At 41.8% G+C, this 566,735-nt stretch overlaps 3 protein-coding genes and 3 long non-coding RNA genes across 15 annotated transcripts; 3 read left to right on the top strand and 3 right to left on the bottom strand.

Moving 5' to 3' along the window:
- The first annotated feature begins 20,662 nt into the window (after positions 1–20,662).
- SSR1 (signal sequence receptor subunit 1) lies at positions 20,663–46,780 on the top strand. The gene is made up of 8 exons (XM_070747202.1): positions 20,663–21,081; positions 29,944–30,062; positions 31,317–31,404; positions 31,522–31,784; positions 34,517–34,593; positions 38,987–39,065; positions 39,940–40,033; positions 45,759–46,780. The coding sequence occupies exons 1-8, from the start codon at positions 20,994–20,996 to the stop codon at positions 45,824–45,826; spliced, it is 876 nt and encodes a 291-aa protein (XP_070603303.1). The 5' UTR covers positions 20,663–20,993; the 3' UTR covers positions 45,827–46,780.
- A 103,308-nt stretch (positions 46,781–150,088) lies between these two features.
- Positions 150,089–156,590, bottom strand: LOC139164743 (uncharacterized). Of its 2 annotated transcripts, none has more exons than XR_011558691.1 (2): positions 156,261–156,590; positions 150,089–151,416 (listed from the first exon to the last, which is right to left on the bottom strand). It is a non-coding gene; the product is annotated as an uncharacterized lncRNA (long non-coding RNA). The 2 variants fall into 2 exon arrangements; XR_011558690.1 differs by lacking the exon at positions 150,089–151,416 and adding an exon at positions 152,221–155,992.
- Positions 156,591–208,243: 51,653 nt separating this feature from the next.
- RREB1 (ras responsive element binding protein 1) lies at positions 208,244–447,226 on the top strand. Of its 9 annotated transcripts, none has more exons than XM_070747209.1 (14): positions 208,244–208,478; positions 209,335–209,390; positions 214,981–215,023; positions 338,310–338,392; positions 347,792–347,987; positions 360,254–360,343; positions 362,817–362,980; positions 392,306–392,450; positions 394,740–394,876; positions 411,576–411,765; positions 413,568–416,247; positions 423,408–423,572; positions 435,343–436,104; positions 441,515–447,226. In XM_070747209.1, the coding sequence occupies exons 5-14, from the start codon at positions 347,874–347,876 to the stop codon at positions 442,033–442,035; spliced, it is 4,968 nt and encodes a 1,655-aa protein (XP_070603310.1). In that variant the 5' UTR covers positions 208,244–208,478; positions 209,335–209,390; positions 214,981–215,023; positions 338,310–338,392; positions 347,792–347,873; the 3' UTR covers positions 442,036–447,226. The 9 variants fall into 9 exon arrangements, with proteins under 9 accessions (XP_070603310.1, XP_070603312.1, XP_070603314.1 ...); XM_070747210.1 differs by lacking the exon at positions 208,244–208,478 and adding an exon at positions 208,742–208,962 and having other exon boundaries at positions 209,340–209,390; XM_070747208.1 differs by lacking the exon at positions 208,244–208,478 and adding an exon at positions 208,742–208,962.
- On the bottom strand, positions 254,886–304,062 carry LOC139164750 (uncharacterized). The gene is made up of 3 exons (XR_011558692.1): positions 303,976–304,062; positions 266,442–266,690; positions 254,886–255,463 (listed from the first exon to the last, which is right to left on the bottom strand). It is a non-coding gene; the product is annotated as an uncharacterized lncRNA (long non-coding RNA).
- A 45,075-nt stretch (positions 447,227–492,301) lies between the features above and the next one.
- LOC139165868 (uncharacterized) lies at positions 492,302–533,576 on the top strand. The gene is made up of 4 exons (XR_011558825.1): positions 492,302–492,434; positions 503,510–503,604; positions 504,112–504,211; positions 533,265–533,576. It is a non-coding gene; the product is annotated as an uncharacterized lncRNA (long non-coding RNA).
- On the bottom strand, positions 521,694–565,704 carry LY86 (lymphocyte antigen 86). The gene is made up of 5 exons (XM_070749109.1): positions 565,524–565,704; positions 541,333–541,419; positions 537,406–537,534; positions 526,193–526,245; positions 521,694–522,017 (listed from the first exon to the last, which is right to left on the bottom strand). The coding sequence occupies exons 1-5, from the start codon at positions 565,645–565,647 to the stop codon at positions 521,934–521,936; spliced, it is 477 nt and encodes a 158-aa protein (XP_070605210.1). The 5' UTR covers positions 565,648–565,704; the 3' UTR covers positions 521,694–521,933.
- Between the last annotated feature and the right edge of the window lie 1,031 nt (positions 565,705–566,735).

Below are 566,735 nucleotides of genomic sequence, written 5' to 3'. Positions count from 1 at the left end.
GCAAAACACATCATCTTTATTCCTTCTCCCTAAAAGGCAAACTCTTTTATCTCATTCTTTAGCGGTAAAAAAACCCATTAAAAACATTCTCCGAGCGCTCCTCCCTTATCTTAAGATTTATGGCTAGGCAGCATTAGCCCAGAGTAATAAAAACAACAGTTAAAAGACACAAAAAGCATAGCTTACTTCACAGCCACAAATCGGCACCTCCACATTGATTTACAGCAACATTGAAAACTCCACCCTTCTTCTCCGCTGACACCCGGATGTGACAAATTAATTACTTAATTCATTAGCCCGTTCCTCACCTTAATATTTCTTCCCTGACACTTGTTCTCTTCGTCTTTGTAATCATCTGAAATGAGGATTTAACCATCTATTGTCTGTCTCTCCTTCACTGGAGTCTGGACTCATAGAAACGTCCTGTGGTTGGTCTTCCCCTGGTTCTGCTGCCTGTAAATCAGGACCTGTCACTAATTCATAAACTCTATCTGAATCAGAATCTCCAAAATCTTCAAACTTAACAGGAGTATACACAACAATTGCTATGAAGTTTTTTCCTACCATTCAATCCACCTTCTTGCAACAAAAAATATTTAACATTCCGGTACACTGGAACATCTTTTATTATGGTGCTCTTTTTGTGATACAGTGATCCCTCAATTTTCGCGGCTTCAAACTTCGCGAAACGCTATACCACGGTTTTTCAAAAAATATTAATTAAAAAATACTCCGCGGTTTTTTTTCTATACCACGGTTTTTCCCACCCGATGACATCATACGTCATCACCAAGAGTCACTTCTCTCTCTCTTTCTCTTTCTTTCCTGTCATTCTCTGCTTCAATCATTTTCTCATTTCTCTTTTTTCTCCCTTTTTCTATCATTTTTTTCTCTCTCTCTACCTTCCACTCTCCCCCCTCTTGCTCTCTCTCTCTTTCTCCCTCTCCCTCTCTGTGAGAACGCCTGCCCCCACCTCTCCTGCAGCCCCCTCGCTGATAGCTGGGACGAAAGTGCTCTCAGCTAAGGGACTGTGAGAGGGGCGAGGCAGGCATTTTCAAAGCGCTCAGAGCGGCTACCGGCCGAATGAGGAGGATGAGAAGCCGTAGCCGCCAGTGCTGCTGCAGGAGGACCCGTGTCTGAAGAAAGCCGGTGAGAGGGGTGGATCGGGCGGGCGGGCGGTAGCGGCGAGGGGGCCAGAGGCGCTGGGGGGGCGGGGGCAGCCGACATTCAAAGCAATCTTTGCCGGCCTCCGCACTTTCGTCGCTCCCTGCCCTAATTTCAAGCCTGGCTCCTTGCGCTGCCTTGAAAAAGGGTGCGTGGGGGTAGTTTTTGGCTGTCCATAGCCAAAAATGGTGTTTTTACTTCCGCACCGCTACTTCACGGAAAATCAACTTTCGCGGGAGGTCTTGGAACGTAACCCCCGCGAAAATCGAGGGAACACTGTACTTGATATTATCATAGCCCCACTCAGTTTTATTATCTTAAACACTAAATATTCCCAGTTGCTTTACATTATCTTTCTGGTACTTGGTTTTCAGACCTTGGTCATTGTCATTTTTCTTCTCTGAATCTATAGTATTCCAGGCTCTGTTAATGGGGCGACTAGAAATAAAGCTCTAATGCAGAATGAAGTAAAAATAAAGTGTGTGTATGTGTGTGTGTGTTTCTTTTAGTTAAAAACCTGATAATGTCTTCTGTATTTTGCAAAAATACCCAGTGGATGGTAAAACACAGTAAGGAAAGCCAGATTACTGAACAATGACTTAGCTGCTTCTGATATAATGAGGTCATCTTCAGGTTCCTTTGATGAATTGCTTCTGCATCCTATTTAGTAATACATCTTGTGTTTTGAGCCCTAGTTAAATTAGGTGACCCAGTGCTTTATAAACTAGTCAATGAGTGTCCTAAATGAAGCCACATATATGTAGCAAAGAATGAGATTAATGTTCTGACTATTTCACAGAACCTTGTGTAGTCCTTGTGAGAGGTTCTAATCAGGATAAATTTAAAAAGCCATATTCGTATGAAACAAAATGTAAAAAAACAAATGAAGTGAACATCATGGAAAGGATATGGAAGCATTTTTGAAAAAGTATAATAATGCTTTGTAGTTTAAAAAGAATTTTATTCAAAAAGAGGTAGGAGTGCAGTTTAGCAATATTCTCAGAACCCACTTAGCAGAGCAGAGCATTTCATAGTCTTCTCAGTCAATTTGCCTCTCAGCGCAGCTCTCAATTCAAGCAAAAGAGAAAAAAAATGGAATAACTAATTTTGTAACGGCTGATATTCTTGCATTATTTACTCATCTGATCCTACTGATCTCTTCTTTGTCTATAAAAAACAACAGCAATTACTTAATATCTTACTATCTAAATGTCTTAGATTTAATATATTTAATTATGCTACACTTTTATCAGATTACATTTTAGAAAATCTTTATATGCTAAAAAAAAAAAAACCAGCCACCACTTTTTATGTTTCTACATCAGGAAAATCATGTTTTTTCTCCAATGACTGGTTGGCAATCTGATTCTTAATGAGAAAGGATAGATTTTGATTCCATCCAAGCAAGACAGAGTGGTTACTTTACTTCTAAGTAGAGTAGCACTCTCCCAGACGGATCTGGTGTACAATTAGGAGTCTTAATCCATTTGTTTGAAGAACTGGTGGCAACTGAAGTCACTGGACCCTTTTACACAGCTTTGTCTTGTTATTCCAAGATGGAGAGTTTCTGCTTATGGTCACTCACCTCCACACAAAGTATTTGCATCACACTGTGTGTGGATTACTTTTTGAGACAAGAAGGAGGAAGTTGTAATTGCTTCAAAATGCAGAGGTGCACGTAGTACATACCATTACTTTGTGATATGCCCTGTCTTTCTATAGGCTTACAGGTGCAATTCCACTCACTGATTATTATCTATTAAACCCTTCATGTACAAGGCCATGAGCTATAGATTCTATGTCTCCCATCCCACAAGATTTGACAAACAGAATATACTTTAGGCTCTTCTAGGAAATAGTGCCATCTAATGGGACCTAAGAAGTTTACCTTCACTCTTCACTTTGGATGGTGTGTCCCTGATGTCTGAGGTTAAACACTTGGGTGGTTTGGTGTTTTTTTTTGTTCCCTCGGTTAGGATTAAAGATGACTCCAACTGGAAAATTGCTCTAGGATCGTTAATATATTTTGTACCATTTGGGGCCCTGTTTTCATACTGTATTATGATTCTTTTATCTTTATTGTTTACCTTTTTTTGCTTTTAACCATAACCCAGTCACCCAGAGCTATATTTGTGCAAAATCATGGCTTATTTTAACTGAAATTTGCCAAGTAATCCCCAATGACTGTGTTCACATACAACCCATGCTAGCTATAGCCCATAGTTTATAAACCAAACTGTCCAGGTTTACATAAGCATAAGCCAAAATTAGACAAATCAAATTACTATTTAGCAGAATGCATGAACTTAGTTCTTTCTTTGTGTACCTGAAGCAGAAAGATAAAATAATCTTTACCATTAACAAGTTTATGGTTCATTATAGCTAATATTATAACTTCTGCCAAATAGTGCTGAATTGGGTTAATAAATAAAAACAGGTACCCAGATTAATCTTTTGTGTGTATAAAAAGACTTTTTAAATTATGATATATATTTTAGAAAAGTTCAAAACATCAAAATATACTTGTAGGAAATTAGGTGGCATATAAATATAACGAATAATAATGCATTAACTTGAGAGCATTGGTTTTTTTTAAAAAATTATCAATTACAATAGAAGGGCAAGTTCTTAAATTTTGTCTCTTTATTTTCCCAGCATGCTGTCTCTTCTATCAATTTGCACAATTCCTAAATGCTTTTTCCACCACTTTCTTCAATTCAGCTACTGCATTTCCTAATATTCTAAATCACCTTTATAGATGGTTTACCATATCCTCTGAACTTAGATAAAGGGATCAATCTGCTGTTAACACAGAACACCTTAATTACTAACAAAAACCTTGTTTTTCAATGTTCAGTATGGCTAGTTGAATCCTCGCAGAAGATTGCACAAAACCCACAAAGTAGATTTGCTTTGCTACAGCATTTCTGCAGTTTGCTCCTATTAAAAATTAATAAATCTAATTTTGAACACACAGAGGCTGCAGTGTCTTGTTGATTTTTTACAAAAAACAGTCACACACACACCCCCATCTATCTATCTATCATGTTAACATTTGCATATTATTAAAAAGAAATAACATCTCAATCTTCACTGGTTTTCCTCTTTTTTATGTTTTTTTTTTTACTAAATACCATTATGAACTCACCTCAAAATCATGATCTTCAGATGATTTCATACTAATAATCATCTCTCTTAGAGTTGCTATCTCTTTTTTATGTTCTTGTAACTAGAAATTAATAATGTTACACATAAGAGAATGATCAGAATAGTGCAACCATTGGTTTTCCTTGGGATATTCCATGGAAGCAAAAGTTGGTGGAACAAGATAGAAAGTATTGACGTTTTGAACTCTGGTATTGGAGAAAATTTCTGGAAATGCTGTGAACAGCAAAGTAAACAAACAAACAAATGGACCATCATATAAATCAGAGTTGTCAGTCAAGGTGCAAGTAACCAGGATCAAATTATCCTACTTTGGACATACTAAGTCAAGATAACTCCCTGGAGGAGGATATATTGCTTGAAAGACAAAAGGAGCTTGCTGGATTACTTTATAATAAATAGGCAAATTTAATAATTTAATTATAATTATAATGAATTTAATTGCTTCCCAAATCCCAGGGGACTCTGGGCAGCTTAGAACAAACAGCAACATCAAAGAAATACTTTAAAAAGACAATTTAAAACCCATTAATAAAATCATACAAGCCTTTTTTTTGAGGCCGGATCTAAAAGATGTATCATTTGATCAATGGCCCCAGGCCTGCCTTTCTGGAAGGCCAGTAGGGTGGGGGCAGTATGGAGAGCCAGTGCGGCCACAGAGAAGGCCCTCCCCAGTGGCCCTTCCAATCAACACTGCTTAGCCGATGGGACCCGGAGAAGGCCAACTCTGTGGGCTTTTATCGGTCGCTGGGACCTGTGCGGTAGAAGGAGGTCCTGAAGATAGTCTGGTCCTAAGCCATTTAGAGCTGTATAGGTGATAACTAACATCCTGAATTGCATCCGGAGACTAACTGGGAGCCAGTACAGCTCGCGGAAAGCTGGTGTGATGTGTGTGTACCTAGGTGCACCCACAACAGTTTGTGCGACTGTATTCTGGACCAGTTGTAGTCTCTGAACGCTTTTCAGGGGTAGCCCCATGTAGAATCTGAATTGTAATACAAATTAAGTTAATTACAAATAATATTAACTGTCGTGCATTTAATACATATTTTATTTTAGTAATATTACAAATTAGAATTTGGTAGTGAGTTCTGGAAGGGTTATGGAGGCTACAATCAAAGTGTTAGAAGACACATGTGGACATAAGGCATCAATTACAGGTAGTCCTCAAGTTATGATCATAATTGAGCCAAAATGTATGTTGTTAAGTGAGACAGGTGACTTTTGCCCAATTTTATAGCTTATCTTGCCACAGGTGTTAAGTGAATCATTGCAGTTGTTAATAAACCAGTTGTTAAGTGAATCTGGCAGGAGGTCACAAAAGGTCTTCGCATGATCTGGGGACACTGCAACAGTCATAAATGCGAACCAGTTACCAAGCGTCTAAATTTGGGACATGTGACCTTGAGGTTGTTGCAGTGGTTATAAGTGTGAAAAATGGTCATAAGTCACTTTTTCAGAGACATAACTTTAAATGATCATTAAATGAAATCGAGGGCTACTTATATGGACCTAGACCACTTACCATCGTAAGTAACAAATACCCCTACCTGTTTTGCCAATATTTTTTTCTTAAACATCAGTCTCTTCATTTTCTCTTTTAATTCAGTTTCCAAAGAGGTAGTCATCTTCTCTACATAAGGCATAGTTCTTCCCCGACATCTTTCCTATGAAAAACAACCAGTACTAATATTGAAACCCAAGAAGGGATCAGTTCTAAGAGCAGATAATTAATTTAAACATTCAGCAATGGTGTTGCTAGGAAATATATTGCTGTGTGTTTGGTGTTCAATAGGCACTCAATAGCAGTAGAAAAGTACATTTCCAAACTGAGCTGCCTTTGCCCATTTACAAAATAGCTGCAGAAGATTCATTTGTGAAATATAAACCAGTTAGGATGTTCCTTATCATGGCCTTCATTTTACCTCAAACTTTTTTTTCTGGACACTTTTTGTTTAAAGTATTGGGCAGTGCATTCATTCATTCATTCATTCATTCATTCATTCATTCATTCATTCATTTTGTCCAATACACAATAATACACAATGAAGGTAATAGAGGACACCTTCGAGGAAATAGAATTAGAGACAGAATAGAAGAGAGAGTATAGGATAAAATAATAAATGAGAGAATAGAAGAAAGATATAGAGATAGAAGAGAAGATATATGGAATATAGGAGACACAATAGGACAGGGGTCGGAAGGCACTCTAGTGCACTTATGCATGCCCCTTACTGACCTCTTAGGAATCTGGAGAGGTCAACCGTGGACAGTCTAAGGGTAAAATGTTGGGGGTTAGGGGATGATATCTTAAGAAGATAGGTGCATTGCAGGATTCTAGAAATGTATTATTTTAATGTAGGCTGCTCTGGGAAAGGCTATCCCTGGTCAGTTTGCCTTTCTCCTCATTGTATTGATAAAATTTATAACATAGATACTCCTCAACTTACAACAGCTCAATTAGGGACAAAGTTATAACGTCGCTGAAAAAAGTCACTTATAACCATTTTTCACACAATGATTGCAACATTCCCATGATCACTTGATCAAAATTCAGATGCTTGGCAACGAGTTCACGCTTATGACGTACTGTATTCCAAAGTTACCTTTTGTGATCTTCTGACAAGGAAAGTCAATGGGGAAGCTAGATTCGTTTACCAACTATGTCAAAAACCCGGGGGTGGGTTCCAACTTACCTCACTGACGGTTCGCTCCTTCCCGCACCGTTTGGGCACACCTCGTGGGTATGTGCAGTAACGAAAAATCTGAAATATCTTTTTTTAAAAAACAAAGAAAGCCAAAAAAAAAAGATAGTGACTTTATGCACAGTGCCAGAATTCGGCTTCTGCACATGCTCAGAAGGAAAAAAAATTAAAAATTCAACTCCCCACCCTTCCAAATAAAAAAAAAAGATGGCAGTGTCCACAGACCGACATCAACTGATCCGGTTCAGTGATGTCATCATGACATCAAAAGTGGGTCACTACTGGTTCGGGAGAACCAGTCCAAACTGGGAGGAACCCACCCCTGCACTAACCTATCCACTGCAGTGATTCACTTAACAACTAGGGCAAGAAAGGTCATAACATGGGGCAAAACTAATTTAACAAATGTTTTACTGAACCACAGAAATTTGGGGTTCAATTGTGGTTGTACGTTGAGGACTATGACTACCCATAATAAAAAAAAATGACCTGCTACTGATAGTGTATCCACTTATCTTATTTAATGTATAGATTTATATATTTAATGTATTAGGAACTGGATTATAGTATGCCTCCCAGCACAGATCTCACATTGGAAACCAAAGGAAGATTTTTTGCTATTTCAACATTCACTGTAGGAAACAGGAAGTCCTTAAATATAATTGCAACCAATATGAGACATGTTACAAAGCAGAGGTCTTCAACCTTGGCAACTTTAAGACTTGTGGACTTCAACTCCCAGAATTCATCAGCCAGAAAAACTGGCTGTAAGAATTCTGGGAGTTGAAGTCCACACGTCTTAAAGTTGCCAAGGTTGGAGACCCCTGCTACAAAAGTATTGGAATAAAAAGTGGTTCTTCCAGATGAATACAGTATAATAAGGGGTTGAGATGACTCCCTCACTGATTGGATAACAATTGAATCAGGCAATCAACTGAGGATCAAGTGATATGTATAATCCATTATTTTCTAACAGCCCTAAAATATTCATCACTTTCTTTTCATTTTTAAGCATACAATGATAGAAAAACTTACCATAATGCTTTCATCGCCACCAGGCCCTGTAGTAAGAAAACTTGCTATCATTGGTGACTCCTTTACAATGGATTCCAATAATGACTCCTCCAAAATGTTAGGTGTATCCTGCATTTCTGCACATGATCAGAAATGTTAAATAAGTCATTTCATAATTGATGCACTTCTACCAGATCTGTAGAATTTTTCAATCGTTTCATTCTTCTGCAGTTCTGTCAGGGCAATTTTAGGACAAACTGAACCCCAGTATTCAAGGATTACCTCAACATTAGTTATTTACTCTGGAATTTGAATAGTGCAGATAGAGTTTAAAGTCCTTTCAGGGCCATGATCTCTATCATGAGAAATTTCTTTCTATGATCCTTTATGCAGTGCCTGATCCTACCACCCCCATAATAAAAAGCAGATATTTATTGTAGCCTCTCCTACCCAATTTTTATGGGGTTATTTGGCTTTTACAGGCACTTCTGATAGGTAAGCCAACTAACTTTTTATAGCCTCTATTTGCATCAGGCAATTTAAGGATGATTTTCAAGAGTTATTCTCTGCCCTAGTTTTTTAAGAACAGGAAGGTTATAGTATAACTCAGATTTTAAAAAGCTAAGAGCTACTTTTAAAACCTGAATAAGGCAGAATTGGTGTCCCTTCTTACAATCGGGACCAGTTCAAACTGGATAATCTCAACAACTGCCCTAAATTCCATCCAATTCTCCTTGATTGACTTCTTGAGCTATTTGCCTACAGTGGTATGGCCTGATTGTGTGGTATTGTGAGTGTGTCTAGCATATATTCTGACATAAGACTGCTTGTTCATGGGGACGCACCCTTACTATAATAGTGGGCACATGGATTGTTGAGTAAGGATTGTCAGTGCCTGCAGGGTTTATTACTTTTGCCCACTGCACAGTACGTGTAATTAAAATATTTAACAAGAGTGTTTAAAACAAAATAAAACAAAGAAATTTAAAAAAAGAAATTTCTTTCTAATTAAAAAATTGACTTCTCTTTTAGTGAGCATTTAATCATCCTGTTCCCATCATTTATTACACAACCAAAATATTGTAGTATATTAATGACTTTATTTTTTTATATTTTACATCCTTTTTTAAAAAAAATATTTTATTGATTTTTCTTTAAAACAGACAATACAGACAACATTTAACATTTAAAGGAGCTACCATTGCTCCGCTATTCATAGAAGTCTAACTAATACAAAAAAAGTGTCTAACTATAATCAGATCAATACAGAAAAATAATTAATAATATACTACTACTATGTTTTCATTTTAGTATTATGGTTCACTTAATTAATATCAATTCTAATGTTAATATACTACTAAAATATGACATTCAATTTTATGCTATCATTTTAATAATATAATTAAACCAATTAAAGTCAATTAACTAAAACGCAAAAAACCCCTTATACTTAAAATTTCTTAAAATACTACAATACTATGTAATTATACAATTTAAAATCTACTTCTTTATATCTAACAATATAATAAAATATTTAAAATCAGTTACTTGCTCTAAGAACTTGTCCTTTAAATTTCTTAATATAAAACTATCATTAAAATTTCAATATGTCATATATTTAATTTAATGAATTCAAATGTTATAAGATTTATTCATATATTATTAAAACTACATCCTTTTTAAGGTACAATTCATCATTGTAGTGATTATTGCCAAAAGGAATACTAAGAAATTTATCCATGGGAAAAGAAATCAGAAATTAGTATAGCATTATTACATTAACTGCCATTTTGAATTGCAAAGAGCTAGCGTTTATTTCCTCAGCATTAGGGAACCTCCAACTATGGCTCATCTAGTATACTCACAGTATTAATGTACTAATGATTCCCCCCCCCTCTTATCAGTTGTGAGTATACTGGACGTCCTGCAGGTCAAGAACTCAGAGAAGAGAAGGGCAGACTATTTAAATTGCTTCTTATGTTACACAGATGTCATCCAGATTGAAGTATCCAGTATTGCTATTTGCTTATACTTAATGTCCTGAGGGATTAAATTGGAGATTTGTTTCCAGACAAATTATTTACAAGTATGATGTTTCAAAAAAGTTAAAACCCACATAACATCAGAGAAACACATGCTTTAGAATAGAATAGAATAGAATTTTTTATTGGCCAAGTGTGATTGGACACACAAGGAATTTGTCTTGGTGCATATGCTCTCAGCGTCCATAAAATAAGATATACATTTGTCAAGAATCATGTGGTACAACACTTAATGATTGTCATAGGGGTCAAATAAGCAATGAAGAAACAATCAATATTAATAAAAATCTTAGGATACAAGCAACAAGTTACAGTCATACAGTCCTAAGTGGGAGGAAAAGGATAGAATAGAATTTTTTATTGGCCAAGTGTGATTGGACACACAAGGAATTTGTCTTGGTGCATATGCTCTCAGCGTCCATAAAATAAGATATACATTTGTCAAGAATCATGTGGTACAACACTTAATGATTGTCATAGGGGTCAAATAAGCAATGAAGAAGCAATATTAATAAAAATCTTAGGATATAAGCAACAAGTTACAGTCATACAGTCAACATGGGAGGAAATGGGTGATAGGAATGATGAGAAAAACTAGTAGAATAGAAGTGCAGATTTAGTAGAAAGTCTGACAGTTTTGAGGGAATTATTTGTTTAGTAGTTTAGAGTTGGGACAAGAGTATGTGAAAAGCAGTAGTACAATATACATATGTTCTCTGTATGGACAAAATATAGCAATATACCCTCATTTAGATTCCACTTCCAGATATTGGCAGTCAAGATGGTGTCTACACATCTTACCATAACCTAACACCCCTTACAACAGTTTTTGATCTTTTAAACAGTAATTACACAAAGAGGTTTTAACTTGTGGTTATATCTATGGGAATTACTCAATATTTCACGAGTTGTGCAAGTCTGACAAAAAGAAAATTCTACCACCATCCTTTCTCCTTAAGCAACAACTAATAACTGAGGAAAGTGCTGTGTCAGTCTTCATATGATAGTTGAAGATTTAAAAGTGATTTAAAAATTTCAAATATCTGTGAACAATATGCAGATCAGATTTGGAATTAGGAACCCATCAGGTCCAACCAGTTGGTAATTTACTAACCCTAACCCAATTTTATTTGGCATCGTAAGAACTTCTGAAGAAAGGGAGCAGAATTGTAAAAGGTTGATTTGATTAAAATGTAAAAGGTTAACTTGATTAAAATGTTTTCTAGATCTACAAAATAAGAACCATAATCTATCCACTGCACTAGATTTTCCACTAGATAAAGATACAAAAAACCAACATTCATCTAGTGTGTTTATAAATGTGGTTCTCACTTCTTAATTGATTGTAATTAAGCATATTGTATGAAATTTACTGTCCCATGAAATTTACTACCATTTAAATGCATAAAGTACTAAGCTCAAACAAATTCTAGCTTCGCCTAAAAAATTTGTCTTCACATGTTCCAAATTCCAATTATAGTTGATCATTACAGAAACAGGGAAGGGAATGATTCATGCCCTTCCATAGCTTTCTTTTTTTTGGTCATTATTTCTAATGGTTTTAATACCAAAATGCAGATTGTTTTCTGGATCCATTGAGATTGTCATTGTTTTTTCAAAGGAGGCTGCTAATTATTGCTCTGCCTCCTCTTCAGCTGTATATATATATATACTTTCCTTCAGAAGAAGTCACAAACTGATTCTTTTCAAAAACCATAACTGTCACTTTGTGACATCACAAGGAACTTTTGTCACCACAGGAGAACACCAAGGAAATTCATCTTTTCTAACAGAGCCTGCTAGGTAGCTTGACTTTAAAAAGTTATCTTCAATAGAGAAATAAAATTCTTCAGAGTCAAGCATTTCTGCAATGTCCTGCCTGTCGGCGACTACTTCAGCTTCAACCACAACACAAGAGCACACAACAGATTTAAACTTAATATTAACCGCTCCAGACTTGACTGTAAAAAATATGACTTCAGTAACCGAGTTGTCGAAGCGTGGAATCATTACCGGACTCCATAGTGTCATCCCCAAAACCCCAACACTTTACCCTTAGATTATCTACGGTTGACCTATCCAGATTCCTAAGAGGTCAGTAAGGGGCGAGTACAAGTGCACTAGAGTGCCTTCCGTCCCCTGTCCTATTGCTCTCTGTTCTGAGTTCGGGTTTTGCCCCGTGTAATAGACACTCAAAATATTACACGGGGCAAAAACCGAACTCAGAACAATCTACATATATATGTGTGTGTGTGTGTGTGTGTGTGTGTGTTTTCGTAGATTTTCACGGGTACAGGTATGATGGTCTTGGTATATTCGGGTTTCTTCCCGTGTAGGATTTGGAAATTTCTGGCGACGTCGCCAGAAATTTCCAAATCCTACACGGGAAGAAACCCGAATATACCAAGACCGTCATATATATATATATATGATGGTCTTGGTATATTCGGGTTTCTTCCCGTGTATACCAAGCCGTCATACCTGTACCCGTGAAAATCTACGAAAACAAATACAGTGGAACCCCGACATACGAGCTGCTCTACTTACGAGCTACTCGAGATAAGAGCTGGGAGGGGAGAGACATTTTTGTTCGTCTCCAGAGCTCAAATCCGCGATACGAGCCGAGAAGAGCCGGGCTGGCTTACTTTCCTTCCTTACTTTCCGGAAGTTCGCCTTTGGCGTTTGGCTTCAGGACTCAGCTGGGAAGCCGCGCGGCTGTTTTAAAAGGTCGCCGCCGGCATGGGGGGCTTCCTAGCACCCCCCCCAAACCCGGGTTGGGGGTTCGGGGGGGTGCTGGCAAGCCCCCCAGGCCGGCGGCGTCCTTTTAAAACAGCCGCGCCGCTTCTGAAGCCAAACACCAAAGGCGAACTTCCGCGCCTCAGGAGTTAGCTCGCAAACAGCGCGGCTGTTTTAAAACGTCGCTGCCGGCCTGGGGGGCTTTGCAGAACCCCCCCAATCCCCAACCCGGGTTCGGTGGGGGGCTAGGAGGCCCCCCCAGGCCGGCAGCGACGTTTTAAAACAGCCGCACCGTTTGCGAGCTAACTCCTGAGGCGCGGAAGTTCGCCTTTGGCGTTTGGCTTCAGAAGTGGTGCGGCTGTTTTAAAACGTCGCTGCCGGCCTGGGGAGCCTCCTAGCCCCCCACCGAACCCGGGTTGGGGGTTGGGGGGGGTTCTGCAAAGCCCCCCAGGCCGGCAGCGACGTTTTAAAACAGCCGCGCCGCTTCTGAAGCCAAACGCCAAAGGCGAACTTCCGCGCCTCAGGAGTTAGTTCGCAAACGGCGCGGCTGTTTTAAAACGTCGCTGCCGGCCTGGGGGGCTTTGCAGAACCCCCCCAACCCCCAACCCGGGTTCGGTGGGGGGCTAGGAGGCCCCCCAGGCCGGCAGCGACATTTTAAAACAGCCGCGCCGTTTGCGAGCTAACTCCTGAGGCGCAGAAGTTCGCCTTTGGCGTTTGGCTTCAGAAGCGGCGCAGCTGTTTTAAAACGTCGCTGCCGGCCTGGGGGGCCTCCTAGCCCCCCACCGAACCCGGGTTGGGGGTTGGGGGGGTTCTGCAAAGCCCCCCAGGCCGGCAGCGACGTTTTAAAACAGCCGCGCCGCTTCTGAAGCCAAACGCCAAAGGCGAACTTCCGCGCCTCAGGAGTTAGCGGCAAAGTAACGTGAAGGATTGGAAAGCTGAAACCGCCCGGTTTCAGCTCCCCAATCGTCCACGTTACTTCGCTCCTGTCCTGGCTAAATCGTGTGGCAGCAAACATGCTTTGGGAGTTTGGCTGGGGGGGAGGGAGTTAGGAAGGTGCAAAGCATGTTTGCTCCCACGGGGAAGGGAAAAGGCGGCGGCTTAAGCCCTTCCCTGTGCTTCGGAAGCCGCTGACGCGCCCCTCTGACGGCGTTCGGCGGCTTCCGAAGCACAGGGAAGGGCAGTGAAAAGGCGCGATGCTTTTCCCGGCATCCAGCTTGCTGGCCGGAGAAGCGAGCGATCCGGGAGTCCAGGAGGGGGAGAGAAAGAGAGAGGGGGGAGAGAGAGAAAGAGGGATAGAAAGAGAGAGAGAGTGAGAGATGCTCAGTGAGCCTTTCTTTGAAGTTGCCTTTCTTTCTTTCTTTCTTTCTCTTTTTCTTTCTCTCTTTTACCTTCCCTTCCTCTATTTCTTCTTTTCTTTCTCCTTCCCACCTTCTTCCCTCCCTCCCTCCCTTCACTCATTCCTCTCTTACTCTCCCCTTTCATAAGTTTCCTTGCTTCCTTCCTCTGTTCCTGTCCCTTCCCTCTTTCCTTCCTTCCTTCCCACCCTCCGTCCATTCATTCACCCATTCCTCTCTTGATCGCTTAAAGCCGGTCCCTGGTGCAAAAAGGGTTGGGGACCTCTGTCCTACAGGATTGGGTGGCAGAGAAGTTGAACATATGTAAATTTAAAAGTTTAAGAAAGTTTACAAGTTAAGTGAAAGAAACTTCATTATTCATTTATATGTACATGTACATTTCTTCATTAAAAACATGTCTTTCTACATACATACATACATACATACATACATACATACATACATACATACATACACACACCCACTAAAACTCTCATTGTGTATTGGACAAAATAAATAAATAAATAAATTTCTAGGAGAAAACTGATGTAAAAGTAGTTTTTCTACATTGCAACTGGTTCAAAAGTGAATCAACCCAGCTGCCAAAGAAAGATAATGGAATATGGGTTCACATGAATGAAAAGCTAATCCAGGAGTGATGCAAATGTGACATGTGGTAGTATTCATAGGTAAAAGTCTAGTTGTGTGTGAAACATTTTGATTTAAATAAATGAATCCAGTATGACAATTTTGAGGTTTGTCATATTCTAATACACTTTCTTGAATTTAACATTTTATCCCATTCACATTTGTTCGTAGTTTCTCTGAAAGATTAAGTTAGTTTAAAACATGCTGTGCTTAGAATAAAGAACATATATTTCTCCAATAGTAACTTTAGCTACTGTATTTTCCTTTGTTTGGATTTGTTTTGCCATATTGGATGGGTTAAAATGTATTGGTATTCTGAAGAATATCTGGGACAATCTTTCATATTTGAATCTGCAATGGCCCAAAAAAAAATTGAGATATCACGGTGGAGCTATTAAAAGTATGTATCCCGGGGAACTGGATGTTCAATTGCGAGAGATGAAAATCTCATATTCTCAATAGCTTCTAGCTTCTGGCTGCAAAAGGTATATGCTGATCGTTCATTGTAAATGACTGAATTATTGCTGAAGATGGTAAAAGGAATACAAGATCAATTGGTATCAATAGGGGGGGGAACCTTAGAAAACAAGCAAATAGGGAAATTTACCTGGAGTCTATTTGTAGAGCTTGGCAAGAGACTTGCAGCCCTGATAAAATGTTCTAAAGTAATTACAGTAGTACCTCTAGATACGAGCTGCTCCACATGCGAGTATTCTAAGTTACGAGCTGAGATGCGAGCAAAATTTCTGTACGACACCCGAGTTCAAATTCGGGATACGAGCCGAGCGTCCACTAGGTGGCGCAAGAATTCCATTTTTTCCAGTTATCTCGGCGCGAAAAGCCAAATCTAAATGCATTGGTTCGAGATACGAATTGATCAACATATGAGGTCAGCTCTGGCACGAATCAAACTCATATGTTGAGGTACCACTGTACTTGTAATTGGCTAACTCACTGGTTCTCAATCTTTCTAATGTCCTGACCCCTTAATACAGTTCCTCATGTTGTGGTGACCTCCAACCATAAGTCTAGCATCAATTCTCCCAACAAGCTTTAAGCTAATTGGCAGGAAGGTCAGAGGGACACCCCCACTGTAAACGCCTGATTGGTCGGATTGTAAAAGTATGTTTCAAGGCGTCAGAATAAAAGCTTTAGTTCCTAACACCATAAGAAATTTGTCTTTTCCCATGGTCTTAGGCCACCCCTGTAAAATGGTTGTTTGATCCCTAAAGGGGTCTCGACCCCCAGGTTGAGAACCACTGGGCTAACTGAAGAGACAAAAGTAAACAACAGGAAAAATAAGACCTTATACTAGGTCTTATTCATCCAAACCGAATCCAAAAAGATGAATTAAAGATGAATCAATGACCCGTAATGCTTGTGGCATGCTTGTGGGGTTTTTCCTGAAATATACCCTGCTGTATATTTGTGGTTACTCACACTTACAAAATCTGATCCCTTTAAAAAAGGCAATAAAATGAAGCAATTGGTGTCCACACTTCAAAAGTATGAAGATTTCCATCCAATAAATGAAGCACTAGAATAGTTTACAAGTCTCCAAAAGGAAAATTGTACAAGTACAACTGATAACAGTAATAAACAGTAGTAGGATGCAAAGAATACATTATGTACCAATGGAAGTTAGAAGAAGTCACAGCATTCTATAATAGAAGAATACTAGAATAGAATAAAAATAGAATAGATTAATAATTAATACACACACACACACACACACACACACACGTACAAGGCGAGGAAAAACCATAGATTAAAAGTTGGGATGGAAAATGGACTGTTTCCCCTTTAAGAAGACAAAAGAGAAATAATGGTTGGTGATTGGGATACATTGCCAGGAAGAACATTATTATTATTATTATTATTATTATTATTATTATTATTATTAATTAGATTTGTATGCCGCCCCTCTCCGAAGACTCGGGGCGGCTCACAACAGTAATAAGAAACAGTGTAACAATGGGACAAATATAATAAAAAATATATAAAAACCCCAACAATTAAAAACCATACAGCACATACATACCAAACATGAAATATAAAAAGCCTGCGGGAATATCTATGTGGTTGCTGGCAATCAAAAATGATTTGATTGCACATAATCTATCAATCAGTGAATTTCCAACCTGTTTTCTACAATATACTGCATTACACAGCCATGTTACTGAAGAAAATAGGTCAGATGGAAGATGTGGGGAATGACCAGACTGTGAAAGAGTGGTCATGAGGTAACAATTTCACATATAGTCCTTGAGTTACGACCACAGTTGAGCCCAAAATTTAGGTTGCTAAGTGAAAGATAAGTGAGTTTTGCCACAGCTGTTAAGTAAATCATTGCATGTGATGTTAGTAAGAAATATGGTTGTTAAGTGAATCTGGATTGACTTTGCTTGTCAGAAGGTAGTAAAAAGGCATGGCATGACCCCAAGACACTGCAACTGTCATAAATATGAACCAATTACCAAGCGTCTGAGTTTTGACCCATAACCAGGGGTCGGCAGCAGACAGGACGGGGTGGAACGCAGTTCCACCGGCAGAAATGAAACTGTGTGCCCAGCTCCAGCTGACTACCCCCCCTGATATATAGAAAACAGGTTGGAAATTCACTGATTGATAGATTATGTGCAATCAAATCATTTTTGATTGCCAACAACCACATTCTCTTCCTCCTCCTCGGAAAGCGGCAGGGAGACCAGCACCGGCAGGAGTTGCAGGGGGCCCATTTCCTCCGCCCTCTTTTCTCAACAGCTGATTGGCACCTATTTGACTAGCTACTTAGCCTGAGGCAGGGGGCAACCCAGGAAGGAGAGCGCAGGAAATATGAAGCAAATTGTCACTCCAGTGAGAGAGACACTCCAGTGAGAGGTTGTAAGTCGAGGACTTAACAGTTCACTTGAACAATGATGATCGTTCAAGCCACTCCCACTTGGTCACAGGGCCAGCAAGCCACTCCTACCCAGTCACATGACCATCAAGCCACACCCACATAATAAGCCACACTCACAGCGTGGCAGTAAAACTTTTGGCTGCCCATTACTGCCCATAACCATGGGGATGCTGCAATAGTCACAAGTGTGAAAAACAGTCATAAGTCACTTTTTTCAGTGCCATTGTAACTTTGAATGGTTACTTATTGAACTGTTGTAAATCGAGGATTGCCTATATTTCAGTAAACATTTGAGGTATTTTCTTATCCATGCCACAGGGCAACTCACAGCATACCTAATGCATTAGTTACAAGCACATGCACCATTATTCAATGTTTAGATAAAAAGGATTAAGAAAGAAAAGTTTAAAGACTTCACAGGAGCTCATAGTAAAGCAACTAAAAAATAAAATTTAAAATAGGATTTAAGAAAAAGAAATCTACAAGCGTAGTTTGTATTCGGAAAGGGTGTTCTGCTCCCAAAGCCAACTTTCTAGTGTTGAAATTGTATTAAAAATGTTTTTTCTTCCTTTTCTTTCTTCCTTTTGTTAAAAATAGTTTAATGCATATATATATATATATATATATTTTCACGGGTATATGTATGTAGATTGTTCTGAGTTCGGGTTTTGCCCCGTGTAATATTTTGAGTGTCTATGCGACGTTTCGGTGAAACTAGGATAGATCTATTTCGGCCTTATTTTGGCCTCATCAGCTAGCCATACCCACTGGAACTTGAACCTGCAACCTTTGCCTTGTAAGGCAGAGAATTATCCTCTAGGCTATAATATATACACACAGAGAGACACATGTGTGTATATGTGTGCCTAAGAGAGGAGAGGGAGAGGGGTGGGTGGGTGGGTGGGTTTGGACTGGACCAGTTCTATAGAATCAGTAGTGGGAATTTCTCCCCACTTGCTGAATTGGCAATGATGGCCAGCTGGACACACCCCTAAACTGGGTCTATCACCGGTGCTATCTTGTTTTTTGCTTCTGCACACTGGGTTTTTAGCACTGCACACACACACACATTTGGCAAGCAACATGTCCATGACCATGCAGCTCATGGGGAAGCGAACTGGTAAGTCACATTGCATCCCTGGTGTGTTGTATATGTCTGTGTATATCTATACAGTGGTACTGCTACCTAATGCCTCTACTTACGAACTTTTCTAGATAAGAACCGGGTGTTCAAGATTTTTTTGCCTCTTCCTCAAGAACTATTTTTCACTTACAAACCCGAACCTCCAAAACTGTAACCAGAAAAGGCAGGGAGAAGCTTCCATGGAGCCTATCTAGGAATCTCTAGGATGAAACAGGACTGGAAAAGGCGGGGAGAAGCCTCTGTGGGGCCTCTCTAGGAATCTTGTGGGAGGTAACAGAGACAGAAAAGGCGGGGAGAAGCCTCCGTGGGACCTCTCTAGGAATCTCCTGGAAGGAAACAGGGCCTCCACCCTCGCACACATTATTTGCTTTTACATTGATTCCTATGGGAAAAATTGGTTCTTCTTACAAACTTTTTAACTTAAGAACGTGATCACGGAACAAGTTAAGTTCGTAAGTAGAGGTACCACTGTATATGTAAAAGCAAAATGCCACTGACGCATCATCACAAAACCTCCAGAACCATAAAGTGTACAAATTTGAAATGTGCCATGTATGTTCTTCTGGCCTTCTTGGAGCTCACTAAGAAAGGATTTTTCAAAATGACCATCAGAGTGTTAGTATCTCCTATATTATTATTAATATGCTCTGATGCTAAGGAGTTCTACTCCTCCTCCCCAACTGAAAAGAAATCTGACCCAAATGCAAAACAAACAGGAGTTGGTTCAGATTCAGTTTTACTTTCACAGCAGCAAGTAGGGGATAGGATAGGGGAGGTTTTTGTGGGGCAAGCCTGAGGGAGGAGAGGCCAATGTAACTACTCTTTAATTTTCAAGCTGTGTCAATTTATCAAGCCCGATCATATAGTTTCCTACGGAGCACAGGTATTCAGGTGGTACCGTGTTTCCCCGAAAGTAAGACAGTGTCTTACTTTCTTTTTACCCCCAAAAGCCCCACTACGTCTTACTTTCAGGGTATGTCTTACATTGGAAAAAAATTGAAAGGGTCGCGTTCCCGAAGGCATCTCCCCAGAGTCCAGAAGGGCAGCCGCGGGACAGGAGCCTCGTGAGCCCTTTTCCAAGTTCAACCTCAGGGCTCCAAGCGGCGTGCACGCATGGAGCCACAGACGCGTGTGTCTGGAGGGGAGGAGCCGCTCTGCGCAGTTGGGCAGCCCACCTGCCTGCCGGAAAGGAGGCGGGCGAAGGAGGGCGCAGCTCCGGCCACTCGCCTCGGAGCTGGTCGGCCTCGCTGGCCGCTTGCAGCCGAGCCTCAGCAGGACTCGGTTGCTGGGACGAGCGCCTTCGCTGCAAGCCGCCGCCCGCTCGGCTTGCTTCAGACCAGCGCCGTCCTTCGCTTTGCCAAGCCGGGGAAGAGGCGGTGGCGCCGCGGCGAGGCGAAGGCGAGGGGCGCGCGGGGAGCTTGGAAGCGACGTCATCGGGCTCCCCCCCCCCCCGCAATACCCCCGTGTTTCCCCGAAAGTAAGACATATGTCTTACTTTCGGGGTACGGCTTATATTAGCCGACCCCCCTGAAACCCCCGATACGTCTTACAATCGGGGGTGTCTTACTATCGGGGAAACAGAGTATTCAAGTAGTGTGTCGCGGCTTACATGATATATATTCCGGTATATAAGTAAATAAATACAAAAATAAACATATTTTTCGTGCAACAAATTTGTTAGCGTGGTTGCTTTTTCCCTCCTAAGCCCTGAAGTTTCATACGCTACCTCGACCTCTACAGTAGGGCACAGGGCAAAGCTACGCGCGTGCGCGCTGCGCAAAGCTCGCCGAAGGTAAAAGAAACCCGGCGTAAAAGAACCAAGCGAGCGCAGAGAAAGATTACGAGAGAGCCCACTGCGCATGAGCGCTTACGGACAGCCATGCGTTCTTGAGGAAAGCCTCCTTGGGGGGGGGGAAGTCACGTGCTTCTCCCTCCTCCTTCCAGGGGAAGACACGTCTGCCGTACCCCGTTCCGTGGGAAGAAAAAGGCGGGGTTTAGACCCATCTTCTTGCGTGCCCCGTCCGGCGGCGTCAGGACGTCGCGGCGTAAGGAAAGGCGGGACGTCGGCCGGATGGCAGCTTAGCGCCATTGCTTAGTGTGGCAGGAGAAAGTAGAAAACTGCCACGGAAGGACGCGAGCATGAGGCGGTCCCTGCCCCAACTGTTGGTCCTCGCGCTGCTGGCCTTCCCCGCCGTCCTCCTTCTCGGCGGCGGCCGTTCTGGCCCAGGTGAGAAAGACACATACACGGAGGGCTGAACTGAAACGACTGTCGGAGGGCGACCGTTGGCTGCCTTTGGCTCGTGGGTCTGACGGGAGGGGGGGGGAGAAGCAGAAGAAGACGGGGGGGAGGGAGGGCGCCAGTTTGAAATGGGAATGGCGCGTGAGGAAAATTCTCGAGTCGGTGGACGGTTGGAAAGCGGGAGAGACTCCGCTCTGCCTCGGTGCGCTATGCCCGTTGGTCTGGGCGCAGGGTGGGCAAAGTTGGCTCTTCTATGACTTGTGGACTTCAACTCCCAGAATTCTTGAGCCAAGCCATGCTAACTCAGGAATTCTGGGAGTTGAAGTCCACATGTCATAGAAGAGCCAACTTTGCCTACCCCTGGTCTGGGGTGGTAGTGATGATGGTGGTCTTCCCTGCTCACACACAGCCTCCCCCTCCCGCTCGGGGCTGACGTGTCACATCTCTCCCCCGACCTCCCTGATTTTTCACCAGTATACTTGGAACTTCGTGTACTTTGAAAGTCTGGGGCGGCTTTCTGATCGCTTGTTGAGGGGCTGGCAAAAGTGTCACGTGCTAAAGGCGAAGGCGACCCCCCCACAAAAAAAATCTCCCCACAATACACACTGCTTTGATTGTTGTCAGGAGTGTGTATGTGTGTGTTGCTTAACCCCCGATATTACTGTGATTGCGTTTTTCCCTTCCTTCTCTTGAAAAACCGCATGCAGTTTTCTCTGAAGTCATTTGTGCTCACCTTTTAGCCCAAGATCACCCCAGAAAACTTAAAATTGGCCATTTTATTTTTATTTATTTAGATTTATAAGCCGCCCCTATCCTGATTGACTCGAAACCAAATACAAAATTTAAAACCCCAGTATTAGGAAACATACATTCATCTATCATTCATACTAAATTCATACTAAAATTGGTAATTCAAATAAGGGATTGTTCTGGCAATTGAGCAACTATGGAATCATTTTGGTTGCTTTAAAAAAAAATTAATTAAAGCTTATGATAGGTGTTGAAATACAAACAAGCAAATAGAAATCATGGCAGGATCTTAGCGGATGATTTGTTGGGTAGGTATTAAGTACCCATGCAATTTGTTAAGTTCTTTTGCATCCTAATAGAATTTTAAAAATGTATGTGCCTAATTGTACTTTCTGTAGCATTTGCACTGTTGGTTCCAGTTTTCTTGATTTTAATAACTTGCACCAATTTTGTATATTTTGACTTAAGAATTCTGTTCAGAATCAACTGAAAAGCCAGTATTGCTGAGATGCTTGTAGCTAGTATGCTAGGCATGATGTGAGGTAGCCTGAGCAAAGGGGTCAAATTTCAGAAAAAGTTGCTGAAGTTATGTGAATTGGACCGTCCAGTACTTAAAGTCATATTCACTCTTTGGTAGTTTTGTCATTGCCCAATCTTTGGGATTGTATTTTCATTTTAATGGGCTAGCATGGCTAATATATCTGAAGAAAAACAAGGTTGGAGGACAAAGTGTCAAAGTTAAGTCCCTTTGTGCACATGGCTACAGAGTCAGTTACTATGTGTTGTTTACCTGAAAATGCTGACGTGTGTAGACTTTTACAAATAATCTGTAGTTACCTAAACAATATAAAATATCTTCCAGACCTTCACTTTTATTTAAAAATAGTAAGTAACCCACACTTCTGTAATATTGAATAGTTGAGTTGATTTTCTGTTATATATGTATAGGCATATGGAGAAGCAAAAGCATAATATAACACTAAAAGTTTCACCATTCTGGAACTGGTAGTAAATTGTTGAATGAGCTAAAGCAATGACTAATAAAGCAAAAGAGTTATTTCTTCTGAAGACCTAGCAACTTTGCATATTATATAATCTTAATATTTTTAACGAAAATGCTCTTAAAGTTGAACTCACTCCTGGTGACACTGTTGTTTTCTTGGTAACGGTGTCTTGATCCTTTCTCTGTGGATATCAAACCCCCCCCCCCCCCCAATCTAGCATCCAGTATTAGATTTTATGGCAGTCTCCCATCTAGTTCTGATCTTTTCCATGATCAGCCAGGGTTGTCTAAGTGTAGCTGCAGGTGTCTTATGAGTATTTTAACTTTTTGCTGAATTATGTATCTTTTAAACTCTTAAAAGTTGTTGTATTGCAACAGGATGAAAATGCAATACAATTTTGCATAACATAGAAAATAATTACTAATAATTGGACAATTCAGAAGTCCTCTGTGTCCATCATTTTTAATGACAATATTATGCCATCTCTTGAAAACAAATAAGGCATGAAAGCCATAGTTCTGTCCCATTGCTACTGCCAGAAATTGTTACTGTAATCGTAATTTAACATTGATTTAAATATACTTGTAAGGTAGGAGTGAATTCCCTGAATGTGAACATTTGTACAGTATTTGCTTATTCTCATTGTCCTCCTAATTTCTATTGAAGTATTGGAGAAGAAAAAAAGAACACCTTTGCTCACTTTTCAAGCATGAATATTTATAAATTTCAACCTTTTTTTTCTATTAGACAATTATATCCATTATTGTCTGGGAGCAAGCTTCTACAAGTAAAATATTAATAGAATTGTAGGTCGTGTCACCTTTTCTTCCAGGTCCAAAGCATATCTCCAAATAGAATTATTTACAACATTTTAAGTATGGATTCATTCTCACTCATTCACTCACTCTCATTCTCAAGAGAATTATTATAGAATTGGATTTTATTTATACATAATTTTACTATGGCCAATTTGCCATGCAGCTTAATATTTTAATTGACATACCCATCATAGCCCAACATCTTTTCTATTTATCATATGTACATTTATTAGTTCTTTATTTTTTTATGTCAAGGTTATTGGCAGTCCTCAGGTTCAGAACCTTGGGGATAAAAAAAACTCAAGGGAGTAGAGGTCACGTTAAAAGAAATCTTAATTTTGCCTAAATTAAGTAAGAATGCTGACAAAATTTTCTCAGGGATTTGCTTGAATCACAGTAGTTATAGTAGAATACCTATAATACATCCTTTATTTATTTTCCAAAGCAACTGACTGAGAATTAACTTAATACCACAAATGGAGGTTTTCATTTTCTTTTAAGCTTTTCCCCCCCCTTGACTGTAACTATTTATACCAGAAGAGTAGAAGTTATCAGAACCCTAAATTTTTGAGACTTGTCTGGCTGCCTTAATAGATGTTCAGTATCCTCCATTGTGATGCCACATCATCATTTTTTCTAAAATACATACTAGAGAGGCTTTCTTTTTTTAAAAAAAAAGGTGAAAAGAGCTGAAGTTTTAGATGCATGTTCTACTTCTTTTTAAAGAAAATATTAAAGAAGTAAATAAATTAAATAGTTTAATCTGGGTAATAAAATATTTTACATATTTAAATATATTTCTGTCCTTTTATGCTTTATTAGGGCTTTTATGAAAGCTCAGCATTTTAAAGGTACTGCCGATTTATGTTAGGTGTTGTAAACTATCCAAAGTACTTTCCAAATAAGATGGGCAGCAAATAAATTAAATATTTAAATAAATATATGTTCTGCTCAATATATTGAAAATTAAATTAGGTTGATTGATTGAATGTGAGTGATTTTTAAGAAATGGGGGATTAGTATGTTTTAATTTTAGATTTATATATGATATGTATTCACTTTTATTGTGAGCTGCCCGGAGTCTGAGGAATAAGGTGGCATAGAAATCTAATTAATTAATTAATTAACAAACAAACAAACAATTGATATTTAGATTTCATTAGTCAAATTGAAATGTACTGAAATTTTTCAGCAGTGCCTGCTTGGTGGACTAGATTTTTTTTTCAAATTAATGTCATATGAGAAAGAAATTTGGTGGTTTCTTCTCCCCATAGACAAATTTGCTTTGGCCCTTATTTGAAGATGTCTTGAAATCCTTTATTGCATTTTTTTTCATCTTATTGATATGCTCAATTTGGCAAACAAGTTCATAGGAATCATATTTTCTCTACATTTGAGATGAAAGGGCACCCTCAAAATATACTGCTCAAAAAAATAAAGGGAACACTTAAAAAACAGAATATAACTTCAAGTAAATCAAACTTCTGTGAAATCAAACTGTCCACTTAGGAAGCAACACTGATTGACAGTCAATTTCACATGCTATTGTGCAAATGGAATAGTTGTGCAAATGAAGTACCGTATTTTTCGCTCTATAAGACGCACCTGCTGATAAGACGCACCTAGTTTTTAGAGGAGGAAAATAGAAAAAAAAATATTTTGAGCCAAAAAGTAGGCTAAAATATTTATTACAACACTGCCCTAGGGGAATTGGGAAAATATACAAACAAGCCCCCCTCTCTCTTTCTTTCTATCTCTCCCTCTTTCTCTCTACCTTTCTTTCTCTTTCTCTCTCTCCCTTTCTCTGTCCCTCTCTTTCTTTCTCTCTGTCCCTCTTTCTTTCTCTCTGTCCCTCTCTTTCTTTCTCTCTGTCCCTCTTTCTTTCTCTCTGTCCCTCTCTTTCTTTCTCTCTGTCCCTCTTTCTTTCTCTCTGTCCCTCTCTTTCTTTCTCTCTGTCCCTCTTTCTTTCTCTCTTATCTCTCCTTCTCTCACTCACTCTCTTTGTATCTCTCTCTCTCTTTCTCTCTCTCCTCTATCTCTCTCTCTTTCTCTCTCCCCCTTTCTATCTCTCCTCTTCCTTTCTCTCTCTTTCTTTCTCCCTTATTTTTTCTGTTTTTCTGCTGTGGGCGGTTTAGGGCCCCTCAAACCCCGACAACCTCGCCCCCGGATCCTGGCCGGGACAGGGCAGCTTCCTCTGACAGGCGCCGCGCGGGGCCGAGGGGGCTCAGCAGGAGGCGCAGCGGCGGGCGGAGAGAGGGAAGGGGGCAGCGGCGTCCCTCCTGGCCTTGGCGGGCCGCCCGACCCTCCCCACCTCCTGCAAACGCGGCGGGCGGCGAGGGGAGAGCGAAGAGCCGGCTCCGGCGGGCGCGGGGCTTGGCTGGCTGGCGGGGGGAGCGCCGCTGGTGGTGCGAAGGGAGACCCTCCTCCGGGAGGGAGGGGGCCAGGCAGCAGCTAGCCAGCCGAGTTCGCAGCCAAACTTTGCACAGGCGGCGGCCGGCTGCGAGCGACTGGCTGAGACCTCCCCGCCTCCTGAAGCGATTCCCATAGCCTTCCCAAAGGCTCGGAACCGCCAACGCTCCTCCGGTGCCGCTCCGCCTCCTAAACCTGCGGGGTGGAGGCGTCCCCCGGCCCAGCACTTCCGGAAGCTGAAAAGCGCGGCTCTCTTCGGGGTTGGGAAGAAGAGAGGCGGCGACAGAGGCGGCGGTCTCCAGATGAGTATATCGCCCCCCCCCCTCTGCTCCAGCGCCTCCCCCCCCCCTCCCTGCCTGCATCTTCGCTCCATAAGACGTGGCTGATTTTTCATCCTACTTTGGGAGGAAAAAAACTGCGTCTTATGGAGCGAAAAATACGGTATTCAATGAGAATATTTCATTCATTCAAATCTAGGAGGTGTTATTTCAGTGTTCCCTTTATTTTTTTGAGCAGAATAGTTATCATCGGTAGCTAATACCTAATTGCAAGATACTGTACGTATATAATAGAAAATTTTAAAAACCGTTGAGCTAGAATTTTTATGTTAAATAATTTTTGTTTTCTAAGAAAACGTCTGGATTACATGAAGCTTAGAAGCACTGTTGGTCATTTGAGCTGTGCTTGAGGCTGATTTGAGGAGGTGATGATCTATCCCCTGAAAAAGTTATCCTTGAATGTAACAGTTTCAGTACTGTACAACTCTTTTCTCCAGCCTTCTCTTTTTAGGGAAAGTTGTTGGGAAGGTATTAGGTGCGCAGTTTAAGGTCCCTGGGAGAAGCAGATTATATGTAGCTTTTTTATTCAAGATTCACAGTGGACTGTGATGCCAGGATAGCATTGGTTGCACTGGTGGCTGAGCTTTGGTGTTGTAGTCATCTTTGTCCTCCTGGATCTTTCAGTAACTTTTCTTATCATTTAGTCCTGTTCTTCTGGACTGCCTAAGAAGGTTAGGAGTAGAGGGAAGCAGGACATTGCTGTTGTAAGTCTCCTCTAGAACCAGTTCCAGTCAGTGTTGTTCGGTAGGGGTAGAGATTTGTTATATGGGTGGCTCAGAACTCTGCTTTCCCCCACTCCTGTTTTATACTCAATGAGACTTCTCGGCAAGATCAACCTCTGGATTTGGTTGAGGTTTGTTCAGCTTTAGCTTTCAGTGGATAGCACCTCCCTGAGTAGAGTTGGTTAGAGTTACAACTTAGGAGTCCTGAATTCATGGCTCAGCTCAAAGAGCACCTGGCAGTCTTTTGAGGGGGGAAGGGGGAGCTTTAGCGCAGATCCACTTTCTGCACCAGTTGTGTCCATTCTTGGGCCAGAAGACTATGTTTGCTGTCCCTCATGCTTTATTCACTTCTACATTGGATTATTGCAATGGGTTTGCCTACAAGAGTGATGGCGGACCTTTTTTTCCTCGGGTGCCAAAATAGTGCACGTGTGTGCTATTGCATGCGTGTGCCTGCCCATTGCCATTTTCAATGCCCCCCACGAGTCCCTGCTCCCCCATTTTCTGACTTCCAATGGGCCTGGTAGGCTCATTTTTCACTCTCCTCAAGCTCCAGAGGCTTTCTTGGAGCTTTGGGAGGACAAAAATACCCTCCCCTGCCCCTCAGAGGCCCTCCTGAGGTCAAAAATGCCCTCCTAGAGCCTCTGTGCAAGCCAAAAATCAGCTGGCAGGCACTCACATGCACGCTGGAGCTGAGCTAGGACAACGGCTCACGTGCCAGCAGATATGACTCCGTGCCACCTGTGGCAGGCATGTCATAGGTTCGCCATCACAAGCCTACAATTTATCTTGAAAAATTCTGGACAATATTAATCCATGCTACATGACTGTTGCACAAACTGCATTGCATCCTAGTATGTGTCTAGGTGGAGTTCAAGATGCTGGTTTCACCTTTAAAGCCCTAGCTGACAAAGGACTAGATTACTTGTGGGACTGCCTATTTCTCTGCATTTCAGTCTGCTTCACCAGATCTGACAGGCTAGATATACTCTAGGTCCTTTCTATTAATGTCATCTGGTTTGTTCCTGGAGGTTTTATTAGATAATTTTGTGAATTGTTGTTCACTATCCAAAGCTGGCTATGTAAAATGGATAGCCCATGTAAATGTTCCAATAATAGTAGTAGTAAAATGCCTGCTCTTTGGAAAAGCCGCCTCCTTGAGATTCAGGCCTTCGAGAAGGCTTTGAAGACCTAGCTATTCTTTCTGGTCTTCTAGAAGGCTATGAGGTCCTGGATATTCCTCCAAGTACAGGCCTTGGATACCAGAGGAGGCCTATATAGGTAAGCTTGTGTTAGGGATACCATTGGGTATGGTACCTCAATTACTGTATCATTACTGTATTCTTGCTTTAAAAAAAAAAAATTATTGGATTTGTATGCCGCCCCTCTCCGGAGACTCGGGGCGGCTAACAGCAATAATAAGACAGCGTACAATAATAATCCAATAATAAAAACGATTGAAAACCCATTAATATAAAAACCAAACATACATACAGACATACCATGCATAAAATTGTAAAGGCTTGGGGGGAAAGAGTATCTCAATTCCCCCATACCTGGCGACAGCGGTGGTTTTTAAGTAGCTTATGAAAGGCAAGGAGGGTGGGGGCAAGTCTAATCTCTGGGTGGAGTTGGTTCCAGAGGGCCAGGGCCGCCACAGAGAAGGCTCTTCCCCTGGGTTTGTTGCTGGAGATTTTATTAGGTAATTTTGTGAATTTTCGCTATCCAAAGCTAGCTATGTAAAATGGATAGCCCATATAAAATTTCCAGTAATAGTAGTAGTAACAGTAATAACAATGGAGAATACCAAAGAACATTTCAGTGAATATTTTATACCACCAGGCTTTGCAATGTGTTGTGATTGGGTCACTTGTGATATCAACCTCCCACTTGGTTGTTTACTGAATTATATCAGTGCTTCCAAATAAAATTTAAAAGTTTTTTTAAGATATAATTTTTTTAAAACTCCAGAAGAATGATCAGGTAAAGTAATTCATTTAATTGGGGTTGGGGTTGTTTTTTGTGAAGTGCTGCAGTTGGGCTTGGAAGTCTCATCCACCCCAGCCTGGTCCTGCAGTGCGACACAAAGCTGCCATGGACTGGGGAACATCAGCCACCCACCTGGTCCACCAGCACTTAGAACAACAGGGATACTACAGTTCCTTCCAGTCACTTAGCGCCTCTCCATCTACCGTATATCTTTTTGAGCAGTCTGCACAGCAGCCTTTCAGCAGTTTCAAGTAGCCTCAACTGCCTTATGCCTCAACTTCAGCCCTAGTGCTGCTACTGCTCATAGGCAGACATTCTGCCAAACCCCAATTGCCCCCACCACCCTGCTCTTTACGGGGCCTATTGTGTCCTGTTCATCTTCAGCTGTTTTCTCTTGCTACTGACAAACGAGCACCGTTTTCCATTCTTCTCTAGGAAGGCTCTTCTTCACGTGGAACAATTTATGTGGACTCCTGGGTCTTGAAACTGGCCAAAGCATGTCAATGCTATCATAAGCCCCCCTTGTTCAACATTGTTGTAATTTTTCATGATTACTGAACAAATGGTCCTAACCCAAGGACTAGCTGTACTGTCAAGACATTTCAGTACTGTGATTTCATACTGCAATAGAACTACAATAACGTACATGAAATAAGGTGATATCTTGCATAATAATTATTACATAAATATATGAATTGTTACATAGTTTTGAGAGTACTGTAGTTTGATTTAAAGAAAAAAACTCCCATCTGTCTCCTTTTGAATTGTTTTCTAGTGCTTTTTTCCCAATAAGAGCAAACTTTCATTCTCATGTCTCTAGGTTCTGGCTTGCTTGTGGCTGCCCAAGATGCTACTGAAGATGAAGAAGCGATAGAGGATACGGTGGTTGAGGATGAAGATGATGAAGCGGAAGTTGAAGAAGATGAACCCACAGAATTGGTACAGCTACAACATTTTTTAAATGTCATGCTGATGTTTCCTATCAGCAGTATTTGAATAATAGATAGGTTACCAAGAGTGTTAATGTTGTCACAATTGTGATGTTTGTGGGCCCCAATTGAAATATACTGTACTCAGGTGTGAAATTCATCAGGCTCTGGAGACCTCATAGCAGAAATTTCGAATAGTTTGGGGAACTGGCAAACACCACTTTTGCTGGCCCCAGAGTGGGGTGGGAATGGAGATTTTGCAGTGTCCTTTCCTTGGAGTGGGGTGGGAATGGAGATTTTGTACTATACTCTCACCAAGCCATGCCCACAGAACCAGTAGGGAAAAATTTTGAATTTCTCCCCTGACTCTACTAAATAGTTTTCCTAGCTGAAATATGTCACTTAGTTATTAAGAAGAATTATACAGCTATAGTGAGATAAATGTAATTGTACATATAATGCCAAGCGTTATAATGTAATAAAACTAAATAAAACTCTGATTTAATGAAACAGCATCTCAAGTTTAACAGCTTAGGTTCAATTACTTTACAATGATTTCTGATACAGGGACAGTACTCATAAAATTAATATCTCTTAATATAGTTAAATATAATTAATTTGATCCCATTTGATTCAGGACATCAATACATTTTTTAGACTACTGGCTACTCAATTGGATTACAACTGAATTTTAAGGAACCACTCAATTAAATGTTAATATGCTCAATATTATTGAGCTAACTGCAGTAAATTTTCAGTTTTAACAATCTTGTTGTTTGGTTTAGGAGTATCTGATCAATTTGTTAAATATATTTGACTTTGTTATAGTCTATGCCTGTTTCATTACAAAATCTGTACCTAGTTCATCATCTAGACCGAGGCTTTTCAAATGTTCCCTGAAGAACCTGTTGAAAAGAAAATTTCTCAGAATCCCTGATAACCAAGGGATAACCAAGTAAAACACTGCCATTGAAAATTGGCTACTTTTGGGTAAACGTCTTTTGAGAGATCATTTGGGTTTCACCAAACCCAATCATGTTCTTGTGGAAATTTAGTGTTCACCAGAACACAGTTTGAAACACTCTGACCTAAATATCATTTTTGTAATTATATACAGTATTTTAAAAATCCTAGGCTTGGCGGAAAATAATGTGTTTGTATATTGAAGTACTTTTATGTGGGAGTATATGGTAAAACTTATATATTTTGGCCATTCATTGCTTCACTATTTCTCATAGGCTTTTCAAACGTTATTTTATATTAGACAGAAGAGAAAGAGGAAGATGACCTATCAGGAGAACCTAAAGCATCACCTAATGCTGATACAACAATCTTGTTTGTGAAAGGAGAAGGTAAAACATATTTTGAATTCTACATCAGGCCAGCTTATTTTACCTTTTTTGTTTTTTAAAATTACAATTTATAAATGAAAAACTTAAGAATTTGCATTTTTTTGTCCCCCACCCTAGATTTTCCAGCAAACAACATTGTGAAGTTTCTAGTAGGTTTTACTAATAAGGGTACAGAAGACTTCATCATAGAGTCACTAGATGCTTCGTTCCGGTACCCACAAGATTATCAGTTTTTTATTCAGAATTTCACTGCTCTTCCTCTGAACACAGTTGTTCCACCACAGAGACAAGCCACGTTTGAATATTCCTTCATACCTGCAGAGCCTATGGGTGGCCGTCCCTTTGGACTGGTTATCAATTTGAATTATAAAGATCAAAATGTAAGTGAGGATATGGGATTTGGCTATCCGTGAGATAAACATATTTGTTTAGTATTTGTGTTCTTATGGCAATGTCAGCCAATTAGTCTCTCTTAATCCTTGGGGAACTGTGCTGCTAGTTCTTTTATCTTGTATAAAGATTTGTGCTGCTAGTTCTGCTATCATGTATTAGGATGATTTTTTAATGTTATAGGTTGTGATTTGTTTTATAGCCTATTTTGATTAGATTACTGTATTTTTGGAGTATAAAATGCACCTTCCCCCCCCTAAAAGAGGCTGAATATTTGGGTGTGTCTTATACTCTAAATGTAGCTTTTTTGAAGCTTTTTTCCAGCCCTAACTAAAAGCTAACAATGAGTATTAGCTCATTGTTACTGTCTGAGAAGAGTGTTTTTCTAGCCCTAAGTCTTTGCAGGCTTTTTTTTTTCATTGCTCTACTTGCTCCAGATATGTTTCTTTCCAGCCCTAACAAGTGTGCTAATGATTTTTCCAGTTCTTACTGACTTGCAAATTCTTTCCTTTTTACTCTCTCCAAATAAGGTTTTTTTTAAAAGCCCTAACTAGGGTATAAAATAATGTGCTGAAGCTGGCCAGACTAAGGACACTAGCCAGATGATTACTTGGTGTTCTGCCTGACCGGCCTCAAGCAATGATTAATGGTCCAGAAAAGAAGGTCAAACACACACGTGGATAGTTAATCAGCAAACTTGTATTTAAACAGTAAAGAAAAAAGACTAAAGCAAATGGTCCTTACTTTCAGGAGAAACCAAGAGGATTCGTTGCAAAATGCAATCAGCTACAAAGTTCAGTGAAAAACCAACCCATACAAAAGTCACAGAGCAGAAATAGTCCAAGAGTCTCTGAATATTCACAGCACAAAAGCAGCAGCTTGTCCCAGAGCGTTCAACTCCCCCAACGCTGAAGTACAATCCACGAGCAGGAACTTCAGAGCAGGAACTTCAGAGCAGGAACAAACCACAAACCACCCAGATAATCAGCCACAGTTTGCCTTGGCCCGTTCCCTTTTTATGCTGTTTAGCCCTCATTAAGGGGACCACACCCAGCCCAGGTGTGTTTCTCCTACTTCTTAAAGCGACCCCTTCTTTGTAAGGCCCTACGGCTGCGTAAATTGATGCATTGTCCTGCAGACGAGCTGAGAGAAGTTAAACTGTCTGACAAATTGCCAGCCCCTTCCCCTGAACTGTCTGCCAATTCGTCCTGGCTCTCTGCCCCATCTTCCTGACTGCTGGCTACATCTTCCTGGCTGTCAGCTGCATCATCCTGGCTGTCAGCCAGGCTTTCACAGTCACTGTGTGCCGCGTCTCCCCCATCTGTGGGGGCAACAGCTGGCCCAGGCCCAAACACAACACTTGGTAGGCAGATTTTCCCCACCCCTATTTTCCTCCCCCAAAACTAAGGTACATCTTATACTTTGGTGCGTCATACTCCAAAAAATACAATAATAAAGATATTATGCTAGATATTAGCTGTTCTGTACACAGACCTCGGCTCAAACCCCAACTCAGAAATCACTTATTTTATGATAAAAATTCACTCTTTATTTGAACACAAGCATATATAATGAAGCACAGGGTTTTTTAAAATGGCATAAAAGAAGTTACTTTCTCTTAAGAGCTAGCTATAATCTATGTCCGGGAAGAATGCCAGAAACTCATCAACATTCTTTAGATAAAGTCCATTCATTTACTTAAACATATGCTTTTGCTCACCGAAAGCTTTCCTTAGCTCAGCATCCAACAAAGAATGTCTGTTTGAAGCAGAAATCATGATTTTTAAGCCTTGTTTAGTCACATCACCCAGTCTCACATCTATTCCATGAAACAATGTTGAGTCTCCAGGCCCCATTTCCCACAATCCCATTCCTTTTTACTGCCTGGAAGTGACATCAGACCCGGAAGAGGCTAAGGCTGTAAGATAATACCTTTTACTCTGTAACTCCTCTCGCCTTCGGAGCAATCTTCTATAGCGATGGTCAATCCAATGGCTTTCCACTCTCATGTCTTCCTCACTCTCTGACTGGGACCACTCCTCCATTGTCACATCCACCCCCTCTGGTAGTTCCTCAGGCTCACTCAAGTCACTTTCTGCCTCACTCTCACACTCTGCTTCCTTTGCTGTGGCTTGAAGAGAAAAATTGTTTTAAAAAGTCAAAATTTGAGGTATTAAGAGTTGCTATTATGATAAGGCAATACTGTACAACCCGCAAGCTTGATTCAGCGTTCAACTCTCTTTTCAGGTTAAAAAAATACATAATTAAAATTTGATAGTAAACTGCTAAGTAATGTTCAGTCTTCCACTAAATTAAGAATGCTAACCATCTACTAAGTGTAGTTATAAACCTATTCCAGTCACCAAAAATAATATTGTATTTTAATATTTAGAGGAAATATTAAAATGATCTGAAAATCTCATCTTCTATAGTGATATGAGTAATTCATTGAAACATTTGACAGCTGAAAAAAATAACTTTAAAAGTTCAATTGCAAAAGATTGGCAATCTTGAATAGTTAATAAATACTATTCATACTTTGTATCTGTATCTATATATGTCGTTCTGTCTAAGTATAACTCTAAATACAGGTATACAGTTTATTTTGCAGAAAAGATAGAAACAAGTGCATAGCATATACACTTTTTTTTCTGGAGTCCTCTGTAACAATAGTGCCATCTGATGGCCTGAATCTGGTAACCTTTTTAATGTTTCATTTTAGGGGAATTTCTTTCAAGATGCAGTCTTCAATCAAACTGTTACAATTATTGAAAAAGAAGATGGATTAGATGGTGAAACGTAAGATTAATTATTCTAATTTTTGTAATTGGGATTACCAGACATTTTATGCTATTATAAAAGAACATATGTATTCACTTTGGTTTTGAAAAGGGTAAGATTTTTCTTCACCAAATCTTGGAGACAGCGAGAGAAAAAGAAGCTTGCTATCATGAACACTAAGAAACTATAAAATAGTGTGCATCCTTCATTATTTGTATATTAAATCAAACACTGATTGTGATTACCAGCTAATTATCTCACCAAGGTTATTTAGGTAGTGATATCATAATATTAATTTATTTATAGAATAATCCGGGCATTCCAATTATAATTTGAACTTGTTGGCCCTAAGAAGTGAATAAATTTTTTAGGACTTTGAGTTCAACCACACACACATATTGATACTGGACAACTTTTGCCCAATATCCAACTTCCCCTTTTGGTGGATGGTGATTGAAGAGATGGTTGTGCAACAGCTTCAGAGGACTGGATGAAATTAATTGTCTGGGTCCTTTTCAGTAAGATTTCAGACTTGGATATGGAACAGAAACATTGGTTGTACTTTTTGAATTATCTCTGGCAAAGATAGGATGTCGTTTGGGGAGACGCACAAACTGCTCTCTGTCCTGAGACTGGCAATCCCCTTGCCGTGCCGTTTCCCCCCCCCCCCCCCCCCACACACACACTGCTTTTTGGCTGAACGTGGAGAGCGTGAGCTCCAACCTGAAGCGGCAGGAAGTGAAGGCTGCCTTATTCGCAAATGTGGCGCAAGGCAGGTACAGGGCTGCTTCGCTCCTGCGCTAATACTCCAGCGACCCTCCCTCTCGTGTGTGTGGAGGGAGACACGGCAAGGTGATGGCTGGAGCCTTAGTGCAAGAGAGGGAGAAAGAGATGGGGGCTGCAAAGAGCTGTGTGTGTGTGGGGAAGACAACATGGCAAGGCGATGGACGGAGCTTTTATGCAGGAGAGAAGCCGTGTTCTCTTGCATCCTGTTAAAACCCTCCTTAAGCAAGCAACCAGTCACCCTGCACGCACAAGAAAGAGACAGACAGACATAGACATACAAACACACACCACAGAGAGAGAGAGAGAGAGTGGGAGGCACACAAACACACACACAATGATACACAGAAAGGGAGAAATAGGGAGAGAGAGGGGGGGGAAAGAGATGGGGAGATGGAGGGAGAAAGAGATAGAGAAATGCCTGTTTCCCATAGAAAAGAGAACCTAGGGAGCCACCAAACCTGGGTAGGCGTGGCTTGAGGAGTCATGTGACCCAGTGGGAGTGAGTGACATTTAGTTGGCCAGACCTACCCATGTTTTTTTGGCTCCTAGTGTTTTGTTTTCTTTGGGAAGCAGGTTCAAATAGCTCTTTTGAGTGTTTAAGGTTGCAGACCCCTGTCCCAGTTAGTTGATTCTAGTTAGTGTTAATTGGGGAGAAAAGATCTTGCTCTCAGCCCATTCTATATGGGGTTCCATAGAGGTTGATGCTGTTTCTCTCCTATTCAAGATCTATATGAAATAGCTGGATAAACTCACTCATCATCATAGAGTGAAGTATCATCAGAATGCTATCCAATTGTGCATTTTTGCTCTTGGCCAATTAAGCAATTCATTCATTCATTCATTCAATTTTCATGCTGCCCTTCTCCTTAGACTCAGGGCAGCTTACAACATGTTAGCAATAGCACTTTTTAACAGAGCCAGCATATTGCCCCCACAATCAGGGTCCTCATTTTACTCACCTCGGAAGGATGGAAGGCTGAGTCAACCTTGAGCCGGTGATGAGATTTGAACCACTGACCTACAGATCTACAGTCAGCTTCCTTGGCCTTCAGTACAGCACTCTAGCTGCTGTGCCACCCCAGCAATGCTGTGGATGTCCTGTCCCAGTGTTGGAGAATGAGGGTCTGGATGGGGAACAAGAGGCTTCAACTGAACCCTTGCAAGACTGAGTAGTTTTGGCTTCTGAAGCCATATGGTTCTAGGTTTATAATAGAGCCGAGGTGGCGCAGCAGGTAGAGTGCTGTACTGCAGGCCACTGAAGCTGACTGTAGATCTGAAGGTCAGCGGTTCAGATCTCATCACCGGCTCAAGGTTGACTCAGCCTTCCATCCTTCCGAGGTGGGTAAAATGAGGACCCGGATTGTGGGAGCAATAGGTTGGCTCTGTTAAAAAGTGCTATTGCTAACATGTTGTAAGCCGCCCTGAGTCTAAGGAGAAGGGCGGCATAAAAATTGAATAAATAAATAAATAAATCTTTGGTGCTTGATGAGGTTGAATTTCCCCCCAAATAAATCCTATGCACAATATGGGATTCCTCTTGGATTCATGACCGTCGCTTGAGGAACAGGTAGTCGTGGCTAGGAGGGCCATTCTTAACTTCTTAACTCTACCAATTATATCCATTTCTGGATTAGGGACTTTATTCGTCACTCATGCTCTAGTCACTTTCTGATTGGAATTCACTCTGCATGGGATTGCTGCCTAAGAATATCTGGAAACTTCAGCAAAATGTAGCACAGTGACCAGTTATGTGTATTTCTGATAGAGCACACATGACTCCTCTGCTGGTTGTTTACCAATTTGCTTCCAGATCCAATACACTGGGACATTTGTAAGCCCTGTATTGCTATATGGCTGCAGGTTATTTGATGGATTTCCTCATGTTTTCATTTGCCTGTCCTATCAAATCCAACATAATGGGTATGTTACAGGTTCTGTCATTTAGGGAACTACATTGGACAGTACATAGTTTGGGCCTTTTCTGCTATGGCAGCCACATTGTGGAATTCGTTTCAAAGAGATTAGGTCAGCTTTGTCACCCCTGAGCTTTCAAAGGTTCCTCAAGACATGGTTATGAACCCAGACGACAGGTGAATATGTGAGGGGGACCCTTTATTATTAACATCCCTTGCCTAATTTTCTCTTTTCATGTTTTAGTTCTGGTTTTATAGTTTTGGGTGGTCTTTTAATAATAATTATATAAGAGATTTTGGTAATAGTTTTATTTTATTTTATTTTATTTTAAATTGTAACTAGATGGGTGGGCATTGGATTTGGTATATGTACTGTACTGTTTTTTATTATTGTTGTGAGCCGCCCCAACTTTGCGGAGAGGGGCGGCATATAAATCCAATAAACCTAAACCTAACCTTTATTGTTTTATTGGATTGTTATATGCTGCCAGGGTCACTTTCTGTGAGATGGGCGAGCTTTGCCAAGAGGGACCGGGTGGTGACTGCACCGGGCTCGGCTGGGGGGGTGGTCCTTGGCTTCTGCTGGGGGTGGGGGGGTCCGGACGCCCCCTTCTCCGGCTCTCCGGCAGATCGAGCGCGCGAAGAGACACCTCTCACCTTCCACCGCTGCCCGCCCGCCCTCTTTCGCCCAGCGCCGCTTCGGAAGCCGCCGAACGCCGTCAGGGGGGCGCGACGCTTTGTTCCCGCAGCCACCTCGCGTGGCTCTGCAACTGCATCAGCAGCGGGAGCCGGACCCGGCCGCTGCCCCCCCTGCTAGCTCCAAGGCCAGGAACCCGCCCCCGCCGCCCTCGAGAGGCCGGTTGGGAAGGAAGGAAAGCGGCTGCTGCCCGCCTGTTTCTCTCTCCCTCCTTCCCCGCGGCACTTGGCGAGCGGAGAGGCGGTCGCCTCGCCTGCCGCCCCTGCCGCCCCACTCTGGGGGTCCTTGGCTTCTGCCTCTCCGGAGCCGCCAACCAAGCGGAGCAGCGGCGCGGACGGCCCGCAGCCAGAGTGGGGGAGGCGGGGCGCGCATCGCCGGCTTGTCCCGTTCTGCGGCGCACACAAGGTTGACAGGCATGCAGGATGACAGGCGAGCAGGAGGACCTTCCTAACTCCCTCCCCCCAGCCGAAAACCAAAAGGCCTCGGCTCGTATCCCGAATTTGAGCTCGGGAGTCGAACAAAAATGTCTCTCCCCTCCCAGCTCGTATCTCAAAATCCTCGTATGTAGAGCAGCTCGTATGTCGAGGTTCTACTGTACAGTGTTCCCGCGATTTTTGCGGCTTCGAACTTCGCGAAAAGCCTATACCACGGTTTTTCAAAAATATTAATTAAAAAATACTTTGCAGTTTTTTCCCCCTATACCATGGTTTTTCCTGCCCGATGACGTCATATGTCATCGCCAAACATTCGTCCGCCTTTAATAAATATTTTTTTAATAAACTTTAATAAATAAACATGGTGAGTAATAATCTAAATGGTTGCTAAGGGAATGGGAAATGATTAATAAATGCATAAATACATCTGGGGGCAAATCCTTGAATTATTGTTAGGAAAACCTTACATTAGGATATTATCCATCCTGCATAGTTTTTATGACCATCCAGAATTTTTTTTTTTTTTAAATTGCTTTAAAAGAATTGAAATCTTACTAAACTCTGTCATCTTTCCAAATAAGGATCTTTATGTATATGTTCCTGGGGGGACTTGGCCTACTTGTCATTGTTGGTCTACATCAGTTGTTGGAATCTAGGAAGGTAAGTAGCTATTTTTTATTTGTCTTTCCCCCTGACTATAGAATACTGTCATTGTTTCTTCTAAGCTGAGAGGATGGTCTCTAGCTTTATGTGAATTGGTGTAGGACCATGAAATTTATATGCCTTACCCCAAGATCCCCAAGCTGTGGGCTGTGAGGTGTTTGCCACTGGGCCATGGAAATGGCCGGCAAGCGTGAGTGCAAGCGCATGCACGCATCCTCATTCACTTACACAGATCATCCCCTCTTCCCCCCAGCCCTCTCCACCTCCAGGTTTACAATGCTGGGAACATTGGAGAACCCCGTCTTACTTTAAATTCCATAGAAGAACGATGAGGTCATCTGGCTTGCTAGTGCTTTTCTTAATAAATCTTTAAAAAATGTACATACAGGAAAATTAAGATAGGCTTAATTAGAGAGCTAATTGTATCTATGCTGCTCAGTGCTGAAGATACTGAAAAATTCAGTCAAGTCAACACCTTATGTGCCTAAAAATTAACTGTTACTAGAATAGTAAAAAACATTATGAGTTGAATATCTTCTACTGACATCAATTATTTAATAGCCGCAGCATTTCAAAGGAGCCTTTTTACATTTGAAATATATTTTAAATGATAAAGAAATGATGAAAGGGAGACAATTAATAAAATAGCTATTATAAAAGTGGATTTCTAATTAATATAGCTGTTTTAATGGTTGGATAATGCTTATTTCATTTATTGGGTGAATGCCCAAATAATTTAAATCTTTTATGACTTTATAGATTATAATATAGTATAAGAGCAGACTAGATGGACCATGAGGTCTTTTTCTGCCGTCAATCTTCTATGTTTCTATAATATTTTATTTATTCCTTTTGTTTCTAATCCTCTCAGAGAAAACGACCAGCTCAAAAAGTAGAGATGGGAACCTCTAATCAGAATGATGTTGACATGAGTTGGATTCCTCAAGAAACTTTAAATCAGATCAGTAAGTATCAAGGCAGGTTGTTTGTAGTAAATTTATTTACATTGTAAAAAAGTATTTGGAAAATTGATTTCCAAATTGACTTTTTAATTACATTGAGCTGTTTTCAGTAAATTTATTTAATGGCAAGTGCAGTTGGACAAAGCTTTAGACTAGTTGGTGCTGAAAAAATGCAACAGAATTTCCTGTTTTCCTCCCCTTTCCTTTCCTTTGTGTTGGAGATTTCCCTTCTGTCAAGAGCAGATTTAGAATGTTAAGATTCCATTAGTCAGAAGGGCATCATTAGTGGCATTGTGTCTATCTCTGTAATTCCAGGACTACTGATGAATGTTAAGTAGCCTCTGTAGATTTGAGGACATTGTGGGATGTTAATTTTTTATGTTTTTATTTAGCTCAAAAATAAATTCAAATACATGATGTTTAAAAATTCTTGTAAACTTTTTTAACAACTTGTTTTGTTTGTTTTTCTGTGCCTTCAGTGCAAAGTAGAAGAGGTGAGAGACACTTTACTGGGTTAAGGCTTTTAAAATTTCACATAGAATTTGTTCCTGGTGATTGATTACGGTATATAATAACTGTATGCAGTGATAATACTAAAGTTTGATGGAGTTCACCAGCTTTAATACAAACTTGGCAAATAGCTGCTGCATATTTTGTGGGAGTATTAAATAAATTTTATTATCCAATTAGAAGTTGAAATAATTTGACCTTAAAATACATCATTCCCACTTCCAGACTAAAGTTGGACTACTTTCAGCATGCTTGAAATACCCATCCTATTCTTTTGGCTTTAAAATTATTTCCACTTTGTTCATTCTAGCAGTTATATAATGTTATGCGATTTACTTCTGTGTTTTTTTAAGCATGGCCATGAATTGGATGCTTGATATATGCCAGTCCATTAATTTCTGACTACTTAAGAGGCTTACTTAAAATGGAATTGTATTTGTCAGACCCAGAGATGATTTTTCAAGAGGCAACTGGACTTTCTTGTTTTTCTTTGAAGACCTTTCGCTTCTCATCTAAGAAGCTCCTTCAACTCTGAGCTGAAAAATCTCCATAGATATATTTGTCAGATTTGCATCATAAATTAATATGATGAAGGAAATGGCCAAGAAATATATAGGATAATAGCCCAGGGATGTAAAATATTACAGTCCATTACAATTTTTTTCTGGGCTGTATTAAAACTATACTGATTGAGATATATCAATTACATCCAAACTATTTTGCTTTGGACAGTGTTGGAATTCAGGGTTTCTAGCCAACAGATTTCTAACATTTTCAGCCATTGCAATTGGCATCTTTAGTGCTTAGGTTGCTGGTGAAATATCAGGAAGTTTTTGTATAGAACATGAAGTCCAACATGTGCCAGTCAAGAAAGTCTATACCAGTATTTTATTTTGCTTTTCTGTGAAATTGTAAAAAGTAGGAAAACTGCATACTTCACTGGCTAAGAGCCATGTTCTTTCTTTATTTGTATTTTTAAAAACACACTCTCAAATTGTATACAGTGATCCCCCGTTTATTGCGTCCCCAACCATTGCGAACAGGGTACTTCGCTATTTTTCAACCCGGAAGTAAACAACACCATCTGCGCATGCGTGCCATTTTCTTTCTATGGCCACGCATGCGTAGATGGTGGAGTTTGCCGGGCAGATCAGCTGCTGGGCGGCTTCCCTGGGTCTTCCCCCTCTTGCCGGGGTTTCCCCTTTGCGTGGGCGGCGGGGAAACCCCAGCGCCGCTTCCCAGCTGAGTGGCGCGAGCAACGGCGTGGGCGGGCGAAGGGCGGGCGGTGGGCGCTCGGACAAGCGGCGGCCGCACCAGCAGCAGCGAGGAGCCAAACATCCGTGTTTCCCCTTTCTGTGGGCAGCGGGTTTCTTCGGCTCCTCGCTGGTCCCCAATTCCGCCAACATCAGGCTCTCCACACGCCCTTTCGCCGTAACACGAGAGCCTTCCGAAAACTCTTTCCGAGCGCCTCAGAGCAGCACCCCCACCCCTCTTTGATTCCCTCAACCCGCCCGGCCCCTCGCTCCCCTTTTCCACACGCGCCACCCAAGAAACGGTTCATCCCGTCTGGGCTTCCCCCCCTCCTCTTGCTCGCTCGCGCTCTCGTTTCCTCTTCCCGCCGCCGCATTCGGAGCCCGAGAGGGGGAAAGAGAAGAATGGAGAGAGCCGCGCGCCGGAGACTGCCCCCGCTCCCGCCTCAACAGCAGCCACGGGAGGGGAGTTGCTGCAGCTGCCCCCAGACTTTCCACCAAGCCCAATACCGCCAGCCCACATGCCCGCCTCTCCCCGCGGCTGAGGAGGAGCGAGAGTAGCAGCAAAGTCCCACGCAAGTGCATCTTCTCCAGGCGGGGGCAAGAGCGGCGGGGCGAGTCCGCAGGAAAAAAGCCGCGGGCGACCGAGCGGATCCTGCCGTTTGGGGCACTCGGCGGGCAGGGGCATGAAGGATCTCTCCGCCGGCCTCGGGAGCGCGTGGGAGGGTGGCGAGCCTAGGAAGACGAGGCGACGCCGGCCGCTGTCGAGGTAGAGGAGGAAGCGGATTGGCGCTCCGTCCCGCCAGGGTTCCTCTCCATGAGGGCGTCCGCCGAGCTGCCCGAGCTGCCCGTCTTCAATTCACCATCTCACCCGGGCTCCCGATCCTGCTGGGCGGCGGGGAGACTCGGCGGGGAGCGCGCGCGTCCGGGACCCAGAGCGCCCTTGTGGCCGCCCATTCATGCCGCTCCGTCGCTCGCCATGCTGGCTTCCCCTCAGGAGACGCGCCTGAGTGGCCTTTTTGCAGTTCCTCTCTGTTCCTCTCAAGAGTTCTTGCGGGGGAAAAGCCGCTAGCCGGCTTTCGGAGCTCCTCCGCCGTCACCCGGCTTCTGGCAGAAGCCTTCTCTCTTTTTTTTCGTGCGCTTGGCGAGGAAAAGCAGCAAGAAAAAAAAGAGAGAAGGCTTCTACCAGAAGCCGGGTGACGCCGGAGGAGCTCCGAAAGCCGGCTAGCGGCTTTTCCCCCGCAAGAACTCCTGAGAGGAACAGCAAAAAGGCCACTCAGGCGCGTCTCCTGAGGGGAAGCCAGCGACGGAGCGGCATGAATGGGCGGCCACAAGGGCGCTCTGGGTCCCGGACGCGCGCGCTCCCCGCCGAGTCTCCCTGCCGCCCAGCAGGATCGGGAGCCCGGGTGAGACGGTGAATTGAAGACGGGCAGCTCGGCGGACGCCCTCATGGAGAGGAACCCTGGCGGGGCGGAGCGCCGATCCGCTTCCTCCTCTACCTCGACGGCAGCCGGCGTCGCCTCGTCTTCCTAGGCTCGCCACCCTCCCATGCGCTCCCGAGGCCAGCGGGGAGATCCTTCATGCCCCTGCCCGTCGAGTGCCGCAAACGGCAGGATCCGCTCGGTCGCCCGCGGCTTTTTTCCTGCGGACTCGCCCCGCCGCTCTTGCCCCCGCCTGGAGAAGATGCACTTGCGCGGGACTTTGTTGCTCCTCTCGCTCCTCCTCAGCAGCGGTGGCACGAGCGGCGGCGGCACGAGCGGCGGCCGGACGAGTGGCGGCAGCACGAGCAGCGGCGGCACGAGCGGTGGCCGGACAAGCGGCGGCGGCACCAGCGGCGGCCGGACAAGCGGCGGGCGGGCAGGCGGCTCCTCAGCTGTTGGGCGGGGGTCTTCCCAGGTGCGGAAGTAAAAAACATCTGCACATGCGCCATGGAAAAAAAAGGGCGCACATGCGTAGATGGTGTTTTTACTTCCGCACCACTATATTGCGAAAAACCGATCATTGCGAGGGGTCCTGGAACGGAACCCTCGCAATGATCGGGGGATCACTGTAGTTCAAAATTTTATCTTTACAGGTAATTGTCAATTTACAATTACAATTTAGCCTGGAATAGATGATTGTGACATTGTAGTCATTAGTTGAGTCACCATATACCAGTCTGGATTTGATGACTGTTTTTATGATGGTCAATAAGTAAGTCATTGTGTCTGTTAAATGAAATATGTGGTTGTTAAAGTGAATCACATGGTCATAATTCTGAATTTACTAATCGAATGGTCATTTTTATTGGAAAACAGAAAATAGTAAAATACAGTGGTACCTCATCATACAAACTTAATTGGTTCCAGGAGGAGGTTCGTAAGGTGAAAAGTTCGTAAGATGAAACAATGTTTCCCATAGGAATCAATGTAAAAGCAAATAATGCGTGCAAATCCTTCAGGAAAATCCCAAACTTTAGAAGGGAGGCGAACAGAGGGCAGGGAGGAGCAGCTAAAGGGGGCGGGTGGAAGAAGCAAGGCTAGGCTAAAGGGTGAGTGGGAAGGAAGAAAGGCAAGGGGGGTGCCCCTCCCTTTTCTTTCTTCAAAAGACACCCTTTCAGTGCCTTTGCAAGCACGTTGTTCTCTGCAAAATCTATCCTCCTCCAAGCCGCCCCTCCCTTTCTTCAAAAAAGGGGGGAAAAGAAACCCCTTCATCCCAGCAGCAGCTGCTTGGGTTCGTAAGGTGAAAATAGTTCGGAAGAAGAGGCAAAAAAATCTTAAACACCGGGTTCGTATCTTGAAAAGTTCCTTAGAAGAGGCGTTCGTAAGATGAGGTACCACTGTACATTGCAAAACGTTATATCACATCTCTTCTCTAGAGGACGTAAAGGAACTTAAGCAAAAGTGCAGTATATGCCCTGAATAGATTGCTTTAAAATACTGTATACAATATTTTAAATATAGACTGATATATGCTTTATTTAATGTAAAGCTTATAAATAGTATGCAGTAATAAAAGTATCTCTTAATGTAGTCTTTCATTTCTGAACTCAACATACTGTATTAGAATTTAAATGACAGAAATTGTTATTTCTGCAGAGAAAGTAATATGTATTGCTGTAAGACTTACTGTTTCTTAAATAAAGTATAAACTAACTAAAGGGATGATAGCAGCGCTCTTCACATATATTTAATTACATTTCTTGTACTGGCAGAAGTGCTAAGGTGTGGAAGTTGGAGAGCACCAATTTAGGGAAGGCTAGCTTAGTGATACTGGCAAAATAACAGGCAGGATTCCCTTATTTAACTTTTAAGTGGATTAATTATCATCCTAGCATAATTCAGAATTAGAAATCCACTCTAATGTTTGCTACAGTATTTAATATATAATTTCCTAAAGAAAATATGAGATTTTCTTTTTTAAAAACTAAATAAAATCAACAATTTTTAGAAATTCTGTGGCATATTTAACATTGTCTTACATTAATTCTATATTATGAAATCAAGGATGTTAGTGTGTATAATAAGTTTGCTCCAAGTGACTAATACAATATTTTTCCATGTTACGGCATCCTTTCTACTTAGTGCAAAATATAGATAGGATATTCTGAAATGTGGATATGATGATTATTTTTAGATCTGGCTACCCTGAGCTATAGAGGAAAATAGGGCATCATGCATTCTTCTTCCTTTTAGCAACTTACCATTGAGTACATTACTCCTATTGAAGGTAGAGGAAATGAATTGGGCAATTAATGAATTAGTGCTGTCCCATTTCCAGACCAGAGCAAGCATTGGATATCTGGTTTCCCATTATTTTAGGTATATACCAGATAGCAGTTGCATGTTTCTAACTGGTACATACCATATTTCTGAGTGTGATGTCTGCATAATAATTTTCAAAATAAATGCTGTATCTTTTGTCTGCCAAATTATGTTTCTTTAACACGTAGTGTTAAGTAAGGGCTGTTCATTTTTTTTAAACTACAGATAAAGCTTCCCCAAGACGGTTACCACGCAAGAGGACACAGAAAAGATCAGTGGGCTCGGACGAGTAAATTTTGTTAGCCCAGTCAACCTTTAGTAACCCAGCCATCAAAACCCTCCCTAGTGTTTGGCTTGAATTGGGAGTTGAAATATGCTGAAAGCCATATTGACTGAGGAGAATACTATGAAATATTTGGACTAAGCATTTAGTTGTGTTCAGAGAACATTGCTAAAAATGCACTTCAAGTTCCTTTTAAAGAAACTTAATTGCAAATCATTGTGCTTTCTGAAACGTGCCTTCAGAGTCTCTTCATAATGCTGATTTGTTATTTGCATGCTTTTGTTTCTGATTCTTTGTCGCAAATGAAAATGTCATTTCCCATCTTGTTCTAAGTGTGTCCTGTTATGCATTTTCTTAGTACTTGAGTCATTGATCTCACTCTTGGCTACATGTATGTAACTACTTTTAGTACGCATGTTGAATCTCACATAAAGCACTGAATCAGTTTTGTATTCTAAAGGCACAAGCAGGAGTAACTGCTTTTGGCAGTATTTTTTTAATGGTTGCTGATGTGATAAAGTGCACAGAATCTGAGATCCCAAATGTCTTGCGTGTATGTCCAATACTTTCTACAATAGCTACAGTTCTGAAATTTGGGTTGTGTGCTCATTTTTGACATCTGTCTTCTTTCAATTGCAATATAATTGTGCATTTGTAAATGTTGGAAATATTACTTCAGTCAAGTGTTTGACTAGGTGAGTTTTGAATGCTAGTTCAAATTGTTTAAAGCCGAGCCTCATCAGTATAAATTCAGGGATTCTCCCACCATTCAGAAACACGATCATGGATAACAAAGTCTGTCAAATTTCATAGATAAAGCTGGATATAAGGTTTGACATACCTGAAAGTTTCTTTGGATAACAACTTGTAAAACATTCAGCAGAATTGTGCTCTTCTGTTTCCCATATTTGATTGTATATGAAAAAAGTTTTGAAATGACAGTAAAAATGTAACTTACATTTTATTTTTGTATTTTGTGGTGCTTCTTCTCTTTTGAAGTCTTAATTTCCAGTTAGCTACATTAATTCCATAATTTATATTATTTAATTTTGATCTCTTTGGTCTGTAATAACATGAATACTGCTAAAATATAATCTGTTTACCAATATAATTCAGTATCTAAACGTAGGATAGATTATTAGAAGCAGTATTAAAGCAATGTGTTAATTCCTAATACAGTGGTGCCTCAGTACTCATTGTTAATTGGTTCTAGGAGGTGTGATTGGTACCAAAACCAATGAGAATCAAACAATTCTTCCCATAAGGAATAATGTGAGTCACAAGGCAGCTGACACTGACACGTTCTAGCTTGTGCATTGAGTACCGGGACAAAATGTTCATATCAAAATGCATTGAGAACCAAATTTGATGAGTTTCAAAACAGTTGAATACCAAAGTACCACTGTATTAGATTCTTTTAACCTTGGCCATAGAACAAATCAAGAAAGCAATAAAGCAAGCAAAGATTCAGGATATGACACTGTGACCTAATACTTTTGTATCATCCTCTTATCACAGGAGATACAGTACTTCAGGAACTCAACCAAATCTTGAAAGACTATGTTATTTCATCACTTAAATAAAATACCCCCCAAACCCCTGGCATCCCTATTTTACTCTTTTCCTCTGAAGAGGTACTTACTTTAAAACATAATTTGTATTCCCCAGTGTTCCATTTAGCAATATATTTTCTCTATAGCTCAGATAAATTTGCTGAATGGACATGATCATGATGATTGCATTTTAATTATATATTATCAAAATGCTTACTTCTAATTATTAGAATAATTATCTGTATTAGTAAAACTGTTCACCATGCATAGTAAATGAGATGAACAATCTACTACTAAGGATTATTGAACAAAGATGACAGTATTCTCAAATTAGTAGTTTTCACAGAGGTGGAGAGATGTATTTATCATTCTCTATTACTAACAAGAAATGATAAGGCAAATGCATGAATGAAAGAGCTCTCGTGACTAGGAATTCTATGCATTGTCCATCTCTGAAATAATTACTCATGAAGGAATAGGACAAAATATTTTCAAGTTTCTTTTTAGTAAAAAAGCAACAACTGAATTTGTAAAGGTTTTCTGTATTAAAAAACCACACTAAAATGTTGAATCATTTATTTCTCCATTAGTAGACAGCTTTTACAGACTATAATAACAAAAGTACATGTCCAGAATTTTGCAAGATTGTGGGTAAGAAGATCCCATTCTAATTAAGTGCACATTGCACTAAACAGAATTGTGGTTTGTTTTTGCATTAATATGAACTGTCAATTCATTCTAAGCTGATAATTATCTAGTCTAGATCTAGGCGACATTTTGATACTTGGGACAGCAGCTTGTATGTGAAATGGGTAAAAGTGGCATATGGAAAGTGCCTTGTTTATAGGGTTTTTTAAAAAATCTATATGAAGCCTAGGTTACATTTATTTGAAATTTTGCTGCTTTCTTTTCAAAAAGGATAAACTAGGCTGTCAGTTGTCCTGGACTGAAGGGATTGAATGCTTTAGTCTAATTAAAATCAAATAAACTGTCCCATTAGTCTAATTAAAATCAACATATTTATTGATTCTAATGCAACTTAATATGGATTAAATCTACTTTAAACAATCTTGTTTGTCAAATTCTTCTTGCTGTCTTAGCAGTGTTTTCTGAGTAGAAAGCATCAGGCAACGATCACAATACACTAGTTAATTTGTTATTATACCAGAGTGAGTTATTAAGCATAGTTTTGATAGAGTTTTACTCGTGTAATATTGGTAGAAATTTTAATTTATAGTTCACATATAAAACATTTCCTTATTTAAGAGCATATTTAGAACAGTCTTTTTGAACTCTGATTTCGTAACATTTCTAAAATGTTTAATCTTTTTTGAACAATACCAGTAACTTACATGTTCAAAATTGCTTGAAGTTATAAACACTATTAACTTTAAATCAATTGAGATAAGTAATAGGCAATCCCAAAAGTTTACTTATATACAAGTATTGCTTTTACATCATTTTGGAATTGAGTCTGAAGCCTTACCATGAAGTAACTATATTTAAGCTGGAGGAAGTACCTACTTACGGTGTTGTAAGCTTGACATGCTACTATTTCCAATATTCTTTGTGTACCCTACATCCAGACTAGAGGTCAATATAACTTACTAATCAGCTGAATCTTGATCTGTTGACACCAGTAGTCTAATGGCTTTAAATGTTTAAATTTTTTCCAGATGATTCCCCTGGCTTTAATTATACAAATATTATATAGAAATTTCATACAAACCAGATGGGGTTTTTTTTTTACAATGTGCTTGTACTTGGAAGAAATCAAATACTGTATTCTTAATATTGTACTTTTGCTCTTACTAAGGTTTGTCCCTCTAAACTACTACTTAACTGGAGTTACAAAACAGTTCTATGGAGTGAGATTATTTCACAGTGTGAAGACTCTTAATAATAGCGTGTCCTACATAGCTTCCCACAAGAGTCTACAGCATGATTATCATTGCCGCTTTCTGGTTCCCAGAATTAGCTAGTGATGCAAGCTACTGTCAGGAATGAAGAATGGTAATAAGATACCCACAGGATATGCCTTGTTGTCTAATACGGTGAAGCCTTACTTTGGGTACAGTTTTAGCAGCATAAAGCAGGTTCCATTCAGACTTCCATTTTGCATTTCTTTCTCCTTTGTGCATGGAGGAAATAATTTGTTCCATCTTACTTTGTGTTAAGGGAAGAACTCTCTGCATAAGGTTTACTCAACAGGTGGAATTTTCCCACTCAAAAGTCTTGCCTACTAATGTTATCTGCCTCCACAATGCCCTGTGGACAAATTAATGTGTGAGCTAAATTAGGTTGTCTATTCCTAGAGTTAAATTTTCCCTCTAGGTGTACAAAACAGATAACTTTCCTGAAAGAGTTGATGTAACAATTAACATGTGAAAATTACCCCTAATTAAAACCAATTAATTGCATGTACAACTCTGGTCTGTTGAACCTGTATATAGATTGCATTGGTGGGAAAAATTAACATAGTTCCCTGACACTAGACTAATATCTATTCAACAAAGTTGGGTCTCTAAGCCAAGCTTGATTCCCGATGACTTCATAAATACCCACGAAGAACACCAGGTTTGGGAAGATTGTGACCTACAGAAAACGGAATAGGAAATGGGCAAGAGAGTCTTGCTGATCATGTTTTGCTGCAATTACTTTGAATAGCAAAGTATCAAGAGCGACCACATGGTGGCGCTATCTAGAAGCAAACATGCGTTCATTAAACCAAGTTCAAAGAGCCAGAGCAGCCTGCTGGAGCAGACAGGATTAGTACTTCCTCTCCTAGCATGGCAGAAGTGATCGGTTTGGAAAGAGAAGGGCAATGAGCCAGGCTATTTGTTTCGGGTTGGGTTTTCTGAAGATAGAAACTTACTCAAATGCTCTTGAGATAATATAAGACTTAATATTGCAGGCTACTTCAAATGTATGTATATATGTGATTATCATAGTCGTTTCCTTATAGGTTTGCATCTTGAACTGGTAAGCATCAAGTTATCCTGACCATTTTTTTTAACTCAATCTGTTTAAATTATCAAGAAAGCTACTGTCTTATTTTAGATATGTGAGATATGCTGCCAGCCTGAGGCCTTACAAGTAGGAATCTCTACAAGGGAACGTTTCTTTTATATGTAGCTGCTTTTATCAGACAGCAGCTGGTAGCAGATTTTGGCAGAAAGTTTTTTATTGGGTGGGGGGCTTAGAGTAGGATGGAGACACATGCACTTTTCTACAATGAAAGCATTGACAAATCTAGGCCTGCCAGCACCCCAACAGATGCTCACTTCATATGCAATATTGCGTTTCTATTGATGCATCTCTCCGATGCAATCAATTAACGGGAATGTTTGAAATCATTCTTCCGTTGCCACAAATCTGTATTTCCAAGGCCAAATTATTTAGCAAGATGGGTGGCATAGAGGTTTAATGAATAAAATAAATATAAAGTCATGCCATAAATTTTCAGAAGAACACACAGCATTAGTAATCGCCCTTATTTGAACCATATTGGGGGGGGGGGGGGGGGTTGTAGGTGGCTCTAAATTGCATTTTAATATCCTTGGAGCATATGCACCAAGACAAATTCCTTGTGTGTCCAATCACACTTGGCCAATAAAATTCTATTCTATTCTATTTTTGACCGTTAATTGGGCTTCCTTGAAAAACAGATTGCTCCCTCTCCCCAATTGCCACATTTTGTTTCAAATCACAAATGTTACTGAATATTTATACATAACATTTATTAGAAAAAAAACTTCCTTGAGGCAGCATGCAATATTGTAAACAAATTATCTGATGCAGAATGTAAGTGTAGGTGTTATCCTTGGCTTCCCTTAGCTAAGAAGTAAACAACAGGAAGTGTACATGTCAACAATTGCAATATAAATCTATATTGATGTTAGATGAAAACACTGCTGCCCTCCCTAATATGCATCACCAGTTTTGTTGGCTGGCACTTCTATCCCCATTATTCTCAAAATGACATTTGTTTGGAAGTGATGTTACAGGAGAAGGAAAAACATCTTAAACTGGTCAAACAATTGTTGAGCAAACTGTCATGTGTTTGGTCTTGGTGAAAAAAAATTAAAGGTTTTCTATCATCTGTGACTTGAAGTAGAGTTAGATCAGAAAAGTCTTTGAAAAACATGGTCCATAAAAACAGCTATCTTAAACTCTTGGCTTACAGTACTACATGCAGGCACTTTTCTGTATCAAATTCTGCAGAGCAGACAAAATAAATAGAATTTTCTCCTTTATTTTTGTTTTTCTCAGCAAAGAGCCACCTTCAGATACAAAGTTATTATTCAATGTCTAATATGGTCTATTGCGGTGATGGCGAACCTATGGCACGGATGCACAGGTGGTACGTGGAGCCATATCTGCCGGCCAGTGAGCCATTGCCCTAGCTCAGCTCGAACATGCATATGTGTGCCGCCCAGCTGATTTTTGGTTCACGCAGAGGCTCTGCAATGGTGTTTTTGGCTTCCAGGGAGCCTCCGGGCCCAGAGGGGTGTTTGGAGAGCGAAACACGAGCCAACTGGGCCTACCAGAAGTTGGGAAACAGGTCATTTCCAGCCTTTGGAAGGCCTCCGGGGGGATGGGGAAGTTGTTTACGCCCTCCCCAGGCATTGAATTATGGGTGTAGGCACTCATACAGGCGTGATAGCATGTGCACATGCTCTTTTGGCACCGGAGGGAAAAAAGGTTTGCCATCACTGGTCTATTGGTTAAGACACCAGTCTAAAAACCAGGAGATGGAGTTCTATTTCCATTTTAGGCATGACTAGAATTCTAGGCTGTTTGGGGTGACTTTGGATCACTCACTCTCCCAGCTCACATCATCTCACAGATTTTGTGGGGAAAATAAGAGGCAGAAGGACTGTTAACATATTGTTTTCTGGCTCGAGTCATTTATAAAAATAATAAAGGTGGGATTAAAAGTTTTAAAATTCATATCGCATGGTAGATTTGCTTCTCTTAATCTTTCCAGGTCTCCTTGAAGACTCAATCATGGGTATCAGGAGCTTCACTGAATTGAAACAAAAGTTGTGCTTTCACTCTAAAAGCTCCCAGAATTTAGGGTTAAATTCACTATGGCCGATGAATGTGTTGAGAAAAAGTTGATTGAATGGGAATGACTGTTTTTTTTATAGTGTTTGGGGTTTTTAGGTTTTATATTTAATTAATTGGATCTAAAATGTTATACATTGTTTTATTATATGTTGTAAGCCACCCTGAGTCCACGGAGAGGGGCGGCATAAAAGTCCAATAAATAAACAAATAATAAATAAATAAATATCCAGAGGCTGAACTCAAACTGTAGGACAGTTTACAAGCGAAAGAGTAGCCCAGAACCAAAATCTTACTATATAACAACAGGCGCATTCCACATTTTGCTCTCTAGCCATCTAATTATCTTTGTTCCTTGAGCTGCCTGGATCAGCCTTGTGTCTGAACCAAAGCTTTAAGCATCTTACATGCATCTGTTCCATCTAATCCCCAATAACTGGGGCCTGTGTTTCAGAAGAGTGGGGGAGGGAAAACGCTGGTAGCATTCCCAAATATGTTGCCTTCTAACAAAAGGGAAATCTGTGCCATAAAAATTCTTTGTATACCCATTGAAAATTATGGGATTGGTCAGCAGTGACATACTATGGAAAATTTGCATGGATCCATAGTATATTTATAAGACGAGCAGGAACAACCTGAAGCCCAAACCACAGAAACACTTTCAGGACCCTCAATGTGGTCCTGGAGTGGCCCCACTGTAATTTTTAATGTAGGATAGAGGAGATAAAATCCTGTTGTAATCATTAATTATTGTATTTAATTGTAATTTTAAATAAGAGCAAGTTTAAAATGCAATGCTTTGCTTTCTGTTCAGTGGATTCATTCTCAAAAAAAAAGATGTACGATTGTAATCTTGGAGTGTAGCTTAATAAAATAAAGGTGTATTTATTTGGCTCCAAAGAAAAGAGTGTGACTTAAGAAAAAAATATGTAGAGTAGTAGAATCATAAGCAGTGAAAGAGATCAAAGAGTCTCTTCCTGTTTTATCTCTAATTCAGTTAAAATAAAGGGGAAGATTTAGGCTTAAATTTCTTAGTTGCTTTAAACTCCAGCGTCCTCTTCAGTGTAATCCTGACTTTGGTATTAAGAAAAACCCTTTCAAGAACAATTAAGTCTCAGAAGAAAATGCTTGCAAATTGTTTGTGTCATTTAAAACATTTTTAGGAACAAGCCATTCGAGAGGTTGAGCACCACTAAGGAATTCAAGGGGAATGTTTTCTGAATATAAGGAAACATGGTAGGGAATTCAAACAGTGGGTGCAATGTAAAAAATAATAATAATTGTGTATGCTTGCCGATATGGTGACACATGTATGTATGTATGTATGTATGTATGTATGTATGTATGTATGTATGGTTTGTTTGTTTGTTTGTTTGTTTGTTTGTTTGTTTATAATTTGGATTTATATGCCATCCCTCTTTGAAGACATCTGGATTTCTTTACACAGAGTAATGCTGGTTTTCTTATGCCTGATAATAAAACGTGTTAGTGGTTTAAACTTTTTTTTTTACATTGGAATTAAGATGGAAAAATCCCAGGCTAAGAAAGGTACATGCATCTTGATTTTCAGGCTACCGCACGAATCCCAGCGACCGATAAGGTCCCACAGAGTTGGCCTTCTCCGGGTCCCGTCGACTAAACAATGTCGTTTGGCGGGCCCCAGGGGAAGAGCCTTCTCTGTGGCGGCCCCGGCCCTCTGGAACCAACTCCCCCCGGAGATTAGAACGGCCCCTATCCTCCTTGTCTTTCGTAAACTACTCAAGACTCACTTATGCCGCCAGGCATGGGGGAGTTGAGATATTCCTTCCCCCTAGGCCATTACAAGTTATGCATGGTATGTTTGGTTTTTAGTTGTTTTATTAATTGGATTGTTACATGCTGTTTTTTATCGTTGTTAGCCACCCCAAGTCTACGGAGAGGGGTGGCATACAAATCCAATCAATCAATCAATAAATAAATAAATATCCTCTTATACTAGCATAACCTTTCCTCATATAGTGTCCTATGGATGTGATATATTTCAGTCCCATCATTTCTTAGTTTTTGTAGGTTTGGAAGCAGCATGGTTATATACAGCAAAATCTTAACCTAGATTTTGAGTGGCATCAAATAGAAGAGCAGTAAACCACTGCTTATATGCAGTAAAATGATGCATCCAATCAGGTCCATGGGGTTCAGCTGTTTGTGCTTGCAACTATCTGGGATTTTCCTTGCTAGACGGGGCAATAACATTTCAGACAGAGACTAATGACAGGTCCGCACCAGAACCAAAGTTCAAATAGTTTCCCCTGTCTGAGTCCCCCTTTAATCAGCAACAGCAAAACACGGTATTTTTCAAGGCTCTTTTAGTTCCCTTTGAGAAAGATCAACTTATTTAACTTTAAGAAGGAGATGTCTTTGGGCTGTGAAGCCTATATCCAAAATGAGTGGAAAAAGGGCAGCACAGGAAACCTTTATTTCTCAAGATTGTGAGCTCCGCCCCCAAAGGGAACTTGTTTTTATCTGATCTCTGTCAGCCCTAGTCAATACATCAAAACACACAATTCCCAATTCTTTCAACGGCAATTGCATAGCTAGGATGGATAAGCATAATCAGATCCAGCAGCTTTGATCCCTAAGGCTCTCTGAGCAAGACACACACAGGCAAATCTGTCACAACCAAAGGAAAAAAAATGAGGACTGATGGAAGAATTTTCCTCACGTTCTGCCCAGTTTCAATCTATCGTACAATAATCTGAAATAAAAAAGGAAATCCTATTTGCAGCCTAACCCAGTGCTAAACATTGGCTCTGAATGGTTGCCTCGTACTGCAATCCTTTCCCTGTTGAACAATAAATTCCATGGTGTAAAATGGTGTTTTATGCTCTCTACATGGGGCTACCTTTGAAAAGTGTTCGGAAACTTCAGATCGTGCAGAACGCGGCCACGAGACCCATCATGGGGCTTCTCAGATTCGCCCACGTTTCTACAACACTCCGTGGCCTGCATTGGCTGCCAATCAGTTTCCGGTCACAATTCAAAGTGTTGGTTATGACCTTTAAAGCCCTACATGGCATTGGATCAGAATACCTCCAGAACCGCCTGCTACTGTACGAATCCCAGCGACTCACAAGGTCCCACAGAGTTGGCCTTCTCCGGATCACGTCGACTAAACAATGTCGTTTGGCGGGCTCCAGGGGAAGAGCCTTCTCTGTGACGGCCCCGGCCCTCTGGAATCAACTCCTCCCAGAGATTAGAACTGCCCCCTCCTTGTCTTTCATAAACTACTCAAGACCCACCTATACCGCCAGGCATGGGGGAGTTGAGACACCTTTCCCCAGGTTCTTTATATTTTATGTTTGGTATGTATGTGCTGTTTGGTTTTTAAATATGATAGGATTTTATATGCTTTTTTAATATTAGATTTGTTTCGCTATAATATTGTTCTTTATTATTGTTGTGAGCCACCCCGAGTCTTCGGAGAGGGGTGGCAGACAAATCTAATAAATAATAATAATAATAATAATTATTATTAATATTATTAATATTATTAATATTAATATTATTAATATTATTAATATTATTAATATTATTAATATTATTAATATTATTAATATTAATATTAATATGATTGCAGCTTTACTGCAACTGATTTCATGCTATCAGAGAATTCGAATAAACTAGACAACCCATTTATTTATTTATTTATATTTGATTTGATTTGATTTGATTTGATTTGATTTGATTTGATTTCTATGCCGCCCCTTTCCGTAGACTCGGGGCGGCTCACAACACAATAAAAACAGTTTATAACAAATCTAATAATTTACAATATAAAATATTTTAAAAACCGATTATTAAACAAACATACACACAAGCATACCATACATAAATTGTATAGGCCCGGGGGAGATATCTCAGTTCCCCCATGCCTGACCAAAAAGGTGGGTTTTAAGGAGTTTGCGAAAGGCGAGGAGGGTAGGGGCAGTTGTAATCTCTGGGGGGAGCTGGTTCCAGAGAGTCGGGGCTGCCACAGAGAAGGCTCTTCCCCTGGGGCCCGCCAACCGACATTGTTTAGTTGACGGGACCCGGAGAAGGCCCACTCTGTGGGACCTAATCGGTCACTGGGATTCGTGCGGCAGAAGGCGGTCTCGGAGATATTCTGGTCCGATGCCATGAAGGGCTTTAAAGGTCATAACCAACACTTTGAATTGTGACCGGAAATTGATCGGAAACCAATGCAGACTGTGGAGTGTTGGTGTAACATGGGCATACCTGAGGAAGCCCATGACTGCTCTCGCAGCTGCATTCTGCACGATCTGAAGTTTCCGAACACTTTTCAAAGGTAGCCCCATGTAGAGAGCATTACAGTAGTCGAACCTCAAGGTGATGAGGGCATGAGTGACTGCAGGGCCTCCATCAGGAATTTTGGGGCCCCATACAGCCTAAGTGTCTGCCCCCCCCCCGGCCATTTTAAAACTACTGCCCCCCCAAATCCCGTGCCATGCCCACCATGGCCACACACCCTGGGCAAGCCCTCCCCCGGCCCTCTGAGGTCAAACACAGCCCTGATGTGGCCCTCAAAGAAATTGAGTTTGACACCCCTGGCCTAGAGGCTAAATCCTATGAACAAGGGCTAAGAGAATGAGTATGTTTAGCTCAATAAATAGAAAACTGAGGGGGAATATAATAGTAGTTTCCCAATCCTTAAAGGGCTGCCACAGAGCAGATGGCATCTATTTATTCTCCATGCCACCTGAAGGTAGTACAAGAAGCAATGGGCGGAACCTCACCAAGAAGAAATGCAATCTGGAAATAAGGAAAAACTTGGAACTGGGCGACATAGAAATAAAAAGTAAATATATAAATAAATAAATAAATAAATCCCTTCTTTTTTATTAAAAGAAATTAATACAAACATAGAAACATAGAAGACTGATGGCAGAAAAAGATCTCATGGTCCATCTAGTCTGCCCTTATACTATTTCCTGTATTTTATCTTAGGATGGATATATGTTTATCCCAGGCATGTTTAAATTCAGTTACTGTGGATTTACCAACCACGTCTGCTGGAAGTTTGTTCCAAGCATCTACTACTCTTTCAGTGAAATAATGTTTTCTCAGGTTGCTTTTGATCTTTCCCCCAACTAACTTCAGATTGTGTTCCCTTGTCCTTGTGTTCACTTTCCTATTAAAAACACTTCTCTCCTGGACCTTATTTAACCCTTTAACATATTTAAATGTTTTGATCATGTCCCCCCTTTTCCTTCTGTCCTCCAGACTATACAGTTTGAGTTCATGAAGTCTTTCCTGATACGTTTTATGCTTAAGACCTTCCACCATTCTTGTAGCCCGTCTTTGGACCCGTTCAATTTTGTCAATAATAATTTTAAAAAACCAAAATCCATTACTATTAAAACTAAAACAACCAGCAAAACTATTAATAAAAACAGGTGAGGGCTGGGGTTTTTTCTCTGTTATTATTTAAGTGCTTTTACCATATGCTTTAAATCAAGAATCACTTCTCTCTCTGTTTCTCTCTCTTCTGTCATTCTCTGCCTCAATCATTTTCTCATTTCTCTTTTTTTCTCCCCTTTTTTCTATCATTTCTCTCTCTCTTCCTTCCAGTCTTCTCTCTCTCTCTTTCTTCCTCTCTCATCTCTTTCTTTCTTTCTCTTTCTCTTTCTCTCTCTTGCTTTCTTTCTCTTTCTCTCACTCTCTTCCTTCCTCTCTCATCTCTTTCTTTCTTTCTTTCTCTATCTTGCTTTCTTCCTCTCTCACACTCTCTTCCTCTCTCATTTCTCTCTTTCTTTCTTCCCCCTCTCTCTTTCTCTATCTTGCTTTCTTCCTCTCTCTGACTCTCTTCCTTCCTCTCTCATCTCTCTCTCTCTCTCTCTTTCTCTCTTTCTCTATCTTGCTTTCTTCCTCTCTCTCTCTTTCTCTCTCTCTCTCTTTCTCTATCTTGCTTTCTTCCTCTCTCTCTCTTCCTTCCTCTCTCATCTCTTACTTTCTTTCTCTCTCTCTTTCTCTCTCTTGCTTTCTCCCTCTCTCTCCCTCTTCCTTCCTCTCTCATCTCTCTCTCTTTTCTTTCTCTCTCTTTATCTCTCCCCCTCTTTCTCTCTTTCTCTTTTTCTCACTTTCCCTCTCTTTTCTTTCTCTCTCTCTCTTGCTTTCTCTCTCACACTCTTTCTCTCTCTCGTTCTCTTTCTCTTGCTATCTCTTTCTCTCCCCCTATTTCTCTCTCTCTCTCTCACTCACTTTCTCTCTATCTTATTCTGTCATTGCTCTCACTCTCTCTCGTTCTCCAGAGGCTGGCGAAAGTAATTTTCAATTACTTTCAATTGTAATTTTCAATTACAATCAACCTATCTCTCCTTCCTTCCTTTCCCCCCTCCCTCTTTTCCTTTCCTTCCTTCCCTTCCCCTTTCTACTTCTTTCCCTTCTTCCTTCATTCCAACCAACCTATCTCTTCTTCCTGTTTCCTTCTCCTCCCTCTTCCCCTTCCTTCCCCTCCATCTTTCCCTTCCTTCCCTCCCTATTTTTCCTTCCTTCCTTCCCTTCTGTGTCCTCCCGGCCCTCTCTTCCCCTCCCCTCCCTTTCCCCGACGAGGGCAGCCCGTAGAGTCACACCCATCCCGGGCCGGGTTACAAGAGCCGCAGCTGGGCGGGGAGCGCCCCACTCACTTCGTTCCCGCGACAGGGCTCGGTCGCCGCCACCAGGAATCCAGGAAAACGGGGTCAGGGGTCTCTGGGGTGTCACACCGGGACGGCGCCTGGAATGTCGGGCGCGCGGGCTGACGCGCACTCTCCCCATCCCTGCTGCCAGCCCAACCCGGAAAATTCAAAGTAAGAAAAACCTTCGCTCTTACTTTGAATGCTCCGGGCAGGCTAGCAGGGATATGGAGAGAGCGCGGTGGGCCCCGCTGTGAGAATGCCTGCAGGAAAGAGAGGTGGAGCGGACGGGCGGGCGAGGGCAGCGGCGAGTAGCCACGGGGGCGCGAGGGGGGTAGAGGCGCGGGGGGGGCGGGGGCGGCCGCGGCTTCGTGCGCGCCCTTGGAAAAGGGTGCGCAGGGGGGCCTTTTGGGGGACTCTGTTATTATTTAAGTGCTTTTACTATATGCTTTAAATCAAGAATCACTTCTCTCTCTGTTTCTCTCTCTTTTCTGTCATTCTCTGCCTCAATCATTTTCTCATTTCTCTTTTTTTCTCCCCTTTTTTCTATCATTTCTCTCTCTCTTCCTTCCAGTCTTCTCTCTCTCTCTTTCTTCCTCTCTCATCTCTTTCTTTCTTTCTCTTTCTCTTTCTCTCTCTTGCTTTCTTTCTCTTTCTCTCACTCTCTTCCTTCCTCTCTCATCTCTTTCTTTCTTTCTTTCTCTATCTTGCTTTCTTCCTCTCTCACACTCTCTTCCTCTCTCATTTCTCTCTTTCTTTCTTCCCCCTCTCTCTTTCTCTATCTTGCTTTCTTCCTCTCTCTGACTCTCTTCCTTCCTCTCTCATCTCTCTCTCTCTCTCTCTTTCTCTCTTTCTCTATCTTGCTTTCTTCCTCTCTCTCTCTTTCTCTCTCTCTCTCTCTTTCTCTATCTTGCTTTCTTCCTCTCTCTCTCTTCCTTCCTCTCTCATCTCTTACTTTCTTTCTCTCTCTCTTTCTCTCTCTTGCTTTCTCCCTCTCTCTCCCTCTTCCTTCCTCTCTCATCTCTCTCTCTTTTCTTTCTCTCTCTTTATCTCTCCCCCTCTTTCTCTCTTTCTCTTTTTCTCACTTTCCCTCTCTTTTCTTTCTCTCTCTCTCTTGCTTTCTCTCTCACACTCTTTCTCTCTCTCGTTCTCTTTCTCTTGCTATCTCTTTCTCTCCCCCTATTTCTCTCTCTCTCTCTCACTCACTTTCTCTCTATCTTATTCTGTCATTGCTCTCACTCTCTCTCGTTCTCCAGAGGCTGGCGAAAGTAATTTTCAATTACTTTCAATTGTAATTTTCAATTACAATCAACCTATCTCTCCTTCCTTCCTTTCCCCCCTCCCTCTTTTCCTTTCCTTCCTTCCCTTCCCCTTTCTACTTCTTTCCCTTCTTCCTTCATTCCAACCAACCTATCTCTTCTTCCTGTTTCCTTCTCCTCCCTCTTCCCCTTCCTTCCCCTCCATCTTTCCCTTCCTTCCCTCCCTATTTTTCCTTCCTTCCTTCCCTTCTGTGTCCTCCCGGCCCTCTCTTCCCCTCCCCTCCCTTTCCCCGACGAGGGCAGCCCGTAGAGTCACACCCATCCCGGGCCGGGTTACAAGAGCCGCAGCCGGGCGGGGAGCGCCCCACTCACTTCGTTCCCGCGACAGGGCTCGGTCGCCGCCACCAGGAATCCAGGAAAACGGGGTCAGGGGTCTCTGGGGTGTCACACCGGGACGGCGCCTGGAATGTCGGGCGCGCGGGCTGACGCGCACTCTCCCCATCCCTGCTGCCAGCCCAACCCGGAAAATTCAAAGTAAGAAAAACCTTCGCTCTTACTTTGAATGCTCCGGGCAGGCTAGCAGGGATATGGAGAGAGCGCGGTGGGCCCCGCTGTGAGAATGCCTGCAGGAAAGAGAGGTGGAGCGGACGGGCGGGCGAGGGCAGCGGCGAGTAGCCACGGGGGGCGCGAGGGGGGTAGAGGCGCGGGGGGGGCGGGGGCGGCCGCGGCTTCGTGCGCGCCCTTGGAAAAGGGTGCGCAGGGGGGCCTTTTGGGGGACGCTGGCGCACGCATGCGAAGCCTACAACTTGCGCTTGTGTTATATTTTGTTTCTTTCCTAAGCAGCCTTCTGTGTAAAAAAATCCATTTGGGAACGACTCGTTCCCAATGGATTTTTTTACACAGAAGGCTGCTTAGGAAAGAAACAAAATTTAACACAAGCGCAAGTTGCAACCGCCACCCCAAAGGGGCTCCTACCTTTGCCGCACGCTTTACTCTGGGACTGGAGGACCGCGCTGCCAAAGGCTACGTCGGGGCTTCGAGTCCTGCCTCGCGAGGGCCAGAGGGCCCGCCTTTTTCGTTGGTGAGGCAGGCAGCTGGCAAGAGAGGGCCGGTACTGCGCATGTGCGACGGCGGGCAAAACCGGGCCCCCCTCATGGCCGGGCCCGGTACACCACTCCCAGTAGTACCGCCCTATCGGCGGCCCTGAGTGACTGTGAGCAGTGACTCACGGTCCAAATGATCCATTCTCTGCTGGATCATCGTTTCGGAGATATTTCCTTACCAAAACAGAGAAATAGAATGACTTGGGGTGGGAGGAAGCAGGAGACAGAGAGGAGAAAATTTGGCTTCCTTGGAGTGGGACCAGTGAAGGGCTACCAATTTTTTTACTACCACACTCTGGGTGTGGCTTATGCAGGACGCCCTTCATTTTCTTTCAACATCTTTCAGTACAAATTGGGTGCTCTGTGGTAGAGCTCTATTTTTGCTACCCCACTACGTTCCCCTCTGTCCGGGCAGCATCTCACGCCTGAGTGGGACCAAGGGATTGTGAGATTGTCTAGAAAACTGTCACGGTAGATTGGAAATGAAGATTATGTAACAACAGCAGCACAGAAGCAGTCAGTAGCACTGCAGCAGCCACATCATTTCCAAGTTTCATCTCCATGGTACCCAAAGGTCTCCAATTTTGGACACACTCTGTAAGTTAGCTCATTTGAGGTACAGGTACTTTGGTTCAAACATTGTCATCCTGTTGATGCACCATTTTCCCCCATTAAAGGTCATGACAACAAGAGTTTTAGTAGTACAGTATATACAGTAGATGCAAATTCTGAATTGTATTGAGCTAGCATCTTGTTTGTTTGTTTGTTTGTTTGTTTATTATTTATTATTTATTTTGATTTGATTTGATTTGATTTGATTTGATTTGATTTGATTTGATTTGATTTGATTTGATTTGTATGCCGCCCCTCTCCGTAGACTCGGGGCGGCTAACAACAATAGTACAAAACAGCATGTAAATCCAATACTAAAAACTAATACTAAAACAATTAAAAAACCCTTATTTGTAAAACCAAACATACATACAAAGCCAGAGGCATATGATGATGTTCGTCCATCGTTTTAGAAGAGGACCTTAACATCTTGGGGGGAGTGTCTCAAGACTTGTGGGTAAATTGGATTAAAATGAGGGAGATGTGCGCAGAGTCAGCTTCACTCTCTCTTCCCAGATTCCATCTTGCTCCAATAGCAGGACAAGAATCAAGGCAATTGGAGATAGTCTGGGTGCAGTGGTTGACCAGGGCGTCTTTTATGTCTTGCCATGCTCTTAAGCTTACCACATCGTTTTTTAAAGACTGCCTTCATGACCGTTGTCCTAATCTAGTAGATTTCATCTGCTCAGTCCGCTGGAATATGTCTTCACATGCTCGCGGATAGACAATTCTCTTTCTCACCGAAGGTCAACAGCTACTCCCAACCTGTTTTGGCCAGCCTGTCAGAGCTGTTGCCCGGGTGTGGCTGCTGTGCATGCTACTGGGAGCCACAGGTGAGAGCTGAATAAAAGGTGGGGACCAGAGGTGACTGAGCTTCCCTAAAAGCTTCCCTAAAATGAGCTGTGGTAAAAAGACACGATATTCTCCTACACCAGAGGTGCTAGCCCTCCCTGAACACCCCATGCACCCCAAGCTGTTGTGGTTAGCTCTGGCCCAGCTCCTGCCCCAAGGACTGTGGATGTGGGGGAGACATCCACATGCTGCAGGCCTGTTTTGCCCCCGGTGGAATCTGCTGATGAAGGCTCCTCTGACCAAGAAGACATGAGTGACAGGGAGGAGGAGAGTGTGGCAGACAGCTCAGAAGGAGATCAATTATCTAGCTCCTTGGATTCAGAACAAGAGTTAATGATATAGCCACGCATGCGGAGAGCGATGCATAGGCAACAACAACTGAGAGATTATTATCAAAGAAAATGAGGCCACCTGTGGTTGGGTGGGGCTGTGGTAATTAGTGAGGCTGCTTTAAATAGCAGCCTGTGGGTTTGGCTATTGTGGAGGATTATCTGATCCTTGTGTTTCGTGACTGCTTTACTGACTTTGACCTTTTGTGTGCTGATTTTTCCCCGCTTTGAAACTAACCCAGAGCAAAGTGTTTTTCACTTTGTGAAAGAAGAAGGACTTGCCTCACAGCTGCAAGCTAAGTATCACAGAACTGATAAGGGACTTGTACAAATTACCAGTTTGTTTGCCGACGAGTGCTCTTTGCTATACCAAAAGAGGGCTTGGTTTAAGTGAATTTTCATGATAAAGAACATTGTTTTGCATTTTCAAACGTGTGTGTGTCTGAAATTTGTACCTGTGAATTTTTGGGAGGATTCTACCAGAGAGCCCGACAGAACACAAGCCAGAGAAATATATCATAGATTTGAGGCCTACAAAATACAGAAGAGGACTGATGCCATTCTCAGTCACCCATGGAGGTGCTGGGTGATCTTTAGTTAATCACTGACTGGGATCATATATTGCATTGCACCGTAATAGGTTTGGATTAGTACTTGCAGTTAAGCACAAGATACGAATTCTATGGCTTTGTGCTGAAGTGCAGAATTTCAATAGGCTTCGTGCAATTTGTCTCGGGCCACATTTCAAAAAAGAAACTCTGGATCTGAACTTTTTAAATTTGGGGTGGGGAGAGATTGGGGCCCTGTCCAAAAAATGCGGAAGAAAATAAGTAAGCCTGGTCTATTCTTTGAAACAGAGGAACATGATCTATAAATCGTATTTTACAGTGTAGAGTGATTTTTTTTAAAAAACCCAACTATGGTTTATTCTACAAGTGCGACTAAATCATAGTTTTGTCATGCATAAACCCAGCCTTTTTCTCTCCCTCCATCTGTCTATTACTTTCAAGACTCACATCTATTCTGTCAACCTTCGCTCTAAGTCCCTTGGTCCTGGACTCCTGTTACTCTCCGCACACCCTTATGTACGCTTGAGCTATGGAAAATATAAATAGGATTTAAATTATACGGCCTACAATTAATTTTCCAAATGCAATTAAGTGCAGAATTGGAGCCGTCATGGTATAACATTCTTTCTTCCGTTCTATTTTTCCTGTTAAAAAGCTGCCTACATCTGTTGAGTCCAGGAAACCTAAGAGTTCTTGGCTAGGCCCAGCCGTCATTCACAATGAGGCTGAATTTATGAGCAATGCAGCTGATGTTCACAAATCTGACCTCAGGAACAGCCTTCAACATAGCTTACTCCCATCTGGGTGAGTATGAAACTGTATGAGGAGCTGCTGCTGCCAAGCCAACCATCTGTCTGCCATCCATTTTGGCTGCTCTGCCTATCAAAAGATCTCTTAAAAGGATAGAAACGGCATTGACTGAAAAACTGCACAGGTAGTTTTAAAGCCTGCATCTCTCCTGTGACAGTTTTTAGACTCACGAGGCCTCTGTTTCTGGATGAGAAACTCCTCTTACTATCCACCCAAGCACAGACACACATACAAGGTTGGAAAATACAGTGGTACCTCTACTTACAAACTTAATTTGTTACGTGACCAGGTTCCTAAGTAGAAAAGCTTGTAAGAAGAAGCAATTTTTCCCATAGGAATCTGTTGTGGTTAGCTCTGGCCCAGCTCCTGCCCCAAGGACTGTGGATGTGGGGGAAACATCCACATGCTGCAGGCCTGTTTTGCCCCTGGTGGAATTTGATGATGAAGGCTCCTCTGACCAAGAAGACATGAGTGACAGGGAGGAGGAGAATGGGGCAGACAGCTCAGAAGGAGATCAATTATCTAGCTCCTCCTTGGATTCAGAACAAGAGTTAATGATACAGCCACGCATGCAGAGAGCGATGCATAGGCAACAACAACTGAGAGATTATTATCAAAGAAAATGAGACCACCTGTGGTTGGGTGGGGCTGTGGTAATTAGTGAGGCTGCTATAAATAGCAGCCTGTGGGTTTGGCCATTGTGGAGGATTATTTGATCGTTGTGTTTCGTGACTGCTTTACTGACTTTGACCTTTTGTGTGCTGATTTTTCCCCACTTTGAAACTAAACCAGAGCAAAGTGTGTTTCACTTTGTGAAAGAAGAAGGACTGTGAATTGCCTCACAGCTGCAAGCCAAGTATCACAGAACTGATAAGGGTCTTGTACAAATTATCAGTTTGTTTGGAGACAGTGCTCTTTGCTATACCAAAAGAGGGCTTAGGTTAAGTGAATTTTCATTATAAAGAACATTGTTTTGAATTTTCAAACGTGTGTGTGTCTGAAATTTGTACCTGTGAATTTTTGGGAGGAGTCTACCAGAGAGCCCCACAGAACAGGAATCAATGTAAAAGCAAATAATGTGTGTGATTGGGGAAACCACAGGGTAGGTGGAGGCCCTGTTTCCTCTCAGGAGATTCCTAGAGAGGCCCCACAGAGGCTTCTCCCCACCTTTTCCGGCCCTGTTTCCTCCCGGGAGATTCCTAGAGAGGCCCAACAGAGGCTTCTCCCTGCCTTTTCCAGCCCTGTTTCCTCCTAGGAGATTCCTAGAAAGGCCCCACAGAGGCTTCTCCCTGCCTTTTCCGGTTACAGTTTCGGAGGCTCAGGTTTGTAAGTGGAAAATGGTTCTTGAGAAGAGGCAAAACAATCTTGAACACCCGGTTCTTATCTAGAAAAGTTTGTAAGTAGAGGCATTTGTAGGTAGAGCAGTGATGGGCTCCTACGGGTACGGTCAGGTACACAGTACCGGTAGCAAAATTTGGAGCTCCACCCCAGAGGCCCCCAATTTGCACTGAAAGATGTTGAAACAAAATGCATAAGCCACGCCCACAATGTGGTAGTAGAAATTTTGGTAGCCCATCACTGAGGTAGAGGTATCATTGTATAAAGAGAATTAGGCAATACAATCCTGAACAATGTATATTATTTATTTTAAGAAGGGAATTTGCTTTGTCCTGGTTGCAAAGATGATTTCTTACTTTAAATAGCAACAATCTGTGGGGTTGACTTTTAAAACATCACGTGAAGTTAAAATCTGCTCATTAAACTTCTACTAAAAGGTCAGAAACAGATATGTATTATTATTATTTTTTTTTTCAGAGACAGATTATTGTTCTTTATCTACCATAGTTAGAAACAACTCCAACTTGGACCAGTAATTTAAGTTAATAAACAATTTGATGTATCATAAAGATACTATTCAAAAGTACACTTTTGCAGATGAAGACATGTGATGGCTTTTAAGTCTGTCACAGGAAGGAAGTAAAGAACATAGCAATTCATGTTTGCTTTATGGAGCAAGGCTCTTAAAATGAGAAGGAAGCAAAACAATAACTTGATTGTATGCCACAATTAAACATCCAAGAGCTGGTGGAAGTTTCTTCCTCTGAATTCATAAAGCCTGTTGATTTTTCTGAGTTTCATTCTTGAGAGTAACTGCCTGATACACTTTTAGACAGAATCTCATTATCAATAGCAGAGACAGAACTGGTTCTCTCTTAAATTATCTGCCAAGAAAAATTCTGTGGCTAATCTAAATTATACACACTGAACAGATATTTTATTTTACTTTCAAAATATATAGGGTCTTTCCCTGGGAAAAAAAAGGACAAACAGTAAAGTTCGCAGCAATAAAGTTAATGCAATTCATAAGAATAGTAAGTAAAGCAAGACTTAATAGAAAATTTAGAATAGTAATAAATAATATTAATACAGCTAAAGAAGAAAAAGGACATTGAAAAATATCTGAAAGATAGTAAAGAAGATACATTGAAGCTAGTATTTATTTATTTATTTATTTACTTATTTGTTTATTTACTTATTCATTTATTTGTTTGTTTGTTTACTTACTTATTTATTTTATTTTGTCAAGTGCATATTAGTAGTATACAAAGATATAACACTGTTTATATACACAGGATGAGTACTAATAAGAGGGAAACATTAGGACAGGGACAGAAGGCACTGGTGCCCTTCTGCATGCCCCTTACTGACCTCTTAGGAATCGGGTGAAGTGGATAGACTAAGAGTAAAGTTTTGGGGGTTTGGTGACAAAACTACAGAGTCAGGTAGTAAGTTCCAGGCATTAACTACTCAGTTGCTGAAGTCGTATTTTCTACAGTGAAAGTTTGAAGCAGTTTACTTTGTATCTGTTGTGTGCTCGTGTATTGTTGTGGTTGAAGCTGAAGTAGTCGTTGACAGGAAGGACGTTGTAGCAGATGATTTTATGAGCTATGCTTGGGTCGTGTCGAAGGCGACGTAGTCTTAAACTTTCTAAGCCTTGAATTTCAAGTCTGGTTGCGTAAGGTGTTCTGTTGCGAGTAGAGGAGTGGAGGGCTCTTCCCCTAAAGTATCTCTGGACACTTTATAATGTATTTATGTCCAAAAGGTGGTGCGCACCCCGGACATCCCTGTGTGCGCATCCCAGATTTCCCTACCGGGACGGTGCGCCAAATAGCATAACCTGGAATCCATTACTGGAGCACTTGAACCCCATCAGTGTTGACAAAATCACCACCTATCAATTGCAAAAGGCAGCTTTTCTAGAAACAGCTTCTTACATTCTTTGACAATACCTTTAACGCCATCAAGCTACAATCTCAACAATATAATCCAATCTGTAAATGTTGAATATAATGTCAATGCCTAGCAAATATCTTTGGGAAGAGATTTAGGAGTCAAGATTACCACAGAAAAGATGATTCTCTTTGCCTTCATAAAATGCAGTTCTTACCCAAAGTGTCTGAAGACCTCATCTTCTGATTGTAACATAACACAGGTTAGTCAATTTAAGGGGCACTGATCACTGTTCCCTGTAAGCTGCGCGCATGCGCACCCACGCAGGCAACGGGAAATATTTGCGCAGCACTTTCCAAGTGCCATGCAGTCATGCCTTCCCGCCCGCAGTGGTCTGGCTCCTCCCTGCTCCGCCCCTGCCGACAGGACAGTCTCGGCCATCCGGCCTTCGGCTCCGCTGGGCTGGCCAGCCATAGCGCATAGGGGCGCATGCACAGAAACCGAATCTTGCGGTAGGGCCAGGAACGGTAGCCCGCCACTGGTTTTAATGTTCTTATTACTGATTATTTGACTTGTTCATTGCATGTATTATTTATTGTTGTAAGCCGCCCTGAGTCCCATTGGGATTGGGTGGCATAGAATTAAATTAAATTAAATTAAATTAAATTAAATTAAATTAAATTAAATTAAATTAAATTAAATTAAATTAAATTAAATTAAATTAAATTAAATTAAATTAAATTAAATTAAATTAAATTAAATTAAATTAAATTAAATTAAATTAAATTAAATTAAATTAAATTAAATTAAATTAAATTAAATTAAATTAAATTAAATTAAATTAAATTAAATTAAATTAAATTAAATTAAATTAAATTAAATTAAATTAAATTAAATTAAATTAAATTAAATTAAATTAAATTAAATTAAATTAAATTAAATTAAATTAAATTAAATTAAATTAAATTAAATTAAATTAAATTAAATTAAATTAAATTAAATTAAATTAAATTAAATTAAATTAAATTAAATTTTAAATTTCGTCCTGTAAAACATGGTCCTGTGCACAAAAATGTCAAGATCAGTTTGAATTGTGGTGTTATCAGTTCACTGCTCACCTTACTCTTCCAGTCCATCCCCGAGTTAATTTGTAATAATTCCAAGTAGCAGCAGGCTGAGGAAGGAACCCTGGGGTGCTTCACTTTATTTTTAATTTTAATGCAGATTAGAATGATTCTTAAACCAGAACCATCCATGGAGGCTGTTGGCGATGCCAAAATGCAACCGGGTGATTTGTGTGTTTTTAATGTGGACTCCATGCATCATATTCACATTGGCTGGGGCAAAGCTTCAAATGTCTGGACACACCCATTGCTTTTACCTTATTGACTGTAACTGCAGATGCCCCTGTCTCATACTGTGATCAATGGACCATGCTGTCACAAAATCTACCAGATAGTAATCTGTCACGCTCTCCCCACATTCATTAGCCACCATCTGCCTCAGCTTCCTCTCCTCATATTCATCACCAGCTACCCAAAATGTATTTTATTTGTTAAATTTTTGTCCTGCTTTTATTATTTTTATAAACGACTCAAGACAGCTAAATATTCCTGCCTCTCCTAGTTTCCTCACAACAACAACCCTGTGAGGCGGCTTGGGCTGAGGAAGACTGATTGGCCCAAGGTCACCCAATCAGCTTTCAAGCCTAAGATAAGACTAAACTTCACAGTCTTCTGGTTTCTAGGCCAACATCTTAACCTCCACACCAATGGTTCCCAACCGTTTTTTGGCCATGCCCCACCCTAAGCATCTCTAAAATCCTGAGACCTCCCCCACCCCATGAAATATAATTCTTATTATTCAAAAAGTGAACTATTCACAGGGAGGAAACCTGAAAGGCCATTAACTAGGTTTAAACAAGGTTCCAATCGCCCCCATCAAAACGAAATTGCCCCTCTGTGGGGCATGGTCCCCACCGTGGGAACCAAGGCTCTACACCAAACAAATAGATCCCAATTGGTGGGAACTATCCTTACACATTTGCAAATATGTGTGGCTGAAAACAGGTTCAATGAGGTGTAGGCATGATAAGGCAAATAGGTTTAGGACTGTTAAACTTCAGCAAACTGACAACAGTGAGCAAGCTTCGAGTTAAGTTACTGCCAGGGGGAGTTCATATCTGCTGTACTAAATGGAACTGTCATCTCTTGTGACCAGCACATTTGTGCTAAGAATTGCTTTTAATATACACTGTTCAAAAAAATAAATGGAACACTTAAACAACGCAATATAACTCCAAGTAAATCAAACTTCTGTGGAATCAAACTGTCCACCCAGGAAGCAACACTGATCTACAATCAATTCCACATGCTGTTCTGCACATTCTTTGTACAGAACAAAGTATTCAATGAGAATATTTCATTCATTCAGATCTAGGATGTGTTATTTGAGTGTTCCCTTTATTTTTTTGAGCAGTATACAATACCAAGTTGTTCTGCCAGGCTCTCTGGTAGGAGCCTCCCGAAAATTCAAGGGTACAAATTTCAGACACATACACGTTTGAAAATTCAAAACAATGTTCTTTATCACAAAATTCAAAATAAACTAAGCACTCTTTTTGTATTGCAAAGACCACTCGTCCCAAAACAACCAGGTAGTCTGTACAATTACCCATAAGCAGTCATTAAGTACTTAGCTAGCAGCTGTGAAGAAACTTCACACCCCTTCTTCTTCCAAGGAAATGAGACACACACACACTTTGTCCTGCTTTGGTTTCAAAGGTGTGAAAAAACAACAAAGTCCAGAAAACAGCAACACACGATTCCTGAAGAACTGCGATCAGATACTTTTTCACAACGGCCAAACCCACAAGCTGCTATTTATAGCAGCAGCCCTAATTACTGGAGCCCCACCCAACCATAGGTGGCCTCATTTTCTCTTGTAATAATCCTTCAGTTGTTGTCTCCTATGCATCACTCTACACATGTGTGGATGTGTCATTAATTCTTGTTCAGAATCCAAGGATGATACAGATGATTGATCTCCTCCTGGGTTGTGTGCCAAACTCCCCTCTTCCCTGTCACTCATGCTTCCTTGGTCAGAGGAGGCTTCATCGGCAGATTCCATCGGGAGCAAAACAGGCCTGCGGCATGTGGATGTCTCTCCCACATCCACCTGCACATTCCTTGGGGCAGGAGCTGGGCCAGAGCTAACCACAACCCCAAGTGTATTCAATTCAGAAAGCCAGAGCCATGGTGTCTTGGCTCTTCAACCAGGCCTTTGATTAGGGAGAGTGAGAATTCATCACGCTTGCTATTTTTAAAATATTTTTGCACTTTATGGGTTTTATTATGCTTATTGTGTTTGAGGGCCACGTGTATGAATCTTTATGAATGGTATGTATGCATGTTGTTGAGTTATTCTATTATGAGTTTTAATTAGGGCTTTAGAGCTTAGATTGTATTTTTTGACTTCTTTTTTATTGCTTTTTTGTAATTTATATTGTTCTAAGCCGCCCCAAATCCTTCGGGATTGGGTGGCATAGAACTCAAATTAAATAAATAAAAATAAATAAATTGATGCGAGCCACCCAGAATCATTGAGAGATGAGCAACATACGCATTTAGTAAACTGTTAATATTTATAATTAAATATAACTATAAACTTTGTTTTATTTGCCAAAAATGGTAAACACTCATGCTTGTAAAGGTGAAGAGTAAATAGCTTTCAAGTCCAGAAAGTTTTAGACTTTGTCCTCCTGTACTCAGTCTCTGAACCGGCCCCAGCAAAACAATTTTCTACTCCTGGGTCTGTGTGGTGTGGTCTTCATGTTAACTCCAGCCCATGAGTGAGAAAGGCTTGTGTTGTCTCTAGCTAGGCCTGCACTACAAATACAATTTCTCCTCTTATTCTGGCAGCAATTAATGGCAAATAGAGGAGGTGAAAAATCTGTTACACTTTTATCACTCATTGTTCTGGAAGGAAGGCAGTCAACTCCAGGAGAGGCGGGAGGCAGACCGACATCCAATTTCATGCCAGGATAGTTTTTTTGCCAACTCTAAAGATGGGTGGGGAGTTCTTTTCAGCAATGAGGAAAGGCCCTTAAAAGAACAAAGAACCGTATAAACAGTTTTCAAATTTTCAGTTAAAAACAAAAGAGCAATTGATTTATCTGCACTTATCTCAACAACGAGTCCCAGACGCTGGATTATTATGTTTTGATGTTTTGAAGGTTAGCCCAGACTCCTGAGTGTTTGTTAAATAATGGCAAAGTGACATCCTGATGGCATTAGAATGTAGGAAAATTTGGCATCCGGGAGTTTCTTAACCCAATGGTTATAAAATCAGGGATGCTCTTGCAAAAAGTCCTGGAAGTATATTTTTGTCCCGGCTAGCCAAGTTTTACCAAGTATTCTGTTGTGACCTGTTTGCATCCTGTGCAATTAGTAATGGATCCAGAGGCCTCAGAGATAGTGGACAGGCATCCTGTGTTCCTGGCACCCAAGACTGACAGCGAAGAGGATGTGGTGTCAGAGGTTGAAGAGCAACCAGGGCCTTCTGCACCTCCTGAGATGAGTGACTCAGGGGAAGAGGAGGAGCCTCTTCTGGATGCTAGGATTCGCAGGGCCTCTAGGAGGCATGAACGGTATGTATGCATGGGAGGCATGAATGGAGGCATGAATGGTATGTATGGTAGGATTCGCAGGGCCTCTAGGAGGCATGAATGGTATGTATGCATGTTGTTGAGTTATTCTATTATGAGTTTTAATTAGGGCTTTAGAGCTTAGATTGTATTAGGAGGAGGTTTACTTGGGAGTAGCACTGCTGACTACTGGGCCACGCCCTCAGACTATTTAAGTCATGTGACGCTTTGGTGCAGAGAACAACATTGTTTGTCCTAAAAATCTAGTTTCAATTCTTGTGTTTTGGCTCGTGTTTAAAAGGACCACATTCTTGGCTTTCTTGATGAGCTCCGGGCTTCCAGCCAAATTCTGTAAGACTATGATAAGAAACGTACTACAATCTAGTAATTATTTGCTGTATTTATCTATTCCTGGGACTCTGGCTAGTTGCTAAGACTTTATAATCAGTGCGGTGAAGCTTTTGCTATAATTCACCTTCTTTACAAAAAGACTTAAACTGCCTAAGACTTTTGTATATAGTAAAATCTTTATTAGTTAATCTGGTGATTTGCATCTGATTTTTTGGGGGGGGCTCAGCGCTGGGACAGAACATATTCTTCACAGATGAGATGGAGAGCGAAAATCAACACTGGGATTGTGTGGGACAAAAGATTGGCAGACTCTAAGAACAGCAACTGGGCTGTTTACTCTTTACCTTTTTTTCCCATTTTGCATTCCGGTTGACAAAAATGCACATGCCCAAAATAAAACATAATATTGTGGGTTATTCCAGAGCAATGATTCACAGATTATTGGGAATTAAAGAAGATAGACGCTAGGTATCCCAGCGGCCAGTTAGGTCCCACAGAGTCGGCCTTCTTCGGATCCCGTCGACTAAACAATGTTGTCTGGCGGGACCCAGGGGAAGAGCCTTCTCTGTGGTGGCTCCGACCCTCTGGAACCAGCTCCCCCCTGAGATTAGGATTGCCCCCACCCTCCTTGCCTTTCGTAAACTCCTTAAAACCCACCTCTGCCGTCAGGCATGGGGGAACTGAAACATCTCCCCCTTGCCCATGTTGTTTTGGTGTTTGATTGATTGTGTGCTTGTTCTTTATATATATTGGGGTTGTTTTATGAATTTCTTAACTTAAAATTGTAATTGGATTGGTGGGTATTGGATTTGTCACTATGTACTGTTTTTGCCATTGTTGTGAGCCGCCCCGCGTCTGCGGAGAGGGGCGGCATATAAATCCAATAAATCTAATCTAATCTAATCTAATCTAAAAGAAGACCAGCTATGGTGCCATCTATAGAAGAGGTTATCATCACATTGCCTAGGCAGCAGGAAAGGTTTCCACATCTCTTTTTTGTCATCTAAATGATTATCTGAATTTGCACAACCCAGAAATGGTAGCCCTACATATGTGCAAACTAAACCTACTTGGATCAGGGGTGGGCTCCTTCCGGTTCGGAACAGATCACCCAAACCGTGAAGATAGCATCACAGATCCTGTTTGGTCGGTGCCTGTCCTTGAGCCCCATCATCTTTTTTACATAATTTTTGGCTATTTTTTCCCCCTGTGTTCTGATGGCTTCTCCTCATCCTCTGCTTTGAAAAAAGCCTTCCCACTCACCCCTGGGTTAATACCTACCCTTATTTCTTTGCCCGAAGCACAGCTGAGCAACTCTGAGCATGCACATGTGAATTTGCACAAGGGGACACGTACAAAACGTTGCAATGGGAACCGGTGGCGAAGGTAAGTGGAACCTACTCTTGACTTGGATGTACATTTACATTTCAAGAAACAGTTGGGTCCCCCTTTTAGTTTTCACTCACTCCTGTTATGATTGTCAGTAAATTGGATCTATTTTGAGATTACGACCAGAGATGACCCAGTCCCTCTGCAGATGGAGCTTCAATTTGTCAAGCTGGGACTTCTCTGTAACTTCAGTATCCCAGTGGATATTTTCAGCTTATGATCTTCTTGCACTGGGGAAAAAAAAAAGATACAACTCTTAGAAGAATGGCAGGAGCAGGTGTCTGGTTAGTTCCGCAACTGCCTTTCATCTGAGTTGGGGAAAGAACAGGCTGGGAACTCCGCTTTGTCTGATGGCTTTGCTAGAACATCCCATCCACGTTACTCAGCCGGTTGCACAACTTAATTATCACTTTGCAAGCCACGACATCAGGGTCAGATGACTCCACCAGGGAATGAGCCAGCAGTTCTGAGAAATGCCTTCTTTTAGTGAAAGGTCAAAGAAACCTCCTCTTCCTCAATGAAGCAGCCTGGAGGATGAGCTGGTCAACTCGGCATGTACCGTGTTTCCACGAAAATAAGACAGCGTCTTATATTAATTTTTGCCCCCAAAGATGTGCTACGTCTTATTTTCAGGGGGTGTCTTATTTTTTTTCAATGAATTGTATCCTGTATCCTGCTGCAGCAAAAATGCATCAAAACACGCAGCTGCATTGTATTTGTATTTATTAGATTTGTATGCCGCCCCTCTCCGAAGACTCGGGGCGGCTAACAACAATATAAAAAGACAATGTAAACAAATCTAATATTAATACAATCTTAAAAACCCCAATTTAAAGAACCACTCATACATACAACCATACCATGTATAAATTCTATAAGCCTAGGGGGAAGGGAAATTTCAACAACAATAATAAAGCAGCATATGACAAATCTAATATTTAAAATAACTAAAAACCCTTATTAAAAACTGAACATACACACAAACATACCATGCATAAATTGTATAGGCCTGGGGGGAAAGGAATATCTTAATTCCCCCATGCCTGACGACAGAGGTGGGTTTTAAGGAGCTTGTGAAAGGCGAGGAGGGTGGGGAAAACTCTGATATCTGGGGGGAGCTGGTTCCAGAGGGTCAGAGAAGGCTCTTCTTCTGGGTCCCGCCAAATTTCATTGCTTAGTCGACAGGACCCGGAGAAGGCCAACTCTGTGGGACCTAACTGGTAGCTGGGATTTGTGCGGCAGAAGACGGTCCCGGAGATATTCTGGTCCGATGCCATGTTGGATGCGTGTTGGATGTGATTTAAATCTGATTGATGCAGCATTTTCAGATGCAATTTATGGACAGCAGTGTATATGTTCTGTTTGGGAATGCTGTGAAACGAAACGTCTCCTATGTCTTACTTTCGGGGGTGACTTATTTTCGGGAAAAGAGGTTATCAGCCACAGAGATGAAGACCCAACCCCGTTATCAGGGCGATGTCAGCACTTTCTGTCAGACAGGAAAGCATCAGAATCCTGTATCAGGGGACCTGTTGTACCAGGTGAAGTTAGAGACTCACGTTAAAATATTCCTGTGTTTCCTAAAGCTTAGCCCGAAGCACAACCACACTTCTTATAAACAGGGTCAGGGAAAAAGCAGGGTCAGGAGGCAAGTCTCATCATACCTCCCAAGGGATGGCAATTTTCGAGCTGCATCCAAGATTGCAAATTTCACAGTTTGGCAGATGTTGTTGGATAGAAGAGCCTGTTTTGGAGAGAAAAAGTAGAAGGGACGGTCTTTTTTTTTTCCAGTCCTGTGATGCTGTGCATTGACCTTTTGTGCCCTCTTGTACAATATGTTAACTCTTTGGCTGACGTCCACGTATTTAACAACAGCCTTTGGTCCTTGGAACAAATACAGGGTACACTTCAGAGGAGGGTCTCTGAGCAGCTTCACACATTAAACAAATGTATTTCCTTGCCTGCCTGCAAACTTTTTTTTTTTTTTTGCATTCTTTGAAGAGGAAGGTGGTTGGAAACACAATCATAAAACAATATTTGATAACCAGCATAGGCAGTGATGCCGTTAGATTGTCACCACACCCTTGTGCCGTTTCAAGCATTCCAGCCACTTGGAAACCAGTTTAGATAAGCCCCAAGCAAACATTACGCGGCAGCAGTTGCTAAGGAATTATAAAAAGATACATCAAGTTTCAAAGGCTATTGGAAAGTCACACACTCTAGCCTGAAAGGTTTCCTGCCTGTGGGCCAGCAACCACAGACCAGTGAAAAGAGCACTCTGCACATGGACATGCTGAACAGATTGTTCACCACATTGATTTGATTTGATTTATTGGATTTGTATGCCACCCCTCTCCAGAGACTCGGGGCAGCTAACAACAATAATAAAACAGTATACAAAATAATCCAATAGTAAAAATGATTAAAAACCCTTAATTTAATTTAATTTAATTTAATTTAATTTAATTTAATTTAATTTAATTTAATTTAATTTAATTTAATTTAATTTAATTTAATTTAATTTAATTTAATTTAATTTAATTTAATTTAATTTAATTTAATTTAATTTAATTTAATTTAATTTAATTTAATTTAATTTAATTTAATTTAATTTAATTATTTAATTTAATTTAATTTAATTTAATTTAATTTAATTTAATTTAATTTAATTTAATTTAATTTAATTTAATTTAATTTAATTTAATTTAATTTAATTTAATTTAATTTAATTTAATTTAATTTAATTTTTTAATTTAATTTTTTATTTAATTCAATTTATTTATTTATTTATTTAATTAATTTAATTGATTGATTGATTGATTGATTGATTGATTGGATTTGTATGCCGCCCCTCTCCAGAGACTCAGGCGGCTAACAGCAATAAAAAGACAGCGTATAATAATAATCCAATACTAAAAACAATTAAAAACCCATTATTATAAAAACCAAACATACATACAGACATACCATGCATAAAATTGTAAAGGCCTAGGGGGAAAGAGTATCTCAGTTCCCCCATGCCTGACAGCAGAGGTGGGTTTTAAGTAGCTTACGAAAGGCAAGGAGGGTGGGGGCAATTCTAATCTCCGGGGGGAGTTGGTTCCAGAGGGCCGGGGCCGCCACAGAGAAGGCTCTTCGCCTGGGTCCCACCAAGCAGCATTGTTTAGTTGACGGGACCCGGAGAAGACCCACTCTGTGGGACCTAACTGGTCGCTGGGATTCAGGCAGCAGAAGGCGGTCCCTGAGATAATCTGGTCCAGTGCCATGAAGGGCTTTATAGGTCATAACCAACACATGCGAAGCGTGGTCAGTACTGCTGAAGGCCATCCTTGGATACTGAACAAAGCACCATAAGAATAGGATTCAGGTGCAACTTTTGAAGATCTGCAGGCTTCTGTGGAGGGTTGGAAATATGTGTGGCTTTGGAGTGCCCCAGTTGTGAATGTAGCAAACACACAGTTTGTCATGAACTTAATTTAATGGTTCTAAGTTACTTCTCTCCTTGTTTAATTAGGTTGAATAGGTTGAACTTGACTCCTTCTTCTTTGTGGCAACCCCTGAGATATTGGAACACTGCTATCATGGCTCCCCTGGTCCTTCTTTTCATTTAGTAGTAAACCACTACTCATATTCGAAACAGAATATCCTACGAAAATAGACTAACAATCCTGGGCCTAGAAAGCCTAGAACTACGGCGCCTAAAACACAATTTGAGTATTGCCCACAAGATCATATGCTGCAATGTCCTACCGGTCAATGACTACTTCAGCTTCAACCGCAACAACACAAGAGCACACAACAGATTCAAACTTAATACGAACCGCTCCAAACTTGACTGTAAAAAATATGATTTCAACTATCGAGTTATCGAAGCGTGGAACTCATTACCAGACTCAATTGTGTCAACTCCTAACCCCCAACATTTCTCCCTTAGACTCTCCACGATTGACCTCTCCAGGTTCCTAAGAGGCCTGTAACATAAGTGCACTGGTGTGCCTTTCGTCCCCTGTCCAGTTGTCTTTCCTTTCTCTCACTTATCATATATATTTTCTTTCTTTCATATATCCTCTCCTCTAAGTTCACTTTTACCCTTATATATATTACCACATGTCTTTTTTTCTTCCTATGTATTTGTATATTGGACAAATGAATAAAATAAATAAAATAAATAAATAGCTGGCTTAGTAGCGGACATACACGCAAATCTAAAAGCATTTTTTCCCCTACAAAAAACTCAGCTGCTAATCAATCGTCATTAACAGATGGCATAAGTTCAGAAAGTCTTAAATCAGAGTAATGCAATTATTTTTTGTTATCTCATGAAGTCTCAATGATTTGGCAAAATGCCTAGAAGTCTTCCTCGATAAGCAATGCAAAGCGGAAAAAGAGAGTACAGGTTTCCTAGACATGAGTTACTCACGATCAATTTTTCTAAACTGTTGTTGCCTGCAGCCTTTCAGCTGCCTCTGCTGCCCTTAAGGTGGACTAGGGGAGTGGCCAATTAGCCCCAGGTCTTACTCCCGAGGAGACCTCCCCTGGAACAACCATTCCTGTCTCTTGGCAGCTCTGTGTGTTCTTGCATTAAGAAGAGGAGAAGCCTCTTCTTCCTCATCACTGCCAAGAGGTGCTGCAGGTTCCGAAGACCCTGGCTGAACCTCTGCCTTTGGCACCGAATCCTTGCCAGCCTTCTCACTGTCCGATTTGGGTGCCAGCTGCACAGACCACTGGTGCATCACCAAGTCGGTCTCCTCTTGAATGGGATCTGCTATCAGCTGCACAGGCCACTGGTGGGCTACAATGCAGAGTAGGGCAGCTACTATTATACTATTGGCCATATCTCAAGATCATCTTCAGAAGCCCTCTAATTTCGTTGGGTATCTGCTGTCCAACAACACAACTGATGACACAGAGCAGGTCCTTGCTCATGATAGAGCCACATACCTGGAATATTCTCCCTAGAGAAACTTAATCTGATACTTTATTGGTGTTTTTGTTACTTAGAAACATAGAAGACTGACGGCAGAAAAAGACCTCATGGTCCATCTAGTTTGCCCTTATACTATTTCCTGTATTTTATCTTACAATGGATATATGTTTATCCCAGGCATGTTTAAATTCAGTTACTGTGGATTTACCAACCAGGTCTGCTGGAAGTTTGTTCCAAGGATCTACTACTCTTTCAGTGAAATAATATTTTCTCACGTTGCTTTTGATCTTTCCCCCAACTAACTTCAGATTGTGTCCCCTTGTTCTTGTGTTCACTTTCCTATTAAAAACACTTCCCTCCTGAACCTTATTTAACCCTTTAACATATTTAAATGTTTCGATCATGTCCCCCCTTTTCCTTCTGTCCTCCAGACTATACAGATTGAGTTCATTAAGTCTTTCCTGATACGTTTTATGCTTAAGACCTTCCACCATTCTTATTGATTGGTTGATTGATTGATTGGATTTTTATGCCGCCCCTCTCCGAGGACTCGGGGCGGCTCGAGTTTATTATTATTATTTTATTTTTATTTTTAAATATACTTTATTTACAAATATAATAAAAACGAAGGAGGGAATAGGGGAAGGAGGACAAAACAAAAAGTCTGGAGTGGGGGAGAGTGGGGAAGGGAGGGGGAATACAAAGTCAAATCATTTATAGTAACACTGTAATACATATGGATTATGGTGCACGAGTTTCTTAAAAATAGTATAATGTTTCTTGATTTCTTAATCTTTATATGTATATATATTTTTAACACAAATATCATATTTCTAAGTGTCTATAAACGTTAAAGTTATGGTGGTAAAAGGGGAAGAGGGAAAAGAGAGAGAAAAGGGGAGAAAGAAAAAAATCTGCGATTAGCGCAGACGTTTTTAGGGACGACTTTTGTTTGAAAGTAGTGTAGGGAATATAGAAGTAATATGATGAGTAAGTGTGAAAGTTAGTTGTTTTAAAGAAGGTTGATAATCTTATGATGTATGTTGGATTGGTTGAAAGACAGTTAAAAAGAGATTTGGTATAATTTCATTGCAAATTTAATTGGTTTTTAGTGCTTCTTTTTTAATTTGTTTTAATATTGGCTTAAGTGCTCAAAGGTACTTTTAAAGATGTAATGGGGTAAAAATTTTACAATAAGTAGTTTTTGTATTTTTTTTGAGAAACCCATTTATACCAATTTTCCCATATTTCATAGTATTCTGAATCTTTTTTATTTTGTGCTTCCATTGCTATTTTAGTCATTTCAGTGCATTCTATAATTTTTGTAATTATTGTGAAAAAAGAGGGTACCTGATCGGATTTCCAAAGGGAGGCATATGATATTCTAGCTGCTGTTATAATTTGTAGGATGAGATATTTTTGTGCTTTAGTAAGGTTTTGTCTAAATATACCTAAAAGATAAAGCTCCGGTTTAAGTGGTAGTTTAATTGACATGACTTGGTCGATTAGGTTTTGAATTGTTGTCCAATATTTTTGTGCAAGTGGGCATGTCCACCATGTATGGTAGTAAGTTCCCGGCTTAGTTTTGCATTTCCAACAAATCGGTGAGAAGTTGGGGAACATTTTGGATATTCTTGCTGGGGCAAGTGCCATCGGTAAAACATTTTCATTTGGTTCTCTTTGTAAGACATTGCCGTTGTCATTTTATAGTTTAATGTCCATGTTTTCTCCCACTCATTTAAGTTGATCGTATATCCAAAATTCTGAGCCCAAGCTATCATGCAGGATTTCACTTGTTCTTCAGGATTTTCTTGTATTAGTAAGTAATTGTATAGTTTTGAGATCATTTTTGTAGAAGGGCCAGAAAGAATCGTATCTATTACATTGTCATTTTGGAATCCAAATTGTTTTTTGTGTTGCTCGTATTTTAGTTTAATTTGTAGGTATGTTAGCCAATCTATATTAATTCCTTGGTCGTTCAATTGTTGTTTGGGGATGAGGGCATCTGAATTGTCGAGTAGCTGTTGGTATCTCAAAATTTTGGTGTGGGAGAGTTTATTATTATTATTATTATTATTATTATTATTATTATTTTTATTATTTTATTATTTTATTATTTTATTATTTTATTATTTTATTATTTTATTATTTTATTATTTTATTATTTTATTATTTTATTATTTTATTATTTTATTATTTTATTATTTTATTATTTTATTATTTTATTATTTTATTATTTTATTATTTTATTATTTTATTATTTTATTATTTTATTATTTTATTATTTTATTATTTTATTATTTTATTATTTTATTATTTTATTATTATTATTATTTTATTATTTTATTATTTTATTATTTTATTATTTTATTATTTTATTATTTTATTATTTTATTATTTTATTATTTTATTATTTTATTATTTTATTATTTTATTATTTTATTATTTTATTATTTTATTATTTTATTATTTTATTATTTTATTATTTTATTATTTTATTATTTTATTATTTTATTATTTTATTATTTTATTATTTTATTATTTTATTATTTTATTATTTTATTATTTTATTATTTTATTATTTTATTATTTTATTATTTTATTATTTTATTATTTTATTATTTTATTATTTTATTATTTTATTATTTTATTATTTTATTATTTTATTATTTTATTATTTTATTATTTTATTATTTTATTATTTTATTATTTTATTATTTTATTATTTTATTATTTTATTATTTTATTATTTTATTATTTTATTATTTTATTATTTTATTATTTTATTATTTTATTATTTTATTATTTTATTATTTTATTATTTTATTATTTTATTATTTTATTATTTTATTATTTTATTATTTTATTATTTTATTATTTTATTATTTTATTATTTTATTATTTTATTATTTTATTATTTTATTATTTTATTATTTTATTATTTATTTTATTATTTTATTATTTATTTTATTATTTTATTATTTTATTATTTTATTATTTTATTATTTTATTATTTTATTATTTTATTATTTTATTATTTTATTATTTTATTATTTTATTATTTTATTATTTTATTATTTTTTTTTATTTATTTGTTATTCTACTTTTTTTACCTTTACAAATAACTCAAGCTGATGAACACATCTAACAGATATCTAACGTTCACTCCTTTATTCCTCCACAACAACCTTGTGAGGTGAGATGGGGTTGAGAGTGACGGGCTCAAGGTCACCCAGATGGCTTTCATGGCTAAGGCAGAACTTGAACTCACAGTCTACTGCTTTCTAATCTGGTGCCTAGAAACCTTTAGCCAGTTTGGTCTAATATTATTATTATCAACTATACAGCACAGCAAACGAAATCACTATGCTATATTTCGTATTTCATTACCAGTCGGGCGCTTTCCAAGCAGCGATGTAGCGGTGAATTCGGTCAGTCTGAAGTCGGAAGTCCCACAGTAATTTTGCTTGCTCATTTTCAACCACTGATGATGATTTGTAGTTGTTCAGTCTGGATTTGGCATTTTTATCTACCTATCGAGTCCTTCCCAAGGACATGAGATAGGCAGATGTAGATGTTTGATGGTGTTACAGATACAGTGGTACCTTATCTTACGAACGCCTCTTCTAACAAACTTTTCGAGATACGAACCCAGTGTTTAAGATTTTTTTGCCTCTTCTTCCGAACTATTTTCACCTTACGAACCCAAGCCGCTGCTGCTGGGATGAAGGGGTTTCTTTTTTCCCCCTTTTTTGAAGAAAGAAAAGGGAGGGGCGGCTTGGAGAGGGAAAGAGTTTGCATTTAAATAAGTAGGAGAACAGCGTGCTTGCACAGGCACTGAAAGGGTGTCTTTTGAAGAAAGAAACGGGAGGGGCACCCCCCTTGCCTTTCTTCCTTCCCACTCACCCTTTAGCCTAGCCTTGCTTCTTCCACCCGCCCCCTTTAGCTGCTCCTCCCTGCCCTCTGTTCGCATCCCTTCTAAAGTTTGGGATTTTCCTGAAGGATTTGCACGCATTATTTGCTTTTACATTGATTCCTATGGGAAACATTGTTTCGTCTTACGAACTTTTCACCTTACGAACCTCCTCCTGGAACCAATTAAGTTTGTATCATGAGGTACCACTGTATTGTCCAATATTACTATAACACTATCAAACATCCACATCTGCCTATCACAGGTCCTTGGGAAGACCAAACCCAGTCTGAATTTCTGGCCAACTGTGCAACATACTATAATAATGTTACTATATAATATTATTATAATATTAATATTACTAGGTTACGATCCATGGTGGCGCAGTGGTTAGAATGTAGTTCTGCAGGCTACTTCTGCTGACTGCCGACTGCCTGCAATCAGGCAGTTCGAATCTCACCAGGTTCAAGGTTGACTCATACTTCCATCCTTCTGTGGTTGGTATAATGAGGACCCTAATTGTTGGGGACAATATGCTGACTCTGTAAATCGCTTACAGAGGGCTGTAAAGCACAGTGAAGCGATATATAGGTCTATGGGTGTCAACAAACTCAAACTCAACCCAGACAAGACGGAGTGGCTGTGGGTCTTGCCTCCCAAGGACAATTCCATCTGTCAGTCCATTACCCTGGGGGGGGGAACTATTGACCCCCTCAGAGAGGGTCCGCAACTTGGGCGTCCTCCTCGATCCACAGCTGACATTGGAACATCATCTTTCGGCTGTGGCGAGGGGGACGTTTGCCCAGGTTCGCCTGGTGCACCAGTTGCGGCCCTATTTGGACAGGGAGTCACTGCTCAGTCACTCATGCCCTCATCACCTCGAGGTTCGATTACTGCAACGCTCTCTACATGGGGCTACCTTTGAAAAGTGTTCGGAAACTTCAGATCGTGCAGAATGCGGCCGCGAGAGCCATTGTGGGGCTCCCTAGATTCGCCCACGTTTCTGCAACACTCCGCGGCCTGCACTGGCTGCCGATTGGTTTCCGGTCACAATTCAAAGTGTTGGTAATGACCTTTAAAGCCCTACATGGCATTGGGCCAGAATACATCCGGAACCGCCTTCTACCGCACGAATCCCAGCGGCCGATAAGGTCCCACAGAGTTGGCCTTCTCCGGGTCCCGTCAACCAAACAATGTCATTTGGCGGGCCCCAGGGGAAGAGCCTTCTCTGTGGCGGCCCCGGCCCTCTGGAACCAACTCCCCCCTGAGATTAGAACGGCCCCCACCCTCCTTGTCTTTTGCAAATTACTTAAGACCCACCTTTGTCTCCAGGCATGGGGGAGTTAGGTTATCCTTTCCCCCTAGGCTACTACAAGTTATGCATGGTATGTTTGTGTGTATGTTTGGGGTTTTTTTTAATAATAAGGGTTTTTTAGTTGTTTTTATTAATTGGATTGTTCATGTTGTTTTACCACTGTTGTTAGCCGCCCCGAGTCAGCGGAGAGGGGCGGCATACAAGTCCAATAAATAATAAATAATAATAAATGCTATTGCTAAGGACCTTTCCATTTTCCAAGATCTAAACTCCCCTCTGAATCTGTGCTGTTTTATATTATTCTTAGAGTTGTTCTCTGAATTTGATTGTTTGACTTCTAATTCACCTATGAAAGGGAGGCATGCAGTTCCTTTTCTCAGAAGCAAAACTATCCAGTCAAAATTCTTTAGTGCAGACCCCTACGAATGCTTAACTGAGAGATAAATGGTCTGGTCTCAGCTTGCTGTTTATACAGCCTCTGGCAAGTGCTTTCTTGAAATGCTTATGTATACAACTTGTTGATTAAATTGGGCTCATCTGTGGATCACATTTTGAGACAACAAGGTCGAGACTGAAAGCTTAGGAATCCAGATATGGATGACATCTTTCCAATTAACCAGAGGCAGAGCTAGGCTGCGGAGGGTCCAGGTTAAGATCTGACCAATAAAGCTCACTGAAAGTCAAAAAACATGCGGCCACACTAAAGCTTTAATAGCCATCTTTACTGCCGTTACAGTAATAGTCTCGATGGCTGACAACACAATTTAAACACTTTTATCTCAGAATAAAGCCCACTGAGTTCAATTGGATGTAATTCTGCCTAGGAGTAAATTATAATAGTGAAGCGAGAGTCACTCTGTCATCTCAGGAGACAGAAGCACCCAAAATCTAGACAGCAGCTGCAAATGTTTTCATCAAAGCCACACTTTTTTTTAATGTGTTACATGCAATGCATATAGAAAATATACTTGGGCTTCAGTTGACTTGTTCCAGCCACCATCTTGACTTTTTAAACCTCCTTTGCTGGTGCCCTTACCACAAAATAATATAAAATGATCTTACCACAAAACAATATAAAGTGATCTTATAATGCTCCCTGATATCATTCATATATTTATCCATTTGTATGTGCACATTACAATTCATGGCATTCCTCCAAATGTTGCCACCAGAAGAGGTAATGTATTGCATCTATGATGTTCTGTCAGGCTCTCTGGTAGAATCCTCCCAAAAATTCACAGGTACAAATTTCAGACACACACAGGTTTGAAAATTCAAAACAATGTTCTTTATAATGAAAATTCACTTAAACCAAGCCCTCTTTTGGTATAGCAAAGAGCACTCGTCTCCAAACAAACTGGTAATTTATACAAGTCCCTTATCAGTTCTGTGATACTTAGCTTGCAGCTGTGAGGCAATTCAAAGTCCTTCTTTCACAAAGTGAAACACACCTTGCCCTGGTTTAGTTTCAAAGCGGGGGAAAATCAGCACACAAAAGGTCAAAGTCAGTAAAGCAGTCAGGAAACACAACGATCAGATAATCCTCCACAATGGCCAAACCCATAGGCTGCTATTTATAGCAGCCTCACTAATTACCACAGCCCCACCCAACCACAGGTGGCCTCATTTTCTTTGATAATAATCTCTCAGTTGTTGTTCCCTATACATCGCTCTCCCCATGGGTGGCTGTATCATTAACTCTTGTTCTGAATCCAAGGAGGAGCTAGATAATTGATCTCCTTCTGAGCTGTCTGCCCTACTCTCCTCCTCCCTGTCACTCATGTCTTCTTGGTCAGAGGAGCCTTCATCAGCAGATTCCACCGGGCAAAACAGGCCTGCAGCATGTGGATGTCTCCCCCACATCCACAGTCCTTGGGGCAGGAGCAGGGCCAGAGCTAACCACAACATATGAGGAGGGCAATTTGACTCAATCAAGGTTGACTCAGCCTTCCACCCTTCCGAGGTGCGTAAAATGAGGATCCAGATTGTTGTGGGCAATATGCTGATTCTGTAAACTGCTTAGAGAGGGCTGTAAAAGCACAATGAAGCAGTATATAAGTCTAAATGATAAATGCTATTGCTAATTTGATTTTTAATGAGGGCAATTGAAATCTTGTTTAAATCAAGTTAATGGCCTTTTAGGCTTCCTCTATAGAAACATAGAAACATAGAAGTCTGACGGCAGAAAAAGACCTCATGATCCATCTAGTCTGCCCTTAAACTATTTCCTGTATTTTATCTTAGGATGGATATATGTTTATCCCAGGCATGTTTAAATCCAGTTACTGTGGATTTATCTACCACATCTGCTGGAAGTTTGTTCCAAGGATCTACTACTCTTTCAGTGAAATAATATTTTCTCATGTTGCTTTTTGATCTTTCCCCCAACTAACTTCAGATTGTGTCCCCTTGTTCTTGTGTTCACTTTCCTATATCACTATGTGTTCTGTCTGGGTGCCCCCAGACTTCAACACCAACTGGAAAAAGCAGCCAGACACGCTGGTAAAAGCAAAAGCACTTTATAGTTTGAAAAATAAACACAGAGAAAAACCTGTTCTTCCCAACAGGCAGGCTATGAGACTTCACAGCAGAGTCCTGATGGCCAGACAATACAGCAGACTTCTTGCTGGCACACCCACCACTGTAGAGAATAAGACCCACACCTTTTCCCCCCAAGGTTTCAGTATTCAAAGTCACAAACCAGAATTCCAAGACGCCAAAGATCACAGCCAGGTCCCAGGACTCCCAAAGATAATACTCCACAAGCCAGGAAGGGTGGGTCTGCCTTTTCAGCCTTTCCAGAGAGCACCACACCCAAACCCAGCTGTTGCCTCTTTAGTGCTGAAAGTACCTGGCTAATTGTCCCCTTCGTTGTGTTGCTCTTCTCTGCCGGAGATCGATTATTGCTTGTGCATTTTCATCTAAGGAATCCAGGCTGCTTGCTGGGGAGAGCTCCCTCTCGGGGGACTCTGGCTGTCCTCCCTCTCCCTCAGCCTGAGATTCCTCCTCCCCGTCTGCCTGAACCTCCTGTTCCTCATCCTCCCCCTCTGAGCAGGAAGCCGGCAGAGGATCAGCCGTTCCCTGAGGGGCCTCAGACGGAATCACAACACTATGTGAGTAGAAGTTCACTTTTTGAATAGTAAGAATTCTATGTCAGGGCGGGGGGGCATTAGGATTTTAGAGATGCTTAAATGGGGCATGATCAAAAATAAGGTTGGGAACCACTGAAGTAGACCTAATTGGCACACAGGTAGCCCTTGACTTACGATAATTGGGACCAGGATTTCTGTTGCTAATCAAGGCAGTTAAGTCAGTTGCACCCAATTTCATGCCTTATTTTTTGGTCCTGATTGTTAAATGAATCATGCAGTTGTTAAATGAATCCGGCTTCCCATGTTGACTTTTTACTTGTTGGAAGCCAGCTGGGAAGATCACAGAAGATGATCGAGTAATCCCAGGACATCCGGTTGCAATACCTTATCTCAGGGACCGCCTTCTGCTGCACAAATCCCAGCGACCAGTTAGGTGCCACAGAGTGGGTCTTCTCCGGGTCCCGTCAAATAAACAATGCCGCTTGGCGGGACCCAGGGGAAGAGCCTTCTCTGTGGTGGCCCCAGCCCTCTGGAACCAACTCCACCCAGAGATTAGAATTGCCCCACCCTCCTTGCCTTTCGTAAGCTACTTAAAACCCACCTCTGCTGCCAGGCATGGGGGAATTGAGATACTCCTTCCCCCTAGGCCTTTACAATTTTATGCATGGTATATCTGTATGTATGTTTGGTTTTTTATTATAATGGGTTTTTAATTGTTTTTAGTATTGGATTATTGTTATACGCTGTCTTATTATTGCTGTTAGCCCCCCCCGAAGTCTCCAGAGAGGGGCGGCATACAAATCCAATAAATAGATAGATAGATAGATAGATAGATAGATAGATAGATAGATAGATAGATAGATAGATAGATAGATAGATGATAGATAGATAGATAGATAAATAAAATAAAAATAAAAATAAAAATAAAAATAAAAATAAAAATAAAAATAAAAATAAAAATAAAAATAAAAATAAAAATAAAAATAAAAATAAAAATAAAAATAAAAATAAAAATAAAAATAAAAATAAAAATAAAAATAAAAATAAAATAAATAAAAATAAAATAAATAAAAATAAATAAATACATACATACCTACTTGGACCTACTTACCGCCGCTGTTGGTGTATGCGCACGCAGCTCTGAGTGACTGCAGGGCGCGCGAGCGCGTAGGAGCAAGATTTGGTTTCTGCACATACGCAGGGAGTGAAATCTCATGAAAGGATGTGTGGCCACGTGAGGCCAGCAATACATGCCGGTTGCCAAGCGACCAAATTCTGATCACAAGATCATGGGGATACTGCAAATGGTCCATAACAGTAATGGGTTGCTACCCGGTACGCACAACCCTGAGTACTGCTCACGAAAATGGAGCTGCACGTGTAGCTTCAGGTGACTGGCAGGCGGGCACACATGTCCGAGCGGGATTCGGCCTTTGCACATGCACAGGAGGCGAAATCTTACAAGACGATGCGTACGCGCGCAAGATTTCGACAATTTTCAACAATTTTTTGCTTCTGCACATGCGCAGTAGCACAAAAATCACCAAAATCTCACATGACCGCACATCCTCTCACGAGATTTCGCTGCCTGTGCATGTGCAGAAACCAAATCTTGCTCCGACGCGCCCGCGCGCCCCGCGGTCACTCAATATTCCACTATTAGGATGCTTTTGAGCATCGCAGCATCTAGAAATATGAGAACAGAACAAGATGCTAAGACTGCCTTCTTCCATGGTGCAATACAAGAGGAACTTTATATGAAAAAGCCACCAGGTTTTGTAGATGACAATAATAAGCACTTGGTTTGTAAATTCCAAAAAGGATTTTATGGACTCAAACAGTCTTCAAAAGTATGATTAGACAAGTTAGCTAAAATGTTACTTGACCAGGAATTTAAACAAGGTAATGCCGATCTATGTCTTTATGGTAGATTCAGAGATGGAAGATGGGTATATATCTTAACATATGTTGACGATTTGATTATTTGTCATGAAAACTAAAAGGATTGTGCTGAGGTCATATCCCAACTGAATTGGTTGGAAGGATTGGTTATAAATCACTTTTTCAGTGCTCTTATTACTTCCCATGGTTGCTAAAGTACTGATTGTAAGTCAAAGACTACATGTAATACTTAAAGTGCTGCCGTAGAAACCAGGAAACATTGATTTTTAGTCCTGCCTTAGCATGAAATCCAGCTAGGTGACTTTTTCTCTCAGCCCAATTCACCTCAGAGAGTTGTGATGCCAACAGGAGGAAGAGAAGGAAGGAGTAATATGGACGTTCACCACCTTAAGTCCCCTATAAAGTAATAAAGGCAAGATTTTTTAAAAAAAATCAAAATCAAAATCTAAGCAATTTTAATTTTAATTACATGTGAATTATATAACCTATAACTGAAATTGGTCCTGTGCCCGCCGGTTTCTGGCACTCCACTCAAAAGCCAAGTATGCTTCTAAGACTGAAAAAATGCACCTTTGCCATATGCTGTGAATTCATTGTTTGTCTGAGGAAATAAATCATTGACAAAGAGAAGGCACTGCCAGCTCCCAAACTATTTTTTTTTTAAAGAAGAAACTCAAAGGAAAAACAATTAAGCACCCCAACAAGGAGGACTAAAAATATTTGGCAGCCACAGTATATAAAATGGTGTAGAAAATTGGGAGTGTGAATTATAGCTTTGAGGAATAGCCGAAAGAGGGCTGAGATGATCAGGTAGAGAGAAATTCTGCCCAGTGCCCATTGGCTTCTGTGCTCCATCTTGAAAATGGATGTTTTTTGTTTGAAAAATCCAGAAATTAATTGATTGATTGATTGATTGATTGGTTGGTTGGTTGATTGATTGATTGGATTGATTGATTGATTAATTAATTAATTGGATTTGTATGCCGTCCTTCTCCGTAGACTCGGGGCGGCTAACAACAGTAATAAAAACAGCATATAAACAATCCAATATTAAAACAGTTAAAAACCCTTATTATAAAACCAAACATACATACCATGCATAAAATTGTAAAGGCTTAGGGGGAAAGAGTATCTCAGTTCCCCCATGCCTGACGGCAGAGGTGGGTTTTAAGAAGCTTACAAAAGGCAAGGAGGGTGGGGGCAATTCTAATCTCTGGGGGGAGTTGGTTCCAGAGGGCCGGGGCCACCACAGAGAAGGCTCTTCCCCTGGGTCCCACCAAGCGACATTGCTTAGTTGACGGGACCCAGAGAAGACCCACTCTGTGGGACCTAGCTGGTCGCTGGGATTCGTGTAGCAGAAGGCGGTCCCTGAGATAATCTGGTCCGGTGCCATGGAGGGCTTTATAGGTCATAACGGACACTTTGAATTGTGACCGGAAACTGATCGGCAACCAATGCAGACTGTGGAGTGCTGGTGAAACATGGGCATACCTAGGTAAGCCCATGACTGCTCTCGCAGCTGCTTTCTGCACGACCTGAAGTTTCCGAACACTTTTCAAAGGTAGCCCCATGTAGAGAGCATTACAGTAGTCGAACCTCGAGGTGATGAGGGCATGAGTGACTGTGAGCAGTTCTCCCGGTCCAAATTCCAAAAATGATCTCATAAATATAACTACAGGTTTTCCTCAGAACCTGCTTAAGAATCCAGTAGCCGGGAGAAACTAATAACTTTGAAAATAACTTCTTGAAAGTTAATTAAAAAAAAAATTTCTATGGCCTAGAATTCACCCCCCCCTTCCTTCCTCACAATCAAACTCAGAGAATTAGGGGCAACGGATGATGTTTTTGCTTTGGATTTGCCCTATAGAAGAGACTAAATGTGGAAATACATCTGTTCTTTAGAAAAGGAAGTGCCGGCTCCCTTCAGCACTGCTGACTTTGCAGTTTTAGCAATCAAGCCTTTACATAAATCAATTATAATTAGTATTCACTTCAAGAACGTCTAGGGTGTGTTATTGCCGCTAAAACAGGATCCAAAGGGATGCAAATATATTAACGTATCTATATAACGGCACCTCATAAAACCATTTTAGAGCACTGGCAACAGCTGTTAAAACATGGCCATAAACAGACCATGCTTATTAAAGCAAACACTAGAAAAGGAACCCAAATCATAATCACCATTTAGGAGGAAAGGCTACCTAAAACATTAATCTTTAATCCTTGAAACACCAAGAGATGGGGCTAAATACACAATTACAGACAACATCTTCTATGCCATGTGGCCTATGTGGAGATGGCCCTTCCATTCCAAATGGCCCTCTGATTTTTTTTCTTTTGTAATATTCATTTTTATAAAAGTCAGGCGCAAAGGAGCCCAGCAGCAAAGAGAGAAAGACTACGCTGAACAGGAAGTCAGTACCCAAAGTGGGCGGCTTGTGCTTCAAAGTTTCAGGAAGCCCAGGTACAGGAATTGTGAACTCCTCTCCCAATTGCCAAAAACCAGCACTGTTGTTCTTCCCCCATACTGAAATGAACACTAGACAAAAATGGTGGTACAGGTAGTCCTCGACTTACAATGGTTCGTTTAGTGACCATTCAAAGTTAAAACCCCACTGAAAAAAGTGACTTATGACTGTTTTTCAGTAACTTCCAGGTGGGGGTTGCAACTTACCTCCGCTACCAGTGCGGATGCGTGCACAGCTCCGGGTGACCAGCAGGACCGTGCATGCGTCTGGCATGTGTAGGGGCGGGCCACCATTCCCGGCCCTACCAGAACAGGCTGGGAGCACACGCGCAATCCCACATGGGATTCAGCTACTGCACATGTGCAGAAGCCGAATATCACGGGAGGACTCATGCATGCAAGATTTCCAGGTTTTTTCCGCTTCTGTGCATGTGCGGAAGCAAAAAAACCCTCAGAAATAGGCAAAAATAAGGTAAGTGGCCGCTTGCCACTGCGTGCCGCCGTTCACCCCGCTCGCCTCCTGCATACCTCTCGCACCGGTTCCCCCCCAACGCCCGTTCTGCCACGTCACTGTCTACCGCCGTTTGCCCCGCTCATCTCCTGCACGCCTCTCATGCCAGCTCCTCCCCACTGCCCGCTCTGCCATGCCACTGCCCACTGCACCGTGAAGGGCCTTGCCCAGCCCTTACCTTGCTCGGGTGTATGACCTCTGGAATGGGCACTGAGAGCATTGTGTAGGGGGGCAGGCCAGCGGGCCCCGAGCTCCAGCCATGCGGCCTGCTCTGTGCTGTCTTGCACCGCAGGCATCTCCCTCCTGCGGCGTGAGACAGCAGGCACATGGCTGGAGCGCTGCTTTCATCAGCTGCTGCTCTAGGTGCCATAGCAGGTTTCCGGCTGCTGCGCATGTGCAGCAGCCGAAATCTCGAGTGCGGACGTCTTTACGGCAGCAAAAATTGCTGGTTTCTTTCCTTCCACCCATGCGAGGAAGCAAAAAACCCAGTAATTTTTGTTGCCAGAATCGCTCTGTTTGCTACACGCTCCATTGCCGCTGCCGGAATGGCATTTCCCCTTGTTCCGAGTCCTACTCATCCCTTTGTGAGTGTGTGCGCACACATCAGAGTGAGATTTGGCTTCTGTGCATGCATAGGAAGTATATCTCACAAGAAGATACATGGGGGCACAAGATTTTGGTGATTATTTTGTTTCCATGCATGCGCTGAAGCAAAAAATCACAGAAGAAAAAAAAATCACCAAAAATGCCCCATGCAGCCTCTTGTGAGATTTTGCTTCCTGTGCATGGGCAGAAGCCAAATTTCACTCCGATGTTCCTGCCCGCCCACCAGTCACCCCGAACCTGCGCGCACAGCTCCATTTTTGCTATTGGAACACTGTTCCCCACTCCTGTCCAGGTAGGAACCCAATACTGGTTACTACCTTTTCAAGCATCGCCATGATCATGTGGTCAAAATTGAGAGGCTTGGCAACTGAGTCATACTTATGACTGGTGCTGTGTCCCAAAGTCATGTGATCACCTTTTGCAACTTTCTGACAAGCAAAGTCCATGGGGAAGCCAGTTTCACTTAACAACCAGGTTACATAATAATAATAATAATAATAATAATAATAATAATAATAATAATAATAATAATAATAATAATAATAATAATAATAAATACTTATCAACTGCAGTGATTCACGTAACAACTATGGCAAGAAAACGGGGCAAAACTCACTTAACAAATGTCTCACTTAACAACAGATATTTTGGGCTCAATTGTGATAATAAATGAAAGACTAACCCGTATAAGCTCTGCAATAATCCTGTATAGTTTGAAAAAAATAAAACCTTCAAAAACAAGGAGGGAAAAATGAGAGAGAAAATGGCGTCCTTGCCTTTAAGGAAGGCGCAACCTCTCGGCAATATGCCTCCATGCACTACAAAACTCATCCCCTATTTTTTTAAAAAATGTGGTCTTTAATAATTGCATTACTTTTGGAACACACCCCTGTAGAATTAAATAGTATATTTTGGATGTTCAGTAATATTAAGGGAAATTGTATCTCTTTGAGGCGAGGAGAGGCCAGGCACCCTAACCTAAACCTTGACATGAGTGATGTCAGGTTGGTCATCTTTAAGACAGTCACATGACCTTTAAGCCAGCCCCCCGGTCACATGATCGTCAAGCCACTCCCACCTGGTCACATGGCCGACAAGCCATACCCACAAAATAAGCCACGCCCACAGTTTGGTGGTAAACATTTTTGCAGCCCTTCACTGATCTAGGTTGAACAAAGTTTAGCCTCACTGGCCACGTTATGCCCCTGAGAGAGGGCAAAACTGCCTGGAACTGGGAAGTCACAAAATTTGAAGGCATGCTGCAGCCATTTCTTTTCAATATGCTGACTGGCTACTATAAAGCAGTGTTTCCCAACCTTGGCAACTTGAAGATATCTGGACTTCAACTCCCAGAAGTCCCCAGCCAGCATTCGCTGGCTGGGGAATTCTGGGAGTTGAAGTCCAAATATCTTCAAGTTGTCACGGTTGGGAAACACTGCTATAAAATACCCTTAAGGCATAGATCTTCTCCCTCTCTCCCTCCACCCCATAACTCTCTCTGAGATGATTAGAGACAGATGGTCAGGCGATAAGATATTTAAAAATTGACTAGGTCACCGACGGAGCTGTACATCTCTGGGTATCTCAGCCAACAACATTCCTTTAAAGTCAGAACTGGCTTTTCCAGATAGGGTGGATATTGACAGCCATGCAGGAGACTTCTGCATAGCGCAGAGAAGGAAAGGAAGGGCATGATGGAGCCGAGGAAAAAAGATGGTTGAGGAAATGAAAATGGAACCCTGGCAAAGAATCCCCACGAATTGTCTCCCTCTCTACCCTGTTGTTTAAAGAAGGGTCTTCATCTTGGGCTAAGTCAGTGCTTCTCCATTATTTTCTGTTACGCCCCCCCCCCAGGAAGAAGTAAACATTTCATGTCCGTCCCAACTCTTCGATCTGGCCCCCAATGGAATTTTAGTGTTAATATTTATTATTTTACTTATTTACTTATAAGTTGCAAGCACTCACAGCGAATGGTGTGGAAGGAGGCTTTAGGGTGCAGTTTGAAATTTTTGCCCAGGTGCAGAGGGTGGTCCTCCTAGTCCAGCAGCAGGTTTGCCACATTGTTCATGGCTACTGTGGCGCCCGCTGAAAACAACAAGAACCCACACAGCCGCCCCGCCCTGCCTGGCCGCCTTCTCTTCCGGGCTCAGAACAATGTGTCACTGGAAAAATACTCCCGTTGGGGGGAATCGATCGAGAGGGTCCACGCATGATCCCCGGGGTCATACGCACCCCCTGGCATCACTTAGCGCTCCCTCCAAGGGACGCATCCCACTACAATGGTACTTCTACCTAAGAACGTCTCTACTTATAAACTTTTCTAGATAAGAACCGGGTGTTCAAGATATTTTTGTCTATTCTCAAGAACCATTTTCCACTTACAAACCCGAGCCTCTAAAGCTGTAACCGGAAAAGTCATGGAGAAGCCTCCATGGGGCCTCTCTAAGAATCTCCTTGGAGGAAACAGGGCTGGAAAAGGTGTGGAGAAGCCTCCGTGGGACCTCTCTAGGAATCTCCTAGGAGGAAACAGGGCCAGAAAAGGCAGGGAGAAACCTCCGTGGGGCCTCTCTAGGAATCTCCTGGGAGGAAACAGGGCCAGAAAAGGCAGGGAGAAGCCTCCATGGAGCCTCTCTAGGAATCTCCTGGGAGGAAACAGGGCCTCCACCCCTCCCCCTGTGGTTTCCCCAATCACACTCATTATTTGCTTTTACATTGATTCCTATGGGAAAAAATTGCTTCTTCTTACAAACATTTCTACTTAAGAACTTGGTCATGGAACGAATTAAATTTGTAAGTAGAGGTACCACTGTACTTGAGAAACACTGGGCTGGGAGTTGGAATTCACCATGGGAGAGTTACCAGCAATTAGGGATCCTCAGATCTATTTCATACTGACAGTGAAATAGGAAAAATATGCCCATGAAACAGATCTTCGTCCACCTTGCTGTACACTGTATAAGCTTCTTTCTTTGAGCCAAAGCTATGATGGAGCTCAGAGTGCTGCACAGCTGGGAGCCTCTGAATAAAAATCCTGTTCTTTTCTTTCCCACACCCCCTCATTTCCATCACGGTTCACGTGGCAGACTTTGAAACCATTTAGCTATCTCTGTGTTTACCCCTCTAGTCCCCCTAGTAAATCAGTCTACAAGGCCACGTTAATGTTCGCTACCAAGTATGCCTTGGCCAACACCTGCTTTTCACATCACACTCCACCATGCACAATTCCCTCAAATGGGTCACGTAAGGGCAGATGTTGATCACACGACATCACAAGAGCTGCCCTGTTCTCAGACCAGCCTCTCACCACACTTTCCAGAATATCCCAAAGCAGATGGCCTGAGCCTCACCTCCTTAAATGTGTTGGATTAAATGACCCACTATCCCAAAACAGCCCTACCCTGGATAAGGGGGATGCAATTTTGATCTGACATATAATAGGGAGGTGCCAAGGTTGGATAAAATTGAAATACAGTAATCCCTCGCTACTTCTCGTTTCATCTTTTGCAGATTCAAAGGGGGCTTAAATCCATTAAATCCATTAAAAATTCATAACATTCTTCTACAGTACTACTGTCCTCTATTAAAGAAACTGGTAGATATCCCATGTAGTTCCAGCTGAGAAACATTATAGAATGACTGTTTAATGCAAGGGGCAGGTTTTAAAAGTCCAAATACTCGTTAAAGACATAACAAAATATATTTCTTCAGCTTCACAGAAATTCGTTTTTCACGGGAGGTCTTGGAACGCATCACCCGCAAGAAACGAGGGATCACTATAGAGGCAATTTCCAGCCGCGTAGAGGGGAGGGCAAAGAAGTTTCGGATGAGAGGGGGGAATTATCAATACCTAGGCCTGCTTTTAAAATTAAGTTAGGGACTTAATCTGCATTTAGCTGATTCAGCAACAATTCACTTCAAGGCAATGTTAGGATCATTTATTAAACCAGGTCTCAAGAGAAATTCCAGCATTGCCTAGATTCCACAAACCCCATTTCAGAATCTCCGTAAAAAATCTCACAACACCCCTACGAGGTAGACCGAGATTGATACTATTCACACTGGCCACATATCAATGTGCTGAGGCTGAGAAAACAGGTGAAGGCCATCTGGAGAACTTGGGACAGATGCAATTAGGTCTTTGTGGCCTGTCAGTCACATTTTAAAGCACTGCATGCTGCTTTTTGCTCTTCCTTCTGCTCAGAGGAATTTGTAAGCTTCGCATGAATCCTTATAATTCAGTTGCACCAGTAGTGGGTTGCTACTGGTATGGATAAAGATGGCGCATCAGTAGCAAAAGTTGTGCTGCGTGCGCAGCTTCACTTCTCCTGTGGGCGCGTGGGTGCATCCTAGCGTCTTTTTGCTTCTGTGCATGGGCGGAAGCAAAAAATATCACTGAAATCTCACAAGTACCCAAGTACCCTTGTGAGATTTTACTTCCTGCACATGCCCAAAAGCAAAAACATGCTGAGATGCGCCCGCCCGGAGGAAAAGCAAAGCTACGCACCCAGTGCACTGCTAATGCCAGGAATGGGAATTATTATTATTATTGTTGTTGTTGTTGTTGTTGTTGTTGTTATTGTAATCATCAATACAACACAGCAAACGAAATCACTATGCTGGATTTTGTATTTCATCACCAGTCGGGCGCTTCCCAAGCACCTAGGACTGAGTGATGTAGCAGCGAATTATGTTTGCCGATCCCAGTAAAGCGGCCTTTTGCAATTGACAGATGGAGATTTTGTCCATTCCGATGGTTTTTAAATATCCGCTGAGATCCTTTGGCACTGCGCCCAGCGTGCCAAGTACCACTGGGACCACTTTCACTGGCTTATGCCAGAGTCGTTGCAGCTCGATTTTTAGATCTTCGTATTTCAGGAATTTTCCTAGCTGCTTCTCCTCAATTCTTCTGTCTCCTGGGATTGCAATGTCGATGATTCATACTCTCTTTTTCTCCACAATCAGGATGTCCGGCGTGTTATGCCTCAGAATTTGGTCAGTCTGAAGTCAGAGGCATAATACGCTGGACATCCTCCTCCTCCTCCTCCTCTGCCTCCTCCTCATTATTATTATTATTATTATTATTATTATTATTATTATTATTATTATTTAATTAGATTTGTATGCCGCCCTTCTCCGAAGACTCGGGGTGGCTCACAGGGTACAAAAGCAACACAACTACAAATCTAATTAATTGAAAGTTACTACTAAAATCCCATATATAATAAAAAACAGTCAACCAATTCATTCACAGCCACACATTACATCTCATAAACAGGGAAAGGGGCCTTGATCTAATGGCCCCATGCCTGGCGACATAAATAAGTTTTGAGGCTCTTGCGAAAGGCGAGGAGAGTGGGGGCAGTGGGAATCTCTGGGGGGGTTGATTCCAGAGGGCCGGGGCTGCCACAGAGAAGGCTCTTCCCCTGGGCCCTGTCAGACATTTTCTAGCTAGCCGACGGGACCCGGAGAAGGCCAACTCTATGGGACCTTATCAGTCGCTGGGATTCATGCGGGAATCCACCCCGAGTTACACCTATTATGAATAACAACTTATTCATTTAAAGGGCTGAATTATTTAGGGCTACAAAAAGAGGTAGAAAAATTAAAATGAGTGCATCAGCATATATTTGCCATAATTCTAGGATTTACTGAGAAATCATAACATATGCCCTGAACTCTTGACCTTCCTTAATTGCAGCAAACTCTTTGACTTTCCTTTCCCTAAATGATTGCAAAGTTGGGCGCAGTGGTTAAGGAGCTGACTTAGAAACCAGGGGCCTGCGAGTTCTAGCCTCACCTTAGGCTTTCTCTCCCACCTCAAAAGATTGATATTGTGGAGGGGGAAGATATTATGAATGTTCCCTGCCTTGAGTTCAATTATAGTTGAACTACACATAGTAACAAAGCATAACTGGCTTGGGGGCATTAGACCCCTAGCCCCTTGGACAACGGGGGTAGTAAATCTTGCTGTGTGAATGGGAATGAATGACTTTAATTGTTCTTAGAGTTTTTCAAATTTTTTAGCTGTATTAATTGGATTTTTCAGACATGTATATTGTATTTATTTATTTATTTATTTATTTATTTATCAGATTTGTATGCCGCCCCTCTCCGTAGACTCGGGGCGGCTAACAACATTGGTACTGCTACTTAAGAACACCTCTACTTAAGAACTTTTCTAGATAAGAAAAGGGTGTTCAAGATTTTTTTTGCCTCTTCTTAAGAAGCATTTTCTACTTAAGAACCCGAGCCTGGAAAAATTTCCCAGGAAATTTGAGAGCGGCATGAAGGCCCAGACAGTTTCCTGTCATTCCCCCTTTAATCCTGGCCATCTCGGGCTTTTCCGGGCTGTCAGAGGAACCTTTCGGTGGCGCTTAAGGAGGCTTTGGCAGCCCAGAGCGAACGAAGCATTTTCCTTTCTCTGGGCGCCTGGAGAGGGAATAAATCTCTGCCAGTGCCCAGAGAAAAGAAACACTCCCTTCGCTCTGGGCAGCCGAGAAGTCACACAGCGAAGGAAAGGCGCCAGCTACAAAGTGAGCGAGTGAGAGAAGAGGGGAGCCCTTCAACATGGGAAGGAAGCAGCAGCAGGTAGCAGCAGCATCAGCCAGTGTATAGGAGGCAGTGTATGGGAGGCAGCCTCGTGCCAGGTGTATAGGAGGCATGTGCTCATCTTTGCCGCCTCAGAATCCCTCTTTTCTTTTTTTTTAAGCTTTAAAGTTGTTCTGCTGGTGTGTCCCAACCGCCCGTAATTACAGGGTAATTAGTCCAGAAAGACACACACCACACAATAGAAGGAAAACAGAAAAGCAGAAAAAACTCCCTTTTAACATGTCAAGGGGATTTTCTGATACACACAAGGCACAGGTTAAATGCAATCCAATTTCTCACCCAGTAACTGGGAAATTGAGTCCAATTCCAAAGTCCAGAAAGTCTTGAACAGGGAAACAGCAAAACCACAATCTTGACGAAACTATGAATCAGATAAACTTCCACAAGGCTAAATCAGCACACTGCTATTTTTATCTGTAGCAATAATTACAGCAGCCCCACCCAACTACAGGTGGCCTCACTTATCTCCTGTAATAATTCTTCAGTTGTTCTCTTCTATGCATCACTCTCCGCATGCGTGGGTCTGTCATACGTTCTTGTTCAGAATCCAGGGATGATAAGGAAGATTGATCTCCTTCTGGGCTGTCTGCCAAACTCCCCTCTTCCCTGTCACTCACGCTTCCTTGGTCAGAGGAGACTTCATCGGCAGATTCTATCGGGAGCAAAACAGGCCTGTGGCATGTGGATGTTTCCCCCGCATCCACCTCCACATTCCTTGGGGCAGGAGCTGGGCCAGAGCTAACCACAACAAAAGTTTTGGATTTTTTTGATTCCCCTCACCTCATCTTCTTCCTTCGACAGTGACTCTCCTCCTCCTCTTCTTCCTCCTCCACCTCCCACCCAAATTCCATGCTTTTATTTCTTTCCTAATGGGTTTGCACACATTATTTGCTTTTACATTGATTCCTATGGGAAAAATTGCTTCATCTTCAGAACATTTCTACTTAAGAACCTGGTCACGGAACGAATTAAATTCTTAAGTAGAGATACCACTGTATTGTTTTGATATGTTGTGGGTCGCCCCGAGTCCTCGGAGAGGAGCAGCATACAAATCCAATAAATAAATAAATAACAATCTAATAAAGAAATAATATATTATTTACCTCCACTCAGTGGTGGGCTGCTGGCACAGTGGCTAATTGCGTGCAGCTCCATGGCTCTGGAACGCGAGCACGGGATCGAGCACAATTATGCTTCCTGCACCTGTGCACGTAGCAAAATCATGCACAGGGACGCGTTTGCGGGTGCGTTTCGATGAGTTTTTTTGCTTCCCCGCACGCGATTCCCTGTGCACGATTTTGCTACCTGCACAGGTGCAGGAAGCATAATTGCGCTCAATCCCCCACTCGGGCTCCAGAGCCGCGGAGCTGCGTGCAATTAGCCATTCCGCCACTCAAGTACAACTTAAACTCTATCCGCGGCCCCAACCAGATGCAGACAAATGGAACAAGCATGTCAGTGGGACCGAAGGATTTAGCGGCTGCTGCTGCTGTGAATTGTGGCCACATTCTGTCTGGGAGGGTACCAGCTAACTCTCTCCGAGCTCTGCAGTCCTTGTCAAAAGGAGTTCGGTAATCAGAATGTCCCGTCGCCCGTATACATTTCTGGGTGCCGTCCAGGAGGTGAGGACCGCCATTTAAGGCCCAGAGTTCTTTTGGAGCATAGTTATTCCTAAAATGTTAATTCACCTCCGTGCCCAGCCAGTCAACTCAACTCAGCTCACAGGCATGTGCTGCCAGTAGCAGCATTTCTCACCCGTCGGCATGGATTTACCTCTGAAGACTTAGGCCTTCGCAATTTGCTCTTTTGGCTGACAGCCAGTCCTTGAGGGGAGTGACCTTAAGAACACACAGTGCAGCTCCCATTCATGCAGTTAACATCTGACTAACTTCGGGTGCTTTTTTAAATTTAATCCCTAGTGGGATCTTGCGGCAGAAATGCAGAGAGGTTTGCTCCACCATTATGCCCTCTCAAGCAGCATAGTAGCTATTGGGTCTCTGTGTCCTTGACTCCTGGCATAATATTTTAGGACTTTACTGGTGGATCAGGCAAAGCAACCCAGAATATTTATGCTGTCCTGTTCTGTCGGGCTCCCTGATAGAATCCTCCCGAAAATTCACAGGTACAAATTTCAGACCCACACATGTTTGAAAATTCAAAACAATGTTCTTTATAATGAAAATTCACTTAACCTAATCCCTCTTTTTGTATAGCAAAGAGCACTCGTCTCCAAACAAACTGGTAATTGGTACAAGTCCCTTATCAGTTCTGAGATACTTAGCTTGCAGCTGTGAGGCAATTCACAATCCTTCTTTCATAAAGTGAAATACATTTGCTCTGGTTTAGTTTCAAAGTGGGGAAAAATCAGCACACCAAGGTCGAAGTCAGCAAGGCAGGCACAAAACACAACGATCAGATAATCCTCCACAATGGCCAAACCCACATGCTGCTATTTATAGCAGCCTCACAAATTCCCACAGCCCCACTCAACCACAGGTGGCCTCATTTTCTTTGATAATAATCTTTCAGTTGTTGTTGCCTATGCATCGCTCTCCACATGCGTGGCTGTATCATTAACTCTTGTTCCGAATCCAAGGAGGAGATAGATAATTGATCTCTTTCTGAGCTGTCTGCCCCACTCTCCTCCTCCCTGTCACTCATGTCTTCTTGGTCAGAGGTGCCTTCATCAGCAGATTCCACCGGGAGCAAAACAGGCCTGCAGCATGTGGATGTCTCCCCCACATCCACAGTCCTTGGGGCAGGAGCTGGGCCAGAGCTAACCACAACATGTCCAATCCCAAAGGACACATGGCGGCTATTTTAGGCTTTAGAGGTGAATAAATTATTTTGGGGCACCCAGAAATGTTTGTTTGTTTATAATTGAATTAAATAAATTTAAAACAAAACAATTAACGATGAGTAAAAATATGAAGCGAGCAAAATGGCCAAAAAATAAGAAGCATAAGAGATTTTATTTTTTGCAAGCCAAACCACAGCGATTGATTTGGGGAGGAATTGAATATTAAATGGTGGTAGACCCAGGAGACAAAACTAGATTTAAGAGGTATTATTAGATTAGGATCTTATACCTAGACCTAAGAGGCATAGATACAGAAATGATATAAAAATAATGACCATGGAAAAGAGTTGGATGGTCTGTAAAAGATGAGGGAATAAGGGAGTATGTTATCAGTCTGTCTGAAGTGGGGTGAGTTAAGTTTCATAATAATAATAATAATAATAATAATAATAATAATAATAATAATAATAATAATTATTGTTCTGCCGGGCTCTCTGGTAGGAGCCTCCCGAAAATTCAAGGGTACAAATTTCAGACACACACACATTTGAAAATTCAAAACAATGTTCTTTATCACAAAATTCAAAATAAACTAAGCACTCTTTTTGTATTGCAAAGAGCACTCTTCCCAAAACAACCGGGTAGTCTGTACAATTTCCCTTAAGCAGTCATTAAGTACAGTAATACCTCATGATACGAACTTAATTGGTGCAAGGAGGAGGTTCGTAAGACAAAAGGTTCGTAAGACGAAACATTGTTTCCCATAGGAAACAATGTAAAGTCAATTAATCCGTGCAACCAAACCCCCCCCCCCCCCCGCAAAAAAACGGCTTTCGGCGACTGCTGGGAAGCCGCGCGGCTGTTTTAAAAGGTGACAGCCGGCCTGGGGGTCTTCCCAGCACCCCCCCGAACCCGGGTTCGGGGTTCGGGGGGGTGCTGGGAAGCCCCCCAGGCCGGCTGCGACCTTTTAAAAGAGCCGCGCCGCTTCCCATCTGTCTCCTGAAGCCGAACGGCAAAGCCGAACTTCCGCTTTCGGCTTCAAGAGACAGCTGGGAAGCGGCGCAGCTCTTTTAAAAGGTCGCAGCCGGCCTGGGGGGCTTCACAGCACCCCCCCGAACCCGGGTTCGGGGTTCGGGGGGGTGCTGGGAAGCCCCCCAGGCTGGCTGCGACCTTTTAAAACAGCCGCGCCGCTTCCCAGCTGTCTCCTGAAGCCCAACGCCAAAGCCGAACTTCCGCATTCGGCTTCGGGAGACAGCTGGGAAGCGGCGCGGCTGTTTTAAACGGTAACAGTCGGGCTGGGGGGCTTCCCAGCAACCTCCCGAACCGAACCCGGGGTTCAGAAAATTTTTGCCTCTTCTTACGAACTTTGTTCGAGTTACGAACCGGCGTTCGGGAGGCTTCTGGGAAGCCCCGCCGCCCCGCCGCCCGGGTGTCACCTTTTAAAACAGCCGCGCGGCTTTCCAGCAGTCTCCGAACGCCAGTTCGTAACTCGAAAAAAGTTCGTAAGAAGAGGCAAAAATTTTCTGAACCCCGGGTTCGTATCACGAGTTGTTCCTAAGACGAGGGGTTCGTATCTTGAGGTACCACTGTACTTAGCCAGCAGCTGTGAAGAAACGTCACAACCCTTCTTCTTCCAACGAAGTGAGACACACACACAGGTTGCTCTGCTTTGGTTTCAAAGGCATGAAAAATCAACAAAGTCCAGAAAACAGCAACACACGATTCCTGAAGAACTGCGATCAGATACTCTTCCACACGCTGCTATTTATAGCAGGAGCCTTAATTACTGGAGCCCCACCCAAACACAGGTGGCCTCTCTTATCTCCTGTAATATGTCCTTACTTGGTCTCTTCTACGCATAATTCTGCGCTTGCGTGGGTCCAAGACATTTTCATCCAAATCAATGGAAGATAATGGAGATTGAATGCCTGGGCTGTGTGCCAAGCCCTCTTCTGCCGAGTCACTCCCACCTTCTTCTTCGTCCGAGGAAACTAAACTCTGAACTGACTCTGTCAGCTATAACACAGGCCTATGACATGTTGAAGTTTCCCCTTCACCCACCTCCACATTCCCTGGGGCAGGAGCTGGGCCAGAGCCAACAACAACAACAACAATAATTTATTAGATTTGCATGCTGCCCTCTCTGAAGATTAAAGTATTCAAGGAAGGGTAAAGAAGGAGAAAGAGGAAGTAGTGAAGGGAGAGGGAGTGGAGGGAAGTAGGACAGGGGAGAGAAGGTGTAAGAAGGTAGAAGGAGGGAGGGAGGTAGAAGGAAGAGACTCCAAAGAAATGAAGAAAAACGGACTGATACAAAATACCATATTTTTCATAGTATAAGACGTGTAATATCCTCAGAAGAAGAAGGGATGCCCAAAAGCCAGTCAATTAACAAGTGTTTATTAGCTCCTTAGAAATAGACCAAACTCTACAACAACATATGTACGCTGCTGTCAGGCAAAGCCAACCAATTAACAGGTTGCATTTTCCCACCAGGAAAACCCAGACATAACCTATTTACTCCCTAAAAGAGACTGAAAATTCAGGTGCGTCTTATACTCTGAATGCGGGTGCTAACAATCTTCCCAGCTCATATCATGCAGGTTCTTTTATTGTTACTGTCTGCAAAGAATGTTTTCCAAGCTCTAAGTCTTTGCAGAGGTTTTTTTCATTACTCTAACTTGCTTCAAGTAAGTTTATTTCCAGCCCTAACTAGGTGCTAATGATGTTCCCAGCTCTTACTGCTTGCAAGCTCTTTCATGGTTACTCTCTGCTAAGAAGGTTTTCCAAGCCCTGACTGCAGGTTTTTTTCTTTTTTTATAAAGTTTTAAATTGGTTTTTATAGTAGTAATAAAACATTCACACAACACATAACAATGTGCTCAATGCTCAAAGTGCCCACCACCAGACATCATTCATACCCCTCCACCAAGATGGGGGCATTTTTCCTATATACCATTTCACCTTAAGAGCAATATCTCCGGGACCGCCTTCTGCCGCACGAATCCCAGCGACCAGTTAGGTCCCACAGAGTTGGTCTTCTCCTGGTCCCGTTGACTAAACAATGGCAGGACCCAGAGGAAGAGCCTTCTCTGTGGCGGCCCTGACCCTCTGGAACCAGCTCCCCCCGGAGATTAGGATTGCCCCCACCCTCCTTGCCTTTCGTAAACTCCTCAAAACCCACCTCTGCCGTCAGGCCTATATAGTTTATGCATGGCATATTTGTGTGTATGTCTTGCTTTTTAAATAAGGGTTTTTTAGATATTTTAAATATTAGATTTGCTGCACATTGTTTTTATTATTGCTGTGAGCCGCCCCGATTCTACGGAGAGGGTCAGCATACAAATCTAATAAATAATAATAATGAATAATAATAATAATATATCTATTTATATTTTATAAAGTAATTCTAATTTATTCTTTGAACCTTGGTCTCAAATTTTACTAACCACATATCCTCTTACCTTGAACATTCTAACAATGTTCCCAGCTCTTACTGGCTTGTAAGCTCTTTCATTGTTACTCTCTCCAAACAAAGTTTTTTTTAAGCCCTAACCAGGGGATAAAATAATGTGCTGAAACTGACCAGACTAAGGAGGCTAGCCAGATGAATACCTGGTAAGCAGATTCTTTTCCCTATTTTCCTCCCCCAAAACTAAGGTGCATCTTATACTCCAGTGCAACTTATACTACAAAAAATATGGTAAGATACCAATATATATGATTGACTGGATTAAAAATGTATAACTGTGTATGTTACTAATGAACTTTAAGGTATATGTATTGATAGAGGTATGGAATTTTGGAGGAGAAAAAAATATTACAAAAAAATTTTTTTTTAGCCTTTATTGAGATAGCCAAGCCAACAAGAATAATACAACTTTTCCAAGCTTTTTCACACAGAACTGGTATTTTCGTAGGGGTGGTAGGAATACTTTCTGAAAGCTGGGAATTGCATCAGACAGACCTGAATTCTCCCACATCCGCCGTTTCACTCCCCCTCTAAATGGTGCAGAAAGATCAAGCCCTGGGAAGGCCAGGCAGAAGAGCAGCTGCAGCCTGGGTCACCGGTTCTATGCTTGCCATAAAGGTTCATACTATCTGCAGCTTTAACAAATTTATTTATTTATTTATTTATATTTATTTATTTATTTTGTCCAATACACAATGAGGGTTTTAGTGGGTATATATCTATATATACATAATAAAATACATGATGAAGGTTATAGAGGAGATACTCATAGTAAAATATATCGAAGAAAGAATAGAAAAGAAGATATAGAACATATCAATGAAAGAATAGAAGAAGAGATATAAGAATAGAAGAAAGGTATAGGAGATATAGGAGAGCAATAGGACAGGGGACGGAAGGCACTCTAGTGCACTTGTACTCGCCCCTTACTGACCTCTTAGGAATCTGGATAGGTCGACCGCAGATAATCCAAGGGTAAAGTGTTGGGGGTTTTGGGATGACACTATGGAATCTGGTAATGAGTTCCACGCTTCGACAACTCGGTTACTGAAGTCATATTTATTACAGTCAAGTTTGGAGCAGTTAATATTAAGTTTAAATCTGTTGTGTGCTCTTGTGTTGTTGTGGCTGAAGCTGAAGTAGTTGCCGACAGGCAGGACGTTGCAGCATATGATCTTGTGGGCATGCCATTTAGCTTTTATTTTATGTCCAAGCTAGATCAGGATATTGCACAGTGGGGTAAGGAGATCTTAAATCAGAGATGTCTGATCAGATCCCTCCCCTACCTCCATAATAGTGGGAATTCTAAATTTTTGAATTTGTTAAATTTTCCTGACAGAACAATTAATCAGTAGAACATCTTGCCCGCAGAAATTGTGGGTGCTCCAACACTGGAGTTTTTAAAAGAGAGATTGGACAACCATGCATGGTTCTCAACCTTTCTAATGCCACGACCCCTTAATACTGTTCCTCATGTTGTGGTGACCCTCAACCATAAGTCTAGTGCCAATTCTCCCAATAGAACTTTGAGATGATTGGCAGGAAGGTCAGAGGGATGCAGAATGCAGCTGCGAGAGCAGTCATGGGCTTACCTAGGTACGCCCATGTTTCACCATCACTCCGCAGTCTGCATTGGCTGCCGATCAATTTCCGGTCACAATTCAAAGTGTTGGTTATGACCTTTAAAGCCCTTCATGGCATCGGACCAGAATATCTCCGAGACCGCCTCCTGCCGCACGAATCCCAGCGACCGATTAGGTCCCACAGAGTGGGCCTTCTCCGGGTCCCGTCAACTAAACAATGCCGGTTGGTGGGTCCCAGGGGAAGAGCCTTCTCTGTGGCGGCGCCGGCTCTCTGGAACCAACTCCCCCCGGAGATTAGAACTGCCCCTACTCTTCCTGCCTTCCGAAAACTCCTTAAGACTCACCTTTGCCGTCAGGCATGGGGAAACTAAACATCTCCCCTGGGCATGTTAATTTATACATGGTATGCTTGTGTGTGTGTTTGCTATTACATGGGGTTTTTCTTAAATCGTTAAATATTTTAATTAATTGGATTGTTGTGACTGTTTTTACTTGTTGTGAACCGCCCCGAGTCTTCGGAGAGGGGCGGCATACAAGTCCAACTAATAAATAAATAATAAATAAATAAACACCTGATTGGTCAGATTATAAAAATATGTTCCAAGGTGCCATGGTTTTGAGAGAATACACAAGAAGGAGGAGCAGGCACTATGGCATATCTGAAGTACTAAAGGAGAAGGATATTAACTTAATAAGGTTTAAAAGAAATTAATCTTGAATTCAATTAGAAGAAAATTAGATATCTAGATCAGTGTTTCCCAACTTTGGCCACATGAAGATATCTGGACTTCAACTCCCAGAATTCCCCAGCCAGCATTCACTGGCTGGGGAATTCTGGGAGTTGAAGTCCAAATATCTTCATATGGCCAAGTTTGGGAAACACTGATCTAGATGACAAAATTAGAGGTCAAGGTTGAGGGGGTTGGATTGACACCGGAAGTAATTAATTTGGAACAAATAATTTTTGGGGGGAGATTAATTATAAATAATGTACTAACTCGACACTCTTTTTATTATAATATGAAAATATTTTCAAATGTATTTAAAAAGTCTGTATGGAGAAAAATTACCCCCCCCCCCCCCAAAAAATATGTTCCCAGGCGCCAGAATAGAAGCTTTAGTTCCTAACACCTTGGGAAATTTGTCTTTTCTCATGGTCTTAGGTGACCCCCGTGTAATGGTTGTTTGACCCCCCCCCTCAAAGGGGTCCTGACCCCCAGGTTGAGAACCACTGGTATTGAGTTTCCTGTTTGAGCAAGTAGGAGGTTGGACTAGAAGACCTCCAAGGTCCCTTCCATCTTTTGTTCTGTTATTCTTCCAAAAATGTTCAATGATTAAATGCAGGGCAAGCAATCATCCTAAAAGTATCTAACTTCATTTGAATTGCGCTTATACTGATATGAATTCAATTTGATTTTTGCTCTGGCCCCACTTACATTTTTGGAGAGTGACTCTCAACTAACAACAACAAAAAAAGACTCAAAGATAAGCGCAGCCCTCAATTCTAGAATATTTTTTGTTTTCTAATTTAGATCGATTCCTTGTGCCTATTATTTGCATTGCCAATAGCCGATCTTTTGAAGTAACTATGCAAAGCATCTGTCCTACTCTTCAACTGCAGCCCTTCCCCTGTGTTGTGGTGGGTGGCTAGCAATAGCCAGCCAGAACACCCTGGGGGTTAACTGAAACATCTCCACTATTTCCCCTTGGTGCGGGCTCAAACCACTGCCTACAACTTCGCCACCCTGTGCTGTGTGCAATGAACCAATGGAGCCTGCTGACCTTGTCATTGTAATAGGTCTTCAATTGATGGAATGTGAAACTTGCTGCTGAGAGGGATGTGCTGGGTACAAGGGTAGCATTATTCACCACTTTTAGTGTTTTATTAAAGAGGCTCCATATGTCAGAACTTGAAAGCACAGCTATATTATTATTATTATTATTATTATTATTATTATTATTATTATTATTGACTCAAACTCAACCCTGATAAGACAGAGTGGCTGTGGGTTTTGCCTCCCAAGGACAACCCCATCTGTCCGTCCATTACCCTGGGGGGGGAATCATTAACCCCCTCAGAGAGGGTCCGCAACTTGGGCGTCCTCCTCGATCCACAGCTCACATTAGAGAAACATCTTTCAGCTGTGGCGAGGGGGGCGTTTGCCCAGGTCTGCCTGGTGCACCAGTTGCAGCCCTATTTGGACCGGGACTCACTGTTCACAGTCACTCATGCCCTCATCACCTCGAGGGTCGATTACTGTAACGCTCTCTACATGGGGCTAGCTTTGAAAAGTGTTTGGAAACTTCAGATCGTGCAGAATGCAGCTGCGAGAGCTATCATGGGCCTTCCTAAATATGTCCATGTCACACCAACACTCCGCAATCTGCATTGGTTGCCGATCGGTTTCCAGTCACAATTCAAAGTGTTGGTTATGACCTATAAAGCCCTTCATGGCATCGGACCAGAATATCTCCAGGACCGTCTTCTGCCGCATGAATCCCAGTGACCAGTTAGGTCCCACAGAGTGGGCCTTCTCCGGGTCCCGTCGACTAAACAATGTCGTTTGGTGGGTCCCAGGGGAAGAGCCTTCTCTGTGGCGGCCCCGACCCTCTGGAACAAACTCCCCTCAGATATCAGAGTTGTCCCCACTCTCCTTGCCTTTTGTAAGCTTCTTAAAACCCACCTCTGTCATCAGTCATGGGGGAATTGAGATATTCCCTTCCCCCTAGGCTTATAAAATTTATGCATGGTATGTCTGTATGTATGATTGTTTTCTTAAATTGGGGTTTTTTACATTACTTTTAATATTACATTTGTTCATATTGTCTTTTTACTGTTGTTAGCCGCCCCGAGTCTACGGAGAGGGGCGGCATACAAATTTAATAAATAAATAAATAAATAAATAAATAAATAAATAAACAAACAAACAAACAAACAAACAAACAAACAAACAAACAATAATTATTATTATTATTAATTAGATTTGTATGCCACCCCTCTCCGAAGACATATTTTATGTGAAGAACTATACTATACCAAGGGATGCACCAGAAGGCTGAAAATATGGATTGCTTCTAATTACAATTATTAAAGGGCATTACTGAAGCAGAGCGTTATACTAACTAGGCCAGTAATGGCAAACCTATGGCACGGGTGCCACAGGTGGCACGCAAAGCCATATCTGCTGGTACGCAAGCCATTGCCCTAGCTCAGCTCCAACATGCATATGTGTGTCAGCTAGCTGATTTTTGACTCTGACAGAGGCTCTGGCAAGGTGCTTTTGGCTTCCAGAGAGCCTCCAGGGGATGGGAGAGGGCATTTTTACTCTCCCCTGGGTCCGGGGAAGCCTTTGGAGCCTGGGGAAGGCGAAACACAAGCCTACTGGACTCACCAGAAGTTGGGAAACAGCCATTTCCGGCCTCCAGAGGGCCTCCAGGGGGCAGGGGAAACTGTTTTCATCCTCCCCAGGCATTGAATTATGGGTGTGGACACTCGCACCCGTGCACGCTCTTTTGGCACTCAAGGAAAAAATGATTCGCCATCACTGAACTAAGTGTTGCTAAATTACTACCAAATGCCATATCAGTCTGCAATATTTGTGTAATCGCATTCAATACATGGAGAAAAGACACATTTTCTCAAGGCCAGCTTTCAGAAATTATAAGACTTCTATAAATTACATACTTTTGGATCTTTGAATGCGGGATAGTAAAAGCCAAATTACTGTCTGGCAGTTCATAGCTTACATTTATGCAAAATAAGTGCAATATCCCTTCACTGTAGTAGGTCATCATTTCAGCGTTGCAAAGAAAATTAACATTTGTCGTAAGAAAGAACAGCATGGCCTCTCTTGATAACCCAGAAGAATAGTTCGAAGCCTCAGTATTAGATTTAATTCAAGAACTAAAAACATCACGGCCTTTGAAGATGATGGCATTAAGCTGTTAATCGTCTGGGCTGGAGTGGTGGAAGCAAACAGGATGGCCACCAACAACAAACAGCTAAGTCCAGAAACTCAAGATAATCAGGCAAGATATTCAGAGTGGACATTAACTCATCCAGATTAAGGTATCCCAGATAGGGACCAGGAACCTAGGAATTGAAAAAAAAGCTGCAAGATGAAAGGATCAGCGGTGAATAAATCAAGAAGCCCAACAGTATTTTAATGCAAAGATCAATTGAGACAGCTACTGTAATTTTAATTTTTCCCCTTCAATGATATTGTACTGGAGCTAAATGCATTTCTGTCTATTTTAAGGAACCAATTAAAATAAGTGGAAGTTCAAGACAAACACACACACTTTTTTTTTCTCCCTGCTCTTCCTTTTTAATGTAAGAAGAAAGAATTTCTCACTTCTCCAATCTTGGAAAAGTGTTCGGAAACTTCAGATCGTGCAGAATGCGGCCGCGAGAGCTATCGTGGGGCTTACTAGATTCGCCCACGTTTCTACAACACTCCGTGGCCTGCACTGGCTGCCGATCGGTTTCCAGTCACAATTCAGTGTTGGTAATGACCTATAAAGCCCTTCATGGCATTGGACCAGAATACCTCTGGAACCGCCTTCTACCGCACGAATCCCAGCGGCCAATAAGGTCCCACAGAGTTGTCCTTCTCTGGGTCCCGTCGACCAAATAACGTCGTTTGGCGGGCCCCAGGAGAAGAGCCTTCTCTGTGGTGGCCCCGGCCCTCTGGAATCAACTTCCCCTGGAGATTAGAACAGCCCCCACCCTCCTTGTCTTTTGCAAGTTACTCAAGACCCACCTATATCGCCAGGCATGGGGGAATTAAGACATCTCCCCCAGGCTTTCTTATATTTTATGTTTGGTATGTATGTGCTGTATGGTTTTTAAATTGTTGGGGTTTTTAATATAATTTTATTATTACATTTGTTCCATTGTTATACTGTTTTTATTACTTTTGTGAGTCTTCGGAGAGGGGCAGCATACAAATCTAATAAATTGAATTGAAATTGAATTGAAAAATAAGCAGATGTAATTTCCATTCAGTGCAGAGAAAAAGAGAAGAAATTAAGAACTGATGGATTAAGAGTCCTCCGACCTTCCTTACGGACCTCACATGGAAGGAAGTAGCACCAGGCTGACTTTGGCTAGATTCCAAAACTAAGGACGGCTAGATTTAGCTAACTTATGAATAAGGGCCTAGTAGGAATGCTAGATGAAGAATTTTGGAAAGTATCCCAGAAGAAAGCAGTGATAAACTAACATTTGAGCTGTTCCCAAGATTACATAGTTATCTTACATTTGAGCTATTCCTTGGAGAGTTTACTTTCACTTTATAAAATAACTTTCCTCAAAGGATGAAGGAGTAGCTACCAGTAGCTTATTTACTTTTGTTCTAATGACATTGACATTTCTAGAGGTTTATTTCTCAAATGATTAACATGTAACAAGTTTGAGTTAGCACCATTTCTTCAAGTTCTTCTTTCAGGTGCTTGATTAAAAGAAAGCCCAAAAGCATATTGGTTCTTGTATGAATAAACTTATCTCAATAAAAGCTAACTAAGAAGGGCATCAGGGTCTGCCTTGCCAAATAGACTTAAGGAGTTAACCTAACAAAAGAGCAGTGTTTTTATTGGGCCGCCACAGCTGCCATCTTGGCTTTTTTTTTTGATCCTTGTAGACACTTCTGCCAGCGTGACCACTTCAAAACAGAGAGCCACCCAGATAATGCTGAAATTTAGTGGTGCAATCTTCTGGTTACATTTTCAAGAGAAAGAGGAAAAATTTAAAAGGCGTGTGAGCTAAGCCCACAATGTTTAATTTACTTCAATAAGCGAATGTACTTTTACCTCACTCTATCTAACCCAGTGGTGGTGAACCTGTTTTTCCTTGGGGTCAAAAAAGCATGTGTGTGTGCTATCGCGCATGCGTGAGTGCCCACACCCATAATTCAATGCCTGGGGTGGGCGAAAACAGCTTCCTCCACCCCCGGAGGCCCTCTGGAGGCCAGAAACGGCCTGTTTCCCAACTTCTGGTGGGCCCAGTAGATTAGATTAGATCTATTCGATTTGTATGCCGCCCCTCTCCGGAGACTCGGAGCGGCTCACAACACATAACATGGTACAAATCCAACAATAAAAAGCAATTTAAAACCCTGAGTATTAAAAACAATCATACATCTCAGAAAAACCTTGCGTAAAATGGGAAATGGCCCGAGGGAGTCAATTTCCCCATGCCTGACGGCAGAGGTGGGTTTTGAAGAGTTTGAGAAAGGCAAGGAGGGTGGGGGCAATCCTAATCTCTGGGGGGAGTTGATTCCAGAGGGTCGGGGCCACCACAGAGAAGGCTCTTCCCCTGGGTCCTGCCAGATGACATTGTTTCGTCGATGAGACCTGGAGAAGGACAACTCTGTGGGACCTAACCGGTCGCTGGGATTCATGCGGCAGAAGGTGGTCTTGAAGATATTCTGGTCCGATGCCATGAAGGGCTTTATAGGTCATAACCAACACTTTGAATTGTGACCGGAAACTGATCAGCAACCAATGCAGACTGCGGAGTGTTGGTGTGACATGGGCATACCTGGGGAAGCCCATGATAGCTCTCACAGCTGCATTCTGCACAATCTGAAGTTTCTGAACATTCTTCAAAGGTAGCCCCATGTAGAGAGCATTACAGTAGTCGAACCTCGAGGTGATGAGGGCATGAGTGACTGTGAGCAGTGTCTCCCGGTCCAGATAGGGCCGCAACTGGTGCACCAGGCGATCCTGGGCAAACGCCCCCCTTGCCACAGCCGAAAGATGGTTCTCTAATGTCAGTTGTGAATCAAGGAGGACGCCCAAGTTGCGGACCCTCTCTGAGGGGGTCAATAATTCCCCCCCCCCAGGGAAATGGACGGACAGATGGAATTGTCCTTGGGAGACAAAACCCACAGCCACTCTGTCTTATCAGGGTTGAGTTTGAGTCTGTTGAGGCTTGTGTTTCGCCCTCCCCAGGCTCCAAAGGCTTCCCTGGAGCTGGGGGAGGATAAAAACACCTTCCCCATCCCTCCAGAGGCTCTCTGGAAGCCAAAAATGCCGTTCCAGAGCCTGTGGGTGACCTAAAAATCAGCTGGCCGGCACATACATGCATGTTTGAGCCGAGCTAGGGCAACGGCTCACGTGCCAGCAGATATAGCTCTGCGTGCCACTTGTGGTTCACCATAGGTTCGCCATCACTGATCTAACCCATGAAAAATCTAAACCTTCTTAATCTAGTCTGGCCATCATAATTTTATTGCATATACTGCAATCCTCTTGACCGCCAGAAAATAAATTTATTTTAGAAAGAAAATCCTTGATAGAATGATGTTGCCATTAGGTATATGGTCTCAATGTTCTCCAGTATAGCGGCAAGTATTGCATTTCCACTTAAACCATGATTTTCATTTTGAAATGATGTCATAAATAAACTAGCACATGCACATGCTCTGCAGATTGGTACTATATGTGCCATTTGGGTATCTTTTTTCTTATTTTGTCTGTTCTCTTGTCAAAATTATCTTAATGGCAGAGAAGTGCTGTCTTTTGCAATGGGTAAACTGCTCCCCCAGATGAAACATATTTTCTTACCATGTTTCCCTCAAAACAAGACCCTGCCTTCAGTAGCGGGTTCCTACCAGTATATGGTAGGACACAGGGGTGGGCAGCAGGCAGTATGGGGTGGACCACAGTTCCATCAGTGGAAATGAAGGTGCCTACATTCCATCGGTAGAAGGAATGGTAGCTATTGAGCAAACTCCAAAATGCATACGTTTCTATAAACTGCTTGTATGTATTATATGATGTATTTACTTTTTGTATGTGTTTGTTTTTTGTGTCTCAAAAAATTCAATTAATTTTTTTTAAAAAAATTGAAATTGATAATAGCAGTGAAAAACAGCATTACATTATATATGCGGGAGATCAAACTGCACTGTTATGGCAGTATGCCCCAATATTTTCCTCTATCATTCCTGATTAAACTGATGGCAACTGATGACTTTATATTCAGGATTTTCAGTATGCCACTGGATCACATGTAATAATTCCTAGGAACTCCATTCTTCGAATAGGACCTTCTCCCAATTCTCTGGAAGTATGACTGGATTTTTATGGTAGGAACTTTGCATTTTATCTCCCTGTTGTCTCAATTCCTTCTGCCACCAACTTTCTGGAACAGCTTTCTGGGCATGCAGGAAATAGAGAAGAGAAGGGAGAGTTTATTTGTTTGTTTGTTTGTTTGTTTACTTACTTACTTACTTACTTACTTACTTACTTACTTACTTACTTACTTACTTACTTACTTACTTACTTACTTACTTACTTACTTACTTATTTACTTATTTACTTTTGGGATTTGTATGCTGCCCAAATCCTTACGGACTCTGTTGGAGTTTGTTCAATAGCTACCATTCCTTCTACTGATGGAATTGTATTGGATTCAGATTTCCTTGGATTAAATACATTAAATGCATTCCATAATCATTCTGCCAAAAAAAAAGCACACAACCATTCTAGAAGGTAAGTTAATTTTATTAACTTTGCAAGTGGGACCTATAAAACACTGGAATATTGTATGCTCATGTTCGATTCGTTGGATACATCCCACATTGTCCTTCTCCCAGGATTTCTGATTTTTCCTCAATTGGTCCTCTTAACATGAGCGGAGAGCCAGCCCTTTCTTGGCTTTGGTTCCCAACCCTCTTTGTTCTGTTCTTGATTTTTAATAACTCTATTCACACAAATTGAATATATCTTCCAGGTTGCTGCCATCTTTCTGTGTGCAAATGGTAGTGTTTATATCACAAGAAAATCCAATTTCCTTATAAGGTAACAATAATTTGCCTTAGATCTAACTGGCTTGATGGTCCTTGGCCAAGATGATTGGGAATATTATGAATCACATTCAGCAACATCTGAAAAATGACAGATGTGAACCATAAGTTAGAGATTTCTTCCTTCAGTTTTCAATTTCTCTCTTGTGTTTCCCATCATCAGTTGTCGATGCTTTGGAGGGTTGTTAGTTTTTGTCTATTGAAGACATGAGATACAAATGTGATAATCAAGGAAAGAAAGATACATTTATTAGCCTCTGTACATGCACAATTGCAATTTGTAATATAAATTATCAGCACTTTGTTCATGTGGAATGATCCTAGCAGAGATGTGGCAAGAGTAAATTCAATCAGGATGAGATAACTTTATGCTTAGAGTATCACCAATATTCTAGTATCTTCTTTGGGCAAAATTACAAAACAGAGCTGAGTGTTCCAAATATGAACAGAAGTTTTTATTCCCCCTTCATTCCAAAATAAATTTTCAACTGTCTCTATCATACCTCTTTGTACTATGCCTTACAAACATTCCTACATGCTAACTTAATGTTCCCTGAATTATCTTAGTCAAAAACCAAAGCCTAGGCATCATTATCATTTTCTCTGTTATTATTTTTCAGACTTTTAATCATATTATTATTTTTGAAATGTCACATCTTGATACCCTGGTACTATTTTTTTTTAACCGCCTTCTACCGCACGAATCCCAGCGGCCGATAAGGTCCCACAGAGTTGGCCTTCTCCGGGTCCCGTTGACGAAACAATGTCGTTTGGCGGGCCCTAGGGGAAGAGCCTTCTCTGTGGTGGCTCCGGCCCTCTAGAATCAACTCCCCCCGGAGATTAGAACAGCCCCCACCCTCCTTGTCTTTCGAAAGTTACTCAAGACCCACCTATATCGCCAGGCATGGGGGAATTAAGACATCTCCCCCAGGCTTTCTTATATTTTATGTTTGGTATGTATGTGCTGGATGGTTTTTAAATTGTTGGGGGTTTTTATATAATTTTATTATTAGATTTGTTCCACTGTTATACTGTTTTTTATTACTGTTGTGAACCGCCCCGAGTCTTCGGAGAGGGGCAGCATACAAATCTAATAAATTGAATTGAAATTGAATTGAATTGAAATAGACAAGGTCAGACAATTCACATCTGGAGCAGGAAATATAGTGATCTTTGACAGGTATAATGTTAAAGGAGTAGTTATCACCCAAGAAACACGTGTGTTTATTTATTTGAAATTTTGTTTGGATTTTTTTTTTAATGCCGCCCTTCTCCTTAGACTCAGGGCGGCTTACAACATGTTAGCAATAGCACTTTTTAACAGAACCAGCATATTGCCCCCACAATCCGGGTCCTCATTTTACCCACCTTGGAAGGATGGAAGGCTGAGTCAACCTTGAGCCGGTGATGAGATTTGAACCGTTGACCTTCAGATCTAGCAGTCAGCTTTAGTGGCCTGCAGTACTGCACTCTACCCACTGCGCCACCTCGGCTCCTGTATTTTGTCACGAACAGTGTCTCTGTTTAAAAACGTGAAAGTGACATATGTGGAGCCTGCCTGTAAATATATGGTTCCAGAAGAGGTCCTGGCATATGGAAAACACAATTTAATGGTTTCACAAACAGAATTTTAAATGTCTGTTGGAGTTGTAAGTAATGGAAAATGTTGTATGCATTTTACTACTCTTTATCCAAGTATTAGTTTGCGTTCTCTTAGGTCTAGATAGCAGTTTCTCACCCTGAAATATAACAGGTGGTGCTTTTTCTTGGCTTGGGGACAGTGTGATAGAAAGCCGTGGAACATTTTTAAATTATATCTCTATCCTTGCCTTCTCCCTCAAAGGTCAGGGCCAAACCCATGGGCACAGAGTTACAAGGGCCCTGTGTGATAAGTAAAGCTAAGAGGTAATGATGAGTTCAAGATCATTTTGAGGCTTGTAACTGGTTTTTATGGTGATGCTGTTTTTGTTGTATTGTGACAGATTTGTGGTCTTTGCCCTATTATACAACATCTTTAGGAGGATTATGGCAGGTTAAAACAGAACAGATAAAACATGATGATTCCAATTATGTTCTCCCCAATAGGTGTTCAGATTCTTATGGAAGAATACTGCTTTTAATGGTTTGTGTTGGATGAGTCTCATCCTGCTTATAAATAAGCCATTATTTTTCATTGTTTCAGTATTAAAATCGATTAAAGAGCTTATTGGGAACAGATTATTGTTGGAAGTCCACTTCCAGGATAGGCTGTTCTGAGGGCTGGGCAGCAGGCAGGACGGGGTGGAACGCAGTTCCACCAGCGGAAATGAAGCTGCATGGACAGCTCCAGCTGATCACTGGCAGTAACTTCCTGGATTACTGGTCTCAGCTCGGCTCTCCTTTTTTCTCCTGCTGCTGCTGTGCGCTCCTCGCTTTTTTCCTCTTTCCTCCTTCCTGGCCTCGGACAAGCTTCCCTCTCTCCTGCCCAGCTCCCCCCCAGCCTCACGCGGCCACCTCCCAAGGCCAGGAGAGCCGCAGTGCTGAAGCAGTCTGGGTTGCGGTCTTTTTCCCCTCGCAAAGCCCTCACTCTGCCCACAGCTATGAAAAGGCATTGTGCGGCAATAACAGTTCACTTGAACGATGATGATGATTGTTCAAGCCACTCCCACCTGGTCACATGGCCGGCAAGCCACTCCTACCCACTCACATGATCATCAAGCCACACCCACAAAATAAGCCAAACCCACAGAGTGGCAGTAAAAATTTTGGCTGTCCATTACTGGTTGTTCTTCATCCTGGGTGCAATCATCCTTCAGGATGGGAGTTTGTTCTTTTTCTTTTTTTACTGGATCCGCCCTCCTGGGACCCAGTTTTGACTCAGTCCTCAGACTAGAACAATCGTAGCTACCTTTCTCCCTTCCTGAATTTGGCCTTCTACCCAATGGACTTACAGAACTTTGTGAGTAATTTTTTTTGCTTTCTTTCTCTGAAAGGGTTTTCTGGATTATAATCCTCTCTCAATAGCGCTAATTAATGATTGCTTGGCAGTGGAGCCTCGGCTCCTGCTGCTACTCACCTTTGCTCTATTTTTCCAGGGCATTGATCGTCAGAGCTTGCCCTGGACTCCCTGGCGAGTCCATGTTTACTGGCATCAACCTTCTGGTCTGCCAGTCGGAACTGAGTTCTCTGGAGTGTTGGATGGCGCCTAAGGGAGGTTGGGCAGCACCAAGGAGATAGCTGAGCGCCTACAGCTGGCAATTTTGCTGCTTGAAAAACTTTTTACTGCCTCAACATTGCTTCCCCAAAAAATAACATCAAGGGTCAAAATCAATACCTCCATGCCACTAGCCAGCCCTTTCAATGCTGAGTTTTTTTGCAGTGGCCGCCGGCCGTTAAGGCTGAGGAGGTGGTTATGCTCATTTATTATTATTATTTATTATTATTTATTAAATTTGTATGCTGCCCCTCTCCGTAGACTCCCATTCCTTCTGCTGGTTGCTGTAAGCCCAGAGGGGCAGCCTGAGCCTCAACACAGGCTCGTCCGGTGCCTAGATTACCAGGCCGTGCCCTAGTCGACATAACAGATACCAAAATCTCCCAGCAACCACCATCTTTTTTGAGTTCAAGTTTGGCAGCCATTTTTACAGGCCTCAAAATGGCAGATGGAGCTGGGGCAAGGGAAAAGCCACGGGGCAAGCAGCCTCATACAATAAACTGCAGCGCTCCAGAGGAGGACAAGACTACGCTCTCCTCTCTCCCAGTGTTGGGGTCCCCTCAGCCTCCTGTCTATTTTCAGAGGCAATGACGGCCGGAGGTGATCTTGATGCTGCCTCATTGGCTACAGAGATCTTAGTTTGCAGACCTGATGGCCTGTCAGTGTCTCCGCCATGGCAGATTCTGGTGAACAAGTCGTTGCTCAGCCAGGGGGTGTTGGTACACCCGAATCCCCAACGGTACCAGCCTGAGTGGAGTTCTTTAAGGCAACAGGACTATGACCCAGACATCATCCTCACCATCCAATCATCTCGTCAGCCCTCCACAGAGAGGATCTATGTAGCAATGTGGAAAGCCTTCTGCTCCTGGTGCTCATCAGAGGGGCAGTCACCTATGCACATACCTCTCCAAAAGATGCTGAAAATCCTTCAGTGGGGGTTGACCATGGGCCTCTCCCCCAACACTCTCTGCTGACAAGTGGCAGTTCCCTTTTCTGTCCAGTTGGATTCTCTGGTGCAATTTCCAGTGATTCAATGGTTTTTATGGGGGCTTCCAGTTATCCACCGCTACCCGACCTGGGGAGTGACAACACAGGGTATTGAAGTCGCTGACTGGGCCTCTGTATGAACCACTTCAGTCAGCTACTCTGAGGTATTTATCTTACAAATTTGCATTCTTGTTGGCAATCACGTCAGCTCACAGGATCTTCAAACTCTCTGCGCTTTCCATCCAGAAGGATTTATGTATTTTTCATCTAAACTGTGTGGTTCTCTAGTTAGACCCTTTGTTCATTCCCAAGGTTAATTCCACCTTCCAGTTCTACCCAGCTTTTTTTCTATTCCATCTCCCCTGTCTGAAAGACTTTGGCATACACTGGCTTTACGAATATACATTGATGGGATGCACCAGTTCCGCAGGACTGAAGCATTCCTGGTGGCCTTCTTTCCTCTGTCAAGGGATCAAAAAGTGTCCACCTTGAATATTGGCTACTGGATTGTCTTCAGAGAGGGGCGGCATACAAATCTAATAAATTATTAGGATTATGACTATGACTATGATTATTATGATTATTGTGATTATTATCCCCCCTCCCCTGGGCCTATACAATTTATGTATGGTATGTCTGTGTGTATGTCTGGTTTAATAATGGGTTGTTTTTTAAAAAAAATTAAATTTATTAGATTTGTTGTGAATTGTTTATTGTATGTTGTGAGCCGCCCGGAGTCTACGGAGAGGGGCGGCATACAAATCTAATATATAAAATAAATAAATAAATAAATAAATTATGATTATTATGATTATTGCTATTATTATTGCTATTATTATTGCTATTATTATTATTATTATTATTATTATTATTATTATTGAGACTATTACTAAGGAGTATAAACTCTCAGCCTTGCCATAACTGTTGAGGATCACAGTCCACTCCACACATAGTGCAGCTATCTCAGCAGCTTGGGTGCCCCACACGCCCCTGGTTGAAGTTTGTTGAGCAGCAACCTGGACTTCTCCTTCTCAGTTCATTCACCACTACAAAATCTACAAGTTCATGGTGGCAGAGGCAGCTTTCAACCGTAGAGTTCTACGATGAGTTCACAAGGAGTCTCACTGATTTGCATGAGCTAAATCCACCTGGGGGACATTGGGGCTTTGATACGTCCCATCTTGAATGATGGCTCCAATCAGGATGGAGAAGGGGCGTTGATCTTACCTGATACGATTCTTCTCATCAGGTGGAGCCATCATTCAGTCCCAACCTTGCTACATGCTCCTTGGTTTTCCTTGGTTGCTCCTTGCTGATCTTGTTGCTCTTTCCATGGTTTTGGGTTTTTTCTGAGATTAGCTTTTTTGCTGGTGAATATCTGCCCAAGGGAGGATTGCATTTATTTTATGGTTGGTAGCCATGTTGAGTCTGCTTCTTCAGTCTCATTGAAACTGGGTCCCAGGAGAGTGGATCCAGCAAAAATAGAATAAGAACAAACTGGGTCCTTGTTAGTACAAGGTACATGGTTGTTAGGGTTTGCCATTGTAAACTAACTATTGTAGTGTCTTGTACTATCATTTTAAATATTTTGGGCTGGTTCGCCATAAGAGGGCGCCAGTACTCCTTCCCTCAATGATGCTTTATTGTCATTCGCTTTTGCTTTGCCTTGAGGGGGGAGTGTATTTGCTTAGTGCTTATTAGAGTGTATTTGCTTAGTGCTTGTTATGGATTGTTTCTATTTTGTATATATGTAAATAGTACTTATTAAGCATAACTAAGTCTGTGTCTCTTTTTTCTTTGGCTTTGCCACACATCCACACTCTGTTAAAACTCTCTGCTCAGTGTATGTCAAAGGTCTCATAGCCTAGCTATACCGAGACATACCAACAGTCCTCATTCTGACTGAATAAGGACATCCCATCCTAAATGATGGCTCCACCTGATGAGGTGTATCAAGTCAGACCAACTCCCCTTTTCTTTTTCATACTCTCAAATCAATCAATCTTGTCTCTATTAATTCTGCACATTTAAATTTATGATGTTTTCAGCTTCACTTGATAAACTCAGGAAAAAAAAACAGATCGGGTTGCTGACTGCGTCTAGAAACATCTACCTGGGCAGCAGGTTCACAGCAACTTCTCCAACTTCTCAGAGCATGCATTTTAGGAGATTTTGCTGATTTGTTTATTAGTGGGGGGGGTTTCCCTCTGGGAAAATGGGTTGGAGCTTTGGAGGAAAAAAGATGGGCAGCAGGGAAGTGGAAAAATAGATATCCCAGTTTGGAGAGGAGATACAGTGATACCTCATCTTACAAACGCCTCGTCATACAAACTCTTCAAGATACAAACCCGGGGTTTAAGATTTTTTTGCCTCTTCTTACAAACTATTTTCACCTTACAAACCCACCGCCGCTGCTGGGATGTGCACTGCTGGGATTCTCCTGAGGCTCCCCTCCATGGGAAACCCCACCTCTGGACTTCCGTGTTTTTGTAATGCTGCAGGGGAATCCCAGCACCGCAAAAACAGGTGCTTCGCTGGCAACGGAAGTCCGGAGGTGGGGTTTCCCATGGAAGGGAGCCTCAGGGGAATCCCAGCAGTGCAAAAACGGGCACTTCTGCTGGCAAAGGGGATGAATTTTGGGCTTGCACGCATTAATCACTTTTCCATTTATTCCTATGGAAAACATTGTTTCGTCTTACAAAATTTTCACCTTAAGAACCTCGTCCCGGAACCAATTAAGTTTGTAAGACAAGGTATCACTGTATTCTGTACATCAGCTACATATGGCCCATGGCTGATGTAAGTGCACATATGCAGTTTGGAATAGAAAAGGTTACTTTATTTGGAAATATGTGCCTGGTTTTGGAGGATTCTGGACAAAGGCTGGCTTTAGTTTTGGAATGTTCTGCTGAAAAAGTAAAAGAAGGCTGTCAGTGTGAATGATTCAGAAAAGCAGCTGCCCACTATCGTGTTACCCTGGGTAAAACTGGACTAAAGCAGAGCTGAGAAAGGGACTCGGGGAGTGAAGGGCCAGACGAGGATGTCATGCTTGCCCAGAGCTCCTTAGCTAATTGTAACCGTCCAGCCCAAAATAAAATAAACTGAAGGAATGGAGATTTGGCATGGTTTTTTTTTAAACATTTCACAATTGGGTTTATTTATTTTATTTATTTATTTTGCCCAATACACAATGAGGGTTTTAGTGGGTATATATCTATATACACATAGTAAAATACATGATGAAGGTTATAGAGGAGATACTCATAGTAAAATATATCTAAGAAAGAATAGAAAAGAAGATATAGTAATAGAACATATCAATGAAAGAATAGAAGAAGAGATATAGGAATAGAAGAAAGGTGTAGGAGATATAGGAGAGCAATAGGACAGGGGATGGAAGGCACTCTAGTGCACTTGTACTGGGTTTGTTTGTTTGTTTGTTTGTAAGAATTTTAATCCTTTAAAGTCATTTATCAGAGAGACATTTTGTAACTGCCCAAGAGAAGCAGAAAGCACATCTGATGCGTATTGGGGGGATTCGGCGGCTTCTCCTCTTGTTTATAAAACCAGAAATGTGCATAGCACAGAGTAGATGGCTGCTGAAATGATGCGATGCCTTCCATTTGGAATTCTTCATCTTAAGTGGTGCCTGGTTTCAATCTCGGTGGCGAAGGCTTTCCACAAATTAATCACTGTTAATCATGATTCAATCATGATTACATTCGCAGAGTTGCACAAACGACTGTAGTGATAATCGGGCAAAACTGGTGAACCACGTTAATTTCTCAGCGCCAAACAAAAAGCCTCCTAGAGCCTCAAAATGCAGCCGTTTCTCATACTGTTAGGTTTCCCATACCATTGGGTTTCATGGGCCAAAATCGTAATCGTTTGGTGATGATGGTGGAACACCGACAATTAAAAAAAACAAAAACTCCATGCCCAACTCTGGATGTTTTTAACAAGGTGTTGGATAACCATTTGTCTGAAGTGGTGTAGGATTTCCTGCATAAGCAGGGGGTTGGACTAGAAGACCTCCAAGGTCCCTTTCAATTCGGTTATTCTATTCTATTCTATTCTATTCTATCCCTACCTCTATTCTATTCTATACCATTCCATTCCATTCTACCCTACCCTGCCCTACCCCTATCCCTACCTCTATTCTATTCTATTCTACCCCTACCTCTAATCTACTCTACCCCTATTCTGTTCTGTTCTATTTTACCCTACCCCACCCCTACCCCTTATTCTATTCTGTTTATTCTATTCTATTCTATTCTACACCTACCTCTACTCTACCCCTATTCTGTTCTGTTCTGTTCTATTCTACCCTACCCCACCCCACCCCTTATTCTATTCTATTTTCTATTCTATTCTATTCTAGTCTATTCTACCCCTACCTCTACTCTACCCCTATTCTGTTCTGTTCTATTCTACCCTACCCCACCCCACCCCTTATTCTATTCTATTCTATTTTCTATTCTATTCTAGTCTATTCTACCCCTACCTCTACTCTACCCCTATTCTGTTCTGTTCTATTCTATCCTACCCCACCCCACCCCACCCCACCCCTTATTCTATTCTATTCTATTCTATTCTAGTCTAGTCTAGTCTAAACAGTAGATAGTTGGGAGAGAAAGTTACTCCACAAAGTTACCAGCAACACAGGAGACCCATATGTTATATTACGCGAAGTACGTAACGCCCACCCCCACTACCCCCCAAAAAGACAGCTATCCAGTCAAGAGGATAAATTAGCCAATAAAAATTTAACTGGATGGTAAAGCTAGACCATCAGAGCATGGACTGCAAAGAGGAACAATCGCTTTTTGTGGCCAATGCAAGCCGCTCCCAACTCTTGACTGAGCTGAAGTCTCACCCTGTCTAATCTGCAAATTCCAGTTTGCTGTAGAAATAGCTTCACGCTCCAGCAAAGTCAGTCATGACTAACCACCAGATGCTGGGCAGTGTTTGCTCCTTCCCTACTCACTCACCTCCTTGCAAAAAAAAAAAAGGGGGGGGAATCCCAGTGCAAATTATTTCCAAGTGAGTGTAGGAATGATTCCATCTCAAAACAACAGCTGCAGCCTTGCGGATGCAGTGAGGTGTGCTGCACCTTGTGATTTCTCTCTTAAATTATTGCACATGATGCTTTGGAGAGACAAGACATTTTGAAGTGGGTGAATGTTTTAGGGCGAATGTTCACCCTCTCTTCCCTGTGGGTTTTGCAAAGCTTCACGGGCCCTCCTTCCTGGAGTGTGTGCTGTTGTCCTTTATCCCCTATTACAGTGTTTCCCAACCTTGGCCACTTGAAGATATCTGGACTTCAACTCCCAGAATTCCCCAGCCAGCGAATGCTGGCTGGGGAATTCTGGGAGTTGAAGTCCAGATATCTTCAAGTGGCCAAGGTTGGGAAACACCGCCCTATGAGATCGGCTTCCCAAGTTTTAGAACAGCTTTTAGAGAAATCAAGAGCAAAAACAACGACTCTGCTCACATTGCCTGTAGTGGGGAAGAAAGCAAGTCCCTATGCTTCCTGAAAACCGGCTTAGCTATTTTAAAAACCCCGTAGTTTATCATGGTTTGCTTGAAACTGGGGAATGGTTAAAACTGCCCATTTTAATGGCCCACCCCCCACCCCACCTCTTTTTCTTTAACTGGAGCACTGTTATGTATTTAAGATCTCATCCTCATCATTCCTATCACCCATTTCCTCCCACTTAGGATTGTATGACTGTAACTTGTTGCTTGTATGATTTTTGTTAATATTCATTGTTTCTTCATTGCTTATTTGACCCCTAGGGCAATCATTAAGTGTTGTACCACATGATTCTTGACAAATGTATCTTTTTCTTTTATGTACACTGAGAGTATATGCACCAAGGACAAAAGCTGATTGGGAGGGTGGATGGCCTCCCTGAATACCAGTAGTGGGCTGCTGGTTATGTGGCCCAGTGCACAGTCCCGATAGGAAATTTCGGGAAGTGCATGCATCAGTGTGTCCCTGATCCACACATGCATGCCCCTGCACAAAATTTGGCTTCTACACATGCGCAGCAAGTAAAATCTTGTGCAAGGACGCAAGTGAGATTTGGGCATTTGGGGGCGGGTTTTTGCTTCTGCGCATGTGCGCAAGCAAAAATATCAGCAAAAATTGCCGAACTCTTGCTCACGCACACGTCCTCCCACAAGATTTCGCTTGATGCGCATGCACAGAAGCCAAATCTTGTGCCGACGGGCGCATGCACGCCAGATGCGCCCACGCCTGTGATGGCCTCCGAGGGCACACCGCCGGTAGCGCGGAAGATAAATATGTAAAACAGTTAAATAAGGTTCAGGAGGGAAGTGTTTTTAATAGGAAAAGGAACACAAGAGGAAGGTGGGGGAGAATCTGAGGTTAGTTGGGGGAAAGATTAGAAGTAACATGAGAAAATATTATTTTACTGAAAGAGTAGTAGATGCTTGGAACAAACTTCCAGCAGACCTGGTCGGTAAATCCACAGTAACTGAATTTAAAACTGCCTGGGATAAACATATATCCGCCCTGAGTATGCCGCCCCGAGTGTGCGGAGAGGGGTGGCATACAAATCTAATAAATGAATGAATGAATGAATGAATGAATGAATGAATAAATAAATAAATAAATAAATATCCATCCTAAGATAAAATACAAGAAATAGTATAAGGGCAGACTAGATGGACCATGAGGTCTTTTTCTGCCGTCAATCTTTTATGTTTCTACGTTTCTAGGATGAGCGGCCCTCAATGAGCTGTTCCCAGAGGTGAACTTTAGCAACCAGTTTGCTGGTTGTGAGCTTTGGACCTAGCTTTTTCAGCCTATAAAACCTCTATTTCAGAGGCATTTTTCAGCCTCTGAAGCCTCCACTGTAGCCCCGCCCAGCCTCTCAAACGGAGGCTTCAGAGGCTGTTTTCAGCCTCTGAAACCTCTATTTGACAGGGTGGGCAGGGCTACATTCAGTGTATAAGACACACCCAAACTTTCACCCTCTTTTAGGAATGGGATGGTGCAGTTTATACTCCCCAAAATACGGTACCTTACCACAGAAACGTTTTTCAGCCTACAGATAGTACTCGACTTGCAACCCTTTGTTCACTAACCATTCAAAATTGCAAGGGCTCTGAAAGTGACTGTTTTTCACTTACGACCGTTGCAGCATCCCCACGATCACATGATCAAAATTCAGATATTTCGCAACTGGTTACAATTTATAATGGTTGCAGTGTCCTGAGATCATGTGATCGATCCCCTTTCATGATCTTTTGACAAGCAAATTCAACGGGAAAACCAGATTCACTTAACAAACTTGTTACTAATTTAACAAAAATGCATTGATTCACTTAGCAGCTGTCAGGAAACATCATAACATGGGGCAAAATTCACTTAAACTGCCTCGCTTAGCAACAGAAACTGGGGGCTCAATTGTGGTCGTACGTCAAGGACTGTCCCTATTTGAAAATGTTTTATTTTATTCCTTTGGTTCTGCTCCAGGAACTCTGGAACACTTAGCAAATTCTGTTAATTTACAAAGGGTGCTATCTCTACTGCATTTACAATATGTTCTTTTAGAAAAAGAAAAGTTGGTTAAACATTAAGAGAAAATGTCTCCATACTGAAAATACAAAAAGTTTACCTGGCCATCAATGGACAGGAATTAGAACCATCAGTTAAAAACTGCAATGAGGGACCACTGTTTTAGTTGCTTCTTATAAGACAGAAATAGATTCCAGGTTGTAAATTGTTGTGGTTAGCTCTGGCCCAGCTCCTGCCCCAAGGAATGTGGAGGTGGAGGTGGGGGAGACATCCACATGCCGCAGGCCTGTTTTGCTCCCAGTAGAATCTGACGACGAAGTCTCCTCTGACCAAGGAAGCAGGGAAGAGGGGAGTTTGGCAGACAGCCCAGGAGGAGATCAGTCATCTGTATCATCCCTGGATTCTGAACAAGAATTAATGACACATCCACGCATGCGTAGAGTGATGCATAGGAGACAACAACTGAAGAATTATTACAAGAGAAAATGAGGCCACCTGTGGTTGGGTGGGGCTGCTGTAATTAGTGCTACAGATAAAAGTGCAGCCTGGTGTTTTAGCCTCATGGCAGTTTATCTGATTCATTGTTTCGTCAAGATCGTGGTTTTTGCTGTTCAGGATTGTGTGTGTGGACTCTCTGGACTTTAGAATTGGACTCAATTTCCCAGTTATTGGGTGAGCAAATCAAATCAAATCATAAATAAATATGCTAATACAGCTTTAAGAGGAAAGCAGTTTTCTCCAAAGCCTTGAGCAGACTAATAGTAAAATAATGTACAGAGATGCAGCAAAAGCAAAGTAGAGCATTTGCCTATAAGCAAGAGACAACCAAATATAAATAGAATGTTTTCATAAGTCTTTAAAATAACAAATGTTATTTCTTGGGCAAAAAGTGTCTCTTGTATTGAGGCTGAATTGGAAGCTAGCTGATTTTGTAGCGTTTACAAAAGAGGCATTATGTGTAACATAATCCTTAATTGCTCTTTATCCCCATTAAGATTCTAGATGTTTCTGTATCTTTTCTTTTATGTACACTGAGAGCATATGCACCAAGACAAGTTTCAGGTGTGTCCAACCCCACTTGGCCAATAAAGGATTCTATTCTATTCTAGTTTGTCTAAATGAGCGTAGACTTTGGTTAGAGTGTTGATTCAGCTAACAGTGAGACATTTAAAGGTACTGAAGTTCCTAGGCTTTATATAAGAACAAAGGTTATTCCAAAGGGATGTGTTAGGTTAGAAGTCAACAACTGTGACTGATGACTGATGAAGCTCTTGCTTCATCAATTTCCCAGAACAAAATAGAGATTCTGGAGACAAGAATCCTCTTTAAAACAACCCCAACGGTGCAGACAAATTTTGGGGGAACGATGTACACCTTACCAATTCAGAGCAGTGATTGTAAATCCTTCAAAACTCATAAAACACCCACAGCTTTCTATTTTAGTGGTCAAATTCACGAGGAAGCCCTGGTATTTAAGAACACAATGATCCAAAGTCAAAAAATGATGTAAATATACACCCCATGGAATCTCTCTCACGAATACTTCAGGCTACAGGATGCCACTTGGTCAAAACGAGGGGGGGGCGAGGGGGGGCGTTTGCCCAGGTTCGCCGGTTGCGCCAGTTGCGGCCCTATCTGGATCGGGAGTCACTGCTCACAATCACTCATGGCCTCATCACCTCGAGGCTCGACGACTGTAATGCTCTCTACATGGGGCTACCTTTGAAAAGTGTTCGGAAACTTCAGATCGTGCAGAATGCAGCTGCGAGAGCTATCATGGGCCTTCCTAAATATGCCCATGTTACACCAACACTCCACAGTCTGCATTGGTTACCGATCAGTTTCCGGTCACAATTCAAAGTGTTGGTTATGACCTATAAAGCCCTTCATGGCATTGGACCAGAATATCTCCGGGACCGTCTTCTGCCGCATGAATCCCAACAGCCAGTTAGGTCCCACAGAGTGGGCCTTCTCCGGGTCCCATCGACTAAACAATGTCGTTTGGCGGGACCCAGGGGAAGAGCCTTCTCTGTGGCGGCCCCGGCCCTCTGGAAACCCCCCCCCAGAGATTAGAATAGCCCCCACCCTCCTTGCCTTTCGTAAGCTCCTCAAAACCCACCTCTGCCGCCAGGCATGGGGGAACTGAGATATTCTTTCCCCCTAGGCTTCTACAATTTACGCATGGTATGTTTGTATGTATGATTGGTTTTTATAACAAGGGTTTTTAGCTGTTTTAGTATTGGATTTCTACATGCTGTTTTTATCACTGTTGTTAGTCGCCCCGAGTCCATGGAGAGGGGTGGCATACAAATCCAATAAGTAAGTAAGTAAGTAAGTAAGTAAGTAAGTAAGTAAGTAAGTAAGTAAGTAAATAAATAAATAAATAAATAAATAAATAAATAAATAAATAAATAAATAAATAAATAAATAAAACATCCCAAGAGCAGATTCATTTCAAATATTGGTTCAGCTTCCCTTCTTTTTGTTTCTTTAAGCTGAGCCATCCTGAGTAAGAATAACAGAAGTTCTGATCTAGCCGTGAGATTCTAATGAAAGAGAAGAAATGTGGGATTTAAGTCACAATACAATCTTTTTTTCCACGGAAGACGAACAAGTTGCAACAGGAAGGCCTGCCTTTTTTAGGGGGGTTGATGTGCTTTTGAACAACTTGGGCAACCTGCCATCAGCATCACTGCTGGGAACCATGGAAGAAAAATGTAATTAATAAAACCAACCCACCTCCCATGCCTTATTCTTCAGCGCAGTGTTCTAACAAGCACTGGAATGAGATGAAACTAACGTTCACGCCTGTGAATGGGAGCTTCCCTTCTAGACGACAGTGAGAGATATTAATTTACACACACACCTCGAATAAACTTGTGCATTGACAACCCCCGGAACTGCCAACATTATTAATAGCATTGAGGTTCTTCTCTGCTTTCCAAATGATCTAGAATCCGGGGAAGCTTTTTTGGAGTGAATTCCAGGAAAACATCCAGTTCAGGGGTGGAATATTCCTGGCTCGGTCATGCCTGTCAGTTTGTTTGTTTGTTTTTTGTTTGTTTCATTTTATTTCATTATATTTGTATGCCACTCCTCTCCAAGGACTTGGGGTGGCTCACAACACATTTAAAAAAACCCTAACTACTCTAAAACCCATTCTAGGAAGCTCAAACTGCCCAAGGAGCTGCTGATACAGTTCTACAGAGGAATCATTGAGTCTGTCATCTGCACCTCTATAACTGTCTGGTTTGGTGCTGCAACCCAACAGGACCGACACAGACTTCAGAGGACAATCAGAACTGCAGAAAAAACAATTGCTGCCAACCTGCCTTCCATTGAGGACCTGTATACTGCACGAGTCAAAAAGAGGGCGGGGAAAATATTTACTGACCCCTCACATCCTGGACACAAATTGTTTCAACTCCTACCCTCAAAACCTCGCTACAGAGCACTGCACACCAAGACAACTAGACACAAGAACAGTTTTTTTCCGAACGCCATCACTCTACTAAACAAATAATTCCCTCAACACTGTCAGACTTTCTACGAAATCTGCACTTCTATTCTACTAGTTTTTCTCATCATTCCTTTCACCCATTTCCTCCCATGTTGACTGTATGACTGTAACTTGTTGCTTATATCCTAAGATTTTTATTAATATTGCTTCCATTGCTTATTTGACCCATACGACAATCATTAAGTGTTGTACCATATGATTCTTGACAAATGTATATTTTATTTTATGTACGCTGAGAGCATATGCACCAAGACAAATTCCTTGTGTGTCCAATCACACTTGGCCAATAAAAATTCTATTCTATTCTAAAAACCCTGGACCATTAAAAATCATTCATTCACATTCGAACAAGCGTACATCATACTCGTTGGCCAGAGGCTAGAGTCTAGTGTGACCTCAAGCCTGGCGGCATAGATAGCTTTTCAGGTTCTTATGGAAAGCGAGGAGGGTGAGAGCAGTACGAATCTCTGCGGGGAGCTGATTCCAGAGGGCCGGAGCCCACACGGAGAAGGCTCTTCCCCTAGGTCCCGCCAAGTGACATTGAAGAATTCTATGCATGCGCAAAGGGTAAAAGAACCCAAATGGTAGCATCAGGGGCAGGTGGGCGGAGCCTTATGCTGCCTTCGCGACCGGCTCTCCGATGGCTGACAAGCACGAGCAAACCAGGAGCTTTTCACCCCTGATCCAGCTCCTATTCTTACATCATTACACGAATCCCAGCGACTGGTTAGGTCCCACAGAGTTGGCCTTCTCCAGGTCCCGTCGACGAAACAATGTCGTCTGGCGGGACCCAGGGGAAGAGCCTTCTCTGTGGCGGCCCCGACCCTCTGGAATCAACTCGCCCCGGAGATTAGGATTGCCCCCACCCTCCTTGCCTTTCGTAAATTCCTTAAAACCCACCTCTGTCGTCAGGTATGGGGTAATTGATTCCCCTGGGCCGTTTCCGTTTTATGTATGGTTTGTATGAGACGTATGATTGTTTTTACATTAAGGGGTTTTAAACTGTTTTTAATTATTGGATTTGTACTGTTTTCATTGTTGTGAGCCGCCCCGAGTCTTCGGAGAGGGGCGGCATAGAAATCTAATTATTAATAATAATAATAATAATAATTATTATTATTATTATTATTATTATTATTATTATTATTATTATAGAAGAAGAGTAGCTGTTACTTCCTTGCAGAATGGCTCCCACTTAAAAACAATACCGTTTCCCCCGAAATAAGACATTCCCTGAAAATAAGCCCAATCGGGCTTTTGAATGGATGTTAATAAGGCCAAGCGCTTATTTCAGGGTTAAAAAAAAAAAAGACAGGATCTTATTTTTGGGAAAACATGGTAATAATACAGAAATCCCCATCCAAATGGATATTCCCATGCCTTCATAAGAGTAAAAACCACCCAAGTAGTTGCAAAGACCAGATCTTATTTTTGGGGAAACATGGTAATAATGCAGAAATCTGGGGGAAATACATGACAAGATTTCTTAGGATACAGCTTCCCCAATCTGGGAATCAGATATGTTTATACTGCAGCCCTCGCTATTCTTGGCAGCTTGGCGAATTTACTACTGGGAATTTTGGGAGCTGCAGTGAGAGCTAGAAAGGGTGTCCTATGTTTATCACACACCTGGATTGATTGAGACAGCACTAACTAGTTTAATGATGGATCAGGAGCCATGACATTCCCGGAGCAGGGAAATGGGTCTTCCAATCTTTGTAGCTCCAAATCAAGAACTGAAAAAAAACAAATTCAAGCAGTTTCTCCTGTTGGTGTTTTTATACTCACCATGATTGATTACTTCAGACCCAGTCTTGGGATTTACTTTTCCAAATTTAAAAAAAACTGAAAAGTGTTCTGCCGGACTCTCTGGTAGGAGCCTCCCAAAAATTCAAAAGTACAAATTTCAAACACACACACACACACACGTTTGAAAATTCAAAACAATGTTCTTTATCACAAAATTCAAAATAAACTAAGCACTCTTTTTGTATTGCAAAGAGCACTCGTCCCAAAACAACCTGGTAGTTTGTACAAGTCCCTTATCAGTTCGTAAGTACTTAGCTTGCAGCTGTGAAGAAAGTCACAGACCTTCTTCTTCCACGAAGTGAAACACACTTTGCTCTGCTTTGGTTTCAAAATGGTGAAAAGTCAACAAACAAAGGCCGGAGTCAGCAAGACATTCATGAAACACAACGATCAGATAATTCTCCACAACGGCCAAACCCTCACGCTGCTATTTATAGCAGCAGCACTAATTACAGCAGCCCCACCCAACCACAGGTGGCCTCATTTACTTTTGTAATAATCCTTTAGTTGTTGCTTCCTATGCATCACTCTATGCATGCGTGGATGTGTCATTAATTCTTGTTCAGAATCCAGAGATGATACACACGATTGATTTCCTCCTGGGCTGTCTGCCAAACTCTCCTCCTCCCTGTCACTCAGGCCTCCTTGGTCAGAGGAGGCTTCGTTGGCAGATTCCACTGGGAGCAAAACAGGCCTGCAGCATGTGGATGTCTCCCCCACCTCCACCTCCACATTCCTTGGGGCAGGAGCTGGGCCAGAGCTAACCACAACAAAAAGGAGCAGCAGTTGGGAGCATTGTCAATGACTTTTTTATTTAAGTTTTTCGGTTCCATAGGTAGCATCTCCTACTATTGCAGGCATCATGTGCCAGAATTTATGCTTTCAATTTCTTTTCTGCCTAGTCCCCCTGGCAATCTATTCCAAACCATTTGGGTAAATGAAAAATAGCAAGCTCTGGATTTGATTTTTTCAGATGTCCCAAGTACCTTATGTCTGCCAAACAAATTTGCAAAGACTCTTGTGTAAATTAAGGCAGTATAATGTAGACAGCAGCACAGGAAAAAAAATTAAATTCTGATGCTATTATCAGCTTAGCAGGAAATTAATAATTATTTTCATTAAGCAGCAGGCAGCTATGTCTTCCTCTCCGTGGATTCGATCAGAACTCCTTTTATCCTCAGTGCTCGTTATTAGAATAAGCAGTTAACACAGGGGAAAAGTTTGTTTTATTTTCCAATGCAAAATTAAGTTTAAGTTTTATTAGATTTGTATGCCACCCCTCTCCGAAGACTCGGGGCGGCTCACAACAACAGCAATACAATATACAAAGTACAAATCCAATATAAGTTAAAAACAATTTAAAACCCATAAATATTAAAAAACGACCATTACTACACAATCATACCATTCTCATATATTACAGTCAGAAAAAAGGTGGTGCTGGGGGGACAAGATAGTTATTCTCCCCATGCCGGGCGACATAGATAGATCTTCAACATCTTGCGGAAGGCGGGAAGAGTAGGGGCAATTAGAATCTCTGGGGGGAGTTGATTCCAAAGGGCCGGGGCTGCCACAGAGAAGGCTCTTCCCGTGGGTCTCACCAGGCGACATTGTTTCATCGAAGGGACCCGGAGAAGGCCAACTCTGTGGGACCTGACCGGTCGCTGGGATTCGTGCGGCAGAAGGCGGTCCCGGAGATATGACTGTTGCAGCATGCCCGTGGTCATGTGATCAAAATTTGTCCGCTTGGCAACTGGCTAATGTTTATGACGGTTGCAGTGTGTCCTAGGATCATGTGATCATATTTTGTGACCTTCTGTTGAGCAAAGTAATGGGAAAGCCAGATTCACTTAACAACGGCGGCAAGGAAGGTTTTCACTGGCAGAGGTTTGCAGGAGGCCGTCCCAGATGAAAACGGCCATTGGGAGTCCGTTTTCACTGGCAGAGGCACTCGGGCCACCACAGGCGCTCGACATGAGTGATGTCAAGCTGGCCACACCCAGCCTGGCTACCCTCACCCTCACCCCCAAGATCACAGCCTGGCCACCCTCACCTTCACACACCCCCAAGGTCACAATTCTGATGCGGTCCTCAGTGAAATCGAGTTTGATACCCCTGCTTTAATGAGTGGCTAATTCTGTCTGGAACCCATACCACATCTCGGACATCAACACCCTTGAAAACGTCCAAAGACATTTCACCAGAAGAGCCCTTCACTCCTCCACTTGAAACAGAATACCCTACAAAAATAGACTAACAATCCTGGGTCTAGAAAGCTTAGAACTACAGCGCCTAAAACACAATTTAAGTATTGCCCACAAGATCATATGCTGCAACATCCTACCGGTCAATGACTACTTCAGCTTCAACCGCAACAACACAAGAGCACGCAACAGATTCAAACTTAACATTAACCGCTCCAAACTTGACTGTAAAAAATATGACTTTAGTAATCGGGTTGTCGAAGCGTGGAACTTATTACCAGACTCTATAGTATCATCCCCTAACCCCCAACATTTCACCCTTAGACTATCCACGGTTGACCTGTCCAGGTTCCTAAGAGGTCAGTAAGGGGCGTACATAAACGCACTAGAGTGCCTTCCGTCCCCTGTCCTATAGTCTCTCCTATATCTCGTATTTCTTCTCTACTATATCCTTTATAACCTTCACTGTGCATTGGACAAAATAAAATAAATAAATGAAAAATAAATAAACATAAACATAAGGAAAATAAGTACAAATAAATGAGGACAATAGGACAGTAAGACAGGGACAGTAGGCATGACAGTGCGCTTATGTACACCCCTTACAGACCTCTTAGGAATGGGGTGAGGTCAACTGTAGACAGTCTAAGGTTAAGGTTTTGGGGATTTGGGGAAATAAACACAGTCAGGTAGTGTATTCCAGGCATTGATCACTCTGTTGCTGAAGTCGTATTTTCTGCAACTGAGTATGGAGCGGTTTACATTAAGTTTGTATCTATTGTGTGCTTTTTTATTGTTGCATATTATTGTCGTAAACTACTCAAGACTCACTTATACCGCCAGGCATGGGGGAGTTGCGACATCTTTCCCTCAGGCTTTTTTATACTTTGTTTTATGTTTGGTATGAATGTGCTGTTTGGTTTTTTAAATAATGATAGGGTTTTATATGTTTTTTAATATTAGATTTGTTCCACTACTATATTGTTTTTATTACTGTTGTGAGTCGACCCGAGTCTTTGGAGAAGGGTGGCATACAAATCTAATAAATAATAATTATTATTATAAATATTATAAATATAATATTATAAATATTATATTTTTGTATATTATTGGTAACTGATTAATCAGTTGCTCCTTTCAATAATAGCTTAAGGTGGGACATGCAGGAAACCGTTGTACTTTATTCTTCAATTCTTTCCCTATTTGGTTTGGGAAACCTGTCAGGCTAGTGATGACTCAGTCATGTGTTCACTGTTCAGTAATTTTGAAAGACACTCCCACCGGTCCTGAGCTTCTAATGCCAGCTCATGTGCTTATTCACCCTGCTTCACTCCCTCATAGCTACTCCTTGCAACACTGAGACTGGAGCACAGCACTATCCTGGGTCTAGAAAGCTTAGAACTACGGCGCCTAAAACACGATTTAAGTATTGCCCACAAGATCATATGCCGCAACGTCCTACCGGTCCACGACTACTTCAGCTTCAACCGCAACAACACAAGAGCACGCAACAGATTCAAACTTAATATTAACCGCTCCAAACTTGACTGTAAAAAATATGACTTTAACAATCGAGTTGTTGAAGCGTGGAACTCATTACCGGACTCAATAGTGTCAATCCCTAACCCCCAAAATTTCTCCCTAAGTCTATCCACGATTGACCTCTCCAAGTTCCTAAGAGGCCAGTAAAGGGCGTACATAAGTGCACTGGTGTGCCTATCGTCCCCTGTCCAATTGTCTTTCCTTTATCTCATATATCATATATATTTTCTTCCTTTCATATATCTTCTCTTCTATCTTACATATTCTTTATATATATTACTTCATGTCTATTCTCTTCCATATGTATTGTGTATTGGACAAAGAATAAATAAAAAAAAAACAATGAAGTTGGGGAAGAAGGACCATCATTTCAGGTGTCTAGAATGCCTCGAGAATGTCTAGGCCTTCTCTTTTCTGCTCCTCAGTGAAAATACATTCGTTTCAGCAGAATCAGGGCAGGACGAGAGAGGAAGGGTGACATTTAATGCTTCCTGCCTGCCCAAACTACTCAGCTGTTCACAAAGTACAGTGGTATCTTTACCTAAGAACGCCTCAATTTAAGAACTTTTCTAGGGTGTTCAAGATTTTTTTGCTTCTTCTTAAGAACCATTTTCTACTTAAGAACCCGAGCCCGGAAAAATTCCCCAGGAAATTTGAGAGCGGCACGAAGGCCTGGCCAGTTTCCTGCCATTCCCCCTAGGTTTCTCTCTCTGGCGCAGTGTATGGGAGGCAGCCTCGCACCAGGTGTATGGGAGGCGCGTTCTCCTTCTTGCCACCACAGAGTCCCTCTTTTTTTTTTAAGCCTTAAAGTTTTGAATTTTTTTTTCACCTTCTTCCTTCGGCAGCAGCTGTCCTCTTCTTCTTCTTCCTCCTCCTCCTCCCACCCAAATTCCGAGCTTTTATTTCTTTCCTAATGGGTTTGCACGCATTATTTGCTTTTACATTGACTCCTATGGGAAAAATCACTTCTACTTACAACCTTTTCTACTTAAGAACCTGGTCACAGAACAAATTAAGTTCTTAAGCAGAGGTACCACTGTATAGCTAGTCATTACCTGAGGTCTTTGTGATGTGTGTGTGTGTGTCTGTAGGTGCTTCCTTACAGTAACTTAAATTTTAAAAATTGTCAGTTTCAGATGCTCCCTTCTGTGCAAATCATAAACATGCCTAAGTCAGCGTGTCTGCAAAAATATCTGCATGTGTTTGTTTATATCCCACCTTTATTTTTAGAAATAACTCAAGGTGGAAAACATATTCAACATACATTCCTACTACTACTACTTTCCTCACATCGACAACAACCCTGTGAGGGTGGGTTGGGTTGACAGAGTGACTGGCCCAAGGTCACCCAGCTGACTTTCATGGCTAAGGCAGGATTATAACCCATAAGCTCCCGCTTTCTAGCTTGGTGCCTTAACCACTAGTCCATATTTGCTCTCAATGTTTACAGGTGTCCTTGAATGAGGAGAAGGGGGCTACCATATTTGGGTTACCAAAATCCTAACAATAATTAGATGGGTAGCAAAGAGATATACTGGATTTATAGCCTATGTAATTGGGGAGGGGTGGGGGAATAGGGAGAGACTGCTTCTCTAGTGTGTGGCTGCCGATCAGTTTCCGCTCACAATTCAAAGTGTTGGTTATAACCTATAAAGCCCTTCATGGCATCAGACCAGAATATCTGCGAGACCGCCTTCTGCCGCACGAATCCCAGCGACCGGTTAGGTCCCACAGAGTTGGCCTTTTCCGGGTCCCGTCGACGAAACAATGTCGTCTGGCAGGACCCAGGGGAAGTACCTTCTCTGTGGTGGCCCCGACCCTCTGGAATCAACTCCCCCCCGGAGATTAGGACTGCCCCCATCCTCCTTGCCTTTCGCAAACTCCTTAAAACCCACCTCTGCCATCAGGCACGGTGAAATTGATTCCCCTGGGCCATTTCCACTTTATGTATGGTCTGTTTGAGATGTATGATTATTTTTATGTTATTTAAATATTGGATTTGTACTGTTTTCTTGTTGTGAGCCGCTCCAAGTCCTCGGAGAGGGGCGGCATACAAATCTAATTAATAAATAAAATAAAATAAAATAAAATAAAATAAAATAAATAAATAAATAAATAAAAAAGGTATTTGCCAACATGAGTGCATGAGTAGCGTATTTTTTGGAGTATAAAACGCACCTTAGTTTTTGGGCAAGAAAATAGGGAAAAGAATCTGCTTAGCAGGAATTCATCTGGTTAGCATCCTCAGTCTGGTCAGTTTCAGCACATTTTATCCCCTGGTTAGGGCTTTAAAAAATACCTTATTCAGAGAGAGTAACAATGAAAAAGCTTGCAAGCCAGTAAGAGCTGAGAAAATCATTAGCACCTGGTTAATGCTGGAAAGAAACATTTGGAGCAAGTAGAGCAATGAAAAAGACCCTGCAGACTTAGGGCTTGGAAAACATTCTTTGCAAAGAGTAACAATGAAAGAGCTTGCAAGGTAAGAGCTGGGAAGATTGTTAGCACCTAGTCAGGGCTGGAGAAAAAAAGCTTCGAAAAAAGCTACATTCAGAGTAGAAGACGCACCTGAATTTTCAGCCTCTTTTGGGGAGGAAAAAAGGTGCGTCTTATACTCCAAAAAATACGATAAATTGCCAGCTTTTGCCCTGGCTCCATTGATAATCGGTTCTCCTTCCTAAATTATACTTTTCTATGCAACCTTGTTGACTTTCCAGAAGTTGGTCAAACTAGATAGGGCCATAAATTCAATTAATTAATTGAATTAATTGGATTTCAATTAATCTGTGCGTAACTTAGCAACATTGGTTGATTCAGCTGGACAATGATGGTCAAGTCTTATCTCCGTATGAGTTGACACCTTTCATTTAGTAAATGTTGGTTAGGGTAAACTGAGCTAGGAAAACCCATTCATTTATTCATCTTCCAGGAAAAGGCACTTCCCTTTATGTCACACCCTTGAAACAATGCTCGACACACCAAAGTAATTGAGAACTTTGCCCAGTGGCACTGCTTGCATGGGCAGGTTGATGCCTGCGATCGGCTGACAATCCTCGCACAGAAAGCAGCATAGAAGAGTCAGGGTGTAGGGTTTTTTCTGCCGTGATTCACAATCGTATATAAACCTAGGATACCAACGTTCAGATATTAAGCTGTACCGGCTGCAGCTAAAGCTATCTGAGATATATAGGCAATGTTGTTAAGAAGGCTATAAATGAGGTCACATCCCATTACTACATAGCAATTTTTAATCCAAGATAATATATTTTAACATGGACATTACATTTCAAAACAATTTAATTACAGCAAATGTAATTTTTATCTTGGCCCTCCTCATTAGTGATGGGTGAAACCAATGGTGTTCGGGTTCGGCAAGTTCGGACGAACTTTACGCAAAATTCGGCTGAACCTGAACCGAACCCAAGCCCGAATGGGGAATCCCACCAAGGGATTCTGGGGGCGGAGCTTTGACGTCATGTATACCAGCAGGTTGCTAAAGACGCCAAGGTGATCACGTCCTTGGCGTCCTTAGCAACCTGCCAGTGACGTCAAGGCTCCGCCCCCGGAATCTCTTCGTGGGAGGGATTCCCCAGCTCCTTCAAAGGGAGGTCTTCCCGTAAAACTAAACGTTATTTTTACAAAAAAGGACGCCGCAGCAGCGCTGCAAGCAAAGGGCGGTCCTTTCACGTAAAAATAAACATGTTTCCACGGAATCCAGGAAGTGATCACCTTGGCATCCTTAGCAACCTGCCAGTGACGTCAAAGCTCCGAACACCGAATGCGACCCCGAACTTTGCCCGAAGTTTCAAAAAATTTCGGGTTCGTGTTCGGCATACCGAACACCGCAAAACTCAGTATGGACCCGAATTGTGCGGGTTCAGTTCACCCATCACTACTCTTCATATCTTTATCCTGACCTAACAATTTTTTAAGTGCAGCCCCTAGGACAGTGATGGCGAACCTATGGCACAGGTACCAGAGGTGGCACGCAGGACCATATCTGCTGGCACGCGAGCCGTTGCCCTAGCTCAGCTCCAATATGCATGTTTGTGCCAGCCGATTTTTGGCTTGCACAGAGGCTCTGGGAGAGCGTTTTTGGCTTCCAGAGAGCCTCCGGGGAGATGGGGGAGGGCATTTTTACTCTCCTCCCGGCTCCAGGGAAGCCTTTGGAGCCTGGGGAGGGAGAAACACAAGCCTACTGGGCTGACCAGAAGTTGGGAAACAGTCTGTTTCCAGCCTCCAGAAGGCCTACAGGGAGGTGCAAGAAGTTGTTTTCACCCTCCCCAGGCATTGAATTATGGGTGTGGGCACTTGCACAGATTAGTTGCATGTCTCTGATCAGTAATGGGTTCCTACTGATACGGTCGATGCTATCGTTGTCCGAGTGAGATTTTGCTTCTGCTTCTGCACATGAAGCAAAATCTCATGAGGCCACGTATATGCGCATGAGATTTTGACAATTTTTGGCTTCTGGGCATGCACGGAAGCAAACATTTCACTGAAATCTCATGTGGTCGCGCATCCCCACACAAGATTTTGCTTCCTGCACAGAAGCAAAATCTTGTTCGGATGTGTGCGCACATGCCGGAGACATGAAGCTGTGCCCTAGCGCCCCAGTAGCAGTGGGAGTGGCAACCCCGCCTGTCTCTCATGTATGTTTGGATTATTGGATTATTATTATATGCTGTTTTATTCCTGTTGTTAGCCTCCCCGAGTCGGCAGAGAGGGGCAGCATACAAATCCAATAAATGAATGAATGAATGAATGAATGAATGAATGAATGAATAAATGTTAGTGGGGGGTCAGAGGTCGACCTCTAGGCTTCTCCCTTGTGGAGTGCCTCAGGGGTCGGTCCTCTCCCCCCTGCTATTTAATATCTACATGAAACCGCTGGGCAAGATCATCCAAGGGCATGGGGTAATCATTAGTACGCGGATGATACCCAGTTGTACAACTCCACCCCATGTCCAGTCAACGAAGCAGTGGATGTGATGTGCCGGTGCCTGGAGGCTGTTGGGGTCTGGATGGGTGTCAACAGACTCAAACTCAACCCTGATAAGACGGAGTGGCTGTGGGTTTTGCCTCCCAGGAACAATCCCATCTGTCCGTCCATCACCTTGGGGAGGGGAATCATTGACCCCCTCACAGAGGGTCTGCAACTTGGGCGTCCTCCTCGATCCACAGCTCACATTAGAGAAACATCTTTCAGCTGTGGCGAGGGGGGTGTTTGCCCAGGTTCGCCTGGTGCACCAGTTGCGGCCCTATTTGGACCGGGAGTCACTGAGCACAGTCACTCATGCCCTCATCACCTCGAGGCTCGACTACTGTAACGCTCTCTACATGGGGCTACCTTTGAAAATTGTTCGGAAACTTCAGATCGTGCAGAATGCAGCTGCGAGAGCAATCATGGGCTTCCCTAAGTATGCCCATGTTACACCAACACTCCGCATTCTGCATTGGTTGCCGAACAGTTTCCGGTCACAATTCAAAGTGTTGGTTATGACCTATAAAGCCCTTCATGGCATCGAACCAGAATATCTCCGGGACCGCCTTCTGCTGCATGAATCCCAGCGACCAGTTAGGTCCCACAGAATTGGCCTTCTCCCGGTCCCATCGACTAAACAATGTCGTTTGGCGGGACCTAGGGGAAGAGCCTTCTCTGTGGCGGCCCCAATCCTCTGGAACCAGCTCCCCCCAGAGATCAGAATTGCCCCCGCCCTCCTTGCCTTTTGTAAGCTCCTTAAAACCCACCTCTGTCATCAGGCATGGGGGAATTGAGATATTCCTTTCCCCCTAGGCCTATACAATTTATGCATGGTATGTTTGTGTGTATGTTTTATTTTTAATAAGGGTTTTTTAATTATTTTAAATATTAGATTTGTCATATGCTGTTTTATTATTATTTTTGTTAGCCGCCCCGAGTCTACAGAGAGGAGCGGCATACAAATCTAATAAATAAATAAATAAATGGCTGTGCAGGCTTTGGGTATATCTTCTTACCTAGATAACCCTCCCAGAATTCTCACAACCCAAGGGTTAGAGACTATGCCCCTTTACAACCTGTGGACTTCAGCTCCCAGAATTCCTTAGCTTGTTGGCTCAGGAATTCTGGGAGTTGAAGTCCACAGGTCATAAAAGGGCCTACTGGTAGTTGCCCATCCATCCTCACATCTCAATACTAAATAGGCACATCAATTCTTGTTAAAGGGAGCTGAGAGCTACAACAGCAAAATTGATTGTACCATTTTAGACACTACCTATACGTTCTTTCAATACAACCATAATTATTTTTATTTAATTCTTCCTCCTTTCTCTTATATTAACAGGTGTCTTCTTGCTCAAGATAGCTGAATACAAATGAGCTTTCTTTCCTTTTAAGCGACTATGCTCCCAACACAAAAGGTACATTTACCAAAAGCCAAGAAAAATAAGGAACTACAAATACATGCCCGATGAAACTTTGCCCATTGAATAAATGTTTAAGATTAAATTTACCATTTTCATTCTTAACCATTACTAAAACTTTTGTCTTATTGTTCCTGTCCTGAAAAAGCCTTAGTGGAGTGGGATACAAGATACTACCACCCATGGAATCGCTTGTGTATAAGCAATTGTATATATTTGTGACATGTTGGCACATGATTAGAATGTAGTATTCAGGATTGATTCTGCCCATAGCCAGGAGTTCGATCCTGACCCACTCAAGATTGACTCAGCCTTCCAAGGTCATTAAAATGAGGAGCAGAATGTTGGACGCAATATGCTGACTCTGTAAACTGCGGAGAAAGTGCCATAAACATTGACGAGTGGTATCTAAATCTATAACTACATTTTAGAATAGAATTCTTTATGGGCCAGGTGTGATTGGCCACACAAGGAATTTGTCATTGAAATATGGATGGAATTTGTTTTGCTCCAGAAACCAAGTCTTTTTAACTTCACGAATAGCAACAGAGCTGTTTTAGAGAAACAGATTCAGTCTGGAGATTAACGACGCCAAGGAAATAATGAAGACTCTGAAGATCACAAAGTTCTCCAGAAGTCTTTGAACTGCTTTCAAAAATAACCTGCCAGAAATAACCTGGAAGTCAAACCCCACGGAATACAGGCTTTCTAGCATAATATGCAAACCAATTTAAAAAAGAATCTTCCCAACTCTGAGATAAGAAGTTATGGAAAAGTATAGGACAGTGATGGTGAACCTATAGCATGGGTACCACAAGTGGCACGCGGAGACATATCGGCTGGCACGCAAGCCGTTGCCTTAGCTCAGCTCCGGTGTGCATGTGTGTGCCAGCCAGCTGATTTTTGGCTTACACGGAGCCTCCAGGGGGATGTGGGAGGGTATTTTTACCCTTCCCTGGCTCCAGGGAAGTCTTTGGAGCCTGGGGAGGGCGAAACACGAGCCTACTGGGCCAACCAGAAGTTGGGAAACAGGACTTTTCCAGCCTCCGGAGGGCCTCCGGGAGGATGGGTGAAGCAGTTTTCACCCTCCCCAGGCATTGAATTATGGGTGTGGGCACTCACGCATGTGCGATAGCATGTGTGGATGCTCTTTCAGCACCCAAAGAAAAAATGGTTTGCCATCACTGGTATAGGAAATCTTTCATTATTATTATTATTTATTAGATTTGTATGCCGCCCCTCTCCCTAGACTCGGGGCGGCTCACAACAATAACAAAAACAATGTAAGAACAAATCTAATAATTTAAAAAACAGTAAAAACCCCATTATTAAAAGCAGGCATACACACAAACATACCATGTATAAACTGTCTAGGCCCGGGGGAGATGTCTCAGTTCCCCCATGCCTGACAGCAGAGATGGGTCTTAAGAATTTTACGAAAGGCAAGGAGGGTGGGGGCAGTTCTGATCTCCGGGGGGAGCTGGTTCCAGAGGGTCGGGGCCGCCACAGAGAAGACTCTTTTCCTGGGTCCCGCCAAACGACATTGTTTAGTCGACGGGACCCGGAGAAGGCCAACTCTGTGAGACCTAACCGGTCGCTGGGATTCGTGTGGCAGACGGCGGTCCCGTAGATATTCTGGTCCGATGCCATGAAGGGCTTTATAGGTCATAACCACCAACACTTTGAATTGTGACCGGAAATTGATCGGCAACCAATGCAGACTGTGGAGTGTTGGTGTAACATGGGCATACCTAGGGAAGCCCATGATTGCTCTCGCAGCTGCATTCTGCATGATCTGAAGTTTCCGAACACTTTTCAAAGGTAGCCCCATTCATGAGCCCACGTGCTGTGTGATACATGCTGGATTCATCCTGTGGTGAAGTACTCATTACCTTTGCATTAGAAATATCTAGTGAATGGCCTGTTGTCTCTATAAACAATCGCAATACGTTCATTTCATTAAAGTTTGGCTTCCATTTATATTAAATAAATTAGAAGTTGTGCTACTGAATTTTAGGAAATCTAAGCAGGAGTGGACTTCAGATCCCTTAGCAACGGGTTCGCTGCCCCATTGCCAAGTGGGTGCATGACCTAGTCAGCCGCCTGCACCACGGCAGGGGTGGGGCAATTTTCACCCTCCCCAGGATCTGGAGGCTTTCGAGCCTCCAGGAGGGCGAAAACAGCTTGCCCCGGAGTCCAGAAGCCCTCTGGAGGTCAGAAACAAGCCTGTTTCTGGAACTTCTCGTAGGCCTATTTTTTGCCCTCCCAGATCTTCCGCATGTCCCGTACACTTACCTGGAATTATGAATGGGCCATATGGAGACTATTGGGAGGGGTAAGGTGGGGCAGGACACACAAGCTTCGCTAGTGTCCTGACCCACCATAGCTAGGAGTGGCATTTGGAGCTTCGCCAAATCCCGGTGATCCTTGGCTAGAGGATCAGCTGAATTCCCAGGAGTCCACCTCTGAATCTAAGACTGGAATTCCTTGCTCAGTTTGGCATCAAGCTTTATCTAAACAAGTATAAGAAAATTGAAGCAAACTGGCTGTTTTTTTCTTCTCTGTTATTTTTAATCAGTTCACTGGATACTGAATTTTTATTCCTTTTTTTTATTTTGAGCCATAGTAAATTACCTAGACTTTCTCCTTGGATAATTTAATTTTTTCAAACAGCAATAGCTAACTTGCAATCCAAAGGAAAGCAAGAGACAAATTAACCTATTTTAGTTAGACTTTGGCCCTTTCCTTCTTTAATAATGTGAAGTGCTTTATGTTTTATAGTCTTTGAAGCTATAACCTGGACCAGTCACAGAGAATCTAAAGTTAACTCATTCTGAAGAAAGATCTCAACCTATCTGAAATACACTTTAGTTTACCATCTCCAATCTTGTAGGACTGAGCCCTCACGTTGCACTCAAATTAAAGAATAAAACCCAAAGACAGAAAGAGATGGACAGCATTCCTGTTAAAAATAGCTTGAATTTCAGATATTCCTATTTATTTTTATTTATTTATTCAATTTTTTAATGGCGCCCTTCTCCTTAGACTCAGGGTGGCTTACAACATGTTAGCAATAGCACTTTTTAACAGAGCCAATCTGTTGTCCCCACAATGTGGGTCCTCATTTTACCCACCTCGGAAAGATGAAAGGCTGAGTCAACCTTGAGCAGGTGATGAAATTTGAACCGCTGACCTGCAGATCTACAGTCAGCTTTAGTGGCCTGCAGTACTGCACTCTACCTGCTGCGCCACCTCAGCTCATATCTTGGGCACATCAGCAGAATCACTGCAGCACATCAGAGAGTTAGTATTTTATGGATGGGCAAATGCAATGTTAGCCGAAGCAATACATGTTTTAAAGGGGAGAAATGTAGCACTGATGTTTATTTAAACCATTGACAAACTTTTGAAATGAAGTCTACTACAGTTAGTTTACATAGTAGAAAACTTAAAATTCTACAAGGAATATGTAACAGGAGCATAAACTTTGCATTTCAATATGAAAACACTACTACTGGCGACTCTTAAATCCAGGTTGTCAATATAGCCCAGCAATATAATAATAATAATAATAATAATAATAACAACAACAACAACAATAATAATAATAATTTATTAGATTTGTATGCCGCCCCAAGACTCGGGGTGGCTCACAACAATAAAAACAATATTATAACAAAACAAATCAAATATTAAACGAAGCATATAAAACCCTATCATATATTTAAAAACCAAACAGCACATTCATACCAAACATGAAACAAAATATAAAGAAGCCTGGGGGAAAGGTGTCTCAACTCCCCCATGTCTGGTGGTATAAGTGAGTCTTGAGTAGTTTACAAAAGACAGGGAGGGTGGGGGCAGTTCTAATCTCCCGGGGGAGTTGATTTTTGGTTCTTGAAAATATGTTTAATTTAATAACAATCCTATAGTGCAGTGTTTTTCAACCAGTGTGCCATGGCACACTAGTGTGCCGCGAGACATGGTCAGGTGTGCCGCGAAGCTCAGAGAGAAAGAAAGCAAGAGAGAGAGAAAGAAAGAGAGAGAGAAAGCAAGAGAGAAAGAAAGCAACAGAGAGAAAGATCAAGAAGGAAATAAAGCAAGAGAGAAAGAGAACAAGAGAGAAAGAAACCAAGAGAGAGAAAGAGAACAAGAGAAAGAAAGAGAGAAAGAGAGAGACAGCAAGAGAGAGAACGAGAAAGAGAGGGAGCGAGGGAGAGAGAAAGAGCAAAAAAGAAAGGAAGAAAGAGAAAGAAAGAGGAATGGAGAGAGAGAGAGAGGGAGAAAGGTAGGAAGGGAGAGAAAGAGGGAGGGAGAAAGAAATAGAGCGAAGGGGAGGAAGAGAAGGAGAGAATTTTTTTGTCCAAACTTTTTTTAGGCTCCCCCCCGCTCAATGTGCCCCAGGGTTTCGTAAATGTAAAAAATGTGCCGCGGCTCAAAAAAGGTTGAAAATCACTGCTATAGTGGTCCAGGATTACATTGTGATGGAATATGCAGGACTATCAGGCATGACAGTAAAACAATAATTCAGGAAATCTGACGCCTTTTAATGACATCTGAAAAAGTGCTACCAAACCTTTGTTTTTTGGCTACTATATACTAACCTGCTTCTCCTCTACGATGTCAAGAAAATGTATGTATACGTAAAGTATATAAGAGAAACTGAGAAATATCATCCAGAGAACATAACACCGTGCAAAAGCCAATAGACATTTAATTTTGATCTAATGCCATACAGGTTAGATTGTATAGTCCAAAGAAAAAAAATATTAAGATTTGAATCTGGGTTTGAAAAAGTAAATGAATAAATGAAAAATACATACTTAGGTGTCTCCTGCCATAGTTATGGAAAGCATTCAAGTAAAATTAAACTTCAAAAGAATCTTACAATTGATCTCTTCATTGTTTAAACTTGACATTCTGTTCCAATGCCTCATTTGGGGACAGACTGAGTTGAGCAAAACAAAATGCAAATTAAGTCACCTTATGCTTGAAGAAAAAATACTGTCTGAGGCTTTCAAACATATGGATGGATATTCATCCTCTGGACCCCTTGCAATGGCTGCTGCTTTTATTCATTAAATATTTATATTCTTGTCTTATTTGCTATTCCCTTAACCATCTTTTTTTTCTGGATTTGCCCATTTTCCTTTGGCTCAACTGCTGTCTGAAGTTCAGGTTTTGTGCACTACCCACAATGGAGCATCTATACAGTGATCCCTCTATTATCGCGAGGGTTCCGTTCCAAGACCCCTCGCAATAATCGATTTTTCGCGATGTAGGGTTGCGGAAGTAAAAACACCATCTGCGCATGCGCGCCCTTTTTTTCTATGGCCGCGCATGCGTAGATGGTGGAGTTTGCGTTCCCCGCCGCCCACGCAAAGGGGAAACCCGATTCGGCTCCTCGCTGCTGCTGCGCTACCGAGCAGATCAGCTGCTGGGCGGCCGAAGGAACCTTCCCTGGGTCTTCCCGGCCGCCCACGCAAAGGGGAAACCCCGGCTCCTCGCTGATGCCCGCCGCTCGCCCCGCCCGCCAGCAAGAGGGGGAAGACCCAGGGAAGGTTCCTTCGGCCGCCCAGCAGCTGATCTGCTCGGCGCAGCAGCAGCGAGCAGATGAAGATCGGGGTTTCCCAGCCGCCCACGCAAAGGGGAAACCCCGGCTCCTCGCTGATGCCCCCGCTCGCCCGCCCGCCAGCAAGAGGGGGAGAGATAGAGAAAGAGAGAAGGAAAGAAAGAGATGAGAGAGGGAGGAAGAGAGTGTGAGAGAGGAAGAAGCAAGATAAAGAGAGAGAAAGAAATATGAGAAAGGAAGGAAGAGAGTGACGTCATCGGGTGGAAAAATCGCGATAGCGTTTCGCGAAGCTCGAGATCGCGAAACTCGAGGGATCACTGTAATCCAAAAGAGGTTACCCAACTCTTCATTTAAAGCAGGGGTCCTCAAACTTGGCAACTTTAAGACTTGTGGACTTCAACTCCCAGAATTCTCCAACCAGCATAGAGAGTTTTGAGAGTTGAAGTCCACAAGTCTTAAAATTGCCATGTTTGAAGACCTTTGCTTTAAAGCATGATTCAAAAACAAAGGACCCCAATCTTTTGGGTCGATGAGCAGATCTGGAATTTTAAGACCATGTTCAAGTACATTGCCAGAAAGTGTTCTATGCTTGTCACTCAAGCCATGATGAAGCCCCCATCCCCCCCCCCATGTGCTAAAAGAGAAACTTGGTGATTGGCCCTAATCACTGGCTATTTGATTTTCTGACTTTGTCTCTGGGTCCCACAGATCACTGAAGGATAAAAGTTATTTTACGGTTGATATTTTGCTCTGCAATATGTTGGCTTTCCATTTTTATTTTTAATTAAAAGAATCACCAGGAATATTTTATGGACTCATTATTACTATAAGCAACATGTTAGGAAACCAGAATATGGCAGCCGTGTACCAAAATCTCCAGGCACCATGGTACATATTTATAATCTTTTACATGTCATTGAATATAAAACAAAACATATGGAAAAAGAAGAGATGCCAGGAAATTATTATATTTATATAGCTATGTAGCCTGTTCAAATAATGATTAAAACTAGCCCTACAATTTGTTTTTATTTTCTGCAGTTTCACTTTAAAGGGTGTTTTCATTTATTTATTTTATTTATTTATTTATTTATTTTGTCCAATGCACAATACATATTGAAGAGGATAGACATGAGTTATTATATATAAAGAAAGGATATAAAAGTCCAATACACAATGAGGGTTTTAGTGGGTATATATCAATATACACATAGTAAAATACATGATGAAGGTTATAGAGGAGATACTCATAGTAAAATATATCTAAGAAATAATAGAAAAGAAGATATAGGAATAGAATATATCAATGAAAGAATAGAAGAAGAGATATAGGAATAGAGGAAAGGTATATAGGAGATATAGGAGAGCAATAGGACAGGGGACGGAAGGCACTCTAGTGCACTTGTACTCGCCCCTTACTGACCTCTTAGGAATCTGGATAGGTCAACCGTAGATAATCTAAGGGTAAAGTGTTGGGGGTTTGGGGATGACACTATGGAGTCCGGTAATGAGTTCCACGCTTCGACAACTCGGTTACTGAAGTCATATTTTTTACTGTCAAGTTTGGAGCGGTTAATATTAAGTTTAAATCTGTTGTGTGCTCTTGTGTTGTTGTGGTTGAAGCTGAAGTAGTCGCCGACAGGCAGGACGTTGCAGCATATGATCTTGTGGGCAATACTTAGATCTTGTTTAAGGCGTCTTAGTTCTAAACTTTCTAGGCCCAGGATTGAAAGTCTAGTCTCATAGGGTATTCTATTTCGAGTGGAGGAGTGAAGGGCTCTTCTGGTGAAGTATCTTTGGACATTTTCAAGGGTGTTAATGTCTGAGATGCGATATGGGTTCCAAACAGATGAGCTGTATTCGAGGATGGGTCTGACAGTGAAATAAATTTGTCATCTGTCTCTGCACTCTGGTGAATGTTCAAAATTAACATTTCCACCACAAAAATTCTCCTCCACATGGTGGTGCTCCTCTCAGCGACTGCAATGTTCAAAGTGCATGAAATGAATGAAACAAACAAACACAATATAAACAAACAAGCAGAGAGGTGAAAAAGGCACCAACTACAGTCCCATGTACTCTGTCATGTGGAACCACCAGGGTATGGCAAGGGGGAATAGTTCTGTTGTGAACTATGCACATTTGCTTAAAAATAATACCGACAGTGTGCAACAGCATTCACTCCAAAGTTAAGTGAGCCTATAGGCTGCAATCATAGCAGTAACAATGGAACAGAAAGAGGAAGTCATTGCCCGTTAAAGTACACTGGTTTACAAAGCCCTACTGGTGACATCCTCTTGCAACAATGTTGTATACTTTAATCAGCAGCATGGAATAAAATATTATCTGGTTTTCCAGTTCTTCAGGGAAGCTTCCATCTGAGACCTGGAACCTTTAGGTGACCAAATAAAATGAAAATAAAACAGCGGGTAAGTGCCACTATTCTTTTTTATACTTGACATATTTTCATATACACAGGCATCAATACACCTTCGACACAACAGTGGGGTTTACTGCTAATTAAGATTTAGATTTACATTCTGACCTTCTCTCCCACTATTTACACCATCTTTGTTTGGAATTACTTAGGAAAAGAATTAATTCACTTCTAGACATTAACTTTTCAAATATACACTGCAGATCCTTTTTGAGCAAATCTTATTAAATTGCCATGCAGAACACACCTTAACATGCTCATTGAAACGGTTCTTTATAAATAAGCCCAGAACAGTGCCTAGAAAGCTTTGCTTCTTTTAAATCTCACCCAGTTTATCCATCTATGGGAGAGATTGCCTTCTATCAGTTGAGGATGACAGGAGCCTAGTTGATTTGTAACTGGATGTGACCAGTCATGAGATCAGCTTAAAAATAATGTTATTTGCTACGGTAACATGGGTTATCGAGGGTTCTTGGGGTTTTTTGTTTGCTCAAGATTTGGAAACAATTGTCACAGGATTTCTCTTTGCTATCAGAGGGAAAACCAGTGAACTCTTGATTCAGTATCCAACTGAGTGATCAGTTCATACATCATGCTCAACCAGCCAGATTTGGTTTTAACGTTTTTAACCAGGATTGGGTTAGAGGTTACATCATAGTGACTCCATTACACGGAGGTCACAATAATGTAACCTGTGTCTGCTGCGTCCTGATTTACGCAATAATATGACACATGTGCAATGTCACTCTGATGCAGTCATAGTTTTGAACTGTGTTTATTGAACAGTACATTGTACAAACCGACCGGTAGCAACCATGCACAGTAGCTTCATCAACACAATTCATTTAAAATAAGTTACAGCATGATGCAATATATAAATCCAACTTTTACACACAGTAGATAAATAGAATTATGTGTCAAATGCCTTTCCTTACAGTATCAAAGTCCAATGAATTGTTTAGGCTATGAAACTTTTTTCCTACGGAGAACTTCTTTCTGGAAAAGAAAGCAAGCACCACCTATTTTATATGAAGTTTCCAGACTGCTTATATTACTAACTATAAGGACAATATGAAATTTATGTGATGACTGGGCCACAAGACATCTTCTATGGGAAAATTTAGGATCAAGTCAGAACCTGGGGATGGAAATTCTGTCTTTGGCTCAATTCTAGGTCATGCTGTATGATGGCATAATCCTAGCATAATACTTCTACCATCACCTATGAACTTTCTCAAATCTTTGCTTGATTTGAAGACTAGAAGCTAACATTCACATTAGAGTTATAGTCCTTGACTTATGAGCTCAACTGAGCCCCATATTTCCACCATTAAACAAGACAGGTGTTAAGTGAATCACTGCAGTTGTTAAATTAATAACACAGTTGTTAAGTGAATCTCGCTTCCCCATTGAATTTGCATGTCAGAAGGTTGCAAAAGGTGATCACATGACCCCAAGACAATTGCAACCGTCATAAATACAAGCCAATTGTTAAGCAGCCAAATTTTGATCACGTGACCTTTGGGATGCTGCAATTGATGTGTGAAAAATGGTCATAAGTTATTTTCTTTATTGTAGCTTTGAACAGTCACTAAAAATGGTTGTAAGTTGAGGACTGCCTCAGTTGTAATATACAAGCCAGCTATAGCATGGTGAATCTTACAGATGGTCCTCAACTTACAATATTTTTATTACAATCACACCGAAAAAAGTAACTTATCATTTTTTACATTTATGACCTTTGCAGCATTCCCATGGTCCCGTGATCAAAATTTGAGATGTGACCCATATTTATGATGGTTGCAGTGTCCCAGGGACATGGGATCCCTTTTTGTGACCTTTGGGCACAACTGTAGTCATAATTCAAGGGCCACTTTTACTGTACTCCAAGGAAATCCCAAGACATTTTTTGTGATAGTTTTCCTCACTATTTCAATAAGCATCTGTAAGTTGAGAAAAACTATAGCCCTGAAACCAAACTGAAAAAGGTCATAAGAAACCAGAATTCAGGTAAACTAAACTAAACTTAACTGATGCCCAGCTGAAGACAGGGGAATGAAAAAGGGTGGTATGAGAACCACTAGCAGTTACTGTCTTCCTTGTATGAACAGCTAGAACTGAACGAGATCTGTCCACATTTGCAACCATGTGACTGGGAATCTTAATAGTACTTACTTATATACCGCTTATATACCGCTTCAAAAATAGCACTTAGACTTATATATTGTTTTTATACCGCTTCAAAACATTGCTATAGAGCACTGCACAGCAAGACAACTAGACACAAGAACAGTTTTTTCCTGAACACCATCACTCTACTAAACAAATAATTCCCTCAACACTGCCAGACTTTTAACTAAATCTGCACTTCTATTTCTACTAGTTTTTCTCATCATTCCTATCATCCTTTTCCTCCCACTTAGGACTGTATGAATGTAACTTGTTGCTTGTATCCTAAGATTTTTATTAATATTGTTTCTTCATTGCTTATTTGACCCCTATGACAATCGTTAAGTGTTGTACTGTACCACATGATTCTTGACAAATGTATATCTTATTTTATGGACGCTGAGAGCATATGTACCAAGACAAATTCCTTGTGTGTCCAATCATACTTGGCCAATAAAATTATATTCTACTCTATTCCACTGTGCTTTACAGCCCTCTCTAAGCAGTTTACAGAGTCAACATATCACCCCCAATAAACTGGGTCCTCATTTTACCCACCTCAGGATGGAAGGATGAGTCCACCTTAAGCCTGGTGAGATTTGCAGTACAGTACTGCACTCTAACCACTGTGCCACCGTAGCTCACTAATGCAGGTAGGGTTTCCTAGAATTCAAGATAATTCACTCAATGCAGCAAATTGGGAGGACATGGGCCAGCATGGCACTTTCTCATCATCCACCTGGACCTTCAGTGTTTAGGGCTGCAGGCTGTGTAATGCCTGAATTAGTGTCAATTTCTCAATTCAGTCAAGCTCTAAGGCAAGGGGGGGCGGGGTGGAAGTAAGGTGTAAGCAATGCAGAGAAAATTGATTTATTCAAAGCAAACTGCTGTAGGTGACCTAGCATATCCCAGATATTTTTAGACTACCCCCTCCAACCTTTGCTATAGGCTATGAAGGGGTTGGAAGTCTAAAACATCTGGAAAGCATCAAGTTGCCTGCTCCTGATAGAGCAGTACTGTACAGTATTTTGGAAGGAGGCGGATTAAGGAGGGTTATGCATGCTATGAAATTAAGATATGCACCCTGCACAGAAGGGGAAATTTCAGGAAAAAAATGATGAGGCTATTTTCTTACCAGAATAATTCTACGTCATGATAAAACATGCCAATCCAAAGGACTTTATATAAAGCAGCCCAAAGCCAAGAAAGAACAAGAAATGCATTCCTACACTTGTGCAACTCTGCTTATTTCACAGTAATGACCAGGTTCTGAGGACACTACAGTGCAGCACTGCGGGCTACTTCAGCTGCTAGCTGTAGTTCAGCAGTTCAAATCTCACCACCAGCTCAAGGTTGACTTCCATCCTTCCAAGGTGGGTAAAATGAAGACCCAGATTGTTGGGGGGCAATATGCTGATTCTGTAAACAGCTTAGAGAGGGCTGTAAAAGCACTATGAAGCTGTATAGAAGTCTAAATGCTATTGCTAAATATCCTGCAGCTGGGGGCTGCCAAGATCCATAGGACAAAGCTCCAATTTTTCTGTGCCAAAATAAATAAGTAAAGAAAAGACATTTGAACAGGTGTAGCTTATTGTGCAAACATCATCTGCTGAAATTCTCGACCCTGAAAACCGCAGGAGCCCTGACTTTTTCTGTCTGGCCACCTAAATTTAGGGAGGAAAAAAAGACAGCTCCCCACAGATCGTCATGTCCCTTGCAAGCCATCTGCCATAAACCAGACTCTGCCCAGTGCCAAAAGCACCAGAAATAACCCTGGTAGCAACAAAGGCCGCCCCGAGTCTGCGGAGAGGGGCAGCATACAAATCTAAATAAACATAAACATAAACAAAGGCACAATGTCCTCCCCAGAAAAAAAAACCGCCATTAAAAACACGACATTCACATGCTTCATATCAACAAGAAAAAAATTAAGCATTTATTACTGATTTCCGGATAGGGAATCAAGCTATTTTATACATGGAAAGGCATCGTTGTTGGTTGTTCTTTTTTTTAAAAAAGGCCGATTATTTCCTTTGAAGCTACGACACGAATATCCTTAACAAAGTCTTCTTGCTAAAAATCATACACTTTCAGCAACAGACGTTGGAAGTTCAACATCCTCGCGATCCTTCTTGTCGGAGCTGCCATTCTGTAGTTCACCAGTTCAAATCTCACCAGACTCAAAGGTTGATTCATCCTTCCGAGGTGAGTAAAATGAGGACCCAGATTGCTGGGGGGCGATATGCTGACTCTATAAACCGCTTAGAGGACTGTGAAGCGGCATATAACTCTGAGTGCTATTGCTATTCTGCGGAGAACTTTTCGTTGTTGTTTTTTTTAGCATCCAGGCAATCAAAACACGCTGTATAAATAAAGAAATCAATAAATAAAATCAAAGGTGGCTTTCCTTCAATCCGTTTGCCTTCGCCGGCGAAACTGCCACCTACCCACGTAACCCGTTTATTGGCAGCGGTTGTTCGAGGGACGATTATATTATAAATATAAATATATTTTATATAAGTACACACACACACATATATACACACAATCCCGCAGACAAACCGAGAACTCCCCCTAAATGTGTCCGTCTCTTTTTCCCCCTCAAAGGAAAACGGAGCGCGTCTCTCTACCTCGCCAAAGGAGAGCGAGGTGCCGGTTCCTTCTTTGCAGGGCTGCCGCTGCTTGCAGTCGTAAGGCCGAAGGAGATTCCTTAAACCGGCTGCAGCTCCCGCTTCGCGCCGCCTTTCGCGCGCTCTAAGCTTCGCCGCGCGCCTCCCTCGCGCCCGGGCCATTCAAGCACCGCCGCTGCCTCAGCCCGGCCAAGGCGGGAGAAGAGAGGGAAGCGGCTCCCTGCGAGTAGGTGGTGAGCGCCTCAGTCGCAATCCAGCTGCGGACGGCGGAGGGGGTTGGGGGGGGGGGGTTGGGGGGGGGCGAAGGGTCTTCTCCTCCTCCTCCTCCTCCTGCAAAGCGGCGCTCCCGGCTGGTTTCCCCGACGAGACGACGGTGGGAAACGAAGAAGGCAGAAAAAGCCGAGGAAGGGAGGGGAGACGCGGCTGGAAAAAGGGGGGGGGGGGAGAAGGAGGAGGTGGAAGGCTGGCTTGTACACGCCGTCCACGCCCGAAAGCGGGAATTAAAAGGCAGGACCGAGTGGCCCCACCGGACTGCTTAAGCATTTATCATTTGCAGCCTCTCCTGAGACGGGTTTAATGACAGAGTCAACAGTTGCAAAGGGACCTTGGAGGTCCTCTAGTCTAACCCCGTTCACGCAGGAAACCTTGCACCATTTCAGACAAACGGCGGTCCAATCTCTCCTTTAAAATCTCCCATTAAAAAAAAAACATTTGCAGCCTCTTCTGAGACGGGTTTAATGGCAGAGTAATGATTGCAAGGGGCCTTGGAGGTCCTCTAGTCCAGATGTAGGCAAAGTTGGCTCTTCTATGACTTGTGGACTTCAACTCCCAGAATTCCTCAGCCAGTCATGCTAGCTCAGGAATTCTGGGAGTTGAAGTCCACAAGTCAGAACCAACTGCCTACCCCTGCTCTAGTCTTACCCACCCTTCTTTTCAGGCGGGAAACTTTACACCATTTCAGAGAAACGGCGGTCCAATCTCTCCTTTAAAAACTTACATTTAAAAAATATTTGCAGCCTCTCCTGAGACAGGTTTAATAATAGAGTAACGGTTGCAAAGGGACCTTGGAGGCCCTCTAGTCCAACCCTCCTGTTCAGGCGGGAAACTTTACACCATTTTAGACAAACGGCGGTCCAACCTCTCCTTTTAAACACTTCCAGTTTGGAGCATTCACAACTTCGGGAGGCAAGTTATGAATTGTTGTAACCGTTGGGAAATTTCTCCTTTTAGTCTAGGTTGGTTCTCTTCCCTTGGCAGGGTTTCCGTCCGTTGCTTTTGTCCTGCCTTCAAGGGCTTTGGAGAATTAGCCGGTTAAATACTGGAAGACCGCTATCGCCTCACTCTCCCCCTCACGTCCCTCTTTTCATTAAACTAGACATACCCAATGCCAGCAACTGCCCTTTACATGGTTTTAGCTGCCAAATTCCTTAAATTCGGAATTCAGAGACTTGCCCTATTCACGCAAGGAAAATCTTATTGGGAGGGGGGGTGTTAAATGGGTTGCCGCGCTTTGCACCCTGACCCAACCTCCCGTATCGCCTGTATTTTCCACACGTGAGGCGCCCGGGAATTATTCGGGTTTTTTTGAGAAGCGCGGGAGTGTTAAACTCTGAGGAGAAAAAAAGTCTCTCAATGGAAGGGGTGCCAGCCTCGTTGCGTCCCGGATAATAATTTTGAGCGGGGTAATCTCCCCGTCGCTTCTAATGAAAAGCGCCGCAGCTTTGACTTCTGCAAGCGGTTGCAGGATTGCAAGAACGCCCGCGGTTGTGCAAACTTTAGGACCGCTAGCTCTGGTTCCTCTCCCCCGCCCGCCCCCCTCAGGAAAAGGCCGCCTTCTCCCTCTGCCGCATCGGGATGTTGGGTCTTCTAAACAGCTGCATGACAGGCAGAAATTAAACGGCTGCTGTTTGCCTCCCCACCCTAATTAGTGCATTTCCATGTTGGGAAATCTTCAGCTGTTAAAACTTCTCTCCTGCAACTGCTGGTGGCTCAGGAACCCTGCCAGATAATAAAATAAGCCCCATTTGTTTGCAAATCCTCCCTCAAAAAAATTTATATATTGATATATTATCCAGAGCGTGATACCATGGTCTTTCAAGACTGAAGGATGCCAATACAGTGCATACATACACACACACACACTATACAGTATATATATCAGCAAAAATATGTTAAACACACATGCACATATATATATGTAATATAAAATTATATATATATTATATATAAAATTATAAAATAAAATTATAAATATTATAATTATATGTTATATAAGTACACACATATACACATACATACTTACCATATACAGTGTTTCCTCGATTTTCGCGGGTTTGAACTTCGCGAAAAGTCTATACCACAGTTTCTCCGTACTGAAGGAGCGGGTCCAGCAGTCACATGGGTTGCTCATGTCCAATCCGGTGGAACTGAGCCTAGTATTAAAAAAGCTTGCCGGATCCGCCCCTTCCCCAGAATTCGCTCAGTTCGCATATCCTGCGGTTGTATTGTGATAGCTCGTTCAACATTCTAACACCTTCCCTTCGATCTTTCCTTCAAAAAGTAGTAAGATTTATTGTCTTTATTCATTTACTTGCACTAATTGCGCCAGCCGTTTAAAAGAAAAAAAGAAAAAAATAAAGCGGCTCGGCTTTTTTCCTTGGGAGAAGTTGCGGTTTCGTTTTCCCCCGGCGGTTTTTGCCGGTTACGATTCCTGCGGCCGCTTGTGGATTCTTCTAATCCTTTGGCCTGGAGGTCCTGGTGCAAGTATTTATATATTGAATTATTGATTATTTATTGTATACAAAATATTTAAGGGCTTAAGAAATACCTCCTGCGGAGTGAGACGCCTTCTAGTCTCCTGGACTTAGTCGATCGCTTCCCCTTTAAGTATTTACGGGGCGATTTTTTCGGCGCGAAGGCCTTCGCGCCCTTTTTAAATCTAGGCCTCTCGTGTTGGCCTCCTGCCAGCCCCGTAGGCCTCAGTCCACCGCGTGGATCCCGGAGCGGGCCTTGGGGGTCCCAGGCTAAATTCTCCACCGGCTAAGCCTCCAACCAGAGTGCCTTGGTTTACTTAATTACAAAGTTTAGGGAGGCTGGCCCCGCTGGATTTGGGGGCACGAACTCTGGGTTTGCCCAGATTGTCCTCAAGTTTCAGCAGCTTCGAGGCCTCGAAGCAGGATCCATTCCTCTTGGGAAGTCCTTGAAATTCTTCTCCTTATTATTCAGTTATTGGCTCAGCCTTGTCTTCTGTTCATTGTCAGACTATGGCTACTTTTCCCAAGAGAGGCACAACTAAAGGTCCCAGAGAGGCCAGGCCTACAGGCGATGAAATTACTAGTATCCCCCAGGCCTCTTCCTCCTCTTCTCCAGGGGCCCGCCCCTCGACCAAGGTCACCAGGGCCGAGAAGAGAAGGGACCTAGCCCTACAAAAAATCCATGACAAATCAGCAAAACGTTTGAAAGTGCAGGCCCAAGTAATCAGTAGTCAAGACCCCCCAGAGGCTTCTAGTCTACCTCCTTCTGGGGTCCCTGTGTTATCTCTGGATGAGCCAAACCTAGACAGACCCCAACCTAACCTATGGGGCATAGGTCCAGAGGAACCAGATATTATTGAAGATTCCCCCCAGCCAGGATCTTCCCAGGCCTTTAGGAATTCTTCTGCCATTTCTGCTGATATTTCCAGTTTACCTCCTGAGTTCCAGTCTATATTTGCTGTGCTGTCCAAAGCCATTGATGCCAAACTCTCCACCATCAATGAGCCTCCCTTACCTCTTCCTCCTTCTCGCTCCTCCCGCCCCTTGGGTTCTTCCCCAGCGGTCAGAGCTCCTATTCAGGATGATTCAGATTCCTCCCAGGATGAATATGAGGATATAGAGGATGATGAGGATGCTTTTCAAGGCTTATCAGATGATGAGGAATCCCAAATAAAGGTTCCTCCTCCAATTACTATTTTTCCCTCTCAATTATTCAAATCTCTCCTCCTCAAAGCTAGAATTTCTACGGGATTAGCGGCCCAGGAGAAACAATCCTCCACTTCCACTGATCCCCCAGAGGAGAATTTACCTTACTTCACAGAGGAACAGGAGGATAACGAGGTAATTCCTATGCCTAAATTGTTTAAAGATGCCTTACTCAAACAGTGGGAATTTCCAGCATCTGGCCTTAATCCCTCCACCAAGGATAGAAAGTTGTACAAACTTTCCTCTTCCTATGAAGAGCTTCTATCCTTTCCCAAACCAGATGAACCTGTCAAGATTCTTCACTCGGCAGCGGCTGTGCCAGGCGAGGCGGAGGAAGTCCTCCGCCCAGAGGACAAGCGCATTGAGCAAATGCTCAAAAGAGGATTCACCGCTGATTCCTGGGCCATTAAAAGTTCTGCAGCGGCTTCCTTTTTCTCCAGAGCCACGCTGCTGTGGCTTCGCCAACTTCAACAGCATATTCCTCCCGATGACTTGAGAGGTCAACAAGACTTCAACAAGGTCTTTGCAGCTGCCCAGTACGTGGCTGATGCCACCTTGCAATCTACTAGATTTTCTGCTAAGTCTATTGCAGCTTCTACAACGGCAAGAAGACTCCTATGGATTCGCCCTTGGCAAGCGGGAGTTCGCCAAAAGTGGCAGTTATCCCAGGGCCCCTTAAAGCGCGACCTTCTCTTCGGTGATCTTCTGGATCCACTCCTCACGGAGACCACGGACAAGAAGAAAGTTTTGGGTCCAACCACAAAAAAGGCTACCAAAACGCAGTCCTTTCGTCGCCCAGGGCGCCAGCAAGATCAAGCGGCTTCCTATCAGAGATCTCCAGGTCAGTATTCCCCCCGCTTTCGTTCCCAAGGTAGGAACTCCAGGGGTAGAGGGTTTCGCTTCCAAAGGGGAGCTTCCTCTAACAGGGCTTCAAAAAAACCTAGATGGTAATCTTACCTCCATTCCCATAGGGGGTCGCCTAGCTCATTTCGCCTCTAATTGGCGTCTCACCTCCAAGGACCCTTGGGTCATTGACACTGTTCAATCAGGCCTTCTTTTAGAATTTATTTCTCCTCCCCCTAAACGTTTTATTTCCTGCCCTTCTCCCAGGTCATCCTCAGATTGTAACCGTATGGAGGAGGCCATTTCTCATCTATTGTCCATCAGAGCCATTCAACCGGTCCCTTCCGATCAGAAGGGCCTAGGTTTTTACTCCATCCTATTTATGGTTCCAAAGTCCTCCGGAGGTTGGAGAGCTATTTTGGATTTAAAGAAACTAAACCTATTCATCAAATATAGGAAGTTTAAGATGCACTCCTTGTCTTCTATTTTGGCCGCCATTCATTCGGGAGATTTCATGGTCTCCTTAGACCTCACTGAGGCCTACCTTCACATTCCTATAGCCAAATGCCACAGAAAATTTTTACGTTTTTCCTTTCAAGGCAGGCATTTCCAGTATAGGGCGATGCCATTTGGCCTTTCCTCGGCCCCTCGAGTCTTTACAAAGCTCTTGGGGTCCCTGGCGGCCTATATCCGGGCGTCTCCCATCCACATTTTATGTTATCTTGATGATATTTTGATTCATGGGAACTCCCTAGAGAGAGTGAAAACAGACCTTTCGGTCACCATGTCAGTCCTTCAGGACCATGGATTTTCCATCAACTTTGATAAAAGTCACCTCCAACCTTCCACATCCATTTCTCACCTGGGATCCATTATTGATTCAGAATCCTCCCAGGTTTTTCTCTCTCCCGAGAGAAAACTCAGTATAGTGGAGTTAATTTCTAACATTTTATCTAATGCTTCAGTATCCATAGTTACTCTATCTTCCCTTTTGGGGAAGATGGTGTCATGCATAGGCATCATTCCCTGGGCTCGCCTTCATGCTAGGGAACTCCAGTGGCTCCTGTTGCCTTTTCAGAGATCGGGGCACAGCAACTCAAATCGACGCATTGTCATCCCACTGAGTGTTCGCAGATCCTTCAAGTGGTGGAAGTCTCCGGCCATGGACAAAGGATCCCCGTTCAGGTGCCCGGATCAATTTGTCATCACCACAGATGCCAGTCTATCGGGATGGGGCGCCCACGCCCAGGGGATGATAGCCCAGGGCACGTGGTCCCCGGAGGAAGCTTCCAGGCCAATCAATTGGCTAGAGTTAAGAGCCGTTTCCCTGGCTCTGAAGCATTTCTCTCCTCGCATCCCCAACCGGCACGTTCTCATTCTCACCGACAACATTGCCACAAAAAGCCATATCTGCAGACAGGGAGGCACGAGATCCAAGGCTCTCATGAGGGAGGCCCTCAAGTTGGGCCTTTGGGCGGAAAAACATCTGCAGTCGCTCCTAGCCGATCACATCTCGGGGAGTCTCAACGTCCAGGCGGATTGGCTATCCCGAGCAACGATAGACCCAGGAGAGTGGAACCTCCATCAAGACCTGTTCCATCAAATCACCCTCAGATTCGGCCTACCAATCCTGGATCTCTTCGCGACCAATGCGAACGCCCAACTCCCTCGCTTCTATTCCAGATTTCCATCCCCGGGAGCGGAAGCAATCAATGCCCTCCGGAGTCCATGGCCTCCAGGCCTACTCTACGCATTTCCTCCAATTCCAATCCTCCCGGACGTGATTCACAAGGTCCTCACCGAGAGGGCCCGAGTAATCATAATCGCCCCTCATTGGCCCCGCCGGCCCTGGTTCGCGGATCTCCAACAGCTGTCCGTCCAGGACCCTTGGCGACTCCCCGTTTCGGGGGATATGCTGCGGCAGGGGGCCTCTTTCCATCCAGACCCGGAGTGGTTCCACCTCACCGCCTGGCTGTTATCAGGAGAGATCTAGAACTGCGTGGTCATGACCCCGATTCAGTGGAGGTCATTTTAAAGGCCAGAAGGGGTTCGACCAATCGAATCTACGACCACACGTGGTCCAAGTTTCACCAGTGGTGTCTACAGGAAGGTCTCTCCCCTCTGTGCATCCCCATACACAGAATTATTTCCTTCCTTATGCAAGGCTTCCATAAAGGACTTTCCACCAGCACCCTCCGGCGTCATCTGGCAGCCATTTCATCTGTCCTAGGGGGTCCCCGCAGACAGCCTCTCCGATCCTTCCCTGAAGTTCAGGAATTCCTCAAGGGCATAGCCAATCTCAGACCTTCCAAGGTCCACAGGTATCCTTCCTGGGATTTGCCACGGGTTCTCCATTCCCTCACGCAGGCACCATACGAACCCCTAAAATCGGCGTCCCTCAGGTACCTATCCTTTAAGGTAGCATTCCTGGTGGCTATTACCTCTGCCCGACGCATTTCGGAGCTGGCTGCCCTCTCAATCAGGCAGGACCTTTGTCAATTCCATCAGGACAAGGTAGTCTTGCGACTGGACCCCACCTTCTTACCCAAGGTCAGTTCCATGTTCCACAGATCTCAGGATATTGTCCTACCTTCCTTCTGCCTCCAACGAGACCATCCCTTGGCAATTAGATGGCACACCCTGGATCTCACCAGAGCGCTGAGAATATATATCCAACGCACAGGACCCTTTCGGAGGTCAGAAGCACTCTTTGTAGCCTATCATCCCAGAGTCATGGGGGCCAAAGTGTCTTCAACAGTAATAGGCCGTTGGATCAGAGGGACTATATCTAAGGCCTATGAGTCGGCCTCCCTCTCAGTTCCAAGGAACATCACAGCGCATTCCACCAGGAGCGCAGCCACCTCGGCCGCTTGGGCGACTCAAGCCCCGTTGGAGGAGGTCTGCAAAGCAGCCACTTGGGCCTCGCCAAATTCCTTCATCAGGCACTACAAAATTGATTCTTACGCTTCAGCGGACGCTGCCTTCGGCAGAAGGGTACTCCAATCCGTTATCTCACACGATAGCAAGCTAATCCCACCCTAGGGACCATCTATTGGGTATGTCCCATGTTACTGCTGGACCCGCTCCTTCAGTACGGAGAATAGGCGTTGATTGCTTACCTGAACGCCTCTTCTCGTACGGTGAGCGGGTACAGCAGTCACTTCCCGCCCTTATATGTGTCTTCTTTACCTTTCTATATCTTTCTTCCTCTAACAATGAGAGTTGAACACTAAAGAGCTTCACAACTGAGCCTAGTCTATGGATTCGCGAATTCTGGGGAAGGGGCGGATCCGGCAAGCTTTTTTAATACTAGGCTCAGTTCCACCGGATTGGACATGAGCAACCCATGTGACTGCTGTACCCGCTCACCGTACGAGAAGAGGCGTTCAGGTAAGCAATCAACGCCTATTTTCAAAAATATTAATTAAAAAATACTTCGCAGGTTTTTTTTCCTATACCATGGTTTTTCCCGCCTGATGACGTCATATGTCATTACCAAACTTGCATTAATAAATATTTTTTTAAATAAACTTTAATAAATTAACATGGTGAGTAATAATCTAAATGGTTGTTAAGGGAATGGGAAATTGTAATTTAGAGGTTTAAAGTGTTAAGGGAAGGCTTGTGATACTGTTCATAGCCAAAATGGTGTACGTATTTACTTCCGCATCTCTACTTCGCGGAAATTCGACTCGCAGGCGGTCTTGGAACGCATCCTCGCAAAAATTGAGGGAACACTGTATATGTGTGTGTGTGTGTGTGTATGTGTGTAAAACGTATTTGCTGCACACATATATACACATACATACTGTACTTACATATACGTGTGTGTGTGTGTGTGTGTGTGTGTGTGTAAAACTATTTGCCAGATTTGAGCCTTAATTCAAGCACTGGGGCATAAATTCAATAATGGGGCATAATTCAAGCACTGGGGCATAAATTCAATAATGATTTTAAAGAGTTCTTCCATGCCAATGCTAAACACATTTCTCGGGGCATCGTCAAGTCTATCTGTACTGGTTAGACGGGCGGTCACGTTTTATAGCCTAAGGACGAGACTTCCAGGCATCTTTCGGCTTCAAAATAAATGAGAGTCATTTGCAACGGTTTTGCTTTTCTTTTTGCAGCAGGCTTTCCCCTTACAGGAAATCACCAGCCTCAACCAGGATGATATTTTCACTTCTGTGTGCTGGTGGCATTTTAGAAAGAGAGTGTTTGGCTCCAGAACTGAAGATTACCTGATCCTAGAGTAAAGATCCTCTTGTCTCTTATTTTACAAATACTGTATTTATGTTTGTAAAATAAGCTTTTCCTACAACAGTGTGCCCAGAAGTATAGATATTTTTAAAATATTTGCGTTGGAAAGTAACTATATGCAGGAATACATCCAGGTTAGAGGACCCAAGGTATGTATTGTATTGTGGTGGACATTTATGTAAAAACACCACCACTTGACTTGGGGGAGGAACGTATGGTAGTTTTCACACATGATCGGTGTAGCATCCCATGGTCACATGATACTTGGCAACAGGCATGTATCTATGACAGTTGTACTACCCCCTGGCTCATGTAATCTGAGGAGTAAAGACAGTGGGTGAAGCCAAATTTGCTTAATTGCACAATTCACTTAACAACTGCAATGATTTCTTTAACTGGACAAAAAAAAATTTTTTTTTCAATGGGGCACAGCTCTAGGAACTGTTTTGCAACCAACGTTTTTGGGCTCACTTGTGGTTGTAAGTCATACTGTATAGAACAATGGTTCTCAACCTGGGGATTGGGACCCCTTTGGGGGGGGGGCAATGACTTTCACAGGGGTCGCCTAAGACTATGGGAAAAGACAAATTTCCCATGGTGTTAGGAACTAAAGCTTCTATTGTGGCGTCTTGGAACATATTTTTACAATCCGATCAATCAGGCGTTTACAGTGGCGTTATCCCCCTGACCTTCCTGCCAATCAGCTTAAAGCTCTGTTGGGAGAATTGGCATTAGACTTATGGTTGGGGGTCACCACAACATGAGGAACTGTATTAAGGAGTCACAGCATTAGAAAGGTTGAGAACCGTTATCCAGCATTTCCATCTCCCCCATCTTCTGTGGGGTGCAAGTGATTTTTATTTGTGCATAGAGTAATTACAGAAAAACAACAACAATAATAATAATAATATAACAACAACAGACTTGAAAGAGACCTTGGAGGTCTTGTAGTCCAACCTGCTGCTTAGGCAGGAAATCCTGCACCACTTGTTGCAAATTGTTGCATACAAATCCAATTAAACTAAACTAAACATCTTTAAAACTTCCAGTGTTGTAGCATTCACAACATCTGGAGGGCAAGCTATTCCTTCTACTTCCCTGGAAATTTCACCTTAGCTCTAAGTTGCTTCTATCCTTGTTTATTTTCCACCCACTGCTTCTTGTTTTACCCTCAGGTGCTTTGGAGAATAGTTTGACTCCCTCTTGTTTGTGGAGGCCCCTGAGATATTGAAACACTGCTATCATGTCTCCCCTGGGCCTTCTTTTCATTAAACTAGCCATGCCCAGTTCCTGCAACTGTTCTTCATATGTTTTAGCCTCCAGTCCCCTAATCATTTTTGTTGCTCTTCTCTGCATTCTTTCTAGAGTCTCAACATCCCTTTTACATCATGGCAACCAAAACCTGAATGCAGTATTGTATACTACTACTTTATCATTGGATGTATACTATCGCCTGACACTTCACATTTGTTGGTATAATTTGTTCTCATTGTGCAGCATGTTCTGAAATGGATTGTAGCTGGAGAAGGAACTGCTAAGAGGCATCTCCACAGCTGAGAAGCGGAAGGCTTACACCACCGTGGATCCCCTAATCAGAAAGGACACTCCTACGGCTTGGACTGGCTGCTCCCTGAGAGAGGAGGAGGAGGGAGAATGAGGGAACAAGAAAGTGGGTCAGGAATGTAACTAGACTCTACCCACCTCCCCACTTGGTTTTAGAGACAGGCGGCGGCACTGCCTCCTGGATGGAAAGCAGGCCTTATGGCTGCTGATGTTTCCCACCAACCAGGCTCCCAGATGGTTACTAAGGGATACCGAGGGATGTGTTTCCTTGTGACTTGGGGGGTGGGGAGGGATGACCAATTTTTTTTGGATGCAATCAATGACCTTAGTTTTTCTAAAGAGGAAATCTGTAACAGGCCTTAAAGCAGGATGGAAACAGTTCTCTTCAGAAGGCCGTAAGCCTCAGCATGTGAACGGTTCTTGCAGTTTTTGATCCCCACCCCAACCTTGATCTTTTCTATTCTTGATGGTCAGATAGTTTGCCTTGAAAGAAAAGCTGTTTTCTGCACCATGGACATAAGCTTCAGAGTTAGCCAACTGGACAACTTTCCATTTAGGGCCTTAAACCAGGGGTGCGTTTGGACTGGTTCACCTGAACCGGTAGCAACCTACTGGAAATGTTATGACGATGTCACTGACCCAGTTTTGTCTGTGCTGATCTGTAGGCGCTGCTTTCTTTTTATTCATTTTTTTAAAGAAAATCTTTGCATTTTTTTTTCTTCTGAGCATGTGCAGAAGCTGAGTTTCCGGCACTGTGTATATGGTCGCCATCTTGTTTTCGCCTTTTTCTTTGAACTTTTTTTTTTTTGCACATGTGCATACGCAAATTGTGCACGCACCCATGAGGTGTACCCATGTAACGTGGGGGGAAGTGAACTGGCAATGAGGTAAATAGAAACCACAATAATTGAAGCCTTGCCCTTTTATATGAGTATTAGGCCACTTTCAAGGGGGTGGGGTACCTTGGTCATGCCTGTTCTCCTGATGCTGCTGACCCCCACTGTTTGCCTGTTCATGGGGAAAATAAACCAAACAATCCACAATCTGAAAATTCCTGTTTTGTTGTTTTATACACCTTGGTTTGGGGATTTTTGGACATTAAACCATATTGTGGTTTATCCAAACAGCAAAAGGCTTTACTGCCTAAAATTGCACTGTCACCCCATTAGTTTTACATCCAACTAGACTACATATGACCCATTGGATCATTGTTACCTAAGCAGAGAAACAAAATAGTGGGGGGTGGAGAGTGAAACTAGGAACAACCTTTGGTTTCCTGTTGGCTTCCCCATTGAATTTTTGCTGGGAAATCTTCCTCCCCTTCTCTTCTCTCCTTGATTCCCTCCTCCATTCCTTCCTCTTTATTGTGAGAGGGGTCAGGGAAGGTATACAAGTGTGCACAACATATCAAGAAGGGTGCGTGGGGGGTGCATAAGAGATGCTGCAGGATCAGGAAGGGCACATGGGGATGTGGTATGAGTTAAGTAAGATGCATAGGAGTGCATGAAAGGTGCTACAGAGTTAGGGAGAATTCATATGGATGGATGGGAGTTCATGAGAAATGTTGCACAGATTAGGCTGGGTGCACAGACATGTTTGGAAGGGCGTGCAACAGTATCAGGTTCCTACCGGTATGGATGAGGACGCAGCACTGGTAGTAAAACTGGAGCTGCACACACAGCTTTGGGTCTCTGGCGTATGGCGCACACACATCCCAATGAGATTTTGCTTCTGTGCATGTCCAGGAAGCAAAATATTATGAGGGGACATGTGCGCGAATGAGATTTCTGTGATCTTTTTTTGATACCGTGCAAACTAGATCAGGGCTGCAGGGTGAATGGGGTAACACTGTCCAACCCTGCTTGTAACACTGACAAGCTGCTTGTAACATAAATTCCTTAAAACCCACCTCTGTCGTCAGGCATGGGGAAATTGATTCCCCTAAAGCAGTGTTTCCCAACCTTGGCAATTTGAAAATATTTGGACTTCAACTCCCAGAATTCCCCAGCTAGCGAATTCTGGCTGGGGAATTCTGGGAGTTGAAGTCCAGATATCTTCAAGTTGCCAAGGTTGGGAAACACTGCCCTAAAGGGCCATTTCCACTTTATGTATGGTTTGTATGAGATGTATGATTGTTTTTATATTAAGGGTTTTAAATTGTTTTAATCATTGGATTTGTACTGTTTTGTTGTTGTGAGCTGCTCCGAGTCTTCGGAGAGGGGCGGCATACAAATCTAAATAATAATAGTAATAATAATAATAATAATAATAATAATAACAATAACAACAACAATAATAATGTACCGGTACATCACTTACAGATGCCATTTTGAAACACTGCTGTAGCTACGCTATCTGTCTAAAGAAACGCAAAATTTACACACGTGCTCCTGACAATTCAAATAATGTATGGTATATCTAAGGTTTCGCATTGGTACCATTACTGTAGGCTGAGGGAAAAAAATGTGGTGCATTACTTTCTGGGCGACCCTCGTATTTGAAATCCACTTGCATATTTGAGTATATTCCCATTATGTTTTTCTTCTGCCACTTTGCCTCAATTATATATATATAAGGTATCTTGCAGGCAGGCAGCCTGTTTGTATCTCAGAAGGATTGACACTGCCTGCTTCAGATTCCAAGACAGGCTCTCTGAGATGCTTCCCAATATAGATAGAGATCACACCCGGCACCTGCACAACAGGTTTGAAGGCAGACACTAGAAGGATGTGACAGTGGTCCAGATAACAGCATGTGAATTATGTACAATAAAGAGTTTCTGTTCATATTAGAAATGGGCAGATCATTGTTCCAAAGTTTAAACAGAAACGTGTTACTCTTTTGAATCTGAACTTCATAAACAGCAAGTGGAAGGAACTACCTTCAACGAACTCCTGCTTATCAGTCTTGGAAAGATGTGTTGAAACCAGTTAGACTGCTTTTTCATAACACCCATCTGGCTAGAGGGCCTTGAGAAATGAGTTGTGTAACAAACACTGCTGAAGTTCTGAGACCTGAAAAATTTCATACGCAAATGATGTTCACCCACCATGATTCCTTAAAAGTGCTGTTATTTCTGACTTCTTTTAAAATAGGTATTAATGTTTCTCAATACTTCTCTCGAAAAGGCATTTGACTTAAGTAAAAACTGTAGACCGACATCATGTTTGAAGGCAGTTTTTCACATGAAAAAGGATATTTCTGTTTTTAAGATCCACTATGAAATCATATTTAAACAACTACAGTATTTCTTTTTTTAAAATAGTCTTTATTAAATATTTACATTAAAAGGAAACAGACATACACACACATAAGTACATGTATAGTTTTATATACACATATAGACATATATATGCATAAATATTTATATAAAGAACATTCGACATAAATGTCAGTAATGTATAATTATTCTATATATATATATTTGTAATTTTTGTTTACATTAGTATAGTGCATATCTTATTCTATTAAAGAAAATTATAAAAAATTCAGGTAATGTTTGTTTTTATTCAGTCCTTTATAATATCAATTCGACAACTGGTATACTGTATTACTCAAATCAGTCTACATATTTGAGTTATCAAGCTGCATGTTACCACTCAATTTCTTTGGTCCATGTGGAGGGGTAAGAGGTTAATTGTTCTTTATGCTTAAACATCTATTTCAATTACAACAGTAACCAAATTCTATAATTCACCAAATTTCAGCCATAGCACTAGTGAAGGGTTATGAGCAATTTGCTGTCAGGAATATGCTTGAATTATTTTGCAGTTTCCTCTCTTCACATGTTCTCTATCTTCCTAATCTAGTCAAGCCTTCCTAATCTAGTCAAGCCATTGTTACCAATACACTTTGGTTGCCTGCCATATGGATGATGGGAAGGCAAATGTTAGCATCAGAAAAAGCCAGTGCTTGGGGTAGAGGAACAGAAGCCACCCTGCTTCTTATCTAAAGATTGAGCCTGGCCTGTTTGTGGTTTGAAGCTCATCTATACAATTTTGTTCTTTTTCACTCAGAGCACTGGTGCAACCTACTACACTCTTTGGAGTGCAATACCTTCTCTATCTTTGGAGTGCAATACCTTCTCTATCAGTCGGACCTGACAGTCTATGTGCATACTTCATAAAAAAGCTGTCTTCTGCTATAGCTGAACCAGTAAGCATAATTTTTGAAAAATCCTTCAGAACCAGCACACTTCCCAAACTATGGTCGAAAGCAATGGTCATCCCCATCTTGTCGATAACTACAGACCAATATCACTATGCTGCGTCCCATGCAAAGTCATGGAATCAATTATAAACAAATCAATTACTCTCCATCTAGAAACTAATAATTTGCTCTCTAACAACCAATTTGGATTCAGAAAAAAACTATTCTGCAACCTGCAGCTCCTCCATTGCAAAAACATGGACAACTCATCTAGATCAAGGGAAATCTATAGATGCAATTTATATCGACTTCTGCAAAGCCTTTGATTCAGTGGTCCACGAAAAAGTACTAAAACTCAAATCCTATGGCATCTCAGGATCCATCCAGAGCTGGATTTCAGCATTCCTGTCAAACAGACAAGTGGTCAAAATAGGAAGCACCATATCCACCCCCGTCCCTGTTAAAAGCGGTGTTCCCCAAGGTAGTGTACTGGGACTAACGCTCTTCATTCTCTATATCAATTACCTTTGCGATGACATCATAAGCAACGGTGTCCTCTTCGCCGACAATGTAAAACTCTTCAACACCAATCCTGGGCCTAGAAAGCTTAGAAGTGCAACTCATTACCAGACTCCATAGTGTTATCCCCAAACCCTCAACAGTTTACCCTTAGACTATCCATGGTTGACCTCTCCAGATTCCTACGAGGTCAATAAGGGGCATGCATAAGTGCACTATAGTGCCTTCCGTCCCCTGTCCTATTGCTCTCCTATATCTCCTATAGCTTTATTTTATTCCTGTATCTTTTCTTCTATTCTTTCATTGATATATTTTATTCCTATATCTTCTCTTCTTTCTTAGATGTATTTTACTACAAGTATATCCTCTATAACCTTCATTGTGTATTTTACTATGAGTGTATCCTCTATAATCTTCATTGTGTAATGGACAAAATCCATCAATAAATCAATCAATCACTCACTGCCTCTCTGGAGGCTCAACCAGCCTAAGGATAATAGATAAAATTCCCCAAGCCAGATCTGTAGGTTCTATATATAATACTTTTAAAGGTAACTACCATTTCCATATGCAGGCGGCTTCAACTCAGCTGGTATCCTGAAAACCAAGTGGGATTCTTGCAAATAGGCTGGCCGGCCATTATAGCACTCTGAACCCCCATCACTTTATAAAGGTGTTAGGCTGGAAAAGATTGTCATGTGTTCTCCACCCATATGAAAGAGTGATTCTGATTAGCTTCAGAGTGGTCTTAAGAAAATGCATTAACCTTTTCATGAATTGGGGAAGCTTATAAGGACACAACTTCGTGGGAGGCAATGGTACTTTGATTAACGAGGTTGATATGTAACCTTGGCCAGGCACAATTTTTCAAGCAAGTTAGATTGTATACTCCACACAGATCAATTGCAGTGAATGGAAAGAGAAAAGCAACACAAACATGATCATTAAACAACGTAAGAATTGGTCACAATCGAACTCTTGGCTGTGGGCAGAGTTAGCCTGCAATGCTGCATTCTAACCACTGCACCACTATGGCTCCTTCTACTATTCATTATTATCAATAGTAATGTGATCTTTAGCAAAAGCTACTTCCCCAAATAAAAAATGGTATTCTTGAAGCAATCATACACAGTAGTTATATTCACAACCCTCATTTATTTATGCTTTAACTAATGGTTTAAGCTTGCAGCACGAGGGAAAGAACATGCCTCGCAGCCAAATTCCAAGCCAAAGATGCTTTATTTATTATCCATATTTCCTTTTCCTCTATAAGTTCCCTTGACATCACTAATGGATCATCACTTTGGTAATCAGAGTCTCTCAAGCCTATTGGATTCATGCCGAGATCCCAAATATTTACCAGTTAGTAAGGAATAATGGTGCATCCCGAATGAAACTTTGGGATATGTCAAATCCTATGTCCAGAGGATAGCAACTTGGTCTCTCTTGGCACCAGTGTTTGCCCATGTTAATTAATTTAAATATTTTGTAATACTACTTATTCATAGAGAGGTTTCTTTGATGACAGGATAGTATTTCCAGTACACTGCCAGATTAAAATCCTTCCTAATTAAAACAGATAAGGAAAAGAAGAAATATTAAAATGGATGTTTGTTTATTTATTTTATTTATTTATTAGACTTGTATGCCGCCCCTCTCCGTAGACTCGATGTTACTCCATGGCAGGCAGTTAGTGAGATAATCCTGTAATTAATTTTTTTTAAAAGTCATTATGGGCACAATAAAAAAGGTATTAGCTTGTACCATTAATATCTTGGCAAAAATGTGGTTCTTCTAGCTATACATCAGTTGGAGGGAGGGAGGGAGGTGATTAAATGTGATTTTAAAAATATTTGTTTCTTCATTCTCTGAAGCGAATGGACAGAATGGGCAACGCTCAGCTAAATCCCAAAATCCAAACTGATAAAGGGTAACTAAGAGGCAGAAAAACATTTCATGGCTTTTTGTCACCATGTAATAAATTGTCTTTATGAATGTAACTTGAACATATGCTGTAGCAAAATAAATATTTAGAGTCCCAATGGTTTTATTCATAAAACAGGAGTATGGCCACAGCTATGATTGATTGTTTTTATGTTCTGAACGCCTATTTATACACTATCATTTTGCACTCATTACTATATAATTGGTTGGTTTATGTTGTGGTTAGCTCTGGCCCAGCACCTGCCCCAAGGACTGTGGATGTGGGGGAGACATCCACATGCTGCAGGCCTGTTTTGCCCCCCCCCCCGGTGGAATCTGCTGATGAAGGCTCCTCTGACCAAGAAGACATGAGTGACAGGGAGGAGAGTGGGGCAGACAGCTCAGAAGGAGATCAATTATCTAGCTCCTCCTTGGATTCAGAACAAGAGTTAATGATACAGCCATGCATGCGGAGAGCGATGCATAGGCAACAACAACTGAGAGATTATTATCAAAGAAAATGAGGCCACCTGTGGTTGGGTGGGGCTGTGGTAATTAGTGAGGCTGCTATAAATAGCAGCTGTGGGTTTGGCCATTGTGGAGGATTATCTGATCGTTGTGTTTCTTGACTGATTTACTGACTTTGACCCTCTGTGTGCTGATTTCCCCCCGCTTTGAAACTAAACCAGGGCAAAGTGTGTTTCACTGTGTGAAAGAAGAAGGACTGTGAATTGCCTCACAGCTGCAAGCTAAGTATCACAGAACTGATAAGGGACTTGTACAAATTACCAGTTTGTTTGGAGACAGTGCTCTTTGCTATACCAAAAGAGGGCTTGGTTTAAGTGAATTTTCATTATAAAGAACATTGTTTTGAATTTTCAAACGTGTGTGTGTCTGAAATTTGTACCTGTGAATTTGTGGGAGGATTCTACCAGAGAGCCCGACAGAACAGTTTATCTGGGTGTTTTCTTCTTTGCTGTTTGCTATGGTTAAAACACTTTTAGAGGCAGCATTTTGCTCTGTCTAGCAACACTTTTAAATCTGGCATGTATATTTGTATTTAATATTATTATTATTATTATTATTATTATTATTATTATTATTATTATTAATTAGACTTGTATGCCGCCCCTCTCCGTGCATATACATGTACCTTGTTTTTATATTGTTATCTACATCCACTTTATTTAATAGGCAAAACCCCAAGAAAGCATCTTTTTGAAAAAATACTTAACATTGTATATTGATGTTTTAACCTACAGTTCATGATTTGGTCAAAGATCCTGAATTAATTAGGCACTAAAACAAAAAAATGTAAAATCCCAGTATCCCATGGTAGGAGATTCTGGAGGTTGTGGAACACCATATAAATGCTCCCATTCCAAGAAGAAAGAAGGAAATAGTCTATCCAAGAAGGCCTATTTAGCACTTACAGATTTTACTATATAGGAGGATTTCAAGAGGTGAAAATCAAAATAAGTTTTATGTTTAAGATTATAGAGGAATGCAGAGATGGCCCTGAGGACGGAATTAAATGGCCATTAAATAATAATAATACACCCCCGGATTTAACAGTTGTTGATAAGAAAAAGTCTGAGTAGTGGATGTGGCAATGCCTGGAGCCAGCAGAGTAGAAGAGAAAGAACTGGAGAAGTTAACAAAGTACAAAGACGATATCTTCAGCCTACGGGCAATAAAAAGTAAGTAAAAAATAGATCCCTGTGCCAATGAATACTCTATGTAAAGTTCTCTTAGGTCATTACAAATTTAGAAAACCAGCCATACAGCACCCATTGTACATCCTGGCTTCTATTAATCCATGAACCATGGTTTGGAAATTGCAATGACTAGATTCACTTTGAACTGACGGATAAACCAGGAAGGTATTTTGTCACCGAGATCTCATTACTTTCATATAATGAACCATGATTTGCTCAATCTAGTTTGGGAAGTTCATATGATCCACTGGTTGGATTTACTTAATATGCTGGAGCTACATATAGAAATGAGTAAAGGCGGATAGCTTAATAATCTTTTGGTTTCAGGTGGTCTGAATTAGAGCATCTATCATAGGAAACTAGAATGATATTGTTTGTTCATTCTGTAATTCTTTGGATATGTGTGTTGTTTCACATTGTCCAAAATCCTTCAGGAGTGGGGCAGTTAATATATACTGTAAACAAGCAAGAAAACACATAAATGTGTCTGTTAACTATAGGATAGACCCTGTCACTGTTAGTTGTGAAAACAGGAAGCCTGATTTTGGGAGGTTGTTGTTTGTGCAACATGCAAACCCATGGCTAACTGATCCATGTTTTAATGACTTCACCTAATGATCTAGATGTGGCAAGATACGGAGCCATAATAATCATATTTCCTGTGGGTTATGTGGCTCCAAAGTTCTCTATTCGTAGATCCACACAGTTTGTGATGCAGTAAAACAAGAGTGCCTGAAAGCGGTGAAGCAGGGATTACAGATATGTGATAGAAGTTAGTGACATCATATACATCTTTGTACAAATTATAATCATGTAATTTGCTGCCGTTGTGTTTTACAGCTGATTCAAGCATTATCTTTTGTGGAATGACATCATAATACTTGTGAGATTGCTTGCCCCTTTTCCCTCCTATGGATGGTCCTGACACGAATGATATCAACAAACCTCTTAATTGTATTGCATGTGCAATGCTGTTCAAATAGAGAAAAATACATTATTTCTTTATTACATCTTTCACCCTTATTTCTTCAATTACAGCTTTACAAGTCAGTTTCCTACACAAGTATTGTCCAGATATAGATTTCTTTATAGTTAATCATGTGTACTTAGGTCATGTCTTAAGGCAGTGCTAAAATATTCTTGAGTTGTTTATTGGATTTGTATGCCGCCCCTCTCCGCAGACTCGGGGCGGCTAACAACAGTGACAAAAAACAGCATGTAACAATCCAATACTAAACAACTAAAAAAAAACCTTATTATGAAACCAAACATACATACAAACATACCATGCGTAAATTGTAAAGCCTAGGGGGAAAGAATATCTCAGTTCCCCCATGCCTGACGGCAGAGGTGGGTTTTAAAAAGCTTATGAAAGGCAAGGAGGGTGGGGGAAATTCTAATCTCTGGATGGAGTTGGTTCCAAAGGGACGGAGCCACCACAGAGAAGGCTCTTCCCCTGGGTCCCGCCAAACAACATTGTTTAGTTGACGGGACCCGGAGAAGGCCAACTCTGTGGGACCTAACTGGTCGCTGGGATTCGTGCAGCAGAAGGCGGTCCCTGAGATAATCTGGTCCGGTGCCATGAAGGGCTTTATAGGTCATAACCAACACTTTGATGTGTGTGTCTGATGATGTCAAATCACTTTCTTTTCAAGCAGTTGGCAAAGCAAGCAAGCAGCTTAGGTGCATATACAAACTTCCACCACTGGTACCTTCCAAGTGAGGGCCTGCTACATTTCAAGAACAGGAAAGATATAACAAAGAGGGTGAGAGAAATACACATATGCAGTCTAAAACAATCAGTTTGCCGTATGGCTGTATCTAAGGTAGCCATCGAGTTTAACAGACACTTCCTGTTTCCTGACTTCCTCCTAAGTTCTCCCTGGAGGCTCATGGATGCAGCTTGGTTGGCCAATAAGACATAGGGAACTATTTCTGTAGATCTGTATGCGGTATTCTAAAAAAGGTTTCTATTGTCAGCTGCTGCCTCTGATAACATACTCAAAAGAGTTATTCATTTGGACTATATAGTTTTAGATTATTTTCTTTTAAGCAATCTTCCAGTTCTTGACAGATCTGAATCATGTTTACTAAAATGCGTTTGGATCATATAGCATTTGATCGAAGACACAATTATGGAATTAAAAAATAATAATAATCTCAAACATCATATATAGATCCACTCTGGACATTTGTGGGTCGAGAGGGTGGAAACAAAAATGCAAAAATCAATTCCAAACATATCAAGAATTGGTTGTTTTGTGGCTATATATATATATATTTAAAGTGAGAACAGCTACTGAATAATAGATTGTTACAATATTGGATAATTTTGCAATGGTATGATCTGTGAAGAAGTATATGAATTTGATTTTGAAGCAAAGATTAGTATTTTCAGAAGCGCACAGATTTTTGTGTATAGTATCTATACTAATGAAATTGGCAAATGAAAAATGAAAATGGATTCTCCCCATCATTAATACCAAGATGTTACGTAAAAATTAATTAAACACAATATATTTACACACTTTGTAAGAAGAAGCAATTTTCCCATAGGAATCAATGTAAAAGCAAATAATGTGTGCCCCAGGGAAGGTGGAGGCCCTGTTTCCTCCCAGGAGATTCCTAGAGAGGCTCCATGGAGGCTTCTCCCCACCTTTTCTGACCCTGTTTCCTCCCAGGAGATTCCTAGAGAGGCCCCATAGAGGCTTCTCCCTGCCTTTTCCAGTTACAGTCTACGGAGTCTACGGAGAGGGGAGGCATACAAATCTAATAAGTAAGTAAGTAAGTAAGTAAGTAAGTAAGTACGTACGTACGTACGTACGTACGTACGTACATACATACATACATACATTCATACAGTTTCGGAGGCTCGCGTTTGTAAGTGGAAAATGGTTCTTGAGAAGAGGCAAAAAAATCTTGAACACCTGGTTCTTATCTAGAAAAGTTCGTAAGTAGAGGTATTTGTAGGTAGAAGTACCACTATAGATTGTTAAATTATGCTACAAATCATTCCAATAGAAAAGAATCTTTCTCTTGTGCACGTGCAGATAATACAAACATATATAATATTTCCTAAATATGGACTACTAAGGCCTAATTTGGGGAAAATATTTTCATTTAATTTCTACATCACTTCTTTGCATGTTTCTTTTGATTTACTCACATGCTAAGAAGAAAAAAAAGACAAATCCTACTTTGCTCTAAGCCATTATTAGACAAACTACAGCATCGCTTATCCCCTTTCCATTTTAAAAAAAATTGGTTCAATAATTTGCAGCCACTGGGTCAATACCTTAGCAGATTGCAGGGATTCAAAGAGGAAAATAAAGCTTGTTTACTCTCAGTATAAACTCATTCTAAAAGCTTCAAATGAAGCGCTTTGAATCTTGTCTAAAGTTACATTAAGGTATTTCTTACATATACTGTACCGGTATTTATTTTGCATGATCACTCCAGGCCCATATGGTTGCTACGCTTTTTCAACATACTCAGTGAGTGTTCCCCAGGCATCATAATCCTTTTTTTTTTGTTTACAATTGCCACTCCTTTTCCTACTTTTCATTTGGTATTAATCTGGTGCTTCAAGGATCATTACGTGCTTAACTCCACCATGCTGGCAGAACAGCTGAACATGCAGAAAACCGAGAACCCACCCAGTGAACTTCTATTTCTGCTGTCAAGGAACCTCGATCACAAGCTCTGATTAGCAGAAAACAAATCGCTCCTGACCTGCTGGTCCATATGCGAGATGAGACTGGGCCTATTTGTCATTTTTGCACATTCCTTAACCAGTTGCAGAATTTTTAAAAAAGACTCTGCATATTTAAATTGTTGATGAATGCTGTTTTAATGCATAAAATTTAAATCTGCGAATGCCAACAGTGGTTTGAATTCCTTGTGTGTCCAATCACACATGGCTAATAAAGAATTCTATTCTATTCTATTCAAAACGAAAAGTCCCTCTTTAACAAAATCATGGCAAATATTGCCATTATTTAATAAAAAAGACTGAGTGCTCTTAGTGTGTGCATGCACACACAAGTATGTAATAATATACTGTATAATACGGATATGTGCATACACATAGATACAGATCTACCTAGTTTCTTTTAACAGGTACAGGTGTTCTTTTTTTCATGCAGCCATTTAGCCTTTCGCAAACTACTTAAGACCCACCTTTATCGCCAGGCATGGGGGAGTTGAGACACCTTCCCCCAGGCTTTTATATTTTATGTTTGATATGTATGTGTTGTTTGGTTTTTAAATATGATAGGGTTTTATATGCTTTCTTTTTTAATATTAGATTTGTTTCGCTATAACATTGTTTTTATTATTGCTGTGAGCCGCCCCGAGTCTTCGGAGAGGGGCGGCATACAAATCTAATAAATAATAATAATAATAATAATAATAATAATAATTATTATTATTATTATTATGCGTTAGGAGAGACTTCTCAAATGTGCGGAAAGGCAAAAAGGGGCGCTTTGCCCCGGCTGGATCAACTCGGCTTCAGCCAAATCGAGGAGTCACCACATTGAAGGAAAGGCCAGCTACAGAGCGAGCGAGCGAGAGGAAAGAGGAGCCCTTCAGTATGGGAAGGAAGAGGAAGCAGGTAGCAGCACAGCAGCCACCTTTCGGTCCAAGGAGCAGGAGGTTGCCCCCTCTCGCCCGCTTGGGTTTCTCTCTCTGGTGCAGTGTATGGGAGGCAGCATTGTGCCGGGTGTATGGGAGGTGGGTGCTCCTCCTCTCTGCCTCAGAGTCCCTCTTTTTTTTTTTTTAAGCCTGAAAGTTTTGGATTTTTTGATTCCCCTCACCTCACCTTCTTCCTTCGGCAGCGACTGTCTTCCTCCTCTTCTTCCTCTTCCTCCCCCCACCCAAATTCCGAGCTTTCCTTTCTTTCCTAATGGGTTTGCACACATTATTTGCTTTTACATTGATTCCTATGGGAAAAATTGCTTCTACTTACAAACTTTTCTACTTAAGATCCTGGTCATGGAACGAATTAAGTTCTTAAGTAGAGGTACCACTGTATTCTGGTTTCATCTGAATGTTGATCCAATGTGAGAGATTTCTAACGACTTTGCTGGCCATAAGGTGACACAGAATGCTGGATTAGATAGGCCCTTGAACAATTTAGAAGGCTTTTAAAAGCTTTTTGAGCCATCAGAAATATTAGATAATAATATCTTGGATGGATGGACTGAGAGAGATACTAATGAAAATCTCAGGCAGTATTTGAGTATGTTAGTGAAATACTCTTTACAATCTTCTACTGGAATTGTAGCAGACAGATGCTAGTTTCATTCTCCTGTCAGCTCAATACATCTTTGGGACTGCAAATGAACACTGCATGAATGAAAGAGGGAGCATAAGATCCATGGATCTGGTAATTAGCCTTATGTATAAGCCAAAGTCCTGGCTTACTTCAGCTGAGGCTATCTATCCTGCATTGATGCACAGCCGAATGACAGTCCTGCTGAATATTTTGCCTTTACATTTTAATATTGCCCTCTTAGTGTTTTTCATTTTTTTGGAAGCTGCTTGTTTGTTCCCTTAAGAAAATAATTTAGTAAAGAGAGAACAAGGTTATCTCTCTTGTTTTTAATGCCCCCTTTCTTTCCTTTCTTTGTTCTATTTATGTGTTGTGGTTAGCTCTGGCCCAGCTCCTGCCCCAAGGACTGTGGATGTGGGGGAGACATCCACATGCTGCAGGCCTGTTTTGCTCCCGGTGGAATCTGCTGGTGAAGGCTCCTCTGACCAAGAAGACATGAGTGACAGGGAGGAGGAGAGTGTGGCAGACAGCTCAGAAGGAGATCAATTATCTAGCTCCTCCTTGGATTCGGAACAAGAGTTAATGATACAGCCACGCATGCGGAGAGCGATACATAGGCAACAACAACTGAGAGATTATTATCAAAGAAAATGAGGCCACCTGTGGTTGGGTGGGGCTGTGATAATTAGTGAGGCTGCTATAAATAGCAGCCTGTGGGTTTGACCATTGTGGAGGATTATCTGATCATTGTATTTCGTGCCTGCTTTGCTGACTTTGACCTTTGTGTGCTGATTTTCCCCCGCTTTGAAACTAAACCAGAGCAAAGTGTGTTTCACTTTGAGAAAGAAGAAGGACTGTGAATTACCTCACAGCTGCAAGCTAAGTATCACAGAACTGATAAGGGACTTGTACAAATCATCAGTTTGTTTGGAGATGAGTGCTCTTTGCTATACAAAAAGAGTGCTCCGTTTATTTGCATTTTCGGTATAAAGAACATTGTTTTGAATTGTCAAATGTGTTTGTCTGAAATTGTATCTGTGCATTTTCGGGAGGATTCTACCAGAGAGCTCGACAGAACATTTATGTATGATTTTTCTTTTTCTTGAATTTAATATAATGTATAGTTGTAAGCAGGGGTGGGCTGCTGCCCGGACCCGGGGGCGGGGGCCACGCAGTGGGGTAGCGAAAATGGAGCTCCATCCCAGAGCACCCAATTTGCACTGAAAGATGTTGAAAGAAAATGCAGGGCGTCCTGCATAAGCCATGCCCACAGTGTGGTAGTACACATTTTGATAGCCTTTCACTGGTTGTTGTAAGTCAATTTATTTTCTAATAAAAAATTTAAAAAGAAAAAAGGAAAATGCTTACCTTTTATTTCTATAAATATGTAATGGTAAAATAATAAAAACAACAAGTAGAATTAGTTGACTTGAAATTTAATCCTGTGGAACCTGAAACACTGATAAGGCAAACATCCTTTTTTCCCATTGTGAAATGCCAACACAGTACTGTACTCAATGCTGCTTGTTCACAACATAATTATTGCTGTTTGTAAATGGCTTGTGGCTGCACAAATGTACTAGTTTACCATTTGGTCAAAAGAAGAAAAATGTGCCAAACTGGGTGGAGTTAAAACACAGAGTGGAGATACACAGTGACGTGAACATTATTTCTAAGACGATGTGGCTGAAACTGTCATCTTTCTTTGCTGCCTGGGATAAAAACTAAATCAGGCAAAGCTGTTTACCACTCGCCTAAACCATGTCTGTGGTTTAAATGCCTGGAAGTCATCGTTATTCACCTGGAATGAATATGCAGGTAGCTAAGGGCAAGGCTATACTTGCGAGGAGTCATTAAGATCCACCACACCCTCTTTTCGCCTCCTTTCCTTCCCACAGGGTGCAGGTACTACAGGACAGCAACATTCTTCCTGCAAAAGGTCTAAAGATCAGGTGAAAGTAGACTTGGTGAGGCAGATATAAAGGAAGAAGTTATTTTCTTCCAAACTGGTCCATCCAGAAACAGAAACGGAAACGCTCACGCGGACAGAAAGTTCATTTGGCTTAATGGAAATTATACTGATGTTCAAACTCCTTTTTTTGCAAGTGAAGGTTTCTGGGCTAATCACCATTTCTCAGTCCAGCCAACCAGAGAAGAGAGTGAGTTAGAAAAGACAGAGAAGAGATAGAAATAAGACTGATGGCAGAAAAAGACCTCATGGTCCATCTAGTCTGCCCTTATACTATTTCCTGTATTTTACCTTAGGGTGGATATATGTTTACCCCAGGCATGTTTAAATTCAGTTACTGTGGATTTACGTCTGCTGGAAGTTTGTTCCAAGCATCTACTGCTCTTTCAGTAAAATAATATTTTCTCACGTTGCTTCTGATCTTTCCCCCGACTAACCTCAGATTGTGCCCCCTTGTTCTTGTGTTCACTTTCCTATTAAAAACACTTCCCTCCTGAACCATACTTAACCCTTTAACATATTTAAATGTTTCGATCATGTCCCCGCTTTCCCTTCTGTCCTCCAGACTATACAGATTGAGTTCATGAAGTCTTTCCTGATACGTTTTATGCTTAAGACCTTCCACCATTCTTGTAGCCCGTCTTTGGACCCGTTCAATTTTGTCAATATCTTTTTGTAGGTGAGGTCTCCAGAACTGAACACAGTATTCCAAATGTGGTCTCACCAGCGCTCTATACAGCGGGATCACAATCTCCCTCTTCCTGCTTGTTATACCTCTAGCTATGCAGCCAAGCATTCTACTTATGATGAGTCCATGAAGAAGTAAGGAACTTATTATAGAATAACAGAATAATAAGAGTTGGAAGGGACTTTAGAAGTCTTCTGGTTCAACCCCCAGCTCAAACATAAGAACCTATAGCTATGATGGTGAACCTATGCCCTGGTTGCCACAGGTGGTATGTGGAGCCATCTCTACTCTACAGGCACGTGAGCCGTTGCGCTAGGTCGGCTCCAGCTGGCCCTGCCCATGCCATCCTTCCACGCGGCCTGTTTTGGATGCCAGATAAGTGCAGGGCTCGCACGGAGGTGAAAAATGGCCCTCCAAGAAGTCCAGTAACCAGTGATGGGCTCCTACGGGTACGGTCAGGTACGCAGTACCGGTAGCAAAATTTTGATCCCCCCCCCTTTTTCCCCTCTTCTGGACTCTGGGTATGTTTTTCCTATCGCGGTAAATGAGATTGAATGTGTATAATTTTAGAAGAGCTGTGTGTGCGTGTGTGTGTGTGTACATACACTTTATATAGTAGATAATCAGGGGTGGGCTACTGCCCAGATCGGGGGGGGGGGATGCAGTGGGATAGCGAAAATGGAGCTCCACCCCAGAGCACCCAATTTGCACTGAAAGATGTTGAAACAAAATGCATAAGCCATGCCCACAGTGTGGTAGTAAAACTTTTGGTAGCCCATCACTGCCAGTAACACACCATTTCTGGCTTCCAGAGAGCCTCTGGGGTGGGGCGCGGGGGAAGCCATTTTCACTGTCTCCAGGCTCAAGGAAAGCCCCTAAAACCTGGGGTGAAAAACAGGTCAACCGGAGGTCTCAGGCAAGCCTGCTAGGCCCAAAATTGCCCAACGGGGATGAGATGATGGATAAAACCATCATCTTCAGCTTATCTTTGCAATATATTAATTAGGGCCCTACTATAGTCAAGCGGTGACCCACCTAGGAAACAAGCCAATAACCCATTCAGAAGAAAGCCAAATTGTGACGAATTTTGAGATGAATCTTATGTGTGGATGAGCTGAAGCCAGCTTATCAGACTTACTTGCTTTTAAAATAAAAAGCAGGGAAGAGTATGAATAGGTAACGCTGTTCCAGCCACTGACTCAATCAAACTCTGGAATTAAAGGGGTTAATGCGCCTCTGGAAAACCTAAATTTAAGAGAGATAATCCAACAATGCAAATCTAAAACAACAGTGTTATCAGTGTTGGAAATTTTGGTGAATAAGAGCTGGGCTATTTATGCCATTGGGATTTAAATGATAAAGACTCTGCACCAATGTAAAATAGGATCAACTCCTTACTGTTTTCCTCTCTAGAACTACCGTATGTACTATTTGTATCCACACATTTATACTTTTCAGTTGAAGTCACAGGTCTGATGAAATGGATCGTAGTGCACACAATACATTGGCTAGCCTTTATCCTTCTTAAAGTACTTTTGCCGTCAGGGACTAAGAGAATTACTGTATATTCTGGAATTTATTTGATTCTCAGGCTCTGAAGTTCCATCCGGCTTGTAGTCATAGATCTTTACAGAGTTAATGCAATCATTCTGAAAGACCATCTACCAAGCAGCCATTCCTCTTTTTGTATGTTAATGGATTCAGGTATCCTGATTAATAACTCATTCACATAGTGATAACATTATCAGGAGGAGACCGTCTGTCACCGAAAACTATTGTTTCTCTGAAGATGGAGTGATACCACTGATTACCTTCTTGTGAAATGTTGAGATGACCTTATAAATTCAGGGACACTCTTTCCTTGCTGGAGGGTGAAACCAAATGCTGGAGGGTTCTGCTGAGGAAATGATGCCACGATTCTGAATGACCACATCCTGTGGCTTTGCCCCTTAGGTCCACTCTGCAGAAGCTTTGGAAAATTCTGGCTCATCAAAGATGAGATTGGCAGCCCAGTTGGCTGTTTTTACTTGAAATATGTACCAATCTTGAAGTTTACTCCATAATAACAGCATATATCATCTAACATTTGCACAGTCGTGTGACTAAGGTACTAAACATATATTCAATATACACTGCTCAAAAAAATAAAGGGAACACTTAAACAATATAACTCCAAGCAAATCAAACTTCTGTAAAATCAAACTGTCCACTTAGGAAGCAACACTGATTGACAACCAATTTCACATGCTGTTGTGCACATTTAATTATGTACAGAACAAAGTATTCAATGAGAATATTTCATTCATTCAGATCTAGGATGTGTTCTTTGAGTGTTCCCTTTATTTTTTTTGAGCAGTATATATAATCCTAAATTAGTGCACAGTAGGATTTCATTAGACTTCTTCATTAAAGGTTATGGGGTGAATCTATCACATTTTGCAGGTTGGTAGATGATGTTTTTGAGTTATCCAATTTAAGGCTGAAAGACAGTCACTAGTTCAAAGTCACCCAGCCAGCTTCTGTTTCTAAGGGAGGACTAGAACCTGGGTCTTTCCACTCCTATTCCAGCACCCAAACCATTAGACCAGTGATGGTGAAACTTTTTTTCCTCAGGTGCCGAAACCATGTGCATGCATGCATTAGTGCCCACACCTGTAATTTAATGCCTGGGTTGGGCAAAAATGGCCTCCCCTAGCTCTCCAGAGGCCAGAAATGGCTTGTTTCCCAATTTCTGATGGGCCTGGTAGGCCCGTTTTTCATCCTACCCAGACTCCAGAGGTTTTCCTGGAACCTGGGGAGGGCAAAAACATCCTCCCCCATTCCCCAGAGACCCTCAAGAAATAAAAAATGCCCTTCCAGAGCCTCTGAGAGCCAAAAAACAGCCGGCCGGCATGTACATTTATTTATTTATTATTTATTAATTTGTTATTTTGTTATTTATTTATTTGTTTGTTTGTTTGTTTGTTTGTTTGTTTATTTATTTATTAGATCTGTATGCCACTCCTCTCCGCAGATTTGGCGCGGCTCACAACAATAATAAAACAATGCACAGAGAACAAATCTAATATTTAAAATCTAAATATTGCTGGAGCTCCATGCTGGAGCTGAGCTAGGGCAATGGCTTGTGTGCCAGTAGATATGGCTCCATGTGCCACCTGTGGTACCCATGCCATAGATTCACCATCACTGCATTAGACCATACTAGTGGTCATCTTTATATAGCTATACCTATATTAACATAAATAGGGACATCTGCAGGGGCGGATTGCCATTACCGCCACTATCAGTGTGCTGTGCGCGCAGCTTCAGTTCTCTTGGGACCGCGCATGTGTGTCTCGGTGTTTTTGCTTCTGCACATGCACAGGAAGCAAAAACGCGCTGAAATCTTGTGAGGGGAGGTGCGCACGAGATCTCGGTGATTTCTTTTCGCTTCTGCGCATGCCCAGAAGCAAAAAACCCACTGGAATCTCACGCACATGTGCATCCCCTCGCAAGATTTTGCTTCTGCGTATAGTGCACAAAGCAAAAATACGCTGCGCACACACGGCAGAGAATTGAAGCCGATAGCAACCCGCTACTGGATATCTGCCCTTTGAATTAATAAATACTGCGTCCAGTTTTGGTCACCACACTTTTAAAAAAGATGCAGAGGCTCTAGAAAAAGTGCAGAGGAGAGCAACTAGGTCAGGGATGGCGAACCTATGGAAGCTTGGTCTCCTGTTGTATGAAGCTGTGATGATTTAACTGTGGTTTACTATTGGCTGGAATCATGCTCTAAGTCAGGGATGGCGAACCTATGGCACGGGTGCCACAAGTGGCACGCAGAGCCATATTTGCCGGCACGCGAGCAGTTGCCCTAGCTCACCTCCAACATGCATGTGTGCGCTGGCCAGCTGATTTTTGGCTCACACAGAGGCTCTGGGAGGGTGTTTTTGGCTTCCAGAGAGCCTCCAGGGGGGTGGGGGAGGGCGTTTTTACCTTCCCCGGCTCCAGGGAATCCTTTGGAGCCTGGGGAGGGAGAAACATGAGCCTACTGGACCCACTAGAAGTTGGGAAACAGGCCGTTTCCAACCTCCACAGGGCCTCTGGGGCAGTGATGGGCTCCTATGGGTACGGTCAGGTACACAGTACCACTAGCAAAATTTTGATCCCCCCCCCCTCTTTTTTCCCCTTCTGGGCTCTGGGTATGTTTTTCCTACCACAGTAAATGAGGTTGAATGTGTATAATTTTAGAAGAGCTGTGCATGCGTGAGTGTACATACACTTTATATAGTAGTTAATCAGGGGTGGGCTACTGCCCGGACAGGGGGGAATGCAACGGGGTAGCGAAAATGGAGCTCCAGCCCAGAACACCCAGTTTGCAACTGAAAGATATTAAAACAAAATGCATAAGCCACGCCCACTGGTAGTAAAAAATTTGGTAGCCTATCACTGCTCTGGGGGGGGCAGTGAATCCTGTTTTTGCCCTCCCCAGGCGATGAATTATGGGTGTGGACACTTGTGCATACGTGATAGTGCGCCCTCATGCTCTTTCGGCACCCGAGGAAAAAAAGGTTCGCCATCACTGAACCAGGATGATCAGGGGACTGGAGACTAAAACGTATGAAGAATGGTTCCAAGAACTGGGCAAGGCTAGTCTAGTGAAGAGATGGACCAGGGGAGACATGATAGCAATGTTTCAATATTTGAAGGGCTGCCATGGAGGGGAGGGGGTAGGAGGTCAAGCTATTTTGGCATGCCCCAGGTGAAGAGCCTTCTCTGTGGCGGCCCCGGCCCTCTGGAATCAACTCCCGCCAGATATTAGAACTGCCCCCACCCTCCTTGTCTTTCGTAAACTACTCAAGCCCCACCTATACTGCCAGGCATGGGGGAGTTGAGACACCTTTCCCCAGGCTCTTTATATTTTTTATTTGGTATGTATGTGCTGTTTGGTTTTTAAATATGATAGGGTTTTATATGCTTCTTTTTTAATATTAGATTTGTTTCGCTATAATATTGTTTTTTATTATTGTTGTGAGCCGCACCGAGTCTTCGGAGAGGGGCGGCATACAAATCTAATAAATAATAATAATAATAATAATAATAATTATTATTATTATTATTTTTCCCCCAAATCACCTGAAGACCGGACAAGGAATACTGGATGGAAACTGATCAAGGAGAGATTCGAACTAGAAATAAGGAGGAACTTTTTGACAGTGAGAACAATCAACCAATGGAACAGCTTGCCTTCGGGAGTTGTGGGAGTTTCATCACTTGAGACTTTCAAGAAGAGATTGGACTGCCATTGTCAGAAATGGTGTCGGGTCTCCTGTCTGAGTGGGGGGAAGGGGGGGTTGGACTAGATGACCTACAAGGTCCCTGCCAACTCTGTTAATATGTTAAAAATAAGTTGATCGTTCATCTTTTACAAAAATAGATATTTTAATAGGAAGCTTTCACTTATACGGTGGTACCTTGGTACTCATTGTTCCAGGAGGTGCAATGAATACCAAAAACGATGAGTACCAAACTATTTCCCCCCATAATCAATAATGTAATGAGTCACAAGGTAGCCAATGTTCTAGCTTGTATGTTGGGTACCAAACCAACAATAAGTGCCGGGACAAAATTTCCATGTCAAAATGCATTGAATACCAAATTCGATGAATTCCAAAGCAGTTGAGTACCAAGGTACCACTGTATATAGTAAAATGTATATTTTACCATACATTTTATTTTTAAACATTTATTAAATTATACTAACTATGCAAATACGTTTGTAATGTTTGGAAACCGTTGGGCTGAGAGTGACATTCCAAGAAAAAAAAAAAAGGCAATTCTGTTGCAATACAATTAGATGCATTTTTCTCTCAAGTGTTGTACTAAATGAAGCTGCAAAGGAATATGGAACATATGGGAACTGTTGGCCCATATTAGCGTTCCCCCTCCTTACTTTTCTGCAGGCTGATTATAGGTGTGTCTGTTTCTAATGTCTAAATATTGAATTGGCATCCCAAGCTGTAAATACTTATTCACATAGTAGCAGATTGCATATTGTATATAGCTGTTTATAAAGACTTTGTATTATCTTGTGCCAAAAAAGATGGCTATTTTGGAAAGTAGAGTGAATTTAGAAGCCCATGTGTACTTGATTCAACACGAAGTTCCAATGGGACTTATTCTTTGGTAATTGGCTTCATCGTGGAAGCCACTGTTCGGTTTTAGAAAGAGGCCTTTAAATATTCTTTTCCAAATGCTCTTTTGCAGTCATCCTCCATATCTAAATGGGCTCAGCTATCTTCAATTTTATGAGATCATCAACTGAGTACCGATTAACTTACTAAAGTTTTTTCTGGCGAATCTGTCATAAGTCAAATCTTGTTGCAAGTTCTAGAGCTTTTTGCATGGATTTATGTATATTTATAGGTGTTTCCATCCACAGTTTAGGGCAGGTAACAAAAGCAATAGCACCATCACAGGATAACACATATTCCATTATTAAAGTAGCCATTTGTTTAAATTCTGGGTTTTTTCCCTACTTAAAACTGACCCTGAAGTTTAACAGTTTGGTTTTCATTTGTTTCAAACTATAAAAAAAACTTTGTTGGATTATGCCCCAGATTTATCCTGTATGGAATTCTCCTTCCGATTAATGACAAATCAATGATTGGGATCTATGGATTATAGTGGGAAAGCGTGGTTAAAATTTGAACCATAATTTCATGACTATATTTAGTATGGTTTACACAAATTAAAACCAAGCCAATCAGATTATGGTTTTGTTCTGTCGGGCTCTCTGGTAGAATCCTCCCAAAAATTCACAAGTACAAATTTCAGACAGACACACGTTTGAAAATTCAAAACAATGTTCTTTATAATGAAAATTCACTTAAACTAAGCCCTCTTGGTGTAGCAAAGAACACTCGTTTTCAAACAAACTGGTAATTTATACAAGTCCCTTATCAGTTCTGTGATACTTAGCTTGCAGCTGTGAGGCAATTCACAGTCCTTCTTTCACAAAGTGAAACACACTTTGCTCTGGTTTACTTTCAAAGCGGGGAAAAATCAGCACACAAAAAGTCAAAGTCAGTAAAGCAGTCACGAAACACAATGATCAGATAATCCTCCACAATGGCCAAACCCACAGGCTGCTATTTATAGCAACCTCACTAATTACCACAGCCCCCACCCAACCACAGGTGGCCTCATTTTCTTTGATAATAATCTCTCAGTTGTTGTTGCCTATGCATCGCTCTCCGCATGCGTGGCTGTATCATTAACTCTTGTTCTGAATCCAAGGAGGAGCTAGATAATTGATCTCCTTCTGAGCTGTCTGCCACACTCTCCTCCTCCCTGTCACTCATGTCATCTTGGTCAGAGGAGCCTTCATCAGCAGATTCCACCGGGGGCAAAACAGGCCTGCAGCATGTGGATGTCTCCCCCACTTCCACAGTCCTTGGGGCAGGAGCTGGGCCAGAGCTAACCACAACAGGTTTAGTTCACTGTGTGAATTCCTTTCAGAGTAAAGAACTATGGGATAACATTTGTGTTGTATCCTGTAATGGCTACCTTGTAACTCTGTAAATAGTTTGTTCCTCTTTCAGCGCTGTCTGAGCCCAAGCAGGAAGTCGCTCCTGATTGGCTCAGACGCGGCCGGCTCTAGCTTTGGCGGGAACCGCAAATATATAAAAGGAGCGGTTCCTCCAGGCAGAGTCAGTCGGTACTCGCTGAATTGTCACTTTACCTTGCTGAGCTGTCACTTGTTCTCTGAGCTGAATAAAAGTACCGATTGCTCAAAACCCTGTCTCTGGGTCTACTTCACTGGCGACGAACGGACGGAAGAAACTTCACGTGCAACATGGACAAAATCCAGATCGGCCAGGCTCCGGAACTCTTCGATCCCGAGAAATCGACATGGGACGAGTACATGGCCACCTTCGAGATCTTCCTCGAGGCGGCGGGAATGCAGGACGCCGAAGCCGATCGCAGACGGGCTATTTTCCTTAACTACTGCGGCGCAGAAATCCGTAGACTTGCCCAAACTCTCACCGAACCGGAACAAGCAAGAGCCACAGCGTGGGACGTCCTACAACAAAAACTGGCGAGCCATTTCAAGCCGACCAAACCAGCCATGGTTTTTCGGCATCAATTCCACATGATGGCTCAGAGGGAAACCGAGTCGATCAGCCAGTTTACAACGCGGCTTCGAACGATACTTGCTCAATGCAAGTTTAAAGACCCGGAAGCTCGCCTCACCGACGCCTTGGTTTTCGGCATGAAAAGCAGCACGGTGAGAAATAAACTCCTCATCGAAGAAGAGCCGAGCCTACAAACCGTGATTAAACTGGCGCAAACCGCAGAAGCAGCCGACGCAGCGGCGAGAGAATTGAAAGAGCACGGAAGGCGAGAACTCATTGCAAAAATCGACTCCGCGTCTCCCAGCGCCGTGGAAACAGACAACAGCCAACAAATTCCCAGCGGAGACAACTGCCTCCTGGTGCAAGACCAGCCGAGACACCTGAGAGCTACTCACCCAGCCCCCTGCGCGGGCTGCCGGGGAAATCACCAGCGCCATCGATGCCCCTTCCGAGACGCTACATGCCGCTGTTGCAACCGGAGAGGCCACATCGCCATCGCATGCAGAGCAACAGCGCCAGAGGAAACATTTGCCACACCGCAATACCAGCGACCTCAAAACCAGACCCCCCAAGCGTGAGAAAGGAGACCATTCCGCAACGCGGGTCAAAGGAACTACTCAACCGCTAACCGCGACTACTATAGAGGTAACTCTCAATTTTCCGTGAATAACACGGCAACCAAAAAAGGGGCTAAAATTGTTATATCACTGTTACTCAATAACCAACCTTGCTCAATGGAGCTGGATACGGGCTCTAGATATACCATCATGCCCTGGGAAAAATTTAAACTGTATATGCCTAATGTATCTAAGGCTGACCTAAATCAAACCTCTTTGGTGATTAGAGACTTTCAGGGGGGAGTAATCTCGGTCTTGGGAACAGCAAATGTACCTATCGCATTCAAGAATGTTAAATGTACCCTTCCCATGCTTATTGTAACAGGGGCCAAGCACTCTCTTCTGGGTTTAGCATGGATGGAACCACTGGGGATCGAGATTTCGGGTGTGTGTAATGTAAACTGTTATGATATGCCTAACTTTGTGAAAGAGTTCCCTGAAGTGTTCAGCCCCACACTGGGATTGTATAAGGGGCCCCCTATATCTTTCTCTATTGACCCCAAGGTCCCACCGATCAGACTAAAACCTCGCAGGGTCCCCCTGCCGCTCCTCCCCAAACTAGACATACAGCTGGACAAACTCATTAGCCAAGGTATTTTGGTCCCTGTGGAGCAGGGGCCATGGGAAACTCCCATAGTTACCCCTCTGAAGCCAGATGGCTCTTTAAGAGTTTGCGCTGATTACAAATCGACCCTAAACAAGGCACTCCAACACCACCCCTACCCCATCCCGGTTGTGCAACAACTGCTACACTCCCTGGGGGAGGGGAAAAGGTTCGCAAAGATCGACCTGGCGCAAGCTTACCAGCAACTTCCGGTCGATGAACAAACAGCAAACGCTCAAACAATTGTAACGCACAGGGGGGCTTTCAAATGCACGAGGTTACAGTTTGGGGTAAGCATAGCCCCAGGAATATTCCAGAGCATTATGGAACGCCTATTGTCAGGGGTAAATGGGGCCATTCCATACTTTGATGACATCCTAATTGCAGGGGAAAACCAGGAACAAGTAAACAAAAGAATAAGGGAAGTACTTAAGAGGTTACAGGACAAAGGTTTAAGAATCAAGCCTGATAAATGTGTCTGGGGAACCAACAGTATAGAATTCCTAGGATATAAAATAGATAAGGAAGGTATCCACCCCACAACAGAGAAGCTGAGAGCAATTAGAGAAGCCCCAGAGCCACGAGATAAGAATGAGTTGCAGGCATTTTTGGGCCTCCTTAATTTTTATTCCGTTTTTTTAAAGCAGAAGGCAACAGTAGCAGAGCCTCTCCATCGTTTACTCCAGAAGGAAGCCCGCTGGACATGGGGGAAAACTGAACGTGAAGCTTTTTCTCAAATAAAAAATTTATTAACTTCTAAAAGTGTAGTAGTCCAATATAGTGCTTCACTACCCATTAGGCTCACGTGCGACGCTTCGCCGTACGGCATAGGAGGAGTCCTAGCTCACGTTCTACCTAATAAGACAGAGGCCCCAATAGCATTTTTTTCAAGAACCATGACCAGCACAGAAAGGAATTATAGCCAGTTAGACAAGGAGGCTCTAGCATTAGTGGCAGGGGTAAAGAAGTTTCACAATTACATATTTGGAAGAAGCTTTGAGCTAGTCACTGACCACAAACCCCTACTAGGCCTGCTAGCCCCCAACAAGCCCACTCCACCTTTTATGTCTCCAAGACTAATCAGATGGGCTCTTTTCCTCTCAGGGTATCAGTATGAGCTCACCCACAAGGGGGGGAAGGAAATCAATCATGCAGACGGTCTCAGCAGATGCCCCATAACAGACTTAGTGGAAGACCCTGTTCCTTCCACAGATGTGTTAATGATAGAACTCGAGGAAAACCCACTAACCACAGCAAAAGAGGTAGCTGCACACACGCAGCAAGATCTCTTAGTGTCTGACAATGGGCCACAGCTAACAGCCAGGCAATTCGAATTGTTCCTAGATGGCCTAGGGGTCAGGCATGCCCTCATCTCGCCTTATTCGCCCTGGGCTAACGGATTGGCAGAACGTTACGTACGGGTGGCAAAGGAGGCATTGCGCAGGTCAGGCCCTGGGGATGTGCAACAGAACTTGGACCAATTCTTACTCACCCAACACATTACCCCTAACTCGCACACACATGTAAGCCCTGCAGAGTTATTGATGGGAAGGAAGTTGAGGTCACCACTAGACAGGTTAAACCCAAGGTTCTGTGTTAATAATAACCAAATGTGTACAAAACCTGAAAGAGAAATGTATTTGGGACAAAATGTATATGTAAAAAGTTTTGATGGAAATGTAAACTGGATGAAGGGAATTATTGTTAAGCAAAATGCACCTAAGACCTATGTTGTTAAACTAGAGGATGGTCGTTTGTGGAAACGACACATAGACCACATTCGGAAGCGAACAGAAAATCAATTGCCACAAACCGCTGACATGGACTCTCCCCCTTCAACAGACTTTAGTACATTGCCCGAAATAAGAGACACGCAAAGAGACTTATCGGGCCAGGGGGAACCATCCAGCGACGCCGAACCATCCTCGTCCTCCGAAGCCTTCGTTGGGCCCGCCAGGCCAAGTCCGCCACACCAGGAGAACAGCGGCGAGCCATCCTCCACAGTCGGTGGCGAAGGAGAAATTGAACTGCGCAGGTCAGCGCGAGCTCCTCAGAGGCCCCACCGATTGGACGACTTTGTCACATGGCTTTCTTGATGGATGTGTCCAACTATGAGGGGAGGGGTGTTGTATCCTGTAATGGCTACCTTGTAACTCTGTAAATAGTTTGTTCCTCTTTCAGCGCTGTCTGAGCCCAAGCAGGCAGTCGCTCCTGATTGGCTCAGACGCGGCCGGCTCTAGCTTTGGCGGGAACCGCAAATATATAAAAGGAGCGGTTCCTCCAGGCAGAGTCAGTCGGTACTCGCTGAATTGTCACTTTACCTTGCTGAGCTGTCACTTGTTCTCTGAGCTGAATAAAAGTACCGATTGCTCAAAAGATATCTACCTTCCTCAAGCACTATATGGATGGCTCCCACTCCCAACCGTCCCCGTTTATCTTGTTTTCTAAGCAAATAAACAGACTTTGCAAAACCATGCATGTTCTAAGAATATATGTGGAATAGAGAGATTCTGCAGAGATAGTCCAAGAGAAAAAACCGAATACGGAAGACAGAAGCCTTGAAGTCTGTCACCTTCCCATTTTATTTTGTTTAATTAATCCATTGGGGGAAAAGATATTAAACAGTTAGATTGGATCAGATGGGTTGGCCCAAATGCTGCAGATTGCTTGTCCATGTTTACAGGGATGGATATGAAATGTAGAAATCTTATTCTTCAGGCTCACTGTGGGGCAGAGGTAGGTTCTTCCTGGTTTATACCAGTTCACTTGATGTTTTACCGATGGCACCTCCCACCGAATAGAATTGCTAAGATGTACCCAAATACCTCCCCAAATTGTTGGAAATGTAAAAATGAAATAGGTTCCTACTATCATCAATGGTGGACCTGTAATAAAGTTCAGACATATTGGAGAATGATAGAAAAAATGATAAAAGAGATTACATTACATGAAATAGAAAAATCCCCTGAATTTTATCTTTTAGGTATAGCTAAACAGAAATATAAAAAAGATATTTTTTATCTGGTTGTACATATTTTAACAGCAGCCAGGATAGTTTATGCACAAAATTGGAAAGGGGAAGATGTCCCCCAAAAAGAGGATGTAGTTAAAAAAAAATTGGATTGTGCAGAGATGGATATGATGACAAGAAGGCTGAATGATCAAGAAGAATCTGACTTTTATAGTATTTGGAATAAAGTTTATACATGGATAGATAAGAATAAAGTTGAATACAAGGTTATGAAAACTGTATGAATATAATGAAATGTTATTGATATTTTTAGTTGTTGCTATTGTTGTTGGTTTTTCTTTTTTTATCAATTTAACTCTATGTTTATTAGAATATGTAAACAAAATTCTTCTTTTCAATTAGAATATTATTTTGACTTAAAGATTTAAGATTTTATCCTTTTTTCTGTATTAAAAATTGACTTCAAGAAAAGAGCGGTAATTGTAACCCCTACTATGTGTTTAAATGTTTGTAAGTTTGTATGTCTTTTTATTGAAAATTAATAAAGTTTTTGGGGAAAAAATGAACTGGCAGCAAACTGCTGGTGATGTCATGGAGGCCGTTCTGCTGGTGCCAGTCCATGGACACAACCATCTTTTTGGGGGAATAATTTTTGGGGATTTATTTTGGGGGGGGATTTTCCCCCTGACTTTTTTTCTTCAGCGCATGTGCAGAAGTTGAGTCCCCGATACTGCTCATGCACCCCCATCTTGTTTTTGCCTTTTTTGCGAGGGGTCACATAGCTGCACACCACCCAAAGCACACCACGCAGCCATGCAGCGTGAGAGGAAGTGAACTTGCGGAGAGGTACGTTAGAACCCATCCCTGCACTGTGGGTGTCTGATGTTAAGGCAATGTCAAGGGCTTCTTAACAGTCAAGATTCAGAGTTATTCATAACTTTTTCAGAAGCATAAAATCGCACCAAGATATGGTCAAACTTGCTGCTCCACTGGCAAACCCTGTACCGACACAAGCACAATGCTGCCATCAATATTGTCCATGTTTATGGTATATGGCAGTGGTTCTCAACCTGGGGGTCGGGACCCCTTTGGGGGTCGAACAACCATTTCACAGGGGTCGCCAAAGACCTTTAGAAAAGACAAATTTCCCATGGTGTTAGGAACTAAAGCTTCTGTTCCGGTGCCTTGGAACATATTTCTACAATTGGACCAATCAGGTGTTTACAGTGGGAGTGTCCCTCTGACCTTCCTGCCAATCAGCTTAAAGCTCTGTTGGGAGAACTGGCGCTAGGGTTGGGGGTCACCACAACATGAGGAACTGTATTAAGGGGTCGCGGCATTAGAGAAGTTGAGAACCACTGTATGGGATGCTTTAAGGACAAGTATAGGCGTATAGTATCTCTAGTTCTGTTTCCCTCTCCTTTCATAAAATGTCACTGATCAGTAGGAAAACAATTGGCTGGTCACACATTAGGCTAGAGATAGTGTTGTGGTTAGCTCTGGCCCTGCTCCTGCCCCAGGGACTGTGGATGTGGGGGAGACATCCACATGCTGCAGGCCTGTTTTGCTCCCGGTGGAATCTGCTGGTGAAGGCTCCTCTGACCAAGAAGACATGAGTGACAGGGAGGAGGAGAGTGTGGCAGACAGCTCAGAAGGAGATCAATTATCTAGCTCCTCCTTGGATTCAGAACAAGAGTTAATGATACAGCCACGCATGCGGAGAGCGATGCATAGGCAACAACAACTGAGAGATTATTATCAAAGAAAATGAGGCCACCTGTGGTTGGGTGAAGCTGTGGTAATTAGTGAGGCTGCTATAAATAGCAGCCTGTGGGTTTGGCCATTGTGGAGGATTATCTGATCATTGTGTTTCATGAATGTCTTGCTGACTTTGTTTGTTGACTTTTCACCACTTTGAAACCAAAGCAGAGCAAAGTGTGTTTCACTTTGTGGAAGAAGAAGGGCTGTGACTTTCTTCACAGCTGCAAGCTAAGTACTTACGAACTGATAAGGGACTTGTACAAACTACCAGGTTGTTTTGGGACGAGTGCTCTTTGCAATACAAAAATAGTGCTTAGTTTATTTTGAATTTTGTGATAAAGAACATTGTTTTGAATTTTCAAACATGTGTGTGTCTGAAATTTGTACCTGTGAATTTTTGGGAGGATTCTACCAGAGAGCCTGACAGAACAGATAGTAGGATGGAGACAGAGAAGAGTCCCGTTCTGATAATTGCTAGACCAGTGGATTTAACTCTTGTCAAAAATTGATCTGGCTATATAATGTCTTGCACACATATCTTTAGAAGGCCTCTCAGTTGAAATGGCACAATTCTAGAATAAGCGTTCAACTCACAATTAAAGAGCAGCCAAGCAACTCATTTTCTTACAATACCGTGTAGTTGTCCATTGTGTGACTGCTAACTTACTGTTGTTGAGACTGATCCAAATATCTGAGCTTCAGGAGCTGACGGAGAGAGAGAAATGCCAGCTTTGAAAGAACCAAACTCTGAAGTGCCCAAGCATATCTTGACAGTAGCCAAGGAAGGAAGAGAACACACCTTCACCTACGTAAAGTACCCAATAAATGTTGATCGAACTTTTGACTGTGACATTCAATTCAATTTCAATTCAATTTATTAGATTTGTATGCAGCCCCTCTCTGAAGACTCGGGGCAGCTCACAACAACAATAAAAACAGTATAACAATGGAACAAATCTAATAATAAAATTACATTAAAAAATCCCAACAATTTAAAAACCATACAACACATACATATCAAACATAAAATATAAGAAAGTCTTAATTCCCCCATGCCTGGCGATATAGGTGGGTCTTGAGTAACTTGTGAAAGACAAGGAGGGTGGGAGCCATTCTAATCTCCGGGGGGAGTTGATTCCAGAGGGCTGGGGCCACCACAGAGAAGGCTCTTCCCCTGGGGCCTGCCAAACGACATTATTTGGTCGACGGGACCCGGAGAAGGCCAACTCTGTGGGACCTTATCGGCCGCTGGGATTTGTGCGGTAGAAGGCGGTTCCGGAGGTATTCTGGTCCAATGCCATGAAGGGCTTTAAAGGTCATGACCAACACTTTGAATTGTGACATTGATTTGAATGGCCAGTAAAATATATCCAATTGCTCCCAGGACGGAATTGCCATAGTTTCACATGCTTTAAATAACCAAGTACTGCTGTAACACCAGAATGGGGAAGGAAACTTTTAAACTACATCAGGTATGGGTTGAAAAGGAGATGAAAGTAATTATAATAATAACAATAGAGTTGGAAGTGAATTTGGAGTTCTTCTAATCCAACCCCTGCTTAGGCAGGAAACCCTACACAAATGGTTACCCAACATCTTAAAAAATTCCAGTGTTGGAGCATTCACAACTTCTGTTCCACTGGTTAACTGTTCTGTCAGGAAATTTTTCCTTAGTTACTTCTAAGTTACTTCTCTCCTTATTTAGTTTCCACCCATTACACAAGTAGTATTTTGAATACATGGCATTAAAAAGGCTATGGGTAGGAATAGAGAAAGGCCTTCAATCCTGCCTGTTTGGCCCCAACATAGAACTAATGCAAGCAGATCAGTGTTTCTTAAACTTGAGCAACTTTTAAAATGTATGGACTTCAGAATTCCAGAATTCCCCGGGAGATGAAGCCCCATACATTTTAAAAGTTGCCAGAGTTTGAGAAACATTACAGTATTTCACTAATTCCCTGTAGTGGTTCCATGATTGAGAGAACCCGCTTAGGGCTGGCATTTATGTAATTCCTTTCCTACAGGCATTTTACAAGGCCTCAAACCCATTATTTTATTAGCGCTTTCCTCAAAGAGAACTAGGAGCTACGTAATCCAACTTTACTTATGTAGGTAAGGCCGTGTATTTTCTTTGTAAGGTATTATTGTTCACTTATTTTCTGCACATCATCTTGGCAAGGCTTTGCTATTAGTATGCGGTTTATGAACACCTTACATAAAGAACTAATAAGCATACCCTCTGTTAGTCAGCATCGCAGATTTCACTAGCTCAGCAATCTAAGAAGACATTTTAAAACAAGCACTGTCAAATCAGTTGCTGTAATTATTTATTTAAGTTTATTTGCTAAACTTATATCCCAGCTTTGTTTTGGCAATTTAAGGTGGTGTACATAATGGTTTCTTCTCCTGTTTTCACACAAAAGCAACAGGTGAAACAGTGTATCCCAAAGTGTACCTACCATCTGTTATATAGAAAACAGGGCCCTCCTAATTGGTAATTTTAAGACATGTGAGCTTCACTTCCCAGAGTTCACTAGCCAGGTGACTGGTTGAGGAATTCTGGGAGTTGAAGTCCACAGGTCTTAATGTTGCCAAGTTTGGAGACCCCTGTGCTAGGACAACTGGAATCTAGTTACAGTGGTACCTCTACTTAAGAACGCCTCTACTTAAGAACTTTTCTAGATAAGAACCGGGTGTTTGAGATTTTTTTGTCCTCTTCTTAAGAACCATTTTCTACTTAAGAACCCTGCCATTCCCCCTTTAATCCTGGCCATCTCCGGCTTTTCTGGGCTGCTAGAGGAGCCTTTCAGTGGTGCTTAAGGAAGCTTTGGCAGTCCAGAGTGAACGAAGCATTTTCCTTTCTCTGGGCGCTTGGAGAGGTAATAAACCTCTGCCAGGGCCCAGAGAAAAAAACCTCTTCCTTCGCTCAGAGCAGTGACTCTCTTCCTCCTCTTCTTCCCACCCAAATTCCGAGCTTTTATTACTTTCCTAATGGGTTTGCATGCATGATTTGCTTTTACATTGATTCCTATGGGGAAAATTGCTTCTACTTACAAACTTTTCTACTTAAGAACCTGGTCACGGAACGCATTAAGTTCTTAAGTAGAGGTACCACTGTATCTACCTCGGTATCTAAGAAATTCCACACAAATTTGGGGAAGAGCTGCAATATATCTTAACATACAAGATGACCTACTCACCCTCTCACTCTGTCTTTTTGTGCTACCGGGAGTGAAGCGTTAATGATAAAGAAACAGAGTTTCTAGATTAGAAAAGCTTTCCTTTTCTGCAATGTATCCCCCCCCCCTTTTTTTTCTGAAGAAATCAAATACAGAGAGAAGATTCTGAAAGGAGAATCTTGTACTGCAATGCAATGGCTAAGTTTGGTTTCCTAAGAACTAAAGGAGGAAGGGAAGGAAGACAACATCTCAGATAGTGGTGTCATCATTTCTCTGTCTGGCATTTTCCAATTTTGTTTCTTTTCCTCTTCCTGGTAGAGCTTGGAATCGGAACTCTCTACCCCAGCATCTCCAGAAAGAGTTTAAGTGGCAAAAGAAAACTAAACATCATCATCATCATCATCATTATTAATTAGATTTGTATGCCGCCCCTCTCCGAAGACTCGGGGCGGCTCACAACAGTAATACAAAAACAATATAACAGTGAGACAAATCTAATATTAAAATAAAACATATCTAAAACCCCAACAATTTAAAAACCATACAACACATACATACCAAACATAAAATATAAAAGCCTGGGGGAGGATGTCTCAGTTCCCCCATGCCTGGCGATAAAGGTGGGTCTTGAGTAATTTGCAAAAGACAAGGAGGGTGGGGGCCGTTCTAATCTCTGAGGGGAGTTGATTCCAGAGGGCCGGGGCCCCCACAGAGAAGGCTCTTCCTCTGGGGCCCGCCAAATGACATTGTTTGGTCGACAGTACCTGGAGAAGGCCAACTCTGTGGGACCTTATTGGCCGCTGGGATTCGTGCGGTAGAAGGCGGTTCCGGAGGTATTCTGGTCCAATGCCATGTAGGGCTTGAAAGGTCATTACCAACACTTTGAATTGTGACCGGAAACCGATCGGCAGCCAGTGCAGGCCACGGAGTGTTGCAGAAACGTGGGCGAATCTAGGGAGTCCCACGATGGCTCTCGCGGCCACATTCTGCACGATCTGAAGTTTCCGAACACTTTTCAAGGGTAGCCCCGTGTAGAGAGCGTTGCAGTAATCGAACCTTGAGGTTTCTCTCATTCTTTGCCTTTGAGTGGATTTTATTTTTAAAAGAAGGCTGAATAGAATTTGGCAGCTGATCTACTGATGAGGACAGTCCTGTTTCAAGATCAGTCAATGGACAGTCCTCTATCTGAAGGTTCTTCAAATCTAGTTGGAAGATAAAGAACCCAGGTTCTTTAGATTCAGGAGAGAAGTGTTTTTAATAGGAAAGTGAACACAAGAACAAAGGGGCACAATCTGAGGTTAGTTGGGGGAAAGATTAGAAGTAACATGAGAAAATATTATTTTACTGAAAGAGTAGTAGATGCTTGGAACAAACTTCCAGCAGACGTGGTTAGTAAATCCACAGTAACTGAATTTAAACATCCCTGGGATAAACATATATTCATTCTAAGACAAAATACAGGAAATAGTATAAGGGCAGACTAGATGGACCATGAGGTCTTTTTCTGCCGTCAATCTTCTATGTATCTAACCCTAACAAGAGGGTTTTTTAAAGTTACCTATTAACAGTGAGGGACATAATTAGGAGGACACAGTATTCTGCATTTATGGTAAGGGATGTTGCACTTTGTTTAACTCACAGTAATTATTTCTAAATGTAAGTCATTGGGATCAACGCAAGTACATTTTATGTGCATGCATTCAATTTTTATGGGAATCCATTTTCACTCACCTAAATTGATCACTCTGAGCTATGGTGTGGGGACTGAACTAGCCTTTCTTGTGTGGTTTATTGGTTGCCATCTCTGCTTCCTGATTCAATCAGAAAAGGTGCTAAGCATCAGGAGGCACATGGACAAATGACAGTGCTTTATAGTGAGACAATCTGTTGGCCACTGGTTATCTGAAAACCAAGATAAGTAATTGTATGAGTCTGAACCTAATTCCCATAGGTGAATTACGGATTCTGTCCCTTTTCTTTCTGAATACAAATATTCAGAAATGTCACAGAAATAGCAACCTCGTTTGTTTTGTTTTTTTGAATGCTAATCCTTTCTGAAAGCACTCGGTGCTGAACAAAATATGCACGGGAACATAAAGACTGGTCAGACCAGGAGCATCTCAGAGAACACAATGAAACTTAACTGTACACAGTGGTTCCAAAATATTGATTTATGCTGGGATGGGGACAGGGACAGAGGACAAACACACTGGAATGAGTGGACATTTGAGCAGGAATACTTTTACTTCAGTTATTATTTGGAAGGGTTTGTACCAGGTCTGGATAATCTTCGGTTTGCAAGGCCTCTACTTTCCAGATGTTTTTAGTGATCACCAGAAACAAAGGAAGAAGGAAGAAGCCTGATTCCATAGCAAACAGGACATAATGAACTACCTTTAAGAGAGTCCATGCATCCAAGCAGTGTGGTTACTTCATGGTTCAGTGCATCCTACAAACCCTGAACAAAACCTAATTGGATAAATGTAAGGATATATGAAAACCTTTGAAACTTCAGATCGTGCAGAATGCAGCTGCGAGAGCAATCATGGGCTTCCCAAGGTATGCCCATGTTACACCAACATTCCGCAGTCTGCATTGGTTGCCGATCAATTTCCGGTCACAATTCAAAGTGTTGGTTATGACCTATAAAGCCCTTCATGGCATCGGACCAGAATATCTCCGGGACCGCCTTCTTCCGCACGAATCCCAGCGACCGGTTAGGTCCCACAGAGTTGACCTTCTCCGGGTCCTGTCGACTAAGCAATGTCGTTTGGCGGGACCCAGGAGAAGAGCCTTCTCTGTGGTGGCCCCGACCCTCTGGAACCAGCTCCTCCCAGATATCAGAGTTGCCCCCACCTTCCTTGCCTTTCGCAAGCTCCTTAAAACCCACCTCTGTTGTCAGGCATAGGGGAATTGAAATTTCCCTTCCCCCTAGGCTTATAGAATTTATACATGGTATGCTTGTATGTATGAGTGGTTTTTTAAATTGGGGTTTTTTAGATTGTTTTTAATATTAGATTTGTTTACATTGTCTTTTTTATATTGTTGTTAGCTGCCCCGAGTCTTCGGAGAGGGGCGGCATACAAATCTAATTAATAATAATAATAATAATAATAATAATAATAATAATAATAGTGATGTCCCACTTGAAAAACATCACTGTTAGACTCCCTGCAATTTTCATACTGAAAAAACAGATCAATAGATGATGACTCTGCACTACCTCCTATAATATCTTGAGTCGCCAAAGACCTACGCAAGTGTCCTCTTTGGAGACTTTACTTCAGCATTCAAAACCATCATTCCAGACACTCTTCTAACTAAGCTGAACCAGCTAGCTTTACCTGAACACGCTTGTAAGGATCATAAGCTGCCTAACACACAGGAAGCAGGAGATGGAAGGTAAGCAGAATCACATCAGATAACTGTAGCTGTGTAATCTCTCTACTTCTCTCTATGTACCAATGACTGCATCTCTAACAATCCATCGGTTAAAACTATTGAAGTTCGCAGATGACACAACAGTGATCAGACCCAGTCAAGACAATGATGAATCCGCATACAGACAGGAAGTTGAACAACTAACCTTATGGTGCGATCGGAAGAATTTGGAACTGAATACACTCAAAACCGTAGAAATGGCGGTAGACTTTAGGAGAAACCAGCCCATATTCCCACCTCTTACAATACTAGACAACACCGTAGCAACAATGAGACCTTCAAATTTCTAGGTTAGACCACATTGCAAGATCTAAAATGGACACCTAACACCAAAAACGTCATCAAAAAAGCACATCAAAGAATGTTGTTTCTGCGCTAATTCAGACAGTTCAAACTGCCCAAGGACCTGCTAATACAGTTCTACAGGGGAATTACAGACTCTGTTATCTGAACCTCTACAACTGTCTGATTTGGTTCTGCAACCCAACAAGATGGACACAGACTTCAGAGGATAATTAAAACTGCAGAAAAAAACACCCAACCTGCCTTCCCTTGAGGACCTGTATACTGCACGAGTCAAAAAGAGGGCGGTGAAAATATTTACAGACACCTCACATCTGGACACAAACTGTTTGAACTCCTACCCTCAAAACGCTATAGAGCATGCACACCAAAACTAGACACAAGAGCAGTTTTTCCCAAATGCCATCACTCTGCTAAACAAATAATTCCCTCAACACTGTCAAACTATTTATTAAGTCTGCACTACTATTAATCTTCTCATCGTTCCCCTCACCCATCTCCTCCCACAAATGACTGTATGACTGTAACTTTGTTGCTTGTATCCCTACAATTTATATTGACTGGTTCCTAATATGATTTGATTGATTATTTGTACCCGGACTATCATTAAGTGTTGTACCTTATGATTCTGGATGAACTTATCTTTCCTTTTATGTACACCAAGAGCATATGCACCAAGACAAATTCCTTGTGTGTCCAATCATACTTGGTCAATACAATTCTATTCTATTGTTCTGTTCTGTACTAATTCTATTCTTAGTGTAAACCAAAGAGGCTCTTTAACTCCTGTTGAATAGGGCACTCTGCAAATGTTCATTTTAAAATTGTTTTGCCAATCAAGTGTGCTTCCCTGTTGTAGGTGATATTACTATATTTATTTATTTATTTATTAGATTTTTATGCCGCCCTTCTCCTTAGACTCAGGGCGGCTTACAACATGTTAGCAATAGCACTTTTTAACAGAGCTAGGCTATTGCCCCCACAATCCGGGTCCTCATTTTACCCACCTCGGAAAGATGGAAGGCTGAGTCAACCTTGAGCCGGTGATGAGATTTGAACCGCTGACCTTCAGATCTACAGTCAGCTTCAGTGGCCTGCAGTACAGCTGCTGCGCCACCCCGGCTCACTATATGCTATCTGTTGTAGTATCCCCAGGACATATTCATTGGAAATCCTGTTTCACTCACCAATTCTAGGCATCCACTTAGCAATCTTTTGAGTTCTTGAAGGCCCAATACAGGTAGTCCTCATGTTACAACCACAATTGAGCCCAAAATTGATGTTGCTATGTGAAACATTTGCTAAATGAGTTATCCCCATTTTCTTGCCCTAGTTGTTAAGTGAATCATTGTATTTGTTAAGTTAGTAACATGGTTGTTAAGTAGAATCTGGCTTCCCCCCACTGAGACTGCTCTTCAAGTGGTTGCCAAAGGGGATCACATGACCCAGAATGAGTTGCCAAGCATCCAGAATTTGATCATGTGACCACGAGGATGCTGCAGCAGCTGTAAGTGTGAAAAATGGCCACAAGTCACTTTTTTCAGCCCCACGGTAACTTTGAATGGTCACTAAATAAAGTGTTGTAAGTCGAGCACTACCTGTATTCCACCCTCCCTTCCTTCCAAAAGAGCTTAAAAACTCATCTTTGCCGCCAGGCTTGGGACTTTTAGATCTTCCCCCTGACCACTGAATGCTTTAAGTATGATTGTTGAATGTTTGGTCGATAAGTCTTTATTTTAATTGTTTTTAAGTTGTAGTATGAATTGGATCTGTTCTTATATATGCTGTGAGCCGCCCCGAGTCCTCAGAGAGGGGCGGCATATAAATCCAATTAATAAATAAATAAATAAATAAATAAATAAATAAATAAATAAATAAATAAATAAATAAATATTGATGCAATTGGAATTGATGCAAACCACTTGTCCTACAAATATTAGAACTTTATTCATCCCTAGTATAGATGAAAATTCAACGGAGTCTCTGTGTAGGAGAAAAGAAAGTATTATATTATTCAAATACCACTTCCTCATGGACCTTTATCATGATTTTTATCATGCTCTGGAATTGCCCTCAAATCCTGCAATTCCTACCCGCTTATTTCCTTTCATGTGGCCTCCATGTTTGACAGATTTGGATTCAAACCAATAAGAAACTATTGAAGTATTAACTCGGATACCTGAGCTGAATCAAACTTACACACTTTTAAACCCAACTATTACATTAAAGGAATAAACAGTATATGTCCTTAAGGCTACATTCTGAAAATGCTTACGCGAGAGCAAGTTCTGCAGCTATCTATGGAACTTACTTATGAGCATCCAAAAAGATCAGGCAGCAGGAAGTAAGGGCACAGTTTATTTGGACATAAGGCCTAGTGTATTTAGAGGTAATTCCATTCAAGACTGAGCTATGCTGGCATACAAGTTATCCTTGGGCACATAGATTTACAAGGCAGCTAATAAATTAAATTACAGATGATCCCACCTAATGCAGGATCAAGATTTTCAATCAATTTGTCAAATACAACAAAATGCTCCCACTGGCACATTATGCTAAATCAATGGTTCTCAACCTTTCTAATGCCACCACCCCTTAATACAGTTCCTCATGTTGTGGTGACCCCCAACCATAAGTCTAGCACCAATTCTCTCAACAGAAATTTAAGCTGATTGGCAGAAAGATCAGAAGGACACCCCCACTGTAAACACCTGATTGGTTGGATTGTAAAAATATGTTCCAAGGCACCAGAATAGAAGCTTTAGTTCCTAACACCATGGGAAATTTGCCTTTTCCGAAGGTCTTAGCCGACCCCTATGAAATGGTTGTTTGACCCCCAAAAGGGTCCCGACCCCCAGGTTGAGAACCACTGTGCTAAATAAATCCTAATGAAAGAGTTCTCGCTTTATACTAGGCCCCAACCAACCAAATTAACACTTTCAAAAAGCAAATTATCCATGCCTGCTCAAAAATTGACATAATGAGACATCTGTAGTTATGAAAACCTTTGAAAGGCTACTGATGTCCCACCATCAAGGAAGTGGGCGACTATTGGCCAGTTGCTGTAACATCTCTAGTTATGAAACCTTTGAAAGGCTAGTGATGTCCCACTTGAAAACCATCATGGATCCACTGTTAGACCCCCTGCAATTTTCATACTGAACAAACAGATTCACAGATGATGGCTCTGCACTACATCCTACAACACCTCGAATCTCCAAAGACCTACGCAAGGGTCCCCTTTGTAGACATAATGAGACTACTGAGATACTTACTTGGTTAGATTCCCATAACAGGCTTTTATTTTTAAAAAATAAAAACAAAGGAACAAGTAAGATAAGCCCGGTACAAAAGAAAAGTTTTACAAATAATAATTAAAACATCCTCTGCGAAAAGATGTTTTGGCTGCTTAAAAACCCCCCAGGAATCCTGGATGAACAACCTCAGAAGCAGTGGTAGGCTCCTACGGGTACGGTGGTCAGGTACGCAGTACCAGTAGCAAACTTTTGGTCAGGTACACAATACCAGTAGCAAAATTTTGATCCCCCCCCCCCTTTCTTTTCCATTCTGGGCTCTGGGTATGTTTTTCCCATCACAGTAAATGAGGTTGGATGTGTATAATTTTTGAAGAGCTGTGCTTGCATGTGTGTACATACACTTTATATAGTAGATAATCAGGGATGGGCTACTGCCCGGACAGGGGGGGGGACGCAATGGGGTAGCAAAAATGGAGCTCCACCCCAGAACACCCAGTTTGCACTGAAAGATGTTCAAACAAAATGCAGAAGCCAAAGTGTGGTAGTAAAAAAAATTGGTAGTCCATCACTTGTCAGAGGTAACATGGAGGAAGGAGCTTTCCTCCTGTCCATTGGGGAGGGGGGCAAGGGATGAGGAAAAAAAGCCTCCTTTGCTACCGGCCCTGAACCTAGCTTACACACCGGGAGCTCGCAAGCCTGTTGCTAATTGCGCCGACTTGTTGCTCCATCCCCAAAGCCTGGAGGTTGGATGGAGCAACCTTACGCGGGGCTTCTGCCTCTCTGGTTAATTAGATTGGGGGGGGGGAGAAAGAGAGATGAATGCGTGGCACCTGGCTGACAACGGATTAAGCCGCTAAGAGAGAGAGAGACAAGGGACCGGGGGCAACCCGGAGATCCCTTCAAAGCCGATACCGTCCGGCTCTGCATCCCTGGCGCTTTTTTTTTTTATCAGTCGCTAACACCCAACGGCCTCCCTCCCTCCCTCCTCCGTGTCTCCTCTCTCTCTCTTCTCGGGGCGGCAAGCCAGCGCTTCCTCCTTTGCAAACTGCAACTCTGTGTAATGGAGGGGGAAGAGGCAGCAAGTCGCCGCCGCCGCCAGATGGTACGTTGCCGCCGAGAAGCCTTTATTATTATTTTTTTTACTAAAGTCTGCACACTTCCTCCTTCGGATCCCCCCCCCCCGCCGTCGTTCGAAAGAAGAGGAAAAGTTATTTATTAATACGCAAAGTGGGGAAGGGGGGGGGCGCGAGAGAAAAGAGGCTTGAAAGTTTGTGCCCTGGATGCTTTTTGGGCCAAGTGTCGCCCTAGTTGCTAAGTAGTACGCTTCCTTTTGGGGCGGGGGGGGGTTGAGGAAAAAGAGACAGAGAGAGAGAGAGAGAGAGAGAAAGGAGGAGGAAGGAGAAAAGTTCTACTCACTCTTCTTGGAGGAGGAGGAGGAGGAGGGGCCCCTCCCAGCCAAAGAGAAGGAGCGAGCGAGAGAGATAGGGATGCTACCGCTCGCAACCAACAAGCGAGCAGCAGCCTGGCTGAGTAACACGTCCCCTGGAGACTACTAGCAGGAGCAACACGTGATGTGTCTACTTAGGGTGAGAGGGGGAGAGCGGCTGAGGAGTGGGCAGGGGGGCGAGGACGGGGCCGCATTCGAAGCCCCGCTGTAGGAGCCGAAGGTCCACAACTTTGGTCCATCTTCTTTCCAGCGGCGGGAGGGGAGAAGAGGAAGCAGGGAACTTTATCGTAGAGTTGATGAACTTTGCACATCCATAGAAACGCCATTTTGAATTTGATTCCTCCCTCTCTCTCTCTCTTTCACCCCCTTCTCCCTCCGCAACGAACTTGGTTTTTCGCTCCCTCTCTCGGCTGTCTCTCTCTCTTTTTCTCCCCTTCCCACCTTCTCCCCCCTCTCCCCTCCTCCCACTGTTATTATCATTACTCCGCCGCTTCGATCGCACCATCGCCAGTCCAGCTTTTCCCATCATGGCTCGACCCAAGCAGCCCAGTCTGGAGCAAGTCAAACGTAAGTCTTAGCGCAAGGTCAAATTGCCTTTACCTGCGCCTCGGAAAGAAACGGAAAGGGGAAAAAAGGAAGAAAAAAGAAAAGTTTCGGTGGGCTTAAAGAAAGCAAAGCGGGGAACGTATTTGAGGGTGGATGAGACGGAAAGGGGGAGGGGGAGGAGGAGGAGAAGTCGCGTTTTGACCGTTTTGAGAGTGACAGGACTCCCCCACCCCTCGTTTTTAATGTCTTTGCACCGTCGCTTTTTTACGGAAGGGATAAAAAAAAAGTTTCGAAAAAGTTGGATCTGGCAAGCAGCAGCTTGGGCGATGATGCTTGGAAAAGCCCGTGCAGCCTTTTTTTCCCTTCCTTCTTCTTTTCCTGCTTTTCCACCCCCATCCCCCGCTCCTCCTGGCCTCCCCCTCCTCCTCCGCCACTCCCCCCCCTCCTCCTCTTCTTCCGTGTTGCAAACTGTACCAACCAGCAACACCCGTTGCAGACTGTTGCCTGCAGGACCTGATGCTCATCCATATTAAAACCGTCTCTCGGAGCTCAGGAATTCATCCAGATCATCTCTCTGGCCTCCCCTCCTACAGCAAAGTTTATTTTTAACCAGCGAAGTTTGGAAAGGGCCTGCGAGAAGCAGCATCTTTTAACCCAATTGGCCTCCCAGGCTCGCGTCAAAGCACATCCCTCCTCTGGCTCGCTTCCCCCCCCCCCCAAGCCCTTCCTCCAGTTGGTGAAGTTTTTATGATTTGTTGACAAAGATGATGGAGGAGCGAGATGGCGTTGGGCTCCCCCTCTTTTGATGTGGAAGTGGCCTCATCTTTCTCAAGGTAGAGAAGCCTTTGGAGTTGTGTGTGTGTGTGTGTGCGCGGATTGAAAGGGGGGGGGCAGGAGGAGAAACTCGTTTGGGGCTTTTTGGCTCTTCCCGGGCATCTGTTGCTGTTAACTTTTCTGCCTTGTTTTTTTAGGGCTGTCTGGAAGCATCTGTGTTATGCGTGTGTGTCTTTTAATTCTGGAGTTGGGTACTACTCGTCCCCCCTTCGCTACCCTCCCCTCCACCCTGGGGCGGGGAAGGGGGAGGTAGGAGCTTTTGTGGATGGTGCCAGCTCCTCGGGTATTTTTCCTTGGGCCTTCCACCGGGAAGGTGCCAGGCACCACCACCGAAAGCCCTTTAGAAGAAGAACGCCCTTTCTGGATTTTCCTCAGAAAGTTTTTTGGGGGAGAGAGGAAAGAGGAGATGGACTCCACCCCCACACCCCCTTCTGTCAACTGGACAGACATCTCTCTCTGGGTGTACAGACATCTCTCTCTCTGGATCATAGAAGGAAGCGCGCATTGTCACGAGTACAGGAAAAGCACCCGAATGTATCCGAAACCAGGAAAAACGGGTCTCGCCTTCTTTCTGAGAGGCTGTTTTTAACTAAACTTGAGGAAAAGTTTTCACATCTTAAAAAGAGTGGTCCAGATCTGTGGTTCCTTTTCTCACCGCCTTTCAACCCCATCGCCCCCCCCTTCTTGGATCGCTACATCTAAAACGAATTGCAAAACACTCCCCTTCTCCCCCCTTCCCCCCCCCATTTCTGTACGTGTTGATGCAGACTAGTCGGGACTCGTCTCTTAGGAAGCTGCGACCTTAAACGTTGCTAAGAAGCGGGGGGGGGGAGGCTTTCCTCTCCCACGCCCCTTTCAGATCGGAATATCCCCCCCCTCCACCCCTTCTTGACTTGACAGACAGGGATACAGTTCCTCCTTTCTTTGAGCGCTTAAGCGAAAGGTTGGGCCTGATCCTTCGTCCTCTACAACGCACGCCCACCCCAGCCTCCATCGCTCCCCTCCAGTTTGTAAAAGCAAACAAAGTGAGCCTGCAAAAGTAATGATAATAATAATAATAATTAATAATAATTGCTGCTTCAGGGCGCTGGATCCTAAAACTGACTTTTTGCTGCTCCCTGCCCTTCTTTGTAGGAGGGGCGGCCTGGGAGAGAGAGCGTGTGTGTGTGTGTGTGTGAGAGAGAGAGAGAGAGAGAGAGAAAGAGGAAAGAGCAGCAGCAGCCGCGGGAAACGTGGTTGCTGCTCCCGCTGCTGAGCCTTCTCATCAGTTCCTCGTCGTCAGTTTCCAGAAGTTGTGCAACAGGCGAAACGCATCTCTCTCTCGTTGCTGGGCAGAGGAGGCGAGTTGGAGATGCTGAAAACTTCGTGGAGGGAGGAGCCCGGCGGGCGGCTGCTGCTGTTGTAGCGGCAGCCTGTTGATGGTAGAGGTGGATTGAACTTTGTCATGTCGGTTGATAAGTTTGTTCTGGCTCCCCCCCCACCTCCCTCGCTTCTGCGCTTGCTCTCTTTCCCACCCCCTCTTACCTCTCGGCGTTACACTATCTCTCTCCCTCTCTGGAGTGCTCTGCAATGCATCCTTGATAGGTTATAAAAGGGGAGGGCAGGCGTTTCTCCTGGCTCAGCAGATTTTGCCCTCTGTAGCTCGGTTTTAGAAGATACAACTAGAAGCCAGAGCCTGGTGGGCAGCCCCTATATCTACCGCAACTTTACAACACATAGAACCAGCTCCGGAGCTCACACTTCTGGAGGAGGTGTGTGTGTGTGTAGGACATTTTTTTAAAAAAATCACTGGCCTGTCCCAAAATCTTCAATTACATCTCTGCCATTTTAAATAGTTATATACTATTTACGAGGGAGGAAAATGTGGATGGAAGAGGCGAGGAACAGATTAAAAGTGTGTTTGCAGTAAATCCGGGACTGGTTTTTTTGCACTAAGTTAGATCTACCCTGTGGCAATTTTGGTTCTACTTCGTGGCTGTTTTGCCTTTTGAAACAAGCCGAATTGCAGCGAATGTAGTTGGGGAATGTGAATTGCACCAGTGTGAATATGGTAAACGGGATCCTTTTGATCTGGAAACCAGCAGTCTGGGTTCCTTGGTGGCATTTTTGGTGACTGATTCAATTCTTTTGATAACAGCTGCCCCACCAGTTTTAAAGGCTTTGATAGTGAGATGGCTATTAGAATTTTCACCCCCAGACGTTCTACAAGAGTTTGGAAAAGTTTAACAGTGGTCGCAGTTCTCAAAGATCAACTTGTGGGTGCATGTACAAGAGAAAGGGAGGTGTCTAAGTGACTCAGGATCACACAAGACATATTTGTTTTGTTTTCCTGTTTGGAGGCTGGGGGGGGGGTGGGTTATAGTCCTCTCTTGCTGTCTGTATATAATGCCCATTAGCATTAACTGGTGTTATGTACATCCTTCAGAGAAAAGACCCTTTTGTGTGCTAGAAACTCAGAAACAGCATGGCTCCATCATCCAATCAATCAAGTTACCACAACATGTCTTTTGGTCCTTTGCTTTAAGATGCACCTAATGGTTTTATTTGTTTTAGTGCAACTCCCCCCCACCAAACCCCCCCCCCCCCATGTTTGGTGTGTGTGTGTGTGACAGTATATTTAAACAGAACCCCCCCCCTACATTTTTGCATATCATTTTGCTTAATAATGCATGCCATTTCAGTTACTTGCAATTTCCATGAACTTGCATTTTAATTTCTGTTTCACTCTTAAAGCAACATTTCAAGATAAGAACACTTTTGAATTTGCTCTCTCTAAAAATTAAGATGTTTGAACAAAGGCGAATGCAGCTTGGTTCTAAGCCATCTTGAGCAGCAGACGCTTTTATCCTTGCATTGTTACATCACCTGTTTTGTCTTTTGAGGGCCTAGAGTTCTTTGAAGTAAAACTTTAAGATGCAAAACCCAAAAGTCCTCTTTGCATAGCTAGTGGCTCTGATAAACTTGTTTTGGCCTGGGGCAGAGGTTGTGCTTGAAAACTCCCTCTATTTTTAAAAGGAGTTTTATGGGATTTCATCACTTACTTGATAAGCCTGCATTCCAGTATCCCCTTTCCATTATTGAAGTAATATGTTGTTCAACTACATTGGTTCCCCCCCCCCCCCCTTGTAGTGCAAATTGATGTTTATACTGGTCACAGCTAGTAAAAACTAGGTATCGTTGCTAGATCTCTCAGGTTGTACTTATTATCCTTTGTGAAAGTAGGTGGTGCATAGAAGGTCATAGGATAAGTGTTGCTAAGCAGCTAAACAGATGCTAAAATTAACCCAACTGCATCTACCAGGGTTTCACTCTCTTCTTTTTGTCAATGAAATGCAATTGTCTAATGTTTTAATTAATTGAATTGTGTGACGGCACATCTGCTGGAAGAGCTAGCAAAACATCACCCAACATGGCAATAATTTACCTTGGAAGGTCGTTTAGGAATCAGAATAACAACAGTTGAAAGGGACCTTGGAGGTCTTCTCCTGTAACCTGGCTGCTCAGGCAGGAAACCCTATACCATTTTGGTTGTTTAATATCTTCTGGAAAACTTTCAGTGCATTGGGAAATTCATTGGAGCATAGTTCCAGTATTGGAGCATTGTAAAATTCTAAATTATTGTAAATAAATGTACAAGAGCACTTCTTATATATAGTGAGTAGGTGACCTGTCTTTGCTTCCTGAAATTAGATGCTTCGTTTGGAAAGTACTATGCTAAGAAAGAAATGGGGATACTTCCTTGCTTAAAAAATTGCAGTGGTATGGCACACTTTAAACAATGCCTTTATAAAAGAAAAATCGTATAGAAACTTGGCATCATGAACCTTAGGTTAGAAGATTCGGTAGTGAATACCTTTTTTTGCACCAGGCTATTGCCTCAGAGTAGGGCCAGAATCCTAGCTGGGTGGGGCTACGTACTGTTTCTATCTTAACCTTTTATTCCCCTCCCTACCCACCCCCAGCAGATGGCTAGAAAGGAAAAAATTCCACTTGATCTTGCAGAAGATTTCTGAAGGGCTTTGTATGGGCCTGCTAAGGGAAGGTTACCCACTCCCAATTCCAGGAGATACGTAGTTAGGACAGAAGTCTTTGCTGAAGCTGTCTCTCTAGGATTTGTGAGATTGTTGCCCTAATTACTACAGTAGTAGTTTCCGTGCAGACTGCAACTCAGCATGCTTCCATCCAAGAATAAGTTTGGAATACTGGGGATCACTTATCAGAAAAGTCAAAATATGTCTTTGAATGGGAAGTTGGCGTTTTCCAAATGCTTTTTTAAACAATTAAAACAACAAATCTTATGAAATTTTTTGGGGTGGGTTTTTTTTGTTGTTCTGTCCTCTAGAGCAGTGTTTCCCAACCTTGGCAACTTGAAGATATTTAGACTTCAACTCCCAGAATTCCCCAGCCAGCGAATGCTGCCTGGGGAATTCTGGAAGTTGAAGTCCAGATGTCTTCAAGTTGCCAAGGTTGGGAAACACTGCTCTAGACTCCTTGACCCATGTGAGTTTTAAAGCACAGGTGGAATATAATTTTTGTCCCTCATCCAGATGTAAGATGGGTGGAGAAAGTAAAACAGGGCAATATGTATAGTAACGTTTTGGTTCTAACCATTTTTGCATATGATTTAAGTCTGTTCTTTTGTATTGCTCCAGCATTCAAACTAAAGAAAAATAAGTTAGTTTTCTTAATTCTTTTACTTATGCCCTGTTGGTTAATATAATTTTTTATACATTGCACCTGATGATTATAACTTGATCTTTTTTTCTCTCTTTTACAGATATAAAGTGCTTTTCTGAAGAGCAGTTTGAAGTTTAGAAAAGGTAGGAATTGTTTTAAATTTCTATTCATCTTCTCTTAAAAGATCTTTCTAAAACAAGCATGTAAAGGAAAAAGCATATAAGAGGGATGGCAAAAAGACAACAGTGGGAATTTATAAGAAAATCTTATGGGGGCTGGTAATTCTGAATGAACAGGTGATTGTGGTATATGACAAAGTCATATTTTTAAAAGTGTTTTAAAAACTTCATTCTTATTGATGTTAACATTGTATGTATTGATATTTATTAATATTACAATCAGCCATTGTGAGAACAGACTACTAGACTAAATGGCCCAGGGGTCCCATCCAGCAAGGAACTTCTTATATCTTTTAAACAGAGATATACTGTATATGGCTCTTTAGTTGCCTACAAAATTTCATTGTGTGTTTCTAGCCCTGATGACAACGATAAAAACATGAAAGCTAGATTTGAAACAGTGGAAGACATAGCAAAGTAATTGACAATTTCATATGATAATGGTAGATGAAAATATAATAGAGACTGGATTTATGCAGTGTTTAAGTTCCTATTTTTACTTTTAAATATGGTTTAATTTGAATAAAGAAGTGGAGAAAATGTTTTTTGTTCCTATGTTGGTAGCATTTATGTACATTGGGTATATCTGAAAAATTGTCATTGTTGCAATCTAAAATGTCCATTTTTTAAATCTCTGCTTCATTTACCTGCTACTTTTACTTTCCCCATTCTAGCTATTGCAAAAAACCGAAAAAACAATAATGTATGAAGTCTTCGTGAATTGTAATCTGTCAAATGATTTGCTGGATTGGAAAATGTTATTTGGAAGTAGGCATGAGAGGATTGATAAGAGCTAAATCATTTATTTTTATTGCATGGGTTTATGAATACTGTACAGTATTTGGAATTTGCTCTCTTGCTTTACCTGGGTATGGATACTGTAGGAGAAGATGCTGCTATATAGGAAAAAGTTAGATGTGTGAAAGATGAGCTTTTAATTTGTTCAGGAAATCAGTTTTTCTGAACTAAAGATGATGAACACAAGTGTAGTATTTGGGGCAGCTTTAGGGAGAAATCTTTGTACAGATGGTCCTTGACTTAACAGTAGTCTATTTAATAACCATTCAAAGTTACAACATCAGTGAAAAAAATGGCTTATGACCATTGAAGCATCTTCATTATCATGTGATCAAAATTCAAATGGTTGGCAGTTGACTCGTATTTATGACAGTTGCAGTGTCCTGGGGTCATGTGACTCATCTTTTATGACAAACAACTTCAGTGGGGAAGCCAGATTCAACAACCATGTTACTAACTTAAGAACTGCAGTGATTCACTTAACAACTGTGTCAAGGAAGGTTGTAACATGTGGCAAAAAACCTCACTTAACGAATGTCTCACTTAGCAAGAGAAATATTGGGCTCAGTTGTGGTCGTAAGTCGAGGACTACCTGTAGTTTTTTACGGAGAACATCCAAGTGTGTTAAAGTTTCACTATTGAATAAAGGCCATTAAAATCAGCAATTTGTCCTTGAGTTATTGGAATAACTCAGTGCTTCTCAAATAGTGGGGCGCACCCCCCTGGGGGGGCATGGAACAATGCTAGGGGAACATATGTTGTCCCTCTTGATTGATTCTCTTGGATCGGGAGCGTTTTCCTAGTTGCACGCTGCTCCAAGAGACGGCGGCCCGGCGGGGAGGGTCAACTGTGTGGGCTCTTGTTCTCGGTGGGCTCCGCGGTGGCCATGAACGGTGTGGCGAACCTGCTGCTGGACAGAGGCGACGCTTATGGGCCAGGCTGATGACCCCAAAACATCAGCTTGGTTAAGCTGGCCTTGCCCTGTATCAAAATACAGGGACCAGAGTACCTCCGGAACTGCCTACTACCGCACGAATCCCAGCGGCCGATAAGGTCCCACAGAGTTGGCCTTCTCCGGGTCCCGTCGACTAAACAATGTCGTTTGGCGGGCCCCAGGGGAAGAGCCTTCTCTGTGGCGGCCCCGGCCCTCTGGAATCAACTTCCCCCGGATATTAGAACTGCCCCCACCCTCCTTGTCTTTGGTAAATTACTCAAGATTCGCTTATACCGCCAGGCATGGGGGAGTTGAGACACCTTTCCCCCCAGGCTTCTTTATATTTTGTTTCATGTTTGGTATGAATGTGCTGTTTGGTTTTTAAATATGTGATAGGGTTTTATATGCTTCTTTTAATATTAGATTTGTTTTGTTATAATATTGTTTTTATTGTTGTGAGCCGCCCCGAGTCTTCGGAGAGAGGCGGCATACAAATCTAATTAATAATAATAATAATAATAATAATAATAATAATAAGGCCCTAACCACTTGGTGTGCAAACACTAAAATTTCATTGGGCCCAGATCGGAGAATTGGGGGCAAGTGAAATGTTTCCTTCTTCCTGGGGAGGTCGTCATAACAGGAAATAATTGAGAAGCACTGGAGTAACTGAACATGGCTGTAGAAACCATCCCTTCACCACCTTGTTGGTGTTAAAAGGGCAGCACTTTGAAGGTAGCAATTCTTAAGACGGCAACATCTGCGGTGTGGTAGCTTAACCGAAGCATCCTTGTCTCTGTTCTTTATGAATCTTCTTGAGGCTGTTCTGATCCAAGTTATGAAACTTTTAAGTTCTCCTGAAACATTACTGAGTTTTTGCTAGAGATTGAGGCCCGAGCATTATTGCTGCGCTGCGCCGTATATGCATACACCCGTATATATGAGGTAGGGTTATTGTGCAGTTTGGATTTAGTGCAGTGGAAAATGATTGAGGGTAAGCTAACTGAGAAAGGTCAGGCTTGCTAGTTGAATCACGCAGATCCATGTCTCCTGGAGAGGGCAATGATTCTGGAATTACACCCAATCTCTCTCTCCATAGCTGAAGAACCTGTGGATTTTGTTGCCTCCAGAAAAGTCATTCTAGTGCATCTGGTTCTAACTCACTACCTCTCCAGGGTTTTTTTTTTTCATGCAAACCTGCTTTGCAGTCAATAAAAGGTAGTTCTCTGAATAGGAGCTGTGGACAAAAGAAGTAGGTGATGGGTGGGGATTGTTTATTCAACGTTATTCAAGTAAGTCGTGTTAAGGGAATTGGAGGGCCTCTGAGATAGGGTAGCTGAATAGTTTTAAAAAGGATTCACCTCCAGACTTCCAAGGGGGTAATACCAACAAGACCCGAGGTTAGCAATTGAAACCCCCCAGACAAGCATTGTTAGGTTAAAGACACCCAGAAGAGGATTATGGATGGCTTTGAAGCTGTTTTCCTTCCCTTTGCTTTAGGCCAGGGTCTGTACTGAGTCTCCAGACGCAAAGGGTTATTTGTATTAGGGTCAGTTTTGTAAGTTTGCAAATTTTAAAAATTAAATTCAGCATCCGATTTTGCTGTGTCTCTGGTATGCCAGGTATATGTATAAGGAAGTCCTTTGAAAGCAAGTCCCCCCCCATTGTTCAATCATTCACAAATGTATACTATTTGAGCAGCAAGCCACAATGGTTTTCTCCAACTAGATTGCCTCCAGGTTAAAATTCTTCCTCTCTCTAGTTAGCCTGGCTATCCATTTGGGATAATGATATTGTAGGCGAGGGCATCTGCATGTATCAGCTGTGGAATGTCACTTATCACATTCTTAAAGTTATTTTAAAAAAAAATATTTTTATTAATGTTTATAAGTACAAAGGCAAAATAACTAATATAAACTACCGGTAAAAGAAAATAAAGGCAAAGAAGTATGAGAAGTGAAAAAGAAAAGAAAAGATGTATAAATTTGACTCCTCCCTCCCTCAAGTATTTCAATTACTTAATGACTTCATTAATATTTCACTTTTTAAAAAAAAAAAAAACCCTCTCTTCTTCCAACATCTCATCCTTTATCAAAGTGTAAAAATTAATCATTCAACATTAATCAGCAAAAGTCTACAAAGAGTTACCAGAAATAGTAACATAACATCCTTAAAAGTTATTTTCAAGATTGTAAAACTTTACCTTTTTATTTTGGAATTTATGTTTCTCCAGTGGATTTTTTAAATTAACATTCTGAGAAATAGCCCTTTATTGGGGCCAATCTGAATAAATTTCCATATGGGAGATAACCTCATTATTAGTTTTTGCTTAGCTAGTAGGATATTTATCCAATGGTTTAAAAGGCTATTTCATAAGTAGTCATATGAAACTAACATTCATATGATTACTAATTTCTTCCTTTGTGTATTATTTCAAGAATAACTTTTATTAGAAGTTCTCCTTTCCTTAGAGAACATCTTTGTGCATACACAGAAGTGGATTGCCCTTGTTAGTGTGAAAAAAATAATTGAATTCCCATATGCACCATGAAGCTGCTTGATTTTGGCTTAGCATGTTGGGTGATCCTAAAGCATTGTGGTTTTTAAATCGTTGCTTGTAACAGCTGTTTCCTCCACGAATCATGGTTAGCGAAATTGTGGTTTGGTGCTGTATAGAAAGGAGGCCATTAAATTCCTCAATTATAATGAGTAAACGAATTCTATAAATGGAATGAGAACAACATGGCTAAAATAATATCAGTTCAGACTTAAGTTTCAGCAGAGATTTGGAAGCTGGGTGCTACTTGCCTAGGTGAAAAATGCACCAGAGATTTCCACAGGAAGCGGGTCATAAAAGTCAAGATGGCCGGCATGGCCACGTGGATTGGAGCCTTGCCTCTTTTCAATGTGACTTTCCCAGGGGTTGCCTGAGTGTGATGTTACACATTTAAAGAAAGGGGGAGGCTATTTGATCTCACAATTGCAGCTGCCATCTTGATTTTTGGCATCATCACTGCTTATCAGAACTGACAACCATCCAGTTGGTTTGACAGCTGCACTTGCACACAGTGGTTTTTTGGGGGTTTTTTTCTGTCTCCCTGATCACTTACTCTGCAGGATTTTCAACTGCAGTTGCCAAGATTTGAAACCTCGGTGCTTCTGCTATCGGAGCAACAATCTTTTCATTGGCTTGGTTCTCTTGCAGCCTCCCTTATCCACTTTGCTTTCTGATCGCTTCCTTTCCCCCTCTTAGATTCGGGCACTGATGTGAAGGATAAATATTCAAAGCCTGAAACAATAGGGACCTGAGATACAACCAATAACAATAAATATTCAGTAGTATGGTATTGTCCTTGACTTACAACCTTTTGTTTAGTGACCGTTTGAAGCTACAACGGCATTTAAAGTGACTTATGACCGTTTTTCACACTGTTGCAGCATCTGCATGGCCATATCTTCAAAATTTGGATGCTTGGCACCTGGCACATATTTATGATGGTTGCAACGTCCGAGGGTCATGTGATCACCTTTTGTGACCTTCGGACAAGCCTAGTCAATGGGGAAGCGAAAATTCACTTAAAATCCGTGTTACTAATTTAACAACTAGAGCGATTCCTTTCATTACCGTGGCAAGAAAAGTCGTAAAATGGGGCAAAACTCACTTAAAACTCTCTCACTTAGCAACAGAACTTTGGGGCTTAGTTGAGGTTGTAAGTCCAGGACTACTTGTACATCAGACAAAGAAGCAGATATAATATAAAGTCATTCAACTAAACAATAAAGATGGCAAAAATTAAAATAAGGGTCCTTTCTTGCTTTGTGGACATAAAATGCTGTAGTTGTGCTTTGGCATTGGAAGATGAACTAATTCAGCCAACAGCCACTTCATGTGTCCTTTACTAATTTTAATGGATTTAAGTTCAAGGTTGCAGAGATGTGCTGAACTGCTTCATGGAAAAAGCAAAACGAAAAATATTAAGCTGTAGAACGGAAATTAATAGGTAAATTGGTTAACGTATTAGAGATGTATTTGTCCCTCCACAAAAACAATTTGCAAGATAGAGGGAGGGGAGTGATATGAGCCGAGGTGGCGCAGTGGATAGAGTACAGTACTGTAGCCAACTAAAGCTGACTGCTAGATATGCAGGTCAGCGGTTCAAATCTCATCACCGGCTCAAGGTTGACTCAGCCTTCCATCCTTCTGAGGTGGATAAAATGAGGACCCGGATTGTGGGGGCAATATGCTGGCTCTGTTAAAAAGTGCTATTACTAACATGTTGTAAGCTGCCCTGAGTCTAAGAAGAAGGGTGGCATAAAAAAGTCAAATAAATAAATTAAAAAAATATAAAGGGGGAAACAGGTGGGTAATTAATGTATAAAAGGTGCAAATTAAGATATTGGATTATGTATTAGTAAATAGAAATGTATAACTGTGTATTTTGTTAAAAAGGTATATGTATGGATGTATGGTGGAGAAAAATTATTTAAAAAAAATTTGCAAGTTAATGATGCTGTGTTTCCTCTTACAGTATATGGGAAAGAGTTTAGAGGATTTGAAGCACATGACTTTCATGTGTCCAGGTTCTGTTCTTTTGTTTTGCATCAATGCATGCTGTATATCTTTAGCATTTTCATATTGTGCATGATTTAATGGAGTTCACAAAAATTGCATGGCATTTATGAAGTTGGCAGTTGGTTGCTGGGAATATGCAAGGCACTTCTATTTCCAATCCCAAATCCTGATCATGGCTCGACTTGTTTTTGCTTGTGAAAGTCAGGCTGGGATATGAGTTTATATCCCTCCTTTGGTGGTTTCAACCTGTGTAGACATATTGTGGTATTGGTCTGTTCTGGAAGAATTGGAGGTGTAACCTCATGTCATAACACTTTGTCAGCACTGGACCACTGCAGCCTTGTTTAAGAATTCAAAATAAAAATAAAAATCATGGAACAAGGCAAATTATTTTCTTGTGGTTACCATTTGAAAATGATTCCATCTGCAGTGCAAATTTGGGTTTGACCAACCTACTCTGAAAAGCAAAACGGTAGCATCCTATTTTTTTTTTAAGGACAAATTAGGTATTGCAGATTATTTCAGAGCCTCTTGTTTTAAGGTTCCGTTCAACCATAATATTTTTTTCTTAGCATAACATACTAACTTAGCTTGTTGTGGCTTATTCAGTATACCATGGTTAAACTGGTGCTTGAAGTCACATACAGGTAGTCCTCAATTTACAACAGTTATTTAGCGACCATTCAAAGTTATAATGGCACTGGAAAAAGTGACTTGTGTGACCATTTTTCACAGTTGTGACCTTTGTAGCATCCCGATGATCATGTGATCAAATTTCAGATGATCGACTCGTATAACTCATATTTATGACGGTTGCTGTGTCCCAAGTTCAAGTGATCACCTTTTATTTATTTATTTATTTATTTATGTGTGGAATTGATCTGCCGCCCAATTTAAAGTTGGACTCTGGGTGGCTTACAATGCTAGCAAAATACCAACAACATAGAATAGAATAGAATAGAATTTTATTGGCCAAGTGTGATGGGACACACAAGGAATTTGTCTTGGTGCATATGCTCAGCGTACATAAAAGAAAAAGATACATTTGTCAAATATGTAAAAACAATAAGTACAATAAAATGATAAAAATATAATATAACCCCAAAAACCATCCATACACTCACTGATTCATGGTCTCAAGCCCACCGGAAAAGCCAGGTCTTAATGGCTTTCCGGAAGGCCCATAAGGTGGGAATAAGCCTGGTAGGGTGGAGATCTCTGGGGGCAGTTGGTTCCAAAGTGTCAGAGCCACCACAGAGGAGGCCCTTCCCCGAGTTCCTTCCAAACGACATTGATTGATGGACAGGACCTGGAGAAGGCCAACTCTGCGGGCCCTTATTGGTCGTAGAGAAGTATGAGGTAGATAGGTAAAGAATGAGGTAGGTAAAAATAGTCTGGGCCTAAGCCATGTAGAGCTTTAAACATGATAACCAACATCTCTTGCAACCTTCTGACAGGCATGGCCAATGGGGAAGCCAGATTCCTTTAACAAACAGGTTACTGATTTATCAACAGCAGGGATTCACTTAACAACTGCAGCAAGAAAGATCATAAAATAGGCCAAAGCTGTTGTTAAATGAGGCACTTGAAAAAGCAATTTTGGGCTCAGTTGTGGTCGTAAGTGAATGACATTGGTCAACCGGAACCTCTCAGCAGACAGCAATGAAGAATGACTTTTCCCTTTAGGCAGAACATTTTGAAAACCACTACATCAACCTGGATCTTTGGTTGCTTCAGTTTTTTTGTATTTAGTAAGAGGTGTCGTGGTGGTTGGGGGAAGCTCTCATCCCTAATTTTAGAACTGTAGTTCCATATGATCTATTGGTTCCAGATGACTCACCCGAAATTTAATACTGTCTCTCTATTAACTTCATGATTATGGTGGTTGCTTCACATAATCTATGGAACATTTTGTAATTGATTGCAGTGGGACTTGTAGGGTATTCCTGCACAGAGATGAATGAAGGTATTATAGCTGTGCTTGGTTATTTACTTCCTTCAGTAATTGTGCTTTATTTCTCTTGACATCGCTGAGATTTGGTATTTCCAAATACAATGATACCTTGTTGTACGAACTTAATTGGTTCCGGGACGAGGTTTGTAAGATGAAAAGTTTGTAAGACGAGACAATGTTTCCCATAGGAATCAATGGAAAAGCGATTAATGCGTGCAAGCCCAAAACTCACCCCTTTTGCCAGCCGAAGCGCGCGTTTTTGCGCTGCTGGGATTCCCCTGAGGCTCCCCTCCATGGGAAACCCAACCTCCGGACTTCTGTGTTTTTGCGCTGCTGGGATTTCCCTGAGGCCCCCCTCCATGGGAAACCCCACCTCCGGACTTCTGTGTTTTTCTGATGCTACGATTTCGCTGAGGCTCCCCTCTCTGGGAAACCCCATCTCCGGACTTCCGTTGCCAGCGAAGCGCCCATTTTTGCGCTGTTGGGATTCCCCTGCAGCATCGCAAAAACACGGAAGTCCGGAGGTGGTGTTTCCCATGGAGGGGAGCCTCAGGGGAATCCTAGCAGCGCAAAAACGGGTGCTTCGCTGGCAACAGAAGTCTGGAGGTGGGGCATCCCAGTGGTGGCGGCTTGGGTTTGTAAGGTGAAAATAGTTTGGAAGAGGAGGCAAAAAAATCTTAAACCCCGGGTTTGTATCTCGAAAAGTTTGTATGACAAGGGGTTTGTAAGACGAGGTATCACTGTAAAGGTAACCTTCCATAAAAGCAAAAAAGCAAGGGAGAATTTTGTTTATGTGGTCCCTCTTATGTGCCCACTCTTCTAAAGAGCTATAAAAGGCATCACAGGCATTCTTTCCATTTGCTCAGTCTAGACTACAAGTTCCATAATCCCTGATTATTGGCGAAACGTGTTGGCATATGCCAAGCCCTACTGGAGGGGGGAAAAGGAATTGTCACAAAGGGGTTATAATTAAAACTGTTGTGTTCTGCTTGGCATTTAAGTATTGCATGTTAGTTCACAGGGAATGGCTGCCTCCTTTAATAAGATTGCTCTCTTTGTATGCTATGACTACTTCTCTCTAAACCAGTCTTTCCCAAAGTGTCGACCCCCACAAGATGCTCTCAGGGATCCACAAAATCAAAATTATTTTGTCAGCCTATGTTGAAAAAGAATATAATATTTAAGTCCCTTCAAACACTTGGCGTGAAGCATAATGCAGCTAATGTATCAAATTTAATTTTTGACGTGGTAAATGTCAATAAATATAACATGACCACTGTAACGCTCTCTACATGGGGCTACCTTTGAAAAGTGTTTGGAAACTTCAGATCGTGCAGAATGCAGCTGCGAGAGCAATCAAGGGCTTTCCCAAATATGCCCATGTTACACCAACACTCTGCAGTCTGCATTGGTTGCCAATCAGTTTCCGGTCACAATTCAAAGTGTTGGTTATGACCTATAAAGCCCTTCATGGCAACTGACCAGATTATCTCAGGGACCGCCTTCTGCTGCACGAATCCCAGCAACCAGTTAGGTCCCACAGAGTTGGCCTTCTCCGGGTCCCGTCAACCAAACAATGCCACCCAGGGGAAGAGCCTTCTCTGTGGCGGCCCCGGCCCTCTGGAACCAACTCCCCCCAGAGATTAGAATTGCCCCCACCCTCCTTGCCTTTCGTAAGCTACTTAAAACCCACCTCTGCCGCCAGGCATGGGAGAACTGAGATACTCTTTCCCCCTAGGCCCTTACAATTTTATGCATGGTATGTCTGTATGTATGTTTGGTTTTTATAAACATGGTTTATAAATTGGTTTTTAATTGTTCTTAGTATTGGATTATTATTGTATGCTGTCTTGTTATTGCTGTTAGCTGCCCCGAGTCTTTGGAGAGGGGCGGCATACAAATCCAATGAATGAATGAAGGAATGAAGGAAGGAAGGAAGGAAGAAAGAAAGAAAGAAAGAAAGAAAGAAAGAAAGAAATTCATAAAACTCTTTGCGGGGTCTTCCGTAATTTTAAAAAGTGAAACAGGTCCTGAAAGATAGAAAAAAAATATTTTTTTTTACACTGCTCTAAACCGTTTGCTTTCCTGGTAAATATTTTTGTTTTGCAAACAACCACAGTGGTTTGCATTGCACGTGCTGACAGTCATATATATATGTGCTGTATTATAACACTATAATTTCTAGACATCACAGCCATGGCTGGGAAGAATGATACTTTTAGTCCAGTGGTTTAGATCCGCCTGCTATGTGCAACAAGATAACAGGAAGTATAAAATCGAAGAGAAAAGATAGAAGAACTCTGACTAACAGAATATTTCCGATGGCATTTTTGCTACCTTTAATTCACTGGACTTTTTTTTTAAAAAAAGAGTGTAATTCTGTAAATGAGGTTCAGCATTAAGAATGCTTTTTGTTCTTGCTTTGTGATTGTCAGCAAATGCTTCTTTTCCCTGGGGGGGGGGGGGATGGAAGAAAACTTGTACCAAATTGTTTAATTTTGGAGGCGGGGTAAGAATACCAAATAACACATGTCTGATTGTTATATTAATTCCTAGCATGTAAGCCTTTTCATGGCTGTTGTTAATTCTGAATCTGCTCAAGCATTTACTTTGTGTGTTCCACCCTCATGTATATTAAACCTAAGAAACTACAGACAGCAGCTTTAGTTTTAGAAGCTGTGTCTCCTGTTGTATGAAGCTGTGATGGTTTAAATGTCGTTTACTATTGGCTGGAATCATGTTTTAAGTCGGGGATGGCGAACCTATGGCGCGGGTGCCAAAAATGAGCCATATTTGACGGCACGTGGAGCTGTTGCCCTAGCTCTCTTCCAACATGCACATGTGTGCTGGCCAGCTGATTTTTGGCTTGCACAGAGGCTCTGGGAGGGTGTTTTTGGCTTCCAGAGAGCCTCCAGGGGGATGGGAGAGGGCGTTTTTACCTTCCCCGGCTCCAGGGAAGCCTTTGGAGCCTGGGGAAGGAGAAACATGAACCTACTGGACCCACCAGAAGTTGGGAAACAGGCCGTTTCTGGCCTCCACAGGGTCTCGGCAGGGGGGGGGGTTAAGCTGTTTTCGCCCTCCCCAGGCATTGAATTATGGGTGTGGGCACTCTCGCATACATGATAGTGTGCCCTCATGCTCTTTTGACACCTAAGGAAAAAAAGGTTCGCCATCGCTGTTCTAAGTCATAGCAAAACAGACCATGTTATGGTCTAGGTCAGGTGTAGGCAAAGTTGGCTCTTCTATGACGTGGACTTCAACTCCCAGAATTCCTGAGCCAATCATGATAGCTCAGGAATTCTGGGAGTTGAAGTCCACAAGTCATAGAAGAGCCAACTTTGCCTATCCCTGGTTTAGGTTGATGTGTGAACTAGATAAGGTGTCCAACTTGTGGCCTGAGGGCTGGATACATCATGTGCTGGCCACCTCCACCCCCATTTTATCGAAAAAGTCATGGGGGAAACTTTTTTAGGGGAAAAAGTCGTGATATGTCACATGACACTGTGACAATGTTGGTTTGACACCCTTGAACTAGATCATACTGTAGCTACCACTTTCATAGCTGGGTAATTTTTCTCTATCTTACTACTTTTTGCCTTAATATCTGTAAGAAGTGATACTAATCTCCTTTCTTTTTTATTAATTGGTTTGCAGTTTTATTGATCCACCATTTTCTTGGTTTTGACTTACCCCATAAACTACAATCCATCTTTCCTGTAGAGGTTTAGTGTTACTGCAGCAGGTGGCTGCAACTCACCAATCTTGGCTGACTTCAAGAAAGCTAAACAAAGTTAGGTCTAGAAAAAAAATGGTCTGGGGGAACAAGATGGTTGACTAGATTGGGAAGATGAAAAGAAAATTCATAAAAAGAAAAGTATATAGATGTGCCGATGTAATCGCCCAAAATTAAGCTTGACTCCAAGGATTATTTTGGTCACTGTTGCGACTACTATTTAGTTATATGAGAAAAGAGTCTTACATACCCAGGTATGCCCTCTAGTTTAGAATGCATCTTGATTTCAGCATATGCATTAAAGTAGGGCATCTAGTGTAAAGATTGTGGGCATGTGTGGAAATTGTTAAGCAATTCATGTTGTAGACATTTGATGGCCTGCCACACCCTGCATGTATACTTTTCAGATTTGCTTAAGTATGTCGGCCAGTGATTTGAAAATTCTGCTGTAGAACCAAAAGACAACAGAATTACGTATTTAGACCACTATGTAGTTTTGGAATTCTCTATGCCATTGTGTATTGATTATTTATTGCAGGTATATGGGCAATGCTGGTCACCTTATATACACTGCTCAAAAAAATAAAGGGAACACTTAAACAACACAATATAACTCCAAGTAAATCAGACTTCTGTGAAATCAAACTGTCCACCTAGGAAGCAACACTGATTGACAATCAGTGTTGACAATTGACAATCAATTTCACATGCTGTTGTGCTGTTGAAGCAGCATTTGGGAGGAGGGTTTTGCAAGGGGTTTGTTCCTTCTCAGAGCCCCTGGTCCAGCCTTCTCCCTCCCCTTGACTATAACTTGGTATATCCCATCTTGGACACTCCTTGCAAGTGCATTGGAGAAGGACCGTTGAACTTACCTGAACGGTCTTCTCGATGCACTGCAAGGAGAGTCCAAACCCTCCCAGTTCTGGGACCAGGGCCATTGTTGGGCTTGCAGTTATCATAAACCTTTTAGGGTGATTGTTTTACATAGTTCAATAAATGGTTTGTTTAGCTTTACTGCTCCTTCGTTTTAATTTAGACTGGAGGGCTAAGGGGGGCGGTGCCTGCCTAATATTTAAATTAAACTCAGTCCCTACCAATCAGACTGAAGAATAACCCATCTTGGACTCTCCTTGCAGTGCATTGAGAAGATCGTTCAGGTAAGTTCAACGGTCCTTCAGCTTCGTACAGAACAATGAGAATATTTCATTCATTCAGATCTAGGATGTGTTATTTGAGTGTTCCCTTTATTTTTTTGAACAGTATACTGTATTTTGTTTGCTAATGAAATGTGAACTCATCAGTCCCTCCTACATTGAATTCTGTATGGGCACTTGATGCTGCAGCTGGATCCAGCAATACTGTTATGTTATTCTGAAGTGGAAAGAATATGGCTACCTTATTATTATTATTTATTATTATTATTTATTGGATTTGTATGCCGCCCCTCTCCGTGGACTCGGGGCGGCTAACAACAGTGATAAAAACAGCATGTAGAAATCCAATACTAAAACAGCTAAAAACCCTTGTTATAAATCCAATCATATGTACAAACATACCATGCATAAATTGTAGAAGCCTAGGGGGAAAAGAAAATCTCAGTTCCCCCATGCCTGGCGGCAGAGGTGGGTTTTGAGGAGCTTATGAAAGGCAAGGAGGGTGGGGGCTATTCTAATCTCTGGGGGGAGTTGGTTCCAGAGGGCCAGGACCGCCACAGAGAAGGCTCTTCCCCTGGGTCCCACCAAACGACATTGTTTAGTTGACGGGACCCGGAGAAGGCCCACTCTGTGGGACCTAACTGGTCGCTGGGATTCGTGCAGTAGAAGGCGGTCCCGGAGATAATCTTGCCCGGTACCATGAAGGGCTTTATAGATCATAACCAACACTTTGAATTGTGACCGGAAACTGATCGGCAGCCAATGCAGACTGATTGGCAACCAAGGATGCCAAAGCTTAAGATTTTGGCCATTTGGTTTTGAATAACTGTCATTGGTATATGGCATTTGCTGTTCTCCTGCAGCATACTGAGAACAGACATATCAGGTAAGACCAACATCCTTTCTAGTGAGATCCTAAAGTTTGGTTTCAGTTCAGTCTGCTTTCGGACTAGATTTTGAGGGTAGAAAAGGATAGTAAAGATCTTGAACACAAGAGTAGAAGACTTAATGTAGAAAAGTGGAAGGTAGGCACTTCTTGGTCAAGTGATACCATAGTATCAGTGATGGGCTCCTACGGGAACGGTCAGGAACGCAGTTCCGGTAGCAAAATTTGGAGCTCCACCCCAGAGAACCCAATTTGCACTGAAAGATGTTGAAACAAAATGCATAAGCCACACCTACAGTGTGGTAGTAAAAATTTTGGTAGCCCATCACTGTACAGTATATTATAATGATTTCAGTTGTACCCCAAATGCAGTATTTTGAAGCTGAGGTTAGAGATAATAGCTCAGTTCTATACCTTTGAATTTTGTTGGAAAATCCATCCTGTTCTTTTGTTACTACAAACATCAAGGGTTTAAAATATGTGAGTAGCCCTCATATGTACTTCACAGCCACAACCCCCTCTCCTCCCCACACACAATTGGGCTAATTTTATGGGAATTTGAATTTTTTTTAAAGGAAAAATTAGAAACATAGAAACATAGAAATCTGACGGCAGAAAAAGACCTCATGGTCCATCTAATCTGCCCTTATACTATTTTCTGTATTTTATCTTAGGATAGATATATGTTTATCCCAGGCATGTTTAAATTCAGTTACTGTGGATTTATCTACCACGTCTGCTGGAAGTTTGTTCCAAGGATTTACTACTCTTTCAGTAAAATAATATTTTCTCATGTTGCTTTTGATCTTTCCCCAACTAACTTCAGATTGTGTCCCCTTGTTCTTGTGTTCACTTTCCTATTAAAAACACTTCCCTCCTGGACCTTATTTAACCCTTTAACACATTTAAATGTTTCAATCGTGTTCCCCGTTTTCCTTCTGTCCTCCAGACTATACAGATTGAGTTCATTAAGTCTTTCCTGATACGTTTTATGCTTAAGACCTTCCACCATTCTTGTAGCCCGTCTTTTGACCCGTTCAATTTTGTCAATATCTTTTTGTATCCCTTTAAATTGATCCCTTTTAAATTTTGCAAGAGTAAAATTCCAGTGTCATCCTTTAAACCGAGCTTAATTTGGATCCTTTGTTTGTCTATTTTGGGAGTTTAACCCCCAGCACACTATTGCAAATTCAGCTATGGTCTTTGAGCTGATGAACATTGCATATTCCTCATCTGCATAAAAGTAACCTGAGCAAGTTCTTCTTCCATTTTCAAATTATGAATCCTAAGTAGAATCCTAGCATTCTTCAACAGATTTTTTAGAGGCTATTCCAGGTCAGAGGAGTATTTACAAGCTTTAAATTTAATCCAGGCAAGACTTACTCTGTGAGTCAGGAAATCTGCTAGTTTGGATAGAAACTATTGAGCGAGATTGAAGTTTCCCTGAAGTATCAGGCGTGTAGATTGTTGGGAATGTAGTTGCAGCCCCCATAAGTCTTGTTGAAGACTTTAATTGATGTCCATCAGTGTAGCATCAACAACTGAAAGATGGTTTGAGTAATCTGGTTGAAGTAACCATACTGTCTGCACTGCTGCCTATACCAAAATGACTGCAGTCCAAGGAGATTTCTTTTCTGAGTGGGTTCTCTTTACTTAGCATGTTTCAAAGAACTTTCTTATCTGAAATTTCTTCCAAAAAATTTACAAATTGCTCTTAAAGAGCTCAGAGTTTAACAAATTCCAAAAAACCCACGAGACCAGTTGTTGGTAACTCTGTCTTTTAGATTCTTGTCAAATTATCATGAAATCAGATTCTAGGTAGTCCTCAATTTACAACAGTTCATATAGTGACCAAAGTTATAACGGCATTGAAAATAGTGACTTGAGACTGTTTTTCATAGTTAACAACCTTTGAAGCATCCTCCTGTGTATAAAATCATGCACGGGATAGAAAAGGTGGATAGAGAAAATTTCTTTTCTCTATCACACAATACTAGGATGAGGGGGCACTCCCTAAAGCTCATAGGTAAGAAAGTGAGGATAAATAAAAGGAAATATTTCTTCACCCAGAGGGTCGCTGGTTTATGGAATTCACTTCCAGAAGAGGTCATGACAGCTGTCAGCCTTGATAGCTTTAAGGCAGGATTAGACAGATTCATGGATGCCAAGTGTATCAGTGGCTATTAAAACGGATGTCCATGTGCCACCTCTGTGTTGGTTGAGGCAGGCAGGATTCTCTTGAGTACCATTTGTTGGGGGTCAAGGGAAAGGGAGGGTTTTGTCTTCTCTTTCTACTCAATATCCCATCTACAATTGGTGGGCTCTTTGCTGGATGCTGGACTCAATGGGCTTTGGCCTGATTCAGCATGGCTCTTCCTATGTTCTTACGTTCTCCTGATCAGGGAATCAAAATTCAGATGCTTGGCAACTGGTTCATACTTATGCTGGTTGCGGTGTTCAGGAGTCATTTTGTAACCTTACAACAAGCAAAGTCAATGGAGAAGCCAGATTCACTTAACAACCATATTCTTCAATTTAACAGCTGCGGTGATTCACTTAACAAATGTGAAGAGAAAAATCCTAAAATGGAACAAATTCACTTTAACAAATGCAACATAAATTTGGGGCATCGGACCAGGATATCTCCGGGACCGCCTTCTGCTGCACGAATCCCAGCGACCGGTTAGGTCCCACAGAGCTGGCCTTCTCTGGGACCCGTCGACTAAACAATGTCTTCTGGCGGGACCCAGGGGAAGAGCCTTCTCTGTGGTGGCTCCCACCCTCTGGAACCAGCTCCTACCAGACATCAGGATTGCCCCCATCCTCCTTGCCTTTCGTAAACTTCTTAAAACCCACCTCTGCCGTCAGGCATGGGGGAATTAAAACACCTCCCCCTTGCCCATGTAGTTTTTGTGTATGATTCGATTGTGTGTTGTTTTTTATATATTGGGGTTTCTTTTTTTGGACTTTTAATCTAAAACTGTAACCTAAATATTAGATTTGTTACTATGTATTGTTCTTCACCATTGTTGTGAGCTGCCCCAAGTCTGCGGAGAGGGGCGGCATATAAATCCAATAAATCTAATCTATACGATTTTGGCTAGTGATGTAGTATGGTTCTGTGGCCATCACAGTGCTGAATCCTTAATCTGATTCAGTTCACATGGAAAGGCTTGATCATCTTCTGCCCATTCCTGTTTTTTACCCTTATCATTTCAGCGATAAAGCCTTTTGCATCTGGTGACTACTGATTTCTTCTCAGAATGGAAAACCTTCTATTTGCTCTCCCACTGCAACAAGTTGTTATTATTAAGATCCAACATATTAATGTTTGCCCAGCAAGATGTTCTAGAAAGTGATGTAGGTTGAAATGCTTGTTTGGAACCTGCACCTGGAGTTTGAACTACAGAATTTATTATGAGATATAATATGCATAATTAATTAACACTGGGATGGAGTTGGATGCTAAATATATTGCTGATATATGATGATGGTTATGATGATGATGTTATCTGTTCAGGCATGTGCTGCTCTTGGTGATTTTATGGACCAGGTCTCTCCATACCTTTTGATCTTACACTAATTATCTAATATGTGATCATCAATCAAATATATTAGAAGATGCACACAATAGGGCAAGGGGACTTGTTGGTTTGGTATAGAGCAGCGTTTTTTGAAACGAATCATACACGAACAATTGAAAATTAAATCATACCCGTGGACGTGGTATTTATAGAAAGGGAATCATTAGTATAGTGGTACCTCTACCTAAGAACGCCTCTACTTACGAACTTTTGTAGATAAGAACCGGGTGTTCAATATTTTTTTGCCTCTTCTCAAGAACCATTTTCCACTTACAAACCCGAGCCTCCGAAACTGTAACCGGAAAAGGCAGGGAGAAGCCCCCGTGATGCCTCTCTAGGAATCTCCTGGAAGGAACCAGGGCCGGAAAAGGTGGGGAGAAACCTCTGTGCGGCCTCTCTAGGAATCTCCTGGAAGGAACCAGAGCCGGAAAAGGTGGGGAGAAGCCTCCAGGGGCTTCTCTAGGAATCTCCTGGAAGGAACCAGGGCCGGAAAAGGTGGGGAGAAGCCTCCAGGGGGCCTCTCTGGGAATCTCCTGGGAGAAAACAGGGCCTCCACCCTCCCTGTGGTTTCCCCAATCACACACATTACTTTTACATTGATTCCTATGGGAAAAATTGCTTCTTCTTACAAACTTTTCTACTTAAGAACCTGGTCACGGAACGAATTAAGTTCATAAGTAGAGGTACCACTGTTTATATAGAGACCAGTCATCAATATATGAAAAGCTTGTTTTGCAACTTAATTTGAAAATTAACTCTATATTGATCTTGTTGAACTAAGGCTACACACTTCAAAAGAGTTTTATTGGTATGCCCAGGTCTTATTCTCAAGAATGCATGTAGATATTTACTTTCCCAAATTAAAATGATGTGGTCAAAGTCACTGTTGAATCTGGGGCTCCATGAGTTCTATTTCTAGTCTTTTCTTGGGCATCTGAGTGACCTTAGGCTCTTACTTTCTGTCAGCCCTTAGAAGCAGGCAATGGTGAAACATTTCTGAAAGCTTGCCAAATAACTGGAGACCAGTCCATGCAGTCATTAGGAGTCAGTACTGACTCAAAGGCACAAAACAAACACATTTAAATACTTTGCCATATTCTAGTTGCCAAAATTACTCTGGCCATTATATACTGTTTAAGAAAAGGAAGTTTGGACAAACATTAAGCATGAATCTTAATTAGAGAAAATGGAAGTATGTTCATAAAACAAGTTTGGACATGGTTCCTGTCTGTGGTACACTTGCAGCAGGAATATATTTTGTATTGTTTAGTTTGTTTAATAATTTAGATAAACATGACTGATGGCTTTTGAACAGGTATACCGTCAGATTTCTAGACGTTTGGGGGAATATTATTCCCAGTTGATACCATACAAACATTTTTCATGTTTAACTCTATAACCTCAACTATTTAGCTCACATTCACTTATTGTTCTGCAGTTAGATTTTGGAATTATCTTACTTGTTCATCCATTCACAAAAGAATGGAGAGGAAATTGTATGAATTGCTTTCTTGGTTACACAGAAACACCTCAATTCTGAATATCTAACTTGACTTATACCAGATCTTCAACAATGGAAATACATAACTTATTTTGGTTCATCTTTTTTTTTTAATGCAATGATTATGATTTAGCAGAATAATGTTGAATGCAGGTGGTGAATTAGGATATAAGTGCTGCTACTGTATATATTTATTCATTGTTAGAATTATGTTTCTATCATCAGGGAATTTTGATTTGGAATGTTTATCGGGACTCAAGATTATTTAGCTCTTAAAAACATTGTGTCCGAACTCTTTTGGATACAATGGCAACTTTTCCTTATTTTTTCTAGAAAGACTGCACAAAAGTTAAATGGTATAGATATCAGTGTAGTTCTATGATACTTTTCCAAATGCTGTTATTTCTACAGATGGCCTCTCGACCAGCAGAGATAGAAAAAAAAATATTGTGCATATATCCACTTACAAAGCATTGGACTGGTTTATGTATACATTTTCATTAATTGATTATGTGGCTTTGAGTCATGTTAATTTGCTAGTAAACACATAGTTTCTTCACGAACAGTTTTTCCTAGTAACTAAAAGTATAACATTTAAATGAATATATTCTTTTATAAAGATTGCATTGAGTTGAAAAACCCCCCACAATTAATATTCCATTTCCAGTAACCAATTCACTGTTAAATTTCTTCAGAATAAATGTGGATTTATCATTGATTATAGTCTAACATAGTGGGAGACTTACTAACCTTTGGGACAGCGGTGAAATCTACTTACCTTCCCTACCAGTTTATTTATTTATTTATTATTATTATTAATTATTATTATTAATTAGATTTGTATGCCGCCCCTCTCCGAAGACTTGGAAGTGTGCACTTTGTACATGTACACTCTAGCTCCGGTTGTGCATGTGCCACCCTCATGGGAACTTTTTAATCCTCTGCGCATGTACAGGGGGTTAAAAAAGAGAGAGAAAATGCCGATTTCTGGGTGGGTGGGTGGAGCCCCATACTGCTGCTGCTATTGGTTCTCCCAACTACCAGTGGCCACCGCAACTGGTACACCCGAACTGGCCCAAACTAGTAGCATTTCACCCCTGCTTTGGGGTCTGACTTTTTTTCAGTAATTTCCGTTCTTCGATTGCTGTCTATTTAATTAATTTAATTAATTAGATTTGTATGCCGCCCCTCTCCAAAGACTCGGGGCGGCTCACAACAAGATAAACAGTGTACAAATCCAATTTTTAAAAATACAATTTAAAACCCTTATAATAAAATAATCACACAATCCAATCAAACCATACACCAACTTTGACAATTGGGTGTGCGTGTGTTAATTTCCCCTTGCCTGGCGGCAGAGATGACTTTTTAATGACTTACGAAAGGCGAGGAGGGTGGGGGCAATCCTAATCTCTGGGGGGAGTTGGTTCCAGAGGGCCGGGGCCGCCACAGAGAAGGCTCTTCCTCTGGGTCCTGCCAGACGACATTGTTTAGTCGACGGGACCCTGAGAAGGCCAACTCTGTGGGACCTAATCGGCTGCTGGGATTCGGCAGAAGGCAGTCTCGGAGGTATTCTGGTCCGATGCCATGTAGGGCTTTATAGGTCATAACCAACAATTGACTTCTAAATTTGTGATTAACTAGATCCAGGCTACCATCTTGAATATGTATTATTGGATTATATATGTATAAAGGTACTGAAAGTAACTTTCTGTGAGAGTTGCCTATCTCTTTTGGCCCATATCCTTTCTTTGCACAACGCTTCCCTCCCTAATTGTGTTGGTGTTTTGGTTCAGTGTCAGATACTTTCCTTGATGAAACGAGCACATTGGTTGTTCACCTTGATTCATCATGGCAGATTAGTTTGAGACTAGAGCATCCTTCTTTGCAAGTTCATCCTTAATATGGCTTCTGCAATGGCAGGAAAAATCTTCATCAAAGAGAAGCCGAATTTGACAAGATGTCAACAAGCTGATTGTGGCAGCCCAGATCACGGTGGATGCTTCATTGACAGCAGCCAGATTCGCATTCAGATCGCTTGGAACAATGGCGACAGTCCACAGACTTCTGTGGCTTAAAAATTGGCAGGTGGATACCCACAATATGTGGAAGCTAGCCACAGCACGCTACAAGGAAGAGCATCGGGGTGGCACAGCAGGTAAAGTGCTATACTGCAGGCCACTGAAGCTGACTATAGATCTGAACGTCAGCGGTTCAAATCTCATCACTGGCTCAAGGTTAACTCAGCCTTCCATCCTTCCGAGGTGGGTAAAATGACCTGGATTGTGGGGGCAATAGCCTAGCTCTGTTAAAAAGTGCTATTGCTAACATGTTGTAAGTCGTCCTGAGTCTAAGGAGAAGGGCGGCATAAAAAAAAATAAAATTGAATAAATAAATAAATAAATAAATCTTTACCGGCTCCTTACGGAGACAAGAAACCATAAGAAGATCCTCCCAGCGGTCTCCAGACACTCCGACTACCGCCCGGTCCCATTCCCCAGATGACAACCGTACTGCGCAGGTGCCTTCTTCCAGACTGAGACTATTGTCAACGATTCAAGTCATGACAAGATAGACCAGAGAGAGGACATCTCTTTACAGCTAGACCCCCCCCTTTTGAGGAGGGGGGGGGTGTTGTTCGGCTCGGCGCCTGCAATAAATACTTCCCTGACCATCCCATCAGGGTGTTGCCTAATCCATTTTTCAGACCGATGGGAAGAGTCCACTTTGGATGCTTAGGTTCGAGAGAATATAAAACCAGGTCTCTCTCTAGAATTCCTCTCCACCCCATTGAGGTTTTGCAACTGGGAAGAATGCTAATGTCTCAAGTTATTGTTAAAGTGAGATAGAGAATAGAAGATGACATGCATGCATATTTTAAAATAATGGAGGTTTAGTGAGGTAGTCACCTTCTAAAATCAGCTCTATGCTGTCAATATGTACTGTTTCAATTTGTAATACAGACATTTGTTTGTCCAAGAGCAAATAGTATAATTCTTGGTGCAGTCACTGTAAAAACTGTTGATAGGGTCTATTTGTCATTGGCTTCCCTTTAGAAAACACAATGTTGGTATGGTAAGACGTTTGTTAACAAATTGTTACATTTTGGGAAGTTTCAAACAACACAATCCTTTGGAAAGCTTTGTGGTCTTATGAGTGCATTTTTTTTTAGTTGTGCTCAATTTTAAATCAATTCTTATTAAGATGTTGCTTATTAGATGAGTCTTGTAAATGAACAAAGTAATTGTGGGTTTTTCAGCCAGTTCCTGGTTCATTATGTCCATTTCTGCTTCTAAGAGCGAATTAAAAAAAAAGAGTGTAAAAATCAGGTACAAACTGAAATTTGGGATTCAGATCTAACTAATATTTCAGTTTATGGTTTGTTGCAAAAAAAAAAAAAGATTGCTTCCGAGAGATGAGTTTTCATATCCTGTTAAACCAGAAAGAGAGAAGTTATATTTTGGCTTAATAATATATTGTCTTTGTAAACTTACCATATATAGTGGTAACTTGGTATTCAAACTGCTTTAAAATTTATTGATTTTGATACTGAATGCATTTTGATGCGAAGTTTTTCTCCTACTACTCATTGTTTGGTACTCGGTGCACAAGCTAAAACTTGTCATTGTTGACTGCCCTGTGATTCCTTAAGGGAAACATTTGTTTTGTACTCATAGTTTCTGGTACTCATTGCATCTCCCAGAACGAATTAACGATGAGTACCGAGATACCATGGCGTACAATAAATAATAAACTACATGTATTTCATTTCATATTTGAGTAGTGTAAATTTTGAATCCAAATGGGCAACTGTACTTTTCCAAATTGTGCAGTACAAGGAATGTTGAAGCAAAGTGATTGTACAAGAGATTCAGGAAGAAGTATAAGCATGTAGACTATATGTGATGGATTGGGTATTTTACCCTATATTCTGAAAGCCGTTTTTTGGAATGAAAACAATTTCCACTAAGTAACATGTCTGTTTTCATCCTAATAGGACAATGATGGATAACCTTTTTTTCCTCGGCTGTTTTTCACCCTTCCCAGTGTCTGCAGGCTTTCCTGGAGACTGGGGAGGGCGAAAACGGCCTCCCCTGGCCCTCCGGAGGAAGGAAATGGCACATTTAGACTTCTGATTCTAGCCCTCCAGAAGCCAGAAACAACCCATTTCCAGACTTCTGGGAGGCCCAATTTTCGCCCTCCCAGAGCCTCCTTGTGGACCAGTATGCTTTTTCATATGAACCTAATATGATACCTAATTTTGAGATGAATCTCAAGTGTTGAAAAGTTGTATGTCTCTGATGCTTAGAAAGTGGTGCAAAATAGTGTATTTTGTGTGCAGGTAGCCATAAGCAAATGTGTGCAGATGTTGCCGTTTCAGGATGGAGGTACTGTGCCCCAAAGGTACTGGTGGATAGGGCACTGTTTTATCTTGGATAAAGATGGTGAAGGCCAACAAACTAGGATGCTTCACCTAATAGGGCTAGGGATGCTTTAGGTTCAGTTGATGTTTTTCTGTGTTTAAGGCTTAATACCAGGTTCTGAAGCTGAAAGTGTCTCATTGCTATCATGAATAGCAGATAAAATGGTAAGAAAAAGTTCATAACAGCTACCTTGTAAGTGTAGTACTGTATTGTGTAGTATTCAAGATCAGGCAGTCTTTTCCATAAATTTCAACCTGTTGATGTGCTTACCAATATTTCCCACTACTGAGGTTCAGTCCATAATAGTAAGTAAAAAGCTGGACTTGAATGTGACAAACCGGTGTCATCCATGGAGTCATTTGGGCCAACTATAGTGGATGTAATTTGGAAAATGAAATGAAGAAACCAAGTACCTATATATTTCAAACTAGAAATTACAGTATTGGACCATAATTTAATACATGGATTGATATCATACTGCAAACTGGACTGAATTTAATGCAATACATTTATTATACGTATTGTATTAGTGATTTTATTTGATCATTTACATTGTGTTAAGCATGAATTTTGGCATTCATTTTCAGCTGAAATTTAATAGTTTTAAAAATTTAACATGATTATTTCTCATACTCTCTCTCTCTTTCTCTCTCTCACCCCCTCTCTCTTCCTCCTTCTCGCAGAAGATATTGTCTAAAAGGATATAGGATTTTCTTGAGGAAGGGAGGCTAGACTAGAAGACCTTCAGAAAACACACATAACTATTTACAATAAATTAATGGTGTATTAGAAAGCTATTATCACATGTTTTTTTTAAAAAAATCCCTGATTTATTCAGCTGTTCATTCTTTTATGTTTATACATTTTCTTTAATATGCTCAATTAAAAAGGCAAATCAAATATTAAAATTTTGCCTGCTGAGTGAGAGAGATAGTCTGAGAGCTTTGGCTTTTGAGGATATGGCAAATCTAATGCATCTGGTTAATTAATCTTGTTTCTACGATTCCATTTTGGGAAGGTGTTCTGACTAATGCTGCTGTAATTAAAAACAGAGAGGGAACTTTGGGCTTTCCAGCGACTCTGTTTTCTATTTAATTATTAGATTTAATCTGTTTAACAGTGGGTTATTAATATATTTCAGTATATGGTATATAATGCATAGTAAGATTTTATAATGCTGGCTCTTACAAATCCTCTATTGAGCAGAAGAAAGCAAAAATATTTTAATAATGAAAAGGCTATTCTCTGAATGCTTTTTTTAAATGCAAGTTTAGATTTGTCTTGGGGTTTTGTGCTATTTTTAACAAATCAAAGATAAAACTAATATTTGAAAACAAATGAATCGTTGTAATAGCATGTTGAGCTGAGTAGTGTTCCAAATTAACTGTAGTTCTTACTAATAATTAAAGTGAATTTCTAAGCACACTTGAATAAGTAAACTTTGCTGAATTCAATGGGGCATGTTCGAATCATGCTATATTTGATATCTAGGTGACTGGTTTGTCGATGCTTGCCATGGTGAACAGGGGTTATTTGTTACTTTTTTGAGAACTGCCAACTTACCAGGAGAAAAATCCTGTCTCACCTGTTTTAGTATCTTGTAACAAGAGCTAGCTGTGTAAACAAAATGCATAGGTGAAAACGTTTGCCTCATAAAGACACAGTTGTCTGTATATCTGCTAACAATCCTGGAATCAGATGAAGAGTTAGCAATCTCATCTGGACAGTATTTGGGTAACTAATGTAAGTGAGTTGTGCTTTCCAAATTTTTTCCCATTACTGTATATCATCCTGCCCGTTTTAAATATCAATTATTTTGACAGCATTGGTGAATGTTTAAGGTGTTGGACAGTGGTGAAATTCAATTTTTTTTACTACCAGTTCCGTGGGCGTGGCTTGTTGACCATAGCAGGGAAAGATTATAAAATCTCCATAAATTCCCACTCCAGAGGGGGAACGACATTGCAAAATCTCCATTCCCACCCCACTCTGGTGCCAGCCGGAGGTGGTATTTGCTGGTTCTCCGAACTCTCAAAATTTCCGCTTCTAGTTCTCTGCACTAGTCAAAATTTCCACTACCAGTTCTCCAGAACCTGCTGGATTTGACCCCTGGTGTTGGATTAGAAAACAAAAGAACCACATTCTAATCCAGCTTCATTCATGGAAGAACACTGGATAATTTTGGACCTCTCACTGTTCTTCAGCCCAGCCTACCTTCCAAAATTGTGCTGTAGTGAAAGATTGGATGATGATGATGATGATGATGATGATGATAATAATAATAATAATATCAACAACAACAATAATAACAACAACAAACAACAACAATAATAAAATATATTAGATTTGTATGCTGCCCTTCTCCGAAGACTCGAGGCGAGAAGGTTGCCATCCTGACTTCCTGCACAAAAAAACCAGGATACAAACCTAATAATAAACAGAGTTGGAGAGCAAGTGAGTTGGGGGGAATGAAACACACAGTATTTTAAAATGTCTATGGAGATTCTCAGTCATCCAGTCCATAGTGGACCCAAAAATGCTTTTTCAAGAGGCAACTGAACTTTCTTGTTTTTCTTTGAAGATGTTTTGGTTCTCATCCAGGAGTCTTCTTGCTGAAGCTGAAGAGGCTTCCTAGATGAGAAGTGAAATGTCTTCGAAGGAGAAAAAAAGAAAGTTCAGTTGCCTCTTGAAAAAGCACCTTTGGGACATAGGGTTTTTAATTTGATAAGAAATGGCCTATCTCTTTTTTTCCTTTCAGTTGCATAAATATAAGTTGAATGAAGAGAACAAGACCCAGGTGGAGGTGAATTTTGCCTACCTGCCTGCTTGCCTTGAACAGCAAGGCTCTAGAGGAAGTCCTTTATTTTTTATTTATTTATTTATTTATTTATTTATTTATTTGATTTGATTTGATTTGATTTGATTTGATTTGTATGCCGCCCCTCTCCGGAGACTTGGGGCGGCTAACAGCAATAATAAGACAGCGTACAATAATAATCCAATAATAAAAACGATTAAAAACCCATTAATATAAAAACCAAACATGCATACAGACATACCATGCATAAAATTGTAAAGGCCTAGGGGGAAGGAGTATCTCAATTCCCCCATGCCTGGCGGCAGAGGTGGGTTTTAAGTAGCTTAGGAAAGGCAAGGAGGGTGGGGGCAATTCTAATCTCTGGGGGGAGTTGGTTCCAGAGGGTCGGGGCCGCCACAGAGAAGGCTCTTCCCCTGGTCCCGCCAAGCGGCATTGTTTAGTTGACGGGACCTGGAGAAGACCCACTCTGTGGGACCTAACTGGTTGCTGGGATTCGTGCAGCAGAAGGCGGTCCCTGAGATAATCTGGTCCGGTGCCATGAAGGGCTTTATAGGTCATAACCAACACCTTGAATTGTGACCGGAAACTGATCGGCAACCAATGCAGACTGCGGAGTGTTGGTGTAACATGGGCATATTTGGGAAAGCCCATGATTGTTCTCGCAGCTGCATTCTGCACGATCTGAAGTTTCCGAACACTTTTCAAAGGTAGAGAGCGTTACAGTAGTCGAGCCTCGAGGTGATGAGGGCATGAGTGACTGTGAGCAGTGACTCCCGGTCCAAATAGGGTCGCAACTGGTGCACCAGGCGTACAGCTTGAACGTACAGCTATCCATTTAGCAATGAAGTTTATGACGGCCTCAGAAACAAAATGTCTTACAACCTGTCCTTGAAGTTATAAGTTTTACACCACCACTGTGGTCTTGTGATTGCAATTTGGAGCTTAGCAACCGGCTTGCATTTATGATAGTCGCAGTGTCTTGCGGTCCTGGGCTCCTTCTGACTTGCAACCTTCCCATTTGACTTTGGACAAGCAAAGCCAACTGGGGAAGCCAGATTCGTTTAATGATGCGATTCACCTAACAACCATGTGATTCACTTAATGACCATGGTGGTTGTTTACTGGCCACATTAAAAATAATAGTCTCAAAATCTGATCCAGTCAGATGATGATTTGCTTAATGACTGCATCTCTTAGTAACTGTAATTCTGGTTCCCATTTGTGGTTGAACTTTGGAGATTACCTGTAGTACCTCTACCTAAGAACGCCTCTACTTATGAACTTTTCTAGACAAGAACTGGGGGTTCAAGATTTTTCCCCCTCTTCTCAAGAACCATTTTCCACTTACAAACCTGAGCCTCCGAAACTGTAACCCGAAAAGGCAGGGAGAAGCCTCCGTGGGTCCCCTCTAGGAATCTCCTGGGAGGAAACAGGACCGGAAAAGGTGGGGAGAAGCCTCCATGGGCCTCTCTAGGAATCTCCTGGGAGGAAACAGGACCTCCGCCCTCCCTGTGGTTTCCCCAGTCACACACATTATTTGCCTTTACATTAATTCCTATGGGAAAAATTTCTTCTTCTTACAAACTTTTCTACTTAAGAATCTGATCATTGAATGAATTAAGTTTGTAAGTAGAGGTATCACTGTACTTTTAATTACCTTTTTTAAGCATACATTTTGCACATGTCTTCTTGCCCTATATCTACCACTGAACAATGGGCTAGCAAGGCTCTAATACAGTGGTTCCCAACATTTTTTTGGCCATGCCCCACCTAAATATCTCTAAAATCCTGAGGCCTCCCTTCCACAATGACATACAATTCTTACTATTCAAAAAGTGAACTACTCATGCGGGTGAAGCCTAAAAGGCAATTAAACAAGGTACCAATTGCCCCCATTAAAAATGAAATCCCCCCCCCCCCCCCCCGTGGGTTGTGGGCCCCACATTGGAAACCAGGGCTCTAATATCTTTGCTTTAAAAAAAAAAAAAGGAAGCATCAATTTTCCAGCAAGTTTTCTTGCCATGTATTTCCAATGAAAATGGAAGATTTCCTTGTTTTGGTAGGTATTAAAAATCATTTGATCCTAAGCATCCCTTCATTCTGGTGATGTGTATTTAAGTCTATACTGAGTAAGGAACTTGTTTGTTTGTTTATTGGACTTAGAAACATAGCAATATAGAAGATTGATGTCAGAAAAAGACTTCCTGGTCCATCTAGTCTGCCCTTATACTATTTCCTGTATTTTATCTTAGGATGGATATATGTTTATCCCAGGCATGTTTCAATTCAGTTACTGTGGATTTACCAACCATGTCTGCTGGAAGTTTGTTCCAAGCATCTACTCCCCTTTCAGTAAAATAATATTTTCTCACATTGCTTCTGATCTTTTCCCCAACTAACCTCAGATTGTGCTGCCCTTCTCCGAAGACTCATAGCGGCTAACTTACTCAAATCTAAGCCAGTGAATATAAATTACACTTATTTGTGAATAATTTGAGAAAACGTACAATATAAGGTTGCCGATTGTTTGGGAAACCCAAGCTTGACATGTTTCTGCACCAAACAGGAACATCAGTGGCAGTAATGGGTAAATTCTTTCACAGCAGAGGAGCTGGTAAAAAATTGGCCAAACCTTAAAAACAGTATTATGAGAGAGAAGTATATGAAAAGTGCCTGAGGGAAGTTAAGAGTAGAAGAATGAGCACTGTAGGCCGCATAGTTGGCAAGTAGAATTGGGGAGGCCTTTGCTTGGCTTAGAAGGTGGGATCTGGGATGTGAACACAACAAAAGAGGCTGTGGGGAGTTTAGATACTGTTACGTGCAGCAAATAATCGTTCCTTTGCAGAGACAGGGAGGGGCTCCACAGAAGTGGAGGATATCCATTCCCTGGTGAAGGGCAAGAGCAGCAAAGAGGCACATTGGAGCTGTGGGGTAGGGTGGGGGTTGCTGGCTGCAACACCTCTTCCCTCTCCCTGCCCTATAAACAGTCCTCCCAGCTGGCCGTCTGAGGAGTTGTGATAGTGTGAGTGAGAAAGAGGGGAGGTGGAACAGATTTCTTCAAGTACCTCTGCTGTGCAACCCTGGCTTCAGCTTGTCAGGCTTCACAATTCAGAGGTGTAATTTTTCTTTAGTGTATTTTTTTTAAAAAAAGGCAATGAAAAACTCCCACTCTTAGTTTTTCTCTGCATCTCGTTGTGTGTTTCCCTCTCAGTTAGTTTCTTATTTTCTTTCCTTAGTGCCCTTTTACCCAAGATCAGGGGTAGGCCCAAGTTGGCTCTTCTATGACTCGTGGACTTCAGTTCCCAGAATTCCTGAGGTAATCATGCTAGCTCAGGAATTCTGGGAGTTGAAGTCCACATGTCATAGAACAGTCAACTTGGGCCTACCCCTGCCCAAGGTGATTGAATGCGGGGTGGGGATGGGATGATGCTGTGAAATCAGAGTTTGTTCGGAATAGAGCTGGCAGGGACCTTGGAGGTCTTCTGGTGCCAAAAGCGCATGCGTGCGCACACCCATAATTCAGTTCCCCCACATGTGGTGTGTTCCACACCTCTGCACATTTGTATGCAAACCACCAGGCTGCCCCACCCCCTGCACATGCGCTCTGTTTTTTTGCCCTCCCCAGGCTCCAGAGGCTTCTCTGGAACTTGGGGAGGGTTAAAATGGCTCCCCCCCCCTTGGAGGCCCTCCGGAGGCCAGAAATGCCCTCCCAGAGCCTCCACACAAGCCAAAAAATTAGCTGGTCGGCACACATATATCAGCGGTGGCTTCCAGAGTCCAGAGGGCCACACCGGTAGGAACCATTGATGACACCATTTTTGGTGATTTTTTTCCGACGTCTCCGTGTTGGAAAAAACCCTCCTGCGTGCCCTAGTTTTAATACCGATCTTTATTCTTCGTCGGAAGCACAGCTGAGATGCTCCTTCTCAGGAGACGTGGGAGAAAAAAATCATGGAAAATTGCATCATCAATGGGTTCCTACCAATGTGGTTCTCTGGACTGTATTGGTAGGAATTCACCACTGGCACATATGCGCTGGAGCTGAGCTAGGTCGACGGCTCACATGCCGGCAGATATGGCTTCATGTGCCATCTGTGGCACGCGTGCCATAGGTTCGCCATTATGGTTTTATATCATTTTAGACAAGTCCAATCTCTTATTAAAACCTTCCCATGATGAAGCACCCACAACTTCTGATGGCAAGCTGTTCCACTGGTTAATTGTTCTTACTGTTAGGAAGTTTCTCCATAATTCCAGGTTGTCTCACTGTCTGATTAGTTTCCATCCATTTATGTGTGTTTCCACCAAATGTGTGTTATGTCAGTTGCTGATACAACACACATTTGGTCCTCAAAAGTACACCTTGTTGTATAGGAACAGCAATCTTTATCTGTTTTTCCTAAGGTACTGTCTTTGTGTGCCACAGCTGGGCTGTCAAGTGTTAATTTAACACCTCACACTCACTTTTAATTCCTTCCTCAGCTTCTGTGTGGGTTGGCTGAGAAAAGGGGTAGTTGAATTGACTTGAATTGTAGTGATGAGGACAACTGGGTGATAATGCCTTTTAAAGTTGCTTTGTTTCTCTGCAACAAGGAAACTGACGCAGTAGGAGTTTGCCAGAAGTTATACTTTTCAGGAAGGGATAACCAGTTTTTCAGAGCAGAGTTGTTTCGTGAGAAATAAAACATCAATATGTTCCACCCAGATGACTTATGTTGAACTTCAAAAAAAAGTTACTTCATCAGGGAAAACAAATATTTTATGTACCTGATTGTGTATTCAGAATGCTTTAGCAGAAATTTTGACATTACAGTATTGGGTTTCTGGGTATTTTCCTCTGATTTTTCTTTAATTTTTAAATGTTAATTTTTGTGTTATCAAGCAGCAACTATTTTTGTTCAACCTGGAACAAAAATATACTTTCATCCTACTCATTCTAGAGATAGTTACGCATTTATCATTAGATGCAAAGAAGGTATCAAGGACAGTTAAGCATTAATTGAATCAGCATAATCCTTTCTCTGCTACCTGTTATTCATTTTATGCAAAATAGTTCATTTTGTATACATTAAGGATTGAGGACAAGCATATTATTGCTATTTACAGAATGCCTGTATATTTTTCTTTTTCCAGGTATAACAGTTTAAAAAAAAAATATTAGAGATGAAGTAGCTGCAGCTCTTTTAACAGCAGCTCTAGTTGTGTGGTGTTTGACAGTAGCGTTGTGACCTTAATTCTCTGTGTGTACATTCAGGATGTAGTTTTGAATCCTTGTTTTTGCCAGCTGAATACAGAAGCAGGTGTCTGGTTGCTCATAATATATCTTCATGTACACTTTTACCTTACCCTCAACTTGAAGAACAGTCGACAATCAGAAATAACAAAGTTGGAAGCTACGTTGAAGTCTTCTAGTCCAATCCCCTGTTCAAGCAGGAAAATCACCTTCGTGAAAAGGATTTTTGAAATTAAGATGAATGAATTATACAATGCTACCTCTACTTAAGAACTTAATTCGTTCAGTGACCAGGTTCCTAAGTAGAAAAGTTTCTAAGTAGAAGCAAATTTTCCCATAGGAATCAATGTAAAAGCAAATAATGCATGCAAACCCATTAGGAAAGAAATAAAAGCTCGGAATTTGGGTGGGGGGGAGGAGGAGGAAGAAGAGGAGGAGGACAGTCGCTGCTGAAGGAAGAAGGTGAGGTGAGGGGAATCAAAAAAATCCAAAACTTTAAGACTTAAAAAAAAAAAAAAAGAGGGACTCTGAGGCAACCAGAGAAAGGAAAATGCTTTGTTCGCTCTGGATTGCCAAAGACTTTTTAAGTGCCACTGAAGGGCTCCTCTGGCAGTTCAGAAAAGCCCGAGATGGCCGGGATTAAAGGGGGAATGGCAGGAAACTGGCCGGGCCTTCATGCTGCTCTCAAATTTCCTGGAAAATTTTTCCGGGCTCAGGTTCTTAAGTAGAAAATGGTTCTTAAGAAGAGGCAAAAAAATCTTGAACACCCGGTTCTTATCTAGAAAAGTTCTTAAGTATATTTTGTATAGGGCAGTGATGGCAAACCTTTTTTAGCTCGGGTGCCAAAAGGGTGCACGTGTGTGCTATAGTGCATGTGCGCCTATAATGCAATGCCCTTTCCCCACGATCCCCCCCCCCCTGGTGCATGCATTCATGCAGACCTCACTGAAGCCTCCGGACTTCCAGTGGGCCCTTTGGGCTGTTTTTCACCTTTCCCAGGCTTTAGGAGGCTTTCCTGAAGTCTATGGGATACTGAAAAGCAGCTCAATGGGCCAACCGGAAGTTTGGAAGCCAATTTCTGATAGGCCCATTGAGCCCATTTTTTTGCCACCCACACGCTCCGGAGGCTTTCATGAATCCTGGGGAAGTTGAAAACAGCCTCCCCCACATCCTCTGGAAGGCTGAAAATCAGCTGGTCATCACTCACATGCGCCCTGGAGCTGACATAAGGCAATAATAATAATTTAGCCTTTCGCAAACTACTCAAGACCCACCTTTATCGCCAGGCATGGGGGAGCTGAGACACCTTCCCCCAGGCTTTTATATTTTATGTTTGGTATGTTTGTGTTGTTTGGTTTTTAAATATGATAGGGTTTATATATGCTTTCTTTTTTAATATTAGATTTGTTTCGCTATAACATTGTTTTTTATTATTGCTGTGAGCTGCCCCGAGTCTTCGGAGAGGGGTGGCATACAAATCTAATTAATAATAATAATAATAATAATAATAATAATAATAATAATAATAATAATAAAATTAGATTTGTATGCCACCCCTCTCCGATGGGGCGGCTCCCAACAATAATAAAAAACAATATTATAGCGAAACAAATCTAATATTAAAAAAGAAGCATATAAAATCCTATCATATTTAAAAACCAAACAGCACATACATACCAAACATAAAATATAAAGAGCCTGGGGGAAAGGTGTCTTAACTCCCCCATGACTGGAGGTATAGGTGGGTCTTGAGTAATTTATGAAAGACAAGGAGGGTGGAGGCAGTTCTAATCTCCGGGGGGAGTTGATTCCAGAGGGCCAGGGCCTCGCATGCCCTCAGATATGGCTCCGGCACATGTGCCACAGTTTCGCCATGATGGGTATGGGGGATGCAAATCTGTGTGTATGTATCTGCGTGAAGAACGAGCTAAAAAACTAACCATCTGCACAAGGCATTTAGAAATAACACTTGGATTCAAACAATGGCATAAAGATTGCGTACACATTGCGAGTCTGGGCTGATCTTCTCGTCATCTTGCCTGGCTGTGGTTCCCAGCCAAAGATTCACTCTTTTGGAAAGAATCTCTCTTTTGGTGCTGAAGCATTTTTGGACTTGGTGAATGAATGCAATATGTTAACACTCCTGTAAACCCTAGAATTGCTTGACTGCCCCTTGCCCTGCCTGCTTCGTACTGGCTGAAAAGGTACCATTGTTTGTTCTGCAAACACCGGGCAATGTTTGTTTCCAAGGTGACTGTAGTTCTATTGCTGCTGTGTAGGGAAGGGGAAAAAAGTTGGTTTAAACACCTGGGAGCATCTTGCTTCAATGGGGGAGAGCAGGAAAAAAAGGCACATTTTTCCCCCCACCACTGTTTTAGACGTCCAGATTATTTCTTTATAACTTTTGTGATCAAGTAGTTGCACATAAATTAAAGCAATGATGAAGGCGGGTGAATGTTTATGTTATCTTAATAGGGAAGTGTAGGAGACCATTTATTGGATTGATAGTATAAAATATGATGGCATTCAGTGTACAGTGCTCTCATTCTTAGAAACATAGAAACATAGAAGACTGACGGCAGAAAAAGACCTCATGGTCCATCTAGTCTGCCCTTATACTATTTCCTGTATTTTATTTTACAATGGATATATGTTTATCCCAGGCATGTTTAAATTCAGTTACTGTGGATTTACCAAGCACGTCTGCTGGAAGTTTCTTCCAAGGATCTACTACTCTTTCAGTAAAATAATATTTTCTCATGTTGCCTTTGATCTTTCCCCCAACTAACTTCAGATTGTGTCCCCTTGTTCTTGTGTTCACTTTCCTATTAAAAACACTTCCCTCCTGAACCTTATTTAACCCTTTAACATATTTAAATGTTTCGATCATGTCCCCCCTTTTCCTTCTGTCCTCCAGACTATACAGATTGAGTGCATTAAGTCTTTCCTGATACGTTTTATGCTTAAGACCTTCCACCATTCTTGTAGCCCGTCTTTGGACCCATTCAATTTTGTCAATATCTTTTTGTAGGTGAGGTCTCCAGAACTGAACACAGTACTCCAAATGTGGTCTCACCAGCGCTCTATATAAGGGGATCTTCACGGTTCCTTCGGATGAGCAAGAATTCCCTTGTGGGAATATCCTCAGCCGTTGCATGCAGTGTTGATCGACGTATAAAGTTATGCCAAATGTATTAGGTGAATAATTTGAATTGAGCCTTCTCTTTCGATGTGCTTGCTGACAGCATCTGTTAGATATGGATGAAGAATTCAGTAATTTTGTGACCCTGAGCCTTGATCTTTGGCTTATATCTTTGATGCTAGGGTGGCAACATCATACCCACTGCAAAACGCAATGTTTGGGCCTTAAAGCCATGTTCTTGTGCAGTTTAAAATGCATATTTTAAAGCAGTGGATGTAGCGCTAGATGCCTGTAGCCCAGAGGTGGGTTCCTCCCGGTTTGGGACGGTTCTATGGAACCGGTAGTAACTTGGCGGCTTGGGTCACTTGAATCGGCAGTGATCCAGGCCTGCCACGCCCCCTGAACAAACCTTCTTGGCAGCACCATGGGTGCCGCCATTTTGTTTTTTGCTTCTGTGCATGCGCAGAAGCTGGGTTTTTAGCATTGCTCATGCGCCCACATGGCATGCGATGCACCTGCGTCTGCATGGCATGTCAGGTAGCGAACCGGCAGCAAGGTAACCCAGAACCCACCACTGCTTGTAGCCCCTTTATAGAAGCAACCTTATATTGATTTGATCCATGGGACCATCTGATTCTATATTGGCCACTGTTAATGTGTTGCAGGATCCAATCTAGCATTAGCATTTAGACTTATATCACAGTACTTTACAGCCCTAAGTGGTTTTACAGAGAGTAAGCCTATTGCCCCCAACAATCTGGGTCATTATTTTACCAATCCTGGAAGGATGGGAGGCCGAGTCAACCTTGAGCCTACTGAGATTCGATCTGCCAAACTGCTGGCAGCCGGTGAGCAGCAGAAGTAGCTTGCAGCACTGCACTCTAACCACCGCACCATTGAGGCTCTTGAGTCAGTCTCCAGGACCAAAAGTTTATTCTTACAAGCTTTTAGGTCTGTGCTGCAGCCCATCCTCGAGGAACTTCTCTCTCTCCAGAATATGTGCACTGGGCTCTTCTACGCATTGTATTTATATGGTGCCTCCATTGTGTGTAACAGAGTTAACATGGGTGGCTCACTAGAGTTTAAGGAAGGAGTTTTTGCAGCCTTTCCTGGGAATTTTGAGAATATAATTTGGGGTCTGCTCCTGTAATATAGAGCGCTGGTGAGACCACATTTGGAATACTGTGTTCAGTTCTGGAGACCTCACCTACAAAAAGATATTGACAAAATTGAACGGGTCCAAAGACGGGCTACAAGAATGGTGGAAGGTCTTAAGCATAAAACGTACCAGGAAAGATTTAATGAACTCAATCTGTATAGTCTGGAGGACAGAAGGAAAAGGGGGGACATGATCGAAACATTTAAATATGTTAAATAAGGTTAAGGAGGGAAGTGTTTTTAATAGGAAAGTGAACACAAGAACAAGGGGACACAATCTGAAGTTAGTTGGGGGAAAGATCAAAAGCAACGTGAGAAAATATTATTTCACTGAAAGAGTAGTAGATCCTTGGAACAAACTTCCAGCAGACGTGGTTGGTAAATCCACAGTAATTGAATCTAAACATGCCTGGGATAAACATATATCCATCCTAAGATAAAACACAGGAAATAGTATAAGGGCAGACTAGATGGACCATGAGGTCTTTTTCTGCCGTCAGTCTTCTATGTTTCTATGTTTCTATGTAATATGAGCCTGTGATTAAACAGACAACTGTTTCTTGTTCACTTGCACAAATGCGATGAGTGTTCCCATTTCTCACTTTCCTCCAACATAATTATATGGTTAAAAAAAAAGTTGCACATATTTGTCCATACTCAGTTATTGGGTTCCCATATCCTCCTTGAGCTTCCTATTTGATAATGGTTTACTAGAAAATCATAGTTTACCCATTTTTTAAAATGGCAATAGATGTTGGTAAGCAGAACTTTGGCTTTTTCTTTTTTTTTAAAGAAAAGTTCTATCAGGTCTAGTACAGTTCATGCACAGGTTTCAGTAAACATTAACTTCTTTTATCAGGGCTCACTGTGCCTTAAATGGTTTAGTAAAGAGACTGTGCTGAAAGACACCAACGAAATGAACAAGTCCAAGGTCAGAAAGATGGAAGACTTCGTATTTTTGATTTCAGTGAAGAAACTTAGAAATCAGGCTTCATAATTGTTTTTCTCCACATGTTGGTGCAAACTTTGTTTTCAAGCAAAGAAAGAAGCAACACATCTCAATCCCAGCATCCCAGGATTTTACCCCGCCCACACCCCATGTATTTAAATCGACGTGCACTATAAATGTCCTTGTCAAGGATATGCTGCCAACAGACTCTTCGAGTATATGCTGATCTAACTCATGCTTGAGTGCAAACATTTAAATGCAATTTTTAAGTAGGATCCTGGTTTTGGTGAGTTCAGATTTAACATCTCCGCCGCGGACTGATTCATAGTACAGTGGTACCTCTACTTAAGAACTTAATTCGTTCCGTGACCAGGTTCTTAAGTAGAAACGTTCTTAAGTAGAAGCTATTTTTCCCATAGGAATCAATGTGAAAGCAAATAATGCGTGCAAACCCATTAGGAAAAAAATAAAAGCTCGGAATTTGGGTGGGAGGAGGAGGAGGAGGAAGAAGAGGAGGAGGAGGAGAGTTGCTGCCGAAGGAAGAAGGTGAGGTGAGGGGAATCAAAAAAATTCAAAACTTTAAGGCTTAAAAAAAAAAAGAGGGACTCTGAAGGTGGCGAAGAGGAGCATGTGCCTCCAATACACCTGGCGCGAGGCTGCCTCCCATACACTGGCTGCTGCTGCTACCTGCTGCCTCTTCCTTCCCATGCTGAAGGGCTCCTATCTCCTCTCGCTTTGTAGCTGCGCCTTTCCTTCGCTGTGGTGACTCCTCGGCTGCCCAGAGCGAAGGGAGCGTTTCTTTTCTCTGGGCGCTGGCAGAGGTTTATTCCCTCTCCAATCACCCAGAGAAGGGAAAATGCTTCGTTCTCTCTGGACAGCCAAAGCCTCCTTAAGCATCACCAAAAGGCTTCTCTGGCAGCCCAGATGGCCAGGATTAAAGGGGGAATGGCAGGAAACTGGCCGGGCCTTCGTACCGCTCTCAACTTTCCTGGGAGATTTTTCCTGGCTCGGGTTCTTAAGTAGAAAATGGTTCTTAAGTAGAGGCAAAAAAATCTTGAACACCCGGTTCTTATCTAGAAAAGTTCTTAAGTAGAGGTGTTCTTAAGTAGAGGTACCACTGTATTTATACTCTGCCATTTCTAGAGCTTCATGGCCTCTCTAATTTTGTCCTCCTAACTGCCCTCTGAAGCAGATTAGTTTGAAAGCGAATACAGGTAGACCTAGTTCAGTTGACTGCCTCATTTAACAAAGAAACACAATGCAGAGTAATTGGAAGGAACACTGGAGATCTTTTAGTCCAAACCCCTGCTCAGGAAGCCCTGTACCATTTCAGACAAATGTTCTTTAATCTTTCCTTGCAAACTTCCAGTGTTGGAGCACATACACCTTCTGGAGGTGTGTTGTTCCAATGATTAATTAATTAATTTATTTTATTTATTTATTGGATTTGTATGCCGCCCCTCTCCGTAGACTTGGGGCAGCTAACAACAGTAACAAAAAACAGCATGTAAATCCAATACTAAAACAACTAAAAACCCTTATTGTAAAACCAAACATCCATACATGCAAACATACCATACATGAATTGTAAAGGCCTAGGGGGAAAGAATATCTCAGTTCCCCCATGCCTGACGGCAGAGGTGGGTTTTAAGAAGCTTACGAAAGGCAAGGAGGGTGGGGGCAATTCTAATCTCCGGGGGGAGTTGGTTCCAGAGGGTCGGGGCTGCCACAGAGAAGGCTTTTCCCCTGGGCCCCGCCAAACGACATTGTTTTGTTGACGGGACCCGGAGGAGGCCCACTCTGTGGGACCTAACCGGTCGCTGGGATTCGTGCGGCAGAAGGCGGTCTCGTAGATACCCTGGTCCAGTGCCATGAAGGGCTTTATAATTGTCCTAACTGTCAGGAAATTTCTCTTTAGTTCTATATAGGTTCTCTCCTTGACTAGTTGGGAATGATTTAGCAATCATTTGCAGTTACGATGGTGAACGAATATGTTTTTGATAAATTCATGCATTTATGACCTTCACGTTTCTATACTTTAAAGCAAAGCAAAGGAAAGGAAGACCATAAGCACAGTTGCAGTTTTACTTAACAACTGTTTTAGCAACCAGGTTTCCAGTCCCAGTTGTGGCTGCTAAATGAGGACTACCTGTCAACCAATTAAATGAGTTCCATGATTGCCTTGGCAACAGAATCCTTTTCCTGGCTCACTGGATTGCAAACCTTCGCAAGTGGATTGCTTTGCAATTCTTGAAACAAGAGACAAATTTACTGCAGAATAAACAGGTTGGTCGGTCACTGTGTTCTTTCCTCTTTGAGTACACTCTGTAACCCCGGCTGCTATTTCGCCATATTTTCTCCTCTGGAATTTTGCAGGATTTTGATTGGAAGATTGTTTTAAATTGTTCGGAGGTTTAGTGTCTCTGCGTTAACATTTTGAATGGCATAATACTAAAGTCATGGGAGGGGAATATTGTATAATGCGATCAAGGTGAAATCCTGGGCATGAGAATAGTAGCATTCATTCAAAGAGATAATTGAAGCCCAAATATTGAGTGTGTGTACACACACACACACACACACACACACACACACACACACACAAAGCCCTACGAATATTCCTTCTGCTTTTGCCCTTTGATTAATCTGTTAGTTCTCTATATCTAAGTTAAATATATAAAAAAAGAGAAATGAAAGCTTATGGAAAAATTTGTGGGGTGCATCTCGGAGGCTGTTAATAGATTTAAATATCTTTTTAAAGGTACTATAACACAATTCCTGGGAGTAAAATGTTAGGAATTTCATACATACCTTTGTTACATGTGTGCACACAAGTTCAAACCCATGCATGTAATTAACAATTTTAAAATACACTTGCTTTAGAGACATTTGAAGAGTCTTCTGATTAGAAGTACCAGCTGCCTCACTCCATAAGCAATTTGCAAAGTTTGGTCCCAAAATTCTCAGCAAGCAGGCATCCTCTAGGTATATTTTTCATTTTGCCACACTCTATTTTATTTTTACAGTTGCATCAATTGGGACACACGTTACAGACAATTCGTTGAATTAGCTTTCACCTGGCGCTTTAAAATGCTGCAGGAAAGACGCTACAACAACTAAAAACTTGGTGGCAGGCAGTTGTATTGTTTGGGGTTTTTGATAACTGAAAACCAGCTGTCTTGACAGAAAGTTTCATGAATATTTTGATCCCCTCCCCGTTTATTCTTCTGTGTGTGTGTGTGTGTGCATTTTCTGAACACTCCCTCCTCTCAATTTAAAAGAGTGCCTTGTGAGAGGAGAAAATGCAGATGTTAAGATGGATTTCAGCTGTCTAAAGTTTCTGGTACACTGCAAAGCTCTATTTCTCCAGTGATGGATGACACCTTCTGCAGTAACAGTGCACTGCTGTCAGTCATTGGATGCAGGCGCAGAGCAGAACAGCTGGGTGTAGCATAGCGATTGGCCCAGATATGCCACATGGGGCAGGGAGGAGGTGAGCCTCTTCAGCTACGGTTGGCTAAATTTTCTTGCTTGTACTTTGGCCTGCATCTTTAGCTGCAGCACTGAAAAGGAAAAGGGAGGGAGGGAGAGAGAGAGATTATATATAAAGGCAGTCTTGCAAGTTCAGCCTCGGTAGAAAGACACGGTGCAACTAAAAATACAACTAAAATGTCTGTTTCAGATTGTTCGATGCTACGAGTACTTGACACATTATCTTGAAACCAGCAAATAGAGAATTTGTAAAGGTTAAGAACCGGTTTGAGCAGCGGTCTCTCGTAAAACTACATTTACATTTGTGTTCGGTATTTTGTTCAAATTATTTTTTTCTTCGCAAAATAAAGCCTCTTCTTAAAAAACTAATTGTGGCATATATTTTAATTACTTTGCATACCCTTTCAACTGAATTAGTTAATTTGCATTGTTTTATTTGGGAAGCTTTGTAGTTTTGTCATACTACTCTGTTAAAAAAAAGATATGGCCATCCATTAAATTATCTTGTTAAATACAAGTTTTTATTAATTATTATATTAGGGAAGGGCAGACAAAATTACTGGCATAGAACACAGAAGAAATCTTTGTATGCACTGCTAAGAGGAAGTGCAAGTATATCTCTGCTAAAAAATACATTTATTGCAGAGTTAGATACACCCATCACTTCATATGTTTCAAGAGTTTGTTTTGAGAAACTATCCACTCTGGGTGAGTTATTTTGGTATTGGTTGTGACCATCTGTTGTAAAACTGACCATTCTACTGCATGGCTTTACAGTGGCATCAAAAGTATCATCAGGATATTGTCCCATGTGGCAACTCCTTGACTATTTAGAAGAGGACATTCTTACTTGGCTTGGCAGTTTCAACCCGATAAGCAAAATATAATAGGACATCAAAATGAAAAATGAAAGGAAAAGAAGATTTCAGTTCAGTGAATCCATGTATTTAAATTGATGTAGAATGAGTCATGCGATTGAAGTGCTTTATCTGCTGTGGCGATCATCTTGCTGTGTCAATCAAGTTGTGTCTTGATTGTCTTGGGGGCAGAATGGAACTGGCTCCAGGTTTGAGAGATTTGTTTGTGGTCTTCTCACCATTAATAGCAGCAACATTGGTTCAAATATCAATTTTCTTTGAATCATCTGTAGTAACCGGCATCAAGCCTGCAGAGCTGTACTATGAAGGTCAGGTGACAGTTCAAAGTAGATGGGGTGAAGTTTTCCAATCTTTGAATGTGGGCACGATTTATTGTTATTAAGTTAATAGCGGTGAAACACCCCCTCTCCCTTTTGTGTTTTACACACACATAGCATTTTCAACTCTCAGTAGTTTTTCAGGAAAAGTAAATGGCATGATTTCATTGAGGCCATACTCTTCCTTGGGTAATTCAGTTGCATGAACAAGTCGGAAAGTTGAATCATCCCTGTACCTTTGTGGGCTACTAAGCAGGAGTTGGGTATGTGTGTGTGATAAGAATATCTATGCCACACAACCAGACTAGTGTGTGGCCATTGTATACTACCCTGGATTTCTGCTTGGTGTGGTTCCCATCTACTGTATTTTTTGGAGTATAAGATGTGCCTTTCGCACCCCCTAAAAGAGGCTAAACTCCAAATGTAGCTTTTTTGCAGCTTTTCCCCCCAGCCCTAACCAGGTGCCAACGATCTTTACGGCTCTCTTCCCAGCTTGCAGGATTTTTTACATTGCTTTTTTAAAGAAGTTTTTCCCCAGCCCTAAATCTTTACAGACCTGTTTTCACTGCTATTCCCTCGGAAGATTTTTTTTTCCAGACCTAACTAGGGGATAAAATGATGTGCTGAAGCTGACCAGACTAATGATGCTAGCCAGATGAATACCTGTTAGGTAGATTTTCCCCTTATTTTCCTCCCCCAAAACTAAGGTGTGTCTTATACTCTGGTGCGTATTATACAGTACTCCAAAAAAATATAGTAATTAAACTGTGTGCCAAGGTTCCAAATTTAAATCAGAATCCAAGTCAATGCATTCCTCAAAGTTCCAATTTATTTCTGGAGCCATCCTGGCACCTACATTGCGGAATCCGAGCTTCCCATCCAGTTGAAAGTTCACATGCCTTTCCCCCCCCCCCCAAACTTGTCACGTTGCCCACTCAGGTTGTGCCAGCGTGGCAACTCCTCCTTCCGCTTCCGCCCAGGTGGAGGACATAAGATGGCCTTGAACTTCTTGAATGAATGCTTTGTGGCTGCATCTGCTGCCTCATGAAACCACCCCTCCCAAGTTCCCATAAACATCAGGCCTTCTACCGATAGTGTGGCAAGCCGTTGATTTATCACCAACTTCTGCACCGGCTTGACACGGTGTCAGTGGCAGCAATAGCAACGATCCCTGGCATTTGCCTAGGAGGATGAGTACTGAAGCAGTAGTAGCCTTGGGCTGAAGAACAGGTTGCTCTTCCTGGTCCTGCAACTGTCCCACCTTGCAAGTCTTACAAGTTCTGCTCCTGTATTCTTCCTAATCATCAGATGCCCCCATTCTGTCTGCCTCGTCAGGGTTAGATACGGGAAGGAAACGAACACACAGGAACAAAATGCTCATTGCAGCAAGGCAGCGGCAAAATTGGAACCATTGGAGGGGAGGGTGTTGTGAGACAGACTGCAGCTGCCACACAATTGAGAGTTTTCCATGCTCTTCCAGCAGGCTGAGGTTCAAAACTGTCAGGTTTGCTTCCCCAGCGGAGCACAATTCTTGCAACTACCTGCCTGCTTTTGATACACAAAGCACTTCGATAAGCCAGTTTTTGATGGTTAACTGTGCTGGATAATTACTAAAAACAGAGGTGGGTTCTCCAGCTGGCTGGAGAATTCTGGGACTTGAAGTCGACAAGTCTTAAAGTTGCCAAGTCTGGGAACCCCTGGCCTGTTGCTTAATTTTTGGGGTTAGATTTCTGTGGCCTCAACCTTGGGAACTTTAAGATGCGTGGGCTTCGATTCCCCAATTTTATCAGCCAGCACCAGAGATAGGAGGGAGGCCTCTTGGATGCATATACTAGTGTTGAAGATTCGATGTTAATACCGAGCAAACTCCTGTTGGGTAGCTAACACAGAGAGATGGTTAAAGAGAATATAGTCTGTGAACAAGGAAGCAGCTGATTTAAGCTTCACCTCTACTAATAAACACACAGACCTTTGGCAAACAGCTGCTTCCCAGATGCACACCCTATATTTGCCATACAGAAAAACACTGATCTAAAGTTTCGCATTTGTACTATTACTTAGTCTGAGAATTTTTTTTGGGTGCATTACCTTCTGGGCGACCCTCGTAACATTTTAAAATTTGCAACATGTTTTAAATACAATGGAAAAGCCAATTAATTGTGTGTGTGTGTGTGTGTGTGTATGAATTTATGATTTTGAGAAGTAAAAATCTTCTCTTTTTTCATGCCCATTGTCAATCTTAACTGAAATTTGAATAGCTAAATGCAACCTGTTAGGAAAAATATTAATCTCTCATACTGTATTAATATAATTAATTCTAGTAATGCTTTAAATACCATTGATTTACTGAAATGTGCAAAATGAAACATTGAGTTGTAGACATCTTTCTGATATGTCTTCCGCATGCAGGGCGCACTAAATTGCAAGTAGACCTTGACGTAAAACAGTTTATTTAGTGACAATTCAGTGTTATAATGACACTGGGGAAAAAAGTGACCGTTTTTCTCACTTAACGACTATTGGTCATGTCATCAAAATTCAGATGCTTGGCAACTGACTGACATTTATGACGATTGCAGTGTCCCGGGGTCATGTGATCACCTTTTGTACCCTTCTGCAAAGCAAAGTCAATGAGGAGACCAGATTCACTTAACAACCATGCGACTGACTCAATAATGGCAGTGATTCATTTAACGATGGTGCCAAGAGAGGTCATAAAATGGGTCAAAATTCACTTTACAAATGTCTCACCTGCTTCTCATATGGCCTGTACGCTATTGTGGGTTGGGGCTTCTGTAGTTTGAGATAGAGCATTTTGTGTAAATTACCTTTAGTTTACAGGTGGTTCTCAGCTTATGACACAATGGGAAGGTCACAAATTGCAACCATAGGACTAAAAATGCTGTAAACTGTTGTAAATGCAAGATGTCTACCAAGTTTCCCAATGGCAATCCCTCGACTGCAAGGTCGTAACTTCTAGGATGGGCAGTAATTCCTTTTTACAAGTCCATTATAACTTTAAAGCTTTGTTAAACAAATGGACATTAAGGCGAGGATTGCCTGTAATAGTTACAACTCTTAAAAATGTACAAGGGATGCCTGCAATAGCATTTAATTTGTACCAGATGTTTCCTTTTTGATGTAGATTCAGACAAGTCCCAGTAGTGGGTTCTAAAACCTGTTGCTACTGGTTCGTACGCGCAGAAGCATTCCGGGCGGATGGGCGGTGTGTCCCAGGCAGGTGGGAGGAGCTTCCTGCTGGCCCTGCTATTGGTTCACAGAACTGGGCTGAATCGGGAGCAACCCACCGTTGCCAAGGCCTAGCGAATAATGCACTAAACAGGACATTAAGTAGTCAAATTTGGCTGATCAAACTTAGGAATCTGTTTTGGGAAGGGGGTCTTTTAGAAATCTTACATTGCTTTAAAAGACAAGATGTGTACCCTGCCTCCCTCCTCCGCCGAGACTTTCCTTCTTCATTACATCTTTATCCAGCCTTCTCTCACTGCCCCTCCAACCCCCCCCTCCCGCCCTCATCCTAACTTTCCATGTATTATCTATTATGCTATACTTTGTGCCTTTGGGCAACATTTCCTGCCTTGCCAACTAAGTCAGTAATGGGTGACACTGTGCAACAGTAGCTCTTATTCATCTTGTGTGTCTGTGGGTTTTTTAAAAGTTGGTATTTCTTTTGCATATAACATTTTCTGCAGCTGAGGCATCTCTCTGTCGTACCCCTACCCCTCGGTCTAATTTTTTTTTTTTAAACTCCCTCATAAAAAGCATCAGCAGTGGATTGTTTCACTTGCAGAACTTGAAGCCTCAGAACAGAAGCTCTTCCAGTTTTTATGAATGCCCTGTTTGTTGCTGGAGCACAACTGTTCAATAAAACAGGCTGCATCCCACTCTGTTTGGGACCAGTTTGAGCTGCAGAAGGTCTGTGCGCAAACCAGATTTTTGTATCCCAACAGCACCATTTTGTCTGGGGTAGTTGGCTGCCGTTGTTTGTTTTTCGGAGAGAGCTCTTATTTTCTTAAATTTGCATGCATTCTTTCTAATGCAGGCTTAACCGAAGCTGAAATAATCCTTTAAAAACACAGCTCCGAAGGTAAAAATAATGCTATTTAGCAGGCAAGGGTGATCCACAGCTCACATTAGAGAAACATCTTTCAGCTGTGGCGAGGGGGGGCGTTTGCCCAGGTTCGCCTGGTGCACCAGTTGCGGCCCTATCTGGACCGGGACTCACTGCTCACAGTCACTCATGCCCTCATCACCTCGAGGTTCGACTACTGCAATGCTCTCTACATGGGGCTACCTTTGAAAAGTGTTCGGAAACTTCAGATCGTGCAGAATGCAGCTGCGAGAGCAATCATGGTCTTCCCAAGATATGCCCATGTTACACCAACACTCCGCAGTCTGCATTGGTTGCTGATCAATTTCCGGTCACAATTCAAAGTGTTGATTATGACCTATAAAGCCCTTCATGACATCGGACCACAATATCTCCGGGACCCCCTTCTGCCGCTTGAATCCCAGCGACCGGTTAGGTCCTACAGAGTTGGCCTTTTCCGGGTCCTGTCGACTAAGCAATGTCGTTCTATTTATTTATTTATTTATTTATTTATTTGTCCAATACACAAATACATAGGAAGAAAAATAGACATGTGGTAATATATATGAGGGTGAAAGTTAACTTAGAGGAGAGGATATATGAAAGGAAGAGAATATATAAGATAGGTGAAAGAAAGGAAAGACAATTGGACAGGGGACAAAAGGCACACCAGTGCACTTATGTACGCCCCTTACTGGCCTCTTAGGAACCTGGAGAGGTCAATCGTGGAGAGTCTAAGGGAGAAGGTTGGGGGTTAGGTGTTGACACAATTGAGTCCGGTAATGAGTTCCACGCTTCGATAACTCGATTGTTCAAATCATATTTTTTACAGTCAAGTTTGGAGCGGTTCGTATTAAGTTTGAATCTGTTGCGTGCTCTTGTGTTATTGCGGTTGAAGCTGCAGTAGTCAGTTTGGTGGGACCCAGAAGAAGAGCCTTCTCTGTGGTGGCCCCGACCCTCTGGAACCAGCTCCCCCCAGATATCAGAGTTGCCCCCACCCTCCTTGCCTTTCGCAAGCTCCTTAAAACCCACCTCTGTCGTCAGGCATGGGGGAATTGAAATTTCCCTTCCCCCTAGGCTTATAGAATTTATACATGGTATGCTTGTATGTATGAGTAATTCTTTAAATTGGGTTTTTTTAGATTGTTTTAATATTAGATTTGTTTACATTGTCTTTTTATATTGTTGTTAGCCGCCCCCAGTCTTCAGAGAGGTGCGGCATACAAATCTAATAAATACAAATACAAATACTATGTGGGCTGGATTCTGGCCATTTGTGGCCATCTTAAATAAAAACACCCTAAGGATGATCGCTTGGTGATTTGCTGAGGTTACTCTGTAAGACACATTGGTTGACATGAAGCATTTGCTAAGCCCTACCTCAGATTAGAGATGGAGCTGTCTAATCTAATAGGCCAGGTTGTCATTCTTTATATACGAACCTTCGTAGCTTGGCTGCCACTAACAAGTGTTGAAATGTCTGTATTATATCCCTGAACCTATGCTTAAAACACGATTCTAATATCATGCTCACTTTAAGCTTAAGAAAACTGGGGGGGGGGGGACATAAAGCAGATCCCTAGGGAGACTTTATACCATGCTTTTTCAATTCCTGCAATTCTGAGTTAGTGATGAAATGTTGGCAAGTTAGCAGGGATCGCTCATTTGCACATTTGAACATTGCTATAAAGATGTTTTAAGTACAGGTAGGCTTCGAGTTACCATTTCTTAAGTGAGTTTTGCCCCACTTTACGACAGTTAAGTGAATAATTGTGTTTAGTAATATGGTTGTTAAATGCACTCAACATGGGGCTGCCCTTGAAGAGTGTTCGGAGACTGCAGGTCATCCAGAATGCAGCCTCATGAGTTGTTATGGGTGTACCTTGGAACACCCATATAACACCAATGCTCTGCACGAGCTGCATTGGCTACCGATTAGTCTCAGGTCACAATTCAAGGTGTTGGTTATTACCCATAAAGCCCTTCATGACTTAGGACCAGACTATCTTCAGGACCGTTTCCTGCCACATTTATCTATCTATCTATCTATCTATCTATCTATCTATCTATCTATCTATCTATCTATCTATCTATCTATCTATCTATCTACTTATTTACTTATTTACATTTATTTACATTTATTTATTTATTTATCTATCTATCTATCTTTCATTCATTCATTCATTCATTCATTCATTCATTCATTCATTCATTCATTTATTTATTTATTAGATTTGTATGCCGCCCCTCTCCGTAGACACATACCTCCCAGAGACCAATACAATTGCGCAGAGTTGGCCTTCTCCGAGTCCCGTCGACTAAACAATTTATTTATTATTTGGATTTGTATGCCGCCCCTCTCCGAAAACTCGGAGGTTGGCGGGGCCACGAGGGAGGGCCTTCTCTGTAGCTGCCCCGGCTCTATGGATCCAACATTCCAAAAGGCCGTGAACACCTGGCTTTGCCGGCAGGCCTGGAGGCCGTGAACACTACCATCTTTCATGGCCAAAATTGTGTTGATTGGATAGGAATATATGTTTGGTCGATTGGATTAATTCGTAGGTTTGTATAATGGGATTTTATTGTTCTATAATTTTAGTGTGTTGAATTTTAATATTGGCTTCTTTTCTTTTCTATTGTATTGTATTGTTTTATATTGTTGTAAGCCGCCCTGAATCCTACGGGATTGGGCAGCATAGAAGTCAAGGAAGGAAGGAAGGAAGGAAGGAAGGAAAAGAAAGAAGGAATGAAGGAAGGAAGGAAAGAAAGGAAAAGAAAATATGGATTCCCCATTGACTTGGTTTGTCAGAAGATCACAAAGGGCGAACATGTGATCCTGGGACACTGCAACCATCAAATATGAACCACTCGTCACTGAATTCAACTGAACCTTGATCGTGTAACCATGGAGATGCTGCAAGATTCGTAACTGTGAAAAATGGTCATAACTCGCTTTTTTCAGTGCTGTTGTAACTTTGAACAGTCACTAAGTGAATTGTTGTAAATCCTGGACTACCAGTCTAACTGCAGCTGTTGCTGTGACAAAGGGGAGATTAGAATTTAGGTTGGTAGTTATCCAGTAACATTGGATCCAACACTTAGAAACATAGAAGATTGATGGCAGAAAAAGACTTTGTGGTCCACCTAGTCTGCCCTTATACTATTTCCTGTATTTTATCTTAGGATAGATATATGATTATCCCAGGCATGTTTAAATTCAGTTACTGTGGATTTACCAACCACGTCTGCTGGAAGTTTGTCCCAAGCATCTACTACTCTTTCAGTAAAATAATATTTTCTCACGTTGCTTCTGATCTTTCCCACTTGCCTCTTGAGAGGCGTCAGACCAGTGTGTCTTTGAGGTAACCAAAACCTTTCCTTCTCTCATGGTGGCATTGGTCTACATTCAGATTCCTGTCCTCTCTGTGGTTGCCTTAACTAGCCAGTTCAAATAGAGGACCAGTCAAAATTCGTAGGCTCAGACACCTCCCAGATAAACCTCTATCTTTACAACTTCTATCAGCTCTCCCCACAAACTGCTGGCAGGGGTAATGGGAATACAGCAGTATCTGGAAGTCATTATGTTGTCCATTCACCCGTCTTAAAATATAACACTGATTAAAATAGTTTACATTCACAGTCTTAAACTATTAGCCTGTGGGATGTCCTCTGTATACTTTCTCTGGTTTGTTAGGGAATTATACAAGTTGGGGTTTCCCCCCCTCTAAATTAAAAAGCTTCACAAACAATAATGTATGTATCAGTGAATACATGTGTGGTATCTACGAGACTTTATTTTTTCCCCTTCCTATTGGGGGAAGAGAATCCTGAGTTAAGATTATAATATATTTAAGAATTGAAAATGATTACTTTGGTCTATTGAGATTAAAGATTTTCTGTTGTTCCTCCTCCTATGAGTTCCCAAACTGTTTTCTCATCCAAGTAGAAAACCATGCTTCTTTCCAGATAAGAGCCTCGGTAGTGCAGTGGTTAGAGGGCAGTATTGCAAGCTACTTCTGCTGATCACCGGCTGCCAGCAGTTTGGCAGATCAAATCTCAGGAGGCTCAAGGTTGACTCAGCCTTCCATCCTTCCAAGGTCGGTAAAATGAAGACCCAGATTATTGGGGGCAATATGCTTACTCTCTGTAAACCACTTAGAGAGGGCTATAAAGCACTTCAAAGCGATATATAAGTCTATATTGTAATGCTAATAACCATAATCTATATCAGGCATATTTTATTTGCATAAAACCTCTTGATTGCCAAGTAGAAAGTCCATTTCCTGGACTATTTGCCTGGAGAACCCGATGACTCTTACTGACTTTCATCCCTTTTCTTTATTTGCCTTGACTTGGAGTGACAGGTGTCAATCCATCTAAATCTTGAAGTAATCAGAAAATTGACTGGAGCACAGCCACATTCTGGTTTTGGTTTGGTATTTGAGATAAAGATAGTGAAAAGAATATAGCTCTGAGTCCTCGGAGAGGGGCGACATTCAAATCAAATCAAATCAAATAAATCAAATACTGGCAAATCTTCGAGCTGCCCCGAGTCTTCGGAGAGGGGCAGCATACAAATCTAATAAATTGAATTGAATTGAATTGAATTGAAAATCAAATCAAATCAAATCACAAACAAACAAACAAACAAACAAACAAACAAACAAACAAACAAACAAACAAACAAACAGCTAGCTAGCTAGCAGTGATGGTGAACCGTTTAGGCCTCGGACCTAGAAGTGATGAATGTTTTTATTATTGAGGTTTTAAATTGTTTTATATTGTTTTTTCCTTGCTGTACCCCGCCCAGCGTCCGACAGGAATTTGGGCGACTTATAAATTTAATAAATTAAATTAAATTAAAATTTCCCCCTCAGGTGCTGAAAACTATTGCATGCCCATATTTCAATGCCCCCATGACCTGCCCCCATGCATGCACATGTGACCGCCCAACATGCTCCGCCCCTGCGCATATAACCTTCCTCTCCCACTGCCCCATTTTCCATCTTCCAGTGAACCTGGTAGGTCTGTTTTTCACTCTATCCAGTCTCCAGAGGCTTTCCTGGAGCCCAGAGAGTGTGAAAACGGCCTCCCTCGCCCACCCGGAGGTCCCCTAAAGCCTCCGCGTGAGCCAAAAGACAGCTGGAGCTGAGCTAGGGCAACGGCTCATGTGCTGGCAGATATGCCTCCATGTGCCATGTATGCCATAGGTTCGTCATCACATCAATATAGGAACTATATTGAATAGTTTGGACTAGGGGTAGGCAAAGTTGGCTCTTCTATGACTTGTGGACTTCAACTCCCAGCATTCCTGAGCCCATCATGCTAGCTCAGGAATTCTGGGAGTTGCAGTCCACCTGTCGTAGAAGAGCCAACTTTGCCTACCCCTGGATTGGACTGATTCCATATAATACATAAGAGATTAATGCTTCTGTGAAGCAAGATTCCCTCCCCCCCCAGAAGGCACCAAAGAGGCTTTAACAAAAACATAAGAACAGAGAATGGTTGAGTAATTCAATGCTGAAAAACACAGATGCTGTGTGTTGATAATGCAGGTCTTACCAGGTTGATATACTTAGTGTGGTGCTTCTTTTAAAGTGTCGCCTTCTCGGAGGCCTGTGTTGTGTTAATATGTGAAAGAGAGGAAGGAAAGGGGCTGTTGTGATCATCTTGCCAAGAAATGAGAAGAGAGGGAGGAGGGAGCGAGGGGGAAAAAAAACACATACAGTTAAACAGTACATACCGCAAAACAGGTTAGGCAGGACTCTAAATCCAGTTATGAGTCGGGTTCTCTGTGCTTTGAGGCATCTTCATTATTTTTTTCTTCTTTACCTCTTTCGATACCCCTCCCCAAATTTTCTTTTCAGTGGTCTTAGGAAGTCTATCCCTGCTCGCACTTGGGGTGGGCAAAGATCACTGCCGCTCCCACCAGCAGTTCCTTGAGGAAATTCTGGGCCTTGTCTTCTTGCCCTCTGTTGAAATTGTCTTGTGACTATGTAAAGAGGAGGGGAGGGGAATGGCATGCAGGGTTAAAGCTAACTTATTACTGTATTTAATAATACATATACAGTGGTCCCCCGAGTTTCGCAATCTCGATCATTGCGAAACGCTATATCGCGATTTTTCAACCTGGAAGTAAAAACACCATCTGCGCATGCACACCCTTTTTATTATGGCCACGCATGCGTAGATGGCGCCGGGCAGATCAGCTGCTGGGCGGCTTCCCTGGGTCTTCCCCCTCTTGCTGGCGGGAGGGCGAGCGGCATCAGCGAGGAGTTTACGTGGGCGGCGGGGAAACCCCAGCGCCGCTTCCCAGCTGAGTCCTGAAGCCAAACGCGGAAGTTCGCTTCAGGACTCAGCTGGGAAGCGGCGCGAGCGAACGGCGTGGGCGGGCGAAGGGCGGGCGCGCGGGCAGGCAGGCGGCGGACAAGCGGCGGGCGGACAAGCGGCGGGCGCGGCAGCAGCGAGGAGTTTGCGTGGGCGGCGGGGAAACCCCAATCTTCGGCTCCTCGCTGCTGCGGCGGAAGTAAAAACACCATCTGCGCATGCGCAGATGGTGTTTTTACTTCCGCACCGCTACTTCGCGAAAAACCGATCATCGCGAGGGGTCCTGGAACGGAACCCTCGCGATAATCGGGGGACCACTGTATTGGTTGCGGCAAGAATAGTATTTGCACAGAAATGGAAAGAAAAGACAATACCAAAAGACACTGAAGTATTTAAAAAAAATCATAGAATGTGCAGAACTAGATATGATGACTAAACGTTTAAATAATCAAACTGAAACAGAATTTTATAAAATATGGAATAAAGTATATGACTGGTGGAATTTTAAAAATGGTATTAATAGTTAATTATAAGATAGAATGAATTAATATATAGTATAACTAACTTAGAAGTGTATATTCTTTCATTTTTCTTTTTCTTCTGTATTACTAATAACCTCCCTTTTTTGTTTAAGTATAGAATATCTTAAAATATAAAGAAATTTGAATAATAAGTTTAATATTATAAAAATAGAGTTGAATTCAATAAGAATGTAACCTACATGTGTGGTATTTCTGCTTTGATCTGACTACAGTTAGGTTTTTTATATTTCTGTAATAGTTAGACTTCTATGATAAGCGGAGCAATGGTAGCTCCTTAAATGTTTAATGTTGTATGTCTTTGTCTTTTTTGAAAATCAATAAAAAAAAAAATATTTTTAAAAGCTAATGCTACCGAGGGTTTCACAAGTTGCTGTTCATTTGTTTTAATAGATGGGGGGAAAAAATCTGCCAACTTCAAGGAAGCTTTTTAGGTATTGGCGATTCACATCGAGCATCAATGCATGCGTTACCTATTCAAGGATTAATGGGGGAAGAATTTGTGACCAATTCTGGGAAGTCGAGCGTATTTCACTTCATTTATTTTGAAGATCTGTATGGCTGGGTGCACATCTTAAACACAACTCTGAGCAGCTCGCAACAATTAAATCAATACTGGAGGGCCAGGATGGCAAACCCATGGCACGCCTGCCACAGATGGCATGCGGAAACATATTGGAGGGAACGCAATACGTTGCTCTATGCCAGCTCCAGTGTGCATGCGCATGCTGGGCAGCTGATTTTCAGCCTTGGGAAAGACCATTTCACCCTCCGGATGCTTTAGGGAAGCTTTCCTGGAGTGCAAAAAAAATCCCGCCCCCAAGACAAACCGGAAGTGTGTTTTTCCGAATTTCCGGTTTGCCCATTTGGCTGTTTTTTCATGTCCCAGGCTTCAGTGAGTCCTATGCGCATGCGCAGGGATTGGGGGGGGAGATTATGCACATGTGTGGAGACAGCACGGGGATGCACACATGTGGGGGTGGAGGGAAGGGATGTGGGCACGTGTATGCATGCTAGTGCGCGCACACACACACACTGTTTTGGCACTCAAACCAAAAAAAGTTCGCCATCACTGCTAAAGGTACCAGTAGTCCTTGACTTACAACCACAGTTGAGCCCAGAATTTACATGTTAAGTTGTTTGCTATATTTACTTTTAAAAAAATATTTTGAAGTATGTAATAAATAAAATCTAGATTTTACAATTTGGGGGGTGGGGAGGCAATATAGCCTGAATGATAAATCATTGAAGTATATATGAAATTAATTTGTTAATGGAAAAAAGCATCTACTAATTTATATACTTGAGACAAATTATAGTCTGGTGTATAATTAATATAATACAGTGATACCTCGTCTTACGAACCCCTTGTCATACTTACTTTTCGAGATACGAACCCAGGCTTTAAATTTTTTTTGCCTCTTCTTCCGAAATATTTTCACTTTACAAACCTGCCACTGCCACTGGGATGCCCTGCCTGCGGACTTCCGGTGCCAGCCGAAGCGCCCGTTTTCGCACTGGTGGGATTTCCCCGAAGCTCCCCTCCATGGGAAACCCCACCTCCGGATTTTGCGATGCTGCAGGGGAATCCCACCAGTGCAAAAAAGGGTGCTTCGGCTGGCAACGGAAGTCCGGAGGTGGGGTTTCGTAGCGAGGGAAACCGCAGCGAAATCACTGCATCACAGACCTCTGCGGGAATGCCCCATGTGTGCGCACCTCCCACCAGCCAGCTGGTCTTTGAGTCTCTGCTGCATACGTGTGGGAGTGCAGGATGGCGCATGCAGGAGATGCATGCATGGGGGGGGGTGCACTCGCATTGGATTTGGGGACCTCGTGCAGTTCCCCCACGCCCCATTTTGGCTTGCAAGTTGGTGCAGGAGACTTTCCAGGCCCAAAATTGGATGAGGGGGCGTGCCCTGGTTTGGGCTTTGAAGGCCTCCTGCACCAACCTGCAAGCCAAAAGTGGGCGAGAGGAGGGCGGGGTGCATGCGGATGTCATGCGCTTACGCAAGTGTACCCTGTGCACACGGGGGTTGTGCGTGCAAGCATGGGAGCGGGGCACATAGGGGGGTTGCACACACTTTGCATTATGGGTGCAGGCACACAATGACAAAAAGATTGGCCATCACTGCCTTAGGATGTCCCGCAACCAACTCCGGATACCTCCAGTCGATCCCAGCACCTGAGTCTTGATGTGGGTTCTGAAAGGCTAGAAGAGTTGGGTGCCTCACCTGTGGGAGGGTGCCCCATAAGATAGGGGCAGCCCTGGAAAAGGCAGACACAGCATCTCGCCTGAAGTGCTTGTTGTCCATCTTTTGCAATCTGTTGATACCGGATGGTTTAGTAAACACACCATATATATATTCTGAGTTTTGGTTTGCTACAGCATCCAGCCGCTAGGTACTCTCCTAGAAGTACATACACACAGTTGTGTTTATGTATACATAAAAATATACTGGAGGGTATATACTCACTTGGCATGGCTTTATGGCAAATAAAGAGGACACACTGTCCTTTTTTGATGTCTGCAGTGCTCTGCTTAATTACTAGAACTTGGATTTCAGGCTAGTTTCAATAAAATCACACATCTGGCGGGAGATCCTTTGGTAGGTGGAGTTTCCAACACCATCCCTTTTAAGTTCTTCCTTTCTCCTCTTTTTTCTTTCTTACTATATCTGGCATATCTTAATATATCTGGCATATCTGGCCTTTCCTTTTGGTTGGTTCATATGTATGTTCTTTTACTCTTGATGGTAGTGGATGATGGTAGGGGATGATCTGATGATCTGAGCCTCCATCATTTGATTGACTGTTAGACTATGAAGTCTATAGTTTCACTGCGTAGTTCTTGACCCGAAACTGGTGCGTGTAAGTGGAAGGAGTGACTTATATTTGGGGAGAATTGGCTCTGTTGCTACGGGGAAATGGTCAGTATTGGGCTTTTTTCAACCTGGACACTAAAGATCATTGCTGTGATCTTCATGTTCCTACTGGTAAACACTTTCAGGGCAAATGTCTTACAGAACATCATTGATGAGTTGCTTCCCTACTGATTAAGTCCAGCCTGTTTCTCCCTAATATTTCATAGTATTTGGATATGCGTTCCTTTGAAAACCAGTTCTGGGATTTTGTGGCCTATCAAATTATTATTCTGTGTTTAAGTATAGGCAGTCCTCAACTTATTGTATGTCAAGAACAAATGGGACCAGAATTTCTGTTGCTAAGCGAGGGGGATTGTTAAATTAATCGTACCTGATTTTACAAGCTCTTTTGTCACAGTTAATTGAATCTCTGCAGTTGTTGTTAATTGAATCATGCAATTGTTAAGTGACTTTTTCTTTCCTCATTGACTTTGCTTTGTTGGAAGCCAGCTGGGAAGTTGCAAATGGCAACCCTGGGATATTGCAACCATCATAAATATATTCTGGTTGCCAACTCGTGAATTGTAATCATGTGACTGTGGAGATGCTGTGATGGTTGTAAGTGTGAGGACTAGTTATAAGTCACTTTTTCAATGCTGTTGCAACTTAAAACAGTCCCTCAACTATTGTTGAGGACTACCATATTATATAAAACTGTCTTTCTGTGTAGTAGATATACTGAATTCTCATGTCTCCCTTTGTCTATTTTGGAATAACATAGAAACATAGAAGATTGATGGCAGAAAAAGACCTCATGGTCCATCTAGTCTGCGCTTATACTATTTCCTGTATTTTATCTTAGGATAGATATACTGGTATGTTTATCCCAGACATGTTTAAATTAATTTACTGTGGATTTACTAACCATGTCTGCTGGAAGTTTGTTCCAAGCATCTACTACTCTTTCAGTAAAATAATATTTTCTCATGTTACTTCCGATCTTTCCCTCAACTAACCTCAGATTGTGCCCCCTTCTTTTTGTGTTCACTTTTCTATTAAAAACACTTCCCTCCTGAACTTTATTTTACCCTTTGACATATTTAAATGTTTCCCTTCTGTCCTCCAGACTATACAGATTGAGTTCATTAAGACTTTTCTGATAAGTTTTATGCTTAAGACCTTCCACCATTTTTGTAGCCCGTCTTTGGACCCGTTCAATTTTGTTAATATCTTTTTGTAGGTGAGGTCTCCAGAACTGAACATAGTATTCCAAATGTGGTCTCACCAGTGCTCTATAAAGTGGGATCACAATCTCCCTCTTCCTGCTTGAATAAGGGCACTTGTATCTATAATTAAACCTTTAAGACATTTGTCATATATATATATAAGTATCTATCTCTATCTCTATCTCTGTCTCTTTCTGTCTTTCTGTCTGTCTGTCTGTCTGTCTGTCTGTCTGTCTGTCTGTCTGTCTGTCTGTCTGTCTGTCTGTCTGTCTGTCTGTCTGTCTAGCTAGCTAGCTAGCTAGCTAGCTATCATCTATCTATCTCTATCTCTATCTCTATCTCTATATATATGTATCACATGTTTTTGCGGAATAAATAAAATAATTGCTACTGGCACACTCATAGCATCTCATGGTAGTTGTTAATATACTGTATAGCCATTTTTGTGTATACTTTTCCTCCCACCAATAATGTTCTAGGTGAACGCTTCTTTCATGACAGTTTGAGGTAGTGTGGGAGAAAACTGCCCGATGGTTGTGGTGAGCCACTGTTTGCACACAGTTCATTGCATAATGTACTGTAATTTTGGCATCTGGTGCAACTTTTAAATTGGGTTTCTTGTGCCAGGTCTAACGCTAAACAGATCATTGTAAAAATAGTGAAAGAGAGGAAATCTTGATATAACAGTCCTGAGTTTTTAAATATTCCTGTGTCAAGCCACAGTATAAATACAATTCAGATGATTAGTTTTAGGAAATGGCAGCTATAAGCAATAGTTCCTGAATCTTCCAACGTTATTGTAGATCAGGGGTGGAGAATGATGGCCCTTTTATGACTTGTGGATTTCAACTCCCAGAATTTCTGAGCCAGGAATTCTGGGAATTGAAGTCCTCAAGTCATAAAGGGGCCCTCATTCCCCATCTCTGTTGTAGATGATGGAGTCCTTATTTATCCCTATTTAACAACGCATAACTCCCAAGGTGGCAAAGACCGAAGCATTTCAAAATATAATTCCAGTTATATTATGTGTCTCTCTCTCTGGCTGCTAGCATATCACTTGTTGCCACAAACAAATCAGTTCCAGTTCCAGACGAAGACACAATATACCATAATGCTTATTTTTTCAACAAATGTTTTCTCCGTACTGAAGGAGCGGGTCCAGCAGTCACATGGGTTGCTCATGTCCAATCCGGTGGAACTGAGCCTAGTATTAAAAAAGCTTGCCGGATCCGCCCCTTCCCCAGAATTCGCTCAGTTCGCATATCCTGCGGTTGTATGTGATAGCTCGTTCAACATTCTAACACCTTCCCTTCGATCTTTCCTTCAAAAAAGTAGTAAGATTTATTGTCTTTATTTTATTACTTGCACTATTTGCGCCAGCCGTTTTAAAAAGGAAAAAAAGTAAAAGGCGGCTAGGCTTTTTTACTTGGGAGAAGTTGCGGTTTCGTTTTCCCCCGGCGGTTTTGCCGGTTACGATTCCTGCGGCCGCTTGTGGATTCTTCTAATCCCTTGGCCTGGAGGTCCTAGTGCAAGTATTTATCATTGGATTATTGCTTAAGAAATTCTACGAAGCGATTTTTTGGCGCGAAGGCCTTCGCGCCCTTTCTTAAAATATCTAGGCCTCTCGTGTTGGCCTTCTGCCAGCCGCGTAGGCCTCAGTCCACCGCGTGGATCCGGGAGCGGGCCTTGGGGGTCCCAGGCTAAATTCTCCACCGGCCTAGCCTCCAACCAGAGTGCCTTGGTTTTACTTAATTGCAAAGTTTAGGGAGGCTGGCCCCGCTGGATTTGGGGGCACGAACTCTGGGTTTGCCCAGATTGTCCTCACGTTTCAGCAGCTTCGAGGCCTCGAAGCAGGATCCATTCCTCTTGGGAAGTCCTTGAAATCTTCTCCTTATAATTTAGTATTGGCTCAGCCTTGTCTTCTGTTAATTGTCAGACTATGGCTACTTTTCCCAAGAGAGGCACAACTAAAGGTCCCAGAGAGGCCAGGCCTACAGGCGATGAGATTACTAGTATCCCCCAGGCCTCTTCCTCCTCTTCTCCAGGGGCCCGCCCCTCGACCAAGGTCACCAGGGCCGAGAAGAGAAGGGACCTAGCCCTACAAAAGATTCATGATAAATCAGCAAAACGTTTGAAGGTGCAGGCCCAAGTAATCAGTAGTCAAGACCCACCAGAGGCCTCTAGTCTGCCTCCTTCTGGGGTCCCTGTGTTATCTCTGGATGAGCCAAACCTAGACAGACCCCAACCTAACCTATGGGGCATAGGTCCAGAGGAACCAGATATTATGGAAGATTCCCCCCAGCCAGGATCCTCCCAGGCCTTTAGGAATTCTTCTGCCATTTCTGCTGATATTTCCAGTTTACCTCCTGAGTTCCAATCTATTTTTGCTGTGTTGTCCAAAGCCATTGATGCCAAACTCTCCTCCATCAATGAGCTTCCTTTACCTCTTCCTCCTTCTCGTTCCTCCCGCCCCTTGGGTTCTTCCCCAGCGGTCAGAGCTCCTATTCAGGATGACTCAGAGTCCTCCCAAGATGAATATGGGGATGTAGAGGAGGATGAAGACCCTTTCCAGGGCTTATCAGAGGATGAGGAATCCCAAATAAAGGTCCCTCCTCCTATTACTATTTTCCCTTCTCAACTATTCAAATCTCTCCTCCTCAAAGCTAGAATTTCTACGGGATTAGCGGCCCAGGAGAAACAAGCCTCCACTTCCACTGATCCCCCGGAGGAGAATTTACCTTACTTCACAGAGGAACAGGAGGATAACGAGGTAATCCCTATGCCTAAATTATTTAAAGATGCCTTACTTAAACAGTGGGATTTTCCAGCCTCTGGCCTTAATCCCTCTACCAAGGACAGAAAGTTGTATAAACTCTCCTCTTCCTATGAAGAGCTTCTATCTTTTCCCAAACCAGATGAACCTGTCAAAATTCTTCACTCGGCAGCGGCTGTGCCAGGCGAGGCGGAGGAAGTTCTCCGTCCAGAGGACAAGCGCATCGAGCAAATGCTCAAAAGAGGATTCTCCGCTGATTCCTGGGCCATTAAAAGTTCTGCAGCAGCCTCCTTCTTCTCCAGAGCCATGCTGCTGTGGCTTCGCCAACTTCAACAGCACATTCCTCCAGATGACTTGAGAGGTCAACAAGACTTCAACAAGGTCTTTGCAGCTGCCCAGTACGTGGCTGATGCCACCTTACAATCTACTAGATTTTCTGCTAAGTCTATTGCAGCCTCTACAACGGCAAGAAGACTCCTATGGATTCGCCCTTGGCAAGCGGGAGTTCGCCAAAAGTGGCAGTTATCCCAGGGCCCCTTAAAGCGCGACCTTCTCTTCGGTGATCTTCTGGATCCTCTCCTCACGGAGACCACAGACAAGAAGAAGGTTTTGGGTCCAACCACAAAAAAGGTTACTAAAACGCAGTCCTTTCGTCGCCCAGGGCGCCAGCAAGATCAAGCGGCTTCCTATCAGAGATCTCCAGGTCAGTATTCCCCCCGCTTTCGTTCCCAAGGTAGGAACTCCAGGGGTAGGGGTTTTCGTTTCCAAAGGGGAGCTGCCTCTAACAGGGCTTCAAAAAAACCTAGATGGTAACCTTTCCTCCATTCCCATAGGGGGTCGCCTAGCTCATTTCGCTGCAAATTGGCGTCTCACCTCCAAGGACCCTTGGGTCATTGACACTGTTCAAACAGGCCTTCTTTTAGAATTTATTTCTCCTCCCCCTAAACGTTTTATTTCCTGCCCTTCGCCCAGGTCATCCTCAGATTGTAACCGTATGGAGGAGGCCATTTCTCATCTATTGTCCATTAGAGCCATTCAGCCGGTCCCTTCCGGTCAGAAGGGCCTAGGTTTTTACTCCATCCTATTTATGGTTCCAAAGTCCTCCGGAGGTTGGAGAGCTATTTTGGATTTAAAGAAACTAAACCTATTCATCAAATATAGGAAGTTTAAAATGCACTCCTTGTCTTCTATTTTGGCCGCCATTCACTCGGGAGATTTCATGGTCTCCTTAGACCTCACTGAGGCCTACCTTCACATTCCTATAGCCAAATGCCACAGAAAATTTTTACGTTTTTCCTTTCAAGGCAGGCATTTCCAGTATAGGGCGATGCCATTTGGCCTTTCCTCGGCCCCTCGGGTCTTCACAAAGCTCTTGGGGTCCCTGGCGGCCTATATCCGGGCGTCTCCCATCCACATTTTATGTTATCTTGATGATATTTTAATTCATGGGAACTCCCTAGAGAGAGTGAAATCAGACCTTTCTGTCACCATGTCAGTCCTTCAGGACCATGGGTTTTCCATCAACTTTGAAAAAAGTCACCTCCAACCTTCCACTTCCATTCCTCACCTGGGAGCCATTATTGATTCAAAATCTTCCCAGGTTTTTCTCTCTCCCGAGAGAAAACTCAGTATTGTGGAGTTAATTTCTAACATTTTATCTAATCCTTCAGTATCCATAGTTACTCTATCTTCCCTTTTGGGGAAGATGGTGTCATGCATAGGCATCATTCCCTGGGCTCGCCTTCATGCTAGGGAACTCCAGTGGCTTCTGTTGCCTTTTCAGAGATCGGGGCACAGCAACTCAAATCGACGCATCGTCATTCCACTGAGTGTTCGCAGATCCTTCAAGTGGTGGAAGTCTCCGGCCATGGACAGAGGATCCCCGTTCAGGTGCCCGGATCAATTTGTCATCACCACAGATGCCAGTCTATCGGGATGGGGCGCCCACGCCCAGGGGATGATAGCCCAGGGCACGTGGTCCCCGGAGGAAGCTTCCAGGCCAATAAATTGGCTAGAGTTAAGAGCCGTCTCCCTGGCTCTGAAGCATTTCTCTTCTCGCATCCCCAACCGGCACATTCTCATTCTCACCGACAACATTGCCACAAAAAGCCATATCTGCAGGCAAGGGGGCACGAGATCCAAGGCTCTCATGAGGGAGGCCCTCAAGCTGGGCCTTTGGGCGGAAAAACATCTCCAGTCGCTCCTAGCCGATCACATCTCGGGGAGCCTCAACATCCAGGCGGATTGGCTATCCCGAGCAACGATAGACCCAGGAGAGTGGAACCTCCATCAAGACCTGTTCCATCAAATCACCCTCAGATTCGGCCTACCAGTCCTGGATCTCTTCGCGACCAATGCAAACGCACAACTCCCTCGCTTCTATTCCAGATTTCCATCCCCGGGAGCGGAAGCGATCAATGCCCTCCGGAGTCCATGGCCTCCAGGCCTACTCTATGCATTTCCTCCAATTCCAATCCTCCCGGACGTGATTCACAAGGTCCTCACCGAGAGGGCCCGAGTAATCTTAATCGCCCCTCATTGGCCCCGCCGGCCCTGGTTCGCAGATCTCCAACAGCTGTCCGTCCAGGACCCTTGGCGACTCCCCGTTTCGGGGGATATGCTGCGGCAGGGGGCCTCTTTCCATCCAGACCCGGAGTGGTTCCACCTCACCGCCTGGCTGTTATCAGGAGAGATTTAGAACTGCGTGGGCATGACCCCGATTCAGTGGAGGTCATTCTAAAGGCCAGAAGGGGCTCGACCAATCGAATCTACGACCACACGTGGTCCAAGTTTCACCAGTGGTGTCTTCAGGAAGGTCTCTCCCCTCTGTGCATCCCCATACACAGAATTATTTCCTTCCTTATGCAAGGTTTCCATAAAGGTCTCTCCACCAGCACCCTCCGGCGTCATCTGGCAGCCATTTCATCTGTCCTAGGGGGCCCCCGCAGACAGCCTCTCCGATCCTTCCCTGAAGTTCAGGAATTCCTCAAGGGCATAGCCAACCTCAGGCCTTCCAAGGTCCACAGGTATCCATCCTGGGACTTGCCACGGGTTCTCCACTCCCTCACGCAGGCACCATACGAACCCCTAAAATCGGCGTCCCTCAGGTACCTATCCTGTAAGGTAGCCTTCCTGGTGGCTATTACCTCTGCCCGACGCATTTCGGAGCTGGCTGCCCTCTCAATCAGGCAGGACCTTTGTCAATTCCATCAGGACAAGGTAGTCTTGCGACTGGACCCCACCTTCTTACCCAAGGTCAGTTCCATGTTCCACAGATCTCAGGATATTGTCCTACCTTCCTTCTGCCTCCAACGAGACCATCCCTTGGCAATTAGATGGCACACCCTGGATCTCACCAGAGCGCTGAGAATATATATCCAACGCACAGGACCCTTTCGGAGGTCAGAAGCACTGTTTGTAGCCTATCATCCCAGAGTCATGGGGGCCAAAGTGTCTTCAACAGTAATAGGCCGTTGGATCAGAGGGACTATATCTAAGGCCTATGAGTCGGCCTCCCTCTCAGTTCCAAGGAACATCACTGCGCATTCCACCAGGAGCGCAGCCACCTCGGCCGCTTGGGCGACTCAAGCCCCGTTGGAGGAGGTCTGCAAAGCAGCCACTTGGGCCTCGCCAAATTCCTTCATCAGGCACTACAAAATTGATTCCTACGCTTCAGCGGACGCTGCCTTCGGCAGAAGGGTACTCCAATCCGTTATCTCACACGATAGCAAGCTAATCCCACCCTAGGGACCATCTATTGGGTATGTCCCATGTGACTGCTGGACCCGCTCCTTCAGTACGGAGAATAGGCGTTGATTGCTTACCTGAACGCCTCTTCTCGTACGGTGAGCGGGTACAGCAGTCACTTCCCGCCCTTGTATGTGTCTTCTTTACCTTCTATCTCTTTCTTCCTCTAACAATGAGAGTTGAACACTACAGAGCTTCACAACTGAGCCTAGTCTATGGATTCGCGAATTCTGGGGAAGGGGCGGATCCGGCAAGCTTTTTTAATACTAGGCTCAGTTCCACCGGATTGGACATGAGCAACCCATGTGACTGCTGTACCCGCTCACCGTACGAGAAGAGGCGTTCAGGTAAGCAATCAACGCCTATTTTCTCAGCAACGGGGGCATGCCGCTAGCACCCCCCCCCAACAGCAATATTGGACCAATTGAAAAAAAAATTAATACAATTCTCAAACAGTTAATATTTTTACATTTTGGGTATCTGAGAGTTCCACTGGGTTCAGCAACTGAACTAATATTTAGAAACTTTTTTGTAGTCAGGATGGAAGCAAAGCATTGGGAAAATATGTACGTTATTTAGGATTCATAGTATTAGCTTTCAATAGAGGTGGGCTGCTAAGGTGGAACAGTGATGTGTGCTTGCTTCTGTAGTTCTGAGTGCTAGTGGAGTCCAGCACAATTCTGCTACTGCACCTGGGCAGGTAGCAAAACTGCACGCAATTTCGCTACCTGCTCAGGTGCAGTAGCAGAATTCTGCTGGACTCTGCTAGCACTCAGAGCCACGGAGGCAAGCACACGTCACCGTTCCACCTTAGCAGCCCACCTCTGGCTTTCAAGTGGATTATTTTTCTCCATGAAGGTAGCATAACCTCACTTTGACCCATTTTTGTGTGACTTAGGAAAAGGTGTTGCCTGCAGTATTATGTGAGTCGTTGGGCTTTGCATTTCCTACTCCCAGTCTTCTTTGATTGGCCTCATCAGGGAGAATTATGTCTGACTGCTTGGTAGTTAATTGGACCCTCTTTTCCATTCACTAAGCTGATAAGTCCTTCTGTCTGTCTTCATCAAGCATCTTTGTTTGAGAAGTTGCTGAAGCAATATAGCAGAGGTAGGAACTGTGGTCCTTTTATGACTTGTGGGCTTCAACTCCCATAAACATGGCCGGCTCAGGAATTCTGGGAGTTGAAGTCCAAAAGGGCCATAGTTCCCCACCCCTGCAATACAGAATAACTAATGTATTTTCTTATGTGGTGTCCTAAATGAAGGTAATTCTGTAGTTTTATTTTAATAGCTGCCTTTTTCCATTTGCAACATCCTCCAGCATTTTAACTTTCCCAGAAGACCTTCCGAATTAACCTTCTGTTGATTCTTGCAAAGCAAACTGCCCAATTACCTAATACATGAGGTGAAGGAGCAGTCTTGTAGAGCTGATGGGGCTTTCTTGGCAGCTTGTAAATACAGGTTTGTGCGGTCATTATAAACCTTCTCCCTATTTTACTGTTGTGTTTGATTCTGCAAAATGCTCTGGAAGCTCATAGAGGCTCCCATTTAAAGCAGCTGATTGTTTTGCAGATAGGAATTGAATCCAAAGTACCTTGATCCAAGTATGGAAATTTAATGTGGACTAGTGTCCACATGTACTCTAGTCCTGGAGCACATTTTAGGTTCCCATAAGGAAGAGATACTTGAGTTTTTTTATGCTGCTCTCTGTTAGAAGCCTTTGGGTTGGTTAGGCTTTTTGCCATGTCACTATAATAGTACTATTTTTGTTATTTGTCCCCTTTCTTTCCTGAACAGCTCTAAGCCTCAGCTTTTTCTGTTCAGCCCTGAAGCCAGTAAGTGGTAAGCGCTACAGATTTGGATTATCTGCTCTGTAATTAACCTGTGGAATTCATCACCACAAGGTGTGGTGATGGCCATTAATTTGGACGGGTTTAAAAGAGAATTGGATAAGTTCACAGAGGGTAAGTTTGTTACCTCTGAGTTGAGGACAGCTAGCCTCAAACCAGTTGCAAGGGAATGGGTATATCTTTGTTTTCTATTTGTAAGCATCCCACAGCCATTTGCTTGGTTATGGTGATACCAAATTGATGGAGCATGATAGTTTTCAGCCTGATCCAGCACTGATCTTCATCTTCAGCTGGAATGTCCAACCTGATCTTATGATATGGCATTCCTCTATCTTTAAACAGTAAGGAATGGTAATTTTATCTTATGGCTGATTATGTGAAAGGGTAAGACAAGTTATATTTACATCAGCATTGGAAATAAAGGAGTTTGTTGTGATCGGCAGACAGCTTTGCTGTGTTTATCGCAATTCTGGAATTCCACACATCTACCAGCTTTCTGCTAGCCTGACCTTCTCTCCATACATTTAAGGTGGAGAGGTCATTCTTCTGGGCAAAGTCAAATTTTACACATAACTCAGCCCCTACAAAATAAAGATAATTATTTGGAGATGCTAAAATAACCTGAGCTGCCTCTGCCTTTTGAATGTTCAATTGCACAGGAATGAAAACACATCCAGTAGTAGTGAAGATTTTTATGCCTGCTTTTGGAAGCAATGTCTAGTTGTAAGCACTTGGGGGAAGAATTGAACAATTTTATTCCTTAGTTGACGAACTTTAGATGTCTGAAGGCAGTATCAAATAAATTGCCAATATGACTTTTGTCCTGAAATTTATGCAGGGTTATTTTATTTTGTAATTATTCTGACTCCTTAGTGTTAGAGATTATATTTGTTTTTAATTGTTAGTTGCTTCAAGTTTTTAGCTACTGTTCAGAATGGGCTTTGGAAAATATATTAATGCATTTCCAATCTTACTCATTTAACTAACATAATTGGGACCAATGAATTTCTTTTTAAATGAGCTGGTTATTAAGTGAAACCACCGCCGTGTTGGTCATACTTCAGGTTTCCTTTGTTTTAATCTGCAAAGTTTGTACATGTGAAGTTTGGTCTTAAAATTACTTTTTTTCATCACCCTCGTAATTTTGAATGATTGCTAAACTGGGACTACCTGTACTGGGTGCATTTGATCATTAAAGAGACATTTTTATGGTTCCCAAGCTTTACAAAACTGGATAATGGTACAGTTACATTTTCCTTATGATAACAGTAGTCTATTCTTTTTATACATACTGTATATGAAAAAGGTAGCCTGTCCAGCAAAGCTAACTTAGCTGTACCCTCCCAAAACAGGATTTGTTGCCGAGATTTTGGCTGGTTTGAGGATGTGGGTCAAGAGTAAGAATAGTAGTAGTTTCCTTCAAGAAGCTTCTTGTACATATTATTTCCCTCCCTGCCCCAAGGAAAAGCATATGGAAAAATGTCAATTAGCAACTCCCCACCCCCTGCAGCCCTGCTAAAGGACAGGGATTGAGTTATGATCCCAATTCTTTGAACAATATGGAGGATTATAAAATTCACTCTTTTTAGAACATGTTTGCAAAAGTCACTGCTATGTAAAACATAAGGAAGCATTATGCTCCTATTGCTTGAATGTGTAAATACTATCAGGAGCCTGTCATTTATGATTGTTCTTTTGCTTCTTTTCTTTATAAAAAGCTGTATTTTTGGCCTGCACCTCTGGATATATAATCGGTTCGCTTGAATCTCCTTAAATTTTTGTAGGACTTCAGTGGCCTAGGTATAGAGGAACAACCTTTCTTATGCAAGCTTGTGATTATGTTCTTGTTACTAATAATTTTTGGTTAATAGTGAGCTTTAAAATGTTTGCATAAGATTTTTTTGCTGAAGTAAAACTAGAGTAGGGGCGTCCAACTCAATATCATTGAGGGCAGCATCAGGGCTGTGTTTGATCTCAGGGGATGGGGTGGATGTGGCTGGGGTTAGGGTTAGGGTTGGGCGGGACCAGCTCGAGATCACTTGTGTTGGGGTGCCTGTGCTGGCCCGAGTGCTCCCCCAACGAAAACGGCTGCAGCGGCTTCCTGCCACACTCTGTCAGCGAAAACAGAGCTCGAGAGAGCCGCATATGGCCTCACAAGCTCCATTTTTTTATGCCAGAGGCAGTGCGGGTTGGTCCTTCACTGTTGCCAGAGGAGCCCCATGGGTCAGATCTAAGCATCCTGTGGGTCCAACCAGTGGACCTTGAATTTGACACCCCTGAACTACATGAATAGTTTGAATCAGACGGCTTGCGCACAGCTTTGGGTTGCCAGAGTACATGGATGTGCGTCTCAGTGGGATTTTGGTTCACGAGAGGACGTGCGTGAGAGATTTTGGTGATTTTTTTTTGCTTTGGTGCATGCACAATATCTCACAAACACATGCATCCCCTCATGAGATTTTGCCTCCTGTGCATGCTCAGAAGCAAAATCTTTCTGGGACACGCGCGCACACTGGTGACACATTTTTACCATTTTCACTAGTGCGCAGCGTAGCAATCTGATACTGATTTGAATCCATAGTTGTGGATTAATAGAATTCCTTGTCAGTAATAGAATTCTAATACATATACAGTGGTACCTCTACGTAAGAACTTAATTTGTTCCGTGACCAGGTTCTTAAGTAGAAAAGTTTGTAAGTAGAAGCAATTTTTCCCATAGGAATCAATGTAAACAAGGGTGCCAAACTCGCCACGTCAAATTGCTGTCACGTGAAGTTTCATGACGTTTTTTCCATCAGCAGGGGGGTGTCAAACTGATCTGGGGTGGGCGTGGCCTGCTTGCGACACATGGGCTGCCAGTTTGACTCTCCTGATTTAAGACATTGTTTCTCCAACCTGTCAACTCTATTTATTTATTTGTTTGTTTGTTTGTTTATTTATTTATTTTAGTCCAATACAAATTGAAAGTTAAATAGAATAAAAACATGTAGTAGTAAATATCAGGGAAAGGATAGAAGAAAAGATATGAGAATAGAATATGTCAATGAAGAATAGAGGAAAAGATATATGAATGGAAGAAAAGATATATAAAATATAAGAGGGGCAATTGGACAGGGGACGGAGGGCACACTAGTGCTCTTATGCTCGCCCCTTAAGATGTATGGACTTCAGCTCCCAGAATTCTCCAGCCAGCCATGTCCACATCTTTATAAACCACGTCCTTATAGCATCTTCTACAGTATATGAATATTGTTATTGCTACAGTCTATTGTAGATTGAGTTGCAGCACACAAGCTATGGCTTGTTTAAGGATCTCTATTTCATATCTAAGGGAACTTCCTGATTTACACAATTTCTTAAACACAGTTGTTACCATATTCCCTAATAGTATAATGTTTATTTTAAAGCCAGACTGTATTGATCCTTGATAGGAATAGGTGTGCCAATATGAATTTGGAAAGAAAGCCTTTGGAAAATTTCAGATTTAATCCTTGACATGCCTGATGGGGAAAAAAAAGCACTCTTGAGTTGGTTCCAGACAAAAGTTGATTGTGGAATCAACATGACTCATTAATTGAACTCAGCAATGGGAGGGATGCTTGACATGTTGCTCATTTAGTAACTCTCCTGAATTTTCCCAGTGATGCTGATATCTTTTTTTTCCCTTACCACAAAAAACCTGACTACTTGGGGAAAGACTTAGATGCATTTTAGATATCTCTCCTATCCTTTTTTTAAAAAAAAGACATAAGGTTTTGAAGTAAGCAGATTAAATTGTTCTAGCTTACCACCTGTGTGTTACTGTATTTGTAGTTGATGTTGTTTTAATCTTCTATTTTTTTTCAGTAGCACTTGGAAGAAGCACTGAAATTTTTTTCTAGCCATTTATTTTTAACCTCATGAATTCATTTACCAATTGACTTGGTTTTGTTGCTTTTTAAAAAATTAAACTGTTTAAGCCACCTCCAATATTGGAGTTGCCTGAACAAATAAAATATAGTACAATAAAATATTATTCATTGATTTATTGTATGCTGCCTAGACTCCGGAAGGAGTTGGCCGGCCAATCAATCAATCAATCAATCAATCAATCATATTTAGTTGCCCATCATTTCTAAGATATTAGGCACTAAACAGAAGAACCAGATATGCCAATAATATAATAAAGCTATCACAATTTCTCCTTGGAGGGAGGAGTCGACAGTCAGGATGGGTTGTACTCGTAAAGCTATCACAATATCTCTCTCTCACCCTGCAAGAGATAAATAAATGGGGGGAGAGTGTGTCTATTCATGACCAGTTTAGCAAGATCGAGAAGAGATTGAGATAAATTCAAGATGATATTCTAATAAATGATAAATAGTTCTTGTTTAGCTACTGTAACCACAATAGGGACTGGCAACTTGGCCATTAAGCAAAATTGAGCTTGTAATCTTACTTCAGCATTTCTGTGCTTCATAGACCTCTGCAAAAAATGGTCAATGCAAAAATTGGTTGCATAATTACTTTTTGTACACCATTATAACAAGGCAGTTGCTAAATGGACTACTGCAATAAGGAATAATTGAAAAAATACATCTATGAAAAGCTAGGCAAATGTTGCTGATAACATTCTTCAACAAAGTGCTGCTACTATCTAATTCAAATGTTATTTTTTTGCCATTTATATATATATGTCACATTTTTTTTGCTGAATTTGAAAATTAAGGGAGACTAGGATAGATCTATTTTGGCCTCATCAGCTAGCCATACCCACTGGGACTTGAACTTGCAACCTTTGCCTTGTAAGGCAGAGAATTATCCTCTAGGGTACAGTATCCAATCCCTTCAGCTCTGCACAAATATATCTATATCTATATATCTATATATCTATATATCTATATATCTATATCTATATCTATATACCTACCTACCTACCTACCTACCTACCTACCTACCTACCTACCTACCTATCTATCTATCTATCTATCTATCTATCTATCTATCACATTATCAGGCTAATTTACCTCAGCCCTCCTTTTATGTAAGTGTTGTTTTTGTGGATATAATTGTACCATTTCTCAGTACTGTTTTAAGATGCCCAGAGTCCTTCGGGAGTGGGTGGCATATAAATTTAATAAATGAACGAATGAACAAACAAATGAATGAATAAAGAAAGAAAGAAAGAAAGAAAGAGGAAGAAATATCAACAACCTCAGATAGGCAGATGATACTACTCTAATGGCAGAAAATGAAGGGGAACTAAAGAGCCTCTTTGATGCGGGTGAAGAAGGAGAGTGCAAAAGTTGGCTTGAAAAACAACATTAAGAAAACTAAGATCATGATATCCGGCCTTCTCGATTCTTGGCAAATAGATTGGGAAGAAATGGAGGTAGTGACAAATTTTATTTCCCTGGGCTCCATGAACACCGCAGATGGGGACTATGCCAATTAAAAGCCGCTTGCTCCTGGGGAGGAAAGTTATGACAAATCTAGACAGCATACTAAAAAGCAGAGACATCACCCTGTCAACAAAAGTGCACATAGTCAAGGCTATGGTTTTCCCAGTTGCAATGTATGGCTGCGAAAGTTGGACCGTAAGAAAGGCTGATCGCTAAAAAAATCGAGGCCTTTGAACTATGGTGTTGGAGTAGATTCTTGCGAGTCCCTTGGACTGCAAGGAGGTCAAACCGGTCAGTCCTAGAGGAGATCAACCCTGATTGCTTTTTAGAAGGACTCAAATACTGTAATGAGAAATAGGACTCACTGGGGAGAAAGAGGTTAATGCTGGGAAAGATTGAGGGCAAAAGAAGAAAGGGACGACTGAGAATGAGGCGGCTGGATGGAGTCACTGAAACAGTAGGCGTGAGGTTAAATGGACTCCAGAGGATGATAGAGAACAGGAAGGGCCGGAGGTCGTGATGGGCCAAACATGACTTCACAACTAACAACAACAACAACAAAAGAAACAGGTGATGAAAGAATAGAATCCACTCACTTTACTGAAGGAATAAATGAACTGGAATAAGCCTGGCTGCTGGATAAGTCAACAACGCTGAAGAAGGGCACAAGGGGTGCTGAGAGCCTTGAAGTGAATGAAGTACAGTTAGTCCTCAACTTAGGACCACAGATTAGCCCAAACATTCTGTTGCTAAGCGAGATAGTTGTTGTTAAGTGAATTTTGCCTTTTATGACCTTTCTTACCCGTTGTTAAGTGAATCACTGCAGCTGTTAATAGCAATAGCATTTAGACTTATATACCGCTTCATAGTGCTTTTACAGCTCTCTCTAAGCGGTTTACAGAATCAGCATATTTGCCCCCAACAATCCGGGTCCTCCTTTTATCCACCTCGGAAGGATGGAAGGCTGAGTCAACCTTGAGCCGATGGTGAGATTTGAACTGGTGAACTACAGCTAGCAGTTAGCTGAAGTAGCCTGCAGTGCTGCAATCTAACCATTGCACCACCCCAGCACCGTAGTTAGAGTTAATAACATGGTCATTAAGTCAATCTGGCTTCCCCGGTGACTTTGCTTGTAAGAAAGTCACAAAAGGGGAATCACACCAGCAACCATCATTTGCCAAGTCAGTTGCCAAGCATCCAAATTTTGATTACATAACCACGAGGATGCTGCAACGGATGTTTGAAAAATGGCGACGACTCACTTTTTTCAGGGCTGTCGTAATTTGGGTCACTAAACGAATCGTTGTAAACCGAGGACTCCCAATATTTGTTCAATTTTTTTTTTAAAAGGCTATCATCCTACTGAAATAGGATGGTGCAGTGCAATTGCCACAAACAGAGCAGGCCTAGTTGTTTATTAGGGCAAGGGACTGTAGAATCCCCTCACCAAGCAGTGATGAGGAAGAGATTTCTACCCTTTCCCCCTCCAGGAAAGACACCAAAGTTGAGCCCAAGGTGGCCTGGCCTTGTGGCCTCCCTGTGAAGGATTCGGCAGCAAATAAACTGTGCTGAAACCCTGCAAGCGGGAAGTTTTTACCTTTCTTGGTGACTAGAAAAAAAAAACAAGGAGTGGCTCTGCTTTTGAGAAAGAATTGGGTGTGGTGGGAAGAACAACTTCTGAAAGCATTACATTTCCCTTTGGAATTACTTAGAAGGAAATGGAGGCAGTGTGCTGCTGCATGGTGACAAACAGAAGTTGCACGTAGCCGTTTTGCCTCTCAGCTTCGACTTGAAAGTCTGCGTAGGTCCCGTCTGAAAAGACGGGGCTGGATGAATGCTGCTGCTGCCGCTGCCAAAAAAGCAAACCTGTCATTTTGGCTGGAATGCTTGTACAGAAACGGGCCTAGCTAGGGCCTTGCAAAGAAACAGAGGCCCCCCCTTGCCTCTCCCCACAGCTGTTTTTCTGCATGTTTTCCTGGACGGTGTCAAGTGAAAGTTGCTGTCTATCCTTCTTTCAGATTCAATAAATCATGAAAAGGGGGTTCTGGATGGGATGCTTGCAATTGGGATCATTTGATGCCAATGACTTGACATTTTATGTCAAGTCCTTTTACCCCCCCTCCCCCCGCCACAGTTTTGCCTTAAAGATCCACTCTCCTTCCCAACTCTTTCTTTCTTTCCTTCTGTTCTTGCACCTCAATTTTAAGACAGTGTCAGCCGCTGTAAATAAGTCTACTAAAGCTAGTAGCTTCTCTGGCCTTGGAGATTGCAGAAGCCATTGTGGAAGCTAAGCCCAGATGGAAATTTCTCCTCAGCCAGAGGCCCATTTTGCAGCCTCAGTTAATTTTTGCATCCAAGTCTGTTATCAGCAGAAATTCTGATTTGTGATAATATAAGGGAAACTTCCCCAATTTCTGCGTTATAATTTATGTGGGTTATAAGTTAAGCAATGCAAAGGGGAAGATTTTAAAATCCATCCCTTAGTATTGATGTGGGAGATTATAGAGCAGTGATGGTTGCTGGCTGGGGAATTCTGGGAGTTGAAGTCCACACGTCTTCAAACGGCCAAGGTTGAGAAACACTGCTCCAGAGCCTTTCTAGAAGCTTGAGTGGGGCGAAAATGGCCTTCCCCACCTTCCGTAGGCCAGAAATGACCCATTTCTCAACTTCCAAACACGCAATATCCAGCCTCTGGAGGATCTCGGGGAGTGGGGGAAGGCCGTTTTCACCCTCCCCAGGCTCCTAAAATGTTTCTAAAGCTTGGGGAGAGCAAAAAATGTGCCTCCCCCCTCCCTGGAGGCTGGAAACAGTTTGCTTCCCAACTCCCAGTGGGCCTTGAAGGCCCAAAAACCAGCTGGCCAGCATCCTCTTGCATGCCAGACCAGAGCTTTCAATATGGCTTCTCATGCCATAGGTTTGCCATCACTGTTATAAAGCAAAATCAGCCTTTAAAGCCACACTTGTTTCTTTAAAAAAAAAAATCTTTATTGAATATTTACATTTAAAACAACAAAAACAAAGACAAAAAAATCATACAACCAAAAACATAACATACAGGAGCATACAGCTTTATAATATATAGGTTACTTTGGTATCAGAAGTTAAGCATCCAACACTTAATATATATGCTAGCTATTCTGCTGAGCCCTGTTCCTTACAACCTATCTATATTTTATAAAGCCACACTTGTTTCTAACTTCTAAAATCTAAGCCCTGAATTTGGTTCTATTTAAACAAAAGTCTTCTATGATTTCAAGCAGCAATCTGTGAATCTCTTAGGTTCCCATGTAAAAGAATCATCTGCTACCTAAGCTCAGATTTTCCACAGCTATTCAGAGGTGTGGATTATGCAAACTTTATACGGAGGAGTCTAAATTATCATCTGGCTATTGTGTTTACATGTAGCGAGCACTTGTGGTGATATACTTGGTAGATCTCAGCAATTTTTAGGTTTGGGAATTCTTCAAATTGAGGTTCGTACAGAGTTGCTTGAAGTATCATGGAGACAAAAAGAGTCATTCCAGGATTTGTTAGAAAAGGGAGGGTCTTCCTATATATCTTCTTAAAAATTTCTCTCCCTACCTTCCAGTTATTGAAGTACTAGCATGGCTTTTGGGAGGGAAAAAGTAATAATTCATCACTTTTAATTTTGTTTCTGATTTCTAAGTCATCTACTTCCATTTCTCTCTTCCCTCCCCCACCTCCTTTTTCTCGGTTTTTTGTTTGAGTCATTGAGCCCTGGACTAATCCATGCAATTTTCTAGCAAGGATTTTGAAAGGGTTCGGCATTGACTCTTTCCTAGGGCTGAGGGAGTAAATGGCCCAAGGTCACCCATTGGCTTTGTGCTTAATAAGGCAGGATTAGAAGTCACAGTCTCCTGGTTTTTAACCCAGTGCAGCATTGCATCCAACTGGCTCTCGCTTTTGTTCGAATGACCTCCAAAAAGTTTAGATTTTGATTCTGAAAATTGGTTGTGAACCAAAACCTATGGAAACCTGGAATGACAGTGTCTTTGAGAATGGAACAAGCTGGACACAGATTGATAATTGAAGGTGGTCATTACTCCTTCTTAGGATCCTCTGTGATCCACACAAGACTTAAAATAAGGTTGGGTTCTGGATGAAATTACAGTGCCTTTAATAGCTAGCTGGCGAGAGGGAGTGCTAGTTCCTCTGTAACATCCTTCAAATTATTCTGTCAGGCTATTACAGCAAGGGAGTCCTTCCTAATAGGGTTTGGCTCACTCACTATTCACTGATTTATATAATCCACTGATCAAACATGTTTCAAACTGCCTTGCTTGGTTATAGGCCTGCTTTTACAAATATGAACAGAGCCATGTGCCTTTTTAAAGTTTTATTCCATTGGAAATACCTTTTTTTACAGGAATGACATCACAGCTCCCACAAAGGCATTTGGTCTATGATAGTGAGTGCCAATGCAATATATATTATTAAATATACACTACTCAAAAAAATAAAGGGAACACTTAAAAACAATATAACTTCAAGTAAATCAAACTTCAGTGAAATCAAACTGTCCACTTAGGAAGCAACACTGATTGACAATCAATTTCACATACAGTTGTGCAAATGGAATAGTTGTGTAAATGAAATATTCAATGAGAATATTTCATTCATTCAGATCTAGGATGTGTTATTTGAGTGTTCCCTTTATTTTTTTGATGTATATGTATATGTATATGTATGTAGGTAGGTAGGTAGGTAGATAGATAGATAGAGATAGATAAAATTAAATCTATCTCTATATGTTATTAAATTGATCTTTATTTCCTTCCTCCCTCCCTCCCTCCCTCCCTCTTTCTTTCTTTCTTTCTTTCTTTCTTTCTTTCTTTCTTTCTTTCTTTCTATAAATTTAGAGTTTTCCATCTTCTGATACTTCTAATGAAAATGTTGCGGGTAAGCTTCTTTGCAAGATTTGTAGGAAAAAAAACATTGATAGAAATAGTTTCCCGCATACGACGATTGCTGAACAGGATTTAGTCATTTGGCACAAGGATGTTTGTTCTTCTCCCAAGTGTCCCAGTTTCCCCTTAACTGGAACAAGTCACTTGCAAATTTAGGTGTTCCCTTATCTTTTGAACCCCACAATTTTCAATAGTAATTATAAATATATATTGTATTATTATCTCTTTGGAATTAACATCCCTTAAGGGTTTATAGGATTGCCAAAGGACATCAATTCTACCAATGTATTTAAGCTGCAAATCTGATTCTCCATCCTTTTTTCCCCAAAAGACAAAATGCAAATGCATGGCTAATTATGGATTATGTGGAAACATTATTACTCCCGGCATTCTTTTGGAAGGAGCCGCCTATTTCTAATTGCATTTAGGGTGAAGATTTGTAATAGAATTTAGAAGCTTTCTTTCTTTCTTTCTTTCTTTCTTTCTTTCTTTCTTTCTTTCTTTCTTTCTTTCTTTCTCTCTTTCTCCCTCTCTCCCCTCTTCTCTCTGTCTGTCTCTGTCTCTCACTCTCCTTCTTTCCCTTCCTTCCTGTCTTCCCCCTCTCCTCTCTGTCTCTCTCTCTCATCCCCTTTCTTTCTTTCTCTCTCTCTCTCTTTCTCTCTCTCTCTCTCATATCCCCCCTCTCTCCCCTTTCTCTTTCCCTCCCCCCTTCCCTCCCTCAATATCCAAATGACTCTGGGCAGTTTACACCTCCCCCCAATACATACAACACATGCCAAGAAAATACAACAGAAAAGAAGAGCCAAGTACAAAAACAGCTGAAACCGAGCAAACCAAAATAAAATAAAAATAAATAATATGAAAATAAAGCAAAACCAAACCAAGAGGGAGTTTTTATAGCAATGGGATACCTCCAAATTTGGATGCCCCAAACAGCCAAAGCTGCTTGGTCTTGTCAAAAGATGCAGAAGGAATGGCCTCGAAGGGTAGGAGAAACCAAGAAAAACCAAGCAATGCTCAGATAAAAGGAGCAAGAATGTAAAATGAGTAACCTCTCAGACATCCCTCCCTAGTTCACACAAAGATAAAGGAAGGGAAGGAAGCACATTTAGACTTGCAAGATCCCAGATTTACAATAAAAGGATAGTGCATTGATTTCCTGGTGTGATCTACCTTGATGGGCTGACAGGTCCATGTCTTTCCTCCTCTCCAGACCCACTTACTTCCAGATACTGGATCAGAACTTCCAACAGCTAAAATCTTGCCCAGCCAAGGGATTAAGATGTGTGAGTATCATCCATTTGTTGATGATACCTGACCCCAAACTGGCAAATCACTGCTCTCAGAGGTTTCATGTAGGTTTTAAGCAGAAGGAAAGTGAGCATTGATCCCTGTAGCATCCTACCCACTGCCACGGATATGATATCTTTCTACTTATCAATGCCAATTGGAACAAGCCACAGAAAAAAGGAGGAAAGACTTTAAGCACACAAATTTTATTTATTTATTCATCAAATTTACATGGCTACCTATTTCACAAACAAGTGACTCTGGGCAACCTACAACAAAGGTAAAAATGACTACTATTCACAAGACAATTAATAATATTAGTAGTGCTTTACCTTATAGAATATAAAACTAACAAAAATAATTACATATAAGAATATCTCCCACTCTCAACCCTCAAAGCCAGTCCAAAAAGATGCTGTGGTGAATGGTACAAAAAACTGTTTTTATTTATTTTATTTATTTATTCGATTTTTATGCCATCCTTCTCCTTAGACTCAGGGCAGCTTACAACATGTTAGCAATAGCACTTTTTAACAGAGCCAGCCTATTGTCCCCACAATCCGGGTCCTCATTTTACTGACCTCGGAAGGATGGAAGGCTGAGTCAACCTTGAGCGGGTGATGAGATCTGAACCGCTGATCTGCAGATCTACAGTCAGCTTCAGTGGCCTGCAGTAGAGCACTCTACCTGCTGCGCCACCACGGCTGTTGAGAGATGAAGGAGCAAAAATATGGATGCAATGCTTTCATCCTGGTTCCTATCACAGGCCATTAACAAGCATGACCAATGGCATCTCTATACTTGGTCCCAGCATGAAACATAAATGAAATGGGTCCAAATAATCCATATCCTCTCGAGCATTGGTCATGTTTCACCCTCTCCAGGCTCCAAAGGCTTCCCTGGAGCCGGTTAGGGGTAAAAATGCCCTCCCCGATCCCCCCGGAGGCTCTCTGGAAGCCAAAAATGCCCTCCCAGAGCTCTGTGCAAGCCAAAAATCAGCTGGTTGATTGGAGCTGAGCTAGGGCAACATATTGCGTGCCGGCAGATATGGCTCCGCGTGCCACCTGTGGCACCCGTGCCATAGGTTTGCCATCACTGAGCTATATCCTCCAACACCAGATCACATTTCAACTACCCCCGAGATAGAACCAAGGTCTAATATTTAACCTCTGGTATGCATCACCCTCATGACCTGAAAAAGATCCAAAATTGTTCCTGAGCTGAAAACTCAAATGTTTCAGTTGTAAGGTTGAAGTCCTCAAGATCCATAAGCTCAGGAGCTCAACTTTCAGCCCAGCGACAGGATCCAGCAGTTCAGGAAGAGATGGTAGAAAGTAACAATGCCATCTGCTCCCTGAGCCCAACTGTGACCAGAGAGCCTCATACCTCCTTATCTTCGGGATGAAGCCTCTGAAAGCCCACAGTGACTCATAGATGACAACTTCTAAACAGTCAATGATTTGGCATTTGTTTAGAACCCTCTTTTCCAGGCTATTAGATGCCAAGGTTACTGTGGTGGAGCCATGGAAAATAGTTGCATCAGACTAGGGATAAGGCACTAGCTTTTACAGAGCTGCAAGATCTCAGAAACAAGTTTCCAATAAACTTCCAATAAACGTGTCGTGGCATGGTAACTGTAGTGTAGTTTCTTCCCAGGCTGCTCAAGTCATGTCTGAAAAGGTCTAAGCCCAGGAGGGAGAGAAACCTCAGTTTCTGGCTGTTTTATTTTGCTGTAAGGATGAGTTTCTGGGATTGTCTTTTCCCGTGTGGTCCATGCGTCAGACTTTACCAGAAGTATTGGAAAGGAAAGTTGGAAAATAACTGAGAAGGCTCCTCAAGTTTCCAAATTTCACACGACAGAAGCGAATGGGTTTGTGTCATTTTAAATGTTAATTCTTTGGAGTCTTCGGAGAAGGGCGGCATACAAATATAATAAATGAATGAAGGAAGGAAGGAAGGAAGGAAGGAAAGAGAAAGGAAGAAAGAGAGAGAGAGAAAGAGAGAGAGAAAGAAAGAAAGAAAGAAAGCTCTCCTGTATAGGAGAAAAATCTGTGTTAATTTTCGATTTACAAGGAGAGAATTGAGCTAAAGCATTGTTTCCTAATGTAGGTTCCTTCTCCTCAGAGGGAGTAAACATTGTGCCGTTCCCCAAAGTGGACTATCCACAATCTCGGGAACTGAGCACCTCTTTTGGCTGTATCTGGCCCAAAGGATTTGTGTATCAGTCAATCAATACCCACAATTTTTTCCCTTGTGAAATCTGCTGAGGATGTAATTCTTATATTACTCTTACTCCTTGTTTGCTTGACAGACAGCATCTTCATAAAACAGCCATCCCTATGCACAGAGCCTATTGCAGCAATATTTACATTCCCTTATGCACAGCAGGAATGCTTACAAAAAGGAATGTGGCACACCTAGAAGCTCTGAGTTGTTTCTTGGAGAAGATTTAAGAGAGTGCTACATGGAAACAAAGATCTTTGGGAGCAATCAATTCCATGTTCACCCCTCCCTTCAGATACATCCATAACTGTTAAGTGAAGTGTATTTTAGGAAGTGCCAGGTCTAAAATGGGAGCTTGATAAACCTGGGGATGCTAAAATTACAGATAACTTACAAAGGGTTTTTGTGTGTGTCTTTTAAACAATATTTGTTCAATTCAATAGCTCCCAAGCTACATTCATAATTGGCTTGTGCTATTACAGCTTGGCAAATGTATTCCTATGGGGATGAAGTCTCTGTTCATAAAGAATAAGTGATCTTAATTTTATGTGGGGTGGTTGGAGTTGCTAAAATGCAACACACAAATTCCCTGTGTGCAGTGTTAAGAGGGAAGTCCCTTGTGATACCGTTAGCTTTTCAACCAGATGTATAGGTTGTGCATCACACTTTACTAATAGTTACAATGCTTCTGGGAATCCCAAAGTAACATTAGGATAGACAAAATCTTGTCCAGAAAAATTTTCAGTAAATATTGGGAGGGTATATGTGTATGCTTTGGGGGGGGGGGGGGTGTTGTTGTTAAAGGGACAGTCAATTGAGGGTTTTTTTTTGCAGAATTGAACAATGATTTGTAGCATATAAACCTTCTAAATTAAGTCTGAAATTCATAAATAACAACACATTGATGTTAAATTGTTACCCTTAATAACTTCTTAATGATAGTGTCCATTAGTATTGAGGAAAGAATGATAATAAATTTCAGCTAGTTGAAGAAGTTGCAGTAACCTCTTTTGTTGATTCTGAGTAGTTAAACATACGTTAACCAATTTTCTTTGCGCCTCCCCCTTGCAAAGAATAGTGATTCTGCGCTGTAGCCTTACCCCAAACTGCTTGTAATATCTCCAGTCATGTTGTCCATAAATTGTGGGTTATGTAATTTGATACAGCTGAAGAACATCATATTATAATAGCTATTATACAAAAAAGAAAGTGATACAGCAAAGTGGGAGTTGTAAATGAACTAGTGTAAAGCGACACATTTTGAAAATTAATTAAAATAAATGCATTTATTAGATTTGTTGCTGTTGCAATTAAATGATGCTTTCGGGTTTTAAAATTGTCTAATATATCCAGAAACTAACTTTTAAAAATGGAAAAAAATTAAAAAAAAACTCCTAACATATAGCAAAAAGCACAGAGATCATTAAAATAAGTAAGAAAAACCCCCAACAAATCTTAGATAGTAGCATCCTCAATTCAGATTTTCTTCTAAATATCTCTTTTTGGAGCAACTTCAGAAATGCTAAGTGAAAGGGGAGTTGATTATATTTCGAGGAAGAGATATTTTACAAGGCTAGTGGAACAACTGAGACATAGCACTTAGGGACCTCCACCTTGCAAAAGTTGTGGGACACTAGCAAGTTCTTCAAGCACACTCGTCCCAGGTGTGTTGAAACTGGATGGGGGAAAAAACCCCCAGAATCTTGTAAAGTACTTCTGTGCCAAGCCAAATAGTACTTCATAACTCAAAAGCAACACTTTCAATTGCGTCCAGAAGTTTATACTGTAGGAATACAGCTCTGGGCCTAAAGCACAGTTTGAATAGATTGATGTCAATGGGTACTCACTAGTAGTCAGAATACTGCATTCTAAACCAATTGAAGCCTTCCAAATGATTTTCAAAGTTAGCTTTTTCATTGCGGTAGGCTGAATGAATGGGGATGAGGTCGTTCTGTTTCAGATAGGGCTGTAACTAGTATACCAGTTGAATCTGTACAACAGTTCCGGCCATGGCCTGTTCCTTCCAATCTTGCCGTAGCCACGAGTCCAGGAGGTTTTGCCAAGAGACGCCGAGGAACTTTAATGAACGAGCAGGATCTTTGTTTGCTTGAGTTCAACATTATCCTGTTTTGTGTCAACTAGATCCTGAAAGCCTCCAGATGCTGGGTCAAAACAGTGACTTCATGGAGCCTCCACCCCAGAGCACCCAATTAGCGTTGAAAGATGTTGAAAGAAAATGCAGGGCATCCTGCATAAACCATGCCCACAGTGTGGTAGTAAAACATTTGGTAGCCCTTCACTGATTCAGAGATATATTAGGCCCACTAATTCTACATTGCAGATTAAATTATTTTGTGACTTGGCTTGCCTTGTTGGATTCCATGGTGGAACACTTAGTCCCACACTTGAGAATTTCAATGTGGAACAATAATAGACTATAGAGCAGCTTTAAATCTAAAACTGAATGTGTTGATTGTTGCTGCTTTCATATCAGAACTGATACGGGGAGCATAGTTCCCTCTAAGCTGAGCAGTGAGCAATCGCTCACTTAAAAATCATCATCAACTCAGAGTTTTTCAAACCTGCCCAGAAGCCGAGAGGGAAAGAGTGAGAGGGAAGGAGAGAGAGAGGAAGAGAGAGAAACAGATAGAAAAAAGAGAGGAAGGAAAAGAGAAAGAAAAAGAATGGGAGTAAGGAAGAGAAAAAGAAAATCAAAATCTAGTTTGAAACTAGCTCATCTATTTAAGTGGCATTTTGATATTGATAGAGTTGCCCTATTATGAGCTCACTGTTATAGACACACAGTACAGTATTTTATTTTGAAATTCTCTGATGTAAAACGGTGGGTTTTTTGTTTGTTTGTTTGTTCATTCATTCATTCATTCATTCATTCATTCATTCATTCATTCATTCATTCATTCATTTATTTAATATTTCTGTGCCGCCCAGTCCCGAAGGGACTGCCGCTCAGACACTATACTTTTCCGCCCACCCCCCAAAAAAATTAGAGGGAACACTGACGGGGAGGGAAAGTTTTTTGGATCAGCTGTGGTGGTCGGGTCTCCCAAATAACTCAGCATAAAAAAACATTTTACAATATTCATATACAAAGCAGAGTGATTTCTTCTCATGCTAAATGCTTTGCCTTTTCTGGATAATGAATATGGATTTTTTGGATAATTAAATGTAAATTACAATCTTGAGTAACGCTCAACCATGTTTGTATGTTGGCATTCTAGGCAGCAGGTTTGAATATTTGGTGAAATGCAATTTACTGTTTTGAATAGTAGCTTTTTTTCCTTATTCTTAGAAAGGAGGAGAAAAAGCAAATTTAACTTTAGGGAGGAGGATAAAGATGGGGGCAGGATAGAAGAAAAACATCATAAGATTCAAGACAAATGAGCTTGCACTTTCTTGTTCCCTATTTTCCCCATACAGCAAAGCTTTGAGAAACCGCTCTCTCTATATATATTCTAGCAGTATTGGGTCAGAAGATTTGCTGCTGATTTGCAGCTTTAATTGTTGCTGGTTTCACAGTTAGCCAGATGTTTAGACTGGATTTGGCCTATTTATCCACCTAGCCAGTCCTTCTCAAGGACCTCAGATAGGCAGATGGTGTTTGATGGTGTTAACGACGTTGTTGCAGGATAGAAGCTGTTCTACTTCCTTTTGCAACTGAATGATGGTGATTTTGTTAACACCAGTGGTGTTCAAATAGTGCTTTGTGTCTTTTGGGATTGCACTGGTACCTATTAACTATTTTTGTTGTGTCACAAGTCACAGCTGCCAGTCCTTTCGCTGGTGTTGGCCTTCATACACATCCAGTTCTTCCCAAGAATCTAGGATGTTGTAATGTATTGGCGTACTATGTGTGCAGATCTAAGCAGTGTGGAAATTTTCTCACTTAACAGATTTTCTCAATACCATGCAGACTTTTAAAAAAAATTTGCACCAAGTGTGCCAGCACCACCATAATCCATAATCTTTCAATTTTCAGATCTTTAGATCTCAATTTCTTTTTGCTCTATTTTATTATCCCGGGTAACACCACATCAATTGTTCACACATTCTTCTTTTCATCCACAGTTATATCTGGTGAGTTATCAGCTAAGATGTTTGTACAGTATTCATAAATCCCAAAGCATTTTAACTTGTTCATTTTCTGCTACTATTTCAATTCTGTGTTCCCAAAACATTTTCATTGCTGGCATATGATCATTTTCACAGATATTCCAGTAAATCAGTTTAGCAATTGTGTAATGTCATTGTTTATAGCCAGTTTGTGCAAATGTTTTGCACAAGCTGAGTGTGTGATCTACTTTTTCCCCTGCCTCTTTGCACAGTCTTTACTTTGAATAATTTGATGATTTTTCAGAGTCGCCTGGCAGTGAGACGAGTAACATATGAATTTAATTTAAAAAAAATCAATTATGGCTTTAATTGCATTAGTTCATTCAGAGTAATCATTTTGCATGCATAAATTTTATCATAAGCTTTTCACATGTGATTATTATTATAATGTAAGATTTAGTACACTACTTTAGTACACTACTACTATACTTCAAATTGCTAACTCTAATTGTGTTTCTGAAATAATAATGTGTACAGTTGTTAAAACAATACCTTTATATTATTTTGTTAAAACTCCATTGGTATTTCATCATTTCTTGCTACAAATCCATTAAAAGACATTTTGTGCCTCTATGCTATGTGAAATCATTGGTTGTTGTTTTTGTTGTTTTTACGTGCCTTGGTATTTTAAGGCCATAGTTAACTCAAAGTTCCTGATGGAGTAAAGTATGTAGTCAGGTCTTTTAGAAGAGACTGCTATATTCGATTTACAGATGACGTTGGTCTGGCAGTACTAAAAACAAATGTTTTTAGTTTAATAAGTGTCAGCTTAGATATTGTTATTGTTAACATATGTATTTGATGTTTAAAAAGTTTTTATAAAGTGATAGTCAGGATGGAAAATGAGACTATATTACCGCATTTTGAATCAATGTGGTCTCCCCATGTATAGCACCTAAGTTGTGACAATCCTGATGGGAAGGGATCCAGGCAAGACATTTCTGATTCAGGAATGAGTGCAGTTGGGGGGACATGTTATATTTGTGCAAGGCCCTCCTCGCCATGGGTGCCCCAGGAGCTGAGAGTCTTGGAAGGCCTTCAAATTTACTGCCAGTTCCTTCTGAGGGTATGTAATTGCATTCAGAAACAATGGTGGAAAATCCACGCACATTTGAGCTTATGCTTGTTTCTCTTCATCCAGGCCTCCAAACATTTGGTGGGGGGGAGGAGAAACTTGACTTGGTTGGCCAGGGATCAAGATATACAATTGGGTATCATCAGATAACCGGTTTGGTGATATGATTAAGGGTAAAAACTGGGAGGCTGATTAGTAGTTCTGCCTTGGGTACTAGCTATCTAGGCAACTTTGGGCCAGTCACTCTCTCTTAGCCATAGGAAGGAAGCAATGGCAAACAACCTCTGATAAATCTTGCCAAGAAAACTTAAGAAACTAGTCTAGGCAGTTCCAAGACTCAAACTCTGTACTGATGATACCTGACCATACTCTGTCAGATGTCCTCACCTAGTTTTATGTGGAAGCTAAATAGGAATGTAGACAGAATAATAGCCAGCAAAACAGGAGTTTGGATCTATCTAGCCCTCTACCAATACCAAACCTCGAAGGAAGAAATAGAAAAACTGCAACACCGTGTCTCCCACTCCTAGCCTCTTGAGCTAACGCAGATGAAATAATATGATTGGTATTATTGAAAGCTGCTGAGAGATAAGGAGGACCAGGATGGATTCACATTTGCATTCTGGTCCAACGAGATGTATCCACATAAGTGCAACGGATGTCTCAATATAATACTCAGGAATGAAATGCAACCAAAAGGGATCCAAATTAATTAGTTTTTGCCCAGGTTCACTGTAACCCAACTCCATCTCAATAACTTCTTTGGCCCTCCATACCACCCCCTCCCCCCAAAAGGGAAGGTTGGAGAAAATAAAAGGCAGTTTGGGGTAATGGATAAGATGCTGGCCTGGGGAGCAGGAGACTGTGAGTTCTAGTCCACCTTAGGCATTAAAAATGGACTGGATTGTTTTGGGCCAGCCTAACTCACCTCACAGGTTTGTGATGGAGAAAATAATGAGGAAGGAATATTGGTACGTTAGCTACCTGGATGTCTGTATTAAGAAAAAGTGGGATAACTATCTAAAATAAAGAAAATATAACATCTTTGTTGGACTCAACAGTACTAGATTTCATCTTTTCTTTATTTTAGATACAGTGATACCTCATCTTACGAACTTAATTGGTTCCGGGAGGAGGTTCGTAAGGCAAAAAGTTCGTAAAACAAAACAATGTTTCCCATAGGAAACAACATAAAATCAATTAATGCGTGCAAGCAAAAAAAAAAATATCGCAAAAACGGCGCTCCATTGGGTGCCGCTGCCAGGCTGTCACCCTTTGAAACAGCCAGGTGCTTCTCAGCATTCTCCCGAATGCCGAACCCGGAGCTTCGGCAAAAGTTCAGGTTCAGGAGGCCACTGAGAAGTGCCGCCGCCCGGCTGTCACCTTCCGAAACAGCCAGAGGGCTTCTCGGTGTTCGGGTTCGGGAGGCTGCTGAGAAGCGCCGCCGCCCGGCTGTCACCTTCCAAAAAAGCCGGGGGGGGGGGGGGGCGCTTCTCGGCGTTCGGGTTCGGGAGGCCGCTGAGAAGCGCCGCCGCCTGGCTGTCACCTTCCGAAAAAGCCGGGGGGGCTTCTCGGCATTCTCCTGAACGCCAAACCTGGACGTTCGGCAAAAGTTCGGGTTTGGCATTCAGGTTTGGGAGGCTGCCGAGAAGTGCCGCACCCGGCTGTCACCTTTGCAGAAGAGCCGTGGAGCTGTCGGCCAGTCGGGGGGCTCTAACGGAGGTGGGGAATCGCAATAGGGAATTCCATGGGCGGAGCTTTGACATCACAAAGAAGTCCTTCCTGGAGTCCATGTTTCGGCCGGTGAAAAAAGTTCGTAAGAAGAGGCAAAAATTTTCCGAACCCCAGGTTCGTATCTCGAAAAGTTCGTATGATGAGGGGTTCGTATCATGAGGTACTACTGCATTTATCCCAGTGATGGCTGCTTGACGAAAATATAAACCATCACTTTCTAAGTGCAGGTAGGACATCAAGGGTGAATTCACTACTGCTTGGACCTAATGACATGTTGTCTCTTGGGGCCTCTGACCAGTTAGCAAGAGATGGGTTTACCAGCAGTGGTCCAGTCATAGCCTCAATAACATATTCATTTCCTTAGTACCATCAAGCTTAAATTTCTTCCAGGTACAGAAGCCAGGCCGTACTTCAGCCAACTCCATAGGACTTGTACAAGTAACAGCAAATCTGAAGAACTTGATTAGACAGAAGCCTTGAATAGTCCTCACAATGACACTGCATATATTCCATGCCCGGAGGGTCTCGGTTATCTTAAACAGGGCTACCTGTTGGCAGTTTGTAGACTTAATAATAAGAATGGAAAAACATCTCCATTTTGCCTAGGTCAGTGATGGCGAACCTTTTATTACTTGGGTGCTGAAAGCGTGTGTGCGTGTGCTATCGTGCATTTGCGAGTGCCCACACCCATAATTCAATGCCTGGGGACGGCGCAAATGGTGTCCCCTGCCCCTCTCAGAGGCCTCTTGGATGCCTAAAACAGCCCATTTCCCAACTTCTGGTGGGGCAAGTAGGCCCGTTTTTTGCCATCCCCAGCCTCCAGAGGCTTCTCTGGAGCCTAGGAGGCCATAAATGCCCTCCCCCTCAGAAGCCGAAAATGTCCTCCCAGAGCCTCTGTGCGAGGCAAAAATCAACTGGCTGGCACACACATTGGAGCTGAGCTAGGATAACAGCTCGTGTGCCAGCAGATATGGTTCTGCGTGCCACCTGTGGCACCCGTGCCACAGGTTCGCCATCACAGGCCTAGGATTATTGCCATAAAGCAATCTTTTAAGAAAGGCTTTTGCCCAGACCAGATGCATTTGATTTGCTCTTCGTCCTCCTCTATGACACTGTAGCGGTATCGCATCTCTTGTTTTTCTTGTTTCATTTCCTAGAGTTCCTATGAAAACCGAGGGGAACTTCAGGATGATTGTTTTCCAAGTGATGACTAATGTGTCAGTTGCATCAGACAGATTTCCTCTGAAGCCTGGTGTGTCCATCAGTGCCTGGAGCAGACCAATTGAACAGGTCTTGACTCCCTTTGGCAAGGAGCAGCCCTCGGGAAACTCCAGGGCAATCCAAAGAGTGATAATACCTTTAAAAGGGACTGATACAAACATTAATATCCAGATCAGTGATGGCGAACCTATGGCACGGGTGCCACAGGAGCCATATCTGCTGGCACACGAGCCGTTGCCCTAGCTCAGTTCCAATGTGCATGTGTGTGTCAGCCAGCTGATTTTTGGTTCGCACAAAGGCTCTGGGAGGGTGTACTTAGTTTCCACAGAGCCTCTAGGGGGATGCGGGATGTTCTGTCTGGGTCTCTGGTAGACTCCTCCCGAAAATTCACAGGTACAAATTTCAGACACACACACGTTTGAAAATTCAAAACAATGTTCTTTATAATGAAAATTCACTTAAACTAAGCCCTCTTTTTGTAGAGCAAAGAGCACTCATCTCCAAACAAACTGGTAATTTGTACAAGTCCCTTATCAGTTCTGTGATACTTAGCTTGCAGCTGTGAGGCAATTCACAGTCCTTCTTTCACAAAGTGAAACACACTTTGCTCTGGTTTAGTTTCAAAGCGGGGGAAAATCAGCACACAAAAGGTCAAAGTCAGCAAGGCAGTCATGAAACACAACGATCAGATAATCCTCCACAATGGCCAAACCCACAGGCTGCTATTTATAGCAGCCTCACTAATTACCACAACCCCACCCAACCACAGGTGGCCTCATTTTCTTTGATAATAATCTTTCAGTTGTTGTTGCCTATGCATCGCTCTCTGCATGTGTGGCTGTATCATTAACTCTAGTTCTGAATCCAAGGAGGAGCTAGATAATTGATCTCCTTCTGAGCTGTCTGCCACACTCTCCTCCTCCCTGTCACTCATGTCTTCTTGGTCAGAGGAGCCTTCATCAGCAGATTCCACAGGGGGCAAAACAGGCCTGCAGCATGTGGATGTCTCCCCCACATCCACAGTCCTTGGGGCAGGAGCTGGGCCAGAGCTAACCACAACACGGGAGAGCATATTTACCCCCCCCTTGCTCTAGGGAATAGCCTGGGGAAGGCAAAACATTAGCCTACTGGGCCCACCAGAAATTGGGAAACAGGCCATTTCTAGCCTCCAGAGGGCATCGGGGGAGCGGGGGGAGCTGTTTTTGCCCTCTCCAGGCATTGAATTATGGGTGTGGGCACTCGTGCATGCACGATAGCATGCACACATGCTCTTTTGGCACCCGAGGGAAAAAAGGTTCGCCATCACTGATCCAGATCGTGCTATTATTGCTGAGGAAATAAATCAGATTGCACTTCCGTGTGTTGGACCCTCAATGAATTAGATGAGGGTCATGGTAGCCATGAACTCCCAGGTCATCGCTGACTCCACACCCCCAAAAGGCAGGTTGATGTGTCCCAGTACACAATTTATTTATTTATTTTATTTATTTATTGGATTGGTATGCCGCCCCTCTCCGGAGACTCGGGGCAGCTAACAGCAATAATAAGGCAGCGTACAATAATAATCCAATACTACAAACGATTAAAAGCCCATTAATATAAAACCCAAACATACATACAGACATACCATGCATAAAATTGTAAAGGCCTAGGGGGAAAGAGTATCTCAATTCCCCCATGCCTGGAGGCAGAGGTGGGTTTTAAGTAGCTTACGAAAGGCAAGGAGGGTGGGGGCAATCCTAATGTCTGGGGGGAGTTGGTTCCAGAGGGCCGGGGCCGCCACAGAGAAGGCTCTTCCTCTGGGTCCCGCCAAGCGGCATTGTTTAGTTGACGGGACCCGGAGAAGACCCACTCTGTGGGACCTAACTGGTCGCTGCCCCTGCCCAATGTAGCCACAAGGTCAGGGAGCCCAGTTAGGGAAGCATCCACACAGCAGACGGAATATGGCAACCCTCCCCATCCTTAGACCCACCTTCACAAACAGGATCTCAGGTTATCTGTGAGTCAGCATCTTTGAAAGTCTCCGGAGCCTCCTAAGTGACACTTACTCCTCCGCTGAATTGAGTGAACGGCTAGTATCTTAAGCTATTTATAAGAGTTATGCAAGAATTCTGATTAGGTTTTGGACTCTGTGCTATTGACATCTGCTCAGGAGCAATGCCTAGATAGGCGGCAGTTAATTTTAAGGTCTGAAGGAATGTAGCACGTGTTGGTCAGGAGTCACACGCCCCTTTTAGTTTTGTAGCAAAAAATAATATTCGGGGTGGGGGGACAGAATAGATCTTAAAGGTAAGTCAGTTAAGTCTAACGGCACCAGGCCTTTCCCTTTTGTGAGACAATGTGCACTTGCATTAGAGAGGCCTGTACAATAACACTGCTTGGGCAAAACTCCAAAGCTCTCAATATGAACAATATTTACATAAGTTGAACCGGCCTCCTTTCGGAGAGCTAGCAGGAAATCCAAACACTGCTGAGTGGTCAGCAAAAGATAAAAACAGACAAGACCTGGGCTGCTGGGGACTCCCTTGTACCACTGGATGCAAACTTAAGCAGCGGCCGGACTGGAACTTTCCTGCATTCATGGATTCAAAATAGAAAGAGACGTGCCCGCTCTCAATTTATGCTGACTCAGTCTTGTGGCTGTGTCAGGAACACCGGGAATGTGTTGAACCCTCAAACCATTAAGTGTAGTCACTTTGCATAGAAACGAATGCATGTAGCATTCTGTTCTATACTTTGCATAGAAACGAATGCATGTAGCATTCTGTTCTATACTTTGCATAGAAACGAATGCATGTAGCATTCTGTTCTATAGTTCACGGGTTGACTTTGACTTTTCTTTTTCGAAGGATTGGTAATTAAAAGAAAATGTTGTTCCCTCCACAGTGCAGCCCTGCACATTCATTTAATTTTGCGTGTTAACTTTCCCGTTGAGGACGGCCTTTCTCAATGATTAATGCAGTTTTGACAACTTCATGGACCCGCTAGGCGAGAGACATCAGATTTCTTATTTTATTGCATCCTTTATTTAGCTTCTACGTAGCTTCTACGCTTCTACATAGAATAAATAAAGCTACGTAGCTTCTATGTAGCTTTATTTAGCTCCTACGTAGCGTCTGCTCTGGCAATCTCACACTACTGACTAGAGCCTACAAAACCTATGCCAGACCCATTCTCGAATACAGTTAATCTGTCTGGAACCCACACCACATTTCAGACTTCAACACCATCGAAAATGTCCAAAGATATTTCACCAGAAGAGCCCTTCACTCCTCCACTCGAAACACAATACCCTACGAAAATAGACTATCTATCCTGGGTCTTGAAAGCTTAGAACTGCGGCGCCTAAAACACGATTTAAGTATTGCCCACAAGATCATATGCTGCAACGTCCTTCCAGTCAACGACTACTTCAGCTTCAACCGCAACAACAAAAGAGCACACAACAGATTCAAACTTAATATTAACCGCTCCAAACTTGACTGTAAAAAATATGACTTTAACAATCGAGTTGTCGAAGCGTGGAACTCATTACCGGACTCAATAGGGTCAACTCCCAACCCCCAACACTTCTCCCTTAGCCTCTCCACGATTGACCTCTCCAGGTTCCTAAGAGGCCAGTAAGGGGCGTACATAAGTGCACTGATGTGCCTATCATCCCCTGTCCAATTGTCTTTCCTTATCTCATTTATCATATATATTCTCTCCTTATCTATATCTATATCTTTATATATATATTATATATATATATATCATATATATTCTCTCCTTATCTCTTATATCATATATATTCTCTCTCTCCCATCTACTTCTCTTCTTTTTACTTTCTATCGTTATATATATATTACTTAATGTCTATTCTCTTCCATATGTATTGTATATTGGACAAAGAATAAAATAAATAAAAATAAATAAAATAAATAAATAGTCCCCCCCCCCTCTCTATCTCTCCCTCCCTCCTTCTTGTTTTTCCTCTCTTCCTCATTTCTCATTCCTCCTGCTGCCTCTTTATGAGAAAGGGAGGATGGGAAACTCCAGCACATTTGTTACCAATTAAGCAGCAAGTACATTCTCAAAAATGTAGTAGGTCTCACGAGTTGTGGTGTGTGTGTGTGTTTTGTTTTTGTTATGTTAGTGGGTAAGTCTGTAAATGAAAAAGAAAATCATCACCCCTAATCTTATGTGACTCAGACTGGCACGGCCGTTTTTTGTTTCAATAAGCCAGTTAAGCAATTAGGCACCCTGGGGGATTGGGTTATTATGAACTAATCATTCCCCTGAGTTCAGGAAGGTATGAAATATAACCAGGATACAACTGCTTGACATCTTCCAAGCCTGGTAAATCCCCAGAACCAAGCCACATTCTTCTGAACTGCCCTACTACTATTTTAAAGCCTTTTGTTTCTCAAGAAAGGAAATTTAACAAATTGCTTTGAGACCAGGATGTCTAAACCTCAGGGGCGATCTGCAGAATTGTCCCAATCTGGCGTAAGGAATGTGGCAAGGATCTCTTTGTAGGGGGAACAGCTGTGTTTATTTTATTTATTTATTTATTGGATTTATATGCCGCCCCTCTCCGTGGACTCGGGGCGGCTAACAACGGTGATAAAAACAATATATAGCAATCCAATAATAAAACAACTAAAAACCCTTATTATAAGTCTGTCATCTGCACCTCTATAACTGTCTGGTTTGGTGCTGCAACCCAACAGGACCGACACAGACTTCAGAGGATAATCAGAATTGCAGAAAAAACAATTGCTGCCAACCTGCCTTCCATTGAGGACCTGTATACTGCACGAGTCAAAAAGAGGGCGGGTAAAATATTTACTGACCCCTCACATCCTGGACACAAATTGTTTCAACTCCTACCCTCAAAACGTCACTACAGAGCACTGCACACCAAGACAACTAGACACAAGAACAGTTTTTCCCCGAACGCCATCACTCTACTAAACAAATAATTCCCTCAACACTGTCAGACTTTCTACTAAATCTGCACTTCTATTCTACTAGGTTTTTTTCATCATTCCTATCACCCATTTCCTCCCATGTTGACTGTATGACTGTAACTTGTTGCGTATATCCTAAGATTTTTATTAATATTGCTTCTTCATTGCTTTTTTGACCCCTATGACAATCATTAAGTGTTGTACCACATGATTCTTGACAAATTTATATTTTATTTTATGTACGTTGAGAACATATGCACCAAGACAAATTCCTTGTGTGTCCAATCACACTTGGCCAATAAAAATTCTATTCTATTCTATTCTATTCTATTCTATTCTAAAACCAAACATACATACAAACAAACATACCATGCATAAATTGTAAAGGCCCAGGGGGAAAGAACATCTCACTTCCCCCATGCCTGATGGCAGAGGTGGGTTTTAAGGAGTTTATGAAAGGCGACGAGGGTGAGGGCAATTCTAATCTCTGGAAGGAGTTGGTTCCAGAGGGCCGAGGCTGCCACAGAGAAGGCTCTTCTCCTGGGTCCTGCCAAACGACATTGTTTAATTGATGGGACCCAGAGAAGGCCCACTCTGTGGGACCTAATCGGTCGCTGGGATTCGTGCGGCAGAAGGCGGTCCCGGAGATTATCTGGTCCGGTGCCATGAAGGGCTTTATAGGTCATAACCAACACTTTGAATTGTGACCGGAAACTGATCGGCAACCAATGCAGACTTGGGTTACTCTTGGGTAACAGAGGGCATCTGGCAGCACGTTTTCTAACTAACCCATTCTGTTCAGAGGCATCGGTTTTCAAGAGTTGTAACTTATTTCTTCATATGTTATCAGCAATAGTGGGTTCTAAATCCCTTCGCTATTGGTTTGCGTGCGCATGTGCGCACAACTCTTCTGCACATGCACAGAAGCATTCCAGCGGGTGGATGAAGCATCCCAGGTGGGTGAGCAAAGCTTCTCACTCTCAGCACTTCCAATTCTTAGAACCGGGCCGAACCAGAACAACCCACCACATTCAGGTCTTTTCCCGTATAAGATTGATAGAATCTTTGAGATGTTTTGACAAATTCCCACTCGCCATCTTCAGGCTGGTGCTTTCGGCTTCGTGCTAGGGCGAACAGTATGCATAAAAACATATAACTCTTCCCTGATACAAGCTGAGAGGAGGAGAATCTGTGGTGTAGAGGTTAAAGCTACTGCCTTACAGGCAGACTCCCCAGGTTCAAATCCCAGTAAGGTTGTGGCTAGCTAATGAGAGCAAATAGCTTCAAATAGATCTATACTAGTCTCAGTACCTTTACCTATGAACTTAATTTGTTCCGTGACCGGGTTCTTACTCTTACCAAGTTTGTAAGAAGAAGCAATTTTCCCCATAGGAATCAATATAAAAGCAAATAATGTGTGCAATTTGGGAAAGCACAGGGAGGGTGGCCCCAAAGAGGCTTCTCCCCACCTTTTCTGGCCCTGTTTCCACCCAGGAGATTCCTAGAGAGGCCATAGGAGTCAATGTAAAAGCAAATAAAGTGTGCAATTTGGAAAACCACAGGGAGGGTGGAGGCCCTGTTTCCCCCCAGGAGATTCCTAGAGAGGCCACATGGAGACTTCTCCCCGCCTTTTCTGCCCCATTTCCCCCCAGGAGATTCCTAGAGAGGCCCCATGGAGACTTCTCCCCACCTTTTCTGTCTGTTTCCTCCCAGGAGATTTCTAGAGAGGCCTCACGGAGGCTTCTCCCTGCCTTTTCCGGTTACAGTTTTGGAGGCTCGGGTTTGTGTGGAAAATGGTTCTTGAGAAGTGGCAAAAAAATCTTTAACACCCAGTTTTTATCTAGAAAAGTTCGTAAGTAGAGGCATTCTTAGGTAGAGATACCACCGTGCTACAACATTTCTACAAGCTTAGAACTCAAGAGCTTGCAGCAATTTTGTACAATTACAGTTGACCTAACAAAGGTATTGGCTTTTGCTGGTTTTATTTACTGTTGCTGGCTCTTGGGTCTGCCTCATTTGAGGAATATAGTCTGGAAATCATTTGACCAGCATTATTTGCTTAGCTACCTAAAAATGTAGTGCTGAGGTTAGGAATTCCAGAAGACCATCAAAAGGAGGGTTTTGCTTTCTCTGCTTCCCAGTGCCTTTATTTATATTCAGAGATCCTTGAGTAAAGTGTTTCCAAGTAAGTAAAATAGGATTTTGCCTTCTGCCACAAATATGGATCTGTGCTGGAGTACAAATCGTATACACTGGAGCAGGAGGCTTGGTCGTTATTTCTTGTTTCTTAATTTAGACATTGATCGTATGAAATTTGACTGCTGTCTTCAGTTTAATACTCAGCTGGTATATTGTGACACCTGTTTGCAGTGATTGAGATTTGCCAACTACTTCACAATGTCATAGTGAGCACTTGGGAATGATGGCTTCATCTTTCTCCCACATCTTCTCCTGGTTAGCACCTTGTAAAGGCAGTCTCTCCCCCCCCAACCCCCCAAAAAGTTTAAAAATGCTCAAAAGTGCTTAGTCCAGAAAGATTTTAACCACCTCTCGCATCTACATATCCTGTTTGGGTTTGGCCCCCTTTTGGCTTCAAATAAAAGAAAAACAAGCTATAACAGAACAAACCTGAATTGAATTTTCTAAAGTTCTTTTCCACCATTATCCCTTGAAAAGCCAGTTTTTTAAAAAGTTTTTTCCCCCTACAAATAATGATTTAATTTTTAACAGGACTCTCAAAAAACAATGCGTTGAGATTTATGTTTGAATGAACTGAGGATATTTCTAGGTGATACTTTACATGCTGTAAAGCCTACATCTCTGAGAGGAAAATGGCACAAGAGTTCATATCATTAAGATTTACCCTTTTAATGTTGAACTTTAAAAAAAATTAGAAAAGAATTAAATTTTTTTATTTTATTTATTTAATAGATTTGTATGCCGCCCCTCTCTGATGACTCGGGGCGGCTAACAACAATAAAAAAGACAATGTAAACAAATATTAAAAATAATCTAAAAAACCTCAATTTAAAAAACCAATCATACATACAAACATACCATGTATAAATTCTATAAGCCTAGGGGGAAGGGAAAATTTCAATTCCCCCATGCCTGACGACAGAGGTGGGTTTTAAGGAGCTTGCGAAAGGCAAGGAGAGTGGGGACAACTCTGATATCTGGGGGGAGTTGGTTCCAGAGAGTCGGGGCTGTCGCAGAGAAGGCTCTTCCCCTGGGTCCCGCCAGATGACATTTTTTAGTCGACGGGACCCAGAGAAGGCCAACTCTGTGGGACCTAACTGGTCGCTGGGATTGTGCGGCAGAAGGCGGTCCCAGAGATATTCTGGTCCGATGCCATGAAGGGCATTATAGGTCATAACCAACACTTTGAATTGTGACCGGAAACCGATCGGCAACCAATGCAGACTGCGGAGTGTTGGAGTAACATGGGCATATTAGGAAAGCCCATGATAGCTCTCGCAGCTGCATTCTGCACGATCTGAAGTTTCCGAACACTTTTCAAAGGTAGCCCCATGTAGAGAGCATTACAGTCGTCGAGCCTCGAGATGATGAGGGCATGAGTGTCTGTGAGCAGTGAGTCCCGGTCCAGGTAGGGCCGCAACTGGTGCACCAGGCGAACCTGGGCAAACGTCCCCCTCGCCACAGCTGAAAGATGGTTCTCTAATGTAAGCTGTGGATCGAGGAGGACGCCCAAGTTGCGGACCCTCTCTGAGGGGATCAGTAATTCCCCCCCCCCCCCAGGGTTATGGACGGACAAATGGAATTGTCCTTGGGAGGCAGAACCCACAGCCACTCCGTCTTATCAGGGTTGAGTTTCAGTCTGTTGACACCCATCCAGACCCCAACAGCCTCCAGGCACCAGCACATCACTTCCACTGCTTCGTTGACTGACATGGGGTGGAGATGTACAGCTGGGTATCATCTGCATATTGTTGATACCTCACCCCATGCCCTTGGATGAATAGTCCCTGGCTTGCCAAAATTGCTTGTAGTAGAAGAAAGTTATTAAGACTTTTCTGTCAAGGTTCCAGGTAGCATCCAAACTAAATCAGAGTCCAAGTCAAAATACTCCTCAAAGTTCCAATTTATTGCCAGAGCCATTTTGGCACCTAACTGGGAAACCTGAATCTGAGTCTCCCAGTTGAAAGTTCACATCCCTTATCCCCCATCCACAAATTTGTCACGTTGCCCACTCAGAATGTTTTAGCGTGGAAATTCCTTCCTCCACTTCCGCCCAGGTGGGTGGGCCTAGGATGGCCTTGAATCACTCAAAATAATGCTTTGTTGGCTGCATTTGTACCCTCATGAAAATCACCCCCCCCCCAAGTTCCCATAAGCATCAGGCCTTCGTGGCAAGCGGTTTATTTATCAGCAACTTTTGCACCGGCTTGACGTTCACAAAGTCTCAGATATTACCGACGCAACTGAGGTAGCATGTTACGGAAGGCTGGCCTATGCTTTGTAAGACACACTGAGATTGTAGAAGTAGATTAATTGAATTGAACAATCAGGCTGGGGAAACAATATGTTGCATTCCTACGGTGTTCAGCATGCATTGTACTAGGTGCAGATACCGTGAAAGTGCCAGCTTTGTTTATGTCTCTTTCAAAGTAGAAGTCCGTAACTTAGCTCCCTTCCTGTGGACAGAGCCTTCCTTTCTGAGGATGCTTCATCCCATAGCACCTGCCTAGAGTTGTATAGTGGTACTTTGGTATCAACTGCTATGAAGCTCATTGAACTTGGTACTCAACACATTTTGATGTGAAAAATTTCTGTCCTGGTACTCACTGTTTGTTTAGTACCCAATGCAAGAAGCTAGAATTTGTCAGTGTCCAGCTGCATTATTCCTTATCAGAAAAAAAATGTTTGGTACTCATTGTTTTGGTGCTGATCGTGCCTCCCAGAATCAATTAGCCATGAGTTCTCAGGTACCATTGTAGCAGGAGATTCATAGAATTAGTGAGAGGTCTTCTGCTACAAACAGGAAAGAAAGGCTGGAACTGTGCCTTCTGTACACTGTGTCGCATGAGTATTCTGCCCTCAACCTTCAGGCAATTCCACTTCCCCAGTTTACTCAGGTTAATCATTTCTAGATTTGTGCGAGCTTTCTGAAACCATGAGAAGTTCAGTGGAGTCTTGAAGATCTCACAAGCACACTTGTCCAGCTCTCCAATTCAGCATGCGATTGTCCCTGGTTTCGAAGCATAAGGCCTAAGTGGTGGGTTGCTGCCAGTTCAGATAGGTTCTTTAGAACCGCTAGTGGAAATTTGGTGCTGCTTGTTGAACCAGCAGCATAGACTGAAGGTCCACGCTCCCAAACTGGTCCTCCAGTCACCACGGATTGCAACACCCCCCCCCCCGCACATGTGCAAAGGCTACTGTGCTTGTGCAGAGAGTCATTTCTGGGAAGTGTCAAACTCGTGCACGCTCGCTTAGTTCAGGTGCACATACAAACTGCCGCGATGCGAATCGGTGGGGAAGGTAAATAGAACACACCCCTGCTAGATTCCAAGTACTTGGTTGCAAGTACAGTGGTACCTCTACCTACGAATGCCTCTACTACATCATCATCATCATCATCATCATCATTTTTATTAATATTATCATTACATTTATTTATTTGTTTATTTATTTATTTATTTATGACTTGACTTGACTTGACTTGACTTGACTTGACTTGACTTGTATGGTGCCGTTCTTCGAAAACAATGGGGCGGCTCACAGGGTACAATACACTTTCCTAGATAAGAACCAGGACTACACTGTACAGTTTTTGCCTCTTCTCAAGAACCATTTTTCACTTCAAACCCGAGCCTCTGAAACTGTAACCAGAAAAGGCAGGGAGAAGCCTCTGTGGGGCATCTCTAGGAATCTCCTAAGAGGAAACAGGGCCGGAAAAGGCAGGAAGAAGCCTCCGTGGGGCCTCCCTAGGAATCTCCTGGGAGGAAACAAGGCAGGAAAAGGTGGGAAGAAGCCTCTGTGGGGCCTCTCTAGGAATCTCCTGGGAGGAAACAGGGCCGGAAAAGGCGGGAAGAAGCCTCTGTGGGGCCTCTCTAGGAATCTCCTGGGAGGAAACAAGGCAGGAAAAGGTGGGAAGAAGCCTCCATGGGGCCTCTCTAAGAATCTCCTAGGAGGAAATAGGGCCTCCACCCTCCCTGTGGTTTCCCCAATCGCACACATTATTTGCTTTTACATTGATTCCTATGGGGAAAATTGAGTCTTCGGAGAGGGGCGGCATACAAATCTAATAAATTGAATTGAAATTGAATTGAATTCTTCTTATAAACTTTTCTACTTAAGAACCTGGTCACGGAACAAATTAAGTTCATAAGTAGAGGTACCACTATATTTCTCATTAAAATGTTGCTGGGAACGGGCCTTATTTAAGTTAATGACTTTTATTGCAAGGGGATGCATTTTGTAATGATGTGGGTGGGTTAGGCTATGGCCAATGCCGCAACTGTGTATGTGCAAAGTGTGATGGCCAATTGGTTTGACTCTTTTTCATCTTGTTGGGATGGGGGAGAGGATGAGTGGCAATTACCCAATTACTTAATGAGTTGTCTTTTTGTTCTTGCGGAGACCAGAATGTTAGCCTGGCTTACAAGAAATAGAAGGCATCTTGATAATTTATTTGGCTAATTAAAAGCAAATAAAGCTGTGCAGATATCTTGCTGGTATCTTAAACTCTTTTTCCCCAGTGATACTCATCTTCCAAAGGTGGGAGACGTTTGTAATAAGAGACAGCAGACTGGATCGTTGTGTATGTTGGAAGTGTGATGTCAGGGAGCTGAAGACAAAATGATGCAGATGATAAAATGGGGAGGGGTGTGTGTTGGAGAGGCATTTGTTTAGGAGACGCCTAGTCACGAAAGACGTCCAAGCAAAGAAACCCCCAGGATAAAACAGCTGAAAATAAGAGGGTCTGTTTTGCTCTTGACTTGGAGAGGAGTGGCGTAATAAATGACTGTGTGGCAGCTGTCTCCCAGCTTTGTCCCTTAATCCCGTCAGTAAGAGCAGCCAGGATTGCAAATGCTGCTTTCCAGCAGTATTCATTGGGCCGGGGGTGGAGTGGGGGGAGGAAGAGGAGGAGGTAGCGAGGCGATGACTTTCATATGATCAGTAGGTTTATATCGTGAATCTCTTTGGTTACTTTGAAAGTTTCACAGGGTTTTCCCTCAGCCTCCGTTAAAAGGGAAAACACAGAAAATAAAATATTCCCACATTTTAAGTTGCTTTTATTTTTTTTATTTTTTATTTTTTAAAGTCAACATCTGTGTCATTGAAAGATAGATGTGATGGGGAGGATTTTAAAAAGCCATAATCCTAGATTAGGGTCTCTTTTTTTTTCTTAAACCAAATGTTAATTGGGGAATGGCTTGATTTAAGACACAACGAGGTCTATTAATTTCTTCTTAATGAGCTGCTACTCACTTAAACAAGCCAACCTTGTTTCAGAGACATCCCTTTAACTAAAATGTATCTGGTATACCAACAAGTGGTTATTATGGATGCTACAATTTCTTGCTTTTCATCTTCAGATATTTTCTATTTAGAACTTACAAAGGTGTTGTTTACTTTGTTTACTTCAGATGCTAGAGATAAATTTGTTTATTGAATTCATTATTGTTTATTATTATTATTGTTTATTATTGTTTATTATTATTATTATTATTATTATTATTATTATTATTATTATTATGTCAATAGAACACAGCAAACGAGATCACTATGCTGGATTTCGTATTTCATCACCAATCGGGCGCTTCCCAGGCACCTAGGACTGGGTGATGTAGCGGCAAATTATGTTTGCCGATCCCAGTAAAGCGGCCTTTTGCAATTGACAGATGGAGATTTTGTCAATTCTGATGGTTTTCAAATGTCCGCTGAGATCCTTTGGCACTGCACCCAGCGTGCCAAGTACCACTGGGACCACTTTCACTGGCTTATGCCAGAGTCGTTGCAGCTCGATTTTTAGATCTTCGTATTTCACTAATTTCTCTAGCTGCATCTCCTCAATTCTGCTGTCTCCTGGGATTGCGATGTTGATGATCCATACTTTCTTTTTCTCCACAATCAGGATGTCTGGTGTGTTATGCTTCAGAATTCGGTCAGTCTCAAGTTGGAAGTCCCACAGTAGTTTTGCTTGCTCATTTTCGACAACTTTTTCGGGCTTATGATCCCACCAGTTCTTTGCCACTGGTAAAGGGTAGTTCTGGCACAAGTTCCATTATTATTATTATTATTATTATTATTATTATTATTATTATTATTATTATTATTATTATTATTATTTGTATGCCGCCCCTCTCCAAAGACTCAGGGCAGCTCACAGAATAGATACAAACATAAGCATGTAGCACAAATCTAATAATTTAAAATATAACTAAAAACCCTAATGTAATATGCAATCATATCACAGTCCAATCACACCGTACATTACATTTATTGATCAGAGGGGCAAGGTCTAATTGCCCCAAGCCTGGCGATATAGATGAGTCTAGCCTGATGTAACTCTGGGCAGCGTACACAATTAAAACAGACACTAAGCAACCAGTATAATTTATCCAGTTTTTTTTTTTAAAAAAAACCTGTAACAACAAAAAAGATGAGGAAGAATTCAGTCAAATTCTTTTGGTGGGCTATTTGATGGGCTCCATGCTTTCTGATGGCAAAACCAAGTTCTGGGGGCCTTCTGGAGAGCCAATAGATTGTGGCCAACTTCACCTTAGAGGAGATGATGCTCCAAAGGGAAGGGGCCATGGCAGAAAGGTCTATGCTCCATGGTCCTGCCAAGTGAAGCTCTTTGGCTCTCTTGCAGGACCTGATGGGATGGGTGAGTGTAATTGGAGCAAGGTGCTCCCACAAATAACTTGGCCCAAGTACTGTACTTTTGGGAGTATAAGACGCACCTTTTAACTCCATAAAAGAGGCTGAAAATTGCCTTAAGTAATAAGTGCTAATGATCTTCCCAGCTCTTCCCTTGCAGGCTTTTTCCTTGTTACTCTCTCTGAAGAATGTTTTTCCAGCCCTAAGTCTTTGCAAGTTTTTTTCTTCTTTGCTACGTTTTTTTCTAGTCCTATCGAGGTGCTAACGATCTTACCAGCTCTTACCGGCTTGCAGGCTATTTCATTGCTACTCTTTCCGAAGAAGTTTTTTCCAACCCTAACCAGGGGATAAAATAATACGCTGAATTTGAATAGACTTAAGAATGTCAGCCAGATGAATGCCTGGTATTTCCCCCCTCTATTTTCCTGCCCAAAAACCTAAGGTGCGTCTTATAAACTGGTGGGTCTTATATTCTGAAAAATCTGGTAATAGTGATCGTACAGTGTAGTCCTTGGCTTACAACAGTTTGTTTAGTGACCGTTCAAAGTTACAGTGACACAGAAAACAGTGACTTATGACTGTTTTTCACAGTTACGACTTTTACAGCATCCCCACGATCATGTGATCAAAATTCAGAGGCTTGGCAACTGACCTATATTTGTGACCATTACAATGTCCCGGGGTCATGTGATCCTAGGGGGTTTTTTGGTGACCTTCTGACAAGCAAAGTGAATGGGGAAGACAGATTCTCTTAATTAATCGGGTTACTAACTCATCAGCTGCAGTGAATCACTTAACAACTGTGGCAAGAAAAGTCGTAAATTGAGACAAAACTCACTTAACAACAGAAATTCTGCCGCACGAATCCCAGCGACCGGTTAGGTCCCACAGAGTTGGCCTTCTCCGGATCCCGTCGACTAAACAATGTTGTTTGGCGGGACCCAGGAGAAGGCTTCTCTGTGGCGGCCCCGACCCTCTGGAACCAGCTCCCCCCAGATATCAGAGTTGCCCCCACCCTCCTTGCCTTTCGCAAGCTCCTTAAAACCCACCTCTGTCGTCAGGCATGGGGGAATTGAAATTTCCCTCCCCCCTAGGCTTATAGAATTTATACATGGTATGCTTGTATGTATGATTGGTTCTTTAAATTGGGGTTTTTAAGATTAATTTTAATATTAGATTTGTTCACATTGTCTTTTTTATTGTTGTTAGCCGCCCCAAGTCTTCGGAGAGGGGCGGCATACAAATCTAATAAATACAAATACAAATACAAATATTGTGGCTCAACGGAGGCTGTAAGACGAGGACTAATGGAAATCATTTGCTGTTTTCATCCTCTGCAGTTGTTTTCCACATTTCTCAGGTTTTTGGAAATCAGCCTGCATTGGCTAAGGGGCTTCCAACTCTTATGATGTGTTTGTCTTGTTTATTGAAGTGAATTTCTAAATTGGTGTGAAGGAAGCAAAGCGTAGTAGAAGTAGTCAAGTAGTCATTCAAGTGTCAAGTAAAAGGCAAACTGCTGTACTCTTCTTACGAAATGCCAAAACACACATATTTTTAAAAAAGTGGATGAAAATGCCCCGAAGGATGCTGAACTTCATAACTGAAAGCCTCTGGTGCCCCCCCCCCACTCGAGTTCATGTGCTGTCTCTCCTTTTAACTTAGGGAAACTTGACTTTCTCCTTTATTGCTGTCAGTCCCATGTTTGTTTTTGGAGTGAGTCAAAAATTGGATCGCTGACTATCGCCACATGAATAGCTTTGCGGTCAGCCATTGGTCACTTGGTTTGCATTTGGATGCTATTTCTAGTTCCTGGGTTGAAGAAATTTTATTTTGGGGGGGGGGGGTGTGGTTAGGTTTATACATTGTTAATGAATTTAAAGGAAGCTTTTTTAAATGGGCGAGTCTTTTTTAAATGGGCGGAGAAAATAACTACCGTATTTTTGGAGTATAAGACGCACATTTTCCCTCTCTAAAAGAGGCTGAAAATTCAGGTGCGTCTTATACTCCGAATGCAGCTTTTTTGAAAAAGCTTTCCCCCCCCCCCAGTCCTAACTAGGTGCTAACTATCTTCCCAGCTCTTATCTTACAGGTTCTTTCATTGTTAGTGTCTGCGAATAATGTTTTCCAAGCTCTAAGCCTTTGCAGAGTTTTTTTCATTACTTTAACTTGCTCCAAGTAAGCTTCTTTCCAGCCTTAACCAGGTGCTAGCGATGTTCCCAGCTCTTACTGCTTGCAAGCTCTTTCATTGTTATTCTCTGCTAAGAATGTTTTCTAAGCCCTATCTTTCCAGGTTTTTTTCATTGCTCTAACTTGCTCCAAATATTTTTTTTCCAGCCCTAACCAGGTGCTAACGATGTTCCCAGCTCTTACTGGCTTGCAAGATCTTTCATTGTTGCTCTCATGAATAATGTTTTCAATACCCTGTGTTTGTAGGTTTTTCATTGCTCTAACTTGCACCGAATAAGTTTCTTTCCAGCCCTAACCAGGTTCTAACAATGTTCCCAGCTCTTACCGGCTTGCAAGCTCTTTCATTGTTACTCTCTGCTAAGAATGTTTTCCAAGACCCAATTCTTTGCAGGTTTTTTTCATTGCTCTATTTGCTTGGAATTTTTCTTTCCAGCCCTACCTAAGGAAGGTCTAACAATGTTCCCAGCTCATACTGGCTTGCAAGCTCTTTCATTGTTACTCTCTGCTAAGAATGTTTTCCAAGACCCAATTCTTTGCAGGGTTTTTTCATTGCTCTATTTGCTTGGAATTTTTCTTTCCAGCCCTACCTAACAAGGTTCTAACAATGTTCCCAGCTCTTCTTACTTCCAAATAAGGTTTTTTAAAAGCCCTAACCAGGGAATAAAATACAGTACTGTGCTGAAACTGACCAGTCAGATGAATAAGTGAGTAAGCAGATTCTTTTCCCTTTTTTTCTCCCCTATTTTTCTCTTATATTCTGGTGCGTCTTATACACAGAAAAATACGGTATTTAGAATAGCATGCAGAAAATAGGCGTTGATTGCTTACCTGAACGCCTCTTCTCGTACGGTGAGCGGGTACAGCAGTCACATGGGTTGCTCATGTCCAATCCGGTGGAACTGAGCCTAGTATTAAAAAAGCTTGCCGGATCCGCCCCTTCCCCAGAATTCGCGAATCCATAGACTAGGCTCAGCTGTGAAGCTCTGTAGTGTTCAACTCTCATTGTTAGAGGAAGAAAGATATAGAAAGGTAAAGAAGACACATACAAGGGCGGGAAGTGACTGCTGTACCCGCTCACCGTACGAGAAGAGGCGTTCAGGTAAGCAATCAACGCCTATTCTCCGTACTGAAGGAGCGGGTCCAGCAGTCACATGGGACATACCCAATAGATGGTCCCTAGGGTGGGATTAGATTGCTATCGTGTGAGATAACGGATTGGAGTACCCTTCTGCCGAAGGCAGCGTCCGCTGAAGCGTAAGAATCAATCTTGTAGTGCCTGATGAAGGAATTTGGCGAGGCCCAAGTGGCTGCTTTGCAGACCTCCTCCAACGGGGCTTGAGTCGCCCAAGCGGCCGAGGTGGCTGCGCTCCTGGTGGAATGCGCTGTGATGTTCCTTGGAACTGAGAGGGAGGCCGACTCATAGGCCTTAGATATAGTCCCTCTGATCCAACGGCCTATTACTGTTGAAGACACTTTGGCCCCCATGACTCTGGGGTGATAGGCTATAAAAAGTGCTTCTGACCTCCGAAAGGGTCCTGTGCGTTGGATATAGATTCTCAGCGCTCTGGTGAGATCCAGGGTGTGCCATCTAATTGCCAAGGGATGGTCTCGTTGGAGGCAGAAGGAAGGTAGGACAATATCCTGAGATCTGTGGAACATGGAACTGACCTTGGGTAAGAAGGTGGGGTCCAGTCGCAAGACTACCTTGTCCTGATGGAATTGACAAAGGTCCTGCCTGATTGAGAGGGCAGCCAGCTCCGAAATGCGTCGGGCAGAGGTAATAGCCACCAGGAATGCTACCTTAAAGGATAGGTACCTGAGGGACGCCGATTTTAGGGGTTCGTATGGTGCCTGCGTGAGGGAATGGAGAACCCGTGGCAAATCCCAGGATGGATACCTGTGGACCTTGGAAGGTCTGAGGTTGGCTATGCCCTTGAGGAATTCCTGAACTTCAGGGAAGGATCGGAGAGGCTGTCTGCGGGGACCCCCTAGGACAGATGCAATGGCAGCCAGATGACGCCGGAGGGTGCTGGTGGAAAGTCCTTTATGGAAGCCTTGCATAAGGAAGGAAATAATTCTGTGTATGGGGATGCACAGAGGGGAGAGACCTTCCTGTAGACACCACTGGTGAAACTTGGACCACGTGTGGTCGTAGATTCGATTGGTCGAACCCCTTCTGGCCTTTAAAATGACCTCCACTGAATCGGGGTCATGACCACGCAGTTCTAAGTCTCTCCTGATAACAGCCAGGCGGTGAGGTGGAACCACTCCGGGTCTGGATGGAATGAGGCCCCCTGCCGCAGCATATCCCCCGAAACGGGGAGTCGCCAAGGGTCCTGGACGGACAGCTGTTGGAGATCCGCGAACCAGGGCCGGCGGGGCCAATGAGGGGCGATTAAGATTACTCGGGCCCTCTCGGTGAGGACCTTGTGAATCACGTCCGGGAGAATTGGGATTGGAGGAAATGCGTAGAGTAGGCCTGGAGGCCATGGACTCCGGAGGGCATTGATTGCTTCCGCTCCCGGGGATGGAAATCTGGAAAAGAAGCGAGGGAGTTGGGCGTTCGCGTTGGTCGCGAAGAGATCCAGGATTGGTAGGCCGAATCTGAGGCTGATTTGATGGAACAGGTCTTGATGGAGGTTCCACTCTCCTGGGTCTATCGTTGCTCGAGATAGCCAATCCGCCTGGACGTTGAGGCTCCCCGAGATGTGATCGGCTAGGAGCGACCTGAGATGTTTTTCCGCCCAAAGGCCTAACTTGAGGGCCTCCCTCATGAGAGCCTTGGATCTCGTGCCCCCCTGTCTGCAGATATGGCTTTTTGTGGCAATGTTGTCGGTGAGAATGAGAACGTGCCGGTTGGGAATGCGAGGAGAGAAATGCTTCAGAGCCAGGGAAACGGCTCTTAACTCTAGCCAATTGATTGGCCTGGAAGCTTCCTCCGGGGACCACGTGCCCTGGGCTATCATCCCCTGGGCGTGAGCGCCCCATCCCGATAGACTGGCATCTGTGGTGATGACAAATTGATCCGGGCACCTGAACGGGGATCCTTTGTCCATGGCCGGAGACTTCCACCACTTGAAGGATCTGCGAACACTTGGTGGGATGACAATGCGCTGATTTGAGTTGCTGTGCCCCGATCTCTGAAAGGGTAATAGAAGCCACTGGAGTTCCCTAGCATGAAGGCGAGCCCAGGGAATGATGCCTATGCATGACACCATCTTCCCCAAAAGGGAAGACAGAGTTACTATGGATACTGAAGAATTAGATAAAATGTAAGAAATTAACTCCACTATACTGAGTTTTCTCTCGGGAGAGAGAAACACCTGGGAGGATTCTGAATCAATAATGGATCCCAGGTGTGAGATGGATGTGGAAGGTTGGAGGTGACTTTTATCAAAGTTGATGGAAAATCCATGGTCCTGAAGGACTGCCATGGTGACAGAAAGGTCTGTTTTCACTTTCTCTAGGGTGTTCCCATGAATCAAAATATCATCAAGATAACATAAAATGTGGATGGGAGACGCCCGGATATAGGCCGCCAGGGACCCCAAGAGCTTTGTAAAGACCCGAGGGGCCGAGGAAAGGCCAAATGGCATCGCCCTATACTGGAAATGCCTGCCTTGAAAGGAAAAACGTAAAAATTTTCTGTGGCATTTGGCTATAGGAATGTGGAGGTAGGCCTCAGTGAGGTCTAAGGAGACCATGAAATCTCCCGTGTGGATGGCGGCCAAAATAGAAGATAAGGAGTGCATCTTAAACTTCCTATATTTGATGAATAGGTTTAGTTTCTTTAAATCCAAAATAGCTCTCCAACCTCCGGAGGACTTTGGAACCATAAATAGGATGGAGTAAAAAACCTAGGCCCTTCTGACCGGAAGGAACCGGTTGAATGGCTCTGATGGACAATAGATGAGAAATGGCCTCCTCCATACGGTTACAATCTGAGGAGGACCTGGGAGAAGGGCAGGAAATAAAACGTTTAGGGGGAGGAGAAGTAAATTCTAAAAGAAGGCCTGTTTGAACAGTGTCAATGACCCAGGGGTCCTTGGAGGTGAGACGCCAATTAGAGGCGAAATGGGCTAGGCGACCCCCTATGGGAATAGAGGAAAGATTACCATCTAGGTTTTTTTGAAGCCCTGTTAGAGGAAGCTCCCCTTTGGAAGCGAAAACCTCTACCCCTGGAGTTCCTACCTTGGGAACGAAAGCGGGGGGAATACTGACCTGGAGATCTCTGATAGGAAGCCGTTTGATCTTGCTGGCGCCCTGGGCGACGAAAGGACTGCGTTTTGGTAGCCTTTTTTGTGGTTGGACCCAAAACCTTCTTCTTGTCCGTGGTTTCCGTGAGGAGTGGATCCAGAAGATCACCGAAGAGAAGGTCGCGCTTTAAGGGTCCCTGGGATAACTGCTACTTCTGGCGTACTCCCGCTTGCCAAGGGCGAATCCATAGGAGTCTTCTTGCCGTTGTAGAAGCTGCAATAGACTTAGCAGAAAATCTAGTAGATTGCAAGGTGGCATCAGCCACGTACTGGGCAGCTGCAAAGACCTTATTGAAGTCTTGTTGACCTCTCAAGTCATCGGGAGGAATATGCTGTTGAAGTTGGCGAAGCCACAGCAGCATGGCTCTGGAGAAAAAGGAAGCCGCTGCAGAACTTTTAATGGCCCAGGAATCTGCGGTGAATCCTCTTTTGAGCATTTGTTCAATGCGCTTGTCCTCTGGGCGGAGGACTTCCTCCGCCTCGCCTGGCACAGCCGCTGCCGAGTGAAGGATCTTGACAGGTTCATCCGGTTTGGGAAAGGATAGAAGCTCTTCATAGGAAGAGGAAAGTTTGTACAACTTCCTGTCCTTGGTGGAGGGATTAAGGCCAGAGGCTGGGAAATCCCACTGTTTGAGTAAAGCATCTTTAAACAATTTAGGCATAGGAATTACCTCGTTATCCTCCTGTTCCTCTGTGAAGTAAGGTAAATTCTCCTCCGGGGGATCAGTGGAAGTGGAGGCTTGTTTCTCCTGGGCCGCTAATCCCGTAGAAATTCTAGCTTTGAGGAGGAGAGATTTGAATAATTGAGAAGGAAAAATGGTAATTGGAGAAGGAACCTTTATTTGAGATTCCTCATCATCTGATAGGCCTTGAAAGGGATCCTCATCATCCTCCATATCCTCATATTTGTCCTGAGAGGAATCTGAATCATCCTGAATAGGAGCTCTAACCGCTGGGGAAGAACCCAAGGGGCGGGAGGGACGAAGAGGAGGAGGAGGTAAGGGAAGCTCATTGATGGTGGAGAGTTTGGCATCAATGGCCTTAGACAACACAGCAAAAATAGATTGGAACTCAGGAGGTAAACTGGAAATATCAGCAGGGATGGCAGAAGAATCCCTAAAGGCCTGGGAGGATCCTGGCTGGGGGGAATCTTCAATAATATCTGGTTCCTCTGGACCTATGCCCCATAGGTTAGGTTGGGGTCTGTCTAGGTTAGGCTCATCCAGAGATAACACAGGGACCCCAGAAGGAGGTATACTAGAAGCCTCTGGGGGGTCTTGACTACTGATTACTTGGGCCTGCACTTTCAAACGTTTTGCTGATTTGTCATGGATTCTTTGTAGGGCTAGGTCCCTTCTCTTCTCGGCCCTGGTGACCTTGGTCGAGGGGCAGGCCCCTGGAGAAGAGGAGGAAGAGGCCTGGGGGATACTAGTAATCTCATCGCCTGTAGGCCTGGCCTCTCTGGGACCTTTAGTTGTGCCTCTCTTGGGAAAGGTAGCCATAGTCTGACAATTAACAGAAGACAAGGCTGAGCCAATAACTGAATAAATAAGGAGAAGAATTTCAAGGACTTCCCAAGAGGAATGGATCCTGCTTCGAGGCCTCGAAGCTGCTGAGACTTGAGGACAATCTGGGCAAACCCAGAGTTCGTGTCCCCAGATCCAGCGGGGCCAGCCTCCCTAAACTTATTAATTAAGTAAACCAAGGCACTCTGGTTGGAGGCTTAGCCGGTGGAGAATTTAGCCTGGGACCCCCAAGGCCCGCTCCGGGATCCACGCGGTGGACTGAGGCCTACGCGGCTGGCAGGAGGCCAACACGAGAGGCCTAAATTTAAAAAGGGCGCGAAGGCCTTCGCGCCGAAAAATCGCTCCGTAAAATTTTTTTAAAGGGGAAGCGATCGACTAAGTCCAGGAGACTATAGAGACGTCTCACTCCGCAGGAGGTATTCTTAAGCCCTTTAATATTTTATATACAATAAAGAATCAATAAATCAATAGGTTAATACTTGCACCAGAACCTCCAGGCGAAAGGATTAAAAGAATCCACAAGCGGCCGCGGGGATCGTACACGGCAAAACCGCCGGGGGAAAACGAAACCGCAACTTCTCCAAAGGAAAAAAGCCGAGCCGCAAACGGCTGGCGCTATTAGTGCAAGTAAATAATAATGATAAAACAATTCTTACTAATTTTGAAGAAAAAGATCGAAGGGAAGGTGTTAGAATGTTGAACGAGCTATCACAATACAACCGCAGGATATGCGAACTGAGCGAATTCTGGGGAAGGGGCGGATCCGGCAAGCTTTTTTAATACTAGGCTCAGTTCCACCGGATTGGACATGAGCAACCCATGTGACTGCTGGACCCGCTCCGTCAGTACGGAGAACATTAGAGCCTTGTTACTGCCCTTCTGGGATCCCTGAAAAGATTTTTAGCAGAATGATTTGTGGTTGAAAAGATAGGTAAAAATAATCTTGAAGATGATTAAAGGTTGTAAAAGCAGTGAAAAATGATCATCGATTGGTTACTGTCCGTGCCTGAACACTACTGTCCGTGCCTGAACACCATACACTTTAAATCCTCCCCTGTCAATTAGTGGGGAAAAATGCCTTAACTTAGTGTGTAAAGTGGCTGAGTAAACAAACTCCTTCTATGTTGCTTCAGTGTATAATTGTGGAGGAAAGCATCTTTGGCTGTGAAGGTCAGAGTCAACCTTCCCCTCTTTGCTTGCCAGGCTCTTAAGCCAGGAGTGGGAAAGAAGATTCCCTGCCTTTCTCCTAGATAACAGGTGCTAGGACCAAATGCCCAGAGAGATTTCTGACATCACCGAATTGCAGCTTTTCCTTCATCAGGGAATTACGGCTTCTTCAGTTTCCACTGTGGCTTAGTAAGAATAGCCAGACCGATCGTCTCTTGGCTGTCCAGGGTGTTCCAGATCTTGGCATTTGCATGACCAATTGATGGTCAAACTGGGACGTGAAAGCCATGATTGGCAAGGGCTGTTATTACATACATTGTGGCAGCCTCAGTTTGCCCACAGTTGGCGTGCAGTGTTTTTAAAGCTACACTAGCTGATGAACTGTCTCTTCTCGCAGTCACTCACATCGTCATCACCCCGAGGCTCGATTACTGCAATGCACTCTATTTGGGGCTACCCTTAAAGAACGTTCGGAGACTTCAATTAGTTCTGAATGCAGTTGCGCGAGTCGTTACGGATTTACCCAGATACATCCCTATTACGCCATCACTCCGCAAGCTGCACTGGCTTCCGATCGGTCTCGGAATGCAATTAAAGATATTTGTTACTACTTATAAAGCCCTGGACCAGATTATCAATGAGACCATCTTCTGCCTCATTTGTTCCAGCGACCGATTAGATCGCATAGAGTTGGCCTTCTCTGGGTCCCGTCGGCTAAGCAATGCTGGCTGGTGGGACCGTGGGGAAGGGCCTTCTCTGTCATGGCTCCGGTCCTCTGGAACCAACTTCCCCAGAGATTTGCAGCACCTCCACTCTCCCGACCTTCCAAAAGGCTTTGAAAACACACCTATACCTGCACGTCTGGAGCCTTTGAGCGATAACATTCTGCTCCGGCCAATAGTATGAATGATTGATGACTCTATGTTTGTTTTATATTGGGTTTTAAACTTTGCATTTGTTTTTATTGTACTGGGGCATTCTTTGTCGAGTGGACCAGGTGAAATTGAAGCCTTATTTGAAAAGAAACCACCCCAAAAACAACCTGTTTGATAGAAGAAACATGTTCTTTCTAATGAAATAAAAATGAAGATGATTGAAGGCAAGAAAACAGAGAGCGATAGAAAAAACATGCTCTTTCTAATGAAGGTGTTTGAAGGTGATGAAACGGAGCTCTATGTTTTCTCGCCTTCAGTAATCTTCATTTTTATTTCATTAGAAAGATCACTTTTTTCTATCATATATGTTGCTTTTCTGATGGTTTCTTTTCAAGTAAGGCTGCAAAAATCAGTCAAATGGACACCTGGTCCACTTGACAAAGAATGACCCTATTCTATTTTGAGGTTTTTAAATTTTGTATTATCTTATTGTTGTGCGCAGCCCTGATTCCGTCAGGAGAGGGGCAGCTTATAAATTTAATAAATCAACCAACCAACCTGGCATTGCCCAGGTATTTTATAGATGTCGAATTATTTGTCCGACAGAGAGCCCTTTCCCCCCCTACTCCCATGCCCACCATCCCTACCCCCTCCCTTCCCTCTCTCATGCCCCAAATTTATCAGGGGGTGTCGTCTGCCTCTGACAGGAAGCCAATGAGAGGGGCCTTTCTTCCCGCTACTCCCATATCCATCATCCCTGCCCTCTCCCTTCCCCCTCCCATGCACTCTAGGATGCCACACTTGCTCTCCTGCTGGAACACACACACACACACACACTCCCGAGGGGTGTCTCCCCCCCCAAGTATTTGTAGGTCATCTGGGTACCAAGTTTGGTTGAAATTGCCGAGTCATTCCAGAGTTATGCTGGCACATACTTACATACAGCCTTTTTTAATATAGATAGATAAGAATTAGACTTGTGGTACCACTGTTTATGGTTCTTCTTCATCCTGGTGTTGTGTTGCCTATTCCAGCTACATACTTTCTAGAATTATCTGAAATATTTCAAAGTTGGGTCATCTGTCATACAAATATTACATCCGTATTTCAAATCTGTATATTCCGTACGGAGATTATTTTCAGGCATGGAATCAATTTTGTTTGTTTGTTTGTTTGTTTGTTTGTTTGTATGTATGTATTTATGTATGTGACTTTTATGCTGCCCAATCCCTTTGTATTCAGTTTTTCAAATTCAGCAAAAAAACATGTGACATATATATATATTTCCTTCTATATATCCTAGTTAAGGGTTGAAAATGCTATTATTATGAAGATTCTGACTTTGCTTGTTTTGTGGATACGTTCTCCGTAGGTTCTGTGCAGTGTAGATATATATAGTATGCACTCATGCAGTGTTAATATTCACTATCCTGATCTTAGCTTTTGGCATATATGCTCCCTATTATTGTTGAAGGATCTCAGGATGAAAAAATTAGCTATTTAAACATCGTAACCTTCAACTGCCCAGTAAAGAAAATTTGGCTAGACACACCTGTTGATTCGCATCTTTCCTTCATTTTCCTGGGTTTTTTTTGGCTTCAGACGTTTTCTTACTACTCCTGCTACTCCAGTCATTAGAGTTGAGTGCCTAAAACAGCTGCAAAACTCCCCCCCTTGCTGGGAATATTTTTTTGGGGGGGGGATTTTTTGGTATTACAAACTTCAAGAGGTCCTGATGCAAGTTGTAGATAAATCCAGGTGGGTTTGAAGTGAGAAAGAGGAACTCTACAATAGTGATAAAGAATAAACAGTTAAGGAATCTGTTCTGGATTACCATTTTTGACATCATATTTATTTATTTTGTCCAAATATAATGAGGGTTTTAAGGGATATATATATACAGTATATACACATAGTAAAATACATGAGAAAGATTATAGAGGAGATACTCATAGTAAAATATATCTAAGAAAGAACGAAAAAGAAGATATAGTAATAGAAGAAAGGTATAGGAGATATAGGGGAGCAATAGGACAGGGGATGGAAGGCACTCTAGTGCACTTGTACTCGCCCCTTACTGTCCTCTTAGGAATCTGGAGAAGTCAACCATAGATAATCTAAGGGTAAATTGTTGGGGGTTTGGGGATGACACTATGGAGCCCATTAATGAGTTCCACGCTTCGACAACTCTGTTACTGAAGTCATATTTTTTACAGTCAAGTTTGGAGCACTTAATATTAAGTTTAACCCTGCTGTTCTGTTCGGGTCGTATGTGACCCGAAGCCAAGTTTGAGTCCCTGTAAAAAAATTTCCCTGCATATCTGAAACTTGAAATTTCATGACTATTCATCATTTCAGTGGTTCTCTCTATGAGAATTTTTTGGGGGGGGTGGGGGGCTTAGTTTTTGCTGGGCAAAAAAAGTTACAAATTTTATGTTCCCGGGTCACCCTGACCCGGACCGAAAACTCTTCATTTGCAGTGCTTATGTTTGGTCTTTTTGAAAGCTTTTTTCACTTGGAAAGTAGTCTGAACATTTCTGCACACAATGATATGAAAATTGAAATGAAAAAAGTAAATCTTATTGGTTTATTTTGCGGATATAATGCACGCCCCCCCCCGTTTTTGTGAAATTTTTTTCAATTTATGGATAGTTTTGCTTGCAAAATGCATTCTATTTTACTAAAGTTGGTGTGGGATTGGTAGCTTGAACATTTCTGAATATAAGAAAAATATAAAGGAACTGAAAAAAATGATTCTTATTGGTTTTTTAACATCAGAAATAAGGCCTCCCCCCCCCCTTGGCTGCTTGCAACCATTTTCACTTTTTATTTTTTTATGCTCCAAATCCGAAATATTCTTTAAAATCTTAGGCATTCATTTACTCAATTTAACAATGCTGATCATCAAAAAATATTTTTGGGGTGGTGGCTAATTGTTTTCTGGGCAAAAAAAAATCATAACTTTGAATCTGTTTCTGTTCGTATGTGACCGGACCAAAAATAATTTTTTTAGGTACTTGAATTTGATCTTTTTGAAAACTTTTTCAACTGGAAAACTAGTTTGAACATTTATTAACATAATGATATGAAAATTGAACTGGAATAATTGAGACTTATATTTTTATTTTGATCAAAAAGCCCCTCCCCCCATCCTTTTTAAATTTCGTGTCAATTTCTATTTTTTAAGGCTACAAATCCCTAAGGAATTTTCCCCCAAAAGGTTTGATATACTAAATTGAACATTTCTGAATATAAGAAAAATATAAATGAACTGAAAAAAATGGTTCTTATTGGTTTATTTTTGCCACAAAAGGGCCACCCCCCCTCGGCCTTGCTGTGTGCCATTATTGTCACTGTTTATACATATTTGTCTAGAAATATTTGGAATATCCTTTTGAAAATCAACCACATTGTAGCCAGAGAACTAATTTTATGAAACAAATCCATTTTACTAAAAAAAAGTATGTAAGTTTGAAATTAACAGTATAATTTTTATATAAATTGAAATAATTGAGGCATACTTTATGTGCAAAATAAACCAATATGCATCAATTTTTCCAGTTCAATTTTCATATCATTATGTTCAGAAATGTTCAAGCTACCAATCCCACACCAACTTTAGTGAAATAGAATGTATTTTGCTAGCAAAACTATCCATAAAGTGAAGACTATTTAAAAAAAACGGGGGGGCGTGCATTTCATCAACAAAATAAACCAATATGCATCAATTTTTCCAGTTCAATTTTCATATCATTATGTTCAGAAATGTTCAAGCTACCAATCCCATACCAACTTTAGTAAAATAGAATGCATTTTGCAAGCAAAACTATCCATAAATTGAAAAAAATTTCACAAAAACAGGGGGGGGCGTGCATTATATCCGCAAAATAAACCAATAAGATTTACTTTTTTCATTTCAATTTTCATATCATTGTGTGCAGAAATGTTCAGACTACTTTCCAAGTGAAAAAAGCTTTCAAAAAGACCAAACATAAGCACTGCAAATGAAGAGTTTTCGGTCCGGGTCAGGGTGACCCGGGAACATAAGATTTGTTACTTTTCTTAAACAGAACAGGAGTGTTAAATCTGTTGTGTACTCTTGTGTTGTTGTGGTTGAAGCTGAAGTAGTCGCCGACAGGCAGGACGTTGCAGCATATGATCTTGTGGGCAATACTTAGATCTGGGGTGGGGGTAGGTAATAGCATTATGTAAACAACAGCAAATAGATGTGCTTCAGAATAGCAAACATTGCTAAGGAGCAATGACAAAAGTTGAAAATACTTTATTCAGTTATATTGAGGGTGAGTTGACAGTGCAGAAATTTGAAGATGTTAATGACCAAGTACAGCCCAGATTTCTCCTCTCAAAAGCCAAAAGAAAAAAGGGCTGTATGTTGGTTTTTTGCTTCAGGAAACCAGGAAGCCTTAGAATTAAATCCCAAATTGGTGTAAAGCATGTAAACATTTGTAAGCAAACTTAATCCAAGGAATTGTTTCTTTTCAAAGGAAAAAAAAGAGGCAACAGCAGTGTTTTGCCTTAAAGAGGATAAATCTCCATGTGATTACACCAAAGGAACAATATAATGTGTAAGGAAAGCAACTTCTTTTATATGTCCCCATTAATTGCTTCTCGTCTGGAGTGGAAAGGACTAGGGAGAACAGTGTGTTTGACTTTGATAAGGTGTTGCCTGAAGTAGTGGTGCATGTACAGTATTTGAAATTCTCGTGCTGTTCCAACTTGTGCAGTCCATGATGCTGCTAGCAACCCTACAGACTATCTCGCTTTGAAAACCTTGATTTTTAGTTTGCCTGGACATGTTCTTAAAAGCAGGCTGAAATGGGCCAAACCCTTGTTTTCTGGCATTCTCTTAGCAGATAAAGATAAGTCTGACAGCTGATTGAACAATGCAGGCTGTGAAGCAACATGTTGAGTGGAAGCAGGGCTCCTTTATAGACTCACGGGAGGGATTCTGATACTCTGATAATTGGACTGGTGTTGCATGTATAAGGTCTTAATGTCCATTTTGTTTATCTCTTTGAATATGGGATCTTTAGAAACACAGAAGACTGACGGCAGAAAAAGACCTCATGGTCCATCTAGTCTGCCCTTATACTATTTCCTGTATTTTATCTTAGGATGGATATATGTTTATCCCAGGCATGTTTAAATTCAGTTACTGTGGATTTACCAACCACGTCTGCTGGAAGTTTGTTCCAAGGATCTACTACTCTTTCAGTGAAATAATATTTCCTCACGTTGCTTTTGATCTTTCCCCCAACTAACTTCAGATTGTGTCCCCTTGTTCTTGTGTTCACTTTCCTATTAAAAACAGTTCCCTCCTGAACCTTATTTAACCTTTTAACATATTTAAATGTTTAGATCATGTCCCCCCTTTTCCTTCTGTCTTCCAGACTATACAGATTGAGTTCATTATGTCTTTCCTGATACGTTTTATGCTTAAGACCTTTTAGTAGCAGAACTCCTTTTGTTTTGGGAACAATACAGTGTTCTCTTCCAATGTATTGGGCTACAATTTCTGTCATCATCTATAAGCGCTATGGATGAGGGAATCAATAGTTTTATCATTTCTCCGTACTGAAGGAGCGGGTCCAGCAGTCACATGGGTTGCTCATGTCCAATCCGGTGGAACTGAGCCTAGTATTAAAAAAGCTTGCCGGATCCGCCCCTTCCCCAGAATTCGCTCAGTTCGCATATCCTGCGGTTGTATTGTGATAGCTCGTTCAACATTCTAACACCTTCCCTTCGATCTTTCCTTCAAAAAGTAGTAAGATTTATTGTCTTTATTCAATTACTTGCACTAATTGCGCCAGCCGTTTAAAAGAAAAAAAGTAAAAAAGCGGCTCGGTTTTTTTCCTTGGGAGAAGTTGCGGTTTCGTTTTCCCCCGGCGGTTTTGCCGGTTACGATTCCTGCGGCCGCTTGTGGATTCTTCTAATCCTTTGGCCTGGAGGTTCTGGTGCAAGTATTTATCCATTGAATTATTGATTATTTATTGTATGCAAATATTTAAGGGCTTATAAAATACCTCCTGCGGAGTGAGACGCCTTCTAGTCTCCTGGACTTAGTCGATCGCTTTTCCCTTAAGAAATTCTACGGAGCGATCTTTTCGGCGCGAAGGCCTTCGCGCCCTTTTTTAAAAAATCTAGGCCTCTCGTGTTGGCCTTCTGCCAGCCGCGTAGGCCTCAGTCCACCGCGTGGATCCGGGAGCGGGCCTTGGGGGTCCCAGGCTAAATTCTCCACCGGCTAAGCCTCCAACCAGAGTGCCTTGGTTTACTTAATTACAAAGTTTAGGGAGGCTGGCCCCGCTGGATTTGGGGGCACGAACTCTGGGTTTGCCCAGATTGTCCTCACGTTTCAGCAGCTTCGAGGCCTCGAAGCAGGATCCATTCCTCTTGGGAAGTCCTTGAAATCTTCTCCTTATAATTCAGTTATTGGCTCAGCCTTGTCTTCTGTTAATTGTCAGACTATGGCTACTTTTCCCAAGAGAGGCACAACTAAAGGTCCCAGAGAGGCCAGGCCTACAGGCGATGAGATTACTAGTATCCCCCAGGCCTCTTCCTCCTCTTCTCCAGGGGCCCGCCCCTCGACCAAGGTCACCAGGGCCGAGAAGAGAAGGGACCTAGCCCTACAAAAAATCCATGACAAATCAGCAAAACGTTTGAAAGTGCAGGCCCAAGTAATCAGTAGTCAAGACCCACCAGAGGCCTCTAGTCTGCCTCCTTCTGGGGTCCCTGTGTTATCTCTGGATGAGCCAAACCTAGACAGACCCCAACCTAACCTATGGGGCATAGGTCCAGAGGAACCAGATATTATTGAAGATTCCCCCCAGCCAGGATCCTCCCAGGCCTTTAGGGATTCTTCTGCCATTTCTGCTGATATTTCCAGTTTACCTCCTGAGTTCCAATCTATTTTTGCTGTGTTGTCCAAAGCCATTGATGCCAAACTCTCCACCATCAATGAGCTTCCTTTACCTCTTCCTCCTTCTCGTTCCTCCCGCCCCTTGGGTTCTTCCCCAGCGGTCAGAGCTCCTATTCAGGATGATTCAGAATCCTCCCAGGATGAATATGAGGATGTAGAGGAGGATGAAGACCCTTTTCAGGGCTTATCAGAGGATGAGGAATCCCAAATAAAAGTCCCTCCTCCAATTACTATTTTTCCTTCTCAACTATTCAAATCTCTCCTCCTCAAAGCTAGAATTTCTACGGGATTAGCGGCCCAGGAGAAACAAGCCTCCACTTCCACTGATCCCCCGGAGGAGAATTTACCTTACTTCACAGAGGAACAGGAGGATAACGAGGTAATTCCTATGCCTAAATTGTTTAAAGATGCCTTACTCAAACAGTGGGATTTTCCAGCCTCTGGCCTTAATCCCTCCACCAAGGACAGAAAGTTGTATAAACTTTCCTCTTCCTATGAAGAGCTTCTATCCTTTCCCAAACCAGATGAACCTGTCAAGATTCTTCACTCGGCAGCGGCTGTGCCAGGCGAGGCGGAGGAAGTCCTCCGCCCAGAGGACAAGCGCATCGAGCAAATGCTCAAAAGAGGATTCACCGCTGATTCCTGGGCCATTAAAAGTTCTGCAGCGGCCTCCTTCTTCTCCAGAGCCATGCTGCTGTGGCTTCGCCAACTTCAACAGCACATTCCTCCCGATGACTTGAGAGGTCAGCAAGACTTCAACAAGGTCTTTGCAGCTGCCCAGTACGTGGCTGATGCCACCTTGCAATCTACTAGATTTTCTGCTAAGTCTATTGCAGCCTCTACAACGGCAAGAAGACTCCTATGGATTCGCCCTTGGCAAGCGGGAGTTCGCCAAAAGTGGCAGTTATCCCAGGGCCCCTTAAAGCGCGACCTTCTCTTCGGTGATCTTCTGGATCCACTCCTCACGGAGACCACGGACAAGAAGAAAGTTTTGGGTCCAACCACCAAAAAGGTTACCAAAACGCAGTCCTTTCGTCGCCCAGGGCGCCAGCAAGATCAAGCGGCTTCCTATCAGAGATCTCCAGGTCAGTATTCCCCCCGCTTTCGTTCCCAAGGTAGGAACTCCAGGGGTAGAGGGTTTCGTTTCCAAAGGGGAGCTTCCTCTAACAGGGCTTCAAAAAAACCTAGATGGTAATCTTACCTCCATTCCCATAGGGGGTCGCCTAGCTCATTTCGCCTCTAATTGGCGTCTCACCTCCAAGGACCCTTGGGTCATTGACACTGTTCAAACAGGCCTTCTTTTAGAATTTATTTCTCCTCCCCCTAAACGTTTTATTTCCTGCCCTTCTCCCAGGTCATCCTCAGATTGTAACCGTATGGAGGAGGACATTTCTCATCTTTTGTCCATCAGAGCCATTCAACCGGTCCCTTCCGGTCAGAAGGGCCTAGGTTTTTACTCCATCCTATTTATGGTTCCAAAGTCCTCCGGAGGTTGGAGAGCCATTTTGGATTTAAAGAAACTAAACCTATTCATCAAATATAGGAAGTTTAAGATGCACTCCTTGTCTTCTATTTTGGCCGCCATTCACTCGGGAGATTTCATGGTCTCCTTAGACCTCACTGAGGCCTACCTTCACATTCCTATAGCCAAATGCCACAGAAAATTTTTACGTTTTTCCTTTCAAGGCAGGCATTTCCAGTATAGGGCGATGCCATTTGGCCTTTCCTCGGCCCCTCGGGTCTTTACAAAGCTCTTGGGGTCCCTGGCGGCCTATATTCGGGCGTCTCCCATCCACATTTTATGTTATCTTGATGATATTTTAATTCATGGGAACTCCCTAGAGAGAGTGAAAACAGACCTTTCTGTCACCATGTCAGTCCTTCAGGACCATGGATTTTCCATCAACTTTGATAAAAGTCACCTCCAACCATCCACTTCCATTTCTCACCTGGGGTCCATTATTGATTCAAAGTCCTCCCAGGTTTTTCTCTCTCCCGAGAGAAAACTCAGTATAGTGGAGTTAATTTCTAACATTTTATCTAATCCTTCAGTATCCATAGTTACTCTATCTTCCCTTTTGGGGAAGATGGTGTCATGCATAGGCATCATTCCCTGGGCTCGCCTTCATGCTAGGGAACTCCAGTGGCTACTGTTGCCTTTTCAGAGATCGGGGCACAGCAACTCAAATCGACGCATTGTCATCCCACTGAGTGTTCGCAGATCCTTCAAGTGGTGGAAGTCTCCGGCCATGGACAAAGGATCCCCGTTCAGGTGCCCGGATCAATTTGTCATCACCACAGATGCCAGTCTATCGGGATGGGGCGCCCACGCCCTGGGGATGATAGCCCAGGGCACGTGGTCCCCGGAGGAAGCTTCCAGGCCAATCAATTGGCTAGAGTTAAGAGCCGTTTCCCTGGCTCTGAAACATTTCTCTCCTCGCATTCCCAACCGGCACGTTCTCATTCTCACCGACAACATTGCCACAAAAAGCCATATCTGCAGACAGGGGGGCACGAGATCCAAGGCTCTCATGAGGGAGGCCCTCAAGTTGGGCCTTTGGGCGGAAAAACATCTCCAGTCGCTCCTAGCCGATCACATCTCGGGGAGTCTCAACGTCCAGGCGGATTGGCTATCCCGAGCAACGATAGACCCAGGAGAGTGGAACCTCCATCAAGACCTGTTCCATCAAATCACCCTCAGATTCGGCCTACCAGTCCTGGATCTCTTCGCGACCAATGCGAACGCCCAACTCCCTCGCTTCTATTCCAGATTTCCATCCCCGGGAGCGGAAGCAATCAATGCCCTCCGGAGTCCATGGCCTCCAGGCCTACTCTACGCATTTCCTCCAATTCCAATCCTCCCGGACGTGATTCACAAGGTCCTCACCGAGAGGGCCCGAGTAATCTTAATCGCCCCTCATTGGCCCCGCCGGCCCTGGTTCGCGGATCTCCAACAGCTGTCCGTCCAGGACCCTTGGCGACTCCCCGTTTCGGGGGATATGCTGCGGCAGGGGGCATCTTTCCATCCAGACCCGGAGTGGTTCCACCTCACCGCCTGGCTGTTATCAGGAGAGATTTAGAACTGCGTGGTCATGACCCCGATTCAGTGGAGGTCATTTTAAAGGCCAGGAGGGGCTCGACCAATCGAATCTACGACCACACGTGGTCCAAGTTTCACCAGTGGTGTCTACAGGAAGGTCTCTCCCCTCTGTGCATCCCCATACACAGAATTATTTCCTTCCTTATGCAAGGCTTCCATAAAGGACTTTCCACCAGCACCCTCCGGCGTCATCTGGCAGCCATTTCATCTGTCCTAGGGGGTCCCCGCAGACAGCCTCTCCGATCCTTCCCTGAAGTTCAGGAATTCCTCAAGGGCATAGCCAACCTCAGACCTTCCAAGGTCCACAGGTATCCTTCCTGGGATTTGCCACGGGTTCTCCATTCCCTCACGCAGGCACCATACGAACCCCTAAAATCGGCATCCCTCAGGTACCTATCCTTTAAGGTAGCTTTCCTGGTGGCTATTACCTCTGCCCGGCGCATTTCGGAGCTGGCTGCCCTCTCAATCAGGCAGGACCTTTGTCAATTCCATCAGGACAAGGTAGTCTTGCGACTGGACCCTACCTTCTTACCCAAGGTCAGTTCCATGTTCCACAGATCTCAGGATATTGTCCTACCTTCCTTCTGCCTCCAACGAGACCATCCCTTGGCAATTAGATGGCACACCCTGGATCTCACCAGAGCGCTGAGAATATATATCCAACGCACAGGACCCTTTCGGAGGTCAGAAGCACTTTTTGTAGCCTATCATCCCAGAGTCATGGGGGCCAAAGTGTCTTCAACAGTAATAGGCCGTTGGATCAGAGGGACCATATCTAAGGCCTATGAGTCGGCCTCCCTCTCAGTTCCAAGGAACATCACTGCGCATTCCACCAGGAGCGCAGCCACCTCGGCCGCTTGGGCGACTCAAGCCCCGTTGGAGGAGGTCTGCAAAGCAGCCACTTGGGCCTCGCCAAATTCCTTCATCAGGCACTACAAAATTGATTCTTACGCTTCAGCGGACGCTGCCTTCGGCAGAAGGGTACTCCAATCCGTTATCTCACTCGATAGCAAGCTAATCCCACCCTAGGGACCATCTATTGGGTATGTCCCATGTGACTGCTGGACCCGCTCCTTCAGTACGGAGAATAGGCGTTGATTGCTTACCTGAACGCCTCTTCTCGTACGGTGAGCGGGTACAGCAGTCACTTCCCGCCCTTGTATGTGTCTTCTTTACCTTTTCTATATCTTTCTTCCTCTAACAATGAGAGTTGAACACTACAGAGCTTCACAACTGAGCCTAGTCTATGGATTCGCGAATTCTGGGGAAGGGGCGGATCCGGCAAGCTTTTTTAATACTAGGCTCAGTTCCACCGGATTGGACATGAGCAACCCATGTGACTGCTGTACCCGCTCACCGTACGAGAAGAGGCGTTCAGGTAAGCAATCAACGCCTATTTACTTAGAGTTTCCAATTGAAAAAAAAGGCAATTTAAAAAAAAATCTCCATAGTTCAGTCAGTTAATTTAATCAAGAAATGGAACCTAGGCTGATACTGTGCACCAGAAATATTCATCAATTCAGGAGCTACTTTGAGGGGGATGGCAAAAAAATGGTTCAAAACAAATAAATCAAATACTGTTTAAAATCAATAAGAACAGGGATGCAATGCCATCTTTTGCCTATCTCTTTCAAGTCACGTGCTGAAATTTTTGGGAAATGTATCATGGAGCTATGAACATTTCTGAGTTTCAGAGGTGCAGTATAAGGTTTAATTTGTAAAGCCTCTTATGATCCAAGTTACTGGTGAATTTATAATATCAGTTAAAAATATTTTGCATGTTTTGCCTTTTACTCTTTTGGAGTGCAAAAACAATGCATCAAGTACCAGGCACTAATATTTCTCAAATTTTTTTTGGCGTAGATTATCAACTTTTGTTTTCGATTACATTGTAGGCCTGCCCAAAGGCTGTAAGCTGTTCAATTTTTCTCTAGATATTTGTACTGCTTGTATTAGTACATCCTTATATGGGTGTAAACTTTATAAATTGCTGTTGTAGATTCCAAAGTATGAACTCTGGTAACTGATATTTTTTTTGGTGGTGGTGTGGGAGCTAATAGAAAAACAAATCATAAACATTATGTGTGGTTCTGAGGCAGGTGTCAGCTTCCTCCAGGCTTTATTTTGAGAGGTTTGCCAATACTAAATTAAAACAAATAAATTTAATTTATTTGTCTGAAGGAAAATGACCCGTGTACTAAAAATACAAATATCAAGTAATCCAGTGTTTCCCAACCTTGGCAACTTGAAGATATTTGGACTTCAACTCCCAGAATTCCCCAGCCAGCATTCGCTGGCTGGGGAATTCTGGGAGTTGAAGTCCAAATATCTTCAAGTTGCCAAGGTTGGGAAACACTGAAGTAATCCACTGACAAAGAAGTGACAGACATGTAATGCAATTTAAAAAAAGCAGTTGTGGGAAGACCCTTATCTTTTTCATTTTCCTTTCTTTTTTCTAGGCAGTTTTTGTACTAATCCTTCATTTGTGCTGACATCATCAAGACTCAGTTTACACCAACAACTCAGAATTCACATTTTAAAGGTTAGTTTGGACCAACATGGGTTCTTTCTCATTTCTCCCCTCCCCTTTTAAGTGCCTGTATCACTGTGTTTAATCCTTAGAGATCAGCAGAATGTGGAAGCAACCCAGACTGCTGAGTGATTGCTGTTTGGGTTCAGGTGGGAAGGGAGGCACTTGACTTGTGCATTGGGAAAGGAAGTCTATTTTTGTGCTGCCGGGGATCACCAAAAACACAAACAGAGAAGAAGATGGGATTGGGAGTGTGTGTGTATGGATGGAGCAGCTATTTATTTATTTATTTATTTATTGATTGATTGATTGATTGATTGATTGGATTTGTATGCTGCCCCTCTCTGTGGACTGGGGCGGCTAACAACGGTGACAAAAAACAGCTAAAAACCCTTGTTATAAAACCAATCATACATACAAACATACCATGCATAAATTGTAGAGGCCTAGGGGGAAAGATCATCTTAATTCCCCCATGCCTGGTGGCAGAGGTGGGTTTTAAGAAGCTTACGAAAGGCAAGGAGGGTGGGGGCAATTCTAATCTCTGGGGGGGAGTTGGTTCCAGAGGGCCGGGGCCGCCACAGAGAAGGCTCTTCCCCTGGGTCCCGCCAAGTGACATTGTTTAGTTGGCGGGACCCGGAGAAGACCCACTCTGTGGGACCTAACTGGTCGCTGGGATTCGTGCAGCAGAAGGTGGTCCCGGAGATAATCTGGTCCGGTGCCATGAAGGGCTTTATAGGTCATAACCAACACAGTATCATAGAATCATAGAACGGTAGAGTTGGAAGGGACCTCCAGGGTCATCCGGTCCAACCCCCTGCTCAATGCAGGATTCATCAAACCATCCCAGAAAGATGAGTGTCCAGTCTCTGTTTGAAGACCTCCAGTGAAGGAGAGTTCACCACCTCCTGTGACAAACTGTTTCACTGGTTTATCACCATTATTGTTAGAAAGTTTTTTCTTATATCTAATCTAAATCTTCTCCCTTGCAGTTTCATTCCATTGTTTCTAGTCCTTCCGTGTGCTAATGAGAACAATGCTGATCCCTCTGCTCTGTCACATGATCAAAATTAAAAGGCTTGGCAGCTGATTCATATTCATGACAGCTGCAGTGTCTCGAGCATTTTAATAGGAAAGTGAACAGCAAGAACAAGGGGACACAATCTGAAGTTAGTTGGGGGAAAGATCAAAAGCAACATGAGAAAATATTATTTTACTGAAAGAGTAGTAGATCCTTGGAACAAACTTCCAGCAGACGTGGTTGGTAAATCCACAGTAACTGAATTTCAGCATGTCTGGGAGAAACATATATCCATCCTAAGATAAAATACAGAAAATAGTATAAGGGCAGACTAGATGGACCATGAGGTCTTTTTCTGCCGTCAGTCTTCTATGTTTCTATGTTTCTATGTGATCACTGTTTGTGACCTGGCAAGCAAAGTCAATGGGGAAGCCAGATTCACTTAACAACTGTGTAACTTATCAACTGCAGGGATGATTGTGGCAAGAAGAGTTACAAAATGGGGCAAAATTCACTTAACGTCTGTCTTATAACATTAATTTGTAGCTCAGTTGTGGTTGTAAGTTGTGGACTTACCTGTACATAAGTCACGAATATTTTAATCAAGCACACAAATACATTAATCAAACCTGGTCAGTTTTTAAAAAAATAAGAATTTTAAAAAAGGGGAACGTGAATTTGCTCTTTAGAAACAAATCAAAACATAACATATCTCCCACACAAGATGTTTTCAAGATGTTGAATATGAAATTGTTTACTTATTCCCTTCTGGAAATACTTAATTTCATCTGGCAAAAAGGCTATTCTTATGTCTAACGTCTGGAGCCTAGAAAGCAAATTTCAGATATAGTGTGAATTTGTATGACGGTGAATTCGTTTCTCTGTGCTTCCTGCTTTCTTCAGAGACAATTGCTGGTCTAGCAGTAATGTCCAGTGCAGTGATGTGAATTCCACATCTTTCTAACCTGTATTACATCATCAACATCCAACCTGGCATGATGTTTAAATAAATGTACCTGGGGTGGTATTCAGCCGATTTGAGCGAACCCGTAGTTGGAACCCCGCCACCCACCCACCTCAGCTCTATGCTGTCCTATTTAGGCATGGTTTGAAGCCATGCGCATGCATGCTAGCAGCACATGTGAGTAAGGTACATTTGCAAATCAATAGGAAAAGTAAGTGAATACCACCTTGAAATATACCTTATATACAGTATCATAAGGAAGAGGAAACTGCCAATGGGCTTTCAATCAATTGCAATATTGAATGAAAACATTGATTGCACTAAAATGTGCACCAAAATTCTCTGCTTTTCATAACCAAGTTTGTTAAACAGGAAAGACACTCAAGAGCAGACAAATAAGGATTGCAGCAAAGGTATCGCTCACGATGCCACAAGTGTTGTAAAAAGTGTGAATGTTCACACTTGGTCTCACTTCTCAAGTATTGAGAAAATCTTGAGGTCTTTGTAGTATTATAGTCATTTTAGTCAGAGATCTTGGCAGATTCATACATTGCTATCTATGTAACAAAGAAAAGTTATAGGAGAAAACACACACACACACACACACACAAACACACACACACAAGTGATGTCACATGGCTTGATTAGCTTCACATATTCTTCTAAGCTAAAATCTGGTTTGTAAAAGTTAATTAATAGTTTAGTAGTTGGGGAAAAGAGCCGGGGTGGCGCAGCAGGTAGAGTACTGTACTGCAGGCCACTGAAGCTGACTGTAGATCTGAAGGTCAGCGGTTCAAATCTCATCACCGGCTCAAGGTTGACTCAGCCTTCCTTCCTTCCGAGGTGGGTAAAATGAGGACCCGGATTGTGGGGGCAATATGCTGGCTCTGTTAAAAAGTGCTATTGCTAACATGTTGTAAGCCGCCCTGAGTCTAAGGAGAAGGGCGGCAGAAAAAAACCCAAATAAATAAGTAAGTAAGTAAGTAAGTAAGTAAGTAAGTAAGTAAGTAAGTAAGAAAGAAAGTAAATAAATAAATAAATAAATAAGCCAAACAATCTATGAATCTAGCCAATTACCGTGTTTTCCTGAAAATAAGACCCTGTCTTATATTTTTTTGAACCCTGAAATAAGCACTTGGCCTTATTGCCAAGCACTCAAAAGCCCGATTGGGCTTATCAGGAGATGTCTTATTTTGGGGGAAACAGGATAGCATTAGTATTATTAATACAGTATTAATATTATTACATTATTACGTACATGTTAATTACTATTAATAGGCTAGTTTGGTCTAATGATTAATGCACTAGGAAACTCTGAGTTCTAATTTTGCTTTAGGCATGAAAGTCAGCAAGGCAACTTTTGACCAGTCTCTTTTTCAACCCAACTCATCTTTAATTAGTTATGTTAAATATTCTCTGTGAGTTACTTTCCTGCTTTGGGTACCCTAACAATAATAGAGTTGGAAATGTTAAGTAGAATGCTTGCCTGCATAGCTAGAAATATAACAAGCAGGAAGAGGGAGATTGTGATCTCACTGTATAAAGCGCTGGCGAGACCACATTTGGAATACTGTGTTCAGTTCTGGAGACCTCACTTACAAAAAAGATATTGACAAAATTGAACGGGTCCAAAGATGGGCTACAAAAATGGTGGAAGGTCTTAAGCATAAAACCTATCAGGAAAGACTTAATGAACTTCATCTCCGCCCCGAGTCTACGGAGAGGGGCGGCATACAAATTTAATAAATAAAATAAATAAATTAAAATAAATCTGTACAGTCTGGAGGACAGAAGGGAAAGGGGGGACATGATCGAAACATTTAAATACGTTAAAGGGTTAAATAAAGTTCAGGAGGGAAGTGTTTTAATAGGAAAGAGAACACAAGAAGGGGGCACAATCTGAGGTTAGTTGGGGGAAAGATCAGAAGCAACGTGAGAAAATATTATTTTGCTGAAAGAATAGTAGATGCTTGGAACAAACTTCCAGCAGAGGTGGTTGGTAAATCCACAGTAATTGAATTTAAACATGCTTGGGATAAACATATATCCAATCTAGGATAAAATATAGGAAATAGTATAAGGGCAGACTAGATGGACCATGAGGTCTTTTTCTGCCGTCAGTCTTCTATGTTTCTATGTTAACAGTGTTTTCTTTGGCCTAATTTGTACAGATTTGGAACTGTTATCAACAAGTAAGGAGAGGGGGCGTAATCAAAGGAATAACTGGGTTTTATTATCCTGTTGCTTCTTGCTCTGCTCTGTCTATTGGAGGACTAGCCCAATCTGTGCATTATAACCTCCAATCATCTTTGTGTCTGGCAAATATTGGTAGGAACGATGGAATTTTTTCCTCAGTCCTGATTGGCTGACGGACGGACTGACTGTGGACTCTCCTATAGGCTGGAGAATCATGCCTTCCCCATCTTGCTATTTTTTAAATCCAACATATGCTTCATGGGGAAGGCAGTATGAGAGAAATCATAGTTGGGAGATACACACACACACACACACGCACTCACCCCCCCCAACATATGTTGCTATGTGTGTGTGTATAAAGTGGTGTTCACTTAGATAATTACTTCTTTCCTAAGTTTTTTTTTTAAAAATCCCAACAGGAAACAAATTTAGCAAGTTTCTTCCTGTTGAGACTGAATGAGAAACAGCAAGCCTTGGTTTAATTTAGTTTCTTCTTTTTTGTATTGTTATTATTTTAAATCATGCCTGGTCTCCTAGGGCCTTTTTTCCAGGGCATTTGGGCTGACCATTCTGATATTGCCTCTGAGCTGGCCTTTGTCAAAAGCCCACTGATTTGTTTGCCGTGGGTAGCTTCTAGTAGTCTATTTATATGTGTTAATGGTTTTGAGTCTTACAGCTATTGCTAGCTCCTTTTCTTGGAGGGCCTGGGTCCAAAGGGAAGCGAAGGAGGCATTCCTGTGAACTTTAACCTGCGATAATGCTTCCTTCATCTAAACAGGTCCATTTTTTGACAGTGCAACTGGGCAGTTTGTGTGTAGCTTTCATTAAAACTACATCAGTGTCCTGGGAACTCGCTCCTTGAGGGCAAAGATCATTTTCCTCAGGGAAAGATTTCATGAGAATGTGACCATAAAAAACTTACGTTTCTGCTGCATTGTTAGACATTCTAAATGGCAGAAGATGCCACGGGAGGTGTGGAGACTTTAAGAGGCAGCTGAGCTTAACATTTCTGTGAGACAGCCCAGTGTCTCCAAAAGATGTGCAAAAAAAATGCCTCGTTTTCTTGAAAGCAAATTAAACTGTATTTTTTTACAAAAAGCTATGTTTGTTCTTATGAAAATATCTAAGCAGTTTGTAAGGAGTATTCACTGTCCAATTTATAATTCTTAAGCATAAAACGTATCAGGAAAGACTTCATGAACTCAATCTGTATAGTCTGGAGGACAGAAGGAAAAGGGGGGACATGATCGAAACATTTAAATATGTCAAAGGGTTAAATAAGGTTCAGGAGGGAAGTGTTTTAATAGGAAAGTGAACACAAGAACAAGGGGACACAATCTGAAGTTAGTTGGGGGAAAGATCAAAAGCAACATGAGAAAATATTATTTTACTGAAAGAGTAGTAGATCCTTGGAACAAACTTCCAGCAGACGTGGTTGGTAAATCCACAGTAACTGAATTTAAACATGCCTGGGATAAACATATATCCATCCTAAGATAAAATACAGAAAATAGTATAAGGGCAGACTAGATGGACCAGGAGGTCTTTTTCTGCCGTCAGTCTTCTATGTTTCTATAATGCTCCTGTGCTTAAAAAAATGTATATCTACGCCAACTGCAATCGCACATATAGCATGACAGTAATTGCAAATTACTTTTGACTTCCTTTTTTCTTGATAACATTGAAATTGAGAAGATTCACCGGGCATGATGGGCTCCTGACCTAGAGTGCTTGATCTTTTCTCAGGATACTAGGCAGCAGATCTGTCTAGCCACCGTTCTGTCCTTGAGCTAAATCCTTTTCTGTCCACTACAGTTATTTGTGCCAACCTTTTCTTTAGAAAAAAAAAATGTTGAGTCATTTTTCTCTTACTGAATTTTTCTCTTCTAGTTTCCCATCATGATCTTTCTTTTTTATTACTCTCTGTATTGTTTGCATCGGAAACAGAATACTGCAGAATCCTAGAGTATCATGACACTAAAATTTCCTGCCACTCTGCAAATACACCCATTTTTTTAATCACTAAGGTCAGCGGTCTTCGAACTTGGCAACTTTAAGAAAAATGGACTTCAAGTCCCAGAATTCTCCAGCCAGGTTGGAGAATTCTGGGAGTTGAAGTGCACAAGTCTTAAAGTTGCCAAGTTGCTAAGGCTTTGCCCCTTGATCAGGAGTTGTGGATTAAAAAAAACCAAAAACCTAAGACGTTCCATGGTATGAAAGAGTTTTATTTTTACAATGTCGAAAAGTCTACATCATCAGTTTGATATGTAACTACAGTTGTACATCTGAATTCGTTTGAATTGTGAATAACAAAGCTTAAAATAAACGGGATAAGGATGAATCAAGATGGCTTGATCAGACTTGATACGATATTTCAATAGCTGATGCTTTAATTATGCAGAATAATTATACTTTCTGGATTACTAATTTTTTTACATTGAAAATGTTTGGATAGGTTTTGGATTATTCCATTAAATATCCTCTGCCCTCTTAAAAATAGAGAAATTGTATGAAGCCTTTGTTTTTAAATTATCCAGTTTTAAAATGTTACGTAATAAATGAACTCAATTTGAAGACTTGTTTTATGCTTTCATTTTCATTGTATCAATAAAATATTATAACTTGCCTTTTTAAACAATAATGAAGGTGAAGGCATTTTAACAGTAAAAAATATGGTAAAATAGCATAACTAAAACATTACTGGACAATTTATACATGCTAAAATTGCAAAATTCAAATGGTCTAGAAAGCTGGGGAAGTATGTACTTGTGTCAGACTTAATCTTTATGCTAATAAAATTAAACTTAGCAATAGTAAATGACAAAGCAAATAAATAAAAAGCAAAGAATTAATCATAGAGCAGCTATTTAGAGTAGTGACTATGGATGAACAATACATAAAGATCTTAGTTCAGTGATAAAATTAGGGAGGATAGAAATCACGTTTTCTGTAAAATAATAAACCATCATTTACAAAACACGATCCTGGGCACATGGATTTTTGTAAGCCAAAGCCAAACTAAGGCATATTGTAGCTTAGTGTGATGTGTGAACATGATAGATTTGCTTTAATCTAAAACTCATTTCAAGACTTGGTGACTTTTATCAATACTTAGACCAACGATCCTTGAAAAGATGGATAGCATTTAGAAATGAAGAAGCAGATTATTTTGAGTATATTGTGTGTGTGTGTGTGTGTGTGTGTGTGTGAGAGAGAGAGAGAGAGAGAGAGTATTAAATATTGAAAAAGCAGATTATTTTGAGTAATTTTCATGCAATTTTCGTAATTTATTATTACTGTTTAATTAACAACAGGGAAGTTTGCTGAGCATTTTTTAAATATCTTCAATCATAGTGTCATATATTGGCACTTTAGAATTGGGGAACATGGTGAATATGTTCGTTTACATTATGTTATTTGTACAAAATGGTATGCTAGAACTTCTGTTTGACTCTAGGGTTTCTGCTTTGTCTACAACAATGTTAGGTGAGAGCCAATTAATATTATCTCATGGATGTTTTATGAATAAATATTCTCAGGTCTAGTTACTCAGATTTAGGAGCTAAATGAGGTTGTACTGACTTTGAAGAAACGGAGTACAGCCTGGGATGAATACAGTACTTAATCCAGTTCTGCCATCAGTGTAACCTTATTAAGGTAGACTGATATGTATTAATGTTCATCTATAAACATTATTTTAATACAGTTTATATGTCTTGAACCTAAAGCCAAATTTTTCTCCTATTATGAGACATGGACTTCAGCTAATCCTTAACTTACAACTATTTGTTTAGTACCATTCAAAGTTAAAACTCAAGAAAGTAATATGACCAATTATTTTGCCTATGATCTCAGTGTCCTTGTGGTCACATGATCACGATTGGGGTACATGGCAGCCTGTATAAATTTATAATGGCTGCAGTGTTGTGGGGTCACTTAATCACCATTTGCAGCTGGCTTTCAACAAATAAAATCTAGAGGGGAAAGCTAGATTGTGTGATGTGTTTAGTGACCACATGATTCTCCTGAGAACCATGGGGAAATAAAGATAAAATCAGATGTGGTCATGTATCAATAGCACTTAAACTTACATTATTATTATTAATAATAAAATTATTATTTTATTATTATTTATTATTATTTATTGGATTTGTATGCCGCCCCTCTCCGCAGACTCGGGGCGGCTAACAACAGTCATAAAAAACAGCATGTAACAATCCAATATTAAAACAACTAAAAAAAACCTTATTATAATACCAAACATACATACAAACCTACCATGCATAAATTGTAAAGGCCTAGGGGGAAAGAGTATCTCAGTTCCCCCATGCCTGACGGCAGAGGTGGGTTTTAAGAAGCTTACGAAAGGCAAGGAGGGTGGGGGCAATTCTAATCTCTGGGGGGAGTTGGTTCCAGAGAGCCGGGGCCGCCACAGAGAAGGCTCTTTCCCTGGGTCCCACCAAACGACATTGTTTAGTTGACGGGACCCGGAGAAGGCCCACTCTGTGGGACCTAACTGGTCGCTGGGATTCGTGCAGCAGAAGGCGGTCCCGGAGCTAATCTGGTCCGGTGCCATGAAGGGCTTTATAGGTCATAACCAACACTTGTGGTTAGGCTGCATTCTAACCACAGCTCATGTAAAGACTCAATAATCTCTTTGCTTTAGCAACAGAAGTTCCAGTCCCAATTAGGATAGTAAGTCGAGAATTACCTATAGCTGCCTTTGATGATATGTCGTAGCCTAAAGCAGTGTTTCCCAATCTTGGCAACTTGAAGATATTTGGACTTCAACTCCCAGAATTCCCCAGCCAGCTGGCTGGGGAATTCTGGGAATTGAAGTCCAAATATCTTCAAGTTGCCAAGGTTGGGAAACACTGGCCTAAAGGAGTACAATACAGTATTTGCCTTGTGGTTGTTGAAAGAGTTTTGGGATTCAAAGGCTTATTGATACAGAGAAAATAATGAGCAAGAAGAGTTCATACATTTTAACTAGGGGAAAGATGGGATAAAGCAATTTGCAATTTAACATAATAAATATAATGATAATAATAAAATCCAATTAAAAAAAATACTTGTCTCCTTTTCTCCTTGTTAGTTTTTTTTCTTCATTCTTCTTCTGCATGACACATTCTTCATGTGTCATGCAGTACATATAGGCGACCATAGCTTTGAATTATATGGTTTGGTAAGACACTACAAAGTTTATATGTGTGTCTGTTTATAATTCTAGAGAACAAACTCCAAATCTTAAGCAGTTGTACAGCAGCACCAACTATTCTGAGGGTGTGGGTTTGCCCGTTCCTGATACAGCAATGGCAGCAGTTATAAGCTTGGGAAAGATTGCTGAAAACGGCACTATGGCATCTCAAAATGTCAAATCCCCATCAAAATCTCTTACTCCCAGTCGGATTGGCAGGAGAAACCAGGTAAGGAATAATAATTTATTTTTCATTTTTCAAAGGAACACAATTTCATGTGAATTATTTACCTCCCCACTCTGCCTCCTCCTGGTCAGCTAAATTCTATCAGCCTTCCCCAACTAATGAGAAATGTATATACAGTGGTACTTTGTCTTACAAACGCCTCGTCATACAAACTTTTCGAGATACAAACCCGGGGTTTAAGATTTTTTTGCCTCTTCTTACAAACTATTTTCACCTTACAAACCCACCATTGCCACTGGGATGCCCCGCCTCCGGATTTCCATTGTGAGCGAAGCACCCGTTTTTGCGCTGCTGGGATTCCCCTGAGGCTCCCCTCCATGGGAAACCCCACCTCCAGACTTCTGTGTTTTTGTGATGCTGCAGGGGAATCCCAGCAGGGAAATCCCAGCAGCGAAAAAACGGGTGCTTTCACTGATGCTCCCTTCGCTGGGAAATCCCACTTCCGGACTTCCATTGCCAGCGAAGTGCTCGTTTTTGCGATGCTGGGATTCCCCTGCAGCATCGCAAAAACACAGAAGTTCGGAGATGGGGTTTCCCATGGAGGGGAGCCTCAGGAGAATCCCAGCAGCGCAAAAACGGGTGCTTCGGCTGGCAAAAGGGGTGAATTTTGGGCTTGCACGCATTAATTGCTTTTCCATTGATTCCTATGGGAAACATTGTTTCATCTTACGAACATTTCGCCTTACAAACCTCCATCCGGAACCAATTAAGTTCGTAAGACGAGGTATTGCTGTACTGCATATACATTTATACAAAAGCCAGTCTGTATTATTATGGAGCAGCTCTTGAGTGGAAGCATTTGTGAATAAATAGCTTTTGAGCAAATTGGAAATAAATGAACTCCACTAATCGTGATTGGTTGCAAATGATTACCGTACTAGGTTGGAAAATTGCACACATGCTTTTTATACATGCTCTCATTCCTCCCCTGGTGTTTTCTTGCTCCATTTCCCTTGCTGCTTCCTCTATTGTTACCTTCCAAGGCTGGAAGGGGAAGCTGCGTGGTTTCTGTTGCAAAGATCCCAGGCAAGTGACTTTACCTTCTTCTGGCCTTTTGGGTCGGTTATTATCAGGGGAAAAAAAGATGTTTGCAGCAGGGGTGGGTTCCACTTACCTTCTTTACCCATTTGCATCGCTTCGGAAATGCATCACATCAGGGAAATGACTCTCAGCACATGCTCAGAAGCAGTAATGGGCTGCTGCCTCCACAGGAAGGGGCACGCAGTGGGGATAGTAAGTGTATGCACTATTTATTGAATACTATATATTTTTTTCTTATTGTCCTTCCTTCTCTAGTACCCTAGTATGATCCTTAATTACTTTTAAAATAGGAAATAATTCAATAGTATGTTTTTACCCATAAAAACTTTAATCATTTTAATTATTATCTAGAACTGAACTTTTATAGCAATTAAAGAAAATCGAGCTACTTGCCTAATCTGTTATCATACTGAACCTTGTGGGTTCAGTACAAAACCTTAAAATGTTACTGTGCTCCTCCACAAATAACGCTGTCTATGATTTGTCCTTTTTGTGGCTATTCAAATAATGTGACTTAACCAACTGTAAAAGAGTCCAAGCACCTATTTGAAAACATATCTTGGTCGGTAAGCCACTCCCACCCAGTCACATGACCTTTAAGTCACCCCGGTCACATGATTGTCAAGCCACTCCCACCTGGTCCCATGGCTGGCAAGCCACTTTTACTCAGTCACATGATCATCAAGCCACACCCACACAATCAGCCACACGTCCAATGTGGTAGTAAATTTTTTTGCTGCCCTTCACTGCGCAGAAGCCTTTGCACATGAGCAGAGGGTTATTTGCGAGCCGGTTTCAAGGAGTAGCGATAGAGGGCCGGTTTGGGGGCGTGGCCAGACGGCCATTGCTACAAGATCAACAAGCAGGGGCAAATTTCCGCCATTGGTTCAGGCAAACCCATCCGAACTTGCAGCAACCAGCAACTGGTTTGCAGGGTTTCTTTTATCGACTTTTTGTTGTAAAAGATCATATAATCGTAAGGTGGGAGGATCTTGGAGGATGAAACTTTGAAGGATGTGTTTTAGTTGTTAAGTGGCTGTGAAAGGACCTCCGAAAGCAAGCCAGGCTTGGCAATAAGAAAAGTGCAGAAATAGAAGCATCCTTTCTTATCTCCAATTTTTGTAAGGGTTTCAGATGTCTCAGCACTGTCTCCTACCAGAACAAGAGTAAATTGGCCTGCTTAGAAAAAAAAAATACTGCAATTTTTAAGAAGTCTTTGAAGCACAATGAACATTTATTGAGAAACCAATGTGACTTGGCAAGGCACATAGGTCTTGCCACTTTCCTACAGCTGGGGCGTAACCAACATTGGATCACAAGATGTTTTCAATCCTGCAGGATCAGGCTACTAACTATTCTGCAGTGAACTTCAAAGCAGTGTTAAAATGTTGATGCTATCAGTTACTTCTTTGGTTGCCTTATTTAAGACAAATCTCATAGATCTAAGAGAAAAGGAGGCAGAGTATGGAGAAAGAGTCAAGGGAGGAATGAGCCTGGAGTTGTTTTGTTGCCACAAGCTATCCCAAGTCCAGTTCCCATTTGAATTCTGCTAACTCTTATCTTTAACCCTTATCTAATTTAGTGCTGACCTTAGTTGATTAGATTCTTGTATATAATGTCGTTTGGCGGGACCCAGGAGAAAAGCCTTCTCTGTGGCGGCCCCGACCCTCTGGAACCATCTTCCCCCCAGATATCAGAGTTGGCCCCACCCTCCTTGCCTTTCGCAAGCTCCTTAAAACCCACCTCTGTCGTCAGGCATGGGGGAATTGAAATTTTCCCTTCCCCCTAGGCTTATAGAATTTATACATGGTATGCTTGTATGTATGATTGGTTCTTTAAATTGGGGTTTTTTAGATTATTTTTAATATTAGATTTGTTTACATTGTCTTTTTTATTGTTGTTAGCCGCCCCGAGTCTTCGGAGAGGGGCGGCATACAAATCTAATAAATACAAATAAGTTTGAGCATTAAATCTTCTTAATTGGAACTGAAACATAGAAACATAGAAACATAGAAGTCTGACGACAGAAAAAGACCTCATGGTCCATCTAGTCTGCCCTTATACTATTTTCTGTATTTTATCTTAGGATGGATATATGTTTATCCCAGGCATGTTTAAATTCAGTTACTGTGGATTTATCTACCACGTCTGCTGGAAGTTTGTTCCAAGGATCTACTACTCTTTCAGTAAAATAATATTTTCTCATGTTGCTTTTGATCTTTCCCCCAACTAACTTCAGATTGTGTCCCCTTGTTCTTGTGTTCACTTTCCTATTAAAAACACTTCCCTCCTGGACCTTATTTAACCCTTTAATATATTTAAATGTTTCGATCATGTCCCCCCTTTTCCTTCTGTCCTCCAGATTATACAGATTGTATGGTTGTATGGTTCCATTCCTGTCCTTTGCACCTGACAGAGCTCATGCTTAGAATTTGGATGGGTGACAATAATTTCAACAGGGAAGATGCAATCCTAGCATATGCTCGCTTGGCCTCTCTTCTGGAGATCCTCCTCACTATTGACTACAAGTTGAGAAAAAGTATGGAGTTGCCGTAGACAGCAGGAATTACCCTGGGCAGCTGTATGTACAGGAATGCCTTGCAAGGGCATCTCTGCTTCAAAGTAATTCATGTTTTCTCCCAGTCAGAGGACGTTAGGCAAGGCTGAAAGTGATGGCACCCTGCTTGGACCGCATTGCTTTGTGCAGGATGTTAGCAGAAGTTGTGGTTGCATAGAGAAACTAGTAACACAAGGCTTTTGCAGAGGGACCAGAGTTTTCCTGAACATTATATCTGTTCTGACCCAACTTTCACAAGCAACGAGAAACCACTTAACTCACAAGTAACCCAACCCCATTTTTTTCTTAAAATGGGACACAAACAGTCTATTCATGTTGGATAGACAAAACAAAAAAAATAACTACAGTATTTTTCGGAGTATAAGACGCACCTTAGTTTTTGGGGAGGAAACTAGGGAAAAGAATCTGCTTACCAGGTATTCATCTGGCTAGCATCCTTAATCTGGTCAGTTTCAGCATATTATTTTATCCCCTGTTTAGGGTTTAAAAAAAAACCCCCTTATTTGGAGAGAGTAACAATGAAAGAGCTTGCAAGCCAGTAAGAGCTGGGAACATTGTTAGAACCTGGTTAGGGCTGGAAAGAAAAATTCTGAGCAAGTAGAACAATGAAAAAAACCCTGCAAAGACAGGGCTTGGAAAACACTCTTAGTGGAGAGTAACAATGAGAGCTTGCAAGCGGTAAGAGCTGGGAACATCATGAGCACCTGGTTAGGGCTGGAAAGAAACTTACTTGGAGCAAGTTAGAGTAATGAAAAAAACTCTGCAAAGACTTAAACAGCAACAATGAAAGAACCTGCAAGATAAGAGCACCTAGTTAGGGCTGGGGGGGGGGGGGGGGACTTCTTAAAAACCTGCATTAAGAGTATAACATGCACCTCAATTTTCAACCTCTTTTAGGGAGGAAAAAGTTGTGTCTAATACTCAGAAAAATACGGTAGTAACAAATGAAGGTCTTTTCCCAGCCAGGGAGGTTGTACGACTTCCTTTCCCTGAGATCCAGTTTATCGTCTTCCATTGCTCTCTTCTCTCTATGCATGCACCCATCTATGAAGGGCCACGTCTATTCCTCCCTATCATTCACTCAGTTCAGGCCACCAGTTCTAATCTCCAGGGGGGGGGGGGAGTTGATTCCAGAGGGCCGGGGCCGCCACAGAGAAGGCTCTTCCCATGGGGCCTGCCAAATATCATTGTTTAGTTGACGGGACCCGGAGAAGGCCAACTCTGTGGGACCTTATCGGTCGCTGGGATTCATGCGGTAGAAGGCGATTCCGGAGGTACTCTGGTCCAGTGCCATGTAGGGCTTTAAAGGCCATAACCAACACTTTGAATTGTGACCGGAAACTGATCGGCAACCAGTGCAGGCCACGGAGTGTTGTAGAAACGTGGGCGAATCTGGGAAGCCCCACGATGGCTCTCGCGACCGCGTTCTGCACGATCTGAAGTTTCCGAACCCTTTTCAAAGGTAGCCCCATGTAGAGAGCATTGCAGTAATCGAACCTCAAGGTAATGAGGGCCTGAGCAACTGTGAGCAATGACTCCCTGTCCAAGTAGGGCCGCAACTGGTGCACCAGGCGAACCTGTGAGGAAAAGAACAATTGAGGAATGGCTAAGCACTTAAGCATCTATAAAGCCTTAGTTACAGTCAAAGCTCTCCAGAGTCTAAATGTGGTGCTTGATTTGCACTCCTGTCTTAATGAATGGTATTCCATGTTCAGATGTCTTTGAAAGTAACTTAAAAATGTATAGTTGCATTTCTGTGTGTGATGTGGTATATAGATACACACTCACACTTACACACATTGCCAAAGACCCAGCTTTTTAGAAGAATACTGGGAAGGGGTGAAGCAGGGAAGAAGACAATCCACAGCAAGGTAGATGGACTCAATTACAGAGGTGAGGAGAACATCATTGGAAGATTAGAAAAAAACAAGTTAGGGTAAATTGATTTCGAGAAAATCTGGTTTGTTGCTAAAAGACAAATAAGACTTAATGGCACATGATCAAAATGCGTATGAATTTATAAACTGTTTTGGTCGACCAACTCTTGGTGTAGATGAAAGGAAATAGCTCAGTAACTTTGCCTTGTAAATTATTAACAAGATTTTTGGAAAGTTTTTGGCTCAATCTCCAAACCAAATGCACCTACTGGAGTTTAAATTCAGTGCTGTGCAATTGTAGAGATGTGACATAGAAGCCTAGTGTGTAAAGGAGAAGATTGGGACTTTTAAAAAGTGAACTATCAAGAATACAACACAATTTTGTGTTGAAAGAGACTAAAAGAGGCTAATTCTGTCTGCATAAGACCAAGGCTTAAGAACAAATGGATATAAAGCTAGAATTGAGATGACAGCAACAGACAGCAGACACTTCTGCAAAGAAACTTAAGAAATAGTGGGACCACCTAGTTAGCTACTGCAAGAAGTTTGCACAGGTTGATTACAAACTATGACACCATCAAATAACAATAATGATGCATTGGAATATCTAAGAAAGCCTATTTTGGGGTTCCTAGATAGGAACCACAAAATAGACAAAGTAATGGAAAGACACTAAAATGTTCTACAATTCAGAGGGTCACCTGCTGCATAATACCCCAGACGTAACAATTGGTGATGATAAAGGCAAAAAAAAGTCTGGATAGTGAATGTGGCAATACCTGGAGCCAGCAGAATAAGAGTGTTGGTTATGACCTATAAAGCCCTTCATAGCACCGGACCAGATTATCTCAGGTACCGCCTTCTGCTGCACGAATCCCAGCGACCGGTTAGGTCCCACAGAGTGGGTCTTCTCCGGGTCCCATCAACTAAACAATGCTGCTTGGCGGGACCCAGGGGAAGAGCCTTCTCTGTGGCGGCCCCGGCCCTCTGGAACCCACTCCCCCCAGAGATTAGAATTGCCCCCACCCTCCATGCCTTTCGTAAGCTCCTTAAAACCCACCTCTGCCGCCAGGCATGGGGGAATTGAGATGCTCTTTCCCCCTGCGCCTTTACAATATCATGTTTGGTATGTCTGTATGTATGTTTGGTTTTTTATATTAATGGATTTTTAAATCATTTTTAGTATTTATTGGATTATTATTGTACATTGTTTTATTATTGTTGTAGCCGCCCCGAGTCTCCGGAGAGGGGCAGCATGCAAATCCAATAAATAAATAAGTAAGTAAGTAAGTAAGTAAGTAAGTAAGTAAGTAAGTAAGTAAGTAAGTAAGTAAGTAAGTAAGTAAGTAAGTAAGTAAGTAAGTAAGTAAGAGAGAATTGGAGAAAATCTTGAAATACAATGATGTGTATATAGAAGTATGACCACAGTGGCAAAGCAAAAGCAAAGATAGAACCAACAGGTGATAGGTGCAATCTTGGATGCAATCCCAAAACATCTGAGGCATCCCTTGAACACCTTCAACACTGACAAAGTTACCGTCAGTCAATCAATTGCAAAAGGCTTAGAACAACTTATATCCTGCATTTGACAGTACATTTACAGTACCTATCTCAGATCCTTGGAAAGGACTTGATTGATGGATATAAATGCTTAACCCAGACTAAACATTTGGCCGATGAACAACAGCAATGAAAAAAAAAGTTTTAGAGGCAGCGGGAGAATAATTAATTAAAATGTCCCTAGTATTTTGAGGGATTTAAAATTCATGGAAGTTTACATACACACTTATATGAGGAGCAATTTTAAATTATTTAGGATTGCATTCTCCTAAAATGACTGCAGTATTTTTTTCATAATATATCAGGAAGGACTGGAAAGCTTATTTTAGAATGCTGGAGGCAGTTTAAGCTTTTTTTAAAAGTGTGGACACAACTGGGAAAGTTAAAGTAAAACTAGATGTGCTACATATGGTAGACTAGTGGATAATTATATTGACTCTTTGAAGCAGTTGGGCAAGAGAAAATGATTAACTTGTTTCCAGTCTGTCCTTTGACAGAAATGTTGGTGTCTGATTCAATATCCCAAAGGCATTTTGAAAAATACCAATGAATGAATCAGGATGTTCTGGGTAGACACAAATAGTTTTTTTCCCCCTTGCGCAGTGCCCATTATACCTACAACTAATCAGGAATCATTCTGTTCTCTAGCTTTTTCCTTTGCTTCTTCCCCTAACTGAAGGTTTCTTTTTGGTTTTTTAAACTCTGATTCTGGATTGTTTTACAAACTCGGGTGGAGTGTGTGGGGGAATGCAGCAATAAATAACAATAAGTAAAAAAGTAAAATGAAAGAGTTGGCTAATTCTTCTTGCCACTTCTCTGTAGCTGAACATTGGTGAGGCTGCTATAATTCTTTGTTGTGCAGAAGTGATGTAAACATATATTTGCCTGTTATAATATAGCACCCTGTGGATCCTTAAAGTGCTTTTTGCAAAAGGCAACTGGACTTCTTGGTTGTTGTTGTTTTTTCCTTTAAAAACATTTTGATTTTTATCTAAGAAGCTTCTTTGATCTATGACCTGGATGATTGAAACTCTCCATAGACGTTTGACCTATGGGTCCGTTTTTCATTTTTTAAAACGAGTGTTTCATATTTAATGCAAGCATTGTTGTCAAATTTTAATCGGGAAAGCTAGAAAATGTATCAGTTATAATTTTGCTAATTACCCACCCTATTACGGTACCTTTTTTATATGGTGTTGCCCATCCCATATGCTTATACAGTGATACCTTGTCTTACAAACTTAATTGGTTCCGGGACGAGGTTCTTAAGGTGAAAAGTTTGTAAGACGAAACAATGTTTCCCATAGGAATCAATGGAAAAGCGATTAATGCGTGCAAGCTCAAAATTCACCTCTTTTGCCAGCTGAAGCGCCCATTTTTGCACTGCTGAGATTTCCCTGAGGCTCCCCACCATGGGAAACCCCACCTCCGGACTTCTGTGTTTTTGCGATGCTGCAGGGAAATCCCAGCGAAGGGAGCATCGCAAAAACAAGCGCTTCGCTGGCAACGGAAGTCCGGAGGTGGGGTTTCCCAGTGAAGGGAGCATCAGTGAAATCGCAGCATCGCAAAAACACTAAAGTCCTTGAAACCCCACCTCCAGACCTCTGTGTTTTTGCGATGCTGCGATTTCACTAAGGCTCCCCTCGCTGGGAAACCCCACCTCCGGACTTCTGTTGCCAGCGAAGTGCCCGTTTTTGCGCTGCTGAGATTCCCCTGCTGGGATTCCCCTGCAGCATCACAAAAACATGGAAGTCCAGAGGTGGGGTTTTCCATGGAGGGGAACCTCAGGGTAATCCCAGCAGCGCAAAAATGGGCGCTTCACTGGCAACGGAAGTCCAGAGGCGGGGCATCCCAGCGGCGGCGGCGGTGGGTTTGTAAGGTGAAAATAGTTTGTAAGAAGAGGCAAAAAAATCTTAAACCCCGGGTTTGTATCTCAAAAAGTTTGTATGATGAGGCGTTTGTAAGATGAGGTATCACTGTATATAATTTGTTCTGTTCTTATGGTTTAGATTAGAATGTGCAGCAATTTCCTTTTCTCTCCACTGTTTTCAGTTTGGAGTGATTTCTATTACTGCAGATGGGGAAACCGAAGGATACCATTGTACTTGAACAGGTTCTAGGAAATCTACAGCAGGGATATAATCTAGCTAGAGAAGCCTTGAGTTAGACTGTTATGATTAATTTGGAAATATTTCATAACTCTTGAGCCTAGAGTCTTCAAATAACTGTAATGATAGCAAAGGTAGATTATATCCTTCATGCTACCCATGATGGACAGAAAAAAAAATCCTCCTTTCATGCAGCAAGTAGTTTAGGTTGTACATTTTGTAATATCAAGATCTGGTGAAAATTTCCAGCATATGTACGTTTTAAAAAATATGCCAAGAGTTTCTAGCTGGGTGTGGCATTTTGGGTATTGCCAGGAGCTTGTTCGTTCAGGGAAAGGGTAGCATGATGGATATAGCCTACCTTTCGCTTCCTCTGGCTGACCCCTTCCTCCTGCCACAGCGTCTGCTACGGATGTTTTATTTTCTGGAAAGCTAGGCAAATTTCCAAGCCAAGCCAGAGAACTGTAGCTGTCCATCATTTTTATTTTTGAAGAAAGTTTCTGGGCTCAAGGACATTCCTGCAAGAAAAGATGATACCGGAGGCCAGTACTTTGCTTTGCAAATATGTCATATTTCAATTGTTTCATTTAAAAATAGGTATATTTAAAATATGGAGTATCAGATGAGGTAGGGACGTTAGAAATCAGCAAAAGAGATGTTGGCAGGCATATTTGCTTCCCTGTGCTGTGTGTTGGTGACCCTGGATTAGAGAGCCGCATGAAGGCTAAGACTATTAATACTTTAATATTCGAGGCCTTTATTTATTGCTATTACCTTTATTTATAGTCTATCTTAAGGTAAAAATCTTCTAAAATGACTTACAAGCAAGATAAACAACAAAAAATACAATAAATATTATTTTACCACAAAGGAACTATAAATTTCTATGATCAGAATAGTAGTTTTACTAGATAAATGGTCAAAGCAATGGAAACTGCAGTTTAATGTTTCCAAATGTAAAATAATGCACTTGGGGAAAAGGAATCCTCAATCTGAGTATTGCATTGGCAGTTCTGTGTTAGCAAAAACTTCAGAAGAGAAGGATTTAGGGGTAGTGATTTCTGACTGTCTCAAAATGGGTGAGCAGTGTGGTTGGGCGGTAGGAAAAGCAAGTAGGATGCTTGGCTGCATAGCTAGAGGTATAACAAGCAGGGAGAGGGAGATTGTGATCCCCTTATATAGAGCGCTGGTGAGACCACATTTGGAATACTACTGTGTTCAGTTCTGGAGACCTCACCTACAAAAAGATATTGACAAAATTGAATGGGTCCAAAGACGGGCTACAAGAATGGTGGAAGGTCTTAAGCATAAAACGTATCAGGAAAGACTGAATGAACTCAATCTGTATAGTCTGGAGGACAGAAGGGAAAGGGGGGACATGATCGAAACATTTAAATATGTTAAAGGGTTAAATAAGGTCCAGGAGGGAAGTGTTTTTAATAGGAAAGTGAACACAAGAACAAGGGGACACAATCTGAAGTTAGTTGGGGGAAAGATCAAAAGCAACGTGAGGAAATATTATTTCACTGAAAGAGTAGTAGATCCTTGGAACAAACTTCCAGCAGACGTGGTTGGTAAATCCCCAGTAACTGAATTTAAACATGCCTGGGATAAACATATATCCATCCTAAGATAAAACACAGGAAATAGTATAAGGGCAGACTAGATGGAACCATGAGATCTTTTTCTGCCGTCAGTCTTCTATGTTTCTATGTTTCTATGTTAGTTGGCATAGTAGTCTGTGGAGAGGAAGAGAAGAATTCAGTTGAAAGTCTACTGCAGTAGTTCCCAATGCCCATGCCCCACAGGGGGGCAATTTGATTTTTAATGGGAGCAACTGGAACCTTATTTAAACAAAATGAATGGTCTTTTAGGCTTCCTCCGTGTGAGTGTGAGTTCACTTTTTGAATAGTAAGAATTGTATGTCACATGGGGTCATCAGAATTTTAGAGATGCTTAGGTGGAGCATGGCAAGAGAAACGTTGGGAAACATTGGTCTACTGTGTAGGTTGTTCCTGATTATTGTCATTGAAGAGACAAGGCAGAAAAATTTCCAGGACATTTTTGTACGGGATAGCTGATTACAATGATCTTTTGGGATCCATGTTGAGGAAATAAAAATGTGCCAGTTTTATGTTCCTCCTTCATAGCTTTTTATAATCTGGTTAATCAAATTATTTGATATTATGGTGGTGCTCTTTCCACACCCTTGGTTGAAAGAACCGTCTTTTTACTTTGAATATATATATATATATATAATCAAATGTCATAATGTCACGGTTTTTTGCTGAATTTGAAAATTAAGGGAGACTAGGATAGATCTATTTCGGCCTTATTTTGGCCTCATCAGCTAGCCATACCCACTGGGACATGAACCTGCAACCTTTGCCTTGTAAGGCAGAGAATTATCCTCTAGGCTACAGTATCCAATCCCTTCAGCTCTGCACCAGGGAAGGGTTACATAGTTTTGTGTCGAATCACACACACACACACATTACACACACACACATATAAATCACATATTTTTGCTGAATATTTAAAATTAAGGGAGACTAGGATAGCGCTATTATGGCCTTGTTCTGGCCTCATCAGCTATCCATACCCTTACTGGGATTTGATCCTGTGGCTTCTGCCGTGTAAGGCAGAGAATTAACCTCTAGGCCACCAGATCTGATCCCTTCAGCTTTGTACCAGGGAGGGGCTATATGTTTTTTCTATTGGATCACCCTGGTATATTGAAGGAATGTCACAGCTCCTTTTTGCCTCTAGGGCCATTTCAAGGCAGTTAATTTATTCATAGCCAACAAACGATGTTCTATAAGTATCACATATTTTTGCTGAATATTTAAAATTAAGGGAGACTAGGATAACACTATTTCGGCCTTGTTCTGGCCTCGTCATCAGCTAGCCATACCCTTACTGGGATTATATAAAAAATGCTCTTTTAATAATATTTTCCCCATGTTGACACTGCAAGAATTCACCACGTGTGTATATCACTGTAACATTTTCTTTGTAAATGTTTACAATGATAACTTGGTATTTAATTAACATTATGAAAACATTTTTTTTTTTAAAAAATAGGAAACAAAAGATGAGAAGTCTTCCTTCATCTGCCCTCTGTGTGAAAAGAACTGCGTTACCCAACATCAGCTGACTATGCATATTCGTCAGGTAAGTTGATAATTTTACATCGTAATATTTTTAATTTGGAGATCTATCGATAAATTTATAATAACATTTGCTAGTTTCTCCTTGCAAAACCCAAAATTACGTTGGCCCCAGAAATGTATCTCTAAGCCTCTCCCTCTTCCAGCTGTGAACCACTTTTATTTTAAAGATTATGCTTCATAGCCTTTGTCCCTGTGTTGCTACTGCTTCATTCTCCCCCCTCTCTGCCTCCTTTCCCTATTGATGCCAGATCAGAAATGTCAGAAAATTGCTTGTACAATGGTACCTCTACCTAAGAACGCCTCTACTTAAGAACTTTTCTAGATAAGAACCGGGTGTTCAAGATTTTTTGCCTCTTCTTAAAAACCATTTTCTACTTAAGAACCCAGGAAATTTGAGAGCGGCACAAAGGCCAGCCAGTTTCCTGCCATTCCCCCTGGGTTTCTCTCTCTGGCGCGGTGTACGGGAGGCAGCCTCACGCCTGATGTATGGGAGGTGCGTGCTCCTCCTCACCGCCTCAGAGTCCCTCCTTTTTTTTTTAAGCCTTAAAGGTTTGGATTTTTTTGATTCCCCTCACCTCCTCTTCTTCCTCTTCCCTCTCCTCCTCCTCCTCCCACCCAAATTCCGAGCTTTTATTTCTTTCCTAATGGGTTTGCACGCATTATTTGCTTTTACATTGATTCCTATGGGAAAAATTGCTTCTACTTAAGAATGTTTCTACTTAAGAACCTGGTCACGGAACGAATTAAGTTCTTAAGTAGAGGTGCTTGGATCTATTTCAAATCTTTCCTGCTGTGTCACAGCATTCTTAGCTGTTTGCTTTATTCCAAAACATCCTAATTCCTTGGGCATTGGCTGCTATACAGGTAGTCCTCGAGTTACGTTCAAAGTTACAGCGGCATAGTAACACAGTTACAACAGCATAGAAAAAAGTGACTTAGGACTGTTTTTCACAGTTAATGACCTTTGCAGCATCCCCGTGGTAATGTGATCAAATTTCAGATACTGGGCAACTGGTTCATATTAATGATGTTGCAATGTCCCAAGATCATGTGATCACCTTTTGCAAAAAAAGGTTTTGGGGCAAAACTCACTGAAAAAAAATGTCTCATTTAACAACATAAATTTGGGGCTCAATTGTGGTCGTAGGTCGAGGACTACCTGGATTGCCAAAGCTCCCAGCAGATAGTCACAACCAAGCTATGGTTTTGCTTTTTTGCCTCCCTGCTTTTACATACTGAAACTTAGGAAGCTGCTGGTCGAGGAATCCGATTTTTGTAAGTAATGTCTCCTTAATCGCTCCAAAATACTCAGCACCCCCCCACCTAGCTTTAGATCAGACAATACTATGCTTTGCCATCGGTGCATAAATGTACATGTTATTTTTCTGCATATGTTTTTTTTTTTGAAGGAATATGAAAAGAAGGGAATAAAAATATACAAGCCCATTGATTTAGGTTTCCAGGTCAAGTGATTTAGCTTGTAACTATATGGATCAGAAACAAAAACGAGCTAGAAGAAAAAAGAAAAATTGGGAATGGGACACAATGGCAGGTGAATAATCTTCCCCTAACTCCATAACAAAGAAGATGAATGAATATACCTTTATCATAATAGCACGAAGGATTAAAAACAGTACTTTTCAGGAGTTCCTATGGTTGAATAGCAAAATAGATCTCATAAAAGGCATTGCAATGCCTGGCAGTAGAAAGGAAACATAAATGGGAAATTCTGTTCTGTGTTTTAAGCTTTACCTGTAGGAAATGAGCTTTTGGGAGTTTGCTGGCCCAACTAGGACAAATTTATTCATGTGCATGCACATGTACATGTATGTACAGATTTTTTTCCCATTTGAATTACTGTTTTCATATGGATCTGCTGTAAACTGTGGGAGAAAATAGAGGTATTTTTCTTTGGCAATTTGTGGCGGATGAGTACATCTACCATTTGTGATGGTCGTGCCAGGGATGCCTGCCCCGAAACAATGCATTTAAGACCAGTTATATCTCTGATGTACTCACAAGACTTTTATGGGAATAAACCCAGAGAGTTTTAATTGGCCCCCAAACCTCATTTTTCAAGGCCGTTAGAGGCATTCCGTATAAGCTCATTCTATTTCCTTTCGGTCATCATCTCAGTAATTTTTCTGAATGTTTCATGGTTCGGAACAGAAATTAGTTGTTTTTACGCAACATTCCAGAGGGGAAAGAAAAGCTGTTTATCGATGCTTTATATGGTGATCAATTCAAGATGTAAAAAACCCCAAGTACATTTCTCCCAATTTTTTGCCTTTTTTCCTTCCTGCTTCCTGCGATGTATTTTATTTTTAGGCTGAGTGATAACTGGAATGATTACATCATGCTAACTTGAGTCTGTTGCACTGAACCTTCTTAGAATGATGATGGTTGCAATTGACAGTATGTCCTTGACCCTGAACCAGGAAGAACTCAAAAGAAAAATCTGTTGCTTCCCTTAGCATAACACTGACACTGGAGGGACAGACCATTCCTGCAGCATCTGTGGAAAGTCTTTGAGCTCTGCAAGCTCCCTCGATCGCCACATGCTAGTACATTCTGGGGAGAGGCCTTATAAATGCTCAGTATGCGATCAGTCCTTCACCACCAATGGAAACATGCACAGGTGAGAGCCAGGAATGAGAGGGCAGTGTGCAAAAGGGTGATCAATATGTATGTTTGGAAGATTGTTTACAGCATGTCCTATTTTCTTTCAGGGCTATAATCCAGGGTGTCTCTTTTTAGCATGTATGATCATCTGATAGCAGCTCCTTCCAGTCCATTATCAATTGCTTTAGAATATCCTCTTGTTGTGACAGCTTATGGGAAGATGGGACTTAATTAGGTCTTGTACACACAAACTTTCCAAACCAAAGAATAGAATAGAATAGAATAGAATTCTTTATTGGTCAAGTGTGATTGGACACACAAGGAATTTGTCATTGGTGCATATGTTCTCAGTGTACATAAAAAGACAAGGTACATTCATCAAGAATCATAAGTTACAACACTTAATGATTGTCATAGATTACAAATAAGAAATCAGGAAACTATCAATATCAACATAATTCGTAAGACTACAAGTTACAGTCCTGCAGTCATAAGTGGGAGGAGATGGGTGATAGGAATGATGAGAAGACTAATATAATAGTAATGCCTTCTGCTCTTATAAATGAAGACATTGGAGGCCAATTCTCAGGGTAGATTTGTCTTTATTTCTGTCCCAAAATACTGACCCATCCTGAGCTTAAATAAAGGGAACACTTAAAACAACAGCATATAACTGCAAGTAAACCAAACTTCTGTGAAATCAAACTGTCCACTTAGGAAGCAACACTGATTGACAATCAATTTCACATGCTGTTGTGCAAATGGAATAGTTGTGCAAATGAAATATTCAATGAGAATATTTCATTCAGATCTAGAATGTGTTATTTGAATGTTCCCTTTATTTTTTTGAGTAGTATAGAATGATATGAATACTGCTGAAGAGAACAATCTTTTGCCAAAGGCTCAGAAATACTTGGGAAAAAACACTCCCACAGTGGAATATTAGCTGCCTTGATCAGTTTTATTTATCAGAATTCTTCCTAATATTGTTGAAGTGTGACAGGTAGAAGGAAACAAATGTATCCTAAGAAAGTAATTCATTCATTTCATCTTTCAGTACCGGCAGTCCTTGACTTACAACCATTCCTTTAATGACTGTTTGTAGATACGGTGGCACTTTAAAAAATGGTTATTACTTTTTTTCACATTTATGACTGTTGCAGCATACCCACATAATCACGGCTTTAATATTCATATGCTTGGCAACCGGTATGTGTCAGTGTCTGGGCCATGGGATCACTTTTTGCGACAAGCAAAAGTCAGTGGGGAAACCTGATGATGATGGTTATTATTTTTATTAATTATTATTGCAGTTGGTAAGTGAATTTTGGTTCATTTTATCACGTTCCTTGGCACAGTTGTTAAGTGCTTTACTGAAATTAAGTGTGTAACATGGTTATTAAGTGAATCTAAATATTATTATTATTATTATTATTATTATTATTATTATTATTATTATTATTATTATATTCACTTAATAACCATGTTACACACTTAATTTCAGTAAAGCACAACTCTGGCAAGGAATGTGATAAAATGAGCCAAAATTCACTTAACAACTGTCTTGTTTAGTGGCAGAAACATGGGGCTCAATTGTGACTGTAAGTCCTGTATGTTTAAGCATATTCATGTTTTCTTTCTGAGATAACCCAGAGGTGAGATAGGGAAGCAGGTGCCAAGATTTTCAATTTCTCTTCTAAATAAACCTATCAGTGTTATTGTCAGGGACAATCTCATTCTGATTTACTGATTCATTTAATCTAATATGCATTCAGTGAACCGTGTAGCAGAGAGATTATAACCATCAGGTAATTTGTTCCTTTTAAAGCGCCACTATAGAAAGAAACAATATAGTTGTGAAACAAACAACATGCTCAACAGACTGTATCTTTTCAATGTGATTTTTCCATTATAGTAGAGAAATGGAAATGATGTGCTCTCATTTTCCCAAACAGCCAGTGCAGGACAAAGCATTTTAATAAAGCCCTGTTTAGAATTAATTAGGTCATAATATCTTCTACACAATGACAGGTTTGCATGGAATGTGAGGATTTGCCGTATTTTTTGCACTGTAAGATGGTCAAGACCATGAGCTGTTGGGTAGCTTTGGGTAAAAGTGGGGTTTAAATGAGGAGTCTCTTAAACTGCTAACCGCTTGTGTGGTCTGTATTAATAATGTATCTTGGGCCTCTCGTGAAAGGTAACCTCCCCAAACTAGCTTTTGGGGAGGAAAACAAGAAAAAAAATCTGTCTCTGCCTGCCAGCAATTTGCTTCTTTGCAGCAAAGAAGATCTGTTTTAGCACAAACAGCTGGCTGGTGATTGAGTTGGCCTCCTGGAATACCACCGATCAGCTGTTCCAGGCTGTGGGGATCTCTGACTCCCATTGCAGCCACCCATTGCTGCCTCCGTGTGTCCCATTTTGAGCCTCCACACATTCCATTTTGGGCCTCTGCATGTCCCATTTTTGATCTCTGCATGCCCCGTTTTCAGCCTCTGTGTGTTCTGTTTTTGGCCCGTTCCAAGAGGCAGGGATTGCTGCTGCTGCCACCTAGCACCGCCGAACAGTAGTGGTAGCAATTACAACTGCCTAGAACGGTCCAAAAATGGGATGTGCGGAGGCCGAAAATGGGGCACGCAGAGGTGGCAATAGGTGGTGATAGGAGGTGTCAAACCACCAATCAGCTACTCCTGCTAAATCAGGCTGTGCTGAAGCTGACCAGGCTGTTTGCTGCAAGGATGTAAATTGCTGGGAGGCAGAAGCCAAAGGGTGTGGGCAGGACTTTGGCAACATTAACTCTATAAGACACACAGACATTTACACCCACTTTGGATAGGGGGCTGCGTCTTATAGTGCGAAAAGTAAGGTATATTCATCTGTATTTGGACCTTTAGCCAAAAAAATTGACACTCCCAACTCAAAACCAGGAGACAGTGTTATGCAGTAGTTAAATGGTAGATTAGAGAGAAGAAAAACCCTTAGGCATGGAAATCAACTGGATGCCCTTGGGCCACTCCCTCCCTCTTAGCCCTAAATCAACATAAAGTTGTGTGACAAGCTAGCTCAAAAACAACCTCCTTGTTGCATCACACATTGATAAGCTTTATTGCAAGATCAAGGCAGCACTTTGCAAAGCAAGCAAAGACCAGCAATTATGTAGGGCAAGCTTAATTTTTTAGAACAAAAAAAATGGCTATACTTTTCTTGCTGCTGCATAAAATATTTGCCTGCAGATAGGATGCCTGGTTTGTTACAACAGAGATGCCTATTTCTTTGTCTTTTGATGGTTAATGGTAGCTTTGGGTAAAAAGTGGGGTTTAAATGAGGAGTCTCTTAAACTGCTAACCGCTTGTGTGGTCTGTATTAATAATGTATCTTGGGCCTCTGGTGAAAGGTAAGCTTCAAAACACAATTGTTACAGGCACTAAATCTACAGAAGAAATGAAAGCTTTGCAGGATTCTCCACTTTATATTGTATAACAAATACCAAGTTCAATTTTTTTAAAGCATTTAAGTATTTTTTAAACAGTGATTTTAGAACTGAATATATTTTTACAAGTGAAATTTTTGGCATATGTTTGTTATGGTAGAATTATATAGTAGGGCAAAACCTACTGAAATCTCCCTAGCATAGCTATTGGCTAAAACGAAAATTGATAACTCCAATTTCTCATCAATTTGCTTCCTCTAGACTAGAGCAGGGGGTCTCCAACCTTGGCAACTTTAAGATTTGTACTGGCTGAGGAATTCTGGGAATTGAAGTCCACAAGTCTTAAAATAGCCACGTTTGGAATCTCTGTTCTAGAGCAAAGTTTTTCAAAGTTGAAGTTGTAGGTGTCCTGACTGGAGAATTCTGGGCGTTGAAGCCCACAGATCAGGGGATTTTGCAGTATTCTTCCCCTGCCACTCCCAACAAGCCATGCCCATAGAACCTCTGCCACAGATTTTATTTTATTTATTTTAAAAACTTTTTACTGAGTTTTTTCACATTAAAAAGACAAAAAACATAATTTCACTAATCTGCCCTTATACTATTTCCTGTATTTTATCTTGCAATGGATATATGTTTATCCCGGGCATGTTTAAATTCAGTTACTATAGATTTACCAACCACGTCTGCTGGAAGTTTGTTCCAAGGATCTACTACTCTTTCAGTAAAATAATATTTTCTCATGTTGCTTTTGATCTTTCCCCCAACTAACTTCAGATTGTGTCCCCTTGTTCATGGGTTCACTTTCCTATTATTATCTAAGGCTATTATTATTAAATTAAAAATTCTTATTTCTATTTACAATTTTATACTTGTTGTATATTACTTTAACATACATTTTATATGTATATTTACATTCTATTTACATTTTACATTTATTTTGATAACATCATTTTATATTACTTTACACATACATTTTACTTCCCTTTCAAGCCAATCAGACCATTTATTCCATATTTTATAATACATTGTCTCCTCCCCCCCACTCTCAATTATTCCATTGTTAATTTACTCATCTCATCATGCCACAGGTTTTAGAGTTGCCAAATTTGAAAAATTCTACTGTAGAGCAGCATGGTTTGGTGAAGGAATATGCAAAACTTTGTGGTATTTCTTTTCTCATACTTTGCTGGCATGTTTTCAAATATGACTTCACATAGATATGTACATCTCGGAGTTTCTAGGGACTATTTCCCAAGGTTCCCAAAACCTGACATCTTTCTGTTAAGAAAGCATAAGCAGACACTTTTGAATCAGGTTAAAACTATCAAATTCAACTCCCACCTCCATCCCTCCAGTGGTGGTCAGCCTTAGTAAGGCAGAAGTATCTTCTGTTTACCCAGTTACCTGGTAATCAGAGCTGTACTGCTCTTCACAAGGACATTCTGCTCAGCTTCACAGGACTAATAACTATCGTTGACAAATTTGTCTAGTCTTTTCTAAAGCTGCCTGAGGTCAGCCTTATTGTGTAAATCATTCAGAAAACAAACTGCGGCTATTCCAATTTAACACGTTGGTACTGACCTGTAAAGCCCTAAAGGATTTTGAACCAAATTCTCAGCAGAAGTTACACCTCTACATATATATTTGCCTTTGCCTTAAAATAAGCATCCTAGACTGTATTCTTTAGCTGGGTTGTGAGAAGAGTTACATAAATGCCAGGGATAGGGTCATTTTTCAGATTGGCTGTATAGTCCTAGAACAGTGATGGTGAACCTATGGCACGGGTGCCAGAGATGGCACGCGAAGCCATATCTGCTGGCACATGAGCTGTTGTCCGTCCTCAACTCCAACATGCATGTGTGTGCCAGTCAGCTGATTTCGGCTCACACAGAGGCTCTGGGAGGGAAGCTGTTTTTGGCTTCCAGAGAGCCTCCGGGGGATGAGAGAAGGCATTTTTACCCTCTGCCGGCTTCGGAGCCTGGGGAGAGTGAAACACGAGCCTACTGGGCTCACCCGAAGTTAGGAAACAGGCCATTTCTAGCCTCCAGAGGGCCTGCATGGGGAGGGTGAAGCTGTTTTTGTCCTCCCCAGGCATTGAATTATGGGTGTGGGCACTCGCACATGCACAATAGCATGCCCGCGTGTTCATTCGGCACCCGAGAGAAAAAAGGCTTGCCATCACTGTCCTAGAACCATGATGGTGAACCTATGGCTCGAGATGGAACGCAGCACCCTCTGTTGCCTTGGTTCAGCTCTGCTGCGCATAGATGCCTGCCTCTTGCCAACCAGCTGGTCTTCAGGTGATCTGCTACGCATCTGCTGGGAGGCACACCTATGCGTGGGAGGGGGCCTGCGAGGGGCTGTGCATGTCTGCAGGGGGCTGCATGAACCTGCACAGGGGGTCACACATGCACGTGGAGAGGGGCCATGTGCACAGGCGTGGCACACATGGGCCCGCGCATGCATTGTATTTTACAAGTTCAGGGTGTGTGTGCGAATGCATGCACGTGCTTTGGACACTCAGTCCAGAAAAGGTTAGCCATCACTGTCCTACAAAATACTCTTAATAGCCAGTCTATCTATCTCTTGTCTCTATCCCTTGTCTCTAATATATACATATATGTATATATCCCTCTACAGTGTGGACTGCATTGGTTGCCAATTGGTTTCCAGACACAATTCAAAGTGTTGGTTATGACCTATAAAGCCCTACAGATTACCTGTAGGACCGCCTTCTGCCGCACGAATCCCAGCGCTCGGTCAGGTCCCACAGAGTTAACCTTCCCCAGGTCCCATCAACCAAACAATGTTGTTTGGCGGGTCCTAGGGAAAGAGCCTTCTCTGTGGGGGGGCCGGCCCTCTGGAATCAGCTCCCCCCAGAGATTCGCACTGCTCCCACCCTCCTTGCCTTTCGTAAGAACGTGAAAACGCACCTATGTCGGCTTGGGGTCACTAGACCCCAGCCTCTGCCCAGTAAATGTATTGAATGTGACAGTATGGATGTGACTGTTCGTTTTTAACTGACTAGTTTTTAGACAATTTTTAAAAAGTAATTATTTTATTAATTGGCTTAGAAATGTTTTACATTGGATCTCTAATTGTGAGCCGCCCTGAGTCCACAGAGAGAGGCGGCATATAAGTCAAATAAATAAATACAGTGATACCTCATCTTACAAATGCCTTGTCATATAAACTTTTCGAGATTCAAACCCGGGTTTTAAGATTTTTTTGCCTCTTCTTACAAACAATTTTCACCTTACAAACCCACCACCGCTGCTGGGTTGCCCCGCCTCTGGACTTCTGTTGCCGGCGAAGCACCTGTTTTTGCGCTGCTGGGATTCCCCTGAGACTCCCCTCCATGGGAAAACCCACCTCCGGACTTCCATGTTTTTGTGATGGTGCAGGGGAATCCCAGCAGCGCAAAAATGTGCGCTTCGCTGGCAACAGAGGTCCAGAGGTGGGGTTTCCCAGCGAGGGGAGCCTCAGTGAAATCGTAGCATTGCAAAAACACAGAGGTCCGGAGGTTGGGTTTCAAGGACTTCGGTGTTTTTGCGATGCTGCGATTTCACTGATGCTCCCTTTGCTGGGAAACCCCACCTCGGGACTTCCGTTGCCAGCGAAGCGCTCGTTTTTGTGATGCTGGGATTCCCCTGCAGCATCGCAAAAACACAGAAGTCCAGAGGTGGGGTTTCCCATGGAGGGGAGCCCCAGGGGAATCCCAGCGGTGCAAAAATGGGCACTTCGGCTGGCAAAAGTGGTGAATTTTGGGCTTGCATGCATTAATTGCTTTTCCATTGATTCCTATGGGAAACATTGTTTTGTCTTACAAACTTTTCACCTTAAGAACCTCGTCCTGGAACCAATTAAGTTTGTAAGACAAGGTATCACAGTACATACATACATACATACATACATACATACATACATACATACACACACATCCTTGGCAGTTAATTTTCCCTCATTTGAGATGCTTAAAAATCTTCTTTATTTGCTAGTCTTTAATTCTTTTTTTTTAATCGTTTAAAGCGTGCTGAACTGATTTGCTGCAGTAAAGAGAGATTATAAAATCTGCAAAATAATACCTGTTCTCTGATTACATCTAACAACCTTGTGACAAATTCTAGCTTGACAAAGCATTTCAACGAATGCCCTGCTCCTTCTGTTCTAGCTCTGTTGAAATGAACTGCAGGCTTAAGAGATTGAAAGGGAGGCAGTCCTGTTGACGAGTAACAAGCAGCGTAGCTCAAGAGACAGCATGTATGAAATTTATGTTGGCAACACTTGAGCGTGCTTCTCCTTCGCAGGGCGTCAGAATCACGTAACACAAAATATTTATATTTGATCCCTGAAGCAAGCCTGGCCAAACAGGTTCTCAAGGCGCTTGGCAACGGGCTCGGCATATCAGGCCATTCATGTTGGGACTTAGGTGTCCATTGCACTATGCATTTCTTGATCATACGGTAGGAATTAGGTCATTTTCTGCCAGGCAGTGATTCCTGTTTAGGAAAATGTGAATTGTGAGTAATATATAAGGTTTTTAACTGTTTTTAGTATTGGATTATTGTCATGTACTGTTTTATTACTGTTGTTAGCCGCCCTGAGTCTGCGGAGAGGGGTGGCATACAAATCCTATTATTATTATTATTATTATTATTATTATTATTATTATTATTATTATTATTATTAATAATAATAATAATAATAATAATAATATAGGTCAGTGATGGCCAACCTTTTTTTCCTTGGGTGCTGAAAAAGCGTGCACATGTGTGAATGTCCACACCCATAATTCAATGTCTGGGGAAGGCAAAAAGAACCCCCAGAGGTGTTCTGGAGGCCGAAAAAACACCCTCCCTAGGCTCCAAAAGGCTTCCCTGGAGCAGGGGAGGGTAAAAACGCAACTACGGTCCAGTGGTTCTCAACCTTCCTAATGCAGCGACCCTTTAATACCGTTGTTATTATTAGCAGCTCACAACAAGAAACAGTACAAATCTAATACTGTACATTAAAACAATTTAAAACCCTTAATATATATATATGAAAATCATACATCTCATACAGACCATACATAAAGCGGAAACAGCCCAGGGGAATCAATTTCCCCATGCCTGACGACAGAGGTGGGTTTTGAGGAGTTTGTGAAAGGCAAGGAGGGTGAGGTCAATCCTAATCTCTCGGGGTGGGGAGTGGATTCCAGAGGGTCGGGGCCGCCACAGAGAAGGCTCTTCCCCTGGGTCCCGCCAGATGACATTGTTTCGTCGACGGGACCCGGGAAAGGCCAACTCTGTTGTGGTGACCCCCAACCATAAAATAATAAAATTATTGGAAACTCAGAGGTGGGTTTTAATATATATTAGGTGTATATAAACATTTTTAGGCCTGGGCACCCACATCCATGAAGCACGGCCATGCAGCAGAGGAGGAAGCGAACCGGAAGTGAGGTAAGTTAGAACCCACCTCTGAGTTTCCAATAATTTTATTATTTATATATATATTGCAGTAATCTATTTGCATGTGGACGGATAGAGGAGCGGTGGATTTTTAAATCAGTTATTGTAATTGCCTTTAAGTAATGTATTGTAACTGCCTTGAGTCACCTATGTGCATTGGGCAGCTATATAAATTTATTTAAAAAATAAATAATTCAACTTGCTTTATTTATGTCATATTTGATCTCTGATCTGTATGTCAGCTATCAAATTCAACTGTCTTGGTAACCGTCGTTAATTGGTTCCGGGAGGCGCGATGAGTACCAAAAATGTTGAAACATATTTTTCCCGAAAGGAAATATGTTGTGAGTCACAAGACAGCCGACACTGACAAGTTCTAGTTTGGAATAAGGTAGGTTTTGAAAATCAAAGCAATAGAATAGATTGTTTTCACTTGGAAATCATCAAGTAACCAATAAAATTCCAAGCATTCAGCTGCCACCAGCATGGAGTGGCTAGATGCTTTGTTAGACTGATAATGAAAGCCAATGAGAAGCTGCACTGGATTCCCAAACCCTTAGAACAAGAAAATGTCTGTCTGTCTGTCTGTCTGTCTGTCTGTCTGTCTGTCTGTCTGTCTCTATCTCTCTCTCTCTCTCTCTCTCTCTCTCTCTCTCTCTCTCTCTCTCTATCTATTATCTATCTATTATCTATCTATCTATTATCTATCTATTATCTATCTATCTATTATCTATCTATCTATTATCTATCTATTATCTATCTATCTATCTATCTATCTATTATCTATCTATCTATCTATTATCTATCTATTATCTATCTATCTATCTATTATCTATCTATTATCTATCTATCTATCTATCTATCTATCTATCTATCTATCTATCTATCTATCTATCTATCTAATTGGATTTATATGCTGCCCCTCTCCTAAATAAAATTATTTATGTTCAATAATTTAACATTATTTTGTACCCCCGATTAGATTAGGTGCTCTACTGTTTGCTACAGGTCAGTGCTTGTGCGCTAAAAGGGTGTACAGATGTGCTAGCACCCACCTCCTTGCCCTTCCCCTGCACATGTGCACAACCCCTGCGGTGCCCCCCCATGCATGTTCACAACCCCCACACCCATGCTGCCCCCGCATATGTGCACAGGCCTCACTGAAGCCACTGGACTTCTGAAGCATGGGGCCGTCGAACAATGTCCCAACTTGGAAATTTGGAAAAATGGACTTTTGGTTTGCCCGTTGGGACATATTTCACACTCCAGAGGCTTCAGGGAAGCCTCCTGAAGCCTCTGGAGGGCAAAAATGTCCTTCCCCAATGTTGAATGTCAAAAATGAGCTGGGCAGCATACACATGCGTGCTGGAGCTGACATAGGCCAACGCATTGCATGCCCTCTGGTATGGCCATAGGTTTGCCATCATGGCTATAGGTTATATTTCTTTGGGATGCAGTAATATCTTTCTATCATGATACTACAGTGATCCCTCGAGTTTCGCGATCTCGATCTTCGCGAAACGCTATATCGCGATTTTTAAAAAAACATTAATTAAAAAAAACCCCCACTTCCGGGTTTGGCTTCGGGAGTCAGCTGGGAAGCGGCGCGGCTGTTTTAAAAGGTCGCAGCCGGCCTGGGGGGCTTCCCAGCACCCCCCCGAACCCCCAACCCGGGTCTTCCCGGCCGCCCATGCAAAGGGGAAACCCCGGCTCCTCGCTGATGCCCGCCGCTCGCCCGCCCGCCAGCAAGAGGGGGAAGACCCAGGGAAGGTTCCTTCGGCCGCCCAGCAGCTGATCTGCTCGGTAGCGCAGCAGCAGCGAGGAGCCGAATCGGGTTTCCCCTTTGCGTGGGCGGCGGGGAACGCAAACTCCACCATCTACGCATGCGCAGCCATAGTAAAAAGGGCGCGCATGCGCAGATGGTGTTTTACTTCCGCAACCCTACATCGCGAAAAATCGATTATCGCGAGGGGTCTTGGAACGGAACCCTCGCGATAATAGAGGGATCACTGTATATTAATTTTTCCCAGAGGCCTTGCCCTTACATTAACAGGCCATTAATGAGAAGGCATGGAAAATATTTAATGCTGCAGGTAGCAGAGTGAGGTCCTCCTGGGGAGCTCTGACTGTCAGCCAGGATAAAATGTACAATACTGCATATGAATCTGACAAACTGTTATCAGCTGTGGATAAAGATGTTATGGTATTGCATTGGATTTTACTTAGAAAAAGTGCTTTTCAAAAATCACTCAGTTTTTGAGGAGGGAGAATAGGATATCTCCGGTTCCTCCTCTTGTCCAGCTGGAATTCTTCCTCACTCTGCAGATTTTCAAGCACAATTTGTGTCCTGTTTTGCGGTCGATGGCTTACCAGTCCCATTTGCAAAAATTCTGCCAATGGAATGAGTGAGGTTGTGGATGCAAGTTTTAACATGCATTTTAATAAAGTGCCGCTATATTGAACCAGTTTTTTTGTTATATTGTAGATTTCTTTCAAAGAAATAAGTCGTAACAGGGGTGTCAAAGTTGATTTCATTCAGGGCCGCATCAGGGTTGTGTTTGGCCTTTGGGGGGCTGGGGGGGGGGAAATGGCCAGCATGACCTCACTCATGTTAGGGGGGCACCTGTGGTGGCCCAAGCACTCTGCCAGCAAAAATGGGCTCCCAAGCTCCACTTTCAGCTGTAGTAGCCTCCTGCAACTTCCTGCTAGTGAAGACAGAGTTCGGGAGGTGGGGGGCACATATGGCCCACCTGAGCTCTGCTTTCCCTGGCAGAGGCACCATGGGTCGGTCCTTCATTATTTCTAGGATGGCCCTGTGGCCCTGATCTAAGCACCTCATGGGCCAGGATTTGACCCCTGGGCCTTCAGTTTGACACGCCTGACATACTATGTATGTTCTGAAGATGGTACTTTTAACAGCAGATATATCTTGCTCATCTTTTTCAATTGATTTTTCTGTCTTAATATTGAGCATGATATATTCAGGGTCACAGCCTACTGTGAAGTTTTTTTTTCTTCCGATGGGCTGCTGCATTGCAGTGAGTGGGAATAATCCAAGAATGTTCTTAGGTTGCCCTCTTTGATTTCAGTAGGACTTCTACAGAGGGATTTCCTTGTGTGTGTTCTGCTCTTGGGTTTCTGTTGACTTACTCAGAGTTGCCATCCCGTTTCCAAGAATTTAATTTCGGTTATTACATCAATTCTAGAGAAGTAAGCTCGAACAAATTAGCATTTAATAGTGTGCTTCAAATGGGAATAGCTGATGCATAGCTATTTATCTCTTTTCATATTCCTTTTCACCTTACATTTTTTCTTACGGTCTCTTTGCTTTGGAGCCCTTAGTTTTAGCGATTTGTTTCAGACATCATAAGGAGGAGTAGGCCCAGAAGTGAAGGATCTTGACGTGTCTGTAACAGAGAATATTGATCTCCCCCCCACCATCACATTCCTGCTTGCTTTGGTATTTTTAAAGAATTTTTATTTGATCACCATGAGATCTTTTAATATGATCCATGGTTTGGCTGTGCTGGAGCTAGAGGAAAACCCGTAAAGTAGGGCTGTGCACACTTTGAACATGATTTGGAAGTACCATAGCCTTTTGAACTTTTCTATAAACACAGCACCTCTCTATTTACGAAAGCAGCTGGTCTTTCCCCAGGTTACTGTAGAAGCCTGAAAACAAGATGTGCCTTCTCTAATTATACGAGGTCAGCTGCTTATAGCAGCCACAACTTTTTCCAGGCTCGTACAAGTAAAAAAATTGGCTGCCTTGATGAATAGCAGAGATTTTATTCCGCTACAAGCCATGCTCATGTGAAGTTCAACCATTTCTTCTAGAAGATCATCCTCCTAGGTCAAAACATGCCGGGTAATTTCCTAGTCAGAAATTTGAAAGTGGGGAAGGTATTCGGCTGAAGGAATGATGCTGCCAATGTTAAGAATTTTGGCAGCTATTCTTTTCCCAGAGTGGGTACAAGCAGATGGATGATGATGATATCCTTATGCCATCCATCATTATGATGGACGCATATAGTTTTATACCCAGAGACGATTTTGCTCAATTCTGTACTAGCAGTCCTCCTTCATTTAATGACCATTCTGAGTCAAAACGGCAGTGGGGAAAAAGTGACTTAACATAGAAACATAGAAGTCTGATGGCAGAAAAAGACCTCATGGTCCATCTAGTCTGCCCTTATACTATTTTCTGTATTTTATCTTAGGATGGATATATGTTTATCCCAGGCATGTTTAAATTCAGTTACTGGGGATTTACCAACCACGTCTGCTGGAAGTTTGTTCCAAGGATCTACTACTCTTTCAGTGAAATAATATTTTCTCACGTTGCTTTTGATCTTTCCCCCAACTAACTTCAGATTGTGTCCCCTTGTTCTTGTGTTCACTTTCCTATTAAAAACACTTCCCTCCTGAACCTTATTGAACCCTTTGACATATTTAAATTTTCAATCATGTCCACCCTTTTTCCTTCTGTTCTCCAGACTCTACAGATTGAGTTCATGAAGTCTTTCCTGATACATTTTATGCTTAAGACCTTCCACCATTCTTGTAGCCCGTCTTTGGACCTGTTCAATTTTGTCAATATCTTTTTGTAGGCGAGGTCTCCAGAACTGAACACAGTATTCCAAATGTGGTCCCACCAGCACTCTATATAGCGGGATCATAATCTCCTTCTTCCTTCTTAAGACCGTTTTTCACACTTATGACCAGGATGGTCTACAGCATGGACGGTTCGGTACGCCGTCCCGGTAGGAAAAATGGAGATGCGCATGGATCTCTGCGTCCCTGATGCGTGCATTCACGCATCTGTGTGAGATTCGGCTTCTGCGCATGCGCAGGAAGCGAAATTTCATGTGAGGATGCTTGCGGGTGTGAGATTTCGACAATTTTTGGTACTTTTTGCTTCTGCACAAATTGCCAAAATCTCATGTGCGTCCTCGCACAAAATTTCGCTTCCTGCACATGCACAGAAGCCGAATTTCGCACCGATGCACACATCTGCGCATGCTGGTCACCGGGAGTGCACTGGGAGCACCAGCGATGGGGAGCTCTTCACTACTTATGACACATAACCAACCTCATGGTCGTGTGGTCAAAATGCGGACACTTGGCAACTGATTCATATTTGTGACGGTTGCAGTGTCCAGGGACCTGTGTGACATAGGATCTCCTTTTGCGACCTTCTGATAAGCAAACTTAAATAGAGAAGCCAGATTCACTTAACAGCCGGGTTAGTAATTTAACAATTGTCTGTCTGTCTGTCTGTCTGTCTGTCTCTCTCATCTATCTATCTATCTATCTATCTATCTATCTATCTATCTATCTATCTATCTATCCATCCATCCATCCATCCATCCATCCATCATCCATCCATCTTTCCATCCATCATCTCTCTCTCTCTCTTCTATCTATCTATCTATCTATCTATCTATCTATCTATCTATCTATCTATCATCTGTCTGTCTGTCTGTCTGTCTGTCTGTCTGTCTGTCTGTCTGTCTGTCTCTCTCCGTCCATCCATCCATCCATCCATCCATCTACTGTATCTATCTATTTGATTTCTATGCCGCCCTTCTCGAGGCGACTCAGGGTGGTGTACATTACATATAACAATATATAAGAAATCCAATAACTATAAAAATATGAAAATTTACTAAACATTTTAAAAGACCCCATGTAGACTCACACATATTCATCCAATCCAGTCATATCTCATATCGGCCGGAGACAATCTCATCACTCACGGCCCCCATGCCTGCCGGCAAGGGTAGGTTTTTAAAGCTTTATGAAAGACCAGGAGGGAGGGGGCGTTACATATCTCCGGAGGGAGTTTGTTCCAGAGGGCTCGGGCAGCCACAAAGAAGGCTCTTCCTCTAGGCCCCGCCAGTCGAATTGTCTGGCCGACGGGACCTGGAGAAGGACGACTCTGTGGGACCTAACTGGCCACTGGGATACATGAGACAGAAGACAGTCCCCAATTGTAAGAAAGGTGGTAAAAGGGATGAAAACTCAGCCAAAGTCTCTTAACATAACTTTTGTGCTCAATTGTGGTTATAAGCAGGGGTGGGCTCTACTTACCTTTGGCATTGGAGTACAGTGGTACCTCATGATACGAACCCCTCGCCATACGAACAACCCGAGATACGAACCCGGGGTTCAGAAATTTTTTGCCTCTTCTTACGAACTTTTTCTGTCTTATGAACCTGCCGCCGCCCCCTAGAAGCCCAGCTGTCACTTTTTGAAACAGCCGGGGGGCTTCTTAGTGTCCTCCTGAACCTGAATGCCAAACCCGAACTTCTGGGTTCGGCGTTCGGAAGGTCACCAAGAAGGCCCCCGGCTGTTTCAAAAGGTGACAGCCGGGCGGCGGGGCTTCACGGCGGCCTCCCGAACTCCGAACCTGGAAGTTCGGCAAAAGTTCGGGTTCAGGAGGCCGCTGAGAAGCCCCGCCGCCCGGCTGTCGCTTTTTGAAACAGCTGGGGGGCTTCTCGGCGGCCACCCGAACCTGAACTTTTGCCAAACTTCCGGGTTCGACATTGGGAGAACTCTGAGAAGCGCCCGGCTGTTTCAAAAGGTGACAGCTGGGCGGCGGCGTTTTTTTTGCGTGTTTTTTTTCGTTGCACGCATTAATTCATTTTACATTGTTTCCTATGGGTAACAATGTTTTGTCTAATGAACTTTTCGCCTTACGAACCTCCCCCAGGAACCAATTAGGTTCATAAGACGAGGTATTACTGTATTTGACACACGCATGCTCTGTTTGCACATGTTCCCTTGTGCAATTTGGCTTCAGCGCATGCTTAACCCGGAAGACTTCTTGACATACTGAGAAAAACATCTGATCTGACACAGGGGAATTTTCTTAGAACCTTGTGTTTCATATGCAATCTGAGTGACGGGGAAAATCCTTTTGCACATAGAAAATTGTATATGCCAGGGAGTGGTATGACATCATGAGATATCCCAGCATGCACGGACTGGCCTTTTGTTATTTCAGTGCAAGCTTTTACTTGCACCTTTTAATAGTTTCAGTTGTGTAAGCTACTCCCCCCCCCTTTTCAAAATTGCTCATTCTGGCCCAGGGTGCATCTTAAATCTGAATATTGATTATTTTCAAGTGAGTGATGGAATGTGTCTGCTAAAGTAACGCCAGAGAAGGCAGAAGTGGAAAAGCCAGAAGTTGGAATAAAAATGAAATGCTTTTGGCATTTGAATGGGTGCGCATGCAAATAGCCGCAAGGCAGTTGATGTTCCTTCTCATCAGAATCCCAAGAATGTCAGTTTACAGTTTTCAAGGTTGTAGAGATAAGCTTGCAGGCTTGGTGCTGATTTCAGATGAAAAGCTGAGCACACTAGTAAAGAGGCACAAATATCCTCTGGTCCTTTTAAAATAGGCAACCAAGTCCAGCTAGTCTAAATTCCTATTCTAAGGGTAGCATGTTTTGCTTGACATTTTACTGACACTTTTTTTAGCAGTTCATTTTTCATTCTCAGAAACTCACTTTCTTTTGATCTCTCTTAAAGAAGATTTTTTTTAAAAAAAGTTATATTATTCACCTGTTATCATCAATACTCTGAACATATTTATAACTGATGCTCCAATTTATGGAGCATCAGTAGTAAATATTTAACTGGTTTGATTGTTTTTATATCCTTTATGTGTCTTTCCTTGGCAATGTGTATGTATGTTCATGGAGGAGAGGGAAGAGAGGATCTGGCTAACTTGATAGGGGTCATCATATCGGGATTTGAATAGTCTGGATATTCTGTAATATAATACCTTGAGTATTAAACTACACTGATCCTAAATTACCATCAAAACTACATTTAGCATGAAATATACAAGTATGTTAACTGTTGTTTATTATTACTTTGGCACACCCCCCTTATTGAGTTATCCCAGTTTTCTATAAAGTTAACATTTCCTAGATGGTGTGCTGTGCTTGAGAGCCTTACAATTTGTCCTTTTCCCTTTTCAACACCTTATTCATATAGCATGCGCATAAATTTTGTGATTTACATTTCTCCACCACTTTTTAAAATACAGTTTCAAACGCTATGTGCAGGCCTGTTTGGTAAAAAAAATCTGCTGATTTGCATGTGCTTAAAGAACATTGCCCTAAGTAAGCATGCTTTGATTCATAAATTTGAACTTCCTAATTACAGTAGATTATATTCCCTTTGTCTTCAGATTCATCCCTGAAGAGACGAATAATATGGAATGTCAGTGGGATAATTAGTGCAGCTATTTCACCTTTCTGTCATTACATCATTCCTTCCCTAATATTTTTCCTATTTTCCATAGTGGTAAGGACAGGTGGGGAATGGATGTCATCCGCATTACCAGTGCTTATTGCTTATTATCATCATAGGAATGACAGTCAGGGGAGGCAGGTTGCTTATGGCATCAAGCAAATATTTGGAACTTCTAGATATGTTAGATTACATCAGTTCACATGTCTCATTTTATGGTTAGCAATGATAGTGCAGCCCTTCTGAAAAAGTTTGGGTTGTGAATAATGGCTCTTCACAATGCCCATTTGCTAAAAGATTGAATCATTTGAGTGTAATAATTTTAAGGTACTTTTGTCTTGCCTTTATGTGAGTTAGTTAAAGACTTGGCTGAGGCACCAAAATCAACCAGGAATAAGTGAAAAAACCGCAAACAAACAAGATACAGTGATACCTCGTCTTACGAACCCCTCATCATATGAACTTTTCGAGATACAAACCCGGGGTTTAAGATTTTTTTGCCTCTTCTTCCAAACTATTTTCACCTTACGAAGCCGCCGCCTCTGGGATGACTCTGGACTTCCGTTGCCAAGTGAAGGCTCCCCTCATTGGGAAACCTCAACCTCCAGACCTTTCGTTGCCAGCAAAGTGCCCTTTTTTGCGCTGCTGGGATTCCCCTGAGGCTCCCCTCCATGGGAAACCCCACCTCTGGACTTTTTGCGATGCTGCAGGGGAATCCCAGCAGGACTTCCGTGTTTTTGCGATGCTGCGATTTCGCTGAGGCTCCCCTTGCTGGGAAACCCTACCTCCAGACTTCTGTTGCCAGCAAAGCGCCACGGAAGTCCGGAGGTGGGGTTTCCCATGGAGGGGAGCCTCAGGGAAATCCCAGCAGCGCAAAAGCGGGCACTTCAGCTGGCAAAAAGGGTGAATTTTGGGCTTGCACGCATTAATTGCTTTTCCATTGATTCCTATGGGAAACACTGTTTTATCTTACAAACTTTTCACCTTACGAACCTCGTCCCGGAACCAATTAAGTTCTTAAGACAAGGTATCACTGTATTCTGGTTCTTACCATACAGGAAAGAACAGTTTGCACTGAGTTAGCCAACAAGAAACTCTAATGTCCTGCAGTAGAATAATCTGCTCATTATTTCTTCACTCTTATCCACATATCATGCTAATAAGCAAATCACATTTAACAGATGTAATGTCAGTGCATAACATTTCTGTAAGGAACAAGTGAGCAATTCAAAGCATGCCAAAGATCCTTAGTTCTTGTTGACCATCTCACCACTTCCTGCACAGCTATCATTAAATGCTTACAGAGGCTGTTGGGCACAACACTGAATTCATTCTGTCTCCTGTGAACATAGGAACCAGCTGCCTAACATATGGGCTAGAATGTGGAGGCAATTGCATGCAATGAGAGAACGATTGACAGTTTAGTTCCAACTCCATATGCTATATTTCTTTGTTGTCAACGGTTTTTTTTAACGGTGACAGTTTGTTGGTCTTGTTTAAAAGGGAACTGACAAGAAAGGTAATATTCTGATAGTTGCTCATTTTTGCATGCCATAGCAAAACCGGTTGGATATGATAGAGGTGATGGGGGAGACATTGATCCTTCAGCTGGTGTCCAAGTGAAACAGCAGCAGCTATCAAAATGAGGGTGCCAACTGGATTTCCCATCCTTGTCAAATTTTGTACTTCTTTGACAGGCACAGTCATAAAAATTGCTTTCTACCTGTAGACTGTGTGGGCCAGGTTTTTTTTCTTCCTCCTTACCGTCAACAGAATCTTTTAACTACAAGAGTCTTTACAAATTTATAAGGATTCTTTGATTACAGCTGTTTGCGTAAGGTGATCTATAAAAGAGAAGGTGCAGCAGGTTAAAATAAGTGGAAGAGCAAGAGAAAAAGAGTGAAATTTGAAAAAGGGAAAGATGTCCAAATCAGACTGGTAAAGAAAGCTTGATGGTAGGAAATGCCATGGATTGGGGTGAGATGAGAACAATAGAGCATAATAAATAAATATTTCATGTATTCATAATCTATAATATAAAATACATGCATGACTAAACAAACAAACAAATAAATAAACAAATTTCTGCATAAGAGCAGGACTGGCTGATAGTTTCATCAAGACAATTATGCATGTACTATGTTACCCATTCTTAACAGAGTTGATTCAAAAATGCTAGTTGGTTTTTAAAGGGACAGGGAATTCAATTTTGTGAGCTCAGAAGTAGGCATACTTGTGCACTACAAAGATTGATAAATTGTTTTTCAAGAATGTGTAACCTTTAAGAACAAAGAAACTCCCACAGAGGAAGATATATTACATAAAATACTGTCTGGTGCTGAAATGGACAGGCTTATGATGGAATTGAAAGATAAGAACAAATTGGAATATTTTGAAACCTGGGATAAATTGTACCATTGGTGGGAATCGAGGAGGACTGTTGGACTTCAACTCCCAGAATTCCTGAGCCACCATGGCTTCCTCGTGAATTCCGGGAGTTGAAGTCCACAAGTCTTAAAGTTGCAAGTTTGAAGACCTCTGCCCCAGCCTTTCTCAATGCTTTCCAGTCTTCAGGCCCAGAGATGGGGAACCCAAACTTGGCAACTTTATGACTTGTGGACTTCAACTCTCAGAATTCCTGAGCCACCATGGCTGCCTCGTGAATTCTGGGAGTTGAAGTCCATAAGTCATAAAAGAGGTGTCATTCCCCAACCCTGCCCTACACCAATTCCTGAAATTCTTGGCTATAATTATGCTTGAATTCTGGGAATCGAAAGCTGCACATCTCAAATCAGCAAAGTTAGAAAGATTGCTCTGTGGCAGGTGCAAAAAGGACAGACTACCTTATGTCATTTGTGAGCAGAAATAGGAGGATGTTTGATTCTGTCAGTTCTCCCCAGAACGGATGTGTAAATTACCCCCAAAGAAGTACAGCATTTATAATCGAACCCAAAAATCTGGATAATACTTTTTGGGTATTATCATTTTAACCAACAGCTTTTAGTTAACAGCAGCACCTTAGGAGTGGTGGTGTATGCTTTAGGCCAGTGTTTCCCAACCTTAGCAACTTGGAGATATCTGGACTTCAACTCCCAGAATTCCCCAGCCAGCATTCGAGTTGAAGTCCAAATATCTTCAAGTTGCCAAGGTTGGGAAACACTGCTTTACGCTGCTTCAGTTTTCGCACTCAAACGTCATTTTATTTCTAATCTGGGGACACTTGTTTTATTTCCAACTCCCATTAATTATGAGCCAAAGCAAGAATACTTAGCTCATTCTCTTAACCCAAAATTCAAAGACCAGAGTCTATTTCAAGAAAGAATACCGGTTTGTTTGTGAGTGTGTGTTGTGTTGTGTAATCATCAGGGTTCTCCTTTCACCTGGAAGCCCTGAAGGAAGATTATTAGGATGTTCTTTCATTATAGGGTGTGGTAAACTGCAGTAAAGAACTTTAACTAAAAAAAATGCCTTGTTTGCTAAAAGGATGAATCAGGAGATCCTGGTAGATTGATTGTGTAAAACAGCACCCCACCCCCAAATCTGAACACTTAAACTCATGAGGTACTTGCTCCCGAAGCCGAACATCAAACCCGAACTTCCGCGTTTGGCGTTCGGAGACAGCTGGGAAGCCGCGCGGCTGTTGTAAAAGGTGACAGCCGGCCTGGGGGGCTTCCCAGCACCCCCCCGAACCCCGAACCTGGAAGTTCGGCAAAGGTTCGGGGTTCGGAGGGGTGCTGGGAAGCCCCCCAGGCCGGCTGTGACATTTTAAAACAGCCGCGCAGCTTCTCAGCTGTCGCCGAACGTGGAAGTTTGGGTTTGGCGTTCGGCTTCGGGAGACAGCTGGGAAGCCGCGCGGCTGTTGTAAAAGGTGACAGCCGGCCTGGGGGGCTTCCCAGCACCCCCCCAAACCCCAAACCTTTGCCGAACTTCGGGGTTCGGGGGGGTGCTGGGAAGCTCCCCAGGCCGGCTGTGACCTTTTAAAACAGCCGCGCGGCTTCCCAGCTGACGCCGATCGCCGAACGCGGAAGTTCGGGTTTGGCGTTCGGCTTCGGGAGACAGCTGGGAAGCCGTGCGGCTGTTGTAAAAGGTGACAGCCGGCCTGGGGGGCTTCCCAGCACCCCCCCGAACGTTTGCCGAACTTCCGGGTTTGGGGTTCGGGGGGGTGCTGGGAAGCCCCCCAGGCCGGCTGTGACCTTTTAAAACAGCCGCGCGGCTTCCCAGCTGTCTCCGAACGCCAAACCCGAACTTCCGCGTTCGGCGTTCGGAGACAGCTGGGAAGCCGCGCAGCTGTTTTAAAAGGTCACAGCCGGCCTGGGGGGCTTCCCAGCACCCCCCCGAACCGAACCCGGGGTTCAGAAAAATTTTGCCTCTTCTTACGAACTTTTTTCGAGTTACGAACCGGCGTTCGGGAGGCTTCTGGGAAGCCCCGCCACCCGGCTGTCACCTTTTAAAACAGCCGCGCGGCTTCCCAGTAGTCCGAACGCCGGTTCGTAACTCGAAAAAAGTTTGTAAGAAGAGGCAAATTTTTTCTGAACCCCGGGTTCGTATCACGAGTTGTTCGTAAGACGAGGGGTTCGTATCTTGAGGTACCACTGTAGTTGTAAGTTGAGAATTTTCTATAATGCTAGAAAATCAGAAGGATTTGGGTGTTACAAAAACTCTCAGACATAGGTGAATAATTTCCCTTCTTTGGAAGATTTCGGACTGCTAAGAGCCTCAGTGGTGCAGTGGTTATAGTGCAAGCTACTTCTGCTGATCACCGGCTGCCATCAGTTTGGCAGATCGAATCTCACCAGGCTCATGGTTGACTCAGCCTTACATCCTTCCAAGGTTGGTAAAATGACGACCCAGATTGTTGGGTGCAATATGTTTACTCTCTGTAAACCTCTTAGAGAGGGCTGTGAAACAATATACACTGCTCAAAAAAATAAAGGGAACACTCAAATAACACATCCTAGATCTGAATGAATGAAATATTCTCATTGAATACTTTGCTCTGTACAAAGTTGAATGTGCACAACAGCATGTGCAATTGATTGTCAATCAGTGTTGCTTCCTAAGTGGCCAGTTTGATTTCACAGAAGTTTGATTTATTGGAGTTATATTGTGTTGTTTAAGTGTTCCCTTTATTTTTTGAGCAGTGTATAAATCTAAATGCTGTTGCTAAGTGAGTATAACCATATACAGTGATACTTCATCTTACAAACGCCTCGTCATACAAACTTTTCGCGATACAAACCCGTGGTTTAAGATTTTTTTGCCTCTTCTTACAAACTATTTTCACCTTACAAACCCACCGCCACTGCTGGGATGCCCCCACCTCTGGACGTCCGTTGCCAGCGAAGTGCCCGTTTTTGCACTGCTGAGATTCCCCTGAAGCTCCCCTCCATGGGAAACCCCACCTCCAGACTTCCATGTTTTTGTGATGTTGCAGGGAAATCCCAGCAGCGCAAAAATGTGCACTTTGCTGGCAACGGAAGTCCGGAGGTGGGGTTTCCCAGCGAGGGAAGCCTCAGTGAAATTGCAGCATCGCAAAAACACAGAGGTCCATAGGTAGGGTTTTGAGGACTTTGGCATTTTTGCAATGCTGCAATTTCACTGAGGCTCCCTTCGCTGGGAAACCCCACCTCCGGACTTCCATCGCCAGCGAAGCGCTCGTTTTTGCAATGCTGGAATTCTCCTGCTGGGATTCCCCTGCAGCATCGCAAAAACACAGAAGTCCAGAGGTGGGGTTTCCCATGGAGGGGAGCCTCAGGGAAATCCCAGCAGTGCAAAAACGGGCACTTCGGCTGGCAAAAGGGGTGAATTTTGGGCTTGCACGCATTAATCGCTTTTCCATTGATTCCTATGGGAAACATTGTTTCGTCTTACAAACTTTTCACCTTAAGAACCTCATCCCGGAACCAATTTAGTTTGTAAGACAAGGTGTCACTGTACAATAGGGCTGGGAGAGAGTTTTCTTTTATTTTTAACGATGACATTATTAACACAATTTTAAAATGGCAAGACATAGTGCTGGTTTTAGCAGTTCTGGTCAGAAGAAAGCTGAGAACAAAAGGGAACTTGGAGTGGTGGTGGAGATTAAAGATAATTTTTATCTCCTTTAACACACAAGGATCTGGTTTGAAGATGAGCAGTTAAGAACAGCAACCATGTTATCTCATAATAAATAAGTATACTAAGTTCTTAACATTAAAATACATGTGCAGAAGGAGAAAGAATGATTTGATGAAAGATTCATGGAGGATAAAGTTATCAATGGCTGGTAGTCATAATAGCTGTATTACTCCTGACCTTTGAGACAATATGCTTTTCAGCATAATTGCTGCAGACTCCCCTTGGGAGAATACCATTGTATTTATGTCCTGCTGGTAGACATCATAGGCCTCTGGTGGGCCACTGTGGAAACAGGATACTGGGTTAAATAGGTCTTTGGGCTGATTCAGCAAGGCCTTTCTTATGGTTTGACAGATGTGAAAATAAAACTCGCATGTGGACAATAACCTCCAAACTAGTCACACCTTTGGTTTATATGAAACTCTTTAAGATGGCTTTAAAATAAGATTACTTTTACCACAAGAATTAATTATTTCAAAGTGACAAGTGCCTTTATACAGACTTAACTCGAAGGAATGGGGAACTTCCTGGTATTTCCATCAACTTTTAATAAGCTTATCTCCATTTAGAACTATAGAAAGTTCGACTTATTCCTTGTTTTTCCATTATAGTTAATTTTTGTGCTTTGTAAGGAAAGCATACATATTATCTTATGTTAGGGCAGTGCTTCTCAATTATTTTCTGTTACACCCCCTCCCCCTGGAAGTAGTAAACATTTTGTGCCACATACACACACATAACTCTCCATCAAGACGATTGTTTGCAATATTCAGCACGTTTTTGATGAAAAAACTCAAGTGGCTGATCAGTGTAATTAGGGTGTAATGTCTTTAAGTGACGCCTTAATTTATTTGGCTGCATGCTGTCCTCTGCCAACATTTTTAGATACAGTAAACATAACGGTCTTTCTTCACCTCCTACCGTAATCACAGTGAACCCAAATGCTGCATATGCTTCATCATACTTCATCGTCTTAGCTTTCGGGAGATGTAGTTGTCTCATTATCTCTGTCTCTCTATTCCTTTCTTTTCATCCCTGTTAAATATTTTCCATAGTGTCTCTTAAGGGTTTGTTATCTGCACTTCATATCTCCTGCTCTGTGCTATTGTTCGGTGCAAAAAAAACCCTACTCCCTGTGGCAAAAAAAAGAAAGCATAACCCCCAAGGTTATGGGCGTGCCCCTGGCATCGCTCCACCCCCCCCAAATGGGGCCCTGCCCCACTATTTGAGAATCACTATGCTAGGGGCAGAGATGGAGAAGCAAGCAAGAAATGTTTGCTTTAAGGTTATATCAGTGGTGGGTTGCTCCCAGTTCGGTCCAGTTCTGTGAACTGATAGCAACGGCGGCGAGAGGCTCTGCCCACCAGCCTGAGATGCTTCTGCACATGCAGAATTTCCGCAAGTATTCGTCATATGGTTTAGCCTCCAGTTCCTTAATTGTCTTTGTCGGTCTTCTCTGCACTTTTTCTAGCATCTCAACATCTTTTTTTATATCGTGGCAATCAAAAGTGGGCACAATTTCCCAAGTCTGGTCTTACCAAGTCATTATAATGTGGTACTAACCTTCATGTGATCTTGAATTCTACTGCTCTGTTAATGCAGCCTAGGACTGCATTGGCTTTTTTAGCAGCAACCACACACTGTTGCCTCATATTTAAGTGACTGTCTACTAGGACACTAAGATTCCTCTTGCAGTTACTACTGTTGAACCAGGTCCCCCCTAATCTATAACTGTGCATTTGGTTTTTCTTGCCTAAATGTAGAATCTTATTTTTCTTACATAATTTATAGAAGTGCAGTTGAGATGTGCTTCCATAAATTATTTTTCTTATGTAGTTCTAATATACTTAACAAACATGACTCTTCTATTTTGGAGCATCTTTCCTTTGATAATAAGTAGTTCGTACACAAGGTGGATAGACTCCAGCGTTACATAAAGCTACAAAAAGCTTTTGAATAAAATTCCAAGAGCCTCTTCTGAACTGTTATTAAATATATTGGAAGTTTACTCGGCATTAAATCAATGAAATCAAATGCCATGTTTTTTTGTTTTTAATTGCCTCCAACATACCACTCACAAAGGCATTTGCCCTCAGCCCTAAATGTATAGATCTATTTTATGCACTCAGGTTCAAATTCTTGCATTTGAAATAAGTATAAGTCTGGGTTGCCTGATAAACCATGATCATTTATCACTGCCTGGGCATACAAATTTAACTAAAGAGGATCATCTCTGTTTGTCAGGACAATAATTAATTTGTACATTACATATTTACAACACATTCAATTTAAGTAGTTGCTGGAATGACATACAATAATAACCATATAAAAACAAACTACGATAAAAACAATAACATCACAATGTTGCCTAAATAGACAACCAATGTACTATAAACTGATGGTGACTTCAAGTTGATCTAAGGTCACTAAGACTGGTCAGGATTAAAATTAACACTTTTAGTCAGCATCAAAATGAAATAATGTTGGTGTTAGAATGGCTTCAGAATGTGCTATACCCGGGGTGCTAAAGATCGTACACAATATATTTTAGTAATGTTTGAGGTAATCTGGCTACATTAATCACAATGTCTTAACAGAGTTATTAATTTTTTAATCGGTTTATATTTAACGTGCTGTCCCACTGGAAATGAATTAAATTGTCTCTTTTGGGATTTAGGCCTTCTGTTTAAAGGGAAGAGCAAATATGAAAAAGTAGGATTGTAATTCTATAAATGTCTGTTCTGAAGTAAATCCCTTGGAGTTTAATTGACATGATAAGTATCTGAATGCATCTTGATTTCATTTCAGCTATATTTTCTGAATACTTCCCCTGAATTTCTTAGTTCACAAAATGTTAATTTCCATTTGTCAATAGATAAAAATTAAAAATATACATGGGAACCAGGGGTGGAATACTCCTGGTTTGCTCATGCCTGTTGGTCATCATGAAGGCAGCGTGAGACTCTGCCCACTTGCCTGGACATCACCATTTGGGTTCTTTTACCCTCTGCGCATGCATAAAGCATTCTGGGCATGCTCAGAGGGTAAAAGAACTCAAATAGTGGCATCTGGGTGGGTGGGCGGAGCCTCACGCTGCCTTCGTGAGCGGCTCTTCGACAACCAACAGACACGAACGAACCGGGAGCATTTCACCCCGATAGGAACATACTTTTAATTACAGTATTGTGCCTTTTTAAAGATATATTACCATGGCCACTTCAGCAGCTATAACATTTCAGTTGTTTGTGGGTTTCGTATGCTGCTTGTCAAGTCTGAAGAAGTGGAAGTCAATCTAAAACTTATTATCTAAGATTCCAGCATACTTTTGTGGTGCAGAGTGAAGGAGCAGGAAAAAAAAAATCTATGTTTTATTCTGTTTGTACTTTAATGATCTTTTTGCACTTTAATTTATTTGGGTATTGCTGGTCAATTCATTTCTTCCTTATTTGAAAAAGAGAAAAAATACCCTGCTTTGCCAGAATTATATATTTAGTTGTAAGTAAAAATCCAAAGCCAGCCCAAAAAAAGGGGGGGGGGGGGGCAGAGGGAGAGACTGATTTACAGCAGATGTATTATATATTTTTGTATTTTAAAAAAGGGAAATAAAACAACAGTTTATACCTTGCAGAATAAATCTCCAATGTGGAAATAGATAATTTTCTTAAACCTCAATAATATACTTAAGTGAATAGGTTTCTCTTCTGTACTCCTAATAGGATTAAATGATATCATCTCTTTATCGCCTGAATTTTTGTCTTTGCCATTATTTAGTTAAAATTTGTGCATTCAATTAAATAGGGTAAACTCTACATGAGAAAATCTCAACACCGCAGAGATGATTAATTCTCTTTTAATATAATCTTGGTCAGTTGTTGAATGTCCCAGTTGCCTGTTCTCTCCCCCCCCCCCCCCCATCCTGTATAATCAGGTTTGGGTCCAGGTGGAAAATTCAATTATATCCCTATTCTCAATTAGCCTCCTCCAAATCTCCCCCCCCCCCAACCTCTTTTCCTATAGTATTCTCAACCTCCCACTTCCTTGGTCCGTTAAGTCCCTTCTTCAATCTCCTTTAGTTCTGGGAAACTGGAGCTACACATTTAGAATTATGAGTTCCCCTTTAAAAAAATGACAAGTTGATAATTCTGCTGACATCATTTTCAAAGGGATGGTTTCTCCCTCTTGGTTTATTTAACTTTAAATGTGTGGCCCTAATAATTTCTATATACAAGTATTTTTCAGTTTAAAGATTGCTTATGAATTCTGAGCTTGCTTTATTAGTTGCGCTGATTATCTATTTATTAAATCAGTACCAGTATGTCCCAGGAAAACTAACCCATTCTGGGCTGTACAGAATGGGTTTCATGAAAAGTAAGCAGCTCATTGTATTGCTTGGATGTGTCTGGATTTGCTTAAAGTCATTATTGTGCTGATTGCACTTTTACCAAATGCACCCTGGATTTCCTCCCCCCCCTCCCTTGTTAGCATAAATATTTCCATTTGCCTCAGTGGAGACCCAGAATTCTAGCATGCTAAAGTAGTTTTGGACACCCTGCGGAGCCATAATGGAACAAGCTTTCATCAGCTCAGACTGTATGAGACAACATTCAAACAACCACCCTAACCAAATGTCTCTCCTCTTCTCTTGCACCTTAGTTTCTGGGACAAATGACTTGACACTTCGTTAAAAAATGGGGAAGTTAAAACAAGGGAAAGATGCTTTAGTGAGTCAGTTAACAGCTGTGGGTTTTGCATTGACTGCATCCTGTGTTCTGAAATGAGAGCTCCTAATAAAACACTTTTAGATCATGAAGGATTAAAGATACTGGTGGCTTCTTGAGGGGTGGTATTTAGAAAACATGGCCTCAGTCTAGCCCCAAAGTACTTTTGTTGCTTTGGCTTGTCAGATAAGGTGTTCTTTTGTTTACTTCTGATATCTTAAATTGATGTTGAAAAGCTTAGTACCTAGCACAGTGATGGTGAACCTTTTTTTCCTCGGGTGCCGAAAAAGCGTGCACGCATGCTATCGCACATGCACGAGTGCCCACACTCATAATTCAATGCTGGGGGAGGGCAAAAACAGCTCCCCCCCCCGGAGGCTCTCTGGAGACCAAAAATGGCCTGGTTCCCAACTTCTGGTGGGCCTAGTAGGCTCGTGTTTCACCCTCTCCAAGCTCCAAAGGCTTCCCTGGAGCCAGGGGAGGGTAAAAATGCCCTCTCCCATCCCCCTCGGAGACTCTCTGGAAGCCAAAAACGCCCTTCCAGAGCCTCTGTGCGAACCAAAAATCAGCTGGCCGGCATACACATGCACATTGGAGATGAGATAGGGCAATGGCTCGCATGCCAGCAGATATGGCTCTGTGTGCCACCTGTGGGCACCCATGCCATAGGTTCACCATCACTGACCTAGCATATTAAAAAAAGAGAATCAACACATATTCTTATGATTCAGTTTTCTTAAGAGTTTCCTTTAAACACTCAGTTTTGGTCGCCACAATGTAAAAAGGATATTGTGACTCTAGAAAGAGTGCAGAGAAGAGCAACAAACATTATCATTAGGGGACTAAGGGCTAAAACGTATGAAGAACGGTTGCAGGAACTGGGTATGTCTAGTTTAATAGAAAGAAAGACTAAGGGAGACATGATAGGAGTGTTCTAATATCTCGTGTTGTCACAAAGAAGAGGGAGTCAAACTATTGTCCAAAGCGCCTGAGGGTAGAACAAAAAGCAATGGGTGGAAACTAAACAAAGAGAGAAGCAACTTAAAACTAAGGAGAAATTTTCTGACAGTTAGTTTAGAACAATTAATCAGTGGGACAGCTTGTCTCCAGAAGTTGTGAATGCTCCAACACTGGAAGTTTTTAAGATGTTGGATAACCATTTGTCTGAAGTGGTGTAGGATTTCCTACCTAAGCAGGGATTGGACTAGAGGACCTCCGAGGTCCCTTCCAACATGTTAAAAATGGCTTCTTTACAAGTGTAAATTTGATTAGGACTTCTTTCCGGTTCAGAATGTGTAATGAACATCTTCTCTCTCTCTTTTTTTGCCTTCTCATCTTTTCCCATCTGACTTTAGACATATGAAAATCCACGAGAAGGATGCAACGGGTGCCACAAGTACAACGCCTGCCTCTCCACTAAAACGCAGGCGCTTGTCCACCAAACGAAAATTGAGTCATGAGGCAGAGGCCGACAAAGAAGAGCAGAGTCCAGCAAAGAAGGTCCTCTAGCAAAAAAATAAACCCCCTCCCCAAATCCCACTGGTTGCTTAAAATAAGAGATTATGAATTCAGTTAATCACTTAAAATGGAAAGAAGGCGAAGTATAATAGATAAAACAATCACCAGTTTGTAATTTTAGACTCACAGAATTTTATACACACAATTTTAGACATTGTGCATGCTTCTTATGAAACTATTATGCAGTATTTTGGATAAAGATATATACATAACAAAGTAACTAGTCAGGAAAAGAAATAAAAACATTGTGGGTTTTTCTTCAGCTCCTGTAGTTCCCAACCCACAGAAGATGTCTGTTTATCTATGCTGATCTCCATTATTTACCTAAAGGAATGATGTTAAATAAATGATAGTGTATAAAATAGTGTAACTTTGGATTATCTCCAAAGATTCATGATAAAATATTAGTGAAAACCTTCTCTGTCAACATGGCAACTTCAAACAATGTTTTGAGTTCTGCATTTTGATTCTTTGTTGTTGTTGTTAACAACAAAACAACAACAACCCTACACTGCATTTGTTTTGAGTGAATGATGATTGATTGTGATCAAATTGTTTTGCCTGATAACGTTGAGAACTGAAGTAATTTCCTCCATTTATTCATATTCTGTGGGATGTGGAGTACCCCCTTAAGGGGGATAAAGGGAGTGAAATGAGAGAAATATCTAAACAGGTCAAAAGAGCTAATTAAACTGAATTGTTTTGTAAGGAAACATTCACATTCCATGAGATGTATGATTGTTTTTATGTTAAGGGTTTTAAACGTTTTTTTAAATATTGGATTTGTACTGTTTTTTTCTTGTTGTGAGCCGCTCCGAGTCCTTGGAGAGGCGTGGCATACAAATCTAATTATTAATAATAATAATAATAATAATAATAATAATAATAATAATAATAATAATTATTATTATTATTATTATTATTATTAGCCAGTGAAAGTGGTCCAGTGGTACTTGGCACGCTGGGTGCAGTACCAAAGGATCTCAGCAGACATTTGAAAACCATTGGAATTGACAAAATCTCCATCTGTCAATTGCAAAAGGCCACTTTACTGGGATCGGCGAACATAATTCACCGCTATATCATGCAGTCCTAGGTGCTTGGGAAGCACCCGACTGGTGATGAAATATGAAATCCAGCATACTGATCTCGTTTGCTGTGCTGTACTGACATAATAATAATAATTAATGTTGAGGATTTTTTTTTAATGGATCTTCAAATGTAAAAATAAATTTCGGGTTTAATTTCAGGTTTATTCTTATTGATCCATATAGAACAGTGATGGCTAAAATTTTGGGCCATCACATGACTACCCGCGTGCCTGAAATGGCACCCAAAACCATCCTGCCTGGCCTCGAGCAGTGTTCCAGCGCGCATGTGCATGGCAACATCCAAACATCCAGTTTTTGGCACAGACACACGCTTGATGAACATATGGTCATCACGCATGTGCATGTGAAAACCTGGAAGTTTGGGTGCCCAGCATGTGGCTTTGGTGCCTGTATGTGCATAGGCAGGCGGAAGAGGAACCAGCGAGGCTATGGGTCCCACGTGGGGTGACTCTGCGTGCCGCTTCCGTCATGCGTTCTATAGGTTAGCCACCACGAATAAAGTCCCTTTTTGTAACATTTAGCCCAGGGATAAAGCAGTGAATTACAGTGATACCTCATCTTACAAACGCCTCGTCATACAAACTTTTCGAGATACAAACCCAGGGTTTAAGATTTTTTTGCCTCTTCTTACAAACTATTTTCACCTTACAAACCCACCGCCGCTGCTGGGATGCCCCACCTCCGGACTTCCGTTGCCAGCGAAGCACCCGTTTTTGTGCTGCTGGGATTCCCCTGAGGCTCCCCTCCATGGGAAACCCCACCTCCAGACTTCCGTTGCCAGCTAAGCGCTCGTTTTTGCGATGCTGGGATCCCCCTGCAGCATCGCACAAAAACACAGAAGTCCGGAGGTGGGATTTCCTATGGAGGGGAACCTCAGGGGAATCCCAGCAGCACAAAAACGGGCGCTTCGGCCTGACAAAAGGGGTGAATTTTGGGCTTGCACGCATTAATCGCTTTTCCATTGATTCCTATGGGAAACATTGTTTCATCTTACAAACTTTTCACCTTAAGAACCTCGTCCCGGAACCAATTATGTTTGTAAGACAAGGTATCACTGTATTTACTAGCTGAAATGTATTGCTTTCAAAAACTGTTACTTGAATTGCAGCCTGGGTTTGAACATTTCTCCTCTCTCCCCTGCCCCCCCCCCTATGAACAGGTTGTGGAGGAACCACAAAATGGTGAAACTGAAAAAAGGGCTGATGAAATGTATCGATGTCCAGTCTGTTTCAAAGAATTCTCTTGCAAGTTTGGGCTGGAAACCCACATGGAAATACATCCAGATGCTTCATTGAGGTAAGAAGAGTGCTGTGAGATAAGTTTGTGAAAGACAAGATATTTCATGTTGATGTCACGTGCAGCAAATTTGAGCCATCCTTGAACTTGGCAGGCATTTTTTTTAGCATCATTATGAGACTTCATTGCTGTTCCCATTATTTTTACTATCTCCCTGGCAAAATAAAATACATCTTGGGAAGCAAAGTTTTGGCCTTGGGGAATTCTGGAAGCCCATGTGTCTTACAATTGCCAAATTTGAGAAATGGTGGTTTGGGTGGTGTGATCTTTGTGCATTTCTGTTCTCATTTCTGTTCTCTAATCTACATGATACTGTTGCACTCAAAATTATAGTGTGGTGCAAGGCTGGGAATTAATCTAGCATAGAGTATCAATCAGTAGTTGAGAGACAGGTCTAAAATGCGTCTCTCAGTAAGTCTCTTTGTGGCATTCAGGGATTGGGTTCCCATAACCTTGTAGATCGTGCTAAAAATGAGGTTGGGCAGTTTGAAGTTCAGATGTTATAGGAACTTGGTGGTTCTTTGAGTAGATCATATGAACGAATTTGTCACACATTATGATTTAGTGGTTTGTACCTATGCTTGTGATGGCGAACCTATGGCACACATGCCGCAGGTCACACGCGGAGCCACATCTGAGGGCATGCAAAGTGATCTCCTATGTCAGCTCCAGTGCGCATGTGCGTTCTGGCTAACTGATTTTCAGTCGTCAAGAGGGCAAGGGGAGGCCGTTTTTGCCCTCCCCAGGCTTCAGGAAAGCCTCCAGAGCCTGTGGATGGCAAAAAATGGGCCCAACAGGCCTATAGGAAGTTCATTTCTGAATTACTGGTAGGCCCATTGATCCTGTTTTTCGCCATCCACAGAGCCCGGAGGCTTCAATGAGGCCTGCACGCATTTTGGGGGGGGGGAGTGTGAAGGGGGTTCTGCATGCATTGCATTATGGATGTGGGCATACATACACAATAAAGCCCTTATGGCATTGGGCCAGAATATCTCCGGGACTACCTTCTGCCACACAAATCCCAGTGACCGGTTAGGTCCCACAGAGTCGGCCTTCTCCGGGTCCCGTCGACGAAACAATGTCATCTGGCGGGACCCAGGGGAAGAGCCTTCTCTGTGGCAGCCCCGACTCTCTGGAACCAACTCCCCCCAGAGATCAGAATTCCCCCTACCCTCCTCGCCTTTCGTAAGCTCCTTAAAACCCACCTCTGTTGTCAGGCATGGGGGAACTGAGATAACTTCCCGAGGCCTATATTGTTTATGTATGGTATGTTGTGTGCATGTTTTTTAAATTATGGGTTTTTAGTTTTAATTATTAGATTTGTATTGTATATTGTTTTTCTATTACTGCTGTGAGCCGCCCCGAGTCTATGGAGAGGGGCGGCATACAAATTTAATTAAATAATACTAATACTAATAACAATACTACTACTACTACTACTAATAATAATAATAATAATAATAATAATAATAATGATGATGATGATGATGATGATGATGCCTTTTTGGCACCCAAGCAAAAAAAAATGATTCACCATCACTGGCCTTAGCTGTTTTGTGAACCTGGTAATTGTGTTACTCTGTTACTCTGTTTGATTTTGCATGGAATGTGAACTTCATCACTTGTAGCATTGTATAAATCTTCTAAATTTCCACTTTCTAAGGGTTCTTTTTTTTTTGGTTAACTTTGTTCTTAACAACAACAGCAGCAAAAATTAAAGAATTCTCATATTTGAAAGCGCCATGCAGTTTAATTTAGTCCAGTGTTTCTCAGCCTTGGCAGTCTGAAGATGTGCGGACTTCAACTCCCAGAATTCCCCAGCCAGCATCGTTAGCTGGGGAATTCTGGGAGTTGAAGTCCACGCATCTTCAAACTGCCAAGGTTGAGAAACAGTGATTTAGTCCATTGGCGTGCCTAATGTAACCTGCTCCCCAGAGTAAAATGCTTGCTCCTATATGCATGCTGATAAATATGTCCTGTGTTGTGTAGGCTTCCTAGAAGCGCTTTTTCCTGAAAACTAATTACTGTAGCTCTTTTGATAAAGTTAATGAAATGAAACAGATCAGAAGTATTGGCATAGTAAATCTAACGTTGAAGGGATAGCTAGTCCGTAGTAATTTGTTTTTCATTGCCTCCGAAAATATTTTTGGCAGAATTAAGTCCTTGGGATTCAAGGATTATTGTGCAAATCAATAAGGTCTGGCTGCTAGTCTTGCCTTTGAAACTCTGCAGAGAGAGGCTGTAAGTGACCAGGTGGATTCAAACCTATTCTGCTGCTGTCAAATTAGCAAGTGAATAGGAAGAGGAGGGGGGGGGGGAATCGGCCTGATACTTGGCAGGGTGAGCAATGCACCACTGTCTTTTGAATGTAAATTTAAATTTCAAAACGCATGCATTGATTAGGTGAGAGATTTGACTTATTTTGAGGGGGAGGGCAGCCTCTTTTGATAATAATAATAATAGCAATGATAATAATAATTTATTAGATTTGTATGCCGCCCCTCTCCGGAGATGATGATGTGACACTTTTAAATTATGCACTTTTGGTCATTACGGCTAAGGGCAGCCTTGTCTATGAGTGCTGTGTGTGTGTCGGTATGCAAAATAATAGGGTCCTCTGTTGCACTGACAATTGGCTGCAAATGAGCCACTTAGCCTGGAATTCACTCTTCAGGCCTAGACTCTTGTCCTATTGAAACAACCTGAAGCTAGCCACACTGGCTAGTTGGGGCAGGGGCATCTCTGACCGCTGTCTTTTAGGGACCATCACCATCACTAGGAGATGGGCACAACACTGCCTTTTTCATCCTGGCTTCCCTCCTGCTGGGATTAGTTAAGACTCTTAGTTTTCTCTTCAGTCAGGCCAGCCAGCAGGGCTCCAGCTATTTCGGGGCATTTATATAGGAGCGATGATATAATTAGCCCGAACTGGGGAATGCTACATGGCCAATAAGGAAAAACAAGCGGTCTTTCACATGTTGGACTTTTTCTCTTCTGAAACTGCCCCATGCCTGGTTTGGTTTTCCTACTGATGCTATAAATGTGACTTTCCCCTCTGCATTCAACAGCTTTGGCAGGAGCGGAACTACATCACTCGAAAAGGCTTTCTGATGAAGGAGGATTTAAGTCATAGAATAATAATAATAATAATTATTATTATTATTATTTTTATTATTTATTAAATTTGTATGCTGCCCCTCTCCATAGACTCGGGGCGGCTCACAACAATAGTGGCAAAACAATATGTAATACAAATCTAATAATTTAAACTAAAAACCCATAATTTAAAAACATGCATACAACACACCATACATAAACAATATAGGCCTGGGGAAGTTATATCAGTTCCCCCATGCCTGACGGCAGAGGTGGGTTTTAAGGAGTATACGAAAGGCAAGGAGGGTGGGGGCAATTCTAATCTCAGGGGGGAGCTGGTTCCAGAGGGTCGGGGCCACCACAGAGAAGGCTCTTCCCCTGGGTCCCACCAGACAACATTGTTTCGGTCCATGGGATTCGTGATGCAGAAGGCGGTCCCGGAGATATTCTGGTCCAATGCCATGAAGGGCTTTATAGGTCAAAACCAACACTTTGAATTGTGACCGGAAATTGATCGGCAACCAATGCAGACTGCGGAGTGTTGGTGTAACATGAGCATACTTTGGAAAGCCCATGATTGCTCTCGCAGCTGCATTCTGCACGATCTGAAGTTTCCGAACACTTTTCAAAGGTAGCCCCATGTAGAGAGCATTATAGTAGTTGAATCTCGAGGTGATGCGGGCATGAGTGACTGTGAGTAGTGAGTCCCGATCCAGATAATAATAATAATAATAATAATAATAATAATAATAATAATAATAATAATAATAATAAGACTCGTGGTGGCTCAGAACACAACAGGAACACAATACATTACAAATCTAATAATAAAATTTAAAAATCAATTAAAAAACATTAATAACATAACCAGTGTTCTAAAATCACCAACTACACAATCGTACACATTCAATCCAGTCCATCATACAACAGAGGTCGGAAAACACAATGAAGGGGGGGAGGTAATTATCCCGACGCCTGGCGACAAAGGTGAGTCTTCAGCATTTTACGGAAAGCAAGGAGGGTAGGGGCTGTTCGAATCTCTGGAGGGAGTTGATTCCAGAGGGCTGGGGCCGCCCCAGAGAAGCCTCTTCCCCTGGGCCCCGCCAGCCGACATTGTTTAGTCGACGGGACCCGGAGAAGGCCAACTCTGTGGGACCTAATCAGCCACTGGGATTTGTGCAGCAGAAGGCGGTCCTGGAGGTATTCTGGTCCGAGAGGGGTGGCATACAAATCTAATAAATCAAATCAAATTAAGATTAAAGCCACTAAGACCATTCTGTGTAAAGTGGACGACTGTCTAACAACTGTTTTAGCACAGCCAGCAAAAAGGAACTTAACACTTGTCTGGTAATTTGTTTCATGGTTAAACTTCTCCGTACTGAAGGAGCGGGTCCAGCAGTCACATGGGTTGCTCATGTCCAATCCGGTGGAACTGAGCCTAGTGTTAAAAAAGCTTGCCGGATCCGCCCCTTCCCCAGAATTCGCTCAGTTCGCATATCCTGCGGTTGTATTGTGATAGCTCGTTCAACTTTCTACCACCTTCCCTTCGATCTTTTCCTTCAAAAGTAGTAAGAATTGTTTTACCATTATTATTTACTTGCACTATAGCGCCAGCCGTTTGTGGCTCGGCTTTTTTCCTTTGGAGAAGTTGCGGTTTCGTTTTCCCCCGGCGGTTTTGCCGTGTACGATCCCCGCTGCCGCTTGTGGATTCCTTTAATCCTTTGGCCTGGAGGTCTTGGTGCAAGTATTGATTTATTGATTTATTGATTCATAATTGTATATTATTAAAGGGCTTAAGAAATACCTCCTGCGGAGTGAGACGTCTTGCTAGTCTCCTGGACTTAGTCGATCGCTTCCCCTTTAAGAAATATTACGGAGCGATTTTTCGGCGCGAAGGCCTTCGCGCCCTTTTTAAATTTAGGCCTCTCGTGTTGGCCTCCTGCCAGCCGCGTAGGCCTCAGTCCACCGCGTGGATCCCGGAGCGGGCCTTGGGACGCCCAGGCTTAATTCTCCACCGGCTAAGCCTCCAACCAGAGTGCCTTGGTTTACTTAATTATAAAGTTTAGGGAGGCTGGCCCCGCTGGATTTGGGGACACGAACTCTGGGTTTGCCCAGATTGCCCTCAAGTCTCAGCAGCTTCGAGGCCTCGAAGCAGGATCCATTCCTCTTGGGAAGTCCTTGAAATTCTTCTCCTTAATTATTCAGTTATTGGCTCAGCCTTGTCTTCTGTTAATTGTCAGACTATGGCTACTTTTCCCAAGAGAGGCACAACTAAAGGTCCCAGAGAGGCCAGGCCTACAGGCGATGAGATTACTAGTATCCCCCAGGCCTCTTCCTCCTCTTCTCCAGGGGCCCGCCCCTCGACCAAGGTCACCAGGGCCGAGAAGAGAAGGGACCTAGCCCTACAAAGAATCCATGACAAATCAGCAAAACGTTTGAAAGTACAGGCCCAAGTACTCAGTAGTCAAGACCCCCCAGAGGCTTCTAGTCTACCTCCTTCTGGGGTCCCTGTGTTATCTCTGGATGAGCCTAACCTAGACAGACCCCAACCTAACCTATGGGGCATAGGTCCAGAGGAACCAGATATTATTGAAGATTCCCCCCAGCCAGGATCCTCCCAGGCCTTTAGGGATTCTTCTGCCATTCCTGCTGATATTTCTAGTTTACCTCCTGAGTTCCAATCTATTTTTGCTGTGTTGTCCAAGGCCATTGATGCCAAACTCTCCACCATCAATGAGCTTCCCTTACCTCCTCCTCCTCCTCGTCCCTCCCGCCCCTTGGGTTCTTCCCCAGCGGTTAGAGCTCCTATTCAGGATGATTCAGATTCCTCTCAGGACGAATATGAGGATATGGAGGATGATGAGGATCCCTTTCAAGGCCTCTCAGATGATGAGGAATCCCAAATAAAGGTTCCTTCTCCAATTACTATTTTTCCTTCTCAATTATTCAAATCTCTCCTCCTCAAAGCTAGAATTTCTACGGGATTAGCGGCCCAGGAGAAACAAGCCTCCACTTCCACTGATCCCCCGGAGGAGAATTTACCTTACTTCACAGAGGAACAGGAGGATAACGAGGTAATTCCTATGCCTAAATTGTTTAAAGATGCTTTACTCAAACAGTGGGATTTCCCAGCCTCTGGCCTTAATCCCTCCACCAAGGACAGAAAGTTGTACAAACTTTCCTCTTCCTATGAAGAGCTTCTATCTTTTCCCAAACCGGATGAACCTGTCAAGATCCTTCACTCGGCAGCGGCTGTGCCAGGCGAAGCGGAGGAAGTCCTCCGCCCAGAGGACAAGCGGATTGAACAAATGCTCAAAAGAGGATTCACCGCAGATTCCTGGGCCATTAAAAGTTCTGCAGCAGCTTCCTTTTTCTCCAGAGCCATGCTTCTGTGGCTTCGTCAACTTCAACAGCATATTCCTCCCGATGACTTGAGAGGTCAACAAGACTTCAACAAGGTCTTTGCAGCTGCCCAGTACGTGGCTGATGCCACCTTGCAATCTACTAGATTTTCTGCTAAGTCTATTGCAGCTTCTACAACGGCAAGAAGACTCCTATGGATTCGCCCTTGGCAAGCGGGAGTACGCCAGAAGTGGCAGTTATCCCAGGGCCCCTTAAAGCGCGACCTTCTTTTCGGTGATCTTCTGGATCCACTCCTCACGGAAACCACGGACAAGAAGAAAGTTTTGGGTCCAACCACAAAAAAGGCTACCAAAACGCAGTCCTTTCGTCGCCCAGGGCGCCAGCAAGATCAAGCGGCTTCCTATCAGAGATCTCCAGGTCAGTATTCCCCCCGCTTTCGTTCCCAAGGTAGGAACTCCAGGGGCAGAGGTTTTCGCTTCCAAAGGGGAGCGTCCTCTAACAGGGCTTCAAAAAAACCTAGATGGTAATCTTTCCTCAATTCCCATAGGGGGTCGCCTAGCCCATTTCGCCTCTAATTGGTGTCTCACCTCCAAGGACCCCTGGGTCATTGACACTGTTCAAACAGGCCTTCTTTTAGAATTTATTTCTCCTCCCCCGAAACGTTTTATTTCCTGCCCTTCTCCCAGGTCCTCCTCAGATTGTAACCGTATGGAGGAGGCCATTTCTCATTTATTGTCCATCAGAGCCATTCAACCGGTTCCTTCCGGTCAGAAGGGCCTAGGGTTTTACTCCATCCTATTTATGGTTCCAAAGTCCTCCGGAGGTTGGAGAGCTATTTTGGATTTAAAGAAGCTAAACCTATTCATCAAATATAGGAAGTTTAAGATGCACTCCTTATCTTCTATTTTGGCCGCCATCCACACGGGAGATTTCATGGTCTCCTTAGACCTCACTGAGGCCTACCTCCACATTCCTATAGCCAAATGCCACAGAAAATTTTTACGTTTTTCCTTTCAAGGCAGGCATTTCCAGTATAGGGCGATGCCATTTGGCCTTTCCTCGGCCCCTCGGGTCTTTACAAAGCTCTTGGGGTCCCTGGCGGCCTATATCCGGGCGTCTCCCATCCACATTTTATGTTATCTTGATGATATTTTGATTCATGGGAACTCCCTAGAGAAAGTGAAAACAGACCTTTCTGTCACCATGTCAGTCCTTCAGGACCATGGATTTTCCATCAACTTTGATAAAAGTCACCTCCAACCTTCCACATCCATCTTACACCTGGGATCCATTATTAATTCAGAATCCTCCCAGGTTTTTCTCTCTCCCGAGAGAAAACTCAGTATAGGGGAGTTAATTTCTAACATTTTATCTAATTCTTCAGTATCCATAGTAACTCTGTCATCCCTTTTGGGGAAGATGGTGTCATGCATAGGCATCATTCCCTGGGCTCGCCTTCATGCTAGGGAACTCCAGTGGCTCCTATTACCCTTTCAGAGATCGGGGCACAGCAACTCAAATCGTCGCATTGTCATCCCACCAAGTGTTCGCAGATCCTTCAAGTGGTGGAAGTCTCCGGCCATGGACAAAGGATCCCCGTTCAGGTGCCCGGATCAATTTGTCATCACCACAGATGCCAGTCTATCGGGATGGGGCGCCCACGCCCAGGGGATGATAGCCCAGGGCACGTGGTCCCCAGAGGAAGCTTCCAGGCCAATCAATTGGCTAGAGTTAAGAGCCGTTTCCCTGGCTCTGAAGCACTTCTCTCCTCGCATTCCCAACCGGCACGTTCTCATTCTCACCGACAACATTGCCACAAAAAGCCATATCTGCAGACAGGGGGGCACGAGATCCAAGGCCCTCATGAGGGAGGCCCTCAAGTTAGGCCTTTGGGCGGAAAAACATCTTCGGTCGCTCCTAGCCGACCACATCTCGGGGAGCCTCAACGTCCAGGCGGATTGGCTATCTCGAGCAGATAGACCCAGGAGAGTGGAACCTCCATCAAGACCTGTTCCATCAAATCAGCCTCAGATTCGGCCTACCAATCCTGGATCTCTTCGCGACCAATGCGAACGCCCAACTCCCTCACTTCTTTTCCAGATTTCCATCCCCGGGAGCGGAAGCAATCAATGCCCTCCGGAGTCCATGGCCTCCAGGCCTACTCTACGCATTTCCTCCAATTCCAATTCTCCCGGACGTGATTCACAAGGTCCTCACCGAGAGGGCCCGAGTAATCTTAATCGCCCCTCATTGGCCCCGCCGGCCCTGGTTCGCGGATCTCCAACAGCTGTCCGTCCAGGACCCTTGGCGACTCCCCGTTTCGGGGGATATGCTGCGGCAGGGGGCCTCATTCCATCCAGACCCGGAGTGGTTCCACCTCACCGCCTGGCTGTTATCAGGAGAGACTTAGAACTGCGTGGTCATGACCCCGATTCAGTGGAGGTCATTTTAAAGGCCAGAAGGGGTTCGACCAATCGAATCTACGACCACACGTGGTCCAAGTTTCACCAGTGGTGTCTACAGGAAGGTCTCTCTCCTCTGTGCATCCCCATACACAGAATCATTTCCTTCCTTCTGCAAGGCTTCCATAAAGGACTTTCCACCAGCACCCTCCGGCGTCATCTGGCAGCCATTTCATCTGTCCTAGGGGGTCCCCGCAGACAGCCTCTCCGATCCTTCCCTGAAGTTCAGGAATTCCTCAAGGGCATAGCCAACCTCAGACCTTCCAAGGTCCACAGGTATCCATCCTGGGATTTGCCACGGGTTCTCCATTCCCTCACGCAGGCACCATACGAACCCCTTAAATCGGCGTCCCTCAGGTACCTATCCTTTAAGGTAGCATTCCTGGTGGCTATTACCTCTGCACGACGCATTTCGGAGTTGGCTGCCCTCTCAATCAGGCAGGACCTTTGTCAATTTCATCAGGACAAGGTAGTCTTGCGACTGGACCCCACCTTCTTACCCAAGGTCAGTTCCATGTTCCACAGAACTCAGGATATTGTCCTACCATCCTTCTGCCTCCAACGAGACCATCCCTTGGCAATTAGATGGCACACCCTGGATCTTATTAGAGCGCTGAGAATCTATATCCAACGCACTGGACCCTTTCGGAGGTCAGAAGCACTGTTTATAGCCTATCACCCCAGAGTCATGGGTGCCAAAGTGTCTTCAACAGTAATAGGCCGTTGGATCAGAGGGACTATATCTAAGGCCTATGAATCGGCCTCCCTCTCAGTCCCAAGGAACATCACAGCGCATTCCACCAGGAGCGCAGCCACCTCGGCCGCTTGGGCGACTCAAGCCCCGTTGGAGGAGGTCTGCAAAGCAGCCACTTGGGCCTCGCCAAATTCCTTCATCAGGCACTACAAGATTGATGCTTACGCTTCAGCGGACGCTGCCTTCGGCAGAAGGGTACTCCAATCCGTTATCTCACACGATAGCAATCTAACCCCTCCCTAGGGACCATCTATTGGGTATGTCCCATGTGACTGCTGGACCCGCTCCTTCAGTACGGAGAATAGGCGTTGATTGCTTACCTGAACGCCTCTTCTCGTACGGTGAGCGGGTACAGCAGTCACTTCCCGCCCTTGTATGTGTCTTCTTTACCTTCTATAATCCTTTTTCCTCTAACAATAAGAGTTGAACACTACAGAGCTTCACAGCTGAGCCTAGTCTATGGATTCGCGAATTCTGGGGAAGGGGCGGATCCGGCAAGCTTTTTTAACACTAGGCTCAGTTCCACCGGATTGGACATGAGCAACCCATGTGACTGCTGTACCCGCTCACCGTACGAGAAGAGGCGTTCAGGTAAGCAATCAACGCCTATTCATTTGCCGATAAAGTTTCCCCACGTAACATTCATTTGGAATCCCTCTTCAATTTAAAGCCATCATTCCGTGGATCAGCATGCGCATGCTGATCCACCAAGGCTGCCAGACATCTGAGGACAAACAACCATAGCACAAGAGAAGTGAGCACTTCGCAAAGCCAGAGCTGCAACTGCTGTGACAATGGTGCCCACACGTGTCTGCCTAATATTGTGGCAGAACATTTCGTGCCTCTCTAGGCCTTACAAGCCACCTGCGGACACATCGTGGACAGCCCACAACCTGTTAGATGTCAAGGTCCTCTTCGAACATGAGCCGAGGTGGCACAGTGCAGTACTGCAGGCCACTAAAGCAGACCGCTAGATCTGCAGGTCAGCGGTTCTTATACAAATAGTATAAGAATTAGAAAAAACGTTTTCAGAACACAATCTGTATTGAACTTAATCATTGAACTTACTAGGCAAAAATAAATTATAATAAAGCCTTCCAACCTTCCAAGGTGGGTAAATTGAGGACCCGGATTGTGGGGGAAATATGCTGGCTCTGTTAAAAAGTGCTATTGCTAACGTTGTAAGCCGCTCTGAGTCGAAGGAGAGGGGTGGCATTAAAAAAATGAATAAATAAATAAAATAAATAAATGATTTATTGATAACGATGGACAAACACCATCATTATTCCATATTATCTTTTGTTTAAGCAATGGAAATTAAGTATTGATTTTCTTCTGTGTGATATCCTTCTTGGCAGACTCCTAAATTCCATTTATAAGTGGGGAGGGGGGAGGTCCAAAACATTTTCCTCCTCCTATTTACCCCCTAACAAACCTATGCGGTAGGTTGACTGAGAGAGAGAGTGACTGGCCCAAAATCACCAGCTGGCTTTCATGGCTAAGGTGAAACTTGAACTCACTTTTACCTAAAAGGATGTTGCGTAGAACAAGACCGGTACTTGGCATACCATATTCTTGTACTCTGTTCATCCTTGTTGCTTTCTTTGAACCTATTTCAATTCCATTGAATGCTCCATAAAGTGCAGTGCTGGGATCTGGAAATCTGAATCTGATCTGACCAGTGTTAGAAGTATTTTGTCCCGTGGTTTGGAAATTATGCATCAATTAATGTAGTTTAAAATTGCAATTGCCTTCCTTCCTTCCTTCCTTCCTTCCTTCCTTCCTTCCTTCCTTCCTTCCTTCCTTCCTTCCTTCTTGCCTGCCTGCTGCCTTCCTGCCTGCCTGCCTGCCTGCCTGCCTGCCATCCTTCCTTCATGCCTGCCTGCCTGCCTGCCTGCCATCCTTCCTTCATGCCTGCCTGCCTGCCTGCCTGCCATCCTTCCTTCCTGCCTGCCTGCCTGCCTGCCATCCTTCCTGCCTGCCTGCCATCCTTCCTTCATGCCTGCCTGCCTGCCATCCTGCCTGCCTGCCTGCCTGCCTGCCATCCTTCCTTCATGCCTGCCTGCCTGCCTGCCATCCTGCCTGCCTGCCATCCTGCCTGCCTGCCTGCCATCCTTCCTTCCTGCCTGCCTACCTGCTTGCCTTCATGACTGCCTGCCTGCCTGCCATCCTTCCTTCATGCCTGCCTGCCTGCCTGCCATCATTCCTTCCTTCCTTCCCTACGTACCTACCTACCTACCTACCTACCTACCTACCCCTCTCTCTTCCTTTTGCAGCCATCTCATAATGCTGAGTCATACTGATTTTTCAGCCATCTGCTACTCAGAAAACCTATTCACACCTAATATTGCTTAACTTGCTATCCTCAGTCATATTCCTGTTCAAATTATTTCAGGCCTCTACATGCATTAGTTTAGATTTGTCTTTTTAAAATCTCATTCAGGTTTTCAGCCTTTTCTCTACCTTATATCAAGTTCATTTCTGAATTGTATTTTTGTCTTCTTATAGTGTTAGGCTTCCTTTCCGCTTTTAGAGTTAGATCATTTTATCCTATTTCTGCTTCTTGAAGGTTTGATGATTCAAATATGATGTGAATAATCAGGGATTTTACAATCAACTACACTTTTGAATACAATTAGGAAGAGAGAGATAGATAGAAGAACCAACTTTGATAAATAAGAACTTTTAGATCTGAAGGGGCCAGATTTTTATGAACATCTAAGCCTGTGAAATGAACATCTAAGCCTGTCACATATGTTTACTTCGTGTTTGTTTCTTTTATTAGCAAACATTGACTCCTTTCCTACAATTTAACTTTAACTTCCCTTCTCCCTGTTCTGTCCTCTACAGATTCTAAACTTGTATAAACTTGCTTAGCCTCTTCTCAGACCTTGTTCCTTCAGCCGCTCCTCGGCCTTTATTTGTCAATCTCCTCCTTGACCGTTATCAAACTCTCCTTTCACTTCAGCTGAAAGCCAGAATGGGAATCTTAATTTGAAAACGCCAGCGTGCTCTGAGAAGTTTCCAAAGTTTCCTGGTTGCAACCTAAACTTGCACAGGGAGTGTTCTTCCCCCCTTCTAGAAGGAACGTCAAGCCTATTAACGCACTGTGAAGAATATTATTTCCATGCAGCAGCTGGCATGATATACTGGAGAATTAATTGAGTCCCGTCGTAGTATAGAACCTCTTTTCTTGCAGCTAAAAGCTCCTGATTGTGTTTATAAGCTGTTGAATAACAGTTGTCTTGTCTCACTATCTGTTGGTCAGATTTTCACCCTTGGCTCTCTTCCCTTCAGTATTAATGCCAGCTCCTCTAATGCCAGTAACAGGGGGGGGGATTAATGCAGCTGTTTGATCCCATTTCTCAGAGACTTCTGAGCAAAAAGACTTCTGAGTTGTCCTGAAAGGCAGTCAGTGTGGCGAACTGCTCAGGTTAACAGGGACATAAAGCAGTGCACGTTTAATAAAGGTGAACATTGCAATCTTTTCAACAGCGAATAAGTCGTTTGCTTTGAAAGGCTACTTATTGGCAGTGTTCCCTCTAATTTTTTTGGGGGGTGGACGGAAAAGTATAGTGTATGAGTGGCAGTCCCTTCGGGACTGGGCGGCACAGAAATAATAAATAAATAAACAAACAAACAAATAAAAAACCCACCCTGTTTTGCCTCAGAGAATTTCAAAATAAAATACTGTACTGTGTGTCTATAACAGTGAGCTCATAATAGGGCAACTCTATCAATATCTAAATGCCACTTAAATAGTTGAGCTAGTTTCAAACTAGATTTTGATTTTCTTTCTCTCTTCCTTACTCCCATTCTTTTTCTTTCTCTTTTCCTTCCTCTCTTTTTTCTATCTGTTTCTCTCTCTTCCTCTCTTCCTCTCTCTCTCCTTCCCTCTCACTCTTTCCCTCTCGGCTTCTGGGCAGGTTTGGAAAACTCTGAGTTGATGATGATTTTTAAATGAGTGATTGCTCACTGCTCAGCTTAGAGGGAACTATGCTTATTGGTGACTTTAACTTCAAAGCTGTTTTAGAATTCTGCCAATCTCAAAGTAGAAACAAAAGGGCATTTGGGGGATTCAGTAAATAATTTTTGTGATGATTAGGAAACGTCTGCCTAAGTATTGGTTAATGCAGGGATCCCCAAACTTGGCAACTTTAAGACTTGTGGACTTCAACTTGTGGACTTGTGGAGTTGCAGTCCACAAGTTTTAAAGTTGCCAAGTTTGAAGACCTCTGAGTTAATGTAAACCATTACAGCTGAGATGTACAGCTTTTTCTCCCCATGGCTAAAATCTGGGTGTGTATTTTTTAAAACAAAGATCAGTTTAGGCCTAAAGTACTGCATGCACCAAAGTACTAACATTGGGCACATTTCATGAAAAAGTGAAGCATTGCTCTGTTGCTTTTGATTTCAGTGTAAGTAACCTTAACTAGATCTTTCAATCTGCCCACTTAAAAGTTATTAATTTGGAATTTAAGTGGAAATAATCTGAGACCTGTGCTGTCATTCACCGTACTCATTTATCATAATCAGTTCCTTCTTTTATTTATGACTCTTGGGGAAGGTTAGAGTTAGGTAGCTGGATAATAATAATAAAAAAACATCTGCATTGTTATTTGTTATTTTATTGTTGTAAGCCGTCCTGAGTCCTTCGGGAGTGGGCGGCATACTAAACAAACAAACAAACAAACAATAAATGTGCAATTAGAATGCCTTCCTTTTGATACCAGAAATCACAGGAGACTCAGAGTGATCAAGTGCTTTTTGAATATTCTTTTGATGCAGTACCTGACCCAAAAGCTTTAAAATATAATCTTGCACATTATTGCAAAATCCTGTCGGAATGCCTGGTGCAAGGGAATTTATGTTTTGCATACATGTAGATGTGCTTTTGCACAAATTTGACTCTTGTTGACCAGCTTGATTTTGTTTTTGCTGTTGTTGAAAAAGAAGTATCAGTTAAATTCTGTGTGCAAGTAACTAAAAATGTTAGCTTTCTGATGTTAATATCACAGCTTACCTCAAACTGCCTCTGAAGAACAGCTGGAAAAATGCCTTGCCTAGTAGAACAGCTTTAGTTGTCACTCTTGTTAGTCATTCTACTTTAAATCCCTCTGTCTGCTTCAGTCTCTACTTTATGTAACCATCCTATCTGTATTTAGCTTGACATTATGTGCGAGGTATTCACATAGATTGCAAGCTTTTCCCTTTCTCTCTTTTTTGACATCATTATGTTCAAGGTCAATATGTTTTCTCCATTGACACAGCTAACTTCTGTATAAAAAGGTGTTTTCTTTAAAGTTTAATAAAAAGGCTCAAAGCTGGTCCTTAAAAATGCCGTCTATAAATGCTTATGAATAACCTGGTTTTAATTATATCCTTTTCACATCTATTGCAAGAATTAATACTGTGTTTCCTCAAAAATAAGACTCTGTCTTATATTTTTTTTAACCCAGAAATAAGCATTTGGCCTTATTGCCATGCACCCAAAAGCCCGATAGTCTTATTATAAGGAGATGTCTTATTTTGGGGGAAACAGGGTAGTAGAACTCTGTACAAAGTTGTTTGTATTTCCTGGCCTTTATTGCGCCAGGAATAGGACACCATTGATTCTTACTTGGAATAGGATCATAAAAGTCCATCAAATAGCATTTAAGATAATATAGTGGTAACAGAGATATTTCACTGCTCAAAGTGAAATCTAAATGTCAATGAATGTCATTGTTAGATCCACTACTTCGATACAGATATTTGGAAGAATTAAACTAGTAATTTGAAAAGTCATCCTGGATTAAGATTTATGTGGATTTATTTGCAAAGCTGAAGTGTAGCATTTGGGATGAATTTGTAATTATATTTCCTTGGTCAATCTGAGCATTAGCGTGAAAGTGAGGGCTCTTTTTTTACAGTTGTGTTCAGTGTGTGTTTATCAGCAAAGAAGATAATTGGTTAATATTTCCCCCGTGGTTTGCTATCATCCCCTAGCTAGCTGCTGTTACATAGTTTATTGCTCTTTTCTCTGTAATGGCCTAGTTCCAGCTGTTTGATGCTCCCAACTGGGATCCGCAGGAGAGACCTTAAGAGCCCAAAGACTATAACTCTGTTTTCATTTTTCATGCCTTTGGAGTCCACTCATTATGACCCTTATTGTTTTTCCCGGGAGATGTAGAAACAAGGTGCCAGAGAATAAGTGGGAGGTCTTGGGAGGAGCTATGTGTTAAAAAGAAGTGTGATGCTTTTGGGTGTCTACTCTGCTACTGTGATTTAGGTTTCCATCTGCAATCATGGCAACAGGTGTTGAATTTAGAATGCTGTTTTCTAACCTGATGTGATTGGATTCACAAAAAGCACCATTCAAGCGATTGGATTTAACAGAGACAGGAGCAATACTTGGGTAGGGTCAAGGCAAAAATCGCTATCTTAAATTAAAATGAGTTAAAATGAATTGTAAGTTAATCAACATATTGAATACAGTCACTGTGATTTCTCCCTATTTCTTTAATAACTTGCACCCTACATCACCCTCTGAGTCTGCGGAGAGGGGCGACATACAAATCCAATTAATAATAATAATAATAATAATAATAATAATAATAATAATAATAATAATCGTCATAGTCATAGTCATAATCATAAAAACTTCACAAAATATTAACCACTTTTAGAATCCTTTTGAGTGTCATATTCAAAGTCTGACAAGAGTTACACAAAGGCCGGGGATCTCGGACAGAGCCTCACTGCCATAAACCGTGCATGCCATAAATTACAGATAGATTCACATGTCATGCTAAGTCAAAGCCAACAAACCCTGTTGGGAGACGATCATCCTGGTTATCCAGAAAGCAACGGTTACTTGCCTTGATTATAGGAACTTTTGAGCATCTGATTTTCTATTATGATACGATCTCTATTTTTGCAAGTAAAGAGAATGGTAGGAAACAGTGTTCTGTATGGATTGATACCAATGGTGTGTTTATGTATTTTTCTCATATGTAATTATGCTCTTTTCCTCCTCCTCTAGGTGTGATGTCTGCTGCATTACCTTCCGCACACACCGGGGGTTGTTGCGGCATAATGCAGTCATTCATAAACAACTTCCAAAGGACCCAACTGGAAAGCCTTACATTCAGAACAATCCTTCAATTCCCGCCGGCTTCCATGATTTGGGCTTCACAGACTTTTCTTGTAGGAAATTTCCTCGCATTTCTCAGGTACTTGTTCATTTTACCTGGCTGCTTGTGTAATATCCATACTTCCTTTTCTATTTACTGTATTTTTCGAAGTATAAGTCACACCGTTTTACCCCCCAAAAGAGGGTGAAAACTTGGGTGTGTCTTATACATTGAATGTAGCCCCACTCAGCCACCTCCATCCTTTTGCCTCTACCTCCCAGCAATTTACCTGCAGAAAACAGCGCAGAGCCTGATTAGCGCAAGCAACTGATTATTGGCCTCCAGACCAACAGCTGATGGAAGCTGCAGGCAGGCCCACCTGCTAAAATGAAAGTGAAACTAAAACTGTAAGGGGGCAAATTGCTGGGAGGGAGAGGCAGAGGCAGAATTTTATTTTCGTATGCTAATCAGTTGCTGAAACTAGATGCAAGTAGGTAAGTCAATAACTATAAATCTCTATAGAATGTTCAAATGATTAAACTTACTTTTTAAAGATTGCTTTATTATTGTTTTAGACAACTTAATAAAATGAAGAAGCCTTTTAAAATAAATGCTTGATCGGAAGGGGCTCAGTGCTTTTGTATCCTCTTTTAAATAGCAGAAAATAATGTATACTTCAAGAAAGCCACATCAGTTTTAACAGCATTTGTACAAGTATAATCTGAAATGTAACAATGGTGCTGTTTAATATTAAAATATGGCAGCTGATTAGATCTAGTTAAATAATTGGGAGGAGTTTAAGAAAACCTTTTGCCATGAATATACTGTATTAATATACGTCATTATTTCTATGGTTCAAGCACACATGCACAGAAATACACAGCAAACATTGTATATAGAAACATAGAAACATAGAAGTCTGATGGCAGAAAAAGACCTCATGGTCCATCTAGTCTGCCCTTATACTATTTTCTGTATTTTATCTTAGGATGGATATATGTTTATCCCAGGCATGTTTAAATTCAGTTACTGTGGATTTATCTACCACGTCTATATTCTATATTCTATATTCTATATAGAATATAGAATAATATAGAATAATATAGAATATAGAATAGAACAGAATAGAATAGAATTCTCCATTGGCCAAGTGTGATTGGACACAAAAGGAACCTGTCTTTAGTGCAGATGCTCTCAGTGTACACAAAAGAAAAAGAGACATTTGTTAAGAATCTTGAGAGACAACACCCAATGATTGCCATAGGGGTCAAATAAGCAATGAGGCAAGAATCAACATTAATAAAAAATCCCAAGGGTACAAGCAACAAGCCGCAGTCATAAAGTCATAGGTGGGAGGAAATGGGTGATAGGAATGATGAGGAAAACTTAGTAGCTATAGTAGTGCAGACCTAGTACATAGTTGGACAGTGTTGAGGGAATTATTTGTTTAGCAGAGCGATGGCGCTCAGGAAAAATCCCTGTTCTTGTGTCTAGTTGTCTTGGGAATTCTGGGAGTTGAAGTCCAAATATCTTCAAGTTGCCAAGGTTGGGAAACACTGCTCTAGAGGGATTCATTGTAGATTGCAAGAAAAAAAAAAATTAATTTTCTTTCGGTTTCAACTTCACCAAATAAATTTGCACAAAGCTCTCGAAGGTAAACAAGGCTGAGATAAGATAAATCTCTAGAGTTGACTTCAGACAGATGCAGGTTGTCAAAAGTATTTCTGCTATCATCTGTGCTGTTTTCTGGGAGGCAAATTGCTGGGAGGCAGAGGCAGATTTCTCCCTTGGAGCATCGGTCTCTTAGAATCAGTTTCAGTTCCACAAAGGTGGCTGCTGTTGACCTTTGGATTTTGTGGATACTTTTTAATGCTCATGTGCTTTCTTGTGATGTCTCCTAGGTTTGGTGTGAAATAAACCTGCGGAGGTGCACCAGCGATTATCATCGCTACATCTGTGATGTATGCAACAAGGCATTCCCCATGCTAACAGCACTCAAGCTGCACGAAGACACCCATGCAACCAATCAGGGAAGAGAAGTGCGCAACCTGCACTCAGAGGATGCAGACCTAAAAGCTTACATGGCATCCTTGGGACTGCAGCATACCAAAGACATTGAATCTGTCAAGCGGGAGGAGCTCGTGCCAGATGATGAGGTCCAAGAAATGCAGCTACGAACACTGAAATGTAACCTACCTCAGGGACCTGGAAGTGATAACCAGATGACCCTATCTCCTCTGGAGGCTGCCTCTGTGGGAGGCCCCTTTTCAGTCCTTCCCCCTACAAAAGAAAATATGAAGCTACTCTCACTACAGTCTTTCCAGAAAGGCTTCGTAATCCAGCCCGACAATAGCATTGTTGTCAAACCCATTTCTGGTGAATTAGCAGATATCCAGCAGATCCTAAAGATGGCATCCTCAGCAACTCCACAAATCAGCTTCCCACCACTGTCTAAGGCATCTCATATCCCCATCCCATCCATATTCAAACATATGCCTCCTCTGAAGCCAAAGCCATTGGTAGCCCCTAGGACCCTTGTAGCAAGTTCAACACCACCGCCACTGGTCAACACTCAGCAAGCCTCACCAGGGTGTATCAGCCCAAGCCTTCCTCCAGCACCACCCAAAACCTCAGACCAAGAATCGACTTCCGTCGCACACAGTAAACCCAGAACAAACTCCAGTCCTTCTCCCCAGACTAAGCCAGAATCTTTGGGTCAGCATGAAATGAAGACTCAGCTGGAGCAAGACAGCATCATAGAAGCCCTTTTGCCTTTGACCATGGGGACAAAAATAAAACAAGAGGTGACCGAGCGAGACTTCAAGGCCATCATAACTGGAACCGCAAACAAGAAAACCCCAGCTATGAGGAAAGTGTTGTATCCGTGCCGTTTTTGTGAGCAAGTGTTCCCTTTCTCCGGAGTCTTGCGAGCTCATATCCGTTCTCACTTAGGCATCTCCCCTTATCAGTGTAACATCTGTGACTACATTGCAGCCGACAAGGCAGCCCTGATCCGGCACTTGAGGACGCATAGTGGGGAGAGGCCGTACATCTGCAAGATTTGCCACTATCCTTTCACGGTGAAAGCCAATTGCGAAAGGCACCTGCGCAAGAAGCACCTCAAAACAACGAGAAAGGACATCGAGAAGAACATTGAGTATGTGGCCAGCAACGCGGCCGAGATGGTCGATGCTTTCTGCTCCCCGGATACCGTGTGCAAATTCTGCGGGGAGGACCTGAAACATTACCGGGCCCTCCGGGTCCACATGAGGACACACAGCAGCTGCCAGAAGAAGAAGCCATTTGAATGTAAGGAGTGCGGCACTGCCTTCTCAGCCAAGCGGAACTGCATTCATCATATCCTCAAGCAGCATTTGCACATCCAGGAGCGGGAGATCGAGAGCTATGTGCTGGCCGTGGACTGCACACCTCCAGAAAGCCAGCCTGACCCTGTGTTACTGGAAGAAAGCACTTATCTGGATTGCAAATCTGTGTCACCTTTCCTGGAATCGCAGAACGGCTTTTTAAGGGGGGCTCCCTCGCACCCATCGATCAAACTTGAAACGGCAAATAACTTCCCGATGGATTTTGATGAGCCTTTAGATTTCTCACAAAAGAACAAAACCTTGAATTCTGTCCTGGTTAAGCAAGAGAACCCCTTCGGGTCCTCTTTCTACGACAGCTCCATGGAGCCCATTGACCTGTCGATTCCCAAGCCTCCCAAAAAGGAGAATGAGGAGGGTAGCGCGGGTGAAGGTAAGAAGCAAGAGCTCCACGATGGCCACGAAGAGAAATTCCAAGGCTGTCTACCGTCTCCTCCAGCTAACGGCAACCTGGAAAACACAGCTCTCAGACATTCCCAGCCCCTGAAGGGACCACTTCATTTGACTGTCCCAGTAATTTCTCCAGGCATCTTGGGGAACTCGGTTTTGCTGAGGCCTTTGAGGCCCAAACCGCCGTTTCTCTTGCCAAAACCTCTCGCAACGAAAGAGCTGCCACCCCTCGCTTCCATTGCACAGATTATTTCATCGGTGGCTTCGGCTCCAGCTTTGCTCAAAGCAGAGGTCTCGGACTCTCCACCCAAGGCGACCATTGGCAGCCCCACCACCTCTGAAAAGTTAGGAAGCTCCAGTCCTAAAACAACTCTCCCGGCCACTATCCAGGCAGATCCCATCTCTCCCAGTGACTTAACGAAGAGCACCAGCAGCCCAACGGGGTCCCAGAAATCCTCCTCGTCTGGATCGGCAAAGAAAAGAGGCAGAAAGAAAGGCACAAAAAACAAGCCCAAAGCTAGCAGCGGTCTGGACTTGGAATCAAGCGGGGAGTTTGCCAGCATAGAGAAAATGCTGGCAACCACAGACACCAATAAATTCAGCACGTTTCTACAATCGACGGCAGACTTTAAAGAAGCCGCTGATAAAAACGGAGCCAGCGAGGAAGAGAGAGAGGCCGTTGAAGACAAACTCCTGCGTGGAAAGCGGAATGCCTACTCAAACTGCATTCAGAAAATCAAGTGCCCCCACTGCCCTAGAGTTTTCCCCTGGGCAAGTTCTTTGCAGAGGCACATGCTCACTCATACAGGTAAGAGAGCTCTTACAAAAGGGCCAGGGTGCTGGTGGTGGTAGGTGGGTTAGGGAGGGGCTGGATACGCTCACAGGAATTTTTTTATTTTATTTTATTTATTAGATTTGTATGCCGCCCCTCTCCCCCCCAGATCCCTCTTAGTTGAGGGATCTGGGGGGGGGGGAAGCATCATTCATTCATTCATTTATTAATTCATTCATTCATTCATTCATTCGTTCATTCATTCATTCATTCATTCATCAATATCCAAAAGGAATTGCCAGAAAAATCTGCCAGCTTTAGTGTATTGATAAGTTTATTTTCTATTGCTTCAATCTAGGAACTTCCTTGTTTTCTTTTTTTTTTTAAAGTGGGATCTATGACTGCACACTATATTTGCGCACCAGTAATTTAATTTGGTAAATTTATATAGCCGTCCAGCCATCTCTGGATGGCTAACTGTTAAAAGAAATAGAACCAAAGAGAATCACAGGTCGGTGATGAAAATTGCACCTAAATTCAAACGTTATAGAACAGCAACAGGACATAATTGAACTCCACACATTCAACCAGACCCTCCCCACTATTTGCGTGGATTAGCAGCAGTTGACCTCATGCTGGAGGGTTGACCCTTGTACTTGTAAGATCAAATCCTGATTTACAGCCCAGTTTTCTATTTTGAGCATGACGGACTATGATTTGCGGCAACCAAACAGGGTAGAGTGTGGGGGGTGGGCGGGCGTTGAACTCACTCAAATGCCAAACTCTACTGTGGCAACTTAATCTCTAACTACTGCTCTGAGTATAAGGAATTGTTTTTTTTTCTGACAAGAGGCAGAACTGGAAGCTGCAATATTGCAGAAGTAGTTTTGCTGTGTCCTAAATTCATTCTGAAAAAAATCATTTTTTTAAAAGGATAGATGAGGATTTCTGACTTAATTCTCCCTCCTTGTCAACTAGAACAGCTCTGGGGTTTTGACTCTCATCCATATCATATCTTAGTTTCATCAGGTGTTTTGGGAAGTATATGTCAAGGTATCCAGGTTGGGAAAAGCCGGGAGAGGAAAGGTTGGGTTTAATAGATTGGGAGGAAAGAAACAGCAGAAGAGTGCATATTCTGTTTTCCTGCTGTCAGATTTGTTTCCCTTATCAGTTTTTTCCATTTGTGAAGCTTGAACATTGCTTCCTCCTACACTTTTCAGTGGCAGCATTTGGAATAACAATAGAGGACAGAAAGCCACACTGCTGCTCCTTTCGGCTCCCCCCTGTCTTCATTGCCTTCATTAGAAGTTGCTTTTCATGGCTCAGGAATTCTGGGAGTTGAAGTCCACAAGTCATAAAGGGCCATCATTCCCCACCACTGTTCTAAAGGAACTTAGGATAACACTTGCATTAGCTCTTTATATCTATGATGTTTGCAGAAATTAATGCCTCATTATTATTGTTGTTGTTGTTGTTATTATTATTATTATTATTATTATTATTATTATTATTATTATTATTATATTTGTATGCCGCCCTTCTCCAAATACTCGGGGCGGCTCACAAGATATAAAAAACAATACAGCAACAAATCTAAATTAATTAAAAATTACTATTAAAATCCCCTATATATTAAAATCAGTCAGCCAATTCATTCACGACCACACATCATATTTTGTAAACGGGCGGGGGGGCGGGAGGGGGCTTGATCTAATTGCCCCATGCCTGGTGACATAAATGAGTCTTAAGACTCCTGTGAAAGGCGAGGAGGGTGGGGGCAGTGCGAATCTCTGGGTGGAGCAGATTCCAGAGGGCCTGGACCGCCACAGAGAAGGCTCTTCCTCTAGGCCCCACCAGATGACATTGTCTAGCCCAGTGTTTCCCAACCTTTTTTGAGCCGCGGCAGATTATTCATATTTTCAAAATCCTGGGGGAACATTGAGAGGGGGGGGGGGCTTAAAAAAAGTTTGGACAAAAAAAATAAGAACCGTTTATTGTTCATGGGTGAAACTGTTTATCATAAATACCTATTTGTTGTAATCTATGAGCATCCATTTAGATTGTGATGAGATACATATTTGATAAATATGAACACTATTGCTCACAGTATGTGTAGAATGCTTAACAGTAGGTGTTGAGCACTTAGAAAGAATCTGAATTAAATTGATTGAAGGGAAATATATTCTGTACATGAGATGTTAACTATAATATGCTGAATCTATTAATATAATTCAAATGAGAACTTGGTATTGCAATGCTAGGCAAGCTATTCTCTGATGAATTCATTCAAGTGGGTAAATGCCAGGGGTGAAATCCAGCAGGTTCTGACAGGTTCTGGAGAACCAGTAGTGAAAAGTTTGAGTAGTTTGGAGAACCAGTAGCAGAAATTTTTAGTAGTTCAGAGAACCAGTAGTGAAATTTTTTAGTAGTTCAGAGAACCAGTAACAGAAATTTTGAGTAGTTTGGAAAACCAGTAGCAGAAATTTTGAGTAGTTCAGAGAACCAGTAACAGAAATTTTGAGTAGTTCGGAGAACCAGTAGCAGAAATTTTGAGTAGTTCGGAGAACCAGTAGCAGAAATTTTGAGTAGTTCGGAGAACCAGTAGCAGAAATTTTGAGTAGTTCGGAGAACCAGTAGCAGAAATTTTGAGTAGTTCGGTGAACCAGTAGTAGAAATTTTGAGTAGTTCGGAGAACCAGTAGCAGAAATTTTGAGTAGTTCGGTGAACCAGTAGTAGAAATTTTGAGTAGTTCAGAGAACCAGTAGCAGAAATTTTGAGTAGTTCGGAGAACCAGTAGCAGAAATTTTGAGTAGTTCGGAGAACCAGTAACAGAAATTTTGAGTAGTTCGGAGAACCGGCAAATACCACCTCTGGTGGGAATGGGAATTTTGCAGTATCCTTCCCCTGCTACACCCACCAGCAGTAAAAAAAAATTGGATTTCACCACTGGTCAATGCTGAAATAGACTCAAGAACAGTATGAATCCCTCTTCTTGGTTTTGCAAATACTGTAATCCCTCCTACAGCTCCATGTGAGTATTTGCTTTGTGTCATTTTCCCTCCTTTTCAGAAGCCTCACCCCTCAAAAAATAATAACAGCCACCTTCAGGTATAAATTCAGTGTTCATGCCAAAGGCCCAGAACATTCAGAAGAAAGTTTGCTTGATGAAAGGAAGGAAGGGGCTGTCCACACTACATACCAACCAAATCTTGATAATATGTGCAGTTGATGAATGAATTCAGTGCTGCCATATATTTATGTCATTGTTGTGGTAACTTCAGCATTAACTGCTACTCACTGAAGCTGGATTTCATACAATTAGGACAAAGTGCAGTATATTGACTTTCCCTCCATCAATTTAATTTCATTATTTCCCACCTCTTTTTATTTGTTTCAGTGTGTTCTTATAATGTTGGTGTAATGATGCACAAATCAAAGCAAGCTCTTCATGTCTGCCGCACAGCTTGGGTTATCCTTAAATATCTGCCATTGACTCTACTGCCATTACTGTTATTATGACAACCTATTTTTCAAGTGTTGATTCATTTGCTTGTGCAGCAGGATGAGGCAAGGAGAAAGAAAATGACAAATTGAAACTTGGGAAACATTCCTAAAACCTCACACTGCAATGAGAAGATTCCCACAGTAGCTCTTGCTCTAGTCTAGTATCAAGATTTTGTGGGTGGTATTTTCCTCCCTCTTAAAGGAAAAATCGGTTAAGCGGAAAATAAAAAGTCCTGGTTCACAATCTTAGCATTTTTCAAATTGTACAAAATCAGTTCCTTGAATTGCCAAGAGAATATACTGAGCCACCCTGAGTCTACGGAGAGGAGCGGCATACAAATCTAATTATTAATAATAATAATAATAATAATAATAATAATAATAATAATAATAATGTTTACTTACTTACTTACTTACTTACTTACTTACTTACTTACTTACTTACTTACTTACTTACTTACTTACTTACTTACTTACTTATTTTTATGCCACCCCTCTCCGTAGACTCGGGGCGGCTCACAGCAATAATAAACAATATATAACAAATCTAATAATTTAAAAGAAACACTAAAAGCCCCATTATTAAAAGCAAACATACACACAAGCATACCATACATAAACTGTATAGGCCCGGGGGAGATGTTTCAATTCCCCCATGCCTGATGGCAAAGGTGGGTTTTAAGGAGTTTACGAAAGGCGAGGAGGGTGGGGGCAGTTCTAATCTCTGGGGGGAGCTGGTTCCAGAGGGTCGGGGCCACCACAGAGAAGGCTCTTCCCCTGGGTCCCGCCAAATGGCATTGTTTAGTTGACGGGACCCAGAGAAGGCCAATTATTATTATTATTATTATTATTATTATTATTATTATTATTATTATTATTAATATTATTATAGTTGAAGCCCACCATGTTTAAAGACCAAACTGAGCCTTTTGGCCTCAGTGTGTCAAAAATTAAAAAAAATGCCTAACTTGATTTTGCTGGTGTGTCATTGCCTCCCCATCCCAAACAAAGAAACCATTATTTCTCTCCCCATCCCCACCCCCCAGTCTAGACTACTGAACAGTGGCAGTTGGTGGTAACCCTGAGGCTGGGCCTAAAATCAAGGACTAGGTCTCAGCTTCAGCCTACTACTAATGCCTACTAGAAAGCCAGCTTGTACTGTTTCCCAAGGCCTGATTACACCCATGGGTTAACACTCCCCAGGATCTTCCATGTACTACTTATTTGCAAGTGGTGTTCAGGCCTGTATAGTCTCCCCAAAAGCTGCTCAGAGTTGTACAAGAGCTTTATTCTTGAAGCAGCTTTGGGAGGAAGGCTGTTCCATAGCCCCTGCAGCCTTGGAAAATCGCACAATCCACGCCCCATTCTCGTGCGATTTTTGGAGACTCCAAAGGCCATGTAAGAGCATAGTTTTCGGGAACATAGATTGCAGAAAAGTACACCTCATTCTTACCTGGTGTCTACAGCCTTCGGAAAATCGCAGAAGAATGTGGCGTACTTTTAAGAATCATTGTTGGGTGTAGGTGAATGCTGCTGTAGCTTTGTCATAATTGGCCTAATGCAGTGTTTCCCAACCTTGGCAACTTGAAGATATTTGGACTTCAACTCCCAGAATTCCCCAGCCAGCAAATGCTGGCTGAGGAATTCTGGGAGTTGAAGTCCAAATATCTTCAAGTTGCCAAGGGAACACTGGCCTAATGTATTATTATTTAATACAGGTCATACCGAGACTTTTATTTGGGTTTGTTGCACAATATGATAACATGATTTTTTTAACAGAAACATTAAATAATATACTGTAATATTTATTTTTTGAAATTATCTGTTCCTGGAGGCTTATGTGTGTATCTGAAAAAAAATGTCCATTAATGAACTGTGAAAATTCCTATTACTTGAGTAGTGATTAGGAAGTCTCCTGAGAGATGGCAATGGTTGGAATACACACGGAAAAAGTATTTTGACCCTGTCTGATTCATTCCTGCTTTCTATTTTGTGATATCCCACTATTGTCTTTTTTTGTGGGGTTTCAAGATGATTAGAGGCTATCTTTATGCATGGTTGAATTGCATGACTAGTTGTAGGGGTTTTTTTTACTTACGAAACCCAGCTGGCATTTGCAGCTTGTATTTTGATGACTTGACTAGGAGAGAATTTTGGTCTGCCCTCTAATGTTTGTTTTTATAGCTGTGTGTGAATTGATCGAAGCTGCATGCAATACGAGGAATTGTTCCCTTCCTTAGGCAGCTAGCTTTTAAGCCTTTGACTTGCTGTAGAAATGGCCAGAGGTAGTAACAGTGCTGATAGTGAACTTTCCTGAATTATCTTGTTTCTCCATGCCCTATGCCCATGATGGCAAACCTATGGCACCCGTGCCAGAGGTGGCACGCCGAGCCCTCTCTGGGGGCACGTGCACCGTTGCCAGCTATTCTTCTGGTTTCTTCGGAGAGGGGTGGCATACAAATCTAATAAATTATTATTATAATTATTAGGCCGGTTTCTTTGAGCCGTTTTTGGGCCTTTTCCTGGGTTATTTTCAGGCCGGTTTCAGACTGTTTTTCAGGGCATTTTGAGGGTGTTCTTCAGGGCGTTTCAGGATGATTTTTGGGGCATTCAGGCCATTTTCAGGGTTGCTTTTGGGGGGCCATTTTCAGGCATGTACACCAGCCAGCTGGTCTTTGGTTTTCGGGCACATGTTCTGGTTTGGGCACTTGGTGCTGAAAAGATTCTCCATCACTGCCTGATGCCCTATCTATTTTTTCTCTATCACATACATTATCTCTTTGGACTTTTACTTTATAAAATGAATTAATCATGTGTTTCTATCGCCTTTTCCCTAATTTAGTCATGAACGTTTTTTTCCTTGAGCTCGGAAGTCATTCCTGCAGGTAGATTGAATAAGGAGATTTCCCCTTTGATATTGTGAAGTGTTCTAATTAGACACATAGCCTGCCATGGAAATTATACTGGTGACTTAAATAAATGTGTGAAATGAAAGAGTCTTCTCTTTAAGTAACTGGTGGAAGCTTTTGGATGAGTTTAAATGCCAAGGGAAGATTGCAAGCCAGTTCTACAGTTGCCTCTCATTTTATTGAGCCCATAACCTTCTAGATCAGTTCTAAATGGGCCACAGAAGCTATAATCATTGGCAGTCAATCATAGATTTCCTTCTGGATTTTTGTGGTGTCATATGAACAATTGATTACAGCGTATTCCACTGATACCAAACATCTCAAAATAGTTATTAGTTATTAAATCCATATGGTTTTTCAGACAGTTATATTGGAGGACTTTCAGAGTTTTGGGGTTTCAGCGTCAGTCTGTCTTCCTTAGGTTATTTTATGTATGGCTATACTGGAATCCTGAGCAGGTTACTTGGGAAGTAAATGGCTTCACATTTATTAGGGGCCTTTAAAAAAAATTAATTGATTTAGGACTGAGCTGAGTCAAAATTGCTCAAACTAAGTCAGAGGTCTTCAAACTTGGCAACTTTAAGACTTGTGGACTTCAACTCCCAGAATTCACCAGCCAGCATAGCTGGCTGGAGAATTCTGGGAGTTGAAGTCCACAAGTCTTAAAGTTGCCAAGTTTGGGGACCCTTGAACTAAGTTGAAGGGATAGGAAATCACAAGGAGCTCCTCTGATACATTAGGAAAAAAAAAGATAAATATGTTTTTTTTCCCTGCTTCATTCAGGTCAGAAGCCCTTCCCTTGTCAAAAATGTGATGCCTTCTTTTCTACCAAATCTAACTGTGAACGCCACCTCTTACGCAAACACGGAGTTGCCAACTACTGTCTGAGAAGAAACGGGCTTATCCCCCAATCTAAAGAAAGTGATGCTGGAGCTCATGATAGCACAGGTAGCTTTTTTAGGTTGTTCCAGAATTTAAAGATAAGTTGTGTTCCTTTTTTGCTTTGGGCTTTTAGAGGAATCAGTGAGGCTTTAGAAGACTTTTCAGGACCCGAGGAAATTCAATTAGATGTCCCAGAAGTGCTTTTTTCAAGAGGTAACTGGACTTTCTGTTTTTTTCTTTGAAGACATTTCGCTTCTCATCTAAGAAGCTTCTTCAGATTTGATTGGTTGGTGGGGAATTCTTCAGTCAGAGCTGAAGAAGCTTCTTGGATGGCAAGCGAAATGTCTTCGGAAAAACAACAACAGAAAGTCCCGTTGCCTCTTGAAAAAAACACCTTTGGGACAACCATGACCTGGATGACTGAGACAAATTCAATTAGATGTTAACATCTTGACCAACCTAAGTCTGCTGTGGGGGTTTCCCCCCCTATTTACGAGAGGTGGGAGCGTTGAAAGTCTCACCGGCAGGCAAGAGGGTTCTATGTCAAATCTTGCTCTTTCTAATCTTTTGCTTTAGATGAAGTTCTGAGATGAAAAATAATATTTACCCAGCAGACATCAAGGGAGAGAAAAACGTTCTTGCCTGCCCAATGCTGGGATTTCAATGGCTCATTTGTTCAGCATAGGAAATCACAAGTTTTGGATTCTGTGATGCATAGGTTGTGTTGCTGAAATGTGTAATTTGGCCTTGAAAGGAATTTTTATTTGGCAAAGGACAAGGAGATAGGGACCAAGATAGTTGTCATTGTTCTAGATTATCAAAGCAGACAGGTGTTATAGTAGTTTACAAATTTTAAATCGTCATAAGATTTCTTTATTTATTGGATTTGTATGCCGTCCCTCTCCGCAGACTCGGGGCGGCTACAGTATATATGTACCATAATGAGGAATCAGTGTTTTCTAAATGTCTTGGATCCCACTCATCTTAATTTTATAGAAATCTTACTAGAATTACAATTCATGATGCAGCCCCTAAAGAAAAGGGGGGGGGGGGGAAGTGTGAAAAGAAGAATGAAAAAAATATTTAAAACCTTGTCTCTTCAATCCTGATCAACAAATATCCATTAAGTGTTAGATGAAATAACAATCTATCTATTTTAACAATCAAATAAACCAATTTTATATTCTTTCCTTTTTCTTCTAATAATCTTTATAATCAAATAATGGCCTAGAACTTGATTTCTTATCATTTTTTCTTTTTCACAAAATTCTTCAAAGTTTTAACAAGCCTCTTTTGTAAATCCAGTACTGTATAAGAAAATTATCCATATCACTCTCTTCATTTGTTATTTGTAGACTCTTAATTATTAAAATATTAACCACTTTCTTTTCTATGTCTGGTATAACATCTTTTTCCGTGTCATTCTTGTATCTAGTCATTTTTAAATGCACTTTCAAATCATTCTCAATCATATCAGGTAATATTCATTCTCCAAAGCAGCTTGAATACATAGTCTACCTATGAGGCAGATGTTCTTAATTTCTGAGTACATAGTTCATAAATTCCCATCAATATGTCAAATGTTAAAATATTTTGCTTCATTCTGTATTAGTAAGTTGAATTTTAATATTCTTTTCCTTTACTTGCAATCCTTAATTGCTTCTCATTTTCTATGATGTCCAATTTTTAAAGTTGGATCTCATTGTTTTTAAGAATTCAAGGCAAAAATATTTTTCCAAAAGAAGAATTCCTTATAATTAACTGAAAAATCTTTTTTCAAAATTACCCTTTGTAAAGATGGGTGTTTATAACTTTCTACAATCAAAGTTTTAATCACCTCTGTGTTGTTTATCAAGATTTTTTAAAACTATTTGTATTTAAAAGTTATTTCAATAAGGAAACCCACTCAGCGCTATAAAATCCCTTGGTCCAAAGGTTCTGAATATCTGGAAAGCAGTTAAAATGCAATTTCCAAAAGTGATCTGGAAAAGGTGCAAAAAAGGGCAACAAGTATGATCAAGGAAATGGAGCCACCTCCCTTATGAAACCAGGTTGCAATGCCCTGGTCTCTTCAGCCTTGAAAGATGGCATTTTCGAAGTGTATAAAATCATGCATGGGATAAAAATGGTGGAAAGAGAAAAAATATTTTCTCTATCACACAATACTAGGACAAGGGGGCAATCCCTAAAGCTCATAGGTAAGACAGCGAGGACAAAGAAAGGGAAATATTTCTTCACCCAGAGGGTCGTTGGTTTGTGGAATTCACTTCCAGAAGAGGTCGTGACAGCTGTCAGCCTCAATAGGTTCAAGGCAGGATTAGACAGATTTGTGGATGCCAAGTGTCGGTGGTTATTGAAATTTATGTCCATTTGCCGGTTCTATGTTGGTTGAGTCAGGCAGGATTCCCTTGAGTACCATTTGTTGGGGGTCAAGAGAAAGGGAGGGTTTTGTCTTCTCTTTCTGTTCAAGATCCCCATATACAATTGGTGGGCCACTGTGTGACACAGAATGCTGGACTCAATGGGCTTTGGCCTGATTCAGCATGGCTCTTCTTATGTTCTTATGATCAGACAGGGAAGTTTGCGAACCCAACATTCTTTTAAAGATGCCACCTGTGGTTTGCACAACATGGTTTATTCTCTTATCAGCTAGAGCTCTAAATCTGTTGGAAACATCTCTCTTGCAGTCTCATGAGGAGAAACTCTGTGAAGCATTTTTGGGTAATCCCAAATTCTCTGGTTCTCCATAAAGAATTACAAAAAGCAGGTCTGCTCACTAGTTCTTTTGTTCTGCTACATCTTCAGAGCCATTTTCAGTTTGCTGTTTTTTTCTCCCTGGCATTCCAGATCTCCATCATGCTAAGTAAGAAAGCCTTCCGCTGAAGATAATACATGATGAGAAATCCTATTTTTGTGTTATTAAAAAATATGTTTTTTGGCTTTTGTAACATTTTATATGGAAATGAGATTAAATTATCTGGATTAAAACTATTATTGATTGTTGGGAACTATGGTTCAGCTCCTGCCCCAGGAAATGTGGAGGTGGAGGCAGGGGAAACATCAACATGTCCTAGGCCTGTTTTGTTACCGGCAGAGTCAGGGAGTGCAGTTTCCTTGGCACACAGCCCAGGAAGCCAATCACCACTATCTTTGGTCGATTCAGATGACGAAAGTGTTAGACCCACGCAGGCACAGACTTATGCATTGAAGAGACCAATTAAGGAAATATTACAGGAGATAAGAGAGGCCACCTGTGTTTGGGTGGGGCTCCAGTAATTAGAGCTGCTGCTATAAATAGCAACGTGCTAGTTTGGCCTTTGTGGAAGATTATCTGAATGCAGTTCTTCAGTAAAGTGTGTGTGTGTGTTTCACTTCGTGGGAAGAAGGAGGGCTGTGACATTTCTTCACAGCTACTAGCTAAATACTTAAGGACTGATTAAGGGACTTGTACAGCCGACAAGGTTGTTTTGGGGAAGAGTGCTCTTTGCAATACAAAAAGGGTGCTTTGTTTCTTTTAAATTTTGTGATAAAGGACATTGTTTTGAATTTTCAAACGTGTGTGTGTGTCTGAAATTTGTACCCGTGAATTCTCGGGAGGCTTCTTCCCAAGAGCCCAGCAGAACACTCAATTCACAATTCAAAGTGTTGGTTATGACCTATAAAGCCCTTCATGGCACCGGACCAGATTACCTCAGGGACCGCCTTCTGCTGCACGAATCCCAGCGACCAGTTAGGTCCCACAGAGTGGATCTTCTCTGGGTCCCATCAACTAAGCAATGTCGCCTGGGGGGACCCAGGGGAAGAGCCTTCTCTGTGGCGGCCCCGGCCCTCTGGAACCAACTCCCCCCAGAGATTAGAACTGCCCCCACCCTCCTTGCCTTTCGTAAACAACTTAAAACCCACCTCTGCCGCCAGGCATGGGGGAATTGAGATCCTCTTTCCCCCTAGGCCTTTACAATTCTATGCATGGTATGTATGTATGTATGTTTGGTTTTTATATTAATAGATTTTTTAATCATCAATACCAAATTACTATTGTACACTGTTTTATTGTCGCTGTTAGCCGCCCCGAGTCTCTGGAGAGGGGCGGCATACAAATCCATTAAATAAATAAATAAATAAATAAATTTGTGACGATTGCAATGCTCCAGGGTCATGCGGTCAACTTTTGCGACCTTCGGACAAGCAAAGTCAATGGGGAAGCCAGATTCCCTTAACAACCAGGTTACTAATTTAACAACTGCAGGGATTCACGTGACTTCAGTGCCAAGAAAAAATGGGACAAAATTCACTTAACAACTAACTGATTCATTTAGCAACAGAAATTTTGGGCTCATTTGTGCTTCAGTGGATGTACACGTAGAAATAATGCTGATGACAGGAGGGGAGACATTTTCCCATTATTAGGGGGAAAAAACCTATCTTCAGGATGTGATGTTTGCAGTTATCACTCATGTTCTTGTTCTCAGCATCTCAGGTTGGAGAATTTAGCAGTCTGTGTCCACCTGTAACCATGGATGTTTAATTTTGAGGACGTTTTCCTCTCCACAAGGCAGCGCGTGAGCTAGAATGAACAGACTTCACCACTGCCATAGAGGGGAGGCAGCGTCTGCCTATCAAGGGATAAATTTCAGCACATCACTTAAAATTATTTAAGATAAGTTTAATCAGCATTTGATATGAATTCTTTGGTCGGTATGAAAGTGCTCTTACCAAAGTGTTCCACCTAGTGGAAGATATTTGAGATTGGAACATTTAAAAAGAACGGGATAAATTTTTGTTTTACTTCTGAGATAAATTAGAAATGACTGTAGATGAAGGAGGTGCATACGTCAACATTTTAGGCTTACTATTCATTTGAGGTGAGTATAAACTATAGTTCAAATAGATGAAAATTCAGGCAGTGTTTTGCCAGTGTTGCGACGCCACGGACAGCTCACAAAATTACATCTCATACCAGAACTAAACACATAAGTCTCTTTAGATAAAAAACCTATTCCCACTTCCTCCACCAAACATTCTTTATCACCATCCTCAATTAGGGAGGATCAAATGATTTTGGCTGCTGCTATTGTTAGATAATTGGGAATTAGGTATACAATCTGCTGCAAATCACCCTGAGATCTAATAGTAGATCCTGGATTAATTTCTGCCTGCCGTCGGTATGCCGTGCTTCTTAGTTTACAAATAAAGTTATGAGCCAACAAAAGGGAATCAATACAGCGTGAAGTAAATAAATTGAGAAATACATGAACTAAAGATCTGTTCTCACCCCCTTCTTCCGTTTCCCAACACTGCAGCTCAGAGTTTACTTCTTTCTTCTTAATTATTTACTTAGCTATTATCTTATGGCTTCTGAAAATGTTTGTTTGCATTATTTGCACATTCTAAATAGTGCACTCAGGAGCATGTGTCATTAGATCTTCACATTCTTGAGTCAGATTTAATAAGCTGGTGACCTTTCAGGTCCTTCTCGCTGCTGTTTTCTCCCTGTTTGGTGACAGAATGAAAAGGAGTCCTTTAGGAACAAAGTGCCACGGCTCATAACTTAAGCCTTTGAAAGCTGGCATGTATGCCTTATGCAAATCATAAAACGCGCAGGCATTTCAGCTAAGGCCTGTACGTTGTGCTTGAGAATCTCTACTCGGTTCAAAACTTGGCCTTTAAAATTTTGAATAACGAATTGCTCTTTCCACCCCACCCAAGAACTATCTGTACGGAAGAACGGGGTTTAAACTTGGCTTCCCAGCCTGACGGAATTTCTACCATGCCATCTATTCTTTTTACTAATAGCACTATTTCATGTGACCCTCTGTGCTTACTGAAGGGAGGACAACACAATGGCTTGCCCTTATTTATAAGGTCTCTATGAAAGATCAGGGCGGGGTTTTGCTCAAGTCATCTGTAAAAAAAGAAAAGAAAAAAAGATAAACGGGCTATAGTGCACATGATTATGAAGCGAGGAGTATTAGGGAGTCTAGCTGCAGATTTATGAGGTCAGCAGTCCATGGCAACCTGCAAAATGCTTAGAACATACAAAAGATAATTGGATTAGGAAGATACCTTAAAGACTGGTGGCTGCATATATAAACCCTCAACTTCCCCTTAGATTTGGTGCATAATGCTTAATCATGCCATACTACTACGCTGTAGGTTACAGGTTACAGGAAATGGTTTACCCAAGTTGTCATTTTCCATATACAAATTTGGTACAATATATATGTTTTGGTTCCACTAACCCAAGTAATCGTGGACTTGGAATTTTCCCCATGAAATGATAAGTAAAATCTGGGAGTGATTGGGCAGAGGGCAAATGTGCTACATTTCTGTTTGGTCTTACGTTATTACTTTGTTGTCTGGGGCCAAGAATCGATTTCTTGACTGTGTCTTTTTAACAAGAACCTCCAAAACTATGAACTTGAATCAGTAGTGCAAAGCAGGGAGATGGCTTTGAGACCCCTTAAACAATAATATTTCGTATTTGATTAGCCAAAACTTTATTTGTTTCAGCATTCTAATTTAGGTAGTGCTCTTAATTATACATAGTTGTACATTACTGAAAATCACTCCCACCTGCTAGTTAGGTCTCCATCTATTTTCTGTCTACCAGTCTGGCTGAAACTCTGTAAAATCAAAACATCTGTAATCTCAAAGCATGAAGAAGGGATTAAAGGAAGCCAAGGAAAATGCTATTTAAAAATTGAGAAATAGTAGAATCCATATCTGAAATGATATATTAAAATCACACTTTAATGGGGAGGAGAAATGGGAATAAGGGCTTCAACAACCAAATCTGGTTTTTAAATTCTCATTTATAAGGCTATTCAAGGTTTTTTTTAAATTGCATTGGTCTGCGAGATATATATAAAGTTTTCGTTTTAAGGAAGAAAAAATAGGTGTCAAGCACTCTTTCTATTGAAAAGATACGAAAGATTCAGTTAATCAACACTGGCTGGTTTTATAAATTGAAAAGCTTTTTGAGGACATAACTTATGTCCTTTATTTTGCAAGATGGATTCTTGGCTGTGGATACCATTTATTGAAGTGTAATATTTTCAGCAGTGCAGTGCCATATAGAGAGAGCCATTTTGGTGTAGTGGCTAAGGCAGCAGTTTTGAAACCAAGCGACTAAGTTCTAGTCCTGCCTTAGATGTGAGAGCCATTGAGTTGACTTGAAGCCACGCACTCTTTCAACCCCAACTACCTTACAGATTTATGTAGAGATTTGGAAGAGGAAAGAGTATTGTGTATGTTTGCTTCCTTGGGTTACTTATAAAGTCATAAAAGGGGGATAGAACTCCATCCATATGTATATACATATTTTAACTCCTAAGGAACAGTGCAAATGTTACTTTTCAGTCTGGGGAAAAAATCTATATTGATCCTGCTGAACTTGCCAAAGAGCATTTGCACAATTATGGAGTTTCTTCTGCAGATAGTCCTTAAGGGTAAGGACATTTGGGGATGCTGGAAATGGATTTTGAGCACCCTATTCAAGGAGTTTAAGCACTCTTATCCCTACCCCATTCCCATTGCAAAAACAAACTATGCTTAAATGCCTCTGCCAACAGGTTACTTGAATAAAGGTTTCAAACACAGGCTCTTTCCTCCATCAATCAACTATGGTTTTATTGCTGACACGTGAATTTTCAGATCACGTATTCTGTTGTAGAATTTTATCTGTAGCCAATGATACTGTTTTATTTCCGTAGCCTAGTTTCCCTCCCTCTTTGTTTGCAAATTTGAAATGCCTGCATTTTATTTTTTAAAATGTGTTTAAAACTGTGTGTATAGCCTCTTGATTTTTGGCTTGTCTTTGTCTGGTCTTTCAAGGTTATTCTGTTGTCATTCACAAATGCAGACTCAATGAATCAGCACAAAAGGGATCTAAAACATTATTTTATCAACATTCCGACATCCCTTTAATTTCTAAGCCGCTATTGAGCTTTCAAAAAAACTCAAGGGTTTAGACTTTTTATCTAGAGACTGTTCGTTCTTGTAAAGTATAGAAGGCATTCTAAAAAAAACATAATGGCTATCAACACCAAATCTAATCAGGATTACATAGCCTATTATGCTGCAACAACAGTTTGTTTGGGGTGGGGTGGGGAGGTGAGAATTGGTGAAGAAAAAAAATCCACAGCTAGCTAGAACTTTATTAGAAGCAACCAGAAAGTTACAAAATGGTGTACGCATTTTGTACATCAAAGTAGGTCTTCTTTTGTTCCATTCATCATTCCTCTAATCTAGTCTTTATATTCATCCTGATGAAGTGTGTTGGAGATAAAAAGGAAATGGTTTAATTGGCTAGCTTTGTGTCCCATCGTTCCTTCACTAAGTCAGGGGGACACAGATAGCATTTTCCCCTTCAGTTTTTTCCAACAACCCAGTGAAGTAGGTCTATATGAGAGAGAGTGGCTAGCCATAGATCACCTTGTGCATTTGCAAGGCTGAAGGTGGACTTCAGCCTGCTTTTTCCCAACCCTGGTCTAACTACTTAAACCATTATACCTGTTGTGGTTGGCTTCAGGCCAGCTCCTATGGCTGCTGATTTTGACTCAGAGGAGGAAGACCCGTTTGGCTGGAGGAGGAATCAGACAGTGAACCAGAAGGAGAAAGGAATGAGGAAGGGGTTGGAGAGGGAGAGAGGGTAATGGAGCCAGTCAGATCTCCAGCTAGAGTTTCATCTGAATCAAAGGGGGAGGACATAATGAACAATCCTATTCTCAATGTTAGGGTAAGAAGAACGATGGGACGTCAAGAGCAGCTGCGCAAACGCAGAAACAGATTCTAGGTCACAGGTGTTAACAATTTATGATGCTGCTGCAGCCTTGAGAAAGGGGAGGTTTGCAGATGACAGTGTGGGAGTCTATCGTTCAGTTTTTGGAGAGACACTTTGATGAATCGTGGCTTCGTGTTTGCTTTGGAAATCTTTGGACATTCTGATATTCAAGTCGTGAGTTATTTGCTGACTTGAGTAATTGACCTGTTGGACTCATAAACTAACATTCTTGCCTTTCATAAGCTTCTTAAAACCCACCTCTGTCGTCAGGCATGGGGGGAACTGAGATATTCTTTCCCCCTAGGCTTCTACAATTTATGTATGGTATGTTTGTATGTATGATTGGTTTTAAAATAAGGGTTTTTAGCTGCTTTAGTATTGGATTGTTGCATGTTGTTTTTACCACTGTTGTTAGCCGCCCCGAGTCTACAGAGAGGGGCGGCATACAAATCAAATCAAATCAAATCAAATCAAATCAAATCAAATCAAATCAAATAAATAAATAAATAAATAAATAAATAAATAAATAAATAAATAAATAAATAAATAAATAAATTGTTCTGAAACACCAAGGCTTCCAGGCTTCTGAATATAAAGAAAACCTCTCTGCTTTCTTTTTACAAGCCTGCGAGTGTGTGTGTGTGTGTGTGTGTTTGATTAATTACTTCGTTTCTGGTTGGCCAGGCAGAACAATACCAGTCATGGCTAACTTTTTTTGACTCCGATGCCGAAAAGGTGCAAGCGTACATGCCTATTGCGTGTGCGTTCCCACACCCATAATGCAATGCACTCCTCCCCACATACATGCACACAACCTCCAAGCTGCCCCCTGTGCATGCACACAACCCCCATGCTGTCCTCCCCACACACAGGTCTCACTGAAGTCTTCGGACCTCTGGTAGGCCCATTGCACCATTTTTTGGTTTCAGGAAAACGGACAACTGGAAGTCCAATGAAAGCCACACATGCTAGAGCTGACAAAGGGCAACGCCTCGCATGCCCTCGGATGTGGCTCAGTGTGCCACCTGTGGCACGCGTGCCATAGTTTTGCCATCACTGCACTACACCATACAGGTAGTCCTCGACTTACAACCACAATGGAACCCAACGTTTCTGTGCTAAGCGAGGCATTTAAATGAGTTTCGCCCCATTTTATGGCTTTCTTGCCATAGTCGTTAAGTGAATCCCTGCCATTGTTAAGTCAGTAACATGGTTATAACCGTCATAAATACCAGTCATATGCAAAGCATCTGAAATTTTATTCATGTGACCACATGTGATGCTGCAACAGTCAGAAGTGTGAAAAGCAGCCGTGAACCTACCTTTTTTCAGTGCTGGGGTAACTTTGAATGGTCACTAAACAAACTGTTTTAGGTCGAGGACTAACTACCATAGTGACTCTCCACTTTGACTAAGCTTCTTTGTCCCTCCTCTTCCTTCCCCCAAAAGTGAAATATTTAAAAGGATGGCTTTGTTTAGACGAACTAAATATATAATCCCTGAGATTATGGAAGAGATATAATGATGTTGCTATGTTGTCTCTCTTTGGGAGGACCAGAAGGGATATAGGATTAGCTTGTAAGGATAGGGAAGGAGCACCAGTTCTAAAAATAGTCTCCCTGATGGAGTTCAGAGGACAGAGGAATGCTAAAAGGATGCCTGCATCATGGTTTCCATGGACTGAAATTTGATTCAGAAGCTTCTAGTGAAAGTCACTGATTAATTGAAGGACCTTCAGTCAAATGTTGGTGAATATGCCCAGAAATAGTCCAGCTGTTCAATCAAAACTTTGCAGAATAGTGTTTGTTGCGCATGCTTCCTTCCATTAGATTAAGGAAAATAGTTCGTGAATAGGACAAAAAGTTTGTCAAAATGCCGGTAACTTTGCTAATGGTGTATTCAGATATCCAGTTTTTTCTCTCCTTGGTATCCACAGATAAATCAACAAAAGTTTAACTATTTGCTACGATTTCTTGGAGCCTGATCCCATTAATTAAATAGCTTGGGCCATTGTTTTTGCATTTCTATCATGTCGCTGAAGAAACACAACTTGGATTTACTTAATCTTTCCAGAATGTCATCGCATATGAAGTATGGCACAATTATATGCCTCAAAAGTTGTGAATGCTCCAAAACTAGAGGTTTTTAAGAAGATGTTGGGTCATCATCTGTCTGAAGTAGTGTAGGATTTCCTGCTTGAGCAGGGGGTTGGATTAGAAGACCTCTAAGGTCCCTTCCAACTTTGTTGTTGTTATTATTGTTATTGAATTAATGAAATTTCTGCACAGGACTCAGACATTCATACACCAGATTACTGTCTGTGCATTTTTTAAAAATTAAGCTTAGATATTTGGCATCACACAATTGTCCAAAACAGTACTGAATATGGAATCTAAGAATATTGTTTTTATATATTGCTGAATGTCCTACATTTATTTATTTATTTATTTATTTATTTATTTATTTATCAGATTTGTATGCTGTCCCTCTCCGCAGACTTGGGGCGGCTAACAGCAATAATAATACAATGTAAACAAATCTAATATTTAAGTTAATTTAAAAAACCCAATTTAGAAACCAATCATACATACTGACATACCATGCATAAATTTTATAAGCCTAGGGGGAGGGAAAGTCTCAATTCCCACATGCCTGACGACAGAGGTGGGCTTTAAGGAGCTTACGAAAGGCAAGGAGGATGGGGGCAACTCTGATATCTGGGGGGAGTTGGTTCCAAAGGGTCGGGGCCGCCACAGAGAAGGCTCTTCCCCTGGGTCCCGCCAAATGACACTGTTTAGTTGACGGGACCTGGAGAAGGCCAACTCTGTGGGACCTAACTGGTCGCTGGGATTCGTGCGGCAGAAGGCGGTCCTGGAGATATTCTGGTCCGGTGCCATGAAGGGCTTTATAGGTCATAACCAACACTTTGAATGCAATACACACAAGTCTAGAGAACAGATAAACAGAGTTTGACGATGGCATCACAGAAAATTGATGTTGCCGGGGATCCTTTGCGTGTTGAAGAAGTCAATATTTCTCTGTTCTCTCTTGCAGATAGTCAGTCTGATCAAGAAAATACAAGTGCAGGAAGTGAAGCACTCGACTTGACCTCTGGGGAGAAAGGTCGCCTAGAGGAAGCAGCCGAGTTTCTCGAAGAACCTGAGCACAGTTCCAAAGAAGAGGAGAAGATGGACTTATCCCAAGACGAGGAGGCTGCACAAGGGAAATTAAGCGAAGGGGAAGACGAGCCAGAAGAAGATTCAATCAGCAACAGGAGCCTGGACCTCAATTTTGCTAGCAAGTTCATGGAATTCAAGCTGGCTGAGAATGATCAAAACCCAGGCAACGGGGCTCAGTCTGAAAATAAACACACCTGTGATACATGTGGAAAATCCTTCAAATTTGCTGGTACTCTTAGCCGGCACAAAAAAGCCCATGCGCACGACGACAGGAAAGGTGAAAAGAGCAGTGAAGATGAAAGCAAACACGTTCCAAGTGGAGACCAAGCGAACGTTGCTGCCATGCAAGAGGACCCACCCCTTGAACAGGAAGAGCCTGGGAAGGACATTAAAGGGGTTGAGTCTCCCACAGATGGCGAGGCAACAGGGAGGGAAAACGAGGAGAGCGAAAGCATCTCTGAAGGAGAGAGCCCAGAAAGGAAATCTTCTGAAAAGAGCGATGAAGATCGGAAGCCAAAGTCTGGTGCGGGCACTAAGAGTGAATCCAAAGCAGACAAAAGGAAGAAGATCTGTACAGTGTGTAACAAGAGATTTTGGTCTCTACAAGATCTGACTCGGCATATGAGATCTCACACAGGTACATGGGGGCCACTGGGGATTATTTGCAGTCATATAGTTACTCCGTGGGTAGAATATATTCAGAGGTTCCAGAAAGAATCCTCATTCTAAGATTTATCTATCTATCTATCTATCTATCTATCTATCTATCTATCTATCTATCTATCTATCTATCTATTTATTGGATTTGTATGCCGCCCCTCTCCGTAGACTTGGGGCGGCTAACAACAGTAATAAAAAACAGCATGTAAATCCAATACTAAAACAACTAAAAAACCCTTATTGTAAAACCAAACATCCATACATACAAACATACCATGCATGAATTGTAAAGGCCTAGGGGGAAAGAATATCTCAGTTCCCCCATGCCTGACGACAGAGGTGGGTTTTAAGGAGCTTATGAAAGGCGAGGAGGGTGGGGGCAATTCTAATCTCCGGGGGGAGTTGGTTCCAGAGGGTCGGGGCCGCCACAGAGAAGGCTCTTCCCCTGGGTCCCGCCAAGCGGCATTGTTTAGTTGACGGGACCCGAAGAAGACCCACTCTGTGGGACCTAACCGTTCGCTGGGATTCGTGCGGCAGAAGGTGGTCCCTGAGATAATCTGGTCCGGTGCCATGAAGGGCTTTATAGGTCATAACCAACACTTTGAATTGTGACCAGAAACTGATCGGCAACCAATGCAGACTGCGGAGTGTTGGAGTAATATGGGCATACTTAGAGAAGCCCATAACTGCTCTCACAGCTGCATTCTGCACGATCTGAAGTTTCCGAACACTTTTCAAAGGTAGCCCCATGTAGAGAGCGTTACAGTAGTCGAGCCTCGAGGTGATGAGGGCATGAGTGTTTAGTGTTTAGATGTTTAGTTAAACTGAGAAAGCCCACTTTTTTAAAAAACTGGCTATTCAGAGACTGCTGAACTACAATCGGTGAGGCTGTGAGATTCTGCATGAGTCAAAACTTGTTATTCTAAACTTGTTATGTTTGATTTGCCTTGTGCAGTGAGGAATATGTAGAACCAACTTCAGATTTCTGGTCCTCTGCAGTTTGAAATAGCAATAGCATTTAGACTTATATACCGCTTCATAGTGCTTTTACAGCCCTCTCTAAGCGGTTTACAGAATCAGCATATTGCCCCCAACAATCTGGGTCCTCATTTTATCCACCTTGGAAGGATGGAAGGATGAGTCAACCTTGAGCCGGTGGTGAGATTTGAACTGCTGAACTACAGCTAGCAGTTAGCTGAAGTAGCCTGCAGTGCTGCACTCTCACCACTGTGCCCTCCCCCGGCTTATCTTGCTATTTGGAGCATCATAAATAAGGAAGGTAGAAACTGTCCAAAACACTTATTTTAGCATGAAATCATGTTGAGCAAACTTAGGCTAGGATCCTGCATAAATTCTTAGTACCTTGAACAGTAGGACATATAAGTTAGATGCATATTCTACTATAGGTAGTTTGCCTCAGCCTTTACTTTGTAGCCTGTTTGATTTCCCCAAAATTCAATTACAGTGGTACATCTACCTAAGAACGCCTCTACTTACGGACTTTTCTAGATAAGAACCGGGTGTTCAAGATTTTTTTTGCCTCTTTTCAAGAACCATTTTCCATTTACAAACCTGAGCCTCCGAAACTGTAACTGGAAAAGGCAGGGAGAAGCCTCCATGGGGCCTCTCTAGGAATTTCCTGGGAGGAAACAGGGCTGGAAAAGGCGGGGAGAAGCCTCCATGGGGCCTCTCTAGGAATCTCCTGGGAAGAAACAGGGCTGGAAAAGGCGGGGAGAAGCCTCCATGGGGCCTCTCTAGGAATCTCCTGGGAGGAAACGGCTGGAAAAGGTGGGGAGAAGCCTCCGTGGTGCCTCTCTAGGAATCTCCTGGGAGGAAACAGGGCCTCCACCCTCCCTGTGGTTTCCCCAATCGCACGCCTTATTTGCTTTTACATTGATTCCTATGGGAAAAATTGCTTCTTACAAACTTTTCTACTTAAGAACCTGGTCACGGAACGAATTAAGTTCGTAAGTAGAGATACCACTGCATTTATTATTAGCAAGTTGTGTCTGTATTTCAAGAGATTTGCGCTTTTGTACAAAAAACACTCGGTGTGAGATTCCATGTCAAATAATGGAAGCTCAAATGGAATTGAAGGCCACAAAATATGGGAGAGAAAAGCTTCCTGGCCTGCCAAAATCTCAAATACAGGTAGTTTTCATCTTACAACCACAATGGAGCCCCAAATTTATGTTGCTAAGTGAAACAATTGCTAAAGTTGAGTTTTGCCCCATTTTACGACCTTTCTTGCCACAGTGGTTAAGTGAATTACTGCAGTTGTTAAGTTAGTAACCCGTTGCTTACGTGAATCTGGTTTCCCCATTGACGTTACTTGTCAGGAGGTCACAAAAACCGATCACATAACTCCAGGACATTGCAACCGTCATAAGTACAAACTCAGTGGCAAAGTATCAGAATTTTGATCATGTGACCATGGGGATGCTGCAACGGTCATAAATGTGAAAAACGGTCAAAAGTCACTTTTTTCAATACCGTTGTAACTTGGAACGGTCACTAAATAAACTGTTGTAATTCGAGAGCTGCCCGTATTTACATTCTCTCAGTTAATTAAATATTACTACCCATATCACACCAACACTCCGCAATCTGCATTGGTTACCGATCAGTTTCCAGTCACAATTCAAAATGTTGGTTATGACCTATAAAGCCCTTCATGGCACCGGGCCAGATTATCTCAGGGACCGCCTTCTGCCGCACAAATCCCAGCAACCAGTTAGGTCCCACAGAGTCGGCCTTCTCCGGGTCCCGTCAACTAAACAATGTCGGTTGGCGGGGCCCAGGGGAAGAGCCTTCTCTCTGGCGGCCCCAAACCTCTGGAACCAACTCCCCCCAGAGATTAGAATAGCCCCCACCCTCCTTGCCTTTCGTAAGCTCCTCAAAATCCACCTCTGCCATTAGGCATGGGGGAACTAAGATATTATTTTCCCCCTAGGCTTCTACAATTTATGCATGGTATGTTTGTAGGTATGATTGGTTTTATAACAAGGGTTTTTAGCTGTTGTAGTATTGGATTTTTTTACATTCTGTTTTTTGTCACTGTTGTTAGCCGCCCCGAGTCCACGGAGAGGAGCGGCATACAAATCCAATCAATCAATCAATCAATCAATCAATCAATAAAATAAATAAATAATAATAAATAAATAAATAAATAAATAATAAATAAATAAATAAATAAATAACAGCCCATCTACCTAATTTGCCACACTTATTCAAGGTAACAGAAAAGGAATAGAGTTGAGAGACAACATTGCCACCTTTGTTTTGCTTCAAGTGTCTTCAGATTTCTCATGATGCCTTCAATTGTTGGGTTGAACTCTTGCATGAGTGGTCATGCCCAATCTTGGCTCTTTGCTGAAGGCAGCAGGAAACCAAGATAAGCCACCCTTGTAGGTGCTGTAGCTTAGATGCCTGGAAATGTGTCATTCGCAATCTTGGCAGAGAGGGGCCTTGTTTAAAGCTCTGTTAGGTAAAATTAAGCTCATGAGCCATGCTGGGTTTTGCCTTCTCTGTTTTAAGGAAGACAGAATAGCTGGTTCTCTAATCTTCTCAACTACCAGTGATCCAGGCTAGACGTGGAGGTGACGATTGGTCCAAGAGATAGTGATTATCCCAGGTCACTTACTAAATTCCCTACGTCTGGCAGTCATTCGGTGAGAGTTCCCCAGTTTAGCAATCTAATCACATTGACTCTGAATTAAGCAAGAGCTCTTGCAATAGATAGATGTGGGTTTTTTGAAATCCGAGAGCCTGCATTTTGGTCTCTTTTTATATCCATTCCACTGGGAATTAAACTTAACAAAAAGAAGTTACTTTTCTGCAGATATGTCCTCAGTCGAGTGTTGCAATGATTTGGCACGTTGCTTAAAAAGGAAGGATAAGCTGTATGAGTTATGGTAGTTGCCCATCTTTAAAGCTAAAAAAGATTCTGTAAAAAAAATTAAAGACAAATCTAGTGAAATTCAGGTAGCTATGGTAAGGCATTTTTCTTTGCCGCCTCAAGAGACTCTTTAAAAAGTAAAAATATGAAACTTAAGATGAATCTAGGGAATGAAAACTAGTCGTAAGGACTCATGAAGTGGTACTTCCTTTGCGATCTACCATTGAAGACCAAATACTTTACTCCTTTTACAAAGTGGAGCGCTTCATTCTTACTTCCTTTTAAAATAGCATTAGGCAATAGCACTTAGACTTTATTTGTTTGTTTGTTTGTTTATCTATATATCTATCAATCTGGGGACACAATCTGAAGTTAGTTGGGGGAAAGATCAAAAGCAACATGAGAAAATATTATTTTACTGAAAGAGTAGTTGATCCTTGGAACAAACGTCCAGCAGACGTGGTTGGTAAATCCACAGTAACTGAATTTAAACATGCCTGGGATAAACATATATCCATTGTAAGATAAAATACAGGAAATACTATAAGGGCAGACTAGATGGACCATGAGGTCTTTTTCTGCTGTCAGTCTTCTACCTACCTACCTACTTACCTACCTACATCTATCTATCTATCTATCTATCTATCTATCTATCTATCTATCCATCCATCCATCCATCCATCCATCCATCCATCCATCCATCCATCCATCCATCCATCCATCCATCCATCCATCCATCCATCTATCTATCTATCTATCTATCTATCTATCTATCTATCTATCTATCTACAGTGTCTGTCTGTCTGTCTATCTATCTATCTATCTATCTATCTATCTACAGTGTCTGTCTGTCTATCAATCTATCTATCTATCTATCTATCTATCTATCTATCTATCTTATCTATCTATCTATCTATCTATCCGATTTCTATGCCGCCCATTCCCGAAGGACTCAGGGCGGCTTACAACAATAATAAAAATACAATATAAATAGATACAAGGGAATAAAAAAGAAGTCGAACATTATCTAAAACTAAAACATTATCTAAAACTAAACCCAATAAAAAGTTATTTTAAAAGGCAGTCACAATCATACACATGCACACAAAATTTTGGCCTAAAATTTTGCGCCCCTCAGGAATATATGTGCAAAGTTTCACTGAAATTGAAGGTAGTCGAGTGGAGACACCCGGTTCACTTGACAAAGAATGACCCAGTGTGGATTCATACGATATAATTGTCAGGTTAGAGCTAGTTGGGTGTAGTATGGCCGTTTAAATATTTCTCATGGAAAATTGATTAAAAGTCACGATATTGCCCCTGGTGTTCATGGTATAGACATTTCTACTTTGCCTCTTGTCAGTCTTGGTAATTCTGTACGCATTAGAAACTGGTTACTGGTCATCCCAAGCAAGCAAGAAGACCCTCTCAGGTGTAAAGGAATGTCTGACCTTTGATCTTTGTTTCTCTTTTTTTCCCTCGATCCCAGGGGAGCGGCCATACAAATGTCAAACCTGCGAACGGACCTTTACTTTGAAGCACAGCCTGGTTCGTCATCAGCGCATCCATCAGAAGGTAAAAAGTGCCAAGAATCATGAGAAGGACAGCGATAGGGAGGACACCCGTTCACGAGGAGAAGACGACAGTGAGAACGAGTCTCTCCCCAGCAGCACAAACCCCATCTCGGAAAACGAGGGCGATGCCCTGGCGGGGCCTGGAAGCCATTCTCCAGTGACCAGGAGCCGCAGGGAAATCATGGCCAACGCCACCAAGGATTACTCTTGTAAGGAAGAGAAGCCAGCTGCGAAACCTTCAGGTTTAGGCCTTGCCGAGCCAAGCAAGAACGCGCTGAGATCGACGGCGAAGGAGCAGGAGTCTCGAGGAAAGGCCGAGCGGGAGAGCTCCTCTGATTTCATTCAGAACTTGCTGGAGATCCAGAAGAAGAAGTCCTCCATGAGTCATATCCTTGCCTCTGCAGAGAATGGGCCTCAGCTCTTGGAAGTTGAATGACAGCTATGGCTTCAGCGGCACCCCAGCAACCTGATCCAGGACACAGGATTAAAGTTGATACAGAACAAGCTTTCCTTTGCCCCTGTGTCAACCTGCTGTGGTGACCCAGGAGCGGGCGTTGGGTGGATGGGATCGGGAGAGGATGCGTGGCAGCCTGGATTCAGTGCCATAAACCCTTCAGTATAAATAATGCAAAAGACTACAATTATATACTGGTCTGAGTGCCTTACTACTTTATTAGGTCTTTTGGTATCGTAGATATTTTTTAAAGCAAATTAGATGATTTTTTTTTAAAAAAACAAATATTTTAATTATTCGGAGAGGACCTTTTTCATTTAAGCATTAATGTTACTTTTTTTTCCTTTCTTTTTTTTAAAAAAATCGGGTGTGTGAGTTTTGTTCCTGTATATCTGTGATAGCCGCTTTTGTGTATTCTCTGAGCTGGAAACAAGGTGGGGGTCAGTGGTGCGAGGAAAGCCCTTAAGAAACTGCAGCCAATAACTGGAAGAAATTTTTTTAAATTCCCAGGCAGAAGACGTAGATATAAAAAGTTAACTTGTTTTCGGTTTGTCTTTTGAGACTCTTTTTTTTTTTTTAATCACATGTGGGAGAATTAAAGCAGTTCAGGATATTAATATAAATTAAGATTTTCAAGCTTGGTTCAAGCTAAAAGCAGGAAGCGACAATTACTGTTCTCTTCATTATCTCTTCTTCTCCTCCTCCTCCTCTTCGTCACATGATCAGTGATGGCATTCTGGCTACTGTCATTTTGTAGAAGGCCCTTTCTGACTATTTTGGACTTAAAGGCTATACAGAAAGGGTGCCATAGTGACATAAACAACACTGTTTATGTGTATATATGTATGTGTGTGTATACATAACATATATATGCATACAGTTTGTGTGTGTGTGTGTATATATAAATGTTTGATTTGTGTTTCAATATATTATTGTTTTAATATTTTATAAAAGTTGTTAGTTTGCTAATCTTCTGCATTCTGCAGAAACCAATGGACAATATTTGTCCACGGAGATCTACAACACAGCTTGGGTTGCCTGCTTAGATATTTCTGCCTCTAATCTTCTCACTGATGTTTCTTCTTTTGGGTTTGACGCTCTTTTAATATATATTCATAGAATCCTCTTAGCATCAAATGGAAAACAGTGAAAGGCCCCATTCACAATTCAATCCAGGTGGACACAGCATAAATTTACATGGAGGGAATAGAAAGAGTGAATACTAAACGCAGCGGTCTTTCGACAATTCCTCTGTGTTCATATTAATTATACTTAGGTAAGAAGTGTATTTCTGATGAATGAATTCAGGTAAATAAGAGTCCTTGCGGGAATTAAAAGTCCATGCCACAGAGAGTTGTTCCTATGCCACACACACACACTTGAATGCATCTAGCGTATGTAAGTTGCTACTGTATGTGTCCACTTCTATTTCCTATCCAAACATACATATGCCTTCAAATTCTCATGAACGATTGTGTCAAATGAACCTCAGCAGATAAGGGGGTAAGTCAATAGAAGAGAGACAAGTCGAATTAATGGGAGGCTGGCATAAAGATAAATGAGTTGGAAAAAGACTATCCAGATTTCATGAAAAAGGCACTGCAAATGCCGTGGCATAGTTTGGAATTTGCAATAATTGCAGTTTATATATATAAAAGTGTGTGTGTGTGTGTGTGTGTGTGTGTGTGTGTGTGTGTGACTATGGTGATTTAGTCTTCCAGAAACAATAGATAAAAGTGAAAACTTTTGAAGCCTTAAGTGATTTTACTACCTTAATTGTGCTTTAAGATAGTCCACTACTGGCAATAAAATTTCCAGGTGGACAAAAATACTTACTCCCCAAGGTTTCTAGAGGTTTTCCAAATGTTTAATTCTGTTCTGAATTGGGACTGGACTATACATTCCTGTTGCTGGCAACAGGAGATAAGGCTAGTCCTCCAATATTAACACCGATCCATTCACCCAGTTAAGCTGGTGTGTTAGTTTGTAAGGTTTATTTTCTACTATTTTGATGAGTGGCCCATTTGTCATGAGAAGGGAAAAAAAACAAATTTCAGTGGGATTGCCCTCTCCATGCATGTATGATTTGTGTGTGTGTGTGTGTGTACGTGTGCAAATATGGCTGCATTGCTACATTCCTGTATTTCAGTTTTAAAGATATCAAATGCAGAATTGGATGTGAACAAGACAGCTGACAATTTCACTTGTAGCTCTGTTGCTACTAATGCATGATCCAGAGCAGTGATTTTCAACCTTTTTTGAGCCATGGCACATTTTTTACATTTACAAAATTCTGGGGCACATTGAGTGGGGGGGGGGGGGGTGGCGGCTAAAAAAGGTTTGGACAAAAAATGTTTCTCTTCCTCCCTTTCGCTCTATTTCTCTTTCTCTCCCTTCTTTTTTTTTTCTCTCTCCATCCCTCTTTCTTTCTCTCTTCCTTCCTTCCTCTCTTTTTTGCTCTCTTTCTCTCTCCCTCCCTCCCTCTATGTCTTTCTATCTCCCACCTTCCCTCCCTCCCTCTCTTTCTCTCTCTCTTTCTTTCTTTCTCTCTCTCTCTCTTGCTCTCTTTCTTTCTTTCTCTCTCTCTTTCTTTCTCTCTCTCTCTTGTTTTCTTTTTCTCTTTTGTTTTCTTTCTCTTTTGTTTTCTTTCTCTCTTGCTTTCTTTCTTTCTCTCTCTCTCTTGCTTTCTTTCTCCCTTGTTTTCTTTCTTTCTCTCTTGTTTTCTTTCTCTCTCTGAGCTTCGTGGCACACCTGACTATGTCTCACGGCACACTGGTTGAAAAACACTGATCCAGAGGATGCTATGGGGCTACTTGTGTGTCCAGTGGTGGGGGAAGAAAGCTTGTCTTTTGGGATGACTATCCTAATTCTGTACCTTCATCTTAAAGATGGAGGAAATTTACAATTATTTTCCAGTTCTACATGGTTGTGAAACCAGTTCTGAAAGCAATCTCTTTTCTCTTCAAGGAGCATTTGGCAAAAGACAATAAGTCTGTATGTGACTAATGCTCTTTTTATAAGAAACCCTGCATATGTGGATGTCGGCTGAAATTTGCCTGCGGTCCAAATATTCTGATTCGGACCGATTTCTTGGATTTTTTTTTTCTGCTGTTCTTTCACATTGAACCTCTTTTGCTCATATTATTATTATTTTCCTGCCCTCTAACTTAAAATTGTTAACCCAGGGTTAGCCCAGCATTCTTAATCAGTGGCTGTTATAACTTGGAACAAGTTAATTTTAACAAGTTCTGGAAAACCAAATTTGATTCACCTTGCCCTAAAGTGATAGTCTGTGCAAGTAGCACTGAAAGCAAATTAGAAACAAGTTGATTTTACATAGAAATAAAGTAATATATCCTGAATTCTCAGTCAAAATTGGGAGTGCTATACCGATCTATTTCATATTCCTTATTTTTTTTTTTTAAGAGATTCAACTCAGACTGCAGAGGAAGAACGAAAAGATTATTTTGGGGCGATAGTATTTTATACAGAATATGAAGCACAGATTTCATTGTTGTAGAGGGTGTATAAAACATTTTTGAAACCAATCCTCTGGATTATTAAAAATAAATATCAGTTGTTTCTTGGCTCAATGATGCTTTCCATCAAAGTCAGTTTCAGCATCCCTTAATATAAATTGCTATTATTATATTATTATTATAATTATTATTATAATTATTATAATTGTTATTTGGGAATATTTTGTTATTAATTTGAGGGGTATTTTTTTTTTGCGGCTCCCCACACTAAACCGCGCAATATTGTGGGGGGGAGAAGCCATTAGCTAAATCAGGAGTGTCAGACTGAATGGGTCATTTTGCAGACCTGTTTAATCTCTTGGCCTTTATTTGGGGGAGGGGTGCAAGTCTGACAGATCTGAACAAAACTTTATGCTGCAGGAATAATGTAGCAAATAATATCCCAGCACCCTGCCGGGACATCTGCTAGCAATAATCACTATTGATTTAAAGCTTTATTTAGTCTTTATGTATATCGTAGTATATTATAAAATCTTGCCACAATTTACTGGTGTTTTTATTAGTTGCATTTGATGGAAGAAAAAAAAATGTGTTCCCTTTTGTTGTTTCCTCTCCTCACATTCACAATCCCCTCCGTCCCCCATATTAAAACTGTGAACTTTATAATGTGTTTAAACTATGGGTGAATCTTAGGCTTAGTTTGCATGTTGAGCTAGTTCATTTCTCTGCATCTTCACGATTTTTTCTTCTCCCTCCCCCTTTCCCTCTCTCAGGGCTTTTTATTTTTATTTTTAATTAAATCTGAAAATCTCTTGTTGGAGCTAATGGTGAAAATTCAATCACTACAATAAGCACTTGACTGTGAAAGTATAAAAAGAACCAAGAGCTGATAGGGTGCAGCGATAACAGCACTACTGATGTAAGAGCTAGCTCTCTTTGATGGTTTAATTCCAGCTTTCCCTATGATTTTTAGTTGTTGCTGTTTTCTTTCTACAACCTGGTCCTCAATTTTCCCATCAATGCTAGAGTCGCTGTTGGAGTACCTCCAAGTCCCAGGATGAACCTGCGCGTTGCTGCCTGCTGTGTTGGTCGGATGGTTAAATTGTGAAATAATTGAGAGTAGAGCCGACACTGCCTTAAATCCTCTGGTTTCTCAAATCCATTAAGACGGCAAAGAGATCCAGGAAGGAAGTCAGGGCAATGAGCTTGCGTGAAGTGATAAATCCCTTACCTCTGTGTCCTTCAGCCCAAGGTGACACTATCATGGTTTTGGGGAGTCCGTTGTGGATTCTCCCTTCTGGCAATGCAAGTTTGGTTAGTATTGATGGGGTGGTCTTGGAGGGGGGGGAGTTATTCTCTCTTTTCGCCATTCTCTCTTCACTTAAGATGGATGTTTTAATTCTTAAAGTTTCAGCCCGTGCAAGGAGATAATTAGTGTGTACAATTTATATATAGAAATATAGATTATATATATATAAATATATTTTCAAAAGGGAACGTTTAAAAAAACTGCTGCTACAAGTTGTGTACAAGACTGATTTATGCCACATGAACAGAGAGAATCACACTATTTCTTTGGGTACTTCTTATTCTTCTCATTCAGTTGTATGTTACTTCCAGATTCAAAGTGATGAAAATAATGCTGTTCTGTATCAAACGATCTACGCAATAAAAGGTTATATTTAAAAAGAAAAGTGTAGCTTTTGGAAGTTGCGAAACAATTATCTTTTCGTGCATTTGGGGAGTCTAATATGGTTTGGTGTGTTTTCTGTTGGGAATATTTTTCAAAACAAAACAAAACAAAACACCAGAATAGCTCCAATGAACACATACTTGTTATATTTGCTTTTTTTCCCTAATGAGTTACAGTGGTACCTCTACTTACGAACTTAATTCATTCCATGACCAGGTTCTTAAGTAGAAAAGTTTGTAAGTAGCAGCAATTTTCCCCATAGGAATCAATGTAAAAGCAAATAATGTGTGTGATTGGGGAAACCACAGGGAGGGTGGAGACTTTGTTTCCTCCCAGGAGATTCCTAGAGAGGCCCCACAGAGGCTTCTCCCCACCTTTTCTGCTCCTGTTTCCTCCCAGGAGATTCCTAGAGAGGCCCCCATTACAGTTTCGAAGACTCAGGTGTGTAAGTGGAGAGGGGCGGCATACAAATAAAATTAAATTAAATTAAGTAAGTAAGTAAGTAAATAAATAAATAAATAAATAAATAAATAAATAAAATGGTTCTTGAAAAGAGGCAAAAAAATCTTGAACACCCGGTTCTTATCTAGAAAATTTCGTAAGTAGAGGCATTTGTAGGTAGAGGTACCACTGTACTTTGTCTCCCTCCAAAGTTTTGTATTTAATAATAAGCTAGATTGTTTTCTTTTCTTCATATTTGCCCACGCTTAGTGCAAATAATTACCTCGCTAGTGCAGATGCATAAAAGGGGAAGATCTTTCAATTCTTCAATTGAAGAATACATCACAGAGGGTGTATATACATTGTATGTAACTCCTATCCAAAGATGGAGGTGGGGAGTACAATAACACTTCGTGAATGGGGGATGTGACCTAACGTAACATCTGCATCTCTCAGAGCTTAAGGGAAGGTGGATTGTACATATCATTTTGATATTGTATCTGTGTTTCGCCACTGGGTGGCACAGTTGCAAGAACATGGAACCCGGGAGAGATATTAGTAGCATCATTTCAGAGTGATTACTTTTCTTTTAAGATCTAATGACTGCGTAAATGCTTGCAGCATTCCATAAGCCAGATTCATTTCAACATCCAAGAGAGACAAATGGGCACATTTCCCTGCTCTGAATGATTTCACACAAACCCAGGCAGGAGTATTTTATTAGACATATGTTTCTAATCATTCCTGTGATTGGGAGCTGCCCTGAGCCTCAACGCTGATGGAAAAAGGAATATTTGAAAACTGCAGCGGGGGGAAATAAGACAAAAATAATAATAATACAGAACATCTAGTACATGTATACAGTACATTAAACTAGATGGAAAAGCAGGCCGTGGAGAAAATCGGCCATTTGAAGTCTTCGAGTCTTAATTTGATAATGATGATGAATTATTTATTATTATTATTTATTGGATTTGTATGCCGCCCCTCTTCGTAGACTCGGGGCGGCTAACAACAATGATAAAAACAGCATGTAACAATCCAATACTAAAACAACTAAAAACCCTCATTATAAAACCAAACATACACACAAACATACCATGCATAAATTGTAATGGCCTAGGGGGAAGGAATATCTCAACTCCCCCATGCCTGGTGGTATAAGTGAGTCTTGAGTAGTTTACGAGAGACAGGGAGGGTGGGGGCAGTTCTAATCTCCGGGGAGAGTTGGTTCCAGAGGGCCGGGGCCACCACAGAGAAGGCTCTTTCCCTGGGAGCCCCCAAATGACATTGTTTAGTCGACGGGACCCAGAGAAGGCCAACTCTGTGGGACCTTATCGGTCGCTGGGATTCGTGCGGTAGCAGGCGGTTCCGGAGGTAATCTGATCCATGCAATATTATTCCTAAGAAGTAATTACAGAAGAAAATTGGATTTTTAAGGGGGGGAAATTGTGAATCAATGTTTTCTTATTTTAAAAAACTTCAGGACACCCCTGCCAAGAAAAATTGTATAACACATTTTTTATTGTTCCAAACTCACTATTGAGCATGAATTAAGCAAAGCAGTGTGTATCATGGTAACCCTTAGGACATTCCTAAGGGTACTTTCAGAATATCCCTGTCCCCTCTAATAGAGTAGATAAATAATTTCTTTGTGAAGACGCTCTGGCTATATTTCAGAGGAAACTGACAGTTGCTGCATAAAAGATTTGTATGAACTTTAATCTCTGGTCATTTAGATGCTGTCATCCACAGGCTTTTTTAATCCCAGTTCCAACATTCCCACAATTTTTGTTAAAGAGCATATAGAAGGAAGTGAGAAGGCACCTGCAGGGCCAAGAATATCAGAGATGACCCTTGCAATGTTTCCAACAGCTGCATTCGCTTGCTTTTCTTGCTGTTCTGTCGGGCTTTCTGGTAAAATCCTCCCAAAAATTCACAGGTACAAATTTCAGACACACACACGTTTGAAAATTTAAAACAATGTTCTTTATAATGAAAATTCACTTGGCTATACCTCGTTTGGTATAGCCAAGAGCACTCGTCTCCAAACAAACTGGTAATTTGTACAAGTCCCGTATCAGTTCTGTGATACTTAGCTTGCAGCTGTGAGGCAATTCACAGTCCTTCTTCTTTCACTTTGCTCTGGTTTAGTTTCAAAGCGGGGGAAAATCAGCACACAAAAAGTCAAAGTCAGTAAAGCAGGCACGAAACACAACGATCAGATAATCCTCCACAATGGCCAAACCCACAGGCTGCTATTTATAGCAGCCTAACTAATTACCACAGCCCCACCCAACCACAGGTGGCCTCATTTTCTTTGATAATAATCTCTCAGTTGTTGCCTATGCATCGCTCTCCGCATGCGTGGCTGTATCATTAACTCTTGTTCCAAATCCAAGGAGGAGCTAGATAATTGATCTCCTTCTGAGCTGTCTGCCACAATCTCCTCCCTGTCACTCATGTCTTCTTGGTCAGAGGAGCCTTCATCAGCAGATTCCACCAGGGGCAAAACAGGGCTGCAGCATGTGGATGTCTCCCCCACATCTACAGTCCTTGGGGCAGGAGCAGGGCCAGAGCTAACCACAACACTTACGAATATTAATATTCAGTCGTACAAATGTTTGGTTGTCAGTTCTATCCCCAAGTTCAATTATCCTGGTTTACAATGCTCTCTCTCCTGGTTTCTCTTAAGAGCACACAGTGAAACGGTGTCAGCATTGAGTTCTCATCAACTTCCAAAGCCTGGTTAAATTGCTTAAGCAACCCTCCTGCCTGGAGCAGAATTTTTAATTTTTAAGACTCTAACATTGCTTCTGATCGTAATGCGTGTAGATTGCAAAATAAATCCCCATTTCACAAAGTTCCAACACCCATTGCCTCTTCTGTTTCTTGGGGCATTTGCTGGGATGTGTTGGTCTTGTAGTTGGCATGCTCACCATATTCAAAGTCTCCAGAACCCAATGTGGATTTCCTGATAAGTTCAGCGTGTTACTGGATGGTAGGATATGGGGGAGGGGGGAAGGGGAATGGACTTCAGAATGCCCCCCCCCCACTGCTTTTTCATAATGTTGATTTCCAAAGATGGTATTTCTATCCTGTTAAATGGCCAACGTGTCATTAATGCTAAAATAAATTTTACGTATTAAAAAACACACACACACACACACACCATATTTTTCAAAGTATAAGATGCACCCTAGTTTTTTGGGAGGAAAATGGGGGAGATCTGCCTGCCACATATTCTTCTGGCTAGTGTGCTTAGTCCGGTCAGCTTCAGCACATTATTTTATTTTGGGATTTTTTAAAAAAACCTTATTTGGAGAGAGTAACAATGAAAGAGCCTGCAAGCCGGTAAGAATTGGGAACATAGTTAGCACTTTGTTAGGGCTGGAAAGAAACTTATTCGGAGCAAGTAGAGCAATGAAAAAAAGTGTGCAAAGATTGAGAGCTGGAAAAAACATTCTTCGGAGAGAGTAACAATGAAAGAACTTGCAAGCCAATAAGAGCTGGGAACATTGTTGGCGCCTCATTAGAGCTGGGGGAAAAAGCTTCAAAAACCTACATTCGGAGTATAGGATGGGCCCAATTATCAGCCTCTTTTAGAGAGGAAAAAGGTGCGTCTTATACTCCGAAAAATATGGTAACATCCACCCAAAAGTTGAAATGGAATAAGATCGTTTTCTTTTTGGAACCATTGCATTTTTGCTGGACCTTGTCAGACATACAATGAAGGAGATGACCAGGCTGAGCCCAAATGCTTCATCAGTCATGAATCTCTTTGTGCCCACAGGAGATCTAAGTGTAGACCCATTGTGAATTCCTATGACTCTTACCCGAGGTGAAATGCTCCCGGTTCGCTTGTGCCTATCAGTCATTGGAGAGCTGGTTGCAAAGGGAGTGTGAGGCTCTGCCCACCCGCCCCGCCACCGCCATTTGGGTTCTTTTACCCTCTGCACATGTGCAAAGCGTTTTGTGCATGCACAGAGGGTAAAAGAACCCAAATGGCGGCATCCAGGCAGGCGGGCGGGGCCTTACACTCCCTTTGCGACTAGCTCTCTGACGACTCATGGGCACGAGTGAACCAGGAGCATTTCGCCCCTGTTCTTACCTATTGCCGATTTGCTTGGACTGTTAATAGTTCAGATTCTTGCCAAGAGCTTAGGCATGCAATACATCTTTATACTCATTTGAACTGGATCTCTTGATTTCTCGGGCACTTCACAGTTACCTCCAATCCTCAGACACCAGAAGGTGGCCCAGCCTGTTGCAAGAAAGTACATTATATATTTCCTTAAATCTTGCCAAGAAAACAAGGATTTGTCCAGGAGGTTTCTTAAGAATTAGACATTATTAAATGGAAAGGGGGGGAAAACATATTGGGAAATCAGTGGGTAAAGGGCAATTCAGATCAAACCTCTGAGTCAACTAAATAAATGGAAGGTCAGATGGGCTAAAGAAGCATGTGGTTAAACAATAGAGAGTTATTTTGGATCCTGGGAAAATCAATTTATTTCTTGTTCTAATTGGGTTGCCCATATTGAACAGGTTTGTAGAAGTTAGTACATCCTTTGCTTCAATTTATTGTTTCCCCCCCCAGAAATTTTTAACAGATTAACAGTGTTGGAAGGGATCTTACAGGTCATCTAGTCCAACCCCCTCTGCCCAAGCAGGAAATCCTACATCTGCCTCTGCCTAGGATTTGATCGCACAACCTCCTGATTGTGAGGCAAAAGCTCCACCTCTAGGCCTCAGCAGCTGGGCTGAATCAGATCAGAACAAAGATCTTGCTCTTTGAAAATTGGCAATTCTATGAATCATATGGTCTTATACCTGTAGTTTCTTGGGAGGCCAATAGCTGGGTCTTCATTGTAATCACCCTTCTCTATATCAATGGCATAGTTGGCCTGGCTAGTACCTTTGGATTGTTAATATCAGGAGTTATTCATGTGAAAACAAAGAAATAAATCACATTCAACTCCTGTGCTCTTTTCACACAAGGTTTGATTTAATAACTTGGCCATTTTGGCTTCGTGGCACCTTCATTCCAACACTGAATTTCCCTTCGGTTTCCATCCAGGTTAAAGTTCATTTCACATCCCCACACCCCCAAGTGCAATTATGTGGACCAATCCGGTGCAGGGATTACTAGTTTCTTCATTAGTTCAGTTGACCTTGGACTCTGCCTAAAGGAATGTGTGTTGGTATCAATCTCTCTCTCACACACACCTCTCCTGGTTCCCTATCGCTGCTGTGTCAGGCCAAAAACCTGTAACTTCACACCAGAAGAGCCCTTCACTCCTCCACTCGAAATAGAATACCCTATGAGACTAGACTTTCAATCCTGGGCCTAGAAAGTTTAGAACTAAGACGCCTTAAACAAGATCTAAGCATTGCCCACAAGATCATATGCTGCAACGTCCTGCCTGTCGGCGACTACTTCAGCTTCAACCACAACAACACAAGAGCACACAACAGATTTAAACTTAATATTAACCGCTCCAAACTTGACTGTAAAAAATACGACTTCAGTAACCGAGTTGTCGAAGCGTGGAACTCATTACCGGACTCCATAGTGTCATCCCCAAACCCCCAACACTTTACCCTTAGATTATCTATGGTTGACCTATCCAGATTCCTAAGAGGTCAGTAAGGGGCGAGTACAAGTGCACTAGAGTGCCTTCCGTCCCCTGTCCTATTGCTCTCCTATATCTCCTATACCTTTCTCCTATTCCTGTATCTCTTCTTCTATTCTTTCATTGATATGTTCTATTACTTTATCTTCTTTTCTATTATTTCTTAGATATATTTTACTATGAGTATCTCCTCTATAACCTTCATCATGTATTTTATTATGTGTATATAGATATATACCCACTAAAACTCTCATTGTGTATTGGACTAACTAACTAACTAACTAAACAAACAAACAAACATAAACAAACAAACAAACAAATAAATAAATAAATAAATGACTTTGGGCTGACAATATGAGTATAAACCAATTGAATGGTCTGGTTTTGTTTTTACACAATGCCCTGGTAGATCGTAGTATCTGGTTAATCGGATTGCTTTTTGCAAGGATTAACCAATGTAGCTGAATCAGAGTTGGGATGGATTTGCTACAATTGTCTGCTTGGCGCAGGATCCATTAGAACAGGGCTGTCCAACTCGCAACCCGCGGGCCAGATGTGTCAAGTGCTGGCCCCACCCATGCCTGGTTTAGTGAAAAAATCCCAATACATCACGTGATGCCACCGTGACACTGCGAGTTTGATACCCTTGCATTAGAACATTTCTGATGACCAGCCAAATCTTTCTGTTTGAAGATTTCCAATGAAGCAACACTTACCATGTTATGTGGCAACTATTTTCTTTGGTTGAAAGCTCATACGGTTTTGAAATTTCTCCTGACTTCTAGTCTGAACATACTTCCTTTTGGTTTCAATCCATTTATTCAGGTCCTGCTTTCTGGGGCAATAGACAGAAGTCCACTTCCTCTTCTTTGTGATATTTGAAGACTGATCATATCTATCAATAAAAGGAGATTATTTGTAGCTTAAGGTTGACATGAAGAGTCCTTGGTGCCCTCTGAGTTTGCATGTTGGTTTTTTTGCAGACATTTAATTACCCAAACTAAGTAGCACAATCAGTGCTACTAGATACTAATACAAATAATGTTACCTAGTTTGGGTAATAAAATGTTCACAAGAAAACAAGCAAACACACCAAGGACCCCAATCCATCTCCCTTTGATTGTGTTTTATGCAAGCTAAATATAAATAGGCTTCTTCAATCATTCATTAAAAAGATTATAATCCATCCAGCTCCCTGATAGCCTTCTGAATTTGCTCCAGACTGTTGTTGTTGTTGTTGTTGTTGTTGTTTTGATTGGGAGAAAATGGATATTTTGCAGTATCCTCCTCTGGGGTTGGGAGGAAATAGAGTAAGATCACAGCATCCTTATCTCCAATCACCACTCATAGTTCATCCATCCATCCATCCATCCATCCACCCACCCATCCATCCATCCATCCTCCTCCTCCTCCTCCTTCTTCCTCTTCCTCTTCCTCTTTTTCTTCCTCCCCTTCTCCTTCTCCCTCTCCCTCTTCCTCTTCTTATGTTTTATTTGCAGTTTTCCTTTAACAAGCAACATATTTTGTGGGATATATATTTTTCACATTGCATTCAGGACTCCTGATTATAAAAGCAGGAACTCAGTCAGCCCCTCCTTAGTTGCCTGGGACCAAATTTGCCTCTGAAGATATCCCAACAAAACAGCAGGAAATGTATAGACCAGAAGTGGGGAACGATGGCTGGTTCAGGAATTCTGGGAGTTGAAGTCCACAAGTGATAAAAGAGCCATTTTTTCTACCCTGCTCTGGGCCACGATTACTAAATCCCGAAGCCCAAAAATATTATTAGTTAACTGGACATACCAGTTTTGATTTTGGGGTACATAACCATGAGGGTACTGGAATAGTGAGATACTATTTAATATTTCAAGGCCCTCATTGACTTTGTAGCATCAAGGAGAGACTAATTAGTTCAATGCACTGCTATGCTAGGAAAGTAACATTATCTTTTAAAGTATATCTTCTGGCCAGCCCAGATTTTGCTATGCTGGAGAGATGCTTGACAAGAGGAATCCTTTTCAGCCAAGCCAGGAAAAATGTGGTGGAGTGGCAACTAAAACAAGAGGATTTGTGATCCTCACGTCCTTTATCAGACATCTTTCAGATACCTTAATGCAATTAGAGAAATCTTGGGGTTCTATAACACCCTTCATTAAAACCTGAATTTATAATTTAAGCCCAAAATAGAATTTTTAAAAATGTATACTGAAATGTTCATTTAGTTATCGGTATGGGTGGCCGGGTTTTTTTTGCACTACCTGTTCTGCCGGGCTCTCTGATAGAAGCCTCCCGAAAATTCAAGGGTACAAATTTCAGACACACACGCACATTTGAAAATTCAAAACAATGTTCTTTATCACAAAATTCAAAAGAAACAAAGCACCCTTTTTGTATTGCAAAGAGCACTCTTCCCAAAACAACCTTGTAGTCCTTAAGTACTTAGCTAGTAGCTGTGAAGAAACATCACAGCCCTCCTTCTTCCCACGAAGTGAAACACACACACACTTTACTCTGCTTTGGTTTCAAAGGCGTGAAAAATCCACAAAGTTCAGAAAAAGCGAGGCACAATCCTGAAGAACTGCACTCAGATAATCTTCCACAATGACCAAACTAGCACGCTGCTATTTATAGCAGCAGCTCTAATTACTGGAGCCCCACCCAAACACAGGTGGCCTCTCTTATCTCCTGTAATATTTCCTCAATTGGTCCCTTCGATGCATAATTCTGCGCCTGCGTGGGTAAAACACTTTGTCATCCGAATCAACCGAAGATAATAGAGATTGGCTTCCTGGGCTGTGTGCCAAGCCCCCCTCTTCCAAGTCTCCCCCACCTTCTTCTTCGTCCGAGGAAACTGCACTCCCTGACTCTGTTGGCAACAAAACAGGCCTAGGACATGTTGACGTTTCCCCTGCCTCCACCTCCACATTCCCAGGGGCAGGAGCTGGGCCAGAGCCAACCACAACACTACCCATGTAATCTGCCCTGCCCCCAAGGAGCTTTATTATCTTCAAAGAATAAATAGGATTAATTTATCTCACTAATAAATACCCTCTTGTTTGGATGAAGGTACACTATGTAAGTTAAATACAATTTGGGGAAAGGAAGTTATTTATCACCTTTGGCACAATTCTGTAAGATAATTTGGCCTTTTCCTCAGCCAGAGGGATGGCTATGCCTTGCCACAGAATAAAAAGTTCTTACAGAGTAGATCAGGAAGGCAGCCTGTCTCTAAATGATTTTGATATGAGAATTTTTATTCTTAAGCCTATTTTAATTTATATACACTCTTGTGTCCACAAGGACTCAAAGCATCTGAACTACAATTTGAAGATATGAAATATAAAGGATAACAAAATCAATGGAATGAGAATCAAAACTAAAAATTTAAAGTTTGCTTAAAAGTTGAAATTAAAAACATTATTAAAATAATTACATGGATTTTTGTCATTTTCCTAAGTACTGGGAAGGCAGAGACACAAACACATTCTTAAATTGTGCCAAGTAGAATACTAGGAGTCAATTTTAAATCTTTCGGTACAGAAATCATATACTGTACAGTAATCTTTCTGCCTTGCCTCAGTTAGCAGCCTATTACACCAACTATAATTCCGATACGCTTTTCAAGAGTAATGCATAAAATGCTTTATAGTAGCCAGGCCTAGTGTTGTAATCAAGGCAAAGCACTGATAACCATCAATAAATCTGATCAACTCACAAAGTCTTGTAGTTGGTGCACTAAATATAACTGTCCAAACATATACCTCTTTCTTATTTATTTATTTATTTATTTATTTATTTATTTATTTATAAATTTATAAATTTATAAATTTATAAATTTATAAATTTATAAATTTATAAATTTATTTATTTGTTTTCTTGTTTGTTTGTTTGCTTACTTATTTACTTATGTACTTATTTACTTATGTACTTATGTACTTATGTACTTATGTACTTATTTACCTATTTACTTATTTACTTATTTACGTATTTACTTATTTACGTATTTACTTATTTACTTATTTACTTATTTATTACATTTGTATGCCGCCCCTCTCCGAAGACTCGAGGCGGCTCACAACAACAAAACAGTACAAATCCAATACTGTAGTTAAAAATAATTTAAAACCCTTAATGTAAAAAACAATCATACATCTCATACAAACCATACGTAAAGCGGAAACGGCCCGGGGGAATCAATTTCCCCATGTCTGATGGCAGAGGTGGGTTTTAAGGAGTTTGCGAAAGGCAAGGAGGGTGGGGGCAATCCTAATCTCCCGGGGGAGTTGGTTCCAGAGGGTCGGGGCCACCACAGAGAAGACTCTTGCCCTGGGTCCCACCAGATGACATTGTTTTGTCGATGGGACCCAGAGAAGGCCAACTCTGTGGGACCTAACTGGTCGCTGGAATTCTATATAGTTTCTGGGATTTTTATAAGAAGAAGAATTGAAACTACAACAAAATTTATTATTGCCTCATGGCCAAAAAGGATAATAAAGCTAATGGTGTAGAAAGACATCAGATATGTTTAATACATTTAGCTGCATAGACTACATATTAATGAATAGGGGAGGCAATATACAAGTTAAAAAAGTAGACATTAAAAGTATATGGATATCAGATCATGCCGCACTATTGTCAGAATTGGAAATAGGTCAGGAACGAAATCAAAAAATTTGGAGATATAATGCAGTTGTAACTGCTAGGGAACAAGATAAAGAGAAATTGCAAACAGAGTTATCAGAATATTTTAGAATTAATGATGTGGGTGGTATTAAACAATCAATTGTATGGGATGCATGTAAGGCCTTCATGAGGGGACAATGTATATGTATGGAAGCAGATATTAGGAAGAGGTGGGGTAGAGAGAGGGAAAGGAAGATAAGGGAAATAGATTTGATACAAGAGCAGTTAAGATTAACGAAAAGTAGAGATTGGAATAGTTTGTTGAAATTGAAAAAGAAACAGTTGATGGTGTATGATGAGATTAAATGGAATAAGATGAGAATGGCGATGCGACAAAAAATACAGAGCTGGGGGATAAGATCAATGCAGCAAATGGCGAGATATCTGAAGAAGAGGAAAGAAAAATAATGTATTTTAGCATTGAGGGACACCAGTGGAGTGGTTAGATATGGTAATGACCAGTTAGAGGAGATAATGAGGAAATATTATGAAGATTTGTATAAAGAGGAGCAAGTGAAGATAGGAGTCCTCAAGGTTGGGAAAATAGTAAGTGAAGAAGATAAACAAATTTTGAATGCAGAAATTACACAAGATGAAATTGCTAGAGTAATTAAAGGGTTAAAACAAACCAAAGCACCGGGCCCAGATGGGTTTACAGGGGAATTCTATAAAACTTATGTGAATGTTTTGTTGCCGCATTTGGGGAAATTGTTTAATAATATATTGTCAAATCGTGATATCCCGCAGACATGGAAGCTTTCAGAAATTGTTACCATTCCGAAGATGGGTCGAGATTTAAGAGAGCCTGGGTCTTACCGTCCGATCAGTTTGGCAAATCAGGATTATAAAATATTTATGAAAATACTGGCAAATAGATTAGAAAATATTTTACCAAAAATAATTTGAGAGGATCAATATGGATTCGTGAAGGGAAGGAAAATAAGTGAACCAATTAGAAATGTAATGAATGTGATGCACCATGCTACCGCTACTAAAAGGAAATTGGGAATTTTGAAATTAGATGTTTATAAAGCGTTCGATAAAGTTAACCATAGTTATTTATATAAATTATGTAACAAATTAAATATGGGGGAAAATTTTTGTTAAACTATAAAAGAGATTTATAAAGGAAATGAAGCATGTATAAGAGTGAATGGACAAAGAACGCAGAGTATTAAAATATTAAACGGCACCAAGCAGGGATGCCCTTTGTCTCCAAAATTATTCGTAATAGCAATAGAGATCTTAGCTAATAAGATAAGACAAGATAACACTTGGGCAGGATATAGAATAGGGCAATTAGAAATGAAAATAAATTTATTTTCAGATGATGCAATTATATTGACCCAGACTCCGATGGAGATGATTAAAGGTATAATAAATATTTTACAAGAGTTTAAGCAGGAATCGGGACTGTCGGTTAATATGGAAAAATCAGAGATTATGTGTTTAAATATAGATCCGAGAGAACAGATAGAAATTAGGAAAGAATCAGGGTTGAAATTAGGACTTAAAAAAATAAAATATTTGGGAATTTGGTTATTGAAAAACCCAGTGAAAATGGAAGAGATTAATTATAGATTAATATGGAGGAAAATGTTGAAACAGATGAGGAGCTGGAAAGATAAAAAGCTAAGGAGACTCTCTAAAATAAGAGCTTTAAAAATGATGATAGCTCCCAAGATGATGTACCTATTTCAGGTGCTGTCAGGGGGGTTATCGGTATGTAAGGTTAAAGAGTGGGACAAAAAATTAAATTATTGGATTGAAGAAGATAAGAGACCAAGAATAAGAAAAAAGTGGTTAATTGCGAATGAAAAAGAGGGGGGATGGGGAGTTCCATGTTTGGAGCTGTATAGGGAAGCTTTTCAAATGGAAAGGTTAATGGAGTTGCAATTAAGTGAAAATAAATGGGCGAAATTGGAAAAACAGATAAACGGGATGAACAATAGAGAATTAATTTTTAGGAAGTGGAATAGGAGTGATATAGGTAAATTAATAGGCCCAATGAAAGGGACTATGGAAATTTGGAAAAAATGGCAAGGGAAAATAGGATTATATAAATCTAAACTGTCATCGCTTTATGTAATAAATAGAGAAAATGAAATTAACTTAAATAGGGTTATAGGAGAGTTGAAGGGAAGAGGGATAACTAAGGTAGAACAGTTATATGAGAAGGATGGCAGGCCAAGTAGAAATCGTATAGAATGGTGGTTAGGTAAGGGAAGGTGGCTACAAATAAATGCAATATGTAAATATCTAAATGAAAGGGAGAATAAAGAAGTATTATGGCGGGAGGAGACAGGGTTAGAGAAAATAATAAGAGAAAAAAGTGAGAGGATAAAGGCGCAAGCAACTAATATATACAAACTGCTAGTGCAGTCAGATGGGGATACGATTGATGGATTGACAAAATGGTGGCAAAATGAGATATTAGTAGAGGTACAAGAAATGGAAAATATAGTAGAAGATATAAGGAAAATTAAAAATACAAGAATTAGGGAAATGAGAAGGAAAATATTACATAAGTGGTATTTCACTCCCGTTCAATTTGCACATTTTCAGCAGAATGTCAGGGGGAATTGTTGGCATGGTTGTCAAGATAAAGGAGTGTTTATGCATATGTTTTGGGAATGCCCGATAGTGCAGGAATTTTGGCAAAAAGTGAAAGAGGATATCAATAGAATGTTAAATATACAATGGACAATCACTAAGGAAATGGCAGTACTAGTAAAAAGTAATGCGATGGGAGAATTTAGAGAAATAAAAAAAGCAGCAATAGAAACCGCTCAGGCAGTAATAGTTTTGGGTTGGAAGGATGCGACAAAATGGACAATGCAAAATTGGTATAGGTACATGGTGGACCATATTCAATTTGAAATTATGGAAAAAAGGATAAATTTGGATAATGAAACTGAGTTGGGACAGCTGATGGGACGGTGGGACAAGGTAAGACGATATATGACGAGCAGAATCCGAGACCAAGCTACAAGAAATAAACTGGAATCACTCTATAATATGTAAACAGATATATTGCTCTTGGGTTAAGTGGATTATACAAGAAATACCCCCAATTTGGTGGTGGGGAATGTGTGTATGTCGGGGTGGTGGGCACAACTAACAATTCACTATGCACTGTTTTATGTTGTGCGATGTTAAATTGTTAAAAATCAATTAAAAAATATATTAAAAAAAAAAAGAAAGACATCAGATATAGGAACACTCAGTGAAGGGCTACCAAACTTTTTACTACTACACTGTGGGCGTGGCTTATGCAGGATGCCCTGCATTTTCTTTCAATATCTTTCAGTGCAAATTGGGTGTTCTGGGGTGGAGCTCCATTTTCGGTACCCCACTGCGTTACACCCCCCCCCCCCGAGTCCTGCTTTCTCCTCCCAGCAGCCCACCTCTGGGAACACTGCTATCATGTCACCCCAGTCCTTCTTTTCATCAAACTAGACATTCCCAATTCTTTTAACCATTCTTCATATGTTCTACCTTCCAGTGTCCTAATTATCTACAAATTCTTCATAAATACATTTTTTAAAAATTGCATTTAAGGTAAGAATGAACAATCTCAGGTCCCAGGCTCACATGCAATCTGCCACCCTACAGATTTTGCCCAGAACTTCAAAAGTTGCCCTTGCGTTAAATAATTTTATGAGGGAATATTTATTCATATATTTGTTAAATTAATTTGTTGCTTTCTCACAGTTGGGCTATTCAGAAGAAAATAAAACAATGTGGAAATAATTGTACAATGAAATGAACAATGAAAAAGATCACCATGGGAATACGAAAAAGATGGACAGGTGGTGTGTGTCTGTGTGTCTGCGTGTCTGTCTGCCTGCCTGCCTGCCTACCTACCTACTGTTGTGATTCAGTCTGAGGCTCCTCAGGGAACAGCTGGAAATCTGCCGGCTCCATGCTCAGAGGGGGAGGACGAGGAACAGGAGGAGGAGGAGGACCAGGCAGATGGGGAAGAGGAATGCCAGGACGAAGAGGAGGGAGAACAGCCTGAGACCCCTGGGGGGGAGCTCTCCCCAGCGAGTAGCCTGGAATCCTTAGATGAGAACGCACAAGCCATCATCGATATGAGGCAGAGAAGGGCCTCCCAACGAAGGGGACAATTAGCCAGGTATTTCCATCCCTAATAGGCAACAGCTGGGTATGGGTGTGGTTCTCCTCAGAAAGGGTGAAAAGGCAGGCCCGCCCTTCCTGTATTGTGGAGAGTTGTCTTTTGGGAGTTCTGTGACCTTGCTTCGATCCTTGGCGTCTCTGATTCTGGTTTGTGGCCTCAAAGGCTGAAAACTTGGGGGAGGCGTGGGTTTTATTATCTACAGTGGTGTGTGTGCCAGCAAGAAGCCTGTTGTATTGTCTGGCCGTCGTGACTCTTCTGTGAAGCCTCATAGCATTCCAGTTTGTAAGAACAGTGTTTGTTCTCTGTGTTTGTTTTCAAAGATATAAAGTGACTTTGCTTTTTACCAGCGTGTCTGGCTGCTTTTTTCAGTTGGTGTTGAAGTCTGGGGGCACCCAGACAGAACACCTACCTACCTTTAATATTTTTAATGGCTGGAAACAGGTCCAATCCCACATGGTCAATAGATCTAGTTGGTTCAGTTAGTGAAACAAATGAGTTAAGATGAAGGCACTGATGTTGGGTGGATCATATGAATCAATGGCCTTGCAAATCTGATATTTGTTTATAGGATTTATAAATACAGTATCTCTAGTGGCTTCCATACTGAGCATGCTCAGTATGCAAAGTTACATACCGAGCACGTGTCAGAGTTAATTTTGAAGTTGTGCCGGAAACCTGAGAGATACCAAGCGCTAGGTAGGTTTCTCAATGAAGACACGGCAGCAGGATTTCTTCAGAAGTCTCATTTATTTCTTCTGCAGTATCAAAAGTTTAACTATTTACTCTACACTATATTAAAGAACAAGCTACTAACCTCACTAAACCACAACAAACCATACCAAACCAACCAACCACCATCAAAACCACCAACCCTCACAAAAGGTGTATTACATTATACAGGGTGCGTTCCAAAAGTAATGCAATTTTTTAAAAAATAATTTATTGAACAGATTTGCACAAACACTGCAAATTCTTCAAAGTACTGTCCTTGGGCCTCTACACATTTTTTCCAGCGATTCTGCCATGACCAGTATATGCCCTGGAAGGCGTATTCGGGAGCCTCTTGCAAGGTCTTCATCACGGCTGATTGGATCTCTTCTATGGACGAAAAACAGGTTCCTGTTAACTGTCTGTCCTTGAGGAACAAACTCCTTATGGACCACTCCTTTAGTGTCAAAAAAGACAATGAGCATTGTTTTCACTTTTGATTTGCTCATTCTTGCCTTTTGGGGCTTGGGGAACTGGTCAGTGGGCCACTCAGAGATTTGGCGTTTTGTTTCTGGATCGTATTCAAAAACCCAGGTTTCATCACCAGTGATGACATTGTCCAAATAATCAGGTTCAATTTCTATACATTGTGAAAGTTCACTTGAAATTTTAGCTTGGTTGGTCTTTTCGTGACACGGTCGGCATGCAGAGGTTTACAATAACTGATGTTCTGCCGCTTCCACAGCTTGGAGAGAACTGAGACTGGTTTCGTGGCAAAGCTTAGGGTCCCCTTCACCTACTCCAAGTGCTTTGGTCCCACTCCAACCAATAGGAGTGGTGCAGGAAATTCAATTGCATTACTTTTGGAACGCACCCTATATACATGCATTGAACGATCAGCTTACATAATGTTGTGGTTAGTTCTGGCCCAGCTCCTGCCCCAAAGACTGTGGATGTGGGGGAGACATCCACATGCTGCAGGCCTGTTTTGCCCCCGGTGGAATCTGCTGATGAAGGCTCCTCTGACCAAGAAGACATGAGTGACAGGGAGGAGGAGAGTGGGACAGACAGCTCAGAAAGAGATCAATTATCTAGCTCCTCCTTGGATTCAGAACAAGAGTTAATGATACAGCCACGCATGCGGAGAGCGATGCATAGGCAACAACAACTGAGAGATTATTATCAAAGAAAATGAGGCCACCTGTGGTTGGGTGGGGCTGTGGTAATTAGTGAGGCTGCTATAAATAGCAGCCTGTGGGTTTGGCCATTGTGGAGGATTATCTGATCATTGTGTTTCGTGACTTCTTTACTGACTTTGACCTTTTGTATGCTGATTTCCCCCCGCTTTGAAACTAAACCAGGGCAAAGTGTGTTTCACTTTGTGAAAAAAGAAGGACTGTGAATTACCTCACAGCTGCAAGCTAAGTATCACAGAACTGATAAGGGACTTGTACAAATTACCAGTTTGTTTGGAGACAAGTGCTCTTTGCTATACCAAAAGAGAACTTGGTTTAAGTGAATTTTCATTATAAAGAACATTGTTTTGAATTTTCAAACGTGTGTGTCTGAAATATGTACCTGTGAATTTTTGGGAGGAGTCTACCAGAGAGCCCGACAGAACACATAACATATTGTATCATTCTGCTGAAGCACCATGAATCAGAATTTTATTTCCTTTCACTGTACTTGCAATGCGCAGAAGCAAAGAAAGGCCAAAAATTGCGGAAAATGATTTTTGCTGATTGCTTCCATGCTTGCGTGGAAGAAAATTCTTGTGCAGGAACGTGGCGGGGATGCATAGATGCACATGCATCACCATTTCCGCTAACAGATCGGCGATCCCAGGCATACCAAGGGCAGCTCAACACTGATTCTGTCCCAGAGTCAAGTCGTAGACTGTTTGTATTTCAACAGCTGCCAATCTGTAGGACATGTATGGCTTGCAGAATTGGTTGGCATTTCCCAAGACCAACTCAGGTCACAGCCTTCCACCAAGGAACTGTTGGAACAGCTCATGCTGATGGCTATCCATAGTGTTGCTGTGGTTTGGTATCTTTCTCTCCTCAATGGGAGGAACAGCTTTTGGGCCACATGGGCTTGGCTTGTTGCTCCAGAGAGAGGGTTACAGGTAGGCACTAAGCCAGCAGAAACAATTTTGAAGAGTTGGTGCAGAAGGGAAATTACCAGGTCCAATTCCCTTTTCCAGGCCCTTACATTTGAACACTAAAAACACACAAGAAGAAGCCAAGACTGGTCTGATTCTCATGGGAACCTAACTATTTATGTTCCTAGACAGTTGAACGCAGACAAGAAATTCTCGGCTTCTTTATGTTCATTTATTTTTGTGTCTCTGAGGTTTGTATCCCAGTTTCCCTTTTAGGAACCAAAATAAGTGTATATAGCGCTATTCTTTTTTTAAAAAAATCCTCAAAACAGGTCATCCAGTCATGTAAGGGATTGAATCTTGGGCCTCAGTTCCACAATCAATATCTCACCATGACTATTTCCTTTATGTTTTGTACATTTAATGTGTGCAAACAAAGAAAGAAAGAAAGAAATGCAGAAAAAAATAATGGAGCTGTCCTCAGGAGATGTTATTTAGATATTGCCACAAAAGCAGAGCAAAGAAACCACTGAAATGAGTTTCATATTGAAAGAATCTAGAAAGAAATAAAGTTATAACTGGAAGCCAGCATGGGTTTGTTAAAAACAGATCATGCCAAACCAATCTTACTTTACTATTTTACAAAGCGACTAAACTAGTAGACCAGCAAAATGCTGTGGACATAGTGTACTGTGTATACAACAGCAAAGCATTTGACAGAGTAGACCACAACCTAAATGTATGTATACATATGGCATATATACATAGAATTAAATAGTATATTTTGGATGTTCAGCAATAGTAAATAGTAAATAGATAGGGAAATTGTATCTCTTTGAGGCAAGGAGAGGCCAGGCATCCTAACCGTAACCCAAACCCTTTACATGAGTGACGTCACGTTAGCCACCTTTAAGCCATTCCTGGTCACATGATCATCAAGCCACCCCTACCACCTGGTCACATGGCCAGCAAGCCACTCCCACAAACTAAGCCACCCCACAATGTGGTAGTAAAATTTTTTGCAGCCCTTCACTGATCTCGAGCTGATACACATTTCGTATTTCACTGACTTTGATGCTTTCTTTGTCTTCTTGCTCTTAGTAAGTTAGTAGCAAATCTTCCAATAAGTCCTTTTGGAATAATAATTTGAACCTAAATTTTTATCTACTTGGACATTCTAAAAGTGGTTTTTAGTCCCCCCCCCCCAAATAATGACTCAGTTCAGTAAAACAGTTTTTCTACCAGATCTTATTTTTTCCCCCAGTGTAAATTTTGATGGAACCCTTTATATGGGTAAATCATATCTCCTGGTGCAGTATAAATAAAATAGAAATATTCACATAAATAAAATAGAAGACTTCACATAAATAAGTGAAAAAAGCAAATTACCAGGAATAAAAATATCAAAAAATCAAGCTGTTTTATTGCACAAAAACCTACTGGAAGACAAATAAAAGTACATCATTATCCAGATATTCTCAGTTTATGACAACACAGACAATAACGGTGTGTACAGATGCAGTATTTTAATAATATCTCATCACTTTCACAATCTGCACCATCTTAAGCGAATTCTTTACAAATCCTGATTTATCAACTGAGTATGTCACTATTTATAGTTGCAAAGAAAAACCCCAGAAGTTCTGGAAGAGTGCATCTATGTAATCTTGATATCAGATGTGATCATGTATTTTGCTATGTCTCTTATTTAACTACCCTCTTGAATTACAGAGTCACCACTTCACCATGCCTAGCCAAAAAGAATAAAAGCAAAAGAGTAAAGGGAAAATAATTTTCAGGGAGAGAGGAACTGGGAAACGGGATGACGTAGAGCAGTGGTTCCCAACCTTGGCAACTTGGAGATATTTGGACTTCAATTCCCAGAATTCCCCAGCCAGCATTTGCTGGCTGGGGAATTCTGGGAGTTGAAGTCCAAATATCTTCAGGTTGCCAAGGTTGGGAAACATTGACGTAGAGTGTCTCCTGAATTTTCCTTTAGGATATCCATTTATATAAAACGAGGAAAATCATTTTCAGAGAAGATAAGACGCCGAGGTGCATGAAATAGACATACGCTCATTTAAAAATAGGGATTGTAGTGTATGAATAATTCACGTATTTTTAAAATAATGTATTTCATTATAGCATGGTAACTCTGCCAATTTAGTTGCCCAAGCCTTTATTCCTTATATACTATTAGCTGAAACAATCAGAGATGGTGATAGAGATAGGACATTTTGGAATTTGAAAAATTGTAGAAGATACTCCAATATATATAGGTAGCCCTCGATTTAGGACTACAATTGAGCCCAACAAGTCTGTTGCTAAGCGAGACAGTTGCTAAGTCCATTTTGCCCCATTTTATGACTTTTCTTTGCCACGTGAGTCTTTTTGCAGTTTTTAAGTTGGTAACGTGGTTGTTAAGGGAATCTGGCTTTCAAATGGACTGTTCTTGTTAGAAGGTCGCCAAAGGTGATCACAAGACCCTGAAACACCTCAGCTGTCAAAAATACTGTACAGGCCAATTGTCAAGGGTCCAAATTTGATCCCCTGAGCATGAGGATGCTGCAATTGTCATAAATGTGAAAAACAGTCATAGGCCACTTTTTTCATTGCTGTTGCATCTTTGAACAGCCACTAAACAAATGATTGTAATGACTATTTTATTTATTTATTTTTATTTATTTATTCATTTGTCCAATACACAAATACATAGGAAGAAAAATAGACATGTGATAATATAAAAGAGGGTGAAAGTGAACTTAGAGGAGAGGATATATGAAAGAAATAAAATATATATGATAAGTGAGAGAAAGGAAAGACACCTGGACAGGGACGAAAGACACACCAGTGCACTTATGTACGCCCCTTACTGGCCTCTTAGGAACCTGGAGAGGTCAATCGTGGAGAGTCTAAGGGAGAAATGTTGGGGGTTAGGGGTTGACACAATTGAGTCCGGTAATGAGTTCCATGCTTCGATAACTCGATTGTTGAAATCATATTTTTTACAGTCAAGTTTGGCGCGGTTCGTATTAAGTTTGAATCTGTTGTGACATTGCAGCATATGATAGAAACATAGAAACATAGAAACATAGAAGACTGACGGCAGAAAAAGACCTCATGGTCCATCTAGTCTGCTCTAATACTATTTCCTGTATTTTATCTTACAATGGATATATGTTTATCCCAGGCATGTTTAAATTCGGTTACTGTAGATTTACCAACCACGTCTGCTGGAAGTTTGTTCCAAGGATCTACTACTCTTTCAGTAAAATAATATTTTCTCATGTTGCCTTTGATCTTTCCCCCAACTAACTTCAGATTGTGTCCCCTTGTTCTTGTGTTCACTTTCCTATTAAAAACACTTCCCTCCTGAACCCTATTTAACCCTTTAACATATTTAAATGTTTCGATCATGTCCCCCCTTTTCCTTCTGTCTTCCAGACTATACAGATTGAGTTCATTTAGTCTTGCCTGATACGTTTTATACTTAAGACCTTCCACCATTCTTGTAGCCCGTCTTTGGACCCGTTCAATTTTGTCAATATCTTTTTGTAGGTGAGGTCTCCAGAACTGAACACAATACTCCAAATGTGGTCTCACCAGCGCTCTGTGATCACAATCTCCCTCTTCCTGCTTGTTATACCTCTAGCTATGCAGCCAAGCATCCTACTTGCCTTTCCTACCGCCCGACCACACTGCTCACCCATTTTGAGACTGTCAGAAATCACTACCCCTAAATCCTTCTCTTCTGAAGTTTTTGCTAACACAGAACTGCCAATGCAATATTCAGATTGCATTATTTTACATTTGGAAACATTAAACTGCAGTTTCCATTGCTTTGACCATTTATCTAGTAAAGCTAAATCATTTACCATATTACAGACCCCTCCAGGAATATCAACCCTATTGCACACTTTAGAGTCATCGGCAAATAGGCAAACCTTCCCTACCAGACCTTCTCCTATGTCACTCACAAACATATTAAATAGAATAGGACCCAGAACAGACCCTTGTGGCACACCGCTTGTAACCTGTCTCTGCTCAGAATACTCGCCATTAACAATAACTCTCTGATGTCTATGCTTCAGCCAGCTTGAAATCCACTGAACTATCCAGGGATTAAGTCCAATCTTCACTAATTTATCCTTCAGCTCTTTATGTGGAACCGTATCAAAGGCTTTGCTGAAGTCCAGATAGGCAATATCCACGGCACCACCTTGATCCAACACCTTTGTGACATAGTCAAAGAAATCAAAGAAGATTAGTCTGACATGATTTGCCTTCAGTAAAGCCATGCTGATTTGGGTCCAATAAGTTATTGTTTTTTAGGTGCTGATTTATCCTCTTTTTGAGTAGAGTCTCCATCATTTTAACTACAACTGATGTCAAGCTAACTGGCCTGTAGTTACCAGCTTCTTCTCTACTGCCCTTCTTGTGGATAGGCACAACACTGGCCATTCTCCAATCCTCAGGAACATCTCCTGTTAACAGGGATTGGTTAAACAAATCAGTCAGGGGGGTAGCAATGACAGATCTGAGTTCTTTAAGAACTCTGGGGTGGATGCCATCTGGACCCATTGCCTTATTTATCTTTAATCGTTCAAGTTCTTCTAAGACATCGGCTTCTAAGATCACTGGAGCTAAATCTGTACAGCTGGAAGCAATGCTATATCCCCCTATAGTATTATTTTGTAAGGTGTCTTTTGAGAAAACTGAACAGAAGTAGCTATTGAAATGGTCAGCGATCTCCTTATTCCCATCAATGCATGTATTATTCCCTGTACTAAGCTTTGTGATGCTGCAGTTTTTCTTCTTCCTATCACTAATATATCTGAAGAAGGTTTTATCCCCCTTCTTTATCCCCCTTCTTTGATCTTGTGGGCAATACTCAAATCGTGTTTTAGGCGCTGTAGTTCTAGGCTTTCTAGGCCCAGGATTGTTAGTCTATTTTCGTAGGATATTCTGTTTCGAGTGGAGGAGTGAAGGGCTCTTCTGGTGAAATATCTTTGGACATTTTCAAGGGTGTTGATGTCTGAGATGTGGTATGGGTTCCAGACAGATGAGCAGTAGTCTAGGATGGGTCTGGCAAAAGTTTTGTAGGCTTGTGAGTAGAGTGAGATTGCCTGAGCAGAAGCTGCGTAGGATCAGGTTAACAACTCTAGAGGCTTTTTTGGCGATATTGTTGCAGTGGGCTTTAGCACTTAGGTCATTCGATATTAGTATTCCAAGGTCTTTTACAGAATGTGGGTTAGCAGTGAGAGATTGTTTATTCAGTGCGTATGTACGGTTAGGATTCTTTTTTGCCAATGTGGTAATGCTACTGGTAATGCTGGTAAGAAATCTTACTCTCTCACAAAATGGTGGACCAGGCCCAGACAGGCTATTGTAACTGCAGAAAACATTTCCATCCCAGCAGAAAGAAACCAGGACCTGTCATAATAGAAAGTCCCCAGTGATACCATCAACTCAGCAGTAGGGAGCTCAGTTTGCTTCCTGTAAGAATCCAAAGACGTGTCTGGAAATACTCATTTGAACACTGTGGTAAAGATAAGAACTCTTTTACCTCACACTAAAAGTTTAGGCCTTAGAAAGGAGCTGGCACAACATCTAATTTTACTAGGGAAAACTGGCAGCCACGACAGTTTTGTCAGATGGAAATAGCAACGGGGAAAAGAAAAATGAAACCAGATGTTTCCCCTTACAATTGCTTCACATGTAGGCTGGGGTGGAGGGAAGTCAAATGGACTATTAAAATGTTGCAAACATTTTAATTTTCAAACCTCAGAATGCCACTGTTGAAACAAGAGTTATGCATTGCTTCTTTCGTTTGCTTCTTACTCTATGAAACTATATATATATGTCTCACGTTTTTGCTGAATTTGAAAATTAAGGGAGAGGGGGAAAAAATCCCACAAATGGGAACAAAAATATGTGGTTTTAATTTCTTTATATGGAGAGAGAGAAAGAGAGTGGGGGGAGGGAGGGAAAGAGAGAGAGAGAGAGGTGGTAGAATCTTGTAGATTAAACTTATCCATTATATCATTTTAGAGGATAAACTTTATCTATAACTTCCATAGAGATTAAATCAGTGAAGAAGATGGATGGCCACTAGTCAGCTTGGGATTTTGGTTTGAAAAGATGTAAGATGATGCAGTAAGAAAACCACCAGAAAGGTTTTCATTTTGAAAAGAGCTGCCCGAAAAAGCTTCTCCATTTCACACACTGACATTCCGCTCACCCTAACAGTCTCCCGGGGCCAATTAGCTCTACATCCTTTCGTGGAGACAAAGGAATGTCATCTTTGATGCAGTTGAAAATGTGTCCTGTAAAAACAATCCATAACTTAGCGATGAGATGAAGCTACCCCTTCCTTCTGCAAAATGACAGGTGCACGACTATCAGTCTCTGAACTCTTCGAATAAAAACCTTGCTCCTTCCACCATGAATGTACCCTCACAGGGAAGACAAAATGGGTAGAGGAAGCCAAGTTGTGTGGACATCCTTGGAATGGATGGAAAGGGGGAAGAAATGGGAAATTTCTGGATTTTTTTCTCCTTTAGTTGAATAGCAGTTAGGTGTGTTTATACGGGAAATGTAAGGTCACTGTGTATTTTGGGATATTTCTAAAATCTGGTTGTTTTTATTTATTTATTTTGTCCAATACACAATGAGGGTTTTAGTGGGTATATATCTATATACACATAGTAAAATACATGATGAAGGTTATAGAGGAGATACTCATAGTAAAATATATCTAAGAAAGAATAGAAAAGAAGGTATAGGAATAGAACATATCAATGAAAGAATAGAAGAAGAGATATAGGAATAGAAGAAAGGTATAGGAGATATAGGAGAGCAATAGGACAGGGGACAGAAGGCACTCTAGCACACTTGTACTTGCCCCTTACTGACCTCTTAGGAATCTGGATAGGTCAACCGTAGATAATCTAAGGGTAAAGTGTTGGGGGTTTGGGGATGACACTATGGAGTCCGGTAATGAGTTCCACGCTTCGACAACTTAGTTACTGAAGTCATATTTTTTACAGTCAAGTTTGGAGCGGTTAATATTAAGTTTAAATCTGTTGTGTGCTCTTGTGTTGCTGTGGCTGAAGCTAAAGTAGTCGCCGACAGGCAGGACATTGCAGCATATGATCTTGTGGGCAATACTTAGATCTTGTTTAAGGCATCTTAGTTCTAAACTTTCTAGGCCCAAGATTGAAAGTCTAGTCTCATAGGGTATTCCATTTCGAGTGGAGGAGTGAAGGGCTCTTCTGGTGAAGTATCTTTGGACATTTTCAAGGGTGTTAATGTCTGAGATGCGATATGGGTTCCAAACAGATGAGCTGTATTCAACAATGGGTCTGGCAAAAGTTTTGTAAGCTCTGGTAAGTAGTTGTGATTATGCTTACTTATTCTGTGGGATTTAATTCTAGGCATAAGAGAACAGAATTATAGTTCTAATGTATCAAGTTAAGATCTGGATGACCTGTCCCAATTCAAGGTTTGATAATGTTTCAGCGAGTCTTTCTATAAACTGGGAGGAAATCTATGATAGCCTATGATAGGCTTAAAGCTGGACTTCTGTTTATTAAAAAGTGTTTTAAAAACACACACAAATATTTTAGTAGATTTCCAGATCTCCATGTGCCAATAAAGCAGATTACCTTGTTATGTAGCAATTAATCCATCAGTATAGTGGCCCTGGATTTATAAGAGCCAGGATGGTGCAGTGGTAAGAATGCGGTACTGCAGACTACTTCTGCTGACTGCCAGCGGCCTGCAATTTGGCAGTTCAAATCTCACCAGGCTCAAGGTTGACTCAACTGTCCATCTTTCTGAGGTAAAACAAGGACCCAGATTGTTGGGGACAATATGGCGACTCTGTAACTGCTTAAAGAGGGCAGTAAAACACTGTGAAGAGGTATATAAGTGCTATTGCTATAAGAAGGTGGCAGAATTTTCACGGCAATCTGAAGTAATAGTCAATCGCATCAAAATGGCGGATCAATCACAGCCCTTCTACTTTTCAATTCCTCTATGTGTAAAAAGGGGCAGGGCTTTGATCAGTAGCATTTGCCATTTTGAAGCCAGTGGAAGAACTAGGGTAGTGGTTAATGGAGAGGTGTTGTTGGACTATATCAATCAGAGTATCAAATCTATGTGGATTATTAGGTTTCAAGGAGAGGTGGATAAGTTATCTGCTGCTGCTTTAAAACTTCTCTGTGCTAGAAGCATTGCTTTAGGAAACATAGAAATATGTTTCTAATAGAATTTCTTCCCTAATAATTTTTTGGAAATAACAGAAGAATAAATCATGAAATAAACATGTCACTACTGAGGAGGAATGATATTTCTACTCATTCTTCCATATTTTTGTTGTTGTTGTTATCCAATATAATATTTCAGGGTACAGAATATGAAAGCTGTTCTCGCATATTGGAATACAACAGCTTTGGTACTAGTAATCTGATTATGGGTGATGAAAATAATAGTTGAGAAAAGGATCAAGGGAGCAGACTGTTCTTTTCTTTTTGCGGAAAATGATATGTTACTGTAGACTTTATTAATCCAGCATCTGCTTCTTTCTTCTTAGCAAACGGCTTCCATTTTGTACCCAATTGTGCATTTGTGCAGCTGTGGTTGTTAATCTTGATTTTGTGCTGTCGGATTAAATTATAAGCGCTTCAATTCATGATCCAATTGACATGGATTAACAACATACTGTGTTTGGCAGAGATGCTTTGTACATGATGCACAGGAATATATGATGTTACCATTGTATATGTGAAACCTCTGTGTCAGAGAGAGATATTGAAGAAGAAGTGACCTTTTGAAACCAATTGGACTTTCTCTGAGGGGCGTTTGCCCTCCCACTCTTCCCATTAGTACTGAATAAAATTATTTCATTGGAGGACTGGATTAAATAGGAATATAATGATTAAAGCACAGTATCATCCAAGGACATGGGGTGAGGTATCATCAATATGCCGATGATACCCAGCTTTACATCTCCACCCCATGCCCAGTCAACGAAGCGGTGGAAGTGATGTGCCGGTGCCTGGAAGCTGTTGGAGCCTGGATGGGTGTCAACAGACTCAAGCTCAACCCGGATAAGACGGAGTGGCTGTGGGTTTTGCCTCCCAAGGACAATCCCATCTGTCCGTCCATTACCCTGGGGGGGGAATTACTGACCCCCTCAGAGAGGGTCCGCAACTTGGGCGTCCTCCTCGATCCACAGCTCACATTAGAGAACCATCTTTCAGCTGTGGCGAGGGGGGTGTTTGCCCAGGTCCGCCTGGTGCACCAGTTGCGGCCCTATCTGGACCGGGACTCATTGCTCACAGTCACTCATGCCCTCATCACCTCGAGGTTCGACTACTGTAATGCTCTCTACATGGGGCTACCTTTGAAAAGTGTTCGGAAACTTCAGATCGTGCAGAATGCAGCTGCGAGAGCAGTCATGGGCCTACCCAGGTATGCCCATGTTTCACCATCACTCCGCAGTCTGCATTGGCTGCCGATCAGTTTCCGGTCACAATTCAAAGTGTTGGTTATGACCTTTAAAGCCCTTCATGGCACTGGACCAGAATATCTCCGAGACCGCCTTCTGTCGCACGAATCCCAGCGACCGATTAGGTCCCACAGAGTGGGCCTCCTCCGGGTCCCGTCAACTAAACAATGTCGGTTGGCGGGCCCCAGGGGGAGAGCCTTCTCTGTGGCGGCACCGACTCTCTGGAACCAACTCCCCCTGGAGATCAGAACTGCCCCTACTCTTCCTGCCTTCCGTAAACTCCTCAAAACCCACCTTTGCCGTCAGGCATGGGGAAACTAAACATCTTCCCCTGGGCACGTTGAATTTATATATGGTATGCTTGTGTGTGTGTGTGTATGTTAGTATAGGGGTTTTTCTTAAATTTATAATATTTTAATTAATTGGATTATGTATTGGATTGTCTTTTCACTTGTTGTGAGCCGCCCCGAGTTTTCGGAGAGGGGCGGCATACAAATCCAAATAATAAATAAATAAATAAATAAATAAATAAATAAATAAAGTATTGCAGGCAAACTCTGCTCACAGTCTGGAGTTCAATCCTGAGGGGGCTCAAGGTTGACACAGCCGTCTATTCTTCCAAATTTGGTAAAATGAGAACCCAGGTTGTTGGGGCCAATGTGCAAATAATGCTTACATTGCAAACTGCCAGAAAGTGCTGTAAAGCACTATGAAGTGGTATATAAGCCTAAAGTGTTATCACTATTTCACAATCTTCACAATCCATTGTTCTTTCTCAAAGGCTGCATTTGAAAGTGGGGTATGGTTGATTGAAGCTATGGTCATACCATATTGTCCGCCATCTTGCCTTTTTTTTAACCACACTCCGAGGACATCCCTGACTGAGGGCCAATGTATATCCAATCCAACTCAGGGGTGGGTTACTATCAGGGTGGGCTGCTGCCCGGATGAGGGGGAACGCAGTGGGGTAGCGAAAATGGAGCTCCACCCCAGAGCACCCAATTTGCACTGAAAGATGTTGAAAGAAAATGGAGGGCATCCTGCATAAGCCACGCCCACAGTGTGGTAGTAAAAATTTTGGTAGCCCTTAACTGGTTCCAATTTACCTCACTGCTGGTTCACTTCCACCTGTGCTGTGTGGCCACGCCCCACATGCACAGTACAAAAAATCCACCCAAAACCCAACAACGCCGAAAACAAAATGGCTATGCATACGCAGTGCTGGAAACTCAGATTCTGCACAGACACAGAAGAATTTTTTTATTTAAAAAAATGGGGGGAAAATTCAAAAAAATTCCAAAAAAAGAAAAGAAAAGAAAAACCTTGTCACTCCCCGCCCCCAACTCCGACGCCCAGCTCAGCTGGGCACCCTTGGAAAAGGCTGTGCGGCGGGGGGGGGGATTTTTCAGTGTGCACCTGTGCACGGGCGCACCTTAAAGGGAACATTGGTGTGGACCTATTTCTTGGGGGGCTCATTGCTGGGACAGAACAGGTGCCACAGCAGAAAAGCTCTCCTCTTGCATCCTGTCGGATAGCGCTGCTTTGTGGATGGGACTTACAACCGATCCGGTTCGGAGATGTCATTGAGATGTCACCAGCAGGTTCGGAGATGTCATTGTGATGTCACCAGCAGGTCGCTACCGGTTCAGGAGAGCCAGTCCGAACCGGGAGGAACCCATCTCTGATCCAATTCAACATTTAAAAGCTCAACATTTATATGCCTCTATAACCTAATTACTCTGGGAATAATTAACTCAGAAATGAGCAATGCAGAGTTTGTATAAAGCCTTTCACTGCTCAATCTGCAATCTCTCCATAGTGCCACAAAATTGCTAAGGGTCAACCTTTTGGGATCACTTTATTTGAGAAGGGGTTGAGGAGTTGCCCCATAAGAGTCACCCTAAATTTCCTGTGACTTTAGGAGTTGTTAGAGCATCACTACCATGCCCCCTCAATTCTTAGGTCAAAAAGAAAGAAAACAGTAACATTGTTGTAGCAACAGAATTTCAATTGACAAGTAGATCTCAACTTAAGTGGGCTACAGCATCAAGGGTATTCAAAGGAGAGTATGATCATTGCATCGTTTCATAGTTGCATGTAAAACCATTCAGAAACCTTATGGGAATCTTAAGTTTTCTTTCATTGTGGCATTTGTGGGTGATAGGAATGGTGAGAAAAACTAGTAGCAATAGTAATGCAATAGCAATCCTCCTTTGCAGTGGCAATCTCTTTGCTACTAGAACACTGCTATCATGTCACCCCAAGTCCTTCTTTTCATTAAACTAGGCATATCCAGTTCCTGCAACCGTTATTCCTATGTTTTAGCCTCCAGTACCCTAATCATCGTTGTAGCTCTTCTCTGCACTCTTTTTTTAGAGGCTCCACATCTTTTTTACAGAACTGGATGCAATATTCCAAACACTGATCTTACCAAGGCATAATAAAGTGATATTAACATTCCTGTGATCTTCGTTCTAACCCTCTGTTGATGCAGCCTAGGACTGCATTTGATTTGCAACACACTGTTGGCTCATATTTAAATGATTGTTCACAAGGACATGGAGATACCTCTCACATTTACTACTGTTGAGCTAGGTACCACCTGGTCTATACCAGAGGTGGGTTGCTCCCAGTTTGTCTGAACCAGTAGCAACCCACTGGTGACATCACAATGATGTTACGGAACCAGTTTGGTTGGTGCCGATCCATGGGTGCCACCATCTTTTGGGAGGAATTTTTTTTGGGAAATTTTTCCCCAGGGTTTTTTCTTCTACGTATGCACAGAAGCTGAGTTTCTGGCATTGCGCATGCATCGCCATCTTGTTTATGGCTTTAAAAATATTTTATTTTATTTTATTTTGGGGCACTGCGCTCGTGCGCACTCACAAGGTGTGGCCACAGAGTGCAGGAGGAAGCGAACCGGCAGTGAGGTCTATACCTGTGCATTTGGTTTTTCTTGCTTAAATGTACAACCTTTTTACTTTTTTACCATTGAATTTTAAATGTAGAACAACTGTGTGCCTGTGTGCAATATGTATGTACACATACGGCATACATACATAGAATTAAATAGTATATTTTGAATGTTAATAATAAATAGATAGGGAAATTGTATCTCTTTGAGGCAAGGAGAAGCCAGGCACCATAACCCAAACCCGAACCCTTGACGTGAGTGATGTCAAGTTGGCCACCTTTAAGCCAGTCATACGATCTTTAATTTAAGCCACCCCCTGGTCACATGATCGTGAAGCCACTCCCACCTGGTCACATGGCTGGCAAGCCACACCCACAAATAAGCCATGCCCACATTGTGGTAGTAAACATTTTTGCAGCCCTTTACTGGTGGAATGTAATTTTGTTATTTTAGACTCTAATTATGAGATTTGTCATTATGTATTGTTTTTATCACTGTTGTGAGCCGCCCCGTGTCTACGGAGAGGGGCGGCATACAAATCTAATAAATAATAATAATAATAATAATAATAATAATAATAATAATAATAATTGTAATTTTAGAAGTATTGACAATACATAATTGATAGACTGGATTTTATTATGGATTTTATCTGTTTTTTTATCATTTTATCCTACAACTTTTGATTGTGTATTTACTGAGTGGGGTTTTTTTTGTTTTGGTCTATGACTGTAATAATACATTTGAATTTTGACCTACTGGTGATCACCTTTTGCAACTTCCTGACAAGCAAAGTCAATGAGGAAACTAAGAGTCACTTAATGACCATTTTACTAATTTGACAACAGCAGTGATTCGCTTTAACAACTGTGGCAAGAAAAATTGTAAAATGGGGGGAAACATACCTGACAAATTTCTCACTTTGGGGCTGAATTGTGGTCACAAGTTGAGGACCAACCTGTAGTTATCATCCTTGAACTCCTTGAAGCGTGAGCTACCTCTCCAGCAGCCGAGCTAACATATCTAGGGTCAGATTCACATAACTGAAGATTGTATCCAGGTGGCAAAGTCGAATTTCCCTGTTTCATCTGTGCTGGTATAATGTCATGGCCACAAAGCATTTGCATATCAATTTCCGTTGTTCTTTCCTGAGAGTGAATTTGTAGAGCAGGATATATTTTGCTGAAGGACAATCCCCTCTCCTGATTCAATTGGCAGTGCAAATCTCCCGCTTGCCAACAGGCTATCCTCAGAAGCCAATTAGAGGGAAAAGAGAAATAACAGCATGTTAAAGATCTTCTGTTTATATTTGCTTAATAAATGCCTGGGGACATAATCCCATAATAAACCTGTGCAATCCCAATTGTTTACCTTTCTCTCATTGGCTGATCCTAATCCCCAGACTAATCCTTCCTTTTCTCTTTAACTCCAGATCCTCCTCCATCTTAAATCCTCTCCTCTCCTTTCCTCCTCTCTCTCCGCTCTTGTTTATAGTTTGTGTTGGAAGGGATCCTGTGGGTCTATTAGTCCAACCTCCCGCTGGTGCAGGCGACCTATACCATCCCAGACAGATGGCAGTCCAGTCTCTTATTGAAGGTCTCCAGTGTTGGGGCGTTCATACCTTCTGCAGGCAGGTCATTCCACCAGTTGATTGCTCTCACTGTCAGAAAGTTCTTCCTTATGTCTAGGTTGAATCTCTCCTTGGTCAGCTTCCATCTGTTGCTCCTTGTCTGGCCCTCTGGTGCTTTCTTTATTTTATTTTATTTTATATTTTATTTTATTTTATTTTATTTTATTTTATTTTATTTTATTTTATTTTATTTTATTTTATTTTATTTTATTTTATTTTATTTTATTTTATTTTATTTTATTTTATTTTATTTTATTTTATTTTATTTTATTTTATTTTATTTTATTTTATTTTATTTTATTTTATTTTATTTTATTTTATTTTATTTTATTTTATTTTATTTTATTTTATTTTATTTTATTTTATTTTATTTTATTTTATTTTATTTTATTTTATTTTATTTTATTTTATTTTATTTTATTTTATTTTATTTTATTTTATTTTATTTTATTTTATTTTATTTTATTTTATTTTATTTTATTTTATTTTATTTTATTTTATTTTATTTTTTTATTTTATTTATTTATTTTGTCCAATACACAATGAGGGTTTTAGTGGGTATATATATATATATACACATAGTAAAATACATGATGAAGGTTATAGAGGAGATACTCATAGTAAAATATATCTAAGAAATAATAGAAAAGAAGGTATAGTAATAGAACATATCAATGAAAGAATAGAAGAAGAGATATAGGAATAGAAGAAAGGTATAGGAGATATAGGAGAGCAACAGGACAAGGGACGGAAGGCACTCTAGTGCACTTGTACTCGCCCCTTACTGACCTCTTAGGAATCTGGATAGGTCAACCGTAGATAATCTAAGGGTAAAGTGTTGGGCGTTTGGGGATGACACTATGGAGTCCGGTAATGAGTTCCACGCTTCGACAACTCGGTTACTGAAGTCATATTTTTTACAGTCAAGTTTGGAGCGGTTAATATTAAGTTTAAATCTGTTGTGTGCTCTTGTGTTGTTGTGGTTGAAGCTGAAGTAGTCGCCGACAGGCAGGACGTTGCAGCATATGATCTTGTGGGCAATAGTTAGATCTTGTTTAAGGCGTCTTAGTTCTAAACTTTCTAGGCCCAGGATTGAAAGTCTAGTCTCATAGGGTATTCTATTTCGAGTGGAGGAGTGAAGGGCTCTTCTGGTGAAGTATCTTTGGACATTTTCAAGTATTCAAGAATGGTGAAGTATCTTTGGAAAACAGTGTGAAACTCTTCTCACTGTGGTGGTCCCTCAAGTATTTGAAGACGGCTAAAATTCCTCTCTTCTTGTTCCTCTCCTCTCATATTTTTTTCTTTTTCTTTTTACAGAGGTTGATAGGATCCTCAGGTCTTGAATTTTGTGGTGCATAAAGTGACCAAGCTTCAGTCCTACTGATTTCAGGGGATAAATTTAAAATGTGAGCTATAGCTTCCACGGTGACTTATGACCACAGGTTAAAAATAATTGAATATGTTTGATGAGAAGGGCTTCAAATAGACAGCACTTGTTCAGAGGGATGACTTAGTGCTATTTCAGTGTAATTGAGCCTTAACCCCTCTTTCTTTCAATGCCCTTAATGCACCTTGCCACACAGAGTCACCATGAGTTGGACGGCCTTATAAATTTCAATTATAAATAAATAAACACCACGATGGCGGCAAACTACACCGACGTCCCAAATGGAGAACAAACAATATTCTTGGCATAGGATGCTTTAGAATCAGAGCTGGCATGGTTGAGGGGAAGATTCCGTTAAGCTTGAAGGAAATCTATTATATTAAAATGAACATAAACATATAAAACGATTGTCTCTTATTCAACAATGCATATATTAACAACCTCTGGAGTCTGCAGTTAGAAAATAACCTATTTTTTTCCTCCCTTCCCTTCCATTCTTAATTATATTGACATTGTGGAAAAAAATATAATCTTGAAATGAAACAAGTCTGTCCATGATGAATAAATCAGCTAAAGAGCAGTTGCCTAGGGGTCTATGGATTAATTTAACTAATTAAAGATAACCCAATAACAGTGCCTTTAATCTGGGATTCAGTGCTCTTTCTCTCTCTCTCTCTCTCTATTTTAAATCCAGCTACTACATGAACAGAACAAATTAAAACAATTAAGAACATGCTGCCCTCTAATGGCTTGTCCCTCTGGATGCTCTTATAGAATGTACTTTTCATGACTGCCACAAGCACTTTTTGCCCACAAATTGAAAGGAGGCGGACAGTTCATTTACATAGAGAAAGTGTTCTGTCGGGCTCTCTGGCACACTCCTCCCAAAAAATTCACAGGTACAAATTTCAGACACATACACACGTTTGAAAATTCAAAACAATGTTCTTTATAATGAAAATTCACTTAAACTAAGCCCTCTTTTGGTATAGCAAAGAGCACTGGTCTCCAAACAAACTGGTAATTTGTACAAGTCCCTTATCAGTTCTGTGATACTTAGCTTGCAGCTGTGAGGCAATTCACAGTCCTTCTTCTTTCACAAAGTGAAACACACTTTGCTCGGGTTTAGTTTCAAAGCGGGGAAAAATCAGCACACAAAAGGTCAAAGTCAGTAAAGCAGTCATGAAACACAATGATCAGATAATCCTCCACAATGGGGAGGCATACAAATCTAAATAAACATAAACAAACATAAACATAAACAATGGCCAAACCCACAGACTGCTATTTATAGCAGCCTCACTAATTACCACAGTCCCATCCAACCACATGTGGCCTCATTTTCTTTGATAATAATCTCTCAGTTGTTGTTGCCTATGCATCGCTCTCCGCATGCGTGGCTGTATCATTAACTCTTGTTCTGAATCCAAGGAGGAGCTAGATAATTGATCTCCTTCTGAGCTGTCTGCCCCACTCTCCTCCTCCTGTCACTCATGTCTTCTTGGTCAGAGGAGCTTTCATCAGCAGATTCCACCGGGGGCAAAACAGGCCTGCAGCATGTGGATGTCTCCCCCACATCCACAGTCATTGGGGCAGGAGCTGGGGCAGAGCTAACCACAACAGAAAGGAAGGAATTTAGCTCCAGTTTTTCAATTGCAACATGAAAGAATGAGAGACATTGGTCGATTTGTTGCAGTAGCAGGTCTCAAATTGTCAAATGAGGATGAGGCTTTAGGAATATCTTTGTTCTGAAGAATAACATATATACCAGTGATGGTGAACCTATGGCACGGGTGCCACAGGTGGCACGTAGAGCCATATCTGCTGGCATGCAAGCCATTGTCCTAGCTCAACTCCAATGTGCATGTATGTTCTGGCCAGCTGATTTTTGGCTTGCACAGAGGCTCTGGGGGATGGGCAAAACCTTTGGAGCCTGTGGGGGAAGCTGTTTTCACCCTCCCCAGGAATTGAATTATGGGTATGGGCACTCAGGAATGCATGATAGCAAATGCCTAAGCTCTTTTGGCACCCAGGGAAAAAAAGGTTCGTCATCACTGATATATGCATTTAAAATTAAAACAGATTGTTTCTCAACAATCCTTCAAATAGAACTACTTGCGGCAAGTAAAGTATGACACATAAGCACTTATCTCCCTGTATTTATTAATTGTTGGGTATGTTGTTGAGCCCAGAGGTTTCCAAACTTGGCAACTTTAAGAGTCAATTGCTGGCTGAGGAATTTGGAGATCTGAAGTCCCCTAAGTTAAAGGTAAAGTTGCCAAAGTGTAGAGGTCCCTGCTTTAGTCAGTCCTCATATACTTGACTCCTTCATTTCCTTCATCAAACTACAGATCTTTTAAAATGCTATGAAATGGTACTGATGGAAAAATGTAATTACTCTAGCAATTGTCGGGAGAACAACTCTGCCAAGTGAAATTCTTCCAGAAAATTGATACTCAGCTCGAAATTAACCAAATACTGTAGTTAGTTTAGGCGTAGTTGAGGAGCTGGATCTAGCATTGGAGAAAGGGACTATATAGTGTTCTTGTTATTTTTGGAAAACCTGGATGTGATTTGTTGTCTATCTTCCTTTAAAAAAGGAATTCCAATGAGCTTTCCCCCATCACAAATAAGGCTCCATATTATGAAAAGCTAATGGGAAAAGAGATTCAAAATATGTGGGAGTTCTCTAAAAAAGAAGATCCTAAAAGCACAATTGCACAAAATACTTAGTGAATATCTGAAGAAATTGACATATAAGAGGGGCATCACAGATGGAGGTAACCTGAAATTTTAAAAATAATATTAGACTGTCAGTTGGCAAAGAAAAAAGAATTGCTACAAACAAAAAAAAATAGCAGAAGAGAAACATATACCGTGTTTCCCCGAAAGTAAGACAGTGTCTTACTTTCTTTTTATCCCCAAAAGCCCCACTATGTCTTACTTTCGGGGTATGTCTTATATTGGAAAAAAATTGTCGAATTTTTTGTTTTAACCATAAAATTAACATTTAAACGCGGTGACGTATGGAGGGGGGGCGGCGCGGAAGTGGGCAGGAGGCGGCGCTCATTTGGATCAGACGGAGGCGGCAGACGCGGTGATGTATGGAGGGGGGCGACGCGGAAGTGGGCAGGAGGCGGCGCTCATTTGGATCAGATGGAGGTGGCAGACGCGGTGACGTATGGAGGGGGGTGGCGCGGAATTGGGCAGGAGGCGGCGCTCATTAAGATCAGAGGGAGGTGGCAGACGCGGCGACGTATGGAGAGGGGGACGGTGCGGACGTGGGCAGGAGGCGGCGCGCAGCTAGATGAGAGGGAGGTGGCAATACCCCCATGTTTCCCCGAAAGTAAGACATATGTCTTACTTTCGGGGTACGGCTTATATTAGCCGACCCCCCTGAAACCCCTGATATGTCTTACAATCGGGGGTGTCTTACTATCGGGGAAACAGGGTAGGTAAGCATTGAAAAGGTTGAATTACTAAATTCCTATTTTGTCTCAGTATTTTCTGAGTATATGCTCCACAAGGCAATTATGAAGAACAGAATGAAGGATTAAAGTGAGAAATTATTGGAAAATGAAGAACAAATAATTGTTACAATGAGTTTGAATCTCATAGTTACAGCATTGAAAGAACTTGCTGACAACTTGTTTTTTCTCTGGTTAAGAAATCTTGGAGAACATGTCAAGTATCATAAAACCTGAAGAGGACCAATGTCTATATCTTCGGAAAGGGGCAAAAGGAGGATCCCACAAATTATAAATCATTTAAAATTTGAGTTTTGGAGAGGTGAGATTCGTTGTTGGAAGATGTTCCATATCATTCTATTTTCCCTGATTTGCACATGGTAGGATGGGATGCACAAGTGAGTAATACTTGTTGGTAAAGTACTATCAGGCTGATAAGGTAGTGGTTCTGTCTTATCTGTCTGTAGGCTGCTTCTGGTGTATTATGTTAATAGCTGTGTGATGATATTGCACATTGAAAGGGTATTCTTTTTCTGTGATTGTTGAATTATAGAAGTTTTGATGTTAGGTTGATAAGGAAATTATTCTAGCTTATCTGCATATTGGTTGGTTTTTGTGTGATGGTGGGATGTGGAAAGTTACTGTGTGATATCTAGTATAGTATCACAATGAGTCTTTGGTGCCTCCTACAATGCAACATGCCAACACCCTGAGCCACAAATATTCGCTACCTTAGTTACTTGAGAAAAAGAATTCGGAATAGCGACTGATTGAAAATTGTATATGAGTCAGCAATGGGAAGCTCTTTTAAAAACAATGTAATTTTGGGCTGAGTCAACAGAAGTGCAGTTTCTTAATAATGGGGAGAAAGAAACTGTTTCACTTTATTTTAAATCAAACCCTACCTTGGATGCTATGCTCCCTGCTGGGTATCATATCTTAAGATGGATTCAGACAAAGTCGAAGAGAATGATCAAGGGATTAGGTACATGGTTCCTAGACATACTGATGAAACTGGAATGTTTAGCCAGAGGAAAGAAGGGATGACTAAAGAGAAATATGACAGTGGCCGTCAAGTATCTAAAAACATGATACCCAGAAGATCTCTGTCAAGGAATGGAATTGATGTACTCAAGCTTTAGAAAGACTGAAAATGAAGGGAAAAAATTCTACTGCCAAGAGCAGTTTGATAGGGGAAACAGTTCTGGGAGATAATGGGTTCCCATTCCCTTAAGAAAAGATCAGATAGTTGTTTACCATTATTCCATTGCTGGTAATTTGGATTCCTGGATGGACCAAGGCAAGGGTCAGCAACCAGTGGCTCTGGAGCCACAAGTGGCTCTTTCATCCCTCTGCTGCAGCTCTGTCGCTCAAAATATGTGTGACATCCACCAACATGCAATTTATTAAGATTTTGGACCCCCTGCAGGCCAACCATGGATAAATCCAAGAAAAGAAACATTTCAGAAAAAACCAGAACCTTTCATTCAACTATATATGCTAGTTTTGTGGCCACTCAGTTTTGTTTTCTGTGGGAAACAAGTCCAAATGGCTCTCTGAGGGTGTAAGATTGCCGACTCCCAAACTAAGGGATTAGACTAAATGCTCTCAATGGATTCTTCCAATTGTTTAATTCTAACACATGTCCTAGAAAAGCATACTTGGAAATTGTATATATCTTATGGAAATAAATGTTCTTTGCTGATTTTTAGTTTTCAGAATTTCTGTTGGAAGCCTCATTAATTAATTTTTTTTTTAAAAAAAAACCAAACCACCAAGAATTTTTTTGTTTTGAGCATGTTTGCCTGATTTTCTGTGCTATTCTGATACAACAGAAATTAACTCATAGGTAATAGTCTAGATTCGGAAACCTAGCTTATTGGATCAATACTGCAGAAGAAAACCGGTTTATTATCCACTTCATTCTTCTTGAGATGGAAGTTGTTCAAAAGCTGATTCAAGGTAACATTGAACAAATTATTTATTTGATCCAGAAACTTGATGATAAGAATAAGGCAACTGGATATACAGAAATTCTCAGTAAGCTATCAGATACCGCTTCTCGCTTATGGGAGCTGAGTCACAAATGTTTCACACACAAATCTTTGCTAAAGAATCTGCTGTTATTGGAATAAGGTACCATCTATAACCACAAAGATCATTTGTCTGTGGAAGGGAGTGTCTCATGATTTTTTGACAAACATCGAAGACTTAAGACGTCAAGGTGATTTTTAGGGCACAGTGTAAACTGAAAAGGAAGGAAACTAGAAAGACCAGTTGTTGGGTTAATGACTAACGAAATGGAGAGAGCAATGACCAGATATAATCTGGTTGTCTTTGGCAGAAAATTCCAGGATGTTGCTTAGGGCAAAGGTTTAGGGCAAGAGGAAAATAATATGCTTCTAAAGATGAGCCATGTAGTCTTTCACTGCCATTCCATTCCTATTACCCTAAGCCATAGTGTAAATCAGTAACCCACAATATGCTATCCTTATATCACCTTTATTTTTTTTAATATAAGTACTTGCTGGGGGAATTCTTGGAGTTGAAATCTATGCATCTTCAAGTTCCCAAAGTAGAGAAATGCTATTTTAAAGGAGCTGCCGCCTGCAATTTTAGGAAGAAATTATTGTAAGGTCTTATTATGAATTCACTTTAAAACTCTTACTAAAGTTTTAATATTTTTTTCTAGGTACATAAGAGGCTTAAACCTATTTACCATGATATCCAGTGATGGGCTACCAAAATTTTTACTACCACACTGTGGCCGTGGCTTACGCATTTTGTTTCAACATCTTTCAGTGCAAATTGGGTGCTCTGGGGTGGAGCTCGAAATTTTGTTACCGAAACTGACAGTTCCCGTAGGAGCCCATCACTGATGATATCCTAATATGTCAGTGCCATTAGCTAGGCCAGTATGATCCTTAATAATGCAGTACTCATGATGGAAGGTTAGTCCCATTGAGCTCTACCAACATGACTTTTCCAAAAATATGCAAAGGATTGGAATGGTTGAAATCTCCACATTGCTGTTGCTCAGAAAAAGTATTTTCAAAGCCCCATTTCTACCTATCCCACTGTTGCTTCCACATTGTTCAGGAGTTAATATAATTTCTTGGTCTGCTCAGTTTATTACATACATCACCTTATATCCGTAACGGCGAATCTATGGCACGTATGCCGCAGGTGGCACATGGAGCCATATCAGAGGGCACGCAAGATTTTGTCCTGTGTCAACTCCAGTGTGCATGCGTCCACTGGCCAGCTGATTTTTGGCCTAGGGCAGTGATGGCGAATTTATGGCATGGGTGGCACAGGTGGCACGTGGAGCCATATCTGCTGGCGGGGAGAAGCCTCCATGGGGCCTCCCTAGGAGTCTCCTGGGAGGAAACAGGGCCGGGAAAGGCGGCGAGAAGCCACCCTGGGGCCTCTCTAGGAATCTCCTGGGAGGAAACAGGGCCGGAAAAAGCGGGGAGAAGCCACCATGGGGCCTCTCTAGGAATCTCCTGGGAGGAAACAGGGTCAGAAAAGGCGGGGAGAAGCCTCCGTGGGGCCTCTCTAGGAATCTCCTGGGAAGAAATAGGGCCTCCATCCTTCCCCAATCGCACACATTATTTGCTTTTACATTGATTCCTATGGGAAAAATTGTTTCTTCTTACAAACTTCTCTAGTTAAGAACCTGGTCACAGAACGAATTAAGTTCGTACATAGTAGTACCACCGTAGTTGATAAGATAAAGAATCCTGATATTCTTCATCTCTGGAATAGGGGGAGAGTTGGGGAAACGGATGGAGAAAAGCTTGCAACACAGCTTAGTCTAAGATCAGTTGGAGAGCAGAACTGACTAGGGTTCTTATCTTATTATTATCTTATTTATTAGATTTGTATGCCGCCCCTCTCCGCAGACTTGGGGCAGCTCACAACAGTGATAAAAACAGTATATAATGACAAATCTAATAATTAGAATCTAAAATAATAATTGTACATTTAAAAATCTAAAAGCAAGGAACCCCAATATAAAAACATACATACAGTCATACCATGCACAAAAACTACATAGGCAGGGGGAGATGTCTCAGTTCCCCCACGCTTGACGACAGAGGTGGGTTTTAAGGAGTTTACGAAAAGCTCACAACACAGCTTAGTCTAAGATCAGTTGGTGAGCAGAACTGACTAGGGTTCTGCAAGGCACCTGGCTGGAATGCCAGCTTGCCTTGCCAAGGAAACAATAGCAGCCATAAACGGAAGGCAGAGATGATGCAGGATTTAAGCCAAGAGTTTCTTGCCACTGTGTGATCCGTGGCTGAGCAAAGCATGGGAAGGGGAGGATGTGGAGCAAAACCATTGGCTACTGCTTTCTGAGTTCCCAGAGAAGCTGGATTTTTTTATTTTTTTTCTCTTGCATACACTCTGGTCTTCTAGACGGATTGTGTTACTTGCTGTTTTGCAAGCCCAGCCAATACTGCAAACAAAGGCAAAAACACTCTAAATCATGTGCCTGTAAAGCCTATAATTAGGACTGGAAGGTGCTTATTTTACCCGCAGAAGCCAGCAATTCAGGCTACCTGAAGGAACAAATCCCTCAGCAGTCATTTCAGAGAGGGAAAGGCTGGGACTGTGTGAAAAAGTTATTTGTGCCGTGGCTGGCTGAGGTTTTCCTGGAGTCTTTGTGCTCAGGCTCAGTTCCCAAATAGCAGGCTCGCTGCTTCTCTGGTAAGGGGAATTAGCAATGACTGTTTTAAACTGGAGCCGTACTCTCTCTGTGGTAAGTTGTACTTAAAAATAAGTCTCAAATAGTAATGCAATAGCAATAGCCTTCTCTGTGGCGGCCCCGGCCCTCTGGAACCAACTCCCCCCGGAGATTAGAACTGCTCCCACCCTCCCTGTCTTTCGTAAACTTCTCAAGACTCACTTATGCCGCCAGGCATGGGGGAGTTAAGATATTCCTTCCCCCTAGGCCATTACAAGTTATGCATGGTACATTTGTGTGTATGTTTGGTTTTATAATAAGGGTTTTTAAATAAATAAATAAATAAATAAATAAATAAATAAAGAAATAAATAAATAAACAAACAAACAAATAAATAAATAAATAAATAAATTTAGACTTATATACCGCTTCATAGTGCTTTTACAGCCCTCTCTAAGTGGTTTACAGAATCAGCATCAGGGGTCTGGTAGTTTAATCCAGGGGTGAAATTCTCCCAGTTAGCTCGTATCTATCGGTTGTTGGAGAACCGGTCGCGAAGGAAGCGCGAGGCTCCGCCCACCCAACCAGATGCCACCATTTTGGTTCTTTTACCCTCTGTGCATGCACAGGGGGTAAAAGAACTCAAATCGTGGCTTCCAGGCAGAGCCTCACTCTCCGATGACTGATAGGCACGAGCGAACCGGAAGCATTTCACTCGTGCCTTAACCTACAAGACACTTCCTGCATTCATTTATGGGACCCGGATTGTGGGGGCAATATGCTGGCTCTGTTAAAAAGTGCTATTGCTAACATGTTGTAAGCCGCCCTGAGTCTAAGGAGAAGGGTGGCATTAAAAAATTGAATAAATAAATAAAATTGAATAAATTCCACCCTGGATTAAGGTACCCTCTTTTACTTAAAACCAACATATTCCACTCCCTCCAAACAAGGGGCAAAACTTTGCAGAATCTGGCACATCTTGGGAATGTCTGGTATGCAAACAAACTGCCACACAGGGTTTCCTAGGAAGAAGGTCTTAGAACATTGATGGCAAAGCTTTTTTCCCTCGGGTGCTGAAAGAATGCACAAGTGCCCACACCCATAATTCAATCCATGGTGTTCTGCCAGGCTCTCTGATAGGAGCCTCCTGAAAATTCAAGGGTACAAATTTCAGACACACACGTCTGAAAATTCAAAACAGTGTTCTTTATCACAAAATTCAAAATAAACAAAGCACTCTTTTTGTATTGCAAAGAGCACTCTTCCTAAAACAACCGGGTAGTTTGTACAATTACTCTTAAGCAGTAATTAAGTACTTAGCTAGCAGCTGTGAAGAAACTTCACACCCCTTCTTCTTCCAACGAAGTGAGACCCGCATACACACGTTGCTCTGCTTTGGTTTCAAAGGCGTGAAAAAGCAACAAAGTCCAGCAACACAAGATTCCTGATGAACTCCGATCAGATATTCTTCCACAACGGCCAAACCCACATGCTGCTATTTATAGCAGCAGCCCTAATTACTGGAGCCCCACCCAAACACAGGTGGCCTCCCTTATTTCCTGTAATACTTGGTCTCTTCTACGCATAATTCTGCACTTGTGTGGGTCCAAAACGTCATCATCTGAATCAATGGAAGATAAGGGAGATTGACTGCCTGGGCTGTGTGCCAAGCCCTCCTCTGCCGAGTCACTCCCACCTTCTTCTTAGTCTGAGGAAACTAAACTCTGAACTGATTCTGTTGGCAATAACACAGGCCTGTGACATGTTAAAATTTCCCCTGCATCCACCTCCCCATTCCCTGGGGCAGGATTCTGGGCCAGAGCCAACCACAACACATGGGGAGGTTGAAACCGCTTCCCCCATCCCCCTGGAGGCCCTATGGAGGCCAGAGAAGTCCTGTTTCCCAACTTCTGGTGGGCCCAGTAGGCTTGTGTTTTGCCCTCCGCAGGCTCCAAAGGCTTCCTTGGAGCCAGGCGAGGGCAAAAATGTCCTCCCCCATCCCCTCCGGAGGCTCTCTGGAAGCCAAAAACACCCTTCCAGAGCCTCCACATGAGCCAAAAATCAGCGAGCCGGCACACGCATGCATGCTGGAGCTGAGCTAGGGCAACAGCTCGCATGCCAGCAGATATGGCCCCCCATGCCACCTGTGGCACCCGTGCCATAGATTCGCCATCACTATGGCCACCAGAGCCCATGATTTTGTAGATTCCATTGCAGAATCATGGAGTCCAAAAGAGCCATGGAGGGCTTTCAGTCCTACTCCTGTCCTTCAGGACATTATTCCCTATCCCTACAGGTTGTTCTCCTTTCTCCCCCAACACCAAAAGTTTTGTCCGGATACCACAGGCAAAGAGGTGAGCTCCTGGAACAGCACACTGTACATTCCTGCAAGAATGTGAGTGTAAAAAGGCTGAGACTGGCATTAAATACTTCATACTTCATATCACCACAGTGGCTAGGATCACCTTTGCCCCATTTTGGAAATATTCCGGAAACCCCCCCCCCCTCCCCCCCCCCCCCAGAAAGCACAATAATTAGCAAAATTTATGAATTTATGGATTGGCTAACAATTGACTTGCGAGGCCAGAAAGAGTATTTTGAAATATGGAATAGATGGTACCATTGGATCGAGCACAAAAAAACAAAATTAAAAATAAAGAGTTAAAATAGAAGCATAACATGTAAATATGTATATAGAATTTTATAGTATTTTAGCTATTGTAATAATATAATATCAGTACAATATGTCCAAATATTGTCCCACAGAGTGGGCCTTCTCCGGGTCCCCTCAACTAAACAATGTCGTTTGGCGGGACCCAGGGGAAGAGCCTTCTCTGTGGCGGCCCCGGCCCTCTGGAACCAACTCCCCCCAGAGATTAGAATAGCCCCCACCTTCCTTGCCTTTCGTAAGCTCCGTAAAACCCACCTCTACCATCAGGCATGGGGGAACTGAGATATTCTTTCCCCCTAGGCTTCTACAATTTATGCATGGTATGTTTGTATGTATGATTGGTTTTATAACAAGGGTTTTTAGCTGTTTTAGTATTGGATTGTCACATGCTGTTTTTATCACTGTTGTTAGCCGCCCCGAGTCCAGGGAGAGGGGCGACATACAAATCCAATAAATAAATAAATGAATGAATGAATGAATAAACCAACCAACCAACCAACCAACCAACCAACCAACCAACCAACCAACCAACCAACCAAACCAAACCAAACCAAACCAATCAATCAATCAATCAATCAATCAATAAAATATGAGGTAACTCAATAAAAAAGAAGATGCAATGATGTAACAATGCAGAATCATTTGTTGTATTTATTGTATTATTGTTTTTGCAAAGAAGACTGAAAATTAATAAACTCTATTAATTTAAAAAGAAAAAAAGGCTCAGACCAGAAGAGGAAGTCTGACTGGGATTGCAGGTTTTGATGGAGAAGCCTCAGAATTTCCACCAAAATGATACGCAGACGATGAAACCACGTCATTCCAAATTATAAACCTATGAGGACTATAGGGAAGAAATATCACAATGAGTCACAGTCTGGTTCTTTGAGAGAGGAGAGAGAAAGATTCGTGGTCAGGTAGTTTTCATTAACCTGTCTAGGAAACCCAAGTTTTTATATTTACTTCCTGGATGGTGCAACTTCACCCCAGCCCAGGTAGACTTAATTAACTCCTCAGCTGTGTAAAACTACCACTTAAGCAAGCTGATCTCTCAGCTCCTGCAGTTTCTTTGTGGCTCAGCAGGTTGCACGACCACATGATGGCACTAAGCTTAGGGTGCAACGTTTGCTTCTGTGGATATGCATGACTGGAGTCTTTCTTGCCAGAACAAGTGATTCACAGCAAGAATGCCTCACTGCTGTGTTTTGAGAATCATCTCACAGGCAAGTACAGTGATACCTTGTCTTACAAACTTAATTGGTTCTGGGACGAGGTTCTTAAGGTGAAAGGTTTGTAAGACGAAACAATGTTTTCCATAGGAATCAATGGAAAAGCGATTAATGTGTGCAAGCCCAAAATTCAACCCTTTTGCCAGCTGAAGCGCCCGTTTTTGCACTGCTGGGATTTCCCTGAGGCTCCCCTCCATGGGAAACCCCACCTCTGAACTTCTGTGTTTTTGCGATGCTGCAGGGGAATCCCAGCATCACAAAAACGAGTGCTTCGCTGGCAACGGAAGTCCGAAGGTGGGGTTTCCCATGAAGGGGAGCCTCAGGGGAATCCCAGCAGCGCAAAAACGGGTGCTTCGCTGGCAACAGAAGTCCGTAAGTGGGGCATCCCAGCGGTGGGTTTGTAAGGTGAAAATAGTTTGTAAGAAGAGGCAAAAAAATCTTAAACCCCGGGTTTGTATCTTGAAAAGTTTGTATGATGAGGCATTTGTAAGACGAGGTATCACTGTACTGTATCTCGTAAAGAGGTTGTGGTTTCTTAATTTTGCTTCCTCCTTCTTTGAGTTGCTCCTTACTACACTGATCTGGCCAAACTGCATTGGTAGAGTTTACTGCTGAGGGGAGGCAAAGAGTTAAACCATAAAGTGTCAGCAGATCAGCAATTTCCTGTCAAGTCCCAATCACATGCTCAGCTTCATTCTCTCATCAATACACTCCTAGCTATGAGACGTTGCCTAGTGTCAGTCATTCAAGGAAACAGGCAGGGTTAGAGATCTCAGGAATAATCTTTATTGCAGTGCAGTAGAGAAACAACATATTTTTTAAAAGTTATTTATTTTGTCAAGCGTGTATATGATTACAAAGTACAGTGGTACCTCTACTTATGAACTTAATTCATTCCGTGACCAGTTTCTTAAGTAGAAAAGTTTGTAAGAAGAAGCAATTCTTCCCATAGGAATCAATGTAAAAGCAAATAATGTGTGCAATTGGAAAAACCACAGGGAGGGGGGGAGGTCCTGTTTCCTCCCAGGAGATTCCTAGAGAGGCCCCATGGAGGCTTCTCCCCACCTTTTCTGGCCCTGTTTCCTCCTGGGAGATTCCTAGAGGGGCCCCATGGAGGCTTCTCCCTGCCTTTTCTGGCCCTGTTTCCTCCCGGGAGATTCCTAGAGGGGCCCCATGGAGGCTTCTCCCCACCTTTTCCAGTTACAGTTTCAAAGGCTCAGGTTTGTAAATGAAAATGGTTCTTGAGAATAGGCAAAAAAATCTTGAACACCCAGTTCTTATCTAGAAAAGTTTGTAAATAGAGGCATTCTTAGGTAGAGGTACCACTGTATAAACAAAGTATTAAACATGATTGTGAATATATAAGAAGTACAAGCATGGTTATGAATACAGGAAATTTTACAAAGACATTGGTACATTAGGATAGGGACAGTAGGCTTACGCATGCCCCTTACAGACCTCTTAGGAATGGGGTGAGACCAATGGTAGACAGTCTAAGGTTGAGGCAATTGCATTTTCAGACATTGACCACTTTGTTGCTGAAATCAATTTTTTTGCAATCAAATTTAGGGCGGTTTACATTAAGTTTGATTGTATTTATTGTGGGCTTGTGTATTGTTGCGGTTGAAGCTGACAGGTAGGACATTGTAGCAGATAATTTTGCATGCTACACTTAGGTCAGATCGAAGGCGGCGTAGTTCTAAATTATCTAGGGCCAAAATCTCAAGTCTGGTTGGCATAGGGTATTCTGTTGCAAACAGAGGATTGTAGTACTCTTCTTGTGAAATATCTCTGGATATTCTCAATTGTATTAATATCTGATATGTAGTGTGGGTTCCAGACAGATGAGCTGTATTCGAGAATTGGTCTAGCAAATGTTTTGTATGTTCTGGTTAAAAGTACAATATTGCCAGAGAAGAAACTATGCAAGATTAGGTTAACTGCTCTTAATGCCTTCTTAGCAATGCAAACATTTTACAAGTTTCTGTCTGCCCTTCTTTTACATGAAACTAAAGCAAGGCAGTATTTTGAATCTCCTTCTCAGGACTAAGTAGTCTTTTCTCAAAATCCCGTCTTAATGGTTTACTCATTTCTTCAGGATCTCCAAGGTTATCTCTTCATTTCTTTACAACTTATTTAGGGATCAAAGATAAAAGAAATGATAGCTATTGTGCCCTCCAACTGTTTTATCTCCCAACCAAAGTGTTGCTCCAATCTCAGAACAAAGTGGCAAGACCAGTTTGCCTAGACAGTGCAGCAACAGTAATCAGCAACCAGTGGTCCTCATCTCAATACTGGGGCTAGGACCATGGAGACATTGCTGTATCAACTGTTTGTACCAGTGACTCTACCCTCTTCTAATTTCTGAACTCGTGGAAAGGTAACAAAAACCCAGATTGGATCTCAAATCTAATTTACACAGAAGATATTTAATTGCCTCTGATTTTAATTTGAATACTTTAATCATTGATCTTTATGAAGATCAATGATGAAAGTATTTAATTTAAAAAATGAATATATTTCCACAATTTTATGCATAAGCTCTTGATATTTTATTTAGATGAACTGCTCATTTATTCTGAAGATTCCGCTTTCCAATGTTTATGTTTAAGCAGATTTTTTTTTAAAGTTTTGTAGCTAAGCTAAATAAATATTTATTTGAACTATCAATATTAGATTATCTGAGTTATTTCATTTCCTTGAAAGGAATTCAGATGGATCCAGGTAAAATACACATCATCTTGGATGCTCCTTCCATTTATCGGACATATGCATTTTGGATGCTTTACCAATGTTTGCTATTAATTTGTTCTGGGGTGGGTTCCACTTACCTTCACCACCAGTTCTCATCGTGATGTTTCGTGTGCATGTATTCGCTCCCCTCACACGCTATGAGCACTCTTGCTAATTTACTTCCGTGCATGTTCAGAAGGTGGTTTCATAATAGTCACTTCTCTATCTAGCCAAGGCCTGAATTGATTGGGACCAGTGAGGTTCCACAGAGTCGGCCTCCTCCAGGTTCCATCAACCAGACAATGCCTTCTCTGTGGGGGCCCTGGCCCTCTGGAATCAGCTCCCCCCAGAGATTTGTACTGCCCCCACCCTCCTTGCCTTCCGTAAGAGTCTAAAGACTCACTTATGCCGACAAGCCTGGAGCCACTAGATCTTTGCCCCCCCCCCCCCAATGAATGCATTGAGAGAATATGGAGTGAATGGAACAATTGCTTTTTTATGATTTTTTGGGGTTTTTTTAGATTTTTAATTAGTTAATTGGAATATATAATGTATTGTATATTTTATATGTTGTGAGCTGCCCTGAGTCCTCAGAGAGGGGCGGCATAGAAATCAAATAAACAAAAAACAAAAAAAACAAATAAATAAATAAATGAATGAATGAATGAATGAATGAATGAATGAATGAATGAATGAATAAGTGTAATATGAATATAATGATTTCTTGTACGGTTTTTATCATTATGAAATGTAATTTAATTTAATTTATTCCACTTCTATGCTGCCCAATCCCATAGGACTCAGGGCAGCTTACAACAATTAAAAAACAATACAGTAATACAATAGTAAAAAGAAGTCAAATATTAACAATAATTATAAATAATAATTATAAAACCCCAATTATAAATTCCACTAAAATAACCCCATATAAAACCCCTAAATCCAATCTAACAACATGCATACCTGTCAAGCATAATTCGGGCGTGTCAGATGTTAAGTTTTATGGCCTACAGGCCTATCAGCAAAGCCAGGCCTTAACAGCTTTTCAAAAGGCCAGTAGAGTGAGAGCAGTTCGAACATCTGGGAAGGGGGGGAGGGAGTTGGTTCCATAGAGTTGGCGCAGCAACAGAAAAGTACTGCAGGCTACTCCTGCTGACTGCCTGCTGACTGCAATTGGCCGATCGAATCTCACCAGGGTCAAGGTTGACTACCATCCTTTTGAGGTCGATAAAATGAGGAGCCAGATTGTTGGAGGCAACATACTGACTTTGTAAATAGTGATGGATGAACCCAACAGTGTTCGGGTTTGGCAAGTTTGGCCGAACTTTACGCAAAATTCGGCCGAACCCGAATTCTAACACGAACGGGGAATCCCTCCCACGAAGAGATTCTGGGGGTGGAGCTTTGACGTCACCGGCAGGTTGCTAAGGACGCCAAGGTGATCACTTCCTGGATGAACATGAACACAACCCCGAACTTTGCCCGAAGTTTGAAAAAATTTCGGGTTCGTGTTCGGCATACCGAACACCGCAAAATTCAGTACGGATCCGAATTGTGCGGGTTCGGTTCGCCCATCACTATTTGTAAACAATTTAGAAAGGGCTGTAAAGCACTGTGAAGAGTGCTATTGTTATTGCTAATTTATATGAAAAGATTGAATAACTAGTGATGCTTGAGCATCCATTTCTTTTGGTACCACTTAACTCTGCCCTACTTGCATTTAGCAGCTCTTTCCATGCTAAGGCTGGTAGTCCTTAAATACAAGAGAACCAACAATTTTCTGACCCCCTTCCAACAATGAGAAGTAAAGAACCGTAATTTATGGGCCTTTAATCCATTGCCATTCCCTCTGCCTACCTACATGCTCCATACTAGTCATTATTGGTGGTTTGCATCACCAAAAACTGGTTGGGAAATGTAGCTTCTGGGGTTTCAGGTGTTGCAGCCTCCACTATTCCAGGATAGGGATGGAGGAGTGGCTGTTATCTGAAACTCTCAGAAAGCCTTTAGGCAATTGTCCCAGACAATAGCCAGATGTGAGATCCTCCTTGGAAGATTGTTTTTTGCAGACCAATTAGGAGGGCTGCTTGCTTGCCCAAACAACTTGATGCTATATCTAAGTTGCCACTGTTCTGTGTAAAGCAGCACAACACCAGACTATGAAATCAACTCCACTGGATTGTGAAAATTACTTTTATAAGATTTTTCCTATTGCTAAACGAGTTTTGCCCCATTTTAAGACATTTCTTGCCACAGTTGTTAAGTGAATCACTGAGTTGTTAAGTTAGTAACCCGGTTGTTAAGTAGAAGCTAGCTTCCTCATTGACTGCTTGTCAGAAGGCCAAGCAAAAGTTGTAAGTGGTAGAATAAGCCAACTTTCCTCAAGATGTTTGGCTTAATGTAATGAAATATTGCATTTTTAATTTTTTTTTCTCCACAATTCCATTCCTATATCAATACACACATAACTTAAAATATATCAATAGCATATATATATATATGTATACATTTAAAGTACTTGAAATAAATAAATGTTTCTACCACAGTTATATGCAAAAAGAGGAAAGCAGATGCTTCTGCTATTCTTCCCTGTCCTTCTCTTGTTTGTTTCATTGATGCTGGCGGGAGGCAGAGAGATTTAAAAATGGTCAAGACGGTGGCCACAATCAAATGCTCAAGGCCCCGCCCCCTTTTACATAGCTAAACCGTTATGGTTGCCATCTTGGTCTTTCTTATACCCACCCTGTGGGTATAAGAGTTGGCCTTCTCCAGGTCCTGTCGACCAAACAATGTCATTTGGCGGGCCCCAGGGGAAGAGCCTTCTCTTTGGCGGCCCCAGCCCTCTGGAATCAACTCCCCCCAGAGATTAGAATGGCCCCCACCCTCCTTGTCTTTCGCAAATTACTCAAGACCCACCTTTGTCGTGAGGCATGGGGGAGTTAGGATATTTCTTCCCCATGGCCATTACAAGTTATGTATGGTATGTTTGTATGTATGTTTGGTTTTTATAATAAGGGTTTTTAGTTGTTTTATTAAATTGGATTGTTACATGTTGTTTTTTATCATTGTTGTTAGCCGTCCCGAGTCTGTGGAGAAGGGCGGCATACAAATCCAATAAATAAAATAAAATAAATAAATAATAAATAATATTACTCCCTCCTTTTAACTGGGAGTTAACAGGTAACCCTAATTTGCTTTAGCAACAAAGTGAACCTCTTAGGCATTTCAAAAGCTACAGTTTAGGAGTTTAATTATACTGAATTCTAATTTTGCATTTTTACCTTAAGAAATATAACTCTTCAGTGTGTCTGTCTGTCTGTCTGTCTGTCTGTCTGTCTGTCTGTCTGTCTCTCCTCTCTCTCTCTCTCTCTCTCTCTCTCTCTCTGTATGTGTGTAAATTATGCCCATTCTAATATTTCTGAAAGGTTCTCATTTCACTCCTTTTAAAAAAGATTTAAATAATCCTTACTTAGCTGTATATATAGTCTCTATCTGGACTTAGAACTTGTCTTTGCATTTAAAAAAAGGGAATGGCTGCCTCAAGCCCATGTGATTTTTGGCAGGTTAACACTGCCACCTGCTGTGAAGCTTGAAGGCGAGTAGTTTAGGCACGAGGACTCTTGAGTATGAAACGAGGGAGGTATATTTTTTGAAGTAGAACAAGACTTCAAACTTACTTCAGTTGACTTCAAATAGGCAAGCGGAGGTGAAGATGGCCTGCTTTGGAAATGGAATTCCTTTTTAAATATAATATTTATTGAAGACAGTTTTAACAAAGACAAATAGCAATAGTGTTAGCAATAACATTTAGACTTATATACAATTTCACAGTGCTTTACAGCCCTCTCTAAGCGGTTTATAGAGTCAGCAGCATATATTGCCCCCAACAATCTGGGTCCTCATTTTACCCACCTTGGACGGATGGAAGGCTGAGTCAACCTTGAGCCTGGTGAGATTCGATCTGCCAAACTGCTGACAGCTGGTGATCAGCAGAAGTAGCCTGCAGTACTGCACTCTAACCACTGCGCCGCCATGGCTCACAAAAAAACCTTTAGAATAACAAAAATAAGGAAAAAGTGAAGAGATAAGAAAAAATAAATAAATAGAAAGAAATAAAAGGTTATAAAGAAGTGACTTCCAACTTTGTAAGAGTGGTTATAAATAATAATAATAATAATAATAATAATAATAATAATAATAATAATAATAATAATAATAATAATAATTTATTAGGTTTGTATGCCGCCCCTCTCCGAAGACTGTGTTTGTTTTTTGCCATATCTCTCTCTCTCTCTCTCTCTCTCTCCCTCCCTCCCTCTCTCTCTCTCTGTCCTTACATCACAATCGCTTTCCTTTCCTGACTGGCAAGTCTGTTGAAATCTTTGTGGTGCTATGGAAATTCAAGCTCATGCAGGTCACTGATGTGCAGTTCTTCTGATTTTCAGAGGACTTGTACGAGCGATAATACAGACTGAGTGTTAGGATATTTAAAATTTAATAGCTGGAGCAATATAGGATTGGAAAATAAGTAAGAACACACAGTTGTAGCTAATTGGTTAAAGAGAGCTGGAGATAAGATAAGCTGTGATTCGTTTGTCATTTGATGTTGTTATTTCTGGGTTGGTTGGTTGGTTGGTTGGTTGGTTGGTTGGTTGGTTTACTTACTTACTTACTTACTTACTTACTTACTTACTTACTTACTTACTTACTTACTTACTTACTCATTTATTTATTTGATTTGATTTGATTTGATTTTATTTTATTTGTATGCCACCCCTCTCCGAAGACTCGCGGTGGCTCACAACAGTAATAAAAACAGTATAACAATGGGACAAATCTAATAATAAAAATATATAAAACCCCCAATAATTAAAAACCATACAGCACATACACACCAAACATGAAATATAAAAAGCCTGGGGGAGATGTCTTAGTTCCCCCATGCTTTGCGATATAGGTGGGTCTTGAGTAACTTGCGAAAGACAAGGAGGGTGGGGGCCGTTCTAATCTCCGTGGAGAGTTGATTCCAGAGGGCCGGGGCCACCACAGAGAAGGTTCTTCCCCTGGGGCCCGCCAAACGACATTGTTTGGTCGACGGGACCCGGAGAAGGCCAACTCTGTGGGACCTTATTGGCTGCTGGGATTTGTGCGGTAGCAGGCGGTTCCGGAGGTACTCTGGTCCAATGCCATGTAGGGCTTTAAAGGTCATTACCAACACTTTGAATTGTGACCGGAAACTGATCGGCAGCCAGTGCAGGCCACGGAGTGTTGTAGAAACGTGGGCAAATTTAGCTGACGATGCTCCTCTTTGCCTATCTTGTTTACTATAAATATATTTATTTCTATAAAAACTGGTTCATGTCTGTGTCTCTGACTCTATTTGGATACTGGCTGCACAATTCTCTGACATTGCACGAAGCAACCAGCGATGGATGTCAACCCTCCTCACCCCATTCATAACGTAGCTCCTGAAATCTCAAATAAGATTAGCTGAGGGTCAATCGGTTGAGTTAAAACTGTAGAAAGTCAGTACCCGCCCCTCCTAGAATAATGAAATATTTTAGGAAATATTTAAAAAGGCAGAATATTTTATTTCCCCTAAAAGAGAAATAGATATCTTAAGGGAGACAGAATCTTAGAGCTTCAGCTCCTTGTTCCCAGCAGTTATTTATTGCCCATTGAGAAGGACTGAGCCAAAAAGGGATAGGTGTGTAAATAGTAATAATATAAATAATAATGTAATAATAGAGTAGAATATACTAAAAAATAAGTAACTGTTATTGTGATATTGGCATGGACTCACTGTAATGGGGAAAATTGTTTGTTTGGTTTTTTTAAAAATAATTTTTATTGGTTTTATAGGTTTACATAAAACAAACATATAACAGTGCACAGTGCATGTGCCCGTCACCTAACAACACACACACCCCGTCACCCCCACCACCCCTACAAGAGGATTCAAATTTTTTTACTTATTTATCTATCTATTAATCCTTGGCTCTATCTTGAACAAATATTACTAAAAGAGTGATTGTAATTTATTTTTCATATTTACATCACAGATTCTACTTAACATATAGTCTTTTACCTTGCTCCATCGCACCATCAGCTTCTCCAATTTATTCTCATCAAAATTATTTAATCTTATTTCCATAATTTCAAAATGTATGTGATCCACCATATACCAGTACCAATTTTGTAATGTCCATTTTGTAGAATCTTTCCATCCTAATACCATCACCGCTTGAGCACTTTCCAATGCTGCGGTTTTAATTTCCTTAAATTCTCCTAGTTCCCTATATTTAATTAAAATTGCTATTTCTTTTGTAATAATCCAGTTAATGTTTAACATTTTATAAATTTCATTCTGGAATGAAATGTAGTCCAGAATGGGGAAAATTGTTTGTGTATTTTATGTTGTGTGTGTGTGTTGTGTAGTTTTTGATCTTGAAAATGTTCAAAAAAATTATTTTAAAAAAGAAAGAGAAGAACTGGGCCATCCTATCTACAAAAGAAAAGACCCTCAGCTCCAGGGTGATGGGATTAAGACATGACCCTCCAGGACATAATAGAATTATCTAGCAGTAGAGCTCACTGCATTGCAAAATAGCTGGGGACATTGCTGTACACTTTATGAAAGAAAAAAAGAATTTAGAGAAGGAAAAATGGAAAGAGAAAAGAACTCCAAAAATGAGAAAAGCTAGTTCCAAATTGTTGTAGTTAGCTCTAGCCCAGCTCCTGCCCCAAGGACTGTGGATGTGGGGGAGACATCCACATACTGCAGGCCTGTTTTGCCCCTGGTGGAATCTGATGATGAAGGCTCCTCTGACCAAGAAGACATGAGTGACAGGGAGGAGGAGAGTGTGGCAGACAGCTCAGAAGGAGATCAATTATCTAGCTCCTCCTTGGATTCAGAACAAGAGTTAATGATACAGCCACGCATGCGGAGAGCGATGCATAGGCAACAATAACTGAGAGATTATTATCAAAGAAAATGAGGCCACCTGTGGTTGGGTGGGCTGTGGTGACTAGTGAGGCTGCTATAAATAGCAGCCTGTGGGTTTGGCCATTGTGGAAGATTATCTGATCCTTGTTTCGTGACTGCTTTACTGACTTTGACCTTTTGTGTGCTGCTTTTTCCCCGCTTTGAAACTAAACCAGAGCAAAGTGTGTTTCACTTTGTGAAAGAAGAAGGACTGTGAATTGCCTCACAGCTGCAAGCTAAGTATCACAGAACTGATAAGGGACTTGTACAAATTACCAGTTTGTTTGGAGATGAGTGCTCTTTGCTATACCAAAAGAGGGCTTGGGTTAAGTGAATTTTCCTTATAAAGAACATTGTTTTGAATTTTCAAACGTGTATGTGTCTGAAATTTGTACCTGTGAATTTTTGGAAGGAGTCTACCAGAGAGCCTGACAGAACACAAATTAGAAAAAATATGGATATAACAACAAAGATAACAACAGTGATCCATGTTTTGTTATTACTACAGGCACCTTCGGTGGGACTATTTCTCAAAAATGCAGCCAGTAGAAGATACTGCAGCAAGATATTGTGCAAGCATTATCATTGTTCTTAACACACTGCAGTGGCTGTCAGGCTAACCTTAAAATACTTGTGATGGCATATAAAGCCCCCAATGGTTTAAGATGGGGACATTTCTCCCTTACACATCAGCTAACTGCTAGTGGAGATGCATTCTCGAGGGTACAATATTTGCTAGAGGGGTGCTAAGCAGTCACCTGAAAGGGCATTCTTAATAGAAGTGATGGTAGTTTAAAACCCAACTATTCATCCAGATAAATTCAAGTTCAGTGGGCATATCATATCATCCTTCTTATTGATGGCCTGTGCTAGCATTTTTGTAGCTTTACAGTGTAGGCAGCAGTTTTCAAGTTTTAAATACATGAACTATTTTAAGCAAGGCTTTTTTACTGGAGCACGGATTAAAGGTTTTAATTTATTTTAAACTCTTTTAAATTACTCATTCTCTGCTTTAGGGCTGCTTTTAACAGGTTTTAAATAGTAAAAAATATATGTATACTATTTATTACCCACATAAAGTTAGTCAATAAATATTTCAACTATAAAGTTTGAACTAGATTTTCAACCCTCTAGAAGACTACAATTTGAGTACTAAGAGAAGGGAGTGGATGGGATTGTTCCTGTGCACGAATTCCTTTGATTGCCACCTGAGAATTTCTTGAATTCTTTTTCCAGACTTAGATATCTCACAAAATGAGCGACTGCTCGTTCAGACAACCAGCTCTTTCTCTTTCCCAGTCCTTTTGCATCCCTTCCAAATTTGAGATTGAGCTGTTTTCTCTATTTTCAGAACTCCGTGGGCAACACAACCATCTAAGAATGGGCACATTTACAATTTTGGAAGCCAGGAGCCTGCAAAGAATCAACAATTGTCAGCTCTCCCAGGTAAAGCAGGCAGGAAACCCAACTAGATTAGCTGATTTGACTTTATTGTAAGGCTACATTAACAGACTCTTGCAAGTCCAAAGGTACAAAATTCCCACCACCATTTTTAATCACTCAAACCATTAAGGGTGATGGTGTCTATTGCAACTTTCTGTGATCAATTTGTCATGGCCAACTTAACACGAGATAATTCAACATGGGATTAGTTCTTTTTATTTATTATTCATCAAGGCATGACAAAATCTGGTAACCATAGGAATCATTTCCTTTGATAAAATAATTTTGATGAAAATGCGGTCAACAAAAATAAAAGGAACTAAGTAAATCCCACAGCAAATTGTCCTGCAACAAGTTGGCCATGGTGAGTTGTCCTGTGGCAAGTTGGCTGTATAAGAGACCCGGACATTTCCAACCTCTTTTTTTGGGGGGTGGGAAGGGGAAGGTGCAGCTTATATTCCAAAAAATACATTATGTCCTATGCACCATCTCTTCCCCACTTTCCTCAAGGTCATTCCTACAGTCCATTGTACCAGTGGAACAATATTTGAGCACCAAGAACTTTTCTTAATTGTGGGTTGTGGTGAGTTGTCCCATTTCGATAATTCAGGTAGGTCTTCCCTAACTTTCTTCCTCTAATTATTAAACCATTGGTGGCTCCTATCTCTCTTGTCTGATTACCATATTTTTCAGAGTGTAAAACGCACAGGAATATAATATGCACCTTGATTTTAGAAGAGGAAAGCAAGGAAAAAACTACTCTGAACCAAATGGTGTAGTAATATATTATTTAATAAAATACCAGTGTAGCAGAGCAGAATACTTTTTACAACCATGTACACTTTTTACAAACTTCAAACTTGACAGCTTTAAGGCTTACGGACTTCAACTCCCAGAATTCCTCCTCCAGTCATGCTAGCTCAGGAATGGGAGTTGAAGTCCACCAGTCTTAAACTTGACAAGTTTGAAGACCCTTGCACCTCTAACCCCTAACCCAGGGGTCTTCGAACTCGACAGTTTTAAGACTAATGGACTTCAACTCCTCCAGTCATGCTAGATGGGGTAATTAGAAGGCAAAAACAACTTTTGCCTGTTTTTTCACAACAATGGAGTGGGCAAAGAGTTTGGGAAGCCTGTAGAGAGTGCTGGGGCATGGCAAAACTGCCCCGATTTTCGAAAAAAAAATAGGCCATTTTCACAAAAATGGGCCATTTTCACAAAAATGGGCCATTTTCACCTGGTTTTCCACAAAAATGAGGGCATTTTGGTCTTCCCCCAATGCCCAAGAGCTCTCTGCAGGTTTCCCATGCCTTCTGTCCATCCCATTTTTGTGAAAAATGGGATGTGGTGGCAGGGCTTTGGGAGATCCCAAATGCCTGTATTTGCTGTATAAGAGACCCGGACATTTCCAATCTCTTTTTTTTTTGGGGGGGGGGGGGGGAAGGTGCAGCTTATACTCCAAAAAATACAATATGTCCTATGCAGCATCTCTTCCCCACTTTCCTCAAGGTCATTCCTACAGTCCATTGTACCAGTGGAACAATATTTGAGCACCAAGAACTTTTCTTAATTGTGGACTAATAACTGAATGTCTACTCTTTCTCAATTCTTTGCTTACTCTTCGTTGAAATTCAACTTTGCCCCTATCCTCTTTCTATAAACCTATTGACCACTAAGTCAATAGACAGTAAAACTTTGAGGAATTTGCACTTCTACATCCTTTTCTTTTTGAAAAAGACTCAATGTCCATGTCTCTGTGTAACCATGTTTCCTATTAGTTCATTTGATATTCTTGAAACTTTCATCATTCCCTTCAGTTTAGTTCTTTTTTTCTCTTCTGTCTCCAACTTGTCCTATATGAGGTAGCTACAACGCCTATAACATCAAATCCTCTTTACTAATTTGTTGATAGTAAACACTAATGGATGTTTTAATTGCAGAATGTTTTTAATGCTTATTTTATAGTTTGTTTTTTTTATTGTATGCCATTTAGAGTCACTTTTATGATATGGGTGCCTATGTAAATTGAATGAATAAATAAATAAAAACTTGACTCATATTCTCTCCATTAAGAAGGAGAGCATATTACAGGCTCTTAAATGTAGAAAGAAGTAATTTGGCTACTCTATCATCATGTTATTTATTTATATATTTATTCGATTTTTATGCCGCCCAACTCCCTAGGGACTCTGGGCGGTTATTACAAATTAAAGTTTTTTATATACTAAATTTAGTGTTTCTCTATCCATTTTTTTCTCTTGCATCTGCTATCTATTACTCCATTCTCCATTCTTCACTCTATTCAGAAAAATAAAATAAATACGAGGTGCTCTTAATGCTGACTTGATGCATTTGGGCTGCTGTACCTAATCATGTCAACATAGAAATATAGAAGATTGACGGCAGAAAAAGACCTCATGGTCCATCTAGTCTGCCCTTATACTATCTCCTGTATTTTATCTTAGGATGGATCTATGTTTATCCCAGGCATATTTAAATTCAGTTACTGTGGATTTACCAACCACATACATCAGAGCATGCTGCTGTCATGGGATCTGAGGAGTTGAATGGTGGGATGAGCCAAGAATCTCACCCAATGAGAGCACAGATTGATCTTTTGAGCCATGTTTTGTACAGTGCTCCATGACTTCAGGGGACTCACTGCTCATAGTCACTCATGCCCTCATCACCTCGAGGCTCGACTACTGTAATGCTCTCTACATGGGGCTACCTTTGAAAAGTGTTCGGAAACTTCAGATCGTGCAGAATGCAGCTGCGAGAGCAATCATGGGCTTCCCCAGGTATGCCCATGTTACACCAACACTCCGCAGTCTGCATTGGTTGCCGATCAGTTTCCGGTCACAATTCAAAGTGTTGGTTATGACCTATAAAGCCCTTCATGGCATCAGACCAGAATATCTCCAGGACCGCCTTCTGCTGCACGAATCCCAGCGACCGGTTAGGTCCCACAGTGTTGGCCTTCTCCGGGTCCCATTGACTAAACAATGTTGTTTGGCAGGACCCAGGGGAAGAGCCTTCTCTGTGGCAGCCCCGACCCTCTGGAACCAGCTCCCCCCAGAGATTAGAACTGCCCCCACCTTCCTTGCCTTTCGTAAACTTCTGAAAAGAAGTTCACCTCTGCCGTCAGGGCCTATACATCTCCCCAGGGCCTATACAGTTTATACATGGTATGTTTGTGTGTATGTTTGCTTTTAATAATGGAGTTTTTAGTGTTTTTTAAATTATTAGATTTGTTTTTACATTGACTTTATTATTGCTGTGAACCTTCCTGAGTCTATGGAGAGGGGCAGCATACAAATCAATCAATCAATCAATCAATCAATCAATCAATCAATCAATCAATCAATGAAATAAATGAATGAATGAATGAATAAATAAATAAATAAATAAATAAATAAGATTGCTGCCCATCCTTGCTATTGCTTGGTATTCTCTCAAATCTGGAGTAAATTATTGCTAGGCATTTTTATCCTTGTTACCTCCCCTCCGGCTACTGTACCTTTCTTGACTCTCGTTTCTTCCAATTTATAAGTGGTGACCACTGCTGTAGTTATTCTATCTTCTTTACATCATTCCTTTAGAGGGAAATATTTGTTCAGAAATGGAATCTAGAACATAGAATAACAGAGTTGGAAAAGACCTTGGAGGTCATCTAGTCCAGTGTTTCCCAACCTTGGCAACTTGAAGATATTTGGACTTCAACTCCCAGAATTTCCCAGCCAGCGAATGCTGGCTGGGGAATTCTGGGAGTTGAAATCCAGATATCTTCAAGTTGCCAAGGTTGGGAAACACTGATCTAGTCCAATTCATGCACAAGCAGGACAGTCTGTATCAGTGATGGTGAACCTTTTTTGGTTCGCGTGCCAAAAGGGATGTGTGTGGGTGTGTTAGCATGTGTGCATGTGCCCATACCCCTTCCCTCTCCCCCATGCATGCGCACCTCCACGCTGCCCCCACGCATGCTCCTCCCTTATGAAACCCAGTTGCAACGCCTTGGTCTCTTCAGCCTTGAAAGACGGCGTTTAAGAGATGACTTGGGCGAAGTGTATAAAATCATGCATGAGATAGAAAAGGTGGATAGAGAAAAATTCTTTTTTCTATCACACAATAGTAGGACAAGGGGGCACTCCCTAAAACTCATAGGGAAGAAAGCGAGGATAAATCAAGGGAAATATTTCTTCACCCAGAGGGTCGTTGGCTTATGGAATTCACTTCTACAAGAGGTTGTGACAGCTGTCAGCCTGGATAGCTTCAAGGCAGGATTAGACAGATTTATGGATGCCAAGTGTATTGGTGGTTATTGAAACGGATGTCCATGTGCCGCCTCTATGTTGGTTGAGGCAGGAAGGATTCCCTCGAGTACCATTTGATGGGTATCAAGGGAAAAGGAAGGTTTTGCCTTCTCCTTCTGCTTAAGATCCCCATGTACAATTGGTGGGCCACTGTGTGACACAGAATGCTGGACTCGATGGGCTTTGGCCTGATTCATCATGGCTCCTCTTATGTTCTTATGTTCTAATATGCACACAAGCCTTACTGAAGCCTAGAATGTGGAAAAAACCAGCCAAATGAGCAAACTGAAAGCTTGGAAAAAGCATTTCCGGTTTGCACATTGTGCTGATTTTTGGCACTCTGGAGGGTTCAGGGAAACTTCCCTCCGGACTGCAAAAACCAACACAACAGGCAAACCGGAAGTAGTGTTTTCCAAACTTCCGGTTTGTCCGTTGGGCTGTTTTTTTGGCACTCTGGGGTTTCAGGAAGCTTCCCTGAACCTTCTGGAGTACAAAAAACAGCACAACGGGCAAACCGGAAGTCTGTTTTCTGAACTTAAATCTTTTAAAAGCCTTTTTAACCATATTAATTGGATTCTAGATGTATTGCTATGTTCTTTAGATATGTTGTGAGCCGCCCCTAGTCCTTGGAGGGGGTGGCATTCAAATCAAGTGAAGTGAAGTCAAATCAAATCAAATCAAATCAAATCAAATCACAAGTAAGTAAGTAAGTAGGTAGGTAGGTAGGTAGGTAAGTAAGTAAGTAAGTAAGTAAGTAAGTAAGTAAGTAAGTAAACAAACAAACAAACAAACAAACAAACAAACTAACTAACTTCTGTCTGTCTGTTCTGTGGGCTTTTTTGCACTCTGGGTGTGTTCGGAAGGTGAAATGGCCTTTCCCAAGGCCAAAAATCAGCTGGCCAGTGCGTGCATGCATGTTGGAGCTGACATAGGGCAATGCCTCATGTGCCCTCCGATATGGCTCTGTGTGCCACCTGTGCCATAGTTTTGCCATTGCGGCTCTAGACCATTTCAGACAAGTGACCGTCCAGTTTCTTCTCGAAAGCCTCCACAACTTCTGAAGGCAAGCTGTTCCACAGGTTGATTGTTTTCACTGTTAGGAAATTTCTCCTTAGTTTTATTGCTTGTTCAAATGTATGTATATATACTGCTCAAAAAAATAAAGGGAACACTCAAATAACACATCCTAGATCTGAATGAATGAAATATTCTCATGGAATACTTTGTTCTGTACAAAGTGGAATGTGTACAACAGCATGTGAAATTGATTATCAATCAGTGTTGCTTCCTAAGTAGACGGTTTGATTTCACAGAAGTTTGATTTACTTGGAGTTATATTGTGTTGTTTAAGTGTTCCCTTTATTTTATTTGAGCAGTGTAGTTATAGTGTTACAGTTGTAATATAGGATTCTTCCTAGGGGTTAGTTAGCCATTGATAGGAGGGAGTCAATGCTGGATTCTATTGGGAATTTAAAGGAGACCTAATCTTCCCCAACTTTTAATTTCCATTGTTCCATGCCTATCAAATTTCCCTAGATTCATGTTCAGACTCTAACGCCTAGAATTTCCACTCTGAAAAGCATTGAAAAGATTATTCACCCATTAGTATAGAACAGTGTTTGCCAACCTTGGCAACTTGAAGATATTTGGACTTCAACTCCCAGAATTCTGGCTGGAGAATTCTGGGAGTTGAAGTCCAAATATCTTCAAGTTGCCAAGGATGGGAAACACTGGTATAGAAGATATTGGAATGGGCTGGAAGGACAGGAGGAAGAGCTGCTACTAAGGCAACAGTCAGATAAAGTAGACTTGAAAATAATACGAGAAAATATCTCAGGCAAGCCCCTTCCTCATTCATACATGAAGATTAAATGTCAGAAGGAAGAAGGATATTCAGAGTAGCAGGATTCTGTTACTGTAGCCATTACTGTAAAGATACTGAAGCCTTGACCTAGTGGCAGAAGGTTCTTAGTCTGCTCCATCTTGAAGAGCTGACAGTTACGACCTTCAATTTCTCTACTGTCCTATTCAAAAAAATTCACAAAAGAACAGAATGAGATGCCTCAAAGAATGCTCCAAAATTCAGTAGTACCTTTAAAAATGGCATTAAAGGTGATAACATTTAACTCTAAAACTCCCAGAGCCAAGAAAAGCTTTGAACAAAACACCTGAGCATTCAGTACAATCTCCAGATTTAGATTCTATGTTTTTAGGAAACTGGAGGTAGATGATCATAAATCTTCTTCCTGTAAAAGTGTTTCCCTTCCTCCTAAGAGCTATGTGTCACCCAAGGATATTGTTCCCCTTGAGGTCCATTAAGTTGCTAAGACCTAGCAGTATTTGATATTATTATACATCTATTTTAGACTGATACAGTCATTGTTAAGTGAGATCTAAATCAGGATGAAACTACATGTCACCTTGGCAAATGTGTGTTCACACACCCACATTTGTTAAAATAAAATGATTTAGGGCATTTTTAGGGAAGAACTTGGAGCAGGAAACTGCATTTAACTCCATTTATGTTTGCTGATATTCATTGGCAAATTACCGATGTTTTAACCTCTCTTGCTTCCAGGCTAGTTTTCCCATACTATATTCCAGTTTTCTTTTACAGACTCATTAGATTTCCAACCTGTTGTGCAACCTAATTCAACTTTCCCAGGGTCAATCAGATGTCTTTGAGAAGCCAAGGAAATGGCTGTGAACCTATTGGCTCCCTCCCATACATTTTCTCCAGCCTGGGGAGAAAATACAGAGATATCTAATCTCACTGAAAATAGCAATAGAACTTATATACTGCTTCATACTTGCTTTATATTCCCCTCTAAGCAATTTTGCATAGTCAACATATTGCCCTCAACAATCTAGGTCCTCATTTTTCCATCCTTGGCTGAATGGAAGACTGAGTCAACCTTGAGTCGGTGAGAATCGAACTCCTGGCAGTAAGCATAATTAGCCAGCAATACTACATTCTAACCACTGCACCACCATAGCTAGTATCTGTTGTGGTTAGCTCTGGCCAAGCTCCTGCCCCAAGGACTGTGGATGTGGGGGAGACATCCACATACTGCAGGCCTGTTTTGCCCCCGGTGGAATCTGCTGATGAAGGCTCCTCTGACCAAGAAGACATGAGTGACAGGGAGGAGGAGAGTGTGGCAGACAGCTCAGAAGGAGATCAATTAATCTAGCTCCTCCTTGGATTCAGAACAAGAGTTAATGATACAGCCACACATGCGGAGAGCGATGCATAGGCAACAACAACTGAGAGATTATTATCAAAGAAAATGAGGCCAGCTGTTGGGTGGGGCTGTGGTAATTAGTGAGGCTGCTATAAAGAGCAGCCTGTGGGTTTGGCCATTGTGGAGGATTATCTGATCGTTGTGTTTCGTGACTGCTTTACTGACTTGGACTTTTTGTGTGCTGATTTTTCCCTGCTTTGAAACTAAACCAGAGCAAAGTGTGTTTCACTTTGTGAAAGAAGGACTGTGAATTGCCTCACAGCTGCAATCTAAGTATCACAGAACTGATAAGGGACTTGTATAAATTACCAGTTAGTTTGGAGACGAGTGCTCTTTGCTATACCAAAAGAGGGCTTAGTTTAAGTGAATTTTCATTATAAAGAACATTGTTTTGAATTTTCAAATGTGTGTGTGTCTGAAATTTGTACCTGTGAATTTTCGGGAGGATTCTACCAGAGAGCCCGACAGAACAGTATCTAGGTGAAATTAGGCATTTTCCCTCCAGTGTGGATCACATTATAGTCAACATTGTGACTGTAATAACCTTTCCTCCAACTCCAGGGTTTGGAATCTTTTGCCATCATTCTTTAAAGAAATATTTCTGTTATTGGTTTCATGATATTTGATAATCTCGCTGCTCATTCCTAACTTCAGATAATTTCTGAACTGGTTTAAAAGCACTGTGCCAATAAAAGATTCTTCTGGGATTCCACAGTTTACACCCACTCAGTACAGGTGGGGCTGCGGATTCTACCGGAACCAGTTCTGAGTCATAATGTCACTGGAAGTCTGGCTCCCCAAGTTAGTGTTCCACCTTTTTCGACCTGAGTCAGCTGTAGCGGGATCGGATTGGAAATCATTATTTTGGAGATTTTGGTAATCTGCATTTGGTGTTTGGTAGCCGCGCAGTGATCTATGTGCCACCACATTTTCTCCCATCGGTTAACAGCACCACATACGATCTTGATCTGGTGATTTCTATAACTTCCCCAGAGAACCATAGGGACCCCTCAGCAAAGTTTCTTATGAATACCAAGTCCCTGGTAGAGAAGGACCTGGTTTGTTTGGGTGTGCTTGGCTCTTTTTGCTATGAGTTAGCTGGGGTGCAGTCTATGTAACTTAGACCTCAATCGACGGCCCGTTAACAACTCTGCTGGGCTCCTTCCAGCTGCTGCACTCAGGGTGATAGGTTGCACTAGCAGGAATGTAACTACCCTGGCTTGCAAGTCACCAGGGTCCAGTCTGCCTAGGGTCTCTTTGGATGATCTTACCGTTCTTTCAACCTGACCATTGCTGGAAGGATAAAAACGAACGATTAGTGCATAGCGGATGCCTAGATCAGCCAGGAACCCTTCAAACAGAGTTGCCATAAATTAGGGTCCATTGTCAGACCATTGGGTAATCCATGAGTGGCAAACAGTCTACTGAGTACCCTAATTGTGACTGCAGCTGTGGTTGACTCCATGAGTATAATCTCCAACCATTTCGAGTAGGCATCTATTACTACCAAGAACATTTGCCCATGAAATGGTCCCACAAAATCAACACGGACCCTAGACCATGGTGGCCTGAGTTTCTCCCATTCTAGCACTGGGGCCTTACATAGAAACATAGAAACATAGAAGACTGACGGCAGAAAAAGACCTCATGGTCCATCTAGTCTGCCCTTATACTATTTCCTGTATTTTATCTTACAATGGATATATGTTTATCCCAGGCATGTTTAAATTCAGTTACTGTGGATTTACCAACCACGTCTGCTAGAAGGTTGTTCCAAGGATCTACTACTCTTTCAGTGAAATAATATTTTCTCACGTTGCTTTTGATCTTTCCCCCAACTAACTTCAGATTGTGTCCCCTTGTTCTTGTGTTCACTTTCCTATTAAAAACACTTCCCTCCTGAACCTTATTTAACCCTTTAACGTATTTAAATGTTTTGATCATGTCCCCCCTTTTCCTTCTGTCCTCCAGACTATACAGATTGAGTTCATGAAGTCTTTCCTGATACGTTTTATGCTTAAGACCTCCCACCATTCTTGTAGCCCGTCTTTGGACCCGTTCAATTTTGTCAATATCTTTTTGTAGGTGAGGTCTCCAGAACTGAACACAGTATTCCAAATGTGGTCTCACCAGTGCTCTATATAAGGGGATCACAATCTCCCTCTTCCTGCTTGTTGTACCTCTAGCTATGCAGCCAAGCATCCTACTTGCTTTTCCTACTGCCCGACCACACTGCTCACTCATTTTGAGACTGTCAGAAATCACTACCCCTAAATCCTTCTCTTCTGAAGTTTTTGCTAACACAGAACTGCCAATTGAGGATTCCTTTTCCCCAAGTGCATTATTTTACATTTGGAAACATTAAACTGCAGTTTCCATTGCTTTGACCATTTATCTAGTAAAGCTAAATCATTTACCATATTACAGACCCCTCCAGGAATATCAACCCTATTGCACACTTTGATTCCTGACATGGTGTGCAGCCTGCAACCCACTTTTCTATCTGTTTGTCCATGTTTGGCTTTCACTTGAATCACCCTCTGGTGACCCTTGTGCAATGCCCTTAGAATTGCCTCTCATAGTGATAGAACAACAAATATGCAATATCCCCACAATAGGCAACCCCCTTGGGCTGAAATCTCATGAAATAACAAAGGGTCTTTAGCTGAGATGATGAGGCCTGAATCCAGGCCTGAATCCAGGCAGTCAATGAGGTGTCCTGTCCTGGGTACTGGGAATGGGGTCATCTATGAAGTCCAGCAAGGGCATGAAGTTGAGGGCATCAGCATGCCCCAGAGAGCGGCCCCAGAGAACGGCCAGGCCAATGGGTCAGCCAGTAGGAATAGTCCAAGAGGAAGATGGTCCATCTGGTGAGCCAGGGTGACAATGACACCAGAGTAGGGCAGTCCCCTGCAATCAGCACTAACAAGGACTTGTGATCCATGACCATCTTAAACTCTTTGCCGGACAAGTACTCATGAAAACATTTCAACCTGGCTGCTGCAAGCAATGCCTCCTGGCTGAGTTGGCTGTAGTTTTGATCCACACTGGAAAATGTCCATGAAAAGCCGGTGGCTTAGAACTGTCCTGATCTCAAAAAGAGAAGCAAAAACAACTGGGAGGGTCTCATTAAATTGTATGACGAAACTGTCCTCTGACAGGAGTTCCTTGATGGCCACAAAGGCAGCTGCTTCAGCACAGCCCCAAACCCAGATAGCCTCCTTGGCCAGCAGCCAGTACAGGGGCTCAACCACCGGATAGGCGTAGTGATTTCTGACAGTCTCAAAATGGGTGAACAGTGCAGTCAGGCAGTAGGGAAAGCAAGTAGGATGCTTGACTGCATAGCTAGAGGTATAACAAGCAGGAAGAGGGAGATTATGATCCCGCTATAGAGAATGCTGGTGAGACCACATTTGGAATACTGTGTTCAGTTCTGGAGACCTCACCTACAAAAAGATATTGACAAAATTGAACGGGTCCAAAAACGGGCTACAAGAATGGTGGAAGGTCTTAAGTATAAAACGTATCAGGAAAGACTTAATGAACTCAATCTGTATAGTCTGGAGGACAGAAGGAAAAGGGGGGACATGATCGAAACATTTAAATATATTAAAGGGTTAAATAAGGTCCAGGAGGGAAGTGTTTTTAATAGGAAAGTGAACACAAGAACAAGGGGACACAATCTGAGGTTAGTTGGGGGAAAGATCAAAAGCAACATGAGAAAATATTATTTTACTGAAAGAGTAGTAGATCCTTGGAACAAACTTCCAGCAGACGTGGTAGATAAATCCACAGTAACTGAATTTAAACATGCCTGGGATAAACATATATCCATCCTAAGATAAAATACAGAAAATAGTATAAGGGCAGACTAGATGGACCATGGGGTCTTTTTCTGCCGTCAGACTTCTATGTTTCTATGTTTCTATATCTAATAGGTGGTTAATAGCTGGTTCTTGTTCATTCAGTCAGTTCTGAGTCTTTTGGCTATCATTTTGCTAAGATTTTGTGATAGCAATAAATCTTTTATATTAGAGAGCTTAGATAGGTGAGGCGAGAGGAAAGCAATTTGAGGGGGGCATTGGGAATATTTTAAGAAATATTCTGTGAGCATGTTATATGTGCTGCCATGGTGAAGCTTGACTCTCAATAGAATTGTTGGCATGATGCTTAAAATCTTCTATAAAACTTGCAGCTATCAAAAGACGAACTGATGGGCTTCCCCCTTATTATTCAATTCATATGTTAGCACCCCAAGATACTGTACTCCAACCAACACTCTATTTTTTATTGGAGAAAATTAAACACTTCCAGACAAAGCTCTATGCTTTTGATAGACTTATTTTTGAGAAATGATTTTTCAAACTCATTTTGGGCATTCTTGGGAATGTCAGGCTATTGAACGGTCAATTTATATATAAAAAAACAACACTCCACAATTCTAAGCAAAATACCCATGGTGTCTTCTTTAACAAGATTTATGGCAACAGAATACCAAGAATTTCAGCAATTGAACTGTTTCTAATTTAGAATAAATTCATTTCCCCAATATAACTTGGTGGAAAGTGTCTTAGTTTCATTCCAATAGCTTTCTGTGAACCAATGAGATATTATTTTAATGATAATAAAGGAACTTGCAGTTGGATGTTTACAAAGCTATCTTCTTATCAGGTTGTAAACTTATCACTGCATAAAATAACCAAGATGCTAAAATGCTGTGCTCTATTTTGCTGCATTCCTGATTTCTATTTCGCTATTTTTATATGAAAAATAAAAAATATATAAAAACATCCGGTGGGCACAAAGTGCCGGACTAAAAATCAATCAGTGAACTTAAGTATTAGTCAACTTTTTTTCTTCTATACTTTCTACCTGCCCCATGAAAACGGTCTAGTAATTCTCCCAATGTGCTGTTTTTATGATGAAATCATACATTTGGGTATGTAGTTCTATTGTCAGATGTTCTCTTGCACCATGTGGACTGCTCATAGACTTGGATTTTGTTATTTCTGATTTAAAGAACCTATGGGCAAAAATGTATTAAAAAGATAGATTTGGGTTATAATAAGCTACCATGCTGCTAGAGTTCTATGGAATGCTTCATCATTACACAGACATTACAAGAAGTGGATGAATTTTACCAGCATTTAAGTCCCTAATATGTTATGGATATGAATACTATAATTTAGAGTGTAGAGTTCATAAAATTCCATGCTTTGCATTCAGGCATTCATTTTTCTAGTCTACTGTAAAAATGTGATGGTTTTGCAACAGAGGTGATTTCAGCAGATTCTGTCCAGTTCTGGAGAACCAGTAACAGAAATGTTGAGCAGTTTGTAGAACCAGTAAATACCACCTTTGACTAGCTCTGCCTCCATCTATTCTCTGCCTCATGAGTCCCAACTGATTGGAGCAAATGGGAATTTTTCAGTAAACTTTCCTTGGAGTGGGGTGGGAATGGAGATTTTACAATATCCTTTCTCTGTCATGCCCCCAAGCCACACACCCCAAGCCACGCGATGCTCCCCAAACTGTGACCACAGAACAGTAGTAAAAACTTTTGAATCTTACCACTGTTTTGCAATTCATTAAAGGAAGGTTATATTTGGAAGGTTTTAATATCATAAGTTACAAAAGGAGTAAGACAGTGGTTCCCAATTAATAATAATAATAATAATAATAATAATAATAATAATAATAATAATAATAATAATAAGTGCCACAAGCCAGAAGCCTATAGATACTTGGGCATCTTGCAACTGGATAATATCAAGCATGGCCATGTGAAAACTGTGATCATCAAAGAGTACATCCAGAGGACCAGAAAAATTTTGAAGAGCAAACTGAATGGTGGCAACACTATCAAGGCTATAAATACGTGGGCCATACCTGTCATTAGATACACAGCTGGTATAGTGAACTGGACTCAAGCAGAACTGGACAACCTGGATAGGAAAACCAGAAAATTAATGACAATCCATCATGCACTACACCCCCGCAGTGACGTTGACAGGCTGTATTTACCAAGGAAAATAGGTGGCAGAGGACTCTTGCAAGTGAAGCAGACAGTAGAAGAAGAGAAGCATGCATTAGCTGACTATGTGAAGGGGAGCAAAGAGTCAGCACTCTGGTAAAGTGTTTAGTAATGTATAATATTGGCTTTACTTCACCATTTTAATGTGCTGCAAAAGTAAAATTCTTTCAAAGGAAGTTTAGCTCCCAGTTAGATACATTCATACAATCCATTGCTCTCTTCTAAAAGCTTATTAACTTGCTAGTCAAGACAAAGCTTTGTGTTTTTTGGTTGTCTCCCATCCAAGTATTAACCAGGACAAACCCTGCTTAATCTGAAGGATTAGACAAGGTGCACTGTACAGCCCATCAGCTGTCAGACAGTGAGGCTTTTAAACATGTAAACAGGCTTAATCACTCCAGTCAATAAGCCACAAGAATTAACCCTAAACAGACCCAGTTAGACACAAATAAATTAATTTGATCCAATCACTTGAAGGATAGGAATAATTTCAACTGACTCACTTGATTTATTCTGCATCTCTAGTACCTTAAGAAAAAAATTAGCAAGACTAGCAAAAATCTACCACAACTTGAGTCCTAAGTGTTGGAAATGCAAGCATGAGACAGGCTCCTATTTTCATGTGTGATGGTTGTGCCCAGAAGCTAAAAAATATTGGAACAAAATAAGGAATTGGATACAAGAAATAATAAGTGAGCAAATTGAACTCAAACCAGAAATGTATTTGCTAGGAATAATAAAAGGAACATATACAAAATAAATTCAGTACAATACAATCCACATATTAACAGCAGCAAGAATAGTCTATGCACAAAATTGGAAATCAGATAGCAACCCCTCAGACAATGTAATTAAAAAAAATAAAAGATTGTGCAGAAATAAATAAGCTAACTTTAGACCTACAAGTGAGAAATGATAAGGAATTTTATATGGTACGGGAAAAATGGTTTCTTTGGTTAGAGAATATTAATAATTAATTTATCTACTATAACTATAGATAGGTAATATGAACATCAGGTCAAAGCCATCATTTGATTTGGAGACTTTGGCCTGCCACATAGTATGCATTAGACTGTATTTGTGGTGTGGGAATTTGGGAGGGGCTGCTGTACGAGGGAAGTAGAAATGTAGCCATAACAAATTCCTTCCAGATTCTCAAGGTCATCCTTTGTTCAACACATGCCCAGAAGTTGATGGGAGTAATGGACGCTGGCATAAAGAAAATTGGTCAACATGATGAACTTGCAGGAATGGGAACAAAGGAATTAACTTTAAACTGGATGGAGAAACCCTGGTAGCCTTAGATTCAGGTTTCTCACAGATGTGCCAACATGGCTCTGATAATAAATTGGAAATTTGAGGAATGTTGCCTCAGACTCTGATTTACCGTAATTTCAGATGCTATTTGAAGCCCCAACAGTGGATGTTAATATACTGCCTTTATAGAATTATATAGAATTCTTTATTGGCCAAGTGTGATTGGGCACACAAGGGATTTGTCTTGGCACATATGCTCTCACTGCACATTAAAAAAATAGATTTGTCAAGAGTTTGAGAGCATTTCACCGTGGCAGCCTTGGTCGACGCCATATTGGATCATTGGATCATAGGATGTACAAATGTAAATCCTTGTACAGTATTTGTATATTACTTGTACTGTACTTGTACAATATATTACTTGTATAATAAAAACATGTATGAAAATGAGAGTCACTATCCCAGGATTGGGAGAAGTGTATATAAGATGTTTTTAATGTGCAAAATCTAATAAATTATTTATTTTTTTAAAAAGTGGCAAGATACTGAATTTTAGCTTCTGTGTTGGGATGCAACCAGAGTTGATTTCTTATTTTGTTCAGCCCAGGAAACCTTACAATGAAACCAGAACAAAATTAAATAGGTAAATTCCCCTCATGTCTCCTGAGGAAATGGAAGCCCTCCATCTGACTAAACTGATCTCTTGGCTGAGGAGTATGTTCAGAGAAGGCCCAATATTGCCGTGCATTTCCAAAATGGCATTCCTTCCATATAAGCACAGATGAGACCAGCTTGCCACATGGACTTGCCTTTTGTATTTTTCTGGAAAAAGGTGAAGGCAAAATTGTTCATTTAGCTCTGGCCCAGCTCCTGCCCCGAGGAATGTGGATGTGGAGGTGGGCAAGACATCCAAATGCCGCAGGCCTGTTTTGGTCCCAGTAGAATCTGCCGACGAAGTCTCCTCTGACTATGGAAGCGTGAGTGACAGGGAAGAGGGGAGTTTGGCAGACAGCCCAGGAGGAGATCAGTCATCTGTATCATCCCTGGATTCTGAACAAGAATTAATGACACATCCACGCATGTGTAGAGTGATGCATAGGAGACAACAACTGAAGGATTATTACAAGAGAAAATGAGGCCACCTGTGGTTGGGTGGGGCTGCTGTAATTAGTGCTACAGATAAAAGTACAGCCTGGTGTTTTAGCCTCATGGCAGTTTATCTGATTCATTGTTTCATCAAGATAGTGGTTTTTGCTCGTCAGGATTGTGTGTGGACTCTCTGGACTTTAGAATTGGACTCAATTTCCCAGTTATTGGGTGAGCAATTGGATGGCATTTAAGCTGTGTCTTGTGAGTACCAGAAAATCCCCTTGACATTTAAAAAGGGAGCTGTTTCTGTTTTTCTGTTTGTAAAAACTTTTGGGTTTTCCTTTTATTGTGTGGTGTGTGTCTTCCTGGACTAATTACCCTGTAATTACGGGCGGTTGAGACACGCCGGCAGAACATTGATCCAGCTGGCTGTGGATAGCAGCAGTTGCTCCATTAGCTTGCTTTGTCAAAGCTTTGTTTTTCAGTGCAAAATGTTTTCAATGTAGTGCCGCAGACTCCGGGGAGTGTGGATCTCTGTCATTCTTACTCTTCCAAAAGACTCATTTTCATGCCAGGTTGTCTGCACTGGTGAGATGGTCAAAAAGACCAAGATGGCAATCTTAATCACACAGTGATGGCCACATCTTGACTCTTTTGACCATCCTTGGGTGTTCCTGCATAAATCCCAAATTAGAAAAGGGATTTTCTCTGGGAAATTCATTTATGGTGAATGAACCTTATAAAGGCACAAGACGTACAATTTTAACAAAATGTTTTGTAGAAGGAAGCAGAGTTTTACAGAGTGTACAATTAAATGTAGAATGATGAATCGATTTGAATACATCAGGTTCAATAAAAAAAACCCGAACTCAATCAGGCACCTTTTCCATTGTTTCAGCATGTTATAATGGGTAGATTGAAGTAAGCTCTCCATGAACTTACAAAGCTTAGGCTGATTTTAACAGTCTAGGTTAGTTCTTCTCAAAGCTAGGTAAATTACAGGTAGCCCTCAACTTACGAATTATGTAAAGTTGAATTTAATAGTAAGTCATGCTGGTTGTTAAGGACATCACTATGTGACTATGGCCAATTTTACAGTCTTTTTTGTTGGCTGAACAGAGCAGTTGCTTAGCGAAACCGCTTTAGCCAATGGGTGATTTTTTTTTTTTGCCAAAAACTGAAGCAAATGCCAGTTTCTGGCAAAACATAAATTGCAGCTATGTGACTGTAAACAGCCATAAATGTGGACTGGTTTTTAAGTGTCCAGAATGCAATTTTGTGACTTGGGAAGAACAATGGAATGAAACTGAGTTCTAAGTATCTTTTGGGAGGGATCTGTCATAACTTTGAATGGTTGCTAAGTGACTGGTCGTAAGTCAAGAGCTACCCTGTAACCAAAATTGGGTAAAGGTGGGCTTTTTTTGGGTAATAATGTACAAGCCCATTACCCATCACAAGAGGGATATTTAAACTGACTTAAAGATTGTTACTTGTACTAAACTATAAAGCCCATGATTGCGAGAGCAATCATGGGCTTTCCCAAATATGCCCATGTTACACCAACACTCTGCAGTCTTCATTGGTTGCCGATCAGTTTCCGGTCACAATTCAAAGTGTTGGTTATGACCTATAAAGCCCTTCATGGCACTGGACCAGATTATCTCAGGGACCGCCTTCTGCTGCACGAATCCCAGCGACCGATTAGGTCCCACAGAGTGGGTCTTCTCCGGGTCCCGTCAACTAAACAATGCCGCTTGGTGGGACCCAGGGGAAGAGCCTTTTCTGTGGTGACCCCGGCCCTCTGGAACCAACTCCCTCCAGAGATTAGAATTGCCCCCACCCTCCTTGCCTTTTGTAAGCTACTTAAAACCCACCTCTGCCGCCAGGCATGGGGGAATTGAGATATTCTTTCCCCCTAGGCCTTTACAATTTTATGCATGGTATGTCTGTATGTATGTTTGGTTTTTATAATAATGGGTTTTTAATTGTTTTTAGTATTGGATTATTATTATATGCTGTCTTATTATTTCTGTTAGCCGCCTCGAGTCTCCGGAGAGGGGCGGCATACAAATCCAATAAATAAATAAATAAATAATAAATATATTAAAAAATCTCCCAAGGTTAAGACGAAAATTGATGAAATTGTGAATGGTAATCTGTTGAAATATATGCATTTATTTAATGATGCTGCTTTAATGATACAGGTGTTCCTCGAGTTATGTCCATTCCTTCAGTGACTGTTCACAGTTGCCATGGTGCTGAAGAAAGGGACTTACAGATGGTCCTCAAAGTTCAATAAGATGTTTTTTAAATAAATGGTTTTGGGTGTTGAAAGAAAATGTTTGGGAAGTCCTGGTCAAGGCAATGCTAGCTCGAAAAGCAACAAATATCAACTTTTCACTGATTGCTGATATAAAAATCAGCACAGATAATTGTGTGATGGTCTTCGTTGAAGAGCTGAGCTGTTACATTAAATTCTCCCTGTAAGAAAAAGAAAGGAATTAATATATTCTGAAGAAATTAATTAATTTGTGGAGACTACCCAGTTCTATTACAGAATGTTACTGTGGCTGTTGTTTTTTTAATTACCGTATATACTCGAGTATAAGCCGAGTTTTTTAGCCCCAAAAATGGGCTGAAAAACACAGCCTCGGCTTATACTCGGGTCATTGACAAAGTCACCACACGAGGGCGCCATTGCTTGAGCCAGAGCGAGGAGGCACCAGCTTTTGTCCCCTTTCGCACGCCGTAGTTCCTCTCCCTGCCTCAAGCAAAGAAGGCAGCCATTTGCAATGGTGAGTCGGATTAAAAAGGCCCCCTGCTGTCAGATTCTCCTCCCCCTCCTTTGAAAGGATTTAAACTGTTTAAAAAATGGTATTTTGTGGTAGTTGCTGTCCTTGCTTGGATAGGATCTAATAATGTGTTATGAGGCAGAGCTAGACAGGAATTCTTTTTCTATCTGTCTATCTTTCTATCTATCTATTTTTCTATCTATCTATTTTTCTATCTATCTATCTATCTATCTATCTATCTATCTATCTATCTATCTATCTATCTATCTATATCTATCTATCTATCTATCTATCTGTATCTATTTCTTTCTATCTATCTATCTATCTATCTATCAATCAATCATCTATCTATCTATCTGTATCTATTTCTATCTATCTATTTTTCTATCTAACTATTTTTCTTTCTATCTATCTATCTATCTGTATCTATTTCTATCTATCTATCTATCTATCTATCTATCTATCTATCTATCTATCTATCTATTTTTCTATCTGTCTGTCTGTCTGTCTATCTATCTTTCTATCTATATCTATCTATCTATCTATCTATCTATCTATCTATCTATCTATCTATCTATCTATCTATTTTTCTGTCTGTCTGTCTATCTTTCTATCTATATCTATCTGTCTATCTATCTATCTATCTATCTATCTATCTTTGTTTGTTTGTTTGTTTGTTTATTTATTTATTTAATTGGATTTGTATGCAATCCCTCTCCAAGGACTCAGGGTGGCTCACAGCATATATAAAAACAGAACAATAATGTAAATCCAATTAATGATGAGAAGGAATCCAGTTTTGAAGGATTTTAACTCTTAGGTTTTAGCTTTGTTCCTGATCGAGCTACTTTTTTTACTTTTTAATTTATTGTTAATACCTCTTTTAAATTTAACCCTCTTTTAAATTTACAGAGCTAGTTTACTGGTTTTCTTTAAAATAAATATTCTAAAACATGTCTCAATTAATGTAATTTTATTGTTTTCCATTTTTATAAGTTACCAGTAGCCACTGCATTTTCTAACCTCGGCTTATACTCGGGTCAATACGTTTTCCCAGTTTTGTGGCAAAAATTGGTGCCTCGGCTTATACTCGGGTCGGCTTATACTCGAGTATATACGGTAGTTAAATTAGTCAACAACCTAATATATGCCATTTGTCAAAAGCAAACTGTAACTGAGGCTGGTATTGAAATAAACTGAAAAGTAAAACTGCCAAATGACTTGTGAAAGACCAATAATATGATATTGTTTTAACTGGGTGAAAAGTGCTCTTTTTCTCATACCGGTACAGCATAATTCCTTGAAGGCTGCAAGCAATAAATTCACAGGCAAAAGTAAGACCAAGTTACTTGCTTTAGGAAAGCGATCTGAGCAGGGGTGGGCTGCTGGGGGTTCACAGGGGTTCTAGAGAACCTCTAGCTAAGATTCTGTGCAGTTCAGAGAACCCCCCCGCAAATACCACTCCTGGCTGGCCCCGCCCACACCGCCCCTTCCAGGAATCCCTATGCGCCCCATTTTGGATGCAGGTAAATGTAGGGTGCATGCGGAGCGGGCAAGGGTTCCCCAGCTCTGGTGGTACCTGTGTGGTTGTGTGTGTGACTGGCGGGTGCATGCATGCGCCCGTGTGAGATTTGGCTACTGGGCATGCACAGGAAGTGAAATCTTGCATGAGCATGTTCACGTGTGCAAAATTTCACCGGATTTTAAAAAACATTTGTGCATGTACGGAAACAAAGAAATTGTCAAAAATTGGTGAAATCTCATGCGCACGAGCATCCTCATGCAAGATTTCGCTTCCTGCACATGCGCAGAAACCAAATCTTGCACAGGCACATGTGCACACCCACCATTCACAGGGAGCTGCATGTACAGCTCCATTTTCCCTGCCACACTATAGAGTGGTCCGTACTGGTAGGAGGCTCAGGGAGGATGAAAAACAGGTCTACCGGAAGTTTGGGAAGGCTGGAGATGGGCCTATTTCTGCCCTCCAGAGGGCTTTCAGAGTTTGAGGAGGCCATTTTCATTCTCCTGGAGGCTTGAGGAAAGCCTCTAGAGCCTGGATAGGGCAATTTCCGGTCACAATTCAAAGTGTTGGTTATGACCTTTAAAGCCCTTCATGGCACTGGACCAGAATATCTCCGAGACCGCCTACTGCCGCACGAATCCCAGCGACCAATTAGGTCCCACAGAGTGGGCCTTCTCCGGGTCCCGTCAACTAAACAATGTCGGTTGGCAGGCCCCAGGGGAAGAGCCTTCTCTGTGGCGGCACCGACTCTCTGGAACCAACTCCCCCCAGAGATTAGAACTGCCCCTACTCTCCCTGCCTTCCGTAAACTCCTTAAAACCCACCTCTGCCGTCAGGCATGGGGGAACTGAAACACCTCCCCCGGGCATGTTTAATTTATGCATGGTATGTTTGTGTGTGCGTCTGTTAGTTTATGGGGTTCTTTTAAAGCTTGTATAAATTTTAAAGTTCTCTGATTATTTATGATTTGTTCTATTCTGTTGTGAGCCGCCCCGAGTCTTCGGAGAGTGGCGGCATACAAATCTAAATAATAAATAAATAAAATAAATAAACCCCGCCCCACATTGTGGTAGAGGAGGCTGATAGGCCAAACCCACCATGGCCACGCCCACCCAGCAACCAGGCAGAGAACTGCCCTGAGTCTTTGGAGAATGCTGCCCTGACTCTTTGGAGAAGGGCGGCCTACAAATCTAATAAATAAATAAATTAATTAATTAAACCCCTTGATAAAATTTTTGAAGCCACCCCTGGATCTGAGGATCTCATTGTCTGAAGATTCATCATTTGCATCTGCTGGTTTTCTGCACTATATAAACCTTAAAAATATCAGGATCAAAATATTGGGGTTGCTTGGGTAATAAATGTAATTATAATTAGCAGTGTGACACATTCACTTCCTGCATTTTTCTCTTCCTCCTTGTATCCTACTTTCCTAAATAAAGTTGATCATTTTATATACTGTATTTCTTTTGCAACAAGCACTGGTCTGCGTAAGACTTTTTACAAACATACCGTAATTATCTCGGTTTTATTTTCTATTGCTTGTACTGTACTTAATTGCCATCACTTTATCAGGACAGAACAGGACAGGAAGTCTACTAAATACTGCTGAACAAAACTTCCAGACTTCGCTTACTATAAGGCATGCTAGTTGTCATTGCTAGTATTTGCTCAACAATAACAACAACAACACAAGTTCTCCACAATTGCATTAGAGAGTTACCAGTAAATCATTTGCTCGTATGTTTTCACTGATCTTCTATGAAGAGCTCTGCTGATCGAACCAAAATTTTCTTTAGTCTGGCTTCTATTCTTATTATTTTGCAATATAAAATTCCAACCATTCCTTTTTTTCAAGCCAAGAATTCTATTTGTCATTGAGTGCGGCGCTTGGAAGCACACTTCACAATTTGCTTGGGCAAGATTTACATTGTATTTGCTTCGATTTACACTGACACTTAATGAAAGCTTAAAATTGTTAATGATTCTCCTCTGCCGGTTTTTAATTATCTTTGTCTGCCACATTAAAAATCTCAATGCACTGTAGTAACAGTTATCTCTAGAGTATTCAAATAACCCTGGAGTCAGGCTATGTACTTCTCTATCTTGCGCAGTTGTTGAGCAATGGTATCAATTGCTCCCAGCCTGTCATATGAGAATACATGATCCTTATGCATGACATTTTACTAGATAATGTTGCGACAACCACATTCCTCTTTAACATGTCTTACTTCTCCAGTATATTCATTTCTAAAAGTAGCATTACTGCACCCTATTAGACGTTTGACAAATAGTGTTTTTTCCTTCATAAGATTTAGAAAGAATTAAGAAAAACTTACTTGAGGGATGCTCTCCATGTCCAGAGAGACGGGCCCTGAGTAGTAAATATATTCTGCAAAATAAACATTTCCAGCAATGAGGAAGAAAACTGGGTGAGACAGCATCTATTTTATACAATGAATGCCATGAATAACCTCTATGATTAAAACACCTGCATTCATATGCCGGGAAACACTTTCTTGGATAGAAACCAAAAAATAGATCCCTGCTCAGTAATTAATTTAGTTGCAACATTACTATTCTAATATACACGCTGTCTTTAGTTCTCTGAAATAATGAGTTGCATTTTTTTTAACAATACAGTTCCTGCCTCTTTGTGTACGGTTTAAAGGTTAATAATATTATTTATTAACAAACAATCTTACTATTTACAATGGTTTTCAAAAAACAGGTAATAGGCCACTTCCAATTGACTCCATTAGATCAAAATTTCCAACCCTTAAAAAAATAGTAAATATTTAATTCTTTGCATGTCAGACAATCTTAAAAGACAATCCCTGCTCCACACAATTGTGTAATGACCCTGCAATAAATCAGCATAGAGGCTACTGAGAACATGCATTCTTAGTTTTTGTCTCTTTATTACTTAGACACAATAAAATAACAATCCTCCCAATCAAATGTATTATCCCATAACCTATAACATAAATCACAACTCAAGTCAACAAAATAATAAAGCAGTTCAATTGTTCCACCAATGGAACCCTAGCTCTGCGAGGCCAATACATCTTTGGGGAGCTACTCTATAATTTCTGGAGCACTATTGAGGTCTATCTCCAGCCTCTCATCCTCTCAGTCTTTCAGTTTCCTTTATTGTCTTTCACAATAGCCTAATCACATGGCAGAAGGGCATGAGATCTCTGTTGTAAGACTTTCCAGTCCAAGCAAGCTATAGCAGGTGCAGGTACGTCCCTCACTATGGCTTCTACCTGCTGCCTAAGCAGAGACATAAATCCAGGAGATGAACCAAGTCATGAATTTGCTCTTTCAGGGGGACAGTGACCCTCCCCAGAAGAGACCATACATACCAACAGCTACCTCCACTATGGCCCATGGGTGGTGATATAAAATGTGGAATCAATGATATTTTTGCCTTCCATTCAATTGTTTCTGATTCTCAGAGACTGCCTGCATAAATCCTTGAGGTTTTCTTGGCAAGGGTTTTCAGGTTTTGCTATTCTTTATTTGTTAAGGCTGAAAGAGAGAAGTTGACCCAAGGTCCTCCAGATGACTTTGTGTCTAAGGTGATACTCCAGATTTCTAATGAATGGACTGACCAGGAATTTGATTATTCCTCCCTCAGGACTGTCAACTAGAACTACCCACTCAGAAAGGAAAAAAATTGAGGACCTGTATACTGTACGAGTCAAAAAGAAGGCCATGAAAATATTTACAGACCCCTCACATCCTGGACATAAATTGTTTCAACTCCTACTCTCAAAATGACACTATAGAGCACACTGCACACCAAGACAACTAGATACAATAGTTTTTTCCCTGAATGCCATCACTCTGCTAAACAAATAATTTCCTCACCACTGTCAAGGCTGCATTACTATTACTATTAGTTTTTCTCATCATTCCTATCACCCATCTCCTCCCACTTATGACTGTATGACTGTAATTTGTTGCTTGTATCTTTATGGTTTATATTAATATTGATTGTTTCCTCATTGCTTATTTGATCCCTATGACAATCATTAAGTGTTGTTGTTGTATCCTGTAATGGCTACCTTGTAACTCTGTAAATAGTTTGTTCCTCTTTCAGCGCTGTCTGAGCCCAAGCAGGAAGTCGCTCCTGATTGGCTCAGACGCGGCCGGCTCTAGCTTTGGCGGGAACCGCAAATATATAAAAGGAGCGGTTTCTCCAGGCAGAGTCAGTCGGTACTCGCTGAATTGTCACTTTACCTTGCTGAGCTGTCACTTGTTCTCTGAGCTGAATAAAAGTACCGATTGCTCCAAACCCTGTCTCTGGGTCTACTTCACTGGCGACGAACGGACGGAAGAAACTTCGCGTGCAACATGGACAAAATCCAGATCGGCCAGGCTCCGGAACTCTTCGATCCCGAGAAATCGACATGGGACGAGTACATGGCCACCTTCGAGATCTTCCTCGAGGCGGCGGGAATGCAGGACGCCGAAGCCGATCGCAGACGGGCTATTTTCCTTAACTACTGCGGCGCAGAAATCCGCAGACTTGCCCAAACTCTCACCGAACCGGAACAAGCAAGAGCCACAGCGTGGGACGTCCTACAACAAAAACTGGCGAGCCATTTCAAGCCGACCAAACCAGCCATGGTTTTTCGGCATCAATTCCACATGATGGCTCAGAGGGAAACCGAGTCGATCAGCCAGTTTACAACGCGGCTGCGAACGGTACTTGCTCAATGCAAGTTTAAAGACCCGGAAGCTCGCCTGACCGACGCCTTGGTTTTCGGCATGAAAAGCAACACGGTGAGAAATAAACTCCTCATCGAAGAAGAGCCGACTCTACAAACCGTGATTAAACTGGCGCAAACCGCAGAGGCAGCCGACGCAGCGGCGAGAGAATTGAAAGAGCACGGAAGGCGAGAAATCATTGCAAAAATCGACTCCGCGTCTCCCAGCGCCGTGGAAACAGACAACCTCAGCCAACAAATTCCCAGCGGAGACAACTGCCTCCTGGTGCAAGACCAGCCGAGACACCTGAGAGCTACTCACCCAGCACCCTGCGCGGGCTGCCGGGGAAATCACCAGCGCCATCGATGCCCCTTCCGAGACGCTACATGCCGCCGTTGCAACCGGAGAGGCCACATCGCCATCGCATGCAGAGCAACAGCGCCAGAGGAAACATTTGCCACACCGCAATACCAGCGACCTCCAAACCAGACCCCCCAATCGCGAGAAAGGAGACCATTCCGCAACGCGGGTCAAAGGAACTACTCAACCGCTAACCGCGACTACTATAGAGGTAACTCTCAATTTTCCGTGAATAACACGGCAACCAAAAAAGGGGCTAAAATTGTTATATCACTGTTACTCAATAACCAACCTTGCTCAATGGAGCTGGATACGGGCTCTAGATATACCATCATGCCCTGGGAAAAATTTAAACTGTATATGCCTAATGTATCTAAGGCTGACCTAAATCAAACCTCTTTGGTGATTAGAGACTTTCAGGGGGGAGTAATCTCGGTCTTGGGAACAGCAAATGTACCTATCGCATTCAAGAATGTTAAATGTACCCTTCCCATGCTTATTGTAACAGGGGCCAAGCACTCTCTTCTGGGTTTAGCATGGATGGAACCACTGGGGATCGAGATTTCGGGTGTGTGTAATGTAAACTGTTATGATATGCCTAACTTTGTGAAAGAGTTCCCCGAAGTGTTCAGCCCCACATTGGGATTGTATAAGGGCCCCCCTATATCTTTCTCTATTGACCCCAAGGTCCCACCGATCAGATTAAAACCTCGCAGGGTCCCCCTGCCGCTCCTCCCCAAACTAGACATACAGCTGGACAAACTCATTAGCCAAGGTATTTTGGTCCCTGTAGAACAGGGGCCATGGGAAACTCCCATAGTTACCCCTCTGAAGCCAGATGGCTCTTTGAGAGTTTGCGCTGATTACAAATCGACCCTGAACAAGGCACTCCAACACCACCCCTACCCCATCCCGGTTGTGCAACAACTGCTACACTCCCTGGGAGAGGGGAAAAGGTTCGCAAAGATCGACCTGGCGCAAGCTTACCAGCAACTTCCGGTCGATGAACAAACAGCAAACGCCCAAACAATTGTAACGCACAGGGGGGCTTTCAAATGCACGAGGTTACAGTTTGGGGTAAGCATAGCCCCAGGAATATTCCAGAGCATTATGGAACGCCTATTGTCAGGGGTAAATGGGGCCATTCCATACTTTGATGACATCTTAATTGCAGGGGAAAACCAGGAACAAGTAAACAAAAGAATAAGGGAAGTACTTAAGAGGTTACAGGACAAAGGTTTAAGAATCAAGCCTGATAAATGTGTCTGGGGAACCAACAGTATAGAATTCCTAGGATATAAGATAGATAAGGAAGGTATCCACCCCACAACAGAGAAGCTGAGAGCAATTAGAGAAGCCCCAGAGCCACGAGATAAGAATGAGTTGCAGGCATTTTTGGGCCTCCTTAATTTTTATTCCGTTTTTTTAAAGCAGAAGGCAACAGTAGCAGAGCCTCTCCATCGTTTACTCCAGAAGGAAGCCCGCTGGACATGGGGGAAAACTGAACGTGAAGCTTTTTCTCAAATAAAAAATTTATTAACTTCTAAAAGTGTAGTAGTCCAATATAGTGCTTCACTACCCATTAGGCTCACGTGCGACGCTTCGCCGTACGGCATAGGAGGAGTCCTAGCTCACGTTCTACCTAATAAGACAGAGGCCCCAATAGCATTTTTTTCAAGAACCATGACCAGCACAGAAAGGAATTATAGCCAGTTAGACAAGGAGGCTCTAGCATTAGTGGCAGGGGTAAAGAAGTTCCACAATTACATTTTTGGAAGAAGCTTTGAGCTAGTCACTGACCACAAACCCCTACTAGGCCTGCTAGCCCCCAACAAGCCCACTCCACCTTTTATGTCTCCAAGACTAATCAGATGGGCTCTTTTCCTCTCAGGGTATCAGTATGAGCTCACCCACAAGGGGGGGAAGGAAATCAATCATGCAGACGGCCTCAGCAGATGCCCCATAGCAGACTTAGTGGAAGACCCTGTTCCTTCCACAGATGTGTTAATGATAGAACTCGAGGAAAACCCACTAACCACAGCAAAAGAGGTAGCTGCACACACGCAGCAAGATCAAATCCTTAAACAAGTGGTGAACTGTGTTCTAAAGGGATGGCAAAATGATGTTGTGAAACCTGAATTGTGTGATTTTAAAAACAAAAGACTTGAGTTATCGTATGTAAAAGGTTGTTTGCTGTGGGGGGATAGAGTGATCATCCCCAAAAGCCTAAGGGGAAAGGTACTCAAAATGTTACATGTGGGTCATCCTGGGATTGTCAGGATGAAGAGCCTGGCAAGGGGGCATTTATGGTGGCCAGGGCTAGATGCTGATATCGAAAGTTGGGTTTCAAAGTGTGATCCGTGCCAAGAGTCACGGCCCAGTCCCCCCAAAACAACTCCGGCTGAGTGGGAACAGCCTGCTGGTCCTTGGTCTAGAATCCACATTGATTTTGCTGGCCCAGTGGGGTCTCAGTATTTTTTAATAGTGGTTGATGCCTTCTCCAAATGGTTGGAAATAATAGCAATGAACAACATAACCACAAGTGCCACTATCAAGGTATTGAGCAGACTGTTTGCATCCCATGGTTGCCCAGATCTCTTAGTGTCTGACAATGGGCCACAGCTAACAGCCAGGCAATTCGAATTGTTCCTAGATGGCCTAGGGGTCAGGCATGCCCTCATCTCGCCTTATTCGCCCTGGGCTAACGGATTGGCAGAACGTTACGTACGGGTGGCAAAGGAGGCATTGCGCAGGTCAGGCCCTGGGGATGTGCAACAGAACTTGGACCAATTCTTACTCACCCAACACATTACCCCTAACTCGCACACACATGTAAGCCCTGCAGAGTTATTGATGGGAAGGAAGTTGAGGTCACCACTAGACAGGTTAAACCCAAGGTTCTGTGTCAATAATAACCAAATGTGTACAAAACCTGAAAGAGAAATGTATTTGGGACAAAATGTATATGTAAAAAGTTTTGATGGAAATGTAAACTGGATGAAGGGAATTATTGTTAAGCAAAATGCACCTAAGACCTATGTTGTTAAACTAGAGGATGGTCGTTTGTGGAAACGACACATAGACCACATTCGGAAGCGAACAGAAAATCAATTGCCACAAACCGCTGACATGGATTCTCCCCCTTCAACAGACTTTAGTACATTGCCCGAAATAAGAGACACGCAAAGAGACTTATCGGGCCAGGGGGAACCATCCAGCGACGCCGAACCATCCTCGTCCTCTGAAGCCTTCGTTGGGCCCGCCAGACCAAGTCCGCCACACCGGGAGAACAGCGGCGAGCCATCCTCCACAGTCGGTGGCGAAGGAGAAATTGAACTGCGCAGGTCAGCGCGAGCTCCTCAGAGGCCCCACCGATTGGACGACTTTGTCACATGGCTTTCTTGATGGATGTGTCCAACTATGAGGGGAGGGGTGTTGTATCCTGTAATGGCTACCTTGTAACTCTGTAAATAGTTTGTTCCTCTTTCAGCGCTGTCTGAGCCCAAGCAGGAAGTCGCTCCTGATTGGCTCAGACGCGGCCGGCTCTAGCTTTGGCGGGAACCGCAAATATATAAAAGGAGCGGTTTCTCCAGGCAGAGTCAGTCGGTACTCGCTGAATTGTCACTTTACCTTGCTGAGCTGTCACTTGTTCTCTGAGCTGAATAAAAGTACCGATTGCTCCAAACCCTGTCTCTGGGTCTACTTCAGTTGTACCTCATGATTCTTGACAAATGTATTTTTTTTAATGTGCACTGAGAGCATATGCACCAAAGACAAATTCCTTGTGTGTCCAATCACACTTGGCCAATAAAGAATTCTATTCTATTCTATTCTATTCTATTCTATTCTATTCTACTCTACTCTACTCTACTCTACTCTACTCTATTCTGTTCTATTCTGTTGTATTCTATTCTATTCTATTCTATTCTACTCTACTCTAATCTATTCTGTTGTATTCTACTCTACTCTACTCTACTCTACTCCATTCTGTTGTATTCTATTCTATTCTACAGCCACTGAAAGAAAGTGGATTGGAACAAAATAAAGACTGCAAACACATATAGCAGAAAAGATTTCTAAACAGATGAATGGCAAAACCAATCAGAATTTTTATGTAATAGTGAGATAATATTGCATTGCTGTAACTGTTTCAACCAAAATACTTTACTCTCGTTATATGTCCGTTAAGGGCACTGAGGGAGTTAGGTTCTTTCTTTAATCATCATAAAACTATTTATAATTCTGGTGTAGGTCATGCTGCATATGTGCTCAGAAGTTCCTTACATCCCCCGCCCGAAATGTTCTTGTTTATCTCTTTTGATTTTTCCACAGAGAAAGAATAATAGAAGAACTATGCATGTACACTTTAAAGGCATCCTGAAACAACAAGAACAACAAAAGGCAGAATGTCTACTAGCAAAAAAACCTCTTCAAAGTTTATGTTTCGTTTCAATCCTGATCAGAGACTTTCTACCAACCTCCTCAGCTTGGCTGAGCTCCAGACTGATTTTTGGTTTCCCTTCAATGTTTGGCCAAAGCCAGGGTGGGGTCAGGATTTCCTTTGCAATCTTCTCCTGGTTCCCCAGAGGCCTGGTTTCTAGTGAACATTTGTGTGTGTGTGTGCATGTGAGAGAGGGAGGGAGGGAGAAAGGGAAGGAGAGAGAGACGGAGATGATGTTCACCCCCAAATGTGGTACTTCAGAACTGAAGGATGTCAGGGAAGGGGCTGGCTCAACTTTGAAAGTCCCCTCCCCCATTTATAATTAAGTTTTTTTATCAATTTTCTACCTTTTCAAAATCTATTGTAACTAACTTTTTTTTCTCCCCTCCACCCTTGATCTTAGAAATATGGTCCAAGCACATATATACTGTATGATTTTCAGGCTTATGTAATCACTATGTAAGTTTCATGGAATATTACAGATGTTTCCAAGAGGCAAAATGTTAATTAAACTGGGTAATATATAACTAAAGTAGCTTTTTAAAAAAACAACCTGAGTATTCTTCCTGAAAAGACCTCCATTTTATCTGGAGGATCGGTTGTCTAGTACAAGTATTTATTTATCTATTTATCTATTTATCTATTTATCTATTTATCTATTTATCTATCTATCTATCTATCTATCTCTATCTATCTATCTATCTATCTATCTATCTATCCATCCATCCATCCACCCATCCCCACACCCACAAGTTCATCCCGTGGACCAGTCTGGTTCTCTGAACATCCATGTTCCTCCCCTGTACTTCTACTGGTGCTGAACAAAGGATGACCTTGAATCTTCAGGAAGGAATTTTTTTGTGGCTAGTATCCCTCTCATGCAGCCATCCCTCCCAATTCCCATAGTACCATTCTACTTGTGGCAGGCCAAAGTCTCTAATTTAAAACGATGGATTCTGCCTGACAAATGACATATTATAGTATATATTATTACAATTTCATTTCCTTTTCAAGATTCAGAACTTCTGAGTCCTAAAATTGAGGTGGTCCCTGTCTGAGAGAGTCTTATATCGTATCTTTTATGTAGACTGTGACCATGTTCACCATGCAAATTCCTTTTTTGTGTCCAATCATACTTGGCCAATAAAGAATTCTATTTTTTGCTCACAGAGCTCTCTCTCTCTCCCCCCTCCCTTCCACCTTCCCTCCCTCTCCCTCTGCATACATCCAACACATCCACAAAGGAATATAATTTGATGGGATCCAGAAGGAGAGCCATTTCTGCTAAGGCAATGCTCATCTGGATCATTATTCCTCCAGTAGCAGGCTGGTGCCAACATTACTGGCCTTCCAAAAAAAATCTGAATACAAGGCCCTACCATCTGAATCAGATAGTGATGTTGTCACACCAGAAAAGGGGCTGTATTTTTATGGTTTTAATAGTTGCAGTATTTCACTTTTGCATTTATGTATTTTGGTGTTTTAAAAAAAACTTTGTTAAGCCATCCAGTGTCATGTATACAGGGACGGACCTCTCCCCAGAACACTAGGAATGCCATTCTGGTGGCGGAAATGGAGTGCGTAGCCTAGCTCCATTTCTGCCGGGTGTGCACATGCTGTGCACGCACAACCAGTGTGATTCCACCCGGCCTCCTCCCTGCACCATAATAATAATAATTTATTAGATTTGTATGCCGCCCCTCTCCGAAGACTCGGGGCAGCTCACAACAATAACAAAAACAATATAATAGTAATACAAATCTAATATTTTAAAAAGTATCTATAAAACCCCAACAATTAAAACCATACAACACATGCATACCAAACATAAAATATAAAAGCCTGGGGGAGGTGTCTCAGTTCCCCCATGCCTGACGATAAAGGTGGGTCTTGAGTAATTTGCAAAAGACAAGGAGGGTGGGGGCCGTTCTAATCTCTGGGGGGAGTTGATTCCAGAGGGCCGGGGCCGCTACAGAGAAGGCTCTTCCCCTTGGGCCCGCCAAATGACATTGTTTTGTCGACGGGACCCGGAGAAGGCCAACTCTGTGGGACCTAATCGGCCGCTGGGATTTGTGCGGTAGAAGGCGGTTCCAGAGGTATTCTGGTCCACTGCCATGTAGGGATTTAAAAGTCATTACCATGGCCTATCTATTCACTGCCCTGCAGGAGGTCACGCAAACACTGGAGTGACTTGCCAAGGGCAGGTGAGCAGACAGGCTGCTTGTGGTGGAGCTGCTGCGAGAGGCGCGATGGGGCAGTCAGGCCGCTTGTGGCAAGCCACCAGGAGTGGTGTGGGTGTGCAGGCCGCTCGCTTACCTTATTTTGGCCAATTTTTGAGAATTTTTGCTTCTGTGCATGCGCGGAAGCAACCCCTCCCAAATCTCTTTCGTGCATGTCATTGTACGAGATTCAGCCCTGGGCATGCACTGAAGCCAAATCCTAGACTCAACACACACAACAATCCCCAAAACATGCCTCACCTGCCACAAATTCCCCACCCTGAACCACCCAAACATCCACACAACAGACCAAGTAATGCTGTCCAACAGCTCACTGACGGTGGCTATTTAGTTCATTGTTATAGCTCTGGGATAAAAACTATTCAGAAAATGTTTGAGTGTTTTTTTATGGAAGTACAAGCCATTCTCAACTTAACTGAGGCTAAAATTTCTGTTGCCAAGCAAGTAAGACAAATATTGAATGACTTTTATTATTTATTTATTTATTATTTATTACTTAGATTTGTATGCCGCCCCTCTCCGAAGACTCGGGGCGGCTCACAACATGTAGAAACAAATCATAAGCAATCAGACAAATTTAAAATATTTAAATATTTAAAAAACCCATATATTAACAGTCATACACACAGACATACCATGCATAAATTAAACGTGCCCAGGGGGAGATGTTTCAGTTCCCCCATGCCTGACGGCAAAGGTGGGTTTTAAGGAGTTTACGGAAGGCAGGAAGAGTAGGGGCAGTTCTAATCTCCGGGGGGAGTTGGTTCCAGAGGGCCGGGGCCGCCACAGAGAAGGCTCTTCCCCTGGGGCCCGTCAACCGACATTGTTTAGTTGACGGGACCCGGAGAAGGCCCACTCTGTGGGACCTAATCGGTCGCTAGGATTCGTGCGGCAGGAGGCGGTCTCGGAGATATTCTGGTCCAATGCCATGAAGGGCTTTAAAGGTCATAACCAACACTTTGAATTGTGACCGGAAATTGATCGGCAGCCAATGCAGACTGCGGAGTGATGGTGAAACATGGGCATACCTAGGTAGTCCCATGACTGCTCTCGCAGCTGCATTTTGCACGATCTGAAGTTTCCGAACACTTTTCAAAGGTAGCCCCATGTAGAGAGCATTACAGTAGTCGAACCTCGAGGTGACATTTTATGACCTCTCTTGCCATTTATGACCTCTCTTGCCATTTTTCCCAAACACCATCACTCTGCTAAACAAATAATTCCCTCAACACTGTCCAACTATTTACTAAGTCTGCACTACTATTACGACTAGTTTTTCCCCATCATTCCTATCACCCATTTCCTCCCACTTATCACTGTAACTTGTTGCAGTCCTTAAGATTTTTATTAATATTGATTGTTTCTTCATTGCTTATTTGACCCCTATGACAATCATTAAGTGTTGTACCTCATGATTCTTAACAAATGTACAGTATATTTTCTTTTATGTACACTGAGAGCATATGCACCAAAGACAAGTTCCTTGTGTGTCCAATAACACTTGACCAATAAAGAATTCAACTTCTTGACAGTTGTTAAGTGAATCACTGCAGTTGTTAAGTCAGTAACACGGTTATTGAGTGAATTTGACTTCCCCATTGACTTTGCATGTCAGAGGATCCCAAAAGGTGATTCCATGAGCCAGGACATTGTAACTGACATAAATACATGCCAGTTGCCAAAGCATCTAAATTTGATCATGTCAACATGGGGGTGGTGCAACAGAAGTTAGTGTGAAAAATGGTGATATCACTTTTTTTCAATGCCGTTGTATGAAGGGGGAAAAAATTACCTCCTTTCTTCTTTCCACAGAATTGAAACTGGGGCTGGTTTCGTTCACAAAGAGGTCTGCTGTAAACTGGTACAATCTGTCCATTAATAGTAAGACTGAAATCCACAGAGAGTTCATTGATGGTGTGCCCTGTAGAATAGATGTAGTGTGAATCTTAACACGAATACACAAGAACTTTGCAACTTTGATTAGTTTTCATAAAAGGAGAGAGAGTGATAATGCACCTGCATGTAAAACGTGGTTTATACAGCATGTCTCACCTATGGTAAATACCCAAATTTAAAGCAAAGGGACCAGAGGTGGGTTCCTCTCGGTTCAGACCGGTTCTATAGAACCAGTAGTAAATTAGTGGCCTGGGTCAAGTATTGGATTCCTACCAGTATGGGCGTGAGTTAAGATAGGCACATATGTGCCAGCCTGATGCCCGCACGAGTCAAGGTGTACATGTGTACACAAACCTGTGGTCCAGTTATGAATATGCCATGATGGCATGGTAGTGGGCCTCGGGTTGGGAATCCCTGCCCTAAATCTCTGTGAGTCTTAAAGCTGGCAGCATTAAATCATTCCTAAATTAGACCTTGGGTGTTCTGCCGGGTTCTGTGGTAGGAGCCTCCCGAAAATTCAAGGGTACAAATTGCAGACACACACACACGTTTGAAAATTCAAAACAATGTTCTTTAATCCAAAATTCAAAATAAACTAAGCACTCTTTTTGTATTGCAAAGAGCACTCGTCCCAAAACAACTGGGTAGTCTGTACAATTAACCTTAAGCAGTCATTAAGTACTTAGCTAGCAGCTTGTGAAGAAACTTCATACCCCTTCTTCTTTCAACGAAGTGAGACACACACACACACACACACACATGCTGCTCTGCTTTGTTTTCAAAGGCGTGAAAAATCAACAAGCAAAGTCCAGAAACCAACAACCCAGGATTCCTGACGAACTGCGATCAGATACTCTTCCACAATGGCCAAACCCACATGCTGCTATTTATAGCAGCAGCCATAATTACTGGAGCCCCACCCAAACACAGGTGGCCTCATTTTCTCTTGTAATAATCCTTCAGTTGTTTTCTCCTATGCACCACTCTACGCATGCGTGGATGTGTCATTAATTCTTGTTCAGAATCCAAAGATGATACAGATGATTGATCTCCTCCTGGGCTGTCTGCCAAACTCCCCTCTTCCCTGTCACTCATGCTGCCTTGGTCAGAGGAGGCTTCATCGGCAGATTCCATCGGGAGCAAAACAGGCCTGCGGCATGTGGATGTCTTCCCCACATCGACCTGCACATTCCTTGGGGCAGGAGCTGGGCCAGAGCTAACCACAACATTGGGGAAAATCACAAAAAGTATATAGCAACAGCATTTAGACTTATATACTCCTTCACAGTGCTTTTACAGCCCTCTCTAAGCGGTTTTACAGAATCAGCATATTGCCCCCAACAATCTGGGTCCTCATTTTACCCACCTCAGAAGGATGGAAGGCTGAATCAACCTTGAGCCGGTTGTGAGATTTGAACTGCTTAAATACAGCTTGGTTAGCTGAAGTAGCCTGCGGTGCTGCACTCTAACCACTGTGCCACTCCGACTCTGTCTTTTGCTAGGTCAGGGAGAAGATCTGAGACCTTCCAGGTCAATTGGGCTTTGAACCTCATTACCCTACAGCTTGGCCATCTTGAGGAGATTTGATGGGAGCTCTCCTCCTCTGCCATACAGAGAAATTTGAAATAGCTGAAAAATCACACCCAAGAGGTGCCACAGGGAATCTAGGAAAATATTCACTGCTAACATCAGTGTTGCTTTTGAAAACAGTTTTTGGCACACGTTCCTTTCAGAAATATCCCTAATAATAAGTCATGTAATATTAATTCATCATAAATCCTTTACTGAGTTATTTAGTTAAGTAAGCAGCAAACGAAGATATGTGTACTATAATATATGGGGCAGTTATAAGCTTATTAGAAATACATATCTTGTTAAGATATTACAGAGCAAGTACCAGTCTATGCTTTTGCAGAAGTAAGCTTACTTAGCAACACAAATAGACCATAGTTTCTGCTTGGCCAGCACAGGCTGAGTTGATGTCCCACACCTTCGTTGGATTAAACCAGTGCTTCTCAAATAGAAACATAGAAGATTGACGGCAAAAAAACACCTCATGGTCCATCTAGTCTGTCCTTATACTATTTCCTGTATTTTATCTTAGGATGGATATATGTTTATCCCAGGCATGTTTAAATTCAGTTACTGTGGATTTACCAACCACGTCTGCTGGAAGTTTGTCCCAAGCATCTACTACTCTTTCAGTAGAATAATATTTTCTCATGTTACTTCTAATCTTTCCTCCAACTAACCTCAGATTGTGCCCCCTTGTCCTTGTATTCACTTTCCTATTAAAAACACTTCCCTCATGAACCTTATTTAACCCTTTAACATATTTAAATGTTTCAATCATGTCCCCCCCCCTTTCCCTTCTCTCCTCCAGACTATACAGATTGAGTTCATGAAGTCTTTCCTGATCAGTTTTATGCTTAAGACCTTCCACCATTTTTGTAGCCCGTCTTTGGACCCGTTCAGTTTTGTCAATATCTTTTTGTAGGTGAGGTCTCCAGAACTGGACACAGTATTCCAAATGTGGTCTCACCAGTGCTCTTCTATACAGCGGGATCACAATCTCCCTCTTCCTACTTATTATACCTGTAGCTATGCAGCCAAGCATTCTACTTGCTTTCCCTACCGCCTGACTGCACTGTTCACCCATTTTGAGACTGTCAGAAATCACTACCCCTAAATCCTTCTTTTCTGAAGTTTTTGCTAGCACAGAACTGCCAGTACAATAGTCAGGATTCCTTTTGCCCAAGTGCATTATTTTACATTTGGAAACATTAAACTGCAGTTTCCATTTTTACCTATAATATTATTATTATACGTTTAAAATAGTGGGGGACACCCCCCTGGGGGCATGGAGCAATGCCATGGGGGTGCATGTGATCCCAGGGAACATACTCTTGATTGATTTCCCCAGATGGGGAGTGTTTTCCAAGTTGCACGCTACCCCAAGCTCAGAAAAGAAAGTGGGCAGGCAGGATGGGGCAGCTGCGTGGGTTCTTGTTGTTCTTGGCGGCCATCACATTAGCCATGAACAACATGGTGAACCTGCTGCTGGACAAGGAGGATCTGGACAAAAGCTTCAAACAGCACCCTAGAGCCTCCTTCCATACCATTCACTGTGAGTGCCCAGCAAAGGCAGCACTTATGGGCCAGGTCGGCGACCACGGTAGCCTATGCCTGCCTAACTGAAAACAGGCTCCACTGAGTTCAGTATGACCTACTCTCAGGTAAGTGGGTAGAGCAGCCTACCCCAGCCAACAGTTTGCTTGCACCTTATAATAAATAAAATAATAAATATTAATACTAAAAATCCATTGGGTCCCAGATCAGAGAGTTTGGGGGGGGGGCACAAAATGTTTACTTCTTCCTAGGGGTGAGATAATTGAGAAGCACTGGATTAAACAATGCCATCTATTAGGACCCAGGAAGTGTGCCTTCTTTATTGCAGTACCTGCCCCCGTGCCCCAGTTAATGTGGTTCCCACCCTGATCACATTCCATAAGGCATTGAAGACCTGGCTTTTCCCTCAGGCTTTGGGTTAAGGTGAATTGGGTTCCCCTTGATGAATGAGTTTTTATACACATGGAGCAATTGGATGCCATATGCTTGTTTGTAAAACTAATGTGTTTTTATTCTGTTTTCTCTTTGATTTTGCCAGCCACACAGAATTGTTTTAGAACCTCAATCCAATGATACAGCAAATAATTGGTAGCTGGACATTTTAACTCAGGACCCAAGCAGTCTCTTAACCATTGAACAACTGGCCACCTGTGTTGTGATGCAGCACTACAGAGCAACGGATTGCTATACTTACTTAAAACAGTTGCTAATCGGATGTTAACATCTCTGCCGGGGACAAAAGTGCAACTGTCAACACTCAGAGCAAGATCTTGCAGAGGATCTGCGGAGAAAAATAAGATACAAAACAGGAGTGGTTGATTTTACAGTCATCTAGATCAGTGTTTCCCAACCTTGGCAACTTGAAGATATTTGGACTTCAACTCCCAGAATTCCCCAGCCAGCATCCGCTGGCTGGGGAATTCTGGGAGTTGAAGTCCAAATATCTTCAAGTTGCCAAGGTTGGGAAACACGTGTCTAGATAAGAGCTACAATAGCATAGATGACAAAACACCTGAAAGATATTTCTTAAAACTTGCTTCGATTCAACCATCTTCACAGTTCCTGTGGGTGTGATCTCTGTGGATCACTCTGCTTTCTGCCTGGGAGATTCAACAGGGAAGGAAATTCAAAGCCTGTGGCCCTTGTCCTCTTGACACCATAACTCGATTAAGCAACCGAGCTTCCTGAATAGAAGTTAATGTGTAGGGCCAGACATGTCTTTGCGGTTGCCCAGAAATGCCACTTCTGCAATGCCAGTGTTGAAATTTAAACAGGAAGCACCTTGCTTCTTCAGGATGTCGGAGAAACCCTCCAACTTTCCAAGCTCTTCCTCAATTTCTTTTTGGCAGAACCTCTCCGATCTCCCTCTAAGTATCAGCCCCATAGATCAATCTCAGGAATGTCTCTGACTTTCTTACACAGGGTAATTTTATACCTGTGTGTTATGCAGCTTTTCTTCTCTGCTATTCTGTGGAGAAAATAGATGCTATGTTTAATTTCTACCAGACTTGTTCCAGAGAAGCCTCAGCGAAAAAGTGTTCTGTGACATTCCCCTTTGCACGTTGATGGTGTAGGTAATTCTGCAGCACCATCAGCTTTGGTTTCTTCAAAAGGAGTGGCCTGTTTCTGGGGCTACATGGCACATAGCATTTATTTATTATTTATTTATTAATCAGATTTGTATGCCTCCCCTCTCTGTAGACTCGGGGAGGCTAACAGCAATAATAATACAATGTAAACAAATCTAATATTTAAGTTAATTTTACAAAGAACCCCAATTTAAGAAACCAATCATACATACTGACATACCATACATAAATTTTATAAGCCTAGGGGGAAGGGAAAGTCTCAATTCCCCCATGCCTGATGACAGAGGTGGGTTTTAAGGAGCTTACGAAAGGCAAGGAGGGTGGAGGCAACTCTGATATCTGGGGGGAATTGGTTCCAAAGGGTCGGGGCCTCCACAGAGAAGGCTCTTCCCCTGGGTCCTGCCAAGCGACACTGTTTAGTTGATGGGACCCAGAGAAGGCCAAGCATGAATGGAGAGAAAGAGACACAAATAGAGAACGACAGTGGCACGGGAGGGGGGGGGGGGGGTTGTAGAACAACACAGACCCAATACACGATCATGGGCAAAAAAGATGTTAGAGTATGTGGGTACCTAAGGAAGAGAGGAATAACAACAAGGGGGAGAAAGTAGTGATAAGTACACCCAAAGTAATGCCTCATAACCCTACTCTACCCCCTGGGGAGAGAAAGAGGCAATAAACAAAAGTTAAAGAAGCAACAGCCATTCCACCTCTTTACATGACTAAGCTAGCAACAACAAAGCTAATTACAGAAGGGAAGGAAGGGTGTGGGCCTGTGACCCGGGCAATGAGAAAATTGAGCAGCATTATATAAGATCAACTATGTCTTCTTCAATGGGGATTTTAATACTCTGATGACATTAGTAGAGGACTAATGAAAGCTTAGTAATTTTAGCAGTTTTTAATAAATTTTAAATGTTCCGGAGATCGCGATGGCTGTTGCCTCTTCATTTATAAATACACCTGCAATTTGCATTTTTAGGATAATTCATTATGTATATACATACACACACGTATATAGATGTACATCTTAGTTTTGGGTGAGGAAAATAGGGGGGGGAAATCTACCTAGCAGGTATTTACCTAGCGTCCTTAGTCTGATCAGCTTCAGCACATTATTTTATCCCCTGGTTAAGGCTGAAAAAGCCTTTTTCAGAGGGTGTAGGAATGAAAACAAGCCTGCAAAGACTTAGGGCTGGAAAAAAAACCCTTCTTCGAAGGAAGTAGGAAGCCAAGAAGATTGTTAGCATCTTGTTCAGGCTGGGGAAAACCCTTTTTAAAAAGCACTATATTTGGCATATAAGACTCACCCAAATTTTCAACCTCTTTTAGGGAGGAAAAAGGTGCATCCTATATTCCAAAAAATACAGTATTTAAAAACTCACCAGTGGATGAAGTTTCTGCACCAATGGATGCGGTAAGAACTATTTTAATAAAAGTTTATGCTTTGACCATTAAAACAAAGCCACAGGTAACAAGGAAGATGGTACTATAAGGAAACAGGAACAGAATCCTTTGTGCTTTCTTCTCTACTTGTCAAAATCAGTTTTGTTTTATCATTATATGGTAACATTGCTTAATATTTTTTGCTTCTTTAACACTTTTGACAATTACTGTATTTTGCAATCCCACCGTCACTGAGATATCATAAGTAGGTTATGAAACCATTTTCTAACACCAACGTCTTGTCATCTCTTTTCTGTCCTATCGGTTCCCCTTTTTGTCCTCAGCTGGTTTTTAGCTTAGCTATTTAACTTGGCAAAAAAAAAAAAAAGATTTCTCCTTTTTTTACCCCCTATTCATGCATGCAGATGGTACAGTATAGAAAAGGGTCTATAAAGGGACTTGTTTGCTACAGGTGCCACTTGTAGCATTTTCCGCCTTTGCAGTCAAGTCTTCAAGGGTAGATTGGTTGCATTCCTGCAACAGAAACAGATGTGCGCTGTTGGTATTTTCTTGGTTGCTATGTTTCCAGATAGAGTAAAAAAGGCTATATGTGTGTGTGTACGTATGTCTGTTTGTCTTTTTTCCATCAAATCACCCTGATATTTCCAAATATGGGAGGAAACATACTGCTTCCTTTTTGTCTCTTGGTCCCTCCAGGGGCCATATCCAAGGCAGCTAAAACATTTTACAGCTGACAAATTATATTCTATATGCGTAACATATTTTTGCTGATAATGAAAAGGAAGGGAGGCTACTGTTGTGGTTAGCTCTGGCCCAGCTCCTGCCCCAAGGACTGTAGATGTGGGGGAGACATCCACATGCTGCAGGCCTGTTTTGCCCCCGGTGGAATCTGATGATGAAGGCTCCTCTGACCAAGAAGACATGAGTGACAGGGAGGAGGAGAGTGTGGCAGACAGCTCAGAAGGAGATCAATTATCTAGCTCCTCCTTGGATTCAGAACAAGAGTTAATGATACAGCCACGCATGCGGAGAGCGATGCATAGGCAACAACAACTGAGAGATTATTATCAAAGAAAATGAGGCCACCTGTGGTTGGGTGGGGCTGTGGTAATTAGTGAGGCTGCTATAAATAGCCTGTGGGTTTGGCCATTGTGGAGGATTATCTGATCGTTGTTTCGTGACTGCTTTACTGACTTTGACCTTTTGTATGCTGCTTTTTCCCCGCTTTGAAACTAAACCAGGGCAAAGTGTGTTTCACTTTGTGAAAGAAGAAGGACTTTGAATTGCCTCACAGCTGCAAGCTAAGTAGCACAGAACTGATAAGGGACTTGTAAAAATTACCAGTTTGTTTGGAGACGAGTGCTCTTTGCTATACCAAAAGAGGGCTTAGGTTAAGTGAATTTTCCTTATAAAGAAAATTGTTTTGAATTTTCAAACGTTAGTGCATCTGAAATTTGTACCTGTGACTTTTTGGGAGGAGTCTACCAGAGAGCCCAACAGAACAGCTACTATAGATCTATTTCAAGATATTTTGCTCTCATCAGCTAGAGGTTAAAGCTACTCTCTTACAGGCAGACTCCCCAGGTTCAAATCCCAGTAAGGGTATGGCTAGCTGATGAGATCAAAATAGCTTGAAATATGAGTGTCGCCCAGAAAGGAATGCACCACAGTTTTTTTTCCTCAGTCTACATTAATGGTACATATGCGAAACTTTAGATATACATTATTTGAATTGTTGGGAGTGTGTGTGTAAATTTTGCATTTCTCTAGACAGATAGCGTAGCTGCAGCAATGTTTCGGAATGGCGTCTGTAAAATGTATGCTGCAAGCAGCATGTCATTGAATTTCTCACTGCAGAGAAAGAAACTGTTGGGAACATTCACAAACATTTGTGTACAGTTTATGGACAATCTGCAGTCGACAGAAGTACGGTTAGTCGCTGGGCACAGAGGGTGAGGCCATTAGAAGACAGTTCGGTGATTCACACAGTGCAGAAATGGCTTTGTGACCAGAACTAGGAATGGTACCAACAGAGCATACATGCCCTTATGTCTCGCTGGAGGAAGGCCATAGAACGGGATGGAGATTATGTGGAAAAATATTTTCAGATAGAGTAAAAAAGGCTATATTTGTGTGTAGAAGAAACATCATTCTTTCTTGTGTGTAAGTTTCATTGTGTTCAATAAATAATTGTTGAAGGAAAAAAAATGTGGTGCATTACTTTCTGGATGACTCTAGTATACTAGTTTCCCTTCCTTTTCATTATTAGCAAAAATACGTTACAAACACACACACAGGGAGAGCAAATTGTTGGCTCTGTACTTGCAGTTTGTGTATTGTTTTTCCTCCCTTCCTTCCAATGATGTTGCGGCTGTGGATAATTTGAGCCTTTGCAGGCAGCTGATGGCACACATGATTATGAGCTTATGGGGTAGCCAGTTGATATAATGAAATCTTTCTAAAACAATAGAAGTTGATGGTGTTAGTCTGGGTTTTATGATGTCTAACTTGTCAGCCATCCTTGTTTTACCAGTTGTCTGAATAACAGCTTGTGGGGACTAAATGAACTGAGAAAGGGAAAATAGCTCTACAAAGGCTATAAAACTCTCTCTCCTCTTTATTGTCTCATAAGTTCCAAAAACTGGCTCTGAATAAGTTGTGCAGGAAAAATGCACAGATGTGAAGGGGGGGGGCATTGGGGTGAGGTCCAGTTTATTGCTTACTGAGTTATTCTGTTCCATCCATCCACCCATCCATCCATCAATCTATCCGCAGGCTGAAAATGTACACTTCCTGAATTCTCACAGAGTCAAAATGTTTATCTTACTTTCCCAGGAGGAAATTAGGCTCTACTTCAACCTCTCATTTCCCCTCCACATTTGAGAAACAGACAGCCCTGATGAATTTCTAGATTTCTCTCTATGAATTATTTTCATTTTTCAGAACCACTTGCCCAATTAGACCTTTTCCTTCAGAGCCACTTGTTTTAGAAAACCCCCTTCCCGTTGTGTTGTGTGTGAGGTGTTTTTTTTTTTTAAAACCCTTCATTTTTGAATATTTGATTTATTATTATTATTTATTAGATTTGCCGCCCCTCTCCAAAGACTCGGGGCGATTTGGTAAATCAGTTCAAAGGAGATTTGATCAATTTTCTAAACTGAAGTATAATAGAAACATAGAAACATAGAAGACTGACGGCAGAAAAAGACCTCATGGTCCATCTAGTCTGCCCTTATACTATTTTATCTTACAATGGATATATGTTTATCCCAGGCATGTTTAAATTCAGTTACTGTGGATTTACCAACCACGTCTGCTGGAAGTTTGTTCCAAGGATCTACTACTCTTTCAGTAAAATAATATTTTCTCACATTGCTTTTGATCTTTCCCCCAACTAACTTCAGATTGTGTCCCCTTGTTCTTGTGTTCACTTTCCTATTAAAAACACTTCCCTCCTGAACCTTATTGAACCCTTTAACATATTTAAATGTTTCGATCATGTCCCCCCTTTTCCTTCTGTCCTCCAGGCTATACAGATTGAGTTCATGAAGTCTTTCCTGATACGTTTTATGCTTAAGACCTCCCACCATTCTTGTAGCCCGTCTTTGGACCCGTTCAATTTTGTCAATATCTTTTTGTAGGTGAGGTCTCTAGAACTGAACACAGTATTCCAAATGTGGTCTCACCAGCGCTCTATATAAGGGGATCACAATCTCCCTCTTGCTGCTTGTTATACCTCTAGCTATGCAGCCAAGCATCCTACTTGCTTTTCCTACTGCCCGACCACACTGCTCACCCATTTTGAGACTGTCAGAAATCACTACCCCTAAATCCTTCTCTTCTGACGTTTTTGCTAACACAGAACTGCCAATGCAATACTCAGATTGAGGATTCCTTTTCCCCAAGTGCATTATTTTACATTTGGAAACATTAAACTGCAGTTTCCATTGCTTTGACCATTTATAATCCTAAACAGAATTAGCCAAATCAAATCAGGCATTCTGATGCTAGTTTCTGTGACTTTAGAAACACTGTCTCCAAAGCACTTCAGACTTCTGAATCCAACAACACTGATGATAGTTTGATTGGAAAGAAAGAATTGAATTACACCGCAAATCTAAATTGAACTGAATGTTCAACCAGAAGTTTATCTCATTTGTTTATTTGTTAGATGTATATCCTGCCTCTGCTTTCGAGATTCAAGGCTATGTACATAACACTCCTCCCTCTTAATTTTTTTTTTAAAGTTTGACTCAACCAAAAGATTATAACTGGGTTAAAATCACCCTATGATAGTGATGGTGAACCTTTTCCCCCTCAGGTGCTGAAAGAGCATATGTGCATGTTATCACACATGCATAAGTGCCCACAGCCATAATTCTATGCCTGGGGAGGACAAAAACAGGTTCCCCAACCCGCTGGTAGCGCTCTGGAGGCCAGAAATGGCTTGTTTCCCAACTTCTGGTGGGCCCAGTGGGCTTGTGTTTCACTCTCCCCAAGCTCCAAAGACTTCCCTGGAGCCGGGGGAGGGTAAAAATACTCGCTCCCATTCCTCCGAAGGCTCTCTGGAAACCAAAAACACCCTCCCAGAGCCTCTGTGCGAGTCAAAAATCAGCTGGCCAGTACACACACACACATGCCTTAAACATGACCTAAGCATTGCCCACAAGATCATATGCCACAACATCGTCCCTGTCAACGACTACTTCAGCTTCAATCACAACAACACAAGAGCACACAACAGATTCAAACCTAATATTAACCGCTCCAAACTTGACTGTAAAAAATACGACTTTAGTAATCAAGTTGTTGAAGCATGAAACTCATTTCCTGACTCTGTAGTGTCATCCCCTAACCCTCAAAATTTTACCCTTAGACTATCCATGGTTGACCTCTCCCGATTCCTAGGAGGTCAGTAAGGGGGCGTGCACCAGCATGCCTTCCGTCCCCTGTCTTAATATTTCTCTTATGTTTCTACTAGCTACATGTATATGCTTATGTACTCTATTCTTCCATATTATTCCTATGTCTTTTCTTCTATTCTCCATTGATATATTTTACTATGATTATATCCTCTGAAACCTACATTATGTATTGGACAAAATATAAATAAATAAACAAACAAACAAACAAACAAATAAATGTTGGAACTGAGCTAGGGCAACGTTTCACATGCTAGCAGATATGGCTCCACATGCACCCAGCATAGGTTCGCCATCACTGCCCTGTGAGCCTCCATGGCTGTTGGGAATCTGCCAGCCAGGCAAAGAGAAGGGATCAAGTAGAGAATTTGCCTTGGGTTTCTGCCTCTCACAGTGATAAGAGACCTAGGGCTGAGCTTTACAAAGTTCCGTGAGATAAGCAGTCTGGAGAGATTCTGGGGTAGTATAGCTCAGTGGACCCCAACTTTTTGAACACTAGTTCTGTGGAGAGAGATTTTTCTGTGGACTGGAGGGGGCATGGTTTCGCATACTGCCAGCATCCTGCAGATGGAGTTTGGCTGGTGTTGTGGTTGGCTCTGGGCCAGCTCCTGCCCCAAGGACAGTGGGGGTGGATGTGGGTGACTCCTCCCAGGGTCAGAGGCCAGTTTTATTGCCGACTGCTTCTGACAGCGAAGTGTCTGAAGCAGATAGTGGAACTGAAATGGGATCCTCAGAGGGGGTAATGGCAGAGAGCCCCCTGAGTGATTCATCATCATTATCATCACTGGATTCAGAAGACGAGACATTCATTGATGTACGCAGGTGCAGGGCAATGTCTAGGAAAGAGCAACTGCGTAAATACTACAGGAAATAAGGTAGTTTACCTGTGGCTGGGTGTAATTAGACTAATTGGGGCTGCTGTTAAATACTCAGTGTTTTGGCCTCTGGGTGTGGAAGTTTATCTGTTCGGTAAAGGAGGACATGTGTTTTGTATCAGGATTCTGAAAGGACTGTTTCTAGGACTTTTGAACTAAATCATAGTCAAGTTTGTGACTTTGTGAATTCTTGAAAGAGAGTGGCTGTGACGTCTTCACAGCTGCTTGTTATCTGCTTTGTGTTTGTTTATTGTTCTTTACAGCACTTAAGGCAGTTGCTTTGAAGGTGAGCATTTTGCCTGATTAAAAGTGTGTGTGGCTCCTCTTTTACTTTTGATAAAAAAACATTGTTATTGACTTACAACTGTGTGTGTCTGAATTCCTACCTTTGAACTTAATTGAGGGCGAGAAGCCCGGCAGAACAGCTTGTTTGCACAGTCCTGTTTCTGAATATGCCATTGTTTGGGGGTTGGGGACCTCTGTTATAGATAGACTACATATTGCCTCACATATCCCAGTGACTGTTAGAGCCCACAGAGTTGGCCTTCTCTGGGTCCCATGGAATCCAGGAAGTGATCACCTTGGCGTCCTTAGCAACCTGCCAGTGACGTCAAAGCTCCGCCCCCAAAATCTCTTCGGGGGAGGGATTCCCCAGCTCCTTCAAAGGGAGGTCTTCACGTAAAAATAAACATTGTTATTTTTACGAAAAAGGATGTCGCAGCGGTGCTGCAAGCAAAGGGCGGTCCTTTCACGTAAAAATAAGCATGTTTATTGCAGCGCTGCTGCGATGTCCTTTTTCATAAAAATAACAATGTTTATTTTTACGTGAAGACCTCCCTTTGAAGGAGCAGGGGAATCCCTACCACGAAGAGATTCCGGGGGCGGAGCTTTGATGTCACCGGCAGGTTGCTAAGGACGCCAAGGTGATCACTTCCTGGATTCCATGGAATCCAGGAAGTGATTGCCTTGGCATCCTTAGCAACCTGCTGGTGACGTCAAAGCTCCGAACGCCGAACACGACTCCAAACTTTGCCCGAAGTTTAAAAAAAATTCAGGTTCGTGTTCAGCATACCAAACACCGCAAAATTCGGTACAGACCCGAATTGTGCGGGTTCGGTTCGCCCATCACTACTTAGCCACCCTCAGTTGTAAAGCTAGAATGTGTCAGTCTTTATGCATTAAGGAATTGTCCATTCTTCCTCTACATTCTCTATTAGCTGTTTATCTGAACAAGTAATCCAAGGAAATCCTACACATTGAATATTTGAGGTTTCTAATATTCAGCACAATAGGTCCCAACCATCATAATGAAATCACAAATGAAACATTTCATTATCCTTTCCCCCTTCTCTCTTATTCCCATGTCATTCCAGGTTCAATACTTTTGGACAGTTAGCTGATATTTTTCTAACAAATTATTGATTTAAATCATTTTTGGGAAAACAATTTCCAGTAGATTAATTGTATACTGTATGTTTCCAGACATTGATCTGGTTGAGTTCACATAGTTTGGTGGTGTGTGTGTGTCCCACTACTCTGCAAAGTACATCAATGCTTTTGGCCTTTCCCCAATTTCACTCCTGGGAATAGTTAAATAATGGGAAGGTGGTGGATTATTTTAGCTCCTGTTATTCCAGGTTCATGCTATGGTAGAACAGAATTGAAAATGAAATACAATAGACTAATTCTTAGCATTTACATAGTGCTTTCTGCCTCCAAATAACCTAAATAAGATGCCCTCTAATTAATTCTAACCATAGTCCTGTTGTGGAAATTACAAACAATTTTTTTTTAAAAAAATTCACAGCTAAGATGTTTTCTCACCCCTAGTATGCCAGCTAGGGAAATAAATTACCTCCAGTGCTCCCTAAATTTATCATAGTGATCACTCATATCCTGTATTTTAAAATTTTAGAACTTAGAACTATCATTGGACAGGGTGAAATAGTGGAATTAGTTTTATGTTAGTTAAGTTCTGATTGATCTAGGCCCCTTAAACTAATAGCTTCCTTCTTTATATCCCAATAACTACTCTGTAACAGTAGCTCTGTGAGTACCAATGAGGTGGAAAGAAAAAAGATAGAAGAAAAAAAAGCATACTTTTCTCAGAAAAGACAGCATATATGCTTACAGGAAATCATTTTATTTATTGGTTACAGTACAACTTAAATCCTAAAATGCCAATACTCCTGTTGAAAATATTGCGGCAACTAAAAAAATAATAAGTGAGAACCCATGGGGATTGTTTGCTATAATAGAGGCAACTTTGCTCAAAATCAAAGCCATAAAAAAGATACTCAAATAACAAGAAGCCAGCAAACTTTAATGCAAAACCATTTTATATTTAAATTAGTTTAAATTGAATTGGCTCTTGAGACCAAAACTCTCAAGTCTTTCTCCAATTCCGTATATCAATAAATGAATAAAATAAGCTCCCCTGAGATATTACTTCCTGGCAGCTCTGACTTCCGTTTCTGTTCTTCTCTCTTTGTATTCCAACTTAAAAAGGCATTATTTCTCATTCTGGTTAGTTGAACATGCAACAGTTACTTGTGTACTTGCGTACACTGGTTGAGAACAGTAGAAGGCAGTATCTGATCACCAATGCTTTGACTTTCCAAATGCAAAAGAGAAGGCACATACAATTTTATCTTTTGCTTTAAGGATCAAGTGGAGTGGGCAGGGTATCCATGGCTAGAGAGGCCCAGGAATGACCTTGGAAATCTATGCAGACATGGTTAGAACAACATGTACAGAAACACGCTTAAGTTGGGGTAACAAAACATTAGGAAGAAACTCAGTCCGTTTCCACCCAAATTCTTTGGGATATAAGGAAAAACACAGTTTAGGCTTTCAAGATTCCTAGAATGTCTATCTATAGATATAATTCTGATCAAACTAGTGGACTTGGTTTCCTGGTCAGGACTACCTCAAAATATGGACATCATGAAAGGATGAAAAAAATGTCTATAGCAGTGGTTCTCAACCTGGGGGTCGGGACCTCTTTGGGGGTCAAACGACCATTTCACTGGGGTTGCCTAAGACCACGGGAAAAGACAAATCTCCCATGGTGTTAGGAAGTAAAGCCCCTTGGAACATATTGTTACAATCCGACCAATCAGGCGTTTATAGTGGGGGTGTCTCTCTGACCTCCCTGCCAATCAGTTTAAAGCTCTGTTGGGAGAATTGGTGATGGACTTATGATTGGGGATCACCACAACATGAGGAACTGTATTAAGGGGTCGCGGCTTGGAGCAAGAGCTGACCCAGAGCCAACCAGAACATTCTACATGTGAAATGTGGCTTTAAAATCTTTTTTTTTTCATTTTTAGAGATGTCTTAATCATTAAAGATGACATGTGTTACAAAAAGAAAAAGAAAAAAGAAAAACCTATTGTCTTTTTTTATCATTACTTTCTATGTTATGGTTATATAAACTACTATCCTATACAGTACTTGATTGGCAAATAAATAAAATAAAAAAATAAATAAATAAAATTCCAACAGATGCTGCCAATAAAGACAAATTGGGCTCATGCTTGTTTTTTTCCTTCCTAATTTCATTTCTTCATTTTCTATTTTGAATCTCTCTCTCTCGCTCTCATTCATTTATTCAACCAATTCAAAGTCATTCATTGCTCTGGGTGGCTTACAATTTGAAAACTGTAAAAATAATTAAAACAATAAAAATAATTAAAAAACAATAAAATATTTAGTTTAGGCACAGGCCTTTCATCTTGACTTGCCATTTCCCACACCAAAGCCTGCAATAAGGGTTTGTGCTTACTTTACGTAGTATCCTTCAGTTGCCTGCATGAATACAACATTTCTGTATTTGGTTTAAAAGAAAAAGGACCATCATCTACAATCTTGGTCTACCTAAGATAGCCAAGTATACTCATACTGACAGCTCTTCAAATAAAGTCAACGAAGCAGTGGAAGTGATGTGCCGGTGCCTGGAGGCTGTTGGGGCCTGGATGGGTGTCAACAAACTCAAACTCAACCCAGACAAGACGGAGTGGCTGTGGGTTTTGCCTCCCAAGGACAATTCTATCTGTCCGTCCATTACCCTGGGGGGGGGGAATTATTGACCCCCTCAGAGAGGGTCCGCAACTTGGGCGTCCTCCTCAATCCACAGCTCACATTAGAAAAACACCTTTCAGCTGTGGCGAGGGGGGCGTTTGCCCAGGTTCGCCTGGTGCGCCAGTTGCGGCCCTATTTGGACCGGGAGTCATTGCTCACAGTCACTCATGCCCTCATCACCTCGAGGCTCGACTGCTGTAACGCTCTCTATATGGGGCTACCTTTGAAAAGTGTTCGGAAACTTCAGATTGTGCAGAATGCAGCTGCGAGAGCAATTATGGGCTTCTCCAAGTATGCCCATATTACTCCAACACTCCGCAGTCTGCATTGGTTGCCGATCAGTTTCCGGTCACAATTCAAAGTGTTGGTTATGACCTATAAAGCCCTTCATAGCACCGGACCAGAATATCTTCGGGACCGCCTCCTGCCGCACGAATCCCAGCGACCGGTTAGGTCCCACAGTGTTGGCCTTCTCCGGGTCCCGTCGACTAAACAATGTCGTCTGGCGGGACCCAAGGGAAGAGCCTTCTCTGTGGGGGGCCCGACCCTCTGGAACCAGCTCCCCCCTGAGATTAGGATTGCCCCCACCCTCCCTGCCTTTCGTAAACTCCTTAAGACCCACCTCTGCCGTCAGGCATGGGGGAACTAAAACACCTCCCCCTTGCCCATGTTGTTCTGTTGATTGATTGATTGTGTGCCTGTTTTTTATATATACTGGGATTGTTTTTATGAAATTACTAATTTTAAATTGTAATTAGATTGGTGGGCATTGGATTTGGTATTATGTACTGTGTTGTTTTTTTATTATTGTTGTGAGCCGCCCCGAGTTTGTGGAGAGGGGCGGCATATAAATCCAATAAATCTAATCTAATCTAAAGATCTAAATATATCCTCCAAAGTAGGACTCACAGCTACCTAATCTGATGTCATACTACCCTGTTTCCCTGAAAATAAGTCACCCCTGAAAGTAAGACATAGGAAAGGGTTCGTAGTATTGGCTAGTATAAGGCATCCCTGAAAGTAAGAAATAGGAGACATTTCATTTTGCAGCATTCCCAAACAGAACATATATAACATATATTTGAAGAAAGTATAATTGTTGTACATGGAAATAATGGTACGGTAGAAATTCTTGATAGGATTCAGAGTTTGTCTGGTTATGCTGGTTTGTGATGACAGTATATAATAAATGTTCTTTTTTTGTTGTTCAGCAATAAATGTAAATTCTTCTTCATTGAAAAAAAATAAGACATCCCCTGAAAATAAGACATAGCACACCTTTGGGAGCATAATTAATATAAGACACTGTCTTATTTTCAGGGAAACAGGGTATGTATCACCAGATATCTGTGGGCTTTATAAATTGTCCTGTACTAACACAGTCCGATTTGTGTCTCACATAATTTCTAAAACCATCTGGGGCGGGGTGGGTTTCTCCCTGTTTGGACCGATTCACCAGAACTGGTAGCAGGCTGCTGATGACATCACAATGATGTCACCAAACTGGATTGGTCAGTGCCAGTCTGTGGTTGCTGCCATCCTTTAAAAAAAAAAATCATTTTTTATTTTTTTAAAAATCCTTCTGAGCATCACAGAAGCCAAGTTCTGGTACTATGCATGCAGTTACCATCTTTTTTTGACTTTTTTTTCAGCTGTTTTTTGTTGTTGTTACTGCACAGCCTGGCAGGAAGCAAAGGTAGATTGGAACCCACCCCTGATCTGGGGCCTAATCTGTCTTTATTGATGATTCTTCTTAAAGAGACATTTGGGAGCCATTTTCGAACCTTGAAGCTTATGGATATTCTTCTTGCTGCCATGATGTTGATTTCTGGAAACAGCACTGAGTGATAATTTGTGTTAAATGGCAGAGTTAAATCTAGGACCCTGGCCTCCGAGAAAGACAAATCTGAAATATACCAGCTCCCCTGTTTGTCTTTTCCTTAGTCAGTGTCACCATAGTTAATGAGCCTGGATTCTATGAAACTTTGCATATACCAATTGTAGTTTGGTTTGTTTTGGGTTTCTTTCTAAAGACATGTCTGTGACCTGACCTGCCAAAAGGAAGATGAATCTGAATTGAAAATGCTCCTCCCCAAAATGAGAGCAGGGAGATTAACATGTTAAACACAAGCAAATGTTCTGAGCTATCCCCAATAACTCTACCTTGTCAATCAAAGATTACCCACTCCAGTTAATACCAGACCTGGAATTGTGTATTTTATAAAACACACTTTTAAAAAGGGCAAGGCCAAGACAAAAGAGTAAACACACTGATTAACTGAATGAATAATTAGTGATTATAATTAATGATCTGTAAAATAAGGTACTTTCTCTGAAACATTAATTGATCCCTCTGTGCCTAAACTCTACTCACATAGAGAAACATATAAATGTACTTTTTCATCTTCATTCCTGTCCCACCAGAGCAGTGGTTCTCAACCTTTCTAATGCCGCGATACCTTAATACACTTCCTCATGTTGTGGTGACCCCAACCATAAGTCTAGCACCAATTCTCCCAATAGAGCTTTAAGCTGATTGGCAGGAAGATCAGAGGGAAACCCCCGTGTCTGATTGGTCTGATTGTAAAAATATGTTCCAAGGCACCAGAACAGAAGCTTTAGTTCCTAACACCATGGGAAAATTGTCTTTTCCCATGAACTTAGGTGACCCCTGTGAAACGATTGTTCGACCCCCAAAGGGGTTGTGACCCCTAGGTTGAGAACTCCAGAGGAAGTTCAGAGTTTGCTCCAGAGGAAACAGCAAAAATAACAAAAAATATCAGGATAGAGATAGGAGAAGAAAAAGAGAATTATGACACTGGGAAGGATAGGACAGGAAGAACAAAATGGGTAAAAGAGAAGCAAGGGGAAACATGGCTTTGTGGGCAGACTTGGGGGCCATAGAACTTGGCCCCAGAAAGATAAATGTTATTGAATGAATGTTTGTTTGGGGGTTTTATTGGTTTATATTTTTTGTGTTATTTAATGTTATATATACTGAATATATATGTATTATATATTACAAGGCAAAGTTTGCAGGTTCAAGTCCCAGTGGGTATGGCTAGCTGATGAGGCCAAAATAAGGCTGAAATAGATCTATCCTAGTCTCCCTTAATTTTCAAATTCAGCAAAAAAACATGTGACACATAAAGATAGAATTGTCGGCTATCAATAAAATTAACTGCCTTGGAAATGGCCCTGGGTTGGGCCGAGAGGTTGTGATGTTCCTTCAATACACCAGGGTGATTCGACACAAAAATATGTAACCCTTCCCTGGTGCAGAGCTGAAGGGATTGGATACTGTAGCCTAGAGGATAATTCCCTGCCTTACAAGGCAAAGTTTGCAGGTTCAAGTCCCAGGCTAGCTGACGAGGCCAAAATAAGGCCGAAATAGATCTATCCTAGTCTCCCTTAATTTTCAAATTCAGCAAAAAAAAATGTGACATATATATATATATATATATATATATATATATATATATATATATATATATATATGTGTGTGTGAATGATGAGGCAGCAGCCATCTCGATCACCGGAACATAAAAACTTTAATAAAACAACTTAGCTTTCGTTAGCGTGCTGCTAACTTCGTCAGAGTATTAAAATGCCATGGGAGACAATCACATTTATAAAGCCTTACTCAGTCTGCTCATAGCCCGCGTCACTGGGCCACACCCTTCCCTCCCCTCTGCAGCAAGCCTAATTAGGCTTGCTGCAGAGGGGAGGGAAGGGTGTGGCCCAGTGACGCGGGCTATGAGCAGACTGAGTAAGGCTTTATAAATGTGATTGTCTCCCATGGCATTTTAATACTCTGACGAAGTTAGCAGCACGCTAACGAAAGCTAAGTTGTTTTATTAAAGTTTTTATGTTCCGGTGATCGAGATGGCTGCTGCCTCATCATTCACACATATACCTGGAACTCGCATTTTGAGGACTATTCTTGATATATATATATATATATATATATATATATATATATATATATATATATATAATTATTTATAAATATATTATTTAAATAACATATTATATATATATATATATATTATAAATAAATATGTTATTTAATGTTATATATAATATAACATAATATAATATATAATATATAATATAATATATATAATAAGGCCGATATAGATCTATCCTAGTCTGCCTTAATTTTCAAATATATCTATATCTATATATGAAGGTCTTGGCATACAGTGTTCCCTCGATTTTCGCGGGGGATGCGTTCCGAGACCGCCCGCGAAAGTTGAATTTCCGCGAAGTAGAGATGCGGAAGTAAATACACTATTTTTGCCTATGAAAAGTATCACAAGCCATCCTTTAACACTTGAAACCCCTAAATTGCAATTTCCCATTCCCTTAGCAACCATTTAGATTATTACTCACCATGTTTCTTTATTAAAGTTTATTAAAAAAAATATTAAAGGTGGACGAAAGTTTGGTGATGACATATGATGTCATTGGGCGGGAAAAACCGTGGTATAGGGGAAAAAACCGCAAAGTATTTTTTAATTAATATTTTTGAAAAACTGTGGTATAGACTTTTCGCGAAGTTCGAACCCGCGAAAATTGAGGGAACACTGTATTCGGGTTTCTTCCTGTGTAGGATTTAGAGATTTCTGGTGACGTTTCGATGAGGTCCCACTCGTCATCTTCAGGCAGTCCACTACGACTTGGGTGGCTTAGAAGTTAAATAAATATTAGAAGCCTTCCTGCTCTTTTTGTTCATTGGGACTCCGGACGTCTACCCTAGCGTCCTACCTTAAGAATACAAGCCTATGAACTAAATTCTGTTTAGTGAGATGAAAATATGAGTTGTGGGTAGGAGTCCCCCCCCCCCACACGCATGTAGCATTTCTGCTCCACATTTATCAGGTTGCTTTTTCTACAACAGATGCAGAATGCAAGACTTACATAGTCTTACTATGTAAGTGACAGATGCAAAATGCAAAACACGTATAGTCTTACTATGGAAAAAGATTAGTGCTGGAAAAAGGGAATCTATTTTTTGTCTCTCCGCTGATATTTTTGCTCTGAATGGAATACTCCTGAAATCACTTATCTTCAAAAGTATAGGTTTTTTAAAAAAAAATTTGCTTAATTCAGGAATGAGCAATCTATGACCTTTTTGCAGCAGCTGTGACTACGATTGCCGAAGCCTCAATTTCCCACTGTTTTGAGCGAGAGATAGTGTGAATGCCACCACCCTAGTCACAGTTACAGGGTCTTCTATAACCAGCCAATTTTTATTGTGCCAAAATAACATATAACAGGAACAGACGAGCTTTAAATCTCCTCAATGATTAACTGGATGAAGCTTTAAAAAATGTTGTAAGCGACAGGGAGGAAATGGCTTAAGGCATGAGAATTGTAGTACAAGCTCTGAACATTTTCACATTCTAATTTTTCAAGCAATTTCTCTACAAATTCAACTCCTTTCAAATGACTGGTGGAAGTTCATATATACTCTGCAGCTCTCAACCCTCTTCCAGTGGTGGTCGTTGGCCACCAGAGTCACCCAAACATGCCTGGTTTGGCTCAGCCTGGTCAGCCACAAATTTTCCTGGAAGATCATTTTGAAATAGGTATGAAATTTGGTGCGGATAGTTTGCCTCTGTCATTTGTAACCATCTGTAGCTGCTGCTCTCCAAAAACATTGGAACTGTAGCAATTGTGCCAGTTGGGAATTTGAGGGTTTGTAACTCTAATACATTGGGAGATTAAAGAAACCTAGCTCCTGTTCTGCCGGGCTCTCTGGTAGAAGCCTCCCGAAAATTCAATGGTACAAATTTCAGACAAACACATGTTTGAAAATTCAAAACAATGTTCTTTATCCCAAAATTCAAAATAAACTAAGCACTCTTTTTGTATTGCAAAGAGCACTCGTCCCAAAACAACCGGGTAGTCTGTACAATTAACCTTAAGCAGTCATTAAGTACTTAGCTAGCAGCTGTGAAGAAACTTCACACCCCTTCTTCTTTCAATGAAGTGAGACACACACACACACACACACACACACACACGTTGCTCTGCTTTGTTTTCAAAGGTGTGAAAAATCAACAAACAAAGTCCAGAAACCAGCAACACAGGATTCCTGACTGAACTGCGATCAGATAATCTTCCACAACGGCCAAACTCACATGCTGCTATTTATAGCAGCAGCCCTAATTACTGGAGCCCCACCTAAACACAGGTGGCTGCTCTTATCTCTTGTAATATATCCTTACTTGGTCTCTTCTACGCATAATTCTGCGCTTGTGTGGATCCAAAATGTCTTCATCCGAATCAATGGAAGATAAGGGAGATTGACTGCCTGGGCTGCGTGCCAAGCCCCCCTCTGCCGAGTCACTCCCACCTTCTTCTTCGTCCGAGGAAACTAAACTCTGAACCGACTCTGTTGGCAATAACACAGGCCTGTGACATGTTGAAGTTTCTTGTGCATCCACCTCCACATTCCCTGGGGCAGGAGCTGGGCCAGAGCCAACCACAACAGCTTTTAGCTTTTTTTTTTTTTTTGACAAATTCTCTTGTCTATCAAGGTCTCGCAAATGGACCTATTTCTTTTCTGACCACACTTTGGTGAATAAGCTGAATTTTGAAGTGGTAAAATTTTAGGTTTTTAATTCAGAAAACCCCGAACACTTTTATTATTATTTTAAATAAAGTAATTTTCTATATATTATTGTTATTACTGTTACTATTACTATTACTTGACTACTGCTGCCTGGTTGAACAATAAGTATAAACTCAGTATATCAAATTTAGATAATTTACCGTCATTTTGATAAGGCCCATTGATTGAAAGAACATTACCAAATAAATTGAAGGCTACTTTAAAGTTAGTTTGTGCATTTTATGTATTTTTATAAAATAAACTTTCTGTAGAATTTTTTAAAAATACTGCAAAACCCCCCAAACAAATTACAAATATTAACCAATGTAATATGCTTACATACAAGAAACACTAAGTCCCAAAGTTAAACTTATTATATTGGGCAAATCTCCAGGCTCTGGCTAGTAACACTTTACAAAAACATGTACAATTTAAACTTACTGAGAAATAATCTATGAATTTCAGTGACACTTGTTTCCAAATTGGTAAACATAAGATTGCATTCACTTGAATTAGACAACGTTTCGGCTAAACCCAAAATTGTTGATTTATATAGGTCTGACTTCCAGTTCTTTTCTTTATTTGGGGCCTGTGAATGAGGGAATAATGCATAGAAACATAGAAGATTGATGGCAGAAAAAGACCTCATGATCCTTCTAGTCTGCCCTTATACTATTTCCTGTATTTTATCTTAGGATGGATATATGTTTATCCCAGGCATGTTTAAATTCAGTTACTGTGGATTTACTAACCACATCTGCTTTGTTTGTTCCAAGCATCTACTACTCTTTCAGTAAAATGATATTTTCTCCGGTTGCTTCTGATCTTTTCCCCAACTAACCTCAGATTGTGCCCCCTTGTTCTTGTGTTCCCTTTCCTATTGAAAACATTTCCCTCCTGAACCTTATTTAACCCTTTAACATATTTAAATGCAGAAAGAATAGCTGCTAGCAGTTGTAGTTGAAGAAGGGGTCAGCTTATTCTCCAAAGCACCAGACAAGACAAGACAAGAAAGAATGGATGGAAACTAATCAAGGAGAGAAGCAACCTGGAATTAAGGAGAAACCTCCTAACAGCGAGGACAGTTAATCAGTGGAACAGCTTGCCTTCAGAAGTTGGTGGTGCTTCATCACTGGGTTTTTAAAGAAAAGGCTGGATAAACATTTGTCTGAAATGGTATAGGACAAGGATGGTGAACCTTTTTTTTTTCTTGGGTGCCAAAAGGGCACATGTGCAATAGTGCGTGTGTGAAGGGCCACAGAATTTTTTACTACCATGCTGTGGGTGTGGCTTGTTTTGTGGGTGTGGCTTGCTGGCCATGTGACCGGGTGGGAGTGGATTGATGATCATGTGACTGGGGGTGGCTTTAAAGGTCATATGACTGGCTTAGAGGTTCCCAACTTGACGTCACTCATATCAAGGGTTTGGATTAGGGTTAGGGTGCCTGGCCTCTTCTCACCTCAAAGAGATACAATTTCCCTATTTACTATTACTTGTTCTGCCGGGGTGTTTCAAACGCCTGTAATTACAGGGTAATTAGTCCAGGAAGACACACACCACACGATAAAAGGAAAAACCAAAAGTTTTTATAAACAGAAAAACAGAAACAGCTCCCTTTTTAAATGTCAAAGGGATTTTCTGATACACACAAGGCACAGGTTAAATGCAATCCAATTGATCACCCAACAACTGGGAAATTGAGTCCAATTCTAAAGTCCAGAGAGTCCACACACAATCTTGAAAAGCACAAAACCCACGATCTTGACGAAACAATGAATCAGATAAACTGCCATGAGGCTAAAACACCAAGCTGCACTTTTATCTTTAGCACTAATTACAGCAGCCCCACCAAACCACAGGTGGCCTCATTTTCTCTTGTAATAATCCTTCCGTTGTTGTCTCCTATGCATCACTCTACACATGCGTGGATGTGTCATTAATTCTTGTTCAGAATCCAGGGATGATACAGATGATTGATCTCCTCCTGGGCTGTCTGCCAAACTCCCCTCTTCCCTGTCACTCACGCTTCCTTGGTCAGAGGAGATTTTGTCAGCAGATTCCATCAGGAGCAAAACAGGCCTGAGGCATTTGGATGTTTCCCCCACATCCATCTGCACATTCCTTGCGGCAGGAGCTGGGCCAGAGCTAACCACAACATTAATGAACACCCAAACTATACTATTTAATTCTATGTGTATATGCCATATGTGTACATACATATAATACACAGGCACACAAAAATATACATTATCTACTATATAAATTGTATGTGTATGTACACACACACACATACGCACAGCTCTTCTAATATTATACACATTCACCCTCATTTACTGCGATAGAAAAAACATACCGAGAGCCCCGAAGGGAAAAAAAGAAAAAAAATCAAAACTTTTCTACCGGTTTTGCATACCTGATCGTACCTGTAGGAGGTCATTGCTGGTGTGCCCACACCCATAATGCAATGCCCACCCTCCCACGCATACATGCACAACCCTCCCCCCATGCTGCCCTCTCACGCATACAAGCAGGGCTCACGGAAGCCTCCGTGCAGGTGTTAGGACATTTTTCGCCCTCACCATCACAGGTATATGGATGGTAAAAAACATACCTGAGGGCCTACCGGAAGTTCAGAATCGAATTTCCAGTAGGCCTGTTGGGTCCATTTTTCACCATCCACATGCTCCAGAGGCTTTCCTGAAACTATCCCACCCTCTGGAAGGCCAAAGATCAACTGGCGATGACATTGGGCAAGCCATTGGGGTATAAGATCTCCTACTTCAGCAGGGAGCTGGGCCAGAAGACTTCCAAGGTTCCATCCAGATTTCTCTTCTCTTCTCTTCTCTTCTCTTCTCTTCTCTTCTCTTCTCTTCTCTTCTCTTCTCTTACCCTACCCTACCCTACCCTACTCTACTTTACTCCTTGTAAAAGGATTGTGTGTTTGCCTACTGCATGAATAGAGTGAATTTGTTACGGAAAATAACAGTAATATGTTGGTATCTCTTACTACTATTATCTGTTCTTTCGCAGCAATATAGTAGCCTACATGAAACCAAATTTTGATTTCTTCAGGAGAAAGTGTTCCTACTTTGAGTTGGGTCCATGGCTTAGCAATAAAACAGCTGGACTGCATGTAGAATGGCGGTTCCTGAGGGCCCTCAGAAATGTTTTGCAGGTACATATTGATACACAGACAGATGGTGTAGGCAACATTTTAACTAAAATAAAGTCACCGTTTGGCTCATAAAAAAAACCACCCTTCTTTATTTTGCCTCCTGAATGATAAGCTGTCCTGTGTCTACTACAGGAGATCCCTTTATAATAATTGAAAGCTGACTTCGTCTCCTAGGAACTGACTAGTAAAAGATTCCATTCCAAATATTTATTTACTTCTTGTGCCCCTCGCTGCTCCCCTCCCTCCATTTTTGTTTTTAATTTCCACGAAGTTATATAAAGCGGTGCCTGAGCTTCAGGGAAAGAGGCAGACTCACAGAGGGCAGCGTTTGTATTTGGATGAATTTGGAAAAAAACAAACAAACAAACACTTGGGCTTTCGTGTGCCGCTGATCGCTTTTCATGTCACGTGCCTCATTTGAATGAGACGTCTGTGAAGCGCATTCCCTTCATCCCTCCTGCATTAGGGCAGCAGCTGAGGCACGGAGCCAGTCAAGCTGGAAAGCTTTGGAAAGAAGCACTGCCAAGCAGATTCATTTTCATTCATTTCAGAGGTGCCTGCTCTTTTTCCTCTGCCAGCAGATTAGAAAAACCAACTGTCTGTGGGAAATGCTGCCAGTTTAAAAAGCTCACTGCCTGCGGGGGGGGGGGGGGGGCTGGCAACTCCTCTTTGACAACATGGTTCCTTCCTGAGTTACACTAAATTAAACCCAATTCAGGCTGACTGAAAAGGGAAAGGGGAGAAAATATCACACTTGCACGGACTTAAGGGAAGGTCTACATTGCCTTGTTTATTACGCAGGTAAGGAATAAGATGGCGGAGGAGAGGGAAGAATCAGGATTCTCACCATTCCAAGTGGGGTAGGTAGCTCCAGTCACCAGATCAGAGTTCTATTTTATTATAATAATAATAACAGAGTTGGAAGGGACCTTGGAGGTAATAATAATAATAATAAGAGGGGCGGCATACAAATCTAAATAATAATAATAATAATAATAATAATAATAATAATAATAATTATTATTTATTAGATTTGTATGCCGGCCCTCTCCGAAGACTCGGGCGGCTCACAACAATAATAAAACAGTGTGACAATGTAAAGAAATCTAATATTAAAAAAGCATCTAAAAAACCATCATTTAAAAACCATGCAACACACGCAACACAGGTCTACACTACTTCAGACAGATGGTTATAACCAGTGATGGGCTACCAAAATTTCTACTACCACACTGTGGGCGTGGCTTATGCATTTTGTTTCAACATCCTTCAGTGCAAATTGGGTGCTCTGGGGTGGAGCTCCAAATTTTGCTACCGGAACTGTGTTTCTGACTGTAACCACGCCATCACTGGTTATATCCAACATCTTAAACTTCCAGTGATGGAGTATTCCCAACTTCTGGAGGCAAGCTGTTCCATATTAAATATATTTTTAAAAATGCTTCAAGCATTACTTGAAATTTTAGACTGGGAGAATATATGATAAGGTTAAAATGAGCAGGCTTGTCACACATTATTTATTCTCTGTTACCATTATATATAATAGCAGTAGCAATAGCACTGAGACTGATACAGTGGTATCTCTACTTACGAACTTAATTCGTTCCATGACCAGGTTCTTAAGTAGAAAAGTTTGTAAGAAGAAGTAATTTTTCCCATAGGAATCAATGTAAAAGCAAATAATGCATGTGATTGAGGAAACCACAGGGAGGGGGGAGGCCCTGTTTCCTCCCAGAAGATTCCTAGAGAGGCCCCACAGAGGCTTCTCCCTGCCATTTCTGGCCCTGTTTCCTCCCAGGAGATTCCTAGAGGGGTCCCATAGAGGCTTCTTTTTGTCTTTTCTGGTTACAGTTTCGGAGGCTCAGGTTTGTAAGTAGAAAATGGTTCTTGAGAAGATGCAAAAAAATCTTGAACACCCAATTCTTATCTAGAAAAGTGTGTAAGTAGAGGCGTTCTTAGGTTTGTAAGTAGAGGCGTTCTTCACAGTGCTTTACAGAGTCAGCATATTATCCCCAACAATCTAGGTCCTCATAATCACATTTTATAAATATTTTCTTAGTCAGGTGGAAATGGAATGTGCCCAAACTGGTCTTCCTCAGGACCTGAAGTATCTAATACATTTAGCAAACAGTCTCTTAAACAACCTGCTGCATTAGCTACTAGTACAAAACAAGGTCATTGTAAGAAGTTAAAGAGAAGTATGAGCTCTCACCACAGCTTCTGTAGTTCACTTCCAAATTATTGCTCTTGCAGATTATGTGTGTTGGCCATCCGGTGATTCCGGTGGTGGTGTAAATCAGTGAAAGGAGGACAGGAACAACTTTGAGCGCTTTCATGATCTCTGTGGAGGAGAGTCGGTGTAATGATGGTGCCTTTCTTGTCCACAGCCTGCCCACTTCCTCTTTCTAATATAAATGCAGAAAAGCCAGGCTAGCTATTTTCTGCATTCAATTTCCTGCTGGTTTCTGCTAATAATGAAGAATCCATAACGATCTCCTCACCAAAGCTTCAAGACTATGTTTAGATGGAAGAAAAACTCTTTTTCAAGCTTTTAATGTATTTAAGCTGCCCTGAGTCAGTTGAGAAGAACGGCATAGAAATAATAAAATAAAATAAAATCATAAATTAATTAATTATGCTTACTTTGATAAAAATAAATAAATCAAGGCTTCCTAGCAAAATGGTTTATGTCCTATCTAGCTTCCCATAATCATGGCAGATTCTTGTTAGAGAAAAGTCCCTATATAACTTTTCTTGTGAGATATTATAAAGAATGGAATATGACAAAGCCAAAAAAGAAAAAAAAAGGACTGTAGAAAAGTCATTTGGACACAGGATGGCAGCACACATTAGTATGGCATTCTACTAATGGTGTAAGTCTTGGAAGCTTGCCTCCATTTTCATGGACCAATGAACATTTTTTTTAAAAAAATTGTAATTTTATTAACAGTTACAATAATAACTGTTATTGTAACACATTATTTTAAAACATTAAAATTTATACAAGCTAAAACAACAAGAGGATTAAAAATAAAAAAGTGAATGTGCAAAAGAAAAATAGAAAAGAGAGAGAGAAAAAATAAGAATATACAGGTAATTCTTGACTTGGAATTGCTGTGGTTAAGCAATGTGGTCATAAAGTGGGACACCACATGCTTAGCAAGGGAAATCTAGACAGTCCTGAATGTTGTTGTCACTACAGATAGGTAGAAGTCATTATGTGGGAAACAGAAGGAATTCTAGATCAGTGTTTCCCAACCTTGGCAACTTGAAGAGATCTGGACTTCAACTCCCAGAATTCACCAGCCAGCATTCGCTGGCTGGGGAATTCTGGGAGTTGAAGTCCAAATATCTTCAAGTTGCCAAGGTTGGGAAACACTGTCGTAGATAAACGAGTAAGGGGGCACCACAAGCAGTGGTGGGC

The sequence above is a fragment of the Erythrolamprus reginae genome, chromosome 3 (genome assembly GCF_031021105.1).
Source record: "Erythrolamprus reginae isolate rEryReg1 chromosome 3, rEryReg1.hap1, whole genome shotgun sequence".
Taxonomy (NCBI): Eukaryota; Metazoa; Chordata; class Lepidosauria; order Squamata; family Dipsadidae; genus Erythrolamprus; species Erythrolamprus reginae.
Note: the sequence above shows the minus strand (reverse complement) of the source record. Positions and strands in the feature narration are given on the sequence as shown.

Bases quoted from the DNA above. Each gene is read 5' to 3' on its own strand.
- SSR1 (XM_070747202.1), top strand. From the start codon at position 20,994: ATGAGGCGGTCCCTGCCCCAACTGTTGGTCCTCGCGCTGCTGGCCTTC. The intron at 30,063-31,316 runs GTACAGCTACAA...ATTTTATATTAG, and splicing joins AAGATGAACCCACAGAATTG to ACAGAAGAGAAAGAGGAAGA. The intron at 31,785-34,516 runs GTAAGTGAGGAT...GTTTCATTTTAG, and splicing joins TGAATTATAAAGATCAAAAT to GGGAATTTCTTTCAAGATGC.
- RREB1 (XM_070747213.1), top strand. From the start codon at position 347,874: ATGGCAGCAGTTATAAGCTTGGGAAAGATTGCTGAAAACGGCACTATG. The intron at 360,344-362,816 runs GTAAGTTGATAA...TGCTTCCCTTAG, and splicing joins TGACTATGCATATTCGTCAG to CATAACACTGACACTGGAGG. The intron at 394,877-411,575 runs GTAAGAAGAGTG...CTCCTCCTCTAG, and splicing joins CATCCAGATGCTTCATTGAG to GTGTGATGTCTGCTGCATTA.
- LY86 (XM_070749109.1), bottom strand. From the start codon at position 565,647: ATGAAAGCGCTCAAAGTTGTTCCTGTCCTCCTTTCACTGATTTACACC. The intron at 537,535-541,332 runs GTAAGTATAGCA...TCTATTCTACAG, and splicing joins CCGATTAGCAACTGTTTTAA to GGCACACCATCAATGAACTC. The intron at 522,018-526,192 runs GTAAGTTTTTCT...TTTTTCTTACAG, and splicing joins ACATGGAGAGCATCCCTCAA to GGAGAATTTAATGTAACAGC.